This window comes from Pelobates fuscus, chromosome 7, assembly GCF_036172605.1.
Source record: "Pelobates fuscus isolate aPelFus1 chromosome 7, aPelFus1.pri, whole genome shotgun sequence".
Classification (NCBI taxonomy): Eukaryota; Metazoa; Chordata; class Amphibia; order Anura; family Pelobatidae; genus Pelobates; species Pelobates fuscus.
The window spans coordinates 139,666,343-140,243,058 of NC_086323.1; the positions used below are offsets into that span (position 1 = coordinate 139,666,343).

Below are 576,716 nucleotides of genomic sequence, written 5' to 3' on the forward strand. Positions count from 1 at the left end.
TATAAACTGTTGCACACATTGTTATCACTAGCTACAGATAATTAGATACACATTTATCACTTCTCTTTTCTGGAATGGTGAATATTTAAGGCTGCCCTAGATAGCTTATCTGAAATGCTTATGGCTTTATAACAACAATAAATCTTAGGCATGTGAAGTGATCAGTTGGAAAAACAAATATCTTTCACCTAATTTTTTCCTTTCAGTTTCCTTGTAGGCTGATATTTTCGAACATCGAATTTGATGTTTGATTTTGCTGCTCGGTAGCAGGTGCATTCAGACAGCATTTAAACTAATTTGGTAGAATCAAAAAAGCGCAAACAAAATAAGTACAGTAATCTATAAGTGCAAAATTAGAATATATACGCTGCCAGACACATGACACATGAAATTAAATGATTGCTAAAACTTTTAAAATCAAATATGCTGGAAAAAAAGTTTATCACTACGTCGGAGCTGCTGAATCGGTACAAGTTCTTTTCATCAAGCCGCAGTCTTTGTAAGTCGGAACGGAGGGACGCTGTAACTCCACTCTGCTGTAGAAATCCGCTGATACTGGTAAGTAGTGATGTAACGAACTGTTCGCTGGCGAATAGTTCCCGGCGAACATAGCGTGTTCGCGTTCGCCACGGGGGGCGAACACATCCGCGGTTCGATCCGCCCCCTATTCGTCATTATTGAGTAATCTTTGACCCTGTGCCTCACGGTCAGCAGACACATTCCAGCAAATTAGCAGCAGACCCTCCCTTCCAGACCCTCCCACCTCCTGTACAGCATCCATTTTAGATTCATTCTGAAGCTGCATTCTTAGATAGAGGCGGGAAAGTGTAGCTGCTGCTCATTTGATACGGAAATTGATAGCTAGGCTAGGGTATTCAGTGTCCACTACAGTCCTGAAGGACTCATCTGATCTCTGCTGTAAGGACAGCACCCCAAAAAGCCCTTATTAGGGCTAGAACATCAGTCTGCTTTTTTTTTTTTCTGTGTAATGTAATTGCAGTTGCCTGCCTGCCAGCTTCTGTGTCAGGCTCACAGTGGATACTGTGCCCACTTGCCCAGTGCCACCACTCATGCCTGGTGTCACAATAGCTTAAGCTTGCATTTAAAAACAAAAAAATTTTTTTCACTGTAATAGATTGAATAGCAGTTAGTTGTCTACAAGTGTCTGGGTGTCAGGCCTTCAGCGTGTACTCTGCCAACCTCTGCCAGTGTACTTTGCCACTCATATCTGGTGTCTCTATAGCGTGCCTTTAAAAAGAGAAAACGTTTTTCACCTTATTGACACTTTATCACTCCGGTCTCCATACTCTCTGCCTATACCCATCTATTTAGAGGGAATTTTCTTGCCCCTGCCAATATTATATAATAGGTAATAGTATTACCATTATTACACAATTAGGTCTCTGAGGACAAGTGTCAATCCATATCTGCCAAGTGACCCTATGTAGGGGGAACAGTCCCTATTCTGCTCTGTGTCAGTGTGTATCAGGGATCCTTAGGATAGGTGTCAATCCATACCTGCCAAGTGACCCTATGTAGGGGGAACAGTCCCTATTCTGCTCTGTGTCAGTGTGTATCAGGGGCTCTGAGGACAGGTGTCAATCTATATCTGCCAAGTGACCCTATGTAGGGGGAACAGTCTCTATTCTGCTCTGTGTCAGTGTGTATCATGATCTCTGAGGACAGGTGTCAATCCATATCTGCCAAGTGACCCTATGTAGGGGGAACAGTCCCTATTCTGCTCTGTGTCAGTGTGTATCAGGGGCTCTGAGGACAGGTGCCAATCCATATCTGCCAAGTGACCCTATGTAGGGGGAACATTCTCTATTCTGCTCTGTGTCAGTGTGTATCATGGTCTCTGAGGACAGGTGTCAATCCATATCTGCCAAGTGACCCTATGTAGGGGGAACAGTCCCTATTCTGCTCTGTGTCAGTGTGTATCAGGGATCCTTAGGATAGGTGTCAATCCATATCTGCCAAGTGACCCTATGTAGGGGGAACAGTCCCTATTCTGCTCTGTGTCAGTGTGTATCAGGGTCTCTGAGGACAGGTGTCAATCCATATGTCAAGGTGTCAATATGTCATATGTCAGGTGTCAATCCATATCCATTGTGATTTAGGAATGTTAGGTGATTTATGACCTTTATGGATTAAAACCAGACTCTGCATCAACTGTGTAATTTTCCATGGGAGTTTTGCCATGGATCCCCCTCCGGCATGCCACAGTCCAGGTGTTAGTCCCCTTGAAACAACTTTTCCATCACTTTTGTGGCCAGAAAGAGTCCCTGTGGGTTTTAAAATTTGCCTGCCCATTGAAGTCAAAACCGAAAATGTTGTGTTCGCGACATCACTACTGGTAAGTAAGGCCCTTCCTCAAATCAACGCGTTTCGCCCGGGCTAAAGCGGGCGTTCTCAAGATCTTGAAGGAACTTGTACCGATTCAGCTGCTCCGACGGAGTGGTAAACCTTTTGCCCACCTGCTGCTTATCTGCTATTACTGGACCCTATAGTGGTCAAGACAATGTTTTAACCACTTTCCTTATTTATGCAGGAGTTTTTAAAGAATTTTTGTATAGGGTTTTAATAAGTGTGAATAAATTGTTGTTTCATTGTATCCCGCTTTCAGCATCCTTTCAAGGGACACAATATCATACTGAATTGTGGATATAAAACATAACCTAATATTAGTTACAAAAAAAAGGGACTTACAGACTATACCCTTTTTATATCTACCACTGTGGAGGTGGAAAGTAAACTCTGCATTAAAGAAAAGGAATATTAATCATCATTCCCCGTATTTAAAACATTTAGGGGTATTTTTTCCAGCGCTGACATGTTTAAACTAATTTACCAATCACCTGAAATAAGTAATTCTATTTCCATGGTAAAATATACTAACAATAGTGACAGTGATATACTTGGTGCAGTGTTAATTTGTGTTAGCCATTCTTAATAGCTGTAGTTTATTCATTAAACAGAGAATGTAGATAATTGTAGTTTATTCATTACACAGGGAATTGTAGATAATTGGCAAAATGGCCAGTATTAAAAACCGCTGACTTCGGGTATTCTCTTTTCCAATACAATTTAATTATTTGTCACCTAAATTTCATTGTCAGTTCTCTAGAACGAGCATCAAGATTGTCAGTGTTTTTTTTCGACATCAATAAAATATGATCCCTACACAGTCGTGTGTTTACAGGAGACACAAAGCAAAACATGCACACTGATACACGTAGACACAGAACTAAGCAGATATAGGCTTGCTTTGGTGTAATATAAAGGGATGAGATGATAGCATGATTGATAGTTATGGAGTCAGGGCAGGTAGCAGGACAGCAAGGTTAATTAACAAAGCCAAAGGTTAGAAAGCTTAGAATTAGTATGGCGAACAAGAATACAGCGATAACAATAAGGAACCAATACTATACAATGTTACCTTTGTTTTGCAAGCCTTTATAGAGTGAGGGGAGGAAATAGTGCCACACGTGGCATCTTGTGTAGTGATGTATGAGCTTGTATTTCTAGATGAACACATATGTTTTGGTTCCTGTATTGGTGCCAGTCACGCTAAAAGTTGCTTGTACAGCATAGTACTTTGTAGGAGTTTAAAACTCTGGCCAACAGATGTTGATGCCCTACAACTTCCAGAAATCTTTGAATGCAATAGATGACAATAGCGGTGAGATCGTGGGAGTTGTAGTTCAGCAGCATCTAGGGAAGCCGGTTTGAGTTTGAGACATCTGGTTTAGAGGTAGACTATTTGATTATTTGCCCATTTATGTACTCCATCCATTGGTAGAAGCTTATATAGCTCAGTAACTTCAAAAGGAGGGCAAGAAGATCTCATGAGAATACACTCCACTATTGTATGTTCTAGGCATAAATACCATCAGCCATCAGCAAGCACAACCCTGTCAATAATGGAATACTGAAGCAGTGGCTATAGCAAATGGAATTCACATAATCATAATTGACTTTAATGATAGCTCATCTCAAATCTTTAATTTGATGATATCTACCTAACAAGAGAGGCAAAAGAATAAAACAAAATATATACAATCTACATATAACATCCAAAATGCATTACTGACCATTATTAGACTTATTGGTGGTGAATTTCACAGAAGTCACACATGTTTGAGAAGTACTATTTTTAGGTTTTCACACTTCTAACCAAGAACCCTAAATGTTTCACACCCATTTTTACATATGCTACATACGGGAACAGACTGGCAACTTGCCCAGTAATGCCCTGTGCACACAACCTTTTCAACAATGCACCTCTAATGAGTCCTGTCTGTCTTGCACCGGTACTCAGTAATGTGGACTGTAGTCTATGTAGCTATGGGCTTTATTTACTAAACCAGAGGCTGTGAAGAAGAAACAATGTATTTACACATTTTAGTACTCAGGTTGGAAAAACAACTAATTTGGCTATTTTGATTGAAAAGTAGCAATTTATTTTGACAATTCTTCCACAATTAGTGGTTTAGCAAACAACTCCAATATGTTATTAAAGATGCAGCAATATCAGAACCTTTTTTTTTTAAATGAATGTGTTTGCCTAGATTTTTTAATAAGAGCAGCTGTGGGTGCCATTGTTTTCCTCCTCCCCCTTGGCTGCCTTCCCTGGGCGGTATAACTGTTCTAACCTCCCATTTCTGACAGGTTTAACACAAGTAGTGGTGCATTCTTTTAACGTTTGTGAAGGAACCTCTAGCATTTGTTCCATTTTGTACAGACACACATATTTCTAATATACCAGCCTACCGAGAAAAAAAAAAAACATGGATGTGGAAAGACCTAGAATAAAAACAGCCAATAAAATCATCATCGATAAGCAATGTGCATCTTGACACTTAAGTGAATAGTTCACAGTCTGGAGCAACCTGGCTATAACTTGGTATTGCCAATTCTTTGTGATCTTAGGCATGCCATTTTTTCTTACAGCAATGAGATTATGATGCTATGCAACTTCCATTTTTCAGCATTCTAAAGTATCTATAAAGCCTTTGGGTGGCTTTGGACCATAGGAGGTGGCTTTGGAGCATAGGAGATGACTTTGTGCTTTGGGTGGCTTTGGACTATGGGAGATGACTTTGTGCTTTGGGTGACTTGCAATCATGGGTAATCTCTTTGTGTGGTATAACATCCAAATTATACAAAAGGAAGTTTGGCAGTAGCTGCTACCCAGGAAAGAACCATATAACATGAGCAAAAAATGAGCAAAGACAGTGTCTGCCATGCCTGTCTTAAATTTTGTTTAATGTAATATAAATACATCTGCTTTAGAGGAACATTGAAAGCATCATAACAACAACAGCTTGCTGTAGGGACTATGGTGACAGGAGTTCTCCGGTGCTCTCAAAGTGCTAGTAAAACCATTTGGAAATGGTTTGGCAACTTACCTGGGATCAACCCAGCTACCTCCTCTTGTGTGGCTTGAATCCCTCTGCGCCGGGAGGAATGCTGGCAACGCACACGGTGCGGGAAATAAGGTGAGCTTTTCATGCTTTTAAGGGGGGTAAGGTGGGGTGGGGGCAAGACACTTTAATGGTGGGTTTTGCACTATAGGGTCAGGAATACATGTTTGTGTTCCTGACCCTATAGTGTTCCTTTAAGGACTAATCCCCAAAGGCTAGTCCTTGTCCAATATAAAGGATGTTATCTTAGTTCATTTTTGAACTGTGTGAATTTGTTTACGGATCCCAGTAACAGACCTGTTGGCTGGGCGTTTGATACCTGTAGCCCAGGACAAGTAAAAAAAAAGTACTAGGCCTGTGAGCAGTAAGTCCCTTAGTAAAGGTAAGAGCTAATCACATTATAGGCAGAGTTGTAAATACCAGCATAGAAGGAGAGCTGTATAGGAATAGGCAGAGGGGAAGACACTGGGCATATTAATTCATTAGTGAGCTGCAACAAGTTTACAGAAAATTGCAAGAATTCCAGCCAAGATAATGTAGAAGAAAAAAATATCACCCTTGGATTCTTATCTATTTTGTCCTAAATTCTGCAAATCACGTGTCAACTCACCACAAATCCCTATTTAGCAAATAAGCTCCTCAAAGGTTGTGATTTCTCGGAAGCCACTGTGCAATGCTTGTAAATAGTTTAAATAACTGTTAGGATAAGCTTCACTTCCACATACTTTATTCCTGTTCCCTTTGTTAGTTTCATTAAAAAAACAAAAAAAGTAATTCAATACTTTCAACTTCATTCTCAACTGGAAAAAGAGGTAAATAAAGACATTTCTCATGTGGTCCCTGGGTGTGAACAAAAAGGTTCATTTCAAAACATGAAATGTATTCTATTATTTTACTGTCCTGTAATACATTTAAAGGAGAAGCTACCCTGTTATATGCTTTTAAGAACACTTTACTCTTAACAACACGTTGGTTGCACTTGTTATACGCGTTGGTTGCACCGTTGTAGTTTGGGACGTTTTATATGTGCTTCATAATTTACATAGGAATTCTAAAACAAACCTTTCTTGTATCTAACATGTTTTTGTTTTTATCAGACTGTGCAGAGCTGTCCCAAGTGGGTTTTGTCGACAGCCCGACAGTTAACTAAAAGTTAGTTAAAAGTTAGTTATTGGGCCATGCAATGTTTTAAATAAATATCAGGAGAAAAAGTTTGCACTTAGCACTCTATTCTAGACTTGTAAAAAACTAAAATGAATAAAAAATAAATTTAAAATAAATTAAAATAAATAAATAAAACTGTGTTGGGTCGCATGAACAGTTCCAAGCCTATTTTTGCAACAAGAACTCAAGTCATGGTTTCCAAGTCAATGCTTCTGATCTTGCGAGAGGAAATGTTCCCCCACCATGAGCAAAGCTAAGAAGGGAGGGAGGATATAAAGTGTAATCATTTTTTATAAAAAAAATAAAATAAATTAATTTGCTCCCACCCAGTGGCGTACGGAAGGGGGCAGTCCGCCCCGGGTGCCACTCACTAGGGTGGGGCCTGGGGCAGACTGTGACGGGTCCTGGGTCACTGACCGAGGACCCGACACTAGGAGGGGCCCCGGCGGCTTCCTTAGTATTCCGCCGGGTGAGATGCCTCTCCTGCGCCCATCGCATCAATCAGAGCGTTGCCGCGGGTTACCACGGCAACGCTCTGACTGTGTTTAGAGAGATTAATTGTCTGCAGCTCTGCGGAGCTGCAGACCGGATATTACGGCCACCGGACCACCAGGGAGCCCACCGGACCACCAGGGAGCCCACCGAACCACCAGGGAATTAAGGTATTTAGTCTGTCCCCCCCTCTCCCCATCCCTGACACCATCACCCCCCTCTCCCTCTCACATTACCCCCTCTTCCTCTTACATCACCCCCCCTCTCATCATCACCCCCTCCCTCTCATCATCAACCCACCTCCCTCACACCACCAGCCCCCTCTCCGTATCACATCACTCCCTCTCCATCTCACATCACCCCCTCCTTCTCATCAGCACCCCCTCCCTCACATCACCCCCCTCTCATTATCACCCCTCCTCCCTCACACCATCACCCTCTCCTTCTCACCATCACCCCCTCCTTCTCACCATCACACCCTCCTTCTCACCATCACCCTCTCCTTCTCACCATAACCCCCTCCTTCTCACCATCACACCCTCCTTCTCACTGTCACACTCTCCCTCTTACCATCACCCCCTTCCCTCTCATCATCACCCCCTCCCTCACACCATCACCCCCTCCCTCTCACCATCACCCCCCTCCCTCACAACATCACACCCTCCTTCTCACCATCACCCTCTCCTTCTCACCATCAACCCCTCCTTCTCACCATCACCCCCTCCTTCTCACTGTCACACTCTCCCTCTTACCATCAACCCCCTCCCTCTCATCATCACCTTCCTCCCTCACACTATCATCCCCTCCCTCTCACCATCACCCCCTCCCTCACAACATCACCCCCTCCCTCACACCATCACTCCCCTCCCTCTCACAATCACCCCCTCCCTCACAGTATTACTCCCCCTCCCTCTCACCTTCCCCCTCCCTCAAACCATCACCCCCCTGCTTAACACTATCACCCTTCTCCCTCTCACCATCACCCCCTCCCTCACACCATTATCCACAATACAAACACACACAGCATTCACTATACAAACACACTGCATACACTATACAAACACACACAGACACACACTTATACATGTATGTCTGTGTATCTGTATGTGTGTTGGTATATGTGTATCTTATTGTGTCAGTGTGTGTATGTGTATCTGTTTGTGTGTCTGTGTATCTGTGTGTCTGTGTTTGTATCAGCGTGACTTTATGTGTGTGTCTGTATGTGTGTGTGTCAGTGTTTGTCTGTATCTGTGTATGACTGTGTTTCTATGTAACTGCATGTGTGTACCTATGTGTCTGTGTGCCAGTGTGTGTATATGTGAGTATATGTGTATATGTGCATACATCTCAGCATTTTGCCATACATAAAATACATAAACATACATAAAAACACACCACCATATTCAAAATCCACACTACAGGAAAATGCATGCCTGCATTCAAATGCCAATATGTGCAAACACACCCGTACATTCACTCACACATACTCCATACACACTGCTCGGTGCTAAATACATTTAAAAAAATTATGGGTGCTGGGTGGGGGGTGTCAAATATAGGATCCGTCCCGGGTGCCAAATGCTCCAGGTACGCCCTTGCTCCCACCTGCCCCCCAAACCACAATACACACTCACACAGCACTCCTCACTGCACCACAGATACACACACTGACCCCCCAAACATACACACACACTGCATCACACACACACACACACTACCCCCCATACAATCACACACACTGCCCCCATACACTCACTGCGCCCCACACACACACACACATAAACTGCACCTCCCACACACACTGCACCCCCCACACACACACACTGCCTCACACATACACACACTTCCCCTCTCACACACTACACCACTCATAGACACAAATACACTGTATCCCTCATACACACACATACACTGTACCCCGCATGCACACACTTCACCACTCAAGCACACACTTCTCCCCTCACTCATTGCACCACACACACTACTGCCCCTGTCCCCTACTACAGTCAAAGTTGTCAAACTGTTCTGCCACCATAACCACTACATTGAGTTGTAGTGGTTATTGTGCCTGGATTGTTTCTATAAATAAATTATGTGCCCCTCCTGAGATTGGGTTCTGGATCCGACCCTGACTGGTGCTCAATATTGTGTCACTGTGCTGCCGCATGTTACAGTGGCAACACTGATATAGTCCCCCATAGGAACATTTAGAAATCTGAACAGCTGATACATAGAAGGAAAAGGGGAATGACAGGAAGTTTGGGCGGAGGGAGGACTTGGCCTCGGCGAGGGAAAAAAGGCAAGTTTAGGCCTTTTACAATTTTCGGGGGCATTTGGTGGGGTAGGTGGAGGTGACGGACTACCACAGAAAGGGTAACTACAACACAACCCAGTATTTAATGAAAATACTAGTTTATGCTTGGAATAACCTTAGAAGCGGCCTGACACAACTATCAGTTAAAAAGGCTGGGGCTCTAGATTTTTGTTATACTTTTGATGAACTATATTATATTTTTAAATTACGTTATACTACAGGAGCAAAATGGGGGGGGGGGGGGAGGGGGGGGAGGGGCAAGGGAGGGAGATATAGGCTAGCCTTCTATCATGCTGTTGGAGTCCAGGCACTTTTATAGGCTCCATGCTGTGAATTCTTTGATCTTGGGTATGCAGAAGATTCACCAAAATCTGCTATTTTAACAGCTCAGTCTCACTCTAAAATGTTACGGTCTTTTCAGATTGGAAGTCAGCATGTAGAAGTATTAAATGCTTCAGAGATGTGGGTCCAATTTTCCGAACAAAACAAGATAAATGTGTTTTACAGTATTTTTTGCAATGAATAATAAATTAAAACCTGACTGCTAATAAAAAAAACAAAACAAAAAACAAAAAAATACGAACTAGCTTCTCAGTCATAATTTTGTATATTATGGCAGCATCTAGTGGTCACTACTGGTAGTTATTTTCAACAGAAATCCAACTGAAAATGATTAGTTATATTTCATTGACTTAACCACATGTCATAGTTTTTATTCCAAGACTTTGGGTGAGCAAGCTAAAGACCATTAGTAATAAAAATAACTAAAAATTCTACAGGATTTTCAACTTTGGCCAATGTAAAAAGTCTATTAAGAAACTCTTTTCTTGGCATGGTAAAAAAGAGATCTAGTCACAAGCAATTTCTATCAAATACAATAAATTACAGTTTCAAACACCCATCTTTACTGAGCTGTAACTATTTCTCAGCAATAGATTCCGTAATATACACAATAGAGATCTCATGCCCACATTCATTGTGATCTCTATTTAACTACATTCAGGGCAGCTTCATTTATTTCTTAAAACAACTCTATAGCATTAGGAATACAAAACTGTAATTCTTACGCTCTAATATCCCTCTGTCAATATCGAACAGTCCGCCCCCTCCCTGCGATTAAACGGTTAAAAGGCCTTTTAATTCTTACCTCTTTCCAGTGCCGAGGTACATTGACACTGAAGCAGTCTCCACCTCCAATGTCACGCCCATGGAGGAACCTAATGCACATGCATGGTACATTATGCTTTACCAATAAGAGAGCTTTAAATCAATGCTTTCCTATGGGGGATTTGATGATGCTGGACATCCTCATGCAAGGATGTCCGGCGTCGTTTCATGGAGTTAAACTCGTGAAAACCCAGGAAGAGCCTCTAGTGGCTGTCTGGTAGACAGACACTAGAAGTGGTTTTAAGCCTGCAATGCAAACATTACAGGACTAAGGGGCACTGCACCCAGACCACTCCAATGAGATGACGTGGTGTAGCTGCCTATAGTGTCCCTTTAATTTTAGGATATGTGTGGCCTGACAGATATTGCAGAACTAGAACTCCTTTGATGCTTTCTTTCCCTATTATGACACTGTTACCTGCCAATGCCGATGACTTCTAGGTCTTTACTCTTGGCTCTGGCACTCAATGAGCTAAATACGATGTGTTATCTTTTTTTATGTATTTGCAATGTTAATATTCTCACGCCAACACAATACCTCAAATCAAGTTTATTTTGCAACATGTGAAGGTTCAGATAATAACCTGTTTGAATCCAGGTATCCTAGCGTTTTCCTCCCTTGTCTGTTCCACAATGTTTTTGTCCATAACTTTCACTCCATACTACGCTTGGCAATGTTCATCTAAGTGACTGGCCTGGTGTACAGTTCCCTCAACGGAGGTAGTGTGGTGGTCTCATACTCCCCTATACGCAACCTCTGTTTCCCTAGATAACTAGTATTTACATTGAATAAGGAAAACATCTATTATGTGCAATATTACCAAATTACACAACATTACTATACAGAGAAAAAAAAAAAAAACGGTTAAATAATCTGCATTATTATTATGGGAAATGGAGAGTAGAAACAGATTGTCTGGAAATGTTTCAAATCAGCTGATTGCCTTGATCTTGTACAGAAGGATATTTGGCTGATCCCACTTTACTGCTCACATCTGCATCTAATTTCTATCCGCAACCATTATAAATCACTTCCAGTATGTGATGTGACGCAGATAGTGCTGTTAAGCAGGGGGAGGTACGCCAAATATTGGCCAGATATCGAGCATTTGTAAAACATGTAAAGAGAATGACTTTTAAGGGAAGTGTCTGTGCCACATAAACAATGTTAACATAGTGGATATCATACAATAAGTGATAATTTATTGACCAAAGAAGGCCTGGCAGTAGGGATGTATCTTGGTGCTCTTCTCCTCTTGCCCTGCCCAAATGGATAAGCCATCAGTCCCCAATTCAGTATGTAACCATTCTATTCAGCCTGTTCAGATTCTGACATTCTTTATGCAGCTACCATGCCCTCCTCCACCACATATCAACCACAACTTGTATCCTAAATCTACAACTTATATTCTTTTCACTTACCTCAATCAACTCTAATTACCTTCTTCTCTTCCCCATTGAGCCAGAAAACCATGCTCCCTTTTTTTCAAACAGCCACAGCTCATGTCCCTTCCTTCATATCAATAAGTTGTAAACTGTGTTCCCTTCTTTTGGCCCAATCAGTCATAACACATACCCCTAACTCCAACAGCCATAACTCATGTCTCTCACCCTCACCCCCCAAATCTAGCCATAAGCATTTCCCTTTCCCAGAAGCCATATCACCTTTCTACCCCAAATCAGGGATTATTAATGTCCTATTTCTTCCCTCTCCATAAAGCGATACACAACAATCCCACTTCTTCCTCTCTTAAGCAGAAGGAACTCATATTCACTTCCTTAAATCAATCATAAGTCTTGGCTCCCGCCGATCACCCATACATCATCTTCTTTCCCCTCCCTCTTGTAATCAGACATGCCATAATAATGTGATTCAAGACATGGCTTTACTTTATTTTAAATAAACAACAATGCATCAATTTAAGTTCAGTTGATACAACAACGAACACGAGAGACGTCAAACATATAACGCAAAGTCATGGAACTTACATATTTTATTGTGTATGTTCCTATGGAATCTACATTTTACAGTAGATGTGGGCTATCGCTAGTTTTTCTTCATCTGTGGATTTGTTATCCACTGACAGTGATTTGGATTCCAGATTTATTTTGAGTGGCCGAAATAATAAAGTAGCCAATTAGACTGTAGCTATACCAAAAATAGGTATTTCTCTCACATGTCTCACAGTAGCCTTTCACCAAAAAAGCAGATCTTTTAGCAATAGTGTCAAACAAATGGATGACATACACATCTGAACTTGTTTCATTTCCGTATTAATTTTAAATGAAATGTATCTATAAAATAAATAAACTGTACTAATACTGTAGGTATATCATGGTTGAATAATAAAATAATTTAGGCAACTCGTAGGTATGAAATTATTTATTTATAAAATATATTTCCAGGAAGGACATATTGAGATTTTTCTCGTTTTCAAGTATGACCTGGGTCCACAAACCACAGGGTACAATAAAATAGTGAAAATACAAAAACAATATTAATACACAACACATACAAAACTTAACATAGAAAAGGTAAGAAATATATAATCAACCGTGACAGGATTTTAGGCTGGGGGAGATTTGAAAGTGTGAGGGAGGTTGTTCTATATTTGAGGTGCTCTGTAGGAAAATCTTTAAAATGAAAGCACAGGCAGACAGATGCTAGCTACTTTCAAGTAGAATTTTGTGTCTTCAAAAAAGTCCAATGATACCCAATATGAAGCCAAGGCTATTTAAAAAAAGAGAAAGTATTAACAAAGTAACTGGCAGGATGTCAGGAATCGCGTTTCGAAACTCCTTATAATAATATTATCATGCTTTGCTCGTGATGGACTACAAGTGCCAGTAGTAAATGTGTAAATTGGGATTTTTTTTTTTGTTTTTAATTTTATCACCATATTCCTGTCTCCTGAGAGATTAGAACGCATGTAATTCTGGCGCCTACAAACTTGGCTTGTTTAACAACCCACTTCCCAAAAACAACTCTCCTTTTTTCCTTTGTTGTACAGGATAGAGAGCCCATGAGCAGCTGCCACACATCCTGCTCTGTATTGTGTCATGAGCATTGCATTGTGAAGGGTGATAAGAGATACCAGACTCAGCAACTGTCTGGAGTGTTGAGAGTCAGTGCATTGTGTTAAAATGTAGCACATCCTTACAGAGAAAGTAAGTATTATTAGAGTGATAAGCTGCCAAAGCACGTGAGATGCTAAGGTATTTTACTGGCAGTCCATAAATCTTGCAGTGCCAAACAATGCGTGTGCCATTTCAGTTTAAGTGGCAAATGTGTGTCATAACCAAGATTGATGAAGCTCTAACACAGCCCTGCTTAATACGTTGTGCTAATTGCAAGTGAAGAAGAAAAATGTAAACTTAATGGTTAATTTACTAAAGTGAGAAATCAGAGCGAATTTAAAGTCAATTTCAAACTTAAGGTCGATATAGCTGAAGTGGAAAAATGATCTAAGTCAGCCATGCTTCTATTTCAGCTATTTTGGCTTTAAATTTGTAAGTCATTTTAAATTCTCACTGGATGCTTGGCATTAGGGCCCAGCTAAAAACAGTCAACAAGTGAAGTCTATTGTTCTATATCTTTCTATTACATGGCTTCATGATAATATGACTGCTGTTTATAACAATTCAGAACTATTCATCTGTTACGCCTATAATATGATTGTTTATATATGCATGACAATTGAAAGGAAATGGAACACTGCTGGCATACTGAACGAGGGAATTGCTGGGTTCCACCTGGAGCTTTTGGGTTTAGCAACAGCTGTATAGGTGACACAACTCATCTCTGTATGGTAAGTTCCATATAACCTAAAACTTAAAATGGGAACTCTTTCCTGTTTTAGAAGCAAGGCTGTCCCTTCACAATTATTCTCTCTTTTTTTTAGGGACACCCACCTACTTTTGTGGATATAGGACCACTTCTACTGTCTACTGAAGAAGATCTATAGGCAAAGACAACTGAGAAATTCAAAGGCTTAGTAATTGGTCAACCGAGCTTTCATCATCATTAGTAAAAACTGATTGATATTTCAAGACTTTGGTAAAAAAAAAACACAGGAGAAGCCAGGTAAGTCCAGGGAAAGAAATCAATTAGGGTATCTGTAATCATAGTAAATCAGTTTGCCCAGAGATTCCGCCATCTGTTTTTATAATGTAGAAGAGAGGTTTTGGGCAAAAGTAAGAGTTTAATGACAGTCTGGAGATTAATGACTTGTCTAGAGAACTGATGTACCCCTCCTGGGCTAAGAATTTCCATTTGCCACTAGTAATTGATTAGTCGAGTGGGAATTCAGCCCTGGCAAGTGTGTCACAGATAACTAACAACACCCAGTGCTGCTAAAAAGCAACAGTTCACTGTACCAGTGGCCACTTGTTTGATATCTGTGGCCACCAGGAGCAGGTTTACATCAGTAAGTCTACCAGGTGCAATATTTCAGAATAGGTAAGTAGCTCAGGTCCCTTCAGCCCCTCTCCTCCTGCTTCCTCTTCTCCCACCTTCAAGCAATCAGTATAAAGGTGCCTGTTGTGTAGCACTAATTCTGGTCCTATATCTATGTCATTGGCATGATATTAAAGGGACACTATAGTCACCTGAACAACTTTAGCTTAATGAAGCAGTTTTGGTGTATAGAACATGCCCCTGCAGCCTCACTGCTCAATCCTCTGCCATTTAGGAGTTAAATCCCTTTGTTTATGAACCCTAGTCACACCTCCCTGCATGTGACTTGCACAGCCTTCCATAAACACTTCCTGTAAAGAGAGCCCTATTTAGGCTTTCTTTATTGCAAGTTCTGTTTATTTAAGATTTTCTTATCCCCTGCTATGTTAATAGCTTGCTAGACCCTGCAAGAGCCTCCTGTATGTGATTAAAGTTCAATTTAGAGATTGAGATACAATTATTTAAGGTAAATTACATCTGTTTGAAAGTGAAACCAGTTTTTTTTTTCATGCAGGCTCTGTTAATCATAGCCAGGGGAGGTTTGACTAGGGCTGCATAAACAGAAAAAAAGTGATTTAACTCCTAAATGACAGTGAATTGAGCAGTGAAATTGCAGGGGAATGATCTATGCACTAAAACTGCTTTATTTAGCTAAAGTTAATTAGGTGACTATAGTGTTCCTTTAAACACTATAAATATGGAGTCACATCTGCAGTGGTGAATAACATTTTCACTTGGTTAGTAGCAGTGGACTTGAAATTTTGAGCCCTGCACAATTACGCTATTAAACAGGGATCAACCCAGAGAACTAAACTTATAATGATTCTGTAGGATTAATCTCACATATCACTGAACTCAGTGCCACTCATATAGCATAGATGCTAATCCTTTAAAACAACTACATTGATTTCAAAGTATACAACGCATAAACTGAAATTAAAGTCGGTCATACTGAATGTTTATTGGTGGCCTCATGAAAAAAAAAAAATTATGAAATTGAGTAGATCAGCGGTGTCTTTTTAAAATATTTAACACCTTCTACTGTTAGAGTCCAGAAATAGTCTCACATTTTAACGAGTAATGTGATGCTCAAGATGAAATTGTGGAGCTCCCGGGACAAGCAGTGAAGTAGTTAAGTCCCTTTCTTGCCAAAGAAGGCTGCAGTCTCCTACTATAAAGGTTAAATGACACAATAATTAACCAGTGGCGCCTCTGCTAAGTGTTACAATATCTGATTGCTGACCTCCAGTCAGTCAGGGCCTCTCCCTTGAACTGTGTGCCCTGCTCTCTGTATCTCATATCTTCCTCCAAAGGAGCCGGGAGGTGCTATTTATGTACGGTGAAGTTACAAAGGAAACCAGATAATTGCTTGGCTCTGGTAATCCTTAAACTGGGTCTATTTATAACTAAGCATCACATTTTCACATTTGGAAGAAACATTCGCTAAAAATAGCCTAGATCCAGTGATGTATACTTCAGCCTTAAATCAATGATATATTTGTCTTTTTCAAGCTAACATTGCAGCAGAATGTAAGCTCTTGGAACCAGTCACCTGACCATCTTGATATTTTTTTTCTGTAAATCAGGAATTGGGGAGAATTGACAAGGTGAAGTGTAAACAGTCAAATGGGCAAACATTCCATCTCAGTTATCTTGCCCAGAATTTACAATTCCATTATCAGCAAGAATTATCTTTCTGTTGTATCTAAGCTTCTAATGTCACGCTATCAGTTTTATGTTTTGTCGCTCAGTATACAGAGCTATGGAATGTTTGCTTCAGATAGCTTCAGATCAAAACAAACATAGTGTAGTTTATTTTTTAAAGAAAAAATGAATGCAAATGAGATGGCGTCTTAGCTTGTTGGCTGGCTTCTATGGTATAGAATTATTATGCAAGATTTCTAAAATTCTTTATTTGTATTACAGTTTACATATAAACATTTTCATGAACATGAATTATTTTCTGTAACAGAAAAAAAAAATAGGAGAGGAACAGCGCTACAGTACTGATCACAGGGGAGAATAGAGCTGCACACCTGAGGGGAAGGGTAACCCTCAAACCCTTCAAAGAATGGAGAGAACAAGATACAACAAATACAGGGTGCGCTAAGTAGGACAATGAGAGACAATAAACAAAAATCAGCAATAATATAAAGAGTCTCTTAAAGTACAGCGAAGACCTGGAGTGTTTATTCTTCAGTTCTTGCTTTGAATCCTCAGTGGTAAATATGAAATACAAAAGCAGAAATAGAGACCAATAGTGCAAAACCGTTTTAGGAAAGCTGGATCACGAACAACATAGAAGTACGTTTCATTTTACCTTTTACTGCTGTTTTTTATACGGTAAACACTATGGGCCCTCTCTTGTGATTCTAATTTCATAAGCACTGCAAGCATCGCTGGAAGGATATCCTACATGTGGTGAGTTTAAATACCACTGAATGCTGCTTTACTCAGAGCTGGTTATAGCTCTCCCAATTGTAAGTTGGCACTCTTAGGACCTCAGTGTTGTCTGTTGTTGCAGTTAACCTACGTTATTGCACCATTGGGTTTTTCTCCTTTTTATGTATTTTATATGCTGATGCTTATCTGGAATGCTGTAGTCTTGAGGATACACCTCCAAGTGTCCAGTTATATCCTACATGTGGGGAGTATTAAATACCACTGTATGCTGTTTTACCTAGAGCTGGGCATAGCTCTTTAAATTGTGAGTTGGCACTTCTCTACTTCTATGTTGTTCGTGATCCAGCTTTCCTAAAACGGTTTTGCACTATTGGTCTCTATTTCTGCTTTTGTATTTCATATTTACCACTGAGCATTCAAAGCAAGAACTGAAGAATATACACTCCAGGTCGTCGCTGTACTTTAAGAGACTCTTTATATTATTGCTGATTTTTGTTTATTATCTCTCATTGTCCTACTTAGCGCACCCTGTATTTGTTGTATCATGAATTATTTTCTAATGAAAATGTATGGGAAAGCAGTTGGTAATACAGTGGCAAAGCATCGGCCAGGTTGCTAAAGACTTGATAATTGACAACTCCAATGGGAAAAAATGGGGGTTCCAAAACAGATTGCGCAAAAAGAAACAATTCAATCCAGGGCCAGGTACAGATCATATAGAGCAATACCTACACCAGATGTTGTGATAGAGTCTTTTGCTGAAATTACGTGAGTTTAACACCTTCTTGCCAAGGGATTGTGCAGACCTCTTTACGTCTTGAATATATAGCATGAACAGAGTGAGCAATGCTTGAAGATGCATGCTTATAAACATCACAGACATGTGGAGGTGGAGTGTCACTCCAGTTATAAACACGTCGGTGCTGCTGGACCTCCCAATGCAATGTACCAAAGCACAGCTCTCTTCATGGATCCCTGAAAAATAGAAAGGGTTTACTGGCCATTTTAAACTTGACAGGAAAATAGAAATGGGGGAATGACTGCCATGCTAGATATATGTAATTTGTGAGAGCTCTTTATAGATTTACATTTTTCTAGCAAGTAAATCAACAATTTTGGCTACAAAACAACTCTGTCTGAAACCATAGCTGGCCTCACTGCCTGTATTTTCTGAAGTATCGGATCTTCAAGGTTGCGGTCTGGTGTACCGTGGTAGGAAAAGGCGGGCTATCCGTAGTGGCCATTAGCTGGTGCCATGTTCTCCACTCCCAGGGCTGAGGGGCTTATTCTGGTCCCCATAGAGCAGGTTCCATATCCCTTGCAATAATCCTCTATTACTCTCTGGGGATTTAAGATTACTCTCTAAGATGTCTGCCGTCTCCTTGCTGGATGGATCACCGACACTGAGTTTACAATACCCACAACTAGATGCCATCACTGCGCAATTGATTACATTTGTGCAACGTTTTGGGTTAACAACTTCAGACCACCTAGCCCCCTGAGCAGGATTGTTGGTTATAGACTTTTCAGATTACCACCACTCTATTCTGTTCACCTGGGTCATGGGCCTCCCGCAGTTTACAAGCTACATCTCGTCTCCTATTTCCGGACGCTATTTTAGACACAAGTAGGCTTGAATTCGGGTATTCGTGCTAGTGGATGTATGCAGATTCCATAACAAAATGTGCAGTTACCCACTTTTGTGTATATTGAACTGACAGATACCACTCTATATGCATGCAATGCCTATATATGCATATCTTACCCTATTGTTTGCCACCTGATGTTATGCCTTTATCCAAGATTATCTCAATGCACAACAAACTTTAAAATTATTTTTAAAAAAAAATGAAAGCAAAATGTGTGCTTAAGTAACAGAGGGAGGCATTCCACCAAATTAATGTTATAACTAACTTATACTTCCTAGTTAAGGTGTAAATATTTAAGGAAAGGATACCATTATGCAATCCATGGTCTGTTTATCCCATTTAGAGATGTTGTTCAACAAATGATATGATTAGATCTGTTTGATTTCAAATGTGTTCAATAAAATAACCTCCGCAGAATCTTACGTCAGGGATCACTTCTTCTTACTCCACCATTAAGCTCATTGGCTAATGCAGAACACATCTCAAATTGAAATCTGAGAAAAATGGGGAGTGTGACTTGAAAAGGTAATGTATCAACATAGAATACTGCTGACGTTGATGCAATTAAAGGAACACTATGGTGTTAGGAATGCAAATGTGTATGCTAATGGTAGAGTGTCCTATTGGCTGTTTATGTCTCTGGCCCCAGGCTTTTACTTAGCATATCTCCCTCACAGCATCAGGTCTCTGCACTGCTGTCCTGCTTCTTGGCTGAGATCCTTGAGATCTGCGCCAGTCACATGGTCTCAACATGTAATGCTTTCACTTGCAGGGATAACATGGGAGGCACCTTGACCACTTCATTGAGATGATGTGGTTTGGGTGCCTGAAGGAACACTCTAAACACCTAAAGCACTTTTGCTGAAGTGCTTTATGCGTGAAGAATATGCCTTTTTTTCCATTTTACAAAAAGTGCAAATTGCATTGAAATTGGCACTTATAAATTAACATTGTAATTTAACATTTGTATTTTGTTTGAAGGCCTTATGACATGCACCCATGAATCCAGAAAGTATCCTCAAATCATCAGAAGCTTTGGTCATATTGTATTAGATATGCACGGGGTATGGGACTTTTGTACTCGGTGCGGGACAATGCTGGTGATGATCTAGGACAGGGATAGGCAACCTTCGGCACTCCAGATGTTGTGGACTACATCCCCCATAGTGCTCTTACACTCATAATGCTGGCAAAGCATCATGTGAGGTGTAGTCCAAAACATCTTGAGTGCCGAAGGTTGCCTATGCCTGATCTAGGATGCTGGAAAGGTGTCTCTTTTAGTTACTGTGCCAACTTTGCTATCTTTTCACACTTCAAGGTTGCTGGTTCTATTCCCAGCAGCAACTATAATCAGTCTGTGTAATGAGTGGGATTAGCTTTCTTGTTCATTGCATCGATAGCAGTAATAAAAGGTATTTTTTTTCAAGCTTTTCACAATAGTAAGGTAAAGCAGTAACTCACTGCAACAATGTCTTCAAAGGATCTTGTGACGTTTAGAGAACGTTGCCCAAATGTTGTCCTTATGGCTTATTGATGTTAAAAAAAAACTACTAGACAAAATAATGTTTTAAGGGGTTTTTGCCTTTCATCATTTCAAGGCTGCTATGCAATGAACTGAATAAGTACAGAAGTGCTGCCGTGCTAGGGGAATCATGTTGTAGGTGGGTATTAAACATCGTTACACAATTGAAGATTATGCTAGCTTTAGTGTACTAATAATCTTAATTTTAATAAAGACAGGAGGCGAGTATTTTGCATATTTCTCTTTACTAAAACTCCAAAGCAGTAAAGAAAGTGATAATAAGAACCAATCAAAAAACAGTAGGAGGTATAGTATTCCCAGTGAACAGGCTCCTCTTCCTCTTTCAACTAGCGACATCGCAGACGGGCAAAGTTCAAACAATGTTGAGTCGAAACCAGTCTTGGGTCTGTAACAGGAGAATAAATCCAAGTGTTTTAGGACAATCCATGTGGAGTGTAGGAGAAAACTTGGGAGAATCAATCCAAACCAATTAGGATAAACTTGGGATAATCCACATAGCGATAATTGGAGGTCCACGTTGATTTACGCTGAAACGAGAGTGTGGAATAGGTTAGGTACTAGTCGAAAGACTTTGAAAGCATGGGAGTCATTCGTACAGTATATTTATGTAAGACTATAGTATTAAATAGCAATATACTGGTAATACATACTCTTCTCCCTAAAGAACAACAGGGTATAATAGTCATGATATAAGATATCTACAGAATACGTAGAACAGTCGGATGATGAAGGGAGAGTAGAGACTAGTTCCCTATAGAAAGATAGGAGAATTAGAAGAAGGAACAGCATAGAAATACTTGATGACCGAAAGGGTGGGTATGGGTGGGAAAATACTCGCCTCCTGTCTTTATTAAAATTAAGATTATTAGTACACTAAAGCTAGCATAATCTTAAATTTTATTACATGACAGGAGACTTCGTATTTTGCATTTTTAACGCTGATGTAACAAGGAAAACGGGGCGCAGGAGTTCGGTCTAAAGTAGAAGGTCCGAAAAGTGGATTCGCGGGACCAGTCAGCCGTGCGTAGGACATCTGATAGTGAAGCTCCGGCTGTGAAGGCCGAAGAAGCAGCTGCGCCTCTCACCGAATGAGCCCCGAAAGTGGCGTCCACGCCTGCCAATGACAAGATCCAGAGTACCCATCTAGCGAGAGTGGTAGAGGAAACTGGATTGTGAGGTTTGACATAGGAAATCAGAAGTTGACCGGAGGGAGTCGGGCGGAGAGAGGCGGTAGCCGTCATGTAGCTGCGTAAGGCTGCGACCACGCATAATTGAGGCTCCGTGATGAAAAAGGGGTAAAAAATAGTGGTAGAGTTAGATTTGGTGCGTCGGGAGACATGGAATGTTACCCCTTCAGGATCTATTGAAAAGGCATTGGCTTCGAAGGCTCTAACGTCGGATACCCGTGAGTGTATTTGGGGGCCGGAGGACGTTTGAGTCGCATGGCCCTCAGTAGTCTACATACCATAGGATCCTTACCCACCGGAATCCCCTGGATAGGTATATGGGCCGCTGAGATCGCTGATCGAACTACGTTAATAGTTCTAGAAGATTTCCCTGTTGCAAAAAGCGACGCCAGGAAGTTCAGGATGGTGGGAATAGGTGCCGTAAGTGGATCAAGGTCCCGTTCCAAGCACCAAGAGGACCAGGAGGTCCAAGCAGAGAGGTAGCATAGTCTCGTCCCCGGTGCCCATGAATCCCATAAGAGGTCCCTAGCAGTCTGCGATAGTTCGCTGACTCGCCAGGTGCCCCGGAAAGAGTCCAAGCTACCAGGGAGAGTCTCTCTTCCATTATTAGCGGGTGGGGGTTCCCCTTCAGATCCGTGAGGAGAGTCGGATGGGACGGCAGTAAGAGCAGGTCTGCGTAGGATAGTGCTAGAAGGTCCGGGAACCACGCTTGACTCTGCCATATGGGGAGTAATCAGGAGCAGGGAGATCTGGTGTGTCTTCAGATAGTGGAGAGTCCTCGCTATCATGGCGAATGGGGGAAATGCGTAGGCGCCGAAGGGCGGCCAGACCTGGAGGAAAGCGTCCACTGCTCTGCATTCTGGATCTGGGAGCCAGCTGAAGAAGTCTGGCGTTTGTCTGTTGTTGCGGGATGCGAAGAGGTCTAGATGGAAGGGTCCTCTCCTTCTCGAGAGGGCATTGAATATCTCTGGATCCAGCATCCAATTGCTGCCGTCTCTCCAATGGCGAGAGAACCAGTCGGCTGTGAAATTCGTCTCCCCTGGGAGGTATTCCGCCTTGAGGGAAATGTTGCGTGGGAGACAGAAGTCGAACACCTCTTTCGTGAGTTCGGATAGGAGTCGTGAGTGGGCTCCGCCTAAGCGGTTGATATAGCGGACGGCCGAGATGTTGTCCATCCTGAGGAGAATGCAACAATTTGATTTGTCCTTTGCCAGACTGCGTATGGCGAAGGAGCCCGCCAGTAGTTCAAGGCAGTTGATGTGTAGGTTGAGTTCCTGTGGAGTCCAGGTTCCCCCTGTCGATACACCCTCGCTCGTGGCGCCCCAACCCCAAAGGCTGGCGTCCGATTCCAGCACGAAGTCTGGGGTTTCGCCAAAGATAGCTCGGCCGTTCCAGGCCTGCATGCTGTCCAGCCACCATTGAAGTTCCTCCCTGACCTCTGCCGTAATCGGTACAGGTTGATCGTAAGTGGGGTTTTGGCGGAGGAAGGATGCCTTGAGGCGTTGCATCGCCCTGTAGTGGAGTGGACCCGGGAAGATGGCCTGGATGGATGCCGAGAGGAGGCCCACAATCCGAGCTAGATTGCATAGGGGAACTGATTGGCATCGGATCGTCTTGCGGATTTACTTCCGAATCGCTGCGATCTTGGTTGTCGGCAGACGGAGCGTGCTGGACACTGAGTCGATTTCGAAGCCCAGGAACTGTATGGTTTGGGACAGAGATGTAGCCGATTTCTGATGGTTTATCGTAAACCCTAGGGATTCTAGGAGTTCCACGGCAAAACGTGTGTGTAGTCTGAGTCTTGATTTGACGGAGCAGAAGATTAGGAGGTCGTCCAGGTATATAATGCAGCGAATTCCTCTTGCGCGCAGATGAGTAACTACCGGCTTCAACAGTTTGGTGAAACACCATGGGGCCGAACTGAGGCCGAAAGGGAGGCAAGTGAATTGCCATGGTTGGTCGTTCCAAATGAAGCGGAGGAAACGTCTGCTGTCGATATGAACCGGTACTGAAAGGTAGGCGTCTTTGAGGTCCAATCTTGTGAACCAATTGCCGTCTTGTAGGAGGTCCCGTAATAGGTGAATTCCCTCCATTTTGAAGTGGCGGTAAACCACGTGGGCATTGAGTGTACGTAGGTTTATGACCGGTCGGAGGTCTCCTGTTTTCTTTTTCACTAAGAAAATGTTGCTGAAGAATCCTCCGGAGTCTGTGGTGGGCTCTATCGCCCCCTTGTTGTAGAGTTCCCGAAGTTCGGCTTGGATGAGTTTGGAGTCCTCTGTCGAACGGTTGATCGGCCGTGGTGGGAACTCTTGGTAGGGTGTGCTGACGAAATCTATGATGTATCCCTGTACCGTCTGGAGTACCCAAGCGTCTGACGAAATGGTCGTCCAGTTCTGAAAGAAAAGAGAGAGACGGCCTGCATGCAAGATGGTCATAGGTAGATGATAGCTTACCTGGTGTGAAGCGGGATCTGCCACGTCCTCGGGTACTGCGTCCCCTGTCCGAACCTCTTGAGAAGGTGAAAGGTTGGCGGTATCCAGTTTCTGGGTAGAAGGGCTGCGGTCTTGAGGATCGGGGGCCTGATGGCCAGAAACGGCTGGTAGCAGGACCCCTGTGGCGGCCAGCCCGTCCAAAAACACCCCTAGTGGGGTATTGTCTGAAGACCCTCCTCATTGAGGTTTGAGCTTTACTTAATGAGGTAAAGACATTGACGTGGCGATTCAATTCCTTTAGGAAAGGGTCTCCAAATAACTTGCCCTGTGCCAGAGGTCCGAGTTCTTTGGTGCTCAAATCCACCAACTTCCCGTCTATGCGGAGAAGTGCTGCCTTACGCCTCTCAGATGAGAGGGCCACATTTGCGTTCCCGAGGAAACAAAAACCGCGTTGAGCCCATTCGCGGATATCGTGAGCCCATTCCCTGACCATATCGGCATCGAATTGGTCTGCCCGTTGGAAGGCATCGTCTGCCAGGTACATGATGCGTGAGAGGGGTCCGGAGGTATCTAGAAGCTTGTCTTGGACTCCTTTGAATCCCCTCTCCACCCCGCTGCGGGGGTTGTGACCACCTCTACTCATGAAAGTAGTGATTACTTGGTCAAATTCAGGTGTCATGGCTACTTGATCTGGTAGGGAAGGGCGGGGGCATTCCACTTAGCATAAATTGCATAAACTTAGCCAGGTGTTCCGGAGGTGTCCAGTCTGTCGAGCGGGGGTGCCTGATGTTACTTGGGTCAAAGAGTGTCTGGCCCATGGGGTCCAGAATAGCCTCGTCCTGTGGCAGGGTGTTGTCCCCTGTCCATTGCCATTCGGCAGCGAGTGAGTCTGAATCCCCTGTATGAAAGGGTTTAGATCTTGAGTCCCAGGCGTCTGCGTCAGATTGGGACGCGTTAGCTTGCCATTCGTCCAAGATGGCCATAGTGTCATCGATGTCTTCTTCCTCCTCTGAGGATAGTACTTGGGGAGGAGCAGGGGCGACGGTTGTCGTTGTTTTGCTCTTCTTAGTGGAAGGGGGAATAAAAAACTGCGAAAACGCCCGGTGAAAACGGAAACCGGGAGGAATAAGTGTAAAAGGGGCAAAGGTAGCTAAAGGAGCCCCAAGAAAAATTAGAAAGGAATCAGGAAATGAGGTAGGACCAGTTAGACAATAAGGTTTAAGCAGTAAATAACAAGGAATACAGGTTATAATAAAGCCAAATAAACCAAATAATGAATAAATATGAGGAGCTCAATATTCTGACCTGTCTGCTGATGGAGCAGTAAAGAAAGAGGAGGAGGAGCCTGTTCACTGGGAATACTATACCTCCTACTGTTTTTTGATTGGTTCTTATTATCACTTTCTTTACTGCTATGGAGTTTTAGTAAAGAGAGATATGCAAAATACGAAGCCTCCTGTCATGTAATAAAATTTGGGCTGTAGTTCCCTTATTTATATATATATCATTGTGTCTTTTTTCACCAGTTTGTTTTTCTAGAGCCAAGTTGTGACTTTAGCTTTATTGGAGAATGCTTCCAGTTTGGCTTTTGGGCGCTTAATGTTAAAATTCACTTTGGTTTCCTGAAATTTCACATTACAGTGAATAGACCTCTTAGTTTCTGGAAATAAAATAGCCACCAATATTTCAGTAAAATTGCAACTTTTTTTTTATTTTCTATTCAGAAATTGTTGTTTTTATGTACTTGCAATATTTTACATCAATGTCATGCTAATATATATATATATATATATATATATATATATATATATATATATATATATATTTGAAAGTAATCTATATCATTGAAGGAAATATACAAATATGTATTCCTAACACTATAGTGCTGGAGTAAATATTTAGGTCCCTGGACCCCTCAGAATGGAGTAAAAAGATTTTACATATACCTTTTATCCATAGCTGCGCCGGTCTAGCCCTGGCTGGCCACACCTCCATTGTTGATATCATTAATCTTCAATGATCTCAGCCAATCCAATGCTTTCACATGCATGCACACAAAACACAGCCCTGGCCAATCAGCATCTCATCATAGAAAACCTTTATGGGATGAAGGTTGGGTTGTTCATTAAGTGAGAATTCAAAGTGAGTTTAAAATGTAAAGCTAGAGATGCAGAACTGAAAGCACATTGCAGTTCCTGTAAGATTTGTTCACTAAATCATGCTTCCCAACATTAGGAGGTATGCAATTGGGACAGGGCTGGCAGCCTTAGGCCTGGGGGGGGGGGGGGGGGGGGGGTTCCAGTCAAGTGGACCATTGCACCAAGAGGAGAGTAAAAACACCTTTCTAATGTGATTGAAAGAGGGGCAGTCATCTAAACAGACACACCACTGACAGGTACACACACACTTGCTGATTTGACATACACTAACAAACACACAATCACTGACAGGCACATGCACATACATAGACACACACACTGTTACAATCATACTGACTCACACAGACAGACATACTGGCACACACGCACACTGTCATACTGGCACACGCACAGACATACATACTTGCACACAGACAGACATACTGACACACACAGACAGACATACTGACACACAGACAGACAGACATATTTACACACAGACAGACATACTGGCACACACACACACACATACATACTGACACACAGACAGACATACTGACACACACACACACAGACATACTGAGACACACACACATAGACAGACACACTGTTGCAATCATACTGACTCATTCAGACAGACATACTGACACACACACACACACACACACACACACACACTGCCATACTGGCACACACACAAAGACATAAGTGCACACATACAGACATACATACATACTTGCACACACACAGACATACTGACACACACACACACACACACACACACACACACACACACAGACATACTGACACACAGACAGACATACTGACACACAGACAGACATACTGGCACACACACAGACATACTGACACACACAGACATACTGACACACACACGCAAATACATACTGACACACACACACACACACACAGACATACTGAGACACACACACACAAACTTTACACTAAAGTCAGTAGACAGGGGCTGAGTAAGGGGACATGGCTGTAGTAGGGGACTAGGGGCTGTAGTCGTGGGTATGAGCTGTATTTGGGGGGTTAGGAAATGTAGTGGTGGGATAGGGGCTGAAGTAGGTTGATGGCTACAATTTGGGAAAGGGGCTGTGGTGTGGGTGATATGGGTTGCAATTGGGAGAGAGGAACTATAGTGGTGATGTTGTGGGGCTGTGGTGGTGGGGGACATGGGGCTGAGGAAGGGGGACAGGAGCTGAGAGGGGAGGGGACACGAGCTGAGGCGGGGGCAGGAGCTGAGGGGGGGGACAGGAGCTGAGATGAGGCACAGGGACTGAGGAAGGGGATAGGGGCTGAGAAAGGGGGACAGGGACTGAGGAAGGGGACAGGGCTGGGGAAAGGGACAGGGGAAGGGGACAGGGCTGAGCAAGGGGACAGGGGTTGAGCAAAGGGACAGGTGCTGAGGAAGGGGGACAGGGACTGAGGAAGGGAGAGAGAGGTCCGTTGAAAAATCCAAGTCCCCAGCCAGAGGCAGAGGATTCAGATTTTTCCTTTTTTTGCTGGATGCGTACGCCCCTGGATTTAGGGCGGCAATTGCCTCCCTGCCACCTGTCCCAGCCCGCCCCTGGAGGGCAGGCCCTGAGGCGGTTGTCGCCAGTAACGAGTCTCGGGCATAATGGACAAGTCCTCAGATGTGGGACACCAGGGAACTAAAGAAGGATGGCAGGACAGGACCCCTAATTTGGGACTATCCAGACAAAAAACTGAATTGTTGAGAAGCATGCGAAACAGTAACTTAAGTGCATTGAAAAGTAAATGCACAAGACAGGCTATATTAGCCAAGTTGTGAATAAAGGTGTGTTGGAGATTTTTTCCCATATCAGTTTTTTTATTTGGCTAAATTTTGCTAAATACGTGTTTCAATTTACTACAATCCACTGTGTTACGAAGCGACCCTGTATCAATTCTCCACAATTCCTGGCTTAGAGAATAAAACTCAGTCTAAAGCCATCTTTTACTCTGTAAATATGTTTCCATCATTATAGATTTATTTCACTCTACAAATATCTGAGCAGGATGTGACTAACAGAGTCTGTCTCAGAGTGAGAAATAAAATGATATCAGGATCAGTCCTGCTGGTTTTTTTTTTTTTTATAATCCCAGTTCCCTTGTCTAAACTCAGCCAAAGAGCCATGTTTTACTCAACAATGTCCCAGTCTGTGATTTTCTACTGCGCTGTATGGCCGAGCATGACCCCATCCCTTTGTTCCAGAAAATACCTTCACATAAAAACATGTTATTTGAATTCTTGGCAGCCGATCACACATTCCTATGCAGTGGACTAATTGTTGTATTTACTGTATTTTTCCTATTATTCTTCAGTCTGTGTTTTTCAAATCTGGCTTCCTGTGGAATATATAAATATATATTTTAATACAGCGTAACTTAACCCTTCTTTAAACAGATCACTTGACAATCACAACAGAGTTTGCAACATAGATTGTAAGCTTGTTTGAGCTGGACCTTGTTTCCCTCTTGTCACTGTTAATATTTTGTATACCATTACCTGTTATCAATTATTTCCATTCTATAATTATAAAGCACTGCGAAATATGTTGGTGCTATGTAAATGATAACTAAAAGATTTGAAAAACCTCAAAAAGTGGATCTGTCTATTCTGCTTTGTTTAGAGAAGATTTAATCTAACAGGAAAGTAAAAACATGGTTTTATTCACTAAATAGTGAATTATATTTAATAAATATGTGTCTGTAAGTTGTTCAAATAAAATTAAATGTAGAAATTAAAATCTCTTTATCCTGCAGCTGGGTGCCTCCATCTTGGCTGCCTGTCCGTCATTGTTATAAGCACTGTCCTTTGTTCCTTGCAGTCAGCATAGATAAAGTATACAGAGGAGAAAAAAAACAATGAAACAAGGTTTATGAACTGGATTCATAGGCGTGCGCACGGGGTGTGCCGGGTGTGCCTGGGCCCGCGCATGGATCGAGGCCGGCAGGGGAGATCACAGGATCTCACCTGTCGGTCCATGCAGAGCCGGCACTATCCGAGCACCGGCCCTGCTGTGTGCCTCCATTAATCGATCATCATCTGCGTCTCCTCCAGTTCTGGCTCTCTTGTGACAACTAGTGCTGTTAAGCTTACGGTTTAACGTGTGGATGCAAGCTCGGCATGTCTCTGGGGAATTGAATATAGTGGCTCACTCTCTTTCTCGGTTTCAGTGGGACCATTTTTGGGAGTCGGCTCCAGGAGCGGATCGAGAGGGTCTTCTCTGCCATTCGTACTTATGGGACCTAGTTTTGGAGGCTTGATGTCCTTGGTGTCGGACTCGTTGTCTACCCCTACGTATGGGTAGGTTGGTTGTCATTCGTGGATGGGTCAGTTCAGCTTTCGTCTGAGGTGGCTTGGTCTGAGCTAACATTAAAATATCTGAATAGGCTACTGGAGCAGGGTCACTCTCGTGCAGCGGAGGAAAGAGCGTTGTCGGCTCTTTCATTTCTGTTTTGCTTTTGAGATGGCGAGACATTACAAAGGAATTTTGCTTGCAACGGGTCCTGCGTGGTTGGAGGAGTCGGAGGCGTCCGGACTGACGTCGCCCGATTTCCGTGGATTTGCTGTGGCGGTTGATGGTGGTGTTGCCTATCGTATGTGGTTCGGATACCGAGAGTCTGTTATTCCAGGTGGCATTCGTCCTTTGTTTTTTTTGGAGCTTTACGGGTGGGGGAGCTCGTAGCCCCCAATCGCCGGTTGGTTACCCCTCTATTGTTGTCGGATGTGCGTTGGTCGAATAGTTTTGTGAACTTACATATTCGCAGGTCAAAGACGGATCAGGCGGTTAGAGGCATGTGGCTCCAGGTCGGGAATACTGGGGCTGAGTTTTGTCCTGTTCGGGTATTTGATCGTTATCTGGCGATTAGGCCATCGTCAGTGTCGTTATTGGTACACGCAGATGGATCCCCGCTTGCTAGTTTCCCGTTCGCGTCGGTGCTGGAGAAAGCATTGGTGTATTGTGTGCAAGATCCGACTGGTTTCTCTCCTCGTTCCTTTAGAATTGGGGCTGCAACGCAGGCTAGCGTCTTGGGTTTTGCGGGTTTGGCTGTGCAGCGTTTAGGTAGATGGTCATCCAGGAGATATCAGCTGTACGTCATTTGTTGTAATTTGTTTCAGAGTGTGCTCCTCGTTATGTGTGGATATTAGGACACTCGTTTATCTATTGAGCAGCTCGACGGGCAGAGTCATGCTCCTATGGATGGAACCTGGGGATTCCACCGGATTTAGCAAGGGTTCGCTGGAGGGGTATTCGGGGTTTGTCCTGGAAGCAAGTTTACCTGGTGTGCGTTGCCCTTAGCAGGTTCGTTTCAGGAGCTGTCACCATCTTTATCCATGTGGGGGGTAATGATTTAGGTAGGGTTAGGACTGTGGATTTAGTGCACTCTGTCAAGCACAATCTGGCACGGTGTTTGTCACTATTCTCGGAGTGTACTTTGATGTGGTCCGAGATTGTTCCCTGTCCATGCTGGCAGGCCTTGCCACATGCCAAGGGCCTGGAACGGAGCAGGCTCAAGTTCAATGTCACCATTTCAAGGTTTGTGCGTCGACTTGGTGGTGTGTCGGTACGGGACATGGAACTGGAGGGGGGCAATCGCAACTTGATGAGGGCGGACGGAGTGCACCTTAATCAAATTGGTTTAGATATTTTTAATGTGGGTCTACAAGCAGGAATATAACAGGCGCTGTCTGCGGGGGGCCCGATGCCGGAAAATGTGAATGAGGGCCAGCATCGTGGATTTACTGTCCAGCGCAAGTAATGCATGAGACAAGGCTTTGGGGAGTCGCAACCTGCTAGGGCTGATGGCAGAAGGCAGGCTGTACGAACTCTGGAAATACATGGTTTATCTATCTGTTGGGTAGTCACCCCAACAGCTGACAGGTGGTGGAAATGCTGACTGTGTTTAAAAGTTGACAGTAAAGCTGTAGCCGTTGCCCTTATCCAATACTCAGGTGTCACGTCATTATTGGCGGTAACGGGTAGATTATTGGGTCAGCCGTCAAGCCCTACCAGTGAGTGGACATAAGAGAGTTGGCCGGACCCTGATATGTAAAACCCAGAATGCTGAAATATTTTAAAGTTTCTGGTTGCTTGTGCATTTTGTATGCCCGCTGACCATGTGAGTATAAAGTAAACCTTGTCTGGTTAGTATCAGTGTCAGTGAGGAATTCAAGGTTCTTGCCATGACAATTAGAAGGACTTATATAAACCGGGTAGCCGAGTAAAGAATATATATGTACTCAGGACAGCAGAGGAGGGAATATCAACTAGTCCACACAGAGATAATTATCAAGTAGGAAGAGAGACAAACAAACTAGGGATAACCAGTTTGACCATCGAGCAAAGGTCATCAGATTTTTTGTGAAAGTTCCAAACCACTTTCTCCAAAATGACCTGGCATTCATATTTGCCTACTGATACAGCCACAGTGATGTAGCCCCAGGAAGCCAAAGCGCAGCTAAGCGGACAAGGGCCTTGACAGGAGTTAGGAGGCGGGCATAGGAGGATGAAAGGAAGTATGGAGTAATGGGTAAGTGGGATGGGATATTTAAATAGGCAGCCATTTTGAGAGAAGTCACTTTTAATTTCCTGGGTATAGACAAAAATGGGATACAGCTGAATAACTAGAAAAAAAGAATACATAGCACATAGTGAAGTACATTAACAATAATTGGATTTAACCCACAAAGATTGCACTCAAGAGATGGTGTAAGGTAATGCGCCTTTAAGCCCACAATGGGCTGAAATGGTATTTGCCTTCCACGGATAGGTTGCTCTGTCTTTCACAGGAAATGGAAGAATGCCAATTGAAATGTAAAAATTTTTTTTCTTTATTCAAAAGGCAGTGAATAGCCTTGAAGAATTCAATCGGTAAAATTTAAAAATAACTGCAATCTAACGCGTTTCGCCCATACAACTTGGACTTCATCAGAGAAAATTCTGCAGTTTAAACAATCGCACAAAATACAAAGCATGCATCATGCGATTGGTTAAATCCAATTATTGTTAATGTACTTCACTATGTGCTATGTATTCTTTTTTTTCTAGTTATTCAGCTGTATCCCATTTTTGTCTATACCCATATCTGTATTTGAGGTTCGTTTGGGGGAAACCTCTTGGGAAGCTGTATCCATCTTATACGCAGTTAAGTACCTCTGCATATTCCTACCATTGAGTTGGTTAGGTGTACTTGTGTATATATTTTTTTTGTGTATTTTTACTTTTAATTTCCTACCTGACCGAGTTTGTCCCACCCACCCTCCCTGTATTTTGTTTCTTGTGGGCGGTTATCCCGTTTTTTCACAGCGGCGGGATAGGGAGCTGAAGGAGAAGGAATAGGCTCCCTAGGATGAACGTAACAGAAGCGGAAAACTGTGGTCCTTGGTGGTTGGTAGGTTTCGAGTCCTGTCGGTGGCTCAGAACCTGGTGGGGTAGGGGTATCCGGGTATACCCCTTAAGTTATGTTTGGCACTTTAAGTTGGTATGTTGGAATAATGTTGGTATATGTTATATATATGTGTTATTTATATGGGGGTCATTGCCTTTTTATATTAACAGAAGGATTCGGATGCGAGGGTGGAGTATGGGGGCAATGACCCATGTTTATTTGTTAAGTTATTATTGTGATTATTATTATTATTATTAATTTATAAGTAGTATTGTTATTATGATTATTCAAGATTGTTTAATAAAGCTGTGGACAATTTTTCCCATATACCCTAGTGTCAGTGCGTTATTGGGTAAAGTATGTGGGAGGGTTGTCCTGGAATCCGACTGCCCATATGGCGACTATACACCGGTCAAGGGCTCTGTAGAAATCAAATATACTGGAAAATCAATTGGATTGCAATATAACAGTTTCAGTGTCTATGCTTATATTATTAGGCAGGGAATACCCAAGTAAAACTTATAGAAAACGGTACATGCAGTGATAACACCACAAATAAATCAGTAAATGAATAAAAAAGAAGAGTAGCAGCTACACACCCACTCTAGCGACTTGATGAGTTATATACTCAGAAATGGAAAATAGGGTGTGTGCGCTTAAGATTATAAAACTAGGGGGGCGTGGCCTGCCTGTGAAGCTGTGCAGACACACAAACCATGAGCTCCTGGTTCTAAGGCCGATTTCTGACTAAAATTGAGGGCAAACTACATAATTTTGATCCCCAACTCACCGCATCTTGTTCTGCAGACTCTGACGAACAGGGAGATACTACACAAGCCCAGAAATAACGCCGAAATGACCAAGCTGAGGCCTGAGGCCTATACCAAGCAGGGCAAGGGAGAGGCGCCCGCTCTCCCGGCCCATAACCGTATGCAGTACCCGCAGCACATGGCTACCCCCCCCCCCCAGGACCGGTGGGGGTTATCCCGGTCCCAATCGCCTCGACTGGCAAGCCTCCGTGGACTCTAAATGCGGTCACCGACCCCATCCACACTCCGATCACGCAAGCAACACATAGCAACAAAATGGCGGACGTGCAGTCCCGAGCACAATCTGGGCCTTCACTACAAAGCCCCATCACAAGCGACTCCCTCACTACCCGCCTGGATGTGCTGTTTGAGGCCTTCTGGGCAAAGATCGCGGCCCGACATAAGGAAGAGCGATCCAAGCTGCCAGAGATCGGAGGTACGGGGGGCCAACAAGGCGATACCGTCCAGAAGGGGACCAGGCTGCCCTCGGGCAAAGCCATGAAAATACAGCCCAAGTATCTCCACACCAGCCCATCTGGGCCAAGGGCCACCAGGGGATCAACCCCGGAGCATCGACCACACCGGTGGAGACCCATCCGCCGACGGCGGCACACCACCAATTCCAAGATCTCCAGACCGACCCCGAAAGGGAAGGACTCGGCCTTTAGTAGTTCCCGAGCCCGTGGCCACAAGATGCCGGACCTGCTACAGGCCCGGAGCGTGAGGGCACAAATGGTTAACTCCTGGCCGACCGCCAACCTCGACACTATCCCACACAAGCTCCAGAGGGCACAGCAGTATGCACCCAAGGCGAACTGGCTCCAGTACACACCTACGGCTTGGATACAGCAGGAGATGGAGGCTTTAAGAGACCGCACCAGGCGTCCGGAGGGGATCGGGTAGGAGAGCCCAAGAGACTGGAACCTGTCGGATGCACCACGCGGTGACTGGACTCCCTCTTTATGCCCCGAAACCCACGAACTTAGTACATCTTGGATAGCACTTCATGGACACTGTATGTTTTACATTGGAACAGAGTGCAGTCTAGGGTTGGCAAGCTTGTTTACTTATTGTTTGTTTTTCTCTTCATACGCTAAGCGGAGTTTATATAATCTTTAGTTACCCTCAGGTCACAATTATCTGTTAAGCTCTACCATTAAACATAACACTTTGGAGGCGCTTGGCCCACATCTTGCTTAATATGTCTACCTTCTCACATACTACACGAGAAAAGCTCAGATTATGTAAGCGTTACTTACTCTCACTTAAAAGTTAGCCCTAGCCTGTAGTAAACAGCTTGCATGTTAACATATCATGATTGTATAAGCCTAGCTAACCTGAGAACGCAATATTACTTAAAACATAAAATGAAGCAGACACTCATGTGAGAATATATCGTTGTTGTTGTTTACTGTATTCATGTGCATTTTTACAGATATATGTCTCCCTTTCTTTCTGTAACGTTCCCATAATGCTTCAATAAAACAAAGATTGACAAAGATTATAAAACTAGATAGATAGTATAAAAATTATCAAAAATAATTTATTAATTAAGTAAAAAATAAATCAGCAAAGGACTAATTCCGATCACCACTGTTATACCTTAACCGGACAATTAAATACAAAAATCTCATAAAACAGAATAACAAAAAAAAATTAAAAAAAAAAAAAAAAATTAAATGACACCAAATGTATCCACAAACTAACTGCACTGAATGGCCAAAAAGATGGAATAACCTCAATATAAAGAATATATATATAGAGGTCCGATCACTAAGTGAAGGTAGGGTGGATACAAAAAAAAAAAAGCAAAAAAATTATATACCAATAAACACAATAGTAATAATAAATGGGAAAAAATATATATCTGTCCTCGGTGTGGGCCCCCACCTGAGGTAGATATAACCAGAAGATGAATAAATGAGATATATAAAAATAAAAGACAAGAGACAAGAAACAATAATACTAAGTGAAATAAAATAAAATGAAAAAAAACAGTAATTGTCCGGAAGTCCTCCCTGGGTAGGCAGAATAAAGGTGATGTTGGGCGGATCAAAGAGCAACCAGATAAACCCTCGTTATGGGAACTCCAACTCTCTCACACTGCGGTCGGGATCTTCAAAAAAGACCACAGTGGAGGTGAAGCCGTGAAGATGGACAAAGTAGGTGCAGAGTGGTACAGCAACCGCCCAGACAGCAACCAGCAGATAGAAACCGCGGTCGGTATTTTCAAAAAAGACCGCGGTATTCAGCCAAAGATGAAGACAGGACGTCAAACCCAGGGGAAATGGAAAGAAAGGAACAGCCAGCAGCCCACAGATCAACGCGTTTCGTCCCAAACTGTGGGACTTTATCAAGATCAGTACTTGTGCCTAGATCACCACCCAGGGTTTAAATACCTGCTCAAGATAAAACCAGCAGGTGAACCCCGGAGTGGATAATTATCAGTAATCAAGCTACATCAGTGAAACCTGTTAAACATAGAACAGGTGCTAATGATACATACACTAAACTGACAGTTTAACACACAGGTAAACAGTTTAACAAATTGGTTCCACACAATCTGATTTAACATTAGCATATAAACAAAAAATTTTTAGCGAATTATTTCCACACAATCTGATTTAATATTAACATATAAAGCTCCATTAAAACTATACACATAATATAAAAGAAATTTATAATAAATTCTATTAGACAGCAAAAATCTAGGTCAGGGGAAAAAAACATCTCCATACAAAGAGAATGCAGTGCAGATGCCCCCTATATTATTGTTACATCTCAATAATATAGCTATATAATTTTCCTCAATGAACCAACTAGATATAGAAAAGGGACCTCAAACTAAAAAAGTTCTATCTCCTCGTTTAGGCCATTGGGTGTGAGGGAGTCTAACCTAAAAATCCATAAGGACTCAGCCCTGATCAGGTGTCTTTTCCTAATAGCAAAATCCCTAGTGGGAGGTATAAACTCTATTCCCATCACTTTAATAGATGCCGGGTCACTATTATGAAACAACTCAAAATGTCGAGCAACCGAAGATCTCCTATCTTTGTTCAATATAGCCAGTCTATGCTCTCTAAATCTAGATTTCAGGGGTCTGGTGGTCTGTCCCACATAATGCTGATTACACGGACAAATCAAAAGGTATACAACAAAGGGGGTACTACATGTAATCCTATGGTTAACCACAAAAGTTTCTTCTCCCCTATATGATTTAAAGGTGGACGTATTATGACAAATAAACCCACAGGTCAGGCATCTGCTCCGCCCGCAACGTAAATTGTTGACACCATTCTTACTAGTAGCTGGCCCCTCCACATTGTCCCTTAGTTTAGAGGGGGCTAATATATTTTTCAGGTTTGGGGCTCTCCTAAAGGTAATCTTCGGGAGTTCTGGAATACTAAAACAAAGTAAAGGGTCCTTTCTAAGGATAGGCCAGTATTTATAAACGACACTAATAATATCATCATAACATTTGTTGAAAACCGTAGTAAAGACAGGAGAAATCCCCACCCCCACATCCTTAGTACTGATATTGTATTTAGCTCTCCTCTTTTGTGGACAGTTATATTCATCCAAAAGGTTAAGGATAAGTTCGTGATTGTTACTGTGTGACACCCTAATCAAGTGTGACTCTTGATCAAGTGGCCCTACCCTATTCTTTAAACGGCCTAACGGAGGGACAAGGTCCTCTCTATTTAGTGCCCCTGCCCTCAAATAAGCCCGTCTGATCTGCTCAGCTGGATACGCTTTTTCTATGAAGCGACGACATAAAACGAGTGACTCTCTCTCATAGTCCATAAGGGAGGAACAATTGCGCCTTAACCTATAGAATTGGCCAGAAGGGATATTTTGGATCCAAGTGGGATGGTGGCCACTATCAGCATGGAGATATCCATTAACGTCAACACTCTTTTGGAAGGTCCTAGTTAGAACTCTCCCCTGAAAACCAGTCAGGGTGAGATCAAGAAAATCAATGGTGGACAAATGTCTATGGTAAGTAAAGGTAAGTCCCCATAAATTATCATTTAGGTAGGAGATAAAATCTTCTAATTCTTCCCAACCCCCCCTCCAAATGATAAGGATGTCGTCAATGAACCTGCGATAGAAGGCGAGTCGCCCCCAAGTTCTATAGGTATTAGTAACACAGATTTGTATACCACTAGGAAATGAGAGTAACTATTTAAAGAAACAGTATAAACGGAAACTATAAGCACGGTTGAGCTCTAGACTTTGATACTGGTATATCCTATTCACTCTAGCTGGACTGAACACTAGAGAAGAATTGATGTATGCCAGATGGGCATTCTGCCTTATCATCCACATATACAAGTTACCTCATTTGGCTTTGAAGCCATGGTATGAAAAAGTCAGAGTTTATCAGCAAAGGACAGTTACACAGTAGCAGTAATTTATGGAATAGCTAAGGAAGTCTGACATTCTAAGAAGGTGGTAAGGTTCAAAGAACAGTTACCCTAGAACACAGGGTCCGAAGAACATTAATCACTGACAAATGCAAGAAACAGACACTTATCTAGAAATAACACATGTATTAATCAGATAGAGCAGTAAACCGCAAGGTACAATACCAAACCAAAGGGCCTGGTTTTGGAGGAAAGTGATCAAAACATTCAATCTATTCTTCAGTAAAGTAACTGATCTTTGTATAGTCAGTCTGTGAAACCACTTTAAAGAACCACTTAATACACCTAGAACACTTCATCTCAATGCCGTGGTGTAGGTGTAGTGGCCCTTTAGTTTTGACTCTGCAAATGACTCTGCAAATATTGCCCCTTAGATACAGCAATATTATGTTTGCAGGGTTAACAAATCTCTAGCGGCAACCAGTAGAGGCGCTTCCCCTGTGAGAACCGAGTCAGACTTGGTTTGCAATCGAATGCTGCTCCTAGTGAGAATTTGATTGGTCCGGAGTTTTGTAGCTCATACACAGTAGCCTCTCAATGCTTCCTTATGGAAGCATTTTGTATTGGTTGAGATCATTCAGATTGATGATCTCAGCCAAGGAGGTGGAGTGGCAGGATAGCAATTAAGTTATAGGATGGCGATGAAGTAAATAAGTAAATTGGCTTACTTCAATTGGGAGGGTGCAAATAATCTAACAAGGCGCTAGGATACTATAACGTTAGGACTACATGTTTGTATATTTTAACCCTATTGGGTTCCTGTAATGGTTTAACTCCAACGGTTTAACTCCAACAAGGACCAAATACGTAACAATTCCATCATAACAAACTAGCTTTGAAAGATTTTATAAGAAAATGCGCAGCATGTTTAACAAGGGCAGGGCTATATTGAGCTGCAGTTAGTAAAAAACTAATTCCATATAAGTATATAAGTATAAATATTTAGGGCATACCTCCAGAGTGTCCCTATTTAGGGCCCAGATGTTTCTGTGCCTCTTTTCTATCCTAATGTCCCTCTTTTCTCGAAGCTCCATATTATTTGTGTGTCTGAGGGTATACCTCAAAAATAATACATTATTAAATTAAAATAAATGTATTTAGAAATCAGTCTGTGTAAATAAATTGCAATTACTAAGTCATTAAACATTTTTAAAACATCCCCACCCTTGATCACACCCCACTAACACCTAAAAATAATGTGTACCTCTTTGTCAAATCCAACTCACTTATTATATTTTAATTTTAGTCTTTTTTTTACCCAATGTTATGTAACTCCTAATTACCTTTCCTTTTAAACATGTTACACACTTTAAAATTATTGGGTTCATTCTCTATGCCGGTGCTTTCTGATTATTTTGGCATCATTTTGCTATTGATATTGTAATCTAAAATAGATTTCACTTTATTCCTAAGAGACTTAATCTTTCTCATATATATATATATATTTTTTTTTTTTTTCAATTTGACAATTTTTATTGGTTCTCAGGGGGAACAAGGCATACAAATATATTATACATCACATTCAAAAGGAACATGAACATATGGAGAATATGGATACAGACATGAACAAAGTACCCTTCTTTTTCTATTAGTACCATATTCATGATCTGTCGATTCTATAGGGTTCGTACTGTTTCAGCTCCCATTCGAACCTGATTTTGTGTTTAATAACAGGGGTGGGTGGAACAGGGAGGGAGAGTGTAGGCAAATATATATGTTAAAAGATAAGAATATTGTTTTTTCCCTTTCCTCCTCTTCTTAATGCGTCCTTGTATGGGTAAGGTCTTGAAAAATGTGATTTCCATATCGCTGTTGCGTTCACTTTGCGAAAGCAAATAAACAATCAGTAACACAAGTGTTTGAATAAGACAACATATTTGGATTGGACCTTTTAGGATCTAATGTTGTTCAGGGTGCACTGGGCAAATGTTAACTTTATCTAGGTTCCTATCGAGGAGCATTGAATGTTCATACTATTCGAAGTGTGGGACGGGTATAACAGGAGAGGGACAGGTAAGGAGGGAAATAGGTGATTTACAGTGGGTTCGATGGTACTAATTGTGATAAAGTGGCCAAAGTATTTCTGACCAGTTTGCATTCCGCTTTTAAGGGATGGAGGGTTAAGGGTAGTAACTGATGCATCCGGAGCGGGTGCGACCCATATCGGCTCTTGGTGAGTTGGAGCAAGATGTTCAGTGGTAGTAGAGGGGGTAGTATTTGGTGGGAATTCTTTTTTTTTTCTTCCCTGAAACTTGGGCTACGCTATTACAGGATAGCTTGTGTGCTTTCCAAAGTTCCCTGCCACGGCGGCTCAGTTTCCCTGTTTTGTTTGGTTCCACATCATCAACTCGTATTCTAATGTAGAAGAACTCAGTGAGGCAACTTCAGTAAAAGAGGGCACAACTGGAGTTTTCCAATTTTTACCTATAAATGTAGATGCCCAGGTGAGTAAGATAGAAATACGTTTCAGAATGTATTTGGGTAGGTAAGTGGGGAATAATTTGAGCAAGACTATTTCCACTTTGCATTCCAAAGTGTGTCCTATGGTTGTGAGGATCGTTGCTGCTATTTCTTTCCATAGGGGTACTACTTGCAGACATGTCCATCACATATGTAGCATTGAACCCTCAGTTGTTTGGGTACAGCTTAGTCAATTTGGTAGGGACCATGTATCATATATGTAATATTTTTTGTGAGTTCTCTATGTGTGTAGCACATGTCGTCAGTCCATTTTTATATTTGAAAAGTGAATATCTATTCAATTTATTTACATTACTTGTGCCTATCAGCAGCTTTTCTTTCTTTCTTTTTTTCTAATAGTTCTTTAGCTTAACTGCTTATTCTTTAAAAGCATTTGCTTTCATACCATTTTTTTTACCACATTAATTTACTTTTAGAAACACCACACAACCACAAAGGGAAGTAAAACTTCTTGATATCAATAAAGCTATTTGCACTGAATTAATTTCAACATCTCAATTTTTAATTAGAAATCTTCAACTTACATAGATAAATCCCAAAACTTTATTTTACTTTAATTACGATTGTGAGTTAAATGTATTCTCCAATTGTTGTAGCTTAAATTGACATTATTTTCATAGTGACCCTGTCCCCTTAACCCTGCAATATTTACATAGGGTAAGAAAACATGTTATCCCCGTCACAATTAAGATTGCCTCTTCAGTCCTACACTAATCAATGACTCTGGAGACTGAATGAATCTTAAAACAATCCACTTGGACATGCATGATCAACTGAAAGAATTCTTTCAGACCAACACTACCTACCATTGACTCTACCCTAAACATCTAAGAAGCACACAAGTGTCTAATTATAGGAATCGTAAACATGACACATAACGCAAAACAACAGGCACAGGACATAAAAGTCCTTCTCATATAGATAGCACAGCTGGACAAAAATATTGTCTAGCAAACAACTCCTCTCTCTCTGCTCCAAACTCACTTCGCTGATTACTTCTAAAATCCAATTTAGTTTAAACTCAGAAATCACTTTACCAATACAGTAAAAAAAAAGCGGGAAACCGTTGGCAAGAGAGTTAATAAAGCACAGAAAAGAAAACGATCATCAGTAAGATACAACATGCTGGCAAAACACAGGCCATAGCGGAGGGAATCCTCAAATATTAGATCTCACTATCCTCACAAGACAAGACTTGGACACAAGACCCTTATCCTCCTGAACCCATTTACACTCATATGTTGCCCAAAACATCAGCCAAACATTTAACCAAGAGACAGTTTCTGACTTATAGTAACCAATCATGCAAACCAAATTAGTGTACGCCCTTAAATTATCAAAAGCTGGAAAAAGCCCTGGACCTGATGACTACACAATAAAGTATTACAAAACCTTTTTTTGACATTCTAACACTGCATCTATTACCCATGTTCAATGCAATACAAGAGAGTAGCTCGAATAACAATGACACTTTTAGAACACATGTAGTATTTCTTAAGGAGGGGAAGGACCCCTCCCCTATAGACCAATCCCCCTGTTGAGAGCTGACCTCAAACTGTTTACAGAAATCTTAGCACTTCATTTGCAATCACACTTGCCTGACCTGTTTTCCCCAGAACAGGTGTGATTTGTCCAGAGTAGAGAGGTGCACATCAATATGACCATGGTGCTCAATTTGTTTTATGATGCGTCCAGACAGGAAACTGCTTATCTCTTGGTCTCAACAGAAGTGGTAAAGGTAGATTGGTCTTCTCTGTTGATGGTCCTACAGCAAATAGGACTAGGCCTTAATATGATATGATGGATTGCAGATCTCTACTCAAAGCTCCTTTGATATCAAGAATGGAACAATGCAGGAATGCCCTTTGTTACCCTTATCGTTCTTCCTAAGCCTTAAGCCATTCTTCCAGAATATCATGTAAATAGAGAAAGGAATGGGAGGCAGTGGAGTGCTTTCGTATGGCAGGCAATTTACTTTCAACTTTCATAAACCCTGTAGAATCCTTGCCTTCTATCCTGCACGAGTTTTGCACCTTCGGATCAATATTGATCCTGAAAATTATTTTTAACAAATCAGAGGTAGTGAATATCACTTGTAATGTCCAGCTAGTCACTGACCTGCAAAATGAGTATAATCTCCAATGGCGCATAGAAGCAATTAAATATTTAGGAAAACCTGATCCCCACGGAAGACGTTCAAATGAACCCCCCCTACTGGAGAGAGTAAAAAGAGAGTTAAGTTCCTGGACATAACACTTGTTTTGGTATTACTGCTGTCCTGGAGATGAACATACCCCACATTTTTGCATCTTCTACAAACCTTACCAATACGCATTCTGCAACCTTTTTTCAGACAAATTTCATGGAGTATGTCCGGCAAAGTCGTTAATCTCACCAAGAATATGACATTCTCATGAGATTAAAGCAACACGGGGGCTTGGGACAAACTGAATGTGATGAATGTAACAAAGCTCCACTAGGTAAACTCTTGATACTGATAAAATCCGAATTCACTGACATCCCACTGAATGTGCTCCTATCAGGGCCGTCTTTAACGTGGGGCAAACAGGGCAGCTGCCCTGGGCCCATTTAATCCTGATCCATTTTGGGGCTTGCACACTAAGAAGACCCATGCCCTTTGGGCCACCTCGTGGGCTTGTATCAGCAGGGGCGCTGTCGGGTGCTGTGGCCCTTTAACAGCATGACCGGGCACCATGCTTTTCAGCAGCCGGCTGGGATGAAGTGACTGCCGTAAGTCTCTTTCTCCCACAGAGAGAAGCGCGTGGGAGGGAGGAGCAGGCAGTGAGGAGAGGGTGCTTCTCACTCCCATCAGCCTCAGGCACCACACTGAACCCCAGGGAAGGCACCCTCCATCAAAAGGTAGGAAACTAGAGGGTGGGTTTTAAACAATGTAAATTGTACATGTGTGTGAGTATTATGTGTGTGTGTGTGTGTCTATGTGCCAGTATGTCTCTGTGTGTTTGTCAGTCTGTATGTGTGTGTGTGTGTGTGTATGTGAGTATGTCTGTGTGTGTGTATCAGTATGTCTATCAGTGTATGTGTCTGTTTGTGTCAGTATGCCTGTCAGTGTATGTGTCTGTGTGTGTCAGTATATGTGCCTGTGTGTGTCACTTTGTCTGTCAGTTTGTGTGTGTGTCAGTCAGTATGTCTGTGTGTGTGTCAGTACGTCTGCAAGTGTCTGTCTCAGTATGTCTGTGGTGTGTGTGTCAGTATGTCTGTCAGTGTGTGTCAGTATGTCTGTCAGTGTGTGTCAGTATGCCTATCAGTGTGTTTGTCAGTATGTCTGTCTTTGTGTGTGTCAGTATGTCTGTCAGTGTATGTATCAGTGTATGTCAGTATGCTGGGTAGATGCTTACCTACTGGTACAACTCACCAAGACAAGTAGTGTTGGAGATGCAAAAGAGAACTAAGAACACTGTTCCACATTTGGTAGAAATGCCCCCAAATGCAGCCCTTCTGGTAGCACATCCACAATATTCTCTCAGACCTCAATGACAAAGCAATTTTGTTTACATCAGAGCCACATCCAGGGCCGACGCGTCCATAAGACGGCACAGACGGCCATCTTAGAGCGTTAGAGCAGGGGGGCACAAAAATCAGAATCCCCCGCCTCTGGCTGGGGACTCTGGTTTTTCAACTCACCTGTCTCCCTGCAGCCAGCAGCCAGCAGCCAGCGCAGTGCAGTCAGTGAAGTTGGCCGCCCCTCCTGATGTCAGGAAGAGGCGGTGTGACTTCCACTGCTCTTCTCCCAGACTCCCCAGGGTAGTGTTGTAGAGTCCTAGAGTACAGAAGTGGAAATCACGCCCCCTCCTCCTGACTTCATCAGGAGGGGCCGGCCGACTGACTTCCCTGGCTGTTTCTGTGTGCTGGCTGCTGGCTATCCTGTCCCACCTGACCACCAGGGACAAGGCTTCCTCCTCTCTGGTCCAAGGTAAGACTCAGGGAGGAGGGAATAGAGTTGTGCCTGCCTATTTAGCCCCTTTCTACAGCCCCGGTCCCCCCTTTCTACAGTTCCTGCCCCCCCTTTCAATAGCCCCTGCCCCTCTTCTATAGCCCCTCTGCAATCTATTAGCTCCTGTGCCCCCATCACAGCCCTTGCCTCCTTTCTATACCCCCTGTGCCCCCCTTCTACAGCCCCTGTGCCCCTCTCTATAGTCCATGATGACCAAGGATAAGGTGATCTCAGCCAGCTCCTGGCCCCTGGTACAGCCACTGTGCCCCCGTCTACAGCCCCTCTGTCCCACCTCTACAGCCCCTATTTCCCCACCCTCTACAGACCCTGTGTCCCCCCTCTACAGCCCCTGTGCCCCCCCTCTACAGCCCCTGTGTACTACCTCTACAGCCCCTGTGTCTTCCCTCTACAGCCCCTATGGCCCCACCACAGCCGCTGTGCCCTCTTCTACAGCCCCTGTATCCACCTCTCAGCCCCACCACAGCCCCTGCCCCCCTTTACAGCTCCTGGCCCCCGGTACAGCCACGGTGCCCCCTTCTACAGCCCATCTGTCCCCCTGTGTGCCCCACTCTACAGCCCCTGTGTCCCCCCTACAGCCCCTGTGTTCCCCCTCTACAGCCCCTGTGCCACCCTCTACAGCCCCTGTGCCCCCCCATCTCCACACCCTCTACAGCCCCTGTGCCCCCCCCTCTACAGCCCCTATATGGCCCCATCACAGCCGCTGTGCCCTCTTCTACAGCCTTTATGTCCCCCTGTGCCCCCCTCTACAGCCCCTGTATTCCCTTCTCAGCCCCTATGGCCCCACCACAGCCCCTACCCCCATTTACAGCTCCTGGCCCTCTGTTCATGGGGCAGGTATGAATGTTGGAGAGATCTGGGGCATGCTGCTGATGCAATTCAATCTAATGGATGATGGAATATGCACTGAGTTGAAATTTGTCATTTCTTGACCTAATGTAGCTGAAGAGGTGTTGCATATTTATGCATATTTAGTTTTTTTTTTTTATAAATCTATTATTACACTGAAGAAATAATCAGTTTTCTTTAAAAAGAAATATAAATTGAAACCCCACTACTTTAAAGAAAGCCACTTTCATTTTACCATTTTGCCTGGGTTTATTTGCATTTTTTAAGTACTTATTCCTTTTTATACTTTTTGAGCTCCTCTAATACTAAATGTGCCTTCAATTACTGCATGTGTAACATATATAGGGGATAACAGAATAAAAAAACAATATCTATCTAGAATTGGCATACTAACTGTTAATGAGCACAGAGCAGAGAACTGTTAACACATTACTAAGTGTACTTGTCATTGTTTATTAATAAGTGTGAACTGTATAGGAGGGAAACATTACACACATATCACTACTTATCATCATCACCATTTTTATATTGTATAAATAGAGATGTCCCGAACTGTTCGCCAGCGAATAGTTCCTGGCGAACATCGCTTGTTCACATTTGCCACGGACGGCGAACACATGCGCTGTTCGGTCCGCCCCCTATTCGTCATCATTGAGTAAACTTTGACCCTGGCCTGTACCTCACAGTCAGCAGACACATTCCAGCCATTCACCAGCAGACCCTCCCTCCCAGACCCTCCCACCTTCTGGACAGCATCCATTTTACATTCATTGTGAAGCTGCATTCTTAGTGAGAGTAGGGACAGTGTAGCTGCTGCTGATTTGATAGGGAAATTGATAGCTAGGCTAGTGTATTCAGTGTCCACTACAGTCCTGAAGGACTCATCTGATCTCTGCTGTAAGGACAGCACCCCCAAAAAGCCCTTTTTAGGGCTAGAACATCAGTCTGCCTTTTTTTTCCTGTGTAATGTAATTGCAGTTGCCTGCCTGCCAGCCAGCCTGTATGTCAGGCTCACAGCATATACTGTGCCCACTTGCCCAGTGCCACCACTCACTCACTGGTGTCACAATAGCTTGCATTTAAACAAAAAAAAAACTTTTTTTAATGTAGTATAATAGCAGTCAATTTCCTTCACTAGTGTGCGTTTCAGGGCCTGCCCAGTTCCACCACTCACTCACTGGTGTCACAATAGCTTGCATTTAAAAAAACAAAACTTTTTGGACTGTAATATAATAGCAGTCAGTTTCCTTCACTAGTGTGCGTTTCAGGGTCTGCCAGGGCACGGTGTCACACCAGTGCAACTCATATCTGGTGTAACTGGTGTCCCAATAGCTTGCATTTAACAAAAACAAAACTTTTTTTACTGTAATATAATAGCAGTCAGTTTCCTTCACTAGTGTGTGTTTCAGGGCCTGCCCAGTGCCACCACTCACTCATATCTGGTGTCCCAATAGCTTGCATTTTAAAAAAAACTAAACTTTTTGGACTGTAATATAATAGCAGTCAGTTTCCTTCACTAGTGTGCGTTTCAGGGCCTGCCCAGTGCCACCACTCACTCACTGGTGTCCCAATAGCTTGCATTTAAAAAACAAAACAAAACTTTTTGGACTGTCATATAATAGCAGTCAGTTTCCTTCACGAGTGTGCATTTCAGGGCCTGCCAGGGCACAGTGTCACACCAGTGCAACTCATATCTGGTGTAACAGTAGTGTACATTTAAAAAAATGTGCCCACAGTCAGGTGTCTGTCAAGGACATGTTTGAGCGTAAGAAGCCAATGTCACAAAGTCACCCCCTTGCCCGGCGTCTGACAGCTGGCTTGACTGAACTCTTAGCCCGCCAGCTTTTACCATACAAGCTGGTGAAGTCTGAGGCAATCAAAAAATTTCTAGCTATTGGGACACCGCAGTGGAAAGTATCCGGACGAAATTTCTTTGCACAAAAGGCGATCCCCAACCTGTACTCGATTGTGCAAAAGGAAGTAATGGCATGTCTGGCACACAGTGTTGGGGCAAGGGTACATCTGACCACTGATACCTGGTCTGCAAAGCATGGTCAGGGCAGGTATATCACCTACACTGCGCATTGGGTAAACCTGCTGACGGCTGCCAAGCATGGAATGCGTGGCTCTGCAGAGGAGTTGGTGACACCGCCACGACTTGCAGGCAGGCCTGCTGCCACCTCCTCTACTCCTCCTGCTCCATCCTCTTCCATAACCTCCTCAGCTGAGTCCTCTTCTGCTGCTGCATCTTGCTCCACATCAACTGCACCCCCCCAGCTCCCCAGGTACTGTTCCACATCCCGGATACGGCAGTGTCACGCCGTCTTGGGGTTGACTTGCCTGAAAGCAGAGAGTCACACAGGACAAGCACTCCTGGCCGCCCTGAACGCACAGGTGGATCAGTGGCTGACTCCGCACCAACTGGAGATCGGCAAAGTGGTTTGTGACAACGGAAGAAATTTGTTGGCGGCATTGCATTTGGGCAAGTTGACACATGTGCCGTGCATCAGTAAATGTCAATAATAGCAATTGGTTGGAAGAAGAAAATAAGCATACAGAAGTTTAAACGAATATGAATAGATAACTATAGTTAAAACAGAGGATCTTCTTCAGTACCCCTCCCCTGAGTTGAGGGATTGGAGAAGAGTAGACATAAAATAATAATTTATAACATGAGTAAGACAAAACAGTTAAGGACAGAGATAGAGATTATATATTCATGGGTGTGACCTATTACATACATACATAGATATAAGGGGGGAGTTAATAAGTATGACTGTCTACCGTCATTATGAAATAATAGAAGAAGATAGAGGGAAAAGGGAGGATGTGAATGAGAGAGGAAAAGGAGAGAGAAAAGAGATGATTAAAAGCTATTTCCTTATATCCACTAAAACTATATAGAATAGATATAGAAAATCTACAGATATCTTTACGAGAAAGATGACTAAATATCAAGAACCAAATTTACGTAAACTAACGATCGGCAAAGGGGGATAGCATAATCTTTACAATCTAAGATGAGACTGTAGCGGAGAGCTGATTTCTCGCAGCTATTCTCCACTTTAGATCCAAGGAAGGCTCAGGAACAAGTCATTAGTAAATCCACAGCAGAGTTTCCAGCAGGTAAAAGGGTACAGCGAAATCCCCACAGCACTCCCAATAACTGGACGACACACAGTTTCAGGAGTAGAACTGCCAATCGTTTATTCCAAGGTTTCTTATAAAGCCTGCTCCCATGCAAGGGAGGGAACTACAGTAATTATGACAGTAACCAATGCAGTGCTTGTTACCTCCCACACATCTCCTCCCCTCAGAGTGAGTCATAATCCCCTTAACTTGTACAGTACTTTACCCCAAACTTGGATGTACCCCTAAACCATCACATATCTTTAATATTAGGGTACCGCTAGGTAGCCCTGATCTGGGTGAATATAATATCCAAAATTCACCCAGATCGGACCAGTGGTTCGGCAGTTACAGGAAGGTGAAGTTTGACCGACCGCACACGTGTTGGTATCCGAAAAGGGTTCCATGAGAATGGGCCCTGCGGTCGGTCTCCTTTCGGCAGTTAAAACAGACATTTATAACTGCCATCCATACTTTAATTCACCTAGATAGTGATTCCCTCATTCGGTACTTTGTAACTACCGAATGGGGATTCGTTAAGTCTCTCCGTTCGGCAGTTACGGAGCTCTGGAGGTCTCAGCGGTGTTTGGTTGTTTGAGTGTCCGATTTGGGTTCCAGACACTCGACGACAAAACACCGCTGAGATTTTCATGCGTAAGATGGCCGCCGCCATGTGTACGCATGCCGAATGGCGGCCACCCAGACACACTGTTAATGAGCCGGTTAACTTGCGGTTTGGAGAGAATGTGAACCTTAATTGCTGGCACACTTCTCTCCGGGGTGGTCTCTCCGTTCGGTAGTTTCCATAAGTATATAGTACGGATGGAAACTACCGAATAACATATAATTCACATATTAAATAGGCGAATAGCAATTTCAACATAGGTTAAAAATATAACAATTACAGTCACACAGGCATTTTGCAGGACAGGCTTACTGCGTTCCGCTACACTGCTCCCCCTTGCCCACAAGCCGGCATACACAGTCTGATCCCACACGGATCGGCTTGGGGATGACCGGGGTGCTCACGGATTATTTCTCCAGATCAGTTTGTCGTGACAACCCGTCGGCGTTCCCATTTTGCTTACCCGGGCGGTATTGAATGTTAAAGTCAAAGGGCTGCAGCGCCAAACTCCAGCGCAGCAGCCTGGCATTGTCCCCAGCCACCCAGTTCAGCCAGACCAACGGGTTGTGATCCGTGAGCAACGAAAAAGCCTGTCCATACAAATAGGGTTGTAATTTCTTCAAGGCCCACACCACAGCCAGGCATTCCTTCTCGATGGCGGCGTAGCTTACTTCCCGGGGTAAAAGTTTGCGACTGATGTAAGCCACGGGGTGTTCTCCGCCATCGGCCCCGACTTGGCTCAGTACTGCCCCCAATCCAAACATAGAAGCGTCTGTGTGGACAAGAAAACGTTTAGTTGGATTGGGAGCGGCCAAGACAGGGGCATTAACAAGTGCATCTTTCAAGTGTTGGAATGCCTGCTCACACTCCAGGGTCCAGGTTACTTGGCGGGGAAGGTTTTTACGTGTCAGGTCAGTGAGGGGTTTGGCCAGGGTACTATAGTTGGGCACAAACTTCCGGTAATATCCCGCTGTCCCTAGGAAGGCTAACACCTGGGTTTTAGTTTTCGGGGTAGGCCACTGTGATACTGCCTCTACTTTGGCTGGTTCCGGCTTTTGTTTACCACAGCCTACTCTGTGGCCCAGGTACTGTACCTCGGCCATCCCAATGCTACATTTCGCTGGTTTTAGGGTCAAGCCAGCCTCCCTGATCCTGTCTAGAACCGCTCCTATATGGGCCAAGTGTTCCTGCCAGGTATCGCTAAATATGGCAATATCATCGAGATATGTGCAGGTATAGTCTTGGAACCCATCTAGGAGGCGGTCCACCATCCGCTGGAAGGTAGCCGGCGCGTTTTTCATCCCAAACGGCATGACCTTAAATTGGTACAAGCCGAATGGGGTGACAAAGGCGGACTTAGGGATGGCGTCCGGGGCCAGGGGAATCTGCCAATACCCTTTACATAAATCAATAGTGGTAAGGTATTGACCCCTGGCCATCCGGTCCAGCAACTCATCTATCCTAGGCATCGGGTATGCGTCGGATACGGTCTTCTCATTCAATCTCCTGTAGTCCACGCAAAAACGGGTCGTCCCGTCCCGCTTTGGTACGAGGACTACTGGAGAGGCCCAGGGGCTATCTGAGGGCTCAATGACTCCTAACTGTATCATCTCTTCAATCTCTTTGCGCATATTCTCCCGTACCGCTTCAGGGATGCGGTACGGAGTCTGGCGCATGGGAAGTTGACCAGGGGTTTCTACTCGGTGGGTAGCCAGAGGGGTGTATCCAGGTACATTAGAAAAGGTCTCCTGCTTTTCTTGCAGTAGTTGTTGTACCTCGATACGCTCCTGTGGGCTCAACCGATCCCCCAGTACAACCGCTCCTAAATCCCCAGCCAGCTGTCCGTCTTCTAACAGATCGGGGAGGGGTAGGCTGTCGCCTTCTTCAGAGGTGGGGGCGCAGATAGCTGTCACCTCCTCTGATCGTTCTTGGTAAGGCTTCAGCATGTTCACATGGATCATGCGTCGCCCCCCATTCCCTGCGCAGTGGCCAATTATATAAGTGGTGTCACATCTTTGTTCTACCACTTTATAAGGGCCTTGCCAGGCGGCCTGTAGCTTATCGTGCCTGACAGGTTTTAAAATTAAAACTTTCTGTCCGACCTGAAAACTGCGGTCCCTGGCGCCTCTATCGTACCAGGTGCGCTGACGCGTCTGAGCTGCCTGTAGGTTTTCCTTTACCGTCTTTGTGAGTGCTTCCAGGCGATCTCGGAGGGCCAACACATATGGTACAATAGGGGTGCCGTCAGCGCTACGGTCTCCCTCCCAGTGTTCTCTAATTAAGTCCAGGGGCCCCCTTACTCTCCTCCCGAATAGTAGTTCAAAGGGGGAAAATCCCGTAGATTCCTGCGGCACCTCCCTGTAAGCAAACAGTAGGTGCGGCAGGTATTTTTCCCAGTCTCGGTGAGTCTCTGCGAAGGTTCGGAGCATCTGTTTTAAGGTGCCATTGAACCGTTCGCAGAGCCCATTAGTCTGGGGGTGGTACGGAGCACTAATTATGGGCTTAATTTTACAGAACTTCCAGAGCTGTTGGGTGACCTCTGCCGTGAACTGAGTGCCCTGATCCGAGATGATCTCCCTGGGTAACCCCATCCGGGAGAAAATCTGCATCAGCGCCTCAGCCACCGTCTCTGCATGTATATTAGTTAAGGCTACCGCCTCGGGGTAGCGAGTGGCGTAGTCCACTACGGTCAAAATGTACCGTTTGCCTGATGGGCTAGGCTTCCGGAAGGGGCCTACAATGTCTACTGCAACCCTATGAAAGGGTTCCTCAATTATGGGTAGGGGGTGCAGCTTCGCCTTACGCTTATCCCCTCTCTTTCCTACCCTCTGGCACGTATCGCAGGTATTACAATACCTGCGCACCTCCTGGCTAATCCCTGGCCAGAAGAAACTTTGGGTCAGCCGATATCTGGTACGGCTGACCCCCAAATGTCCGGATAGCGGAATATCGTGCGCTATCCGGAGTAATTCGGTTCGGTACCTCTGAGGTACCACCAGCTGTCGTGCAGTAATGGGGTCTGACCCAGCTATCTCTTTACTTGTTTCCCGGTATAATAACTGCCTGTCCCATACAAATCTTTCCCCCTCCGCCCCCGGTTGGATAGAGGTGACCTTGTCTCGGTATACTTGTAAGGTAGGGTCAGTGATCACCTCGGCTACAAACTCGTCAGGAGGGGCCCAAGGGATACAGTCTAGGGAAGGGGAGGAATCTCTTACCTGGACCTCCGGCAGTGCGTTGTTGTGCTGGGTGCGGGCCTGTTGCCTGGTGACTACTGGGTGCGCTTCCTCAGTAGTTTGTGGTTCAAATGCGGAGGTGAGTTTGCCCAGATCATTCCCTAGGACCACCTCAGCAGGTAATTGCGGCATCAGCCCCACTTCCACATTTCCAAACCCCGCACCCCAATGCAAGTGTACCCTGGCTGTGTCCAGCCGATACACGGCTCCCCCTGCAACCCTGACAGTCACAGTCTTATTCAGTTTAGCTTTATCCGAAACCAAATGGCTTTGCACCAAGGTGATGGTGGCCCCCGAGTCTCTGAGCCCCTGCATAGGCTTCCCTTCCAGATACACGGTCTGCCTATGGTGTTGCCGATTATCTGCCTGCGCTTGTAAGGGGTTGGCCTCATGCAGCACTTCCCACTGTTCTACAGTCGTGACTGGGACGGCAGAGCTGTAGGGAAGTGGTACCTCGTCCTGGTAGTGATGCGCTGCTGCTCTCGGTGGTGGTGGTGGAGGCCCTGGTCGGATCCAGGTGGTGCGGTCTCTAGACTGCGGACAATCTCGTTGGAAATGTCCCCACTTCTGGCATCGATGGCATTGCACAGAAGCAGGTGTGCGATATCTCTGCTGTGCTGCTGCTGGTGCTGGTGGAGGGAGTTGTCTTGGTGGGGGTTGAGGGTTAGGAGAGAAGGAGTTCCCCCCTAGTGGTCGCATGACAGGTTTGGTACTCACTGCCTTGGTTTGTCTGCGAGCGTCCATAAAATCATCTGCCTTTTTGGCAGCCTTGGTGAGGGTGGTGGGGTTACGATCCCTCACCCATTCCTGTAGTTCTGAGGATATCCCCTCATAAAACTGCTCCAACAGCAGCATTTGTAACAAGTCTTCCATGGACCGCGCTTTACTCGACTGCATCCACCCAAGAGCTGCCCTTTCTAGTCGGCAAGCCCACTCTGCGTGCGAATCCTTGTCCGCCTTTTTCAATTCCCTGAAGCGCCTCCGGTATGCCTCTGCTGTTATTGCATACCGGGCCAGGATAATTTCTTTTACCCGGCTATAGTTCCTAATTTCAATATCAGGCACAGTGCGGTAAGCTTCCGCTGCCCTTCCTAACAGCCGTCCTGCTAATATGGGTACCCACTCTTCCCTTGGTATGTTATGCAGCGTACACAGTCTCTCAAAATCTTGGAGGAAGGCATCTATATCCTCCTCTGCTTCCACATACGTTTTAAACGCTTGATAGGGAATTTTAGGCTTACCCGCTTGTGCCACAGCTCCTGCTGCACTTCTTTCCGGTGTTTGTGGTCTCCTGTTTCTCATCACAAACTCCTGCACCTCTGTCATTGTTTTAGAGATGATCTCTGTTGGTGGGTTTTCCCCATAAAAGGCCAGTCTGAATTGTAAATGCCTTTGGAACTCCTCCTGTTCTGTTTCAGGTCTTTGTTCTGTGGCTTGGACCTCTTCTGCTCTGTACTCTGCCATTACTTCGGTGATAAGCGTTGCTTTGGATTTGCTGCTGGCAGAAACACCTTTCGCTTCCAGAAGGTCTTTCAATGTGGTTCTCTTTAGCGTAGAAAGGTCAATCTCCATTAATCCTTGTTCCTCTGTGAGTCTGGATCCCAGCGCTGCCAACCAATGTAGCGGAGAGCTGATTTCTCGCAGCTATTCTCCACTTTAGATCCAAGGAAGGCTCAGGAACAAGTCATTAGTAAATCCACAGCAGAGTTTCCAGCAGGTAAAAGGGTACAGCGAAATCCCCACAGCACTCCCAATAACTGGACGACACACAGTTTCAGGAGTAGAACTGCCAATCGTTTATTCCAAGGTTTCTTATAAAGCCTGCTCCCATGCAAGGGAGGGAACTACAGTAATTATGACAGTAACCAATGCAGTGCTTGTTACCTCCCACACATCTCCTCCCCTCAGAGTGAGTCATAATCCCCTTAACTTGTACAGTACTTTACCCCAAACTTGGATGTACCCCTAAACCATCACATATCTTTAATATTAGGGTACCGCTAGGTAGCCCTGATCTGGGTGAATATAATATCCAAAATTCACCCAGATCGGACCAGTGGTTCGGCAGTTACAGGAAGGTGAAGTTTGACCGACCGCACACGTGTTGGTATCCGAAAAGGGTTCCATGAGAATGGGCCCTGCGGTCGGTCTCCTTTCGGCAGTTAAAACAGACATTTATAACTGCCATCCATACTTTAATTCACCTAGATAGTGATTCCCTCATTCGGTACTTTGTAACTACCGAATGGGGATTCGTTAAGTCTCTCCGTTCGGCAGTTACGGAGCTCTGGAGGTCTCAGCGGTGTTTGGTTGTTTGAGTGTCCGATTTGGGTTCCAGACACTCAACGACAAAACACCGCTGAGATTTTCATGCGTAAGATGGCCGCCGCCACGTGTACGCATGCCGAATGGCGGCCACCCAGACACACTGTTAATGAGCCGGTTAACTTGCGGTTTGGAGAGAATGTGAACCTTAATTGCTGGCACACTTCTCTCCGGGGTGGTCTCTCCGTTCGGTAGTTTCCATAAGTATATAGTACGGGTGGAAACTACCGAATAACATATAATTCACATATTAAATAGGCGAATAGCAATTTCAACATAGGTTAAAAATATAACAATTACAGTCACACAGGCATTTTGCAGGACAGGCTTACTGCGTTCCGCTACAGAGACCAATGGGACTAAAATGAAAAACAAAAGTAAGAAACAAACAGAGATTCCATACCATATTAGTAATATTTTATAGCTCTAAAATCATTAATCATCTTTATTATGTTCTTTTTTTCTCTTTTGTGAAAATCTCTCGGCACAGTTTGTGTGTTTTTTAAATTTATTTATTCTTTTTTACTTTTTGTTACTGGACAATGGATATTGATATAAGGGTCCATATTCTTCTCCCTCTAGTCTCTTATTGGAGCTGCTGTAGTCATATGGGTAGCAAATAATATACTGTAGAGACAATTATCCTTTCCCTCCCCAACACCTCATATATCATATAATAATAAATTATGGTAATATACATTTCCACAAATTAATAGTAAAATTTAGACAACAAGAATGAATAGAAAAGAGGGCAGGGAGAGAAGAGATGGAGGGGGGAATAGGGAAAGGTGAGGGAAGAGAAAAGGGGTGGAAACATATTTAAAACAAAAGGGAAAGTAGATGGAACCTGGAGAAGTTTAAGAGAAAAAAATAATAATAATAATAATGTAACGGATCAACGGGCACCCCGACTGGGTACCTGCATTGAAGGATGCTCCTAGTGCCTCCTGAGGACTCCAAGCACTGCAGCAGACACCACAACCACCGAACCGGAGAATGCTCTCAAGCATATTAATGCTGTAAACAGCTGAACAGGAAAAGCATACAATCAGCTTACACTCCTGGCAATCAGCATACAATCCAATTCCCCCAATAAGGAGACAACACTTCATTTTGAGGTCAAGCAGAACTGACTGTACCGGCACATACAGCCTCTTTTATTCACAATCCACAAACAAAGCACTGCCCACAGGGTTTTGAAATACAACCAATCAATCCGTACAATACACACAGACACTCCCACACAAAATCCTCCCCTCTGCCTGTGATATGAATACTGAACACAATGGGTAATATAATTATCACAGGCAGAGAAATACAGTTTTATAAAACATATCACAGGGACCCCAAAACATGCAATAACCCCATAAAAATCCCGTATATCCTCGTAACCTGGGGGATCTGGGTGAACTACATATCCAAAATTCACCCAGATCCGTTCAGTAGTTTGGAAGATACAGTTTAATGCAGATTCCGCAGAACATATACAGGCTATATGAAAACTAATTAATGTATAATGTGTCCCCTGTTGTATAGTTTAAAACTACTGCACGATGTCTTTGTGCACCAAATACCGGCGAGATGGCACCGTGTAGAAAAGTCCAAACAGTGTCTGTGAGTTAAAATGGCCGCCATCCATTGTTCTCAACATGTGCCTTATCCATTGTTCTCACCATGTGCCTCTGATACATGAAATGGTGGCCACCCAGTAACTCCACAGTATGTCCCCAGATGGTTCTTAAAGGGCCAGCGGCAGCATAATAAAATACAATATGCCCAAATCAGTTCCTAGAAGGGCAATACTTCCCAGGGCCATAGTCGCAGGGCAGGAGGCTGGCAAACAGGCCCCTCCAAAAACCAGTGGCGAGGTCACTTTCGCCACAAATAATAATAACTTAATTCCCTGGAGAGTAATTAATATGTTTGTGTATGTGCATTTTTTCCTCACATTTCTGTCTAGCTTTATGTTGTCATTTTGTACTGTATGGAAATTTATGTAATAAAGTAATAAAAAAGAAAAATAAATCTTTTTCTTTTCATCCAATTACCATAAAGAGAGTGCTATTGGTAGCCTTGGCTTCAGGAAGACAGATTTTCAAACTTCAGGCTCTCTCTAGAACCCTTTACTATTTTTCATCATAATATAGTCATCCTAAGGACAGTTCTAGAATTCAGACCTATGGTTACATCTCCTTTTCACCTAAATGAGGACATAATTCTTCATGCCCAAGGCTGAACCTCAGGATATATATCAAAAGATACTCCAAATTTAGCTCTTCTTAAATACTTATTGTTATTCCAAATAAAGCCAGAATGGGACAGAAAGCATGTTTTAAGCAGATAGATGGTTTCAGACATTATTTAGGCCTTTCAAGCTGCTCAAGTTCCTGTTCCAGAGGGATTTAATGTCCACTTCACTATATCCCTTTACTCCTCTTGGGCAGCAGCTTCTAAAATATCCCCTGATATGATTTGTAAGGTGGCTTCATGGTCTTCTATTAATACATTAATCAGGCACTACCAACTGGATGTTAGAGCTGCTAAAATTGTTGAATTTGGTAAAAGTTTCCAATTAATATTTCATGATTTGTTTTTCTTTGTCGTGTTCATGCTTGAATTTTCAATACATCCTTTTTTGCATTAATTCCGGCGCCTATGTTTTGTTTTTGTTTCTTTTTTTATTCCTTTTGCGTTCTTTAAAGTGCACAGATTATGTGGTTCATGATGGTTTAATAAGTCAGGAACTGAAGACTGGAAGAGACAGCATGGCAAGTGGTGAGTAGTTAAACCTCTCCCTTCCTCATATCCAACAAGGCACGATCAAGCAAGTAAACATGTCATCCAGTGGAGCTTATGCAGTGGAAAAGTATAATAAATTTACAAAACACAGAATTTTACAAGATGAATTTAAATTGGTCTAGGAAGACCTGGTCATAGAGCCATCAATCCTTGGTTGACCTCTCACAAGCTCTTAAAAGAAAACTAGAAATACCTGTCGATTGTGAAAGAGTTGACTGATGGCTCCATAACTTCTTTTATTTAGCATTGCTTGAAGTCAGCAATCAATTATGAGGTGGATAATGAAAAATAAAAAAATTCCCATAGCACAAAATAAATAGCATTCTGACTTGTGCTTTCTGAGCTCTTTTAACAGTGATACCTAAGATAATATATATATATATATATATATATATATATATATTTTTTTTTTTAACGTATAACATTAATATGACGTTAACATAAAAAAGATATAAAAGAAGCAAATGACTAGTCATTTTCAAAACAATTTTAGTGTTACAAACATACCATGGTCAACTGGTCAATTTTAAATTAGGCTAGAGTGAGACGATTTAGGACAAACAATACTGTCCGTTGTAAATATAACACTAATTCTTTAAATAGATTCTACACTGTGCCAGTGACCTGGTTTAATCGTTTTTATTGTTGCAATTCAGTTTAGGCTTACAATAGACACTGATTTAAATCTACTTTGGGGGCTCATTATTGGTCACTAGTTAGAAAAATGTCCGTTGCCATAGCTATTTGACATTTAACTGCCCTTGGCATTTGCTTGCTCCCCTCGGGCAATATGTTCAATCAGTTGAGGTATGTATTACCTCTCCTAATCCACATGATGGCAGCAAAGATTTATTTTATATACATATATCAGACACGATCAGCATTCACTCTTATAGGAGATAGTTCTACAGTGACACGATCAGATAACATTTATGTTTATAGAGTTATTATTATTATTATTATTATTATTATTGCCATTTATATAGCGCCAACAGATTCCGTAGCGCTTTACAATATTTTGAGAGGGGGGGATGTAACAATAAATAGGATAATTACAAGAAAACTTACAGGAACAATAGGTTGAAGAGGACCCTGCTCAAATGAGCTTACAGTCTATAGGAGGTGGGGTATTAGAAACATTAGGATAGGAAATATCAGGTAGGAGTGAAGCAGAGCTGGAGGAGAGAGCAAAGCACTGTCCCATAGGAGAGAGCAAGAGACAGTTATGTAAGGGAGAGATTACTCTGGGAGGCCATACGCTTTCCTGAAGAGATGGGTTTTACGGGAGTTGGCCGTACGGGTGCGAGCAGCGGTCAGGAGGTGGTCACGGGCAGAGCGGAGGATACGAGGAGGGGCATACCTCTGGATCAGTGAAGAGATATAAGAGGGGCTGGAATTGTTCAGTGCTTTAAATGTATGGGTTAGCACTTTGAATTAACTCCTATAGGATACAGGGAGCCAATGTAAGGACTGGCAGAGGGGCGAGGTGTGAGAGGACCGACTAGAGAGGAAAATCAGTCTAGCTGCAGCATTCATTACAGACTGTAGCGGGGCAGTACGGCTTTTGGGGAGTCCAATCAGGAGAGGGTAACAGTAATCCATGCTGGAAATTACTAGAGCATGGACAAGCTCCTTGGTAGCATCTTGCGTAAGAAAGGGGCGGATGCGGGCTATGTTTTTGAGTTGGAACCTACAGGACTTGGCAACAAACTGGATGTGAGACTCAAAGGTGAGACCAGAGTCAAGTATGACGCCAAGACAGCGCGCTTGCAGGCATGGACTTATGTGGATATCACTGACTTGAAGGGTGAGCGAGAGAGGAGGATCAGTATTAGGAGGAGGAAAGACAAGGAGTTCAGTTTTAGAGAGGTTAAGTTTCAGAAAGCGTGAGGACATCCAGTCAGAGATGGAAGAAAGGCAAGCAGTGACACGTTGCAGGACGGCAGGGGAGAGGTCCAGGGAGGAGAGGTATATCTGAGTGTCATCAGTGTACAGGTGGTAATGGAATCCAAAAGAGGCAATACGTTTACCAAGAGAGGCAGTATAAAGAGAAAATAGAAGGGGACCAAGGACGGAGCCTTGGGGAACTCCAACCGAGACAGGACGAGGGGAGGAGGTATCCTTGGAAAAGGAGACACTGAATGAGCGTTGGGAGAGATAGAAGGAAAACCAAGAGAGGACAGAGTCACAGAGACCGAGCGATTGAAGAGTTTGAAGGAGGAGAGCATGATCAACGGTGTCAAAGGCAGCAGAGAGGTCAAGGAGAATTAATATGGAGTAGTGACCTTTGGATTTAGCGGAGATTAGGTCATTAGTCGTCACTTTGATAAGAGCAGTCTCAGTAGAGTGGAGAGGGCGGAAGCCAGACTGAAGAGGGTTGAGAGTTGGAATTAAGGAAGTGAGACACACAAGTGAAGACAAGTATTTCCCAAAGCTTTGATGAGAAAGGGAGCAGGGATATGGGACGATAGTTAGAAGGGGAGGATGGGTCAAGAGATGTTTTTTTCAGGATAGGTTACAGTGGCATGTTTAAGGTCAGCAGGAACAGTGCCAGAAGAGAGAGAGCAGTTAAAGATGTGTGTTAGGGAAGGCACAAGACAAGGGGAGAGAGATCTGATGAGGTGAGATGGGACAGGATCGAGCGGGCAAGTGGTGGGGCGAAAAGAATGGAGAAGCGCAGCCACCTCTTGTTCAGTAGCTGGGGAGAAAGTCTGGAGGGTAGGGAAAGCATGATTTATGTGTGGTTGAGAAAGAGAATAGCAAGGAGGGGAGAATTGTTTCCTTAGCTGTTCAATCTTGTTGGTAAAGTAGCATGCAAAGCTATCAGCTGTAAGGTTAGTTTGGGGGGTGGCCACAGCAGGGTGGAGAAGGGAATTAAAGTTGTCAAAGAGACGTCTGGGATTGCGGGGGCATGAACTAATGAGAGAGGAAAAGTATGATTGTTTGGAGAGGGCAAGGGCTGCCCTGTATGAAAGCAACATGAATCTATAATGGAGAAAGTCTGCCTGGGTGCGGGACTTCCTCCAGGAGCGTTCAGCACAACGGGAGCAACTCTGCAGCTAGCGTGTTGATTTATTATGCCAAGGTTGGGGTTGTGTCCTCCTCGAGGTGCATGTTTGGAGTGGGGCTGCAGTGTTCAAGGCAGATGTGAGGGTAGTGTTATATGTGGAGATGGCCAGTGAGGGACAGGAGAGGAAAGGGGTGGATAGCAGTTGTGAATCAATGTCAGCTGCTGGAGGTCAATAGAGTTAAGGTTCCTCCTGAGCTGAGTTTGTAGGTATAGGGTATTTTGTAAATAAAATTATTTAGAAAATACAGAAGTCCCTCATGTTAATCAAGCTTTTTTTTCTGATTTTGTGTGAGCACAGCATAAAATGAGTCGATGACTTAGGCCTTTTGAAGTTCTGCTGTCGCAAATTATAAACAATAAAAAAGAGGCATACCGAGGCAATTTATAGTCATAATTTTAGATATAATTCAGAATTATGCCTTAAATATTTGCAAAACTCTCTCTAAATTGCCTCAAAGGAGCTATGAATTTACAAAAAGTACTCAGTGTTTAGGTGGTATGCCCCACCATAAAATACAAAGTGCTAGTTTAGCACTAAAAATAAACACTTGCCCCTTAGTATATACACAGCTGCAGCATATGAACATACAAAGAAAACAAACATAAAAACAAACTGGAAACAAATATATAAAAGTGAGTGATGAAAACTAACATTTGGATAAGCCTTTTTAGACCCTAAGGGTATAGGTTCTGAGCCTTTAAGGCGGCAGCACCAGCTTCGTTTGCAGTAGCATGGTAGGTCACTTCCAGTAGTGGATGGATGAAAATGGAAAACAAAGGAGAGCAGTCTGGTACTGTATGTTTGTAAAGGTGAAGCTATCAGATAACCCAAAGATAAAGTGTTCACCTTAGTTTGGAGCCCATAAATTACAGGCTCCAAGTTTGGAGATGTGTTGTCAAATATAGCGTGACAATGCCCTCTTTGGAACCCAGGATGCGGTGTACCAGGAAGTAATCACTATTTGGTGTTGGTTTTAGCTAAATTATTTATTTAAGATACATTGGTATAAATTAGTTGTAGATACAGTTATAAACAAATAAAACCAATTGAGAAGTCCTGGGGACAAACGGAACACATCTTGGAGGAATGTTTTTTTTTTTTTTTAACTGTATCTACAAATGGCAAAGCTGTGTAGTAATAATACAAAATAGAGACATCTGACAAATATGGGTCGTTTACTGGCTCATAGTACTCTATTTTCAATAACACAGTAATCAATTTAAAATATATCACCCATGAGATTGGTTTTTTGTCAGATGTTGATAATCATCTAGCCATGACCCTATAAGAATGATGGTTAATCAATGGTCTACTACTATGTATATATTTATAGATACATATTTATATCTAGTCATATAACATATATTTTTTGTGAATAAAGTTACATCACCAGGCAATCTATCATCCGTTCTGCATACACGTATTTTCATATATGCAACATGTCCTCATAAAATTGGTGAATGACATTTCTACTCAATCTCAACATTTTAGGTTAAAAATAGATGTTCTAAAAATGCTAAATTATACAGTCTTTATTTCGAAGCAGTTTATCTTACAGAGAGCACACCTGCCTGTTTCATATTGTGCTCTTTTGTTGGATGGTACTCAGGGGATTTTAATGACACAAAGCTTTCCTATTTGCATACAATTTAATTTCTTATCTTTCCAATGGTGTCCATCATCATCTGCATTTTTTGGGGCTTTTTACGTTTTCAGCATATTGTATAATAAAGAACATAAAACATCCCATCAGAATGTCTTCTGTGTTCTCAAATCACTATTAGGTGTTCCCGTGTTTATGACAAAATTATCTTGGTTCATGTAAACGTCAGATTGATTGAACAGCACAGTTGTAAATCCTGGTTTACTGGCTAAGCTTTGGCTTAGAAACCTCTGCTCCGTCATTTATCCCTCTGCTTATACGCTTTCCCTAGACAATGCTCTTGATGTACTATGGCACCCTTCTATCCAAATTTTCCAGACAATATTTTTTCCAGCCTACATGCCTACGCAATTTTAGCAGCCAGATTCCACAACATCATTACTATACCTCATCTCCAAATTCAAGTATAAAGCCCACACAAAACCAATGTACCCCCGTGAGCAATGTCCTAACTCGCTCCCAACCATATTCTGTTCTCTCCGCAGCACTGCACCTTCACATATTCTTCCAGCAACACACAGACATATCCTTCTAGTTGCATTCTTATAGTTCTTAATTCTCCAGCCATGTCCCTGTATTTTACTCTCACATTTATCTATTACACGGTATAAACCCCAGCCATATCCTTTCTGCCTCTTCACTCTACAGATGATATGTCCCATATCTCATCATGCACACTGATGCTTCACTTACAAATCCCCTACCCCTGTGGTCCAGCGAGACTGTACTGGAGTTACAGAGGACTAACTGTGTTCTGGCTGTGCCATCTCTGTCACTGCTTCTTGTGTGAGTGGGCTTCCTGTGGAACTGTTCAGGACTATGACGTTGGACCCCCTTGGTATGCTCCATCACAGACACTGCTACATTGAAGAAGTGGGGGAGCCAACAGTGAGACTGATTGCCAATTTGGAAGAAATTGCCTGTACTGCTACCTTATTCTGTATGCAGTTCATGGCGTACTTATATGTTGTTCCTAGGGCTCCTTACATTTGTAAATTTACAGAAAATCTGAAACTTTTACAGGACTCTATATCACTGGATAGGCTTCTCTATACTATGAACTTGTCAGGATCGGGACAGGGATCCAACACGCAAAGTACAAACAGGTACAGGATACGTATACCGGTCCTTAGAATGGCCGGGCTAACGTACAGAGAGTATAGAGAATGGTCAGAGACAAGCCGAGGTCGAGGGAACGAGAAGACAGGTAAGCGAGGAACAAGCCGGGTCAAGGATAACGGAGGTAAACAGAGTAAGGAAACAAGCCGGGTCGAAACCAAAAGGAAAACTGAGAAACACCAGAGCACTGTGTGACTAGACAGGCTAGAACCACGACAGGGCAATGAGCAACAGGGCGAAGTATGTTTAAATACCCTGGCTAGAGAGGATAGACACGCCTCCGACGAAACCTGATTAGTCTGTCTCGGACTGAGTGACAGGTCGTTCCGGATTGGCGTGATGACGTCGGCCTCCGGGCACCATGCTACAAAAGGAAGAGACTCCCTCGCGGCCGGCGTTTGTGTGACCGGGTCGACCGCGAGGAACAGAGGAAACATGGCGTCCGGACGGATGAACGTCTAAGTCTCTACCTCTCTCGGAGGTAGAGACTTCAGGTACCCTGACAGTACCCCCCCCCTCAGATACGCCCACCGGGCGGAAAGAACCGGGACGAGATGGAAAGCGAGAGTGATACGCCCTGCGGAGACGAGGAGCATGAACATCCTCCTGAGGTACCCAACTCCTCTCCTCAGGACCGTATCCCTTCCAATCGACCAGATATTGTACTTTCCCCCGGGAGATACGAGAATCAATAATAGAGTTAACCTCATACTCTTCCTGACCCTCCACCTGAACAGGACAAGGAGGGGCTGTTGTGGAGGAGAACCTGTTACAAATAAGAGGTTTCAGCAACGACACATGAAACGAGTTAGGGATGCGTAAGGTATCAGGAAGAGCTAGACGATACGCAACTGGATTGATACGAGACAACACCCTGTAAGGTCCAATATAACGGGGAGCGAACTTCATGGAGGGCACCTTTAAACGGATGTTCCTCGTGCTCAACCATACCCTATCACCCGGAACAAAGAGCGGAGCCGCCCTTCTACGTTTATCAGCATGTTTCTTAACCAGCATAGAATTGTGCGTAAGGATTTGCCGAGTTTGATCCCACAACTTCCTCAAATTAGCAACATGAACATCAACCGACGGCACCCCCTGGGAAGGAGAAGCCGAAGGAAGAATAGACGGGTGAAAGCCATAATTCATGAAGAAGGGGCTTGAATGAGTAGAATCGCAAACGAGATTGTTGTGTGCAAACTCTGCCCAAGGAATCAAACCGACCCAATCATCCTGGTGTTCGGAAACAAAACATCGCAAAAATTGTTCAATTTTCTGGTTAGTACGTTCAGCAGCTCCATTAGACTGAGGGTGATAGGCAGAAGAAAAGTTCAATTTGATACCAAGTTGCGAACAGAAGGACCTCCAAAAACGGGAAATAAATTGGGAACCTCTGTCAGACACAATTTGAGAGGGTATCCCATGTAGGCGAAAAATCTCCCTAGCGAATATCTCGGCCAATTCGGGAGAAGATGGAAGTTTAGGCAGAGGAATGAAGTGTGCCATCTTAGTGAATCTGTCAACCACGGTGAGGATAACAGTCTGTTTTTTAGAGATAGGTAGATCGACAATAAAGTCCATGGCCAAGCAGGACCACGGCTTCTCTGGAACTTCTAAGGGGTGCAGGAATCCACAAGGAAGCGTATGAGGTTGTTTGGTCTTAGTACAAACCTCACATGCAGCGATGAAATCTTTAGTATCCCTACGTAAAGCAGGCCACCAGAAATCCTTAGAGATCAACGCAAAAGTCTTGCGAATACCAGGATGTCCCGCCATCTTGCTGTTATGGAAACACTGCAACAGTTCCAGTTGAAGAGCAGGAGGAACGAAATGTCGACCCACAGGAGTCTGTCTAGGTGCTAAATGTTGTAGCTTAACGATCTCGGCCAGTAACGGAGAATGAATCCTGAGATTCGTATTAGCAACAATATTGCATTTCGGAACTATAGAGGAAAGGACCGGCTCAGGTACAGTAGAAGGTTCATACTGGCGAGATAAGGCATCGGCTTTAGAATTTTTTGAACCAGGTCTATAAGTCAGCACATAGTTGAAGTGAGTCAGGAATAAGGACCAACGAGCCTGCCTAGAGGACAGGCGCTTAGCCTCCCCAATGTAGGACAAGTTCTTGTGGTCCGTCAGGATAGTAATAGGGTGTAAGGTTCCCTCTAATAAATGTCTCCATTCCTTTAAGGCTTTAATGACCGCTAAGAGTTCTCTGTCGCCGATGTCATATCTGCTCTCAGGGCCCGAAAGTTTCTTAGAAAAAAAACCACATGGGTGCAATGGTTTATCTACCCCCAATCTTTGTGACAGAACCGCCCCTACTCCTGTCTCAGAGGCATCGACCTCGAGCAGGAACGGTAAGGTCGTATCCGGATGGACTAGTATTGGAGCAGAAGCAAAAAGTTCTTTGAGACTCTTGAAAGCAGCTAGAGCATCAGTAGACCATGTCTTAGTATCCGCCCCTTGTTTGGTCATATTGGTGATGGGCGCAATAATAGACGAGTAGCCCTTAATGAAGCGTCTATAATAATTAGAGAAGCCAATAAATCTCTGAATAGCTTTGAGTCCCTGAGGCAATGGCCAATCTAAAATAGACTGGAGTTTGTCAGGATCCATCTTAAAGCCCTCCCCAGAAATCACGTATCCAAGAAAGTCTATCTGGGTCTGGTCAAAACTGCATTTCTCAAGTTTACAGTACAAACCATGTTGTAAAAGTTTGTGTAATACCTGTCTGACTTGTCGATGGTGGGTCTCAATCTCTTTAGAGTGTATGAGTATGTCATCCAGGTAGACAATAACACAATCATGTTGAAATTCCCTAAGAACTTCGTTAATCAAATCTTGGAAAACTGCAGGTGCGTTACAGAGACCAAAAGGCATGACCGTATACTCATAATGACCATAGCGGGTATTAAACGCTGTCTTCCACTCATGGCCTTGCTGAATTCTCACCAAGTTGTACGCCCCTCTGAGGTCCAACTTGGTGAAAATCTTAGAGCCCTTTAACCGATCAAAGAGTTCTGTAATCAAGGGGATAGGATAGGCATTCCTGATGGTTATTTTATTCAACCCTCGATAATCGATACAAGGTCTGAGTGACCCATCCTTCTTCTTAACAAAAAAGAACCCAGCCCCGGCAGGAGATGAGGATCTCCTGATAAATCCCTTGTCTAAATTCTCCTGAATATACTCCTCTAAAACAGCATTCTCTTTAGTGGATAGAGGGTATACATTGCCCCTAGGAGGCATGGTACCAGGTAATAGGTTAATTTTACAATCAAAGGACCTGTGTGGAGGTAGAGTATCAGCGTTCTTTTTATCGAATACTGCCTTTAAGTCCATGTACAAAGGAGGTATCTGTCTCTCTTTAGGCTGGGTAGTAGTGTCAGGTGTGTAAATTACAGCCAAAGGGGATACCTTCTGTAAACACCTCTCCTGACAACCCTGACCCCACGAGAGTATCTCCCCTAACTCCCAATCGATAGTAGGGTTATGTCTCTTTAACCATGGATACCCCAGGACTATGGGAACGGAAGGGGACGAAATAAGCATAAGAGATATACTCTCCTCGTGTAAGATACCAACAGACAGGCTCATGGATATAGTCTCACGAGTAATAACAGGCTCGAGTAGTGGTCTACCATCAATGGCCTCAACGGCCAAGGGGGTCTCTCTTAACTGGGAAGGAATAGTGTGCTTAGTGGCAAAGGCTTGATCGATAAAATTCTCAGCAGCGCCGGAATCTATCAATGCCACGGTCTTAAGTACCTCCTTCTTCCATGTTAAAGAAACTGGTAGTAAAAGCCTGTGATTTTTGTAATTATGCGTAGAGGACAAAATAGAAACACCCAAGGCCTGTCCTCTAGAGAAACTTAGGTGCGGGCGTTTCCCGAGCGAACAGGACAATTCAGGCGTAAATGACCTCTGACTCCACAATACATACACAATCCCTCCCTTCTCCTGTACAGTCTCTCCTCTTCTGAGAGATGAGTATTGCCCATCTGCATAGGTTCAGGAATTAGTGAGGTATTGGACTCAGGACTTAGAAATGCAGGTGCTAATTTAAAGGCAGGTCTTAGGTTCCTCTCTCGAGTGTTCTGTCTTTCTCTTATACGTTCATCAATACGAGAAATGAACGAAATTAAGTCCTCTAAATTCTCTGGTAGCTCCCTAGTAGCAATTTCGTCAAGGATAACATCTGATAACCCGTTCAAGAATACATCCATATAAGCCTGTTCATTCCACTTAACTTCTGACGCCAGAGACCTGAACTCTAGTGCATAATCCACCAATGTTCGGTTCTCCTGTCTCAGGCGCAACAGTAATCTGGCTGCATTGACCTTTCTACCAGGGGGGTCAAAAGTTCTTCTAAAAGCAGCTACAAAGGCAGTATAATTGTATACCAACGGGTTATCGTTCTCCCATAATGGGTTAGCCCATCTCAGAGCTTTCTCAATGAGTAAGGTGATAATAAACCCAACCTTTGCCCTATCGGTAGGATAGGAGCGAGGTTGCAATTCAAAGTGAATGCTGATCTGGTTTAAAAAACCACGACACTTCTCAGGTGACCCACCATAACGTACAGGTGGAGTAACACGGGAAGAGGCACCTACAGTAGCTACCTCTAGGCCTGAACCTACAGAGGAAATAGGAGTAGGACGCGTCTCCTCTGGAGGATTATTAGCACGAGACAACAATGCCTGTAGTGCTAAGGCCATTTGGTCCATTCTGTGTTCCATGGCGTCAAACCTGGAATCAGAGGAACCAACCTGACTGTTTGTACCTGCAGGATCCATTGGCCCTGTCGTAATGTCAGGATCGGGACAGGGATCCAACACGCAAAGTACAAACAGGTACAGGATACGTATACCGGTCCTTAGAATGGCCGGGCTAACGTACAGAGAGTATAGAGAATGGTCAGAGACAAGCCGAGGTCGAGGGAACGAGAAGACAGGTAAGCGAGGAACAAGCCGGGTCAAGGATAACGGAGGTAAACAGAGTAAGGAAACAAGCCGGGTCGAAACCAAAAGGAAAACTGAGAAACACCAGAGCACTGTGTGACTAGACAGGCTAGAACCACGACAGGGCAATGAGCAACAGGGCGAAGTATGTTTAAATACCCTGGCTAGAGAGGATAGACACGCCTCCGACGAAACCTGATTAGTCTGTCTCGGACTGAGTGACAGGTCGTTCCGGATTGGCGTGATGACGTCGGCCTCCGGGCACCATGCTACAAAAGGAAGAGACTCCCTCGCGGCCGGCGTTTGTGTGACCGGGTCGACCGCGAGGAACAGAGGAAACATGGCGTCCGGACGGATGAACGTCTAAGTCTCTACCTCTCTCGGAGGTAGAGACTTCAGGTACCCTGACAGAACTGTTGCTAAGTTTGTTCACAACATAGACTCTAGTTTTGAGCCTTGCCAATTAACTGTACTAAGACTGAATAAAGGTGATCATTTTGCTCCGTGTTAAGTGATTAATGATTAGTCTTGGATGTGTGCTCTTGTCCCTCCACACCTCTTTTCTTGGCAAATCTATATCATCTTTCAGTTCTATGTAACACGTGAATACTGATGCTGTCATACTAGCTACCAAACTTTTCATACTTTCCTATCGAACATTACCATTTGTATCTCTGGTATGTATTATTGAATGTTCCACCGCTTCCTGAATCTTAAACTCTGCATAGCTGAACTAATATGGAAGGATTATGCTGGGCAGAACTGATACAGAATGATCTAGGCAGGAAGGAGGTGAAACAGAATCCGACATTGAGAGATAGACACCAAGGAGCACAATTAAAATAAACTATAGTCATCCAGACTACTTCATCTTTATAAAGTGTCATGGATGCAGTGTTCCTGTCATTTTAACCCTTCCATGTAAAACATTGAGTTTTTTTAGAAACTGCAGAGCAGGGTTAAATCAACCACTAGTCATACTGACAGCCACTAGAGGCACTTTCTCCTCCTGAATCAAGTAAGACTTGGTCTGGGAATCAAATGCTTCAGACAGGGGGGTGAACAGAAGGTAAACTATAGTCCTGAAGAAAAGACTGTAATTTATTTTTATTTTTAAAGACAGCAGGCAAACCGAATGAGTGTAAAGTAAAACAAATAAACTATTAAGGGTTAAGCAGGAATCTACTCAAATTGTAAATCCGTTAACAGTCAAAGGATAATAATAAAACCGTACGATTACAATATAACAGAAACGTGATACTTAACTAAGCAAGGTAGGTCTGGGAAGGACTACAAGGAATTCTGGAACAGGGTAGGTAGGACTATGGGAACACAGGATCAGGTATCAAGGGTTACAAAACCCACATAGTCAGTTTTTCACCTTAAAGGGACACTATAGTCACCTGAACACCTTTAGCTTAATGAAGCAGTTTTGGTGTATAGAACATGCCCCTGCAGTCTCACTGCTCAATCCTCTGCCATTTAGGAGTTAAATCCCTTTGTTTATGAACCCTAGTCACACCTCCCTGCATGTGACTTGTACAGCCTTCCATAAACACTTCCTGTAAAGAGAGCCCTATTTAGGCTTTCTTTATAAAATCGAAGATTTTATTATCCCCTGCTATGTTAACAGCTTGCTAGACCCTGCAAGAGCCTCCTGTATGTGATTAAAGTTCAATTTAGAGATTGAGATACAAATTATTTAAGGTAAATTATATCTGTGAAAGTGAAACAAGTTTTTTTTTTCTTGCAGGCTCTGTCAATCATAGCCAGTGTAGGTGTGGCTAGGGTTGCATAAACAGAAACAAAGTGATTTAACTCCTAAATGACAGTGAATTGAGCAGTGAAATTGCAGGGGAATGATCTATACACTAAAACTGCTTTATTTAGCTAAAGTAATTTAGGTGACTATAGTGTTCCTTTAACAAGAACTTCTCATGGAAGATGAGCCCTTGGCTTGGGTCTCTAAAGGGATTTATTGATGCCAACCTCTGTGAATACATTGCTTTTGGATACACAGACAGGCAGTGGTGTATCCTGGTTTTGTGCTGCCCTAGGCAGGACAAAACTCAGGCGCCCCCCCATCCCCACCCAACCCTTCCACGCGCCACCCCCACCCAACCCTTCCACCCTGCCCCGCATTCTAAATACACACACACACACATTCACTGACAGAAACACATACTCACTAACAGACACTCATTCACTAACAGGCAAACACACTCACACTCACTAACAGACACACACTAACAGACAGGCACACACTGACAGACAGACACACGCTAAGAGACAGACACACGCTAAGAGACAGACACACGCTAAGAGACAGACACACGCTAAGAGACAGACACACACTAAGAGACAGACACTAAGAGACAGACACTAAGAGACAGACACACACACTAAGAGACAGACACTAAGAGACAGACACTAAGAGACAGACACACACACTAAGAGACAGACACACACACTAAGAGACACACACACTAAGAGACACACACTAAGAGACAGACACACTAAGAGACAGACACACTCACTCACATTAACACTCACTTTTTTTAATTTTATTTATTTAACAACCCCCCCCAGCCTCCTTACCTCTAGGAATGCTGGGAGGGGGAGGGATCTCTCTCTTCCTGGGGCTGCCGGTCGGGCTGCTGGGCTGGCTGTTAGGCGCGGGCGGCACTGGCGAGGGAGCACTTTCCCCTGAGCTCTCTGCTCAGTTCCCTCGCGCGCCGCCCGCAGAGTGAGGCTGGGAGGCGGAGCCAGAATATGACATCATATTCCGGCTCCCAGCCTCACTCTGCGGGCGGCGCGCGAGGGAGCTGAGCAGAGAGCTCAGGGGAAAGTGCTCCCTCGCCAGTGCCGCCCGCGCCTAACAGCCAGCCCAGCAGCCCATTCGGCATGTCTGTTAGCCGCAAGGCTAACAAGGCATTTGCCCTGGGCGTTTGGGGGCGGCTTTTTTTGGGACTATTGGGACTGAGATGCCATTTTATTTACAGGCCACAGCAGAAGATAAATGCAGATAAATGCTTATCGGAAATTAGACACCATGGTTGGCCACAAAGAAAGAAGCAACTTCATCCAAGTCTACAGCCATTTTGGCAATTTAAGCACTCGTTGCGCAAGGAGGATGGTCTCCTCTTGCTGGGTGAAAATATTGTGGTCCCTCAGAAAGCTTGCACAACAAATCTGGAGAGTCTGCATGAGTGCCATCAAGGTATACAGAAAACCAAAATGCGGGCTCGGATTATCCTGTTCTGGCCCAGCATGTCCAAGGACATACATCAGATGGTAGAGACCTGCAAGATTCATGCTAGTTTTCTACCTGTGAACCAAAAGGAACCATTACTCTCAACCAAAATTCCTCACCTTCCTTGGCAAAAACTGGTAATGGACATTTTTAATTGGAAAGGGTGCTCTTTCCTTGTGATAGTGGGCTATTTTTCCAAATACCATGAAGTGTTAAAGATCATCAACAACAGTTATTGGCAAACTGAAAGCAACCTTTGGTAGACATGGCATCCCAACAGAAGTAATCAGTGATCATGTACCCTTTGCCAGTGCAGAGATGAAGGCATTTGTTTACTCATTCTAGTCCTGGCTACCCCCAATCTAATGGACTGGCAGAAAGGAAAGTACAAACTATTAAACTCATGCTCCAAAAGACATGGGAATCAGGGGTGGATCCTCATATTGGGCTTTTAGAGCTACGCAACACTCCAATCACTGAAATGGCCTATTCCCATGCACAAATTTATAATGGGTCGAACTCTTCAAACCAAGTTACCTGTTGTGGCTGCTGCATTAAAGCCCCAGACTCCAAAGAATGCACACCGGGAATTGAGAGACATTCAGCGCAGGCAGAAAGTTTATTATGATCATAGCGCTAAGTTACTACCAGCCTTCCAAAAGAGGATGGATGCAGTGTGTTTGGAGACATTATCAGGTTCGCAGGCTGCAAAGATATTATCTTTGTAATTGAAACACCTGATTGCATAAAGTACTGGAAAAACCGATGTCATCTCAGGATGGATAACACAAATGATTAAGACCACTCTGAGCCACAGGTACTTGTAACTAGAAGTGGAGTAGAGTCGACAATTGTGGCAAAACCGACCTCACCACGTGTCCTTGGAGGGGGCTGCTTGCCCGCCTCTTGCCTTTAGACTATGGCCCCTGTTCTTTTTCCCTGCAGAAAGGCTGGTTTGTGCCTTTCTGTGGACTGTTAAAGCCATGCTACCCCAGATAGCTATGCCATGGATCCCAGCCGTATACTGAAAGACTGCATGAAAGACTTTGGCTCCATGGCGATTGAACTGTATGTATGTGATCTGAGCGCCATCCGGTAATAATGTGCGCTCAGATCTAAGCTATCTGGGGATAGGTAGAATGTCTGTATTTTATGTAATAAATGTAACCTTGTGTATTTTATTGTATTTTACTGCCTTTTTACTGCCATGTGCTTAATGGAGTTTTGCCTCTGTCCTTGGAGATAATTGGATTACTTCTTAATTATCTCCAGGATAGAAGACTCTGTGGAACTGGTTTTGGGCAGAAAAGTCATGCTTCATTTGGTCACAAATGACTTTGATCTATCTTTTGAACCAATGGACCAATTTGGATGATTTTGACGTATGTTTGTATTTGGAGTATGCTGATTCGGAAAATGTTTTATGTGAATGAGATGCATACTTTCAAAGTTATGAATATTGTGTAAAAAACTGTATTCCTCTGCCTGTGATAATGAGATTACCCATTGTGTTCAGTAATCATATCACAGGCAGAGGGGAGGATTTTGTGGGGAGTGTCTGTGTGTATTGTACGGATTGATTGGTTGTTCTGTAAAACCCTGTGGGCTGTACTATGTTTGTGCATTGGGAATAAAAGAGACTTATGTGCCAGTACAGCCAGATTCTGCTTAACCCTCAAAACGAAGTGTCGTCTCATTATTGGGGGAATTGGATTGTATGCTGACTGCCAGGAGTGTAACCCTTTTGTATGGTTTTCCTGTTCGGCTGTTTCCAGGATTCGTGGAGTTTGCAGTTCGGGAGATTGGTGCTTACAGTTGCTGCCCGTGTATCTGGAAAGGGGAATATCGCCTAAACGGTTTTTAACCTCTGGTGAGCAAAACGGTCCGTTACAACAATCACACATGATACAGACCTGGAGGCTGAAGTTCCAGTTTCAGATAAAGACCTAGGAATCCAAGTCCCTCTAGAGTCTACAGAAGCTGCTTGCAAAACATCCCGAACTGGAAGGGTAATATGCCCTCCTGAGAGACTGAAAGATAATGTATTAGTATCAGGGCCGGACTGGCGCACCGGGATACCGAGAAATTTCCCGGTGGGCCGGCACACTAGGGGGCCGGTGCGCGCCCGCCTAGTGTGCACCAGCCCGGGCTGCAATTACAGGGTGACCGGCAGGAGGGGATGCGCTCCCCTGCTGCCGGTCACAGAATGTAGCGTGGCCGAGCAGGCAGACCGGGTAGGGGAGCTTCTGTTCCCCTACCCGGTCTGACATGAACCCGGAAGCGAGAACGCTCCTCCCGCGAGCAGGCAGGTTATAGCGTTGCCGTGCGTTACCATGGCAATGCTCCGACCTCCCTGCTGTTCTCTCGGGAGGAGAGCGAAGTCAGCCTGCAGCCAGAGGAGCTGCAGGCTGAAAAGCATGCGCCACCACTGGACCACCAGGGAATGAACATTAAAGAATAGTCATTCCCCCTCTCCCCTGACCAAAGGTAAGGGGGTAGGGGGGTAATATAAAGCTTTTTTTTTAAAGTTTTTTTCTAAAATAAATATATCAATGCTATAACCCCCCACCCCCCATACACACACTACACCCCTCCCCCACCAACAGCACCCCTCCACACACAAACAGAACCCCTCCACACACACAGAACCCCCCATACACAGAACCCCCACACACAGAACCCCCCATACACACACTACACCCCTCCCCCACCAACAGCACCCCTCCACACATAAACAGAACCCCTCCACACACACACAGAACCCATCCACACACACACAGAACCCCCCCCCATACACAGAACCCCCCACACACAGAACCCCCCCATACACACACTACACCCCTCCCCCCCACCAACAGCACCCCTCCACACATAAACAGAACCCCTCCACACACACACAAAACCCCTCCACACACACAGAACCCCTCCACACACACAGAACCCCATACACAGAACCCCCCACACACAGAACCCCACCATACACACACTACACCCCTCCCCCCACCAACAGCACCCTCCACACATAAACAGAACCCCTCCACACACACACAGAACCCCCCATACACAGAACCCCCCCACACACAGAACCCCCCCATACACACACTACACCCCTCCCCCCAACCAACAGCACCCCTCCACACATAAACAGAACCCCTCCACACACACACAGAACCCCCCCCATACACAGAACCCCCCACACACAGAACCCCCCGTACACACACTACACCCCTCCCCCCCACCAACAGCACCCCTCCACACATAAACTGCACCCCTTCACACACACAGAATCCCTTCACACACACAGAACCCCACACACAGAACCCCTTCACACACCCAGAACCCCACACACAGAACCCCTTCACACACACAGAACCCCACCACACACACAGAACCCCTTCACATACACAGAACTCCCCCCACACTCAGAATGCCTCCACTCACACAGAACGCCTCCACGCACACAGAACGCCTCCACGCACACAGCACCCCTTCACGCACACAGCACCCCTCCACACACAAACGGCACTCTCTCCACACACAAACGGCACTCTCTCCACACACACACAGCACACACACACTGTACCCCCCCACACACACTAAACCGCTACACACACTGCACCCCTCCAAATACAAACCGCACCCCCCACACACAGAACCCCTACACACACTGTACTCCCCACACAATGAACCCCTACACACACTGAACACACACACTGCACTCCTCACTGCAGTCTGTGTGTGTGCGTGTATTCACCAGTCTGTGCGCGTTCACCAGTCTGTGCATCAGTCTGCGCGAGTTCACCAGTCTGCGCGCGTTCACCAGTCTGTGTGCGTGTAATCACCAGTCTGTGTGTATATTCCGCAGTCTCTATATGTGTGTATTCAGCAGCCTGTGTATATATTCAGCAGTCTCTATATGTGTGTATTCAGCAGTCTGTGTGTGTTTTTTGCGGTTTGTGTGTATTCAGCAGTGTATGTGTGTTTTCAGCAGTCTGTCTGTGTGTGTAAGTATTGTATTTGTTAGAGGTACCAATAAATATAAGCCTCATTTTATTGATAATTTATATTTGTATTCCTTTGAGTGGTTGCGTAGTCAGGGCCCCAGTGCATTGGTTTGCCCAGTGGGCTATTATGCTGTTACGATGGCCCTGGTCTAGGGTATGTGTGTGCTCTGATGATCATGCTCCTACAAAATGTAAATGAAAAGACACTAATTTAAGTACCAGGAAGGGGATGAGCTGTCTTCTGGCCAAGAAGAGGTTAAAGACTTATGTATTTCTCTGTTTTTTGTTTTGTTTTGTTTTTGTGATTTTTGTATCGCTAATGGGTGTCCCATTTTTATATAAAATCTGGTCACCCTAGACACATGGAAGGCTGGGAGGGGGCATAGGGACACATGGAGTGTTGGGAGAGCTATAGGGACACATGGAGGACTGGGAGAGAGGGCTAATAGGACACATGAAGGGCTGGGGGGCTAGTGGGACACATGTGGGGGCTACTGAGACACATGGAGGGCTGTGAGGTAATGAGACACATGGAGGGGCTGGGGAGTAAAAAAGACACACGGAGGTGTGTGGGAAAGAGACAGACGGATTGGGAAAGGGGAACAGGAGACACACAGAGGAGCTGAGGAAGACGAACAAGAGACACACAGAGGGAGTGGGGAAGGACAGAATGAGACACCCAGAGGAGCTGTGGGGAAAGATACAATAGAGGTGCTGGGTCTGAGAGACACGTGAAAGGGGATTGGGGGAGAAAGACAAACAAACTTCACTTGTGTCTCCTGCTCTCCCTGTAACTCAAAGTTGGCTGGTGAGAGAAAGACGTGATATTAAAGGGACACTATAGTCACCAGAACTACTACAGTTTAATGTATTGGTTATGGTGTCTATAGCCTGTCCCTGTAGGCTGAGCACTGTAAATGCTACCTTTTCATAGAAAAGGCAGTGTTTACATTGTTGCCTAGGCACATCTCTTACAGTCACTCAGACGACCACTAGAGATGCTTTCTAGTCCAGTGCTGCACAGTGTGCAGCACCTATGTTGAGCATCTACACTCTCTGCATGTAGGTCCTGAATGCTCCCCGTAGAGATGCAATGATGTAATGTATCTCTATGAGGAAATGCTGATTGCCACACATACGCAATAGCCTCCCAATGCTTTCCTATGGGAGATCATCCAGTTGTCGTCCAAAGTGAAGAGCACACTCGTTACTTCAAAATGAGCACGATAACATAATGTATTTACTGCTGTGCAATACATTCACAATTTCAATCCAAATGACCAAACATTTCTTAATATATCAAGGTAGTTGGACTGAAACATGGATTATATGCAAATGCACGTCTGCTTGCAATAAATCTGCTCTGCTTTATTTTGAAGCCCTATAAGTGCTTTCTTTCATGTTTGAGTGATAGTTTTCAGTTTTCATTTTTTTTCCCGCTTCCATATCTGCACACTTTGCTGGCGCGATGCATTACGGTGCTGGTATGGAATTTTTTTCCAGGGCTGCTTTTCATTCCCAGTCCGGCCCTGATTAGTATAAAGTATATTTAGCTTAATTCGTATAGTTTCTTCACTGTTCGGTAATGTATGTTTAAAAAGGGGGGATTTGAAAATAGTTTGGGTGATGTGGTTTACTGTTGCTTTAAGAAAGAACACTCTGGACTGTTTGTGGGAAACTCTATGGTCAGTGGCAATTTTAAGTTTAGTTTTCAATTTCCAGTTTCTGTCTAGTGTGTGCATCTGAGCTGAATAAAGAACTGCTCTGTGTGACCACTATCAAGTAGTGCTTGCTCCTTCTCTCTATGTAAAATACTACACACAGAAAGCACTACAGGTGTCCCCTGGAATTTCCACAAGATGCAGGGCCGGATTAAGAGGCCATTGGGCATGATTCTGAAAACTACAATGAGCTTAATTACATAATCTTATCGACAGAAAACAGTCAAACCTACCAAGCATCACGTATCAGGGGGAGATGGTGCTGGAGGGAAACTCACGGGATGCATCTAGAAGAATACACAAACCCCATGCTAATCTCTTTTGTCTCTCAAGGAAATTCATACCCCCTGCGTCCTGTGAGCGATGTGGAAGGGTCGGCCACTGACACAAATCACAAACCAAAATGCCCAGAAAGGTGGTGGGTCTGCCTGAAAAATTGTAAGTTCAACCTGGCATGAATTCATGTCAGGGTGCCAACCAATCATGCAGGCTGGCCAACTAAGGCCTACTATGCAGACAGCGCCCTGATCTTGGTGCAAATGCTCATGTTGCGCTTGCTCTACACTTTCCCCTAACACTCATTTGTCCACTCTTCTCCTTACCTACTTAATAACAGACACAAGCTCCTGGTTTGCAGTCTGGGAAAGAGAAAATATGGATGTAGTGAGTATAGAATTAAGGAGACCAGCCACAGTGTTAGAGAGAACGAAGCAGCAACAGCCTTCTCACAGTGCGCAAAGTCAGCTTTACCGTAACTAATTTCAGTGTCAGCCAGTCCACACAAATATTGTTCCCCTACATACCTCTTACGTTTCCGTCCTTACTTGCCCCTGCACAGAGCAAGGGCATGTCTTCTATATATGAGGCCCTGGGGAGATAGCGCAGCTAAGCAGACAAGGGCACATGTAGGAGTGTGGGGATAGATGCATGGGATTGGTTGGGAAAGAGTGTGTGGGTGGGATTATGTTCTGTGTAAGTTAGTGTGGGGGAGGTCTTACCTCAGTGCCACTTGGGATTCGGGCCAGCAAACAGCTTCCCTCCCACCCGCCCTATTGGTATATTTAGTCACAGCTAGCGGGGGTATGTCCTTGCCAATTGAGTTTGAGGGGTTACGTTTAAGTATATGGAATGAGATGAACAAGTTTTTAAGGTCTCAACCTCCCCTGCTTCAAACGGTTAACATTAGGTTGCCTGAGGTGTCGTGCCCATCGAGCGTGGATAAGGTCGGCTGATGGCGGGCATTGGAAAGATATGATTTTTATGACGAGGGGGGAGGTGAGAGGAAGTGGTGATTAGGAACCACTGTATGTTTATTGGCAATGACGGTTGGGTCACTGTATAACACTATGTGTGGAGTTATATACGTATATATGTTAATTAATGCTTATTTATGTCTAACGTTTTGGTTACAGAAAAAGAAGAGATTTAATAAATAAAGTTATGGATGTGTTATGCAATAATTTAGTTTGTGATAATAAATGCTGTGGTCTGTTTCATCCATACTAAGTGGTCTGTCGTTATTGGGGGGTTGAATGGGGTTAGTTTTTGTTTTAGGCTGCATCGCGATTCCCCACTACGTACATACATGAGGCACCCCCAAACTGTTTGATGGGTAAGTGTTCAATCTTTCAGTGGTGGACTCCCACTTTATGTGTTAGGTAGTGAGAATATTATCACCTAAACTTTGAGTTTTAGCATTGTAGCGGATTGGTACCGGGCTGTCCCACAACATGTATGAGAAATAGTGTATTTAGTCATATTGCTGGTTTAATGTGTGTGAACATGTATAGAAATCATGGTATCCAGTTATATTGACAGTTAAATGTATATAAAGAACTGTATTCCTCTAGTTGTTCGGTAGAATCATTCAAATAAAACAAGGGAATGAAACTACCGAACAACCAGACCCCCCCTGTGTAAAGTGTGCCTTCAATTACCGTTTGCAACAATGTTGCAAACGGGTAATTACCTATTCATGCGGTGTGGTCTTTGTTCTCTGGGTGGCCGCCATTCGGGATGCGAACACGTGGCGGCGGCCATCTTGGACTGCCGAACAGCGGTGTTTTGCCGTCGAGTGTCTGGAACCAAAATCGGACACTTGACTAGGCAAACACCGCTGAGACCTCCAGACTCCTAATACTTCGTGGGGAAACTACCGAACGGCCCGCCGTTCGGTAGAAAGAACCCCACAAACTAGGGGATTCATCCGAATCCCCGTCAGGCCACTTAACAGTAATATTTCACCCCTTTGCATTCGCCTGTTTGTGACCGACCGCAGGGCCAGAATACATGGAACTGTTTTCGGATACTTTACCTCTGCGGTCGGTCCAAACTTCAAAGTCCCATAACTCCCGAACGCTGTATCCGAATGGGCTAATTTTTAAGTATGTTGGTCCCCCAGAATAGAGCTATCTGGGGATGTTGGATTTGTGGATGTACCCCAAGTATTTAGGGTACATCCAAAACTCGGGGAAAACTGTGTACACGATAAGGGGATTATGATGCTAGAGGAGGGGAGGAGATCTGTGGGAGGTTACTACTTGGAGATTGGATAATGTCTTAAGTGATAGAACCTCCTCCCTTGCATGGGAGAGGGCTTTATAAGGAACTGTGAAATAAAGCTAGTTAGTTCTACTCCTGAAACTGTGTGTCGTCCAGTTATTGGGATTGCGATGGGGATATTGCTGTATTACTCTACCTGCTGGAAACCTTGCCTGTGGACTTAACATCACCTTGTTCCTGAGCCTCACTGGGATCTCTAGTGGAGAATAGCTGTGTAAGATCGGCTCTCCGCTACAAGCATTTTGCATTTTATGTGAAGAGTAGTAAATTTTTTTTTTATCAATGAACATATTTTAAGGGCATGGGTCTGCAGCTTCAGCTCCATCAGCCCCTAGGTTAATCTAGCCCTGACAGGATGATGATCATTCGGTTAAAGTAGGGAGAATCCTGAGTCTGCAGGCCTGTTGACTTTATTTTAACTGTTCTTAGTTTTACAATGATGTTTTCTTAACACTTGAACTTGTAAACTTCTGAAGGAACTGTGTTGTACAAAACAATGTTTGCTAAGATAGATGATCAAGATTTTCAGAAAAGAGAATTTGGTGAAGGAGGGCATGCAACCGTATAAGCTTGTGACAGTGAGGTTGTAAATGTCAGATGTATGTTGAGGTTTGGATGTATGTGGACCTGGAAGGGGAGTGTATAAGAAAAGTGCGTGTTAAGGGAATATTTTGAGTAAATGGTTTGGAGTTATTCCTAACCAGCTGTGTTTTCTTCTTCTTATCACTCTCAGGCATCAAGAGCAGTTTTAAGTTAGAATTTCTATACGTGTTAAAGTACTAGCTTAAGTTTGCCAATGGAACACATGCACAAGTATTTGCTATGTAAACATGTATTTTGCCAAGGGAAATATTCTCAGATAGAATTCTGTATTGAATTCTCTCCATTGATCGCACTGATTTTGTTTTCTGCATTAGGATCAATAAATACATCCCAGGACCAGTTACTCTGCTATGACTTTATTGTTTACCACAAGTGAAAGATAGATAACAGAGCAACTGGATACCAAGGAACTCAATAATGAATAGTAAGTCTATGGAGGAACCAGTCGAAGGCACTGCATGAGTTCTTAAATGCTCTTGGCAATCTACAAGTGTGAATGGTTGGTTTGCAGGATCAGATCTCTCAGGAATACGTAGCTCATTAGCACAAGCTGAAACAAGTGGTTCTGGAGGTAATGCACCAGCCGCCAGAAGAGAACAAGTAGACATTATTCCTCTTAACTATCTAAATCCACCATTGGTATTGATGACATTTATGTAACAGATAATGTAAACAAATTGATTGTTAATTAATATATTTATTAATATAATATTATTATTTCAATATTATGGTAAAGGTAGCTCGCCTTTCATTATATACATAGCATTCTTCGGTGTCACACCAGACTTACTTGACTTTTCTTATATAACAGATTTATTCCTCTTGCTTTAAAAAATACAAAGTCAGTTCCAATAGAGACATTGATGATACAATGGTGAAAAGCTGAAGTTGTTCGATGGACATTGAGAGTGTAAGATGAAGACACCTTACCAGTGATGTTCTGCCTGCATACACACACTAAAAATGTGATCTGCTGAATTTCTGACAAATATTTGGCTAAAATTCAAGCTATGCATCTTTCAGGCACAATCAGTCTAGCGTGCATGCCTTCTGGGCTGACTGATGGAACTGCCAGACTTCCTCCTTCCTAGGGCTGCCTATGTGTCGAAAACTGTTAAAGAAACACTCTGGGCACCATAACAACTTCTTTGGTATAACGTTGTTATGGTGCGAGGAGATCTTCAGGAATTGACTTACCTCAAGGAGTTAAACTGCTAGCGAACGTTTCTCAAGATGTTTTGTGAATAAGGAGCTACTGATCTATCAGAAGTGCCCCTGTTCAAGGTATCCTGATGTTATAGACAGATGCAAATATTACAAGTTTTAGAATGAAATGTTTCTTAAACTGTGTACTTTGTCTATAAAAGATATTGCAAGCTGACAAGGTGTTAGAATGGAACATATTGTTTTTCATACAATGTTTTTTTTCATACAATGATGTTGGCAAGCATCTAGTTTAATTTTTTTTTAATTATTGTGATTTTTTTTTTGTCTCTATTTATATATTTTTTTTCATTAAAAGTTTATTTGCGTAATTTTTTACATACATCAGTGAAGGCAAATATGTGCATCAAGGATAATATGTAGCTTTACAGTTTCATGGTATAGCGTATTATTTAACTACATAACAGAAAATAACATAAGCCTACAGCACACAGTTTAGTCTAATCATGCCACCATGTATGTCAGTCTCAAAATGTTATATTAATTTAAGTCTGAATATCACAACAGTGTCAAGACATTACACTGATTTGATAGCCATTTATGTGAGGTGGTTCTAGTTGTGATAAAGTTATAAGTTCCGTCGCACTCTGTCACTTTAGGTCAAAGTTTAATTATGGTGCGAGGCGATAATTGTTTCTAATGATAAGACAGTACATTTAGGCATAGAAAAAGAAAGCCTATTTCTGCATAATTATTTCTAGCGTATCTAGCCTACCTAGTCTAGGCCAACGTCCAAACATTTAACCTAAGTCAGTATAACCGTCAGTTTAATATTGAAGCATTATATAAACTATAGTAGCCATTAATGGCACAGGTTTCCTGTGTTTATTTAGGCAGTGCAGTCCATCACTACCTGTATACTGGTTCAAAGCATAGTTAAGCATATTTGGCTAAACAGTAATAACATAAAACAGTGCAAAGCATAGTATCGGTCACGTCATGTTATAAAACAAAATTATTCCCGCCTGAGAAGGAGAGACATAAAAAAGGGGAAGAAAGGGCCTACGTGAAGTCCCCAACTAAGCACCAGTGAGAATGTATCCCAGTGGTCAAAAAGGGGCCTTGTGCCGTGCACGCGTGGCCAGGCATAATAATACACCCTGAGGTAAAATAATAAAAGGAAGAAAGTAAAAGAATGGTAATACATCTATTGAACAGGGTTAGACGAGGACAAGAAAAGACAGAGTCCAGAACAAGCCGAGGTCAAGGGAACCGAGAGACAGCGTAAAGTAGAACAAGCCAGGGACTGGTACACAGGAGAGCAAACCGGCGGATAGACAAGCAAGGATAAAGGGAAAGTCAGGAACAAAGCCAAGGTCAAGCACCAAAAAACCAACTGAACGATACATGCACTAAAGGGAACTGAACAGAAACCACGATAGGGCAAGGTACTAAGGAAACAGGTGAGTATAAATACCCTAGAGTTCATTTTGATTGGCCCCTGTCATATCCACGCCCCCAAAACGTGAGTATATGGGGAATGTGGCATGACAGGGGCCAATGGGAGACTGTTTTAAATTTCGTCTCCCACTGTCCCTTTAATAGCGTGCCCGAGACACGCGGCACGCTCTTAGTGTCAGGCGGGACACGTGACCGCTTCTCGCGGTCACTGCCAGCCTTCCTGATCTCGCCGTTGGATGAGCCGCGCGCGGCTCGTGCAGAAGCAGGACCGCGCGCGGCGAGAAGAGAGGAACCCGGCCGGCCCCTGGAGAGGGTAAGTACTGCTACAGTACCCCCCCTGAAGACATGCCCACCGGGCGGGGAGGACCAGGCCTGGCAGGAAAGCGAGAATGGAAAGAACGCACAAGGCGAGGAGCGTGAACAGCGTCAGCGGAAATCCAACTGCGTTCCTCAGGCCCATAGCCCTTCCAATGCACCAGATATTGGAGGCGACCCCGAAGAAAACGAGAGTCGAGTATAGCGGCCACTTCAAATTCCTCATGGCCCTTCACAGAAACTGGAGGGGGAGGAGGAACATGCCGGGTATAACGGTTGCACAGGAGGGGTTTTAACAAGGAGGTATGAAATACGTTAGGAATGCGTAGATTCCTAGGAAGATCCAAGGCATACGAAACAGGATTAACCACATGTAAGATACGAAAAGGACCAATAAAACAAGGAGCCAACTTCATAGAAGGCACACGAAGGCGAATATTGCAAGTGGAAAGCCAAACCCGGTCCCCCACGGCATAGGATGGAGCCGCCCTGCGATGCTTGTCTGCCTGAACCTTCTGGCGAGCAGCGGAATCCACCAAAGAACACTGAACCTGCTCCCAAGTAGTACGTAAACCAGCCAAATGTTCATCCAGAGCTGGCATGCCCTGTAAGGAGAATGCAGCTGGAAGAACCACGGGATGCCGGACATAAATAACGTAAAAAGGGCTCTTACCGGAGGATTCATGAGCAGCGTTATTACGAGCAAACTCAGCCCAAGGAAGAAGGTCAGCCCAATTGTTCTGATGGTGGGATATGAAACAACAAAGATACTGCTCTAGTAATTGGTTTGCACGTTCAGCATCTCCATTAGACTGGGGGTGGTAAGCGGAAGAAAACGAGAGAGAAATACCCATCTCTGAACAAAATGCTTTCCAGAATCTGGAAATAAACTGGCTACCCCTATCGGACACAATCGAAGTGGGAATACCATGCAACCGAAACACCTCCCTGGCGAAGACAGAGGCAAGTTCTTTGGATGAGGGCAACTTGGCAAGAGACACAAAATGAGCCATCTTAGAAAAACGATCCACTATCATCAGGATGACAGTTTTACCATTCGAAGGGGGCAATTTAACAATAAAATCCATGGATAGATTGGACCAAGGCCTCTCGGGTATGGGCAATGGATGCAACAACCCGCAAGGAGCTCTGTGGGAGGACTTCATACTGGCACAAGTAGTACAAGCATGTACGTAATCGGTGACGTCCTTGCGTAAGGAAGCCCACCAGAAATATCTAGAAACTGCTATATCTAGAAGTGTTTTAGAAATACCAGGGTGTCCAGCAGTTTTTGTGTCATGATACAATGACATAATGTCCCGTCTCTCGGGGACATCAACGAACAGTTTATCAGCAAGCCTCTCTCCAGGTGCCATGTTTTGTTTAGCCTGTATAGCTTGTAAGAGGGAAGAAGAAATAGATAGAACAGTAGTAGCTATCATTCTGTCGGGGGGAATGACAGGGGTAACATAAATTTCTAGTTTGTCAGCAGTTTCGAATTGTCTGGACAGAGCGTCCGCTTTACTGTTACGATCACCTGGTCTGTATGTGATTATATAATTGAAACGAGATAAAAACAGAGACCACCTGGCCTGCCTAGAAGACAATCTTTTTGCTTCACTAAGGTAGGAAAGGTTTTTGTGATCCGTAAAATTGAGGCTGGGATCCTTAGTACCTTCTAGTAGATGTCTCCATTCCTTGAGTGCTAAAATGATAGCAAGGAGTTCGTGATTGCCTACATCATAATTATTTTCTGCTTTGGACATCTGTCTGGAAAAGAAGCCACAAGGGTGCAATGGCTTTTCAGGTGAATCTCTTTGAGACAAGACAGCACCTACCCCTATATCAGAAGCATCAACTTCAAGAATAAAGGGTAAGGAAGGGACAGGATGCTGTAAAATAGGGGCAGAAGCGAATGAAGCTTTCAGGAATTCAAAGGCCTCAAGTGCTTCCGGTTTCCAGACATGAGTATTACCATCCTTTTTGGTCATTCTGGTTATAGGTGCTACAATGGCAGAAAACCCTTTAATAAAGCGCCTATAATAATTTGAAAAACCCAGAAAACGCTGAATGGCTTTCAAACCCTGAGGTAGAGGCCATTCCATGATGGCAGAAAGTTTCTTGGGATCCATACGAAAACCCTTTGCAGAGATTATATAAACCAAGAATTGGACTTCTGATTGATCAAATGAACATTTTTCGAGTTTACAATATAGACCATTAACAAGAAGAGTCCTCAACACTAATTTAACATGCATGTGATGAGTCTGTAAATCAGTTGAATAAATTAATATGTCGTCCAAGTATACTATTACGAATGTGTGTATGTACTGACGTAGGACATCATTAATAAATTCTTGAAAAACTGCTGGGGCGTTACAAAGACCAAAGGGCATCACAGTATATTCGTAATGACCACTCCTGGTATTGAATGCGGTCTTCCATTCGTGATCCTTTTTGATACATATAAGATTGTAAGCACCCCTAAGGTCCGATTTAGTAAAAACCGTGGCATGCTTAAGCCTATTAAATAGTTCCGTGATCAAAGTTATGGGGTACGCATTTTTGACAGTGATTTTATTAAGGCCCCTATAGTGCCTATATTTATTAAGGCCCCTATAGGTGAGAGGAAGGAGAAGTAATGATCTGAAACCGAATGGTTTCAGAGTGTAACACCCCTGTAGACATATGTAATGGTACAGTTTCATGTGTGATAACTGGAGAGCATAATGGTCTACCATCTATGGCCTCAACGGCCAAGGGTGTCTTCTTCTCTCTAGTGGGTATGTTATTTTCCTTAACAAAACCGGAATCTATAAAGTTTTCGGCCGCTCCGGAATCAACCAGGGCTAGTATATTCCCTGCTATGCAGTTTCTACCAAGGTGCAGGGAAACAGGGAGAAGCAATTTATTAAGAGGCAAATGTGAGGACTCTGATGTCACACCCAAGGCCTGTCCTCTATACGGTCTTAGGTGCGATAGTTTTCCGGACGCACGGGACATTCTTGTCTCATATGGCCCCTCCTACCACAATAAAGGCAAAGTCCCTCTTTTCTCCTATAAAGTTTTTCGGCGTCAGTAAGTTTAGCAACCCCTAACTGCATGGGTTCCTCCTCTGACCCTTTAGATCCCTCGTGAGTCTCAGCTCTAGGTGAATTAAGGGGGACAAAGCGTCTATTTCTGGACTTGGTATATAGCCTGTCACAAATCCTATTATCTATATCGATGAGATAGTCAATAAGGTCCTCTAAGGGTACAAGAAGGTCCTTAGCTGCTACCTCATCCAACATAGATTCAGATAGGCCTTCCATGAACGCAGTAGTAAGCCCATTGGTAGTCCAATCTACCTGTGAAGCAAGGGTACAGAACTGAATAGCATAATCGGCTACAGATTTAGATCCTTGCTTAATTCTCATTAACGCCCTGGCGGCATTCTTTGACCTTTTAGTCATGTCAAATGTTCTACGAAAAGCCGTGAGGAAGCTATTGAAATCATGTACCATAGGTCCATTAGCCTCCCAAATAGGATTTGCCCACTCAAGTGCTTTATCAGTAAGCTGGTGCATAAGAAAACCCACCTTAGATCTATCAGTGGGAAATGAATGTGGATACATTTCAAAGTGGAATTCCACTTGATTAAGGAATCCCCTACATGTCTTAGCATCCCCTCCATACCTAGGTGACGGGGGTTAGATGTGCTTAAGCATTAGGCATATTAGCTGTGTCTGGTACAGGGGTTACAGGAGGCGCAGGTACAGGTACCGGAGCTGTTCTGGATAAAAGTGTCTGGATGGCTTGAGCCATTTGATCCATACGGTGATCCTGTTCTGCAAATCTAGCCTCATGAGTGGCCATCTGTTGTCCTAAACCTGCGGGGTCCATGGCCCTATCGTAATGTCATGGTAATATACCCCAACACGCAAGAATAGTCCAGATAGTCTAAAGGCAAGAAAACAAGATACGTCTTACCGGACCTTAGAATGGCCAGACTTAGACGAGGACAAGAAAAGACAGAGTCCAGAACAAGCCGAAGTCAAGGGAACCGAGAGACAGCGTAAAGTAGAACAAGCCAGGGACTGGTACACAGGAGAGCAAACCGGCGGATAGACAAGCAAGGATAAAGAGAAAGCGGAGTCAGGAACAAAGCCAAGGTCAAGCACCAAAAAACCAACTGAACGATACAAGCACTAAAGGGAACTGAACAGAAACCACAATAGGGCAAGGTACTAAGGAAACAGGTGAGTATACACACCACTCCTATCTGGTGGCACATTAAAATGCACGCGCAGTGCCCCAAATTTGAAGTAGGAGGACCGACCAAGCATCTTTTTCCATCTCCCGGTTCCTAAAATCGATGACATATACACGTCCCCTGATAGGGCGCCAGCTCGTTATTCTCTTTTTCACTTCACTAGGGACACTTGACTGCACTATGGGCACTTAGACCCACTCTTTGTCTTGCACAGTGTTATTCCTAGCCAGCATCTGTGATGGGAAATCAGGCAGTCATCTAAACGTTTAGATTGAGCTTTAGCTTAGAACACCCTTGAAGGTGTTTAAGGAGATTAGGGCTAGTTTAGAGGATTCTTCTTAGTCCTCTCTGAGTCTTTATAGCCTTTCTACCTATCCAGCATTTCTGGAAACTAGCTAAGAGAAAGGGTGGCTGTGTGTCTGTGATACATTTAACTTGATATCACCTTATTGACACTTTTTAGGACAGCATCACTCCGGTCTCCATACTCTCTGCCTATACCCATCTATTTAGAGGGAATTTCCTTGCCCCTGGCAATATTATATAATAGGTAATAGTATTACCATTATTACACAATTAGCCACTATAGAGGAATGAGTATAGTATCCCTTTGTTATTTATAAATGATACAATAAAGACTTTTGTCCATTACTCAATTTACTTTAACAAAGGGTACTAACCACGGTATTAGGAAGCATTACTCTGCTTTCCCTTTCTCCCTCTATTATACACCTATGCTCACTAGGATTTGTAGGTAGCACTTTATTATAGTTGTCTAACCTTTTCCTATGCCAGTTTTAGATCTCCTTCTTGGGAGATTTTTTCTTTTTTCAGTTTATTAGCATACCTGGGTACAAGCCCTCGGTGGGGCTGGCACCACCACCTGACCACATTTCCTTGTTTCTTCCACTCATACCGCTTTTTCCATCTTTGAAGGGGTTTGGCGAATCAAGGAATAGTCCTCTACTCGTAACAGGGATTAAACTGATAAGAATAGTACTACTTAACACACCTTATAATAACGCAGAGAGAGGAGTCTGAAGAAGAGGAGTCAGGCTTTGAGGAGGTGGAAGGCTTTCAGGAGGTGGCTTTGAGGAGGTGGAAGACCAAACACAGCAGGCGTCCCAGGGGGCTTGTTGTCACCTTTCGGGGACCCTTGGTGTTGTACGTGGCTGGGTGGAGGAAGAGACCTTCAATGACATCAGTGAGGACAAGGAACAAGACATGGCTAGCTTGGTATCCAACCTTGTGCAAATGGGGAGTTTGCGGTTGTGCAAATGGACTGTTTGCGGTTGTTTGCGGTGAGTTAAACGGGGAGTTTGGTCTGTCACTGTGAAGCGTGCGTAACCCTTACACTACCTGATTGATACAACATCATACAGTAGGTACCCCCCCCCTTATCCTTATTTATATTCCCCTGTATAACAATGTTTGGCATTTAGTGAATATTCCCTATTCTGCTCTGTGTCAGTGTGTATCAGGGTCTCTGAGGACAGGTGTCAATACATATCTGCCAAGTGACCCTATGTAGGTGGAACATTCCCTATTCTGCTCTGTGTCAGTGTGTATCAGGGTCCCTGAGGACAGGTGTCAATCCATATCTGCCAAGTGACCCTATGTAGGTGGAACATTCCCTATTCTGCTCTGTGTCAGTGTGTATCAGGGTCCCTGAGGACAGGTGTCAATCCATATCTGCCAAGTGACCCTATGTAGGGGGAACAGTCCCTATTCTGCTCTGTGTCAATGTGTATCAGGGTCTCTGAGGATAAGTGTCAATACATATCTGCCAAGTGACCCTATGTAGGGGGAACAGTCCCTATTCTGCTCTGTGTCAGTGTGTATCAGGGTCCCTGTGGACAGGTGTCAATCCATATCTGCCAAGTGACCCTATGTAGGGGGAACAGTCCCTATTCTGCTCTGTGTCAGTGTGTATCAGGGTCTCTGAGGACAGGTGTCAATCCATATCTGCCAAGTGACACTATGTAGGGGGAACAGTCCCTATTCTGCTCTGTGTCAGTGTGTATCAGGGTCCCTGAGGACAGGTGTCAATCCATATATGCCAAGTGACACTATGTAGGGGGAACAGTCCCTATTCTGCTCTGTGTCAGTGTGTATCAGGGTCCCTGAGGACAGGTGTCAATCCATATATGCCAAGTGACCCTATGTAGGGGGAACAGTCCCTATTCTGCTCTGTGTCAGTGTGTATCAGGGTCCCTGAGGACAGGTGTCAATACATATCTGCCAAGTGACCCTATGTAGGGGGAACAGTCCCTATTCTGCTCTGTGTCAGTGTGTATCAGGGTCCCTGAGGACAGGTGTCAATCCATATATGCAAAGTGACCCTATGTAGCGGGAACAGTCTCTATTCTGCTCTGTGTCAGTGTGTATCAGGGTCTCTGAGGACAGGTGTCAATCCATATGTCAAGGTGTCAATATGTCATATGTCAGGTGTCAATCCATATCCATTGTGATTTAGGAATGTTAGGTGATTTATGCCCTTTATGGATTAAAACCAGACTCTGCATCAACTGTGTAATTTTCCATGGGAGTTTTGCCATGGATCCCCCTCCAACATGCCACAGTCCAGGAGTTAGTCCCCTTGAAACAACTTTTCCATCACTATTGTGGCCAGAAAGAGTCCCTGTGGGTTTTAAAATTCGCCTGCCCATTGAAGTCTATGGCGGTTCGCCCGGTTCGCCCGTTCGCGAACATTTGCGTAAGTTCGCGTTCGCCATTCGCGAACCGAAAATTTTATGTTCGCGACATCACTAGTGAACAGGAGACCAACTAACAGCATTACAAAATGTTATATGAAAAGTTCTGAGACTCCCAAGATTGGTTAATGTTTCCATTGGTGTGTACACCCCTAGACAAACTGTGTCATATATACGATGTATATGTATGTATTAAACATTTGAATGCTTATTGATAATCCATCTGAATGGTGTTACTTCATTGAGTATTCCCAGCATATACATAAATTAAGATAGAGGGACAAGTAGTTCAGCAAGGGGAATCCGGTTTTTGAAAGTGTTAAATGACACCTTCATGTCACAACTGGTACAAGCACCAACTAGAAAGGATGCTTGTCTGGATCTCGTTATAACAATCAATGTTAATCTTTTGACCAACATTCAAGTAGGGGAGCATTTGGGGAAAAGTGATCACAATAGGATGTCTTGTTTCAAATGAACTCAAAAAAGTAAAAGCACATGGGGTAAACTAAAATGTATCATTTTAAAAAGGCCAATTTTAATAAGATAAGGGCAGGTTTGCAACATATTGACCCGGCATAAACTCTTTAGTGAGAAAAAAACCACAGAGGATAAATGGCATATCGTAAAACAAATATTAGAAATGTAAATGTCTAAGTATGTATCATTAGATAATAAATATCCAAGAAACAAATTAAAACCAATGTGGCTCAGTGGGAAAGTAAACCAAGAGATTAAAAATAAGAAAAGGGGACCGAAGCACTCGAGGATGAAGCCGACAACTGAATGAACTGCCAGGTTTTTCATCTCACCCACTGGGACGTTACCCCCCACATACCAAGCCCACTTCAGTCAAACACACTTTAGACCGGGACTCTCATCTACCACAGTTACACAGAGATGTTTTTTCCCAAGCATACTCCAATACCCTTCGGGCTTCGGCCCAAATGTGGTGACATTGTCTTTACTTTTTATACATATGTTTAGTTTTATATTTTTTCTCAACTACATATATATATATATATATATATATATATATATATATATATATATATATTGTATTCTTTTTTAGTTTTCATTGTTTTTTACATTTTTATGTTTTTATGTTTTTTAAATTTTTATAGCTTAACCAACAGATATTGCATCACCATGAAAGCATACATGTGCTCACCTGGCTGCTCTTGGTTAGTCAGATGACCCACTCGCAGCTAGAATGTGCAAAAGGAATAACTTCCAACAGCCTAAACATATTTACCATTGAGGGCAAGTAATAGCCTTGTAACCCACACAATCCTCATGTCAAGTTAGATAAAAAGTTAGCCCAGTCTTATCATGACATTGTTGGCATTGTTTTTACAAGTTATAGTTTATACTTAATACGTTTAACTACGCATATAATTTAACACCGGGTCAACGATCAGACAGAGCGGTAGCACCAAGGCGACCTAGCCGTGATTTCAAATCTTCACAAGCACACACTTACCAACCTGAGCAGAAACCGTTGAGTATTGTCGAAAGGCTCGTAGGCCCCAACTCGACATGCCGCACTACATATTTGTACCCACCTAACATTTAACCTGACATAGGTAAACATTACTACACTTGTATATGCATTATAATATAAACCATGCTTCTACTCATGCCACTGTTTGCCATGTAAATAACCTGTACGCTGTTGTGGCGTTTCAACCTGCTATGTACACACCTGCACGACAAAAATAAAGAATTAATTAAGAATTAAGTAATAGCAAGACATACACAAGGGAACACCATCACAGTACATATTGGAGACACAAAATATAAAACCAGGGGGCGGAGCCTGACAACACAACCGACTAGACGCCATTTTTTGAGCTCCGTGCGCTGCTTGAAAGAATCCAACAAATATCTCCAGCATCCTGGGAAAACTCGATGATATAAGGACAGATATTGCCGCAGCACACTGCCCTGATTCCGCCGATGCCTTTCTTACACACCCCGGGCAAAAAAATCCAGACCCGCGACACCAAGGCCTACCGCGCCATCCGGCACGCTCCAGCAGCCTACGGAGGCCCGCTGGACTGGGACGACCCCGATCCCGACTACCTGAACCTGCTAACGGGCAGCATGGGGAGAAAATCCCAAAGACAGACTGCGCCCATAGCCAAGCCGCAACACGACATCAGCTACATGCTGCAGCAACCGGTGACAGTAAAAACCCCGTTATTACGGGAGTCCTCACCCGCCCGGGGGCCTTCACCTTCACCCTCACCCGCAAGGGCAGACGGCGGGACCACGCAGAAAAGTCCGATACTGACGGACAAGGGGACTCCAAGCCCAGGGAACTCGGAAACGCCGGCGACCAAACGGGAGCTGCCAGAAATGCTCACCAGACTCCAAAACAACCTCAGAATGATGTGGGAGGCAGACCTGGCGGTCCTCAAAATGGAGGTGCAATCAGTCCAGGGTCGCACACAAGCCACTGAACACAACGTGACAGACCTGCAAAAAGGTCTCAAGGAGTTGAGCGACAGGGTGCTACACATCCAGACTCAACAAGTAGAAACGAACAGGCACTTGCTAATACTAGACGACAGGAGCAGGAGGCAGAACATAAAGTTGCGGGGGGTAGCAGAAACCATACCCCTGGAGGAGCTACCGCACTTCATAAGAAGGTTAGTGGCATCACTACTCTCAGCCAGAGAGGCTAAATATTTCTCCTTTGATGGGGCGTACCAAATAGCAAAGTCCCCAAAAGCCCCCGCAACCGCGCCAAGAGACATCATCCTTAGGTGCCAAACGATGTCCAACAAATTAGCCCTGCTAGCTGCGATGAAAGGAAAGACGCCATACGACTTTGAGAACTGTAAAATATCTGTTTTCCAAGATCTCAGCAGAGCCACACTACAGTGGCGCAAAGCCATGCAACCCCTCACACAGGCTTTGCAGAAGGCAGGCCTGACATACAGATGGGCGACACCGCAAACTTTATGGATCACCAAGGGAGGAAAATACTATAAAGCCACAGACCCAGCGGACACTCCTGCGCTCCTGACAGCCCTGGACATACAACCACAGCAGGACCCAGCTCCAGATCCACTGGACACGCAGCTCCTCACAGACACGGACTCGGACACGTCCTCATCGGAACATAGGAGAGCAGGGAGACCAAAGACCTGAACAAGCCAGCGTACCCACATGTCTCCAGCAGCAGTGACATTTCTGAGAACTCTATTAGTCTAAAGTTACACAATGTTTAATGTTCACCATTTTATGGTTCCCTTCCTATACCTATTCTCAGGCACTCAAATATGTAACCACACAATCAACCAATTTAACCGAATGACCCCAAGGGCACACACAGCGCACACACGAAGCCTAGGACACTTCCCCCCCCATTACTCGCCACGCCAGTGAGGGACTGACTGGGAGTTAGAGAGACACACATAGTTGTGGACCAAACAATAGCAACAAGCACACGAGACCGGCTCCACCAGAGACTCGACTACCAACTCTCTTGCATACTCACAAAGAACCTCAGTACCCACACACCTCGCTGGTCTATAAGCCGCGCAACATTACACATAGAGGGGGTTCCTTAAACTCACACCTACATAGGACTCATCTCGATATAACCCGACAGACCACCAAAACCCACAAAATGTGCAACATATCAACTAGAGGTCACGATTTGCGATGTTATACACAATGTTTAACTATGTACCGACCTATATGTAACATATGCATCAAACGACTTGAAAACTGTGTATACTTTTCCTGCAAATTTGCACCAAAAATAAAGAATAAAAAAAAAAAAAAAAAGAATTAAAAAAATAAAAATAAGAAAAGGGTAGTGATGTCCCGAACGGTTCGCTGGCGAATAGTTCCTGGCGAACATAGCATGTTCGCGTCCGCCACTGCGGGCGAACACATGCGGTGTTCGGTCCGCCCCCTATTCGTCATCATTGAGTAAACTTTGACCCTGTGATACCGGAGAAACTGACGGAAGCCAAGCACAGAGAGATGGACACAGGTTTCTTCAGGAAGGAAGAGATTCTTTATTCAATTCACTGAACGGGACTCAGAGGGACTAATGTCACCAAAATACAACAAGATCTGAGCCCCGGACAATAGTGTAGGCTCCTTATATAGGCATGTAACTCCTCCCATAATAAGCTCCAACCACACATACTCTTACCCAATCAATCGAACAAGAACTAACTTCCTGTTTGACCACGTGGCTTGCCCAGCACAATGGAGGAGGGGAATACTACATCCGGTATTCTCGCACATGCTCCGTACACTACTGATCGTATCTTTGCCACGTGCAACCAACCGACCGATACACCAGTATATGCACGTGCACATGCCATGTGGTAATCTCGGCCTACTAAATTTATTTTTACCGAGATTCCACCACATTCCCCCCTTTGATGCCTCTGATATTTTCACAATTCCAGAGGCATCACTTAACCATAGTTTGCATATACCTCAGGTTGCCATGAACCAGACCAGACTTTGCGACTCCCTAAAGACGGGAATCCCTCAACATTCCTCTTCCTGTACTGGTTCTCCCTGATTTAGAGCCTCATATCTATATATAGCCATTATCTGTGCAGCAGCCTTTCTTTCTGCTATATTTTCTATAATGCCCTGCACAGACCTAACTACCAAAGGAACAAGACATGGTAGGAGAAGACACAGCATTAAGATTAGCATGACTCCACCTACCAATGCCTTAAGTCCTCCAAACTGCTCATACCAATGACCAAACCAACTACTTGGATTATACCCTTTCCATACCTGAGTAGGCACATGCGCTAGTTTAACCATATGGCTAGTAAGCTAAGCTATTGCTTGCCCTTCATCATCTATTTGAAGACAGCAATTGCTTAGGTTAAACTTCCCACATACACCTCCCTCTACTGCCAATAGGTAATCCAAAGCTAATCTATTTTGGTAAACGGCTGTCCTCATCCTAGTATTATGCTTCGCTAGGAGATTGAGCGCTTGTGATGTCTCATTGGTAATTATCTCAACCACTGCCTGTAACCTTATAATACGGTTGAGCATATATATTGGGGTTCTATATCCAAAAGTACCATCCTCTGCCCATGTAGCTGGCCCATAATAATCTATAATACGCTGGGGAGGCCATTCATTATCTTCCCAGGTACCTATCTCTAGGGGTCCCCTTTTCTTCCTATGATTCACATCATATACTTTAACTCCCAAAGTCTCTCCTGTTTCAATAGGCAACAAGAAGAAGGATGGTTTGAGCATACCTAACACACATGCCCCTTCCCAGTCCTGTGGTAACTCTGAATAGGCTTTCTTACCACAGATCCAGTACAAATTTGCTGGGGCTTTCCAACTAGATGTGATAGATAGATCAAACCACACGTCCTTTAAATTGGTATAACTTGCAAACGGGTTAGATGGTTCTGAGACATTTGAAGCCGACCACCAGGTTGTATTCTTTGTATTATCATCATAAGCTTTTTGCCCTAGACAAGTCAATTCTCCTACAGATGTGTTAAACATTGTTCCTTTCCTTGCTATGCAAACATAACCTATAATGGAGGTCTTTAATCGCCACTCAGATTTACCTCTAACACTCATTTGATAATCGGCTTGAGAAGATATTATTTGTTCAATTGTCTCAGAACCAGAATACATTACCTCCTTTGCTTCCCAGGGCCATTGGTCTCCCATTTTAGTACCTCCACACACATAGCAGTTGGTCACATTAAGACTACCAGCAATACTCTCAGCTAGATCAATAAACAGGTTTTTAGCATTATGGGGGATCTTATTTTCTACACTCATCTCTTCATAAAAAGAATGGAAAACCTGATGAGTTTGGGATGCTACGGTATCGGTCTCTATCCCTATAAATAATATTGTCCCAGGATCCAAACCCGTCCCATATATCTGAAACCCAAATAAGTTTCCGAACCTATCTATAAATTGTTCAGGATTATTAATAAGTATATGGACTGGGTTACACTCCATAGACTTACAATATGGTTTGGTAGGCAACTTAGTAACAATCATATCCTTATCTACTGTCTGTCCCCAAGTTGCCCACCCCACACAAGACCAATATGGACAATAATTATAATCCCTATCTGGGCATTTTGGATTTACATACTTGTTTTTGCTACTGGGACAAATATACTTATCATTGGACCCATACGTTCTCTCCCACTTAAGCTCCCCGCATACATTCCACGGTTTTCTACCACTTGATATCGCCTTACATGCATCAAATAGCAGAACACCCGAAGAATGTACGGTTTCTAATACTGTTTTATTTATTAGGGTCCCCTGTGGGTCTCCATTCCGGAGGGTCAACCAAATTGTATGGGGTTGATACTCCGGACTGAAGCACTTAGGTTCTCCTACTCCTAAATGGCATACGCTATAATCTATACCTAGGTATCTACACCTAGATACATATCCTTTACACTCATATTGTGAATGCCAAATTAGGGTCTGGGAAATATGATTACCTGTTATAGTAGTCTTAATGCAAACCTCACAGCTAGGTGTGTCGGTACCTCTACCTTCCTGAATAATTAAAATCATAAATATATACATTATCAAAAGCATTTCTTTCGTCGTCTTCATCCTCAGTCTTCGTCCGTGCGATGGCACCTCAGCTTCCAGGATGTAAGGGCTACAAGGAATGGAGTTCTGCAGGTCCTCTCTTCCCTTCACAGAGGTCCCTTCAAGACACCCTGGCTATGACACGTGGGTAAGTGGTCAGGCTTTATTATGGCCATCAAAACACTCACTTGCTGATCTCTCTAAACACACTTGAAATCCCGATATCTCCTCGTCACTCCGACTGAGTCGTGCGCTTTAACCGGATCTTGCAGGGATTCTCTGGATCTGGTGTAGCTTGCCAAGAATCTACTGATGCTGGTTTAACCCTGGAGTGATGAATCCACGGAGTCACTTCAGCCACCTTTATAGCTGTAGGGTTAGACAAAAGAACAACATAAGGACCCCTCCACTTAGGCCCTAACGGTACACTGTTCCACTCTTTTATCCATACTTGATCTCCTGGATGATAACTATGAACAGGGGGATAAATATTCACAGGTAATCTATCTTGTACCCATTTCTGCACCTCCTCCATAGTTTTACCCAACTCTACAACCTGCTGCCGGGTAATTCCTTCTCCCAACTGACTCAAATCCCCCCTTAAGTTACCAAGTACGGGAGGTGGACGCCCATACATGATTTCAAAAGGTGAGAGACCCATCCTTCTGGTAGGTGTACTACGAATACGCAACAGAGCTATGGGCCAAAGAACAATCCACTTAAGCTGAGTCTCTTGACACATCTTTGCCAATTGGTTCTTAATAGTTCTGTTCATCCTTTCTACTTTACCAGAGCTCTGAGGTCTATATGCCGTATGAAGCTTCCACTTAATACCAAGCATATGAGTCAGTTGTTGTAGGCACTGGTGAACAAAGGCTGGACCATTATCCGATCCTATAGAGCATGGTAATCCATATCGGGGTATTATTTCTCGCAACAGGAATCGCACAACTTCTCCTGCTTTCTCTGTACGAGTAGGACATGCTTCTACCCAACCTGAGTAGGTACACACAACTACTAGTAGGTAGCGATGTCCACCGGATTTAGGCATTACCGTATAGTCTATTTGAAGATCAGACATAGGGAGTCCCCCCATATACTGTACTCCTGGTGGTTTCACTGGTCCTTGCCTTGCGTTATTCTTGGCACATATCACACATCTTCGTACAATGGCTTGAGTCAAGTTGGACAACCTTGGTATATATAAATGTTTCCTGAGAGATTCTTCCATGCTATCTCTTCCAGAATGTGTCCCGTTGTGATAGTTCTGGACAATTTCTACAGCTAGTGATGCTGGAATAACTATTCTTCCATCTTCTAACTGATACCAATTGTTCTCCAGGTACTTCCCAGCTTCAGTCTTTAACCACTCTTCTTCTTGAGCTGTATAGACTGGAGTCCATTGAGACAGTGGAGTCGGTATAAGAGCAGCTATATGTTCCACATACTCCTGTCTTCCTGATTCAGCGGCACGCTTAGCTGCATTATCTGCCATCCGATTTCCTTTGGTTACATCACCATCTCCTTTCAGATGCGCCCGACAATGTATGATACCAACTTCTTTCGGCTCCCACACGGCTTCCAGTAGTTGTAATATCTCAGCTGCGTACTTGATTTCTTTACCCTCTGAATTCAATAATCCTCTTTCTTTATACAAAGCTCCGTGGGCATGAGTGGTTAAAAACGCATACTTGGAGTCCGTGTAGATGTTCACTCTTAAACCTTCTGCCAATTGTAACGCTCGTGTTAGTGCAATTAGTTCTGCCTTCTGTGCCGATGTTCCTTTTGACAATGGCCGAGTGTTACGATTGCCCCCTGTCTAGCAGGAGGGTTGATCGCTTGGATGTCCTGGTTCCCGGCTTGAAGAGTAGAATGGAGCGATACTCGGTAGAGACCTGTAAGTGTAGAATCTCCCCCTAGCTATGGTGCAGCTAGGATATTCTTTCCCCCCCCACAAAACGAGTCGAGGCTGCGAATTGAGGGTCAAAATGAGAACTGAGAACTGGGATGCCCAGCCTGCTTTTTATTGGCAATACATACAAAGAGGACACTCCCAAGGGGAGGCATAAAATACCCAATCATATATTGGGTTCAACCCACATGTCCCCTCCCCTCAGATAACCAAGTAACACAATTATATTACACATACTTTTGTCCACATTCTGGATGTACCCCAAAACCAGGGGGTACACCCATACACCCTGCATCGCTAGATAGATCTTGTTCTGGAGGCCAACATATCCAAAAACTGGTCGGATCGAATGAGCGGTTCGGGAGTTAGGGGCTCCTAAAGTTTAGACCGACCGCACGGACTTTTCAGCCGAAAATAGTTCCATACGTTTAGGCCTTGCGGTCGGTCTTCGTTCGGACGGTAAAAACCCCACAACCCTTTGTCTTCCGTAGTCCTTCCTGGGGTCGCTGTAATCCCCAGGTGCAGGGCAAGTGCTTTACTGAACGGTGAATAGTTCGGTATGTCCAACACTGAGTTCTGTGATCCTGGAGGTCTCAGCGGTGTTCGCCTAGGTGGGTCTCCGTTTTTGGTTCCAGATGATTCTGGGCGACCACCGCTGATTGTAGGTAAGATGGCCGCGACCACGTGCAAAAGTCCCGAAATGGCGGCCACCTCTAGGTGTACATAGCGGGTTCGGGCTGGACCATACGAGGATTGTAAATTCGTCAGAACAGTGTCCAAAGCACCAAAAGTATGGGACCGAATAAATCTTTTATAACAGGGGACAACAGTAATGTAACAGTGCTCCCTCCTTGTGGAACACTCTGGCAGACACCGTCTGACCCCTTTTCGGGGTAGACTAAGGCTGTCCAGACTTCTGGTTAGGCTGGGCTGATATCGGTTTGCCTGGACAATCCATCGGCATTGCCATTCTGTTTCCCGGGTCGATAAGTGATGGTAAAATTGAAGGGTTGTAGAGCCAAGCTCCATCGTAACAACCGGCCATTATCTCCAGAGACCCGGTTTAACCATACCAAGGGATTGTGGTCTGTTACCAGAGTGAATTCTTGCCCGTACAGATAAGGAGTCAGTTTCTTTAGTGCCCACACCAGTGCCAAGCACTCCTTTTCCACGGCGGCATAGCTAACTTCGCGTGGCAGGAGCTTACGACTGATGTAGGCAATAGGGTGTTCCCCTCCGTCTTCGCCTACTTGGCTGAGGACGGCTCCCAGCCCGAACATGGAAGCGTCTGTGTGGACGATAAAACGTTTGTTAGGGGCTGGGGCGGCCAACACGGGAGCATTCACAAGAGCAGTTTTTAAGGTTTGAAACGCTATTTCACAGTGGGGAGACCACAGGACCTGTCGAGGAAGGTTTTTCTTTGTCAAGTCTGTCAGGGGTTTGGCAATGGCACTATAGTCAGGCACAAACTTCCGATAGTATCCTGCGGTACCTAAGAAGGCTAGTACTTGTGTCTTGGTGGTGGGGGTGGGCCAATTGGCAACTGCCTCTACCTTGGCAGGTTCTGGTCGTTGTTTCCCGCATCCCACCCTATGCCCCAGATACTGCACTTCAGCCATGCCAAAATGGCACTTCTCTGGTTTCAGAGTCAAGCCGGCGGCCCGAATCTGATCTAAGACCATCCCTACATGGGTTAGGTGTTCCTCCCAGGACGCGCTATGGATCGCTATGTCGTCCAGGTAAGCACAGGCGAAACCCTGGAAGCCATCAAGGAGTCTATCCACCAAGCGCTGGAACGTGGCCGGGGCATTCTTCATCCCGAATGGCATAACCTTGAAGTGATATAGGCCAAACGGGGTGACGAATGCCGACTTGGGGATAGCCTCCCTGGCCAGGGGAATCTGCCAGTAACCTTTACACAGGTCAATGGTGGTTAGGTAGTTCCCCTGGGCTATGCGATCCAGTAACTCGTCTACCCTGGGCATGGGGTAGGCGTCGGTCACGGTTTTATCATTAAGTTTCCGATAGTCCACACAGAATCTGGTAGTACCGTCCTTTTTGGGTACGAGTACTACCGGGGATGCCCAGGGACTATCGGAGGACTCAATGACTCCTAGGTTCAGCATTTCCGTGATTTCTTGTTTCATACCCGCTCTGACCGCCTCGGGGATGCGGTAGGGGGCCTGTCTCAAGGGTTGCTGTCCAGGGGTATCTACCTGGTGGGTGGTTAGGTTGGTGAACCCTGGCTTTTGGGAGAACATTGCTTGTTTTTCTCGGAGCAATTGCTGCAATTGCTCCCTCTCTACTGGGTTAAGCCGCTCGCCTATCTGTACCTGGCCCACTATATCGGCCGGTTGGTCCTGGGTAAGTAAGTCGGGAATGGGTAAATTATCGGGGTCTTCGGCTGCGGGACTACATATGGCCAGCACATCTTCGGGGCGTTGGAGATATGCTTTCAACATGTTAATATGGAACAGTTTCTTTAAGCTTGGGTCGTGGCAGCTGGCAATCACGTACGTGGTATCTCCTTTCTTTTCTATTATTTGGTAGGGGCCTTGCCAGGCTGCCTGTAATTTGTCTGTTTTAACGGGTTTCAGAACCATTACTTTTTGCCCTATCTCAAAGCTCCTTTTCCGTGCTCCCCTATCATACCAGACCTTTTGTCGCCTTTGGGCCGCCTGGAGGTTAGCCCGGACCGACCTGGCTAGCTGCTCCATGCGGTCCCTAAGTTCTAGGACATATGGTATGATGGGGACTCCGGTGTTCTCCGTCTCCCCCTCCCAATGCTCTCGGATCAGGTCTAGGGGGCCCCGGACCTTGCGCCCATACAGCAGTTCGAACGGGGAGAATCCGGTAGTTTCCTGCGGCACCTCCCGATAAGCGAATAGGAGGTGTGGCAAGAAACGTTCCCAGTCCCTATATTCCTGGGTAAACGTCTTTAACATTTGCTTAAGGGTCCCGTTAAACCTTTCGCATAGTCCGTTGGTTTGGGGGTGATATGGGGAACTGAGTAGGGATTTAATTTTACAGACCTGCCATAGTTGTTGCGTTAGTTCCGCCGTGAACTGGGTGCCCCGGTCGGACAGGATTTCTCGGGGAAATCCTACACGAGAGAAGACTTGGACCAGCGCATTGGCTACCGTGTCTGCTTGGATATTAGATAGTGCCACCGCCTCCGGGTAGCGGGTAGCGTAATCCACAATAGTGAGGATATACCGTTTCCCGGAGGGGCTGGGAGTGGTGAGGGGTCCTATCAGGTCAATGGCCACTCTACTGAACGGTTCTTCGATGAGGGGCATGTTTATGAGGTGTACCTTGGGGTGGTCTCCTCTTTTGCCGACCCTCTGGCACACTTCGCACGTATTACAGTACGTACGCACATCGGTATGTACCCCTGGCCAAAAGAAGGTATGGGTGATACGTTTAAGGGTCCGGGTTACGGCCAAATGTCCGGCTAGGGGGATGTCGTGGCCTATCCGGAGGATATCTCGTCGATATTTGTGAGGGATTACTAACTGCCTCCTACGGTTCCCTTTCTTTTCCGTCTGTCGGTATAGTCTCCCCTGTTCCCATACAAATATCTCTTGGTCGGATCCCCCCGTCCCAGTGTCGGCCCGCTCTCTGTATTTCTGGAGAGTGGGGTCAGTTTTAGTCTCAGTCTCGAAGGCGGTAGGGGTATCCCAGGGTAATGGGTCGGGGAAGGTAGGTACAGTCGGGATCGGTCTTACCTGAGTCTCCCGCACCGGTGAAGCCTCTCGAGCCCGTCCTGCCTGGGACCGGGTGGTAACCGGATATGCCTCTGAGTTATAGGAGGGGGCAAATGCCGAAGTCATAGGGCCCAGGTCGTTGCCCAGTAAGACCTCAGCGGGTAAACTGTCCATGATCCCCACCCTCACAAGTCCTTTTCCCGCACCCCAATCAAGATGTACTTTTGCTGTGGGTAATTTGTATATGTCCCCTCCAGCCACTCGGACTGCCACCGTGTCTGTGGAGCGTTTATGTGGTGGTACGAGCTTCCCCTGGACTAGGGTGATGGTGGCCCCTGTGTCTCTCAATCCTTGTGCCGGGCGGCCTTCCAACAGTACCTCCTGTCGATGGTGCTGTCGGTTGTCGGTTGCGGCATACACAGGGTTAGCTTCATGTAATGGTCCCAGATACTCTTCCATAGTATTTGCTTGGTCTACACAAAAAGCACGGGCGGGGCGGTTGTTACCCGGGAGGTTGTTGTTTAGGGGGCAGTTGGAAATGAAGTGCCCCGGCTGCTTGCATTTGTGGCAAGTGGGGCGTGTACGCTCTTGGGGGTACTGGCTGGGTGGCCCGGCATATCGAGTAGGTCCGGCCGGCACTGGGGTACGAAACTCGGGTCGGGGGTTTGGTCTAGGGTTTTCCCGGAGTTCGGGCCGGGTGGCTATTCGAGAGTGGGAGTATTCGTGAACTTGAGCGTCCCGATGTTCGTCAGCTAGTCGGGCTGCCGCATTGAGATCGCTCGGACGCCGATCCTTTACCCACTCTCTGTCCTTTGGGGCCAACCCGTCATAAAAATGCTCTAGTAAAAACAGTTCTAACACTTCGGTTGCGGTAACGGCACGGCACCCATTCATCCAGTGGGTAGCCGCCCTCCGCATGCGGTGAGCCCATTCAGCATGGGTGTCATTTACTTTCTTACTGGTGTTGCGGAATTGTCTGCGATAAGTGTCGGGGGTTACGGCATATCTCTTAAGTAGGGTGTCTTTTACCGTCTGATATTGTTCCGCTTCCTCGGGGCTGAGAGTCCGAAAAGCTTCCATAGCTCGACCCGCCAGTTTCCCGGCTAGTATCTTGGGCCAAGCTGTTGTGGGGATTTGGTGCAGTGCACATTGCCGTTCAAAATCGGCCAAGAACTCGTCAACCCCCATTTCACTCTCCACAAACGGCTTAAATGCTGCAAAAGGAATTTTTGGGATTTCCGTTGTCTCCGGGGGGGTTCGGCCGGCGAGTTTCATTTTGTGTTCGTGGGCTCTGGCCTTTTCGACATCTGCCTCAGCCTCGGCCATCAATTGCCGTATGAGTTCCAGGGAGGGGTTTGGCCCATACAGGGGCAGCCTCTCCCGGACCAACCGGGTTTTCTCATCGGTGCAAGTGGCAGTGGCTTCGGCCATGGTAAGGCTCTGGTCCATTTCTGTTAGTTCCGCGATTAGCTCTCTCTTTGGGCGGCTGTTCGCGTGTCCCCCTCGGCTCTCCAGTAAGTCCTTTAACGTGGTGCGTTTCAATTTGTCGTAGTTCCTCTCCATCCGTTCTGTACTTCTTCTAGGAATTCCAGGATGATCCCGCCGCTGCCACCAATTGTTACGATTGCCCCCTGTCTAGCAGGAGGGTTGATCGCTTGGATGTCCTGGTTCCCGGCTTGAAGAGTAGAATGGAGCGATACTCGGTAGAGACCTGTAAGTGTAGAATCTCCCCCTAGCTATGGTGCAGCTAGGATATTCTTTCCCCCCCCACAAAACGAGTCGAGGCTGCGAATTGAGGGTCAAAATGAGAACTGAGAACTGGGATGCCCAGCCTGCTTTTTATTGGCAATACATACAAAGAGGACACTCCCAAGGGGAGGCATAAAATACCCAATCATATATTGGGTTCAACCCACATGTCCCCTCCCCTCAGATAACCAAGTAACACAATTATATTACACATACTTTTGTCCACATTCTGGATGTACCCCAAAACCAGGGGGTACACCCATACACCCTGCATCGCTAGATAGATCTTGTTCTGGAGGCCAACATATCCAAAAACTGGTCGGATCGAATGAGCGGTTCGGGAGTTAGGGGCTCCTAAAGTTTAGACCGACCGCACGGACTTTTCAGCCGAAAATAGTTCCATACGTTTAGGCCTTGCGGTCGGTCTTCGTTCGGACGGTAAAAACCCCACAACCCTTTGTCTTCCGTAGTCCTTCCTGGGGTCGCTGTAATCCCCAGGTGCAGGGCAAGTGCTTTACTGAACGGTGAATAGTTCGGTATGTCCAACACTGAGTTCTGTGATCCTGGAGGTCTCAGCGGTGTTCGCCTAGGTGGGTCTCCGTTTTTGGTTCCAGATGATTCTGGGCGACCACCGCTGATTGTAGGTAAGATGGCCGCGACCACGTGCAAAAGTCCCGAAATGGCGGCCACCTCTAGGTGTACATAGCGGGTTCGGGCTGGACCATACGAGGATTGTAAATTCGTCAGAACAGTGTCCAAAGCACCAAAAGTATGGGACCGAATAAATCTTTTATAACAGGGGACAACAGTAATGTAACACCGAGCTTCTATCACCTTGTCTATGGTTGTTACTGCATATCCTGCATAGCGAATCCCTTCTTTCACATAACTACTGCCGTCCGTATAGTACTGGACATCAGGGTTCTGAATGGGAAAGTCACAAAGATCTGGTCTACTTGAGAATACTTCATCCATCACCTCCAGGCAATCATGTTGACTCTCAGTAGGTTGTGGCAAAAGGGTAGCTGGATTTAAGGTGTTAACAGTCTCTAGATGCACTCTCGGGTTCTCACACAACATAGCTTGATACTTAGTCATGCGGCTGTTACTAAACCAATGATTGCCTTTATAGTCTAGCAACGTTTGTACTGCGTGCGGGACTCGCACATAGAGTTCCTGACCCAGAGTGAGTTTATCAGTTTCGGCTACCAGCAGGGCGGCAGCAGCTACGGCTCTTAGACAAGGTGGAAGACCACTGGCCACTGCATCCAGTTGTTTGGACATATATGCAACAGGTCGTTGCCATGATCCCAAGTACTGTGTCAATACTCCCACAGCCATTCTTCTTTGCTCGTGTACATATAAGTAGAATGGGCGTGTATGATCAGGTACACCTAATGCTGGGGCACTCATCAAAGCCTTCTTCACATCTTCAAATGCCTTTTGCTGTTCAGGGGTCCACAGGAAGGGATGTTCTGTACCTTTTATAGCTGCATAAAGACGTTTCGCCAATATCGCATAACTGGGAATCCATATCCTACAGAAGCCTGCTGCCCCCAAGAATTCCCGCACTTGTCTTCTATTCTTGGGTATTGGTATTTGGCATACAGCTTCTTTTCTCTCTGGCCCCATTATTCTTTGACCTTCAGAGATATGGAATCCCAGATACTTGACAGTTGGCTGACACAACTGAGCTTTCTTCCTGGACACCTTGTATCCTGCCTTCCAGAGAATGTGTAGTAAATCATGTGTTGCTTGCTGATATATTTCTCTAGTAACTGCCGCTATCAACAAATCATCTACGTATTGCAATAGTACACACTCTCCTGGGATGGACTTGAAATCCAGTAAGTCTTGACTTAAAGCTGATCCAAATAGGGTAGGTGAATTTTTAAACCCTTGGGGCATTCTTGTCCAAGTCATCTGGCGTTTTGAGCCCGTTACAGCATTTTTCCATTGGAATGCGAAGATACACTGGCTTTCCGCAGCAATCCGAAGGCAAAAGAAGGCATCTTTGAGATCTAGGACAGTGAAATAGGTAGCCCCGCTCGGAATTAAAGCAAGCAGGTTATATGGATTGGGCACAACTGGGTGTATACTTACGACCGCATCATTGACTGCTCTCAAGTCCTGCACAGGGCGATACTCATCTGTACCGGGCTTTTGAACAGGCAACAATGGGGTGTTCCAGGGGGAAGTACAGAATTTTAGGATACCATACCGTATGAACTTATCCAAATTTGATTGTATGTTCTTCTTGGCCTTTTGTGGGATGTGGTATTGTCTTAAGCTCACTGGATAAACCCCAAGTTTCAGTTCGATTCGAATTGGTGGAATATTGCGAGCAAGTCCTGGTGGGTTGTTCTCTGCCCACACTCCTGGTATATTGAACAAGGATTCATCACTCTTAGGGTTTTTGCTAGTCAACACTGTATAAAGTCGCCACTCTTCTTCCTTTGGTACAGATATTGTCATTATACCTGAAGGTCCATTGAACTTTAAAGATGTTGTTCCATTAGGTAGAAACGTTATCTGTGCTTGTAATTTAGACAACAAATCATGTCCTAGCAGTTGGACTGGACATTCAGGCATATAAAGGAATTGATGTTTCACTACGTGGCCTCCCAATGTACAGAGTCGACTTTTAAGAACCGGTTTAGCAGCACTCCTTCCAGTTGCTCCTATTACGGTAATAGTTCTTCCAGATGGAGGAGCAACTAGGTCAGTCACCACCGAATGTTCAGCACCAGTATCAATCATGAAAGCACTCCTTTTTCCCCCTATTGCTACATCAACCATAGGCTCCGCTCGGCCAAGGGGGATGGAGCCCGGTCGGTATCAATAGTCCTCCATGACTGTGTCAGCCAACCCCACAAAGTCCCTATCTTCTCTATCGCGGGGTCTCTGCGCTGCTGGGTAATACCTATCTCCACTAACACTTCCTCTATTGTTACCACAATTCCCTCCAGGACCTCCTCTACCTCTCGCTCTGCCTCTATAATTACTATATCCTGCCCTAGGTCTGTCTCGCTCATACTGTTCCCTTTGTGGACACTTACTTCTCCAATGCCCTTCTTCCCTACAGTACGCGCATTGATTCCTACTCAAGGGTTCCCTATTCCATTTACTCTCGCCTTTATCCGTTCCCCTATACACTTCCTTTTCCCTTCTATCTACGCCTGCGATCGCTACCGCTAGCATATCTGCTTTTCTACGCATCTTACGCTCTTCCTCCTTCTTTGTCTCTGTTTCCCTATTCATATATACCTTATTTGCTACCTCCATTTGTTGGGTTATGGACGTCCCTACGAACCCTTCTAACTTCTGTAGTTTGCGCTTTATATCTCCGTAGGCCTGGCTGACAAAGGCAGAGTTAACCATCTGGGAATTCTCAGGAGCCTCTGGATTAAATGGGGTATACAAACGGTATGCCTCCAATAATCGGTCATAAAAGACACTGGGCGATTCATCACATTTCTGTAATACCTCAGCCGTCTTAGACATGTTAATCGCCTTCTTTCCTCCAGCTTTCATGCCAGCAATAATAGCGTCCCTATAAGCTTTTAAATGGACCATGTCTGCGCCATTGACATTCCAATTTGGATCGGTGTTTGGATAATGGGCTGCGGCCCATGCTGCCGGGTTGGCCTGATTTTGTGTACGGGCCACTTCTTCCAGCGCTTTAATTGCCGCTTGATTTATCCTAGTCCTTTCCTCATTATTAAACAATGTCATTAATAATTGCTGGCAATCAGCTCAAGTGGGATTGTGTGTCTGGACTATTGAGGTAAACAAATCCGTCATGGCTTGAGGCTTTTCGGTGTAAGAGGAGTTATGGGTCTTCCAATTAAAGAGATCGGTGGTTGTAAAAGGGACATAGACGAAGACTGGATCAGCATATTGTATCTGGCCATCACCGTTAATGTGTGTCGGGCCAGGAGTCAATCGGAGATGCATTTGATAATGTAGGGGTTGTAGGGTACCAGTCTTTTGTCGGGTTAGTATGGGGCTTCGTTGAGATACGTCAGTTAGGGGTTCCGGTCGAGGGGTAGTAAGACAAGGGGATGGGGAAGCTTTACTAAGGGGAAGGTTGGTGAGTAAAATATTCCGGGCCGGGCTAGGAGGAGCCTGACCGGAAACTAGATATGGTGCCAAATCCGGGTAAGTGGAGTTAACGGAAGTAGGTATCGGAAGGGGAGGGTTTGAAACAAGGGGGTTGGGCTCTGAGCTAGAGGAGGGAGTAGGTGGGGACAACGGGGCAAGAGGGGAAGCGTTTCCAACAGCACCTCCTCTTCCTCTTCCAGTGGAGGAGGAGTAAGGGGGCGGCATGGGGATCTCAGACTCAGGGGGCGTGTCCAAAATGGGCGTGATTACGGCCTTAGTGGACAAGCGAGTCCTGGCCACCATGAGGCGACATTGTTCCTCGTGGCATACTCGGATCCATTTTGGCGAGTCATTTACGGCCTGCCTCCAACAATCAATATATGGAAAGTGGCCGTAAAGTTCAGGCCTACCTGATACAGCCACGTGTACACGCTGTACCAGATTAGGATCCAAACTGCCACGTGGTGGCCATGCGGCAACCAAAGTAGGCCATTCCCTACTACACAAAGTAGTCAGGCGTTCTGGAGACATCTTTACCCCAAAAAACATACGGTATATCCCTTTTTAAAGTTTTTTATCATACATACTAAGGGATCCAAAATCGTTGAATCTGACGCGCCCATACTTAACAATGAAGCGTCGTCTCCAACAGAAACTACACAAACACTCTTCCAATGGTCACACCCGTTCCCTCGGCAACAGCACCACGTGGTACAGTTACTAAGCGAAACGCACAAAACAAAACACTCAGGGAATTCCCATACACACAGCTGTTACACCAGTCACTAAATAACTAATACTGTGCCCTTTGGCGAAACTATACGGTCACCCACGCTATAATTCCCTATATCTGAATTACCCGTCTATAACATACCCCAGTAACATCGTCTTTACAAACAGTAGTTATAGTACGGTTAGCATTGGTTAGAGTACAATTTAAAGTCACAGTTCAATTAGTAGTGGTTATTGTATTAAACATACAACATAGATGACAATTATTAGTACTTATTTACAGTGTCAGTAATTATACATGGTTATGGTACTGTGCGCTATAGTACAGTTACACACTATTCACACTCTCGCTAGACGGCAGAGCTCACGCTATCTAGCAAGATATACATGCTACTACAACAATCTTTAGCACATTTACAATTCCCAACTAATCTATTGGCCAGTACCTTGATGGACTACCTAAAACTATCTACATCCGTTTTGGTTAGCCACACTGCCCAAGCACCACATATAGCGAACTAGAGGGCGGAATTTACAACAGTACCCTCTTAGTCTATCTACTCTATCAATAGTCTAGTGGGTTCCAAATTTACACGCCTTCCCACTTAGCCAAGATAGGTTGAGATCTAGCGAACCGAATTTACACAGGCGCCGCTTAGTCTCCCGGTCCCTCCGACCTAGCGAACGTAATATACACCCTAGAACGCTAGTCTAGACAAGACACCGGTGTCCGACTAGGGCTATTTACACCAGAACCCCGCCTGACTCCAAACCAAAATTAAACAGGCTTACTAAAGGGCGTTTAATTGAGCGGTGCGCCTTCGCTCCTTCCCTCCACTGGAGGGGGCAGATTCCAAATAACCCCTTATGGGCCTACCGCACAATCGGTATCCAATACCCCTAGTGGGTCTTACCTCCTCGTTCCTGAACCTGAGTTCACACTCATCGACGGGGACACCCCAGCACTTACTACGTAGAGGCCGATGATCTCCTGGACAACAGACCAGTGGCGCCGTGACGAAGGGAGGTCCACGCAGAAGTTCAGGGTTGCAGCCGTAGAGAACGTGGGCAAAGATAGACCGTCTCACGCCTCTGCTTCTCAGCTACCGTTGAACGATGAGCTTCCCGGCCAATGCACCAAATGATACCGGAGAAACTGACGGAAGCCAAGCACAGAGAGATGGACACAGGTTTCTTCAGGAAGGAAGAGATTCTTTATTCGATTCACCGAACGGGACTCAGAGGGACTAATGTCACCAAAATACAACAAGATCTGAGCCCCGGACAATAGTGTAGGCTCCTTATATAGGCATGTATCTCCTCCCATAATAAGCTCCACCCACACATACTCTTACCCAATCAATCGAACAAGAACTAACTTCCTGTTTGACCACATGGCTTGCCCAGCACAATGGAGGAGGGGAATACTACATCCGGTATTCTCGCACATGCTCCGTACACTACTGATCGTATCTTTGCCACGTGCAACCAACCGACCGATACACCAGTATATGCACGTACACATGCCACGTGGTAATCTCGGCCTACTAAATTTATTTTTACCGAGATTCCACCACACCTGTACCTCACAGTCAGCAGACACATTACAGCCAATCAGCAGCACACCCTCCCTAGCAGCCCCTCTCACCTACTGAACAGCATCCATTTTAGATTATTTCGGAAGCTGCAACCATTTTTTTTCTTTTTTTTTTTTTGTGCAAATAAATGTTACAAGCAGATACTCCCCCAGACACTCTGTATTACTGCAGATACTCCTTCCAGACACTCTGTGTTACTGCAGATACTCCCTCCAGACACCCTGTGTTACTGCAGATACTCCCTCCAGACACCCTGTGTTACTGCAGATACTCCCTCCAGACACTAACACAGAGCAGAATAAGGACTGTTCCCCTTACATAGGGTCACTTGGCAGATATGGATTGACACCTATCCTAAGGATCCCTGATACACACTGACACGGAGCCCTCCATGGGTGAAGATGGATTAATTTTTTTTGCGCTCGGGTTTTTTATTTTATTTTTAAGTTCGACGGGTATGATGGCTTTTTATTTGGCCTTTTTGGGGCTGAAAAATGAAGATTTTAGAAAAATCGTTGAATAGTAAGTTGAATTTTACTTTTCAGGGTAGTAATTTTATTCCCCCCTCACTATTTTTTAGGGTGAGGGGGGTAGGTAGGGGCTTTTGTATTTGGTTGTGTGACTAGGGTATTGGGGACCCCTAGTCACCTTTGATGGGGGAGGGGGGAAATTTTCATTTAGGGCCCCCACCCGCCGCTCTAAACACACTATACACACTCTACACACACTATACACACTCTACACACACTGCACACACTCTACACACACTGTACACACTATACACACACTGTACACACTATGCACACACTATACACACACTGCACACACTCTACACACACTGCATACACTATACACACTCTGCACACACTGCAAACACTGCATACACTATACACACAATGCACTAACTATACACACACTGCACACACTATACACACACTGCATACACCCTATACACACACACTGCATACACACTATACACACACTGCATACACACTATATACACACTATACACACTGCACACACTATACACACACTGCATACTGTGATAAAGTGAAGGCAGAGAGGCCTTCTAACCCCAGGGGAAGTACGTGTAGTTTTTGTGTTGCACAACACAAAGCTTTGTTTAGTTATGGGCCCCTGGGGTGGAGTATTTGGAGAGAAGGGTGGGCCAATGCTCCACTCCACAGTTTAGTGGTTTTCTTGGGAGACAAAGATCCAGGCCAGGGTTTTTTGGACTGTCTCCAACCCACTACTCAGCTGCAGATGATCAGCTGTAGCAGTGGGAATAAACCACTCCCTGCTAGGCAGGTACAGGGGGATTGCTGGCTTCCTCTCAGGAAGCAGGTAGGAGAGAGGGTGTTCTCTCCAGTAAGAGAGTCAAGGAGACCAGGCACTGGGAGTGCTGGCTTGAGGCACTGGGAGTGCTGGCTTGGAGCACTAGGAGTGCGGAAGGAAGCAGTCAAGGCTGGCTTGGAGCAATGGAGTGCTGACAGCGGACAAATACACTAGGTTGGTGAAACCCACAAATTTTGTTATAGTTTAACCCCTGATAGATAGGGAATCTGATGTGAGTTAGTGCTCAGACGAGCTAGGCTTTTTGTTGTAGGGATTTGTGTTACATCATTGCATTTATGTTTCGTTTGCTGCTGCCTGACGTGTAAATTTACAAATAAAGTTGCCGGGATTATAAGAAAATAAAAGGACTGTGCATGTTTTTGCCCTAGAGGACTGTGCTATCTACTAACAAGGATCGCAATACACACTATACACACACTGCACACACTATACACACACTGCACACACTATGCACACACTGCATACACTATACACACACTGCACTAGCTATACACACACTGCATACACTATGCACACACTGCATACACTATGCACACACTGCACACTCTATACACACACTGCACAGATTATGCACACACACTGCATACACTATACACACTCTACACACACTGCATACACTATACACACTCTGCATACACACTATATACACACTATACACACTGCACACTCACTATACACACACTGCATACTCACTATACACATACTGCACACACTATACACAGACACTATACACACAATATACACACACACTGTACACACTATACACACACTGTACACACTATGCGCACACTGCATACACTATGCACACACTATATACACACACTGCATACACACTGCACACAATATACACACACTACACACACTGCACACACTATACACACTGCACACACTATACACACTGCACACACTATACACACTGCACACACTATACACACACTGCACACACTACATGCACTACACACACTGCCATGTTTACTCTGTATATAGAGGGAGCCATGTTTACTCTGTATATAGAGGGAGCCATGTTACTATCTGATGTGGTTAACTATGATTGGCCCTGGCATGTTTGTTAGTCTGGCCTGCATGGTTGTCTGGCATGAATAAAAGTAGCATGTTTCAACTATATTAGTAGTTAGACTAGTTTGCACTAAAACATGTGCAAATGGGGAGTTTGCGGTTGTGCAAATGGACTGTTTGCGGTTGTTTGCGGTGCGTTAAACGGGGAGTTTGGTCTGTCACTGTAAAGCGGGCGTAACCCTTACACTACCTGATCGATACAACATCATACCTGATGTTTTAAAGCACGTTATTCCAAACAATTTAGGAATGTTAGGTGATTTCTGTCCTTTATGGATTAAAACCAGACTCTGCATCAACTGTGTAATTTTCCATGGGAGTTTTGCCATGGATCCCCCTCCGGCATGCCACAGTCAAGGTGTTAGTCCCCTTGAAACTACTTTTCCATCACTTTTGTGGCCAGAAAGAGTCCCTGTGGGTTTTAAAATTCGCCTGCCCATTGAAGTCAATGGCGGTTCGCCCAGTTCGCCGGTTCGCGAACGTTTGCGGAAGTTCCCGTTCGCCGTTCGCAGACCGAAAATTTCGGGTTCGTGACATCACTAGAAAAGGGCATTTAAAGCATTAAAATCTGAGAAATCATAGTCTTCCTACATAAGATATAAGGAAGTATGGTATCCTACATAAGATATAAGGAAGTCAGTAACGCATGCATAGATGGGCTAAACTAAAAAATTAGAAAATGATAGCCAAAAAGAGCAAAACCATTCCCAAGACATTTTTATGTACATAAATTCTAAAAAAAACAACAACAAAAAAAAACACTGAAAACATCGATGGGCATGTTAGTTAATAAAGACCATGAATAGGCAGAAATTTGGAATAACTATTTTCCTCAGTATATATCAAGGAAGATCCTATGGCAAGAGTTATGCAAATGATTGCTGCAATAAATGTGCTGACAAATTGTGATTGGATTACTCAAGACAAGGTGCTGCAACAACAAAAGAAAGTTCATGTAAACAAAGTTCTGGGCCTGATGGTATTCACCCACGAGTAAATAAGATGTTAAGTGTAGAAATAAGCAAAGCTCTGTTTTTAAACTTTCAAGATTTTTTTCTTTCATGATTTGTAACAGAGGATTGGAGTAAGGACTTGGTTCCTATATTCATAAAGGGTTTAAAAAATTTGCCTGGAAATTATAGACCTTAACTTCCATGCCTGGGAAAGTATTTGACGGCTTATTAAGGAATAATATTCAGAAATTAATTGGGTAGAATTGTTTTATGAAACATAAGTCATGCTAAATTAACCTAATTGTAACCTGATTATGGTGTTGAAATGGGTATTATCTACTTGGATTTTGCCAAGGGAATGCTTCTATTTAGCATATATATATATATATATATATATATATATATATATATATATATGATCTTGAAATAGGCATTGAAAGCCATGTTCCAGTGTTTGCAGATGACACAAAACTCTGTAAAGTAATACAATGTGAGCAGGATATTGCTTTGCTGTAGAGGGATTTAGATAAATCGGGGGACTGGGCACTCAAACTGCAGATTAAATTAAATGCAGATAAATGAAAAGTTATGCACTTCGTGGTAAAGAATGCACAAGCAACTTACACACTAAATCTAAGTGAATTAGGGATAACAACACACGAGAAGTATTTGGGAATGTTTATAGATAACAAACTAGGCAACAATGTGCAATGTCAATCAGCAGTTGCTAAGGCCATTAACAGGCCCGGACTGGCCATCAGGCATACCGGGCAAATGCCCGGTGGGCCACGATGGCCATGGGCCGAGGTCGACAGGGAAGATCAGTGTATCTCCCCTGCCGGGTCATTCTATCTCCCCACTGGCCAACATGCACTGAGATGCAGCTGGGGTGGCAGAGAGAGAGGACCCGGGGGAGCTCTATCCTGCTGTTCTGCCGTGTTCCACTCACGAGGTTGGAGCGTTGCTATGGTTACTATGGCAACGCTCCAATCTCACTAGAGTGATCTCTACCCCAGACACCACACTGCATCACACACACTACACCCCAAACACACAAACACACTATACCCCAAACACCACACTGCACCCCAAACACCACAGAGCATCCCTCACACACACTGCACCCCAAAAACCACACAGCACACCTCACACACACACTGCACCCCAAACACCACACCGCACACCTCACACACACACACTGCATCCCAAACACAACACAGCACACCTCACACACACACTGCACCCCAAACACCACACAGCACACCGCACGCTACACCCCAAACACCACAGAGCACCCCAAACACACAATGCACCCATCAAACACCCACTGCACCCCAAACACCACACCGCACCCAAAACACACAGTGCACCCTTCAAACACAGTGCGCCCTTCACAAACACACACTGCACCCTTCACACACAAGCACTGCACCCCTCACACACAGTGCACCCTTCACACACACACTGCAACCTGCACACACACACAGTGCACCCCAAACACCACACTGCACCCCAAACACCACACGTCACCTCTCCACACACATGCACTCCTCACACAGACACACTGCATCCATCACACATAGTCCACCCTTCATACACACTGCACCCTTCACACACACACAGTGCACACCCTGCATCCCTCACACACAGGACACCCTTCACACACACAGTGCACCCTTCACATCCAGTGCATTCCTTACACACACTGCACCCCTACACACATTACATTCCAGACACACACTACATCCCTTATACACACACTACATCCTATACATAACTATGGATCCTCTACATACACACACTAGAATCCCTATGCACACTCTGAACCCTCTACACACACTAGATCCCCTATGCAAACAATAGATCCCCTATAGGAATACACTGCACCACCTACACACACTACACTGATGGCATCCACACTCTGGATGCACCACCTACACACACTACACTGATGGCATCCACACTCTGGATGCACCACCTACACACACTACATTGATGGCATACACACTCTGGATGCCCTATGAACATATTAGATCCCCTGTAAGCAAACACACACTACTTTCCCTAAACACACACACTTTACAAACCCTACATAATCTATACACACATACACGACAGCCCCTATGCACACACTCGCTACATCGCCTATACTCACACACTCACTCTCTCTCTACAGCCCCAAGCCATACATATTACACCACAAACACAACACAATGGAAACCGACATTTACACAAAACACCACACCACAATCAACTCACTCTACACACACACAATCCCACAAGCAGACTCTAAACACATGTACAATATGCTGTCCTTGCACTTTTGTCCTTTGGTATGCCATTTATGGAGACACCGGAGACATGTCACAAGCAAACACAGCGCAAGCATGTTACTACATTTGCTTGTGCCGCGTAGAATAATAACAGGCCTTTTTTTTAATGCAAGAGCTCTTCAGCATGGCTCTGCGCATTGAACTAACTTTGAGAGGGGGCGTGCTTGTCATTGGTGGGCCGCTGTGATTCATAAATGCCTGGGTCAAATTTTTTCCCCAGTCCGGCCCCGACCATTAAGGTGTCATGTATAAATAGGGGCATTTATTCTTTGGATGAAATGTAATGTTGAGTCTTTATAAATCTATGTGAAAACCACACCTTGAATATGCTTTGCAATTTTGAGCACCTGTTCCAAAAAAGGATATAATGGCACTAAAAAAAGTACAGAGATGAGCTACAAAATTAACTAAAGGAATGGAGCATTTTAGTTATGAAGAAAGGTTAACAAATATAAATCTCTTTGGTTTGAAAAAATGGGAATATGATAGCATCATACAAATATATTCAGGCCAATACAAACCATTTTCTGGAAATCTATTCATAAATGTGTGACCTTGTGTCCTATACATAGGACACAAGATCACACATTTAAACTGGAAGAAATGAGATTTAGTCTAAGGCAAAGGAAAGGGTTTGTTAGGTAAGAACAATAAGGGTGTGGAATTATCTGCCTGAAGAAGTGGCATTATCAGAGTCTATACAGATGTTTAAACAATAGTGATGTACCGAACTGTCCGCCGGCGAACAGTTCCCGGCGAACTTAGCGTGTTCGCGTTCGCCACGGCGGGCGGACACATGCGCAGTTCGATCCGCCCCCTATTCGTCATCATTGGGCAAACTTTGACCCTGTGCCTCTCGGTCAGCAGACACATTCCAGCCAATCAGCAGCACTCCCTCCCTTCCACACCCTCCAACCTCCCTCCCAGCATCCATTTTCGATTCATTCGGAAGATGCATGCTTAGTGAGAGGAGGGAAAGTTTAGCTGCTGCTGATTAGATAGGGAAATTGATAGCTAGGCTAGGGTATTCAGTGTCCACTACAATCCTGAAGGACTCATCTGATCTCTGCTGTAAGGACAGCACCCCAAAAAGCCCTTTTTAGGGCTATAACATCAGGCTGCTTTTTTTTTTTTTTTTCCTGTGTAATGTAATTGCAGGTGCCTGCCTGCCAGCTTCTGTGTGAGGTTCACATTGGATACTGTGCCCACTAGCCCAGTGCCACCACTCATATCTGTTTTAACAATTGGTTAAGCTTTAGATTTAAAATAAATATTTTTTTTTCACTGTAATATAAGAGCAGTTGCCTGCCTGCCAGCTTCTGTGTGAGGTTCACATTGGATACTGTGCACACTAGCCCAGTGCCACCACTCATATCTGTTTTAACAATTGGTTAAGCTTTAGATTTAAAATAAATAATTTTTTTCCACTGTAATAGAAGAGCAGTTGCCTGCCTGCCTGCCAGCTTCTGTGTGAGGTTCACATTGGATACTGTGCCCACTAGCCCAGTGCCACCACTCATATCTGTTTTAACAATTGGTTAAGCTTTAGATTTAAAATAAATATTTTTTTTTCACTGTAATAGAAGATCAGTTAGTTGTCTGCAAGCGTCTGGGTGTCAGGCCTACTTCAGCATGTGCTCTGTAGACCTGTTCCAGCGTGCTTTGACAGTTGCCAATCATATCTGGTGTCTCTTTAGCGTGCTTTTACAAAGAAAAAAGGTTTCCAGTGTAAGCTAATAGCAGACAGTCACTGTCCTTCAAGCGGCTCTGTCAGGCCTTCCTTCAGCGTGTGCCCTGCACAACCCTGCCAGCGTGCTTTGACAGTTGCCACTCATATCTTGTGTCTCTATAGCGTGCTTTTACAACCAAAATTTTGTTTCCACTGTAATAGAAGAGCAGTTGCCTGCCTGCCAGCTTCTGTGTGAGGTTCACATTGGATACTGTGCCCACTATCCCAGTGCCACCACTCATATCTGTTTTAACAATTGGTTAAGCTTTAGATTTAAAATAAATAATTTTTTTCCACTGTAATAGAAGAGCAGTTGCCTGCCTGCCAGCTTCTGTGTGAGGTTCACATTGGATACTGTGCCTACTTGCCCAGTGCCACCACTCATATCTGTTTTAACAATTGGTTAAGCTTTAGATTTTAAAGAAATCATTTTTTTTCACTGTAATAGAAGATCAGTTAGTTGTCTGCAAGCGTCTGGGTGTCAGGCCTACTTCAGCGTGTGCTCTGTAGACCTGTTCCAGCGTGCTTTGACAGTTGCCAATCATATTTGGTGTCTCTATAGCGTGCTTTTAAAACCAAAATTTGTTTTTCACTGTTATAGATTGAATAGCAGTTACTTGTCTTCAAGCGGGTGTCTCAGGCCTACAGTGTGTGCTCTGCAGAACTGTTCCAGTGCACATTGCCAATCATATCTGGTGTCTCTATAGCGTGCTTTTAAAACCAAAATTAGTTTTTCACTGTTATAGATTGAATAGCAGTTACTTGTCTTCAAGCGGGTGTCTCAGGCCTACAGTGTGTGCTCTGCAGAACTGTTCCAGTGCACATTGCCAATCATATCTGGTGTCTCTATAGCGTGCTTTTAAAACCAAAATTTGTTTTTCACTGTTATAGATTGAATAGCAGTTACTTGTCTTCAAGCGGGTGTCTCAGGCCTACAGTGTGTACTCTGCAGAACTGTTCCAGTGCACATTGCCAATCATATCTGGTGTCTCTATAGCGTGCTTTTAAAACCAAAATTTGTTTTTCACTGTTATAGATTGAATAGCAGTTACTTGTCTTCAAGCGGGTGTCTCAGGCCTACAGTGTGTGCTCTGCAGAACTGTTCCAGTGCACATTGCCAATCATATCTGGTGTCTCTATAGCGTGCTTTTAAAACCAAAATTTGTTTTTCACTGTTATAGATTGAATAGCAGTTACTTGTCTTCAAGCGGCTCTGTCAGTCCTTCCTTCAGCGTGTGCTCTGCAGAACTGTTCCAGTGCACATTGCCAATCATATCTGGTCTCACAGTAGCTTGCACGCATAGTACCACTAATCCCCCAAAAAATGACAGGCAGAGGCAGGCCACCCCGCAGGGGCCGTCGTGGTCGTGGTGCTGTGATTCCCTTTTGCCCTAGAATAATGCCCAGTTTTCAGAAGCCACGTACCCTGAACTTGAAAAGTTCTGAGGACTTAGTTGACTGGCTAACACAGGACACCCAATCTTGTACAGCCTCCGCTCGGAACCTTGACGCACCATCCTCCTCCAGCTTAGCTTCAGGCACCTCTCAAGATAGCACTCACCCGCCTGCCGCCACCACCAAAACTAGCACCACAGCCGCTTTACTTGGTATGTCAGAGGAGTTATTCACACACCCGTTTGAAGAAATGAGTGATGCGCAACCATTATTGCTAGAGGATGTAGATAATAGGGATATGTCTCAGGCAGGCAGCATTAAACACATGGAGGTACGGTGTGATGATGATGATGTTGTACCCGCTGCTGCTTCCTTTTCTGAGTTGTCAGATACAAGCGAAGCGGTTGATGATGACGATGCGTCCATGGATGTCACGTGGGTGCCCGCTCGGCAAGAAGAAGAACAGGGCAAAAGTTCAGATGGGGAGACAGAGAGGAGGAGGAGGAGACGAGTTGGAAGCAGGGGGGGGTCGTCGCAAGGAGCTAGTGGCACAGTCAGACAGCATGCATCGGCACCCGGGGTCAGCCCGACAGCACGCCAATCAACGCATGCTGTGTCCACCACCAGAATGCCGTCATTGCAGAGCTCAGCAGTGTGGCATTTTTTTTGTGTGTCTGCCTCTGACAACAGCGATGCCATTTACAACCTGTGCCAAAGGAAACTGAGTCGTGGGAGGTCCAACACCCACCTAGGTACAACTGCTTTGCGTAGGCACATGATCTCACATCACAAACGCCTATGGGATCAACACATGAGTACAAGCAGCACGCCTACTCTAAGCCGTCATCCTCCTCCTGGTCCAGCATCTTCAGCCACGTCAACCACTGCTGTCCTTCTTGCCCCCTCTCAACCATCCGCCACTCCGTCTCCCGCCTTGAGCAGTTCCCGCTCATCTGCCCACAGTCATGTGTTTCTGTCAAGGACATGTTTGAGCGTAAGAAGCCAATGTCACCAAGTCACCCCCTTGCCCAGCGTCTGACAGCTGGCTTGTCCGAACTATTAGCCCGCCAGCTTTTACCATACAATCTGGTTGAGTCTGAGGCGTTCAAAAAATTTGTAGCTATTGGGACACCGCAGTGGAAGGTACCCGGCCGGAATTTCTTTTCACAAAAGGCAATCCCCAACTTGTACTCGATTGTGCAAAAGGAAGTCATGGCATGTCTGGCACACAGTGTTGGGGCAAGGGTCCATCTGACCACTGATACCTGGTCTGCAAAGCATGGTCAGGGCAGGTATATCACCTACACTGCGCATTGGGTAAACCTGCTGACGGCTGACAAGCAAGGAATGCGTGGCATTGCAGAGGAGTTGGTGACACCGCCAAGAATTGCAGGCAGTCCTGCTGCCACCTCCTCTACTCCTCCTACTCCATCCTCTTCCATAACCTCCTCGGCTGAGTCCTCTTGTGCCGCTGCTTCTTGCTCCACATCAACTGCAACCCCCCAGCTCCCCAGGTACTATTCCACATCCCGGATACGGCAGTGTCACGCCGTCTTGGGTTTGACTTGCTTGAAAGCAGAGAGTCACACCGGACAAGCACTCCTGTCCGCCCTGAACGCACAGGTGGAAAAGTGGCTGACTCCGCAGCAACTGGATATCGGCAAAGTGGTGTGTGACAACGGAAAAAATTTGATAGCGGCATTGAAGTTGGGCAAGTTGACACATGTGCCGTGCATGGCACATGTGTGTAATCTGATCGTACAACGCTTTGTGCATAAGTACACAGGCTTACAGGACGTCCTGAAGCAGGCCAGGAAGGTGTGTGGCCATTTCAGGCGTTCCTACACGGCCATGGCTCACTTTGCCGATATCCAGCGGCGAAACAACATGGCAGTGAGGCGCTTGATTTGCGACAGCCCTACACGTTGGAATTCAACACTCCTAATGTTCGACCACCTGCTCCAACAAGAAAAAGCTGTTAATGAATATTTGTATGACCGGGGTGCTAGGACAGCCTCTGGGGAGCTGGGAATTTTTTTGCCACGTTACTGGACGCTCATGCGCAATGCCTGTAGGCTCATGCGTCCTTTTGAGGAGGTGACAAACCTAGTCAGTGGCAGTTGTGTGTGTGCGTGTGTATGGCTGTCTGCCTGTGTGTGTGTGTGTGACAGGGTGAAGATTTCTTGCACATGGGTGTGACAGGGTGAAGATTTCTTGCACAGGGCGCCCAAAGGCCTAAGGCTGGCCCTGCGCATGGGTCAGTGGCTCTGCACCAGACTTCCCTCCAATTGATCAAAGTTAAAGGATTTCAAGTGGACTGATTACAATTACAGGGCCTCTAAAGAGTCCTGTATTGTTATTTGTCGTCACTACCTTCCCGCGTCGGGAGTGGGTCATTTGCGCCCCTGCTGCCTTCCTTGCATGTGGTAGCTGTTTGTCAGGGATTTGTCAATCCATATCTGCCAAGTGACCCTATGACAGGGTGAAGATTTCTTGCACATGGGTGTGACAGGGTGTTTATTTCTTGCACAGGGCGCCCAAAGGCCTAAGGCTGGCCCTGCGCATGGGTCAGTGGCTCTGCACCAGACTTCCCTCCAATTGATCAACGTTAAAGGATTTCAAGTGGACTGATTACAATTACAGGGCCTCTAAAGAGTCCTGTATTGTTATTTGTCGTCACTACCTTCCCGCGTCGGGAGTGGGTCATTTGCGCCCCTGCTGCCTTCCTTGCATGTGGTAGCTGTTTGTCAGGGATTTGTCAATCCATATCTGCCAAGTGACCCTATGACAGGGTGAAGATTTCTTGCACATGGGTGTGACAGGGTGAAGATTTCTTGCACAAGGCGCCCAAAGGCCTATGGCTGGCCCTGCGCATGGGTCAGTGGCTCTGCACCAGACTTCCCTCCAATTGATCAAAGTTAAAGGATTTCAAGTGGACTGATTACAATTACAGGGCCTCTAAAGAGTCCTGTATTGTTATTTGTCGTCACTACCTTCCCGCGTCGGGAGTGGGTAATTTGCGCCCCTGCTGCCTTCCTTGCATGTGGTAGCTGTTTGTCAGGGATTTGTCAATCCATATCTGCCAAGTGACCCTATGTAGGGGTAACAGTCCCTATTCTGCTCTGTGTCAGTGTGTATCATGGTCTCTGTGGACAGGGAACAGTCTCTATTCTGCTCTGTGTCAGTGTGTATCAGGGGTTTTGAGGACAGGTGTCAATCCATATCTGCCAAGTGACCCTATGTATATCTGCTGTCAGTACACAGGAAAAGTTTAAATATTTCTTGTTCTACGTTCTCTGCAACTCCACGCACCGACTCATCCAATACGTGAAGATCTGGGGTTTCTCTGACTCTCCTCAGTAGTGTATCAAACAGAGTCTGCACTGTGGTAACACGGACATCTTCAGGACATAACTCAACTATTTGCAGATAGGCAGTCTGCAGCTTCTCTTTTTCACCTGTTCTCTTCTTTCTCTTATGCGTATTCTTGTCTATATGCAGGTGGTCTCTTGCCTTTCTTTTAACCAATTCGTTCCTTCCATATGGTTTCAAAAGATCTCTGGCATCATTACTTTTAACGCAAATAACGTCAGCATAGTTAGTCTCCTCATTATTCACCTGGAAGAGAGTGTTTGCACTGACTACCCACAGCATGCTCTTGCCATTGCCTACTTCACCTTCAACGACAGGGTGCAAGTCCCAAGGAGAAGGATCATTCACTTTATTATCTGTCTTTATTTCACAAGTAGTGCCTGGAACATCCTCATGGGTCACAAGATGTAAATCTGGACTAATGTCAACCCCAGGGTCTGGAAAATCATCAATTTGAAATTTTTCGAATAATCCCAGTGGGCTGCCACATTCTTCCTCCTCTGATGGTATTAAAGTTTGCAGAGATTCACTATGGGGTGGTGTCAAGCATTTTGGAGAACAATTAAGCATCTCCATCCCAATACGTTTCAGATGTCCTATCAGCTCTTCCACCCTATGCGATACTATGGGCAGGCTACCCGTGACTTCATTACTCACGGCCCTATTTCACGCGGACACTCTGTGTCAGTGTGTATCATGGTGTCTGTGGACAGGGAACAGTCTCTATTCTGCTCTGTGTCAGTATGTATCATGGTCTCTGTGGACAGGGAACAGTCTCTATTCTGCTCTGTGTCAGTGTGTATCATGGTCTCTGTGGACAGGGAACAGTCTCTATTCTGCTCTGTGTCAGTGTGTATCAGGGATCATTAGGATAGGTGTCAATCCATATCTGCCAAGTGACCCTATGTAGGGGGAACAGTCCCTATTCTGCTCTGTGTAAGTGTGTATCAGGGGTTTTGAGGACAGGTGTCAATCCATATCTGCCAAGTGACCCTATGTAGGGGGAACAGTCCCTATTCTGCTCTGTGTCAGTGTGTATCATGGTCTCTGTGGACGGTGAACAGTCTCTATTCTGCTCTGTGTCAGTGTGTATCAGGGGTTTTGAGGACAGGTGTCAATCCATATCTGCCAAGTGACCCTATATAGGGGGAACAGTCCCTATTCTGCTCTGTGTCAGTGTGTATCATGGTCTCTGTGGACGGTGAACAGTCTCTATTCTGCTCTGTGTCAGTGTGTATCATGGTCTCTGTGGACAGGGAACAGTCTCTATTCTGCTCTGTGTCAGTGTGTATCAGGGATCATTAGGATAGGTGTCAATCCATATCTGCCAAGTGACCCTATGTAGGGGGAACAGTCCCTATTCTGCTCTGTGTCAGTGTGTATCAGGGGTTTTGAGGACAGGTGTCAATCCATATCTGCCAAGTGACCCTATGTAGGGGGAACAGTCCCTATTCTGCTCTGTGTCAGTGTGTATCATGGTCTCTGTGGACAGGGAACAGTCTCTATTCTGCTCTGTGTCAGTGTGTATCAGGGGTTTTGAGGACAGGTGTCAATCCATATCTGCCAAGTGACCCTATGTAGGGGGAACAGTCCCTATTCTGCTCTGTGTCAGTGTGTATCAGGGGTTTTGAGGACAGGTGTCAATCCATATCTGCCAAGTGACCCTATGTAGGGGGAACAGTCTCTATTCTGCTCTGTGTCAGTGTGTATCAGGGCTGGGCTTTGAGGACAGGTGTCAATGTTAGGTGATTTCTGCCCTTTATGGATTAAAAGCAGACTCTGCATCAACTGTGCAATTTTCCATGGGTGTTTTGCCATGGATCCCCCTCTGGCATGCCACAGTCCAGGTGTTAGTCCCCTTGAAACAACTTTTCCATCACTATTGTGGCCAGAAAGAGTCCCTGTTGGTTTAAAAATTCGCCTGCCCATTGAAGTCAATGGCGGTTCGCGCGGTTCGCCGGTTCGCGAACATTTGCGGAAGTTCGCGTTCGCCGTTCGCGAACCGAAAATTTCGGGTTCGCGACAACACTATTAAACAACAATTGGATAAATACTTGCAAAGACATAATATTCAGGGATATATATTTTTTCATTAGTGGGGTAATAGCTTCTTGATCCAAGCTGATATCTGACTGCCATTCTGGCAAAAAAAAAATGTTATGCCTTATTTTGGATCAACAGCAAAGGAAGATGTGAGAAAGGCTTAACTTGATGGATACATGTCTCTTTCCAGCTATGTAACTATGTAACTATGATTCTTGTATACAGACTCTAACAATGTTGTTTACTGAAGTGAGAATGGTCAGTAGCACAAAGTGAATAAAAAGTGAATTTAAGGTCAAAATATTCAAACTAAAAATAGAATTGATTTGGAACATTTTTCTAATTTGGCTGTTTTGTCCTAAATGTAGAAATTTAATGTAATGTCAAATGCCTCCAGGTACTGGTCAGAAATGGCACCAATGCTTTTTCACCATAACTACAAATTCCTTGAATTTAATTTACTGCCTTATATAATATTACTAGATATTAGTACATTTGTGAGCAGATTCTAAAAACCATCTATAGCAGTCTGTTTATGATTGTTTGACTGCTTTTGTAATAACCTTTCTGTGAATAAACAAATAAAATAAGTTGAAACAGGATATAAAAATCACTCAGCTATCGCAGGTCTACCAACTGAACTTCCTTCCCCTCCTCAAGTGTATAAAGCAAGACCTCCAGCGTTGGACGACAAGCTACATCACTTGGTTTGGCCGTATCAACGCGGTCAAAATGAATGTGATGCCACGGCTGCTATACCTCTTCGCCACCCTGCCGATAACTATTCCACACTCGTTCTTCAAGGAGGCGGACTCGGCCATTCGCGGGTTTGTATGGAATCACAAAGCCTCACGCATTCGTAGGACAGTCATGGAACACCCTAAGTTGGCTGGCGGGCTGGGACTACCGTCGGTTCTGACTTATTACCAAGCCACACATCTACACAGAATAGTGGACTGGCATGTTGGTGACAGTCCAAAACAATGGGTGGACATGGAACTCCAGCAAACACAAGGCCAATTCCCTTCTAAACTGTGGTTGGGACGAGCCACCTTCCCGGAGCTACGCATGGACAACCCCATGATCGATGCGACCACTAAGACCTGGTGCAAAACCCGCCATGCCCAGCAACTACCTACCTCACCGAACCCCTTGACCCCTCTCACCCACAACCCGGAGCTGGCGGGAGGTTTACCCCCTGCAGCTTTCAGGGGCTTCCAGCAACCCGACTGGATTTACGTAGGCCGGTGGTGCGCAGGGAGAACACTCAGACCGTTGCCCGACTTACTGGGAGATACGCGGCCCACACAGCTGGACGAATTCCGCTACCACCAGGTGCGGACGTATGTTACTAGAATGGCGGGTCAGGACCACCTACACAGACAACTCACTGGCTTCGAGCGGCTATGCACGAACCGGGCTCACATAGATCACGGGGTATCGCTCCTGTATAAGACCCTTCGAGGGAACATAGACACCAGCCCAGTAGACTACAGAGGCAAATGGGAACGGGAGACAGGTACGCAACTCATGGAACAAGAATGGGACAAGGTTGTCCTACTCACCCATAAATGCTCCATTAGTTCGAAGGTCCAGGAGACCGGGTATAAATTGCTGTCCCATTGGTACCGCACACCCGACATCCTGAGACACTTCTCCGACAACAACACGGGCTCGTGCTGGAGATGCAACTCGGCTATAGGAACGACCTTGCACATATGGTGGTCATGCCCCCGACTAGAGCCATACTGGCGGCAGATTAACTCGAAAATTAAGGAAATCACTGGAAGCGATCTTCCCCTACTACCCATGACGATGCTCCTACACCACACTTCGGTCCCCACCAGGCTATATAAACAATCACTGACCATCCACATGCTGAACGCCGCGAAAGCACTGATCCCCCTACATTGGAACAGGGCTTCGGTACCCACCTTCAGCCAATGGGTTGACAAAGTAGAATCAATTTACGAGATGGAATCGTTGACCGCTTCCCTGCAGGGACGCTCGGACAAGTGCGCCCTACAATGGTACCCGTGGAGGCATTACATTTGTACGGGTAGAGCATGAAGGCACAGGGGCACGCCGGTAAAGGCACAGGGGCACGCCGGGCTTCGGGGGCTGGACCCAGTACGAATAGACTTGTGATCGCGACGGTGCGCTGCCCGAACATGAGACTAGAGCTCGCCAATGGGGACCTCACCCGGGCTGTTGGCCTAAGGCTACATTGACCCCTACCCGTCCCCCCCAACCTCCTGCCCCTTCACAACCACCTCCTACCGGACACCCCCCCTTCCCCAGACAGACCAGACGAGAGACGGAACAACCCGACAGGTTGGAACCCGACCAGGGAGTGGGAAAAAACCACAGCAAGGAACGCTCAGGCTACCACCCTCTACCGACAGGACTGACCCTTACATTTACTGTACCGTTAGGCTTGATAGACCACATAGGGGAAGAAGGTCGAGAATCGACTCAGGTGGATACTAGACTAACCCTCGCAGACACCGGACGCAGTTAAACCAAGAGACAAACTACCCAGATCACTAGGAGACCTAAGCTAACTGCTACAAGGGCGGAGACTGGGCAGAACATGGGACAATTAACACGGGCATCTGTCCATTCGTAAGGACAAACCATAGCCAGAGCTAAACAGAGTGCACCCTTAGGTGAACCCTATCAAACACACTCACCAATACATCAGCATAGGTCCTCCTATACCTCTTCAGTTTCTAATCTTTGTGCCCACACGCAAAACCTTACGAGTGGGGAGATGGGTTGAAACTAGGTCTGGAGGGTTACTCTTCATTGTAACGTACACCGGCCAGTAAGGGCTTGACCTGCCTTCCGTAACGAATTACTAAGTGAACTTGCATGTCATTGAACCTACCAAAGTAATGTGTACAAGCTGCCAATCCTCAGTTTAATTGTCTACCATTATCAACACTGTACAGAAAAAGCATTGTACCGACTGTACCTTTGATTGTTACTTTTGAAAACTTAATAAAAATTGATTGACAAAAAAAAAAAAATCACTCAGACTCATCCTTTGCAAAAGTATTTTTAATGTGTTGCTTAATTCATCCATATTTTAGATTATTCACATTCTCCAATCTGCAATATAACTCAGTTGGTATGCAATAGGCACAGGGTATCTTAATATCACTATTTTGAGTTAAGGATTTTAAACCCCAAGTGTCATTGGATTGCTTTTCACCTGAATGAATGCCCCCCATGGCAAGTACAACTTCAGTGCATTAAAAATAAATCACAACATATGAGGGAAATTCACCAAATGCTGATGTATGTCGGAATACAAATAGCCAGATTTATTTCCAATGTTTCCCGTAACAATAATTTAGCCTATAAAACACCGTATACACCCTGAAAATATACATTCTGTACTCCCATAAATAAATTAAAAAAAAACACTGTCCAAGGTTATAACCTAAAGTGTGAAGTGTTGGGAATTCAAAATAAATCCATATTGAATTTTACATTTTTGGCCAAAGTAGTAAAATTAAAAACATGGCTGACTTGGAGAATGTATTGTTGTTGACAATGAGATCTTAAACAACACAAGACAATGCATGTACAATCGCTAAACAGGTCTGATTTTACTCCTTTCCATGACAGTACTCATCAATGTTGTTTCTGGCTGCATAGCTATGTTTGTGGAAGATACATGATGTGATATCATATGAACGCTCATTTCAAGCTATGCAGCACCATGTGACCAGCACTTTAGTGATAAGGCTTGACACAGAAAGGAGCACAGCCAGGTGTCTACTAGTTCCATATTTCAGAAGAATGGGTAAAGACACACTAATTGGTGAGGACTGACATCAGAGAGGCAAGAAAAAAAGACATGGAATGTAGGAAGAAGGTTGGAGACACAGGAGTAAGAAGAAAATGGAAAGGCAGACAAAGATAGGGGAACTGGAGATGGGGCATGGCTGAAAACACAAGTGGATGAACAGATAACATCTGTACTTCTCAGCCGAGTAAAATAATCACACAATTGGTGCTACCAAGCAAATATTTCTTGGACAAAATGTCAGGACCTAACTAGGCCTCCACTTCCAATGTAACAACCACAGTCTACCTGACCCTGGAATCACCAGAAGCCCATTTCCTACAGAAACCTCCACTGCCAAATTAACAGAATTGTGGGATCTTCTTAAACAGCTCCTGTCCAAATCTGCCAGAGACTTCATATTAGCAAAACCCAGGAATTTGTTTCAGACAACGCTGATTAATATCAACAAGGACACCTGCAATTTGGATCACAAATTCAAAATCTGTATGGTAACGGCAATCAATTAAGCCAACTGCACACTAAATAACACGTTTAGATCACTATTTAGATAATGTGGACAACTCTGGCAGCATGCCCATGACAGAACACATAGGGTGCTTCAGCCTAAACCACAAGCCCAACCTCAAGACATTATTTGCAGGTTACATTACTACTTGCTAAAAGTGAATGTAATAAGTAAAGCAAGACTATCACCTGCATTGACTTACTCAATCTATTATAATGATGCAAATGTCAAAATCAATGTAACGATGCAGTAGCCCGTATCCACTCCTTTCTTACAAAAGATGCTACCAAGAAGCTTGTCCATGCTCTAGTAATTTCCTGCATGGATTATTGTAACCCTCTCCTGATTGGTCTTCCCAAAAGCCGTATCGCCCCGCTACAGGCTGTAATGAATGCCGCCGCCAGACTGATTTTCCTCTCTAGTCGGTACTCTCACACCTCACCTCTCTGTCAGTCCTTACTTTGGCTTCCTGTATCCTATAGGAGTCAATTCAAAGTGCTATCTCATACATGTAAAGCACTAAACAATTCCAGCCCCTCTTATATCTCTTCACAGATCTATAGGTATGCCCTTCCTCGTTCCCTCTGCTCGGCCCGTGACAACCTCCTGACCACTGCTCGCACCCGTACGTTTAACTCACGCTTGCAGGACTTCTCACGGGCGGCTCCCTTCTTATGGAATAGCCTGCCTACACCCATCAGACTCTTCCCTAGTCTTCAATCATTTAAGAAGTGCCTTAAAACACATCTCTTTAGGAAAGCTTATGGCCTCCCAGAGTAACCTCTACCTTACACACCTGTCTCTTGTTCTCTCCTATAGGGTAGCATTTTACTCTCTCCTCTAGCCCTGCTTCACTCCCACCTCATTTGATTGATATTTCCTGTCCTAATGTGTTTTATACCCCACCTCCTATAGATTGTAAGTTCGTTTGAGCAGGGTCCTCTTCAACCTATTGTTCCTGTAAGTTTTCTTGTAATTATCCTATTTATAGTTACATCCCCCCTCTCATAATATTGTAAAGCTCTACGGAATCTGTTGGCGCTATATAAATGGCAATAATACTAACAGACTCAGCTATTTGACAAGAAAATGAACACCATTTCTTGGACACTCAATACACTCCTGAGAAATTTTACATGATATCTCAACTGCAATATCTGCAGATAGGAGAACACTATACATTTTTCATGATGAACATATGCCTTCGCTGTATCTTTCTTCCCCATAGTTGCTTTACATTTTTACTACTCTTTCTGCCCACCATTTAATTTTTACTTCTTAATTGGCCCCAAGTTTGAGAATTAAATGGCTTATCCAGTACTACCCACATATTAATAATGTGGGACATTCTTTCTAGCTGCAATATAAAGTGAAAAAAATGTACCCCCTGGAGTTCATCAAAGTCCACAACCTAATATAATCATTGTGGACACTTTTCTCTAGGCACTACTGTCTATCTCAAATGTGTTCCACAATATTTTTGACCTCCCTTGCATTATCTGTATTATCTCTCAACTAATGTCTTCAACTGTCTCTGCTCTTCTGCTGTCTCCTTACTCTACTTCTCTCCTGGCTTTTCTCTTGACCACACTATCCTCTCCATCTCTGATTTTGGTTTATTCAACTGTATTGTCGTCTTTCTGTTGGTCCTTGGGCCTATAAGCATATCACTATACTATAAAGTATTAAACTCAGCAATTCTAGAACCAGTAATACACTATATTATTTATACTTTTTATTAGTCTAGGCATGCATGTGGAGGTTATAACCCAAACCCGATATCCAGATGTGTTTTTTTCTTTTTTTTATAAATGTTTACTGCATTGACAGACAGATGTTGCATTGCAATGGTAATTCTTTATTAGCATATTTGAGCAATTACTCTAAAATTAAATCTACAACGGTGGAAAATTGTATAGCTTTTTTTGTTTGTTTATGTCTCACACAAAGCCAACCGACATTGGTGCTTCATAATGATAAAAGACAAGATTTGTTAATCGATGGACTTTTTTTTGGAATATGCCAACTTACAGATGACTTCTCAACTTTTGGAAGGGTTGAAATATGGTCTTTGATTACTGTATAGACTCCACAGTCATAGACAGTCATTATTTTTCCTCCCAACATCAAGCCATTATTATATCAGCACAATAGGTCCACTGGTGGCGGAGTCAACACCCTACCCAGGGTTAATTTTTATGAGCTTTAATATACTTTTTTTCTTTGCAATTGGTATATCTACCTATACTTTATGTTATATTGCCTGGTAAGTGTTAACCCCAGCAATCGTCACTAAAAATCTGCAGATTACTACTTCCCCAAACCTTTAATGGAAGTTAAATAAATATTTGCTAACCAATAATCAAAACCAAGCAGAATTACTGAACAAAATGAACACTTATTTTTCTGACAATGGTACACCAGAAACATCCAAAACACTGCTGTGGAAAGCTCATAAAATAAAGAGACTTTATGAATAAGAAAATGATGCTACAATCAACAAATTGTTCACAGAAATACAGAGACTAGAAAATCTATCCAAAAACACTTAATCACTTTAAACTCTTCACAGACGCCAGATAAGAACTCCTACAGCTACTGGAATACAAGTCACAGAGACAGTTATTGCTAGTTAAGCGATCCTATTATGTACATGGCAACGAATGTGAAAACTTTTAGCTAGAGCCTTACCGAAATGCCATCAAGCAACGTATATTGAGAAAATGGGCAATTACAGTACACGGCAGGACAGATTGCTATTCCAATCTCATAAAAACCTCCATACCTTCCAAGTTCCACTGCCACAAAATTACAAATTTAGCAGTATTTAAAATCACACAGTCACTCAATAATTTGTGTTAAATTCTGGATGCTCCATTCACATACGGCCATCTGAGGTCTCTCATCTCCAATTACACTATGATATCCTAACAATCATAATCCATACTACACAGCACAAATACCTAGTTTTATAAAAAATAAAACACACTACAAATTTACACCTAACACAAATTGTAAAGAAGAATGGGGTTCTCTCGCCTCTAGAACATACGAAATTTCCCAGAAAACCTAATGTTTTGAAAAAGTTTCAAATCCATCAACTGATACATTCTTGAATTCATGGGGCAATGAGCAATGTTAGATATGTAATTCCTTTTAAAAACATATGCATATCGCCCTGTCTACCAGCTCAACTACTATCAAAAATACATACAATAATTCAAGACACTTCTACATCTGCTCTTCCTGGATTTCCTACTACATGGTCCAGAGATCTTCCAATACAAATGAGAGAGGCAGATTGGTCTAAAATATTTCTAACATCCCATAAATCTATACCAGATTTTAGAAAATTCATTAATTGCCAGATGGTATAAGACCCCATCAGTGCTACATAGACTTTAACCAAGTTATCCTAAGGAGTGCATGAGATAACTATCAAGTATGATGCCTTGTTACATATTTGGTGGATCCTTCCTTTAATTTAGAAATGTGGGCACAGATATTTATCAGTGACACATTCTAGTGCTGACTCTTGTTCTTATATAGAGAGAACCACAAGAGAAACTGGTAAGCAAAACAAAAAAATAAATGAAGAGAGATATGGAATTGGGAGTAATGTGGAGAGGTGGTCAACTTGGGCAAGGACAGAACACAAAGTTGAAGAAAATAAATGGTGGAATTAAGAAGAGACACTTATAAATATGAGTAAATGGAAACAAAGTAAAATAAATGAGAGTGAGAGTCATGAGTGGGAAGGTGGATAGCTGAAGAGAGATAAATGAGTTGATGGGAGATGAAACACAGATAATTGGGGGTGAATGTGGAGACTCACAGGAGTAAAGCAGTGTAGAGGTCATAAATTGTGACTGATGTCAAGAAAAGCAAGAGTAATGAAAATTAAGAGCAATATAGACTTGGTGAGAAAGATAAATAAGTGGAAGAAATGGTGATTAATAGGAGGAGAAAATGAAGAGAAGAGACGCAACATGAAGGAGACAATGAGGAACACATATGCTAAGGATGGAGAAAATACAACAAACACATAATATTTCAAACGTTGTTATTTTTGGCTAAGTTTTGTAATTTATGGTAAATATCAGTTCAATGAAAGGTGAATATAGCCATCGGGACTGGACAGTGCTCATCAATCTATAGAACAGGCATCAACATTTCACTTGGAAAGGGCAAGTGTACCCGCGGCAGTGGCCCATGGTCAATGTGACAGGATATAGTGTACCAAAGGTGTTTTAATCCTACATGTGGGACATACACAAAAAAACACCCTAATATTGTTAAAATGAGCGAGTTCGTACAAAAAACAGGTGAAGTTTACCAGAAAGTGGATATGTTTACATCCTAGATAGCCCTGTGAAGGACTGGAAAAAATGCCACTGCAGTCAAGTGTCACATTGGTAATCGAGACAGCTACCCATAACACTGTTCAACATCAGCATTTAGCTCCACCCCTACATACATAGATCATCATGTCCTTCTATTTCCTTGGCTCAGTGCTGTATTATACAAAAACACATTTAGCAACAAGCAATAAGAGCCAAACCTCTGTGATTTTTGCTGTGTGTGTTGACCGCAACCCCAATTATTCAATTCCAAAGCCTGCTTGCTCGCACTTGGAATTATGGGATTTGAGGTCTACAACAGCTAGAGCTAGAGAGGTTGCCAAATCTTGGAGACAAAGTTGATATGATCTTCTAATTACATGATGCTGTATTTTTACAGTTATAGTAAATTAAAAAAATTTAAAGAGCAACAGTTGTGTATTTTTACCTCTATATATGTGCGTGTGTATAAATATAGGTATGTATATGTCCTGATTAAAGTTCATTACATTAACTGAGACCTTGACTTCATGGGTTTATGTTACATTAAAGAAGAAAAGTATTTTTTGGAAAGACCCAGAGTGTTGGCTTAATTTAGATGATCTACTTGGAGTGTTGCAGAGCACCAGATAAAAATCTACAGGATTGTAAGGTTGGAGTGCAGAACTGATAGTAGTTCATTTTTTATATATATATATATATATATATATATATATATATATATACACATACACACACACGTACACACATTGAGCCAAATGCATAATATTAGATTATTAACATCAATATCATTATGTGATAAAGTGGTGAATGTACCTGTGATGTATGTTACCGTACCTTTACGCCGCCATGCGCCATCTTAAATGCATGGGGTCTTTCAGGTATTTTTTAGTTTCCTCACTTTCGATTCACAGTAGACATGTATAATCCTAATGCTATTACTATACAACCTTTAAGTGCAAGTTGTTAAAGAGCTCGATGGAGTTAAATGAAATACATTTATTTACCAGTATAAACCCTGTGATAAGCCTATCGCACTTGCTGGAGGCAGTCGTTTTAATTTATTGCACAGATCACCCATCTACAGACCAAGTTGCCTTATGTGAGAATATCTTGTAATTTTGTTAAAGTTTATTCCCACGCCATAGAAAGCAGAGGACCTCCATATAAAATCTCAGGTGTTTGGACACCCCCATAATCATCATAGTCACTTGTCTTGCAATCAGAGGTTTAATGATGTCCATTATTTATATAGTTACTAATTGCTAAAGGCAATGTTTAGTTCTTTAACTTGTATTCTGAGAGAGTAGACCTCTGTAAGTGCTTTATTTTATACATGTGCTTCTAGTCATTGTAGAAAAACCATATGATTGCCAGCATGATGTTTTTTTTGTGAGCTGATCCCTATATCATTAAAAACGTTAATGTACTATTATGCTTGGTACTTTAAATAACTGTGTGTTCCAAAGAGGAGTGAATGCCAAATACATAATCTTTTAACTGTTTTAACAAAGTCCATTTAGCCTGTATTTCATGTAGATACAAACTGTCTATCGCCCTGTTCTGTACATAAACCAAAGAGAATGGTTTTTAAAAAAACTTTTTTAATCAGATCAGCATTTCTACCAGTTTTACGATACGCATGGCCAATCCTTCAGCAATAATGGCCCTTCTTCCTCTATATTAAGCTATTACGTCTGTTGAATAAAGTGATATAATAGCACCATGACCATGTTTCATCTAATACAATTCGGGACAAAGAAGGTACTTCTGTCCTTTTAAAAAACAAACCAAAAAAACGACATTTATTTAGTCACATACGTTCTTGCTAAAATCTTAAATAAATATTTTAGTCTATTCAGTCTCCTTATTTGTTTAATCTTTCCATGGTGACAACACAGAATACATGAAATTGTAAGCTCTGTTGGCAACAGGTCTCTCTGTTTCCATAATGTCTTGCTCTCTTTTATTTTTATACTTTTTTTTTAAAAAAACGTTAACACAAAAATATGACTAATTGCTAACAGTTATGGCCATGTCCTATAATTTTTATGAGACCCACACAGTCTCATAAATTTGAGACTTTTATGAACATGATTACAACATGATAAAATTATTCAGTGAACACCGGCAAAATTATCTGTCCAATGCTTTTTTGGGCTCCAACAGGACACAGCGGTAGGCTGTGATCATTTTGCGTCTTCATAAGAGCAAGTCAATTTGCATTGTTTTTTTTTTTCGCTGATGATGTCCCTGTGATGCTGTATTGCCAAATAATGGTCATTCGCTTGTGCTTCAATGAAATGACCAATATCACAATTTTTCAATACATCCGTGAAACATATAATGACAGTAAATCATTCACACCCTTTCCCGCTGACATTGAAACTTTCTTTTTTTCTTCTTTCAAACAGACTTTCCCACGTTGTATCAAAGGGTGTGCAATGCAGCAGCAGTTAATCTATATTCAGGCTCAATATAATGGAAGCTTATGCATGTAGGTTTGTATTTAATTGTTAAAAAAGTGGAAGAATACAATAAAGGTTAGGATTTGAAATAAAATATGTGCAAACCTAACAAACGTTTACTAAAATATCTCTACGAAGTTTGAAGCCAAGCTGAATATTTAGCAAACACACTATATTTTATTGTAATTTATTTTTTCTAAAAAGAAAAATGATATTCATTTAATTTTCTTCACAATCCCAATTATACAACTCATGGCTGTAATCAGGAATTAAAATGATTTCGTAGAATTGTATAAAAATACAGGTTTCGCTAGATTGTCCTAGTTTTTTTTTTTCACTTCCGTCTTTCTCTCCCCAATTAATGGGTGATTATTTTTAAAGGTGATTATCAGAACCCATGGTCTGTGGAATGGCTTCATGGTATTTATAAACTGTTTGAATCTTCAGTGCATGGTTTATACTATGTGATTCCTCTGAAATGCTTGTAGTTCAGATGATCAGTCAAGTCAAATGACACATTTTTTACTGTATCGGGGCCTGTACAAAGGGCCCTGTATTCGTCAGACTGGCCATCCATGTTCCGGATGGGATGAGTCGATAGGTGCCATGTCAGGCTGTAGAGGTAAAATGGCAGAGGACTCTAAGTAGAATAAGGTTATATTTTATTAGTATAACCAATGTTGTATATTGTCCCTTTATGCTTGTAGCTTACAAATATTTAGACTCTCTTTTTAAAAATTGTGCACAAAAATCAAAAATTATTTCTCTGCCATATTAAGTGTCTATAAACTGTAATTCATGACATTATATGATCATTCTTTCACAGCATCTGTAAGGCATCTGTCTGTCCCATCACTGCATTCCAACTTTGTCTTCCTGGCCTTTTTTGGCTCAATCCAAGAGTTGTGTATGACAGTACCCCCAGGTGCAGGATCTACCTGCAAAACCGATACTACCCTTTTCTTCATCTTGTTCTTTAGAACATTGCGTAACTTCTGACGAGTGAATGCGTACAGGAGAGGGTGGAAGATTGTTGTGCCGTAGGCCATGGTGATGAAACAGATGCGCATTTTCACCAATAGGTCACTGGGCCCAACGCAAAGAATAAGAAGGTTCACAATGGATATAGGAGCCCAGCAAAGCAAAAAGGTGGTGATGATAATGAGAGACATCCTAAAGACACGTTTCTGGCGCTCTCTACGGTCCCTGTGTCGTTTCACAGCCCTTCTCAATGCAATAATAACAGAGACGGAGGCCTGTACCCTCATAGGGGGGTTCTGAACCACCGCCGGAGGTGCCAATCTTTTGGTCTCTGCCATATTGCTTTGATCGGATGCTTTCCTTTTCTTCCTTTTCTTGGTTTTCCGCCGTTGGCTTCTTTTAAAATGGTTTCCAATCTTTATGTTGAGAGCTTGGAGGATTTTCGAATAGGTGACTAGCATAACGGCCACAGCTGCAAAGAAGATGGGAATCTGGATAACAAGATGGTAGTACATCCCCAGTTCTGTATGATACTCATTCACGCTGACACAGAGCAACGTCCGGTTTTGCCACGTAGCCATGTTATCAGGGTCACCAAAAAACTCCACCTCAAAGAATGGTATGAAGAAAACCATGAGAGAGACAAACCAGACACAGGACAAAAGCAGCATCATTCTGCTAGGGGTAAGGACTCGGTTGGCGGGTCTAACTGAGATATCATACCTATCCAAACTGATGACCAGGACATTGATGGCTGTTGCGATGCTGCTGAATGTCACACACGCCTCATGGAAGCAGCACACCAGAGCTATGTTTTGCTCTAGTGGGATGAGTATGATGACTATGGTCAAAGGCACACAGATGACACAGATAATAATATCCAGAATATGGAGGTTCATTGTCACCATGTTGCTGACCGAGTCCACCAGATTTGACTGCATGCAGTAGAGAACAAGTACTGTCAGGTTGCTGCTAAAGCCCAGAACAATCTCCAACATGAGGAAGCTAGCAAGGGAAACCTGGAAGCCCAATGGGTAGGGGAAGTACCAACCAGCATCAGAGCTGGATCCATCATTAGTTTCCAAGATGGCGTCGTACATATCTGTCTCCTTGGCTGACACCATCCTGGGGTTGTCTGCATAGTCCTACAAATGAGGAATATCTTCTGTGGTTCTCCCTAAAAAAAAAAAACATACAAAGAAAACAGGTTAGCATGCAAATGATGACTTCTGGCAATATACACAAATTGCATCCTTGTAAATATACCTGATCTATGTTATAACAGTTTCTTAGATATTTCAGGTGGAAAGTGGAATTAAATTGCAATAAGTTCAAAGTGCAACAAAAATGCAGTTTTTTCTAAAAGGGATAGACGACATTGTCAGTTTCCAAGTATGCATTGTTATACACACAGCAATTGTGTATCAGTCTGTAATAAAGGACACTATTAAAAAATCCTCCATTGTAGTTGTTATGGTGTTAGGAGGTCCCAGGCATTATCTTACCAGAAGTGGTTAAGCCATTAACCAATGGTTTAACCCCAAACTTTGTATTCCTTACACTATAGTATTCCTTTAAACAGTGTATAAACACAAGAACCGAAAGCTTTGTTGGGATTGATCACTATGGCAAACGCATTCTTTTTCAGTACATTCTATAGACTAAGCACTTAATATGAATAGGGCTATATTATGTAAGTGGTAGTCCCATTCACTTTCTCCTTGTTTTCCTTTTTATTAAATTTTTGGCTTATAATTAAAGGGATACCATAGGCAATTGAGCAGTTTGACTGGATGGGGCAAGATCTTTACACAAAAACTACTTTATTAAACTAAAGTTGATTTAGTGCCTATATGTGTTTGTGGGTTATGGCCAGCATTGGGGAGCAATAAGATAGCTCCTTTAATTTATTTTATTTTATTTTTAAAGTCGTATTAATACATACTGCTACTACGAACACTTTTACACACACACACTGCTGCAAACACAATACACAAACTGACACACATACTTAGAAATACATACAGACGGACATGCACTCAGACATTTACACCCGCTAATACACATGCACATACTATGCACATACACTCACTCTTAATGTATGTGTATATAAAACAATTTCTATCTTATTTAAAAGTCCAAGTACTTTTTAAAATTAGTTTGGAAGAGGGGATTGGGGGTCGCTTGAGAATTTGATAACACAGGCACTCGTGATGTAAATCTGGCACTGTTCTGACATGAATAATTTATTTAATGAATATATTCTGCTATGAGCATAGTCTGGGTTTTGGCAAATTCATAATGAGTTTGTATTTAATGTAAGATTAGTGAGTAGGTGGGTAAAAATTAATTAGAGTATGATTAATGCAGCCGCTTTATTCTTAAACCCAGGTTTTTGTGCACAAACTAATCTTCAAGGACAAACACTTTAATCACTAGGATGGAGTACTTATAAGCAATCAAAAAGGCTTGCAACACCTATAAACTGTTCACAGTATTCAATTAAAGAGAACCTGACACTTTTCAATTTAGATTCAATTTCATTGAAATTCCAGCGTAATCAAAATAAATCCACAAGTACAAACTAGTAGTAAAGGACTTTGAGGATAATTCACTGAATTCGTTGTGATTATATCTAAGTTGGAGTATTTTTCAAAATCAGCTATTATTAAAGGGAAACTATAGTCACCAAAACAACATTAGTTTAATAAAGCAGTTTTGGTGTATAGATCGTGCCAGTGCAGTCTCACTGCTCAATTCTCTGCCATTTAGGAGTTAAATCACTTTGTTTGTACAACTCTAGTCACATCTCTCAGCATGTGATTTGCACAGCCTTCATAAACACTTCCTGTAAAGAGTCATCTAATGTTTACACTTCTGCAATTTCAGTTTAATTTCTTATCTCTTGCACTGCTTATAACTTGCTAGTACCTGCAGGAGCCTCCTGTATGTAATTAAAGTTCAATTTACAGAGCAAGAGATACAATCTTTTAAAGTAAGTTACATCTGATTGAAAATGAAACCATTATGTTTTCATGCAGGCTGTGTCAGTCAGAGTCAGGAGAGGTGTGGCTAGGGCTGCATAAACAGACACAAAGTGATTTAACTCCAAAATGCCAGATAATTGACCAATGAAACTTCAGAGGCATGATCTATACAGAAAAACGAATTCATAAAGCTAAAGTTGTCTTGGTGATTATAGTTTGCCTTTACCAACATTTTGCAATTGGGTTTTCAATGTATTACACTTCAAAGTTTAGTGAATGAAACCCCATTTTGTGTACAGCTGTGATCTTTGACTTACTGTTTAAAAATATTTAAAGGAGCACTATAGGGTCAGGAACAGAAACATGTATTCCTAACCCTGTAGGGTTAAAACCACCATCTAGCCCCCCTGGTCCCCACATGCATCCCTAAATATAGTAAAATCTTACTTGTATTCAAGCCTGAAGCTGCTGGCTTTGTCCCTGTTTCCTTTTGACCTGCCCACTGCCTGCTGACATCAGGATTGGCTGAGACTGACAAAGAGGCAGATCAGGGGCAGAGCCAGCACAATTCAAACACAGCCCTGGCCAATCAGCATCTCCTCATAGAGACAAATTGAATCAATGAATCTCTATGAGGAAAGTTCAGTGTCTGCATGCAGAGGGAGGAGACACTGAATGTTTGGATGCATTTTAGGCAGCCATGACCCAGGAAGGATCTCTAGCAGCCATCTGAGGAGTGGCCAGTGAAGTTATCACTAGGCTATAATGTAAACACTGCATTTTCTCTGAAAAGACAGTGCTTACAGCAAAAAGCCTGAAGGTAATGATTCTACTCACCAGAACAAATTTAATAAGCTTTAGTTGTTCTGGTGACTATAGTGTCCCTTTAATAATATAATAATATCTTTTTTTGATGACCGACGTTGATAAAAGCTACAAAATGTATTTATTTTGATGGTGATTCAAGCTGGTGCTAATTTGCTGAGCACATCCACTTTCAGCAGCTGTACAAAGTTATCAGCTACACACATAGCGAAAGGTTTGAGAGGGTAATTTATAAAGGGCTCAGCACTGAGGATCCTATGTGCTCTGTCACTCGATTTGCTAATTAGCTAGTGCCGGTCTGGAATTTAGAACATGTTCTGCATTGTGAATTCAGCAGAAACGGCAGATGAATGAAAACTAAATACTTCTCACGCGGGATTCCTCCGCACACCAGCTCGGAGTGAGTCATCTCTCTCTGGCTGTATGAGTGATTGCAATGCTGCGACTCACGATGCGTATTGATGATTAAGAATTGGGAACAAGATTAATTGCCAGATGTTTATTTAAAGCTGAAGCCTTTGCAGTGGGATAGTACATGTTAGCACATAATACATAGCTCATCAACGTCCCAGAGCTCCGGGGTGTAGTCCTAGTTAAGAATCTTTGTCAATTGATCTTTTGACAAAAAAAATTAGGGGGCAAAAATTAGATCGGTGCGTTTTGTTTTACTCTTAGATGCCAGAAAGGGGAACAATTCACTGATGAAACTGTTCAAAGGCTGTTTATAGTCTATGATTAAAAACATTTATCATGTATATTGTTTTAACACGAAGAGCACATTAAGGTTTTTTTCCCCTCTAGTTTGCAATCATGCCCTGGGGCATAAAGGCTATTTAAAAATAAATAGATCAATATATATATATATATATATATATATATATATATATATATATATATATATATATATATATATAAAGTTGTGGTCAAAAGTTGGCATACCCTTGGAGAATTGGTAATATGTGTACCATTTTTTAAAGAAAACATGAGTGAGCAGGCAAAACACATTTCTTCTATTTCTTATGGGATTCATATTAAACTGCAGGTTATAACAGAATGGCACAATCATAAAACAAAACATGGCAACAAAGAAAAAAATGAAATGGACCCTATTCAAAAATCTGCATACAGGTAGCTCTTAATACAGTTAATCTGCACACAGTTAGCTCTTAATGTATTGCCCCCTTTAGCATCAATAAATTCAGTCTTTTGTAATAGTTGTCTATGAGGCCCCTAATTCTTGCAGGTGGAGTAGCTTTCAATTCGTCTTGGAAAAATGCCTCCAGGGAATGCCTCTCTGTCTCATTAGAGATATCTTTGCCAGAAGCTCAAGGAAGCAAGGTGAAAGGTTAGTGTAGGACCCATCTGAGAGGTTTGCCTTGACGTGGCAGGTGGGTATTCCCTCTCATGGCCATTGGAGTAACTAAATAATCTCCATTTGTTTAAATATGCATAGGGATTTGGGAATAGGGCAGGTAACGTTTTTGTTTCTTTGGTTATTACTGCATGTATTGGGGCTGATGTGTACTGTGGTCTTTGCTGCTGCCCAAGAGTAGTGGGAGTTTGAGTGCAGGACCTGTTTTTTTTAATTATTATTTATTTATATATATAAAAAAGCTAAGATCAACCTGCAGAATTGAAGAATGTGATTATCAGGTTTTTGGAGCACTACCCAAACGAGCTATTCCCCTAATTACTGTATTAACCAAATACGCTTTTTCCAAGCTGTTTTTTTTTTTTACTTTGCTGATAAATCTTTTTCCTGAGCACTATGTGTGGCAGAAGTATTAAATCTGTGTGTATTCTTTACTCGTACAATGCCAGAAAGACAATCAGTTGTTCAAAATATGTGATTATAACTTTTAAAATATTAATAATATACAAAGTTATTCTCCAAATGGTGAATTTTTGGGAATGGAACTACGAAATTAAAAATTTAAAACCAAACAGCCCAGCTCAAATAAAGTAATTTGGAGAATGGTTCCAATTTATCTTCTTCCGAAACGTGGCATTCCTTAATGAAAAACCCACTTATTTACTATGATATTTAGTTATCAACAATCTACCCAATCGTTTTATACACGTTTAATAAATCTGGGATCTGTGAACCTGGCCGCCATTAGGGCATGACAACCATGACGGTTGTCATGTGCACGACTGTCCTGGGGAGCCCGGACTGATCAGGGTGTCCCGAGCCCCACATTGCCTATGTGCAGATATATAGCGCGATTAACGCCATATATATATATGCACTGCGGCCCCCCTATTCTGCAGGGGGCCCAGCACATTCGAAATATACTTCCCAGCTGCTCTGCTCTGTCTAAGTCTCGCTAGCAGCTGGGAAACATATTTTGAATGTGCTGGACTCCCTGGACACAGGTAAGACGCAGGGATTGGGGGATAACATTTATTACATATAATGGAAGAAAAAAACAAACAAATACTGTAGACTTTCCCCCCCCCCCCCCCACAATATGCAGCCCCATACATTTACACACTATACATTAACATTTACACACACTTTACACTATACTACAACATTTACACACACTACAGCCTTACACAAAGACACATTCTGCAGTCACTACACACACAACACCCTTACACAAACACACTCTGCTTTCATGACACACGCTACTTCTTTACACAAATACACACTCTGCAGTCACTACACACATTACATCTTACACAGACACACACTTTGCCGTCACTACACACAATACACAAACACACATTCTTACACAAACACACACTACGTTTTTACATAAACATAAACTCTGTAGTCATTATACACACTTAAACCACTACACAAACACACACTGTGCAGTCAATATAAAGACACTATAACCACTACACAAACATACACCACACAGTCACTACACACACTACATCCACTACACACTCTGCATCTAATATACACCTCATACATTACACAAATGTACACTGCATCCATTACACACACATCGCATCCACTTTACACACGCACTCTGCATCCTTGTGAGCGGACTCAGGGGCGGACCTGTGGGTGGGCCCGGGGGGGCCTAGACCTTGAGCCGTGTCAGGGGCCCCAACATTTCTGATGGCAGCCCTGTCTGTGAATACTTTTTAATACCTCCTACTTTTCAATTTTATGATTTTCAGTTAAGCACATGCTTCTCATTATTTTTACCTTATCTATTTTTCTCCCCTCCCCCATGATCCTCTTCCCTTTCCATTCCCCAACCTTTATAGGAAAAGGTTATCCTAACTTAGTACTAAACTTTCTTCTTCTGATTATAATTATTTTAGTTGATATTATAGTTCTGGCTGTTTTTGTCTCAATTATTTATCATGGAGAAGGATCCAGTTTCCTTATATTCTCTACTGATTTTACCTCTCCTGCCTTTTATATGATCTTATGTCAGTTCAGAACACTCTATTATCTACTGATCGCTTGTAGATATTTAAATTAACACTGTGTCTCCATTGAATAGACTTTGAATCAGTTCTGTTACGCTAATTGTCTTAATGTACCCCAAACAAAGCTCTTTCAACTGTCTACTGTTGGTTCATTAACGTTCTAAAATGTTGTTATGGCATTCATTCTGTTTTGTCTGTATCTTCTGTTTTTTTCCAAAATTTCTGCAAAATGTTAAATAACTCCACAAATTCTAAAAAAAAAAATCATACAAAACACAAACACAGTGTAAAAGGGATTTGCACACACAAATATTCGGACAATCTTTAGATTGGTGTATTGATGTCTGAATCCTCACTTTTTGGTTGATTACAGCTCCCATCATGAAATTACTGCCACAGGATGGTGAAGAATTGTGGGCCTCATTGTAAGTGGTCAGATTTTTTTTTTTTTTTTTAATGGTTTGACTTCGTATCTGGAATCTGCTGGAAATCGCTACGTGTCTCCTCTCTAAAGACAGAAAAGATGGATGCTCCTGCTTAGGGGATTCTGTTAGCGCTCCTGATTGCTCTCAGCCAATGAGCTATGCCCTGCACAGAGCTCCTGGCTCTCTGACGGCTGTAGTGAAGAGAGACACCAGGTAAGAAGTGAAACTGTACTAAAACGGCTTGACTACTTGCTTACCTAGGGTTCCCAAGGCACTTCTGACTCCATAACCAATAAAGTAGGCAATAGCGGTTATGCGCGTGGAGTGTTTTTTTTAAGGGATCAGTACACACATAGTACTGAGAAATCACAAACGCCAGTGTTAAAGAGTACTCCAAGCACCACTGTGGTGGTTATGGTGTCAGACTGCCCAGGTGTCACCCCAGTGCAAGTAGTCAAACATTTTACTACAGTTTTACAAATTACCTGCATCCTACAGTCATCTGATCTACTGCAGGAGAAGTTGAATGTCTCTGTAGAATAAAGCAAGGATGGAAATCTGTTTGTACCACCAGCACAGTGTGAGTGAGTCTAATCATGTGCCCGTACTGTATGGGATCAGTTCCCTGGTGTGGAACATAAATTACTAGAATTGTGAAGATGGGACTAGAAAGTGAAATCGGAATTGTCCCAATTAAATTTTGGGGGGGTCATGGAAAAGGCACACCATGGAAATTCTAACACATATCTGTCCCATTGATAAAAATCAATACTACCAAATGCCAAATCCAATAAGGCTTTATTGGATTTGGCATTTGGCAGCATTGATTGTGCTTGATCTTTCAAATCCTTATTTTGTTTTGGCATTTCTGACCATCTCAGAAGGGTTTTTATCTTGCGAGATCAGTCCATTTTTACAGTCACCGGGAGTTGTACAGAGAAAGCTGGCCTCTCAGTTTATCTCTATTTAAACAGTCAGAGGATTAATGAAAGCATAACAAGGCAGAAGGGAGTCAGATAAGCTTCTGTCTTTCCCTGCTTGGTACATTAAAGTCTAATAAAAAGCCTGTCTCTCTATTAGGATCTTATCCTTCCTTATGACTGCAATCTATCACTTGTGCTAATCGAGTGCTACTGGGTCTAGTCACTCCAAGAAGATTGCTGACTTCAATACGTCCATCATGTCACTGGCTTGGATTTATTAACTAAACAGTGATATGATGGCTGAGTTCTAAAGAACGTGCCATAAAAAGTCACGTTTGGTTTTACTCAAATGAGCTAAATATTTTTTCCACGGCAAGTATTGTAATCTGTTTTTTCTATTTTGTTAGCAATTCACTTACTGTTTAGCAACTTCCTCTATAAGGTAATATTGACGATTAAAATATTTTCATAGCATTCGACTAGAATACATTATCTGAAGATTTAGGAACAGGTCATCACTGTCTTGAATAATAGATAGACCTAGCTGTTGGCAATCCAGAAGCTAGTCAATGGGGGGGAGATTTGTTCATGTGTTGCAATAAGAAAAGTGGGTAAGAGGACTAAACCTGTAGCAGTAACTGTTACCGACAAAAAATTATACCACTATATAAGTATATAAATAAACGAGAGTCTCCTAAAAAGTGTCTCACCAACACCCAGAAACATATACACTGCTCAAAAAAATAAAGGGAACACTTAAACAACACAATGTAACTCCAAGTCAACCACATTTCTGTGAAATCAAACTGTCAACTTAGGAAGCAACACTGAGTGACAATCAATTTCACATGCTGTTGTGCAAATAGGATAGACAACAGGTGGAAATTATAGGCAATTAGCAAGACACCCCCAATAAAGGAGTGGTTCTGCAGGTGGTGACCACAGACCACTTCTCAGTTCCTATGCTTCCTGGCTGATGTTTTGGTCACTTTTGAATGCTGGCAGTGCTTTCACTCTAGTGGTAGCATGAGACGGAGTCTACAACCCACACAAGTGGCTCATCCAGGATGGCACATCAATGCGAGCTGTGGCAAGAAGGTTTGCTGTGTCTGTCAGCGTAGTGTCCAGAGCATGGAGGCGCTACCAGGAGACAGGCCAGTACATCAGGAGACGTGGAGGAGGCCGTAGGAGGGCAACAACCCCGCAGCAGGACCGCTACCTCCGCCTTTGTGCAGGGAGGAACAGGAGGAGCACTGCCAGAGTCCTGCAAAATGACCTCCAGCAGGCCACAAATGTGCATGTGTCTGCTCAAACGGTCAGAAACAGACTCCATGAGGGTGGTATGAGGGCCCGACGTCCACAGGTGGGGGTTGTGCTTACAGCCCAACACCGTGCAGGACGTTTGGCATTTGACAGAGAACACCAAGATTGGCAAATTCGCCACTTGCGCCCTGTGCTCTTCACAGATGAAAGCAGGTTCACACTGAGCACATGTGACAGACGTGACAGAGTCTGGAGACGCCGTGGAGAACTTTCTGCTGCCTGCAACACCCTCCAGCATGACCATTTGGCAGTGGGTCAGTAATGGTGTGGGGTGGCATTTCTTTAGGGGGCCGCACAGCCCTCCATGTGCTCGCCAGAGGTACGAGATTAGATCCTCAGACCCCTTGTGAGATCATATGCTGGTGCGGTTGGCCCTGGGTTCCTCCTAATGCAAGACAATGCTAGACCTCATGTGGCTGGAGTGTGTCAGCAGTTCCTGCAAGACAAAGGCATTGATGCTATGGACTGGCCCGCCAGTTCCCCAGACCTGAATCCAATTGAGCACATCTGGGACATCATGTCTTGCTCCATCCAGACAGACTGTGCAGGAGTTGGCAGATGCTTTAGTCCAGGTCTGGGAGGAGATTCCTCAGGAGACCATCCGCCACCTCATCAGGAGAATGCACAGGCGTTGTAGGGAGGTCATACAGGCACGTGGAGGCCACACACACTACTGAGCCTCATTTTGACTTGTTTTAAGGACATTACATCAAAGTTGGATCATCCTGTAGTGTGTTTTTCCACTTTAATTTTGAGTGTGACTCCAAATCCAGACCTCCATGGGTTGAAAAATTTGATTTCCATTTTTTTTATTTCTGTCTGATTTTGTTGTCAGCACATTCAACTATGTAAAGAACAAAATATTTCAGAAGAATATTTAATTCATTCAGATCTAGGTTGTGTTAATTTTGTGTTTCCTTTATTTTTTTTGAGCAGTGTATATAAATCCACAAAAGTATACAAAAATGCAGGGCCGCCATCAGGGGGTGACAACCATAACAGTTGTTACGGGCCCGGCGGCCCTGGGGGGCCCGGCCGCCCGGGCCCCACGTGTGGGGCCCATCGGGTGGCCCACACACTTAGGGTCACCCGATGGGCCCCCTCCTTCAGGGGCCCGGTCAGCGCTGTGGCCGTTGTATAGTGCGACCGGGCCCCTTAAAAAAAAAAAAAAAAAAAGCAGCCGCAAGTGCTGCTGGGAGGAAGTGGTCACTTCCTCCCAGCTCACTCCGCGTGGGAGGAGCGCGCGCGCCCAGCCGTGAAGAGGGAGAGCCAGGCAGTGAAGAGGGAGCAGCGCCGACTCCCATCATCCCCAGCCACCCTCCTGCAAAGAAAAGGTAAGAGACAGGAGGGTGGCTGGAAAATGAGCTGTGTGTGTGCATGCATGTATGTACGTATGTATGTCTGTCTGTGTGTGTCTGTATGCATGTATGTCTGTGTATGTCTGTCTGTATGCATGCATGTATGTCTATGTATGTATGTCTGTCTGTATATCTGTGTGTATGTCTATGTCTATATGTGTGTCTGTATGCATGTATGTGTATGTCTGTATGCATGTATGTCTATGCATGGCTGTCTGTATGCGTGTATGTCTGTCTGTATGCATGTATGTCTGTGTGTCTGGATGCATGTATGTGTATGTCTGTCTGCATGCATGTATGTCTGTCTGCATGCATGTATGTCTGTCCGTATGTCTATGTATGTCTGTATGCATGCATGTCTGTGTGTATGTATGTATGTCTGTGTGTATGTCTATGTATGTATGTCTGTCTGTATGTATGTCTGTATGCATGTATGTCTGTGTGTATGTCTGTGTGTATGTTATGTCTGTCTGACTGCATGCATGTTTGTCTACGTGTGTATGTCTGTATGCATACATGCATGTATGTCTATGTATGTATATATGTATGTCTGTATGTCATTATATATGTATATATGTATGTCTGTATGAATGTATGTCTGCATATCATTATGAACGTAGGTCTGTGTGTATGTGTGTATGGATGTCTGTGTGTATGTCTATGTCTGTCTGACTGCATGCATGTCTGTATGCATACATGTATGTCTGTATGCATGTATGTCTATGTATGTATATATGTATGTCATTATATATGTATGTCTGTATGAATGTATGTCTGCATATCATTATGAACATAGGTCTGTGTGTATGGATTTCTGTATGCATGTATGTCTGTCAGTATGTCTGTATATATGCATGTATGTCAGCCTGTATGTATGTCTGTATGCCATTATGAATGTATGTCTGTGTATGTCTGTATGCCATTATGAATGTATGTCTGTGTATGTCTGTATGCCATTATGAATGTATGTGTGTATGGATGTCAGTGTCTGTATGTATGAATGTGTGTGTGTGTGTATGTATGTATGTATGTATGTCGGTGTCTGTATGTATGGATGTGTCTTTATGTCCTCTTGCATGTGTGTCTGTATGTATGTTAGTATGTGTCTGTCTGTCACTATGTATGCCTGTGTGTATGTCTCAGTATGTGTGTGTCAGTATGTATGCCTGTATGCGTGTCTGTTTCAGTATGTGTGTCTGTTAGTATGTATCTGTGTCCTTTTGTATCAGTGTGTGCGTTTGTGTCTGTGTGTGGACCCAGTGGGCGGTATTTGGAGGCGGGCCCCAGGGGGCCCAGACCCTGAGCTGAGTTAGGGGCCCCAAAATTTCTGGTGGCGGCCCTGCAAAAATGTATAACAAAAAGGAAACACTAAAATATACCTCAAAGGGGGCGGGCCTAGCTAACATGGCCGACGGACGTGTTTGAGGGGAGCTCCTCATATACCCACTGCAAAAACTGCAAAAAAGAAGCTCAACGACTGCTAAACCGAGGCTCAAGAGCTACAATCGGAACCCCACACTGAAGGGGGCTCATTCACAAGCGGCAGGGGAGCACCGTCCACGACCCGCGACCAATACACACACTACGGCCTACCTGACAGGCGGACCACATGGAGGGGAGACACGGCCGGTCTCTCAGCCACCCGCTGTCTGAGTGCCATAACCGAACCGACCCGATCCCCCCCCCCTGGACCGGAGGGGGTTATCCCGGTACCACCTGGGGGCCCAGCGACTAACAAGCACAAAGGACTTACCAGCCCCCCAGGTTACTTCTCCACAACGACCTAAAATGGCGACTGAGGAGGAGAACACACAGATTCCAGCATGGGAAAAACGATTCAATGAAGCCTTCGACAGAATCTGTACGGCGTTCTGGCGCCGGATTGAATCCCGTGCAGCACAGCCACAGCCACCGTTGCAGCCGGAGACCGAGCATCAGCAGACAACCCGAACCGTCCAGCAACCCCTCAGCCTGGAAACAGACCGAGCGCAAGGCTCTAATGTACCCACAGGCCGCATCGGCCACGTGGAAGACGCTGCCACTGTGACCGCTTACCCTTCATCTGAGCTGGGAGCTCAACAGGAGGAAATCCTCCGTAGCCTGCCATACACCCAGGGAGAACAGGCTCCGGCAGATCCCTGGGCCCACGATCCTGGTGATGGGATCAATGGCAACCGGGCAAGAGCACCCACTAAGGCCTCAGGCCGAAGACAGGCGGCCCCTGGACGCAGCGACACCACAGCACTGGCGCGCGGCGCCCGACAAAGGGACAACCCGGCCACGCTGAGACATCAAGTTGGTGGATTGAAGATGCAGGCCTTTACAATGACCTGGGGCCGGCAGGCGGCTGCTACATACCCCTGCAGCGACAGAGGCCCCCGGCTGCAGCAGGTACACAAACTGCCCCCAAGAGGAATAGGCTGAGAGGGACTATCATGACCTGACGACACAGCATATTTCGGAAAACTGACCTGTTGCAATGGATTATATTGTTTAATGTCTTATTCTGCATATGTATTAATGGCAGTCAAATAGGCCTCGAAGATATGAAGGCGACCCTTAATGTGGCTACCTCCTTAGCCAGTTCATGTTTAAGACATGTTTATGCATCTTGTTTTTACTGTTATTAGGTATTATGTACTACGCGAGGTCTAACTTACCAATTGCGATCTGCCTGCTTTTATTTTTTCTCATATGACATTTAATTAGAATAACGCCACTAGCCTGTGAATTAATGCACTTGCCTAGGAAAGCCGAGCCAGGCTGCCTGGTACTCTTGTTATACCCCCCAATGTCTAAACCGCATTACTCACTCAGTAGACGCATGAACAAATTATTACTTCACTTTATTTGAGTACCTTGTGTGCTTTTATGTATCGCCTATATGAGGTAACGATGTTTAGCGTATACATACCCCATTAGCATGTACAGTATCACCGAAGTTCTATCGTTACTTGTTATCTTTTTCATGTATAATCCCTTTCTTTACTACTACACGAAACTTCAAAGAATAACTCTCTATACTATAAAATGAGGCTACGAGATATTCAGAGATGATGTAAATTGCACTGTATTATACCCGTAATGTACGTCACTTTAACGTCTCCCTTCTTCTATTATGTATCCCATATAATTTTATGCCTCAATAAAAAAGAGATTGACAAAAAAAATAAAATATACCTCAAAAAGACAAATAAAATAATATATTTTTCTTTTTCAGGTTTTTCATTATTTATAATCAGGTTGTATTTCACGCATATTATTATATATATATAATTTTATAGGTTATTTTTATTTTTATACACTTGGGGTGTGTGTGCTTCAATTTAGAGAGTTTCTCCTTTTTGTAATACATTTGTGTATACTTTTGTGGAGTAACTGTTACCAGTTGATTCCATACAATTCCACGAGGAGGGTTAAAATTCATTATGTGATTCCAAAAAATAGAGTGCCAGGCAAAATTAAAATAAATGGTGCTCTCTGGTTAGAACTGCTTACAGGAACAATATAGTGTTAGAAATACATAGCTGAAAATCTGTTATAACTTGTGTATAACCATATATCTATATCCATGTAATATTGAACATTTTTAGCAAATTACATCATAACATTGTACAGCGCTACGGAATTTCCTGGCACTATATAAATAATAATAATAAAACAATAATATAATTAAAAGCAGACATTGCAAATTAGGAGGGAAGTAGAACAATGGTTTAATTTACCCTCTTCACTGTGCGTGGTCTCTAAGCTGACTGACAGGTGCAAAGGACAGTGCTTATAAAAATGATTGACTGGGAGTTAGGATGGAGGCGCCCAGATACAGGATTAAAAGGTGTAGATTTGTACAGTTACTTTTATTTCTCATCCCTTTCATCCCTTACAAATACAGGGGTACGAGATATTAAAACTCCTGGAAAGTGACAGTTGCCCTTTAATTTTGTTCTTAACAGTTGTGTCAACACTGCTTACAGAGCTTAAATTGTGTTTTACTTTGGATTTTGATCTATTGCATATCAAGTTGTCATTTATTTCTAATACCTGCGTCCCGTTTTCCGTGATTATATTGGTAGTTCTATGCGCTCAAGGGCACTTTCTCCTTTGTCAGAAATCTCAATGTGTTTGCTTGCATGTTATACTGCTAATAAAATATAAATCACAAAATAATACAACTTTTGATATGTTGTAGTTTATATTAATATATTCTATTTTGAAAAGCTGTCATGGCCATAGCTATTGAGTTCAAAAGCCGCTGGGGTTTTTGTTACTCTTTAATTGTTCTTTGTCCAGTGTGAGCTGCTGTGTTTCAGGAGTATTCTACAGACAGCTGTCAGCCTGTCTAGCTGTTGGGAACACCGCTGGCAGGAGCCTGATATGCCCTGCTTAGAAGTAGGGACACTGACTTGCGTTCACTGAGAGTGATGATTTCAAGACAGGCCGGAGGAAGGAATTATACAAAATAATAATTTAAATCAAAGCATTGATGTACCGTATATACACTGATCATGCACAACAATAAAATCACCTGCCTAATATCATGTAGGTCCCCCTCGTGCTGCCAAGATAGCTTTGATGCGTCAAGGCATGGACTCCACCTCTGAACGTGTCCTGTGATATCTGACACCAACACATTAGCAGCAGGTCTTTTAAGTCCTGCAAATTGTGAGGTGTGGCCTCCGTGGATTGGATTTTCTATTCCAGAACATCCCACATATGATCAACCGGATTGAGATCAGGGGATTTAGAGGCCAAGTCAAAACCTTGAACTCTTTGTCATGTTCCTCCAACCATTCCTGAACAATTTTTGCAGTGTGGCAAGGTGCATTATCCTGCTGATAGAGGCCATTAGGGACCACCATTGCCATGAAGGGGTGTATGTTGTCTGCAACAATACCTGGGTAGGTAGTACATGCAAAAGTAACATGAATGACAGGATCCAAGGTTTCCCAGCAGAACAATGGCCAAAGCATTACACTGCCTCCACTGGCCTGCTTTTCTCCCATAGTGCATCCGTTTGCCATCTTTTCCCCAGGTAAACGACGCTCATGCACTTGGCCATCCACCTGATCTAAAAGAAAACATGATTCATCAGACCAAGCAACCTTCTCCATGGTCCCCATTGAAGAGAATGTTCATGTTCCCATTGATGGTGCTTTCCACGGTGAACAGGTTTCATCATGGGCACACTGACTGGTCTGAGGCTACGCTGCCCCATACACAGCAAACTGTGATGCACTCTGTGTTCTGACCCCTTTATATCATGGCCAGCATTAAGTTTTTCAGCAATTTGAGCTACAGTGGATCTTTTGTATGGTCAGACCATATGGGCTAGCCTTCACTCCCACTGTGCATCAATGAGTCATGAGAGCCAGTGATCGACGCTGGATCACTGGTTGTCCTTCCATGAACAATTGGTAGACACTAACCACTGCATACCAGGAACATCCTACAAGACTTGCCGTTTGGAGACGCTCTGACTCAGTCATCCAGCCATCACTATTTGGCCTTTGTCAAAGTCACTCAGATCTTTTCACTCGCCCATTTTCTAACACATGAAATTCAAGAACTGACTGCTCGCTTACTGCCTAATATATCCCACCCCTTGACATGTGCCATTGTAATGATATAATCAATGTAATTCAATTCACCTGCCAGTGGCTTTAATGTTGTGGCTGATCAGTGTATACGCATTATATTGATGTACATTACAACATAAATAAATAAAACGTTTAGTGCTAACAGATCACACTTGCTAGCAATTGGGTGTTGAATTCACATGTACAAAAACAGGGGTACTCAAACAAGTCCAAATAATAGGCAAACTAATGCTTATGTGGACTATAGCCATCTGTGCTCAAGCAGGTGACTGTGCTGAAGCAGGGGTATCCATCTATTGTGGCCGGTAAGTGTGCGTCATGCATCTGTCCTAAAACAAAAAAGCCAAAAAATGACAGGCTTATGGCAGGCCAATATTTGATTAAACCAGAACCAGAAGCAGTATTACAATCTAGTATAGTCTTATGTTGGGCTTCATTCATTTATTCTCAAACAGAAATACAAATAAGAAATTGCATGTTTGAGGGTGCACTGAGATACACAGGTAGCCTTTCTGATTTATGATTCAAGAACCATAAATAATTTACACAGTAACTAGTATGAGATCCATTATCTGGGAATGGAGCATGATTTGAGAAGTTTACAAGCATGTTTGAATCTGTGGTCGCTCTTGCTCAGCTAATATACCTATGTTCCATTTACATGAGCAGATTGTGAATGTGTACTGACCCATATTCTGAGTTCACAAAAGAGTATTTTATCTAAGCAATAAAAGGAAAAGGAAACTCTTGGGTCGGAGCACAAACTCATAAATTGGATATAGAGTGGACAAAAAAACTGAATTGCACAGTTGAGACAAAAATAGCTTACCCCAGGATATACGTGAAAAGTAATCTGAACGTACCTTTCCTGGTTAAATACTTTGTTATTATTATTATTTCTAAATATTTTCCAATTGAACTTTAGGCACAGCTTGTGGTTTTTTTGTTTATTTATGTAAAAAGATTTTTTTGCACCAAACATAAAAGTGAATACCTCTCAAGTGTTTCTATTTAGGAGGGACGGTCCCTTTTGGGGCCTAAATCCCTCTGTCATTCTTTTCTATCCTAATGTGCCTCTTTTCTAGGAGGTCCATATGTGTTCCACAGCAATAAAACTCCCAGTAACGTGTCTTTAAATACACAGATATAGTGTTTGTTAATAAGATACAGATATAGTCTTTGTTAATAAGATACATTATTCTTGTTCTGATTTATATTTTTGATGGATAAATTGTTATCAGTAAATCATATAACATTTTTCAGAATTTTCCTTGCCACACTCACACTACTAAAAGGAAAATGTCCCTCTTTGTCATTTAGAAAATGTTGGGAGGTATGAAATTTTGAATAACTGTGAAGACAACTGTAAAAAACAAACAAACAAAAACAAACAAACAGACAAACAAAAAAATAGAGCCAAATTACTAACAATTGGGCTTTTCTTGATAATTCTCTGACATTCTTGGTTTCTTTATAGACCCATTGGATTGGAGGGTAGGTTTTAGCTTGGAGCATTTGGAGTTTTACAATTGTCTGTACCTTGTTGCAGAACTAGAAGGAATCTCTGCATTAAACATCTACATTTTCAGAAATCATTCAGCACTATTTTTCTGCAAATTGAAAGAGACAACTTAAGTGCCCTCTGGTTCAGTGAACAGACACATGGAGGTTGAATGGGCACGGATTAGTGGTACGTATGTGTATATCCCTGGGAATAATTCCAGGCAGTCAAAAAATATATACAAATTAAAAAACCATTACTTCTTTTCTTGTATTTTAACCTTGATTGGTTTAAAAGAAGTGGAGGTTAAATAGAGAATGCACTTGTTTGGGAACAAAAATCTAACAAGCATTTTGAGATCATTTTATCCTCCTGTCTAGGGGCTCTCATATTCTATATGATACACAGGCACTCTAAGCAATATAACCTGTCTCAAGGGCTTGCAGACTATCATTGCCTTTGAGAAATGACAGAATTGATATTGATAATGCAGGAGTATAAATTCCTATTATCAATGTGCTAAAAAGAGGGTTTTTATTTGTCAAACTGTTCCAAAACTGTTTGACAATAAAAATGTAGGACTGTGTCCATACACCGTTGGCAGCATAACCACTTAGAAACATAGAAACATAGAAACATAGAATGTGACGGCAGATAAGAACCATTCGGCCCATCTAGTCTGCCCAGTTTTCTAAATACTTTCATTAGTCCCTGGCCTTATCTTATAGTTAGGATAGCCTTATGCCCATCCCACGCATGCTTAAACTCCTTTACTGTGTTAACCTCTACCACTTCAGCTGGAAGGCTATTCCATGCATCCACTACCCTCTCAGTAAAGTAATACTTCCTGATATTATTTTTAAACCTTTGTCCCTCTAATTTAAGACTATGTCCTCTTGTTGTGGTAGTTTTTCTTCTTTTAAATATAGTCTCCTCCTTTACTGTGTTGATTCCCTTTATGTATTTAAATGTTTCTATCATATCCCCCCTGTCTCGTCTTTCCTCCAAGCTATACATGTTAAGATCCTTTAACCTTTCCTGGTAAGTTTTATCCTGCAATCCATGAACCAGTTTAGTAGCCCTTCTTTGAACTCTCTCTAAGGTATCAATATCCTTCTGAAGATAGGATCTCCAGTACTGTGTAGACCTTTATCCTCATCTACATACCTTCCTTCTTTTGTTTTTAATCTAACTAATCCTTGTTTTACTTTTCTTTTCTCATTTATGTATCTAAAAAAGTTTTGTCCCCCTTTTTTACTGACTGTGCTATTTTCTGTTCTGTGTTTGATTTGGAAGCTCTTATAACTTGCTTAGCCTCTTTCTGCCTAATCTTATAGGTCATTCTGTCTTCCTCACTCTGGGTTTTTTTATAATTACTAAATGCTAACTTTTTGTTTTTTACTATTTTGGCCACATCTGTGGAGTACCACAGTGGTTTCTTGAATTTTTTGCTTTTACTGACAAGCCTAATGCAATTTTCTGTTGCCTTCAGTAGTGCAACTTTTAAATAATCCCATTTCTTTTGGACTCCATTTAAATTGCTCCAGTCTGATAATGACTCCTTTACACTTATTCTAATTTTAGAAAAGTCTGTTTTTCTAAAGTCTAAAACTTTTGTTTTCGTGTGGTGTGACTCAGTCACTGTTCTTATACTAAACCACACTGATTGATGATCACTGGATCCTAAACTTTCACCTACAGTAATATCTGATACCAAATCTCCATTTGTTAACACTAAATCTAGTATGGCCTTTTTACGAGTTTGCTCCTCAACGACTTGTTTTAGAGACAATCCCAGTAGGGAGTTTAGAATATGTGTGCTCCTGGCACAAGTAGCTATTTTTGTTTTCCAATTCACATCAGGAAGATTAAAGTCACCCATGATGATAACTTCCCCCTTTATTGTCATTTTAGCTATTTCTTCAACTAGTAGATTATCTAACTCTTCAATTTGTCCTGGGGGCCTATAAATCACACCTACACGAGTTACTGTGTGATTACCAAATTCTAACGTAACCCAAACGGACTCTATGTTCGCCTCACTAACCTTTATTAGGCTAGATTTTATGCTATCCTTTCTTGCCTTCCCTGTCTTTTCTATATAAAGAGTACCCTGGGATTGCTATGTCCCAGTCATTTTTCTCATTATACCATGTCTCAGTAACAGCGACTAAATCTACACTATCAGTTGCCATTATTGCCACAAGTTCATGGATCTTATTCCCTAAACTGCGAGCATTTGTAGACATGACTCTAAGTTTATCATTTTTTAACACACTTGCTACAGGCACCTTCTGTCCTTGTTTTGGGGGACAATTGGATTGATGTTTTATCGCCCTTTTGCCCCCCCCCCTCCTAGTTTAAATACATCCTAGCAAAACCTCTGAACTGCTCACTGAGAACATTTGTTCCCTTTTGAGAAAGATGCAAACCATTTTTTTGGTACAGTTTATTTCCATTCCAAACAGAGCTACCATGAGCAATAAAGCCAAATCCTTGCTCCCGACACCATTCACCAAGCCACAAGTTAAAGTCCCTAATACGCATCCGCCTGTCATTCTGAGTGTTATGCACAGGCAGAACTTCAGAGAATGACAGTGTGGAAGCAACCTGCCGTATATCATTGGCAAAAACACTAAAAACTTCCTTAACCTCTGAAACCTCATTGCAAGCCAAGTCATTTGTCCCTAAATGGGCAAGTACATCCAATTCCCCTTCCTGCTTTGCTTGCTTAACAATATTACAGATACGTCTCCTGTTTCTGTGTTAAACACGCATCCGCCTGTCATTCTGAGTGTTATGCACAGGCAGAACTTCAGAGAATGACAGTGTGGAAGCAACCTGCCGTATATCATTGGCAAAAACACTAAAAACTTCCTTAACCTCTGAAACCTCATTGCAAGCCAAGTCATTTGTCCCTAAATGGGCAAGTACATCCAATTCCCCTTCCTGCTTTGCTTGCTTAACAATATTACAGATACGTCTCCTGTTTCTGTGAGCAGTAGCTCCGGGAAGACACCTCACAAGACCACCATTGTCCATCTCCACACCTCTGATGATGGAATCCCCCAATAACAACTGCTTTCAGGCCTCAAGCCTCTCTGCACAACACCACTAGCCTCAGTGCCTCTCTGTACAACACCACTAGCCTCAGTGCCTCTCTGCACAACACCACTAGCCTCAGTACCTCTCTGCACAACACCACTAGCCTCAGTGCCTCTCTGCACAACACCACTAGCCTCAGTACCTCTCTGCACAACACCACTAGCCTCAGTGCCTCTCTGCACAACATCACTAGCCTCAGTGCCTCTCTGCACAACACCACTACCCTTAGTGCCTCTCTGCACAACACCACTAGCCTCAGTGCCTCTCTGCACAACACCACTAGCCTCAGTGCCTCTCTGCACAACACACTAGCCTTAGTGCCTCTCTGCACAACACCACTAGCCTCAGTGCCTCTCTGCACAACACCACTAGCCTCAGTGCCTCTCTGCACAACACCACTAGCCTCAGTGCCTCTCTGCACAACACCACTAGCCTCAGTGCCTCTCTGCACAACACCACTACCCTTAGTGCCTCTCTGCACAACACCACTAGCCTCAGTGCCTCTCTGCACAACACCACTACCCTTAGTGCCTCTCTGCACAACACCACTAGCCTCAGTGCCTCTCTACACAACACCACTAGCCTCAGTGCTTCTCTGCACAACACCACTTCACTCTGAAAGTGCAGAAAATGAATTATGTAGAGCAACAGACTGTGCAATATGCTTTTTATCCACAACTCCAAGTCTACCAGATCCTACAGTAATCCATTTGCCATTCCTAGTATGTCTCTGCGGCAGTGGCTTTGCAGCAGTTCCAGCCTGAGTTTGTTTACCAGATAATTTACAAATCTCAGACTTCAAAAATACAATCTCCTCTAGAGAATTGTCTACAGATTACACAACAACCAAACCTCCAAAAAGTGGAACGTGAAACAAATGCAAAGCAACTATTACACTGAACTAAGTCTGCCATTCCAATGAGGTGAATAATTTAAATCAAACAAACCTTAACTTTTTATTTATCCTCCTGAATACCTCAGATGATCTCCAGAATATCTCCAACCACACTTAGAAGCAACACTTAGATGAAGCAACCAAGCTAGATTAGCCAAGCTAATGACAACTACCCTTATATACTCCTAAAATCACCTCCCACTAGGAATGTTTAACACCTGGGTAGGCCTCTGCTTATTAGCAAACAATAGCTAATTTAAACAGCAATCAATAGCAAGTAGCTACCTAATCAAATCAAATGCCTTATAATTACCAACAGGAAATCAAACCTTGTGCAATCAGTAACCTTTTCCTACAGATGAATCTTACCTGTAACAGTAAAAAAAAGAAAACTCTTAGCACAACTCTTAGACAGTTGAAGCTTAACATAGATGACCCTCTAACTAGGATTTTTTTTATTTATCTTAAAATACTAGAGTAGTAGCCAGTAGACAGCCATCTTTCCAAACATCACTACTGATTTATTTTTGTCTTAAAATACTACAGTAGTGTTGACATCCATCTTTGCAAATGTCAATGCTGATTGGCTGGAGTGCACTGATGCAGTACCCATTGGAACTCTCGCATCTCAGTTGTCTGGATTTTCCTTTATCCCAGAACGAACTGTTACAAGGTACATTCCTTCTTGCAGAGACAATATTAAGTCAACTGATCACCTACCAATACACCTAGGTATTTAAAATCCTTGAATAAGTGGGGGCTAAGTGAAATTTAATTACTAAGCTATTCAAGTCATTTCCACAAGATTTCCAGGACTCACTTTCGGTAAAAATAGAAAATACATTCACTGTGATCTATGCCAGTATTCACACATCAAACACACGCACCTGATTGCTAGCAGTGCTAGAAATGAATGCTAACTAGTAACTTTCTCATCCACCACTAATATTGTAGACTGAGAGCTAGTCCCGTTCTCAATAGCAGTGTTTAGAACAGACAGTATGTTTTTTAGAAGGGGTTACCCTACGGCAAATTAAACGAGAGACTCTACTTCCATTATAAATGGTTGTACGTCTTTGCAGATATTGATGTTTCGGAATTAAAAGCCTTGTCTTTTGGCTACAGACTTTTTTTACTATCACTTTTCTATTATTGAAACTCATCCTTGGGGCAGCTTATGACGGATACAGATGATAACACATCTCAGTAAAAAGCTCAGAGGATTGTCAGAATGTGCCTGAGCAAACCTAACACAGGAATAACAAAAGAAAACACCCAACTGGGACATTTCCTGGAAAGACAAAAATATTCCTGATTTAAATCAAATGAAATGGAATACAGAAGCTTTTAGGCTTTGCTCTTTTAGATAGATAGAATATAGAAATAAAATCTGACACACAAAAAAACATGCACACACAAAAAAACAAATCATTTGTATTTCAATTGGTGTCATAAAGTGCTGACAATACTAACTATTATAAATATATATATATATATATATATATATATATATATATATATTGCCTTATTGATTTCAGCTTACACAGCCTTAAACATGCACGACTAAGGCCATGTAGGCCGAAATGTGACTATAGAGCACCTGCACTGTGTAGCCGTGGATTTGGTTTCTACTGTAGGGGACCACAGATCCCTCTTTCTTGATGCTCCTCAATGGAGTGCTGTTGATCTGGAACTGGTCATCACCCTGAGTGCAACCCTACCCTATCTAATAGTTCTATCTTACATCCTATTTAACTAGGGTTTAAAGGAATCCTACAGCGCTAGGAATATAAAGCTGTAGTCCTTATACCATAATGCCCACGTCCCTATTTAGAGTGGAGTCCCCCCAACTGCAATAAAAATATTAAATAAAATAAAATAGAGTAGCATTGGGACGTGATAAACATGCGCAGTGAGTACCACACGCACAGCCAATCAAATGCTTCTCATAGGAAAGATCTGAATTCAATTAATCTGATCAGATGAACAAGTTTCACTTGGTTGAAACATAGGAAGCACCTCTTGTGTGACTGCCACTAGAGACGCGTTTAACCCTTTGAGGTAAACATGGCTTTTTCTACTAAACAGCAATGCTTTATATTCTAGGGTTATAGCTACAGGGCCACTGCACCCAGAGCACTTTGTGACATCAGTGCTCGTTTGAAATAGCAATGACATTTTATTTTCTTGCAGTTTTAAGAAATACACTCCTCTTATGTCAGTTGTCTTTAGTTATGTTTATTATATTGTAAACCTGTAGCAGCAGGCAAGTTAGGTTGAGCAGCAGCTGGTTGGATTACAGTAGTGCCTCACCCAACATGGCTGCTCAGGCTGGTAAAAAGTGAAATTTTCTAAAAAAAAATCAATATACATCAATTAAAAATATATATTATTACGTTTTATTAAATGTAGTAACATTCAATGACAGTTGTCCTTTAAACGAGCACTTCGGGCACACAGACCATGTCATCTGAATGAAGTCCCTGTAGTTTTACCAATGGTGAAACTAATATAGAGAGGGCCCTCGTGCAAGAATTTTTTTTTGTCCCCTCCAGTGCGAGGGGGGCCAAAATATAGGTTTCCGCATTTCTTGCAATGCGTTGCCACCTGGGAATCTGTCATATGACCATCCTTGTAGGGTTTTATTTGTGGGCAGTTTTTGTGTGTTTGAATGTAAGCATGTTTTTGTATGGAGTGTGTGTGAATATAGGGTCTATTTGTGTGTAGTGTTGGTATTTGAATGCAGTTGTGTGTTTGTATGTACCAATGCCACTTGGAAGCAGTGGTATACTTGTGTGTAGTATGTTTGATTGCAGGGATGTGTTTGTATGACGTGTTGGTGTTTGAATGAAGGGGTGTATTTGTGTGTTAGTTTTGGTGTTTGAATGTAAGTGAGTGTTTGCATACAATGTTGGTGTTTTACGACAGAGATATGTTTGCATGTAGTGTTGGTGTTCGACTGCATGTAGTGTTGGTGTTTGATTGGATGGGTATGTTTGTATGTAGTGTTGATGTATGAATTTGAATGCTGGGATGCATATTCACATATGCATATGCGGCTACACACTAACACACAGATACACATACACACTGAAATGCAGAGATGCACATACACACAACTACTACTAAAAAATGAACATCTACAAAAATTACCCCGCATGCTATCCACTTTACACACTAACTGACATATACCAATAAAAGTAAATTCTATTTATCAAACAAACTGGAAGATAGCCAAACTATTTTTAATAAAAATTTCAAAAAGGAAAAAAAAAAATGACAAAGTAATGGACATCTTTTTCAAAGACAAATTATACCATTAACCGAAAATGAAGAGTATACTTTTCATATTCAGAGAATGAGCTATTTCAAATTAATCATAAGGGCAAGTCTCAAATGGAGGACAGTGCAGAAAACTGAGCCCTGCTTTATGGTTTACCTGTCACATCCCGATCAGACAATTAAAGGTCAGTGGTTTATTGATGCTTTAAGAAGAGATTTTGTATGCACAAAACACATGTACACTTACGCACAATAATTAAAATGCACACACATACAGAAACAGACAAACAGGGACACAGACATACACACATACTCACTCATACTCAAAGCTTCTTCTTTCTCAGTGAAGCAATGGTACATACATCTCCCAGGTTGCCTGAGATTGATGAGATACACTCCAGGGCAGTAGCCATGATCCTTGACTGCTGTCATTAATCGTATGCCTCTCACCTCATTGATTTTCACAGAGCGCACTTGAGGGAAAGAGAGCAAGAGATTCAGAGTGTAACTATCTCTCTCCTAAGCCCAACGTATGACTATTGGGAGGGAGACAGAAATATTACAGCAGTCAGACACTAATAAAAAGCGCTATTCCCGTGAATCTCATAAACATAAGAAAGAAGATTAAGCAATGCTCTCGCCTATGGGATGATTTGACGAAGACCAGGGAAATAGGTAAACAATGTTACTGTTAATGATGTGTACTCATGAATAAAGGATAGCTTACATGGTAAGGAGGATTGTACCCTAACGTTGGTATTTGAATATTCACCACTATTTATTAGACTTGCGCAAGGATAAAACCTTTTGGTTCTGTTGGAACTTTGTTCATGTTGCTGTTCAACTCAGTATTGAAATAAATTCAAGAAGGTCATTTGGGAAGGTAAAACAGCAGCAAAGATGGTGGCCTTGACTTTGCTTGCATGCAAAAACAGACACAATATTGCCTGGCTTAATAGCTACGCAACATCAGCTATTTTTGCAATACCGATTCTGAGTTGCCCAAATTAGATTATTAGTGATCTAAATTAAAAAAAAAAAAGGAAAATGAGTCATACTATGTTCAAAATCAAAGATTTACCCAAAAATGAAAGGGGAAAGTTAGTGGACAGTTGAACACCCACTCACCTCTTTCACCCTGACAAGAATAAAGCTTTCTCACACATCCAGTTTATAGCGTCAGTGACCGTCCTTCAAAACAGTTCCCTTATCAGCTTCTTCAAACTATCAAATGTAGCAAACAGAGCAGAGCAAAACCCACTACAATGAAAGGCATTTGAGAAAAAGGGACCAGTAACAGTAGGAGCAATTTAATTAGATATTTTCTTGAGCGAGCATTGCCAGAATACAAATTCTACAGATTTAGATACAGATTTGAAGGAAGACCCTCAAGTATCAAAGTGCAAAGCAGGGTAACCCAAGAAGGGTACATTGAACTTGAGGAAGGCTATTTGCTCCATGAGTTGCAGGGACATTTGTGAGCGTTGGTGATCCAAAATATTTCCTGGAACAGAAAACACTTGCTCACTTTGGACAGTGAACATAGCAATAGCTACTGGGCAACCATACACTCACTCTTACTCTCATTCCAATAATTTAAAGAATCCTCAGTAGTACGCAAGGTAAGTTCACACAGGTAAGCTTTGACCATTTCTGAGGCACTGCTCTCTTTTCAACTTGTTGCTGATTCACTTTCTCCCCCCCCAAACTGCCCTCAGCGTTAAGCCACAACTTAGTTGCTCCACTCTTCTTTCTTGGGGTTATGCTGACGGTATTGTTGATGGCAATATGGTAAGCTCAATGCATACATCATCTTCAACAAGCATACCTCTCTTCCGATGAAGCTAGCATCAGCTCAGGGAAATAAGCAATGCATTGAGTAGATTTTTCAGCCTCCTGACCACTGCTTCTACAGTGTGGAGTGTTCTGGATCTTTTCCAGGAACTAATTCCCTGTTTTCCAGGAAGGTATCCTTCATAGTTAAGGTGCGTGGGTGGGTAAACAATGGTATGACTTGCCCCAAACTGGCAAAACTGTGGAATAAGAAGTGATAAGAAGTGACAGTAGCTGATTATGGATTTCAACATGTCAAGAGGAGTTCCACCGCATGCTGACGTTCTGTCGTAGACAGTGCGTAGGACGCTCTCTTTTCTTTCACTCGAGTTAGAGTTAACAAGCCATTAGATAATGGTGGAAATGCCCGACAAACCTCCTGTAAAGTATGGATACCACCTTTATGTTGTCTACCTGAATTGCACTGTTCACTATAAGATGTAGAATATTTGCAAAGCAGCACACACCTACGAAGCAACCATCTCAAAGAGCTTTGATCATGTTATCAGCTGGCTTTTGGTCCGTTATTTGACGCTGGATGTCCTCACGCTCTGCATGAGGACCTCCAGCGTCAGATTTTCCCCATAGGAAAGCATTGAATAATTGCTGCGTATGCGCATTAGGTCTCCCCCCGCCGGCTTATGTCGAAGGGGGAGGAGCGTGGACAGAGCCTGACCCAGCGCTGAGGGGCATAGGCGCTGGATTCAGGTAAGTAGCTGAAGGGGTTTTAACACCTTCAGCCCCACACTAGGGGGGGCACATGAGGGACCTATTAACCCTATAGTGCCAGGAAAACAGCTTTTTATAGGATTCCTTTAAGTGGTTACCCTTCTATCATGGAAAAGAAAGCTACCTGTACAGAGAGCATTTGGGCAATCAGGCAGGTGGTTTTGTAAGCATGTTATTCTGTCATGTCTCTGGCATAAAATTCAACAAAATGTCCAAGAGTGGGCTACCAGACAGATTTATGGTATAATGTGGACTGAATGTTAGTAGTGGAAGTGGTACTGATGGTGGTAGTTGGGTGTGCTGATAGATACAGCATTAGTTGATGTCCTGCCACAGAACTTTGTCTTTCTGCTTCTTCCCTCATGTGATGGACCCTCTGTCAATCGATTCTCCTAGTGCTTACCAAGGACCATCAGCACCGCACCAGACACCATACACCAAGCACTGCAGACCCCACGAACCGCCGCAGCTTGGTTGGGGTCTCGCCGTCTCCTACCCACCCTGGACCTACGACAAGACTCCAGGCTCCAGTGGGAGAACATCTCTTCCTTCAGAGAGCGAAGCAAGAACAGCTCTTAGAAGAGCTAGTGATTAGCATCCAGGGTAGTATACACAGTATAGCAATCCCCATTGTGATATAGCAGTACCCTACAACACGAGACGAGGCTGCGAGTTGAGAGTAAGAAGGTCTGACAGTTTAATGGCACACACTGGTCTTTTATACAAGTTTTACAGCAAAGGTGACACCCAGGTGGACCTAGTTGGGCACCGAATATAAAACATACAAACCAGTAAAAACAGAGGTTTACATTCAGACACTACCTTACAGTGTACACAATCCCTCCCCTCTGCCTGTGATACAATTAACGAAGACAATGGGCTAACTCAATTAACTCTAAGCAGAAAGAAATATACATTTTTACAAACCTCAAAAAGTACCCCAAAATACAACATATCCCCTGACAAAAGACACATCCCCTGATAGGCACGATCTGGGTGAACAACATGCCCAAAAATCATCCAGATCGGTTCAGGGGTTCAGAAATTTCCTGGAAGTCTTATTTTTACACCATAGTGCACATGGTCCCATGCCCAAAACAGTTCCATACACTCGACGACAAAACACTGCTTGACAATTTAAGATGGCCGCCGCCACATGTTTGAATCTGTTCCAGTTAAAAGTCCAAGGGGCAGAAACAGTACTTTTGAACATGGGTTATCACAGGGCCCATAGTCCCAGGGTAGGAGGCTGGCAAACAGTCCTCTCCAAAAAACAGTGGCAAAATTGCTTTCATCACACCTCAGTAAATACCAGTGGTGTCTATGCAGATGTTGGTTCACATTGGCAGTAGTGAGATGACCCTTCACTCTTCCCTGACTCACTTTCTTGCTGCACACTTTACACGTTGCAACATACACGTCTGGGTGGCTGTCACAATAATGCCCAACTTTGTTCCAGCATTATATTTTAGCTTCACCCCTTGACCTTGTAGCTGATGAAGATGATGGGAAATTTGCATCATTGGAAGATGCAACACTAGCCTCTGCATTAGCACTTGGCTGACTAATGCTAAAGGGAAGTGGTGGTGATGGTGTTAATAGTTCTCATTAGGAGAGATACTTCTGGTACTGCTAGGAAATGATATTCCAAGTGTTTTGGTTAAAAAAAGGTGATTCTACTAAATAGCTTGCAGCTATACAGCTTCAAGCTAAACCTAGTCTCACACTTGAATCTATACTTCCACCATGCTAACCCCCTGTATGTCCTGTATGCATCCCCTATGCCGTCGAGGTAACAGAAGAGTTGCGAGCAGCAATCGGGGCGCGTTTCCCCGATTACGCTTGCAAGAATACAAAAGGCCCTAAGCCAATTTCCAAAGGTCTTAGGTATCTTACGATACCTCCGCCTCTTCTCTTCTTCCTCTTTTTTAGCATCTTTTTTGTCTTCGTCCTTCAGGTCCAGAAATTCCTTGAGGGGAAGAAGGGAAAAAATTTATTTTCATCTCCACCTTCAAGTGACATCCCAAAGGCCCTGCAAAAGACACGTGAACATTTTGCCGCGCGGCCTCTGAGATGTCACCACATGTTGCCGCCTGTTCACCTTCCCCTTCCGGCAGCCCCACCGAAGAGGCCGTACCACCTGACTCCCCGACACTTGACTTCTTAGCCGGCATCCCTGCTTTCTTAATGTCCGCCTTCCTGCCACCCTCTGGGGACCATACCCTACTGAACATATGTGCCTCCCCTTCCCCTGACCAAGAGTCTAAAATCAATTTTAAGCAGTCTAAGAATGTCCCCGACTGTGGTGCAGTTATGGACTCACCGCTGGTGCCCCCGGCCGCTTCTGGCCGCGGGGAAGCCGTCCTTCCTTCCGCCTTGCCAGGCACCGGAGTGTCCAGTTGTCGCCGACTCCTGTCCGCCTGGTCCTTCCTCGGGACCGCAGGTGTGGTACTCCGTGACCCGTAGGGAGAAGACAACCTGGGTAGTCTGCTCGGTCGATTCCCTACCCGCCCTTCCTCCCTACGCTCCTGTTCTCCATCCCAGGCTCCGCTCCTCCTTGTCGCCCCTCTGTCCCTGACGTAAGCTTCGCATTGCCGGCCCTGGAAACTCCTGTCAGTTGAACCAGAAACGCTGCGCCGGCTTCTCCTCCTCAAATCCCTGGAACCGGACCTCCTCAACTCCTCCCTGCAACCGGACCTGGATTCGCTGCGCCTGTGTTGTGATGAGCTCCTGTCCCTGCTTCTTTGCCTCCCCGCCGTGCTCCTATCACTGCTGTGCCTGACGCTAACACTACGTCGCTCTTCCCTGCGCTCCCTCCACGTGCCGTCCCTGCTGCCGCGCTGTCCTTGGGAGCAGCCGGACGGGCCTTCCCGCCCGCTCCCATCGCTCCTGTCATCATCTACCCGAGTTGTCCTTTGCGCCTCTCCTCCTCTCGCTGTGCCTGGCTTCCCCACAGCCGCCCTGCTTGGCTCTGCGCTGACCTCCACCGCCTGGCCGCTAGCTTGTTCCCCAGCCCCTGCCGTCCTCTGTGTCTTGTGGATGCCCCTGCCGTGCTCCTCCACACTCTCCATACCGGACCCTGTCCTGGCCCCCACCTGGGCCGCCTCCTTGTTTGCTGTGCTGTCCAGGCCCCCCTTTGCCATCAAGGGGACCGCCTGCGCCGAAGAGACCACTTCCCTGCCATCCCCTTGCACTACAGCAGCTCCCATGTTACCAGACTCACTGGGCCTCCCGTCCTGCGGACACCCGACCGCGTGATCGCCCGCCGTCCCGGCCGCATGATAGGCCGCCTCTAGACGTGACCTCCTGCCTGCCGCCAAGTTGCAGGGCGCCCTCCTCGCCGCCGGCTTCGATTTTGCGGCCGTCCTTGCCTGGCCGCCAATCCCGCTTGACAGCACGGTCCGCACTCCCAGCTCCGCCGACCGTCCCTCAGCCGGACCCGCTGCCACTCCGCCACGTGCCGACGGACTCCTCCGCCGACGAGTTGCAGGCACCATGCCTGGGCTCAGCCGCTGGGGCGGTCTCGTCCTCCGCGCGGGTCTTCGTTCCTGTGCCGGGAGAGGAGGAGCAGCTGCCCCCAGCTGCTCGTGAAGCCAGGCCAGACCCTTGTCCTTCACTGCCGCCCTGACTCCATTCAGGATCTCCTCCAAAGACGCCATGAGGGTGAATTCCCTGGGGTCCAGTGGTGGCTCAGAGTGATGGGAGTCAGAGTTCCCACTCTGACTCTCTCCTCTCTTCCTCCTGCGTGGCTCCCGGTGGTTGCTGGGAGGAACCGATGGGCCCCTTAACGTGCGGCCCCGGCAAATCTACCAGCCGACCAGGGCCACAACACATGGCGGTGGGCACCCGATCGCAGGGGTGCACAGGGTGGCCGGGCCCCCTGGAGTGAAGGGCCCAGTCGCAGCTGCGACCTCTGCGACCGCGGTAGCTCCGCCACTAATATATACATATGGGAATATGAGTGTTGTGTGTTAGTTTAGTTAATTTATATGTTAGTTTACTGTAGGAGATAAGGAGAAGTCTTCACTGGGACATACATGTTTTTATTGTTGCCTGAAATTGGTGCGAGCTACAGTCCCAGGTAGCTGCTGTTCTAGATTCAGATTCTCACTCAATTCTGGCAGACCAGGACTTGTATGTCCTAGATCTACCCAAGAATAGGGCCCATACATAAAATAACAGACAGATCATATAACATATAAATATAAACATACATGTAAAATATATATTTGCACACACTGTACATATGTTGTGTTCTTTATTCGTCTATATTATTCTTTTTTCTGTACTCTTGATTATGGAAAACACATAAAGGTGGCCTATGTTTAACTGTTTTCTGATACATGTTAGGATTGCAAGGATTCTCCATTGTGAACTAAAGTTTGCTAGCTTTTTATTCTTGTGAGTTTTTTTATTATATATTTTGGAAACGTTTCCGTCATACCAATATCAAGAATAAAAACTGCTGATTCAGTTAAACTTGAGATTGTGCAGCTCTAAGCAGTTTCTGAGTTCCCTTAAGGAGATAATAAGTCCTGTGTATAAAACAATATCTTTATTATAAGCTATTTTGTTGACAACTGCCAATAGGTACTCTGTATTTCTAGATCTCTTAAAAATACATACAGGAGAGTCAGTCCTGCCCTTGGAGCTAGTACTGTTAGTTTGTCAGGCTGGTGGGTGGCATTTAGCAGACAATGGCTCTGGGGAGGTGAAAATAATGGTTAAGTGGAAGGAAATCGGGAATGCATGATGCATCATGTATATAATGGCATTATTATTATTTAGAAAGTGGGAACACATTTGGCAGTGCTCTACAAAAGGTGGACTAACAGACAAGCATTTGCAACAAGACAAGTTGAGAGCTCAGGATTCAGGAACAGAGGGTTCTGAGAGCCCTGCTCAAACAGGCTTGCATTTTAGTATTCAAATGTTTGGGATAACTTGGAGATTTCCTTGTTTTTGTTTTTAAATACAATCACATAGAATCAATCAGAAATACAGTGCAGACATGGTTAGTGTTGTAAATGACTGTTGTAAACAGCTGTTTTTGTAATGGAAAGGCGTACAGAGGCTCATTATCTGCAACCATCTGTCCTGTGTTCCAGTTGCACATTGGGTTAGCTAATCCACGTTAATCATTTAAAAAGGCTAATTGATTATTAGAAAACATTATTGCACTAATGTTAGCACACCTGAAAACTGTGGTGCTGAGTAAAGAAGCAATAAAACTGGGCTTAATTAGACTAGCTGAGCATCAGCAATTATGGGTTCAATTACAGGGTCAAGATGGCAAAAAACAAAGAACGCATCAGTCTATTCTTGGTCTGAGAAATGTAGACTATTCCAGGTGAGAAATTACCAAGAAACTGAAGATCTTGTACAACGCTGTGTACCCCTCCTTTCGCAGAACAGCGCAAACATGCTCTGAACAGAATTTGAAGAAGAGTGGTAGAACCATTACACAACTCAGCAAGAGGACACATACATTACAGCGTCTAGTTTGGGAAACAGACAACTTACAGGTCCTGAGCTGGCTACATCATTAAATAGCAACCACCAAACACCTGGCTCAACATCAAAAGTGAAGAGGCTGGCTTTCTAGGCAAAGTTGCAAAAAAAAAAAAAGTAATACCTCAAAAGAAAAGATTGAAGAGCAAACAAACACAAACACTGAACAGACGAAGATAGGTTTAAAGTGTTATGGACAGACAAATCTGAGGAGAGCTCAAAACCATCAATAAGGACATTTTGGACTGAAACCAAATTTTTGAACACCAGCGTATTTGTATAGTGTGCACACACACACACACACATACACAAACACAAACACGTTTTAATGGTTTATAATATACAAAATATTATATATATATATATATATATATATATATATATATATATATATATATTATGAACACTCTGGTGTTCATAAATTTGGGTTCAGTCAAAATGTTCCTTGATAATCTCAGCAAATCCAATGCTTCCATAGGCCGACTGAGGAAGACCCCATAGGGGCGAAACGTGTATCGGCACTGGTATAGAAGCTACCAAGGTACCATTTGGACTTTTATTGTATATTGGACTTATTTTTATCTGGACTTTATTTTTGGGTCTGGCCACTGGCAGTACCCATATACAGATATACAGTATATATATTTTTATCTGCCTAAGCATATAGATATACATGCTTATGTCACCAATAAAGAATTGTTTACCTCTGAAAAGACATCTTTTCATCTATTACTTCCACTAATTCCATCAGGAAGCAGGATTGGGGACATCCTTAACCCCTTAAGGACTAAACTTCTTGAATAAAAGGGAATCATGACATGTCACGCATGTCATGTGTCATTAAGGGGTTAAAGAGTCCTCTTGTGCAACTCATGAGAGCCTTATGATTGTATTTGGGGCCATGTTTGTGAGTATCAATATTTGATCCTATGTTATTCATTTTACTCCTACGGTATTATCCCATGTGATATTTTTTCCACAGATTCGCTTAAAGTGTTCCACCTACTGTATGTATTTATATTTTGATATTTAGAGTGGTATAAGGGGTTCCCACTCAGGTGGTTTACAGCACTTGTTGCTAACACTTTTTCCCACTTATTGTGTATTGTTTTTCTTTATTCAATCTGGAGGCTAGTGCACATTCAATGGAAAACACTGCACTGCACCAATCAAATGGTTTCTATGAGATAGTCAAGTTTTACTTAGTGTAACGGGCACTAGAGGTATTTTAACCCATTCTGCAGTATGTCAATGGTTAAAACGAGGAGGACGTGTCACGCAGATCACTTCATTGAGCTAAAGTGGTCTGGGTGCCGATAGTGTCCCTTTAACAATGGCCACTTACATGACCTCATTTTGTTTTATATTGTTTTATATTGCAGACCTGCCTGACACAGCAGAAAATGTACTCATTTGATATTTAAGGCACAGCCCAGGAATCTCCTTTGCTCAAGGTTACATGAGCTGACATTATGTCTCAGGCTGAATTCCCCAGTAATGCCATGAATTCATTGGGCAGAAGGAGCAGTGAGAGGGAATTGCTGAAAGTGAGCATACCCAGACTGCAGCTAATGTGAAATTAGTCACCCAAATTGTGGGGGCAGCAAGCCTAAAAACACACAGTCTGTTACAAAACAGCACATAGACACCATTTTACTGCCAGATGAGCCTTGCAATACATTAACTCTGGCAGTAAAAGGTTTACAATTTGCATTTTTGCATTTCAGTCTGTGTACTAATTGTACTACGTGTTAACCATTTCGCTGCCTGGGAGGAATTCAAATGAAATGCTAAACGCTTAGGTTGCATCGGAGCACAAGGGGTAAATGTGGCTTCACTGTGCAATCCACCATTCAAATGGAACACAGAGAAACATTAGAGAACAGGTCATTTGATACAGTAGCCTTCTAGCAGTTCAGTGTCATATGACAGATCCTTTCTGCTCGGCCGGCTCTGCAGTTCAGATCCTTGCACCGTTGGGCTTTTCTCTGCAACTCACATCTAAATCTACCCAATATACAGGCTGCAATTCATATTATTCATACATCTCCTACCAATGTGACACATTTGGGGGTTTTAACTAAAACCTCCCTTGGAACTGTAGACTAAACTGTAGGGCCAAAATAACTGATCTGGAAAAATTCTCTAAAAATGTTTACAAATCTAAGCAGCACACTGGGATGTGCATATGAACATTTTCTTACTAATGCAATGCGTTAAACCCCAGGAATTAGGGAACTACACTGATTAGCCACAACATTAAAACGACGGACAGGTGAAGTGAATAACATTGATTATATCATTACAATTGTACCTGTCGACGGGTGGGATATATTAAGCAACAGGTGAACAGACAGTTCTGTCATATGTTGGAGGCAAGAAAAATGGGCAAGCAAAAGGATCTGAGTGACTTTGACAAGGACCAAATAGTGATAGCTAGAGAACTTGGTCAGAACATCTCCAAAACGGCAAGTCTTGTGGAGTGTTCCCATTATGCAGTGGTTAGTACTAGTGATGTCGCCAACACAAAATTTTCGGTTCTCGAACGGCGGACGCGAACTTCCGCAAACGTTGGCGAACCGGGCGAACCGCCATAGACTTCAATGGGCAGGCAAATTTTAAAACCCACAGGGACACTTTCTGGCCGCAATAGTGATGGAAAGGTTGTTTAAAGGGGACTAACACCTGGACTGTGGCATGCCGGAGGGGGATCCATGGCAAAACTCCCATGGAAAATTACACAGTTGATGCAGAGTCTGGTTTTAATCCATAAAGGGCATAAATCACCTAACAATCCTAAATCACAATGGATATGGATTGACACCTGACATATGACATATTGACACCTTGACATATGGATTGACACCTGTCCTCAGAGACCCTGATACACACTGACACAGAGCAGGATAGGGACTGTTCCCCCTACATAGGGTCACTTGGCAGATATGGATTGACACCTATCCTAAGGATCCCTGATACACACTGACACAGACCAGAATAGGGACTGTTCCCCCTACATAGGGTCACTTGGCAGATATGGATTGACACCTGACATATGACATATTGACACCTTGACATATGGATTGACACCTTGACATATGGATTGACACCTGTCCTCAGAGACCCTGATACACACTGACACAGAGCAGAATAGGGACTGTTCCCCTTACATAGGGTCACTTGGCAGATATGGATTGACACATATCCTAATGATCCCTGATACACACTGACACAGAGCAGAACAGGGACTGTTCCCCCTACATAGGGTCACTTGGCAGATATGGATTGACACCTATCCTAATGATCTCTGATACACACTGACACAGAGCAGAATAGGGACTGTTCCCCCTACATAGGGTCACTTGGCAGATATGGATTGACACCTGTCCTCAGGGACCCTGATACACACTGACACAGAGCAGAATAGGGACTGTTCCCCCTACATAGGGTCACTTGGCAGATATGGATTGACACCTGTCCTCAGGGACTCTGATACACACTGACACAGAGCAGAATAGGGACTGTTCCTCCTACATAGGGTCACTTGGCAGATATGGATTGACACCTGTCCTCAGGGACCCTGATACACACTGACACAGAGCAGAATAGGGACTGTTCCTCCTACATAGGTTCACCATTTTTAGCCCAAGGCAGCTCATCTTATCAGGCCTTTTTTAGTCGAATGTATCGCCCACTGTCAGTCCCTTCAGGATCCATCCCTCATTCATCTTAATAAAGGTGAGGTAATCTAGACTTTTTTGACCTAGGCGACTTCTCTTCTCAGTGACAATACCTCCTGCTGCACTGCAGGTCCTTTCTGACAGGACACTTGAAGCGGGGCAGGCCAGAAGTTCTATCGCAAATTGGGATAGCTCAGGCCTGCACACCCAGTAGTCAAGGGGTTAATCGCTCCTCAGAGTATCGATATCTGCAGTTAAGGCGAGGTAGTCTGCTACCTGTCGGTCGAGTCGTTCTCTGAGGGTGGATCCCTAAAGGGGTGTGGCGATGCGTAGGACTTAAAAAGCTCCGCATGTCCTCCATGAACAACACGTCTTTAAAGCCTCCTGTCCTTGCAGGCGTGGTCGTGGGAGGAGGAGGATGGCTTTCACCTCTTCCCCTGTTAGATTCCCGTTGTGCTGTGACATCACCTTATACGCTGTTTAAAGCATACTTTTTCATTTATTTTGCAAATGCTGCATCCTTTCCAACTTGTAATTTGGTAACTTTTCCGCCACTTTCTGCTTATACTGGGGTCTAGTAGCGTGGACACCCAATACAGGTCGTTCTCGTTCAGCCTTCTTAGACGAGGAATGAAAGACAGCATGAAAGACCCCATTTGCACAAGGTTGGATGCCGAGCTACTCATTTCCCGTTCCTCCTCCTCAGTGATCTCAATGAAGGTATGTTCTTCCCCCCAGCCATGTACAACACCACGGGTACCAGGTGGGTGACAACGAGCACCCTGGGATGCCTGTTGTGGTTGGTCTTCCTCCTCCTCCTCAAAGCCACATTCCTCCTCTGACTCCTCTTCCTCACAATCCTCTTCCAGCGTTGCCGCAGGTCCAGCAAGCGATGCTGATAAGGCTGTTTCTGGTGGTGATGGTGACCACAACTCTTACTCTTCCTCTTCACGCTCATCTACGGCCTGATCCAGCACTCTTCGCAGGGCACGCTCCAGGAAGAAAACAAATGGTATGACAAAAGGTTTGTCACCTCCTCAAAAGGACGCATGGTGTCCTAGCACCCTGGTCATAGAAATATTCATTAACGGCTTTTTTTTGTTGGAGCAGGCGGTCGAACATTAGGAGTGTTGAATTCCAACGTGTCGGGCTGTCGCAAATCAAGCGCCTCACTGACATGTTGTTTCGCCGCTGGATATCTGCAAAGTGCGCCATGGCCGTGTAGGAACGCCTGAAATGGCCACACACCTTCCTGGCCTGCTTCAGGATGTCCTGTAAGCCTGTGTACTTATGCACAAAGCGTTGTACGATCAGATTACACACATGTGCCATGCACAACTTGCCCAACTTCAATGCCGCCAACAAATTTGTTCCGTTGTCACAAACCACTTTGCCGATATCCAGTTGCTGCGGAGTCAGCCACTCTTCCACCTGTGCGTTCAGGGCAGATATGAGGGCTTGTCCGGTGTGACTCTCTGCTTTCAAGCAAGTCAAACCCAAGACGGCGTGACACTGCCGTATCCGGGATGTGGAATAGTACCTGGGGAGCTTGGGGGGTGCCGTTGATGTGGAGCAAGACGCAGCAGCAGAAGAGGACTCAGCCGAGGAGGTTATGGAAGAGGATGGAGTAGGAGGAGTAGAGGAGGTGGCAGCAGGCCTGCCTGCAAGTTGTGGCGGTGTCACCAACTCCTCAGCAGAGCAACGCATTCCATGCTTGGCAGCCGTCAGCAGGTTTACCCAATGCGCAGTGTAGGTGATATACGTGCCCTGACCATGCTTTGCAGACCAGGTATCAGTGGTCAGTAGGCACACTATAGAGACACCAGATATGAGTGGCAAAGTACACTGGCCGCGGTTGGCAGTGTACACGCTGAAGGCCTGACACCCAGACGCTTGCAGACAACTAACTGCTATTAGCTTACAGTGAAAAAACTTTTTTCTTTTTAAAGGCACGCTATAGAGACACCAGATATGAGTGGCAAAGTACACTGGCAGAGGTTGGCAGAGTACACGCTGAAGGCCTGACACCCAGACGCTTGCAGACAACTAACTGCTATTAGCTTACAGTGAAAAACTTTTTTTCTTTTTAAAGGCACGCTATTGTGACACCAGATATGAGTGGCAAAGTACACTGGCAGAGGTTGTCAGAGTACACGCTGAAGGCCTGACACCCGCTTTAAGGACACTGACTGCTATTAGCTTACAGTGAAAAACTTTTTTTCTTTTTAAAGGCACGCTTTAGTGACACCAGATATGAGTGGCAAAGTGCACTTGCAGAGGTTGGCAGAGTACACGCTGAAGGCCTTACACCCGCTTTAAGGACACTGAATGCTATTAGCTTACAGTGAAAAACTTTTTTTCTTTTTAATGGCACGCTATAGAGACACCAGATATGAGTGACAAAGTACACTGGCAGAGGTTGGCAGAGTACACGCTGAAGGCCTGACACCCAGACGCTTGCAGACAACTAACTGCTATTAGCTTACAGTGAAAAACGTTTTTCTTTTTAAAGGCACGCTATTGTGACACCAGATATGAGTGGCAAAGTACACTGGCAGAGGTTGGCAGAGTACACGCTGAAGGCCTGACACCCAGACGCTTGCAGACAACTAACTGCTATTAGCTTACAGTGAAAAACTTTTTTTTCTTTTTAACCCCTTAAGGACCAAACGTCTGGAATAAAAGGGAATCATGACATGTCACACATGTCATGTGTCCTTAAGGGGTTAAAGGCACGCTATAGAGACACTTGATATGAGTGGCAAAGTACACTGGCAGAGGTTGGCAGAGTACACACTGAAGGCCTGACACCCATACGCTTGCAGAAAAATAACTGCTATTCAATCTATTAAAGTGAAAAAAAATAATTTGTTTTTAAATGCAAGCTTAAGCTATTGTGACACCAGATATGAGTGGTGGCACTGGGCAAGTGGGCACAGTATCCACTGTGAGCCTGACACAGAAGCTGGCAGGCAGGCAACTGCAATTACATTACACAGAAAAAAAAAAGCAGACTTATGTTCTAGCCCTAAAAAGGGCTTTTTGGGGTGCTGTCCTTACAGCAGAGATCAGATGAGTCCTTCAGGACTGTAGTGGATACTGAATACCCTATCCTAGCTATCAATTTCCCTATCAAATGAGCAGCAGCTACACGTTCCCTCCTCTATCTAAGAATGCAGCTTCAGAATGAATCTAAAATGGATGCTGTACAAGAGGTGGGAGGGTCTGGAAGGGAGGGTCTGCTGCTAATTTGCTGGAATGTGTCTGCTGACCGTGAGGCACAGGGTCAAAGTTTACTCAATGATGACGAATAGGGGGCGGATCGAATCGCGCATGTGTTCACCCGCCGTGGCGAACGCGAACACGCTATGTTCGCCAGGAACTATTCGCCAGCAAACAGTTCGGTACATCACTAGTTAGAGTACCCACCAAAAGTGGTGCAAGGAAGGACAACCAGTGAATCAGCATAAGGGTCATGGGTGCCCAAGGCTCATTGATGCACGAGGGGAGAGAAGGCTAACCTGTCTGGTCTACTGTAACTAAAATTGCTACAAAAAAAACCTACCCAGAGATTGTTGCAGACCACATATACCCATTCATGTCAAAAATGTTCCCTGATGCCAGTGGCCTTTTTCAGCAGAATAATGCACCCTGACACAATACAAATATTGTTTAGGAATGGTTTGAGGAACATGAAAAAGCATCCAAGGTGTTGTCTTGGCCTCCAAATTCCCTAGATCATAAGCCGATTGAAAATCGTTGGGATGTGGCAATGGAGGCCCCAGCTGACAACTTGCAGGACTAATGTCTAATGTCTTGGTGCCAGGTATCACAGGACACTTTGTGGAGTGCAGTGCACGCCTCAACACATCAGTACTGTTTTGGCAGCACGAGGGGGACCGATATGATATTGGGAAGATTTTTATGTTGTGGCTGATCAATGTAAGTTTCTGATTCAAAATAACTGCACTGAAAAATCTCTAAAGGTATCTGCTATTTTTCCAGCTCGGTTATTCTGGCTTAGAATTTGCAAATCTCTTGTCAATTCTACATAGTTCCCAAGCTTGGTGTATAACCAACCCAGAGGAGCTCTACAAATATAAGCAGAACGCCAGTATTTGCTATCAATATGCAGGAGCAAGCATATCAAAAACAACAGTGTATTATTGACAGTCTCATAGATAAACTGGGTACCGCATATGTTGCCAAACTACTATTTATGGCCAGCACTAGTTAACATAAACAGGTTCTCATTAAAAGAAAACCAGTGAATAATTCACAAAATGATTACCTTTCCCTTATAAAAAAAATATAAATTTATATATAATTTATCTGAAGTCAATTAACTCATATCTGGTAATGGAGCCAAAAGCCAAGTCTTCTGTCTGTTAATTTCACCCAAAATAACCCAATTGGATAAATTCCCACAGATTGTCTGTTTTGAGCTTGACTTGCAATCAGATTATCCACAATTTACAGTTCAAGAAACAACCCCCATTTATACATTAGCAATAGTGTATGTGCATTTGTGCAATGTGTTTACCCAGCAGGTGGCGCTCTAGTGCTTACTCAGTTGCAGCCTCCATGTATACACTATACCTAGCAAGGTCTGCGTTTGATTTGTAGAGTGATTTATCAACATGTTTTTCTAAAAAAGCATCCTTCTCTTTTTATAGGAAATCATACTGACTTTTTAGCCCATAACGCTTAGATTTTGGTATGTGTTTTGAAATATGTTATTTTGAGCGTCAACTGCTACCAGAAAGTATGATTTCCGACTGACTCCCAATGGTATTTTATGTGCATAATGCAGAATTCTGCACCTCTAATTAACACCTAAGGTTTTCGCAGTGATAACCAAAATGCAAAACTTGTAAAATATTTTTGTCAAACTATTTTGTAATGTGTATTCACTAATGAGAAAGTTTTATATTTAAAGGGACAGATATAACTTTGAGACAAAAGCTTTAACTTTGATAGGGGGGTTGCTTCACATTGCAGACTGAAAAAATCAGGTAAACATGATTTTATTTCAGGTTTACCTGCTTCCTTTTGTCAATCATTATTTTATGGAGGCATAAGGTATAAATAAACATGCATCACCACTTTCGAGTATATAGAAAACAGTCGATAACACAGTAATATCCTCATATAAGCAGTAGAGACAATATAAACAAGCATGAAACACAGTACGATGCTATGGGGTATCTAGTGGGGAGTCTCACGTATAGCTAGAGAGCCTCATTTTATATAAGTGTTAACAGGCTGTACGGCCGTGCTATTAATAGCTATTATCAGTGTAACATGGGATCTAAAGCACAGATAACTTGAATTAAGAGTGTTTGAGGGCACAAAGCTAGATATACAGGATGGTAATACCACGAATGCCCCCCTCTGACTCAGCACAGGATGGCACATAATAAAGTAATGGCATATCAAAAGAGAAATAAAATATAAACAGGAACAATGCGAACTGTTTTGATTGTGAGCCACTCAGTGTGGTAAGACGTGAAGTGTCACACTGGAGACACTCAAACTGGCTATTGGGTAGCCTCCAATAGTGGGCCCGAAATGTTAAGTCCCCGGAAGCTGAAAAAACAACCATAGTTGAGAGGGGTGCATAATAATGCAATCTGACCAATCTTATAGTAAGTTTATAAATGTTTATTAATACTTTTCAATGATTTTCTTGCTTTATTTTGGTTTATATATTTGTTTTAAAGTGTTTGCTTGCAGGTTTAAAATAATAACTGTTCTTTCTCTGATCTTGTCATAGTGGTACTTCCCCATGAAGAAGAGAGAGACCAAGCTGAATGTCTCTTAATTCCATCCGGGCTTTGCACATTTTTAAGTCTTATAAGCGTAAAAAAATTGCAGCCAGTACACACCTGCTCTAAGAAGGTTTGGATGTCGTCTGCCCTTTGCGGGCTTCACCAGGTTTAATAAAAAGACTAGTTGACTTTCTCCACTGTTTTAGTTTTTTATAAGTAAAAGACACCTCACCAGATCCAAAGTGTGCCAACGTGCTTGTTCTTCAATTTGTGGATTTGAATAACAGGAGGGTAAAACAATTTCCTGATCCATATGAAAATACAAAACAACCCTAGGCCTGAATTCAGAAGTACAGTGAAGGATGGCTTTATCATGATGAAAAATAGTGTACTGTCCCAGGCTCGAAAGGGAATGAAGTTCTGAATTCTCTTCTGGCTGAGGTTAGAGTGACTAGTAAAATGGTTTTAAAACTGAGGAGATAATCCAGAATGTCTTGGAGGGCTAGGAGAAAATCCCATGGTGGCGACCATGACCTTAATGGAAATCAGATTTTCATGACCGCAGTCATAAATCTGACAACTATAGGTTCAAAGGCCCATCGGATACCCGTAAGAGCTGATAACGCTGAAATGTGTAAAGTGAGTGCTCTGAGATTTAAATAAGATTTTAAGGAATACTAGAGTCAGGAATACAACAGCAGAAACATATGTGAGGAAGGCTGAACTTGATGGACGCAAGTCTCTTTTCAGCTATGTAACTATGTAATAGTGCTACAATGCAGCATTAGATTCCTGGCTTCCCTCTCTCCAGAGATTAAAGGTGATTTTACTCCCCTATTCTCCCATGCCGCACCATTCTTGCCGCGGCTGGCCCCGCCTCCTTGGCTGAGATAATCAATTTTGATGATCTCAACAAATCCAATGCTTTCCAATAGGAAAGAATGGGGAGGCAACTGAGCATGTGCGGCAAAATGCCACACTGCACCAATCAGCATCTCCTCCTAGAGATGCATTTAATTAATGCATCTCTATTGGGAACGTTCAGCACCTCCATGCAGAGCATGGAGACACTGAACGTAGGTGCTGCACACAGTAAGCAGCTCTTGTGGCCGTCTGAGGGACTGCCACTAGAGGTGTAACTAGCCGGAAATGTTAACACTGCCTTTTCTCTGAAAAGGCAGTGTTTTACAGTGCTCAGCCTGTAGGGACATGCAATAGATACCAGAACCACTACATTAAGCTGTAGTGATTCTGGTGACCAATGTGTCCCTTTTAACCCTTATCAATGCCACACTGGAGGAATTCCAAAACATCAGAATGAGAAGGGTATGAAGCGGACAATTTCTGGATTGAGCCATTCAGCAAAAACATTCCACGTACTGAGCAAAAGAAGTATATTTTTTCCTAGCTTGAAGTAAGGTAGACCACTGCCTCTGATAGTCCTACGTCTCTTTAAAATTCAACCACCATGCCATAAAACGAAGTCTGCTTGGGGATTGATGGAATATTGGACTCTGTGATAGAAGAGACTTGCTTATAGGAAGCTTCCAAGGAGACTCCATCTTCATTTGTAGCAGCAATGGAAACCATGGCTTTCTTGCCCATAATGGTATTGTCGCAGTATCCTCTATTCAGTCTTTTCTGATTTTCTTGAGTATATGCCACCTGAGAGGAATGAGGTGAAAATGTAGCCGTGTTGAAATCTCCATTTCATTGCTAGTGTACCTGTCCCTTTCCTTAAAGGTTTCTTTGTAATGTCCACCACTTCTAATCTTGCTTTCGGTAATCTGGAATAATGAACTTTTGATTCCATTCTTCTGAGAACTGATGAAACTACCCAGAAGTACTGCTTGAGAGCGGAGGTATCATTACGTCTGTCTGACTAATCCAATGATTCCTATTAAATTCATCATATCTTTTGCAGATATAATTTGTTTTTTTCAGTAAAGAGAGAGAAAGGTTGCGCCAAAAATAAAATAAAATAAATGAATAAAAAATAAAAATTAGAACAATAATAAAAATATAAAAATATAAAAATATGTAAAATACAGAATAGTAGGTAAGTTCCAATGGGTGTCTGGAGATAAGATAGGTATAGTCACTAATTCCGCTGTGGGGGTAGGTTCTCTTGTTGTAGTAGTTCCCACCGTCTCGTGATATGGAAGACACAAGGTGAAAGGACTAATCGTGCGGAGTGTATACACTTAATGTGACAGTATTTAAAATATATATGTTACACTCACATTTAGGTGAGCTATAGCCAGCTCAGGGTTTGTAGGCATATAGCGGTATATTCCCCGCTTACGGGATATATTGGTGCTTGTCCTCCAAGGGGTACGTCCAATTCTCAGGAGAAGAAGGAGATAAAAACAGCAGATAGTGCTCTCTGATGATATTTAAAAGTGGTGAATAAAATAAGATAAAATATACTCACAAATAAAGTGCAGGTCACACTGCACTTTAGAAATAGCGTTAGTGGTATAATCCCCACTTCAGGATATGTAGTATAAAAATGCCAGGAAAATATAAAAATAAATAGTAATAATAGTGTGTAGAAAATGATAGTGGTACAATTATCTAACCAAAAATCATTTATTTTTAAAATAACACAATATAAATAACCATTTAACGCGTTTCACTGCTGGGGCTTTATCAAAAATGGAATAACATATAACCTGGCACATAAAGAATTTATATAGGTACACTAGTACTTTAAAAAATGGCGCAAAGATGACATCATTACTTGGCAGCCAATCAGAATCATACAGTTTTACATTTTACAAAAAACAGATAAAAACTTTAAATAAAAGTATGCTTCTTAATATACTGAATACCCTATCCTTGTGGGTTAAATTATATTTTAAAACGAGGTTTTAAAACATAGTTATGGTAAATTTAAAAATTGCGCGTCACGTGACTCGCACAGCATCTTGGGGATTGTAGTGTGCGAGTCACGTGATCGGCGTGAGATGGCTGGTGAGGTAGTGCAGCCGTCCTATTGGTTGGCGGCATGCACTCCTCTAGGAGTGGAACGGAGATCAGCACGTGACCCGCGGCCAATAGGAGAGTAGTGGGCGGGTCACGTGGTCGGCAGATCGGCGAAATTAGTTTTTTGCCTTCTGATAAAAATACTGTATTGTTTATTGTATCTAAGGAAACTATTTGTCTGACTATTGGTGAAATTAATAATCCCTTCAAAATCCCTGAGGATTTATAAAACTCTTTCTGTTTTAAGACCAGAACTTCTTCATCTGTATTAAAGAGTCCTTATGTAGGCAGCTAGAGTCAGAAGAATTTTAGAGTAAATGTGAGGTGCCGCAATTAGGTCAAAGGGTAGACCACACAATTGGAAATGCTCTTGCAGGATGGTGAATCTGAGAAACCTCTGATGCTTTTCCGCAATGGATACATGAAAGTTAGTGTCTCTCAGGTCTATCGAGACAAGCCCCTGGATGAATTGCCTGTGTGATAGACCTGAGAAATTCCTTTCTAAATCTTTTTACATCCAGACACTTATTAAGCGTCCTTATATCCAAAACTGGTCTCTATTTTCCTGATGCTTTTGGAACAAGGAACAGAAGTGCATATGTTCCTGTAAATCTTTCCATGATGAGGACTTCCAGACGAATATTTTTTTATCAGTGCTCTTCTTTGTACGTGATTGCCCACAATTATCCCTACATTGTGCGTGACAAGACAAACCTGTTGTATCTTAGGAACTTTCAAAATTCTAGACGGTACTATGTATTTAAATTTAATTGAATCCAATTGGTACATGCCCAGGTGTCCTGAAAATGGAGGAGAAGACCTCCTACTTGCAGATCCTGAACTGAGTAATCTACAGACCTTTTTTAGTAGATTGTCAAAAGGACTCACTTTTACCCCGGTAACCTTTGGATTATCTACTTTACGAAATCTGAGATCAATTGAATTTCTGTCCTGGGTAAAAGAACACCTTTTTCCTGTAAGCATTTTATTATTATTTTGCATGCACCTTGTAACGGACCGTTTTGCACACAAGAGGTTAAAAACCATTTAGGCGATATTCCCCTTCCAGATACACGAGCAGCTACTGCAAGCACCAATCCCCTGAACTGGAAACACACAAATTCTCCAACTAACGAACTGGGACCATACGAATGCTGTAAACAGCCGAACAGGAAAAACAATACGAACAGTTTACACTCCTGGCAGTCGAACTGTAACAGCATACAATCCAATTCCCCCCAAGAACGAGACGACACTTTGTTTAAGGGTCAAGCAGAACTGGTTTACTGGGGCTACCTGCCCGGCTTTTATGCAGGTCCTCCACCTGGTGGACGCTCCCCTAGGACGCCAGATGGAACAATGCGAACTGTTTGGACAGTGACCAATCACAGACACACAGGGTTAAAACACTCCCACAATGCATTATAATCCCTCCTCTCTGTCCTGGAGATAATTGGGAAGTAATCCAATTATCTCCAGGGACAGAGAGAAAACTCCATTGAGCACATGTTGGTTAAAATACATAAAAAGACATAAAAATACATACTGTTATGAATATTACATAGAACATATACATTCTACCTATCCCCAGATAGCTTAGATCTGAGCGCGCATTATTACCGAATGGCGCTCAGATCACATACATACAGTTCAATCGCCATGGAGCCAAAGTCTTTCCCATAGTCTTTCGTTACACGAATAGGCTCCATGGCATGGCTATCTGGGGTAATGCTGTTAATTCGGTTAAATGACCGAATGCAGAAGCAGGGAGGCTGGCGGCTCAGCGGTGTTCGTGCAAATAAGTGTCAGTTTTTAGTTCCATAGTTTGAGCGCTGAACACCGGTGGCCGTTCGGGACTTTACAATGGCCGCCACCACGTGTTAGCTACACGAACAGCGGCCACCCGGCGTTCACCTATTAAGCTGCGGGAGGTCAATGAATGGCACACTCCAGTTCCCAGGTGGTCGATCGTTCGCTACCGAACGCCCAGGCAGAAAGTCACAAGTAAGCCTTTCTGCAGGGAAAATAAAAGGTTTTCAACATGGGGCCATAGTCCAGCGGCAGAAGACAGGGCGACCAGGCTCCTCCAGTGGCCAGTGGCGAGGTTGGTTCCGCCACACACCTTTCCAAAAGGTTGGTGTTTATGTTTTAGTTTTTTTCCAGTACCTCTATAAACAAATGGTTGACTGTCTCATGAAGTAGAGAAGTTATCTTCTTCCTATTTAATTCTTCAAAGACAATCGGAATGTCTGCATTGTCAGAGGCAGTGGTGACTTCCAACTTAAAGGGACTCTATCGTCACCTAAACAACTTTAGCTTAATGAAGCAGTTTTAGTGTATAGATCATGCCTCTGAAGTTTTACTGTTCAAGTCACTGCCGTTTAGCAGTTAAATCACTGTTTCTGTTTATGCAGCTATTTCCACACCTCCCATGGCTCTGACTGACACAGCCTGCATGACATAAAATTGGTTTCACTTTCAATCAGATGTAACTTACCTTAAACACTTTTATGTCATGCTCTGTAAATTGAACTTTAATCACAAACAGGAGGTTCTTGCAAGATCTAGCAAGCTATTAAAATAGCAGGGGATAAGGAAATCTAAATTAAACAGTGCTTGCAATAGAGGAAGTATAAACATTAGATGACTCTGCAGGAAGTGTTTAGGAAGGCTGTGCAAGTCACATGCAGGGAGGTGTGACTCGGGTGCATATACAAAGTGATTTAACTCTTAAATGGTAGAGAATTGAGCAGTTAGACTGCAGTGGCATGTTCTATACACCAAAACTGTTTCATTAAGCTAAAGTTGTTTTGGGGACTATAGTGTCCCTTTAAGGGCATACCTTACTGCTTTTATTAGTTTCTCTTTCATATTCTCATCCATATTGATTGGGTCGGAATCTTTCCCTTGCTCTTCTTCTGACAGCATTATACCTTCCTCCTGTTCCTCCTCAGAGGTCACCTCATCTGACTCTTCACGTGGTAAATCTTTTACAGATTCTCTAGGGGAGAATATCTGGGTTTATTACTAGATTTCCTCTCGTCCAAGCTAACTCTACCACCTGGTGCATCCAATACAGTATTAATAGAGTGAAAAAACAGAAAGTCAGTGAAAAAACTCCCATTCATCTATATATATTATCAGGGCTATTCATTAAAGTGAATATTACAAGTGAATTCAAATTTAGGGCCAAAATAGCTGAACTGCACACATTCTCTCAGTTAGCTATGCTTTCAAATCAACTACTCTGGACTTACATTTGAATTTCACCAAATCAATTTCAATTCACACTTTGGTAATAAATAATCCTGTAAATATTTTTTCACTATATAATTTACTGGTTTTCCATTTTTTCCTCTGTTGATCACTTCTCACTTGATTTGTGCATAAAATCAACATTTAGTGACTGTCCCCTGGTTCCATGAAGTTTCTTTTTTTTCCCCTCAATCACCTTTATTTGGCGCAATGGGCGGAATTCAGAATCATAAACCAAAATGACCATGCTCAGACATTGCGTTTTTTAGCTGGTTCATAATTTAGGTTAATTTTATCTTGAAATTCATTCAAACACCCAATCGGCCCAGATTCGGACGAATGTAATCTCCAAGTTTAATTTCTCATTTAAATTTTATTTTTATACATCACAAATACATATTAGTTAAGTAGATAGGGAAACATAATATTAAAAAAAATTAAATAAATGACAGTTCCACAGTTCCATTTTAAGGTTATTGTCAGTGAGCAGTAAGCAAACATAGATTCTAACACAAGTGTTTACATACATATCTGTCACTGTCTCCCTGCCTCTCTTTCATTACTGGTAAGATCAGGTGCGGATCTCAATCTACGTGCCCCTCTCCCCATCATATATTTATTTGTTCACAGTTATTGTCACAGCTGCAGAGCTTTTTGGTAATCAACTTGAAGTTGACTAGGCATTACTGTACTGTTTCCAAAGCCAGGGGAGACAGGTTTTTAGAGCTCCAGCAGGTCATGAATGTATTTTTGTTGTTGCTAGCTGTTCTTTATTCAGCTTATAGGTATCGTGTTATTTGTTGGGTAGAGGCAGATGTGGAAGATTTTGAAAACAGTGGTCGAGCCTAAGCAGACATGGTCAAATATTAGCTATCCTGCTAAACCTCCCATGCTCCTTTGCCAGTCTTAAGACTGCCTAAAAATCATGGAACCTGTTTAAAAAAACACTCCAAGCACTATAACCAATAGAATGCGTTGTAGAGGTCAGGGTTCTTATCCTGCCCTGCTGCCCCCCAATGTAAGTAGTCATACCATTTTAGAACAGTTTGACTTCTTAACTGAGGCTCACCAGGTGCAGCTCCCCACTTCCACTGTGGCTACAGGAGAGCTGGAAACTCTCTGTATGACCTAAACCCAAAAGTGAAGAGCTTATCTCATTTACTAAGAAGGTGCTTAACTCATTGGCTAAGAGCAATCAGCTGACACTCTCAGCCAATGAGAGCTAATGGAAGGTTATACGCTAGGGGTAGGCAACCTTTGGCACTCCAGACGTTGTGGACTACATCTCCCTTGATGCTTTGCAAGCATTATGCCTGTAAGAGCATTCTAGGAGATGTATCCCACAACATCTGGAGTGTGAAGGTTGCCTACCCCTGTAAAGCTGTAGTGAAGGCAGGAAGCATTCTCTAGGTAAGAAGTCATACTATTGTAAAATGGCTTGACTACTAAGAATGTGGGCCTTCAGGGAACTCCTGGTACCATAACCACTGAGGAGAAACTGCTGTTTTTATGGTGGTTGGAGTGTTCCTTTAACAATGGCTGAGGACACCCCTCTCTATCTGAACAGTATTTTAAAAGCTATTTAAGTATCCTCACTGAGAAATATTAATCTGCAACATATCTGTGTGTACACCAATGCTTCTAATATACATAACCGGTGCAAATATCCGTAGAGGAATAATATGAGAACTATATATCCATGTCTTTGCAGTACTAACCAAGGATGAGCAACTGTTTGCTGCAGGCTTTCCAAAAGCTCCTTGGTGCATATTGGTTCTTTATTTTTAAGCAGGCATTTCTGCTTGTGATTTTAAGCATGGATTAGGGCTGACCTAAATTTCACAGACACTCAAAGGAGAGGAGATACATTTGAGTTTGGCACATCAGACAGCCTATCCCCCCCCCCCCCCGTCCACGCGCAACATGTGTGTTTGTTGCAGGTAAGAACTGTCACATTACTTCAGAAGTCAAGTTTGCTTCAGACTGTCAGAGTCTTCTCTGGGCAGTAAATTGTACACTGAGGGTTTTATCATCCACGGAATCTCAGATTTGTTCCGCAGAATGCTTTTCAAAGCAAGATAAAGACAATTTCTAGAGGTGTGCAAACTCCATCTGGCTGTTGAATGTTTCCTCGGTAAGAGGAAGAAATTGCAGAGGACGACACAACAGCAAATGAATCAGGAAAAGATTGAAAGATATCAAACTGTAATATTTCTGTGGTAAAAAAAAAGTGCAAACCAAACCTCCGCCTCAACCGATAATAGAGAAAATTTATGCCAAACTTACCGTAATTTTCTTTTCCTGGCTATTTCTCATGGCAGCATCACTTATGGGTAGCTCCTCCCTTAGCAGTCACAGGACAGGAATTAATTAGATTAATTAATTAGACTGATAGGTATAAAGAGTCCCTCCTCCCCTTACACCACAGTCCAATTATAAAGCTGAAAATAAAAATGGGCGGGAACCCTGATGCTGCCATGAGAAATAGCCAGGAAAAGAAAATTACGGTAAGTTTGGCATAAATTTTCTCTATTCCTGGCTAATCATGGCAGCATCACTTATGGGTAATACCCAAGCTCACAAAATTAGGGTGGGAATAAAATTATGATAAAACACACAGAACAAATTATTATGCTATGACTGAATTTAATATCAACGGGACAAAGAAACCGTAGACAAGACACTCTTCCCAAATGAGGTGGAAGGAGCATCCACATCAAGTTTGTAGTGTTTCATGAACGTCATCGGGGAAGACCAGGTGGCTGCCTTGCAAATGTCATCGTATGGAACCTCTGCCCAATTAGCCCATGAAGTTGACAATGCTCTGGTTGAATGAGCCTTTATCTTCAGTGGAGGAGAGCGATCTTTATTGAGATAAGCCTTTCTGATTACAAGAGCAATCCAACGCTTCAAAGTAGATAGAGAAGCTGCCTCACCTCTCCTGGCCCCTGAAGGCAAAACGAAAAGCTGGTGAGTTTTCCTGTAAGGAGCAGAACGTTCAAGGTACATAGACAGGCAGTTCATGACATCCAAACGTTGCCACTTGATCTCCTCTGGTGAAGAAGGATTGGGGTAGAAGGATGGCAGGACCACCTCTTGAGATAGATGGAAACGAGAGACCACTTTAGGCAGAAATGCTGGATTAGGTTTCAGGCACACCCTATTGTGGTAGAATTGGAGACAAGAAGGCAGGGTGGAGAAGGCCTTGATCTCTGAAATTCTCCTAGCGGAAGTAATTGCTACTAAGAACAATGTTTTGTAAGTTAGGAGGACAGCATCCAAATTCTCAAGAGGAACGAATAGATCCTCAGTCAGGTAGTCGAGAACAAGCAAAAGGGCCCAAGGAGGGGTAGTGGATCTCGAAGGTGGTCTCAACTTGAAAGCTGCCTTGAAGAACCTGGAGATCAATGGATCTGATGACCAAGAGGTGTTGCACAAAGCTGACAGGGCCGAAGACTGAACTTTAAGAGTGCTGATGCTAAGACCCTTATCCAGACCTTCTTGCAGGAACTCCAAGATTTCAGTGTTGCGAGGGCGTATGAAGTCAACTCGCTTGGCCGAAGCCCATTCCTGAAACACATCCCAGATTCTATGGTAGCATGAAGACGTAGAAGCCTTCCTTGAGTGTAAGAGAGTATTGACCACTGCTTCTGAAAGGCCTAATTGTTGAAGTCTTTCTTTTTCAAGACCCACACCCCCAATTTGAGGCGTTCCGGATGAGGATGGGATATTGGACCCTGCGTTAGCAGATCCTTCAATATAGGCAGGGGCCGAGGCTGTTCCTGGCTCAGCGTTGACAGTAGGGGAAACCACGGCCTTCGAGGCCAAATCGGGATTACGGCAATAACGGTTTTCCCTTCTGCCCAAACTTTTCTCAGGGACCTGGGTATCATGGGTAGGGGAGGGAACGCATACCCCAGATCGAACGACCAAGGAAGAGATAGAGCATCCTGGCCCAGTGCCTGACTCTCTGGGTGGAGGGAGTAGTAATTCTCCACCTGGCGATTCCTGAACGAGGCCATCAGGTCGATCTGGGGCATGCCCCACCGACGGGTGATCCAAGCAAAAACTGACTGGTGAAGTTTCCATTCTCCCGGGAGAATTTCTGATCTGCTGAGAAAATCCGCCGCTACGTTCTCCGAGCCTGGGAGATAGATAGCCTTCAGTCCCTGGAGATAGGTCATGGCCATCACCATTAGAGGAGCTAGCTCTTTTAAGAGCCGCTTGCTCCTTGTGCCTCCCTGGTTGTTTATATAAGAGGCCACCGCTCGGTTGTCCGTCTTGATCAACACCCAGGAATTCCTGATCTTTGGAAGGAACACCTGAATGGCCTTGGAAACAGCTCGCAGTTCTCTTAGGTTCGAGTGGAGCCGACTTTCTTCTCGAGTCCACCACCCCTGAGTCCATGAGGAATCGAGGTGGGCACCCCAACCAGAAGAACTGGCATCCGTCGTAATGACGGTCCACGGAGGTTCTTCCAAGGGAAAACCCTTTGCTAGGTTCTTCCCGTTCCTCCACCAGTCCAACTCTCTTCTTACTGGCAGGGGCAGAGAAATTTCCTGATCCCAATCCGTTTTTTCTCTGTCGAACTGGAGAAGAAAACAACTCTGTACAGGGCGAAACTTCCATTGGGCCCACTTCACCAAACCTATCGTAGACGTCAAAGAACCCAGGAGACTCATGACTTCCCTTGCCGAGGCCTTTTCGAGAACCTGGAGCTTCTTGACTTTGTCTTGTAACTTCATGACCCTCTCTGGAGACAAAAACACATGAGCAGAAATGGTATTTATCACCGCTCCGAGGAACACGATGGTCTGAGATGGAATCAGAGAGCTTTTTTCTATGTTGAGAAGCCACCCGTGATCTTGCAGGATGTTCATTGCCATTAATGTATGATGCTCCACTATTCCTTGCGAAGGCCCTACGATGAGTATGTCGTCCAGGTAATGGAATATCTCGATACCTCTCATCCTTATGACGGCAATCAGAGAGACAAGGACCTTCGAGAAAGTCCTTGGCGCTAAGCTGAGACCAAACGGAAGCCCTCGGAACTGGAAATGTCTTCCTAAAGCCCAGAACCGAAGGAACTGCATGTGATTGCTGTTTACAGGGATTTGGTAGTAGGCGTCTTTTAAGTCTATGGAGGTCATCCAATCTCCTGGTTTTACGCACTTTAGGATAGTCTGTAAGGATTCCATTTTGAATGTCCTTACGTCTAGAAAGGCGTTCACTCCTTTTAGGTTCAGGATGAGACGCCACTTTCCCTGGGGCTTTGGGGCCAAAAACACAGTGGAATACATCCCCTGGAATCTTTCGTGAGAAGGGACTTCCTCCAACACCTTCTGTCCCAACAGAGTGGAAATGCAAGTCCTCATGGCCCTTCGTTTGACACCTTCTGACACTTTTGATTTTCTGAAAGGGGCAGCACGTGGACGAGAGGAAAATTCTATCCTGTAGCCTTCTTTTATGATTGAGGTGACCCACTCGTCTGTGACATTTGCGGCCCACACCGGGTAAAAGAACTGCAGTCTTCCACCCACCATACCCGGATGGGCCCGAGGACCTTCAGAAGGTCTTCCCGGAGGTCCTGGCACCTCTACCTCTGGAAGCCTTATTGGAAGAGGAGTGAGAGAAGGACTTCCACGAAGAGTTCCTGGAATACTCCCTTCCGGGCTTGTAGCTTCTACTGTCCCGAAAGGACCGATCCTTAAATCGCCTGGTTTTCCAGGAGGAGGAAAAACCCTTTCTGCTGACTTGTGGAAGAAACGCTTTTTTCCCATCAGCCGCTTTCTGAATGGCATCCTCCAGGATCTTACCAAACAGGAGGTCCCCTTGGAACGGTAGACCACACAAGGACGCTTTGGAGGCATAGTCCGCCCCCCAGGAATGAAGCCATAAAGCCCTTCTGGAGGCCACCGATAGGGCCATACTTTTGGCAATCATGCGAGTGATGTCCAGGGAGGCTTCAGAGCAAAATTCAGTAGCAAGGCACAAATCCTTGAGACTTCCCAGGAGATGTTCTCTACGGACACCTTGATCAATATCTTCCTCCAAATTAGCGAGCCAAACTCGTAAGGCCCTGGAGAGAGTGGTCAGCGCCACTGCCGGATGAAGGGCGGAGCCTAGCGCCAGATAGGCTTTAATTAGGTCACCATCCATACGCTTTTCCATAGGTTCTCTTAAGTATGCCATGGAGTCTATAGGAAGCGTGGTCTTTTTAGCCATATGGATCACTGCGGCATCAACCTTGGGAACCGAATTCCAAAGGCAGCAGTCCATGGTAGAATAAGGATAAGTCCTTGCGAACTTGTTTTTCAAGGTGGACTTCCTCTCCGGCTTATTCCACTCCTGAAGGATCATGTCCTTTATAGAGGAATGCACTGGGAACGTTGGTCTATTAGGTTTCAAATCCTCGAAGAACCTGTCAGCCTCTCTCAATTCAGACTTCTCTTCCGTGAGGCTAAGAGTGTCTCTGAGGAGGGTAATAAGCCGATCCACAGATTTAGAGTCCAGAGACCTGGAGGCATAGTCAGCCTCCTCCTCCCCCTCATCAGAGACCTCCCACAGGTCCGGATCCTCCTCAGAGCTGGAAGACTGAGGTTCCGCTCTGCGTCTCTTAGGAGGGCCGCCACATCCCGTGGTAGACTTAAAGCCCTCAGCAATTGCACGGGAAATCCAAAGCTTAAGGTCGTCCTGCGGTGAAGTCTTACTGGGGACATTAGCCGCTTCCGACAAGCATTCCCTGCAGAGGTTCCTTCCAGGTGGAGCAGGTGATGAACAATTGATGCATCTGTTGGTCTTTTCTCTGGATTTTCTCGCTGGAGAATCCAACTGTTTGCTGGGGCTGAAATAAAGCCATATATAACATATATTACAGGCTCAGCATGGCACTCTTTTAACAACCCCCCCCCTGAACAAAATAAATGGCTCACCTATGTTTTCTAGAGAGGGATCTAGCAGAGGCAGAGGGAGAATCCATACTATAAAAGGAACAAAGGCCAAAATCAGAAACACATTCCTAATAAGTCCAAAAGAGCAACTGGAAAGCAAACCCAAAGCCCCCAGCAAAAACCATGGAAACAGGCAATCCTACCTCATAACGGCAGAAAACACACTCCAGGCAGCCAGGAGACAGCAAGAAGGAGAACTGGCGAAATTCAGACCGAAAATCAGAAGTTCCGAACAGCTGACAGGCAAGTGTCAGTATTCCCCTGTTTAAATACCTCTGCGCCCGGTCCGCGCATGCGCAGAGCGCTGGAACGCACGCCATGCGTTCCAAGCCTCGCGGCCGGCGCGAGGCACTTCCGGGTTCGGCAATTCCGCGGCTGGAACGCACACCTCGGCAAAACAGCAACGCTGCCCGAGGAAGAGCTGAACACAGCCCCTACAAGGACAGCAACTCCCAGAAAGCCCTCAGGGGCAACCCAGGGCGTGCAGGCAAGAAAACACAACTCCCAATAGAACACAACAGCACCCTTCATTAGGCAGACAGCAGTATGGATCCCCAAAGCACTGCCAGCAAGGTAAGGGGGGGTTTCAACCCCAATTACTAGGGGCACTTCCAGAACAAGGGGAAATTTTTAAGGATAACCAACCCCAGGAAGCTTAGAACAGTGTCTCCCTCAAACACTAGATATACATCCCACGCAGCAGTTCAGTACTTACTCTGAACCTGACCCAGTTAGTCCTGCTCATGCAAGCTGTTTACTGGGTCCTTCAAATGAAGAGAGGCTGAACTTCATTTGGAACGAACCCACGACAAACGCAGGAAGGTGGCCATAAAATAAAAAGTAAAAAGTCCTGTAGAACTTGCTAAGGACAGGAAAAAAGACTGTGGTGTAAGGGGAGGAGGGACTCTTTATACCTATCAGTCTAATTAATTAATTAATCTAATTAATTCCTGTCCTGTGACTGCTAAGGGAGGAGCTACCCATAAGTGATGCTGCCATGATTAGCCAGGAATATTTCTTTTGACACAGTGTCTAATGTGCAAACATAGAGTCAGTTATTATTATTGTATTTATTCACAAAGCACCAACATAGGCTGAAGCGTTGTACAATGGTATAAAGAAATGCAAGTTATTTGTGAAAAGCAAGTCTGACATAATGTAGAAATATGTTATGAGAGTAAAGCTAAGAAAAAAAACCTTATAGGCTAAAACAAACATATAGGCTAGACAGAAAAGGATATAATTACACAAAATGTAAAATAAAATGTTTTCAGAAGGGAATAGATTATTGTAATTTATATATATATTGCACTTATATGTTATATAGCGCTCTACAACAGTTATATGATACAAAACAAGTTGGGCAAAAAAAAAAGAAGTGAATGTACCTTCTTAAAGGGGCACTCCAGACCCCTAAAAACATTAGCTCAACACCATCATATGCTTTTCTAAGATTTAGTGTTGCATAAGTGTCTTATTTTCTCACATCTGATGTAATATGCTGTTTCACTTTACAAAACAAAAAAGAGGCATATTTAATCTTTCATTAACTGCGTACAATTGGTTGATGTAACTTTAAAGTTCTATTGAGCTACAAATGCTTCCTTGTCAACAAATGTTATTGCTCGTGTGATGCCACATTTATGCTTGTATTGACAATGTCACAATTGTACTGCTCCATACATCTAATACATGTTCCATTTATGCCTCAATAAAAACAAAGATTGACAAAAAACACAAAAAACTTTAGCTGAAAATCTTTATATGTAAACAGTGTGTCCTATTTTTTTCATTTTGCAAAAAGTGCAGATTTTAATAGAAACTGTTACTTCCTGGTTTGGTTAGCTCTGTGGAGCGAAACCCAAGAGGCAGCAATAGCCAAGAGTATCTGCCTTGCAAAGACTTCTCATTGAGCTGCATTGGGAAGTCTGTGATTGGACAGCCACAGAAAGTCTGGACGGGGTTAGCAAGTTCTTGTTAGATATACACACAATAAAAACGTTTTATTTGGGTATATCTACTAAATCGTGCTATAATGTTTACTTTCTAGTGGTATTTTAAAGGAATCTGTATTCTTATAAATGCCACCAGGTCCCTTAAAATACACAGAAATAACACATGTATAACTTGTGACAAATATGATATTTTTGCTTCTCAGTGAAAATGTCAGGCCCTGTCTAAAATATTGCATGATGTATTTTTTAAAGGATATCTTAAAACGGCTAAAATGTATGTCCCTCAATGTGTCTATACAGAGTAATTGAAAAAGAGTGTATAAAATGTTACTTTTCAGTATGTCCAAACTCAGATTGTCAGCCCTCCCTTGACTTCACATTTCAAATACATTTTATATGTATACAGACATTGGGAAATGTCATCGACAACAACTAGAAAACAAAACACTAACCTTAAAAAGCATTTCTGTGCAGAAATGGCCGATTAATATACAGAAATATAGGCAAAAAGCAGTGCACCTCTTTACTATACAAGCTCTCCTACAAGACATGAATCACAATGTCATCTTGATTTATAGAGCCATTAAAAAATTAATTAGCATAACTGTAGTGATTTAGCACATTTCCAGATACTTTATTTAATTGAAATTTATCACTTTTTGTCTGCAGATTTTGGATAGCTTAATAGAACCAAAAATTTAAGTGTGTGTGTGTATATATGCACATATATATATATATACACACGCTTGCATGCATGCAAGTGCACACACAAACACACACATTTATTTTGGTTTATATATACATATTTGTTTGTTTATATATATTGATAACACAATGAATTAATTACTATTGCTGTAATAATAATGCAATATATAAATATTCTTCTGTCTTGCTGTAACACAGGGGGTATAAACACTCTTGCTTTCCCGAAGTGGTTTCCCCTCCCCAGCTTTTTGTGCGCACAGTGGGGGGCTGCTGCATCTCCTGCCTGCGAGAGAAACACTTTCTTTTCATACCCCACCAGGGATTCCTCTGGCTTTCATGTACGGATAAAAGAAAGAAAACAGAGCTTTCTTGCAAATGGTTATTAAGCACTAAATCCCGAAAAAGGCCAGATAGGCTCCCTTCAGTTCCATCCGAAACAGCTTCTAATTCACAGCTGGGGATGTACTCACCTTCCCTGCTCTGGTGTCCTCTACCTTCACAGGTCTAATGTTACCCATACCTCTCAACATTCCAAATGGACAAAAAAGGAAACACTTTCATTTTAGGAGACAGGGCTGTTCTAAGAATTGTTTTATACAACTTGTTCTGAGAAACAATTTATACAAGTAAAATATCATTTAGAACAAGAACAATGTATCTTATTTACACAGACTGATTTCTAAACACGGTTATCATAATATAAAGACAAATTACTGGGAGTATTATTGCTGTGGAGCTCTACTATACACTCAGACACACCAACATTATGGAGCTCATAGAAAAGAGGGACATTAGGATAGAAATTAGGGACTGCCCCTCCTAAATAGGGACACTTGGGAGGTATGATGTTACCTTCGTTAACTAGTTGGGTTACCCACCTGTTTTATTTACAGTTATATGGTTACCAACCTTCACTGTGCTATGTTTTCCCATTTTACTTGCATGTGATTAACCTTACCAGCTTTATTCACAGCTATAAAGTTACCCACCTTCACTACTTTAGTGTTTCCCACTTCTACAACTCGGACGTTAGCCACCTTTACTGTTCGGAAGTTACCCCCTTTTTAACTGCTGATATAAAGTTTGTCTTTACCCATGGATTTCAAATGACCGACAGATAGACTTTTATTTAGAAATAGACAATTCTAGACATAGATTGTAAGCTTAGTAAACAAAGAAAAATTGGCCACAAGATCAATGTCATATAGTCTTGAAGGAACAGAAAAAGGGAGGGGGTAACCCTCAGGGAATTGGTAAGCTTGTTTAATAAATTTTAAGTTCATCTCATACTATTATTATTTATAAAGCACCAACTAATTCCCTAGCGCAGTACAATAGGTGGACTAAAAGACATGGATTTGCACAAGACGAGCTGGATGCACAGGAGGTTGGGGCCCTGCTCAAACAAGTTTACATTGTAGAGAGAGTGGGGTAAAGTGGAACAAGAAGTAAGGGTAGGATGTATTTCATGTACGGGAAAAAGTAGGTTGTGAACATAACATTTTCCACGAATTTCCGCAAATGTTCGCGAACGGGCGAACCGCCATAGACTTCAATAGGCAGGCGAATTTTAAAACCCACAGGGACTCTTTCTGGCCACAATAGTGATGGAAAGGTTGTTTCAAGGAGACTAACACCTGGACTGTGGCATGCCGGAGGGGGATCCATGGCAAAACTCCCATGGAAAATTACATAATTGATTCAGAGTCTGGTTTTAATCCATAAAGGGCATAAATCACCTAACATTCCTAAATTGTTTGGAATAACGTGCTTTAAAACATCAGGTATGATGTTGTATCGATCAGGTAGTGTAAGGGTTAAGCCCGCTTCACAGTGACAGATCAAACTCCCTGTTTAACGCACCGCAAACAACCGCAAACAGTCCATTTGCACAACCACAAACTCCCCATTTGCACAAGGTTGGATACCAAGCTAGTCATGTCCCGTTCCTTGTCCTCACTGATGTAATTGAAGGTCTCTTCCTCCATCCAGCCATGTACAACACCAAGGGTCCCCGAAAGGTGACAACAAGCCCCCTGGGACGCATGCTGTGTTTGGTCTTCCACCTCCTCAAAGCCACCTTCCTCCTCTGACTCCTCTTCTTCAGACTCCTCTCTCTGCGTTGCCTCTCTCTGCGTTATTATAAGGTGTGTTAAGTAGCACTATGCTTATCAGTTTAATCCCTGTTACGAGTAGAGGATTATTTCCTTGATTCGCCAAACCCCTTCAAAGATGGAAAAAGCGGTATGAGTGGAAGAAACGAGGAAATGTGGTCAGGAGGTGGTGCCAGCCCCACCATTAGGTATGCTAATAAACTGAAAAAAGAAAAAATCTCCCAAGAAGGAGATCTAAAGCTGGCATAGGAAAAGGTTAGACAACTATAATAAAGTGATACCTACAAATCCTAGTGAGTATAGGTGTATAATAGAGGGAGAAAGGGAAAGCAGAGTAATTCTTCCTAATACTGTGGTTAGTACCCTTTGTTAAATTGAGTAATGGACAAAAGTCTTTATTGTATCATTTATAAATAACAAAGGGATACTATACTCATTCCCCTATAGTGGCTAATTGTGTAATAATGGCAATACTATTACCTATTATATAATATTGCCAGGGGCAAGGAAATTCCCTCTAAATAGATGGGTATAGGCAGAGAGTATGGAGACCTGAGTGATGCTGTCATAAAAAGTGTCCATAAGGTGATATAAAGTTAAATGTATCACAGACACACAGCCACCCTTTCTCTTAGCTAGTTTCCAGAAATGCTGGATAGGTAGAAGGGCTATAAAGACTCAGAGAGGACTAAGAAGAATCCTCTATAAACTAGCCCTAATCTCCTTAAACACCTTCAAGGGTGTTCTAAGCTAAAGCTCAATCTAAACGTTTAGATGACTGCCTGATTTCCCATCACAGATGCTGGCTAGGAATAACACTGTGCAAGACAAAGAGTGGGTCTAAGTGCCCATAGTGCAGTAAAGTGTCCCTAGTGAAGTGAAAAAGAGAATAACGAGCTGGCGCCCAAGAGAATAACGAGCTGGCGCCCTATCAGGGGACGTGTATATGGCATCGATTTTAGGAACCGGGAGATGGAAAAAGATGCTTGGTCGGTCCTCCTACTTCAAATTTGGAGCACTGCGCGTGCAATCTAATGTGCCACCAGAAAGAGTGGTGTGTTAAGTAGTACTATTCCTATCAGTTTAATCCCTGTTATGTGCCTTTTTTTGGTTTGGTTTTTGAAGCCACAGTGCAGCACCAGAGGCCCGAAAAATTAGGCATGTACACATGCCTGAAAAATTAGGTATTGTTGCAGCCGCTGCTGTAGCAGCGGCCATAAAAATTTATGTTTGTTTCCCAGGCAGAAAGTGCCCTAAAACATTGCGGCTTGAACCCTAGTTGGTGGCGGATAAGTCCCGCAAGTCAACCGGCATTCAGAGCTAAAATATAGCAGCATGTGGACCATTTTTAGCCCAAGGCAGCTCATCTCATCAGGCCTTTTTTAGTCGAATGTATCGCCCACTGTCAGTCCCTTCGGGATCCATCCCTCATTCATCTTAATAAAGGTGAGGTAATCTAGACTTTTTGACCTAGGCGACTTCTCTTCTCAGTGACAATACCTCCTGCTGCACTGAAGGTCCTTTCTGACAGGACACTTGAAGCGGGGCAGGCCAGAAGTTCTATCGCAAATTGGGATAGCTCAGGACACAGGTCAAGCCTGCACACCTAGTAGTCAAGGGGTTCATCGCTCCTCAGATTGTCGATATCTGCAGTTAAGGCGAGGTAGTCTGCTACCTGTCGGTTGAGTCATTCTCTGAGGGTGGATCCCGAAGGGCTGTGGCGATGCGTAGGACTTAAAAAGCTCCGCATTTCCTTCATCAACAACACGTCTGTAAAGCGTCCTGTCCTTGCCGGCATGGTCGTGGGAGGAGGAGGATTACTTTCACCTCTTCCCCTGTTAGATTCCCGTTGTGCTGTGACATCACCCTTATACGCTGTGTAAAGCATACTTTTACATTTATTTTGGAACTGCTGCATCCTTTCCGACTTGCGGTAATTCGGTAACATTTCAGGCACTTTCTGCTTATACCGGGGGTCTAGTAGCGTGGACACCCAGTACAGGTCGTTCTCCTTCAGCCTTTTTATACGAGGGTCCCTCAACAGGCACGGCAGCATGAAAGACCCCATTTGCTCAAGGTTGGATGCCGAGCTACTCATGTCCCGTTCCTCATCCTCAGTGATCTCACTGAAGGTATGTTCTTCCCCCCAGCCACGTACAACACCACGGGTACCAGATAGGTGACAACGAGCACCCTGGGATGCCTGTTGTGGTTGGTCTTCCTCCTCCTCCTCAAAGCCACATTCCTCCTCTGACTCCTCTTCCTCACAATCCTCTTCCAGCGTTGCTGCAGGTCCAGCAAGCAATGCTGATAAGGCTGTTTCTGGTGGTGATGGTGACCACAACTCTTCCTCTTCCTCTTCACGTTCATCTACGGCCTGATCCAGCACTCTTCGCAGGGCACGCTCCAGGTAGAAAACAAATGGTACGATGTCGCTGATGGTGCCTTCGGTGCGATTGACTAGGTTTGTCACCTCCTCAAAAGGATTCATGAGCCTACAGGCATTGCACATGAGCGTCCAGTAACATGGCAAAAAAATTCCCAGCTCCGCAGAGGCTGTCCTAGCACCCCGGTCATACAAATAGTCGTTAACGGCTTTTTCTTGTTGGAGCAGGCGGTCGAACATTAGGAGTGTTGAATTCCAATGTGTCGGGCTGTCGCAAATTAAGCGCCTCACTGGCATGTTGTTTCGCCACTGGATATCTGAAAAGTGCACCATGGCCGTGTAGGAACGCCTGAAATGGCCACACACCTTCCTGGCCTGCTTCAAGACGTCCTGTAAGCCTGGGTACTTATGCACAAAGCCTTGTACGATCAGATTACACACATGTGCCATGCACGGCACATGTGTCAACTTGCCCAAATCCAATGCCGCCAACAAATTTCTTCCATTGTCACAAACCACTTTGCCGATCTCCAGTTGGTGCGGAGTCAGCCACTGATCCACCTGTGCGTTCAGGGCGGACAGGAGTGCTGGTCCAGTGTTACTCTCTGCTTTCAGGCAAGTCAAACCCAAGACGGCATGACACTGCCGTATCCGGGATGTGGAATAGTACCTGGGGAGCTGGGGGGTGTCGTTGATGTGGAGCAAGACGCAGCAGCAGAAGAGGACTCAGCCGAGGAGGTTATGGAAGAGGATGGAGTAGGAGGAGTAGAGGAGGTGGCAGCAGGCCTGCCTGCAAGTCATGGCAGTGTCACCAACTCTTCTCCAGAGCCACGCATTCCATGCTTGGCAGCCGTCAGCAGGTTTACCCAATGCGCAGTGTAGGTGATATACCTGCCCTGACCATGCTTTGCAGACCAGGTATCAGTGGTCAGATGGACCCTTGCCCCAACACTGTGTGCCAGACATGCCATTACTTTCTTTTGCACAATTGAGTACAGGTTGTGGATTGCCTTTTGTGCAAAGAAGTTTCGGCTGGGTACCTTCCACTGTGGTGTCCCAATAGCTACAAATTTTTGGAATGCCTCAGACTCCACCAGCTTGTATGGTAAAAGCTGGCTGGCTTAGAGTTCAGACAAGCCAGCTGTCAGATGCCGGGCAAGGGGGTGACTTTGTGACATTGGCTTCTTACGCTCAAACATGTCCTTGACAGACACCTGACTGTGGGCAGATGAGCAGGAACTGCTCAAGGCGAGAGACGGAGTGGCGGATGGTTGAGAGGGGGCAAGGAGGACAGCAGTGGTTGACGTGGCTGAAGATGCTGGACCAGGAGGAGGATGGCGGCTTTGAGTTTGTGTGCTGCTTGTACTCATGTGTTGATCCCATAGGCGTTTGTGATGTGCGATCATGTGCCTTTGCAAAGCAGTTGTAGCTAGGTGGGTGTTGGACTTCCCACGACTCAGTTTCTTTTGGCACAGGTTGCAAATGGCATCGCTGTTGTCAGAGGCAGACACACAAAAAAAATGCCATACTGCTGAGCTCTGCAATGACGGCATTCTAGTGGTGGCAACAGCATGCGTTGATTGGCGTGCTGTCTGGCTGACCCCGGGTGCCGATGCATGCTGTCTGACTGTGCCACTAGCTCCTTGCGACGACCTCCCCCTGCTTCCAACTCGTCTCCTCCTCCTCTCTGTCTCCCCATCTGAACTTTCCCCCTGTTCTTCTTCTCTTCTAGCGGGCACCCACGTGGCATCCACGGACGCATCGTCATCATCAAACACTTCACTTGTATCTGACAACTCAGCAAAGGAAGCAGCAGCGGGTACAACATCATCATCATCACACCGTACGCCCATGTGTGTAATGCTGCCTGACTGAGACATATCCCTGTTATCTATATCCTCTGGCAATAATGGTTGCGCATCACTCATTTCTTCCAACTGATGTGTAAATAACTCCTCTGACAGATCAAGTGAAGCGGCTGTGGTGCTAGTGTTGGTGGTGGCGGCAGGCAGGCGAGTGGTAACTTTAGAGCTAAGCTGGAGGAGGATGGTGCGTCAAGGTTCCGAGTGGATGCTGTAGAAGATTGGGTGTCCTGTGTTAGCCAGTCCTCAGAACTTTTCGAGTTCAGGGTACGTGGCCTCTGAACACTGGGCATTATTCTAGAGCCAAAGGGAATCACAGCACCATGACCACGACGGCCCCTGCGGGGTGGCCTGCCTCTGCCTGTCATTTTTTTTCCGATTAGTGGTACTATGCGTGCAAGCTACTGCGACAACAGATATGAGTGGCACTGTGCACTAGCAGAAGTTGGCAGAGTAGACGCTGTAGGCCTGACATACACGCTTGCAGACAACTAACTGCTATTCAATCTATTACAGTCAAAATTCTATTTTTTTTTTTTAAATGTACACTACTGTTACACCAGATATGAGTTGCACTGGTGTGACACTGTGCCCTGGCAGGTCCTGAAATGCACACGTGTGAAGGAAACTGACTGCTATTATTTCACAGTCAAATTTCTAGTTTTTTTTTAAATGTACACTTCTGTTACACCAGATATGAGTTGCATTGGTGTAACACTGTGCCTTGGCATGCCCTGAAACGCACACGCGTGAAGGAAACTGACTGCTATTATTTCACAGTCAAAAAAGTGTGTTTTTTTTTAAATGTACACTACTGTTACACCAGATATGAGTTGCACTGGTGTGACACTGTGCCCTGGCAGGCCCTGAAACGCACACGTGTGAAGGCAACTTACTGCTATTATTTCACAGTTAAATTTCTAGTTTTTTTTTTTAATGTACACTACTGTTACACCAGATATGAGTTGCACTGGTGTGACACTGTGCCCTGGCAGGCCCTGAAACGCACACGTGTGAAGGAAACTGACTGCTATTATTTCACAGTCAAATTTCTAGGTTTTTTTTTTAATGTACACTACTGTTACACCACATATGAGTTGCACTGGTGTGACACTGTGCCCTGGCAGGCCCTGAAACGCACATGTGTGAAGGAAACTTACTGCTATTATTTCACAGTTAAATTTCTAGTTTTTTTTTTTAATGTAAAATACTGTTACACCAGATATGAGTTGCACTGGTGTGACACTGTGCCCTGGCAGGCCCTGAAACGCACACGTGTGAAGGAAACTGACTGCTATTTTTCACAGTCAAATTTCTAGGTTTTTTTTTTTTTAAATGTACACTACTGTTACACCAGATATGAGTTGCACTGGTGTGACACTGTGCCTTGGCAGGCCCTGAAACGCACACGCGTGAAGGAAACTGACTGCTATTATTTCACAATCAAAAAAGTGTTGTTGTTTTTTAAATGTACACTACTGTTACACCAGATATGAGTTGCACTGATGTGACACTGTGCCCTGGCAGGCCCTGAAACGCACACGTGTGAAGGAAACTGACTGCTATTATTTCACAGTCAAATTTCTAGTTTTTTTTTTTATGTACACTACTGTTACACCAGATATGAGTTTCAGTGGTATGACACTGTGCCCTGGCAGGCCCTGAAATGCACACGTGTGAAGGAAACTGACTGCTATTATTTCACAGTCAAAAAAGTGTTGTTTTTTTAAATGTACACTACTGTTACACCAGATATGAGTTGCACTTGTGTCACACTGTGCCCTGGCAGGCCCTGAAACGCACACGCGTGAAGGAAACTGACTGCTATTATTTCACAGTCAGAAAAGTGTTGTTTTTTTAAATGTACACTACTGTTACACCAGATATGAGTTGCACTGGTGTGACACTGTGCCCTGGCAGGCCCTGAAACGCACACGTGTGAAGGAAACTGACTGCTATTATTTCACAGTCAAATTTCTAGTTTTTTTTTTTTAATGTACACTACTGTTACACCAGATATGAGTTGCACTGGTGTGACACTGTGCCCTGGCAGGCCCTGAAACGCACACGTGTGAAGGAAACTGACTGCTATTATTTCACAGTCAAATTTCTAGGTTTTTTTTTTAATGTACACTACTGTTACACCACATATGAGTTGCACTGGTGTGACACTGTGCCCTGGCAGGCCCTGAAACGCACATGTGTGAAGGAAACTTACTGCTATTATTTCACAGTTAAATTTCTAGTTTTTTTTTTAATGTAAAATACTGTTACACCAGATATGAGTTGCACTGGTGTGACACTGTGCCCTGGCAGGCCCTGAAACGCACACGTGTGAAGGAAACTGACTGCTATTTTTCACAGTCAAATTTCTAGTTTTTTTTTTTTTTTAAATGTACACTACTGTTACACCAGATATGAGTTGCACTGGTGTGACACTGTGCCTTGGCAGGCCCTGAAACGCACACGCGTGAAGGAAACTGACTGCTATTATTTCACAATCAAAAGAGTGTTGTTGTTTTTTAAATGTACACTACTGTTACACCAGATATGAGTTGCACTGATGTGACACTGTGCCCTGGCAGGCCCTGAAACGCACACGTGTGAAGGAAACTGACTGCTATTATTTCACAGTCAAATTTCTAGTTTTTTTTTTTATGTACACTACTGTTACACCAGATATGAGTTTCAGTGGTATGACACTGTGCCCTGGCAGGCCCTGAAATGCACACGTGTGAAGGAAACTGACTGCTATTATTTCACAGTCAAAAAAGTGTTGTTTTTTTAAATGTACACTACTGTTACACCAGATATGAGTTGCACTTGTGTCACACTGTGCCCTGGCAGGCCCTGAAACGCACACGCGTGAAGGAAACTGACTGCTATTATTTCACAGTCAAAAAAGTGTTGTTTTTTTAAATGTACACTACTGTTACACCAGATATGAGTTGCACTGGTGTGACACTGTGCCCTGGCAGGCCCTGAAACGCACACGTGTGAAGGAAACTGACTGCTATTATTTCACAGTCAAATTTCTAGTTTTTTTTTTAATGTACACTACTGTTACACCAGATATGAGTTGCACTGGTGTGACACTGTGCCCTGGCAGGCCCTGAAACGCACACGTGTGAAGGAAACTGACTGCTATTATATTACAGTCAAAAAAGTTTTTTTTTTAAATGCAAGCTATTGTGACACCAGATATGAGTGGTGGCACTGGGCAAGTAGGCACAGTATACGCTGTGAGCCTGACACACACGCTGGCAGGCAGGCAACTGCAATAAGATTACACAGAAAAAAAAAAAAGCAGACTGATGTTCTAGCCCTAAAAAGGGCTTTTTGGGGTGCTGTCCTTACAGCAGAGATCAGATGAGTCCTTCAGGACTGTAGTGGACACTGAATACACTAGCCTAGCTATCGATTTCCCTATTAAATCAGCAGCAGCTACACTGCCCCTCCTTTCACTAAGAATGCAGCTTCCAAATTAATCTAAAATGGATGCTGTCCAGGAGGTGGGAGGATCTGGGAGGGAGGGTCTGCTGCTGATTGGCTGGAATGTGTCTGCTGACTGTGAGGTACAGGGTCAAAGTTTACTCAATGATGACGAATAGGGGCGGACCAAACATCGCATATGTCCGCCCACCGTGGTGAATGCGAACAAGCTATGTTCGCCAGGAACTATTCGCCAGCAAACTATTCGGGACATCTCTAGTTGCTAGACTAGTTTACAATGAAGGGTTCGATTTTTAGATGATACAGTTGCAGGAGAGAAAGCAGAGTTGGCTACCAAGGTGCGGGGAGAGAAAGCTATTAACAGCTATTTAATTGATATGCTTTCCTAAAGAAGTGAGTTTTTAATGATTTTTTGAAGGAACTGAGACTGGGTGAGAGTCTATGGAGTAGGGAAGAGAGTTTCATAGGGACTGAACAGTCCTAGAGAAGTCTTGAAGGTGGGCTTCAGAGGTGTGAGCATGAACAGAGAATATTCCCAGATCTTCAGGAGATCGTAGGGGTCTGGACAGGACACACTTGTATATCAGTGAGGAAAGGTAGGTAGGAGCAGCGTTGGGTAAACATTTGTAAGCAAGCACCAGAATTGTAAATTGAGCCTCATATCTTATGGGAAGCCAGTGTAAGGACTGACAGAGGGTGGAGGCATGGGAGATGCGTGAAGACAAGATGAGACTCGCTGCCGCATTCATTATAGACTGTAACGAGGTTCACCGAGAAGCATTTTGCAGTAGTCAAGGTGAGAGAGGATAGCAGCATGGACCAGCACCTTGGCCACAGGACTTAGCTATGGGCAGATGCAAGTTATGTATTTGAAATAGAAGCTGCAGGATTTGCCAAGTGACTGGATTTGAGGGGTGAAGGAGAGGTTGGAGTCAAAGAGAACATCTAGGCAGGAAGCCTGCGAGGAAGAGCTGATTGTAGCGCTGTTGACTTGGAGGGAGACACACACAGGAGTAGCAACACTTGAGGGAGGAAAGATGAGAAGTTCTGTTTTGGAAAGATTAAATTTGAAGAAAATGAGCAGCCAACCAGTTCAATATAGCACAGAGACAGTCAGAGAAACTAGTCAAGAGGGACGTTGAGAGATCATGAGAGGACAGATAGATTTGCGTGTCATCCACAAAGAAATGACATTGAAAGCCAAAATAGCTTTTGAGCTTACCAAGGAAGGGAGTATTAATTGGGAACAGTAGGGGACCAAGGATAGAACCTTAGGGAACACTGACAGAGAGGGGTTGGGGAGGAGAGGAAGAGCCAGAAAAGGGAACACTGATAGAGCTCTGGCAGAGGTAGAAGTAGAACCAGGAAAGTGCAGAGTCTCGTAGATCGAGATTACTTGGGATTAGAAGAAGTTGTTGCAGATGATCAACAGTGTCAAAAGGTCAAGAAAAATTAGGAAAGATTGGTGACCACTGCATTTAGCAACAATTACATTTTTGGATACTTTGGTCAGGGCAGTTTCGACTAAGTGACGACGAGTGCAGAATTTGGATTGTAAGCTCATTTGAACAGGTAACTCTTGTCTGTTAATACTTTGTTTGTCAATTACTTGTTGGTAAATATCCTCATTCTATGACTGTAAAGTGCTGCGGAATATGTTGGCGCTATATAATGAATAAAAATAGACCACTAATTTCTAATTTGAGCAAAATATACATCACCACTCATTCCCATATACTAAGTTACCACCATGCCATTTATCCTTGACACATGCTCTGACATTTCTTTTTTCAGGCAACATTACCTGTAGTTATGTTAGGTGCCTAGAGGAGGCTGGGATATAAAAGTGACTCTGACAAGAAACTGTCAGAGTCTCCTTCAACATCAGTGGAATGCTTATTCACTAGCATTCAGCAATGAATGTGCAATGTGTGATGATGACTGTTAGATGATAAAATGGATTTATAAAGGCTTAGTGACACTCTCTGTAACTCCACTGAGGTACACTGATCTAACATGTTGCCAGGCAACAGCACACGTGGCATTGTAAAGATTAAACATTGATAAGAAGTAGATGAAAATAGCAACACCCAATCTCTTATATCAGATTCACTGACTTTAAATAAAAAAGCAATGTACTTTCACAAGCTATTTTGGAATTACTTTTGCATTAAATGTATATACATAATACCAGAACATATGGGTTTATTGACTTAACTGAAAATTGTGGAGATATAGCAATGGAATTGAAAAAATAGCTGGCTTGGAATTTTTTTTTACCAAATCAGTAAATTTTCATGTTGACTATTTGGACCCAAAAAAGAGCATCACGTGAAAAAAAGTAACATGAGTTATGGGAGACTTGCAATTATTCAATGGTGTAATATCCAGAGAAATGATTGTCCCTCTTTAAGAAAGTTAATACACCTAATGACATTTTTTGGTATATAACTGGTGCAGAAAACAGGTAACAGGTCGGGTACATACACGCTCTGTCATTCCATATTTTATGGACTACATCTCCCATTATTTGTTGCATTGAGCGAAACATAGTTGATAGCAGACATCCCAACATGCAAAAATGCATTTCAAGAAGGTGGCTTCACAAGATATGGTGCAACCCCCCAACATCCCTCCTCATGTGTACATTCTCTTACACACACACAGCCACCAAACATGTAAGAACACATTGACACACAGATAACCGCACTGGCGTATACGCACACTCAGCTACACACTGTCACCCAGAGACACACATTAAAACACACACTCAGATACACACACTGACACACAAATACACACACTGGTACAGACACATTAAAACACACACACAGCCACCAAACATGTAAGAACACCTTGACACACAGATACACGCACTGGCGTATACACACACTCTGTCACACACTGTCACATTGAAACACACACACTCAGATACACACACTCAAATACACACTCCGACTCTCAGATACACACACACTCAGATACACACACTGATATACTGACACACACACATTTGCAGCCACCCTCCTGTTAGCTTTTTCTTTTGTGTCCAGGAAGGTGGCATGCTTAGTGTTCTGGTCCTGACTGAGGCTGATAGGAGTGAGCATGCAGCAGCAGCTCACTCCAGCTTCTTTTCTGCCTCCATGCTGCTGTGTTCTCCAGCCTCCTCCTCCCTATAATACTCCCTGGTGGCTCTTTGTGAAGCACGGAGGAAGTGACAGACTTTTTATTATTCCTCCCGGACAGCTGATATTACATGGGCCTGGTCGGCTCTTAAAGGGCTGCGGCACCCGACCGGGCCCTTGTTTAGGGAGTATTAGGAGGTATGGGACGCAAATCATAAAGAATATACTGGAAATCACATACATTGTATGCCAGTTTGTGTGATTTCCGGGATATTATATATGGTTTGCAGGTGTCAGGGATCTTCAGTTATAATTGCGGGAGTCTCCCAGAACCTCCGGGAAACTTGACAACATCAGACAACACATTGTGAACTGCACCTCTTATGTTGACCACTGCCAACCTGAGAAATAAGTGATCGCAAATGGGGGGACTGCCTGACAAGCCAGGCAGTCCCCCTAGAACCAATCTGGCCCTTCCGGACCATGTGATTACGATGACGTCACGACCACATGACCAGATCGGCAGTGAGCTGCACTTCCTGCAGGGGGACCACCTGAGTTGTTAAGCAGCCCCCCAGCATGAAATTAAGGGAAAAAGCATTCATGTAGGCCAAAATTATATATATCATTTAATTATTGATATCTATATTTATTAATATCAAAATAAACTTAGAATGAAATTATATGTACACATGCATGTGTATTTTGATATTAATATATACATATATTTATGTTTTATATTTTCATACTTACTTAAATATATTAATTTTAATATGAAGGATCTGTCTGACAAGCCAGGCAGAAAGTCCAGAGAATTTAATGTGCAAGCACTATATTTGACGATGTAACTTTCTAACACTCCATAAAACCTGTACATGGGGGGTACTGTTGTACTTGTGAGACTTTGCTGAACTCAAAACATGAGAGTTTTAAAGCAGTAAAACATATAAGTATGATGAGATCATCAGTGAAAGTGCTGTTTTTGTGTGAAAAAAAAACACAAAAACAAATGAACTAACAAACAAAAACAAATGAAAACACTAACTTTGGCCAGAGTTTGTGACTAAGTGGCTACTAAAAAAGACTGGACATATCCTATTTTGAATACCCTGGGATGTCTACTTTTGCAAATGGTTATCATGATGGGGGTAATTCTCATTCCTGGGCTGCCATATGGTCTCAAAGACAACATAGGCTCAGTAAACCAATGTGGCAAATTTCAATGTGTAAAAACTGAAATGAGCAAGCTCTTTAATTGACCCTGTTACTTTCCAAAACACCATGAAACCTGTACATGGGGGCATTGTTGTACCTGTGGGACATCACAGAATACAAATATGAGTATTTTATTGCAGTAAAAGTGAAGAGTTAGCAAGCTTAAAATGACCAGTCCATGTTGTTATATTTAAAAGAGACCTTCAAACATGTATAAGGGAGAGCAGGGGTTAGAGTGGCAAAAAATATGTACATGCTGTTTGTGTGTGTGTTTTATAGATTAATGAATGTATTAAGTTGGCAGATCTGTTTGCAAGCAATGTAACTGTTTAATAGTCTAGTCATGGTGCTTTTTTTTTTTTTTTTTTATAACCATGATGAAGCTGTCTTGAAAAATACTCACTAAAGGAACAATTGAGTCAAAAACAATTGATTAGATTTAAAATTAGGTTTTTAATAATTGTCATAGAAACACAGATTGCAAACACAGATAAGAATGACTTGTCCTTTCTAGACTGTCCATTGTTTAACTTATTTCTCCTTCCTGATAACCTCATACTTGTTGCAACCAATCTTGCATTTATTAATTGTTTGAGTGTTTGCAACTTAGTGTCTACAACCGGTAGACAATTTTAGGTATCTACACGTCCCCCGTGAAGACATATTTTGTTTCAATATCCTTCAGGCGCCACCCTCTGCCTTCTAGTTTTAATTTAGAAAGTACACTCTTCTGTTTAAAGAGAAACTATAGTCACAAAACAACGTTAGCTTAATTAAGCAGTTTTGGTATAGATCATGCCCTTGCAGTATCACTGTTCAGTTCTCCACTATTTAGGAGTTAAAATGATACTATAGAGTCAGGAATACAAAGCTGTATTCCTTGCACTACAGCTCCCTCTGTCTGGTAGACAGCCACTGGAGGCAGACTTAGTGCTGCAATGTCAACATTGCACTTCCTATAAAGTGAGAGCTAATGTTTAAACTTTCTTTACTGCACATTCTGTTTAATTTAGAATTTCTTATAAACTGCTCTGTTAATAGCATTCTAGACCATGCAGGAGCCTCCTGTGTGTGAGTAAAGTTTAATTTACTGAGCAGGGCCACCTTCTGCCGGTGCTGATTCACCAGGATCAATCACGGTTTTTCTGTGGGCAAGAGACAATACCATCAGGACACTTGATAAAATACATTTAGCACACACCTCCAACAGACCCCTGCTGCTCTTATCAACCAACACAGGAAAAGCGTTTGACTGGGTGGATTGGGCATTTATGGTGGCAGTTCTGTGATGAATGGAATTTGGTCTAAGCTGCCTCAAAATTTTTAGGAGCAATTTATTCCTCCATTATGGTAAGGGTTCACATAAATGGGGCACTTATACCGGCAATGTCGATAACAAACGGCACAAGACAGGGATGCCAACTCTCCCCCCTCCTCTATGCTGACTCTTGAGCCACTGATAAATGTAGTCCACATGGACCCGGATATCCGGGGATACAACTTTGGGGGCGTGGAGCATAATGTATCAGCTTATGCCGATGACATGCTTTTTTTATGCCACACATCCCACCACCTCACTCACAGCTTTAATGGCCAATATGGTCACTTCTACAAACCTTAAGCTTAACATGCATAAGTCAGAGATTCTCAACATCACTGTACCCCAGATCTGCTCACATAATTTATTTACCAGTTTCCCAGTCCAATGGTGTTCTCAACAGATAAAGTACTTGGCTTGAAGTATTGCTGTCACAAAACCAGAGTATATGAAAATTCTGAGAACGGGCAAAAGCTTAGAGAAACTCAATAGCTTGCCCTTTAGTTAGCCTCCGTTCAGGTCTCAAAAAATTTTTTGCTCACTTGTGTCATTAAAGAAAACCTACACCATTTGCATATCAGACTAATCCAACCCATAAGGGCAGTCCAGATCTGAAATGCCTGACATGTACCAATACAACTTTCCCTCTATACTAACCCACTTACTAGTGAATTCTAGTATTGGAGTTATCCAATACTCTCTTGACTGGGTAGAACCAAAGTTTTAAAGATGAATTTGCTCCCAAGTGCTTTATATCAAGTCCTATCCAGATTCCTAAATAATTTTACAGTCTGTAATTCTGCGATTTGTCTGAAGGAGACGGTCTTCACGACTAACAACTATATCTTCTCAAATCAAGAGGAGGCCTCACTCTGCCCTCATTTAATAAGTATTATCAGTAATCCCATCTCCTGTGCTTTGTTGAGTGGCATGGCTTAGAACAAAAAAACACTGGTGCCCTTTGTAAAAAAAATGGGCCCTTTTAAAGGACTTGACTCATTAGTATGGTTGGAACGACAGGATATATAACACACTGCAACATTGTGTGTTTGGCACAGTGTACGCATTCACTGTGATCTCTTCTATCCTGAACCCGAAGACACCATTACTCCAAAAATCTGCAGAGACCACAAACCATTCAAGTTTTTCCACTACAGGTAGCTTACTCACTTTCTCCGCACCCAACCCAGGCCTCATCTGTTAAGCAAGGAACATCAAAGTTTGAATCTCTCTGTAAGGCAAGGAAGCATTAGGGTCCAAACTTATTGCATATCCTACTCTACCAAAAATTACTGATCAACGACCTGCCTCCACCGTGGTTCATGGGAGAGAGAGTTAGGGGTTTCCCTCACAGAGGAGCAATGGCAGAAAACTATGATTTATCCAGTCTTTCCCACAAACCCCTCCTAAATCGCCTAAAAGCAAACGCTCGTCCCCAACATTTAAATCCTACTCCCACCTTCTCTTCCTTGCCATCCTACAGCTCCTAGCAGCTGGTGATGTCTCTCCAAACCCTGGTCCCTCCGCTACTCAGCCACCTGGTACAAACACCAGAAACCACAACAACCTAATAACCATTCCATGTATTTCTCACTATAATTCCTCCTTTAACCCCTTAAGGACCAATCTTCTGGAATAAAAGGGAATCATGACATGTCACACATGTCACGTGTCCTTAAGGGGTGCTGCCCTCTGGAATGCACGCTCTGTGTGCAGCACTGTTAAATCAACTTCCATCCATGACCTATTTATCTCACACTCCCAAAACCTACTTGCACTAATGGAAACATGGCTCTCTCCCTCTGATACTGCTACCCCTGCCTCACTATCCTTTGGTGGTCTTCACTTTACCCACAATCCAAGACAAGCTGAGAGTAAAGGTATATATATATATATATATATATATATATATATATATAACACATATAACACTACCCTCACCTCTGCCTTGAATGCTGCAGCCCCACTCCAAACATGCTCCTTGAGGAGGACACGCCCCCAACCTTGGCATACTAAATGAACACGCTATCTGTAGAGTTGCTCCTGTTGTGCTGAACACTCCTGGAGGAAGTCCCGCACCCAGGCAGATTCATATTGCGTTCATACAGCGCAGCCCTTGCCCTCGCCAAACAGTCATACTTTTCCTCTCTCATTAGTTCATGCTCCCCCAATTCCAGACGTCTCTTTGACACCTTTAATTCTCTTCTCTGCCCTGCTGTGGCCCCCCCCCAAACTAAACTTACAACTGATAGCTTTGCATGCTATTTTACCGACAAGATTGAACAGCTAAGGAAATAATTCTCCCCTCCTTGCCATTCTCTTCCTCAACCACAAGTAGATCATGCCTTTCCTACCCTTCAGACTTTCTCTCCAGCTACTGAAAAAGAGGTGGCTGCACTTCTCCTTTCCTCTCGCCTCACCACTTTCCTGCTTGATCCTGTCCCATTTCACCTCATCAGATCTCTCTCCCCTTGTCTTGTGCCTTCCCTAACACATCTTCAACTGTTCTCTCTCTTCTGGCACTGTCCCTGCTGACCTTAAACATGCAACTGCAGTACCTATCCTGAAAAAAAATCTTTTGACCCATCCTCCCCCTCTAACTATCGTCCAATATCCCTGCTCCATTTTTCCTCAAAGCTTCTGGAAAGACTTGTCTTTACCCGTGTGTCATGCTTCCTCAATTCCAACTCTCTCCTTGACCCTCTTCAGTCTGGCTTTCGCCCTCTCCACTCTACTGAGACTTCTCTTATCCAAGTTACTAATTACATAATCTCAGCTAAATCCAAAGGCCACTACTCCATACTAATTCTTCTTGACCTCGTTGATCATGCTCTCCTCCTTCAAACTCTTCAGTCGCTTGATCTCTGTGACTCTGTCCTCTTATCTCTCCCAATGCTCATTCAGTGTCTCCTTTTCCAAGGATACCTCCTCCCCTCGTCCTGTCTTGGTTGGAGTTCCCCAAGGCTCTGTCCTTGGTCCCCTTCTATTTTCTCTATATACTGCCTCTCTTGGCAAACCTATTGCCTCTTTTGGATTCCACTACCACCTGTATGCTGATGACACCCAAAAATATATATTTCCTCCCTGGACCTCTCCCCTGCCATCCTGCAAAGTGTCACTGCTTGCCCTTCTTCCGTCTCTGACTGGATGTCCTCCCACTTTCTGAAACTCAATCTCTCTAAAACGGAACTTCTTGTCTTTCCTCCTCCTAATTCTCTTGCTCTCACTTCAAGTCAGTGATATCCACATAAGTCCATCCTTGCAAGCACGCTGTCTTGGCGTCATACTTGACTCTGGCCTCACCTTTGAGCCTCACATCCAGTTTGTTGCCAAATCCTGTAGATTCCAACTTAAAAACATAGCCCACAGACTGATTTTCCTCTCTAGTCAGTCCTCTCACACCTCACCCCTCTGCCAGTCCTTAGACTGGATTCCTGTATCCTATAGGAGTCAATTCAAAGTGCTAACCCATACATATAAAGCACTGAACAATTCTAGCCCCTCTTATATCTCTTCACAGATCCATAGGTATGCCCCTCCTCTCTGCCCATGACCACCTCCTGAACGCTGCTTGCACTCGTACGGCCAACTCACGCTTGCAGGACTTCTCGCGGGCAGCTCCCTTCCTATGGAATACCCTGCCTACCCCATCAGACTCTCCCCTAGTCTTCAATCCTTTAAGAAGTGCTTTAAAACCCATCTCTTTAGGAAAGCTTATGGCCTCCCAGAGTAACCTCTACCTTACATACCTGTCTCTTGCTCTCTCCTATAGGGCAGCACTCTACTCTCTCTTCCAGCTCTGCTTCACTCCCACCTTATTTGATAGATATTTCCTGTCCTAATGTGTCTTATACCACACCTCCTATAGACTGTAAGTTCGTTTGAGCAGGGTCCTCTTCAACCTATTGTTCCTGTAAGTTTTCTTGTAATTGTCCTATTTATAGTTACATCCCCCCTATCATAATATAGTAAAGCGCTACGGAATCTGTTGGCGCTATATAAATGGCAATAATAATAATAATAATGATAATAATGATAATTTTGGCACATTAGAACACCCTATGCTCCCGCTTAGGGTGTTCTAGTGATCCTAAGCAGATGGTACAGGTCCTCAGTCACAATACACACAATCTTCCTGGCTGTCTCCAGCACAAAATAGGACAAAATATGCTTCACCTACTATGGCCATGTTCAATCATTTTAGTATACTTTAAAGTGATCTGCAAATGCATTACAAAAATCACTGGGGATGAAGTCCCTTTCACACCAGACAAAGTACTACTGCAAAACACCACTATCTCTACCCACATATAAAAAGTCCCTTATGAACCTGCTCTTCTGACATCAAAATACCACTCCAGGAGTCCAACAGGGGATGCAGAGGGTAGAGAAAATACACACAATGCTTGCTCTGGCTTCCCTGCCCACTGACAAATACATGACCACATGGTCTTCCTGGATTCAATACGTCTCAATAAACTGAATGACATGATGAACTGACTTATGGATTCCATTAGAACCAAATATACCCCTAACCCTATAAATCTCCCCTCCCCCTCCTTTTATCTTTTATTTTTCTTCCTTCTATCTTCTTTCTTCTCTCTCACATTCTAGATCTCCTCTCTCTATTCTCTAATTTTTCTCTGAGGTGGTGTCAGGATCCTTTCCTGACAACCAAGAATTATGTTTCTTTTCTGTTTCTTTAAATCAAGTACCAGTTTGCTCCACTAATGGTCTCCCTAGCCACTAGTCTTACCAAAGTTTTTATCACCTGCCTAACATGATCATTTCAAACTACAAATTGCCTTTACATTGATTGATGTTTGTGTTCTGATCCTGGCTCCTACTGCAAAAACCTGGTATATCCTGGATTTCATTCAAACAACCTGCTTACTATACATACGCTTGGAGAGAACCTGCTTACTAGGCATACGCTTGGAGAGAACCTGCTTACTATCCAAATGCTTGGAGAAAACCTAATTTGCAATACCAACCTGCTTAATTCAGCACTGCACTGGACTTTAATTAATTATTTGTATTGTAGCTACCTACAGTTCTCCTACCTTGGATTTACAAACATTCCTGATAATTCTATCTATCCTGAGAGACCTGTTACTGCAGTACGACCTCTAAACCAAAGAGGCTTAACAACTAAACATCCAACCTGTATTACTTAAACTTTATAATTCTGTTTGATTGTATTTTGTTTTTCCTGTAAGCTATAATTTCATTTATAGGTTTTCCTTCCCTTGTTTTACCTATATTCTCTTATAGGTTTCCTTGTTTATTAAATGGGAAGGCTTGGCCTACAGGTGTGGGAGGGGCATGGTCCCCTATTTAAGACCACTACTCACCTCCACCTGTCCCATTCGTTCCTTACCGTTTCTTGACCCCACCCTCCTCTCCCTTTAATACCTTTCTTTTACTCCTTACTGGGTGGGCCCTCTTTATTTACAGGCCTACTGCCACATCGGTTCTGGCACACCTCAACCGACTTGCCCTCTTCTTACACTTTCATACTCTCCTTACTCTTTTACCTCGGCTCTTATGCCCCTATCACAATTACCGGTTTAGGGCTTGTTGCCTAACTCCTGATTTCTGCTTTCACTCAATATATTTACCTATAATTTCACTTATATGTTTTCCTTCCTTCTTCTGTCTATAACTTCATTTATAGGTTTTACTACTAGTTTATATCCTGTCTGGGGCTTATTGTATAAACCTATTTCATAGCCCTAGTTATACTCACCTGTAACTTCTTTTATAGGTTCTGAATGTTCCCTCTGTCCTATAACTTCATTTATAGGCTTTATTTCATATCTTACCTGTTTTAGGCATATTTCCTTTCCCTCTATTTTGTATTCTCCTTTTTGCTTTTCAATTCCCCAATCAGTCCGGCTACGCTTATTCTTTCAATTAAAACATGTCTAAGAAATCTAATAAAGAACCGAAAGTTGATCCCAGTTTCAGTCTCATATCTAACCTGCTCAGAAGCATGACAGGTGGGGGCATTCCTGCATTGCTTATGATATGGTATACAGCACACCTGAGATATGATATACCCTTGAGATTGATAGTTTGTATAGCATGCTGTCTGCATGCTCAGCCCAGATTATTATTTTCTTTTACTGAACACTTGTACATTACTTATGTAACTCTGTATACTACTGCATCAAACTCTTACAAATAAAGATTTGCAAAAGAAAAACATCTACAAAGCAGGAGAAAAAAACATCTAATGTAAGTTAACATCTGATTAAAAATTTAAAAAAAATTTTTCATGCAGGCTGTGTGAATCACCACGAGGGGAAGTTTGGCTGGGGCAACATGGACAGAAACAAAAGTGTTGTAAATTCATAAATAGCAGAGGAATAAGTAATGAGGCTGCAGAGGCATGATCTATACACCAAAACTGCTTCATTAAGCTAAATATGTATTGATGTCTAGAGTATTTCTTTAACCCCTTAAGGACCAAACTTCTGGAATAAAAGGGAATCATGACATGTCATACATGTCATGTCTCCTTAATGGGTTAAATGTGTTACATATGTTAATATTAATAACACCGTTCTCCCCTTAAGGTTAATTTCAATTTTTGAGAACCGTTTTACATTTCTTTTTAAATCTGTAGTTTTGCAGCTTCTCCAGCAATGTGTTATCACTATTCTCTCTCTTTGAAGATATTTAGAACACCTCATCTATTCATAAAAGATAAGTCAGTAAGGGCTTATACAGGTTGTGGTAACTGTCCTTATATGAAAAAAGTGCAGCTGGATGGATGTTCTGTGACCTAAAAGGTATAATCTGATATATGGAATGTTATACTGTCTGGATTAATTGTCAAAACAGTGCTACAAGCCTAACCCCTAATCAGCCTCTAAAAAAATAGAATTTCTTAGCTTTATTTATGATGGACTTCTCAGACTGCTATAAAACAGCTTTGATTCTCAAGCTTTTTTCCTGACCTGTTGACGTGGACTCAAAGACATTCCTTTTATCATGTTCATCTGAAGGATTTAATAAAACATGAAATATACTGCTGATAGATCTCTGACTACTTACAGAAATATAGCACCCTAAATATTTATACAGGTAGTAGAGGAGAAGGATTCACAGAGTAAAAGGTCAACACCCAAGTCTCTTTGACACACTTTTATGCCATTGGAATAAATAAGATGACTTTTGGGTTTAACAGTCAGTAAATCTGTTTCAGGTCTTGCAATGGGTGTTTCTGCTTCTTCTGCCTGACCAAGTTTATTTTCTAACCTTGTGTAGTCAGTCGTATATTATCTATCTGAATATGCAAAAATATCCGCTGGCGTCAGCCATTTTGCAGGGTCTTACATAGAACACTGTTCTGCAGCAGCATATAGCAGTGACATGTCTCGTGGCAGCCTAGCATGCTAGGAATTATAGTAAGAATATGTCAGCACCATTAAATCACATGTCCGCTTGAATTAATTGAGTAGGTAATAGCTGAAAATGAGTCATTAAAATGTTACTGCCAGTCTGAGCCTGAGGCCTACCTGAAGCCTTTGAGGGAGCCTGCACTTGAGTTACCCACTCCGTCCAACCCAGCCCCAGCAGAGGTCGCCAGCCAGCAGAGACAGCATGAAGCAGAAATCCTAGACGAAAGATGTCTTTTTGCCAAATTTCAGCATACGTGTTCGTCCATGAGGCCTGAAACATACAAGGAAATATGACATTTTAATGTTACAACATCTACCAGGCAACAGGAGTACTATTTATTAAAAAGAGCACATTTGGAGAAATTCACATTTACGGATCTTGCTTTTACTTTTTTTTTTTTTACTTTTAATTCTATTCGCTGAGCAAATCCGCATTTTACTTTCGAGTCAGTCACCTTGACTCCATTTGTAACTGTATTCTAGTTTGCTAAGAAACATGAAACAGCCAATCAGACTGCAACATCGATTTCAACAGTGTATTTTTTTAAATCTAAAATTGTTGCACCCATCTTTATTGATTTATTTATTTCTAGAAACGAATATCATGGATGTAAAAGTAAATTAAACATCATACAAGTTCTATGTGCGTTTCATAATGTTTTTCAGTAGTGTTATCTACAGAGAAGTCATGTTTCCCCTTCAAATAATTTACTTAATTTTTTTTAACATTGTACCTGCTGGCAGGATTTGTTTGTTAAAAGAAAACCAACCGGGGGGCGGAGCTTGCATGCAGACCTGATAAGACGCCATTTTCCTGACCTCCTCCCGAGTCACCCTCAATCCGTTAAATCCAGCCAAAAATACTAACAATCCACCTTGCAATCCTACTCACCCTGATCCAGCAAGTTGTGCTGAGCCGGCTGATGCCTTTTTTTCAGCCGCAGAGGCTACCTAAGCGGCGCCGCCGAGTTGAGGCCTACCGACCGCTGACGACCACAGACCTCGAGTCACTCCTGTGGAGAAACTTCTCAGACCAGCCAGGAGCAGAGCCGCTGTCACACGACCCGACCATGGGCCGCAGATCGCAGAAGTCGGCTACCGGGCCCGCCAACAGAGACATCGGGGCCATGCTCCAAAGACCGGCACGACCCGAACCTCCTCTGCCACCGGAAGAATCCCAAAGTGAGGCCGAATCTGAACCGGAGAGGCCGGAGAGGCCGGAGAGGCCGGAACGAAGGCAAACAGAGGTACTACCAAACATAGTGACAACAGCGCCCCTAAATATAGCCACCGAAGATGACTCTGCCCCGACCACAAAGGGGGACCTAAAATTACTCCTTGCCAGTATCCACAAACTACTGGACGCAGATTCCGCAAAGCTCAAATCTGAGATGCGAGAGATCAGGGAGACAGTGGGAGCAGTCACCGACAACGTACAAGACGCACACACTAAGATCGCTGCAGTACAGGACACAATACTCCAACTCCAACGGAACCAAACACTCCTAATGGGGAAACTTGCAGTCATGGAGGACCGACACCGCCGAACCCACATAAAAATCAGGGGGATCCCGGCCGCGATATCGGCAGAGGAACTACCCCACTATATAAGGCGCCTCCTCACGACTATACTGCCCCCAGCAGTGGCCCGCAAAATGAACGCTGAAAGTATATATCGTCTCCCCTCGACAAACAACACGAAATCCAACCTCGCCAGAGACGTTATTTTAAGATGCCACACCGTCCAGGACAAAATACATATTCTGCAAGCTGTTAAAGGCAAGACACCAATTACCTTTGAGGACTCCACCTTACTATTCTTTCAAGACTTGTCAAGGGCTACCTTATTGTGGAGGAAGTCATGCGGACCCGTTACTACCCAGCTACGCTCGGCAGGCCTGCCGTATAGATGGGGAGCGGACAATTCCATAGTAGTCACACAAGCCGGTGCCGTACATGCCTTGCACACCATGGAAGAAGCAGCACCATTTCTACGAAAACTGGGCATATCAGCCGTACCGGTGACACCAGAACAACCAGCAAGATCCTGGGACCTGAACACAGTTATACCCTTCATCCCGCGCTCCCAAGCTGTACCACCACCTGTTACATAGGACGCTATGATGAGTAACGGTACTGATCAGGAGCTGATGCGGACATTAGTGACGAAGAAGGGACTTTCGATTAAGATCACTTAACCTTATCACTTTTCGTTTAAAATGTTATTTACCTACATTTATGTTTATTTGTATATATGCTTATCCGGCACCCGCTACCCCACCATTCACCTGACGACCCCATGTAATACTTAACCGCACCACTAGTACGGGGTGAGGCTCCCTGACATACACCTCAATACAGGAGGTTCAACCAAGCAGACCTACTTGACCCATGGTAGGTTCCCACGAATCACATGACGTCTTACTACCCCCCCCCCCCCATGTCCTCCTCCAGGTCAGGGGCCCAACACCCGCCCGCACCGACACCAACAAGCTAACACACGACCGGACTAACACGAACCCAGCGACCTACACGAAACACTGACCGAGACTCAACGAGATACGGGCGACAGCTGTAACCGAGCCTGACACGCCACATATAGTTGGGTCACTGATAACCAGCCTGAATCCAACTATACGGATACACCCCCAACTGACCCAAGACCCCCAGCACACCACAGCGTAACCAATTTATGACCATCACCAGGTGGCACCACCGACAGGCTAAACCCTTGACACCAAAGGTAACTGTGGACCTAACCAAACTGTATGCCAACATGACATCTTAAACAAAAAATAGTGTTGACGACAACCACAGCAAAGCGGACTACAGCCTTGAACCGCATGTAACACAGAATACCTGTCTCACCTTGAATACGCATAATATGTAACGCTTCCCTTGCTTATGAGATAGTATGATCTGTATTGATGTTGATTTACACCTGCCGTTGTGACAGGGCAAACTTGTATGTTAAACTACAACACTGACAAAATAAAGAATTAAAAAAAAAAAAAAGAAAACCAACCGCGCACCTTTAATATAAAAATAAACTTTATTACACATCATGAATAGAACTAAAAAAATCATATCTCTCTCTCTCTCCCTCTCTCTCTCTCTCCACCATACATCTTGAATTCATAAGCCAATTGTATCTTCTAAGCACAAAGCTGTATCAATGCAAATTGCTCTGTATACATTGTATGGAAATTACTGTTACAATGTTGCTTGATAATATATATAAAGAGGAAAGACACAAGACAAAAAAGTCACTGTACTAAAGTGTTATTATTACCTTATAGAGACTCTTTGTCACATGAGAGGCATACACCAAAATCACCCAATGTACTGGCAACAAGGGCCTTTTTAAAGGGTCAGGTCACTGGATGAGTGGCTTTGCCAGCTTTTTAGCACCCTTTTCTATTTTATTCCATACTGTACTTGTTCTATGCCACTACTCATATTAATTAGTATTTGTTTGTTACCTGAAAATTTATTGCCCAAACAAGTCATTATTTCTTAAGCCTCGATGTTGTATATTAACTGGGGTTCATTTTGTTTGACTTACACTTGGTGGGATTTGGTTTACTCAGAGTGAATTTCATTCAAAATTAAACATCTATATCTTTTATGGAAGGGGATCTAGGAGTGCCAGAAGAGAGGGCGGGACTCTAGGCACCCAATGAACGCAGCTAGGTATCAAACTATTTAGAAACAATTTGACTGTTTACCACAGGATGGCGCTGGGGACTACAAGTATCATCAACAAAACAGTGGGCTGTAGAGGTTATGGTTCTTAGATTACCTCTTTAACCGAAATAAATTAAATGTCATTGCTCATTTGGAATCACACCGTCATTCAGCCCTAATATTACACAGTGGAATGCAGTGAGCTAATCAGCTCAACTCAGGAATCTTTAGGGACTGATTGGAACACAGGATATTAACAGATTTTATTTTTAATTGCAAATTGTCTCTAAGGCCATCCCAAGGAAACTACAGTGACAGTAAAATGCAGCTGGATTAACTAAAGAACAAATAGAAATCAGATTAATACATTGGAAAAACAGTTTTATGCAAAGGCATTTGCATTGGTCAAAACCCACTTTAACTAAGCGTTATAATCTACTTTGTGGAAATAACATTTCAAAGTTTCTGCTCTTATCAATGACAACCTCATCTGTCCTTGATGTATGTTTTACATTTTATATATATATATATATATATATATATATATATATATATATTATTTTTATTTATATTTTTATATATATATATTTATTAATTTAGGGGACATTTTTTTTAATGAAAGCAAAATGCATTGATTTATTGTAAAAGACTAACCGTCCACCACCAAGTTGGTTGGTGCATCTGAGCCAACCCAAAATATTGCAGCTGAAATAATTCCTAGAAAACTACAACTCGGCCAAAAGGAATTAAAGGTAGAGTCTAAGCACCAAAATCACTTAAAAGGACAGTATAGGCACCCAGACCACTTCAAGTTATTGAAGTGGTCTGGGTGCAGTGTCCCTGTAACCCTTGTCACCTAATGTCCCTGTCACCCTGTCAGAGAAACAGCAATGTTTATATCGCAGAATTAAGGCAGCCTCTAGTGGCTGTCTACACAAAAGCCACTAGAGACACTTCCTGCTGTTTCACAGAGTTTGATGTCCAGCGTCCTCAAAATCCCCATAGGAAACCATGAATTTAATGTTTTCCTATATGAAAGGCCTAATGCGCGCACTGCGCCCACTGTGCACATGCAATGTGTAGAAAGGCTGCATTTGATTCCTGCACATCCCAGGAGGGAATAGTAACACCATAAGCTTATACTACCAGAGCAAGTAATTGCTCTGAAAATTGTTAGTAGGGTACCTTCTTGTTTTCACATCTCACATTACTTACAATATACTGTGCCATTGGCTATTTTTCCTTTGTTTTCTCTTTACATGGTTGTTGAGAATTGGATGCCTAATACAAGGAATACCCATATATCCTATGGCAAGTGATTATACCGCTCCACGCGCTAAGCAGCAGAGCTCTTAGTAGCTCTAAAGTGTGTGAGTTAGTCTTTCATTGGGTTTAAAACATTTTTTAAAACTTATGTGATATATTGCACTATTATATTTTCCTGTTTTGTTTTGAGGTTATCATATATCAACACAATATTGGACCTCCCAAAGTGTATGTATATATACTGTTTTGCTATGTACGTCTTTAATCTTTGGCGTGGTATACCACACCTTTTTCTTTCACGCTTTGTGTTTTAGCAAGGGTTGGGAATACTTGCTGGTTCACTGCTGCCTTCTACCCTATTATTTTAGTGAGCGTCTGTTCATTGTTGTTTTGTGTATATTGTGAAACCCATAGAAAGTATGTGCTTGGACACCCATAGAAAGTCTGTGCTTGGAAACTCATAGAAAGTCTGTGCTTGGACACCCATAGAAAGTCTGTGCTTGGACACCGAAAGAAAGTCTGTGCTTGGACACCCATAGAAAGTCTGTGCTTGTAGAGAAAAGATTGTAGTAGCTGCATGTACTAGATCTGAGACTGTTCCAAGTCAAGTTTTTATATAGCCCTATATAAAACTGGCAAAACAAATTGCATGCATATTATTCTTTTGGGGCTATATCTGAATTATATTAATTTATTTACTGATTTATTTAATTGGAGACTAAAAGGGACCAGTCATTTTCCATAATGCATACAAAATGACACAACTCCAGCCAAAGTAGACAATCTTCACAAGCATTGTGCATCAATGAACTGGCTCAGTTTGTTTGATGCATATTTCTATTTAATTTGTATCTTCCCAGAAGCAGCTTCCAAGATAGAAAAACACGCAGTGAGTATCTGTGAGTACATTTACAAATGTACAATTTTCAATCTACACTGCTAGTGATGAATACATTTCAGATGTAAAACAAACTGGTAGGAACGCACACCTTTTAACATGCAATTTTATATTTAATTGCTGGATGTTCCCTTGGTAAAGATGTTGTTAAAACATTGGGGGATTTTGGTGTGGTCCTTGCTTTATTATACTGTATGTAAATTGATCAGTCACAACATCAAAACCACCTGCTTATACCGTGTAGGCCCCTCTCGTGTTCCAAAATAGCTCATATGTGCCGTGGCAAAGACTCCACCAGATCTGCGAGATGGGGCCTCCATGGATCGGATTTGCTGTGCCAGCACATCTCATAGATGCTCAATTGATTGGAGAACTGGGAAATTTAAAGGCCAAGGCAACACCTTGAACTCTTTGTCATGTTCCTCAAACCATTCCTGAACATTTTTTACAGTGTGGCAGGGTGGATAATCTTGCTGAAAGAAGCCACTGCCATCAAGGAACGTCACTGCCATGAAGGGATGTACATGGTCTGCAACAATCTCTATGTAGGTGTTTGTGTCAAAGTAACATCCACATGAATGTCAAGACCCAAGGTTTCCCAGTAAAAATGTGCCCAGAGCATTACATTGCCCTCTTCCCATACCGCATCATCCTGCTGCCATCATTATCTTCAACAGGTAAATGACATGCACACACCAGGCCATCCACCTGATCTAAAAAAAAAAACATGATTCATCAGACCAGGCAACCTTCTTCCATTGCTCCATGATCCAGTTCTGATGCTCAAATTCTCATTGAATACATTTTTGGCAGTGGACAGGAGTCACCATGGGCACTTTAAATGTTCTGAAGTTATGCCGCCCCATAAATAGCAAACTACAATGCTCTGCGTGTTCTGACACCTTTCTATCATGGCATGCATTACGTTTTTTTTCAGCAGTTTAAGCTACAGTAGGTCTTCTGTGTGATCGGACCTTCACTCCACATGTGCATCAATGACCAGCCTGTGATCCTGATGCCGGTTCACTGATTGTCCACCACTGCACCACTTTTGGTAGGTTCTAACCACTTCATATCGGGACCACCCCACAAGACTTGACATTTTGAAGATGCACTGACCCAGTTGTGTAGCCATCAATATCTTGCCCTTGTCAAAGTATTTCCGCTTGCCCATTTTTCTGCTTCCAGCACATGAAATTCAAGAACTGACTGTTCACTTGCTGCCTTATATATGCTACCCTTTGACAGATGCCATTGTAACAATAATAGAAATGTTATTCACTTCACCCATCAGAGGTTTTAATGTTGTGGCTGATCAGTGTATGTAATAAAGTGATTCAGATGTATTTACATTTACAAGATGTTAAAATCTTAGCATCTTGCTTCCTTATATTTCTCTTTTTTAAACATCCACGAGTTTATTTTTATAATTATTTTGTGCACAAATAAATGCAGTATTTTATATATCAATTGTTAAAATCATCTTTTATATCAATTGTAAAAATGTCCTCTGCATGAAAACAAATGACTGTATATAAACTTTGTGTCTTCTTTATTAATTTACACATTTTTAATATTGGTTGGAACATCCCTCCCCCGCCACCTCCCATTTGCCACTTAGAACACACTGAATTCAATTTACACTGAAAATCTGGTCAACCACATACCAAAGATGTCTTTACATTTGACATCAGGTGAATGTGATGACCACGATATCAAGGCAAGGTCCCCATGACGTATTATTGGGTCCAAATGTCACATGATCATGATCAGGTCACAGACAATTGATTACTGAAGCAAACATGCTCTTCTTGCCACAATGGAGTTTCCTTTGGCACATGGAAGAGTGCAATAATGGTAGTTTTCAGAATTGCTTTTTACTGCATATTATATTAAAATATCAGTGAGCTAATTGTACAAATGAAGAATGCATAATAAATTATTTGGGTCCCTCACATAAAAAGTTAAGAACCATTGTATTCAAGGATAAGTAGACTGTGGCTATAAAGGGGGACATGGGCAATACTGAGAAGGGCAATCCATAAATTATGGCAAGTAAATAATACGAGTCTGGCTTTAAGGAGCATCAAATATGGATTGTAAGCTTTTAAACTGAAGATTTAAAACTACAAACAGAACCAATTCCAATTTCCTTACACATACATATACACGCCACAAATTCCCTTTCTACCCATATGCACACATAACCACTTCCCTTTCTATTCACAGACACCTCAATTCTCTACATATGAACAAACACCATTCCCCATGCCCACACATAAACACAGTACCAGTTCTGTATACACCTACACACAAACACACACATTAACCATTGATACCACTGACGCCATGTTCATGAATTTTTCAAATGCGAAATAGAACCATCCCCATTCTGTCTAATACAGTTATAAAAATGATTGGTCTTACTAAAAAATTCAGTTATATTATGTTACACCGAAACACTTTGACTCACACTGTCACGCCATAAAATGCTCTGATAAAATCTTTAATGTATCCAATTTCATGTCTTTTCCAGTAGAACATATTACATGTGGCTAGGATCAATACTTCCTGCTCTGTTTATCTTGTTAAACCTATCAGCTTTCTGTGGCAACTTAAATTCCCATATTACATGGAATCTTCAGACTGCTCATCAATGATACCAAAATATACTCATTATGGTCAAAACCGGCTGCATTTACCAAAATACTCAGGCTGCACTAAACAGTCCCTCTAAGCACCATAGCCACTTTAATCAAGTGCAAAGACCTTGTCCCTGAAGCCTTTCTTTTTAAAAATGTTGAATACTGGAAATAAATCATTTTTGTTGTTCTGTGTGAAGATCCACCTTTGTAGACTGTCAGACAACAGGAATACTCTCTTTCTGAAGGTAGCATTAATTGTGTGCAACGTTTCACTACACATAGTACTCACAGCGTCAGCGTGCTATCCCCAGATGCATTGAACAAGCTGCCCGTAGCTCGGTAGGATATACACAGTGTCAAAGCTCTCACTTCTCGATTCTCAGACAGTTAAACACTCTGACTAGCTGATAAAGAAAAAAAACTAAACCGGTTATAGTTTTTGACCTCTGGCCTTAAAACATAGGTCCCATCAAACTGAGTACAATAAGTGATACAACTCCTACCATCAACCAAATACAGGAAGGTGTATTGAACACCAACCAAATCAGTGGAGCGCACGAGGTGTACTGAAATGAACACCTACCCTAAGTCAGGGACAAGGAAATCTAGCTGGGAAATAGGAGAACAAAAACAAAGGTCAATAGTGTAAAATCGTAGGGTATTTGAGTATACGAATAGTATACAATGGTCTGGCTGAGGATGGTGAGAGTTAAAATAGGCATCTGATATAATGAGTGTGAAGAAAATTGACTTTATTTCGTCATTTTCTCCTTATTCGTGTGTTTTCTCCATTTGCTGTATAAATCTGGGTTATTAGTTCGGCAGTTTGAAACTACCGAACACCGACCACCCTCCTGGCTTGTTAAGTTCAAAAGCACCGTTGATGAAGTGTTCCCTGGGTGGCTGCTGTTCATTTAGCCGAAGGCCACGTGGAAAAGAAAACGGCGGCCATCTTGTTCGCACGAGGGGAGTCAGCGGGACTTGGTCGTCGAGTGTCTGGAACTAAAATCGGACACTCGACCTCACGAACCACCGCTGAAACTACCGAACACAGGCTTCTCCCACATACCGAACAGCCAGAAGAGCAGCATTCGGTAGTTATGTTCGTGCAGACAAGGGGAACAATCGCTGCTATGAGCCAGGAGGATCTATTCGGTATGTTGCTCGCTTTTCACCTTTTCCCTCATTGACCGACCGCACACGCTGAATTCGTGGAACTGTTTTGGGCAGGAGCCTCGTGTGTGGTCGGTAAAACATGACTTCCACACTTTTCAAGAACACCTGAACAGATCTGGGTAAAATTTGGATATGTTTGTCCCCCAGATCGGGGCTATGAGGGGATATGTATTTTGTGGGGATACCTTGTGAGGAAAGGGGTGTTCTAACTTTTGGGGAAATTGTGTGCCCTTTGCCTGGAGATAATTGATTTATTCCTTAACTTATCTCAATATCTCCCAGGCAGAGGGAAGGCGTGTATTAGTGAAATACTGTATAATGATTGGTTAATGTATTTGTTTGCTATGGGAGGTCCTCTTGCCGGAGGACTTCTCATAAAAGCCAGCCTGTTTTCAATGAAGATCATTTCTGTTACACCCTTCATGAAGTCTAGGCTCATGTTTGGGGGATATTCTATTTGCTGGGAAGAATCGTCTTGGAAGCTGTTTTCATCTCTACTATTCCTCTACTCTCTGCTGCAGCTATAATCACTTATGCTCAGCTGTTGGGAAAGGAATAGGAGGCCGCAGGACCATAACCACTGTAGGTCTTAACAATACCAATTTCGGGTTATACCGTTTGGGATGAAGAATGCCCCCGCTACGTTTCAAAGGATGGCGGACCAGCTTCTGGAAGTAATGCAGGACTTTGCATGTGCCTATTTGGATGACATTGCTATCTACAGTGGCACATGGGAAGCTCACCTTATGCACTTGGCCTCGGTATTTAGCAAGTTACAAGAAGCCGGCCTTACCCTGAAACCCGAGAAATGCCATGTGGGAATGGCAGAGGTCCAGTACTTAGGGCATAGAGTAGGGTCTGGTAAGCAGCGTCCCGAGCCAGCCAAGGTAGAGGACATAGCCAATTGGCCCCAGCCCCGCACTAAGACGCAGGTATTGGCCTTCCTAGGCACAGCAGGGTATTACCGCAAGTTCGTCCCTGAGTATAGCACCCTAGCGAAACCCCTCACCGACCTAACCAAAAAGTCCCTACCCAAGCAGATAACGTGGTCCCCGGAGTGTGCAACAGCATTTCAGAGCCTTAAAACGGCTTTAAGTGAAGCTCCAGTATTGGCGGCCCCAGACCCTAATAAGACATTTCTCGTCCATACAGATGCCTCTATGTTTTGGCTGGGAGCCGTGCAGAGCCAAGTGGGGGTAGATGGCATGGAACACCCAGTGGCATACCTCAGCCGTAAGTTACTACCTCGGGAGGTCAGCTATGCCACCGTGGAAAAAGAATGCCTGGCGCTAGTATGGGCCTTAAAGAAACTCCAATCGTACCTTTATGCCCGTGCTTTTACCCTTCTTACTGACCACAACCCCCTCATTTGGCTCAACCGAGTATCTGGACACAACCCCCGGTTGCTGCGCTGGAGTTTAGCGCTGCAGCCCTATAATTTTACACTAACGCACCGCCCGGGCAAACAGAACGGTAATGCGGATGGGCTTTCTCGCCAGACTGACTTGGATGTTTAAGTATACTACCCGGACATCCCCTAGCCAACCCGGCAGGGTCTAGGCGGGTATGCCGACCCATGGAACTAAGGGGGAGTATTGTGAAACTACCGAACACCGACCACCCTCCTGGCTTGTTAAGTTGAAAAGCACAGTCGATTAAGTGTTCCCTGGGTGGCCGCTGTTCGTATAGCTGAACGCCACGTGGAAAAGAAAACGGCGGCCATCTTGTTCGCACGAGGGGAGTCAGCGGGACTTTGTCGTTGAGTGTCTGGAACTAAAATCGGACACTCGACCTCACGAACCACCGCTGAAACTACCGAACACCAGAAGAGCGGCATTCGGTAGTTATGTTCGTGCAGACAAGGGGAACAATCGCTGCTATGAGCCAGGAGGATCTATTCGGTATTTTTCTCGCTTTTCACCTTTTTCCTCATTGACCGACCGCACACGCTGAATTCGTGGAACTGTTTTGGGCAGGAGCCTCGTGTGTGGTCGGTAAAACATGACTTCCACATTTTTCAAGAACCCCTGAACAGATCTGGGTGAAATTTGGATATGTTTGTCCCCCAGATCGGGGCTATCAGGTGATATGTATGTATGTTTGTGGGGATACCTTGTGGGGAAAGGGGTGTTCTAACTTTTGGGGAAATTGTGTGCCCTTTGCCTGGAGTTAATTGATTTATTCCTTAACTTATCTCAATATCTCCCAGGCAGAGGGAAGGCGTGTATTAGTGAAACACTGTATAATGATTGGTTGATGTATTTGTTTGCTATGGGAGGTCCTCTTGCAGGAGGAGTTCTCACAAAAGCCAGCCTGTTTTCAATAAAGATCATTCCTGTTACACCCTTCATGAAGTCTAGGCTCATGTTTGGGGGATATTCTATTTGCTGGGAAGAATCGTCTTGGAAGCTGTATTCATCTCTACTATTCTTCTACTCCCTGCTGCAGCTATAATCACTTATGCTCAGCTGTTGGGAAAGGAATAGAAGCCCGTGGTACCATAACCACTGTCGGTCTTACCAATGAGACAGTGAAGTAATATGCTAAACAGCTTTTCTGGAATACTGGCTGAACCAGATATGAATTTTAATGACACATTTTTAATTTTAATTTTAATGACACATACATGTTAACTCTAATTTTAATTACACATACATGTTAAAAATGGAACCCGATCTAACATGTTCCTAAAGTATGAGAAGTATGAAAAGCTTTGGACTAGAGATGTGTTCTCAATGCTTCTTTGTGAATAGCATTTGATTAAGAAAGTACGTGTGCGCAAAAAGCGGGTGCATTTTCACTAATAAAAGGTAAGGTTTTTTTTACATAGGAAATATTTGTACAGGTGTTATTAAATGATGACATGATACATTCATAATATATGCATTTGTAGGCATAGGTAGAGTTTCCATCTAACATCTAGGGAAAATATAGTCCATACCTCTATACCTTCACTCATTTGGTGTTCAGATAGGAGGAAGTGTGTGATGTGTATCGTGGTTCGTATATGTGTGTATCTATGATATGTAAAAAGTGCCAGATCTTTTCATGATTTTACCTTTCTTGCATTTTGATCTTTGAGAAGATTTACATTAAAGCAGAAGGTGATCTTTCAGCTCTGAAGAGGTGTATGGCTCAAAGAAGTCCATGTATAGTTAAACATAACCAAGGTTGAAACTACCCTAAAATCACCAATCCTTTTTTTTGGTGACTTTGAAACTTGTTTTTTTTTTTGCCTGCACTTTGCAATTTTGCTATCAATTCACCATAAGACATACCGTATTTATCGGCGTATAACACGCACCTCATTTTAAGAAGGAAATTTCCCCCCCTCCCATAGTATTCACCCCCTCATCCCATAGTGTTCCCCCACTTTCCATAGTATTCTCCACCCCCTCCCATAGTGTTCCCCCCCTAAACCCATAGTGTTCCCCCCCTTTCCATAGTCTTCCCCCCTCCCATAGTATTCTCCACCCCCTCCCATAGTGTTCCCCCCTCATCCCATAGTGTTCACCCCCCCTTTCCATAGTATTCTCCCCCCCCCCATAGTATTCTCCACCCCCTCCCATAGTGCCCCCCCTCCCTCCCCTTGTCCCATAATATAAATTTACCATACTACCTGCCACTGCCAGACAGGGGAGACAGGGGAGAGACCACCCAGAAGACTACCCTGAAAAAGAGTGTGAAGGCCCTGGACGTGTTTCGGCACCTTCATTGGTGCTTTCTCAACATTGACTTACAAAGAAAATACTGGAAAATATCTACCCTAAATAGTGGATTGATTTTGTACTAAACTACTGATAAACACTTTACATTGCTTTGCTTCACCTGTTTTAAATGAAAGTAAGTCGAAGGAGACGGCACTCACCAGGCTACCACGGTGCACCGGATCAGGGGCAGGCCAGACCCCACATTGAATATGTCAAATAAAGTGATGGTCCAGGAACTCAAGTAGATAGCATAACAGCAGCTTTATTGGGAAAACACACAGCAACGTTTCGACCTAACCAAAAAGACCCTGTTGGGTCGAAACGTTGCTGTGTGTTGCCCCAATAAAGCTGCTGTTATGCTATCTATTGAGTGCCTGGACCATCACTTTATTTGACATATTTATCTGTTTCAAAGGCACAGTCACTTGAATACAGTTTCATTAGGCTGATATTGGGATATTGGCTGCTAAATGGAAATGTTCTCCACCAACAAAAATGCATTAGATATACGTATGTACTTTATTAATGATTATGCACTCAGATGTACAGGTAACTCTTTGGGACCCAACTTCTTCAACAACCCTTTTTTGATCACAAGTTTCATTTGTTTAAAAAAACCCAAAAAAAAACCTGTTTTTGTATGAGGTTATCATAGAGCTCTATACTAACAAATATGACAGTAATGTGCACTGCGGTGAATATGGTTGTATCACATAGCTTTCTCACATTAATGTGTTTTGTGTACAAGTGCATCAAAGAGCCTTATGGCAATATAACACACAGAAATATTGGAGACTCACACGGTGCAGTCAGTGTAACTCAGATATGGATGAGATTGAAGGTAGTCACGCTTATTATACAAGTGTTGCATAGCTGAAAATATCTGACTTGAAACTGATACTGAAAAAAAAAATTATTATTATAAGCTAGAGAATCTGGATAACTGAACACAAAATAGCATTATTATTTTATGCCAGAGGGACTGGGTATTCCTTTAATGGGCCACATTAAATGGCATTGGTAGTTACTGAGTCTCTCTCTTCTTTACTTTAATACGTGATACTACAGCTTGTGGCTTATATTTAATATATATATATATATATATATATATATTATCCCCATTCCAAGAATGAGGGAAAAAGTGGGGCTGCAGGAAGCCCCTGTTACATAGTTGAAAAGAGACTTGCGTCCATCAAGTTCAGCCTTCCTCACATATGTTTTTGCTGTTGATCCAAAAGAAGGCAAAAAAACCCAGTCTGAAGCGCATCCAATATTGCAACAAACTAGGAAAAAATTCCTTCTTAACCCCAAAATAGCAGTCAGATGTCTCCTTGGATCAAGCAGCTATTACCCCACTAATTAGAAATGATATCCCTGTATGTTATGTTTTTGGAAGTATGTATTCAATTGCTGCTTAAACATCTGTATGGACTCTGATAAAACCACCTCTTCAGGCAGAGAATTGTGCTGTGTGTATCTGCTAGATTAGAAGTGGTTTTGAGAAAACCTGTTTCATTTATTTATTTCACAATTGTTTGGGTCCTTTTGGGTACAGAATCTAGATCAGAAGCAGGCAACCTTCAGCACTACATCTCCCCAGGTGCTTATGGCTGCAAGAACATCATGGGAGATGAAGGCCACAACATCTGGAATGCCAAAGGTTGCCTTCTTCTGATCTAGAGGATTGGTAGGCATGGTCACTAAAAGATGGTTTTACCTGAAATAAGTACATATTTGGTTACGTTGTTATTTTCCACACTCATTGCTTTATGACTAACACGTTTTTCAACCAGCTTTCTTAGAGAAGTCATCTGAAAAAGTTTACCTCAATGAATAGACCCATTTAAATACAAAGTTATGCCAAATGGAAAATGTTGCTTCTTTCTAATGTTTATAGATTTATTTAAAGTCATTGCAGGGAATTGCAGTATAACATAATTCTAAATTTGTATTTTTTATTTTTTTATGATAAAAAAACTCTACTTTAATAAAGGTCTAAATTAAATTTGGACCTCTCATTAAATCCGGGCCTATTCTGTGTTCTAAAACCTGTCTAGATTCCTAAATTTGATAAATCTATGTTCACTTTTTGCTGTGAATAATCTAGGAAGTGTCAGTGCTGTTCCCTGCTGTGGATGTATTGCTTTACCCTTTTTGTATTAAGCTGTCATTTTGTTTTTACCACCAGAATTACCTCAGTCGGATTAATACAGAAAAACTGTTAGCAGCAGAAATGATTCACTGGAAACGTTTCATTACAGTCTTTATCTTTGTTATGTTTTTGTTTGTAATTTAATTACCTTGACGTCTCACTCTCTCACTGGTGCACTGATGCACGGAGTGCTCTCAGCGAGGTAAAAATAAATAGATTAAAGATGGAACCAACAGTGAAAAATAATTTAATACTGTATATTATTTTTTTAACATGTGCTTGTGATAAGAAGATCCCTATTTTTTTTTAGGTTCGACAGGAATGGTTAATGCACTGCTTTCTGGTACTTAAATGGTTAAACAGGAATATATGTGGGTAAATTAACGAAAAGTGATTATTTCTGCAGTTGGCATATTAAAATGACGATGTTTAATTTCATAAAGGTTCGTTATTTTACTTTTGAACAACACAGTTAAAACTGAGCTCATATTTCTGTGACTCTCCATAGAAGAATATGGTTACCTGGTTTATAAATATGTGTAAGAAATAATTTGCTATTCCAAATTATCCTCTTATAAAAGCAAGAAGGAGGCACTCTCAGCCATGAAACAAAAGGTGGACAGGTGCCTGAAATCTATATTATAGAGGGTGTATAGGATGTAAGCGAACAATGTTTTAAGAGAACAGAAGCTGATATAAAATAAATAGTTTCACCTATGCAATGCTTAGTGAATATTCCCCATGACATACAGAGCTATACATTTTAGGTTACAGGGTGTCAGTCTCATGTCCTGCTCTCTACTTCTGTATTTCTTATTAAATAGCTAAAGTAATACTGTATACATAGCTTGAAAGACCAAATGGTCAGTAGGCCTGATTATAACACAAGATACTCATTAGTGGTAGGGTTGTGGTTAGTGGTAGTGGTAGGGTTAGGGGTAGGATTAGGGGTAGGGGTAGTGCTAGGGTTAGGGGTTGGGTTAGGGATAGGGTTAGGGTTAGATTCCTGTCATCATTCCCTTAATTTTCCCTTCCTTTTCTGTTTTGCTACTTTTCAGAAATCCGAAGCACTTCGTCACTTCGGCACTTCCGAAATTCGTCACTTCGGCAATTCAGTTCCGTTCAGCACTTCTCGAAATTCGGCACTGCGGAAATTCAGCAATTCAGACATTCGGCAATTCGGACAATCGGAAGCATCCGAATGTCCGAATTTCAGCCAAATTTAAATTCGGACCGAAACTAATTGCACATGTGTAGTGAAAAACAGCACACAAGCTAAGACAAAAGTAGAGCTTTATGGATTAACATTATTTTTACATTGTTTTACAGTTAACATGCGTATACATGTTGCAGGAAGAGAAATTGCTAATGGTTCAATCTTATTCACTAATATCTGTATTAATTGGAATCATGGAAAAGGTGGTCAATTTAATTTAAAATTCACAACAAAGCATTTTAATAATACTACAATTTTGTTGTTTTTTTAAACATGTTTTAATAGAGACACAGAGGAAAAAAGATATGAGAAATAAATGGAAAGTTATTTATTAAAAAAAAAGCAAAGAACAAAAAATATGGCTTATCCACTTTAAGCCTCAACTAAAGTTCTAATAACTGATACGTATATGGCAAAATATATACAATAGAGGCTTACATTTCTCTGCAAATGAATTTATTAACTCTACAGGAACTCAACATATTTACAGGGTGATCAGTCAATTCACAAATTGGACAATTAGTTTAAATTCAAAATATTGACTTCATTACAAATCCAAACTAAATGAGGTTCAATTACATTTTTTATTTACTTCAGTTCTCTCCAAAGATCTCACAAAATAATTGGACCAATGTATCTTTAGAGCATTTAATATCATATTTAGGTTGCACCCAAGAGTACCTTCAATACTTCTTTCTTGAACAATGTGTTTTATGAGAATGTAACTTACAAAAATTAGAACTGGGGCCTTGAGGCTTGGGAAATAAAGAATATCTTTCTACATTGTTAAAAAAAGGTTCCGACACTGCTGCAAAAACAAAAGAAAAACAAAAACAACCAGTTGATTTAATAGCTGCATAAATTCTATACAAACACAAAACAATACATTGATGATTCTTTTGGGAGCGTGTAGACCAAACATCTCATTTATAATAGAGCTCATGGTAATGTTGTATTCATAAGATTCTATCTGGCCAACCCTCCTGAGTCTCAAGATTCATCGGAAAAGTCTGCAGTGGCCAGACGCTATATGTAGGTATTTTTCGAGCATGAATACCAGAAGGCCTCTAATGACCTCGCAGATAGTGTTCAGCTTATAGTCTCACTTAATTGACACCACCAGCTGCACGCCTGAGAGTTCATCTTCAAGGATGAAGTGAGTATGAATGATGAATAACAAAGTATATAAACTCAGCTCAGCAAGTATGATGTTAGAATAACATTGATGCAAGCATTAGCCAACAAAAGGAAGAAGAATTGCTGTAACTACAGCTAAAAAAAGTATTTTATGAGGAGGATGATTAAATGAACATTTCACGTACAATAACACTTGGCCCTTGTATAAGGTTGGAGGCCCCTAGTTTTTTTCTCTCTTATACTTATAGCCATTTGAAAAAAAATATCTACAGTTATAAGCCCACCTCACTGTTTGATGGCATCACAGAGGGATGTTATACATTCCCCTGCCCATACAAATACATGTATGCTTTGTACTTAAAATTAGGACTTGGTTCCATAATTACTTCCACATTTGAGGAAGGTCGAACCATGTAGAGATGCATTTCATTTTAGACTATACCTCACAATTCACTTAAACAAAGTAATACGAACTGTGCACTGGAAGTAGCACTGCCTACACTTTGATGATTTGTGATGTGTGCCATCACAAGCATCTCATCATCCTTGGGACCTTCCTTAGACTTCAGGTGGTTTGTACTTTTTTGCCTGAGCAAGACTGCAATATAGGAATCTTTTTAATTTTGTGCCATAACAAATTGTGTCAGAATTCGTCAATTTGGAGCATCTAAATTTCCAAATTGACAGATATCGAACAAAATTAAAACAAACTAATTGTTATTGAAACCAAAGAAATTATTTTGGATGCATTCATTTTGATAAGGACAGCAAATAGGGGAGTTATCTACTAAGCAATTTAAAGAGCATTATTAAGAAAAAAGCCTTTTTTTAAATTTAGCGCTTTCAGTATGTGGCATTGCCATGATTAAAGTTACCAAATCACAGAGTTATTGATTAAACAACTTAAAGAACACAATTAAGCAACGGGCTTTTCTTAATTCTGATCATTCAGCTGTTTAGTATTTTTTATTTTAGTCACTCAGCAGATTATATATAGCAATCGTTACAGTACATAATGTGGGCTAGTGCCCATAACGTTCTCAAGCATGTACAAAAGCAGTGATACTTGGTTTGGTACAGTGATCTGCCGAGTGGATTTTTTTTTTTTTTGATAAGAGGTAACATGGTAACATGACATAATAGGCAAGCAACAGTGCAAAGAAGACCCCTTGGCACATATATATAAGACAATCATTTGTTTAAGTACAAATATGAGATAGGTATGTCGCTAATGTCTATGCTATAAAAAACATTTAAGGAGTGCAGTTGCTTATAGTGCTGAACCTAAGAGTTTAAAAAGGTTATATTTGCTGATAACATGGAGTGAGGTATCATAAACGTCAGGAGTTGGCATATAGCATAGGCTGTGCTTATGGGCAGACTGCTTAACTATGAGCTCCTGGATAGGACATGAAAACATTGTTTAGCAATGGAAAATGAGCCCCTATACTAGGTATATACCTTAAGTTTAGTATCTGGACGGGTTGACATAACGTATGATTATATAGTGTGCGTGGATAGTAAGTGGGGTGGGCATTGCCAGAGTCTGGCACATGAGCCCTTCTCAGGAAAAGTGCCAAGCTCGGTGGGAAGGAAGAGCTAGTCTAATGAGCAAAGGTAAAATTACACGGGCTGTGGGCGTTGGGGTGTCTGAGTGTGCCCTATACCAGGTAGTTGTCTTGGAGGACGCCCGGGAGTAAGTGTCAAGTCGGCCTAAGCGTATGGCATAGGGGAGTCTTATATTGAGACCGCCGTTGGGCGATTATGTTGGTCGGTGTAACAACGGTGGTCGCTGTGAGTGGGTGATTTTGCGCCTGTCTATGGAATTATTCTCGGCGTGTCATGCTGAGCTGGGGTCAGGCGGGGGGAGGTGATGGGCCGTGGTCTATGTACCTTCTATTTGTGTAGCAGGTCAGTACCATTAACATGTGTTGGCATTCTGAGATAGCGCAAAGTAAATACATTCCCTACCATACAGGATAAGTAAAATTGAACGAAAAAGCAAGAAAAGTCAACAGGAAAAGTTTTGAGGCAGATTGTCTTTCAGACTTTGGGGTATTTCGCCTCGGTACCAGCTGGTAACGGTTGTCAGGCTGCTTCAAGTGATTCCCGCCGTGCTCGGGACTTCTGTGAGGGTGCGTGGGACGAAAGGAGTCACTCTTTCAGGGTTCCAATGATGCGATGGTCCACTTGTGCCCACCGTAGCAGCCGTTTTTAAGGAGTCGTGCGGTAGTCCTAAGATGGGCATCAGAGCTGTCGCTTCTTGTATGTCGTGGATCTCATGCTTGTCAGGCCCATGTAGTATCTGCAGTTTTCTGGCCTGTAGCCATCTATATCTCAGTCCTTTCTTCTGTAAGAGCGTCGTAAGTGGCCTAAGCGATCTCCTCCAGGCTAACGTGCCCCCTGTGAGGTCGGCATAGAAGGTTAATTCCATTGTTTCGAATTTGTAGGGTGTGCAGTCCCTGGTCGCCGCTGCAACAGCTAGTTTGTCTGCGTGGTTCTGGAATCTGATTATGAGGTCGCGTGGCGCTGTGCTTGGTGCTTGGGCCGGTTTTGGGGCCCGAAAGAAGCCGTCCAGTTGGACATTTCTGGCCTGTTTTGGATGTAGCAGGGCCGCTAGGAGGCGTCTCAAAACGTGTGGCAGTTCAGTAGTTGGGACATCTTCAGGGACACCTCGTATTTTCAGGTTATTAGCCCGGCGTGCATCTTCCAAGGCCGCAAAGCGGCGTTCATGTGCCGCGTTCTGGTTTTGTAGCTCTATGACCTGTTGTTGGAGCGTTGTGATGTGGTCTGAGCTGGCTCTGGTGTTAATTTCCAGTGCGCTCATACGGCCGGTCAGGCCTTGTATGTCGGCCCGGAGCGAGGCTACGTCCGTCTGGAGCGTCTTTTGCAGGTCTGCGAGGAGCGATTTTAAAACCGCAGTGGTGACTGGTGAGTCGTCCCGTTTCTGGGCTATTGGTGCCTGCTGCTGTGCTAGGTAGAGGTCGGCCACATCTCCCTCAGAGGAGAAATCATCCGATAGTTCGGAGTAAGTGTCCGGGTGAGAGGCCATTTTAGGCCCTGCGGCCTCGTGTGTCTGCCTTAGGAGCTCCGCGATGGTCGGCCCTTGTCTCGGCTTATCTGGTTTCAATTTTTTTGTTTTTCGCCCCATTTTGGTCACTGGGCTCTGCTCGTTGTGGGTAGATCCCCAATTCGTAATTTTTGTGCCCGAAATTGGTGTGCTTTTGGGCAAATTTGCAGGAGCTCTCTTGCCATGCGTCTACTCCGCTCGGTTGCTAAGCCACGCCCCCATTCAGCTGTTTAGTAGATAACTGCCTAATTTGGCATACTTATATGGGATTGGCATAATCAAGGATAGGATATCAAATTAGGGAGCTATCTACTAAAGAACTGAAGGACCAAAGTTAAGAAAAGGGTTTTTCTTAATTCTGATATTTGATCTGTTTAGTAGATAGCTCTCTAATTTGATATCCTTACGTGGGATGGCCATAATTAAAGATATGGTTTCCAAATTATAGAGAGATCTACTAATGATCTAAACGAGCAAAATTAAGAAAAGGGCTTTTTCAGCATGTTAGCAGATAACTCCCTAACCCTTAATTGGGATTGCCATATTTAAGGATACCAAAAGGGCTGTTTAGCAGATAGCTCCATTGTTTGGTTATTGCCATCCCACATAAGGATAGGAAATTAAAGCGTTATCTGCTAAACAGGTAAAAGGGGCTTTTCTAATTTTGATCTTTCAGTAGTTTAGTAAATAACTCAATAAATTGGTAGTATGTAACTTTGTGACTGTCAAACTAATGTTCCCTGTGCACAAGCCTATGACTAAAATGTCTAAGCTCCTGATAGTTTCACCAGCCAAAAGCAAATGATGGATCATAATGGCATTGAGGCGAAAAGGGGCCAGGTAAATATATCTAATTTCTCCTACCCCTCCAGGTGCTACTGTGCAACTGGGGACAGCTTTGGCAAAAAAAAACAAAAAAAAAAACGATAGTGCGTCTTTACGTTTTATGCTTGCCGAGGCACTTGGAATGTTCCTTTAACTAATTTAAATTTTCTTTTCAGATTTCAAAATGTGTTGTCCCATGACGCCTGCATGTATTTTACCTTTAAAAACCATGTGCTGGGCTTTTTTTTTTTTTCTAATGATAGTCAGATTCTGAATTTCTGTACCTGTGTCATTGCTTCCTGAAATGTTCACAGATGAATATTTCTAAGCGTCTGCTTTTGACAGGGCAACTGAGTGACAATTCCTGCGTATCCATGGCAACAGATTCCCTTATCTAATGCCCTAAAATGTGATTTATTCACTAAAGGGTGAGTGAATTAGCTGCCAATTTCAGAAGATAGTAATATATATTGATGTTCACAGAAACACATTCTTCCAATACCATCCACCTGTTTTATTTTTTTTTTGCAATTATTTAAAACTCCTTTCATTTTCAAATCCATAAATTTGAAACAAGTGATTTTGCTATGAGATGAGTTGGCAATTGTGATTTTACGACAACTGCAAGGTTCATAGAAAGCAATGCCTAAAAAGACTAGTATTTTATTTTATATTCCATTTAAAGCTATTTGTTTTAACTGAAGGAAGAAAATTGATTTTCAGTAAATAATGTTTTTTTTTTTGTTTTTTTACTCTTTTAGTTACAATATCCTAATACTTGGTAGAGCAAAATCAGGACAAAAAGGGGTACATTCATGGATCATGGCTAATAAATACTAACAAGAAGGGGGGGTGGGGAGGGGGGTAGTGACACTTTTACACATCCAAAAACTAAGTAAACGATAATGTGCAAATGTGTATCCTGCTATATGCATTTGGTCCTCAATTTGAGTAAAACCGGTGCTTTGTGAATCTTCTGAATCATATACTTTGCATAGGATTCGGATTCAATAGCACTGATTTTAACGTAATGCACCTGGGCAATTCACGAAAATGTGCTCAGCCCAACTGAGTTCTCTCATTTTATTCGTGTGATTTTGTGTTTTTAGAATAACTATGATACCTTTCTGGAAACCTTTCTCTGGTGTCCCAGATAAAGAGTTGACAGTAAAAAAAATATAGGTCAAGGGGTCACAAATCAAACTTGCCCCCCAGTGATCTAAAACTGTTTGGAGGTAGGTAATGCCAACCGCTTTATTTTCTGGTAACACTCTCCAGTTTTGTGCATGTCTGTTCCACTTCCTATAGTGTGTAGCCCAAAGTAAAAAGGCCACTGTTACTATATGCAGGGCCTTAGACAAGGGGCGGTCTCATTTGATTTGTCTATCCTATCTATTCAGTAGGGTACCTAGATAACAGGGGATTCAGAGGATGCAGCAGGAAGTGTGTGTTTTGCCTAACTCTGCATGGCCGTGTCTCGGCTATTCAGGTGCTTTTAAGCCACACCTTAACTGCAAGAGGGAAATATGTTTATGCCCCAGGGAGAGACAAAAAACTCGTACCAAATTATTACAATTATTACTATCTTTTATATATCGACAACATACGAAACATAACAGAGGCAAGAGGTGAAGAAGGTTCTGTTCAAACAAGCTTCTAATATATGGCGAAGAGGTAAAGACACAAAAGATAAATAACAGCATGTCAGAGGGGAGGAGGGATTGATGGATAAGATCCTTATTTAGAAAATAAGCCGGTAAAAGTGGTGTTTGGAAGATCTGAACAGTAGCAGGAAAAGAATGAGCTGGACTATGGAGGCGAGGACAATGTAGAGGTCAAGGAAATGAGAGTCACCCAGGAAGATGGTAAGCTTTCCAAAAGAGGTGTGTTTTCAGTGATTTTGTAAAGGGATGGAGGCAGGGCCGGACTGGGAGAAAAATTCGGCCCGGGCATTTTTTTATCCCAGCGGCCCACTAAGAAGGGGGCGGGTCAGAGGAGGTGTGTTTTATCATCACTAATGACAAGCACGCCCCCTCTCAAAATGAGCATGTTGGTTCAATGCTCTTCCAGGGCAGACCATGCACAGAGCTCTGCTGAAGAGCATGAGAAAAAAAAAACCTGTATTTGTTCTGCACAGTGCAAGCAAATTTAATAACATGCTTGCACTGTGTTTCCTTGCAACTTGTCTCTGGTGTCTCTATAACTGGATTCCAGGAGACAAAAATGCCAGGAAAGAGTATCGTGCATGTGTTTGGAGTCTGCTTGTGGTATTGCGTGTGTGTAGAGTGAGCTGATTGCGGTGTGGTATTGTGTAATAAGGTTAGTTTTAGACATGTTGTGCCTGTGGTGTAATGTGATGCATATGTGGCTAGGGGCTGTAGAGAATGTATGTAAAGGGGATGTAGCATGTGTGCAAACAGGCTATAGAGTGTGTGTATAGGTGATGTAGTGTTTAGGGGTGTAGTATGTGTTTACTTACAAGGAATCTAGTGTGTGTGTGTGTGTGTGTGTGTGTAGGGGATTCAGAGTGTATATGTTAAGAGTGTAGTGTGTGTGTGTGTGTATGTGTATGTGTATAGGAGTCTAGTGTGGGTTTGAAGGACCCAGAATGTGTAGGAGATCTAGTGAGTGTGTGTTTATAACGGATTCAGAGTGTATATAGGGATCTAGTGTTTATATGTGTGTAGATGATCCAGAGTTGGGCAAGGGATCTAGTGTGTGTCTGGAATGTAATGTGTTTAGGGGTGCAGTATGTGTGAGGGGTGCTGTGTGTGTGTGTGTGTGTATGTATATATATGTGTGTGTTTAGAACTATTGTGTATGTGTGTGGTGCAGTGTGTTGGGGGGGTTCTGTGTGTATGTGAGGGGTGCAGTATGTGTGCGTGATGGATGCTGTGTGTGAGGGGTGCTGTGTGTGAGGGTGCGGTATGTGAGGGTGCGGTAAGTGGTATGTGAGGGTGCGGTAAGTGGTGTGTGTGAGAATGCTGTGTGTGATGTGTGTAAGAATGTGGTGTGTGAGAGTGCTGTGTGTGACAGTGCTGTTTGTAATGTGTGTGAGAGTGCTGTGTGTGACAGTGCTGTTTGTAATGTGTGAGAGTGCTGTGTATGATAGTGCTGTGTATGATGGGTGTGAGAGTGCTGAGTGTGATAGTGCTGTGTGTGAGAGTGCTGAGTGTGATGTGTGTAAGAGTACTGTGTACGATGTGTGTGAGAGTGCTGTGTGTGATGGGTTAGAGAGTGCTGTGTGTGAGAGTGCTGTGTATGATGTGTGTGAGAGTGATGTGTGTGAGAATGCTTTGTGTGATGGGTGTGAGAGTGCTGTGTGTGATGGGTTAGAGAGTGCTGTGTGTGAGAGTGCTGTGTGTGAGAATGCTGTGTGTGATAGTTGTGAGAGTGCTGTGTGTTATGTGGGTGAGAGTGCTGAGTGAGTGCTGAGTGTGATGGGTGTGAGTGCTGAGTGTGATGGGTGTGAGTGCTGTGTGTGATGGTGTGAGAGTGTTGTGTGTGATGGGTGTGAGAGTGCTGTGTGTGATGGGTGTGAGAGTGCTGAGTGTGATAGTGCTGTGTGTGAGAGTGCTGAATGTGCGAGTGCTGAGTGTGATGTGTGTAAGAGTACTGTGTGTGATGTGGGTGAGAGTGCTGAGTGTGATGGGTGTGAGAGTGCTGAGTGTGATGGGTGTGAGAGTGCTGTGTATGCTGTGGGTGAGAGTGCTGTGGGTGAGAGTGCTGTGGGTGATGGGTGTGAGAGTGCTGGGGGTGATGGGTGTGAGAGTGCTGGGTGTGAGAGTGCTGAGTGTGATGGGTGTGAGAGTGCTGAGTGTGATGGGTGTGAGAGTGCTGAGTGTGATGGGTGTGAGTGATGTATAAATGTTAGAATGGATTTTGTGTGTAGGAGGGGGGGTAAACAAATAAAATAACAGGCATTATGTCCCCCCCCTCCCTTCTTACCTTTAGCCTGGGAGGGGGGGACTGGTTCCTGGGACTGGGAGGCAGAGTGGCAGTGTTCCCTGGTGGTCCTCGTGGTGAGTGAACTCTAGCCTGCGGGCTAGAGCTCACTCTCGCGAGATCCGGTCGTTGCCATGGCAACGCTCCGGATCTCGCGAGAGGAACCCGGCGGAGCTGCAAGTTAGAGCTCCGCCGGGTCCTCTCTCAGTGCAGGCTGTTTCCCTCCCTCTCTCCCCGCCGGCGGCCGCATTGGATAGCATGTGGGCCGGTGAGGGAGATCTTTGATCTCCCCACCGGCCCGACATGGAATACAGCGGGGCCGGCGCTCGGATAGTGCCGGCCCTGCATAAACCGGCAGGGGAAGTCCTGGGACCTTCCCCTGCCGGCCTCGGCCCCACGGCCATCGCGGCCCACCGGGCATTTGCCCGGTGTGCCCGATGGCCAGTCCGGGCCTGGATGGAGGCTAGGAGAGAGTCTGATGGCATGGGGTAGCAAATTCCTAAGGAACAGGACAGCCCTTGACAAATCTTGTAGATGAAATATGGCAATTTGGGAATGAGCAGATGTTTGGAAAAGATTTGCATGGGGAAGGAAACACAAAGGGTGTATTTGTTGAGTGAAGAAGAAATGTAGTGAAACGTGGAGATAGGGAGGGCTTGTATGTTAGCGTTAGCAGTTTGAATTGGATCTTGAAGGGTACAGGAAGTCAATGTACATGACTGGCAAAGGGGTTAGGTGTGGGAGTAGTACTCAGTCAGGAAGATAAGCCTTGTTACAGCATTCATGACAAATTGAAGAAGGACAATACAATAATTTGGAAGGCCGATGGGTAGCAAGCTGCAATAGTCAAGTGAGGAAATGATGAGCGCATAAATACTGTGCCTTAGTTGAATCTTGAGTTAGAAAAAGTGGAATGCAGGCAATATTTTTAAGATGGAAGTTACAGTATTTGGAGTCATACTGGGTGTCAGGAGAAAAGGTAAGGCTTGATTCAAATATAACACCAAGGCATCAAGCTTGATTGAAAGGTTGGAATAATAGGGGTCCCATCGACTTGCAGGGAGATTGATGGAGGAGGACTATTTGAGGGGGAGAAGATGAGGAGTTCAGTTTTAGAAAGATTACGTTTTAGAAAAGACAACAAGTTAGAGATGGAAGGAAGGTAGTTTGTGAATCGTTCCAGGAGAGCAGGAGAGAGGTCAGGGGAGGAGAGGTATACCTGAGTATCATAAGCATATAGATGATACTGTAATCTAAAAGAGGTTAATAAAGTTACAGAGAGATGCAGTGTAGATGGAGAATAAATGAGGACCAAGATCAGAGCATTGGGGACAGAGACGGGAAGAGGGGAGTAGATGACACCAGAGAATGAGACACTAAAAGAAAGATTTAAAGAGAGTGGTCGACAGAATCAAAGACAGCAGAGAGGTCAAGGAGAATTAAAAGAGAGTAACCACCTTTAGATTTAGCAGTAATTATGTTTTTGGTCACTTAGATAAGGGCAGTTTCAGTAGAATGGAAGCAGCAGAAGCCAGACTGAAGAGAGGCAAGGAGAAAGTTAGCATTAAGAAAGTGAGTTAGACAGGTAAACACAATATGCTCAAGAAGCTTAGAAGTAGCGATATAGGGAGGCAATTATAAGGAGAAGGTAGGGTCAAGAGAAGGCTTTTTAGGATAGGATTAACAATTGCATGTTTGAGGGAAGAAGGGGGATCTGGATAGAGGAAGAGCTGTGATGTAGATAGCCCAAGATCTACATCTTGGGCTCTGATAGCCCAAGATAATCTAGATTTAGTATGTTGAGACAGTGGCACATAGACAGTGCAGGTTAGAAGATGGTGGTCAGACAGAGGGAATTGTTTGTTAGAGAAGTAAGAGACAGTGCAAAGGTTTGATAAAGCAAGGTCAAGGGTATTGCTAACTATGTGTGTAGGGGAGTTGGCTCATTGAGTAAGGCCAAAGGAGGAGATGATGGATAGAAGTCTAGATACTGTTGAGTTGTTAGTTTGGTCAATGGGGATGTTGAGGTCACCAAGGATGAGGGAAGCAATGTCATAGGAGAGAACGTAAGGAAGCCAAGTAGAGGAAGTTAAAGGAGAGCCAAGAGGGAGGTAGACAGCAGAAACATGGGCTGAGAGAGAACTAAGGAGACAGATGAGTGGACTACAGAAGATGAAAAGAAAGAAGAAGAACAATGTGACAAAGGTTGGAAGGAACAGTGAAGTGAGAGCAAAAACCCCACACCACCACCCTTAGATGCTAGGGTTGCCTCTCACTAGGGGGAAAATAAAACCATGTTTTGTAGTGGGGTCCATTAACAGTTGGGAAATATTGGTATTGATATAAATTTATATCTCAGTTATCCTTACCTGGGTAATAAAATGTGTTGTCCACATGTATTTTTGTTACTAAAGATATGTAATGTATCACAGTATGCTGATTGTGACGGATACATTTTCCTGTGTTTTTCTTCAGATAAAACATACAGGGCCACTGACATCACAGAACCAGCATACTGTGATACAGACTTCTGTATGTGGTAAACATAATTAACTAATGGAAAATAAATAGCATATTTCTTCCCAATAGCAGTACACAATATTGTTACTTGGGGTTATTGAAGTAAGCGTTGGAAAACTGGTAATGGAATTTTAAATTTTCCAATGAAGAGGTTAACGGTGTTGAGATTGCAAATTAATAAATTATGTGTTTCTATTTCCTGCCCGGAGTATTCCTTGTTCTTCAAGCTCTGTACGTGCTAATTACTGAGAAACCCCTTTGTGAAAATGTGAGTCCTGCATGTTAACAATATATCACATTCCTTGTCGCTCTACCCGCTCGTAGTTAAAAAAATAATAATAAAGAAATATCCAGATGAATAGTATAAGTGCCCGATTTTTCAGTTTGAAAAAAACAAAACCGCTTTTCCCCTTTTTATTATTACAACAAGGGCATAACATTCATGAACATTAAATAACAGCCTGATGACAGGTGTGAAGTGTTTGAAGAATCCATGAATATCACTAGAAACATGATACCATCTCTGTTTAAACAGCATTCCAACATATGCTATAGGGGTCTATCACCTAAATAAGGATTGACAACATTTTCTAGTGTGGACCATTCTACGTTCTGTTAACGTATGTTTAGAGATGCCCTTCTAAATGGCATCCAAGACCTGAAAAACATTCTGAAGTAGGCTCACTTGCCCTTAGGTTCATTTAGTAGTTCCACATATAAAGACACAATAATTAGACCAAATACTTATGGGTCTTTACAAAAAAATAAACAAAATAAGTTTATTTGGGAAAGTATTGCAGGGTACAGTTAGGCTACTGCTAAAAACTGAGAAACAGTCAAAATGTTATAGGAACGAAATAGGAACACTCTAATTGAATATATATATTGTATATACACTTTAAAAGGTAATAATCCAGAAGCACTCATAGGATTTTTTAAAGTGGACTATAATTATTATATGTGAAAATAATAAGATTTATATTAGATAAATGGCATAACTACTGATTGACGTTTTGCCCGCCTCTGGGTCTTTTTCATGATTTACCCTTTGAAGTTTATATACATGTGAATTCGGACAGGTGACCTCTTTACCTCAATTTAATTTTCTTGTATAAAAGCTTCCATCAAGATAATTTATAAATAGAGCATCTAGGTTAACCCAACCAAATCAATTTAAAAACCCACAAAACATAATGTAGCAAATTATCTATGAAACAACAGTATTACAATATGTATTTTCTGTAAACTGATTCTATTACCAGACAAAGGGAGAACTTAAAGTATCACTATAGGGTCAGGAACACAAACATGTGTGTTAACACCACCATCTAGCCCCCCCTGGGCCCCTCATGCCTCCATAAATATAGTAAAAATTGTACTGTATTCAAACCTGAAGCTGTAGATCTGCATGCTGTTAGACTCAGAAAAACAAGCAGTCTGCTGACATGTGGTAGCCTGATCCAATCACAGTGCTTCCCCATAGGATTGGCTGAGACTGACAAAGAGGCAGATCAGGGGCAGAGCCAGCATGATTCAAACACAGACCTGGCCAATCAGCATCTCCTCATAGAGATGGATGGAATCAATGAATCTCTATGAAGAAAGTTTAGTGTCTGCATGCCGAGGGAGGAGATACTGAATCACAGGATGCGGTGCACAGTGCTGCCCTGTGCTCTGCAGCCAGCAGATCTGAGTGGATGGAGGCATATTATGCCTCCATCAACTCCGAAGTCCCTCTGGTTCACTCTGAGTGACTGCAACTGGAGGTGTTCCTAGCTTTCAATGTAAACACTGTATTTTCTCAAAAAATACAATGTTTACATGAGAAAGGCTGCAGGGAGCTATAGTTCTCACCTGAACAACCTCATTAAGCTGAAGTTGTTCAGGTGACTATAGTGTCCCTTTACTAAAGCAACATGTATAATGAACATAAAATAGTCATTATTCATACAAATACAAAACAACAGACAAAATAATAAGTAACATGAAACCCTAATACTGCACTAGAAAAATGCCAAACTTCCTGTCCCAAGGGAGCTTTTGGTAAGTAAAATGGAAATCCAAAACAAATTTGATCTGGCTTTCAAAATAAAAGTTCTTTAGGTTTCATGGGGTTATGAGGAGGTGCAAGGGGCAGGGCCGTCTTTAACTCAAGCAAACAGTGCAGCTGTCCCTGCCCAGTTACTCCCGTAATTTATTTTGTTTCCCCATGGGCCCGCCGGTGCTACAGCTGCAATAGAGTCTGCACACTAAGGGGGCCCATAGGAGGCCCATGCACTTCGTGCCATCCAGTGCGCATGTGTCAGCAGGGGCCCGAATGGGCACTATGGCCCTTTAAGAGCACGACTGGGCCCCTTTCTTATTGGCAGCATGGGATGAAGTGACAGCCGGTCACGACCTCTCTGAGAGACTAGAGCCACATGGGAGGGGGAAGGATGCAGTGAGGAGGGGACCAGGCTGGGAGTGCCAGAACCTAACTCCCAACAGCCTCAGGCAGTACACTGGGCCCCAAAGAAGCCACCATCCGGCAAAAGGTAGAAAAGTGGAGCGCGTGTTTAAAAGTGTAAATTTTGTGTGTCAGTATATCTGTGTATGTCAATACGTCTGTCAGGGTGTGTTTTCTGTGTGTGTCAATATGTCTGTCAGTGTGTGTGTCAACGTGTATGTCTCTGTGTGTCCGCATATCTGTCAGGGTATGTGACTGTGTATGTGTCTGTGTCTTAGTATGTCTCTGTGTGTGTCTGTCAGTACATCTGTGTGCATGTCTGTGTCTGTCAGTATGTCTGTCTGTGTGTGTTTATATGTCTGTCTGTCAGAATGTCTGGCAGTGTATTTGTCTCTGTGTGTCAGCATATCTGTCAGTGTATATGTCTGTCTGTATGTCAGTATATGTGTCTGTGTATCTGTGTGTGTGTCAGTCTTTGTATCTGTGTCTCTGTTTATCTGCATGTCTGTCAGGTTGTGTATATGTGTGTGTATGTGTGTCAGAGTGTGTATCTGTATGTTGTCAGTGTGTGTATCTGCATGTTGTCAATGTGTGCATTTGTATGTTGTCAATATGCGTATCTGTATGTTTTCGGTATGTGTATCTATGTGTACGAGCATCTGCATGACATTTTCTGTTTATATGCATGTTTGTCAGGTTGTGTATATGTGTGTGTTTATGTGTGTCAAAGTGTGTATATGTATGTTGTCATTGTGTGTATCTGTATGTTGTCAGTGTGTGTATCTGCATGTTGTCAGTGTGTGCATTTGTATGATGTCAGTATGTGTATCTGTATGTTGTCAGTATGTGTATATGTGCGAGTATCTGCATGTGTGTCAGTTTTTGCATCTGTGTGTCAATGTGTGTATCTGTGTGTCTGTATCTGTGTGACTGTATCTGCATGTGTGTCAGTGTGTGTATATGTGCCTAAATAAATCTGCATATGTGTCAGTGTATATCTGTATATCTGCAGGGGTTTAGTGTGTGTATCTGCACCACAGTGTGTGTGTGTGGCAGTGTATGTGTATATGTGCATACATCTCAGCATTCAAATACACAAATACACCCGTGCATTCAAATGTCAACACTACATACAAACACACCTCAATACAAAATTATATATAAACACACCCCTCCATTCAAAAACCAACACTACACATAAACACCACATACAAACACACTCCTACATTCAAACACACAAACACTGCTCAGTGCTGACTACAACCCTGTAAAAATGGTGGAATGGTAGTCAAAACTGTCAAAGCAGGGTCCAGGGGGACCAACCAAATGCTTGCCTAGGCTCCAATCAATAAAAACGGCTCTGGCAAGTGGGGCAGAAATTCCAATTTTATGAGGAACAATTAATCCCCACCCAGCTCAGATACTTACCATTCTTCGCGATTGCAATTATGCGTACTGGCTGACTACCAAGTTGTCCCCTCTGCAGCAAATCTCGCCCATCCGTGCCATGTGATCGCGATGACATTGCCATCACATGACCAGATCAGCAGTTTACATCACTGCCTGCAGGTGGACTTCCTGGGTTGTCAGGCAGACCCCCTGTATTTATATATTTTATTTTTAGAAATAAAATATATAAATACAGGCAGAAAATGAAATACATCTTGGTTACATAATATTTACATAAAGTAGTCATCATTCAAACAAATACAAAACAACAGACAAAATAAAAAGGGAAAAATTAACAGAATACCATATGAATCCCAAAGGTTGATGTGCATAAGTCATATTTAACTTGTATTCATTCATTCATAAATTCCTCATTAATTGCAGTAAAAACTAACAGTATTACGACATTCACAGTTAAAATGCCATGCAGAACTGTGAAATAACATTTCTTAATTTGTCCCACTTTTATTTTAGATTGTATTCATTTTGACTTGTATTTTATATAAGAAGTGTGCATGTACTTAATATGAAAGTTCAAAATTTAGGTTTTGTTTTGATCAGAACTTGTAAAGTTGTCTTAGTCCTTAAGGGGTTAATGTATTTTGAAAACTAGCTGGAAATGTACAATACTATATACTAATATACATATGCTTCTGATGTCTTTGTAACAAGGCCAGATCATCTTTGTGAATCCAGACAATTTCAGACCAAACATGAGTTATATTTCATACATAATGCCCCTAAAACAAACTACATTTGGTCCTCACTTTACAGCCTACCTGTTCTATGGCTGCTTGCACTTATGACCAGCTCTCCATCGTGGGGATACGAGGGATTCCCCACATTAGAGAGCTGATTTATGTTTGGGAAATAGATTTCAGCGATTCCTGGATTAGTTAGCTAATCGATATTCAGGGGAATTCCCCTGAAAGTAGACCTGATCTCTTGCACATGCTCGGTAACGCATCCTTACTTACAGACCAAATGTTTTATGACCGAGTCGTAAGAACGAAATCCGGTCGGTAAGTGAGGACTGCCTGTGGCATTTAAAATCTCTTCCAAACTTTAAGTGAACGACCCTTTAATGCACTAATAATATACATGGTAAGTTTGTTATTCCTCAAGCTCTCTCTCTGACAGCTTATTTAAGGCCCGATAATTATTATCACTGGATCTCAAAAATCTGGGATTAGAGACCAATCCTATATTCCTCTACAGTCTATACTATTTGGTTTACAAACAGGAAAATAAAAAATGCTATAATTACTGTACCATCAGACAGCCACGAGAGGCTCTTCTTGGTCATTACGTGACTTTTGGTTGCTCTGCATGAGGACATCCAGCCTTAGTCAATTCCCCATAGGAAAGCATTGCAGCAATGGGTAGGGCTTAATGCGCTTGCGGCTTTCGCTGCACATGCACATTAGCCCCCTATCGTACAACTTTGTATTCTTAGCACTAAAGTATCTCTTTAAATCAGATTGAACACTTAGAAATCAACAACTTGTACTGCTGCTTCCACTGGCACTGCAGCTCTTTTTACCACAGCTGGTTTAAGTGTTACACCTTCTTGGTGCCTCCCCACACCTGCCAAGAAGCAACTAAGGGGGAGTGCAGCAGAGTCCACTTTGTAGGGATCTTCACAGCCACTCTTTAGTGAAGACGTAGAGTAGAATGCCAAAGTAGTATTTTGTGTTTGTGGTGGTTGGCAGTCAGGGCCGGACTGGGAAGAAAATTCGGCCCGGGCATTTTTTAATTACAGCGGCCCACGAAAAAGGGGGCGGGGCCAGATAGGGTGTGTTTTGTCATCACCAATGACCAGCACGCCCCATCACAAAGTGAGCATGTTGGTTCAATGCTCTTCCCGGGTAGACCATGCGCAGAGCTCTGCTGAAGAGCTCTGGCATGAGAAAAAGACCCTGTATTTGTTCTGCACAGCACAAGCAAATTCAATAACATGCTTGCACTGTGTTAGCTTGAAATTTGTCTCTGGTGTCTCCATAGTTGGAGACAAAAATGCTAGCAAAACATTTTGTGCAGTGTGTGTGAGGGTGCTGTGTGTGTGTGTGTGTGTGTAAGGGGTGTAGTGTGTGTGTGTGTGTGAATGATGGGTGCTGTGTTTGCGTGAGGGTGCTATGTGGGTAAGGGTGCTGTGTGTGAGTGGGTGCTGTGTTTGCGTGAGGGTGCTATGTGCATGTGAGGAAGCTGTGTGTGTCAGGGGTGCAGTATGTGTGTGTGATGGTGCTGTGAGTGTCAGGGGTGCAGTGTGTGTGAGTGAGGGTGCTGTGAGTGTCAAGGGTACAGTGTGTGTGTGTGTATGTGTGTGCTAGTGAGGGTGCTGTGAGCGTCAGGGGTGCAGTGTGTGTGTGTGTGAGGGTGCTGTAAGTGTTAGGGGTGCAGTGTGTGTGCTGTAAGTGTCAGGGGTGCAGTGTGTGTGTGAGTGAGGGTGCTGTGAGTGTTAGGGGTGCAGTGTGTGTGTGTGTGCTGTGAGTGTCAGGAGTGCAGTGTGTGTCTTTGTGTGTGCTGTGAGTGTCAGGGGTGCAGTGTGTGTGTGTGTGTGAGTGAGGGTGCTGTGAGTGTTAGGGGTGCAGTGAGTGTGTGTGTGCTGTGAGTGTCAGGGGTGCAGTGTGTGTGAGTGAGGGTGCTGTGAGTGTCAGGGGTGCAGTGTGTGCTGTGAGTGTCAGGGGTGCAGTGTGTGAGTGAGGGTGCTGTGAGTGTTAGGGGTGCAGTGTGTGTGTGTGCTGAGTGTCAGGAGTGCAGTGTGTGTGTGTGTGCTGTGAGTGTCAGGGGTGCAGTGTGTGAGTGAGCTGTAAGTGTCAGGGGTGCAGTGTGTGTGTGTGTGTGTGTGTGTGTGTATGCTGTGAGTGTCAGGGGTGCAGTGTGTGTGTGTGTGTGTGTGTGAGTGCTGTGAGTGTCAGGGGTGCAGTGTGTGTGTGAGTAAGGGTACAGTATGTGTGTGAGTGAGGGTGCTGTGAGTGTCAGGCGTGCAGTGTGTGTGTGTGTGTGCTGTGAGTGTCAGGGATGCAGTGTGTGTGTGTGTGAGTGAGGGTGCTGTGAGTGTTAGGGGTGCAATGTGTGCGTGTGCTTTGAGTGTCAGAAGTGCAGTGTGTGTATGTGTGCTGTGAGTGTCAGGGGTGCAGTATGTGTGTGTGTGTGAGTGAGGGTGCTGTGAGTGTTAGGGGTTGAGTGTGTGTGTGTGTGTGTGCTGTGAGTGTCAGGAGTGCAGTGTGTTTGTGTGTGCTGTGAGTGTCAGGGGTGCAGTGTGTGTGTGAGTGAGGGTGCTTTGAGTGTTAGGGGTGCAGTGTGTGTGTGTGTGTGTGTGCTGTGAGTGTCAGGGGTGCAGTGTGTGTGAGTGAGGGTGCTGTGAGTGTCAGGGGTGCAGTGTGTGTGAGTGAGGGTGCTGTGAGTGTCAGGGGTGCAGTGTGTGTGAGTGAGGGTGCTGTGAGTGTCAGGGGTGCAGTGTGTGTGTGTGAGTGAGGATGCTGTGAGTGTTAGGGGTGCAGTGTGCGTGTGTGCTGTGAGTGTCAGGAGTGCAGTGTGTGTGTGTGTGTGTGTGTGAGTGTCATGGGTGCAGTGTGTGAGTGAGCTGTGAGTGTCAGGGGTGCAGTGTGTGTGTGTGTGTGTGTGTGTGTGTTGTGCGTGTCAGGGGTGCAGGGTGTGTGTGTGGGTGCTGTGAGTGTCAGGAGTGCAGTTAGAGCGCTGCAAGTTAGAGCTCTGTCGGGTTCTTCTCTTCTGTCTCCCTCACTCTCTCCCCGACGGCCGCAGTATACTGTATGTGGGCCGGTGAGGGAGATCTTTGATCTCCGCACCGGCCCGACGTGGACTACTGCAGGGCCAGTGCTCGGATAGTGCTGGCCCTGCAAAGACCGGCAGGGGAGTTCGTGTGATCTCCATGCCAGCCTCGGCCTATGGCCACCGCAGCCCACCGGGCATTTGCCCAGTGTGCCCGATGGCCAGTCCGGGCCTGTTGGCAGTGATTAAAACTCAGTATGGCCCAGGAGCTACTCCACTATGAGCAGGGGCGTATTTGCCGCGAGGCAAACAAGGCATTTGCCTTGGGCGGCATTTTCCAGGGGGCGGCAAAAAAAGCCGCCCCCAAACGCCCAGGGCAAATGCCTTGTTAGCCTTGCGGCTAACAGACATCCTGGGCTGGTGGCTGCTGGGCTGGTTGCTGGGCGGGCGGGCGGGCGGGCGGCTGGCGAGGGAGCACTTCCTCTGAGCTGTCTGCTCAGCTCCCTCGCGCGCCATACTCCGCCATGACGTCATATTCCGGTTCCGCCTCCCAGCCTCACTCTGCGGCGCGCGAGGGAGCTGAGCAGACAGCTCAGAGGAAGTGCTCCCTCGCCAGCCGCCCGCCCAGCAACCAGCCCAGCAGCCCGACCGGCAGCCCCACTAGACCCCAGGGAGAGGGAGAACTCCCCCAGCATTCCCAAAGGTAAGGAGGCTGGGGGGGTAAATAAAAAAAAAATGAGTTAATGTGAGTGAGTGTGTCTGTTAGTGTGTGTCTGTTAGTGAGTGTGTCTGTTAGTGTGTGTGTGTGTGTGTCTGTTAGTGTGTGTGAGTGTGTCTGACTGTGTGTGTCTGTTAGTGTGTGTGTGTGAGTGTGTCTGTTAGTGAGTGTGTCTGTTAGTGTGTGTGTGTGTGTCTGTTAGTGAGTGTGAGAGTGTGTGTGTGTGAGTGTGTCTGACTGTGTGTGTCTGTTAGTGTGTGTGAGTGTGTCTGTTAGTGTGTGTGAGTGTGTCTGTTAGTGTGTGTCTGTTAGTGAGTGTGAGTGTGTCTGTTTGTCTGTTAGAGTGTGTGTGTGAGAGTGTGTCTGTTAGAGTGTGTGTGTGTGTCTGACTGTGTGTGTCTGTTAGTGTGTGTATGTCAGTGTGTGTGAGTGTGTCTGTTAGTGAGTGTGTGAGTGTGTCTGTTAGCAGCTAACAGACACACTCACACACTCACTAACAGACACTCACACACACTGACATACACACACTAACAGACACACACACTAACAGACACACTCACTAACAGACACACTCACTAACAGACACACTCACACTCACTAACAGACACACTCACACACAGACACACTCACACACACACACTGACAGATACGCATCCATTAGTTAACAGTTAGCTAATGGATGCGTATCTGTCAGTGTGTGTGTATTTAGAAGGCGGGGGAAGGGTTGGGTGGGGGTGGCGGGGGAAGGGTTGGGTGGGGGTGGCGGGGGGGTGGGGGTAGAGGGGGGCGCCTGAGTTTTGTCCTGCCTAGGGCAGCACAAAACCAGGATACACCCCTGACTATGAGTATAATGATCCAGATGAATTAGAAGAGGAGAGGACAGGCAACAGCAGCACAAGTAGCTCAACCGCTGTCATTGCTACTACCACCACCGCCACCAATACCACCATCATCAACATCACCAGAACTACCATCATTAAAATTTCCATTAGCATTAATCAGCCAAGTGCTGGTATACAGGCTAATGTTGCGATAGCTTCCACTGCCTCAAATACAAATCCACCAGCACCTTCAGCAAATGCAAGGCAAAGGGTTGAGGGTACTGCATTGTGCTAAGGAAGCAAACTTCAGGCAGACTTGCAAAGTGCAATGTGTGTTGCAAGGAAGTGAGTATGGGGCAAGTGAAGGGTAACCTCACTTGTGCCGGCATGAAGCATGATATTCATAGACACCACAGTCTTTGTTGCTGAGGGAAGAAGCAGAACAATAAAAAGTGCTAGGGCAGGAAGCAGGTCCACGGGTTCTAAATCTGATTCAGCACAGTTGTCACTGACTACCACCAGCGCTACCTGCTAACTCTTCTGCTACGGTTCCTACCAACCTTAGGCACAGCAGGGAGGATGGTGAGTATTGGGCCTGTAGTCAACAAAGGAAGGTTGGGCAGGAACAAAAAAAATATGTTTCTCTTGCCTAGCGGCTACTGCCAGTGCCACTTTAATTCACAAATTTAGAATTGCTTTACTGATTTGTAAATTTAGTTTTTTAGTTTATTTCTAGTAATAAACAGAATATTTAATTTGCAGTGTGCTTCTGTGTCACCTCTAGTGCTTTAGAAATGGCAAGCATCTTCCCTCAGTAATATACACAAAACTATTTGCAGAAAAAAAGCCATACCACAATATTTTAAATGTCCCCAAGTCTACAAACAACCCATTTGGAGTATGTGTTTAAACAAACAAACAAACAAACAAAAAAAAAAAAATTTGCTTGGGTGGTTCTTTCATTTTTATAAATCTTAAAACATTCCTTTCTCTAATGTCAGATATTGAACATAGTTCTTACCCAGTTGGATCGCAAAGGGTTAACTGAAAGCACAGTTCACATCCAGTAACATATAACAAAGCCTTTCCCAACTTCCACCCATAATTCTTTGCACACTAATTGCATCCTCTCCTTGTTACATCAGCCTCTGTTCATTAATTTCTTTCTGAGCGCCGACACAGAGTTGCCAAGGTCAGATACTGGTGTGGGGAACTGATTTAGCTGTTTAGCGCACACGATTCTAAGTAGTGGCCTTTGGTTTGCTGTGATGTAGAACAGATAAATTATGTGAGAATTGCCATGATTAGGTTTTAGAAAATGCTCCGTTGATTAATGTGAATTCTGGCCTTTTATAGCCACAGATTAATCCTCTATCCCATCAAAAATTGCCAGCAGGGACCAAGTCACTGGCAAAGAAAAATACCTCTCTGCAGCACGACTCACGCTACCTCCTAGAAGAGTTGGTTACTAAAAATATTGCAAAGACATTACAAATTATTTGGGAACAATGACTATGAAGAAATTGCTGAATGTCAAGCAGCAGAATAAAAAGTCCAGCAGAATAAAAAGAACCAGGGTCCAATGCATAAACATATTATATTGGGTTCCAACTGCTGGCTTTACAGATTAACGCAATACAATGCTGTATAATAAGTAAAATATAAGCAAAATATATGCTTTTAAACTGGTTATGTTGACACTATAGTCACCAAAACAACTTTAGCTTAATGAAGCAGTTTTGGTATATAGTTCATGCCCCTGCAGTCTCACTGCTCAATCCTCTGCCATTTAGGAGTTAAATCACTTGGTTTATGCAGCCCTAGTCACACCTCCCTACATGTGACTTACACAACATTCCTAAACACTTCTTGAAAAAAGTCATCTAATGTTTACACTTCCCATATTATAAAAGCTGTTTAATTTATCATTTCCGATTCCCTGATCGGCTAATAGCTTGCTAGACCTTGCAGGAACCTCCTGCATGTAATTCAAGTTTAATTTACAAAGCAGGAGATAAAACATTTCAAAATAAGTTACATCTGATTGGAAGTGAAAACATTTTTTCCACGTATGTTGTGTCAGTCAGGGCCAAGGAAGGTGTGCTTAGGGCTACAGAAATAAAAACAAAAGTGATTTAACATGACAATTGAGCATTGAAACTTCAGAGGCATGATCTATACACCAAAACTGCTTCATTAAGCTAAAGTTGTTTTGGGTACTATAGTGTCCCTTTAAGTTTCCATTAAAAATACATGCTGGAGTAGTAATTTTAACGGCGCAGATCTTCTACTTCACTCAATCAAGGTACTGTTGTGGATCCAAATAATGATCTTTGTTATAGTCAGAGGAAGCCCAAATTGTTGTTACAAGTGCACTTGGAGAAGCGAGAATTAGACACCAGACACCTGTTGGTATTCAAAATAAGCCTCTGACGTTTTATTCATCAGCTGGGTTTTATACATTAAAAAGTAAGTGCTTACGTGCAAATACTCTTAGAACAGTAATAGCAAGGGAGTACAGATAAGACATAGGGATGAGCGTCATGTACACATAACAAATACGTTTCAAGGTAAGAGAGAACAAAAAGATTAGAGTAGAGACATCTTAGGTGGGGGCTCTTTGCTCCCATATTTGCATATATGGTCTTAAGTGTTGTTCAAGCATCAAGCATTTCCTAATTCCAAGTTAGCCAATTTTAATATAGGATATCATTATATGACACCTATAAGCTTGAGCCTTGGAATCAAGATAAATTCTATCACAGTACAAAGCCTTCAGGTGTCATGGGACCTATCACTAGTGATGTCACGAACATAAAATTTTCCGTTCGCAAACGGCGAACGCGAACTTCAGCAAATGTTTGCGAACGGCGAACCAGGCGAACCGCGTAAGTGTAAGGGTTACACCCGCTTCACAGTGACAGACCAAACTCCCCGTTTAACACACCGCAAACAACCGCAAACAGTCCATTTGCACAACCGCAAACTCCCCATTTGCACAAGGTTGGATACCAAGCTAGCCTTGTCCTCACTGATGTCATTGAAGGTCTCTTCCTCCACCCAGCCACGTACAACACCAAGGGTCCACGAAAGGTGACAACAAGCCCCCTGTATTTTTTTTTTAAATGTACACTACTGTTACACCAGATATGAGTTGCACTGGTGTGACACTGTGCCCTGGCAGGCCCTGAAACACACACGTGTGAAGGAAACTGACTGCTATTATATTACAGTCAAAAAAGTTTTTTGTTTTTTTAAATGCAAGCTATTGTGACACCAGATATGAGTGGTGGCACTGGGCAAGTGGGCACAGTATACGCTGTGAGCCTGACACACATGCTGGCAGGCAGGCAACTGCAATTAGATTACACAGAAAAAAAAAACCAGACTGATGTTTTAGCCCTTACAGCAGAGATCAGATGAGTCCTTCAGGACTGTAGTGGACACTGAATACACTAGCCTAGCTATCGATTTCCCTATTAAAACAGCAGCAGCTACATTGTCCCTCCTCTCACTAAGAATGCAGCTTCCGGGGGGCGGGGCCTAGCTGTCATGGAGGAAAGACGCACTTCGTGTGAGCTCCCTCAATATCTCACTTTAAGCAGCTATAAACAAGCTAATTTCACCCCAGAAGGGGATGACCCAGCAATGTTGCTCCTAACTGACCGACCCGACATGCTTAATAGCGGTCAGCAACTCGACAGAGTCTTACTTACCTCCGCGTGGCAAGTGTGACCTAGTGCTCACCGGGCGAGAGAGGCGGCCGATCTTCCAATCCTGGGATGCCAAGGAGCAGCTACTTCCCGGCAGGTGCTCCGTTACCCCCCCCCCCCCCTCGGACTGGTGGGGGTTATCCCGGTCCACCCCTGTGAGGCTGTCTGGAGCTAATGGACGCACAGAGCACAGCCGCCCAGGCTGACATACTCATCTGCGACTCTCCTCCTGGGACCAGCAAAGCATGGCAGGATATTGAGTCTAAGCTGGACAGACTCTTTAATCAATTTTGGAAGCAAATAACAAGCAGGAAGCCCCAACAAGCTCCACCACAGCCCCAACAAGCTCCACCACAGCTAAGCGAAGCAGTCCCCATTAAAATCCACCAACGCAAAAGACGTCGAAGACGGGACCGGAGGCACAAACAGAAATGCAGAGCCTGCCCCACGTCAAGCACTCGCCTCCACCTTAAGCCACCACAATCCCGCACCGGACGTGAAGCACCACCGGGACAGATCCGACCACCCGACAAAACAAGCTTCCACCACCTCAAGCCGTGAACCCGGCACTCAGCCAGAGACTTGCCTTTGTTGTTCCAGGTATCAGGGACTCCCAGGGTCTGCACCTGGCACCCAGAAGGGATCGGATGAGCACAAGCAGTAAACAGCAGCCTGCCAAGCATGTCCCACTATAGCCGATCCTCCACACCATGCCTTTGATCACATGAAGTGCTCCCTGCACATTAACTAATCATAAAGTAGCAAGCCTTTAACCCCTTAAGGACACATGACGTGTGTGACATGTCATGATTCCCTTTTATTCCAGAAGTTTGGTCCTTAAGGGGTTAAACATGTCATTATTTCACCTCCTAAAGAGTTTATTGTCGTAGTTCCTTACATGCCTTTACCTTAACCGTTCATGTATTATGTTATTCACTAGTCTCATCTCATGGGGCGACTTACACTTGATTTATAACTAGTGGTGGAGCTGCTGATATAAATACACAGTTGATAACGTGCAAGCTACACCCTAAACATGACAGCCATCTTTCACAACAATGTACTGCTATATACTCATACCCTCAGTGCAACTAGCCATGATATACGCACATTCAGCCTAGCATGCTCAAATATAACACACTTCTGTCTAAAAAAATAAATAATAATAATAAAAAAAAAAGAATGCAGCTTTCGAATGAATCTAAAATGGATGCTGTCCATCAGGTCTGGGAGGGAGGGTCTGGGAGGGAGGGTCTGCTGCTGATTGGCTGGAATGTGTCTGCTGACTGTGAGGTACATGGTCAAAGTTTACTCAATGATGATGAATAGGGGGGGACCGAACATCGCATATGGTCTCCGTCCGCGGTGAACGCGAACAAGCTATATTCGCCAGGAACTATTCGCCAGCGAACTATTCGGGACATCTCTCGTCAGGATAGATGCCTCTGGAATGGGAGGTACGGGTTGAGATGGTACGGTAACCAGTGTCTCAGGGGCTAAATAAGCATTTCTGGACAAAAGTGTCTGATGGGCCTGGGCAATCTGGTCCATACGGTGATCCTGTTCTTTAAAATCTTGCCTCATAGGAGGCCATTTGCTGTTCTAAACCTGCAGGGCCCATGGTCCTATCATAATGTCATGATGTAATACCCCAACACGCAGAGTTTAGGATAGCAAGGGACAAGACTAGGATATAACTTATTACCTGGACTTAGAATGGCCAGACTAAACGTCAGACAGAGATAAAGCGTAATCAGAAACGAGACGAGGTCATGGTAACAGAGAGACTACAAAAACGAGAACAAGCCAGAGTCAGGTAGATGGTAATCAGTCACACAGGCAAACAAGACAGGAAAGGGTTAAAGATAAATTCAGAGTCAAGAACAAAGCCATGGTCAATACCAAAATAAACAAAATAGATCAAGGGACGCACTAAAGGGTACTGACACAGAAACCACGATAGGACAAAGTGGATAGGGCTAGGGAAGTTTAAATATCCTTTAACATTTGATTGGCCCACGTCATGCATACGCCCACAAAACGTTCGTGTGTGGGGGTGCTGGAATGACGTGGGCCAATGGGAGCCTGAATCAACTTTTGGCTCCCACTGCCCCTTTAAGAGCGAGCTCGTGACTCGAGCAGTGCTCTTAGTGCCAGGCGGGCCACGTGACCGATCACTGCGAAGATCAAGCCGCATGCGGCTCGTGTGGAGGCAGGAGTGATCCAGCCACGCGCGGTTCAAGCTTAGGAGTCAGGTCAGTCCCAGGATAAGGTAAATACAGCCACAACCACTTATCCCAATCACACCTTTCCTAACGTCCTATCCCATTAAAAGCATATTACCACGTATTTAATAAAACAGATAGACCCCCTACTTCATCCAGGTTACCAATCAATGGTTCGATATTCTGAGCCCTCTCTGATTTACTGTACACGACTATTCAATATTCCCACAAATTTTATTTAGCATTTTATGTTTGTTTGAGACCACCTTAAAAATATTGGATATCGCTAAAAATCATGATCACTATATACTTTCTCTACAAACCTCTAAAACGAACCAAACTACTCATCCTTCCGCTATACCACTTCATCCCACCTAGAACTAGTGCCCAGGTAAAATACTTGACTCTTACTTACCCACACTCAGTCATGCCACACACATTTCACCACTACTCTCACTGAATCCCTCTGACTACGGCTAAATTCATCTTCTACATCAGAACACTACTCCTAAGATTGGGTTGTATCCATGTCTCGGGTCTTTCATTTAGAATAGGGGCAGCTTCGGTCTCCTTCAACACTGACACTCCAGTGCATATTATTAAAAGATTGGGCAGATGGAAATCCTCAGTCTACAACCGATATATTCCTCATCCCGAGAAAGAAATGAGGAAAGCTTTTAAAAGTTTGGCTTTGTAAATTTGATGCAATAAGTGTGTTTTTCTTTAATACCTTTTCACCCTCTTTGCATGAACCCAATTTACATATATTACTAATATGTTTCTGAACATATATATTATATTATTCACTCACTCAGGGGCGTATTAGCCGCGAGGCAAACAAGGCATTTGCCTTGGGCGGCATTTTCCAGGGGGCGGCAAAAAACGCCGCCCCCAAATGCCCAGGGCAAATGCCTTGTTAGCCTTGCGGCTAACTGGGCTGCCGGTCGGGCTGCTGGGCTGGTTGCTGGGCGGGCGGCTGGCGAGGGAGCTCTTCCTCTGAGCTCTCTGCTCAGCTCCCTCGCGCGCCGCAGAGTGAGGCTGGGAGCCGGAAGATGACGTCATATTCCGGCTCCGCCTCCCAGCCTCACTGTGCGGCGCGCGAGGGAGCTGAGCAGAGAGCTCAGAGGAAGAGCTCCCTCGCCAGCCGCCCGCCCAGCAACCAGCCCAGCAGCCCGACCGGCAGCCCCACTAGACCCCAGGGAGGTAAAGAAACCCCCCCAGCATTCCCAAAGGTAAGGAGGCTGGGGGGGTAGGTTAAATTAATTATATATTATATATATATTATTATATATATATTATATATATATATTATATATTATTATATATATATTATTATATATTATTATATATATATATATATTATATTATTATTATATATTATTATATATTATATTATATAATATTATTATATATTATTATATATTATATATTATTATATATATTATATTATATAATATTATATATATATTATATTATATATTATTATTTAGATATTATATTATATATTATTATTTAGATATTATATTATATATTATTTATATATTATATTATTATTATATATTATATATTATTATATATATACAAATGGAAAGAGTGCACTCGAAAGGTCTTCGTAAAAATATAAACAATTTATTGTGCCAAACTTCAAAGACATACAAGTCGACGTTTCAGTCCTCGTAGGACTTTTTTCAAGATATTATTATATATTATTATATATATATTATATTATATAATATTATTATATATATATTATATTATATATTATTATTTATATATTATATTATATATTATTATTTATATATTATATTATATATATATTATATTTATATATTATATATATTATATTTATATTATATATATTATATTATATATTATATTATATATATATATATTATATTATATATATATATATATTATATTATATATTATATATTATATATTATATATTATATTATATATTATATATTATATATCAGAGAGTGTGTGTGTGTCTGACAGTGAGTGTGTGTGTCTGCTAGTGAGTGTGTGTGTGTGTGTCTGTTAGCTAGTGTATGCGTATCTGTCAGTGAATTTGTGTGTGTATTTAGAAGGCGGGACGGGGGGGAAGGGTTGGGTGGGGGGGTGTCGCGCGGGGGGGGGGGGGGGGCGCCTGAGTTTTGTCCTGCCTAGGGCAGCACAAAACCAGGATACACCACTGCACTCACTCACTCACTCTCTGGGCTGGCCTAAGACATCATGCTGCCTAGGTCCAATGATAAATTACTATGGGGGATAATGTATAATAAACACAGGTTACTGGCTATGGGGGGGATAATGTATAATAAACACAGGTTACTGGCTATGGGAGGGATAATGTATAATAAACACAGGTTACTGGCTATGTTGGGGATAATGTATAATAAGCACAGGTTACTGGCTATGGGAGGATAATGTATAATAAACACAGGTTACTGGCTATGGGGGGGATAATGTATAATAAACACAGGTTACTGGCTATGGTAGGGATAATGTATAATAAACACAGGTTACTGGCTATGGGGGGATAATGTATAATAAACACAGGTTACTAGCTATGGGGAGGATAATGTATAATAAACACAGGTTACTGCTGGCTATGGGGTGATAATGTATAATAAACACAGGTTACTGGCTATGGGGGAGATAATGTATAATGAGCACAGGTTACTGGCTATGGGGGGGATAACGTATAATAAACACAGGTTACTGGCTATGTGAGGATAATGTATAATAAACACAGGTTACTGGCTATGGATGACAATGTATAATAAACACAAACAAAACAAAAATAAAAAAAATTATAAAAAAATAAATAAAAAAGAATGCAGCTTCAGAATTGATCTAAATTGTATGCTGTCTAGGAGGTGGGAGGGTCTGGGAGGGAGGGTCTGCTGCTGATTGGCTGGAATGTGTCTGCTGACTGTGAGGTACAGGGTCAAATTTTACTCAATGATGACGAATAGGGGGCGGACCGAACATCGCATATGTTTGCCATCCGTGGCAAACGCGAACAAGCTATGTTCGCCAGGAACTATTCGCCAGCAAATCGTTCGGGACATCACTACCTATCACACCTGCACCTTCTACTCTCCCCCAAAACCACAATAAATGAATGCATGTGAGAGGACTTGAAGGACCTGTATAGTTTGTGGAGTGCATAAAGTAGCTGTCATTTATGTTGCCTGAAATGCACATAATTTCTTTTAGCTGTAGAACTTATTAAAATGTATTATTATTGTTGTAGCAATTCAAGAGTGAGAAAATAAGGCAGGAATGGAGATTATTGAAGAAATTTCACATCTGTTCTTGAACAATTCAAGTCTCACTCAGTCAATATAAGAATGGCTGGGTTTGGAAAGAAATCTATTATCCAACAAGACCCAGTGACTATTACATGACTGCAACTCTCATCACCATCTTCCAACAATTGGGTTATCTAGAAGAATCGTAGTCTATAAACATCATCCATGTTCTCCCACTAGCACCCCTGTATGATGGTATTTGCAGGTCAACATGAATTGGAGACTGCAGTTTGTCCAATGGAATCAGCGATAGGATGGCTAGATATTCTACTGCATCAAACCAGAGAAAATGAATTAAACAATGTCTTGCTCCCTTTAGCACGTAACAATGTAACCTGTCTGTACTGATAGGATGCAGATCTAGGAGCCTGGTAGGAACAGGTATAAATCATGCGGAAGGCTTCATTGCACAGTCTCAGTTCATGGAGAGGAGACTCGGAATGGAACTACAGTTAATTTAATTAGCTCATGACTTGACGCTCTTGTCTAACATGTTAAATCCAGACATCTGCTTGTCGTAAATGAATAATTATTTCAGAACAATGCATCCGCTGCTCAAAGAATGAAAAGACATCTCCAGAACATCTCTACACTAATAAATCAGATGTGTAGATTTACACTAGCAGTACACCCTTTTGGTGCCAATTAGCTCTGAAATTATTTAATCCTTACTATAGGATTGCATTAAGGATATATCAGTGGTGGATGAGACACTAAGAAGTAGTTGTTAGTCCATACCTGTGTCAGAATACCATACCGTTGACTACATAATGACATAAATGAAGGCCTGCTTACCCAGATTGTGCATGAATACCAAGGATCTTCTATACCAACCCTTCTCCTCAGCACTCTATACCACAATATGTTCCTGGTAAATGTCAATGTTTTCAGGAGCAATGATTAACAAAGGACTCTGGGCACTAGCCAATGGCAAGTGAAAATCCCCCCCTGGTGTGTTAGTGGGATATCTGCTGTGTACATTAATGCTGAATACCTAGTAGATATTGTGACAAATGCCCTGTGGTCTGGTCGTTTGCCAAAAGCTACTGGAGGAGCCTGATAGCCAGCCTCCTGCCCCAGAATTATAGACCATACAAAATACCCTGCAAACTACTCTGTTCGTGTGATTTGGGATTATGTTGTTTGGGAACCGAATAACCGCATGAACCAGAGACCACCTGGGTGCTTGCTAAGCCCAACTGACACCTTGCTACTAGTTCCACCGCTGTGTTCTAATTCGCCGTCTAGTTGGCCGCATTTCATATGAACGAACACGAGGTGGCGGCCATCTTGTTCCCCCGAACGCAGGCAGCGTTGTTTGGGCATCAATCTCTTGGAAGTAAAATCGGACACGGAAACTCACGAACACCGCTGGACTACCATCGCCTGCGTTCGCTTCTATACGACTTAGAAGGGCTCTGTTCCGTGTCACATGACACCGGGGAGGGAAAATGACTAATTGGGCCCAATTTGGACATTTACACTAAGGGGTGTACTCACTTTTGTTGCCAACGGTTTAGACATTAATGTTTGTGTGTGGAGTTACTTTGAGGGGACAGCAAATTTACACTGTTATACAGGCTGTTATACAGTGTTATTTACACTGTTATACAGTGTTGTCACATGAAAAGATATAATAAAATATTTACAAAAATGGGTGTACTCACTTTTGTGAGATACTGTATATACCAATTAAAACAAATATGTTCCATGTAACTTCTATTAATAAAAACATAAGTTGTTAAAAGGGTATAAACATTTCTGCTAGTGTGGTATGTCTAAAGCATAACTTTTATTCCAATACACTATCCCTACAATTTTAACAGGGTATGGTTTTCAATGTACCGGAATTATCCTGACAAGCCTTTGCATATTGATGAGAGGACATTTTTATCACACTTGTTAATAATCAACGCTGTACAAAAATTAGATAACATACTCTTTCTCCACTAAACTTAAAAAAACCCAACTAATTGCAAGGAAGACTGATACATGCTTAATGATTATCTTATCGCTTAATTTCCCAAAAAGGTGTAAAAGGGGATGGATTCGTTACATCCCTCTGGAGATATGGTGCCCAGTTCATGGATCCAAAAGGCCTCTCTATTCAATAGCATTTTGCCTCGGTCGCCACCTCTCTTCAGTAGTGGTATATGATCAGTACATGCAAAATTTAAAGTTGATAATGAATGACCAAATTGTAGGAAATGTTTTGCAACGGGTTTATCTGATGTTCCGTCTCTGTAGGCCAATCTAATGCTTGACCTATGACGCCTGATCCGTTCGCACAAAGCTGTCTCGGTCTTCCCAATGCAAGAAAGGCCACAGGGGTAGGTCAATTTATAAACCACGTGTGTGGTCCTACAAGTGATGGTGTATTTAATCAGATATTTTTTGTTGGTATGAAGATGGTTAAACGTACGGGCTGGTAGCATGTGGCCGCATGTAACACAGCCTAAGCATTGTACTAAGCCACGATTTTGATTTATATATATACATATATATATACAGCCAAAAGTATATATATATATATATATATATATATATATATATATATATTCTACCAAATGCCCTTTTCCCTACAATGTACAACTTGCTGGTGTAAATGAGTGTATAAAAGAGCTTCACAGCAAGAACACACAGTTGTAAGCTTTTAAAACACAATAAATGTGTTTAGACCTTAGTCTGAGTACATCAATTCTTTGGTCTTGTACTACATTGCATTTTCAGTTTTAGAAGTAGTTATCAGTAGGCCATGAAGTCACTTAAAAATGATAAGCCCTGCCCAATAGACACAGCTCAAGTCACCCTATCAGAATGAGAGTGTCCTTCTTTGATCATTTAGAATGTTAGAAATAGAATACGTAGGGGTAACCAGTCACCCTTGATAAAGTCTTTGCAGCCAAAACGTTTGGTGTCCAGCTCTGTCCACTTGTTAGGTAAATATTTGGTACAGCAATTTATATATGTTTAGATTTTTTGTATCCATTTTGGTTTACTAAATACTCTATTATCTGTATTCTATATACATAAGTGATTATCCTGATTATAATATAGATTGAGTATACATTTTTCTGATAATTGTGTAGTGTATATATATATTTTTTTGTATTATGATTTATTATTCATTATTAAATAAACTTTATTTTTATTGCAAATTGGAGTGCAGGTATCTTCTTAAATAGAAGTAATTTAGAATGTTGCAAGGCTCAGAATTCTAAATTTAATACATTTTACATTCAGACTTACTTTGTTTAATCATGCTGCTGTTCTAAGCCAACTAGGGTCAGTGAGTTAATGAAGACGAGTCATGGATCCAAAAAATAAAAACACTGAGAGGCCTGACTATGTGTTCAATTTAATAAGCTTTCCAATTTATTGAATGCTGTTAGTAACATTTTAAAATGATTTAACTAGAGAAGTAATCATTAAAGTCAATACACATTTTTGTATTTAAATTATTTTAAAGGTTTTTTGAACAGTATTGAACCATTTAGAAAGCTTACTAAATTGACACCTGTGATCAAAAAAGCAAAGTGTAATGAATTACATGTTGCATGTGGAAATGGTTACAGAAAGCAATCAGAGTATAAAAAATCATTGCTAACAGTGCCTTTTGTAATACATTTTAATCCTCTAGTCTAGACTGTATGCTCGTTTGAGTAGTGTTTTTTTTTATAATGTTATGTTATTTTTGTTTCAAACACTCCCGATAGCTTTACCCCACTCCATATTCATAAACCTAAGGAGAATCATTGTTCCCTTTATTTGGAAAAATAGACAACCTTGACTAGCATATAATTTAACTGGCCATAGAGATGTAGGTGGGCTGGGTTTGCCCAATATGTTCCATTATTATGTTGCAGCAGTTCTTATAAGAACTAAAGAATGGACACATTTTAAACATCAACGGACATGGTATTCATAGGAGCAGAGTTTTGCAGATTTATCGCTTCAGTCATTACCATGGGTCACTTGCCATATGCAAAGATTAAATCCGCTATCACATCCCATAATAATTAATGTATTGACTATATGAAGGAGATATAAAGATTTATGGCAGTTATCACCAGGGTTATCTTCTCTATATCCAATTGCGGGCAACCCAGACTTTTTAAATGGTAAAGGAGCATCTATATTATCTAGACTTTATGGGTCATCTCAACAAACTTTATATAGTATATTAGAGGGGAATTCTATTCCAACTCTTCATGGGTTGCTGGGTCCTTTAGAACTCCAACTTTAATGGCACTTCTTATAAACTCACAGCTCTAGTTTCATAAGAAAGAAGGTTTTAATAAAATGGAAATCTAGAGAATTATCAGCATTTGAACAATTATACAGCTCTGGAAAACGGGGGATTAGGGCAATATCTTTAATATATTCTGTGGTACAGAATGGGGTAACTGAAGAGAAATTAAGGCACTTTAAGGAAAAGTGGGCAGCGGCCATTCACATACAAATTACAATTAAAGACTGGTCCTTTATTTTTCAAAAAATTATGTGTAATTCAGTGAGTCAAGATAAAAGGGAAATATTTTACAAAAGAGTAACACGTTGGTATAAAACACCAGCACATCTTAATTTTTACTTTCCAAATTTAAAAAAAAGATTGTTGGAGATGTGTACTGGAAATTGGGACTCATGGACAATTATGGTGGTCTGTACTAAAATTCAAGTATATTGGCAACAAGTTATAGACTATATAAAACGGGTGTTGCCCTTAACTTTTAATTCAACACCCTCTCAGATATTGTTGGGTTGACCTAATTCTTTTTTAGATATTACTAAGTAGAATCCCCTATGGTTCCTTTTAAATGAAGCAAACACTTTAATACCCTTTGGAAAAAGACAACGATACCGACTACGCTTCAATGGGTAGAAAGAGTCGAAAATACAAGAGTGATGGAAGAATTACATTGGGGAGCAGATAGTAAAAACAAAGACACTTAAACATATGGGAACCCTGGATTACTTATTGGAAGTCGGGAGAAGGGAAGTAAGGAAGTGCACCAATTAAGGGTTGTGTAAATTCATATGGGAGTAGAATTTAGTAAATTAGGACAAACGAAAAGAGAAAAGGTTAAATATCATTAATGAGGTTTTATGATGGAACTTATAAGCACCACAGCTAAACCAGGTCTGAGCATGAATTTTTGATGTATTATTACTTTTTCTTTTCGCCTTCTTGTGGTTTGAGATCCCCGAGTAGAAGGTGAGAATTAGATTGATTAAAGAGAGAAATAATTAGAATACTGATATCCAGTTTGGTACACAATGTTGAATCATTTATGTAATTTTGGTTTGTTCTTTTTGATATAGGTTTTGGTTATGTTTTTTTTTTTCTTTTTGATTTTTGATTCATGTCTGGGTTATATTATATTCTTCCTTCTCTTAGGATATTATGAATCTTACACATTAATGAGATTATTCTAAAGGGGGAGTAATAGGATGTAATGAAAGTGTAAAGTGTAAAATGCTATGAATGAACCAAATTGTATTGCACTCTAAGAGAATGTAAAACTGTATAAAATAACAAAAACATTTAAAATAAAAAATAAACCAAAAAACACCAATAATAAAAATTACTATTATTATTTTTCCAAGCACAACAGAATGGGAATGGGGTTAAGAAAATATATGAAGTAAGGAAAGTAAAATATTATGGGGATACTGAATTTTTTACACCCTAGGACAATATATTGTAACAAACAGAAGCCTGGCATTTATAAGGCATTTTTGGATTCCAATAACCATCTCTATGGCAATAAAATATATATACGGACCATGAAGGAACTCAAACTCTCCTAAAATATATTCAAGCACATGGATGTATTGGCCCACTTCATATCCTCTCATTTTGTTGATAACCCTTCTTACAATGCAGTGATTGATCAATTGTGGCGTAACATGTTTCCTGAATCACTTTACAAATTGGTGGCTAATAAAATTTTGTTGTATGTTTGCTACTCTTTCAGGCCTACTGGAGTAGAACTTAGCAAATTAGAGGGTAAATGGATTTTTACCTTGGACACTATGTGCCCTAAAGGTCTTAATATAGATTTTGAATTAGTCAATTTTTTATAAAAAAAAAATAATATTCCTATATTTATTATAATATGTATGCATTGCATATTATTGTTTTTTATATATTTATTTATTTTTTATTCTTGGACATTTCCTCCCCCTTCTATATTCTTTTTGTTTTATCCTTTTGGTTTTACCTATTATGTCCTGTGTTCTGTGTGTACTACTATTAACATGCATTTCTTATTGATTCATTGATTCACTGCTTGCTATTATATTATTTTTTTTATTTGTATACTGTATTATTGTATAACTTGTATGGGCAAATGCCCTCCCCCAATATGGACACTTCTGTGACTAGTTCCACCATGCTCGAATATGGAACGCATGGTGGAACGCAAAAGCATCACGTGACCGCATTCAACCGGAAGTCACGTGCGTCTTGCCGAAACCGGAAGTGATATGGTCGGCGGCAATCTAGAAGTACAGCTGGATCTAGTTGGACGTATTAAGGGGGCTACTTAAGCCCTGAAGTTTCTCCAGGAATTTAGCACTGAGAAAGGCCCTATCAAGGGCTGAAACGCGTTTGCACTTTACTGGACTTTTACTGGGACTTTCTTTTGGCGGTATTATTGTATTGTCTATATGCTGTGGTATTCTACTGCTTTTACTTTTTGGCCATAATTGCGGTACAATACTGTGCTGTATTCTATATTTATATCTGCCTACTTTGTCCCTCAATATTAATATTTTATTATTTAATAAATCTATATTTACACTTGAATTCGTGGATTTCGAGTTCTTCAACCGAAATTTACTGAGAGCCTGGATAGGCACCCAAGGGTGAAGTACATAGAGCCTATGAGGCTCCATCTTTGTGAGTTCAATCCTCATACATTATAATTGATTGTTGTTACCTATATGGAAAGCACTATGTATGTTCCATTTGTTTTACAGATGTAACCACCATACCTATATCTACAATAGGTGGTATATCTATTTTATACTTTGTATATCTTTCTGAGTGGGTGTGAACTACTCTGATTGTTTCACTTTGTTTTTAGGTGTTAAGGGATTACACCTTTTTTCACACTCACTTTAATTGTCTATATTTAAGGTTGGAAGCGCCTACACAACTGTATACTTTGTGTATTTTTGTTTGCTACTGGAGAAGATCATGTTACGGTGTCTTTAAGTAGTTTTGTAGTAATATATTTTACACATTTTCCTATTCCCCCCATTGCCCTCATTCTTCCCATCATACTTACCCTATTCTTTCTTTCTGCTCCAATCCATTCCCATACACATATGGATTTTGTTCTTGATAAACCAATTGGCAGGGACAAAAAAAAAATACTGTTATATTAAAAGAAAAAGGTATGTGTGAGTTTAATAAAAAATACAAAATAAAAACCCAAACCAAACTATAGTCTACAATCTATGACTTTGTGTAATTGTACCCTGATAATTATTATCATAAGTGTACCTATTTAAGAGGATCAGTCCCTATTTTAAACCCAAATAACTCTGACCCTCTTTTCTATCCCTCTGTCCCTGTTTCGTAGGAGCTCCATATTTTTGGTGTATCTGAGTGTATAACAGAGCTTCACAGATATAATACTGTGATGTTAAGACAGAGTCACTGTTGGGTGACTTCAGTTAACCAACAAGATGGCTGCTGCTTCCTGATGTCCAAACATGAGTCACTGTCTGTCTCAGAGTTTTCCCAGGTTTGGGAATGGCATTATGCCCCTCTCCTTTTTCCAGCTGCAGTGTGTGCTGGGAGAAGAAGAATGTATTGGTCATCTGGAAGCAGCAGCCATCTTGTTGGTTAACTCAATTCAGCCAACTTCGGAAGACACTGAGACAATGGTTGTAGGTTAGGAAGCTGTATAATGTGTATAGTAAGAAAGCCTTGTGTTTACATATACGGCCTCTGGCTGGAGATCTCATGCCTGTGTGTATAATTTATTGAGTAAACACTGGCAGCATTACAATAAGTAATTAAGCTCCAGCCCACACTCTGGGACATAACAAATACTTGCAGTAATGTGTTTTAGACAACAATAAATGTGTGTAAAAACCAGTCTGTGTAAATAAGACACATTATTCTTCTTCTAAATTACATTTTGATTGCAAAAAAAATATTAGTAATTCACCGAAAATTTCCGTGAGCAGCACCACCCTCGGCCACACCTCTAAAATTAAACTGTCCCTCATTGTCCATTTGGAATGTTGGGTTGCATGACACCGTACTGTATAAGGATGGCTATTTGTGTTTGATGCTGTTCTGTTTATGCCCAATTAACTTTATACTAAGGATAGTAGGTTTCCTGTAACATAATAGAATGCATATGTAAATGTTACTTGCATTTTGAGTGCAAGGTTTTTGTTTAAATCATTTCTCTGTGGACTGATGTCTTTGCTTGTTTTGTGTTTTAACACTTGTGTTAATGTCATGGGAGAATTAGTGATGGATGGCAAAGGTCCATAACTGATTCTAGCTCTCAGAGGCTATAGCGCTCTGTCTGAGATTGTATCCCAAAGCTCAGGGTATAGTGTATACAATCAGCTTAATTTCCTCCCTGCCTAAGTGTTTAGACCTTTCCCATCTTGTCAGATATGTTGCTTGTAGTATACAATCTATCTCTGCTCGTCCTCACTGTTAGCTGTTTGTATTCTAGTTCAGCTTCAGCATTCACATTTCACTAGGGATGCCTCATCATCATCTTACATCTCTGGAACCCCAAGCCATTGCAACACTTCCATGTTGACTTCATTTGATATTTGTAAAATGAGTGTGGGTGCAGCACCTAGGTGGAAAGGTTGCACCTTTTCTGTGCTAATTCTCCCTGGTGTAAAATGCTAGCCAATGAACTGAAGGAAATTCTAATTTAGTTCCACACAGAAATCCTATTCTTTAGTCTATAGCCTGTCCCCGCATTCAATGTAAATGCTGTTGTAACGAACCCTTTGTACTTCGTATAGTACGTTAGTTTGCACACTCCCGAAATCCAAGCAGGTTGTGACAACAATCAATCGCTTTGATGATCGCATGCCCAAACATCAGTCGGGACGTGATGAAGGGTACAGCTGGAATGCTTAATTATGGCCAGATGGCCCACTTTTATACACAGACTCCCAGCAGTGGGGCTCTAGCAAAAAGATAGTAAAACACGCCCAGGTGTCTCTGTGTCTGAGAGATAATGGAGTGTACTTTGCTTAAACTAATTATTTCCAGGCACTAGAGGTACAAAATCTAAAACATAAAACACCCTAAAATATACATAAAATAAATAGGGACCCCCATAAATCCTATATCCCCAAAAAGCCTGGATCTGATCGACCAGCGTGTCCAAAGAGCACTTAGATTCCACGAATACAGCCGAACCGCACACATGGCATCTGCCCAAAATAGTTCCATGAGAAAAGTAGTAGAGGTCGGTCACTTTCGGGAGTCCCAAACCGAACAAAATACCAAACGGTTCCCCTGGCTCATAGTTAGCCATTGTTCCTCAAGTTTGTGTGTACCTTTTTACCGAATAGCGCTCTCCTGGCTTGTTAAGAATAGATTGTATAAAATCACCGGTGTTCGCGAGGTTGAATGTATGGCTTATAATTCAAGACACTCGACGACCAAGTCCCGCTGCCTGCTTTCGGGAGACAAGATAGCTGCCGTTTTACAGAGTACGTGTTGTGCGGTTATACGAACGGCTGCCGCCCAGGGAGAGCACTTAATCTTGTGGTTACTTTTAAGTTTAATAAGTGGTTGGTGTTCGGTAGATCCAACTATTGAATGCAGTAAAAAATTAACTGGGCTAGGGAAATACACAGTTTGTCACAGCTGTCTTTTCATAGAATGGTCAGTGTTTACATTACAGCCTAGGAACACCTCTAGTGGCAGTCACTCAGAGAGCCACTAGAGGTGCTTCTGGGCCATTCAGTGTCTCCATGAATGTTCCTCATACAGATGCATTGATTCAATATATCTCTATGAGGAGATGTTGATTGGCGCAGCACGGAATTTTGCTGTCTATTTCCTATGGGAAAGCATTGGATTGGCTGAGATCATCAAGATTGATGGTCTCAGTCAAGAAGTCAGAGCGTGGTCGGTGCCAGCCACGAGGAGACCCGCGCAGCATTGGAAAACTGGTGAATAAATTACCTTTTTATCGGGACAGGTGGACCTGGGTACCTAAACGGGCTATTTAACACCTATAGTGCCAGGAAAACATGTTTGCATTCTTGACTCTATAGTATTTCTTTAAGCCTCAACTCCTCCTGATTGCTCAGGTCATCAGAAGAAACTCTACTCATTGTGAGCACCTACATTCAAAATGGTGGAGGTATAGCTGGATTCTGTTTGGAGCTTTACTATCAAATGTGGCATCCATTAAAAAAAATAGGATTGATTTTACCTTTAAAGAACAACATTGATAGCCTCATTGATAGTTTCTTTCCACTTTAAGGGACATGCTAAGCTGTTTTGTAATTTTAACGTCTCTAGTGGCTGTCATTTTTCAGAATAAAATAGAGTCAATAATTGAATATATTATATGTTTAGCATCAACAAACAAACCACACTAATGGCAGATGCTTACAGGGAAGCACTGGATTGCTGTGATTGCGCCAAATGTTTGTAAAGTTTGATAATACAGAACATTGATTGGGCTGCAATCAGGAGTCTCGGCACTAGATTACAGGGAAATGTTGTAGTGTTTTAAAGTTCTTTTGAAAGGTGGACTCTATAATCTAGTTAAGTAAAGGAACACAACTAATTAAAAAAAACAATTAATCAAAGTGTTCCTTTAATAGGAGAATTGCAAATCAAAAGAAATTAATTTAAACATAAATGTGACTACAAATGATATATCCCTTTTAATAAACCTGGCCTTAAATGCACACTGGGAGACATGCTTATCAGTTCATATTAAATCGAGCCTGCTGCTTGCTCTTGAGGCATGAGCTTGGAATATGATGTTCTTCATTCTTGACTTATACCACTGCATTCTTAATAGACACATGCCTACATACAAAAGTAAAATCTGCACAGAATTTAGCTGGATCAATAGGTGACCTTTTCTGACTCTACTAGACATTTATGTGATGTAATATTAATGTAATAAGCTTTTACTAAGGCAACCAAAATCTCAACTGTGCCTGCCAAAGGGGCTACAGAGTTCAGATCTCACACTTCCTATGTCAACCAAAACACTGGTAGCTCATATTAGAGGGGCTATAGAGTGAAAGAACTGAATGGGAATATGGCATATCACCCTGGATTCTGAGGAACAATATTGATTTCAGGCCCCTCGTCTTGCCATTCTGATGGAAAATTCTCCAAAATGTAAATAACTAGGGAATCATTAAACATTAAGTTTATGTTGTACAAAATCTGGTTCTGACAAAAACTCCAGAACCTACATTCTGATATATTCCATTTTCCAAGTAAGAATGTGGCCTACTCACACTGTACAAGTCAGATGCCTACATCTGCATGAGATGTTCTGTGAAGTATTCCGCCAAAAGATATCTCAACCAATGTTCCTTTGAATTTTTAGTAGTTGTGCAAATTATTTTCCTCTTGCCAAAGTATGTGCACACTGAATGCTGGTTTGTTGTTCCATTACATAAAACAATCAATGATGTTTACATGGTGCACTGTTAGAATTAAGTACAAACAATGACACTCATCAGATGGTACCAAATCACGTTATTTTTTTTTAAGTTTCTGGAAATTAATACCTTTTGATTCTCATTAGCATATCCAAGTGACATTCAGTTTCTCTTGGTGGTTTCAAAATGAGAAAATATTTCACATAAAAAAACCACAAAACAACAACAGCAGATTAACATAGCTATTTAAGTCACTCATTTATTCTCTCTCTCTCTCTCTCTCTCTCTCTCTCTCTCTCTCTCTCTCTCTATCCTGTCTTCGGCATTTATCCACATTGCCTCTATTTTATTGTGCCCACATGATCATCCATGCCACAATGCCAACACATGCCCCATTGATTTCACTTTGTCTGCATCACGTTGGCTACATAGGCTGCTCTGACTCGCCCATATGCGCACCTTAACGGGAACGGTGATACCTACACACCTCTTGCTATTTAAATCTGCAGAAAATGAGTTGGAGGCTGCATCACAGAATACCTGTATGCTAGCTGTCTGTAATTGTCCCCTACCCTTCCGTGTCAGCCCTCCCAATCTATTGAATGACCAAGAAGTAAATACTGGGACATGACATTCAGTAGTAGACTCCAAAGTGTATTTCGGCAAAGTCTAAGTACAATGAGTACACAGTATTCTTCCCTTTACCCATTAAACTTTTATTATGCAACTTCCAGTGAATTAGTTGTGTTTCAATATCTCATGCCCTTTTAACGTATAACTATTTGTTTTCAGTAAAATCTGAAAAATAAGTAGCTCCAGTTGCTATAAGTGATGAATGCACTGCAGTAGCCAAAATGGTTTGAATAAAGAAATGTAATACCTGACAATATTAAACCCATTACTCATTCCCTCTGATAGTTTGTTCAAAACAAAGAAATAAGGCGCCTCTTGTTTTATTTATTTATTTTGTTTTTTAAGGAGTAAAAAATCAGGAGCATAGGCTAACTGGTTTTGTTTAACCGTAAAGGGACACTATAGTCACCCAGGCCACATTATCTCAATTAAATGGCCTGGGTGCGGTAGTCCTGTTCTTATAGCCCTGGGATGTAAAACATTACAGTTTTTTGTTTTTTTTTAAACTCCAATGTTTATATTGCAGGGTTTCTGGGTAGCTATAATCACTTTGGCAAGCTGGGTTTTTGTCTTTATAAAAACTGGCCAGCATACATACAGAATAGGGAAAATAAGCTATCAGGTCACTAACCAAGTGATGTCAGCCATTATATATCTATTCTTTGAAATGCCTTTCTTTCACTCTGACAGATTCTTCCCCACATACCATAGGTTTTTTTTTTTTTTTTCACAGAAGCGAATCACCTCCCCCCTTAAAAAAAATTATTCAAATTAACAAACTGCTTATCTATCCCCATGTTTAACCATCACTTGCTTCCTTTTATTCTTTTCTTCCTTGCAACCACCTTCAGTCTCAATGGACCCCAAATCAAGCTAGATCAAGCCTTCAACCTGGGTGTAATGTTTGTAGAACGTCAATTTGCCTGTAACACAGTTAAACACCTCCAACAGTGGTGTCCCATATAGCGAGGTGTTGGTTGGTGGGGTAAATGGGGGAGGTCCAGTATCACTGGCGCTGCCTACTGGGGGACAGACTCACCTGTAAAATGGGGCAGGCCTGACCGAAGAAAAGACACGTCAGCCTGGAGTAAATGTACACCAAGTTGATTGCCAAACATGCAGCCCCATGAACAATGAACGGTGGACCATGCACAGAGCACAGTTCTCTCTGCATGATCCTAGTGCACTTTGGCCTCAATTTAATATATTTAATATAATTTCATATTATTAGATAAACTTTTAAATAATTAAATATTATGAACCATATTTGAATAGCCGTTTTTTTATATGTATTGTTTATATATATATATATATATATATATATATTTATATATATATATATATATATGATATCTTTTATATCATTTTAAAAGTTAAGCCCAAACGATTTAATTTTAAAAGCTCAAAATATTAAATCAAGGCTTTAGTGTTTAATTATGTGCATGCACTATGGTTAATGGGGAAAGTAACCTGATGTCTCCACAAGTGGAACAACTTGGATTGAAGGTCCGGACCCTGTAATAGGGATTATCTCACTGAAAGACCTGCTGTAATATTGTACAACACATGGCATTTTCTAAAAAAAATAATAACATATATTTTGTGCCAGTTTGGTTTAAAATTCGTCTAATAACCTTTTTTTTTTCCCATTCAACTATCGATATAAAATATATATAGTGAATTTCAGTGACATTAAGACACAGGCTGCCTGGCTGAGCATGATGGGATTTGTAGTGCAGTAGAGAAGGAGAGTTCCAAGCAACCAAGTCCTGCAGCCAATGCGTTAAAAAGATTTAAGGTTAGTGTAAGCCGGTGAAGCTTGCAGCAGGTTTTCTCTTGAGAAGTTTCAAAGTATTAACTCTCATTACCCCCTGCTTATTTGCGAAGACCAGCTGTGCATTGTGGGGAATATAACCGCATCGCCTCATTATGACAAGAAATGAGAGCGTGTAGCTGATATCTACTCACTGCAGGTATCATCAGATCAATAGAGCGTTCCTGAATATAACCAGGGTGATATTAGTCCAAGCGCACGTAGCAAACATGAGCATTATATTTCTGCTACAGAGCTATTAAGAACAGAGATACTTTGCTACACGGATCAAATAGATGAATTCAGATATTCATCAGCAGTCCTGTTTTCTCACGGTGTTCACAGCAGCTGGTAGGAAAAGTCGTTGATACAATTGACACCCCTCCAACACACCTTTAATGCAATATATTGATAATACACCAAACTAAGACAATTCATAAGCAGAGCTCTCTAAATACCATTACCAGTCTCACTTCATTTGCAGGGTTTGGTAGTATTCCATTTTTAGTAAAGAGTCATAGCAGACCATTAGGAAACATTGGCACCTACAAATCCGAGGTGCTAGTGTCCGATTCATTAGGTAGGGGCAGAAGACGAAAAAGAAAACCCTATTACACAATAAACCACTGGTCATATTTAGAAGATTACCAACACAATGTATAGACTATTTTTTAAAGTGTCATAAATGTCGATGCAAGGAAGAATTCATATTCAAGGCCAGTTAGGTCAGTGGCATCAAAACCAGCCAGCACGGATATAATAACTTCCATCAGGTATGCGTCCCAACATATATTTACTATGCGTGTCCATTGGTAGCTCTAAAGAAAAACATAATTGCTCCATGCAGATGCTTTAGCGTAATTAAGTGGCTTGTAATGTGAATACATCTGTGTTTGTCTGAGCGTACAGAACAGATATGGATCAGCATGGAGATTCTGGAGTACAGATGTGTGTTCTATTGTCTACTGCGGCACACACACGTAGGTATCCACAAAGAGGTCATGGTGCCGATATTACCTACAGATGTTTTGGGGTTTCTGTGCCAATGTGTGTGTGAAGGCCCTTACATTTGGAGATATATGATTCTGCCTTCTGGTTTGTATGCAACAGATGTGTGCTGTGCATTTAAATATGTATGGAAGTCTGTTCAGAGTGCTCTGAGTACATGGGTATCTCTAGAATGGATTCAGCATGTGTCCGCTATTCATTTGCATAATTCATTTTTTAATTTATTGAAAAACATATGGTGCTGGTCTTTTAAATATCCATCTTTGTGCTCTGTTTTCCCAATATATTAGTGTACCTGAAGCAATGGCAACATGCAAGATTCCGGCTTACTTTAAACTCCAACCTTTCTGCCTCTCTCTCTCTTAACCTGCTGTGTTTTACCTTCCACTCAAAAAATACAGTAGTACATGATGTCTAGAAGTTGTAGATAATAGTTTACAGGCTAGGAGAAAAAAAAAAGGCCAGTAGTCCAAAGATAACAGGGTTTTATTTAGGCCCAGGCCCTTACGTCACATTTGCGTCATTATTGCACATGCGTACTTTGTCAAACAAGACACGGACACCAAAAGATAAAAAAGTATGAAAGTCACAGCTTGCATAATTTTAGGTTAGTTCAGAACCAGAATGATGCAACTGTTTGACGTAGTAAAATAGCACAGCACTGAATTTTCATACAATTGCTAAAAAATAAGCAAATACAGGCACTCCTCACTTACCAACTGGGTTCTGTTCTTACAACTCGGTCGTAAAAGAAATTGGTCGGTAAGTGAGGATGCGCTACAGAGCATGCGCACCAGTGCAGGTCTATGTTTGGTGAAATTTCCCCGAACATAGACAAGCGCAGAAGAGCAGGAAACCCCTCAAATCTATGTTCGGGGATCGTTCCCCGAACATAGATTAGATGGACTCCCTGCTCTGGTGCGTTTTTCTATGTTTGGGGAAATTTCCCTGAACGTGGACATACACAACAGAGTAGGGAATCCCTCTGATCTATGTTTGGGTTCCACGAACATAGACCAGCTCTCTAACGTGGGGAATTACTTAAATTCCCACGCTAGAGAGCTAGAGAGCTGGTCGTAAGTGCGAGCGTAAAAAATCGTAAAAAAGGTAGGTCATAAAGTGAGGACCACCGGTAATCATTTTCAGGCTGTACTCAGGGCCGGCGCCACCTGTAAGGCGACCTAGGCAGCCGCCTAGGGAGCAACTTACGAGGGGGCGCCGGATCCCTGTGCCCGGTGTGGCTCCTCATGCTGCGCCGCCTGAGCGCTTTAACAAGCCCCAGTCTCTCCATGTAGTGTGGCCGGGCGGCGCGGAACGCGGGACAGGAACCTCTGTTTCCTGTACCTGGCCGCCGGCGGAATGACAGGAAGTGCTCACTGCTCACTGAGTGAGCACTTCCTGTCATTCCGCCGGCGGCCGGGTACAGGAAACAGAGGTTCCTGTCCCGCGTTCCTCGCCGCCCGGCCACACTACATGGGCAGAGGGGAGGGTAAGGACCACCATGGGAGGGGGAGGGGGAGGGGGGGGCGCGGGAGGGTAAGGACCACCATGGGAGGGGGAGGGGGGGTAAGGACCACTAGGGGAGGAGGGGGGGGGTAAGGACCACTAGGGGAGGAGGGGGGGGATAAGGACCACTATGGGATGGAGGCGGGGGGTAAGGACCACTATGGGAGGGAGGGGGTAAGGACCACCCTGGGAGGGAGGGAGGGGGTAAGGACCACTAGGGGAGGAGGGGGGGGGGGATAAGGACCACTAGGGGAGGAGGGGGGGGATAAGGACCACTAGGGGAGGTGGGGGGGATAAGAACCACTAGGGGAGGTAGGGAGGGGGGGATAAGGACCACTAGGGGAGGTAGGGAGGGGGGGATAAGGACCACTAGGGGAGGTAGGGAGGGGGGATAAGGACCATGAGGGGGGGGTAAGGACCATGAGGGGGGGGTAAGGACCACGAGGGGAGGGGAGGGTAAGGACCACGAGGGGAGGGGGGGTAAGGACCACGAGGGGAGGGGAGGGTAAGGACCACGAGGGGAGGGGAGGGTAAGGACCACGTGGGGAGGAGAGGGTAAGGACCACGAGGGGAGGGGAGGGTAAGGACCACTAGGGGAGGGAGGGGGGGATAAGGACCACTAGGGGAGGTAGGGGGGGATAAGGACCACTAGGGGAGGTAGGGAGGGGGGGATAAGGACCACTAGGGGAGGGAGGGGGATAAGGACCATGAGGGGGGGGATAAGGACCACGAGGGGGGGGGTAAGGACCACGAGGGGAGGGAAGGGTAAGGACCACGAGGGGAGGGGGGGTAAGGACCATGAGGGGAGGGGAGGGTAAGGACCACGAGGGGAGGGGAGGGTAAGGACCACGTGGGGAGGGGAGGGTAAGGACCACGAGGGGAGGGGAGGGTAAGGACCACTAGGGGAGGGAGGGGGGGATAAGGACCACTAGGGGAGGTAGGGGGGGATAAGGACCACTAGGGGAGGTAGGGGGGATAAGGACCACTAGGGGAGGTAGGGAGGGGGGATAAGGACCACTAGGGGAGGTAGGGAGGGGGGGATAAGGACCACTAGGGGAGGGAGGGGGATAAGGACCACGAGGGGGGGGTAAGGACCACGAGGGGGGGGTAAGGACCATGAGGGGAGGGGAGGGTAAGGACCACGAGGGGAGGGGAGGGTAAGGACCACGAGGGGAGGGGAGGGTAAGGACCACGTGGGGAGGGGAGGGGAGGGTAAGGACCACTAGGGGAGGGGAGGGGGGAGTAAGGACCACTAGGGGATGGGAAGGTAAGGACCAGTAGGGGAGGGGAGGGGGGAGCAAGGACCACTAGGGGAGGGGAGGGTAAGGACCACTAGGGGAGGGGAGGGGGAAGTAAGGACCACTAGGGCAGGGGAGGGTAAGGACCACTTGGGGAGGCGTGAGTCAGGACCACTGGGGGAGGGGGATGAAGGAACACAGGGGGAACGGGGGTGGGGAGGTAAGGACCACTGAGGGAGGAGGAGGGGAGGTCCACTAGGGGTTTGGGAGAGGGAGGACCACTAAGGGGGGGAAGGACCATCAAAGGGGGGTAAGGAGGGAGGACTACTAAGGAGAGGGGAGGAGGGTAAGGACCACTAAGGGGGGGATTACCACTAAGGGGGTGGGGGGAGTAGGGGAAGGTCTACTAAGGGGTTTGGGAGAGGGAGGACCACTAAGGGGGATGGGGGAGTGAGGAGACCACCAAGGGGGGACTGCAGGGGGACAGGGGGCCAAGGGAGAGCACTAAGTGACAGAAGGGGAGAACACAGAGGGACAGAAGGGAGGGGGAAATCAATAATTGACCGGAGGGGAGAGCACTATGATTTTTTTTTTAAAAAAAAATAAAGAGCTGTTCCCCTCTCAGTCCCTATCCTACCCCACAAACCCTCTCTTTTACACTACACACATACACAATGCATTCCCCCCCCCCACACACACACACACAGAAACATACAATGCATTCCTACTCACACACAGACACACCCGAAACACACAATGCATCCCTTACGTTCTCTTACATAATTAATGCCCCCCTTACAGACACACACTGCATTAAATTACATACACAGAAACAAACCTTGCACCCCTTACACACACACACAGAAACATACAATGCATTCCTTACACGCAAACACACACTACATCCCCTATAAACACACTACATCCCTTACACAAATTGCACACATAAAACATCCCCAACTCATGGATGGGCCATGTAGGTGGATTTATGGGTGGGCATTGTAGGCGTATGCCCCCTGGGGGCCCAGACCTTGAGCTGTGTAAGGGGCCCTAAAAAATGGAGCTGCTTCCAGAGAGCCTCTTCTACACCAGACCTGTGGAGCCAGACTGAGCCCATCATCAGCCTCTTGTCCTCATCTGGTGGTAAGTAGGCAATCCAATATATTATTAGTGGCACTAATTTCTAATTTACCTCACATTAAATGGATACTATAGTCACCAGAAGCACTACAGCATAATGTAGTGGTTCTGTTGTCTATAGCCTGTGCCTGTAGGCTTTTTAATGTAAACACACTTTTCAGATAAAAGACCCTATGTGAAGACTGGCGTTGGCCCATATGGCAGAGCATATGGGCGGGGCATTGTGATGTCACATGGTGGGCAGGACATATGGGGGGGCGGCAAAATGTTTTTTGCCTAGGGCGGCAAAAATCCTTGCACCGGCCCTGGCTGTACTGAGTGAATTCAATGAGAAATACATAATAAGCATACATTAGTTAAATAAAACAATTTAAGTAGTGTTCCAAACATCAGTGATTAACCTATTAAACTAAAATCAGTTCGGATATAGATGTTTTACTAATCTGACAGGTTATTATTCTAAATATGAAATCTTCATCTGGTTGCAAATATTCAAGATTATAACTACCAGCATGAATGAGTCTTTACATTTAAAAAGCATAACTTAAATGGACTCTTACTGACTAGTGATTTAAATTGTGATTTAAATCAACTTGATTTAAATCAAATCCACCCTGGAAGAAAGCAAAAGAGGGGTAAAAAAATTTATTTATAAGGTGTGAAAATTAACATGAAATGTAGAAACCCACATCTCTTTATCCCAGGGGTAGGCAACCTTCGGCTCTACAGATGTTTTGGACTACATCTCCCATAATGCTTTTACAGCCATATTGCTGGCAAAGCATCAAGGGAGATGTAGTCCACAACATCTGTAGAGCCGAAGGTTGCCTACCCCTGCTTTATCCTGTAACAGTGTACCTCCATCTTAACTCTATTTGTATCCATATGTTCTGTCCATTCTGTCTATGGCACAATGAAGTTAACATAAAGAGAAGGGTGGGAAATGAAACAGTGTTTCCTTCCCTTTTTCCTCTTTATTGGCAACGTGTGCCCTTGCTGTTCCTGGATTGAGGTGTCAATTGCAAATGTAATGTGAAATATTTAAGAAAAATTGAAGAAAAACAAAACACAACAGAGAATCACATGCAAATAGTGAAGACTATTTTGTATAGGTGACTTTCAATGCTTTATTCAATGGTATAATTTCCAGAGAAGTGATAGTTCCCTTTTGAACTATCTGTATTTATAAAAATAAAAAAAAAGTAGATTTTCACTTCCTTGACTGTTAAAATAAAGAAACTCTCCTAATGAAATTGACTTACCACAATACCATCCTTCACCTGGGAACCAACATAATGGCTGCCATGTATTCTAGGTAAACAGCATGTTGTTGAATGCTCAGTTATGCAGTGGACATGAAATCCCAGTAATGACCAAGACCAAAAAAGGCCAAGGAGCATTCTATGGAGGTTAAATATCAATTGACTGTAAAACAAATAATAAAAATAATAATAAAAGTGTTTTGGCATCCCATTGAGCACAGATGGATCAATAAAAAGCTTGAAAGTGCTTTCAGGCAGCACGCTATATATTCTTACAGAGAGCGATATCAATTAAATAATTGCAACAGGGGTTCTAAAGAAACCACTTTCAAGGTTAATTCATTATTTTATTTCATACGTACATTTGGCATACGACCATGCAGCACTTTGAAGTGTTTCCCAACAGCCTGCAGAATTCATAAATTTCACATAAATCTAGCACCCTTGAGGTCAATAAATACTTAAAAAGAGCTATAGAGTTCAGTGACTGCAAGTGTAATAACAGAGAAGTCATTACTCCGAAATGCCATTCCAATAAAAAAAAAAAAAAAACACCCTATTCTAAAAAAAAACCATTTTTTTTTTTACTTTTTTATGGTGGGGATAAAGCTGGGAGTCACATGGCTCTTGACATTACAGTTCATGGGGACCCATTACTTATTTACCCATCAGAACAATAATACAAGTGACTGAGGAATAAAGCAGGCGTTGCTTGGGTCCATTCTGGATTTATGGGGGTCTTGGTTCGTTCAACTCTTTATTCTGTCTTATGGTTATATTGTTTCCTTTGGATCAGGGGAAGTAACAGGCCTCAGACAAAGCAAGCTTTATCTCAATAGCGATATACTGTGCTATTGCTTGCTTCTCTTTGATGTTAAAAAAGGGGACAACATGATAAAATGATCTGCTCACTGCACTGGTGGGCTGTTTTTTTCTAGAAGTGGATGATCTATTGCTTGGGCTAGTAAAAAGTGTTAACTGAGGTTGTGGCATAGGCGTGCGCACGGGGTGTGCCGGGTGTGCCTGGGCACACCCTAATCCCCACGGCACGCATTTGGAGTGAGACCCGCAGGGGAGATCTCAGGATCCCCCCTGTTGGCTCATGCAGAGCCGGTGCTATCCGAGCGCCGGCTCTGCTCTCAGCCTCCCCTCACCAACCCACAGGCAGTGAGGGAGGCAGGAGAGGACCTGGGGAGCTCTTTCCAGCAGCTCGACGGGTTCCTCTCGCAAGATCTGAGCATTGCCGCGGCAACGCTCAGATCTCGCGCGAGTGAACTCTAGCCTCGCAGGCTAGAGTTCACTCACCACTGGACCACCAGGGAAGGCAAAAAGGATCACCCCTGCCTACATAAGGTAAGAAGGGAGGGGGGATATTATTTGATCTGATCCCACCTCCACTGGACCACCAGGGAAGGCAGCAGCAGCATGGTCCCCCTACATAAGGGGATATTAACTAATCTGACCCCACCTCCACCCCCACAAATCACCCAAACATACAGCACACACACACATACAGCAACCCCACACATACAGCACCCCCACACATACAGTACCCCCACACACAGCAGCCTTACACACACAGTACGCCACACACACAGCACCCACACACACAGCACCCACACACACACATGCAGCAAACAAGCAACACACACACACAGCACCCACACACATACAAAACCCTCACACACATAGCACACTCACACACAAACAGCACCCTCACACACAGCACACTAACAGTACCCTCACAAACACACAACACCCACACACAGCACACAAACAGTACCCTCACAAACACACAACACCCACACACAGCACACAAACAGCACCCTCACACAGCACACGACATCCACACACAGCACACTAACAGGACCCTAACAAACACACTACACAGCACACTACCAGTACTTTTACACACAGCACACAAACAGCACCCACACACACACATACAGCACACAAACAGCACACGCAGACACACAGCGCCCACACACACACACACACACACAGTACACTAACAGCGCCCACACACACACAGTACACTAACAGCACCCACACACACACACAGTACACTAACAGCACCCTCACACACAGCACACAAACAGCACCCTCACACACAGCACACTAACAGTACCCTCACAAACACACAACACCCACACACATCACACTAACAGTACCCTCACAAACACACAACACCCACACACAGCACACAAACAGAACCCTCACACAGCACACGACACCCACACACAGCACACTAACAGGACCCCAACAAACACACACACATCACACTACCAGTTCCCTCACACACAGCACACAAACAGCAGCGTCACACACAAACAGCACCCTCACCCACAGTACACTAACATCACCCTCACAAACACACACAAAATACCCTCACCCACATAGCACACTACCAGCACCCTCACACACAAATCATACTACCAGCACCCTCACACCACCCTCACACAGCACACACAACAGTGTATGTTTGTGTGTGTGTGTGTGTGTATATATATACATATATATGTGTGTGTATATATATATATATATATATATATATATATATATATATATACACACGCAGCGTGTGCTTGTGCTTTAGGGTGCACAACCTAATGCAATAGGCTGCGCACGCCTATGGGTTGTGGAATAAAACATGTTAAAAACACAAAGCTAAAAATATTATAACTAATCAAATTATAAACATAATACCTAGGAGAGAATTAATTAGTGGTCTGAATAGTTACCCAAAGAGCTGTACACTAGAGATGTCGCGAACATAACATTTTTCCGCCTGTCATTTTTTTTTCGATTAGTGGTACTATGCGTGCAAGCTACTGTGACAACAGATATGAGTGGCACTGTGCACTGGCAGAAGTTGGCAGAGTAGACGCTGTAGGCCTGACACACACAGTCAAAATTTTATTTTTTTTTTTAAATGTACACTACTGTTACACCAGATATGAGTTGCACTGGTGTGACACTGTGCCCTGGCAGGCCCTGAAACGCACACGTGCGAAGGACTGCTATTATTTCACTGTCAAATTTCTAGTTTTTTTTTTAATGTACACTAATGTTACACCAGATATGAGTTGCACTGGTGTGACACTGTGCCCTGGCAGGCCCTGAAACGCACACGTGTGAAGGAAACTGACTGCTATTATATTACAGTCAAAAAAGTGTTTTGTTTTTTTAAATGCAAGCTATTGTGACACCAGATATGAGTGGTGGCACTGGGCAAGTGGGCACAGTATACGCTGTGAGCCTGACACACACGCTGGCAGGCAGGCAACTGCAATTAGATTACACAGAAAAAAAAAGCAGTCTGATGTTCTAGCCCTAAAAAGGGTGCTGTCCTTACAGCAGAGATCAGATGAGTCCTTCAGGACTGTAGTGGACACTGAATACACTAGCCTAGCTGTTGATTTCCCTATTAAATCAACAGCAGCTACACTGTCCCTCCTCTCACTAAGAATGCAGCTTCCGGGGGGCGGGGCCTAGCTGTAATGGAGGAAAGACGCACTTTGTGTGAGCTCCCTCAATATCTCACTTTAAGCAGCTATCAACAAGCGAATTTCACCCCAGAAGGGGATGACCCAGCAATGTTGCTCCTACCTGACCGACCCGACATGCTTAATAGCGGTCATCAACTCGACAGAGTCTTACTTACCTCCGCGTGGCAAGTGTGGCCTGGTGCTCACTGGGCGGGAGAGCTGGCCGATCTCCCGATCCTGGGATGCCCAGGAGCAGCTACTTCCCGTCAGGAGCTCCGTTACCCCCCCCCCCCCCCCCCTCGGACCGGTGGGGGTTATCCCGGTCCACCCCTGAGAGGCTGTCTGGAGCTAATGGACGCACAGAGCACAGCCGCCCAGGCTGACATACTCATCTGCGACTCTCCCAATATGGCGGCAGCCGCGTGTCCTCCTGGTACCAGCAAAGCATGGCAGGATATTGAGTCTAAGCTGGACAGACTCTTTAATTAATTTTGGAAGCAAATAACAAGCAGGAAGCCCCAACAAGCTCCACCAAAGCCCCAACAAGCTCCACCACAGCTAAGCGAAGCAGTCCCCATTAAAATCCACCAACGCAAAAGGTGTCAAAGACGGGACCAGAGGCACAAACAGAAATGCAGAGCCTGCCCCACGTCAAGGACTCGCCTCCACCTTAAGCCACCACAATCCCGCACCGGACTTGAAGCACCACCGGGACAGATCCGACCACCCGACCAAACAAGCTTCCACCACCTCAAGCCGCGATCCCGGCACTCAGCCAGAGACTTGCCTTTGTTGTTCCAGGTATCAGGGACTCCCAGGGTCTGCACCTGGCGCCCAGAAGGGATCGGATGAGCACAAGCAGTAAACAGCAGCCTGCCAACCATGTCCCACTATAGCCGATCCTCCACACCATGCCTTTGATCACATGAACTGCTCTCTGCACATTAACTAATCGTAAAGTAGCAAGCGTTTAAACATGTCATTATTTCACCTCCTAAAGAGTTTATTGTCGTAGTTCCTTACATGCCTTTACCTTAACCGTTCATGTATTATGTTATTCACTAGTCTCATCTCATGGGGCGACTCACACTTGATTTATAACTAGTGGTGGAGCTGCTGATATAAATACACAGTTGATAACGTGCAAGCTACACCCTAAACATGACAGCCATCTTTCACAACAATGTACTGCTATATACTCATACCCTCAGTGCAACTAGCCATGATATACGCACGTTCAGCCTAGCATGCTCAAATATAACACACTTCTGTCTAAAAAAAAAAAAAAAAATACAAGAAAAAAAAAAAAAAAAAAGAATGCAGCTTCCGAATGAATCTAAAATGGATGCTGTCCAGGATGTGGGAGGGTCTAGAAGGGAGGGTCTGCTGCTGATTGGCTGGAATGTGTCTGCTGACTGTGAGGTACAGGGTCAAAGTTTACTCAATGATGACGAATAGGGAGCGGCCCGAACATTGCCTATGTTCGCCATCCGCGGTGAACGCGAACAAGCTATGTTCGCCAGGAACTATTCGCCAGCGAACTATTCGGGACATCTCTACTGTACACATGTATATTCAATTATTTATGTCTGAAGGCATTCTGAGAACAAGTGTTTCTCTACACACAGAAATGAATGTATCTGAGCTTGTACATAATGTTTACCTACTCATTCACATACATTGGGACTTGTGAATCTGTGAATACAGATGTGCAAGCCCCATATATATGTACAGATGTGCAATGGGCAGTATCACGTCAGCTGTAGAAGTTTTATAATGTGCATGTAGCACGTGCTATCACAGGCAAACACCAATATTTGATGCATTTCTTTCTCTCCTGCAACATATTTTTGAAGCGCCGTCGTCTTTTTAGAAACAAAATTGCACATCTAATGAGATTGGTCCTTCATTTGCATACTGGCTGTTTTAATCAGGATCATTACATCTTCACATGAGTCGCTGTCTTCTGGTGGTTAATCCATCCGGCCTTCACAATTAGCTATCTAACGAAATGAAAACGATTGACCCAAGGAAAACAGCATGCTGGTGACAGCAAACGAAATTGTTAGTTTGCCAACATGACATGAAGGAGCCAGGAAAGCATGTCAACAAAGGGTTACATACAAATGAGATCTTGTTGTTTCATTGATTCTTACAAAATCTAATTATTATTATACAAGTTTCTTTTGTTTATACTACGTAGTCAATAAGCTGTACCTGAGCTTTCTCATACTGGTTTGAAACAATTACTATATACATAATTAGAGTACTGCTCTGCTATATTTTTTAAGCTTAGCACATCAGAATTTCTGCTTTCTTGTCCTGGATACCACCCCAGAGTATGTAGGTTAGAGCACAGATTTCATACTGGTTTATAAATCACTCGACTAAGAGAAAATTCCTAAACAGTAAAAGCATGAACAAAATCATGGTTCATTGAATGAATTAAATTGACAACCCAAACACCACTAACATAATCACAATCAGTGTAAAACATTGATATAGTACCCAGCACCGTTCAACTGAGCTCTCAATATATTGGGTACATCAGAAAAAATTGAAATAGCTACACAACTCTCTATGGCTTGTAAAAAGGTCTAAGTGCTCTTATAAATTATTTCTATACACACACCAATTTATTTACATGCATTTCCATCCATAATAGGTAAGAATGAACCTACTTGGAATTCATCCATCCCACTGTCTATCTAAACTCTATAATAAAAAAGAAGGGAAAACAAGCAAAACACTATACAAAATTCACAAATGGCATATGCCCAGGGACTCACCCCTTGAAAATGAAAAACAGTCTTGTTAGTAGTCATACATATAAACAAAAAAAGTGATCCAATCCAAGAGGCAGAGTAACTGCAAACTCCTAAGCCAGAAAATTAGGACAAAGTTCCAGTCACCAAGAATCTATGTTTTTTACATTTGCCTAGGAGCATTAAATAAAAATAATTATTATGACAGAGAAGTCAGAAAAAAAAGATGTTTTGAAAAAACTCCATCAATTCCCAAGCCCCTGAAGATGATCAGCAAAACACCTTGTGGACCTAAAGCAGAGTCAATAAATGGGAAACAGGACATTCACCATTCACCATAGGGAAATGATTTTCTCATCCATCAATTAGCATTTGCTAAACAATTATTTCCATCAAATGGATGGAAAAGAACAGAAAATACAGAGCTACTAAAGACCATTCCACCAGGAAAAATAACTGTACTGGCAGTGGCTTTCATTGAAGGGCTCCCTTTGGTGCTACTATGAAATGAGTGCTATAAGTCGGTGGGTTGTTGTAGCACCATGAAAGTTTGTGATCATTAAGAGCATGCACAATTTTTTTTCTTTTCCTATCTACCAAAAAGAAAACCTTGAATTAACAGCAAACATATCGACTAAAAGTTCAGAAGATGAATCAAAAGCCACTTCTTGAGACCAAGTAGACTTATGAGACGATGTTGTAGATCTAGATCTTGGGTCTAGCTGGCCTCACCATCATCTTCCTTAACATAGCAACCCTCCCTTCCTCTCACAAGGAATTCTTTAAACATATAATATACATATTATGCTTTGCACTACCAATATCACTCCCCCCCGCCCCTTCCATCTTATCAATCTCACACATCCTACATCATTACCACCCCTCTCTACTTTTCATGTCAGTATTCCACTCCCTCCTTCTCAGACTAAAGAAATTCAAGGGTTATCAAAGAAACTGAAGAAGATATATACATATATCTGAAGTATTTTATTTATGTTAAAAACAAGTTTATTTTTATTTTACCAATAGATTTTTGTATTTGTTCTGAGGGTTTATATTAAATAGAGGTAATGCAGAGTGATAGAAAACGTGAAGATGCGTGTTTTTTTTTTTTTTAATAACATTTTTTAGTCGCATTCTGTTGATGACCTTGAAGTTGCCGTTTGACGTAAAGACTAATGTCAGTCTATTCAGATCACAAAGCACGTCCCGTACAAAGTGTCCCACAACCATTCTGGAAATGACCCAAGACCAGAGAAATTAAACTCCTGCGGTGTGGGACAGAGAGAAGACGTATTTATTCGCAGAAACAGGCAATACCTTACAGTGATGCCTTTTTTTCCCTCCAATTTTTATACTTGAACCTAAATATTGCAAAATGACTCCCAACTCAGCTCAAGTCTCTGTTTAGTAACTAGACCCTTTTTGTTAGTGTGTATCTCTGGAATCCACATAATGGAACACACACACCCATTGGAGTGACTCATCTTTCATCAGCACTTACGTAGTCTGAAAATACTTCAGGTTGGCTTCTGGAAAATGGTTTTTAAACCGTCCATTAAAACCAAAAATAGAATAAGGTTTATATCTGCAGAATGTATGTGCATGTAGTTATTACACTGGCAAAGCCACTGACATCCTGGAAACTAAATGTCTAATGTGCAATTCAGGTGAATGGGTGGATACAGCACCAATTATGTAGCAATTTCAAACGGTATTAATTAATAGGCTTAACATTGGCTAATTATTCAAAGCGAGAAAGAGTACAAAATAGAGAGATTCTGTTTAAGTCTTGCTGAAAATGAAGAAAGACATAAAAGGTCACATAGAGGGTGATCTATAGGAGAACATTGGAAATTTTATTTTATTTCTAATTAAAGATACTCACAAATATGTATTATCATGAAATGCATGGCATAGCATGAAAATACCCACATTTTGCCTGGAGATTCTGGATTACGTAACACCCAGCTGCCACAACATACATTTACATTTTTGTGGTGTATACAACCACACTGTAAAATAGGCATATACAATTAAGCCAGTTTGGTGCACACTACAAGTTGTGGTTGTATTAATTACTGTTCAACGCCGTTTACTTCTCTGCTGATATGCAAACTGCACGCTGGGGTAACAAAAAAAGATTTCTTACAGAGAACTAAGCTTGATCAAGCAGGGTCCTCTTCACCGTCTGTTCCTTTTAACTTTTGTCTTCATCTCTTGTTTGTGCATATTACCCATTGTAAAAATATAAAGTGCTGTGTAAAATGTTACATAGTAGTTGTATGGTAAATACACTGAAAACCAAAAAAAGACTCAAGTCCACCAAGTTCAGCCTTCTGCATATCTGTATTATTGATAAAGAAGGAAAAACCCAATTTGAATCAATTTCCAACATTTACACAAATTAGCAAACAAAAATCCGTCTTGACTCCAAAGGGGTGTTCATATTTTTCCTTGGATCTACAAGCTGTTGCCACACATAACTCACATATTAATGTATTGACTATTGCATTCTTCAAGGTTCTGTTTTTCTGATAAACATCCAGACAGATTCTGATAAACAAACTCTTCGGGCAGAAGATTCCACAGCTGCATTGTGCTTGCTCTGAAGAATCATTGACTCTGTTGTAGGTGAAATCTCCCCTCTTCAAGTCTGAATGGATGACCTATTGTCCTTTCAACATTCTTTTAATAAACAGATTGCCATAGAGCTGATTGTACTGACCCTGACCCTGTATATATTTGTATAATGTTTTCATATGTCCTCTGAGTCACATTTTTTTCTACAAGTTTACGTTTTTTAGCTGTTTTTCATAACTAGAATCTTCCATTGCCCTAATCAATTTTCTAGCTAACCTCTGCACTCTTTCTAGTTTTATAACATCCTTCTTTAAAACAGTTGTCCAAATTTGCACCACATATGTAAAATTAATGCAAAAAAACATAAGGGAATATTAAGAGCATCATAACGACTTGGTCTCAACGGAGTGATTATGGTGCCTGAAGCCCTCTGCTGTTGAATGATGTAACACTTTGTAGTATTAATAATTCACATGCAGGTTTCTCCCTTTCCTCTTCTTCTCAGGCTAATAATGAAGCAGTGATTGGCAGAAAGCACCAGCTGATGCTCTTAAAGGACCACTATAGAGTACATTGAGCTGAAGTGGTCTGGGTGCCAGGTCCCTCTAGGGTTAACCCTGCCTGCTGTAAACATAACAGTTTCATAGAAACTGCTATGTTTACATATGGGTTAATCCAGCCTCTAGTGGCTGTCTCATTAAGATGCTGCCATCCATAGGAAAGCATTGAGAAATGCTTTCCTATAGACTGACTGAATGCGCATGCGATGATGTCGGAACGAAGAGGAGAGTCCCCAGCGCAGAGGGAGCCCAGCGCTGGAGAAAGGTAAGATTTTAACCCCTTCCTCCATCTTGAGCCCGGTGGGAGGGTGACCTAGAGGGTGGGGGGGGGGGGACCTATTAACAATATAGTGCCAGGAAAACAAGTTTGTTTTCCTGGCACTATAGTGGTCCTTTAAGCCTCAACTAAAGTTCTAATAACTGATATGTATATAGCAATATATATACAATATAGGCTTTCATTTCTCTGCAAATTAATTTATTAACTCTACAGGAACTCAACATATTTTACAGTGTGATCAGTGAGTAATGCTTTCTTATGGGCTGTTTGAATGCGCGCCCAGCTCTTGCAGTGCATGCGCATTTGGCGCTGACGTCGGCATGAGGAGGATAGTTCCCCAGCACCGAGGGTGCCCGGCGCTGGAGAAAGGTAAGTGGCTGAAGTGGCCAGCGGGAGGTGGGCCATGGGGGGGGGGGGGGGGACCTAAGGACTACATAGTGTCAGAAAAACAAGTTTGTTTTTCTGGCACTATAGTGGTCCTTTAACCCATCACTGGCCACCACTCACAAGTATTTATACATGTATTTCTAATGTTTTACTCATGGGCCTCCAGTGATAGGCTGAGAGTGTCAGATGAAGCTGTCAAACAATCACTAAAACCCCCTCACTACTGGTTCAGTATTAGCCCAAAAATGAAGAGAAGAGGGAGATATCTGTGTCTGGGGACACATCTTAAATGTTAAACCATTCCATGATTAAACACTTAAAGGTAAGAAAGTGCGTGGGGATTTCAGGAACCATAACAACATCTCTGAGAGCAAGTTATGATGGTGTCCAGAGGATTCCTTTAAATTTATTGGAAAAATATAACTGTATACATTGCATTAGCCCCATGAATAGGTGGGCAAATTTGTATGGTACACCGAGATGTGAAAAAAAGAGACCTGCATTCATTATTTCTTTTGCTTGCTAGTTTACACGCATTACATTAATTTGGCCATCCCAGAAAAGTAATACCAAGGAGATACAATCTGCAGAAAGATGCTGTGTTTGTGAAATCTAAAATTACGTATAAATTTAAGAAACACGACTTAAAACAAATGTACAGCTGTAAGTATAAAAATAAAGTAAAATATATATATATTTCTTTTAGTTTCTATAATTAAAAATCTAAAACGTATAAAAAGGTTAAGAACTGCAGCTTAACAGGAATCCACACATTTCCCTTTGCATTTTACATTCCCATTGCTGCAAAGAATAAGGAAAAAGCTACAAACTAATATTTTTCTCATTAGCAAATGATGGCTCTATATGGAACCTCCCAGCCGAAACCAAGGCTGGCAGAGAAATTGACGGTCGGGAGCCTAGGATGAACTTGTAATGAGAAACAGTGGGGGACGAATGTAGCAATTAAACTCTGTGGTTCTGAATTTGGATTTTGCACATCCAGCATGCGCGGAGCTAGCGCTTGTTTACAAAGCAATGAACTGTAGCAAGAGCAGGTTATTATATGCGGGAGATGAAATAGCAGCGAGCGATTGCATGTTGGATGACAGCTTAGAACAGTGCCTGGCCTGCTAACTATGGCACTGCAATTATATGTTGACTATATTTCCCACAATGCACAGTGAGTCTTTAGACTGGCTGGCTATGATCTGACGATGTAGTCCACAAATTAATGCAGGACTAAAGTTTGCTATAACTAGCAAACTCAGCAGTGTCCTATTTAATTCAACTATTAATCTCTCTCTAAAAAAAAGTATGTATCATTTATATTCCACCATGGGAAAGTAAAATCTTTGATATATTATCATTGAAAGAAGCATATTAATCTAACTCTTTGTGGCTGTAGTATCACCTGTCACACTCAGCCTTGAGGATGATAGGAGTCATTGAATGACAACAAAGGGCATCAACTGGTCCAATACTATTAATCCTTCATGTGTGTATTTTATCTTAAAGAAACACTATAGGGTCAGGAACACAAACATATATTTCTGACCCTATAGTGTTAAAACCACCATCTGGGCCCCCATGACCTCTCTTGCCTCCCTAAATATAGTAAAATGTTACTTGTATTCAAGTCTGAAGCGGCTGGCTCTGCCGCTGTCAGCCTCAGAATAGCAAGCTGTCTCCTGACATCATCAGAAGTGTTGTTCTGAGTCAATTACAATGCTTCCCCATAGGATTGGCTGAGGCTGTGAAAGAGGCAGATCAGGGGCAGAGTCAGCACAAGTCAAACACAGCCCTGGCCAATCAGCATCTCCTCATAGAGATGAATTGAATCAATGTATATCTATGAGGAAAGTTCAGTGTCTGCATGCAGAGGGAGGAAATACTAATAGGTTGTGATGCATACTAGGCAAGACTGAGATAGGTAGCATCTCTAGCAGCCATCTGAGCAGTGGCCAGTGAAGTTATCACTAGTCTGTAATGTAAACACTGCATTTTCTCTGAAAAGACAGTGTTTACAGCAAAAAGCCTGAAGGTAATGATTCTACTCACCAGGACAAATGCAATGAGCTGTAGTTTCTCTGGTGACTATAGTGTCTCTTTAATAGTTATTTATCTAGGCGAATCTAGTACACTGTTAAGAGTTACATTAGTATATGCATTTGTGATAAATGCAAAACAAAATGATGTGTTAAACATGATGTTTGTAGCTTTTTTTTTTTTACGTTTTGGAATATGTTTTATGAAATCTTTTTTTTTTTTTCACAGTAGTTAGTGGGGGAGGGGGAAACTCCAATTATTTCCTTAATTATGAATGGATTTTGGGCACCTGTATCTATGAAGGTTATGAGAGTAAAAAATTAATACATAAAAAAAATACAATTTTATATATATATATATTTACACAAAATTACGGTTATGGTTCAACCGCATATCTCAGGTTGGACTTTGTAGGATGCTTCTTTGTAAAGAAAAGCAAGAAATCAGGTTTCCACAACTATCCCAGAGTTCCCAGCTTGACATGCAAATGAGCAATGACAAGTGTTTCAGATTTAATTTTCCATTTTTGCAGATACCCTTAGCAATGCACACTGTTTTAAACACAGCTTCTTTTATTTATTTGTTTAAACCCCCATAGCGTGATCGAAAAGGATCCGTGACCAGAAACCAGTCATGAACTGCATTTGCATGTGAAGCTGAGAACTCTGGGATAGTTCTGGAAACATTATTTCTTGAGTTTCTCTGTCTAAGAAGGACCCCTGAAAGTCCAGCTTTAGAGAGAGAGAGAGAGAGCAACAATATTGCTAACGGGTACTTTAACTATAATTGACAACAGAGAAAGAAGATAAAACGGAGCTTATTGCACTCCAATTTCTTGTCCAACATGCTGTGCATAGATGACTGTCCCTGTCATAACTGCAACCCACTGAAATCTCTTTTGTTCTACCACTGCTGTGCTTGTTGAAATTACATTTTATTGAACTTCAGCATCAGCAAAACCAGAAAGGGACTCTGGGAAAGGTTACAAATGTATAATCTTTATTAAAACCAGATTTGCTCGGTTGTGATGTTATATCGATATATGCCAGTATTCATCTATTCTGTCCTTAGAACACTTAGAACTTATCCACATCGGTTTTCAAAGCAAAGTGCAGATTCTTGTCCCCACATGCAGACTGCATGTACCATTCTGTCTTAAATGGAAATATGTCTGTACCCATTCATCTCTGCAGTGCACAGACAAAGTCAAGCTTAACTGATGACTGAATTTAGTTTTGAAGACATCAGAATACCATCTAGAGAATGTTTTTTAGTAAATAAAAATTTTTAAATATCAAAATACGTAGATAACTCCTTTCACCCATGATGAAGCATGTGAAAATAAACATCTATTTATTTATTTATTTGATTTGTACCTACTGAAGGTGCAGATCACAAGTTCGACCATAAATTGTGTCTTCTTACCTGGCAAAACAATCACCAGTTGTAGAAAAGAAAATATATTAAGACATGTATAAGAACAACTCCCATCACACACATGCAGTCCCACACACGCAGGTCCTACTGCACAAATGCAGCAAGATATACACAATTCCCATCACAGAGACCCAGATAAACCCCAGACACATGTAGCTCTCCCAAATTCCACCACACGTCTGCAGCCCCTACACACAACTCCCATCATGCACATGCAGTTCCATACACGCATAACACAGATCACATATATTAGCCGTAAAGTGATAAAGAGACTGGTGGAGAGACAGAAAATGCTACTGTAGGTGACAGTGTACGAAACAGAAATGGGTGAAAAAATGGTGGAATTAGGATGTAAGCACAGATGGACAAGGAAAGAAAAAAAAATTGGATGAAAACTATTGTGCAATAGACTAGGAGATTAATAAAATGGGGAACAGAGGCTGAAAATACATCAGATGTTACAACAACTCACACGGATCAGAGAACAGATGCAAGGGCAGTTTGAGACAGAAACAAAAAGACAATAAATAAAAAATGACTGGTGGAAAGAAAAAACGTGGCAGAGAAAGAAAGTGGGGTGGTAGTTGATAGATGAGGTATATAAATAAAGGGTGGATAACTGGGTTTTTGCAGCACTACTTCCACCTGATACACATCATTTGCTGATATTAGCAAGTGACTGCAGAGGCACAGAAGGTCTGGCAATGTTAGGCCTTGGGAAAATAATCATTTTATGCATACAAAGTTCGCAGATCTCTGCGTAGATTGTTCTACTTATGTGGAGCATGGAATCTATAGGTTTGGTAAATGAAGGGTGCTGGGTTTCACACAGTGTGGCATCATATATGTCTGCCAACTCTATCAATATAGCTGTATATAGTATAAGGGAACATCTATCGAACCTCGTACTGGGAGATGTATCAAAGTGTTTCGTTCTGAAAATTGTTTCAAAAACGTAAAAGGAAAGGGGTCACCAATAGAATGTGGCTGCTGGTTCCAATGGTTTCCATAGTGATTGCCCAAACAGAAAACTTTGATAAAAGCTCCCCGAGTGACTCGTGACTCGTGACTCTGTGTTGCCCAATTCACAACCAGCTTGTGTGTTGTGAATGTCAGAAGCTTAGTCTCATCTTATCCCACGGCCGCATGTAAACACCCCAGGGACATCATACATGCTTATCACAGAACGGCAGCCTGATCAGCTGCAGCTACTTCAGTCTGCCTGTGCTGAGCTTTTGGTGTTTAAATCTCAAGAGGTTATGCTGGTTAAAGCATAGATTTACATCTCATGTGTGACCGGACATTGATTCGACTCCTCTACGTATCATACCCCATACACCTGGTGAATCCTGGAGGCAATTATCACTATAAGAAGTCACTTTGACATTGCCAAATATAAAACTCCAGAGCTTCGTTCTAAAATCACTACAATACTTCCCCATCAATTAAAAGGCTAAAAGAAAGAATAGCTTGCTAAAATATATATACCATAGGCCTACATTTCAATATTGTCATTTCAATACGCATACTTACTTACAGATGGTTTGCAAGTACTGTCATGATGTAAAGGAACTTCATAAGTTACTAGACATGAGTTGGTTAATTAGCAAATCCGGCCACATCCTTCTGGTCTTCAGTTACCATAGAGGAAATGGATGCTCTGCAGCATTGAAGTTGAATACCCATGGCTAAGAGCAAATATGACACTAACAGTATAGTTAAACAATAGTATGTCTTGCTCACCCAGAATAGCCTAATATTATAAGACAAACCAAAACCTCTTTGAAACATAAACCAACCCAATGAGGAGGAGTTACTTATAAACTACAGATTTTCCAGGTGAAAGCGCTTGCTCTTTAGTTAAATTACATATTATATATTATAGAGTAATAATTAAGGTAATGTCAGTCTTTTCACATGCTTAAAGGAACATTCTAATTGCCATAACTGCAGCGCAGTTGTTATGGTACCAGGAGTGCTATGACGGCAAGGAGTCAACCTGTTTCTCCACGCCAGTTGGGTGATCATGGATATTTTTGTTGCTGGGGGCCCCTCACCAAGAGTAGCTCTGTTTTGTACAGGTTCACTTTAAGCCAACTAGCATTCATCCATTCTATGAGGTCTGCTAAGCAACTGTTGATGCGGCATGTTGGGTCTGTGGTATCTGAAGCAAAGGAGAAGTAGAGTTATGTGTCATCAGCGTAACAATGATACCTTAGGCGATGTCGCCTAATGGTGTCCCCCAGTGGTAGAAAGTAAATTGTGAATAGCATGGGAGACAAGATGGATCCTTGTGGAACTCCGCAGGTCAGTTCTGTTGGTGCCGATGAGCTTGATCCTGATGTTACTCTCTGTGGTCTACCAGCGAAGAAAGATTTAAACCAGTTAAGGACTGTGCCTCCTATGATCAATGGTGTCAAATGCAGCTGAGAGATCCAAGAGGATTAGGATGTCTCTCGCCATAAGGAGATCATTTAGCACTCTGCTAGCGCTGTTTCAGTGCTGTGGTGGCATCTGAAGCCTGACTGCAAAGGATCAAATATGTTCAAGCTTGATAGCTCCAGTTGAGTTGCCACTAATTTTTCAATGCCTATTTCAAGATCATTAATAAATATGTTAAATAGAAGCGGTCCCAAAACAGAACCCTGAGGGACACCACTTACCACTTTTGTCCAGTTTGATAATTTACCATTAATGACAATTCGTTGTACTCTATCCTTAAGCCAATGTTCCACCCAAGAAGAAGAATATTCATCTAGACCAATTTCTTTTAGTTTTAATACGAACCTATTGTGAGGAACCGTATTGCAGGTGAGTAATCCAGTAAGCAGTAAAATAAATAAAAGTCCATGAAATATAGAGTGCATAGTGAGAATTCTTCTTGGCTTCTGTATTTTCCTTTTCTTTTACCTTTTCATCAATAATTGTCTGTGTTTTTTTTTTTTGATATATAATGGAGTCTGTGCTGTTGCTAAGCAACTTGTAGAATGCTGAATTATTATAGGATTGTACATCACAAAATATGGACGTAACCTCTACTGCAGATGTGCTCGGACTGAAGGCATAGTGAGCTTGAAAATGTATTTCTAGGTCCTGGGAGATGCCCAGCATATAAGCAGTGTTTTATACTTACATAGAATACATAGAATGTTACATAAATCTGTAAAAGTACAAAATAAAAGAGAATTGTGCAGTATTGCCAGAACAGATAATATTTGTGTCTATAAGATTAAAAGTATCACTCACAAGTGAGAAGCCATTAGCTACATATGGCTCGGATGGTAAGCGTAGGTGGACACTTTAAAGGATGTCCAACTCCTTTTTCTCTCTGATCCTCTGTGCAGCTCTGTCAATTTGACACACAGGATACCAAAGGTTTCGTCCAGAGGGTCCTTTATTTGGTAGTTAAAAGTAAACAAACAAATACAAAGTGTATAAAAGACATAAATACCAAATGGTAAGTTCACTGCTTCACTGGTTAGTCCTAATAGTAAAAAGAAAACGCGTTATGCCCAAACAAAGGGGCGTTTTCAATTATGATGCCCCTTTCTTGGGGCGTAATGTGTTTTTTTTGTTTTGTTTTGTTTGTTTTTTAAACAGCGTTTTTGGAAACGTGTTTTCAAAAGAAAAACCCAGATTTTTGGAAATATGTTTTGCCCCAACAAAGGGGATTATTTACTGAACTATTAGGACTAACCAGTGAACCAGTGTTTTAGTCTGTATAAGTAAAGATGTAACTGAAATAAAGACCTGGAGATATTCCAGTTTTGGTAATAGGGAGTCCATCCTTGCGTCTGCTACTGATAACGTCCTAGCTATAATGATATAGGATCCTTCTCTTGCTCTGTCCACTGAAAATATAATCACAAGGTGGAGACCTTAGTTGCCAGCTACAGTGATATGAAAGTTAATCATGTTAATAGAAAAACTCTAAAGAAACCAGCTATGTTGTTATGGAATCCTCCCAAACCTCGTGCTACAGATTGCCCAATCCTTTAGGTGGCAATAGGTCAGGGAGGATTTTGAGTATAGGCACATCTACATTTGATTCCTCTTATCACGGACACATTTCGGGGTGACACTGAGAAGGTATGACTCTCACATATAAAAACATTATTCTTGTGAAAAATTAACACAAATAAGTGACAGACACACAAGTAAGTAAAAAGGTCCCTTTTTAACCTAACAGCATTTTGGGATACCCACATGCTGACAATAGCTGGCTACTGTGAAATGCAAAAGATTAAAAATGATTATGAACTGGACTTGCCCCAAGGTAACACCATTCTGGACCCAAATATCAAAACTTATAAAGGAATCCTCCAAAATAACAATACCTTTTCAGCCCGAATGCTACCTGCTACAATTATTCCGACACAATATAAAAAAAACGGCAAGATATTTGATTTATCATATAATTATTGCGGCACTGCAAACCATTAGCAGAAACTGGCTATCTCCGCATGCTCTAGACTTAAAGGAATGCATCCAAACGATAGAACTGTCTAAAAAATATGAATCCATGGCCAGGAAGATAAGACCTATACAAAAATTCTGGGTGGACGCTTGGGAAATGTGGGATACATATACAAGCAAACAAAATCCATTACACAAAGTTACACAAAGTTAGGATCAAAAAAGGGTAGCTCTACGCAACATACAACTTGCTCATGAAGTTCGAAATGGAAGACTCACCTACCTCGATCCCCTCCCCTCTCCCCCCCCCCCTTCACCCACCCACCCTCCCCATTGTTAAACAAAAATGAAAGAGTACAGGGAACAAGAGTATTGATGCAAGAAAAATCACTAAGGTACTGAACTAATGAGTGTCAAGAGTTGATAACTGTAGATAATGTATGTTACAAATGTATGACAGTCATTGTATCTATATGTACTTCACATGTTACCAACAGCAGCAATATGTTGAGACTGATAAATTTGTACATGCTGTAACTCTGTACTCTTTCGTAAAAAATATTAATAAAAAAAAAAAAAAAATGATTATGAACTACAGACAGCTTTTCTACTGATCCTAGTAATCTATTTATGACTGATAAAACCACACTACTAGGTGTAAATGAATATGGTTGTGTTTGAGATCGGCTACACATTTTTGGGTGTGGGTTTGGGATGTGTGTAACCTGCAAGAGATATCTGCACTCAATACAGTGCTACGGAATTTGCTGGTGTAATATATATAATAAAATATTAATAATAATTACTTTATAACCATATCTAAAGAGGCATGGCTTGATTGAGTTCTTAAAGTCAAACTCTGTGAAACTGTCAGGGTACCTGTGGTCTCTACCTCCGAAAGAGGTAGAGACTTAGCTGTTCCTCCATCCAGACGGCCTGATGGCTCCCTTCCCCACGGTCTATCCGGTCATGCAAGGCCGGCCGCGAGGGAGTGACTGCCTTTTACAGCATCTAGGCAGGAAGTTGTCATCAGGACACTCCTCCGGAACGACCTGTCACTCAATTGCTGCAGGACCAATCAGGACGCCTTGGAGGCGTGGTTACTGCTCTGAACAGGGTATTTAACAGAGCTTCTTTCATTAGCTCATTGCCCTGTCGTGGTTCTAGCTTGTTCTAGTCACTCAGTGCTTGTGTATTCTATTATCCCTTTTGGATTTGACCCGGCTTGTTTACCTTACTCTGCTTATCTCTGTTACCCTTGATTCGGCTTGTCTCTCGCTTACCTGTCTTCTGTTACCCTCGACCTCGGCTTGTCTTTGACCATTCTATACTGTACTACTTACGTTAGTCCGGCCATTCTAAGGTCCGGTATATGTATCTGGCTACTGTTTGTACTCTGCGTGTTGGATCCCTGTCCCGATCCTGACATTACGACAGGGCCAATGGATCCTGCAAGTACAAACAGTCAGCTGGCTTCTCCTGATCCTAGGTTTGAAGCCATGGATCACAGAATGGATCAGATGGCGCTTGCGCTACAGGCTCTATTATCTCGTGCCAATAACCCACCAGAGGAGATACGTAATACCCCTGTTTCTCCTGTCGGTTCAGGTCTAGAGGTAGCCACAGTGGGTGCTTCTTCTCGCATTACCCCCCCAGTACGCTATGGTGGGTCTCCTGAGAAGTGTCGTGGTTTCTTAAACCAAATTAGTATCCACTTTGAATTGCAACCTCGCTCTTATCCTACAGATAGGGCAAAGGTAGGATTTATTATCACCCTACTTATTGAGAAAGCTCTGAGATGGGCCAACCCATTATGGGAGAACGATAACCCATTAGTTTATAACTATAACGCCTTTGTAGCTGCTTTTAGAAGAACATTTGACCCTCCAGGTAGAAAGGTTAATGCAGCCAGATTACTGTTGCGTCTGAGACAGGAGAACCAAACACTGGTGGATTATGCACTAGAGTTCAGGTCTCTGGCGTCAGAGGTCAAGTGGAATGAGCAGGCGTATATGGATGTATTTTTGAATGGCTTATCTGAAGTAATCCTTGATGAAGTTGCTACCAGAGAACTCCCTGAGAATTTAGAGGATTTAATTTCATTCATCTCTCGTATAGATGAACGTTTAAGAGAGAGACAGAACACTCGAGAGAGGAACCGGAGACCTTCTTTTAGGTTAGCTCCCGCTTTTCCAAGTCCTGACTCCACGGTATCTTTGCTTCCTGAACCTATGAAGATAGGGTATACCCGCCTCTCTGAGGAGGAAAAACAGTACAGGAGAAGAGAGGGTTTGTGTATGTATTGTGCAGCTAAGGGTCATTTACTCTCGAACTGTTCTAACCGCCCGGGAAACGCTCGCACCTAAGTCTCTCTAGAGGACAGGCCTTGGGTGTTTCTATTTTGTCCTCTACTCCTAATTATAAAGATCACAGGCTTCTGCTACCAGTTTCCTTAACTTGCGGGGGGGGGGAAGTAGTAAGGGCTATGGCTTTGATAGATTCTGGTGCTGCTGAGAATTTTATCGACCAAGCCTTTGCTAGTAAAAACAATTTCCCATCCCAGCTAAGGGAGACACCCTTGGCCGTTGAGGCCATAGATGGTAGACCACTACTAGACCCTGTTATCTTTCGTGAGACCATACCCATTGAGTTAAATGTTGGTATCCTACACGTGGAGAATTTATCTCTTCTGCTCATTTTGTCTCCTTCCGTTCCCATATTTCTGGGGTACCCATGGTTGAAAGAACATAACCCTATTATTGATTGGGAATTAGGGGAGATACTCTCGTGGGGCCAGGGCTGCCAGGATCGGTGTTTGTGCAAGGTTTCTCCATTAGCTAATATTAACATAAAGGAGAACCCTACTCAGGCCACAGAAAGACAAATACCAGACCTTTACCTAGACTTAAGGGCAGTGTTTGACAAGAAGAATGCCGATTCTTTGCCGCCACACAGGTCATTTGACTGTAAAATTAAGCTTCTACCCGGGACTATGCCTCCGAGGGGCCATGTATATCCTTTGTCTGTTCAGGAAAACTCGGTTCTAGAGGAGTATATTCAGGAGAATTTAGAAAAGGGATTCATCAGGAGGTCTTCTTCTCCGGCCGGGGCGGGGTTCTTTTTCATTAAGAAGAAGGATGGTACGCTGAGACCGTGTATCGATTACTGGCTTGAATAAAATAACTGTCAGAAATGCCTATCCTATCCCACTGATTACCGAGTTATTTGATCGTCTTAAGGGCTCCAAAATCTTCACCAAGTTAGATCTCAGAGGGGCTTACAATTTGGTGAGAATCCAGCAAGGTCACGAGTGGATGACGGCATTCAATACCCGGTATGGCCATTACGAATACACTGTTATGCCATTTGGACTATGCAATGCTCCTGCAGTATTTCAAGAGTTGATTAATGAGGCACTTAGGGAGTTTCAGCATGATTGTGTTATTGTTTACCTGGACGACATACTAATACACTCTAAGGAGATTGAGACTCACCATAGACAGGTCAGAAAGGTGTTACACAAACTTCTGCAACATGGTCTATACTGCAAATTGGAGAAGTGCAGTTTTGATCAGTCTCAGGTAGACTTTCTTGGGTACGTGATTTCTGGGGAAGGTTTTAAAATGGATCCTGGTAAACTCCAATCTATTTTAGACTGGCCTTTGCCCAAAGGACTCAAGGCTATCCAAAGGTTTATTGGTTTTTCCAACTACTATAGGCGCTTCATTAAGGGTTACTCCTCTATCATTGCGCCTATTACCAATATGACCAAACAAGGGGCTGATACTAAGTTCTGGTCTGAGGAAGCTCTTGTTGCTTTTAAGACTCTCAAGGAACTTTTTGCCTCAGCTCCCATTCTAGTTCATCCTGATACGACTCTGCCTTTCTTGCTCGAGGTCGATGATTCTGAGACAGGAGTTGGGGCTGTTCTGTCTCAAAGGTTAGGGGTGGATAAACCGTTACACCCTTGTGGTTTCTTCTCTAAAAAAAATTCTGGGCCTGAGAGCAGATATGACATCGGGGAGCGGGAACTGTTAGTGGTCATTAAGGCTTTAAAGGAGTGGAGACATTTACTGGAAGGGACACTACACCCTGTTACTATTCTAACGGATCATAAGAACTTGTCTTATATTGGGGAGGCTAAGCGCTTGTCCGCCAGGCAGGCTCGCTGGGCTTTGTTCCTCACTCACTTTAATTATGTTCTTACGTATAGACCTGGTTCTAAGAACTCTAAAGCCGATGCTTTGTCTCGTCAATATGAACCATCCACTATAACTGGACCACTTCTGTCCTCCATAGTTCCTAAGGGGAATATCATCGCGAACACGAATCTCAGGATTCACTCTCCATTGCTTTCTGAGATCATGAAGTTTCAGCATTTGGCACCCAAACAGACTCCTGGGGATCGACACTTCGTTCCTGCCGCTCTCCAACTGGAGGTGCTACGCTGTATCCATAACAGCAAGGTGGCTGGGCATCCTGGCATCCGCAAGACTTATGCGCTGGTCTCTAAAGATTTTTGGTGGCCTGACTTACGCAAGGATATTAAAGAATTCATCGGGGCATGTGAAGTTTGTACCAAGACCAAGCTACCCCATTCACTTCCATGCGGATTTCTGCACCCTTTAGAGGTTCCTGAAAAGCCTTGCTCCTGCCTGGCAATGGACTTCATTGTTGATTTGCCTATTTCTAAAAAGCAGACTGTCATCCTCACTGTGGTAGACAGATTTACTAAAATGGCTCACTTCATTCCCTTACCTAAACTCCCATCTTCGCCCGAATTAGCGGAGATATTCGCCAGGGAGATTTTCCGTTTGCATGGGATACCTTCCCAAATTGTCTCTGACAGAGGCTCCCAATTTGTTTCCCGTTTTTGGAGATCATTCTGCTCCCAACTAGGCATCAAATTGAATTTCTCCTCTGCCTATCATCCTCAGTCCAATGGAGCTGCTGAACGCACTAACCAAAAAGTTGAACAATATTTACGTTGTTTCGTTTCAGAACACCAGGACGATTGGGTCGGTTTGATTCCTTGGGCGGAGTTTGCACATAACAATCTCATTTGTGATTCTACGCATTCTAGCCCTTTTTTCTTGAATTATGGCTTTCATCCTTCCATCCTTCCTTCGGAGTCTTCTTCTCAAGGGATACCGTCGGTGGATGTTCATGTTGCCAATTTAAGAAAGTTGTGGGATCAAACTCGACAAATCCTTCTGCACAATTCTACGCTGGTTAAAAGACACGCTGACAAACGTAGAAGGGCAGCACCGGTGTTTGTTCCAGGCGATAGAGTATGGTTAAGTACTAGAAACATTCGGTTAAAAGTGCCGTCTATGAAGTTTGCTCCTCGATATATTGGACCTTACAGGGTACTGTCTCAAATTAACCCAGTTGCGTATCGTTTAGCGTTTCCTAATGCCTTACGCATTCCTAATTCATTTCATGTTTCCTTGCTAAAACCATTAATATGTAACAGGTTCTCCTCCACGATCGCCCCTCCCCGCTCAGTTCAGGTGGAGGGTCAGGAGGAGTATGAGGTCAATTCCATCGTTGATTCTCGAATCTCCCGGGGGAGACTGCAATATCTGGTCGATTGGAAGGGTTATGGTCCTGAGGAGAGAAGTTGGGTACCTCAGGAGGAGGTGCATGCTCCCCGTCTCCGCAGGGCGTTTCACTCTAGATTCCCTTCTCGCCCTGGTGTATTCCGCCCGGTGGGCGTATCTGAGAGGGGGGGTACTGTCAGGGTACCTGTGGTCTCTACCTCCGAAAGAGGTAGAGACTTAGCTGTTCCTCCATCCAGACGGCCTGATGGCTCCCTTCCCCACGGTCTATCCGGTCATGAAAGGCCGGCCGCGAGGGAGTGACTGCCTTTTACAGCATCTAGGCAGGAAGTTGTCATCAGGACACTCCTCCGGAACGACCTGTCACTCAATTGCTGCAGGACCAATCAGGACGCCTTGGAGGCGTGGTTACTGCTCTGAACAGGGTATTTAACAGAGCTTCTTTCATTAGCTCATTGCCCTGTCGTGGTTCTAGCTTGTTCTAGTCACTCAGTGCTTGTGTATTCTATTATCCCTTTTGGTTTTGACCCGGCTTGTTTACCTTACTCTGCTTATCTCTGTTACCCTTGATTCGGCTTGTCTCTCGCTTACCTGTCTTCTGTTACCCTCGACCTCGGCTTGTCTTTGACCATTCTATACTGTACTACTTACGTTAGTCCGGCCATTCTAAGGTCCGGTATACGTATCTGGCTACTGTTTGTACTCTGCGTGTTGGATCCCTGTCCCGATCCTGACAGAAACTACAGGAAGCGCCTCTAGTAGCTCTCTGATAGATAGCCACTAGAGGCAGTCTGCAATGTTTTACATTGCAGTACTGGGGGGGCAGGGATATTGCACCTAGACCACTTAAATGAGATAAAGTGATCTGGGTGCCTATAGTGTCCCTTTAAGGAAGCCTGCAACAAATCCACAAGTCAACAAGAAATGTCATTTGGGTACCAAGCACCCCCTGAAAAACTAGTCCCAACTATTCCATTGCTTTAAGTTGCTTATTTAACAATTTTTATTTTATTTTATAGTTATAACAGACAACAGAACACATAAATGTAAGGGTATTTGCCAAGGGAACAGAAGAAATTACATAGTTGTACCATGGACATTTTGAAATGTAATGAACTTAACTTCAATAGGGACTTCAAAAAGGAAAAAGAAAGAAAAGAAATTGGTAATTTAATGCTTAATGATTCTTTTCAATTTTTATTCCACACAAAGTCAATTCTGTGCAACTTCCGACAAAACATCTTATCAGAGAATATACAATATATATCAACTTTTAGACCATGAAATTGTTGCTAAGAAACTCGTTTTAGGAGTAATTTTGGTACCTTTATCAATGCAGCCTCGTCCTATTGTTCTCCATCTCTTTTTTGTGTGTCAGAAAAATCGCAGGTCTGTTCTGGGACCTGGCTTCTCTGACTAAGATGCCTACCCATTGAAGCTGAAGGCAAGATATGATTAATGAGTTGCTTACAATTGATACACGTGTTAGGAAAGTGCTGAAACTCTAGGCTATTAGTGGTGCATTGTGCGGCTTGGATCTGTCAGTAGGTCTGTTAACTGTTTTGGTTCATAACATCACACATAGGGATTTATTCACTAAACTGGGATGTGGAAAATTGAAATCAGAATTTTAGTCCCAAAAAATAGAACTGAGGAAATAAAGCATTCCTGAAGAATGTACTGCTAATTTAGCCTTTTTCCACCAAAAAGCAATAGATAAAAGCTTGATCAAATAAGGAAACGTTGGGGGGAAAAGGATGTGGAATCTCTTGTGCTGATAAAAATATTTTCATGGGATTAGGAAAGCAATGGGTCTCAGAGGGGCAAACGTATTCTATAATTGGCAGACATTGGTATAGTAGATGTAGATGTAGAGTATGGAATGAGTGGCAACATTTAGTGGTTATCCCTTGCACACAAAGACCGGACAACTGCAGCACCAAGACCAAGAAAGGTTATGTTCATCCTAATCCAAATATGCATGTGGCACAGAATGACCTTTAAGATTGTAAACTCAAGGATTATCTAACTAAACACTTTGTATAAAATTACTTTAAAGGAGAACTATAGGGTCAGGAACACAAACATGTATTCCTTACCCTATAATGTTAAAGCCACCATCCAGCCCCCCCCCCCCCCCCCCCCGGCCCCTCATGCCTCCCTAAAATTAGTAAAAAAAAAAAATCTTACTTGTATTCAAGCCTGAAGCTGTAACTCTGCATGCTGTTTGTCTCAGACTTGCAAGCTGCCTGCTGACATCATCAGAAGTTGTTGCCTGAGCCAATCACAATGCTTCCCCATAGGATAGGCTGAGATTGTCAAGGAGGCAGATCAGGGGCAGAGCCAGCACAATTCAAACACAGCCCTGGCCAATCAGCATCTCCTCATAGAGATGAATTGAATCAATGAATCTCTATGAGGAAAGTTCAGTGTCTGCATGCAGAGAGAGGAGGCACTGAATGTTTGGATGCATTTTAGGCAGCCATGACCCAGGAAGGATCTCTAACAGCCATCTGAGGAGTGGCCAGTGAAGTTATCACCAGGCTGTATTGTAAACAATGCATTTTCTCTGAAAAGACAGTGTTTACAGCAAAAAGCCTGAAGGTAATGATTCTACTCACAAGAACAAATTCAATAAGCTGTAGTTGTTCTGGTGACTATAGTGTTCCTTTGATGGCTAGATCTGAGATCATGGGCAGGGCCCTTTTTACATTTTGTATTCTGCGATATTGTACTGTCTTTTCCCCCCAATTGTACAGCACCGCGGAATTCATTTATAAATGGCAGTAATAATAATAATTAAAATAATCGGCTGTATTAACCCCTTCAGGACGGAGTCAATAGTACACGTTCTGATCAAAACAAAACGTAAACAAAAACTGGAATTTGCGCTATATGTCTGTTCAACCGTAATTCACCTCTTTCATATTAAATGCACCCACACTTATTATATATCAGTTTGTTCAGGAGAAACAGGGATTTCATTTCATATAAAAAATGTATATATGAAACATAATTTATTATGAATAAAATTTAAAAAAACTGTGAGAAATTTGTAAAAAAAAATTAAAATTTGTAGTTCCGCCTCACATTTTAGCTGTAAATGTCATAATACTGTTAGGTTTTACTGCAAAAAAATGCACATATTTGTAATCAGCGATGTCTCACAAGTACAACAGTACCCCCCATTGACAGGTTTTATGGTGTTTTGGAAAGTTACAGGGTCAAATATAGAACGTTCCATTTTCAAATTGAAATTTGCCAGATTAGTAATGTTACCTTTGAGACGGTGTGGTAGCCCAGGAATGAGAATTACCCCCATAATGGCATACCATTTGAAAAAGTAGACAACCCAAGGTATTGAACGTGGGGTATGTTTAGTCTTTTTTAGTCGCCACTTAGTCACAAACACTGGCCAAAGTTAGCGTTCATATTTGTTTTTGTGTGAAAAAAGCAAAAAACTAATATTTGGCCAGTGTTTGTGACTAAGTGGTTACTAAAAATGACTGGACATACCCCATTTGCAATACCTTGGGTTGTCTACTTTTGCAAATGGTATGCCATCATGGGATGCCTTATTCCTGGGCTACCATACTGTCTCAAAGGCAACATAACTAATCTGGCAAATTTCAATGTAAAAAAAATGAAATGCAAGCCTTATATGTGACTCTCTAACTTTCCAAAACACCATAAAACCTGTACATGGGGGGTACTGTTATTCTCAGGAGACTTCACTAAACACAAATATTAGTGTTTTAAAACAGTAAAACATATTACAACAATAATATAGTCCATAAAAGTGCAGTTTGTTTGTAAAAAAATGCAAAAAACTTCACTTTTACTTAAAATATCATTGCTGTAATACAATTTACCAGTTTTAAACACTAATATTTGAGCTCAGCGAAGTCTCCCGAGTAAAACAGTAATTCCTATGTACAGGTTTTATGGTGTCTGGGAGAGTTACAGGGTCAAATATAGTGCTTGCAAATTAAATTCTCTGCACTTTCTCCCTGTGTTGTCAGGCATGTCAATCAAATTTTAATTAATCAAACGACACGTAGAATTTTTATATATATGCATTTATAGGTATTTAAATTCTACGTGTATACTAATGTAATCTTTTATGTAATTATATGTATTTATCTCTATATATATATTTGCGGTTATTTGTATTTTATATATAGATAGATATATATGGAATGTCATTCTAAGTGTATTTTGTTACCAATATATATATATATATATATATATATATATTAATAACAAAATACAGTTAGAATGAAATTACATATGAATATATAATTTATTTTAAATTTTGTTTCAATATTTTATTTATTTAATTATTTTATTTATTTATTATTGTAATTATACGTGTATATATATATATATATATATATAAATGCATTTAATTTATTTTATAACATGCTTAATATTTTTTTTTTAGACTATTTTTTTAGATATTTCAGACAGCCCCCTTGCTGGCAGATCCACAGCCAGCTATAGGGGGCCATGTGATCGCTCTTTGAGAGCGATCACATGGCCCCCGGGGGCCTCACTTGCCGGAGGAGGGCTGCCTGTGCTGTCAGGCAGCCCTCCAGAAGAGGATCGTGGCGGAGGTGAGTACGCCGGACCTCCTGGGGCTGCAAGCCGTTACGGCGTTCTATGCTGCCGCAACGGCTTTAAAGCCCTTTAAAGCCGCAACGGCATAGAATGCCGTAACGGCGTTAAGGGGTTAATAAATCCAGTTAAAATAACAACTGAGTGACACAGCAGAAGTAGGGGTCTATAGGCAACCTTCGGCTCTACAGATGTTGTGGACTACATCCCACATAATGCTCTTACACACATAATGCTGGCAAAGCATAATGGGAGGTGTAGTCCAAAACATCTGGAGAGCCGACGGTTCCCCACCCCTAGGCGGAAGACAATTAATGCTGCAAACACCACTTCATTGTTGTTTGCATAGTGAAACACATTTGGTCTAAACCACAGTTCCTGCTACATCACACTTTTGTGTTTTTTTTTACCTGGATTTACAAATAACGTTTTAACCATTCTTTGCTGGATATGGGGCCATTGACGCTAAGATTATCTAGTCTTTGTATGTTCGGTGTATTAACTAAATATTGTAGTTCCTTGGGATCTTGAAAATATGCACTGCCCCTGAGCTATGGCACTTCCAAGGTATTTTGATACATAAGTTTTCTCTTTGATAATTTATCCTACTGTAGACCCAAGGGCTATCTGCCATGCGGTTTGGAATGGAGTCGGCAGAATTGCCAGTAAACTCTGCTCTTAGAATAAATTAGCCTCAAGCATTTTTATGGGTCATGTTCACAGATATGGAGATTATACTTAACCCCTTAAGGACACATGACATGTGTGACATGTCATGATTCCCTTTTATTCCAGAAGTTTGGTCCTTAAGGGGTTAAACTTAAAAAACTAGTTAAGATGCTTATTCACTACAGTCCCAATGGTCAACAACCCACTCCACATGGACCACCAACAGTCTAGTCCTTTTTGTCAATATCACCATTTGAATAAAAAAGGGAAATACATAACTCCTGGACTATTGGTGGTCCATGAGGACTGGGTTTGGAACCACTGCACTAGACCATGAATTGTGGAGACTTGTTGACAAGTTAACTACAAAATTTAGGTAAACAAAAAAAAGCTGGATTGGAGAATTTGTACAATTCAGCTGTTTTGGGAGCTGCCCAAAACCCCCAGTTTAGTGAATACTTTTTTTTTTTTTATAATTCTTTATTTTTTTCTTGTGCATACGATAACAACAGGCGTGTAGAGCCACAACAGCGTCTACAAGCATTTTCAAGACAGTTCAAAGTGTGGCAGTTTGGTCGGCACATTTCTGTATAATCATGAAAATAACAGGCTGTTAAACATTGCTTTTAGAACATAACATGCTAGTGTAAGTAGGCATATTAAAAGTGAGACGTGAGTTTGATTTAACATGCTAGTCTAAAAACAGAGTTAAGACATACTGTGTTTGCTGTAGTATGGTTCAGTTAGGCCAGGCTAATACAACTCGCTTATATAACATAACATGCTAGGGTAGCTAAGCGTGTTAAGAGTTAAACGTAAGTTTGATAAGACATGCTATATTAACTACATGCTGAGTCAAGACATACTATATTTCACTGTGGTATGGTCCTGCCAGGACAGGCGTTTAGTTTATATACTTGGTTATATTGTCTGAGTGCTTATCATTGAGAGCAGGTTTATGTCAGCAGTGGTGCAGGATTCGGCAACAGTTAGAGAGCGCCTGCTTCGAGGGGCCAGTGATTCAGCCAATACCTCTGGTGGGCAACATTATGCAGTCTCTGCTCCGGTCGGTTGTGGAGCGTGCGTGGTAAGTCGGGCCTCTTGTGGCTCCCGGTCTTGCTGCTGCGTGGAGGTGGGGTGGGGATATTCCCCGGTCCCCAATGTCACGTTGGGGTTGTGCATCCCGGGTACTACTGGACTGGGAGTCCGCCCCGGCGTTCAGCTGCACGGGTCCCTGGGTTGTAGCTGTGACGTGTAGGGGTTGAGATGAACTGTACCGAGCGCCGGCTCCCGTTCCAAGTGAGTCACTTGTGTGGGTGGCTGATTTAGCAGTCCCACTCTTCTGAGTGTGGGGGCAAGCACTTGTGCCTGGGCAACATGACTTCCTTACCCGCTTGTGGGATCGCTGGTGTGTGTGTGGCCCGGTGGCCTTTCTTGACGCCTGTGGCGGTTGCCTGTAATGGCGGCGTCGGGCTGCTGGGCGAATCCACGTGGCCACTATTTTCACCGCAAGGTGGAAGGCTATCCCGCGGTTGAGCAGCATAGTCCATAGGCCCGCACAGAGCCTATCGAAGTCCCCCAAGGGGTTCGTGGGTGGTTGGGCGTGTGTGCTCCGTTTCTTGGGCCATTGCTGGCAGCCATCTTAGGCTGCTCTTCAGTGGCTTGGTGTCTCTGTAGTCAGCTCAGACTGTTTGTGCGCCGTCTGTTTCGGCCTGTCCGTCCTGGGTGGACCGGGATATCCCCCCCCCCGGTCCGAAGGGGGGTAGGTTGCTTGTATCGTCGCTAAAGGGCCTCGTTGTCAGGGAGAGCGGCCGCCTCTCCCTGGCTCTGTCCCAGTAGGCCGCACTTGTCTTTTGACGCCCCAACGGGTTTCGGGGTGGTATCAATCTGTTCAGCGGTGCACCCCCGACATGGGTAGTGCACCCTCAGAGGTATTTGAGTGGTCTATTTGCGACTTTTGCCCCAATTGCTGCCTGCCGGGCAGGAGCTCATGCTACACACGTCTGCACGGCTTGGTGGTTCAGCTCCGCCCCCCTAGTGAATACTTTTGGTAATAACTGTGGATGGGTCGGGGTTTTTGGCTGTGCCTGATGGACAACTGCCACAAGATTCCCTGACAATGACTCACTGACATATCTCTCTATCTGTAAATGGTACTATGTCTAAATATAACCAAGGATTTCCGCTTTTTATAGCAAAATATTTTAGTCGTATTAATTCAGGTACATAGGATGCGATCTGCGTTATCAGACTTTACGCATCATTAAATAAAAACTTTTGACAGCTCTTCTTCCATTTGATTTATTTAAGGGGCAAAATGGTAAAGGCTTTCAAGCACTGCATAGTTCTTTTCTACCAGGCAACCCATGGGACTCCCTGGAGGAATGAAATAAGATTTATAGACTTCATCTGAAGATTTCACTATTGTTTTTCGTCTGTGTCCTCCTCACTGGCACGACAGAGAAACCATATCCATCATCAACTGACAGGTTTCCTAATAAACACACTTTATTTCTACTGCCTTTTATTGATTACAGTTTGGAAGAGACACGCAAACCTATGCATAGTTCATAGAGCAATACGATACAATAATTTCTTTCCTTGATTTCCTTGAATTTTATATTGTGTTTCCTTGTTCATATGTTTGACAAATATGTGTTTGTATGGTTTAAAAAACTAAAGTGAACTATAGAAATCCACACCATTGTTTTTACCTCTATCCTGAAACCAATATATTATAAATGAATTAAGTAATGAAAGCCTTCAACGAGACCCTCTAGAATAAGGGTGTTTTTTCACCTCCCTATGCCCCACCTGCAATACAGTTGGTGGGGGCATGTCTGGACATAATCCCCACTCCTCAGTGAGGATCAGGTGGGAGACTTTAAATTAAGCAATGGGGATCACGTTCAGATCACTTTCAGGTGGGGGCTATTTAATAAAATAAATGGGCAGACTAGTGTCCCTACCTACCCCCCTCACCGACTGACCATGAGTAAGAGCTTGAGAGTGGAAAGTGATTTGTTCACCCCCTATTACTTAATTTAAAGTCTCCTGCCTGATGCCCACAGGGGTGTTGGTTATGCCCCTCTCCCGGTTATTTAACAAGCTCATCCCCATGGAATTTTGGCCTTACATTTAAACTTCACATTGAATTCTCCCTTTAGTGAATAACCATCACAGTCTTTGCACCTGCCAGCCAACATAGAGAGAGCATGGACAAAGAAGAAAAAACAGAAACAATGGGGAGATTTATCAAATCAAATATTGCACATAAAGACACGATGTTGCCGGCTCTCCCAGGGGTATCTTTAGACTGCAGTAATGTCTGTAGCATTTAGAAAGTGGTTGAAATGTCTCAGCAAATCAATACTACACATTTATAGTCAGTTGTGATAGGGTGCTATCTATAGCAAAGGTTCTTGATCTTTTATAACAAATATTATAGACTTGATATTAGCTTAGTGACCCATTCTTCAACTGTGAAAAGTTATTATCAATTATCCATTCTTCATTTGTAAAATAACACAGTAGACAATGGTTTTCAAGATTGCTTAGCCTTACAGAGAACACTTTTAATGTGGTCAGTTGCTGGGACAAATCAGATATGGTCATTCCAATCAATGAGGACTCATTAAAATGAGCATTGGGTCCCAACTCACTAGATGTGTAGTTTGTCAACATTCGTAAACAGGGTAGCAAATTACAGTAGCTTTTCTTTGCAGTATTTATTGTTTAACTTAGACATCTCTCATGTATAGAAAACAACTGAACATATGTGAAAGCAGCCTTTAGTATACATGAACATTGTCCAGGAACCTAAAGGGACCCTTGGAGAAAGTGTTTTTTTTATTTTTTTTTCCTTTAGAAAAAAAACACACCCTGCAGTTTGCCTATGGCAAAAAGGTATTCAGTGCAAATATAAGCATGTTTAAAGGAACACTGTGGTGTTAGGAAGACAAAACTGTATTCCTAACACTACAGTGTCCCTCTGCACCCCTCCTTTCCCCTCACCAGTAAGTGAAGGGCTAAAATCACTTTTTACACTTACCTGATTCCAGCACCAATGTCCGTCGGTGCTGGCTATGGCTCCTCTTCTGCCTATATCAACCCATGGGAGAAATCGACTGCACATGTAGGTGTTAGCACTAGCGTTACACCCATCCTAATTCCCTCCTATTATCGCTCTCTCCTCAACCCAAATATCTCTCTGTTTAAAGCACAATAACACCTCTCACGAACACTCCTCCCCCATGATTCTTGAACACTTGTTCATTGCAAGCACTTCAGCAGTTGAACAGACATGCATATGCTAGTCTCTTCCTATATTCCTCAGATAAATTGCGAACAAACTTTATGTTTATAATTGCAGTCAAGAAGAGAACAATAACTGCCTATATCGGAAATGGTGTATTTTGGATTCATGCCGCTCTACCCATCATGAAACTCAGGCACCCCTCCTAATCTAAATTTGCCCTGCCCCTTCCTGTCAAGGCTGCACCAACACGCCCTTTGACTGACAGACACACACTGACATAACCACTCAGTGACAGGCACACACTCTCAAATACAAAATACACCAGCATACACACACACACACACATCCTCACTGATTTTAAACACTGACAGACATACACACATTCATTGACAGACACACACTGACAGATACACACACATTCACTGACAGACACACACACTTACTCACAGACATACACTAACAGACACATACTCACTCACAGACATTCATTAACAGACACACATACTCACTCACAGACATACACTGCCAAACACACACACACACACACACACACTCGCTAACAGACATACACTCATCATTAAAAGACACACACTCACTCACAGATATACACTGATACACAGCACAGTCACTCACAGACACATATAATCACTCACAGACATAGACCGACAGACACATACACTCACTAGGAGACACATTGTCTCAAACATACACTCACAAATTGTTATTTTTAATTTAATTTTTTTATTTTAATTTAAATCCACCCAGTCTCCCTACCTTTGCAGGCGAGGGAGCTGTAATCTTCTTGCTCAGCTCCCTTGCATGCTGCTTAGTGATGCCGGGAGCCGGAGTGACATCATATTCTGGCTCCGGCATCACTGCTGGGAGCAGGAAGAGCTCAGAGGACAGCTCTCCCTCACTGCATGCCTGTCTGCAGTATTAGCATCTGCCCGCATCGCCTGGGGGGGGGGGGGGGGGACCTTAGTGTGGCCAGACGGCCTTTTCTAGTGCCCCCATGATGCAAGGCTAGCAAGGCATCTGCCAGGGCGCTTGGGGGGCAGTGGCACTTTTTGTCTCCCCCCTGAAAGTGACGCACAAGGCAATGGCCTTGCTAGCCTCATGGAGCATACAAATCTGTATAGTGGGGATCTCTTGCTATTCTCCTGTCTATCAGCATTATAAACCTATGCTACTGGCAAAGTAAGTGCAGGGAAAAGTTTGGAAACAAAAGGTACCTTTTTTATTTCAATTAAGAAAAAAAAAAAGAAAAATGAAAAATATCAAATTAAGTTTAGGTATGTGAATTATAGCTACACTTTCTTTTATGACAAACTGTTTCAATTAATTCCAATATAATAATAAACCAGCACTGGGAGCCATATCACCACAATCTGCTTAATATGATTCATACATCTAATTATGCATTTAACTAAGGCAAGCAACTATGTTAGATAAAGATGAAACATCTGAGTTCTGAAAACCACCTTTGTTCTTAGTGCATTTAAGGCAAACGTGAAGCTGTCTGTCAAATATCATCTAATGCAAATTGGAAGGAAATAAAGCAAGTTACATGATAAAACATTGTTCTCCATTACTTGTGCAGTGTCTGAAATGAGAGGTTGGTAAACAGATCTCTGGGGAGATAATGAGCTGAATTAATTTCTGACTTATAACTTTGTTCTGGGATATATAATCACAAGCAGATATTATTTTAGCCAATCGCTCTGTTCCACTTAATTTACATTATTATATTCCGGTTTCACTGCACGCTGTCATTGTATCGAGCTGTCAGACGAGAGACTTCTTCATGAAGTCATGTCAGCCCAAGCGTAGTAACAACAATTATTCAGTTACACATGCAGATCAACAACATAATCAGCATTCCGAGGGAATCGTTCTTTGAAAAACAACTTAATCTCATGCACAGTATAATGTATTTGTAGCTGGGTTTTAACAAGAGGATATTTCCACAATAAAAAAAAAAATATATATATGGAAGGTCCAACCATCTGTGCCAATTACTCTGAAGGTGTAAGGAATGTAGACTAGATTTGTACATTTTTGGAAGACAGATACAAATATATATTTGTTTGAAAAGCTGTGAACAAAGATGTCATGTGATCTGTTATTAAGTATATATTTGATATATTTTTCTGCATCTAGTGAGAGATATTTTGATAGCTACCACCCCAACAATGTTGTTTGAATGATGGTCTGTAGAAAGAAAAAAACCTAGTCACGTTTGGAACAAGAGGTGTCGTTTAAGTTTAAAGCCCATGAATCTTACTTACCGCTTGTACAAACGATCAATGATATATATCATTTTGGTGGAAAACAACTCCCACAATTGTATGTGACTACTTTATCGGATTACCGTTAATAATTAAGAGATAGTCATCAAGATGAACAATTACAAATTTACAGGTTGGTCACCAAATCATAAACTGAAGAAAACTGACTGGATTATCACAAATTCTAGTGCGGAAAAAGTCTTCCGATCAGCTGTTTGTCCAGTTTGGCAATTGTGGAATATGTTTCCACAATTCCCAGTTTAGCGAATAAATCAAACCAGGGAATTTTCTATGAGTCCAGAAAAAGAAACAGCAGCAATGAGTAATATGTCTCCTTTGAGTCTTATAACGTTATTTTCATAACCATTTAACCCAGTCTCCCAGATGATTTCATATTGTGTAGTCCCACACTCTAGAATTAAAATACATTTTAATTGGATTTTTATGATAAGAGCATACTCACTGGATTTCTTAAATGTATATAACAATCCTTTATTGATCCGCCAATGTTTCAGTCCTCCCTTTGACTTTTTTCAAGACAAAATTCAAAAAACACAATACGGTTTAAATAGTCCGGGAAATTAAATAAAAGAGACCATGAGAAAGAGGCAAAAGTGGCTGCGTAGTCTCAACTTAAACACCCACCTTTACTCAGGAGAGAATTAAAGCAATAACTTAAAGCTCAATTAAAAAAACTAAGAAAAAAACTATTCCCAAATCACTATATAAACAATCGCCTTGTGAACTGCACCTAATCCTCAACTAGAGCCCCTAACTTCCCACTACAGCTTCTAATGGAGAGGTGGAATTGTTGCTATAGAAACATGCATGTCTGGACTGGACATTTGTACCGGGGAGCAGTTAGTAAGATAACCATGTCTACCTTGGGCACCACAATAAAGAAAAAAAATGTCACTCAGGCGTCTGTGACCCTAGGATCACAGACACATTGCATAACATTACAGCGGAACTTAGGCAATCAGGACATCTAAACATAAAGCTTCAAAAGTATGTTATGTTATAATAACACCATTTGTAACATGTAACACAAACATCTTATGGCAGCCATCCAAGTCTTGTATGTACGTAGTGGGGAATTACGATGAAGCATAAACATAATTAAACCCCATTCAACCTCCCCCCAATAACGACAGACAACGTGGTATGGATGAACAGGCCACAGCATTTATTATAACATAAATAAATTACTGTATAACACACCCATAACTCCATATATTAAACTCTTCTTTCTGTAACGAAATTGTTAGCAACAAAACATAAATAACATATATATATAAATAACAACTCAACATACAGTGCTATACAGAGAACCCCCCGTCCTTGCCAATAAAAACCTGCAGTGGCTCCTAAACACCACTGCCTCTCACCTCCCCCCCCGTCATAAAAAACATATTCCAATGCCTGCCATCAGCCGACCTTATCCACGCTCGATGGGCACGAGACCTCAGGCAACCTAAAGTTAAACCTTTTGAAGCAGGGGAGGCTGAGACCTGTAAACATGAGGAACTTATTCCATCCTTAACATAACCACACTTAATTGGCAAGGACATACCCCCGACTCGCTGTGACTAACTAAACCTACTCGGGGTGGGCGGGCGGGAAGCTGTTCACTGGCCCGAATCCCAAGTGGCACTGAGGTAAGACCTCCCCCCTGCTAGCTCACATAGCCCTAACCCCCACCCACACAATACACCCACTATCAAAGACCCTCCCCTGCATCTATCCCCACACTCCTACATGTGCCCTTGTCCGCTTAGCTGCGCTATCTCCCCAGGGCCTAAGTATCTACCATTTCTCCATAAGAAAGGGGAAGAGCATTACACTGCAAAAAGATCAACTAAACAGTGAAAAAAGTTAACTAAAATATGCAAAAAACAAACAACAGGCGGTAAAACAAGTTACTTCTAGATAAACCCCATTGAAGATGGAGATGATGTCAGACACATAACTATAGATTTGTTAGTGCTGAAATAAAATGAAATACAGGCAGGGCCGGACTTGGGATACAAAGCAGCCCTGGAAAAAAAATGTATGCCAGCCCCATAAGTCACTGCGCCATATATTGTCGCGTGTAATATGTAATGTCTTGCCATGACAGATGACAGATGATTGAGTAATACATACATATATATATATATATTTGTGGTCGTGGCCATATAGCCGTATATGAGATCATAACATATAATAACATATAATAACATAAATACCAATTAGTTGGAATTAGTCGGTTGTGGTGTGCCGAAACCGACAGAGCAGTAGGCCTGTAAAAAGTGGGCCCACCTTAGAGGGTGTTTGTAATAGAGGGAGTGGCGGGTGGGGTGACTCGCCAGACCATTGACGGTAATGTGAGAGTGGATTGGTAGCCCTTTTATAGGGAAACCAAGCCCCTCCCACAACTACAGGCCAAGCCTTTATATTTGTGGTCGTGGCCATATAGCCGTATATGAGATCATAACATATAATAACATATAATAACATAAATACCAATTAGTTGGAATTAGTCGGTTGTGGTGTGCCGAAACCGACAGAGCAGTAGGCCTGTAAAAAGTGGGCAAAAATAAATACCATAAGACATAATACGTTGACCAAACTTTATTTAGATAAGTCACAAAAAGCTAGTCTTAATTCTTTAACAGGATTGGGTATATAAAGAGTATAAGCGGAAGATTTCCAGCGTCCCATTGTTTTGATGATGTGTGGAGGTATGTGGTTAGCAGAGGCTGTGGATGCTGCCCCGATTCGGAAAGAATGACCTGAAAATTGACTAGGGTTCAAGCCGAGTCTAGTCAACAGCAATCTTACATAGAGCATAAACCTTGCTGTAGTTAGAACGTTACCGTGCAGTTCTAGCAAAGGTTGTAATGGTTGTTTGTGGAGTGATTGCAGATAATTGTCAACATTTTGTACCGGGCACCATTTGTTATGAGTAGGGTACAAAGGGATCGTAACGGTATGACCCATGGTGCTGGTTTTTGAGTGTTTGAGTATGAGTAGGTAATGGTCGTTATGTTTCTCTAAGTCCATGGTTCTTAAGTAATCAGTGGTCGTAATAGTCCTGGTTGTGAATTCGTTGGGACGGAGGAATCCATAAAAAGCTAGATATATGGCTGTCTTTATGACCGTGTTTGTCCTGGGCTCAAATGGGGAGGAATCTAACAAGTTGATTAGGGCATGAAATATATGGTTATCTATAGGTAGTCGTTTTGCTGGGACATGTGTGTCTAATTTTTTAATGCCTCTAAGAACTGTCTTGATTTGATATGATGACAAGAAACTAGTGGCTTTGGGTTGTTGAATAAGCATGTGGTGTTGAATTCCCGTGAGGTATAATTTAATAGTGTTGAATGATAGTTTTAGGTTGATGTGGCAAAAAGAAGTGAAACCCAAAATTGCTTCTATCGTAAACATGTCGTGAATGTGAAAATCAGTGATAAATTTCCTGAATATGTGAAATGCTCTGTCGTAAGTGTTTCTTGTATTTACAGAAAGTGCAAGGTGAGAAATGTGACGTGCGTGATTTAACAAGGCTTTTAATCCATTATCATGTCTGTGAAAAGTGGGGCTGGTGTTGCCAGTCTGGAAGCGGTGGGCAGTGTCGAGAAGAATTCCTGAAAACGAAATCGAGACAAGTGATCAGCACTGATGTTTGTGCACCCTGGAACGTGAATACATGTTAGAAAGAATTGACAAGTGGCTGCTACCCATGTGAGTCGTCTCAAGAGCCTCATAATTACCAGTGATGATGACCGGCCTTTATTGACAATATGGCAAGTAGCCATGTTGTCAGAATAGCACCAAACCGTGTGACCGGACCACTGGTGGCCCCAGGTAACGGCTGCTGCCACGATGGGGTACAACTCAAATAAAGCAGAGGTCTCTGTGAATTTTGTGAGAGCTGTCACCTCAGTTGGCCACGGACCCCCAAGCCATTGGTCTCCCCATATGGCTGCGAAACCTGTGTTTGCTGCAGCGTCTGTCCATAGTGTAGGTGAAGTGTCTGAGTGAGGTGGTATAAACATGGCACGCCCGTTCCAAGAAGTGAGGAAAATTCTCCACATGTGTAAATCTGATGTTGCGTGGTTGTCCAATGAAATGTAAGATGTGTCTGAGGTAAATTGTGGAAATAGTGACAGCAAATGTGAAATAAATGATCTCCCTTGGGGAATGATTCTCATTGCAAAATTAAGCGATCCCAGCAATGATTGTAAATCTTTTTTTGTGCAACGACCTTGCTGTAGGTAATGGTCAATGCTTGCCAGGATACGCTCAATTTTCTCATGAGGGAGGCTAGCCTGCATGTGTACTGTATCTAGTTGTATCCCCAGAAATTGCATCTGAGTGTCAGGCCCCAGGGTCTTATGTGGGGAGACTGGGATAGAAAGTGACTCAAATAATGCCAACATGTGTCTTAAACTTGTGGGTGGAAGTGTGTTGTTCTCAATTGTGAGGAAATCGTCTAAATAGTGAATCACTGAGGGACATTTGCATATATTGAGTAACAACCAACATAAGGCCTCTGCAAATGTGTCGAAAATACGCGGGCTGCTTTTAGAGCCAAAAGTGAGGCGAGTGAAAAAATAGTATAACCCTTCCCATTTAATGCCGTGAAGGTGCCAAAGTGTAGGGTGCATAGGAAGTAATTTGAAGGCGTTCACTACATCCGTTTTACTCAACCATGCCCCTGTGCCTGCTTTAATGATAGCCCCAATGGCATGGTCGATAGTGGCGTAATGCAGTGAAAACTCTTCCGATGGTATGAGGGAATTTAAGCTGGGGACTGTAGAGGAATGTGGTGCGGATAAATCAATGATTAGCCTGGGTTTAAGTGAGTTTTTCCCCGTGACAATCCCAATGGGATTGGTTCTCCAAGAAGTAAAAGGTGGTGAGTGGAAAGGACCCAGCAAAAACCCTTGGTCCACCTCAGTTGTGATAAGTTTATGTACCAGCTGTGGGTCATCTCGTGTGGAAAGTAAGTTGTCACATTCCAGTGTGCCTGTAGGTAAGTGTATCAACCCTGTGTGAAAACCCTCCGATAGACCTGTTATGAGGTAGTCACTAAAATGTCGTGATGGGTGTAGATGTAGTAAATCAGTGAATAAGCTGAGGTTCACGCATGTGAGATAGGGTTTAGGAAAAGCTTTATTTGGGCACATTGTCTTGGAATGAGCCCTAAAACAATGTGAACAGACATGCATTAGTCTACATGAACTAAACCCACAATTGCCAGCATTAAAATTGTTGCATACTTGGGATTTCCCTAAGAAGACAATATCTCTTCCTAGTTTGTCTTTTAAACCTTTATTTGACCTTGAGGGGATAGTAGTTGCTTGGTTTTGTTCTGCCTCAGCTGTATTAGGGCAGAAATTAGTGCTGTGGGTTGCTGATGAGCATACTGCACAAGTTGGGGGCTTGAGGCCTGCAAAGTGCCTACAGAATAGCTCCGTGTCCAATTTATTCCACTTAATGCTTAAATTGAACTGAGCCAGAGCTGCGGCCACCTTTGCAGAGAAGGAACGGTGGTAATCGTAGAACGCTGTACCACCGTATTTGTGCCCCAAATCCACCAACTTGTGCATGTACGCATCCAGCTCGGCTCTTTTCCCTGGGTATACAGTGCAATATACGTCCCTATAGATGCCAAAACCTAACACAAATTCTGGTATATTCAATTTTTTATTCAGGCGAGGGTCCCTAGCTTTAAGGACTACAGAAATGTCCCCACAAGCAAAGGTCCTGTTCTCAAGGACATCCTGGGAGGCAATAAGCAATGAAGCTAGGTTAACGTCCTTGCCTTCCAGAATGTCCTTTTTAAGGTGAGCTGGGACCATGTGTGAGGGATCTATAGATTCTATGTCCCCCGTGGCTGGTGGGGTATTACCGGGTAAGGTATCAGCAAGAGGCTGAGTGGCGACCGTTGTATTTGTAGTGGAGTGAGTAGCACTACCGGCCTCCAATATGTCCAGCCTGTCAGTGATTTTCCCCATGGATGTCATAAGGGACGTCATCATTGTATGAAATGCTGGTACTTGAGACCCGCTTGGGCCTTCCCCTGCCTCGGAGTTGTCAGTGGTAGTGTTCAGAAGCCTATACAACTCCGCCTTTCTAGCTGTAGCTGGGAAAGGGATGCAGCGTCTTCTTAGTTCAGCTGTAAGACGTGGTATGGTCCACGATCTAAGGGATGCCGGGCTATTCACGTCTGTACTTGGACCAGGGGTGGTAGGCCTAGCGGGTGTGCTAGGTGGTGACAGTTCTTCAGGAATAACTGGCGTTAGTGACATAACTGAAATTATAAATATATATAGTCAGTCGTATGAATTGTTTTGTGGTTGGGTACTGGTGGGCTAACAAAATACCAAGCGGTGAAACAATTAAGCTTTTTTGAAACGTGACAGATGAGGCCCTGCTAGTTGCCAAGCGGCTTGAGAGGCACTATCTATGCGTGGGCCCGAGGGGACGTTTGAGGCCACCGAACGTTGTGGCGGGGTGTTGGCCTCTCGGTGTCATTTAAAGCATAAGAAAGATTGGGAGTGACAGGTGAGGCCCTCTCTTTGCATTGATGCGAGGCGGCTAGCTATGATTTGGCCCGAGGGACGTATTACCTCCGAGTGTGAGGTTAGGGATGTTGGCCTCGCGGGACCACTAGCCTAAGGATTAAGACCAGAAAATATTTATCTAATTGGGCCACCTAATCTAGGACCAGTACCCCTCAAATAATATTTTAGGAAATAGTGGGATCTGGCGTAGTACCTGAAGAGTGAGTCAGGCTTGACCTCTCAATTGCAGAGAAACTGTGATATTGTCGGTTGGTTAACCTGTGGGTATTAGATGATATATAAATATCTGAAACTGGGGTAGTGGTTAGGCCAGATCGTGGACCTTAGAACCAGAACCTACCCGATAACTTGCGGAGGAGATATAACCGAGAGAAACCGGCTTCTTGCTTGTAAAAGCTACCGTTCCGCTGACTAAGCCTAGGAGAGTAAATAATATTTTTACCCTAATATTATATGTTATATGGCCATTACATAAAACATAACCAGTGACAATATTACCAACCTATAAATAAGGTATAAATGGTACCGACTCCGGTGCCCAATTCTTAATATAACTTCTGATAAAGAACCTGTGGGAAGACGTCAGAAATCATAATTCAGGTGTAGCATAATTTTATGTATACATAATAAGAGAAAGAGAGGGAGAAGAGAAAAAAAAAAAAAACATTTGTGTGTAGTATCGTTATTGACCGGTAGGGGGCGAAATTCCACCTAAGAAGTGGGTGCCGGATCGTGTTAAAATTCCTAATTAAAGTGTGAATTTTAAAATCGTGATACAGTACATATTTAAACCGTTTAGTTGAAAGCAGAAAATTTTAAGTGTGTAGCCGAATGCAGCGATATCGTTTGCAGTTTAAAAGGACATGGATTATTTTACTGAGCGGCGGAGTGATTTTACAAAGAAGTGCCGAAATGCGAAAGGGCTCCGCCGTGTAAGCTGTGAGTAAGAAGCAGTTTGCTTTACGGCGGGCCCCACTTACGGTTTTTCGGCGGCAGCGAGTACCGGAAAACTGTGCGGACAGCGGTGGCGGGAAAAGAGACCCTGGGGAGCCCGGACAACGCAGGAGAGCACCGGACCAGGAGACCAGGAGACCAGGAGACCAGGAGACCAGGAGACCGCGAGGAACAGGTAAGACGAAAATCCAAGATGGCGGTCAGAACCGGAAGTAACGTTTCTGACTCGCCAGACCATTGACAGTAATGTGAGAGTGGATTGGTAGCCCTTTTATAGGGAAACCAAGCCCCTCCCACAACTACAGGCCAAGCCTTTATATATATATTGCTTTTTCTAATATAAAATATTGGTCCTTTCAGAGTAAAACGTTTAAATAGACAGTAAGCATACTCACATGCAGACACAGACAATCTCACTGACATCTCAATGACACACACAAGCTCATTGATACACAGCCTCATAGACAAACAATCTCACTGATATACATCAGCTCATTGACATAAAAACACAAGCTCACTCACTAGCAGGCACACACATGCAAGCAAGCCCACTCACTAGCAGACGCACACACAGCTTAATGTAGTAGTACTGGTGTCTATAGCATGTCATTACAGGCTTTTCAAAGTGCTTGAAAGTGACACCGCTAGTGACAGTCACTCAGACGGTCACTAGAGGTGCTTCCTGTGTCAGTGCACCTACATTCAGGGCCTCCACACTCTGTAGGTGCTGAACGTTCCCCATAGAGATACATTGATTCAATGCATCTCTATGAGGAGATGCTGATTGGTGTAACGTTTTGCAAAGCATGACATACACACACACACACCATGACAGACCATGACACAGACAGACCATGACACAGACAAACACACACGATGGACAGACAGACACACACCATGACGGACAGACAGACACACCATGACGGACAGACAGACACACACACCATGACAGACAGACACACACCATGACAGACAGACACACACACACACACACACCATACAGACAGACAGACACACACACCATACAGACAGACACCATGGCACAGACGGACACACACCATACAGACAGACACCATGGCATAGACAGACCATGACACAGACAGACCCACACACACTCCATGAGACAGACCCACACACACCATGAGACAGACACACACCCCATGACGGACAGACACACACACCATGACGGACAGACACACACACACCATGACAGACAGACACACCATGACACAGACAGACACACACACACACACACCATACAGACAGACAACATGGCACAGACAGACAGAGAGAAACACACACCATACAGACTGACACCATGGCACAGACAGACAGACACACACACCATACAGACAGACACCGTGGCACAGACAGACAGACACACACACCATGACACAGACAGACAGACATACAATAAATACAGTATGGAGAGACTTAAATTGTTATTACAGGCTATAGGCACCTGGGTTCTCTTGCTAGTATTCCCTCAAATACCAATATAAATAGTAACCAAAAAAGAGAAAGAGAATGCACACCAGAAATCACAATAAATAATCAACCAGGTTTAATAAAACCAATATCAGGTTGAAATACAAGGCAATTTTTTTTTACAATTAAACAATATATAAAGTGATACATAAATAGGCATAAAACATAAGCAATAAACAATAATAGTATACCAAAATTCTCATAAGCCTATGGGCAGAAACCGGAATCAAAAATAACCCCTAACGTTTCGGCACGTCCTGGTTGCCTTTATCAAGGGCGTAGACAGACAGACACACACACCATACAGACAGAAACCATGACACAGACAGACACACACACCATAACAGACAGACAAACTCCCACTGACACACATTACTCCTACCTGCCAGGGGGTCGTGCAGTGCAGACGGCTGTCTGTGCTGGCGGCCGCTGGGGAGGTCTGCTGGCGGCCGCTGGGGGAGGTCTGCTGGCGGCCGCTGGGGGAGGTCTGCTGGCGGCCGCTGGGGGATACACAAGTCCACATGGGCATATTATCCTAAAGGCCACATAGTATAGATTGATACAATGGCAAATCCTGTATTCTTTGCCAGAGTGTGGGTGATGAAATGTTCTGCCTGGAGTCATATGATTGCATGTGGTACCATCCAGACATCTGTAGCGACCCGTGTTGACTATGCAGTAGATATTTTGCATTGGAAAAATTGATCTTTATTGAGATGGATATCTCGTAGATTAGATCCCATTTTGTAACAAAGGAAGGGTGGTCTGGAAAATATTTCTAGTAATTTCTTATACCTATACAATTACCCCAATTAATCAAAATAGCTTTAGACATAGCATCAGATTTATCTTTAAAAGTTGGAAAAAATAAAACAATCCTAGATGGTTTCTGCTCATCTGTGCAATTTTTCCGTGGTTGGATGGAGTGTCCTACCTTCTGTCCTTGAATCTATCGTACATCATCTGGATCTGTGATTAACATATACCTGCATCAGCGTTATTTCACAAAACCTTGAGAAACTGGGAGATAGGAAGTGATTCCTTTAATCTCCGGGGGTGGCAACTAGTACTATGCAGCAAAGTGCTGCAGTCTGTGGGTTTAATGTAGAGACTGTATGATATTGAACCATTAACCAATTTAATCTGTATATCTAAGAATTCAATACAGTTAGGCCCTGAGCTTATGTGTGAATAACTTTGGAAAAGTTTGTATATTAAGCTCATCACACATCAAGGTCAATTGTGTGTGATTCAGTATCTGTCCAAATAAGAAACAGGTCATCAATAAAGCACATATAGCAAATCCACTGTTGTTATTTTGAAATGCTGTATCTAATTTCATACACATACATGAACGCATGTGCGTACATGCAAGCCATGGCAGAACTCATCGAGGTGCCAGTGTGTTCTATGTAAAAGCAATCTTCAAATATAAAGTAATTAGATATCAAAGTTAAATGTAAAAGTTGTAATATGAAATCAGTAGGGTAGCTTACTAATTGATTGGTATCTGAAAGTACTTTACTCGTGGTTTGATTCCTTCTTCATGGGGAATAGACTGTAGAGACTGCTAATGTCCAGGGTGACAAATAAACCACCTATAGGGGGGAATCTGTCTCTTTCAATCTAGAAATTGCATAAGTATTGTCCAAAAGGCAGGTTTTTAGTGCTATTACAGAGCCTTTAAAAATAGAATCAAAACTACAATCAACCCACAATTTGATTTCATCAAGCCACCTTTCGCAGAAACAATCTTACTAATTGACTAATTGAATCCTTATGGGTCTTTGGTAGCATAAATAAGATCGGGCACTTAGAATGTTGTTCATGTCGATAATTGTAGATATCTTGTGAAATAAAACCTTTATCAAGGCCAATCTGTAAGACTGTAAGTATATTTTTTTAAGTCGCACTCAAGAATATTTCAACTGTTGGTGTCTACATCTGCTAATTGGAGTAATAGTTCCAAATGGTAGTCTGAGTAATTACAGATAACAGTGCCCCCTCCTTTATCTGCTGAGTGGATAGTGATAGTGGTGTCCTTGGCTAGCCTCTGAGGAGCTTGTAGAGGCCTCATTCTTAATATGATTCTGTGGAACAAAATTCTGCTAACCGGAGAGAACAGCCAAATTTAAATAGTTCTATTTTACAAAGAAATGGGTTTTGCCCAGTTGACGGTACAAATGGAAGTATCTTCTAGTTTAGAATGATCGTATAATTGGTGGTCATTTTAGTGAAGGGATTCTTTATGAGGGGTTCTACCTTTATTACTTTATTTTAACTTACAAATGAAAGTCCCTTTTAAAGTCGCGATAATATGTCCATTTTATCCAGAATTCAAGAGGATAGACTAAAAATAGGAATTGTCACCATCTTTTTGGTGGTCAGTCCTTTTGGGCTATATTTACTTCCATTCTGTCCCCTCCTAAAAAGGGTTCTATGCATTTTGTCCACCAGTGTGGAATTTGATTAGTGTCCACAAACTAACATACAAGTTAAACCAAGTAAAAAGGAGCATCGGCAAGGAATCCCCTTAACCCCTTACGGACCAAACTTCTGGAATAAAAGGGAATCATGACATGTCAAACGTTATGTGTCCTTAAGGGGTTTAGGACCACCAATGTGAACCTACCAGTAAAACCAAATAAAAACAGCATGGACAAAACACATAGCGACCTTTTTTAACCCATTAAGGACACATGACATGTGTGACATGTCATGATTCCCTTTTATTCCAGAAGTTTGGTCCTTAAGGGGTTAAAGAAGGTGTACTTTGTTTTTTCACAGTTGCACTTTATATAGCCAAAATTAAATTTTATGGCACACATTTTTTTTGTCTCTAGTCCAGTATCCTGTTGGAGTGATCATCTTAGCCCCCCAACATGATCGGAGGAGGCAACCTGAGGTCTGTACATCTGTCTGCATTTGGTCAGTGCAATCCTATTGTGGGGCGTTTATTAACTAAACAGTGTTATGCTACTGTAATTGTTTTTTCTTTTTCTTGTTTTTTAAGATTTAAGCCATTTCCTGTGTAAGACACTATACAGGAAAGGTCTCTGGGAAGGCTGCCAAGCTTTTTCATCATATTACTCAGTATTGTTGAAATTGGTGATGGAATATATTTGTTTGTAAAGTTATTGTGAGGAATTAATTAGGGTTGGGTTGTGAAATAACCCCAACCTTTGAACATGTCTGGAGAACCATAAATTCATTATTAAAAAAACAAAAGTGATATATTTAGCATAACTGTGACTTTGAGTTTTGGTGCATGGTGTTTTCTAGGCAGGAAAAGGAGGACATTATTAAGGAACGCACCCAAGAGACAACTAGTAACTTTAATTGAGCTAGAGAGATCTTTAGCTAAGATAGGAGAAACCGTCCATGAGTAATTGCAATCATCCACACTCCATAAAGTTGGTCTTCAGTTTAGTATCGTGAACCAATATCAATCACTAACAAAAAAACACAAAAGAAAACAAAAAAATATATCTATAATTTTGATGTTTGCCAAAGACATAAAGAAGGTACAACAAACATGCACAAACTGGTTCTCTGGTCTGAGACCAAACATTTTACTTTTTTGCCTTAAGGCAAAACATTATGTGTAGTATCACGCTAACACGGCTCATCACTCTGAGAACACTCAAGAAACTGTCCAGGATTGAGGGTGAGATGAAAAGAGCCAAATATAGTTCTAGATGAAAATGCATTTCAGTCTGCAAGTTACACTTAATTGGTTCTAAAACCAAGAACCGTAAAGAGTTGAAAAGTACTTTTCACCAGTGGCTCTTCATCCATCTTAACAAAACTTGATCAATTCATTTTTCCAAGAATGGTAAAAATCTACAATATCTAGATGGGCAAAGATGTTAGAGAATTACTCCAGAATACTCACAGTTGCAATTGTGACCAAAGGTGATTCTACCAAGTATTGCATTCATTCAATCAATACACCACAATGATGCAATACTTTTTTTTGTGTATTCCAGGTTGAAACACAACAAAGTATAGACATGCCTAGATGGTATGTTTGCAAAACTTTCAACGATGCAGCTTGATATAGTCTCTATAGTGGGCAAAGATTAAGGGGTTTCCTCAGAGACCCAATAATAAGCACTCTAATCTGGAGCCTTTGGCTTGCCAATAGAGCGTGACAATTACTAAACATGATGATTGAAATAAAATACTGATCTTCATGTAAGACTGTTAGAATGCTGCTTTAATAATCATGATCATAAAGCAGAGTTTATACTTCAAGGCTGTATCAGGTACACATGTTTACCCATTAAAAGCTTTGACTGTAATATTTTATTCTGTTTCCTCTATAGCTAACTACCGTAATTAGAATCCAGAACAAAACATGATAGTTCCTTTGTCATCTTGTGTAAAAAGAGAACATTTGAGCTATGATCTGGCTATTCATTGACCCAGTAATCCCTTTTAAAAATAGTATTAGTATGAACCCATGCTGTGCTTTTGAAGAATCAGTAATGGAGAACCATAATGCCAGGCAAACTCCTTGGATAGCCATTACATGTATGTGGGAGCGAAAGGCATCATTATATGCTGGTATCTGCAATCTCATAGCAATCAAGGTGAAGGGAAAGTCACGTTTTTATGGGCAGAAAAATAAACGGATGTGTTAAATTCTCGAACTACGGGAACAAACAAATTTAATTCCATGTATTTTTAAATGTCAATGATAAAAAAAAGTACACAATTCTTTCTCAGTGGTTTGTTTCTATTTCATACTATGCCTTTTTGGAAGAACATATTTATTCTTTATAGCCTCTGCCTGCCGGCTCTATTCCCTGTGTAGGGCTATTGTAAATGTAACCAATTAAATAGAACATTCAATGGTCCGGGCTGTATCTTTTCTTATATAGAGTGATTTAAAACCCCTGACATCCTTTATTATATGCCGGACATTGTATTTATGACAGTTGCCTTCATATTCTTTTCAGAGAGTTTGTTTTGTGGACAATCCAACGTTCCAGACTCACTAAGTGGTGTTTACGCATAAGATCGTTATACAAGAATGGAGTTTACAGAATGGTGGCTAGATTGCAATTTTCTAACAAATTCTGCCATTTTTTCTGCAAGCTTTAAGGAAAAATTAAAACATTCTGGTATTATTATTGAAAATGAAAAAAAATACTTATAATATAGCCTTTTATGAATATCTTTGTAATATATACAATCATTATTAATATATTTAGTGTATTTCCTTGCACACCCATGCTTCGTGTGAGCGTCCATCTTTGAGTCCTCACAGTGGATGACCCGCAAATCCTATTAACAGGCCATGCATAACTTTAAACAGCTATAACCGCCAGTAGAATGCTTGGTTGTATCGGCAGAGGAAATAGTAAAACAGATAATGCAAATATCCCACCACTTTACAGATACTTAGGAAGAGTTCCTTTGGAAAATTACCATATTTTTAAAATGATAAAAATACGCTAGAAGCTTTTCCAAGGAGGGTTACTAAAATGGTACATTAAATATAACACTTTGTAAGAAAGATTTCATGACCCAAATACATTTAGCGTAACGGAGAAAATGGATTGAGGTGATATGATAGAAATATTTAGGTATACCAAGCAAAATAAAGGGACACTCAGCATTATAACCACGTCATCTTACTAAATTGGTTAAGATGCAAGCAGCCCCTGCAGCCTTTATTTAAAAAAATAATAATAATAATTCTGGAGTTAAATACTTTTTTCTCTTCATGTAGGGTTTCCTCCCAGCTGCCAATCAACCAGCTGGTATTCTCTCTTCCTGGCTAGCAATATCTTTTTTGTTCAAATATTGCATCTAGTGTCAGCATACAATACACACACATCAAGCTAACTTCAGACGTCTTAAACAGGCTACTCATGGCTGGGAGAAACATAGAAACATAGAATGTGACGGCAGATAAGAACCATTCGGCCCATGTAGTCTGCCCAGTTTTCTAAATACTTTCATTAGTCCCTGGCCTTATCTTATAGTTAGGATATCCCACGCATGCTTAAACTCCTTTACTGTGTTAACCTCTACCACTTCAGCTGGAAGGCTATTCCATGCATCCACTACCCTCTCAGTAAAGTAATACTTCCTGATATTATTTTTAAACCTTTGTCCCTCTAATTTAAGACTATGTCCTCTTGTTGTGGTAGTTTTTCTTCTTTTAAATATAGTCTCCTCCTTTACTGTGTTGATTCCCTTTATGTATTTAAATGTTTCTATCATATCCCCCCTGTTTTGTCTTTCCTCCAAGCTATACATGTTAAGATCCTTTAACCTTCCCTGGTAAGTTTTATCCTGCAATCCATGAACCAGTTTAGTAGCCCTTCTTTGAACTCTCTCTAAGGTATCAATATCCTTCTGAAGATAGGGTCTCCAGTACTGTGTACAGTACTCCAAGTGAGGTCTCACCAGTGTTCTGTACAACGGCATGAGCCAGGGGCGGACTGAGCACTCGGGAAAATCGGTCATGGACCGAGGGCCCGAGGCTCTGGGGGGCCCGCCCCTGCTGCAGTGCAGTAACGGCTGAGCTGGGGAGTTAATCTCCACAGCCAGCCTGCACTCAGCAAGGGACCCGCACAGCCGTCCCCGGGCCCCTGCTGCTACTAATTATCTCCTCCGTGCAGGGCACACTGAGGGACAGCTATAGGGCCCTCCCAAAGGCTGCCCCTCAGTGTGCCTGTCTCCAAACACAGCCTCACTGAGCTGGCTGTAACTGCTCAGGGCAGCTCCGTGCGGCTTCTTCTGCAGGAAGTGACATCACCAGTCACAGTGCAGAGTGAGCTGTGCGGAGCTGCTCTGATTAGAGTTACAGACAGTGTGTCAAGAAGATCCTGTGCCTGGAGTGGTGAGGGACTTTCCAGGAGAGGATGTCTGGACCACCAGAGAGGTAAGACTTGTAAGGGGGGCTTTAATTTTTTTTAAATCATTTTTTTTTATTACAAATATGTTAATATGTTAATAATATTTCCCCCACTACTGCCCCTACCCCCTGCCACCACAACCCCCCCTGCTCCCTCTGAAGCCCAACCCCCCCTGCTCCCTCTGAAGCCCTACCCCCCCTGCTCCCTCTGAAGCCCCTACCCCCCTCCCTCTGAAGCCCTACCCCCCCCCGCTCCCTCTGCAGCCCCTATCCCCCCTGCTCCCTCTGCAGCCCCTATCCCCCCTGCTCCCTCTGCAGCCCCTATCCCCCCTGCTCCCTCTGCAGCCCCTATCCCCCCTGCTCCCTCTGCAGCCCCTATCCCCCCTGCAGCCCCTATCCCCCCTGCTCCCTCTGCAGCCCCTACTCCCACTGTAACTCCTTCCTTTACACTTACAACTCCTATCATGCCAAGGCACTTTAAACTTACAACTCCTATCATCCATACCCCCAGCTCCCTCTGCACACCCTACCCCACTGCACCTTCTGCTGCCCCTGCCCCATGCTCTCTTTGCAGCCCCTACCCCATGCTCCCTCTGCAGCCCCTGCTTCCTCTGTAACTCCTTCCTTTACACTTACAACTCCCATCATGCTAAGGCACTTTACACTTACAACTCCTATCATCCCTACTCCCTCTGCAGCCCCAACCCCACTACACCTTCTGCAGCCCCTAACCCATGCTCCCTCTGCAGCCCCTACACCCCACTCCCTCTGCAGTCCTTACCCACTGCAGAGATCCTACCCCACTGCTACCCCTGCACCCTCGGCTGCCTCTCACCCTCTGCTGCCCCTCACCCCCAGGCACCCACTACAACTCCTATACCCTATGCACCCACTACAGCCTCTATACCCTATGCACCAACTGCAGCCCCTACACTCCCTGCACTTACTACAGCTTATTTTTCCCGTTGCAATCTCAACAGCACCCTTTACCATCTGCACCCACTACAGCCTCTCTTCCCCCCGTGCCCTCTGCAGTCCCTTCCCCCTGTACCCTCTGCAGCCTCTTCCTCCCAGCACCCTCTGCAGTCCCTACCCCTTTGCACGCATAACCATAAAGGAACGCTATAATTACCAGAACTACAGCTTAATGTAGTTATTCTGGTGAGTATAGTCTGCCCCTGCAGGGTTTTTGCTGTAAAGGCTGCCTTTTCAGTGAAAAAGCAATGTTACCTTGTTGCCTAGGAACATCTAGGTCAGGGCTGTCCAACCTGCGGCCCCCCAGATGTTGCTGAACTACAACTCCCACGATTCCCTGTCTGTCTTTTTAATTGAAAGAATCATGGGAGTTGTAGTTCAGCAACATCTGGGGGGCCGCAGGTTGGACAGCCCTGATCTAGGTGCTTCCTGTGTCAGTGTTGCAAAATGTGCAGCACTGACATTCCGCATCTCCATGCTCCGTATGGAGACGCTGAACACTTGTCATAGAGAAGCACTGATTCAATGCATCTCTATGAGGAGATGGTGATTGGCACAGTGTAGTGTTTTGCCGCACATGCACAATAGCTTTCCAGTGCTTTCCTATGGTAGAGCATTGGGCTGGCTGAGATCATCTAAAATTGTTGAACTGTGCCAAGGAGTTTGGTCGGTGATGGGAAAAAAGGTGAGTAAATCCCGTTTTTAAGGGGGGCCAGAAACCGATAGCGTCAGGAATACACTTTTGTATTCCTGACACTATAGTGTTCCGTTAAAGGGACACTATAGTCACCCAGACCACTTCAGCTCAATGAAGTGGTCTGGGTGCCAGGTCCCCCAGGTTTTAACCCTTCAGATGTAAACATAGCAGTTTCAGAGAAACTGCTATGTTTACATTGCAGGGTTAATCCAGCCTCTAGTGGCTGTCTTCCTGACAGCCACTAGAGGCGTTTCTGCGGCGCTGCATGCGGAAATCGCATTCATCATGCAGAACGTCCATACGAAAGCTTTGAGAAATTATTTTCTATGGACTGTTTGAATGCACGCACGTTTCTTGCCGCGCATGCGCATTCCGCTGCACTTGGAAGCTGACGTTGGCGGGGGAGGGTAGGTCACCAGCACCGAGGGAGCCCAGCGCTGGATAGAGGTAAGTGACTGAAGGAGTTTTAACCCCTTCAGCCCAGCGGGAAGGGGACCCTGAGGGTGGGGTGGACCTAAGGGTTATATAGTGTTAGGAAAACAAGTTTGTTTTCCTGACATTATAGTGATCCTTTAAGGTAGGTTGTAACATTTAACACTTGATGATCTGTAATTTAAGACGCAAAATTTGGACCTCATACAAACACATTGCCAAAATTCAGAAATACCCCTTTATACAAACTGCCATGCTACACAAACACATAAAAAAAATACTACCCTATTTATAAAACTCAAAACATGTATTCAAATATACTATGAATTCACATATCCTGACAGTACACACAAAGACATACATATATTCACTCACACTAGCGCTTACAGTTAATATACACAACATACATTCACTTTACACGTATATATAATCAAATACACGGTACACCTACACCAGCATATATATCGGTCTGCTTGGGGCCCAGTTGCTAATTTTGCCCGAGGGCCCAGGCCACTGTCAGTCCGTCCCTGGCATGAGCACTTCCCTCTTTCTACTGCTAATACCTCTCCCTATACAACCAAGCATTATGCTAGCATTTCCTGCTGCTCTATTACATTGTCTGCCTACCTTTAAGTCATCAGAAATAATCACCCCTAAATCCCTTTCCTCAGATGTTGAGGTTAGGACTCTATCAAATATTCTGTACTCTGCCCTTGGGTTTTTACGTCCAAGATGCATTATCTTGCACTTATCCACATTAAATGTCAGTTGCCACAACTCTGACCATTTTTCTAGTTTACCTAAATCATTTTCCATTTGGCTTATCCCTCCTGGAACATCAACCCTGTTACATATCTTAGTATCATCCGCAAAAAGACACACCTTACCATCAAGACCTTCTGCAATATCACTAATAAAAATATTAAAGAGAATGGGTCCAAGTACAGATCCCTGAGGTACCCCACTGGTGACAAGCCCAAGCTTCGAATATACTCCATTGACTACAACCCTCTGTTGCCTGTCACTCAGCCACTGCCTTACCCATTCAACAATATTGGAATCCAAACTCAAAGATTGTAGTTTATTGATAAGCCTTCTATGTGCAACAGTGTCAAAAGCCTTACTGAAATCTAGGTAAGCAATGTCTACTGCACCACCCTGATCTATAATTTTAGTTACCCAATCAAAAAAATCAATAAGATTAGTTTTTTTTTTTTTATATTCTTTATTTTTGTGGGTACAGCACAATAAAACAATACCACGTGTTATACTCGTAATTTCATAACATAAACCATATCGCTCTGTAACAATTGTGACACATGGGTGGGGACTACCCGGTTTTACATTTTTTGGGCCTAGGTAACCCTTTATCGCCCTATCTATAGCGCTTTGACACTAGTATGGCAAGGGAGGTTGCATCCGTCTAGCTTTAAGCGCCTGTATGCTTGGTGTCGGGGTTTATCTGTCTGCGGGAGCTAAGGCACCTCTAGGTTTGGGTGTGTTGCGCGTGGGACCTAAGTCAGGTATGCGTGTCATAGCCAGGCATGGCTATCCAGGTTACAAGCTGTGAGTGCTGCAGTGAGTTGACGGTTGGTTTATAAGCTAATTTGTGCACTCTATGGGCATGTGGGGGGGGAGGGGTGGCTTAGCATATAGGAGTATCCGGTTGCTTATGGAGCCATTGTTGTGGGGACATGGGAAGAGCGCACTTTATAAACTAACATATGCATAAAGTAGAAAAGGAAACAATATGAACTGCATAGGAGAAAATAGACTTATAACGGGTCAAGTGTCTCTCCTGTTGGCTGCAACAGATGAAAGGTTTGTAAGTCCTGTTCAGCTGCTGTCTTGTCAGGTCGGTGGGGCAGTGGACCTCTGAACCTCTCCTCTTGGGACGAAGGGAGTGATCTCCGCCACAGTCCACGATGGACGAGTTGTCGCTTGTGTTGTTAGTGCTGGGAGGCCAAGTGCCTGCAGGAAGGCCGGTATGTCGGATGCGTGTGAGAGCTTATGTGTCTTGCCCGCCTTTTCTGCCTGGAGACGATGTGGGCCCCACTTGTAGGGGATGGCGTGTTCCTGGAGTACCTGAGTGGCTGGACGGAGGGATTTCCGCCACAACATGGTGTGTTTTGAAAAGTCCCTGTAAAATGCCAGTTGTGCCCCCTCAAATGCTACTGTGGGGGAGCCCCTCGCAGCCCCCATGATCAGTCCCCTGTCAGAGTCTCGCACAAACTTGATCAATACATCGCTGGCTCCTTCGCGTGGCGTGGAGGCTGCTCTGGTGAGTCTGTAGCAAGAGTCTATCGTGACCAATTTTGCCTGTCGCGGTGTCAATAGCGTGGCCGTAAGTCGCCGGCAATAGTGCGGCAATTCAGAGCCGGTGATTGTCTCCGGTACTCCTCGGACCCTTAGGTTCCTTGCCCTATTCCGGTCTTCCATGTTAGCCAGTTGGATTTGTTGGTCCGCACATTGCTTGCGGAGGGAGCACAGCGCCGCGTCCGTGGCACTTTGCGCTAGCTTGGTGTCCCCCAGGCCTACCTCCACTTGTGCCACTTTGTTGGTGAGTGTAGTCACCTCTGCTCGCACCAGTGCCATGTCCGCTTGGAACATGGCCTGAATGTCCTTCACCAAGGCTTTAATATCCGCCTCAGTGGCTGGTGCAGCGTCCCCCATGTCCATGGATTCCTGAGGTACCTGTAGTGCTCTGTTAGGTATTGCAGGCTCTGCATAGTAGCTGTCCTCGTCCGAGGATTGTGTGGTATAAGTTTCAGGCGCCATTTTGGAACTTGCAGGCCGCGAGGCCGCGCGGAGAAAAGCTCCGATATCTCCGGATCCCATGCCAAGATCAGCTTTCTGCTTTTTGCTCTTTTTCCCCATAGTGTGGGGTTGTCGTGTGTCGGCTTAAGAGCCCGGTGTGATCGCGGATTGCGGCGCCGGGTGGGTTCATTCCGATGTCCCGCACGGAGCTATTGAACAGTGCGGCCGGTGAGCTCGGGTGCTGGCTCCGCCCCAATAAGATTAGTTTGGCATGATCTCCCTGAAGTAAACCCATGTTGTCTATGATCTTGAAATCCATGTGTTTTTAGATGTTCAACAATCCTATCCTTTAACATGGTTTCCATCACTTTCCCCACTACTGAAGTAAGGCTTACTGGCCTATAGTTGCCCGACTCCTCCCTATTACCTTTCTTGTGAATGGGCACAACATTCGCTAACTTCCAATCTTCTGGGACTACTCCTGTTATCAATGATTGGTTAAATAAATCTGTTAATGGTTTTGCTAGTACACCACTAAGCTATTTTAATAGCTTTGGGTGTATTCCATCAGGTCCCATTGACTTATTTGTCTTTACTTTTGACAGTTGAAATAGAACCTCTTCCTCTGTAAACTCACGTGTAATAAATGACTCATTTATCCTTTTTCTTAACTGAGGTCCCTTTCCTTCATTTTCATCTGTAAATACCGAACAAAAATATTCATTGAGGCAGTCAGCTAGACCTTTATCCTCATCTACATACCTTCCTTCTTTTGTTTTTAATCTAACTAATACTTGTTTTACTTTTCTTTTCTCATTTATGTATCTAAAAAAAGTTTTGTCCCCCTTTTTTACTGACTGTGCTATTTTCTCTTCTGTGTGTGATTTGGAAGCTCTTATAACTTGCTTAGCCTCTTTCTGCCTAATCTTATAGGTCATTCTGTCTTCCTCACTCTGGTTTTTTTTTATAATTACTAAATGCTAACTTTTTGTTTTTTACTATTTTGGCCACATCTGCGGAGTACCACAGTGGTTTCTGGAATTTTTTGCTTTTACTGACAAGCCTAAAGCAATTTTCTGTTGCCTTCAGTAGTGCAACTTTTAAATAATCCCATTTCTTTTGGACTCCATTTAAATTGCTCTAGTCTGATAATGACTTCTTTACACATATTCTAATTTTAGAAAAGTCTGTTTTTCTAAAGTCTAAAACTTTTGTTTTTGTGTGGTGTGACTCAGTCACTGTTCTTATATTAAACCACACTGACTGATGATCACTGGATCCTAAACTTTCACCTACAGTAATATCTGATACCAAATCTCCATTTGTTAACACTAAATCTAGTATGGCCTCTTTACGAGTTGGCTCCTCAACGACTTGTTTTAGAGACAATCCCAGTAGGGAGTTTAGAATATGTGTGCTCCTGGCACAAGTAGCTATTTTTGTTTTCTAATTCACATCAGGAAGATTAAAGTCACCCATGATGATAACTTCCCCCTTCATTGTCATTTTAGCTATTTCTTCAACTAGTAGATTATCTAACTCTTCAATTTGTCCTGGGGGCCTATAAATCACACCTACACGAGTTACTGTGTGATTACCAAATTCTAACGTAACACAAACGGACTCTATGTTCGCCTCACTAACCTTTATTAGGCTAGATTTTATGCTATCCTTTACATACAGGGCCACCCCTCCCCCTTTCTTGCCTTCACTGTCTTTTCTATATAAAGAGTACCCTGGTATTGCTATGTCCCAGTCATTTTTCTCATTATACCATGTCTCAGTAACAGCGACTAAAACAGTAACAGACACACACACACACACACACACACATCCTGCTTCTTAGTTCTCATGCAATTTACCTTTCTAACTCCCTGATAAATAATTTTTTTTTAAAAAAAGGGTTCCCTGTTTTTGACATCTACTCTAGCTAGGTGCAAAGGTCAGAGAGAAAAAAAAAAGCACAAGCCACAAGGACTAAAAATGGTGGATGTCCATTAGCTACTGATTAATGGACAATTGTATAGCTAATGGGGACACTCTACTTCCCAAATACAAAAACAATACAAAATGCTGTTTAGTATAATTTATTTATGTATTTTTTCCCATTGGAGGTATTTTAAAAACAGCTTAAAAAAGCTGCAGATCTCTTCTCTGAAGCCTTTGCAAGTTCCTCTCCTTCTTCACCAGCCCAGAATTTGGTAAAATACACAATGCAGCTCAATGAGAAGTCTTCGCAAGGCATGTGTTCTGAGCAATTGCTGCCTCTTTTTTGTGCTCCAACCAGGAAGTAACAGGACTGATTGAAACTGGTTTACTGATTGACAGTCTGGGGGGTGTAACATAGTTAATTTATGAAAGTTCCAATTTCTATTGAAATCTGCACTTATTTTAACACTTGTAAAAAGAAAAAAGAAGACACACCACACTTAAAGCACCTCAGCAAGCTAAAATACTTTAGGTGAAAGGTAAGGCTTTGGAAAAATGTAAAGATGTTATTTTAGTTTCTAAATATAATTATTAACCAGATTATATATAAAGAATATTGTATTAGTTATTAAAACTGAATTTTTCACGTACACCTTTTGTTCTTTAAACTACAATTGAAGATCATACTAGCTTTAGTGTAATAATCATAATTTTAGTAATGACAGCTGGCAAGTATATTGCATAATCTCTCTTTACTAGCTCCACAGCAGCAAAGAAAATCATAGAAAAAATAACCAATCAAGTGAGTAGGATGTACATGAGGTAAATTGACCTAAGCACTTCATCTTTCAGACAGCAACATCAAGCAGAAGCAAACATATAAAAAGCAATAACAATAACTTCTAAATCTAACATCCGAAGGTACAAACTTCCTGAGAATTCCACACGAACAACCAAAACGTCTTCAGGGACAAATCAAACTGAAAAGAGAATGTGTGACAGGTCTAGAGACACATAGTCATAAATGTGAAAATCCAGGTAACACACAGTATACATAATTTCATAGTAGTAACGTGTAAACTACAATCTGATAACTGAACAACAATCATATAAAACTCTGATGACAATTCCAAACCACTGGAAATTAAACCATCAATGTTTACACAAAACATTAAGAGCCCAACCTACCTTAGATCAGTGAGACATATAAAGAAAGCAAGCAGAAAGGGTGGGATAGAAAAGCAGGGTGGGAAAATACTTGACTCCTGTCATTACTAAAATTAAGATTATTAGTACACTAAAGTGTACTAATCTTACAATATTACAACATGACAGGAGGCTTCATATTTTGCAATTTTAACACCGAGAAAAGGCGTTAGAAAAAAGGTGAAAATAGAAAGTCTGGAAAGTCTCTTCTCGAGACCAGTCCACCAATTGCAAGATATCTGAAAGCAAGGCACCTGCCAAAAAGGATTAAGAAGTCCGCCCCGCGGACAGAATGCACACTTAATGAGGGATCCACCTCAGGAAAGCAAAGGATGCAAAGAACCCATCTCGCCAACGTCATAGCTGACACGGCTTTATGAGGGCTCATGTAGGGGACAAGCAACTCTCCGGTAGGTGACTGTTGCAATGAGCAGGTAAGCTCAATATACCGACGCAATGCTGAAACCGCGCACAACTGTTAATCGGAAATGAAAAGGAATAGAAAAACCGGTAAGGAATCTGATTTAGTGCAACAAGAGGCATGGAACGTGACCACATCGTGGAAAAAGGAAAACACGTCCATGTCAAACACCTGAACATCCGAAACACGACGAAAAGACACCAGACAAAGCAGAAATGTAAACTTGGGCAATAACAGAAAAAGAGAAAGTCTATCATTAGGTGGCCTGTCCGTAGAAAATGGAGAACGATCTCCACGTCCTATAAGTAGGTGTACTTGGGACCTGGAGTCGGATGCCACTAAGTAATTTGCACACAAGGGGATTCCTGGACTGGGACATGGGCCGCTGAAATGGCCGAATGTACCATGATAATAGAGAGGAAGTTAAGGACTGAGGAAATAGAGGCAGTAAATGGATCAAGGTCCCATTCGATAAACACGAATCAGAACAGGAATCGCAGGCGGAAAGGTAGCATTGCTGGGTCTGTGGACCCAAGTGTCCTATAAGAGCTTACTAAACAGCCTGTGATAGTTGGCCCATCTGTAAGGAACTCGGAAAGACTCCAGGCCACCAGGGTCAGGCGATCCTCCAGGAGCAGGGGGTGTGGGTTCCAATTCGGGTCTGTGAGAAGTGTTGGGTATAAAGGTAGGAGGAGGGTATCCTCGCAAGACAGTCCCCAAAGGTCCGTGAAACAAGGTTGACTCCGCCACCAAAGTCATCAAGGTTGACTCCGCTACCCAAGTCATTACTCGCTGAACATGGAGGTAATGGAGAATTCAACAGAAGGATATCGTCCAACAAATCTCCCTTGCCCATATGTGAGCGATCAATGGTTTCAGTAGTTTCATGAAGCACCAAGGAACCAAGCTGAGGATGCTTACTGTGCAGCCCTGAGCCAGGAAGCTCCTCCAGTGGCCATCTAAGGAGTGGCCACTTGGAGGTGTCCTTAGGGGCAATGTAAACACTACCTTTTCTCTGATAAGGTAGTGTTTACATGAAAATGCCTGAAGGAAGCTATTATACTCACAAGAACAACTACATTAAGCTGTAGATGTTCTGGTGACTATACTGTCCCTCTAATCTATACTAATTTGTCTTACACTACATTTTAGGCACCTACAGTAAATGTAAAGTCAGTATTATATATAAATAAAATATTGCAAGCAATCCAGGATTGCTAGTATGCATTTATACATGCACGACAAAGCTGCTTAATGAAGAAGTACATATATTTCAAGCTTGCAATGTAAAGTGCAGGGCTGACCGGAAAATGCATCAGCAAGCTATTATCTGATTGCATAGAGGTCACAGTAACAGATCGCTGAATGCATAACATACAGCAAAGTAGCAGCAATCATACGATTTGCTGACTGAGCTGAATTGCAGAGCGAAAGTGCAGAGCATGTTGGTAAACATCTGAATGCAGAACATGGTAGTAGGTGGGGAGGGGGGACAGGATATAAAATTTCCAATACTACAACCATTGGAACATTGGACCATGATTGCATTATTATTAAAGACTTTTTTTCATTGATGAAATCTCTTTTTGTAAATTAGTGAATTTCAAATTTACTAAAATAATCAAACTAGACTAAAGGGGTGTTTCAAGTACGGCCAATCTGGCCTAACATTTTACATTCTCTTTGATTTCACTTGGAATTTTAACTTTAGTGAATAACCCTGCAAGTTGTAGATCTGAAATTTATAATCACAATGTTTAAGGTGATTATCTTCAGAAGTTAGTTATTCTTAAATGACACATTATCACAGTGTTAAAGGAACGTTATAGCGTTATAACATTAAAGGAACATTAATACTACAGTGTTTCACTGCTCCTCCCCCCAGCAGAAAATAAAAGGTATTTACGGCGAGCACATTAGGCCTTCCCCATACGAAAGCATTGAATCAATACTTTTCTATGCTGATTTTGAAGATGCTGGATATCAGATAATGTTGTGCTTCTTTCTTACAAACTCTTTGAGACAGCAGGAGGCAAGAGACAGACACTACAGGCAGTCTTAATACTGCAATGTTTGCAGCTGCAGGGTGAAAATGACAGGAATACTACACCCAGTCTACTTCAATGAGATGAAGTGGTTTGGGTGCCTATAGTGTCCCTTTAATTAAACCGACTTGTATAGAGCACACAAAATTGATGAGGACAAAGTTATGCGATGCATAATACCCTCTAGATACACATCTGGGATCTCTATGCACATGACTTCAATTTTTCTGTGAGAGAAAACAGAGGCAGATTATGCTTATAATGAAAATAGGTCCTTGGCAAGTAGGCTTCCCAACTCTGAAAGATGAACCCATCTTTACATAAACAAACAAAGACAACTAAGATTAGATGTTATAAAATTTTGGTGGATAAAAGCAAATAAACATAAATGTAATCAATAAAATTAAGGGGGCATTGGTGATTTCAAGTGGGCATGGTGTTTGGAGTCTGTATGTGCAATGTTTCACTGAGAAACACAGCTCATAAAGAATAAAAGAACTCCACCTCCGTCAGCATAATTAGCCAGACCAGATAGTCCCGTGCTTACTTGGCTCTGTGGTCATTACGCATAGAATGATGGTGACAGACAACCAATGGTGGCATGACCACCCCTTCCTGTGCTGCCCTAGTCCTCCCCTTTAGGACATTCCTTCCTCTGCATTGAGGGAAGTGACTGGAGGATTGGACTGGGGAGGAGGAAGAACTTTGGCGTAGGATAGAAAGGTAAGTTTATGTTTATTTTTTTTTTAATTAAGGTTGAGGGACTTACTTCATTAATTATACAGTTACTTTTTAATTATAGGGGATATAGCAAAGTGCCATCATATGTATTGTTTTGGGCAATGCTGAAACCACAAATAATACTTAGGGGGCTAAATATGTTTGTTTCTTAATTGGGAAAAGAAAAGTGCCAACAATTGACAATTTGTGCCAACATAACAATTGATTTCACTATGGGTGCATCTGCTAGCTGGATAATATGATCTTGTGACCTACCTAATGTACTTCATTAGGTAAATATATTTGTATTGAGTTAAAATATGTATTTCCTATTGTAAAGCCCGAACACTCTGTTATTTGTTCCTACTGGGTTGTAGTCTCTAAAGTCCAAGATCACTAAACAAAGCAAAAGCATAGTCTATTGCTTTTTTTAAGGTTATTGAAAACTCCAACTTCATAATAATTATTAGAGGTGAAGGGGGGTGTGTGTTGATGTGAACAGCTGTGGTGGGTTACCTATGCATATCTCCCCAAAATCGGGGCCATGAGGGACTTTGTGTGTGATGTGACCCATAACAGGTGCGCCCCACCGGAAAAAGGGCAGACCCTACCCAATGACAGGCTCCTTGGCTAGCCCCCAGCCTTTAGCACGATGCGGAGAGCTCTGCCGAAGTACACCTTGCATTGTCCTGTGTGCCACCATGTGCTGTGCTGCCCGGTGACAGTTGGGACACCAGGGTAGTAAAGCAGGACAGAGGGACAGGACCCCGTAAATGTCCTTCTAAAAGCAGGACTGTTAGGAGGCTTGGTGTTGGCTTTGGCTGAAGCTCCAGGCCTGTATTACGAAAATGAATGGTTTTTATGTTGCTTTTCTTTGTGTCAAATGAGCAATGAAACAGCACGCTGTAGTGGCTATCGTGTTTGGAGTGTTCCATTGATTAGAAATGTTTCTTTTAGAAAATATACAGACAGAGGTGTTAAGGGTACCTATTGGATGCTCTTTTATTGATTTCAAGACAACTATATATAAATATTGAGACACTTGAACAAACAAACGCATCCAATGAACCAGCATGGACAACATGGGAGACAATTCTCATGTTTCATCAAAGCTGGTAAACGTTCATGAGATGTCAGATATGCTCCCTCTACCTTCCTATCAGGGATGTGGGAGTCCTAGATTGCTGGAACCAGAGCACTGATTCTCCATTTTTTCTCCAATGATTCTCTTTTTAATAGACCAGCTAAATAGTTAATATTTTATTGCTTGTTATGTTTTCTTGGATATAATTCTATAATGTGTACTGAAACTATTAAAAATGCATGTTATCTTGATTAGTTTACACCTCAGTGTTAACTCCCATAACACAGAACTCTTACACGCATGTATAAGCTGTTGCACCAGCTAGAAAATGATTCCTACCATAATGGAGACTTCATGTGCCCCAAGTGAAAAATCTCTCCTGATTGTATTGCATCATTGCTAAGTAATGGCCATGTCCGTGTGTGTTTTCCTGACATAGACACTAGCAATGCAATATATTTTCCTAATCTGTCAGATTATAATTGGGCATTCTTGCATGGTCTTGTAATAGACTAGGTGGGGGGCCATGGTTACTACCCATGGCTGAAATTGCAACAAACTCTTTGCCAGGAGAGGCATCTGATTTGCCATATACCTAATGCTTATAAAATCTCACCATTTGTTATTTTTTATTTATGGCAAAGTCCCGCACAAACAACAGCCATGCCTCAAATAATTACGGTTCACAACCTCTTTATATTTACTTTTAATAGGAAGCCCGACTTTTCACGAGGGCTGGCCTTCGTATGCTTTTCCTATTCTCAAAGCGAAACTCCAATGTTAGAAATACAAACCCATATTTGCAATATTAGATTTTCTTGTAGACTATTAAGATTTAGTGCCGCCATACGAACAAAATAAAGTAGTTTAAAGAAGCACTCCAGGCATCGTAGCGCATTGCTCCATAATTGCACTTAAAGAAAGGATTAGCTTTCTTAATAGTTCATGACTCAATTGTTACAACGAGAAGGCAGATCTTGTGCATTGTTTTCGGCAATGTTCCATGGTAGCTTCCTGATAAAATGTTTCCATGGAGGTATACAGAATTTTTTTATTTTCCAGGTTCCTGGCTGAGGGGGGATTTACTTTTGTAGTCTCATGTCTTTTCTAATCAGACATTTAAGGGTTTTATATTTTCATGGATGTTGACATCCATTGCTAGAAGATGAGTATATGTGATCACCAAATCGAACAGTCCCATATTTATACCCACACACCATCCAAGGTAATGTGGTGCCACAGGACATGTCCCACTGTACTGCAACAAGCTAGTTGAAGTTGAATACCAGTCACTCGTCATACAGCAGGAATTATACGTTCCTCTCTTTGCCATCATTGCATTCCCTGCCCTAATCTAGCTTTCTGCATCTTGTGCCAAATGTCCTCCCACACCTTCCTTAAGCCGTTGACTGCCTTCTGTTTTCATGGCTGACTGATGATGAGAACCGTCAGCTGGGCTCTGCAATCACATTAAATACTGGCACCGGAGACGGAGCAGGGATTACGGGCGCTGTACACTTTGAAAATGTACTTTTGGCAGCCAGAGGTGATTTAAGGCATCGGCAAACAGTAATTGCTAAGGGCTATAGCTGCCCAATTAATATTTTACAATTAATGCAGGTGTGCCAATTTGATATTCCATTTAAAAAGAAACACTAAACAAGGTTGTGCCAGCTAACTTCATGCAGTAGACTAGAAAAGCAGTAAACAGAGCCACGTTCTAGATGACTGCATTTTATACCATTATCTGAAAAAAACACAATTTCCATTGTTTGCGTAAAATGGGACATTATATTCTGACTTGGCTAAAAGGGACAGTTAGGGTTATTGCATGAGATTATTTGCACTAGTGTGCTTGTATGTATTGTGATATGTTCATTTAACATTTTATCTAAATTGCTGATGACTACGTAGCAGGCATTTGAAATCTGTGTTATCCCAACTCAAGGGTGCTAACAGGGAATGCCTTGCTGTACACAAGTGTTAGATTGGACTTCCCAAAATATTGGAGATTCCCATAATTATTTAGCAATTGTAAATTTCAAGAGCATTATGTAATCCAAATGGGCCACGGTTTAATGCTCCTGCTGTACATCCTGACCCATATCTCACATAATGATGCCATGTGTCTTGTATAATAGTAAATTATAGCAAATATCAAAAATATAACTTTTGGTTCTTCTGAACTTGTAATTATAAACTTCACTTTAATTCCTCTAGACATTATGAACTTTCTCCAGCTGCACATTTACTTTAAAAACCTTGAGCCTTTCAAACAAGGTGAGGCTGCTCACAGAATGTATTTTTGATTGCTTTTTCACACATGATTTTTAACATGACTTCACTTTCTAGGGCTCCTCGGCTTAGACATATACCTCTGTAACTCTGCACTGTCATGTTTTTTTCCTACACCTTTCCTTTTCTTATGCCACTTGTAATACATCACATGATACATTATACCCCATCCCTTGCCACTTGCCTTTACTTATTTTATATTTTGTTCCATGCGCTGGATCTCCATACCTGGATGCCTCTATTTTGTTCTCCTCTGTGCATGTCTGCAGTTTGTCTTCTATTTTGGTTCCTTTGACTGATAGATTTTGAGTAAATTAGTTTAGCAACTGAAATCAAGCTCTGACCCTTGCCAAAAATAGCAAAATCATGCTCCCCATAGTTCACCTGTCCCTCCCGTGGTCATTGAGTGGGCGCTAATAATTTTATACTGGGAGGACCTAATGTCTTCACCCCAGCCTACGGCTATTGGCAGCAGATGGGGACTTTTACTTGATAACAAGGGAGGCGGGGGGCTAATGGCCCCACTCCAGCCCACACCCATTGGAAGCAGGTTTGGCTCTAATAATTATGTTCAGGTGGGAAAATTGTGTATCCCCTTCCCAAGCCCTTACCTATGAGCTATCATAATAATATTCAGCACGGAGGCTTAGTGTCATCTCTCCAAGCTCCCACCCATGGGTAGTGGATGGGGTGTTTTAAATAGTAATAGTAATCCCATTGTCCACCCCTCCAATTATTGGCTTGGTCACCTTCACCCATGTCACTAGGCGTTTTCAAGCCCCTAACCACTTTCCCCCAAAAAGGCCAAATTAACATATGTGATGCAACTCTGACGCAAATATGATGGGAAAAAAATAAAACCAGCATGGAAAAAAATATATATTTATCTTGTCCCATGAGGGATCCGTGCAAATAAGGTTTTAGGGCAAGAAAAGGCTTTTCCATGTTTTGAATTCTCATTAGAGTACTCTGACTGGTTGACATGTAAGCTAACCAAACCAATCAGACTGCTTTGGTAGGCAAACACAGGCAGCATTCATGATCAGTGGCGTACATACCAGGGTCGCAGGGGTCGCGGCTGCGACCAGGCCCGGCCCACTAGGGGGCCCGGCCACCCCTGCGACCCGGTATGTACGCACTGGGCCCCCTGAGGCTGGCCCTCCGGGCCCCCTGAAGCTGGCCCTGCTTACACCCGGCGGGCAGTCAGGCTGGCCGGTGCGCGAGGGAGCACTCTCCCCTGAGTGCTTCCTCTTCAGCTCCCTCGCGCACCGCACTGATACCGGAGCCAGTCATCTTCCGGCGCCAGTATCAGTACGCGGCGCGAGGGAGCTGTAGAGGAAGCACTCAGGGGAAAGTGCTCCCTCGCGCGCCCGCCAGCCTGACTGCCCGCCGGGTGACCGGCCCCCCAGGAGCCCAGCAGTACCACTGGACCCCAGAGAATCCCCTCAGCACTCCAAAAGGTAAGGAGGCTGGGGGGATTAAATAAAAAAAAAATGTGTTAGTGTGTGTATGTTACTGTTACTGTGAGTGTTAGAGTGTGTGTGTTAGTGTTACTGTGAGTGTTAGTGTGTGTGTGTGTTAGTGTTACTGTGAGTGTTTGTGTGTGTGTGTGTTAGTGTTACTGTGAGTGTTAGTGTGTGTGTTAGTGTTACTGTGAGTGTTAGTGTGTGTTAGTGTTAGTGTGTGTATTAGTGTTAGTGTATGTGTTAGTGTGTGTGTTAGTGTTACTGTGAGTGTTAGTGTGTGTTAGTGTTACTGTGACTGTTAGTGAGTGTGTGTTAGTGTTACTGTGAGTGTTAGTGTTACTGCATGTGTTACTGTGTGTGTTAGTGTTACTGTGTGTGTTAGTGTGTGTCTTAGTGTTACTGTGAGTGTTAGTGTGTGTATTAGTGTTAGTGTGTGTGTTAGTGTTACTGTGAGTGTTAGTGTGTGTGTTACTGTGAGTGCTAGTGTGTGTGTTAGTGTGAGTGTCAGTGAGTGTGTCTGTTGAATGTGTGTCTGCTAGTGAGTGTCAGTGAGTGTGTTACTGTGTGTGTCTGTTACTGAGTGTGTTTGTGTTAGTGAGTCTGTTTGATGTCTGTTAGTGAGTGTGCGTTTGTCAGTGAGAGTGTATATTTTGTAAGTGAGTGTGTATGTATGTCTGTCGCTGAGTGTGTCTGAGTGTGTGTGTCTTCAGCACTTACCTTTCTCCAGCGCCGGACTCCCTTGGCGCTGGGGATCCCTCCACCTCTCAGCTCCGAATACGCATGCATGGCAAGAGCCGTGCGAGCAATCAAACTCAATGCTTTCCTATGGATGTTCAGTGTCTTAGAATCGCGAAAGCTCCTCTAGCGGCTGTCAGTGAGACAGCCACTAGAGGCTGGATTAACCCTCAGTGAAACATAGCAGTGTCTCTGAAACTGCTATGCTTTCAGCTGCAGGGTTAAAACTAGAGGGACCTGACACCCAGACCACTTCATTGAGCTGATGTGATCTGGGTGTCTGTAGTGGTCCTTTAAGTGTGTGTGCATCTGCATGCACTGGTGTACATACCGCGGTCGCAGCCCTGCAACCCCTGCGACCAGGTGCCCGCCGACATGTGTTGCGGCCCCGGCCTGCGCAGAGTAAGCGGGGGGGGGGCCCACGGATCAATTTTCGCACCGGGGCCCCATAGGTCATGTGTACGCCACTGTGCATGATTAAGGCTCTTAGGAGCCGAAACGTCGCACTTATTTTGGTGAGGTGGTGAACCCACTAATAAATTCCCTTTCTATATCCTGGAGTGCTGCCTGTGTTTTTCTTTTTTGATACTACATTGGTGGATTCACTGGTGTCCATCCTACACACAGAGCGCCCCCTTGGTGGAAGGCCGGAGCATATGTGCAGGACCCGAGTGCAGGGTATTCTGTTTTTGTTGCTTTGATAGGCAAGTCTAACTTCTCTTGAGACTTGCCATGAGTAGTTTGTATAGGATTCGGATGCAAAATCACCAATTTTAACTCGGACAACGAATGTATTAGGGTGATTGCTGCAAATCCGATCGGGCCAACGGAATTCTGACTGGATATGGTTTTAGTAAATATAATAAGTGCCATTGCAATTCAGTGATTTTAGTAAATAATCCTGTTAGACTGTTTTCAGCTTTGTCACTCTCCAGGACTGAACGTTTTGGATGTCTCCAAAAAAAACTGTTTTCAATGTGTTTTACTTTTAGATATCCCACAAATTATATACAATCTTTATTCTTATATAATATTTTTCCCAGTAGATTTGCGTTACCAAAATATACAGATTGTTTCTGGTAAGCCACTTATTCAAAACATATAGTATATAAAGTGCACAAGCGTGGACATTTTAATAAATATGCACAGCAATGTATTAGTGTACTTGTAGCTAAGCCCACAAAAAAAATTTTTTTTTAGCATTTTACATTTAGTATTTGTTCACCTGTATAAACTGAAACAATAGGATTATGTAATTGGGTTCTCTATTAGAGTTAAGTATCTGAAGAATTGGCAGCAAAATGGTTTTGTGTTCTTTCTGTTGCTTTGCTTGATCCTTCATTTAATCCACTATCTGAAAGGGGAAAATAGTAATCCCTTACTGGTATATATTTAAAAAAGAACAACAAAAAAGAATAACTTTGCTTGCGTTAATATTTACACCCTCTGAAACTGTGGATAAATGTAGCAGAAAAGACAGAAATAAATGTAGAAAATAATTTTAACTTTATAAGGTTTACCACGAAAGTAAACTGTCTTTACATTTTCCTTTTATTCCTGGATATTTAAATATCCTGTTTGTACATTGAGATCTGACAACTTTGGCAAATCTGATATTGGGTTGGATTGGGTGGTGGGCCCACAAAGGTGGACAGCCAATCAGGGCTGCATATACACCCAGGCCCTGCTTTAGCACTCGTGTATGGGATTAAAATGACTTGAATTTAACACTAAAGACACCATGAGCCTGGTTAAACACTTGTGGTGTAGTATCCCTCAGTCCTCTCTGCACTGGGTAGCAGAGATGTGCTCTTTGGTGATTGAGAAGAATGGTAGAAAATTGGATGTCACACAGCTACACTATGTTACCTGACCACTCTGCATAGTTAGATAAATTGTTATTCAATTCAAAAATATTTAGTCCCTCAAATCTAGCCACATCACCTGTTATTTATGCAAACCCCCCACTACACTCCATTTGGCCAGAGAACACATAATCACTTAAAAGAAAAACCCAATCCCCTAAGGCACTTTGGCTGAGTGTCCCTTCTTTGCAACTTTAGAAAAGTGCTGATTTCAAGAAAAAGCAGGTATGAAATATCTCAGTTATACCCTCCCAGACCCTCCCAGTCCTACCACACAAATACGTTCAATGCTTCTCTATGAGAAGCATTGCAGGTGCAGAAGAGCAATTGCAGAGCATGTGCCATGGGTCCCAGTGCTTTTATATCAGAACAATGTTATTGATTTTCCAATAAGAAAATACCGAGCACAGAAACATTACATCATTCATCAGTGCACACTCACTAATTTTATCATAGACATTTATGAGAGGCCCCCAAATGGCTGCAAAACCTTCTCTAGTTCCTGATTTTGGTAAGAGAGAAGGTGATCAGAAGGAATAACATGCATGCTAAGCACGTTTTCAGATAAATACTATATTTCATTCTTGTTTTTCTTCCAATGTCTCCTTTTATTGAAATTTTGCAGTATTAAAAGACAAGAAAAGAAAAAAAACACATATCAAATGGAAATTGGCCAAATATATAAGCCATTAAGAGAGGTGGATATTATATATAAACATATATATATATATATAGAAGGCGTATGCCTGAAATTGTGGGAGGGATTTCATGCCTATTTAAACCCAGCATTCCCCCCACTCACCTGTCTGCGACGATTTCGGAAATTCGCTTTCATTTCCGTTTTCTCAGACCTCTGACGTCAATCTGCCGCGACGCTCGTACACAGCCCGCCGGTTTTCGTGAGTCTCTTTCATCCGCATGGAGGCCGTTCGGCCGTTCGCTCAAACCGTGAGTCCGTTCGAATTTTTCTTCCTTTTACACATACGCTCCGTTCGCATTTTTCATTCCACGACGTAAAATGCTCCGTATAGCTTCCCGCACACATTTCATTCTCTCTAGCTAGCCTAATGTATGTATATAGTATATATATATATATATATTAAACCTTTCCACTCTCTCTCCCTAAATAAGTAACAGGCAATTTGTTTTTAAGCTAATAATGGGTGAGATGAACTGTGAGGGGTGCCGCTAGCAAGCTGGAAATTAGTCTAGACTGGTGCAGAGAGGCCGTGCTCTGCCGACGGGAAGCTGTCATGTTATGCCATTTGGGGCTTGTTGCGGGGTTGCTGGGATTGTCGGCGTCTGTCAGAGCTGGATAGAAGCCTGAATGTTCGGCAGTTCAGTGACTACTGAGTGCACGCTGTCTGGCATCGTCAGTGCGATGGGAATCCAGACGGACAGAACGACTGGCATTGCATGGCTAAGGTAGGGAAACATAAGAGCACGTACCCCGGCAAACGTTTACATCCCTCCATTTTGCAAACTCTTTAAAATATTTACTTCTGATGAAATCGTAGACTTCACTGCGAGCACACACACACAGATATACAAGCTTTTTAAAAGACCTGGGGTGCTCGTGAAAATATATACAGCCCGCTAGCTGTGTCTTCCATTATATATGGGCACGTTTTAAGACTGTGTACTGCGTGATGTTTGGGCAATGCATAGATATTCACCTTTTATTATAACTAATTCCTTATACCAGAGTTGTTACACCAGATGCTGTTCTCCTTCAACTCCTATGAACCTCAGCACACCCACCGCTGGCAGGGAATTATGGTTAAATTCAATAGCATCTGGTGCGTGCAGCTCGACACCCCCATGTCTTATTAATCTCTCCATTACTGATTTGATTCCAGGTAGACGCTAAAGCCATTAACATTACACTACGGCTCACTTCTGCCTCTACCCTAGTTTACCGTTTCGTCCACAGTTTTGCTTTTATTTCCCACTGTTCAGGGCTGCATTACACAAATTGCATAATTGAACGCTCTCTATACTGCTCAAATTAAAATGATAGCCAACATTTGCAGATCTCATCCACGGTACATGCATGAATCACGGACATCGCGTTTGTTTCTCCTGGGCGCATTATGATTATGGCTCGGGAGTCATTCATTGACAGGTATGTATACTGCTTGTTAGTCAAAAAGACAGCACTACACATTTCTTCAATCTTTGATTTTTCTTATTGCAGTTACTAAAGTTGACCTTTACAGCCTCATGGCCCCTATTACAGTATCATACATCCCAAGTCTTCCTATTTAGGTGGGACAGTCCCTATCTTGGGCCCAAGTCCCTCTTTTTCATCCTAATGTCCCTCCATATAGTTATGGGAGAACGCCGCACAAATAAATATATATATATATATATATATATATATATATATATACGTATACTTACAATATGTCTCACAGTGAATAGCACCTATATAAAATAAAAAAACAATAAAAAAAAATAAAAAAAAATTATAATGATATAATGATTCTGTGATTATATTATACATTATCCCTGATGTTCACGTACGCAGATATACACACTGACATGCTGATATACAGAGACACGCATTGGCGGTTACGGAAATTTGCCTGCTCGTTTGGTTATGGCTGAATTTTTGGATAACTGGCTATTCTGACTTTCTTTAACCTGCTCATCATTGTGAGGGTCTTTTAAGCGATGTAGGTACACGGCGCGCGTAGCGTTGTCTGTACCAGCCCTAATTCATCCTCAGTCAGTGCGGCAATTTGCGTTACGTGTAAAACCCGGCGTACTCCTACGCAGGCAAGCACGCACGTTGCTGGACAAATGCATCTACTTTCACATTGCAGTTCTGGTGAGCGAGCCTCGGCTACGGCAGTACGCGTTTAACAATACTACGAACAAGATCTGCATATATATACATATAAATAAACGATAGATATACACGTCTATTCGTATTGCATTTCGAATCGAGGCCACGGTCTGGCACCACGGGCCCCGAGGGCCATTCATACGTTCATACACGCATCCTAGTTCACACGTCCCGACCATCCGGACCCCACATGCTCACCGGGCACTCCGGTTTCGGTCAAACCATACGATCCTAACTCTTTGCTACCCACGTTTCGTTCTGTAGTATGTCCTCTCTCACTAACTACCCTTCCATCTTAGTTAGCAACTGCTGGCTGTTAGGTTCCTAGGTGTCCACTAGTTGTTATTCTCCCCGGCTTCTTCGCCATAGGTTAGTGGTCCCGCGAGGCCAACTCCCATCCTCATACTCGGAGGTACTACGCCCCTCGGGCCAAATCATAGCTAGTCGCCTCGCATTGTGGCATAGAGAGGGCCTCATCTGTCACTCCCAGTCTATCTTATGTTAACTGTCACCGAGAGGCCGACACCCCGCCACCTCATTCAGTGGCCACGCTACCCCCTCACGCCAACGCATAGATAGAGCCTCTCAAGCCGCTTGGCAACTAGCAGGGCCTCACCCGTCACCAACCTAGTGTAATCGTTTCGCCGCATTGCGGCACTAGCTAGTCAGCCAGCACGCACGCACTCACGCTCGCGCTCCTAGTAAGCTGGGGGGGGGGCGGCACACCCCAGACCCGTCAAGCATAGTCACTATGTTTTAGATCCCTTAACCGCTTCAGGTATCCTAGCGCTTTATTTCCCGCCTTAGTTTCGATCGTGCGTTACATACTCCTACATTGATGCAAAACGGTATTTCAGAACTATCGTACTCGGCTACTCCGGTGCTTTCAATACGTTATCTCTTACGGGCAATGGGTCTGCTAGACGCTTAGTGCTAGCTGTTCGAGGATACCTATATATATACATGTGTATATATATATATACATATATATGTTACCCCAACCTGTCGCTCACTGGCGATCCTTGGGTACCACGTACACTACGTGCCCAGACCAAGCTTGGAGACTCCGAGACCAGCGGTTCCTCCAACAACTTGTTTCAGGCATTTCTTGCTTATATTCAGTCGAATTGGTATGTTGGGTCTCACGTTGCCCTCCGCGTTGCACGTCGTACAGATTTGGCCTCGTATCGGACCATCGTCGGGTCCTCCAGGCGCTGACGTGACGTACAGTGACTGCTTCCGGTCTCATGTATCACGGATATACCGTTTATTTCTTTGCGTTTTTTGGGGACACTTTGGTACATTGAGTTCTCAATAACCGTTTATCGACTCATACTATCACTCAATTTTCACGTCGGCGTCGCTTCTACGAGCTATGCAGGACAAGCTTTGGCGATCTGATCGGACCGGGTGAACGGAATTCCCACCTGTTTCATATCTAACACCGAGGCATCTCTCCGCCTCCATTTTTTGGCCAAACTAATATTATTCGAATCCTTAATCTGCTAATTAGGGACTTGTCTGCACGCCTGACGTTCACGGGGTCCTCCATGCGCAGTCATTTCATTCGTCATGCATTTGTCGTCGTTCACGCTTCTCTTTAGGTAAGCTTAAGTAGCCCATCGGGAGTGACTTTCGGTCATGCTGGATGTTCAGATTCAAGGCGTATCACCTTATGCATCCTGTAGTACAATTCTGTACGATCTCACGCCTACCAAGTAACTGCTATAGGGTACTTGCTATATGAGCACATATCGTCTTCAAATTTAGTCAAAGCTTCTTTTCAGGTTCCTCTCTCGTACAAACGTTTCCCTACGGTGGGTCACGGCTTTGCATTCTGTTCTTCAATTTACGTCACGGCAGTTTCGTCAGGCGCCTGTTACAGTCCTTCTTCGCTATGGTTTAATGCAGGTAATCGCACGTGTACGGTCAGGTTAACGCTTTTCCACAAGAGGTTAATACCCTGCCGCGCATAGATGGTACAAGTCCACATGGCCCGAATCATAGGTAGGGCTTCTCTCAAACACAGGGCTACTAGCACGGCCTCAACTCTTTCGGGATAGTCCTTATCTTCACCTACTGGTACCCATTAGCTAGCAGCTCTACTACACGAGAAAGCTCAATGGGCTTCCGAGTTTTGCATAATTTAAACTTATTACGTTTCCTTCCCCCTCACAGCATACTACAAGAACTAGCTCCAGGTATCGTATTATCTTTAATAAACGCTAACCCTGACGTCTCAAGTCCCCTGCAGTATCCTCCGCTTTAGCCACTTCCGAAGTCCTGAAGTCGGACCTTGCTTAAGCATAACGGTTGAGATAAAAGAACACGCAGTCCAGATTTCCTCTGCAGGTCAAAAAGGTATCAATCATGCCTGAAGTTAGAGGCTATGCAGGTAAGGTTTGTCCACTAATACTAAGCCAACATACTCTGCGGCTTACGATATGTGTAAGTATTATATGTGGTTCAAGTTACTAAATGCGTTCCGATTATAATGGTTGCTCGTACAATTTTTGCCACATCTCTCAAACAGTTCATGCTATACATTCGCTCCTTGTTTGTTAGTCTTGGCCTCAATCCGAATTCCTTCTCGGGACATACTTTCCGCGTCAGGGCCGCCACAGCAGCCCCAAGTCGTCCAGTTCCAACTCATCTTGTAGAGAAGATGGGTCGCTGGAAGTCCTCGGCATACTACCGGTACATTCCAAATCCAGAAGAATCAGGCTCGCTTTCTATAATACGTCTAAGTGATTTGTTATGTTTAATAAATGTCACACACTTTTTGGCCCTCTTTTGCAGGCCTAACCTCACGTCGGTTTCGGCACACCTCAACCGACTCTCATATATTAAAATTACACACAGTTTTAATGTGCGCCCCTTCCATAATCCCGTACACAAATAGAAGGCGTATGCCTGAAATTGTGGGAGGGATTTCATGCCTATTTAAACCCAGCGTTCCCCCCACTCACCTGTCTGCGACGATTTCGGAAATTCCCTCCCACCACACCCTTTTCATATATCATTATACCTGGGTGGGCCCTCTTTTGCAGGCCTAACCTCACGTCGGTTTCGGCACACCTCAACCGACTCTCATATATTAAAATTACACACAGTTTTAATGTGCGCCCCTTCCATAATCCCGTACACAAATATATATATATAATTGTAATATTTTATACAACAAATAAAGCATATGTGGACAATGAATTTAGTATTATTGTATATCTTACAACAATTTTTTTTAAGTGAAATACATGTTTCTAAATGTATTAGCTTTAGGAATGATGGGTAGTGAATCGACCATGATGAATCCCTTTAATTCTTATATATTTGATTTTTGTTGTATCTTTTTCCCCTTTTGAATTTTCGTCAATAAAATATAATTTAATATTTATTTCTAATCCTCTGTTCACTAAGTATCCCTTAGTGTATTCATTTATATTTCCTGAACACTGTAATCAAATAAGCCAAAATGATAATTTAGAATCCCACCGGGACCTACTCATCAGGGCTGAATAGAAGACATGGGCATCCCTTTGAGAGTTTTTAAGATGAAATTTAACCCGAGAAAAGGATATTTTATGCTGACAGTAAGAATATGGCCAGAGAGGTCATGCTATTGACTTCAGTAGGTATTCCCAAGAAAGGGCTGGCCATCATTTATAATGCCGATCATTAGAAGGAACGAGTATATATACTGTTGGAAGAATTCATTCACATTCTTGTAGAATAGTGCTCATGGGAGATTTTAAATGCTTTCAAAATAAATTTGAAAGTGCTTTAACATGTTTGCTATAAGTCCCCTTTAGCATTAACATTGATTGATGGAAAATATCTAACTTAATTTTAACATGGTTGAATACAACTGTAATTCACACAACAACCTTGATTAAATTATATTAACCTAAAACAGTTGATAATTATCGTCTTTTTTTCTGACTATTAAAAAAAAAAAAAATTCATCTGGACTTAATGCCAGCTATAATTTTGATGGCCAAACACACATTTTCCACCATCAAGCATGGATGACATCTTATTTTGTCATAGTTTTTATTGCATTACTTTTCTTTACAATTTATCATACACTTACTTCATAGCCCTAAAGGTTTATTCGGGTTAATACACGGGTTGCTGTGTAGTGGGATGGAGAAGTCTACCGCTAGCCTTACGCCCAATACATGATGGTTTAAATGTAGTCTTCACCGGCTCATGTTAAGAGTCTGCTCCCTACCACTAGGGTACCTTGTTAATACCTATTATATTATGTGATATTGCTCACATGTTTACTTATCTCTGCACTCAATAATTAAAGAATAAAAAAAAAATCACACCACCATCTACTTTACTTCGCAAAGCCCATGAAATTTAATCCCAGCATGAACACACCCACTCACACCCTCCCAAATGGAGACACAATCCTTAACATACCATGCCTCAATTTAATACTGACAGTGTAAAGGCATCTGACCAAGAGAGGAACCAAATGGTGCACCCCTACATAAATCACCAAGAGGGGCTTTCTATTCCCTATCTTTCTATCTTTCTACCACATTCACCTTTCTTTTCCTATTCTCTGTACGTAAAAACTCTGGTTCAACGCCTCTGCCACACATTTGAAATGTACTATTTTTCCATGTCTATATGTTAGGAGATATCTTAAAAAAAAAAAAAAAAGTGCGTTTGGCTGTATATTAATGGACAACAACTTTATCATTGCTTAATTTATTTTATGTATGTTAGGAACCAATAAATATTGTCAAATTGAAAAAATAATAATTGATCTAAACTATCAGATGGCTTATTGGAAGCCAATATTGGCAATAAACGTGATTGGCTAGAAATAAATCAAGGCCAATGTTAGTTTGGTGTCTAAAAATAAACGTAATTTTTAAAAAAAATTGCGTCACTGCATGTTTCCAGGCAGATGCATGATTAGAAAACGATGAGCGAGGTTTATAAATGTGGTGTAATCTGATAGTTAGTTAACGTTTTAGAAGTGGAGCAGTGCCCATGAAAACCAATAAAATGACCAGGTTCATTCCAATGGGGATTGTTCCACTTTTACATTGTTTGTGCCATTTTTCTGATCATGTGACAAATTTCCCCCATGGCAGGTAAGACACTCCTCAAAGCAAGAAAAACTTACACATGACTTGGGGATCTATCACTGGATCTCACTGTTAGTGCTTAAGTTCTGTTGTCAAAATGAAATGTAGTGCCACCTACTGATGGGTGTTTGGATACCAATGGATAAGAACCCCTGGGACCTGGTTCCCCTAGAGCAGTGGTTCCCAACTCAGTCCTCAGGTACCCCCTAACAGTCCAGGATTTAGGGATTATCCTGTTGTGTCAAAAGCAGTGGTTCCCAAACCAGTCCTCATGACCCACCAACAGTCCAGGATTTATGTATTTCCCTGTTTTATTCCAATGGAGATACTAACAAAACCTGGACTGTTGGTGGGTCTTGAGGACTGGTTTGGGAAACGCTGGTCTAAAGTGTTTTGTTTTCTTCTAAAAACACCTGAGACACAACATGGTAATCCCTAAATCCTGGACTGTTAGGGGGTACCTGAGGACTGGGTTGGGAACCACTGCTCTAGGCATTTAGGCATGTAGCATTAGTATTGTCATGTTATCACCAATAAAACACCATTATAAATTATTCACACATTTTTACATTGGCCTTTATACATACTTAGAATCAGTTTCCTCACTAGGTAAGCGTCCTAGCATAACAAAAACAAAACAAAACAAACATAGTGTTATATACTAGACACCTCAGCACAGTTCATTTTAAAATGAGTCTTCTATTTTCATGCCGGACTGCTTACAGTACAAATTTGTGTTCTCGGTGTCATAAAAACACATGGGATAAAGTGAAGAACTCAGCAGAAGAAAAAAATAAAACAATTGTATTAAAATAAACTATTCTCTTTACACGAGATAAGGGTTTGCAAGTGTTCAATGAGAGATAAGTGTGTGTGTAAGATACTCAAACGTCTAGGTGTGGTCCCCTTAGCCTTCACCAATAATACATCATATAAACAAAAAGTTAGACGGAATATCTTACATATAAATAACAGTAGAAATTATGGTGGTGTGAGTATCGTTCCTATAATAGGATAAAAAGCAAAGAAAACAAATAATGGTGCAGTATCGTTTGTACTGATGGGAGGAATTATATTATTCCCAATATGATCCCAATAAATTTGCACTCACAAACAAGGAGCCAATCAATATCCGGCTCAGATCATCAGCTTTGTGGGGTATCAGAGGTCCCACTCCCTCCTTTGTGTGTGCAGAGTCTTCCTTTAGTTGCAATAACAGGCATGCAGTAGTAGTTAAAGTGCTTTATTCCATAAAGTGCACAAAAGTGATAAAAGTAAATAAAAACCTTACAGTCTGTACTGGTTAGTCCTGGATAAAATAGCAATACGCGTTTCGCCTCTCTGGGAGGCTTCCTCAGTTGCTGGTTTAGTGTCCTAGGGGTTGTCGTCCTTTTAAATCCGTTTCTTAATTCGTGAGGTGTATTACTTCCGGGTCGCGTCTATTCCTTACGCATTTCCGGTTTGCGTTCCACCATTGGAACGCATAGGGGAGTTACTCGCAGACTTCCTGTGTGTCTGTCTGCTGGAACGCATCTCCATTCTGGATAAAACTTTCAATGTCCGTTAAAGTTCTTTATATAGTCCCAATACTATTAAACTCCACACATTTCTCAAATGAAGAATAGAAGGAGAGGGGAGACAAAAAATAGATGGAGGTAGTCAAGGATCGAAATGTATTGTTTTTTGCAGTTAAATTCACCATTACCTAATATCATAATTTTGTATTTATGTATCCAGTGAATATATAAAGTGTCTTAAAGTACTACCCAATGTATACCATTTCATACCTATATTTTTATCCTTTATGTATAAGTGGGAGAAAGGCTTACCGGATGTTTCTCAAATATTGCTAAGATTGCCCCAATTTGTAAAAATAGATAGGAGTATAAACATGATTATGAATACGAAGTGGGTGAGCAAGTAGTCGGATATTTGTATATCTCAGTCTTGATAGACCGTAAGTTTATATTCTCTTTACACGTATTGTACCAGTATGTCTAATCATATAACCCTCTGTCTGTAATAATACCTATAATCTATTCAAATTATGTAAAGCACTCTTGGGTATAATCGTTGTTGAAGAACTGTTAAATAAATAATATAATATATACTCTGGGGTTTACAATACATACTATCATGACTTTCAACATTTGTTCAAACTGGACCAGCAGGCTTATTTTAGTGGATGTAGTCCCTATATAGGTCTATAAATTAAAAATGTTGCTGTAGAAAATAGACATTTTAAAATGTTTTTGTTAAATTGGACGCTGACTGTGGTTCCGCATTAATAAATGCTCAGGCCCAGAGGAGGCGGGCTGAAAGCTAGCCGGATAGGAGGCATGTGTGGGTGTGGTGGGTGTGGGTGTAAAATGGGTGTGGCATTTAGGTTAAGGGTTTGGGTGGGGTTGTATAAATAACGGACATTTTGTCCCCTTCACCTCAGCCATCTTAAAATAACGGCAAGGTGACAATCTCTTTCCTATCATTGTGTTGCTTTTGCTTACCCCACGGCCAGAAGCATGGATATTGACGGAATCCTTGCTGCTCTTCGGGCTGAGGCCCTCCAGGACGGTGGCCGGCACCTGCAGGCCCAGCTGGTAAGGCTGCAGGGTGCCTCCCTGGTAGCTGCTCCCTCTGTCGGCAGCCAGGGTACTCCGCGCCGCCGGGCGCGTCCTCCTACCCGTTATAGCCCCTCGCGGGAGGGTCGGGTGAGGGGTAGGAGCAGGAGCCCTGTTGCCGGCCCGCGCGCCAGGTCCCCCGCGGCCGCGGGCGGCAACGTGTCAGTGCAGCCTGTCGCCTCCTCCCCGAGGCGGTCTAGAGCTACCCGTGCGGCTGCCGCTTCTCGGGGAGGTGATGGCCATCCCGCGCCGGTTCCTGCTCCTGTGATCTCGCGGGCCTCCAGGAGGTCGTCCGCGAGATCACTCTCCAGCACAACGATGGCGACAACCCGAGCACCTGACAGGCGCTCGGCTCATGGTGGATCCCAGGCGGAGCGCGAGCAAGTGAGGTCGGCGGCCGGCTCTTCTTCAGGAGTGGTGAGTAGGCCGCGAGGCGGCAGGGCAACCAGTAGGGGGTTGGGGGGTTCGGGGGTTCGGGGGGTCGGGGTATGGAGCCAGGTCCGGCTACTCGTGGGCTCAGCCCCCCCCCTTATCATCCTCCCCGCTCTGTCTCCCCTGGCCCGGCCACTACCACACTCCCATCAGCCTCATCCGTTCAACAGGCACTTCCATCAGCTTCATCCGGCCAGCATGCACTCCCATCATCCTCAGCCGGACAGCATGCACTCCCATCAACCTCATCCGTTCATCCTGCATTCTCATCATCCTCAGCCGCCCATCAAGCTCTTCCAACACTATCTCCTGCCCATCCTACCCCCCTTGGCCCCCTCCCTATGGGTCTGATGCCCTCTGCATCTGCCCCGCCATTACCCATGGTCCATGCTGCCCCCTCTGGGGCTCCTTCTGCCATGCCAGTTTCACACACAGTCTTTACCACTTCTGCGGGTCCCCAGTTACCTGGGTTGGGTGGGCAGGGTTCTTTTTCACCTGTCCTGTCTTCACAGGTCACCCCTGGTCGGCTGACAAGTCGGTTCCCTGATGCTGTGACTGGTGCAGTGCTTCCTGCGGTCGCAGTTCCCTTGGGGCCGTTGCAGCCTGGTGGGCATGTTGAAGTCCCGCTACTACCTGCCAATTCAGCTCCTGCAGGTGAGTACTCTGGTATAACGGGGTCGGGTTTGGGGGGCGCTGGCGCAGGGGAAGTGCAAGAATTGGGTTCTGTACTCCAGGCTATGAAGCAGGTTTTGCTAACCCTTGAGCGGGGTTATCGCCCCGGGGCTTCCCCCCCGGTGGCGTTAGATAACCAACTTCGGGCGGGTTGGGCAGGTTCCGCAGGGTCTGATCCTTCCGCAGTCGCGGCGCCAATGCCCGCTAATATAACACAGGCCCCCATCCCCTCAACCTCGGCGTTACTGCCGGTGACTCCGGAAAATGCAGTGGGCACGGCCGGGGACGCCGCTGCTCTCTCGGGTTTGGGGGTTGCTCCGGCTGCGCACGGTGCGGCGTACATGTGCTGGTCAGGCCCTCTGGGCCTCCATCTCACGCCGGAATTGCGCGCCAAAATAGACAAGGGGGAATTTGTTGAAATTTTTTCTCTCCTCCCTATGGAAGATCTTCCCCGGGTTGACGCTGACGCTAAAGAGTCCGAAAAGGACAAAGAAAAGTTTCGGTACCGGAAGATTCCGAAAACTTTCGGAAACTGGATCCGAGCCTTTTCGATCTTAGCCAGCGTGATAGGTGAGAAGACTCCCGCCAAATGTTCTTCCCTATTCTGCTACCAGGACGTCATATGGACCGCTTGTCGGGTGTACGGCGGTTTAGGTTGGTGGCGGTATGATGAGCAGTTCCGCCAACGTTTAGCGGTTCGGCCTTCCATGGGCTGGGATCAAATGGACATTGGCTTGTGGTTAGCTATCATGACCCGCCCAGCCTCACATCAGGGGGGCCTGTCGTCCTTTCTTGGGGGGGCCGGCGCGGGTTCTTCAACCGCAGCGTCGGCCGGGCAACGTAAAACAGGCTGCTGTTGGCAATATAACGATGGCCAATGCAAATTCGGGTCTAGTTGCCGCTTCAAGCATGAGTGTTCGGGGTGCGGTGGGTCCCACCCCGCTTCAAAATGCTTCAAACGAGCCAAAACTGGCGACAAAGGGGACTCCGTGGGCGCTAAGAGCGAAGACGCCGGTGGACGTCGACGCGATGCGCCCATGGCTAAATCGTTATAGGAATAAGAAGGCGGCTGCCTTATTGCTGGAGGGATTTGGGCAGGGGTTTTGGATCCCTCACCGGCCTCGGCAGGTCTCCGTTTTTTGCAGAAACCTGAGATCTGTTTCTGAATATCCAGGGGTGGTCAGGGAAAAACTGGCGAAGGAAGTGGCACTGGGCCGAATGGCGGGCCCATTTCGGGATTCGCCACTCCCCGATCTAAGGGTTTCACCGTTGGGCGTGGTGCCCAAACGGGAAACGGGAAAGTTCCGGCTGATTCATCACCTGTCGCACCCTCATGGGTGCTCGGTAAACGATGACATTGCAGCTGAATTATGCGTCCTTTGACGCTGCTGTGGGCATAGTCAGGGCCGCTGGCCCCGGGGCACTCATGGCAAAAACTGATATCGAGTCCGCCTTTCGCCTCCTACCAGTTCACCCAGAGTGTCATCATCTCTTGGGATGTGCATTTGAAGGTCATTATTACGTGGATATGTGTCTCCCCATGGGTTGTGCAATATCCTGTTTTTATTTTGAATGCTTCAGCTCTTTTCTAGAATGGGTAGTGAGAATGGAGTCCGGTTACGATTCCCTGCTTCACTACTTAGATGACTTTCTGTGTGTGGGCCCCGCGCATTCCCCGATATGCTCCCAGATCTTACAAGCAGTGTCGGATGTGGCCTGTATGTTCGGCGTGCCGCTGGCACCTGACAAAACAATTGGCCCTTCCACGTGCTTGTGCTTCCTCGGGATCGAGATTGATTCGGTCATCGGGGAATGTCGGCTTCCGTTGGACAAGTTGGCTGATCTACGTGGGGTGGTCCAGGAGGCGAGCTCCTTGCGGAAGATCACGCTGCAACGACTTCAGTCCTTGTTGGGCAAATTAAACTTTGCCTGCCGGATTATGCCCATGGGTAGAGTATTTAACCGACGCCTGGCGGCTGCCACGTCAGGGATACTGAAGCCGTTCCACTTCGTCCGCCTGACCAAACCGCTCAGGGAGGATTTAGCGGTTTGGGCGGTTTTTCTGGAAGAGTACAATGGTAGGTCTTACTGGCAGCAGCCCGAGGTAGCAAACTCAGTGCTGCACCTGTTTACGGATGCCGCGGGTTCGTCGGGTTTTGGGGCTATCATGGGAAAACAATGGTGCGCAGAACCTTGGCCAAGATCGTGGTTCGACTCGGGCCTGACCAAGAACATGGCGTTCTTGGAGCTTTTTCCCATTGTGGTGGCTCTCCATCTTTGGGGACCGGAGATCAAGAACAGGCGTGTCGTGTTCCACTGTGACAATTTGGGCGTTGTCCAGGCCATTAATCGGTTGACAGCCTCCTCTCCTCCGGTGGTCAGGCTCCTGCGGAGCTTGGTTCTGCGTTGCCTGTCTTTGAACGTTACATGTCGCGCTGTGCATATTCCCGGTGTAGAGAATACCACGGCTGACGCCCTTTCTCGTTTCCAATGGCAGGTGTTTCGTCAGATCGCGCCCGAAGCAGATACGATGGGCCTTCCCTGTCCCAGAGAGCTATGGTCCCTTGGCCTGAGCGAATAAGGGAATGGATTCGGTCTTCAGTGTCGGATGCTACTTGGGCCCGGTACGGTAAGGCATGGGGTGACTGGGTCGCTCTGGAGCAGGACCAAGGTGGGTTTTCTTCATCTGCGGAGAGGGTTCAGGGGGTTTTACGGTTGCTCTGGTTTTGGGAGGCTAGTGGTTGTTCCCCAGCCACGGTAGCAGGGAAGCTGTCAGGTCTGAGCTTCTGGTTCAACCTGACTCGCGTGCCGGATGTGACCAAAGATTTCATGGTCCGGCTCGCTATGCGTGGCTGGCGTAGAGGTCCGCAGCCTCGGGATTCCAGGAGACCGGTTTCTGGCGCACTGCTACTTGGTATCGCGTTGGTCTTATCCAGGGTCTGTTTGTCCGATTTCGAAGCGCGTTTGTTTCGGGTGGCTTTCTCTTTCGCCTTCTTTGGTGCTCTGCGGATTGGGGAACTTGTGAGCCCTAGCAAGCGGATTCCAGGCGGCTTGTTGTTCCATGATGTGTCGATCGTGGATGATACGGTGCGTTTTTTGGTGCGAAAGTCGAAAACTGACATTTTTGGTAGGGGGGCATGGGTGTCCCTTCGCGCCATTCCCGGCTCGGCTGTCTGTCCCGTCGCAGCTTTTCAATCTTACCTTCTGTGTCGCCCGGATGTTGTAGGCCCATTGTTAATCCATGGGGATGGGTCTTTTCTTTCTCGCTTCCAATTTCTCCGGGTTTTCCGTCTGGCACTCGAACATCTGGGTATTTCGAGCACAGACTTTGGGGGTCACTCTTTTCGGATTGGGGCCGCTACAGAAGCCTCTCGTTTAGGTTTCTCGGACCAGGCCATTCAAAGGATTGGTAGATGGGAATCGGGGAGGTTTCGGTCCTATGTTCGGCCCACTCGGCTGATCGGTATTCCCCTTGTGTTTTCTCCACAGGGCCCGGCCGACGGATCTGGATAATCGGTCATTCCTACATCTACTGGGCCCACCTGCGGGCTGGGGTTCGCCCGGGTGGGACAAGGCTTGGAATACCTCGGGAGCTGGCGGAGGTCCGGTGGTTCGGGTTCCGGGGCATGAAATGGGGTCAGCTGTTGCCTGAGGTCGTGCAGTTATCCACGTTATTAGGAATCCCGGATATCTTGGTGGTGCATCTGGGAGGGAACGATTTAGGTTCGCTGCCCGCGTGGGGCTTAGGGGAGCTGATCAGGCGAGACTTGGCGCGCTTGCGAGTACTTTTTCCAAAAATTTGCTTAATATGGTCAGGAATAGTTTCCAGGAACTATTGGAAGTGCGCACGCGATCAGGGTGCTATGGAGCGCTGTCGCATAAAGATTAATAAGCGGGTTTCCAAGTTTGTGCTAGGTATCGGGGGCTTGGCAGTTCGACACCGTACTTTTGAGCGGGAGGCGGCTATCTTTTTCCGCCCGGATGGGGTCCATCTCACTGATGTCGGTTTGGACTTGTTTAACCTAGAGCTGCAGGATGCGTTGGAACAGGCCATGGCGTTGCTTGGGGGTCGCGCCCGCTGATTTAGGCGTAAATGCAGCGGGGCTAGTGGCGGGTATGGTCCTTGCCGAACCAATTGGGAAGAGGAGTACAAGAAAAAGAAGGATGCTGGGTCGGGTCCCCTCCCCTAACCTCGGGAAAGGTTTGGGTATTTGCGCGTGCCCTCTGTGCCAGGAATGGTGGCCAGGGGTTGGCATGTGGTATTGGAAGGCCAAGGTGAAGGCCAGGTATCATGGACGAGGGGGGAGGGCTGATGCCTCGGTAGGGCGTGTACCCTAGAGGGTTGGTGGTACGGTTGGCAAGGACTAGTTCAAGTTAAATAATGTTTATACCTTGTTTTATTTATGGTTGGTTTTATAAATATGTTTGATAAATTATAAACAAAATATAAATAAAAGCTGTGGCCTTTTTATACCACACATATATGTTTCCTGGTTTTGATTGGGTTAAGGGTTTGAATGGGGGTGATGTATTGTGTCGCACCACACGTAACCGCTACCTACACACAAGGCCCAGAGGAGGCGGGCTGAAAGCTAGCCGGATAGGAGGCATGTGTGGGTGTGGTGGGTGTGGGTGTAAAATGGGTGTGGCATTTAGGTTAAGGGTTTGGGTGGGGTTGTATAAATAACGGACATTTTGTCCCCTTCACCTCAGCCATCTTAAAATAACGGCAAGGTGACAATCTCCCTCCCTCCCTCCCCTTTTTTGCTGTTTTTGTTTCCTTCCTCTGTAGGTGTTCAATATCTTGTCACAGCTGGCGGGTATGGTCCTTGCCGAACCAATTGGGAAGAGGAGTACAAGAAAAAGAAGGATGCTGGGTCGGGTCCCCTCCCCTAACCTCGGGAAAGGTTTGGGTATTTGCGCGTGCCCTCTGTGCCAGGAATGGTGGCCAGGGGTTGGCATGTGGTATTGGAAGGCCAAGGTGAAGGCCAGGTATCATGGACGAGGGGGGAGGGCTGATGCCTCGGTAGGGCGTGTACCCTAGAGGGTTGGTGGTACGGTTGGCAAGGACTAGTTCAAGTTAAATAATGTTTATACCTTGTTTTATTTATGGTTGGTTTTATAAATATGTTTGATAAATTATAAACAAAATATAAATAAAAGCTGTGGCCTTTTTATACCACACATATATGTTTCCTGGTTTTGATTGGGTTAAGGGTTTGAATGGGGGTGATGTATTGTGTCGCACCACACGTAACCGCTACCTACACACAAGTGCTATTAAACCTCTGCTAATAACTATACGTAAAGGGGAACGGTCATGTCTGTGGAATATCCCCCATTGAACAAAACACGGCAAACCATCTTTAACTTGGGTTACCCTTTTTTTATCCTCTGGGTTTTTTTACATTTATATTAAACATTACATCAGGCAAGGCAAGTCCACAGCTAAAACTGCAAATGAGGCGAAGATATAAAAGCAGTACTTCATTTCTCCTCTTTTCTGTCTGCTTTCTCTATGCGGACTACTGCCAGATCCAAATGACAAAGATTATAACAATGACTGACAGTGAACTAAGATGGAGGCATTAAAGTTGCAGGATAAAGCGGTGTGGACTTTTTAACTTAATTTAATTTTCCACTCTCACAAGTACATGCAGCATTTGTTAAATATAGGAATACTTAAACATAATATAAATTTAAGTGGTGTTGTGGTGCTAAGGTTTGGGGTAGAGGTAGTATTGGGGTAGGTATTTATGGCGGGGAGTAGGGCTGGTGTAGCACAGAACTGGGATCTTTTTTACAAATATTAATACAGGACAACTGGGTGAAATGCACTATTTGGCTTATCACCACGATTAGCAATTAAAGCAACACTATAGTGTTAGGTATACAAACATTTATTTCTAACGCTATAATCCTGGAGAAGCAGTTTAAGTGTCCGTCCCCCTCTCTTCACAGATTGCAGTGAAAAGGTTTAGTTTTTCTTACCCTTCCTAACTCGATCTCACCGCGGCTGGCACCACCTCTATGGTTGAGATATCTATACAATGCTGGAGGCTATTGCACATACACAGCAAAATGCTACACTGCAGCCCATATTCATACACAATACCGCAAGCTACTCATGAACATACACAATATAATAACCCACATATGCACAAATACAATGCTAGAAAACAACAGCAACACTCATAAATAACAAGCAGAATACAGCAAAATACACACTCAATTTAAAAAAAAAATATATATATATATATTAAAAAAATAGCACACCAAGGGACTTCAAGATCTTGTTTTGGCACAGTACTCCTAAAATGTTGCCTCCCCCTGCCCTGGTCTATAACCAAACTGACTATTATCTTACGATTTATGTTTTTCTAACCCCAAATGGGGCTTTCACAAATCAGCCTTTATCAAGTCAAAGGTTAATAAAATGAAAGTGTTTTTTTTTTTTTTTTTTTTAAGTGTTGAAGTAATACACAGTAGACCCGGGGTAAGCAACCCTTTGCACTGCAGATATTTTAGACTACATCTCCCATAATACAGCCATCATGCTGGTAAAGCATTATGGGAGATGCAGTCCACAACCTCTGGGGTACCGAAGGTTGCTTACGCAAGCAGTAGAGCAACAAGGATATGGGGTCAGACCTGCGCTCAAGACCTAAGTGGGGTCTTGATTTTGGCATTCTTACAATGGCCTTAAGAGCCCTGCAATACTGGGAGAGAAATAACACATACATTTACATAATATATGCCAGTGCCACTTGTATGCACCATATTTAGAGGTAATTATGCACACTGTGGGAGTATTCCTGAGGGTGTAGGATTTTAAATGAAGTGGTGCAGGTTTAATGCTACATTTTAGTTTAATGCTACAAGTTTTAGGTAAATACTGCACATTGTGAGGTTAATAAAGCAGGTGTGGAGTTAATAAATATAGGTATATATAATAGTACTCGGTCTCCATATTGACTCAAAGATTTGGTATCATATTGAAACACAAGTGGCAGTACAGGTTGGAAGTTTGACAGGGGCTTAAGACAACATATGTAGGAGGAATACAATTAACCATTGGGCTTAAGTCCCTCATCTTTCTGCTACCTATCAACACCCCTGCAGTTGAATAAATTATAGTGCAATATCCTGTGGTAAAATCCACACAAATTTTATATTATATAAAGCAATATATATATTCTTTGCTTTATATAATATTAAATATGTGTTGATTTTACCACAGGATATTGCACTATAACTTGTATAACTGTATTTAGAGAGTGTAACATGTATAATAATCACAATATATCATAATGTAACACTTAGAATGTATATGTCATAATTTAACATGTATATTTAACCTAATTTGGGTACTTTTTACCCATAATACACTTGGGCATTGCAAGGGTTACATTTGCAGTGTCCCTGCATTAGCCCTTTTCTGTTGTTTGAAGCTGAATAGCGGATATAATAATCCTATCGGGCATTGCTTAAATGAATCATGAAGCATCTGCTGAAACCGTCTTAAATAAGCATTAAAATACTAATTCCCCCCACCCCCAGCACATTTTAAATAACTTTTGCATATCTGGCAGAATTAAGCGTGGTGTTCTTCTTTCCACACTTGAATCTGCTATCATAAAACAATTATTCTATATCATCTTAGACGTCATAGCTAATCACCAAACATTATTTAGGGTAATTAAGCTCTGCTCCAGTTAACGTGTTATTATGCAGCCTGAGGTGTTCTCAACACGCGTTTTACGCGGGCTGATATGCATTTTGCCGCAGCAAACAGAGGGTTAATTAATCCTATAAAATAGTATTAGAGCCTTTTTTTCCCTGGTTTTGTCTCATTGTCAAGATAAGCTAAAGCTGATCTCTGTGGATGGTTAACATTTTAGAGATTGTTTTTGTTCCTTTATTTTTCCCGCTATTGGTACAATTTAAAGGGACACTCCAAACCTCTAAAGCGTTATAGCGTACTGACCTGCTTTTTGTGTAAAGATTGTATCATCTTTTTTTTATTTTACAAAAAGTGTAGATTTCATTAGTAATTGACACTTTAAAAAAATAACTTAACTGGCTGTCAATCAGATAACTGCTTATATTACTTCTTGGGTGGCAGGCAATTGCTAAGAGCAAAGACTGCAAAGACTTCTCATTAAGCTGCATTGGGAAGTCTGTGATTGGACAGCCACAGAAAGTAAGGGATGGATTTAAAGGGGAGGGATTTCAAATGCTACAGATAAGAGACATGCAGCTATTGCAAGCTGTGAAGAAAAGAGCCTTTAAATTCGAGACTTGTATGGCCATTCGTGACTTTTTATGTTTAACTAGTTTGGTAGCTGAAACTACCGAACACCGACCACCCCTCTGATTCATTATCTACAAAGGAAACTGTTGATTGAGCGCTCTCTCTGGGTGGCTGCTGTTCGTATAGTCGAACGCCACGTGTGAGAGAAAATGGCAGCCATCTTGTTTGCACAAAAGGAGGCAGCGGGACTTGGTCTTCGAGTGTTTGGAACTAAAATTGGACACTGGACTTCCCGAACACCGGTAAAAACATACGAACACCTGTTTCCTTTTCCCGAACAGCTAGGAGAGCGTTGTTCGGTAGTTTTGTTCCCACGAATCGCTCCTGTGAGCCAGGGGGCTCCATTCGTGCTTTTATTCATTTATTTAACATTTTCTAAATAGACCAACCGCAAAGTCTAAACTCATGGAACTGTTTTGGGCAGGAGCCTCGTGTGCAGTTGGTAAAATGGGACTTCCATAGAATTCGAAAAACCCTGAACTGATCTGGGTGATTTTTGGATATGTTGGTCGCCCAGATCAGGGCTACCAGGGGATATGTCATTTATGGATACTATGTGTTTTAGGGTACTTTCCAAGTTTTGGGGAAAATATGTTTTTTCTGCCTGGAGATAATTGGGTTATCATTTGGCTGACTCAATTATCTCACAGGCAGAGAAGAGGGGATTTTCTGTTTGCAGTGGGAGTGTTCATCTTTGTCACTGAACTATTATTGGTTGTAACCTTTGTGTTCCTGTGCCCCATAAGGTCCATGTGGGAGGTCCCCTTGCATGGGGAATTGCATAAAAGCCAGTGTGGCATCAATAAAGATTCATTCCTGTTGTACCCTTCATGAAGTCTAGGCTCATGTTTGGGTAGCTATCTACTTGCTGGGGAGAAACTACTTAGATGCTGCATTTGTCTGGAACTATTCGTATCTACACCTGAACTGCAACTATAATCACCACGGCCCAGCAATTCGGGAGGAATAGGCGTACAAGGTACTTATCATACCAGCATTCGTAACACAAGCTATTTTAGATATACCCCAATGTTACAATTATGGCTATATTATTAAGACTATTATGCCACTGTATCAATTTCCAGAGTTATACCCTGGAAAGTATGGACTATTCAGACAGGTGCGTGGTGTAACAAAAGTATTTGAAATTATACAAAGTCCCCAGATGGTGACAGTGCCACATTAAAGGAACACTACAAGTACCAAGACCAATGTAGAGGTTAAAGTGCCAAGAGTGCCCTATAAAAAGAAGTAAAATCATTTAAAATGGTGATAATTTACCTGGATCCCCCGGTTACCCGTGACCACAGCCAAGCTTCCATCCAGATACTTCTGAATGTAGAATCTGGTTAGTTCCACTAAGCTATAGCTCCAACATATTCCACAAAGCTTTACAATTATAAAATGGGGATATTTGACAACATATCATTTACATACAGAATATAAACGAGACAAGATGTAAAGAAAGACCTGCTTAAACAAGCTTACAATCTATACAGGGCTTCGCTCATTGGATAAATGTGTGGCAGTTGAGCTAAATCGGTCTTGTATTAAATTGTGCTTAGTTCTTGGGAGATATTCCCAGGTGAGTTGTGAAGCTGTTCTTAAACAGTATGATTACTACCTCTAGGATCGCTTCAGTGCATTCCTGGTACCATAACCACTACAGTGGGCAGCAGAGGAAATGGTGCTTGGTGTGTTCGTTTAATAATCTATTTGAAAGATTTTGATATTTGTTTTATTACATCAATAGTTAATTCAATGTTACTGTATGATGTTTAACCTATTAGTAACTAAGAAAACAAACAAAGAAAAAACATCTACTTAGGTTATAAACACTTCTTGACCAACGATCATGTTATACAGCAGGTATAACATACTTGCCACTGAGCATGTTTTGTTAATCACACCTTGACAGGCTTGCTCTGACCTGTACTGTGGTGCCATCAAGCCACAAAATTGCCTATAATGCTTACTTCCCTCATACATCCATGACAACTGGTCATTATAAACACAGGCAGTTACTATGAAGTTTTGTAATGTTTCCTAATCAAACTATCATATCTCAAATTCTAATAAGGTTCTAATAAACTGTAAAAAATAAAAATAAAATAGATATGAGCAAATATTTGCTGGCTTTTGTTTCATTTAGCACTATCAGTTTATTGATGTAATAGTAAGTTGTTAATACATTTTATAACTGCGCAAATAAATTCACACATTGGACTATTTTATTTGATGGTCTAATGTTTAAAATACATAGCAATATGTAAACACGCTATTATGGGCTATTATGTAATAGTTATCATTTCCATTTTTTTCATGTCTATTTTTGTGGGCTTTTAGGACAATTAGACCTAATAACTAAATTGTAACTTTTTATGCACAGTTCATAGTGTGAACTATTTTTGATTTTTTTTTTATAACAGCGGGTTGGTACTTGCAACCTGAAAAATGATGTAAACAATTTATTGTAGACTAGTGCACGGGGGAAAACCTTGGTTTGACCAAATCAGTTTGGATGTGAAAATAAATATTCGGGCAGTCTTGAAGTCATCCATGGGGAGTTTGGCTTGCACAATCTTTAGCCATGCACATATTTTAGAAAAACGATTTGGACTAGCAAAGTGGGTATAGAAATGGACTAAATTGTATTTTGCTAAGTATATACATAATATAAATATTATGTACAGTGTATATATTTTAGTATACTAATAGGCACACTTTTGCACAATTTGGTTCAAATTAACCAACAGAGGGAAAAAAGAAGAAGCAGTACAAAGATATATATGTTTAATATATACATATAGATTTTGTTTATTTGCACTGCTATACCCTTTCCTCCCTTGGTCACTTCTCAATTGATCAGTGAATAAAATCAATATTAAGTGTCAGTCTTCTCACCATCAATCATCTTTTATTCCTATCAATCACCTCTTGTTTTTTTGTCAAACTCTGAATAATGAACCAAACAAATATGCTCATGCATTATCCTTTGTGTTTGTTAGTCATACATCCATATGTTGCTTCAGAGTTACAGAATTCAGATGTACATCTGATTTCCCCAAAACTTGGACAAATCCAAGTTTCTTTGAAATCCAATGCAAAGTATTATTGTTCGATGTATGAACCTTAGCAACATGTCCAAGAAAGCAACATACATTTGCATGTGATGGCAGCACGTTTGTGGCACAAAAACCACTGAACCGCAATATGGAATAGCATTTAAGTATGTAAAGTCAAGAGTCAAATGGCACAGCAAATGTAAAGATCATACATGCAGGAAAACAGTTAATTCTTGTCAATGTTATTGAGTGTAAATTATCAGGTTAAAATATAGATCCTCGACTGCTGTACAACTTCCACCATGCTTTGCCAGCTTCCATTCCCTATTCTTGTAGGGTTGTGTTTGGGAGCAGTGCCTGTGTGCGAATCTAGGCATGCTTTTCTATGGAGTATGAGTGAATGTTTGCATAATTTTGTATAATATTTATGTTTGCTTGCAGTATATGTGTGTGTGTAGTATTGGTGTTAGAATGCAGGAGTATGTTTGTAGGTAGTGTTACTGTTTGAGTGCAGGGGTGTGCTTGTGTACAGTGTTGGTGTTTGAATGTAGGTGAGTGTTTGCGTATAGTTCAGGTGTTTTCATGCATGGCTGTTTTTGTGTACAATGTTGGGGTTTGAATGCAGTGTTGTGTTTGCAAATATGTATGAATGCAGGGGTAGATTTGTGTTAAGAGTTGGCATTGGAATGCAGTGGTGTGTTTGTGTGTAGTGTTCATGTGTGAATGCAGCAATGTGTTTGTGTGTATTGGTGGCATTTGAATGCAGTGGTGAATTTGTGTGTAGTGTTGGTGTTTGCATGCAGGAACATATAGACATGCAAACACACCTGCAGATTGCCATACACAAAAAAAGGCACAAACACTGACACATAGAGATGCACAAGGACAAATACACACATGTACATTCAAAAATAGAATCACAGTCACAAACACAGATGATGGACATGTATAGATCCACACATAAACAAACATGCAAAGATCCACACTCAGACAAACGTGCTCAGATCCATACACATACCCACATACACACATCCTCACACACAGATTGACACATATACACAGATGCACATGCACACTAACACACACTCATCCTCTCTCTGAGTCCAGCTTGCCCTCCTGTCATGTGCACTTATCTCCCCCAGGCCATGACAGAGCTGGATTAAGGTAGCCCAGGGGGACATAGGCAGGGTGCAAGATTGTGGCCCCTCCTAGAGCAATGGGCTTTATGTCAGTGAGTGAGTGGTTTGTGTGTTAAAAAACAAGAAAAAACAGATTTGCACCAAGTATAAACTGAAATAAGTATGGCTGTATTTGTATATATATTTTGAGGAGCTGATGCTTAGTGTAGTCCAGTCAAAAGTCCTTCTCGGCATTCAAACAAATTAGGTGGAAAAGTATGAAAATTACTCACAATTTTAAGAGCACATTATGCTCAATGATATCATCTTAGGTGGAATGATCCCCACCAAGGATATATATGACTAGAGGTAGATGTTGTGATGGTCCTTTATGATGATAAAAAATGATAATGATGATTTTGGAGGCTGTAAGCAGGATCCCTCATGGTCCAGTAGAGGTCTAGGATTCCTGGTGATGGGAATCTGCACTAGTATCAGGTAAAGACCATTTTAAGAGCACCCTCATGGTTCTCGGTGCTCAGTCAATGACCCAGAGAGCTCTAAAATATGTAAGAAGCTCCTGGGGGCAAGGAGGGTGAACTTAAAGTTGCCTGTACTTGATATTGATGCAGTTTTCAACTGCACAAGGCCGTGCAAAGAGATCAAAAGTTCTTCCTGAAAGCTTGAAGAGGGCCTGCTTAGAGCTGGAGCCTCAGCCCCAGACAGGGGCCCACCGCTCCCCTGTATGAGCGCTGGACATAACCAGCTGCCTTGCTCACCTGATGCGTAATCCGGCTCTGGGCTCTAGTGAGACTCCCATTGAGTGTCCCTGTAGGCTGAAGCCCTGTTTCATTATATTTTGCAGTAGGAACTACCGACATATGCACCATAGTGCCGTACCATAGTTATGCACATTTTTGAGGTGAACACTTAGAATAAAAATGCCACTGGTAATCTGCAAATGACCTAACAATAGCTGCACATAAACATTTTAAAAAATAGATTTATAATAAAATGTAAATGAATGTTAGAAGCCGATCAATTATTCCTTTCATCATGTTTCCCGTTACTTGCCTTAAATTACAATAAAACTGATGCAATCTATCAAGTTTCCACGACATCACGTCCATGCTCTTAATATCTCACGCGAACATTGGCCTGGCTATATGCTCACTCATCACTTTCATACCAATAATCCATTTGCTTCTGACGTGTATGTGCGGGGGCTGTGATAATGCCTGAGATACTGTAGCAAATATTCACTCATGCATTAGAAAGTCTCAGATTCACCCTTCGAATTGGGAAAGGCTCAGTTTCATCTATCTTTTCATAGCCTTTTAGAATTTCCAGGAAATATTAAGCATTCCAGGATTGCTGCATACATCCCCCCTCCATCCCCATTATTCCAGCCTATGATTTCAGCTAAGGGCATTTCAAGGACAATATCTTGAGCTGTCCCTCTAGTCTTTATCCATACAGCTTGGAATCATTAGGATTCATAGCAGCAGCCCCTTAACGTGGGCTTGCTACTCTTCTGATATTTTTTCTAACAAAATATAAAGATGCAAGCTGACTACAAATGAAACTGAAGTGAAGAGAAAAAAGAAAAAAAAAAGAAATGGCTTCATACTGAATTTAACCCAGCAGTTCACAGTTTGTAGATTACCGAACATGTCTTTTAGAAGAGAGATCTGAAGAAGGAAGGTTGTATCAGTGCAATCTAAAACAAAGTGCACACACAAGGTTATTCCCTTAAATGTGAATTTCAGGAATTGAAAAAGAGAATTCAAAGTGAGTTTCCTTCAGATGGAAGTTCTAAAGGAAGGTTGTAGTAGTGCAGTCTCAAACAACGTGAACACACAAGGTTATTTGCTAAAATGTATAATTGGTGGAATTCAGAGTGAATTTCTCATAGAAAGGTATATATGAAAGAAGTTTGAAATCTTAAACAAGATGCATACACAAGGTTATTTATAAAAATGTGAGCACAGGCACAGCACTCCTCACTTACCTTCTGAGTTCCGTTCCTACGACTATGTGGTAAAACAAATTGGTCAGTAAGCTAGGATGTCTCACACTAGCGAAACAACTAAGTCTTGCATGGGCTAGAGAGCAGGTCTATGTTTTGAATGAATTCCCCCAAACATAGACCAGCTCACTAGTGCATGGAATCCCTCGAATCTATGTTTGCTGGAAATCCCCATGAACATACACCAGCTCACGAGAGAATTTCCCCCAAACATAGATTCGAGGGATTTCCTGCACTAGTGAGCTGGTCTATGTACGAGAGAAATTCCCTCAAACATAGATAAGTTCACTAGTGCAGGAAATCCCTCGAATCTATGTTTGGGGGAAATTCTCTCGTACATAGACCAGCTCACTAGTGCAGGAAATCCCTCGAATCTATGTTTGGGGGAAATTCTCTCGTACATAGACCAGCTCACTAGTGCAGGAAATCCCTCGAATCTATGTTTCGGTGAAATAACTTTGAAACATAGACCAGCTCACTAGTTATGTTTGGGTGAAATTATCTTGTACATAGACCAGCTCACTAATGCAGGGAATCCCTCGAATCTATGTTTGGGGGAAATTCTCTCGTACATAGACCAGCTCACTAGTGCAGGAAATCCCTCGAATCTATGTTTGGGTGAAATAACTTTGAAACATAGACCAGCTCACTAGTTATGTTTGGGTGAAATTATCTTGTACATAGACCAGCTCACTAATGCAGGGAATCCCTCGAATCTATGTTTGGGGGAAATTCTCTCGTACATAGACCAGCTCACTAGTGTGGGGAATCCCTCAAATCTATGTTTGGGTGAAATAACTTTGAAACATAGACCAGCTCACTAGTTATGTTTGGGTGAAATTATCTTGTACATAGACCAGCTCACTAATGCAGGGAATCCCTCGAATCTATGTTTGGGGGAAATTCTCTCGTACATAGACCAGCTCACTAGTGCAGGAAATCCCTCGAATCTATGTTTGGGTGAAATAACTTTGAAACATAGACCAGCTCACTAGTTATGTTTGGGTGAAATTATCTTGTACATAGACCAGCTCACTAATGCAGGGAATCCCTCGAATCTATGTTTGGGAGAAATTCTCTCGTACATAGACCAGCTCACTAGTGTGGGGAATCCCTCAAATCTATGTTTGGGGGAAATTTTCTCGTACATAGACCAGCTCACAAGGGCAGGGAATCCCTCAAATTTATGTTTGCAGGAAATTCTCTGAACATAGACCAGCTCACTAGTGTGGCAAATCCCTGAAATCTATGTTCGGGGGAATTTCCGAGACTCAGATTCTAGGAATTCCCAAAGCTAGAGAGCTGGTTGTTATGTCCGAGCAGCCGGTAAACAAGTAAGTTGGTAAGTGAGGACTACCTGTAATACATTTCAGGCCAAAATGCAAGAATGGAAACATTCTCCAAGTCAGCTAGGTTTTCTGTTTGGCTATTATGGACTAAAATTGGAAATTTGCTTTGAATTTCCAGCAATTCACACTTTAGTGAATAATCCAAATGCATTCTGATAATATAGTCCGTGTAAAATATGTGTACTCACCTGAGAATTCTGATTAGAAAAAAACTACAAAACAGTTACTACATCTTGTATTGACTTTCGTGAATAAATCCCACATTATTTAGCACAAATGGTACTATATTATCAAAGAAAACAAAAATAAATAAATAAACAAAAGCCTATTCAGTGTTGTAACAAAAATATATTTGTTCTGATTGTAAGAGTTTTGATGTAATGAAGCAAAGTGAAAAGTATAAAATAGAGGGGAGGTTATTATAGTAATAAGTGGTTAATCATATTCAATCAAAAAACGCATGCACTTATAGAAGGAAAAACCAAAGAAAAGAAAAACGTTGCCTGCGCTTTCTCCTTAATCCCTATGTATATTTAGACAAATGGAGGTCATTTAGTTGCTCCAATGGCCATTGGAGGGAATGCCCGCCTGCCAACGTCAAGGCAGACCCCCCTAAGCGGGTCCTAACACTGACCCTTCAGCCTGCTTCCTTGAGCTTCTGGCAAAGATATCTCTAATGAGACAGAAAGGGGTGTTTTTTATTTATTTATTTTTTATTGTATTTGTATTTACTTTGCATCACACAGCCTGGTTACAATGCTGCTACCCATCCCATGTGTTCCCTATTAAGGGTTAATAAGTATAGGGGTGTATATAAAAAAATACCCCTTTCTGTCTCATTAGAGATATCTTTGCCAGAAGCTCAAGGAAGCAGGCTGAAGGGTCAGTGTTAGGACCCGCTTAGGGGGGTCTGCCTTGACGTTGGCAGGCGGGCATTCCCTCCAATGGCCATTGTAGCAACTAAATGACCTCCATTTGTCTAAATATACATAGGGATTAAGGAGAAAGCGCAGGTAACGTTTTTCTTTTCTTTGGTTTTTACTATATATTGGGGCTAATGTGTGTGTTGTAGTCCTTGCTGCTTAAGCGCAGGACTTCTCTTTTTGTACTTATAGAAGGAACAATTCAAGCATCATAACCACTACAGTTCACTGCATGTAGCTCCCATTAACCCCTTAAGGACACATGACGTGTGACATGTCATGATTCCCTTTTATTCCAGAAGTTTGGTCCTTAAGGGGTTAATGACACCCTAAAGCCAGAAGAATTTGTTTCTGTTAGCTCTCCTGAGCTAAGCCCTTTAGTGCGATCAACACAGTCAGCTGATGCTCTCAGCCATGAGTTAGCTATGTGTGCTGAAGTAGTTAATGTGCTTGGAGTGTTTCTTTGCTTTATATTTGTATAATAAATGTCCATTATATGTGCAACAATGCATTTATAGTTGTATTAAATAATGTTGTATTTGAAAATGAGAGAAATCTCTATGTATCTATCATGGTTAAGCTTTTTAAAAGAACAATATAGGGTCATGAACCAAAACATGTATTCCTGACCCTATAGAGTTCAAATAAATATGGTAAAATCTTACTTTTATTCCATTCTGCTGCTGCTGGCTCTGTCCCTGATCTGCCTTCATCATTAGAAGTGGTGATCTCAGCCAGTCATAATGTTTTCCCATAGGAAAGCACTGAATTGGCTGAGATTGTCAAGGAGGCAGATCAGGGACAGAACCAGCACACACCAAGCACAGCCCTGGCCAATCAGCATCTCCTCGTAGAGATGCATTGAATCACTTAGCCATGTAATATGGAGTGAAAGGGGTAAGACAGTTTAAATGTACTAAAAAAAAAAAACAACCACTCAGTATACATGTTCACTGTGTAGACTGTGCAACTAAAATCTGTGGTAAAATCTGTGGTTCAAAGCAAATGCACAGAATATAAGTAATGCACTGATGAGAAGTTTAAATTAATATTTAAAATAACGTAACTTGAATAAACTAGATATCATGCCATTTTCATTCTAAGAAGTAGAAGCTTCCTAGGATGGTATAGGATACAAAGTGTTTGCCATTGTTTTAAGAATAACTTATCTGGATAGCCAAAAACTTTTATTTTTTTGTATGATGTATCCTTGAACATTTTCTATTTTAAGTGTTCCTTTAATGTCCTTCATGGCAGACAGGACCCAAAAGTATCAATTTATAGCTGCAAGGCTGTGACCTCCGACTTGCTTATTCTCCAAGACACACAAAAGGGGATATTTATCAAAGTACAGCAGACACATTTTTGGCACAGTTTACGAAATCAGTTGTGTACCCATGTATTTTTTCATCTGTTGCTTCTGTTACACGTCTCCTTTTTATGCCACTTTAAATTTGGGCAACTTGTATAATAAAAATAAATATAAGGTATAGCCACAGGTAAAAACTGGCACATTCAGGTCATCCACCCACTACCATGGAGCTCTGTTATACGTGCTTCTTTTTTGTTGCAAGGATCCTTGCTTACATTTACTACTCCTCTGGATTATAACCTATTTGTTCATATAATGCTGCTCCTAATATAGGAGCATTACCTGTACATTTATGTCCGCTGCTTTGATACAGAATCAATATCTGAGTTACCAGTTTGCTGGAGGTATGGGGCGGTAAGAGACGGATGATTTGCCCCTAAGTCTTTTCTAATATTGACCATTACATTAATCCTACGAGTCAACGTTTTTATTTCAGAGTGTAGCCTACTATATTTGCTGCCTATCCTGTTGCTTTTATGGTTTTAGTATTTACATTTGTATTTTCAATGTTGTTTAATAAATGCACATTTACATGCTAAGATTATCTTTATAATGTATTAGTGCTACTCCGTTTTTCTGTTATCTGCTAAGTTTTTTTACTCTAAACCTGATTCTATATAGCATGCCAGATGTGCCCACCTGGGCCAGCAGAGAAGCAAGATGTGTTATGCAGCAGCTTTGTCCATGGTAAGGATTCACACCCAGAGCAGCAGGGCAAGGTAATTTGACTTGCTTAGGTATAATCCTGACAACATGCAGGCAGGCGGCGAATCCTGCAGACCCTTTATAGCCCCCCATTATCAGTTACGCAGATTGTTTACAACAGGGGTGCACAAAAGATAGATCCCCAGATGTTTTAAAACTACAGCTTCCATGATGCTTTGTCATTCCAAAGACATTCTAAAGGCATGCTTTGCATCATGGGAGTTGTAGTTCAGCAACAAATGGGTTAATTTTGGTGATTCCGGTTTATCTAATGGTTTTATTTAGTGTGCGACACATGTTACTGTTCATGGTGTGAACAGATCCATGTGCAAACCTGGTAATTAGGTATCTGGAAACGAAAGAGCACCCTGACCTTTAAAATGTTGTAGAAAGCCTCTTTAGAAGTCGTGTTTCTGTCATCCACGTTAAATTTGGGGAAACACGAACATCATTAAATGAGAGTGTTTTGTTCCGGTTTAAATGCCAAGATTTGTTCAGCTGATTGCCTATGAATGGAAGAAAAAAAATACCTATCTTTGGCTAACGTGCTAAGAACACAAGCAAAATCACACAGATTTGTTGGAAGAATCTACACTGTCACAAGAGATATCTTAAAAAAGTTATTTATTTAGACATTAAGTATACTTATTTACTCAGCTCAGATTGTAAGGAATTTGTTGTAGAAAATCTAAAAAGAAAAGTGTGTTGCTCACAGTGATCTCAGAGGTTATAAAAGGTCAGGATAGTATTGAATGATGCTAATGGGATATATAGCTACTGCGGTATAGTCAACGTATACTGCACTTGTTCAAAAATGACAAGACATTTAGCTAAGAGAAGGTGCTGATCTAAAATGACTATAAAAGTAATTTAAATAAACACTGTCACTTCCCTGGAAATTACACTATTGAATAAAACATTGAAAATCAAACTATATAACCTTTTTTATGTGATGCTTCATCTTGTTCCATTTTCTTTTAAATTTATATTAAAGATTTAGCAAAATGCCTCATAATTCAGTTTAGTAGAGCAGTGCTCCCCAACCTTTTTATCGCCGCGGACCGGTAAACGTTTGATAATTTTTCCGTGGCCCGCTTGTTTTAATTTAATAAGACAAAAAAAACCAGTCACATATATTAAAAAAAACACGCAGACACATACATAGTCAGAAAATCACAAACACAGTCACATAAAGACAGACTCAAAATGGTGTGTGTGTGTGTGAGCGGTGCAGTGTGTGTGTGAGGGTGGCAGTGTGTATGGGGGGCAGTGTTTGTGGGGCAGTGTGTGTAGTGTGTGTATGGGGCAGTGTTTGTGAGGCAGTGTGTGCAGTGTGTCTATGGGGGCAGTGTTTGCGGGGCAGTGTGTGTAGTGTGTGTATGGGGGCAGTGTTTGTGGGGCAGTGTGTGCAGTGTGTCTATGGGGGCAGTGTGTGTAGTGTGTGTATGGGGGCAGTGTGTGTAGTGTGTGTATGGGGGCAGTGTTTGTGGGGCAGTGTGTGCAGTGTGTCTATGGGGGCAGTGTGTGTAGTGTGTGTATGGGGGCAGTGTTTGTGGGGCAGTGTGTGCAGTGTGTCTATGGGGGCAGTGTGTGTAGTGTGTGTATGGGGGCAGTGTTTGTGGGGCAGTGTGTGCAGTGTGTCTATGGGGGCAGTGTGTGTAGTGTGTGTATGGGGCAGTGTTTGTGGGGCAGTGTGTGTAGTGTGTGCATGGGGGCAGTGTGTGTATGGGGGGTAAGGAGGGTAGGGAGGCTTTTTTTTTTATCTATTTAATTAAAATTAATATATTCATGTCCCCCCTCCCTTCTTACCTTTACTGGGAGGAGGGGGGACATTTCTTAGTCCCTGGTGGTCCGGTGGGGAGTCCCTGGTGGTCCGGTGGGGATTCCCTGGTGGTCCGGTGGTGGTGAGGTGAACTCTAGCCCAGTTACAGGGCTAGAGTTCACTCTCGCGAGATTTGGAGCGTTGCCGTGGTTACCGCGGCAACGCTCCAAATCTCGCGAGAGGAGGACCCGGAGGAGCTGCAGGTAAGAGCTCCCGGGTCCTCTCTCACTCCCTCCCCTGCCGGCTGTCAGCACAGTGCCTGCAGACCGGGGAGGGAGATCTCTGATCTCCCCTCCGGTCCGCAGGCACATTGCAGGGCTGGCACTTGGGCAATGCCAGCCCTGCATGAGCCGGCAGGCTCGCACACCCCTGGGCGGCCCGGTACCGTTTGATCCACGGACCGGTACCGGTCCGCGGCCCGGGGGTTGGGGAACACTGTAGTAGAGGACAGCCAAGGGATGCATTGTAAATTAGTTGAAGAAAAATAAACATTGTTTAATTTCTACTTTTCTCTGTATCAGGGCTAGATTTACATGTCAGGTGCCCCCTGAATCCCCCAAATAAGCCAGGTAATATATGTATAATACATTTATTAGCTGGACATTGCAGGATTAAAAACATATATATTTTTTAAAAAATTACTTTTGACAATTGCATATGTATAATGTATGTATGTGCATATTTCTGCTCTGTTTGTAGTGTACTGTGTTTATATCTGTTTGTATAGTGAGTGTATGTAGCTGTGTTGATGCATGCAGAATTAGAGATGTTAGAAGTGGTTAGAGCAAAGGGGAAGGTTAAGGTTAGAGAGGGGTTAACATCAGCGTGAAATTACATAAACACGATTAACAGAAACATAGAATGTGACGGTTTGGCTGCCCAATTTTCTAAAGCCTTTAATTAGTCCCTGGCCTTATCTTATAGCTGGGATAGCCTTATGTCTATCCCACAAATTCTTAAACTCCCTCACTGTGTTAACCTCTACCACTTCAGCTGGAAGCCTATTCCATGCATCCACTACCCTCTCAGTAAAGTAATACTTCCTGATATTATTTTTAAACCTTTCCATTTCTAATTGAAGACTGAGTCTTCTTTTAAATATAGTCTCCTTCTTTAGCTTGATAGTGGTTATAGTTGTAGCATAAGGGTTGTTTAGGATTATTGAGTTTAGAGTTAGAGTTGGGTTAAATTTACTACTGGGGTGTCTTTGTTTTTAAAAGGAGTTAAACAAGTACCCAACCTGCTATTTCTTCTGTAGACCAGTCAGATTGATGATATGATAGCTGCAGGAGCTGTTACACAGTGTGCATCACTCAGAGCTTCCCCTGCTCATCCAGCAAGGCATTTCCTGTATTAGAGGCTGTTACCAGGCAGATAGGAAGTTATCCCTTCTACTTCCTGTCGAGCCTATTACTGTTCCTGCAGATCCTATTAAGCCTGACTTCACTAGAGAGGACATTCTCTCTTAAGGCTCCTGGTACTTATGTCTCCCCATTAGCCTGTTTAAGCATAAAAGGCACATTATAAGTGCTGAAAACAGGCGCCCCCTTGTGGTCAAGGGCCTGTAGGCAGGTGCCTACTCTGCCTTATGGGAAGTCTAGCCTTGCTTTGTATGCGTTCTCTACTGTCTACTATAACCACCAGATATAAAGGACCGAGCTTATAACAATGACTGACTGACAAAGAGCTAGATAGAAGTGTTATGCATTTTATTTTATTTTATTATTCTTATAAACCACCCTCATTTAGAGGTCTTTGCATAAATTGCAGGATAAGGAGGTATTGCTTTTTACATTTCATTTTATTTTCCAAACCTCACAATTGCATGTATGTTGAATAGGGGGGATCAATGAACATAACATTAAAAATACTGTGAAGGGACAGTTCTTTGCAGATTATTTAAATTGAACACTGAATGATAGAGATTGCCAAGCTTACAACTGACAAAGTAGAGAGGGGTCGAAGACATGCACATAAGGAAGTTAAGATTATCAACAGCATTCAATATACAAAGGGGTAATAAGGACCTACTAAGAGTAGGCTGCAGTAATTACGATTGGAGATAAAGATATAGTAAACAATAGCTTTCATCACATGTTGTGTTGCAAATGTGAGAATACAAGCTATATTTCTAAGATGTATGGGGAAATACTGTAAATATTGATAGTCATTTCGTATTTATGTATGTCCCGGTCACTGACATTGAGAAACAAAGAGAAAATGGAATGAATAATTATAAAAAGAAGAAGGGCTTTTGAGGTGGAGTCATTAATTAGTTGCACCACTACATACCTCCTAACCTTTCAAATGGCATTTAGGGATGTGAATGGGGGTTTGGCCACGTTGTTCTGAGACAGTTTAGGTGAAATACTAATAACAATTTATGCAACTAAAATGTAATTTAGGACAAGAAAAATGTATCTTATTGACACTGACTGATTTCTAAACACATTTATTATACATTACTGGGCATAGAATTCCTGTGGAGCTCTGTTATACACTCAGACACACCAACAATATGGAGCTCCTGGAAAAGAGGGACATTAGGATAGAAAAGAGGCACCGGGGGATTTGGGCCCAAAATATTGACTGTCCTTCTTAAATAGGGACACTTGGAAGAATTGTCATTGACTACCGTATATACTCGAGTATAAGTCGAGTTTTTCAGCACATTTTTTGTGCTGAAAAACCCCCACTCAACTTATACTCGAGTCACTGTCTGTATTATGGCAACTTACATTGCTATAATACAGACCAGGACCGCCGGGCTCATTACAAGCCCGGCGGTCCTGTTGGGGGCAGGCATCGAGCTGTAACTTACCTTTCCTGCAGCTCCTGTCAGCTCCCTTCACCTCTGTTCCGGTCAGCTCCACTGCAAGTCTCACGAGAGCCGCGGGGTCAGAGCGTTGCCACGGGTTACCGTGGCAAACGCTCCACGCGGCAGTCACACCGCGAGACTTACAGTGGAGGAGAAGGGAGCTGACCGGAACGGAGGTGAGAGAAGGGAGCTGACAGGAGCTGCAGGTAAGTTACAGCTCGCTGCCAGCCCCCCTCCTACACAGCCCATGCCACTAGACCACCAGGGAATAATATAGCCCCCCTCCCTGGCCAGCTAACAAGCAGGGAGGGGGGGCGAAAATAAAATTAAATAATACAAAAAATAATAATATTACAATAAAAAAAAATGTATAAAAAAATACTAAAATAAAAAAGTAAAATATTAAAATATTAAAAAAAAAATAATAAAAATGCCCTCTCCCCCCACCCAGTTCACACACACTACACACACAAACACACACACACACTCTGCATTATTTACACACACACACTCTGCATTATACACACACACACTCATACAAACACACACTGCATTATATACACACACTCATACAAACACACACACTGCATTATATACACACACACTCATACAAACACACACACTCATACAAACACACACACGCTGCATTATATACACACACACACTCATACAAACACACACTCTGCATTATATACACACACACTCATACAAACACACACTCTGCATTATACACACACTCATACAAACAATCTGCATTATACACACACACTCATACAAACACACACTCTGCATTATACACACACACTCATACAAACACACACTCTGCATTATATACACACACTCTGCATTCACACAAACACACACACACTCTGCATTACATACACACAGAGTGTGCGTATATAATGCAGAGTGTGTGTTTGTATGAGTGTGTGTGTACAATGCAGATTGTTTGTATGAGTGTGTGTATAATGCAGAATGTGTGTTTGTATGAGTGTGTGTGTGTGTGTATAATGCAGAGTGTATGTTTGTGTGAGTGTGTGTGTATAATGCAGATTGTTTGTATGAGTGTGTGTATAATGCAGTGTGTGTTTGTATGAGTGTGTGTGTATATAATGCAGTGTGTGTGTTTGTATGAGTGTGTGTGTATATAATTATAAAAATCACAGAATTGTATAGCCCCAAGTTTTACCCTCGACTTATCAACGAGGCATAGCATATTTCACAATTGTTGGTCACAAAACTGCACTCGACTTATACATGAGATCGACTTATACACGAGTATATACGGTAGATGGAAGACTGGTCAAAGGAAAGAAGTTGAGAATTGTAATGCTGATGTCACTATTTCACATGTTATATTAGAGATGTTTATATTATATGTGGTGAACAATAATTCCATTTATTTTATTTATTTTTATATCTGTCTGTTCTGGTCATTTTTACACCCTATTAGAGAAACACGCAGAGGAAACAGTATAGTTTAATATGTTAATAGCCAACTTGATTACACCGACTTAGACATTTTGTTGTAAAGACACCATTAAACGCCAAGAGTACCTTCAGCAAATAAAGAAATTAATTAGCTCTTGTTCTTTTTAAGTAGAACTGCTTTTAATGAAATTTTAGCACAATCTGATAACTAAAAGTTAGCTATTGAATGTGCTTTTTATAATTGTATTTTTTTTAAAATGATAGTGTACATCTGGCACAGCTGGAGCATACCACACATTTTAATGTAAAATTCATGGGAGCATGTATATGGCACTACGCATCTAAGCACACATGTACCCAGCCATACAGTATTTCTCTGCAGATATCTGGTGTATTATGGGGAGATAATCTCGTCCTGGACATGGAAGTGCTGAAAAGGTAAGTTTTATTTTCAGACACCTTTATTGGAACATGTGGAACACTGCAACGTTTCCACTCCCAATGGAGGTGTAGACACAGAGGCAGCTAGTTGTGTTACTGTAAATAAAGGTGAAAGATGGGTACCCTCACTTTGCCCATTTTTTTTTATCAAAGCCTTACTGTTTATGTATGCTTTATCTTGTATGCATATTGATATAAATGTATATTTGGGGTTACATTACCCATTCCTAATGTCTTGTATGTACACAAATTAGTGAATATAAAATGCAAGTTTAAAACCTATACTGTATCTAGCATATAGTGCATGCAATGCCCAAGTGTATGCTCTCTGGTGTTTAATAAATAACCTTCTGTCTGTTAAATTTAGAAGTTCCAAGGCACTGTGCTGTTGAGGGTTTGTTTGTTTTGTTGCTAGCAGGCAAATAGTATGGACAAATAAAACACAGGTTTGGATTTTAAGAACCTGGGCATTGTCAGCCAGAAATCCATATTTAATTCAGGCTCATTCAGATGCTATTTTGAAAAGTTAAATTATTGCTACATGGAACAATTTCTGGATTTTGTAGTCCTGAATGAATTTTAATGAATAACCATGAAGGGCTGTTGGATGGAATTCAATATGATTACTTCTGTTCAGGAAGTGTGAATGGAGGCTGTTTGAGTCAAAGCCAGGGAGGTGTGGCTATGGCTGCAAAAACAGAAACAAAAGTGATTTAACTCCTAAATGGCAGAGAATTAAGCAGTGAGACTACAGTGGCATGATCTATACACCATAAGTGCTTCATTAAGCTAAAGTAGTTTTGGATCTTATTCTGTTCCTTTATGGGTTTTTTTTTTACCATTAACAGTGAATCATGTAATTTTTTTTCCATTACTTGGATGATTCCCTAGTACTCTCTGCAATATTCATGTGCAGTTTAATATTTAATTGCCCCTCTATTGTTTAATGATTAAACACACGTTTACTTATCTGATCACCACTATCCACAGGCGGCAACATTCCATCCAGCATGGAAATGTTTAGACACAGAGGAAAAAGTGTTCCATAACGCAAATCAAAATTCTGCACATTGAGATTTTTTTTCCCTGTTTCTAGCAAGTCACCTCTCGGGTAATTTTATGGAAATGCAGGCCTGGCATTATACAGATGATAGACTCTCGGCAGGATATGCTATTTAAAATTGTGAATACAAGTATCACTGAATGAAAGCTTTTGTTGCTGCCAGTTTAAGCTTGCAATAGCTCCCAGCAGTGTGTCTCTGGCAGTTGCACTGTGATCTCATTGGCAAAGACAAATACGTCGACCTACCGTGAAAAGTTCAGATGGCTTTGTGCAACATTTCATTCACTTGGCCACCTGAATGGTATACTATTCCCTGTTAGCGTCAGCTGTAGCTGGAATGCAGACGTGCAGTGCCAATGCTCCAGATTTCTATTCAATCTGTGATCGGTCAGGGCTTCAAGCTGAACTGCCATCAGCTCTGACTCTAAGCTGACACCAGAAGGACGCCCACTCATAATTAACACGGCTTGTTTCAGTATATCTGTCCTTGCCCTTCAGTTTGATGACAAGAAAACCATAAAAAAATCAATGGCCAGCCTAACTTTAGATCATAGAAACTCACGTATTACACAGTTATACCGTGAAACCATATTAGCTGCACTTTCACTCACACACTGTTTAGGTGAACTTAATATACTATCAATTCATAGCCCCTAAATCAGGGGTGCCCAAAAGGCAGAGCCCCAGATGTTGCAGGGTTACAACTCCCATGATGCTTTGCATGCCTTTGGAATGCCTCTAGAATGGCAAACATCATTTTAAAATATCTGGGGATCTACCTTTTGGGTACCCCAGCCATAAATGGTCCTACATTCTTCTAAGAACCTCTGGTGACTTTCTGAGCCATTTAAACCTCTGAATCGTCCATTTGCAGGTGGTTAATAAAAGCCTACAATTTGGTGTGTCAGGTCAACTAAGCATGTACTATTGGTATCCTCACAGTTTATGTTTTGCATGGAGAGTTCTAATGTCTGCCAAATGGTTCACCGTTAATGGAGCAGCAATTTCACTGAATGTAGTAAATGAGGAATGAAGTAGACCCTCCCCCCCCCCCCCCAGATAATTCTGTGGGAGTATGAGAGGAGGCCATGATGATGGCCAAGATATTAACACCATATACTGTACAGTTAAGAAGTCAAACCATTAGCAAACAGTTTTGCTTCTTACATTCGGGGTCCTATGGTACTTCTGGTACCATAACCCTTATAGAACACTGTAGTGGTTTTAGTTTCTTGAATTGTTCCTTTAATTAAGAGAAACCTAAAGTTACAAATCTCACCTCGTACTTGGTGCATACGAACACAAAATATCCCACTTCTCCGGGGATATTAAGAATGTCCCATATTTGCTTGTATAAAGTGATTTGCTCTGAAGCATACTCTCTAAGGGGTGTTTGATAGTCTTCTCTAAGGGGTGTTTGATAGTCTTAGCGAATAGCTCACATCTAGATTTTGGTAGGGTGCAATGTCATTGGGTAGATTCATGCCTTACAAAGTCACATTTAAAATTATTTCTTGAACACAAGTGACTATTTTGCATGATGTTTACACTACTAAAAATGTAGATTCATTAACTATACCTATTTAAGTAAATTGCTACAAAGAGTCTTTGAGAGAGGCTGATATTTTTCACAGTTACGAGGATAAAATAACATGTTTCTTTTTTTAACTTTTCACATTTTTTATTTTCATTTTGATGCGGATATTATGTTTCTCTTAATAAATTATCAGCTATGGGAATGAATTATGGAGCTCATCACTCCTTGTGTTACTAGCTCAAATTTAATGTTCTCAGTCTATTTAATAAACAGAAGACAATGGAAGGAGAGCTGATAACACATCCATTAATATTAAAGCAGTGCCGGTTTTAGAACATTGGCACTAGGGAGGGAGACCTTGTAATGAGCTTAAAACATAGCTTAACCTTTGCATGGCAGATGTTTGCACTGCACACCTTGGTCCAGGAAAGTCTACTTTACAGTACAATGATTTGCCACCACTGGGAAACACCCAAATGCCATTACATTCTATTGTAACCTCAATTGAGTCAACAGTTACAATGACTCATAAAAAGTATTAAAGGTGGTGGCACTTATAAAGATTGGCCCAAGTTTGTTGCCCTGTGGGTAGGCCAGTGCTTGTTATATAATGATGGCCACCTTGCATGGCACACAAGTCTTGTACTCAAGAGTATAATCAGGCCAAAGTGAAGCAAGGCAGTATTATAATAGATGTGACTGATGCCAAGCTTTACCATGTTCACCCTGTCCATAGACACATTCTCATCATAGACACCACACACGCGTAAAGAGGAATATATAAATCAGCTTAGCCTCATTTATTCTATGTGGTTCTATGCCTGTTGCTCAGTTCTATATTTATTGGTGTGCCTCAGCTGGAGATACTGACTATTCTGATTCGGCTTTGTATATGATTATTCCCTTGATTTCAGGTTGGCCCTTGATTTAAAAATTACATGGGTCATGGAGCTTGAAATCCATTGTTATTTCTTATTCATCTCATTGCAATAGAGCAGGCTTCCCCAAACTCCGGCCCTCCAGATGTTGCTGAACTACAACTCCCATGATTCTATCAATGAAATAGACTGAGAATCATGGGAGTTGTAGTTCAGAAACGTCTGGAGGGCCGGAGTTTGGGGAATCCTGCACTAGAGGATGGAAGCCCGGAAGACGAACTATGTGTTAAACTATCACATAATGCACACAAACATTGAGGAAAATAATGGGCTTCTTCTCAATATTTGTTGTTGTATAGCCGGGAAGAGGGTCGTGTTGGCTCTACCTCATTCTTCACCGTGCTGCCCTTATCATGTCTTCTTGGTCACTATGGGTTTTATCAACTCTTTTAGTAAATAGCAAAATGTGAATTTCTTGCCTGGTAATATAGAGGTGCAGGTGACCACAAAACATTTTTTTACCGTTGATTTAGAGTGCTGAAGAGATAATTGTGGTTTGATGCACTTGTTACAGAACTGAAAGGGCTCATGTGGAGAAAGGTCACGCAGCCTTATTGAGAGTTTAGGAAATGGATACTAGACCTGTTATTGTATTTTAGAAGTGCACTGCTAGTTCATATGTATGGGGAATATTAGAATAATCTTATTAGACCTTACAGCAGCATATTAAATAGATTTTTTTGTTGTCCTGCGTTACTGTGAGAGATTTATTTATTTAGCCAGTGGGGTATTTTTAGCTGGTGGTAACATGTCTTTGCAGGCAGCATCACCAAACAAACAGTTTTTCCCCCCTACAGAAACACCAAATCTCCCTGCAGGTTGGGTATGAAAAATAAAGTTTTCTAGATTCCCACACATCTAATGCTGCATCTCTGTCAAACCGCCTTGTATAATAATTGGGGGAAAAATATAACCATAAATAGCAAAACATATATATATATATATATATATATATATATATATATATATGCAATATATGATCATATAATGTAACTAAACCACCATTATTTTTTGCCTAGGTGAGGTGTTTTTAAATAAAACTATAACAATGGGAATTGGGAATTGTTATAGACAACAAACTATGCAACAATGTGCAATGTCAATCAGCAGTGGCCAAGGCCAGTAAGGTATTGTCATGCATGAAAAAGGGCATTCATTCTCGGGACGAGGTAAGACCACATATTGAATATGCTGTGCAATTTTGGGCACCTGTTCTAAAGAAGGTTATTATGGCACTAGAAAAAGTGCAGAGGCAGGCTACAAAATTAATAAAAGGAATGGAACATATCAGCTATGAAGAAAGGTTAACAAATGTAAACCTATTTCGTTTAAATAAACGTCGCCTGAGAGGGGTATGATAACATTATACAAATATATTCGGGGAGGGGTGGGGCCTGACCTCGGAGCAGAGCAGCCGCATGGTTCCACAGCTCCTGTTCCCGAGGGTGATTTTTACCCATCAACCGACTGAAATACGCTCCCACGAGCACAAAACCGGCTACCGGGAGCCAGGTGACGGCATAAGCCACCGACTCATACCAAACTAGGCTGATTCCTTGCTGACCCATGCCACACGGCCCCTGCGGCCTACAAGCCTGATCAGCGCGGGAGAGGCGGCCGCTCCCCCGCCTCTGCAATTGACGTAGACTCCCGAGAAGGGCACCCGTTCCCCCCCCTCAGACCGGTGGGGGTTATCCCGGTCCAAGCAGAGACAAACCTCAACTCCCTGCACAGAGTAGCCTGGCTGAAGCAGCACCCACGCAGCTCAAGATGGCAGCCAACTACCCAATCACGAAGCATGATACAGGGGTACTTGCCCCAGACTGGGAAACCAGATTCCTGGAAAAGTTCAACGACATCTGCCAGCGGTTTTGGAGGAGAGTGGAGGCACGGAAGCAGCAGCCGACCATAGTCGCCCCTGAGTCACACCCGACAGGCGGAGCTCTGGCGCGGCGACCTACTCCCAAACGGAGGATCAAGCGGCCCCAAACACAAGCCTACAGACCGCGTAAGCGGAGGAACTACAGCCACCCGAGATCACGGTACTTCCACCTTACAGCGCCAAGCCGGCGGACCCCTCCTCATCAAGCACGGGACCCCTACACGACCCAGGCTGGTAAGGGTGAGAGGGCATGGAATAACCTAAGACCCACTGGGACTGTCAAAAACACCCCTTCCCACTGCCTACTACTGCCACACCTAAGGGTAACCATGCCTCCTCCTGTAGAAATCAGCTAAAGCAGTCAGACGGCAGTCAGACGGCAGGAACTCCACAGACTTACCGGTCTCCCGAGACAATACCCTGCCAGCTCTACATGCTGGGTCGAACTATGACTCCAACTCTCATGACTCTTAACAAGTGGCCAACACACAGAGTATTGGTTGCCCCCTAGCCACCACAGGGTTGCCCCCTACATAGTTGTCTATAATACCCTATGTTTTCCCCTACCTAGAGTAACTAATGGCAATCCATGTACCACCTTATCTAACCTACCTGCTTAGCCTAGTCTGCTACCTATGTTATATTGCTATTTGTCTCATCAAACTCCTGACAGCCAGGTCTACCATGCCGTCCATGGCAAGCACACAGGTTGTAGCTCTCTTTACAGCTTCATAGTTCCCGTATAACAAGCGCTGCCTCTTATTCGCCTTACCAATGTATGACTAGCCGCATGCACCTGATATGCTTGCAGGACCGATATTCTATGTTATTTACTTATAAGCTACTTAACTCATGTTTAAATGCCTCATGTTATTATAAAATGTGCGATGCTACCCGATATGCCACAATACCACTAATAATTGTTGTAACTAAGCTTGTGGACGCTGTTGTGGCTAGACAAGCCTGTATTGTTGATTCGAGCACAATAAAAATAAATAATTAAATTGAAATATATTCGGGGCCAATACAAACCATTGTGTGGAAATCTATTCACAAACCGGACTTTATATAGGACACGAGGCCACGCGTTTAGACTGGAAGAAAGAAGATTTCGTCTAAGGCAAAGGAAAGGTTTGTTTACTGTAAGAACAATGAGGATGTGGAATTCTCTGACTGAAGAGGTGAAGAGTCCATACAGATGTTCAAACAGCTACTGGATGCATACTTGCAAAAACAGAATATTCAAGGATATAATATTTCAATGTAGGGTAATAACTGCTTGATTCAAGGATAAATCTGACTGCCATTCTGGGGCCAAGAAGGATTTTTTTTCCTAGCTTGTTGCAAAATTGTGCTTCCAACTGTTTTTTTTTTGCCTTCTTTTGGATCAACAGCAAAAAACAAATGTGAGGAAGGCTGAACTTGATGGACGCAAGTCTCTTTTCAGCTAGGTAACTATGCAACTATCAGGGCCGGACTGGGCATTAAAAGCAGCCCTGGAAATTTTTTTTTACCAGCCCCATAATGCGTCGCGCCAGCATAGTGTGCAGATACAGAGTTAGAAAAGAGAACTTAAAATTAAAAATGATTACTCCAACGTAACAAAAAGCACTCATATGCTTCAAAATAAACAAAAGTGCTGATTTATTTTAAGAAGACATGCCTTTGCATGTAATCAATGGTTCAGTCCAACTACCATGACATATTAAGGAAAGCTTGGTAATGGAACTGAAATGGTGAATGTATGTTGGGCACAACTGTAAAAAATTGACGTTATCTTTTTTACTTTGAAGTCCTGTGGGTGCGCACTTCACTTTAGATATGTTATTGTGCTGGAGTATGCACCTACCTAGCAACAAGACTGGGCCAATATCTGCTCATTACATATGGTACATATTAATGACATTTCTCTGTGTATTATGCATATATAAATGTACATTAATATATGTGTAAATTTAATAGACGGGTGGCAGCCTCGCCGGTCCGGCGGCACTCCTTTCACTAATGCAGACTCGCTGAAGGCTGATGGAGGAGGGAGGAGCATGTCTCTGTATCATGCTCCCTCGCGGTTCCTGTGCTGGGAATTGTGGGAACCGCGAGGGAGCATGGTACAGAGACATGCTCCTCCTTCCTCCATCAGCCTTCAACGAGTCTGCATTAGTGAAAGGAGTGCCGCCGGACCGGCGAGGCTGCCACCCGGTCCGGTGGCTCCAGCGCGGAATGCGGCCGGCCCCCTCAGATTGTGTGCCACCGGACCGGCCACCCGGTGGCACATACTTGCTCAGAGCAGCCCCCAGGTGCCGCGGCCCACCTTGAAAATTCCCGGTAACTTCAATGTTGACAGATTTTATTAGACTAGGCAATAATAATAAATAAACATTTCATCTGGGGCTCTCTGCAGTACAAGGCTAAATAGGGCCCTGGGATGAGGCACCTGTGGGGTGTAAAACCAAGGAGTTGGCTAGAGTCCCAAATATATATATATATAAAACCAAGGGGCTGTACTCACCTGAACATGCATAAATGGGATGCTGCTGGGGGACAATTTATACAATACATGAGTTTTTACTCTTGTGTTTTTACACACACACACACACACACACATATATATATATATATATATATATATATATATATATATATATATATATATATAAAACCAGGGGGTTGCACTATCCTGAACATGCATACATTTTGGCTCCTCCTCTATCCTCTCATACTGCTTCCACATCCCTATGAGCAAGCTATCTGGCATCACTTCCTCCCAGTGCTGCGTCACAGGCGAGCAGTGGAGGCAGTCACTCAGTCACTGAGTGCTGTCCATTAAGGTGCCCTATGTGCTGAAGTACCGCAATGTGGTCAGCTTCACGCAGACCCCATTACTCAACCGTATCGCTGAATGTAGGGAATAAGGAATGGGGCAGATCCTCCAGATAATTCTGTGGGAGGATGAGATGAGATAGTGATGATGGCCAAGATATTAACACCATATACTGTACAGTTAAGAAGTCAAACCATTAGCAAACAGTTTAGCTACTTACATTGGGGGTACTAGGGTACTTCTGGTACCATAACCCCTATAGAGGGCTGTAGTGGTTTTCAGTTCTTGGATTGTTCCTTTAATTAGGAGAATGAGAGGAGTCTGTGATGATGGCCAAACTAAAAGCACCATATGCTGTACTGTTTGTAGCAAGAACAACAAGTATTATAAAGTCTTCTCCACATTCGGACCCAATTCGGACCCAATTCGGAAATCACATATATGCATTCAAGGAGTGATTGCAAGTTACTTAAAAGAACATTCCAAGCTCCATAACCACTAGAATGCGCTGTACTGGTCATGATGCCAGGAGTTCCCTGTTCCCCCCAAGTAGTCAAACCATTTACTAACCGCTTGACTTCTTACTTTGGGTCACCAGGTACCAGTTCCTGCCTGTAGCGGTACTTACCTTATCCGGGGGCCGGCCGCGGTCCTCTCTTCAAGCCGCGCGCGGTCCTGCGGCTGCACGAGCCGCGCGCGGCTCATCCGACTCTCCTAACAGGAAGACGGGCAGTGACCGCGAGATGCGGTCACGTGTCCCGCCTGCAGCTAAGAGCGCGCCGCGAGTCTCGGGCGCGCTCTTAAAGAGACAGTGGGAGCCGAAATTGCAAAAAGGCTCCCATTGGCTCCTGTCATGCCAATCACCCCATACACTTACCTGTTGGGGGTGTGGAAGTGACAGGAGCCAATCACATTAGTTTGAAGGCTACTTATACTCACCCTTTTCCCTTAGTTCCTTGCCCTATCGTGGTTTCTGCTACAGTTCCCTTTAGTGCTTGTTGTGTTCAGTTGAGTTTCTCCGTATTTGACCTTGGCTTTGTATTCTGACTTCGTTTTCGCTTTATCCTTGTCTGTACTGTTTGCCGGCTTGCTGATTCCTGTGTACCAGACCCCGGCTAGTTCTCGTTTACGCTGTCTCTTTGTGCCCTTGACCTCGGATCGTTCCTGACTCTGTACTTCTCCTATTACGTCGAGTCCGGCCACTCTAAGGTCCGGTAGACGTATCTCTCCTCTGTGCTGTCTTCTGTTTGGCTGGATCCTGCGTGAAGGGGTATATACTCGTTACATTACGATAGGGCCATGGACCCCGCAGATTTAGCTCAACAGATGGCGTCCCATGAGGCTAGATTTGTAGAGCAGGATCACCGTCTGGATCAGATAGCTCAGGCTCTCCAGACGCTCTTAGCTAGAACCATTCCAGCAACCGCACCTAACCCTCCTACACCCCTGCTTCCTGAAGTATCGACTGTGCCTAATGCTACGGCCCTTTTAACGCCCCCTCCTAGGTATGGAGGGGATTCTAAGACATGCAGAGGGTTCATTAACCAAATAGAGTTTCATTTTGAGATGTATCCACGTTCATTTCCCACAGAGAGGTCTAAAGTTGGGTTCTTTATGCACCAACTTTCCGACAAAGCACTTGAATGGGCAAACCCTATTTGGGAGGCTAATGGACCTATGGTGCATGACTTTCACAGTTTCCTTACAGCTTTTCGCAGAACTTTTGACACTATGAAAAGGTCTAAGAATGCCGCAAGAGCATTAATGAGGGTTAAACAGGGTTCTAGGTCTGTGGCTGATTACGCTATTCAGTTTCGTACCCTTGCCTCACAGGTAGATTGGACCAACAATGGGTTAACTACTGCCTTCATGGAAGGCTTATCAGACTCTATATTGGATGAGGTAGCAGCTAAGGAGCTTCCTGTTGCCTTAGAGGACCTTATTGACTACCTCATTGATATAGATAATAGGATTCGTTACAGGCTCTATACCAAGAACAGGAATAGACGTTTTGTTACACCTATTCACCCAAGAGTTAATACACCGGAGAGTGTAAAAGTATCTGAAGAGGAACCCATGCAATTAGGGGTTGCCAAACTCTCTGATAATGAAAAATTACATAGGAGAAGGGAGGGACTCTGCCTATATTGTGGTAAGAGAGACCATATGGTAAAGGAGTGTCCTTTGCTCCCGGAAAACTCTCGCACCTAAGACCTTATAGGGGACTGGCCTTGGGTGTGATTTCTAAGTCTCCTACATTGCCTCCTAACCGACTGCTTCTCCCTGTTTCTTTACATATGGGAGAGAGTTGTATAGTTGAAAATATATACGCCCTGGTTGACTCTGGAGCAGCTGAGAATTTTCTAGACTCTGGTTTTGTAAAGAAAAACAATATTCCCATCAGGGAGAAGGAGATACCCTTGGCCGTTGAGGCCATAGATTGTAGACCATTGATATCTCCAGTTGTTACTCACGAGACTGCATCGCTACACATGTACACAGGGGTTCTACACTATGAAACCATTCGGTTCCAGGTCATCACCTCTCCCTCTTCACAGTTGGTGTTAGGGTATCCATGGTTACGTGCCCACAATCCCATTTTTGACTGGGAGACAGGGCAGATAAAATCATGGAGTGAAGCCTGCCATGAGTCATGTACTATTGAAGTCACGCCTGTGAATTCTATTAATGTTCCTACCATTCCTCCTTTGTCTACGGCTATACCCTCTCAGTATTTATCTTTAAAGACTGTCTTTGATAAAAGAGAGGCTGACAAATTACCGCCTCACAGACCCTACGATTGTGCTATTGACTTGTTGCCTGGCACTATACCTCCAAAGGGCAGGGTGTGCCCTCTATCGGTTCAAGAAAACCGTGTCATGGAGGAGTACATTAAAGAATCATTAGACAAGGGATTTATTAGGAGATCCTCTTCTCCGGCTGGAGCGGGGTTCTTCTTTGTATCAAAAAAAGAAGGTGATTTAAGACCTTGCATTGATTATAGAGGTCTTAATAAAATCACCATCAAAAATGCTTACCCTATACCATTAATAACAGAATTGTTTGACAGGCTCAAACATGCTACGGTATTCTCCAAATTAGATCTTAGAGGAGCATACAATTTGATACGTATAAAAAAGGACCACGAATGTAAGACAGCCTTTAACACTAGGTCAGGTCATTATGAGTATACCGTCATGCCATTTGGGCTTTGCAATGCCCCAGCAGTATTCCAAGAATTTATTAATGATGTCTTAAGGGACTTTATTCACTCATTTGTTATTGTGTACTTGGATGACATTTTAATATATTCTACAGACTTACACACTCATCACAGACATGTTACGACAGTTCTGAAGACCCTTCTTGCTAATGGTCTTTATTGCAAACTAGAAAAATGGCTATTCGACCAATCCGAGGTCCAGTTTTTGGGGTATTTGATTTCCGCTAAGGGTTTTCGGATGGATCCCCAGAAGCTCGCTGCGGTCATAGAATGGCCTCTGCCGCAAGGTCTGAAAGCGTTTTCTGGGTTTCTCTAATTATTATAGACGTTTTATCAAAGGTTTTTCGTCTATCGTAGCACCTATTACTCGTATGACTAAAAAGGATGGCAATACACGTGCCTGGTCTACCGAGGCACTTCAGGCTTTTGACTTTCTTAAGACTACGTTCGCCTCTGTACCTATTTTACAGCATCCTGTCCCCTCATTGCCATATATACTTGAGGTTGATGCTTCCGATATAGGGGTAGGTACTGTCTTATCCCAAAGAGAGTCTCCTGACAAGCCATTGCATCCTTGTGGCTTCTTTTCTAAACAAATGTCCAAAGCAGAAAGGAATTATGATGTGGGTAATCGCGAACTCCTTGCTATCATTTTAGCACTCAAAGAATGGAGACATTTGTTAGAGGGCACTAAGGATCCTATCCTCATATTTACGGATCATAAGAACCTATCCTACCTTAGCGAAGCTAAAAGATTGTCTTCCAGGCAGGCTAGGTGGTCACTGTTCTTGTCTCATTTTAATTATATAATCACCTATAGGCCAGGTGATCGGAACACTAAAGCAGACGCTCTGTCCAGACAGTTCGAGACTATTGACAAACAGGAGATTGATGTTACTCCTGTCATTCCCCCAGACAGGATAATAGCAACTACTATATTGTCTATTTCCTCGTCCCTCTTGCAGGCCATACAAGCGAAACAAAGCTTGGCACCTAGCGAGAGGCCTAATGATAAATTGTTCGTTGACGTTCCCGAGAGACGGGATATTCTGTCACTGTATCATGATACTAAGACTGCTGGACATCCTGGTATTTCCAAAACGGTGTCAGTCGTTTCTCGGTATTTTTGGTGGGATACCTTACGTAAGGATGGTACTGACTATATAAGTGCTTGTACTACTTGTGCATGTATGAAATCCTCTCGTAGAGTTCCTTGTGGGCTGTTGCATCCGTTACCCGTTCCCGAGAGACCTTGGTCTAATCTATCAATGGATTTTATTGTTGAATTACCCCCTTCGAATGGTAACACAGTCATCCTAATGATAGTAGATCGGTTTTCCAAAATGGCTCACTTTGTGTCTCTTCGCAAGTTGCCCACTTCCAAGGAACTGGCTCTTATCTTCGCTAGAGAAGTGTTTCGATTACATGGTATTCCCTTATCTATTGTATCCGATTGGGGTAGCCAATTTATTTCCAGGTTCTGGAAAGCCTTTTGTTCGGAGATGGGTATTTCTCTCTCATTTTCTTCCGCTTACCATCCCCAGTCTAATGGAGCTGCTGAACGTGCCAACCAGTCTCTGGAGCAGTACCTCCGTTGTTTTGTGTCTCACCATCAGGACAATTGGTCTGACCTGCTTCCTTGGGCTGAATTTGCTCGGAATAACGCCACTCATGATTCTTCCGGCAAAAGCCCTTTTTACGTTGTCTATGGCCAGCATCCCGTGGTTCTTCCGGCTGCATTCTCCTCACAGGGCATGCCAGTTCTGGATGAGCATTTGGCTGGTTTGCGTAATACTTGGGAGCAGGTTCAGCGTTCTTTGGTGGACTCTGCTGCCCGCCAGAAGGCTCAGGCTGACAAGCATCGCAGAGCGGCTCCTTCCTATGTTGTGGGGGACAGGGTTTTGCTTTCCACACGGAATATTCGCCTCCGGGTGCCTTCTATGAAATTGGCTCCCCGCTTCATTGGTCCTTATCGCATTATACATAAGGTTAATCCCGTTTCTTATGCCTTGGGTCTGCCTAAGAATCTGCGTATACCTAATGTCTTTCACACCTCGTTATTGAAGCCGTACGTACGCAACCGCTATACCCGGCATACTCCCCCTCCCCCTCCTGTCTCTGTGGAGGGTCATGAGGAGTTCGAAGTGTCTGCTGTTATTGACTCTCGTTTCCTTAGGGGTCGGCTTCAGTACTTGGTACATTGGAAGGGTTATGGGCCTGAGGAGCGCAGTTGGATTTCTGTGGATGCTGTTCATGCTCCCCGCCTTGTACGTTCTTTCCATGCGCGTTTACCTGCCAGGCCTGGTCCTGCCTGCCCGGAGGGCGTGTCCTCAGGGGGGGCACTGTAGCGGTCCTGCGGCTGCACGAGCCGCGCGCGGCTCATCCGACTCTCCTAACAGGAAGACGGGCAGTGACCGCGAGATGTGGTCACGTGTCCCGCCTGCAGCTAAGAGCGCGCCGCGAGACTCGCGGCGCGCTCTTAAAGAGACAGTGGGAGCCGAAATTGCAAAAAGGCTCCCATTGGCTCCTGTCATGCCAATCACCCCATACACTTACCTGTTGGGGGTGTGGAAGTGACAGGAGCCAATCACATTAGTTTGAAGGCTACTTATACTCACCCTTTTCCCTTAGTTCCTTGCCCTATCGTGGTTTCTGCTACAGTTCCCTTTAGTGCTTGTTGTGTTCAGTTGAGTATCTCCGTATTTGACCTTGGCTTTGTATTCTGACTTCGTTTCCTTGTCTGTACTGTTTGCCGGCTTGCTGATTCCTGTGTACCAGACCCCGGCTAGTTCTCGTTTACACTGTCTCTTTGTGCCCTTGACCTCGGATCGTTCCTGACTCTGTACTTCTCCTATTACGTCGAGTCCGGCCACTCTAAGGTCCGGTAGACGTATCTCTCCTCTGTGCTGTCTTCTGTTTGGCTGGATCCTGCGTGAAGGGGTATATACTCGTTACACTGCCTCTCTAGCCAGAAGTTCTCTGCCTGAATCAAGTGGTGCAGTGCTAAAGAAAAGCTCCTAGTAGGATCCTCCGGTTCTCTGTAGCAGGCATTGAGTAGGTCTCAGCAGCCCGCAGTTAAGAAGCCAAACCATTAGGTGGCTCTCACTACCTGATCTAAAAGTGTGCTTCGTGGAGAAATAATGGTATCTTGGGGTTCTGAGACATCTAGAAAGTACTTGACCTTTAGTGTCATACTTTATGATGCCTTTGGAATACCTCTTCCCCCTTTATGGCTTAATTATCTCATAATATACACTTCACCATTATGATTGTATGTGTGTATGCCTGTGTCTTCACCATGATGAGAGAGAGGGTGTGTGTGTATATAAATATACAGGTACAACACAGTCTCACATTACCCAGCGGATCAAGAAATGCAACGTGGCTTGTCAGTAAGCGAAAGGCGGACGTTAAGAGTACACACCAAGCACCAAATCATGATATTTTGTAGTTTACAGTTTGTGGTTTATGCTGTCTGGAATGTAAGTATTCGAACCGTTTATATTGGTTTGACATTTTACCCGGTGATTGCTGCCCACTACTTCATGCCTCCACCATGTCTGATAGAGAGTCATACACCCTCTGTTTGAGTAAAAAACGTGGCTATCTGTTCAAGCAGTAGAGGAAAGGAGTGGAGTCTGGCAGACCCCAGATAGGTAGCTAAAACACTGCTTACGATGGTAGGGCATGCTGTAGTGGTTATGGTGTTCGGAATGTTCCTAAAAAATGACTGTGGCAGCAGTGGCCTAGCACAAGCTGCAAGGGAAGTGCAGTCTGCTAAGTGCCACTGCCTATGCTGTAACCAGAAAGATGAATTAAGCAGGAGTCTGACTCTCATCATTCTTAGGAAAGCCTGCTTTTGAATATCACAGTATATCATTGTCTGTCTGTCACACTAAATGTGAGTCTCGTAATATTTTCTGCAGGTTCAATGAAATTACAAAGGAATGAAAAAGCAGATATCACAATATTTGAATCAAACTAGTGATGTCCACTACACAGAGACCATCAATATATCTCTAAAATCCCCCATTCAACAATTCTGTGGATGAGGGGAAGGATTATTAATGACTCCCATTTATAGGGTTATTCACTAAAATGAGAACTGAGAAGAATTCATAGTGACTTTCAAATGTAAGATCTACTTTGAATACCAATTTGAAATTCCCTTTGAATTTACTTTGAATTCCCAACAATGCTTCCTTTAGTAAATTACCCTGTTTATTTTAAATTCACTGATGTTGAAAAACGGTTGATTCACCTCATAGACTAGCTTTTAATGCATCTGAAAAGAAGAGAACTCTCAATATATATATATATATATATATATATATATATATATATATATTTTATATTCCCCCCCCCCACAAAAAAAAACACTTTCCAAATAAAGAAATACAATGAATCTGTGAATTAACAACATGCTCCACACTAGCCAACAATTCCACATTACACTTCGCCGAGTTAAATGGAGAACCCATTGATTGTAATTATTCGTCTTAAACCAACAACTCACTGTAGGGCTTTTCATAGTGTTTCCACATGAGGGGTCTGCTCTAAGAAAATGTGCTTTGGCAGATATATTCAAGTTAAGCTTAATAGAGAATGATTGAGAGCTCACGGGTTGACACACTGCTGTAACTGTTGGAGATAAATACATATTGCCTCCTACGCGTTCTCTCTCTCTCCCCCGGCATATTCTATCATTGTTGCTCTTTTGTTGTCACTCATTTTCGTGCATCGTCTATGTCTTGCAAGTGTCAGTCTCTCGGTCTACATATCTTTAAATGTTTGACATTTCTGGGGTTATTAAAATGCATATGTTACCCTGCAAAGATCCCTGGGCATAAACCTCCGTCTTTGGAGGGTTTCAAATTGACAATCTCCAAATAAATTCTTTGAAACAAAAGCTTAACCAAAGGGTTAACTGTCAGCATCTCAGCCTCCCATACAAGCAATCATCTCCCATTTTATTTTCTCATTAGAACTCTTTTCCTACCAGGGTGCTATGGGAATATTTATGGGGCATGCAAAGTTCATGGCTTTATTCAAATTTTTTTGCTTCCATTCACAATGTAGTATTACTAATTCTAAGCATTTTAGTTCGTGCAAAGTGCACCTTGCTGGTGAAAGTGTTCCTGGTTGGCTAATATTAATTCTATGCATATTGGGTGACTGCCGTAAGCACGCACAGCATGCTGGTAACCAGAGAAGGATTAAGATCACAATGGGCCCTAGACAGGATACCAGTTTGGACCCCCCCCCTTTGTTCTTCACATAGAAATGGTTAATGTGGCCAAGAAAATTCATGGTTCCGGGGTTCCTGTCTGATTCTTAGGCCCTAGGCAACAGATGACCAATAGTGGCACTGCTCTCCCCCTGCCTGTGCTGCCCTCAAGTCCTGACTCAACTTGTCTATAGGACATCCCAGCATCTCCGGTGATATGAATGGAGCAGAGCTTGGACTTATTGTAGGATTGGAGAAAAGTTCCTTCTTTCTTTCCTACAGTTCAAAACGGTGTTTTAATAAAACACAGTTTTTGGTTGGAGTAACCCTTAAATTGGTAGAAAACTAAGCTATTTTCACTGTTACCATATTATTTCTCAGTGAATACATTTCCAGTAAATAATGTCACATATGTTTGTATCTTTATGATGCATTGCCTTGAGAATCCCCCGGGGCCCACATTGTAAATTCAAGTCCTATGTAACAGTCTTAGTGCACTAGCATAAAAAATTTTAAAGTGGCATTCTAAATACCACAGCTACTGTTGTGATTATGGTACAAGGCAGGGCCGTTTTTAATACTGTTTGGACCATGGGCAAGCATTTGCTTGGGTGCCCCTGCAGCAATCAAGCCCTCCACCCAAACGCAGTGACAGACTAAAGTAGAAATAGCCCTGGTGCAAGAATTGTTTGGGGCCCTCCAATCGCAAGGGTGGCCAGAAGGTAGATCCCTATCTGTCGTGCAACTTCAACAATGCATTGACAGCTGAGGCTATACCAATTTCCCATGCTTGCAAGGTTGTATTTAGCACTGAGCCGTATTGGTGTGTTTGAATGTAAGCATCTTTTTGGATGGAGTAGGTTTGTGTGAATGCAGGGGTGTGTTTGTATGTGCGTTTGAATGCAAGCATGCATTTAGGTGTAGTGTTTTTTTTAATATAGGGGTGTGTTTATATATTATTATTATTAACATGTTTGTGTTTGTATGTATGCAGTGTTGATGTTTCAATGCAGGAGTGTGTTTGTATGTAGTGTTTATGTATTAATGCTGCACATATGCACATACCCTGCAGATGTATGCACATGTGCACATACCCTGCCACACACACGCTGTGATACACAATAATACAGATACATACTGACACAAAACACATGCAGATACACAGATATACACACTGACACACTTGCAGATACAGACACATAAACTGACGCAGATACAGGCAATCAGATACACAACCTGACACACATGCAGATGCTCAGACACACAGGTATACACACTGACTACATACAGATACTACAGATACTACAGATACACACTGCTAACATACAGATACACACACACATAAAGATGCACACACGCATACAGATACACACACACACATACACTGGTAGACATACTGATACATACACTGACAGACATACTGACACACACACATACACTGACAGACATATAGTCTGTCAGTGTATGTATATGTGCATGTGTATCTGACACACATGCAGATATACAGATACACAAACTGACTGCATACAGATACATACACTGACAGACATACTGACACATACAGACACATACACTGATAGACATACTGACACACAGACAGACATACTGACCCTCACACACATGCACATATATTGTCAAATACTAACACACATAGATACACACACACAGACAGACATACTGACACACACACATACATACTGACACAGAGAGAGATACTGACAGACAGACATACTGACACACACACACAGTCAGACACACTGACAGACACACAGACAGACTGACACACATACAGACAGACAGACTGACACACACACAGACATGATGACACAGACAGACATACTGACACACAGAGACAGGCATACATTTAACATTTACATTTTTAAACCCACCCTCCAGTTTCCTACCTTTTTCTGGAGGGTGGCTTCCCTTTGGACCAGTGTGGTGCCTGAGGCTGATGGGAGTGAGGAGCCTCCCTCCTCACTGCCTCATTCTCGTCCTTCCACCAGCGAGGCTCCCCCTGCACGACTCCTCTCTTTATGGGAGGAAGTGACTCGCGGCTGTCACTTACTCCTAGAAGGCTGCCAAAAAGCAAGTGGCTCGGTCGCGCTGTTAAAGGGCCACAGCGTGCGACCTGGCCCCTGATAAAAACAAGCCTACCAGGTGGCCCTAAGTACTTAGTATGTGGGCCCCCGGCTGGCGGCAATGGCGGGGAAACATTTTTTGAGGGCAGCTGCTTTGGGCCCCCTGAAGTCACTAGGCCCGGGGCAGCTGCCAGGTTTGCCCCACGTTAAAGACGGCCCTGGTACCAGGAATCCCACTGAGCCAAATCATTTTCAAACAGATTAACACATATTTAGGCATCTGCAGTTAGACACCTCTCTACTAATATTGCTGGACTTCAAGATCCTACTTCCACATTAGCGATATCAATTCAACTGACTCTAAAAATATATATTATATAGAATTCATAATTTAACTACGATCTCTGTCCAAAAATTGATATATCTAACGCGGAAGCAGTAACTTTTGTTTTAGCAATATTTGTGAATAATATTAGCATGTTTAATTAATCTATCAACTATCGGCTCCAGCTAGGAAGTTTTCATAGCAATCGCAGCGCATGCATTGCAGTTGCTATGATTGGGAGAGCAGAAGAACTTCCAATAGGTAGCCTTTCTGCTGCCCATTGTCAGTCAAATCATCAGCATAGAGTCTTTACCGAAGACTGAATTGAGAAGTGGGAGAAAGACCTATCATTAAATGGATCAGGAAAGGCACACAATTCCTAAATAAGTTGTGTTTTTTTTATTTCAACCCAGGAGTAGCCTTTAACAGCACTACATTAACTTAAAGTTACACATTCAAAATAATAACGAAAATATAATTGTATGGAGAAACATATACACTACAGTGCTATACCATAAAATATAAGTATGTCCCTCCCAGATAATTCATGTGCTTACACTTTTATCATTCATCTTAAAGGTTCCATGAGCTCTAGATACCAGGTGGTTATTTAATCTACAAATATTTTCCATCTGTTTCCCATTACTCCTGGAGGTGTGAAGAGTAGGTGGGCTCCATACGGCATATATGGTGGGACTTCCCTTTTATTAAACTGTTTTGGAAGAGGGTCAGGTATACCCTCCAACTAATATTTTAGTTTCAAATAGTCTGATTCCATGTCACTTATTTTCCTATATCTAAATACAAGAAACCTTGAGACACTTTTGTATTGCAGGTAAGTCCTTGGTGCCTGCTCTCTGGAAATGCCAAGAAACATCTACAAAGCAACACTGGCTATCTTGGGTGGAAGAAATTAAGGCCTCTGAAGCCTTGATTGATTACCTATCTAATCGAAGCATTCTGAACAGTGGCACCCATGGAATGCATGTCTATCCAGGGGAAATGTGTGGACACTGGCCATGTGAGGACAAACTCCCTGCCATTCACTAATTACGTCCTGACATCACTATTACCTGGGAGTGTCTTGGAGGGGAGGAATATTGCACTAATTTCTTTACTTTTGTGATGCTTTCCGCACAGGTGATCATGCGTTATATATTAATGGGTTGTAATCTTTCGGTGGAGTGGCAATGTGGCAGCATGAGACCTACTGGACTCCCTTCTATATCTTTTCTCTCTCCCCCATTCTCTATCTTTGTTGCACAAATGCATAAACTCATGAAGAATGCTACAAAGGTTTTATGGCAATAACAGGTTATTAGTCACTTACATGCTGTTACGACTACTTATGCTTATTTCTTATTTTTGTATCACACAGTCATAACAACGCCACATGTGTACATTTACTATGTTCTGTACTTTTCTGCTTTATATCAAGAATTATTCAAATAAAGAACAAAATTGTAAACATAAATACATAAATAAATGATATATAACTCTGCCGAAAGGTGATGGGGAAGATCAGGTAAACGTAGGCAAATAAATTCACAACGTTGTGAGAGAAGGAACCTTCAACCACCAAATGTTGTTGTCGAACATAATGCTCAGGTCCAAGTCTGGTGCAATAGAATGGTTGACAGTTTCTTTATATGTAGAAATGGCCCATAATCTCTGTGGTTCTCAAACCCATCCAAGGGTTTAGTCTATTCACCACAAGTAAAAGGTAATGAGGGAGTGGGTTGGATGTTCCTGATAACATGACAGAAGAGATGAGAGGGGCAATAAAAAAAGAGGCAGAAGGGTTCTGTCACAGAATCTTGTCGAGTCAACCAGTTTTTCTTCCTCTGGTGTTCCAAACACATGCGGCTTGAGCCATGGAGATAGGCAATTCTGCTTCTGCACTACTTGGCACATGATTTTCCCACTATATAGATTCCCAGTTAACAGAAAAAAAGACGCTCATCCATGCCAAGGCATCTCTTAAAGGTTTATCTTTTGCTATAGCTCATTAATCTTTCCTGCAAATGAACAGAATGACAGACAACATATCGAATTTTTACAGAACTCTACAAACGCCAAACTACTCAATGAATAATTTTACATTACGATCTCTGCAGGGAAGAAAGTAATGGCAGACGCAAAGTAGGTCATATTTAATTCCTTAAAGATCAAAGATAGTTTTCAAGACTTAATACACAAAGCAAGGAACAAAAACTCTCTGTTTGTGGCCTATTAACAGAGAATATTTTCAATTCATTTTTTAATTTTCATTGCTTTAATTTGATTCAGTTTTTAGGACATATATTGTAACTTAGTGAATACATTATAATAGTATTTTCTTCATCCCTTTTTTTTGTAACAGTTTTCTCATTCGCCTTACTATGAAAAGCTAGAAAAATAGCTCTTTAACAAAAATCAAACAGCTATCCTCACAAAGTACAAAACATAATGTATTCACTTCACACTAAATTCAAGTGAATTGATATTGAATTGCAAAATGTTGGTTAAAACAACTGAACTGTGATTTGTAATGCTAGATGAGCATCTTTCTCACTAAACTATGGCACACCAGGTGCTTTTGCATGGAACACAAGACTGTTGACCCAAATGGGAGAGATGAGTAAACCAGAGGACCTGCTAAGCTGGCCCAATGCAAGCGTGCCTATGGTCTGCACCTTCAGTGGGTGCAGGCATCACATGGAGCTTCCCTGTGTGATCCTGTGCTTGCCAGTGATTTGGAGCATTGTAGTGGGTTACCATGGAAATGCTCAACTCCCTGGTATAGTCAGAATGGAGTGACAGGCAAAGGAGCTCTCCACCTACTACAGGCCCATCAAGGAATAATGATGACCCCTGACCCCCTCCTTAGCCAAAGGTAGACAAGAGGAAGGGGGTTAAAAATAAGTTTAAAAGTTTAAGGAGAGGCCTTATTTCTGATTTATATAATCATTTATGTGAGGAACCCACAGTATGGGGTCCATTAAATTATATATCACATTAGGAAAATCCTTGGAGCTTAATGAGTGGACAGATATCTGGGAAACTGCATTACAAATATCTATATGCATGCTCTCTCAAGAGCAGATGTTTAAAATCATGTTTAGATGGCACACCACCCCTGTATAAAATTGGTAAATATCTGACAGATCATTGTTGGAGGGGTTGTGGACAACAAGGGACATATCTCCATATGTGGTGGGAGTGCTAAAAAATTAAAAGTTTTTGGAAAGAAATACTACGAGAAAACATTGAGCTAAACCCTTGGATATTTTTATTATCCAAATCTATAACGGGTCTACCTAGAGAAATATGCAGAAACTGTTACACTTTTTTACATTGGCAGCACGTAGATGTATAGCCGCCGGTTGGCTAAAGACACATCCACCATTTATGAGAGATGTCCACTTAAAAATTGAGAAAAAACTTCATTATGGATGATTTAACATCAAGAGTTAGACATTCTTCTTCTACTTTCATTAAAGTCTGGGATCCGTGGAAGGCTAGGTAGAGAGTGTTATTCCCTTTATTATTATTAAATTTTTTTCATTGTTTGTAGGAGGGGAGTGTTTTATTTTAAATATAAAATATGTAGGATTGTTGAATAATCGATTATATAACTGAATGTAATGATTTATGCGTTAACGACTGTATACCGTGTTCATTCTTCAATGCTAAATAAAGAATTAAAAAATAAAAATAAGTTTAAAACAAGTGTACTTCTGTAAAGAGCCCCACCACAACATCCCTGAAAACACCCCTACACTTAACGTCCCCATAGCACTACAGACAGTCCACAAACACACATAACACAACAGGCAGCCCACATACACACACAACACCACAAACAGCACATATACACTCACAATACCACAGACAGTCCCCACTACAAACAAATACTACAAGCAAATCACATACACACACTTATCAGAGACATAACCACACTTAATGTACACATATATATTACATATCACGTATCAAATATCAGGCAGCCCACAAACACTACAAACAGTATACAAGCCAACAGTTATCACCACAGGCATCCACAGACACATAAATACCATGAACAGTGTACACACATACATAACACAACAGGCAGCCTACACATGCAATACCACAAACAATCCTCACCTCCACAAACTGCTTCAGCCACACCACACACAGCCCACTTTTACACCAAACCTTGCAAACCAACCCATCGAAACACACAATATCATATACAATAATATATACAGAACACTTCACACAGCCATACATATAACTCCACAGAAATCCCAAAAACATACATACCACACACAGGTAGAGAAAAAAAAACAGTAATAGAACAGCTCAAGTAACTTGCCTTTTGGTGGGTCCCCGCTTAGATGTCAAGCTAATTTTAGCTCATCTTGTGCCATTACAAAGAGAACCTAGGTCATCTGTATATCATACTGATCCCATCCAAAAAGGGCAGTCCAGATCTGAAATGTAGGATGTCTCTCTCTGCCCAATCGTTTTGGCCTTGTTGGGCGTCATCAGTAAGGTGTAGCCAATACCCCTCAAGGCACCTAAGGGCAAGCTATTAGAGCTGTTGTCTATTCTCGGTTTTCTCGTGCACCCTGTTTTTTTGCTCTACATAACACACACAAAATATTTGGCCTAGACATATACACACACATATAAAGCTCACAAAGCATCCACAACACATAACAAACTGAATACCTACATATACATTAATCTTACTTTTAAAAAATAGGGCCACCACCTAAATCAACTTCAAAGTTTGATACAATGCTACCACTAACGGTTGCCTACCCCTGCTTTAATAAATAACTCAGACAACACTAAATCTAACCAAACTTATAAATACACAAAGAAAAAAATCACATGGGATTTCTCAGTTCAGCATTTGATGATCCTTCAAAGTTGTATTTTCATAAAAGTACATTTTCCACTTTTCTCAAGAATATAAACATTAAACATACAGTATGATATGTAGTGAGCATACTTTTTTTCTCATCCTTTATTTCCAACTTGTATTCCTTTTCCCAAGACAAGGTATGGAAATGTGTCATGTCGTTATTAACAACAGTCACAAAGGGATTCTGTAACCATGGGAGCAAAGTTCTTCCATCGAAACCGTTACAATTCCCTACATCCCAGGAAAGACTTTATATTATTTTAAATATGTCAGACAAAGGGAGGAAAGGATTATTATATTGTGCTTTCCTCAAAACGATAAGCATAGCAAATAATCAAGAATTTCAAAATCCCCTTTATTATTAATATTACTGTTAATATTATTTATAGCGCTCCAACGTATTCTGTAGTGCTGGATAAAGGATATACAAAACAGATGAAACAAATAATGATAAAGACATAATAGAGAACAGAAATAATCAAAGCATCTGCACTTTACTCCACAGACCATATTTTTTCAGTTTAAACTAAACTGGTCATTCTGAAAAAGGGAATTGCAAATTTTAAGCCAAAATAAATTATTTGGAAAAATATTTCAAGTCCACAGTTTTTTTAATGTAGGCTGCTTTAGCTTATAATTTTTTATTTGTCTTGCCACTTTCCTGCAAGCCAGAATTAAATAATAAACTCTACGAAAACGTTACCTCTGTAATTAGTTTTATATATATACACAATTAGATATATCTATAGCTATCTAGATATATCTATGGCCCTATCCTGCCGTGACCTGGTTTCTTATTTGCAAAAGTTGGCAAACACTCAGTTTGTATAATTTAGACTGCTTAATTATATAAAAGCAATTTGTTGGAAAATGCGGTGCAAGAGACAGCATTAGCATACACGATTATTTCACCATCAAACATTGTTAACGTTCATCACTGATGTAAATTACAATCAAATCTAACAAAGAGCTACAATGTTGGACTTAAAACAGATCATGTCACCATAGTCAGCATAAGGAATGCTCTGACCACCATTTTGTAAAAACACAGAGAGAGATGAAATAAAGGACAGAGATAGGGGATTTACCTCAGTATCAAGAATTTGCTGAGTATTTTTTTATTTCAATTGTCATCTAAATAAGGTCTCCAAACTTCATTATCATTACGAAATAATAAAAAATGTTCTGAATCATACTCTTTCCCTTAGTGTAAATTTTGCCTGTGATAATAGTACAAGTTAATAACACCTAAATTACATTGAAAAAGTCAGGAAGTTATAGGGAATTAAGTATATGTACAGGTAAAAAATTTGCAATGTCACTGTTAATCCTTAGTGAATAAATCCCAATGTCATATTTTGGTTAAAACAAAAGATTGCAATGATAACGTTTATTTGACCGTTGCATTTCCAAAAATGAGAAGAGAACTGATGATGAAAGTAACAAAAAATAAATAGAAAATACAATTTTAATCTTTGTATCCTGCTGGAAGTTTCAGTGTAATTACAGACAAATCATTTTGCTAAAAGTAGATGCCTTAGAAGGTCTTTGAAAATTGCCAAATAAACTCTTGATATCAGACTGAAAGACGCCGGTGCTGATTCATTCATAATAATTTAAAAAAAGAAAAGTTTCTATGAGAAATAAGCTTCTGTCACACAATTTGCTCATTGCTTAATGTGCAAATTGTTTTGCTGACTTTTCTATTTAAGTTTTCTTTTTTACATTTTTTACAATTACATCAATCACAAAATAACTTTTTTTGGTATTTTTTTCCATTTCCTTCTTCGAAATTAAAGGAACACTCAGGGCAAAATAACAACAATCACATTAAAGTTGTTATAGTGCGAGTAGGTCCCGAGCGCTGGCTTATCTGAACAGGTTAAACCAATTAAAAAAACTCAAAGTTCAACTCAACTCTGCAAGTCGGTGCCCGATCCCTCTGCCCCTCCACTTCTGTTCTTCGTCCAAAGCTTAATTTAGGCTACGAGTGTCAGCTGATGCGCTCAGCCTATCACTAACATAGAAACATAGAATGTGATGGCAGATAAGAACCATTCTCCCCTGTGATCCAAGTTTGAGATATATCAAATCATTATATAATAATATAAATAGGATGTATATATTTCGTAGCATACTGATAGAAGATTTTTCCTGCCATCTGTTTCACAGATCAAGTGAGTAAAAGTAATATCAAGAGAGGGGAAAAATGATGGAGCAGTAAAAAAAAGAAATAAATCTATATGAAATATAAATATCCATCTTTTTTCTCTCTATCGATTACTTCTTCATTGATCTGTAAATAAAATCAACATTAAGTGGCTGCCCACTAGACATCAATCATTTTCTTCCCATCAATCATTACTTTTTTTAGTGCCACAGGTGGAATTCCCAAATCCTGAAGCAAACATGCTCATTCATTGCGTTAGTCGTTTGTTCGGTTATTCCTTCATATGGGTCTTTTTGATATAGGGAATTTGGCCGACCTGCCAACCCACCAGAATTCAGACTTATTGCAATTCAGCCGAAACCGAAGGCACAAGTCCGATCCATATCTAGGAAACTCTAGATGTGCCCTTGTATAGACAAAAATGTCCACTGTTTTGACACGGAACTGTATTTCATCTGCAAGAGATGGAAAGCTTAAGACATCCAAAGAATCATATAGAATCAATCAATATATATGTGTGGAGGTTTTTTTTGTGTTTTTTTTTTTTTTTTTAAATCTCCTAATTTACTGGCTGTCTAGACTGTTCATCCATTTTGTCCTTCATTCACTTTGGGATAGCCTCTCTGCCATGGTTGAAGGGTTGATAAATGTCAGTGGTAAAAAAAAAAAAAAAAACATGACCATTTAACAGCTTATACGCCCATATTTATTACAGGAAACATTGCTATCTGTTTCAATAGGTCATCAAAAGTTTTTAATCATATATAGGAGCAAGTAAATCCTCAATTTATGTTTGTGAACCTCTTATCCCAGCAAAAGGGTTAAACACAAACAAAACTTCCATCTAACCTTTTTATTTTTCTCCGAAAGCTCTGTAGTCCTTCTGAGCCTAATTAATGACTTGTGCTGTAGCTTAGTGGGGTCCGGAGGGATTGAGGTAGGAAGAACAAGAGTTATCTCATCTTCAAAAAGAAAAGATCTATATTTCCTCTGTTTCTTAAGATGAAATGCAAAATGGGAAATTATCGTGGAAAAACAGCTTTTGTGATCTGCGTGTTTGCATGAATTGCACGGTTGTGGGGTTATCAGATTACATTTTTTTCTCTCGTTTAAATGATCTGCAAGTCAGCCATGTATTAAATAACTGTGTCTGAGAATTCTACTTCAATACTCTCATAAGAAATATCTCTATAGTTACAAGTTGCGAGTGTAACATTTTACCCGATATTTGACAGGGCCTACAGGTTGTTTTCATGGCTGTTTGCAGTGTGGGGAAAAGGAGGCATTTGCCCCCCCCCCCCCCCCCCCCTTTTAAATTTTGCAATTGTTCTAGCTGCTTAGCAATCGGGCATAAAATTAATAAGGCCACCCCCAAAAGGGGCTGGAATTTTGACACTGCACACAGGGAGCTGACCTGCCTCTTGACTTTAGCTCCACTAAGCTAAACAACCAGGAAGTAACAGGACTGTTTTCTGATTGACAGCCATGGGAGAGTATGACAAGGATAATTTTTTAAAGTGCCAATTTCAATTAAAATCTGCACTGAAGTGCTTTGGGGTCTCGAGTATCCTTTTAAACACCAGCCTCCACCCAGAAAGGAGAGTTTTGACACACAGACCCAGCTATTAAATGCCAAACTTGGAACCTATCTACTAATCCTAAAGGGACACTGTAGGCACAGTAACAGGTTCACCTCATTGAAGTCATTTAGAGTCCTCCCTCTTCTATTCAGTATTTAACCTTTTTTAAAGGTTTTAATGTTAATGCCTGTTCTCTCTGCACTGCCTGGGCTAATGAGGAAGCATTAGCCTGAGCAGCAATGGCAAGCTGTGATTGGCTGAGAGTGTCAGCTTACAATTTTCAGCCTATCACTGTGCCTACTGCTTGTATGAATTAGTATGGCTAGAAGAAAGTGTTTAATCTCTGCGTAGGAGCCTTGCTGTGGGTGGTCAGAGTGCCCCATTGAGTAATAAACTGCTTGAAAATGGTTTAATACTGGAAAAAGAGACAGATCCGGGGGACTCCAGGTACCGAATATTGTTAGATTAGATAAAATGGTTACAGTGTTTACAATGTCACTTTAAGAAGTTATCAAGTATACATATTTTAAAAAGCAATCTCAACAGTGCAAGCTTATAAATTAAACATGGACTGTTTTAAAACTAATTCTAGTAGGTGTTAGTATCAACCTAGTACACTGTATGCTATGTTTAGCATTTAGAAACAGGTACATTGAATATTTTCTCAACAGGTTTTTTGATACAACATATGTTCAAATAATAGCATATGTTATAAGACATGTGTGAGAGGTCCTTTAAATGCTCTTGTTAATCCCTATAGTGTTTGTTGACACAACAACCTTGCAATCAGCTGTCAATGTGTCCGTTGTGCACTCTACAGTATATGTCAGCCCAGGACTATTTAGCGCTGTGACTATTTTAAAATCTGTAATTAAGTTGTACACAGCTGTGTCCCGGGCAGCTGGGATTCTCCAACACAATTTTCTTGATGAGATGTAAAGTGTTCAAAGATGAAATGGGATCCAGCTTTGCATGGTGGCACTAAAAGGGTTAATTACGAAATTCGCAAATATTCATTTTTTTTGCAATGACAAGGTGTCTAAATGTCCCCCACCTCCCTTAGCTATTTTCTACAATTTTGACATTTTTGCTTTTTTTTTTTCAGAGATTTTTCTGTAATTTTGATTGCATAGAATGCAAAAATGCCACTTTAAAAAAAATAAAAAATAAAAAATAAAGAAGAAGTAATTTTCTGCGTCCTTGCCATGTAATTTTTCTGCCAACCATTGATGAGCTGGATAAAAGCTAATCAACCTGACGTGACTGATGCTTTCTGTATATTCGTGTGCTGTAACCACTGAAACAGCAAATTGTAGCTTATATTATATCAGTAATCCTTAGATAATATTCTAGCTGTGACTATATTCTACCATTAACGCCAAACTGCCACAATCTTTTCAATTTTTAGGCACATCACACACATTTGATATGAAAGAAAAACAATTTAATACTGAAAAAAAAAAAGATTTTAAATTGCTTAATGGTAACTTTTAAGTTGTTGGAATACACACTTCTCTCAATATCGCCATTTTCTCCCCACAAGCCCTAGCAAACATACTTGCATCACAATTTGTTCAATTTTATAGCTGAAGTCTGTACAATTTTTTAGTTTATGGTTCCATTTCCATGTGCAGAACATAGGAATTTCATGTTTTTTGAGTGATAATGCTGCATATTGTTGGTATAATTATTTCTTTTTGGCTTTTATTTAAGTTAACATTATATCTTTACTTCAAAGGGGTTAGAGTGACATGTATGAGGGCAGTGGTGCCCGATAGATAGATCCCCAGATGTTTTAACGTACAGCTTCCACGATGCACGATCATTCTAAAGACAGACAAAACATCATGGGAGTTGTAGTTCTACAGCATCTGGGATTTACCTTTCATTTTTGCAGAGCCAAGGAATTTGGGGACCCCTTAAATTCAATGGAGATATGGGCATTGGGCATACCTGGTCCTTTAATATCCGGGTTAGGCAATGGCATAAGAAGTGGATTAAGATGTAAGGAAAATCACATCACAGTTAAAAATGATTTACATCTCCTCCCACATATGTAAGAATAGCCAGTCAGTTCTCAATCCGCTGTCTTTCTCAGCAGCCCCTATTTAGTTACATTCACCTGTCATGTACCCTGCCACATACACCTATCACCAAGTCATTGTCACCAAGTCACAAATTGACCGGGTTATTCAATAAAATGTGAATTATCAGAATGAATTTGAAAGTGAATTTCAAATTTAAAGTTAAAGCAGAAAAAAAAACGAATCATCTCTGACTTGGAGAATTTTTCCAAGTTCAGTTATATAATTTTACATTTCAATTTGAATTCCCATCAATTATCGCTTTCGTAAATAACCCCCTCAACGAAACAATCAAGTTTGGCTACTTTGGATTTAAAGGGACACTGTAGGCATTGAAGTGATCTGGGTGCAGTGTCTCCATTGCCCTTAGTGCTGCAGAGCTTTGTATTCCTGGCACTTATAATATTAAATGTCTCACTCTAGTGATCAACCCTACCTGTTTTACATCACCCCATGCAATCAAATGCAGACACCCACCTAGTCACATTCACCTCACTCACTGAATTTACCAACACAGTCAAAAGGTCACCCAAAACCACCTTGTCACATCTTACCCACATCCACGTCCCCGTCCACATAGCTATATCTACCTTGTCACCTACCAACCTACCCAACCACACAGCTTTCTGCATCCAGAGAACAAGATGATGAAAGGGAAGAGCAAGTTAACTGCATTCGTACAGGGCACTGAAAGAGTCCTGCACCCAATGCTTGAATGCCTCCCAAAAATCCAGATTTCCCGCCAACAAACATAACACAAGCACATCATTAGCTGTTCAGATCACTAGGACCCTCCAGAGAGCACTAAAACAGCGAACCCTGTAATGTCTGCCCTAAGTGGGTTGGCTTGGATGATGCCGGCGAAGTTTGGAGGTAAACGCTTGGCCACCCTCTGGTAATGTTGCGAGAGATTACGCATGGAAAGTGAAGAATTAGGGCTTAGAAAAAACTAAGCAAAAACTCCCATATTAATCTTTGCCCATTAGAAACGTAATCTTTTCCTATAACTCTAAATTAGAAATTACATTATTTTTTTCCACTGAATATTTGGAACTGAAAAATGTATTTGCACATTTGCAACTAAATATATTTATAAACTGAATATATGTATGTGCAGACAAAAATCAACATTTGAGTTGTTTTATGCTGTTAATGAGAAGGCTGCGGGTATTTAACTATAGAAGGATGTTGCCTTTGTTATAAAGATCTCTGAGTAGCTTCCTCTCTTGAATTTATACAAACCGTAACTATTTCTTTTTTTTACCACAGCAACTGCAAGTAAAGTCATTACAGACACAGCAGGTTCACATGAGGACAAATATTATCACTGCTTTCACAAGGCACTACATCTTAAAGGTAAAAATCGGGTCTGGAGCAAAAGGAAAAACAGGAGAGTCATGAGACTAAAATTTGACAATAAAGCCTCCATTTACAAAGCATGCTGGGAGATAGGCACGTATCACTATCTAGCATTAAGTAATTTTAGCAGAAGGCCAGGGATATGTAAGGAGTTTTATGGCTATTTATTGTTGGTATTGTTTTTAAAGCTGCTCTGTCACTTTTGCCTAATTTGCAAAGACCCCCAATGGCAACATTGCCGCTTAGCGTGTGGTGACCAAAGGGTGCCGTACAGGTGAGTTATACTTGCTAATGCTGTCCCGCAGAGACACCGCCATCTTCAAATCTTCAGTCTTCAGCACCTAGAGTTTCATCCACCAGGAGACCATGTCAGTGCTGTTTGCTCACTCATGCACTTGAGTACAACACTAATGTCAATGTAGGATAATGCATTGCTTGCTGCTCTATCAAAACAGCACATTAAACATGTAAAACACAATATGAAGAACTGTGTTATGGTCTTACAAGACCACAACATCTATTCTACCAGGGGAAAGGTGTACTTAGGGTCAAGTGACTCAAGATGCTACGGACTGTAACTTCCTGTTTTGAGCGACAGTGAGTGTTGGGAATCACAGGTATCCACGAGGGTTTGGGGGTAGCCTCCTGTTGGATATTTGCACATGTTGCATTGTTTAAGTCTGCGATGTAATGACGCTGTGCTTCTCTGAACGCAGCACCAGTTTAGTGTCAATAAAATGATGCCTGACATTTTGAAATTGACATTTTAAAGTTGACATTTCTAAAGTGAAAATGTGCTATTTTTTATCTTTGTATTCAATAGTGGAATTCATTCTGATGCAATGATTTCCCTAGGAACTTAATGTTTCTTTCAAACTGTGTGCATTTTAGGGGAAATCTTTTTTCTATATTTTTTTTGCTTCATTGTTCTTTATTCTTTAACAATGTACCTGAATACACAATGACCAGACAAAATATATAACACAGATATATTAAGGAAGAAAACCAGCAGCCATAGAAAAAATAATCAGAAAAGTATACTACATGTGAAAAATTATTGTTCTCTTGTCTTATTTGCTCTAAGCTCTCCAAAAAATAAATTAACAAACATAATTGCATTGCTACCAAAATAACAAAAAACAATAAAAATGTGAATTGAAAATATAAATCACCAGAAATTGCAAGTCAAATGAGCACATAACCATATGTTTTTACCGTGGGATCATCCAACAAGCTAATACCGTACTTCAATTTCAAGTGAACCTTATAATTTAGATATATAAATTGTCATATTTTTTTTAGTGTGTAGCAATATATTTACTAATGGTATACCATAAAAATTTGGTGTGTGGAGGGAGGGCACAGGAGGGAGTGAGGGGGGGGGGGGGGGAGGAGGGGGAGGAGGGCATTTGTACATGACATCCATAGTACATAAATCTTTTAACTTTTAAGGAATTGGTAGAAACTGTTAATCAGGTTCCTGTGTCAGGTCCCATCTGAACTACTTTGTAATGAGTTCATTAAAAAAATTCCCAAGGCACAATTCATTTAAGATCAGCCACAGCAAACTTCCTCCCTTTCTCACGACATACAAGACTAAGGTGACGTTAGGATAGGCTATAGATGAACTATAGTTGAAACAAAGGGTCAAATTTATGTTTCTTGATTTTAAGCATCTAATGTAACGGCATCAGTCCTTTAATTTGGACATATTAATGTGGATTTACCGTCCCTTTGACTGAGAGATACACTTGTTTGAATAAAGATTATTATTTTTTTAAATAGGTTGAAAAAAAGCTTTCATTGCACCTAGCTTTATAATATTCAAATGTTCTGCTTAAAAGCAATTTAAATGTAAATCATAATAAAACATTTTAAGATTATTATTTTTGTACTCATGCAATCTTTCACATGGTGTTCAGCAGCCAAACCAACCTGTTCTTATGTGACCTTGTTCCTTATCAAGTAACTAATGAATTGGTAATTTGCTTTGATTGAAAACCTAAAAAAAATGAAAGCAAAATGAGCAAATATTTATATAAAAAGACATATCTGTGTTGGAACATTCCTGCAGTTACACAGACTTAAAAACATCATAATATACAGTACAAGAATGTATTTTTATAAAGTAGATCTGCTAAGTCTTTCTAGCTTACTAAAAAATATTTTGCCAAATCTGCTGTATTCAGAATATTTCATAATGTGTCTCATTTCAAAGTTATTTTTGTGCATATGGTGTAGATATTTTATCTGTGTTGTTATAGATATTTGTCCTTCTGGCTGTTCATTTGGTTTGCCCCACCATGTAGGCAAACAGTCAAATAGCATTATAGTGAAGTTAGTGATGGCAAAAAGGTCACACGGTTTAGTACTGGAAGCTAATTAAAACTCAGACTCTTCGATCCCATTAACAAAGAATCATAAGGTACAATGGTACTTTCTATATCTAAGTAATAGTTATAAGAAAAGTAGATCTCCAAAGTTGTATAATATGTTATGATAAAAATAAAAATATTGAAGAGCCACTCTATATAATACTTTTATTTAACAACTAGTAAGTAATGTACTGCAGAATTATTTTATGTCTTTTTATAAGAGGCATAAATGCAAGCCTTTATTGTTAGGACAATAATCCCATTTCTGGTTTTGGCAATTTACATTATTAGTCTTTCATTGTGAAATAGTCAAGAATAAGACAAGAATATTAATTTGTCATGCATCACTTCTTGGACCGATTTTAATTACGCTGACATGAAATGATCTGATTCACCTCACTGCAGACGTTACCCAGAAAAAGGAAGGAAGGCAGGTGTGCACGTTACATTTGTTTCTTGGCCCCCATAGTTGGTCAATTTCCCATTTTCATAGCCTGAGCAGGACATGTATGTTTTGCAAGGAAATAGGTTACGTTGCTGATTTCTCACTGAGAAAACCAAATACTGCGTTGAAACAAGAACATGTATACAGATATCCCATCTAGGGATACGGAAGGTAAAGTTACCACCAGCTTTCTCAAAACTCTGGACCTCATGTGCATGTGATTTTGTCATCTAGTAGGATAAAAGAAAAGCTGAGTGCCCACCAGGGGAGGGCCAGCAAGAAAGGCATTTGACCACCAGGCCACCAGTATAGAGAGGTTTGTGGGCTGCAGCCTCAATACTCGGTACTTAATTCACTATGCAAATATTATTTTATTATTACTGAATTGCAGTTACAGCAGTATTAGTATAAAATATTTCATAGAAAATTAATAAAATGGGTGGAGTGAGATGAGACAACATGATGGTTTGGTCTCAAATTGGACAATTTCTCTGTAGTTGTCATCCTAGCCAAATGTAGACAGCCCTCCGCTGGCAGATTCCCACTATGTTATATGCAGTAATAATATAGCTACCGTATTTATTCGAGTATAACGCGCACACGTGTATAACGCGCACCCCTAATTTTCAATTAAAAATCGGTATAAAATTTTATACCGATTTTTAATCTAAAATTAGGGTGCTTGTTATACTCTAATAAATATTTGAGTGGGTGCTCCGATAATACCGACCGCCGGGCTGGCCGCGGGTCTCGCGAGATTTACACTGGGAAGCTGGAGGAGCTGCACGGAGGTGAGTAAACGCTTACTGCCCGCCCCCCCAGGACCGCCGGGCTTGTAATGAGCCCGGCGGTCCTGGGAGGTATATTTATTCGAGTATAACGCGCACCCCTAATTTTAAATTAAAAATCGGTACAAAATTTTGTGCGTTATACTCGAATAAATACGGTATGTTTTAAAATATCTGCTAATCTACACATTCAGCTTGCGAAATATGTACCTATGAATTATTTTATTTATTAAAATGTATATAGAGTCAACATATTCCAAAGTGATTTACAATTATAGACGTAAAGAATGTTCTGTTCAACCAAGCTTACAATCTGTGAGGATTTGAAGTACGTGGATATATATATATATATACCGTATATATATATATCGTTAGCTGTCTTGCCCAAGGACACTTGCTGTTGAGGTGGTCCGAACTACTATTCAAACCAAACTAGTAAATGCATTAAACAATTGTTAAACGGCAGGAGGCATTACAGCTGTGGTTTAATTGTAGATACAAATAGGTTTATCTTTTGAGAAAGTTAAAAATGTTGCCAGATCATTACTGGAAGATTGTTAAAGAGAAACACAAACCTGTCAAGAAGGCTGCTAGATCACCTTCTGCTTAGGCAATATTGAGTGAAGTTCATACCTTCCAACATTGGAAGATAAGAATGCGAAATCAGGGCTCATGCATGCTTCGGGCGATGCCATAAGAGGAGACTATCTGGAAAAAGAGACATGTGAGCTGGTCATGCCTGTCACTCCGCAGGGCACTGCTGAAGCACTGTTGAAGTGCTGTGCAGTTGCACTAATAATGCACTCCAATAATAATCTGACGCAAGAGCCAATAAGAGACAGAGACTTTATAGGGTGAATTCCAGGCATCGGTGAGTGACCCTCAGTTTGGTTCTATATAATTGTGCTGGTCCTGTCAGCTTGTTATCACTGGCTCCATGTGTCAAACAACAATGCATCTGGCCACACATGCCAATCAAATAAATGGCAGAGGAAGATGCCAGGGCTCAGCGAGGATGGGTGACAGTAAAAGACAGTTTGGCAGTTTTTAAAATAGTGATCTGTTATAATTCTTGGTGTAGATTATGCAGATTTATAAAGTTATACGCTCATATGAGCACAGCTGAGCTATTGCAAACTGTGGGTTTATAAATAGATAAAAATGTGACTGCATCACATTATGCATAATAAAGTTCCTTTAAATTTGTTACTATGCCTCTGTTGCAGCAAGAGCTTTAAACTGCAGGACACATTAATTTATTGAGCTGCTAATTGCATTCATCCTCATTATGGCTTAATATTGTAGAAGGTGTAAAATAATTACCCATTTCATAAGCTATTGAGTGCTGATAAGATGTATTCATCCCATCGGCACTCTAAGCGTTTGCTCTTGATGTTGACTGCACAGCAGTGCGTCACTGACTCTCTTACTAGCCGAGAGGTTGCTTAAGACACAAAACTTTTTTTTCCTGCAGGTTTTTTCGTGACGCCTTTTGGGCAGTTAAACCTAAATTGTCCTGCTGTGTGCGCAAATAGATATTTTAAAGATGAGACGTGGTAATTTTATCTAATCTTCACTTCATACACTCACCTTAATCATCTCTGTATGACAAGATATCATGGCAGAATCAGCTAATATGGCTGCACGGTTGTATATACCCATGCAAATATACACACCAAGATAGCACCAGCAATACTGGAATAGAGATGGATCATACAATTATTTAACACTTATTGCAAAGTCAGGCATTGAACTCTAGAAGCTTGTTACATGTTTATAACAACAATAGTTCTCCAATCGCTAGCTTCACACTTGAATAATAATGTTCCTTTATTTATATTCAATTTAAAGCATTGTCCAAAAGCCATAAAAATCAAGCACAATAGGCAAAACTCACAAGTAGAGCAGGAGCGGTGTTGATACTATAGAGTTAGACCATTCTGTGTAGGAACGGAATAAGACTTTATATCTTACAGAATATCTAACAGAAGTGCCAGTCATAATTTGTAACAATCAAAGAAGCACTTAAATGGGCATTGTATAACAGTCTACACTTTTGAACACTGCATAATTCTGTTCCTGTACATGTTGCAACTTCTTGTTTGCTAGTCTACCTATTGTACAGCGCTTCAGAACTTGTTGGCACTTTATAAATAATAATAATAATAATAATAATAATAATCTAGTGGCTGTTGGTATTTCAAATTGTTGACAGCGGCTTTGTAATGACAAGCTTGGAAACAATCACCAAGAGGTTTATTCGCGAATTTAAAAACTGTGAAGAATTGCAAATTGTACTCAAAAATAGCTAGGATTGAAAAAATAGCTTGAATTGGAATTTTTTCCAATTTGGTTATTTGAGCCTACAAATTGAGCAGTGAGACTGCAGGGGCATGAACTATACACCGGAACCACTTTGTTAAGCTAAATTTGTTTTGGTGCTAAGAGTTTCCCCTTTAAAGATTGGTTTATGAGATGACTAGGTAACTTTGCTATCCGCACCTCTCTCTGTTTGTGTTAAGTTAACTTTGTCATATAGGGCAGTAATGGCTAACCTTGTTATTGCATATGCTTGTAGACTACCATTTCCCATTATCCTAGGGGGATATCAAAAGTCCCTAAAGTATTGGGAAATATACAGGGGATGAAAAATATTTCAGGGACACCATATGAAGGAGTTTAAATAGGAACTAATTAAATCACAATTACATATGCAGCTGTAAAGATGAGTCATTTTTGAATGATTGCCTATAAGCAGTATTCATCAGTCATGAATGAGGTCTGACAATTAGTACTTTGTGAGCTTTCAAAGCAACATTAGGCAACTAACAGAGCTTGATCTTGCCAAGTTTGACAGGCCTTGTATCAGGAGCTGGGAGAGCGCGGTACAGAAGTTGTGCCTACTAGTGACACAATTAACATCACTGGCAAAGTGCCTCCTCACAAAAGTGCCAGGAAGACAGGCTGCCTGCCAATCCTGCCAATCAGGGATGCCCATACCATAAGCACTGCTGAAATGCTCACTTATACAAAGCTAGCGCTTGACAGAGCCATTCCGCCAGTGCTCAGTGGACTATAGTACTGTAGAGAGAAGTAGAAGAGAGGGAGAAATTCCCTGGTATCGACTTCTTAAAAAGTTACCCCACCATAAAAATTCTAATCCCGGATATGCGTTGGACAATTAGTAGAGGCCTCAGGTTCTATCCACCAGGTTTCCCCATTTATTTAGTAAATGGAAGGAAGCTGTGTCCAGCACAGGAAGGCTAGTCTTTCAAACTTAGAATAGTGAGACTCTCCCATTACATTCATGGCTTATCAAGGCATAGAAAACGAACCAAAATAATTTTCTTTTTCCTTCCATATACAATCAAATAATCAAATAAGTTCTTTAAGTGAAGCATGAAACGAGTTAGTGTAAGGATTGATAAGAAGCAGGAAAATTGCCAATGTGAAGATACCACAGTGTAAAATATGTTTCCCCGGCAAGAAACGCCAGCCACCTATGCAAAGTCATTTAGATTTTAACTCCCTGGCAATCTATTCAATTTCAGGCCTGCACGATCCACCTGTAGGATTGTATCATCTGCTTCACTGTGAAAATACCACAAAAAATGAACCGTGGAAAGAATTGTTTTGCTCAAAAATGAAAAACATAATACATTTTTATTAGACTTAGTCCATTCTAAATTAAATTTGTTCCTGGAATTTTTGTTATTTTTAGCATTTTTTTTTCTCAGTTGCTTTGTGAAATGTGTGCACCTCTCATTGGTTTTGAAGGACTCAGTGGCATATCCCTCCATCAAAAAATAAAAATCACTGCTCATTAGAAATACTCCAAATGAAAGCTTACAGGCTTTTAAATGCAATTTTTTTTGCATTAGGGTATATCTAAAAACAGCTTGCAAACGCTGTAGATCTCTTGTCTCCAGCCTGTGCAAGCCCTCCCATTGTAACCCCACCCATAATTTCAGTGGCTGTCTAATCGCAGACTTCCCAATTCAGCTCATTGAGAACACTTTACAAGGTAGGTGCTCTGGGCAATTGCTGCCTCTTGAGTTAACTTCACCAAGCTAACCAAACCAGGAAGTAACAGGACCTGTTTATAGCTAGTTGGGTGTAATAAGGTTAATTAAGATATATATAAAAGTGATAATTTCTATAGAATTCTTAATTTTTTTGCAAGTGTAGCGTCCTGTGCGTGTTTTTTTTTATTTAATTTTTTTAAATTCTTTATTTTGTACGTGCACAGAATAACATAGTCTTGTGACGCCACAACACATATAGTTAAACATAAGTATGGCATAGAAGTAAAGGCACTTTTTAAAAAAAAAATAAAGAGGTGATAACATGTATATGCGAGTTCCCACACATGGGTAGAGCTGGTGTCCAGTAAGTATACCCAGGCAGATTTGGCCTGCGTTTGCTGCAGGGTGAAATATTACTGTGGCTGTATGCGGCTGGGTGCAAGCAGGTCTAAAGCCTGTATCGTGCTTGCCCGTTAGGTAGGCCGCCATACGTAATGCTGCTTTAGTACAGGTCTCAGGGCCTATTGGTGCACTAAGACAACCGAAGGTAGTGGTTGCTGGGTTCATAAGCTCCAATGTGTAGGTTGCTATATTTGTGTGATGTGTGAGGTTGGTCTGAAGATTAAGAAGCTCCATAACCATGAGCTTAGGGGGGAGGGGGGAGAAGGTGATCGCAAAAAAAATCCAGGGTTAATTAGGTGCTACCCATGTTGGGTAGGGAAATGATCAGCGGGGCCAGTAGGGCATAGTTGTAAAATCACATACTAAAGGGTGTGAGTCATAAGATTCAAAACGGTAAGCATCTTAAATGATAAACAACAGTAGAATAACCCCTTAAGGACCAAACTTCTGGAATAAAAGGGAATCATGTGTCCTTAAGGGGTTAAATACAGTGGTGTTGGTGAAATAAGCGCCCCTGTATTTAGCTTCAACCTGGGGCCGATGATCCTGCTGGTTGGAAGACCGCCATATTTGCCACGTCCCACTGGTGTGCCGTTCTGGTGGAGTTGGCTGCTGTGGCAGGGGCTGAAAGTCCCAGTGAGTGTAGGAACATGTCGGCTTCCGATGCCGAAGTCAGTCGGAAGCGTCGGCTATCTTTTTCAGCTATAAGGGCTCTCATGTATCCCCAGTTGTAGGTGATAGCGGCTGACCGTAGCTGTGATGTCACCCCTTGCAGTGATGCGCACCTCTGCAGCGTTGGGCGACTCAGGTCCTGGAAAAAACTTAAAGAGTGTTCCTTAAAGGCTTTATGCCACTGATTGCCTTCAGCAGTGTGTCTTTATCAGACTTGGATTTAAAGTATAAGATGACATCTTTGGGTGTCAGGGTGTTGGTATTGAGCATTCCCGGGATTCTGTAGAGTCCATCTAAAGTCCCTTCACCTGTTTAGGTGTCAAGGTAGCTGAGAACAGCCTCCAGATGAATTGCGGGAGTTCCGCCAAGTCAATGGTGTCGGGTATCCACGTTGTCCTCAAGCTGCCCGATTTTGGCACTGAGTTGTGCACATGTGTTGGTAACCTCCAGGAATTTCTCTGCTGTGGAGTCTTGTTTGATCCCCATGTCATGGATATCGTCCTCTGTGGCTCTGATGCATCCCGTCAGTGTGCCCTTCCCTCCGAGGCAAAGAAGGCTTTGAGGTCTGTCACCATAGTGGTAAGATCCGTTTTGGAAGCCAAGTGAGTTCGGGTCTTGGTTGTACCCTGCTCCTGCGGTGAGGAGATGATGCGTTCAACAGTTCGAGGTCTTTGTCCTCCAATGCCGAGAGGAAGTCTTGTGACGTGTCTGGCCTCAACTCCGCCATCTTGGGCCTACATAGCTGCGATAGAAGCACGCCAATATCTCGAGTCTGGCTCTCGGTATACCTTCAGGATTTTCGTGAGTGCTTTCCCATGGTGTATTGGTGCCCTGTGAGGTGTTTGCAAGAGCCCAGGTGCGTGGAAACTCGGTGTAAAATCGAAGTTTAGCAGGAGCACATGCATATAGTCTGATCGCTCCGCCCCTCGCATCCTGTGCTCTTTTAAATGGCAGGAGCATCCTAAATCATATGTTGCTACTAATACCCTTGCAGTATTGGCAGCAGGGGTACATCCTGTCATATTGATAGTATACATAATAAATCTTTCTGCAATTTCCGGTCACTTTGCCATAAGCACCAACATTAATTCCCTGCACAGCAGAGAGCTACATGTTAGAGTGGATATCTAGATCAAGAAGCTTGTGACTTGAGGTGATAGAGTCGCTGCAGTACTTAAAAAATTTAATTCGTAGCAGTCCTCTGATTTGCCTTTAGGATGTCCTACCTGCTGTAAAAGTAACATTCAGTGTGGGGCTATACGTGCAGATGGCTGAAGACCATCTCAGAGTTTGCATTAGAAAACTGGAGAAAAAAGAGCAAAGACTTGGGTTATCGTGGGCATACGCTTTTAGATCTTCTTATTGTAGCCCTGGAAATGTTGTTTGGAATAGCTACTGTCCTTCTTGTGTGTAATTCTTGGTGCAATAGAAATGGAGTTTGACGAGTAAAATATTTCCCTTCTGGAGCTCACTTGAGGCACCCTTAATAGTTTTATAGGCTGGAAACTGTTGCTAGCCCCAATAGAAAGCAACCTCAAGTAATTTTGTTCATTAAACTACGTGAAAAGCTAGTAGAACAAGCTAAACAAATTAGAACATGGCTTAACAATAAACTACTATTAATATTTACAACTAGAAAATTCACAATTAACAAGAACCTGAGGCTGGCTGGTGATTAAATAACTAAATGATTATTAATTACATTGCAGGCAAACTAATGGAAAACAAGTATATACCTAAACAAAATGTTATGCTTGGTCAGATGGAGCAGTGGATCTGCGAAGTAAGAGATCTGCAACATAGAGACTGTTTGGGTCAATCCCATCCAATTAATTCAAAATTTTAAAATATAACAGTTTCCTAAACGAGTTGTTCCTTTCAACTTCTGGTTGGTGTTGTAGGCCATGTGCCTATCACTGCTCCATGATGTTGGTGAAACAGATGCCTACTGAAGAGACTGTCTGATTTAAAGTCAATGTTCCATCAATGTCCATCAACAGATTGCAAATCTCTAACCTCACTACACCACCAGATTTGAGGACAATTTCTCACCAGAGTAGGAGAGTCCCTCATATTAAAGCTGGAAGTATGAAAATTATAACGAAAGGGGAAAAAGTAATAGGAGATAAGAATAAGGATAAGGAAAAAGCATGAGCGGTGAAAAAGTAGAGAAACGAATGATAAAAAGAGGTGTAAACAATCTAGATGTTGATTATACACTGTGGTATTGTACATTTTAATTGGTTCCAGGAGGCATTTATGTGCAACGAAGAATTGGGGTAATGATAGTTATTGCTTGGGCTTTTTATAAACTATTAATGAGAACCGGGGTGCTCGGGTCCGGCATGTTGCTGACAGAGTGGATGGATTATTGGGAGGGGCTGGGGATGACCCAGCGGTCATGGTCCATGTTGGTACCAATGACAAAGTAAGAGGAAGATGGAAGGTCCTAAAGAATGATTTCAGGGAATTAGGTAGCAAACTCAAGAAAAGGACCTCCAAGGTGGTATTCTCTGAGATATTACCTGTGCCACGTGCTACAGTGGAAAGGCAGCGGGAGATTAGAGAGGTTAATGCGTGGCTGAAGTCTTGGTGCAGGAAGGAGGGTTTTGGGTTTTTAGAGCACTGGGCCGACTTTGCGATTGGGTACAACCTATATAGTAGTGATGGATTGCACCTAAACGGAAGGGGGTCTGCAGTGCTGGGGGATAGGATGGCTAGAAGGTTGGAGGAGATTTTAAACTAGTAGTAGGGGGGGAGGGTCATAGCAATCTACAAAATGGAGATAGGACAGAAAGGAGATGGGCTTTAGAACAGTATAAGGAGGGTGGAGACGGGGGGAGGGGCAAGCTCAGAACAGAGAAGCTATGTAATGTTGGTAATTCACAAAATAAACAAGAGACGCATGATATTAAATGTATGCTTACTAATGCAAGGAGCCTAAATAACAAAATGGGGGAACTAGAGGCATTAGCATACACTAAACAATATGATATAATAGGCATAACTGAAACATGGTGGGATGAGACACATGACTGGGCAGTTAACTTAAATGGGTACACATTATTTAGGAAGGATAGGAAAAACAAGAAGGGTGGTGGGGTATGTTTGTATGTCAACCATGATTTAAAGCCAAATCTTAAGCAAATTGAATGCGATGAGGAAAATGTGGAAGCTTTATGGGTAAATATCTGCTTGGGGGAAAAGAAGGGAAACCAACTATTGGTTGGGATATGTTATAAACCACCTAATGTTAATATTGACGAGGAACAACAGCTGTTTGAGCAAATTGAGAAAGCTGCAAATCTTGGTAACACTTTAATTATTGGAGATTTTAATTACCCAGACATAAATTGGGACATAGGGACTAGTAACTCAGCAAAGGGAATTAGGTTTTTAAACTTGTTAAATGACAACTTCATGTCACAACTTGTACAAGCACCAACTAGAATGGACGCTTGTCTGGACCTGGTTTTAACAAACAACGTTGATCTTTTGACCAACATTCAAGTAGGTGAGCACTTGGGAAATAGTGATCACAATATAGTGTCCTTTGAAATAAACTCAAAAAAACAAAAGCACATGGGGTATACTAAAACATATAATTTTAAAAAGGCCAATTTCAATAAGATAAGGGAAGCTTTACAATATATTGACTGGCATAAACTCTTTAGTGAAAAGAACACTGAGGATAAATGGATCATCTTCCAACAAATATTAGAAAGGTACATTTCTCAGTATGTACCATTGGGAAATAAGTATAAAAGAAACAAATTAAAACCAATGTGGCTTAGTAGAGAAGTAAAACAAGAGATTAAAAATAAGAAAAGGGCATTTAAAGCATTTAAATCAGACAAATCAGATGCATCTTATAAAAGATATAAGAAAGCAAATAATGAGTGCAAAAAGGCAATTAAACTTGCTAAACTTCAAAATGAAAAAATGATAGCTAAAGAGAGCAAAACCAACCCCAAAGCATTTTTTAAGTACATAAATTCCAAAAAACCCAAAAATGAAAGTATAGGTACACTTAAAACTGAAACGGGGGTGTTGGTTCATGAAGACCAAGAAAAGGCAGGAATTCTAAATAACTATTTCTCCTCCGTATATATTAAAGAAGAACCCATGGCAATAGATGTGCAAATGATTGCTACTAAAAACTTGCAGAATAATTGTAATTGGTTAACTCAAGACAATGTGCTGCAGCAACTAAAGAAAGTTAATATAAACAAAGCTCCAGGGCCTGACGGTATCCATCCACGTGTACTTAAGGAACTAAGTGTAGAAATAAGTGAACCTCTGTTTTTAATCTTTCAAGATTCTTTTCTTTCAGGAAGTGTTCCGGAGGATTGGAGGAAGGCAGATGTGGTTCCTATATTCAAAAAGGGTTCAAAATCCTTGCCTGGAAATTATAGACCTGTGAGCTTAACTTCTGTGGCTGGTAAAATATTTGAAAGGTTATTAAGGGATAATATTCAAGAATTCCTTGAGAAGAATATGGTTATCAGCAAAAATCAGCACGGTTTTATGAAGCACAGGTCATGTCAAACTAACTTGATTGCGTTCTACGAAGAAGTAAGTAGAAGTATAGATCAGGGTGTTGCAGTGGATGTGATCTATTTGGATTTTGCCAAGGCATTTGATACAGTTCCACACAAAAGATTAGTGTTCAAACTCAAGGAAATCGGTCTTGATGAAAATGCTTGTTCTTGGGTAGAACATTGGCTTAAAAACAGAATACAAAGAGTTGTCGTTAATGGTAAATTTTCAAGCTGGACAGAGGTGGCAAGTGGTGTCCCTCAGGGGTCTGTTCTGGGACCCCTTCTATTTAACATTTTTATAAATGATCTTGAAGACAGCATTGAAAGTCATGTTTCAGTGTTTGCAGATGACACAAAACTTTGTAAAATAATACAATGTGAACAAGATATTACTTTGCTGCAGAAGGATTTAGATAGACTGGAGGACTGGGCACTCAAATGGCAGATGAAATTTAATGTTGAAAAATGCAAAGTTATGCACTTCGGCGTAAAGAATACACAAGCAACGTATACCCTTAATGGAAGCGAATTAGGGATAACAACACACGAAAAGGACTTGGGAATTGTTATAGACAACAAACTATGCAACAATGTGCAATGTCAATCAGCAGTGGCCAAGGCCAGTAAGGTATTGTCATGCATGAAAAAGGGCATTCATTCTCGGGACGAGAATATCATTTTGCCTCTCTATAAATCACTGGTAAGACCACATATTGAATATGCTGTGCAATTTTGGGCACCTGTTCTAAAGAAGGATATCATGGCACTAGAAAAAGTGCAGAGGCGGGCTACAAAATTAATAAAAGGAATGGAACATATCAGCTATGAAGAAAGGTTAACAAATTTAAACCTATTTAGTTTAGAAAAACGTCGCCTGAGAGGGGATATGATAACATTATACAAATATATTCGGGGCCAATACAAACCATTGTGTGGAAATCTATTCACAAACCGGACTTTACATAGGACACGAGGCCATGCGTTTAGACTGGAAGAAAGAAGATTTCGTCTAAGGCAAAGGAAAGGTTTTTTTACTGTAAGAACAATCAGGATGTGGAATTCTCTGCCTGAAGAAGTGGTTTTATCAGAGTCCATACAGATGTTCAAACAGCTACTAGATGCATACTTGCAAAGACAGAATATTCAAGGATATAATCTTTCAATGTAGGGTAATAACTGCTTGATTCAAGGATAAATCTGACTGCCATTCTGGGGTCAAGAAGGAATTTTTTGTCCTAGCTTGTTGCAAAATTGTGCTTCAAACTGGGGTTTTTTTTTGTTTTGTTTTTTTTTCTTTTGGATCAACAGCAAAAAACAGGTGTGAGGAAGGCTGAACTTGATGGACGCAAGTCTCTTTTCAGCTATCTAACTATGTAACTATGTAACCGGGGTTACCAATGTCTCTTTTTTTAAAGTTCCTAGAAGGAAATCATATATACATTTCTGTCTAATCTAGACATAAAGAAACTTTCAGATCGTTGCTTTGCTTAGTGTCAAGTTTACAAGGAACCAGGTGCCAATTTCAAATTGCCATGGTGACCTGGCTGGCACCAAAGGTATGTCAAGCCCTGATAAATGCATAAGTACTAAAAATGCTTAATGTTGTGTTGACATTTTTTGAAATGTTTCACCAGTTCTCTAAAAGGACTAGTGATGGATTAGGTTGCCATAGCAAACTTGTATTTAAAGACTCTACTCTGATATTGAAATTCCTGTTCATTTAGCATTAGATTGGCTCTACTAAACTCAACCTCCTAACTAGTAATTTCTACTGGTGAAGAAGGAGGGAGAATTAGACATGTGCCTAGCTTGTATATTGAGTTCCATGGCAAGTAAGATGATACTGTTTACTAAAAATATCTTAAAGACTGCTTAAGACTCTGAAATAATTTGCAACACATCTGTTTTCTACGCTCTGTTGATTAAAAGGACACTCAGCCTATAATTTTACAAGCCCACAAAATACAGACGATTTTGGGAAAAATATCCCATATTGTTTTAATAAAAGTAGAAAAAATATTTATATTTTTTCTATATTTACTATGTACGTTTTATATATATATGTACGTTTCTGCAGATTAGCAAGCAGAACTCTAACAACACCATCAGAAGTACCTGCTACCTCCAGCAGGTAGCCCAAATATCTCTGTGTTTCGCACTGCAATGCTGTACACAGAGGTTCCTTGCACCACCATCAATTCTAAACACTGAAGGGATCATTGTACTTGAAGGAAGCTTTTTCAGGGCTATTCCCGAAAAATGTTGTCCGACTGGAGAGAATCCTGTGAAAATGGCCAAATTCAAACCGGAATGACAATTCTCATATTTGCTAAATCCAATTTCAGTTGGAAGCCCTCCCCTTTTTCACAGGAAGTGACTTTCACTTCATGGTGAATTGACCAATCAGAGGCTTCTCATAAGCACACAGCTTTCGACAAATGAAACAGAGAGCCGTGTGTAACCCAGTGTACCGTTTGACAACTTTGCCGGCTGACAGTTTTTTTTATTTGTTATTTGTAAATGTACCTCTATATCACACATCTACAGGGAAATAAAGTAGATACATATTTATTGTATAATATTAGATTATATATATATATATATATATATATATATATATACATATATATATATATATATATATGTATATCTATGTATGTATATATATATATGTAATTATATTCTCCTTTTTCAAGAATTCTGTGTGTGTAAAACTAATAACTATATCATGATAACGATATAATCTAGATCTACCTACCTATCTATTTATCTACCTATCTATATCCACCTGTATCTTTGTCTATCTACATCTATACTTATATTTCTATCTCAATCTATATCTATCTCAATATATCTTTATTCATCTATATCTTTCTGTCTCTTTACATATATCTATCTATACTTATCTATATAACTATATTTATCAATCTATCTTAGTATCTTTCTATAATTTTCTTTATCTACATCCATATAACTGTATCTATCTATCTATCTATCTAAACCTATATACATCTAGTTTTTCTCAATAGCTTTCTATCTCACAGACTGCAGGAGGGTGAGCAGAGAGTCTGTGAAGCGGCAGTCAGTAGGAAGGAGGGTAGGCTTGGAGAAGGCAGGCAGAAGGAAGGAGGGTAGGCAGGAGGAATGAGGGCACGCAGGAGGAAGGAGGGAGGCCTGGCAGTTTAGAAGGTTGCAAGCAATAAGAATGGAGGGCTGGAGGCCCAGCGTGCGTACAATTGAGCACGCATGCGCTAACATAAATTAAAAAAAAAAAACAATGCAGAAAAAGTAGAAAAAGTTGAAAAAGTAGAATTGCAGGCACGATCTAGTAGAACGCGACTTCTACTTCTGTTAGCACCATAGAGCTAACAGAAGTAGGTAGTGAATATCCCCAGCTGTTTGTTTGTTAGTTAAAGATAAAAGTGCCAATTTCTCAATGAAATTGACACTTTTTTAAATTGAACTTTTAAAGGGATACTCTATAGACAAAAAGCATTTCAGCAAGCTGAAGTGCTGTATGGGTCTGGAGGGATCCTTTAATAGCCATCTGAGAAGTGCATTTTCTCTGAAAAGACAGTGTTTACAGCAAAAAGCCTGAAGGTAATGATTCTACTCACCAGAACAAATACAATAAGCTGTAGTTGTTCTGGTGACTATAGTGTCCCTTTAAGTCATTTGCACAAAGCCTACACCTGGGTGTTAAGAAGAAAAGTTAACAAGCATTTCTCAGCAGTAGTGCTGCTATTCAGACCACATTTTATACAATATACAGATTAAGAAACACCACACATAAAAATACAGTTTTACATTTTATAAGGCTACTTAAAATTACGTATCTCAGTAAAACACATTTTGGGATTCAGTTCCACCATATGGCTATAATGTGTTAAGCCACCATTATGTCACAGTCAGTGGTGTATCTACACAGTGGTGTATCTAGGCAGGACAAAACTCAGGCGCCCCCTCCCCCCCCCCCCCCCCACGCCACCCCTTCCCCCGCCTTCTAAATACACACACACACATTCACTGACAGATACGCATACACTAACAGAAACACACACTAACAGAGCACACACACTAACAGAAACACACACTAACATACACACACACACATACATACATACACACACACACACTAACAGACACACACACACTAACACACACACACACACTAACAGACACACACACTCACACTCACTAACAGACACACACTCACTAACAGACACACACACAAACACTCACACTCACTAACAGACACACACACTCACTCACATTAACACTTTTTTTTTACTTTAACCCCCCAGCCTCCTTACCTTTGGGAATGCTGGGGGGGGGGTCATCTTTCTCCCTGGTGGTCCAGTGGCTGCTGGGCGGTGGGGGGGGCGCTGGTGGGCGGCTGGCGAGGGAGCACTTCCTCTGAGCTGTCTGCTCAGCTCCCTCGCGTGCCACAGAGTGAGGCTGGGAGTTAGAGCCGGAATATGACATCATATTCTGGCTCCCAGCCTCACTCTGCGACGCGCGAGGAAGCTGAGCAGACAGCTCAGAGGAAGTGCTCCCTCGCCAGCCGCCCGCCAGCGCCCCCCCCCCACCGCCCAGCAGCCCGCCGGCATTTCTGTTAGCCAGAAGGCTAACAAGACATTTGCCTTGGGCATTTGGGGGCGGCTTTTTTTGCCGCCCCCTGGAAAATGCCGCCCAAGGCAAATGCCTTATTTGCCTCGCGGCTAAAACGTCCCTGTATCTAGCCCAAGGCAAACTAGGAATTTGCCTTGGGCGGCACTAACCAGGGGGCGGCAAAAAATGCCACCCCCAAACGCGGGCGTCCCCTTTGCTCCCTCTTGTCATGGGGGGTCCAAGACCTGGCCTGTAGATTCCAATTCAGCCGCAAGCCTCCCAGCTGCCCCACTGGACCCCAGAGACAAATCCATGTAGGGAGGCTGGGTGGGAATTTTTGAAGTATTTTAATAATATTAATAATTAGTGAGTGTATGTGTGTGTGTGTGCGTGTGAGTGTATGTGTGTGTCTGAGTGTATGTGTGTGTCTGAGTGTATGTGTGTGTCTGTGTGTGCATGTGAGTGTATAAATGTGTCTGTGTGTGTTTTTGAGTGCCTGTCAAATCAGTAAGAGTCTGTTTGTCATTGAGTTTGTGTGTGACTATCAGTGTGTGTCTGTCAATGAGTGTCTGTCAGTGTTTATCTGTCAGTGTGTGCATCTGTTAGTGTGCGTGTGTGTGTGTGTCTGCCAATGGTCACAGTACCGCAATATCGGTGGGTACTACACTAATTTTAACATGGGAGACAAATTAAATAGTGCTAGTGCTAAATGAGCTAAAATGTATTTTAATAATCTGTTGTAAGAGCATTGTGAATATTTATATATAATGCAAAATGAATGTGATAAAAAACACAACACCAAAAAATTGCAATGTCAAAACTAAACAATTAAAGTGATAATGCTTTGATGTAAATACTCACAATGCATATCATAGCTCTATACCAAATAAAAATAATGATTACAGTGTCATTACTATCCAAAACCTCCTCAAACGTATAATTTCCTGTGGTCACCTCCAAAGAGGAGTGTCTTATTGACACTAGATGGCACGGCAATCCCTACAGCAAAAAAAAGTGCAATGTGAGTTGTAGTGGGTGTTAACGACAGCATTTTCTTGGGAAACAGAGAGGGCATCACACCTATCAATCTGTAGGTATGTACCAATTAATCTTTTAGTTTAGTTAGCCAAAAAAACAACCTAGATGATTTTTACATAATGCGTTCTTGCATCTTCCACGACTAGTGTCATGTTGACTGCTCTTTCACTCACGCTGACACAATTTCCAAGTGCCTGCAGAGACCAGGTACAGAGATCACCATAAGATAGAATAATTTATTTTAATTCCTGTATGTAAGGATAGAGGAAAATTAATTGTCATTTAGATCTGCAAATTGTACTGCAATCCCAATTAGCCCTCTGCAATAATGTTCGATTGTGCAGTGGAACATTTACTATCTTCCCCACCAACTGGTAATCTGTTTACTCTCAAACAAAAGATTTGCATGTTAATCACAGAGCCCATTTGTAGGTGAAGGGGGAAAAAAAATCTAAATATATTTCTGTGTTCTCCAAGGATGTGATGGATGTCAAATGAATTGTTAAATATCTAAACCACTGGAGAAAAAAAGAAGATGGATAAATGGTAGCCCTGCAGTTTAGTGATTATTCTTACTAATGTAAGTGACTGTAACCCTGTTGGCGGGCCAGACTACACACTACAGTTGGCGGGCCAGCAACAGGGGTATTTTGTTGCAGATGTATTGGCACTACCATCTTGCCATGGCTGAGCAGGTTATTTAGTTTGGGATGTTACTAACATATAGCCATAACAGCTATTCCTAATCTTAACACCATTATCTAATCCCGAACCCCGAAGCCTCGCTCTAACTAGTAACTTTTTTTCTAGGGATAGAAAAAAAGCAGATCACCAGCTGTTGTAAGGCTGAAAAAATTCATTTGAGTTCTAGCTTTTTTTTAGAGGCAGAGGTTCTATTTGTTGGTCACTTCTGCTTTAACCCTGGTCCCTTCCTTATTATAATTTATATAGCGCCAACAAATTCCTAATACTAACTGCTAAAGGTCAGGGCCGGCCTTACGGGTGTGTGAGTGTGCGGCCGTACAGGGCACCATGGAGCAGGGGGCACCATGCGGCCGACACAACTCGCACATGCTGGATTAGAGGAGTGCAGGAGGGGAGCTAGAGCAGGTAACTGGGTGGAGGATTTCATAGGACGGCATTGGGGGGGCGAAGCTTCATGAGTGGTGGGGCGGGACTTATTGCAATGCAGAGGCGTGGCTAACATGGCATGGGGCCGTGGTTAAAAGCTCCCAGAAGCCCCTGGTAAGTGCACAGGAGGGGGGAAGCAGGAAGGAGTCCTTGCTTTCCCCCAACAACTAGACTAAAGCTGCACTGCCTCCACTCCTCCCTTTCAGCCAATAATGAAAAGAGGTAAGTATGTGTGTGTGTAAGTGTGTGTGTGTGTGACTGTCTGCCTGCGTGTGTGTGTGACTGTCTGCCAGTGTGTGTCACTGCCTGACTGTGTGTGTGCCTGTTTGTCTGCCTGTGTGTGACTGTCTGCCTGTGTGTGTGTGTGTGTGTATGTGTGTGTAACTGTCTGCCTGTGTGTGTGTGTAACTGTCTGCCTGTGTGTGACTGTGTGTGTGTGTGTGTGTGTGTGACTGTTTGCCTGTGTGTGACTGCAACTGTATGTGTGTGTCTGACTGTCTGCCTGTAACTGTGTGTGACTGTCTGCCTGTAACTGTGTGTGACGTTTTGCCTGTTACTGAGTGTGTGTGACTGTCTGCCTGTAACTGTGTATGTGTGTGTGACTGTCTACCTGTAACTCTGCGTGAGTGTCTGCCTGTACCTTTGTGCGATTGTCTGTCTGTAACTTTTTGTGATTGACTGTATGCCTGTGTGTGACTGTAACTTTGCCTGTGTGTGTGTGTGTATGACTGTCTCCCTATGTGTGTGACTGTGTGTGTGTGTTTGTGTGTGTGTGACTTTCTGCCTGTTACTGAGTGTGTGTGACTGTCTGCCTGTACCTGTGTGTGTGTGACTGTATGCGTGCATGCGTGTGTGTGTGTGTGTGACTGTCTGTCTGCCTATGACTGTCTGCCTGTAAGTGAACAGTCTGGCACCTTTGGCCTGCACTTCTGCTTGCTGCAGACCATAAGTAGCTGTCTTCCAAGCTCCGTCCAATCAATGTGTTGTTGCAGATTACCACAGAAAAGCTCTGACACTGTAAATGTCTGAGCTAATGAGGCAGTTACTCATAGTCTGCACCCGGTAAAGGGGCAGACCAGATTCCCATCACACTGGAACACTAGAGATCAGCATTCCCCCTCTCATTGCAAGGTAACAGGGAAGGGAGAATGAATATTTGTTTTTAAATTATTTTTAATGTAATAAATCCCCTATACAAACACATGGATGAAGGTGTATGAAGGCAAGGTGTATGAAGGCATATGACTATAGGAGGGGGGAGTGCTGTGAAGATTTTTCGCATAGAGCGCCTAATGGCCTAAGGCCGGCCCTGCTAATGGCTAACCCTATCTGCTAGCCTTTAATACTAAAGCCTATTCAAATCAGGGCCGGTTTTGCCAGTAGGCAGAGTAGCATTCAGGAGCATATCCTTAAGAAGTGCCTTTATTGACAGCTTTAACCCTTCTCTAACCTTAAGCCGTCCATAAACCCTTAATCTTTAACTTTTACTTTAAAACTAACTTTAACCCTTCTCTCACTCTAAACCCAGTCAATCGAACCCTAAACCTCACTGATCCCAAACTGCAACACTAAACCATCTTAAACATGACCCTAAACACCACCAAAACCTAACAATTGCCACTTTGACCTTAATACTCATTCCAGCACTACATGCATGTAAAACAATACATACAAATGTCTGCACACTATGCTCAAAGTCAAACATGCTATCTATCACACATTACAAGTGAAATGTGTGTATATACACAAATGCAGTAATCAAAGATGAATATATGGTTTTAAGATGGTTTAATGCTATATTATGAAATTCATCAATTCATATTTTGGTGGGATATAAAGGGAATGTCTGAGAATTTGGTGCTTACAATTTGTGATCCAAACATCAATGTTTAACCCTAACAGTTAAGTAATTTTGTTTTAAATTTTTGAACAGCAATTTTCTTTTTTATTATTAGATTTTTTTTTTTGTCTTTTTAAGACAGGAATTAAACATAATACATTTCAGATAAATTAGTTTGTTTGTAAAGAAAGACACATCGCTACATTTAACAGGTCAAGTGACAATACGAAATACGATAATGTATTAAGATTGACATCAGCATATAATTATTGTGTTTAATTACAACCGTAGGACCATGTTTAATGCTTTCATCATGAGAGAGGGGATTCATTATTTCTCTTGTAGTAGCAGTTATATCAAGAAAGGTTAATGATCCTGGATGTGGACATTTTTTTTTTTTATTATTAAAAAGAAAAAGAAAGAAAATCACTCGGCAGTGAAAGGGTTAATTGAGCCATCTGGTCACCCTACGCCACAGATGAAAAGATTTCAAACCTTTTTCAGCAATAGATCGTGCTGACAGACTACACAGGAAATCAGCAGTCAACCCGGTTAAGATCATCGGATTCAGCTTTCGCGTCTGCAAAAGAAAATGCTAAGGAAGAACCTGGCTGGGGCATTGATTGCCACTGTATCAGTCAAGTTTAGCTGCACTCTCTTCTGAAACATACGATACAAGCTAAGGGCAGGCAATTATTTTACCATTACAAGAATCAAGAGAAACCAAGCCCATTACGCAATGTTTGAGAGTTCCAATGATATAAATGAAAACAGATGTATAATATTCTGAAGCTCTTTCACTCGTACCTGCAGACATACAGAGAAAGGCTGCTATTTGAGTGGGTTGATAGTGTTGAAGAGTAGTATGGGTAAGTTGAATGCGGGTGATTGCCGAATCAATAAAGCAAAATGCAATCTTCTCTCAAGTGGACTCGGAGCAGAAATCCATTTTGCAAGCAAAATCCGCAATGTGTACCATCTGTTGGGAAAATCTTCAGCTTAAGACGCAGGTCATACTGAGAAATATTCAGCTCAAAGAAACAACTGTATCCGTCTTTTACAAAGTGCTAGTAGTAACTAGTAACAAGACCCCTGGAAAGTCGTAACCCCTAGAGTAAATCAAAGGACGGCCAACACACAGATAAGGAAATACTATAAAAGTCTTTCCATGAGAAAAGCAATTAGTGTCTACACGTTTATATAGAATGATTACTGCTCGAATACAGTAACAGCGCAACAGCTGTGCCAAATGAATAATTAATCAAATGATGATTATTATTTAGAGATCATCATTCTATTCTGAATGATTGTTTATCACGTTCCATACAGGATCAGAGTTAAGTAAGCTTTCATATAACTTTGTTCATTCCAACGCCTCCGTTTTCCAAACCACGTTACTCCAGTAACATGCAACTGCCATACTGCACAATGTGTTGCTAAGGTATATGAAATATAATTTTGTATCCCTCCAAGTACTGCAGTTAATGCATTACCAAACTAAGTAACTGAGCAGAAACTAATGATTCCCAAAAAGAGCACTACCGCACATCTCAAAATTTCCAAAGACCACATAAATTAATCAGGATGGAAGGAAATAGGAGTCAAAAAAGCGTGACTTTTTGGCATTAGTGAGACACAGAAATGTTTGACAAAATGAGCATCTTCATCCCATGTGGTTGATGGAGTCTTTGGACTCTGAAACTGCAAAGCAGCCTCAAAATATAAAAACATGCAGCAAATTATAGAGGAGAATATTGGGATGGCCATCCATGAGTTAGAGCTTCAAGGGTAACTCCAAGTCCCATGACCACTTAAGTGATTTGAAGTATGTGCACTGTTTCTCTACGAAACAGAGATTACCATCTCTGCTGCCAGAGGTATAACTCAACCTCCGGCAGCATTATTGAAATTATTATAGAAAAACTAAACAAGAATTGTAAAAAGAGTACTGGATACCAGAAGCCATTGCCAGAATGATCCGCAGCTAGGAACAGGATGTGACACATAAAAACTATGGCAGGTTTGAAGTTATACTTTAAGAAAACATCATATAGCTCAACAACCACAAATGCACAAGCAAATCTACAACCAAATTGCTAAAGCTGAAGAAATAGTCACATTTTAGAATTAATGTCACGAAAAAAATCAATACGGCCTCTAATCCTCTATGGTCAATAAAAGGAATACCATTGAGTTAAGTGACAAGTGTCAAATCTATACTTAAGGATATACATTAACAGAAGCAAAATATTTCCTTCCTGGTTAATTATTTCATATTATTAATAACATAAAATAATGTAAGATCAATATGTTTAATTACATAAAACAAACACAAGAAGTTGTATTTTTTTTGTGTGCGGTATTTGTTTAGTTAATCTTTACCTACTATTAGGATGTAGGTGAAGATCAAATTGCATTTTGAGCCATTTCAATTTGGTATATAAGTTTGACATTTACAGATGTGCCACTATAGAGTGCGTTTTCCAAAGCACCAATTTCTGATTTTGTGCGAAACGCAATGTGTTAGTAGTGTGATCTACTGAGTTTAGCTCATGAGAGAATTCCACACTGAAGTAAATGATGACTCCACTTGGGAAAACTGTCAGCTGCATAGCAAATAGCCAATTTACCCAAGATGCACACTTAGTAGTTAATAAATCAACTCAATACTGTCTAATCTTTTGATACATGGCCCTGTAGCGTGAACCAAACATATCTGTATAATAACTAAGATAGCAGCAGACAGAGATAAATGCCGTTTATCCTGCAGCTAAATAATCAATATTTGTTTTCCCTATGTTTGAATTTGGGCAAAAAAAAAATTTTTGGACAAAAGATTCCCCAATTTGTTAAGCACCTGCAACATTCTTAGCCAACAGGGCATAATAAAGCAGATCTTGTCCACCATAGAAGAAATACACTTGGATTGTGATAGAATTATATTCAGTAAGCATCTCAGTTTACAATTTTCACTGAAAATCATTTATAACTGTGGAGTTGCGTGAATTACCCATGCTTCAAGGCATTGTGAGATCTATGGATCTGATTTACATAATTACATAACATGTCAAGTGAATGTCATAAATTTCATCAAACGATTATAATCTTGCTTCCATCTCTTGCTTGCGTTAAGAGACATTACTTTTATGAATTCATGACATTGTTGTGTATTTTGTGACTCCAACGTTTTTTTACATCTATAGTGACCATTTTCTTAAAGCGGCCCTGTCACTCCCACATTAAAACTGTGTATTTTATAAAGATGGTATCTTGAAACACTCATTATGACTGTGTTGGTAGTTTACTTTAATTCTAACCCAGTCAAGAGAAATGCAGAGACAAAGTAGGGACTACTTTGCCTCTGTATTTCTCCTCTGCCTGATATTTCCTGACACAAGGTGGAGCCTATTTGTCAAGACCTGCAGCCGTCAACAGTGACGACTGCAGATTATTGGCTGGGTCTATGGGGGATCCACTGATGTAAAGAATAATATGAGATTTACCAACATTCCATCCCTTAAAGAATTAATGTCTTGCGGGATTTCCCATTGGCCCCAATTCTGTACTCTTGAGCATGCGTGGAGAAGCGCAACCAAGATGGTGGCACCGATGAAAGACAGGTTCAGGTTCGTAATCTCACCCTTACCTGCTCCTGGCATCCACAGGACCATTAGTGGCAATGTCACCGTTGGGGGACTTTGCGATTTTGTCAGTGCCGCTTTAATAGAGTTAAAATATCCCGTTACTAATAGTTAGCATTAGAATTTTCAAAGTGCCATAATTGTATCTTTTTTGCTGTTACTATAAAAGGCATGTTTTGTCCTGGCTATAAGAAAGAGTTATGATATAGATTTAAGTACTAGTTTCAGTACATGTGGTGACACAAGGTTATTCACTAACGTTTCAATTGTTGGAATTGGAAAGTGAAATTCAGTTTTGGCAAAGATAGCCAAACTGAAAACATAGCTGACTTGGAAAAAGTTTCTAATTTGGCTATTCTAGCCTAAAATGTGAGATTTGATTCAGAGACATAATAGCAAAAATAGACCATCTGGGAAATTTCTAAAGCACAACTATTTTAACCAAAATATCACGATTATTAAATAGCAAAATTTGCGAATTGCAAATTTTAGGGCCTACTAGTAAAAACATTTTTAAAAAAATGTGTACCTCAGATATTTTTTAACTTTGCTAATTTTGAAAAAAATTTGCAATTCTGTTGTCTATTTTTCCCCTGTTCTATTAGCGAATAAGCCCCAAGTTACAGATTCTTAGGGTGTGTTTAATGTACATTGCTCGCAAAAATGTGTGTTTTCGTCTGTCTGTTTAAGCTGTAAAGCATCAGTAATTTGAGAAATGTATAAAAAATAAAAACACAAAATATCTGTCACTACACTTACAGAGACTCCGTCATGAAAATACCTCCACATCTTGTCCCAGCACTGGGAAACAGGGAAGCAGCAGTGCCTTCCATACATACCTGTGACTCACAGAAAATCCTCTCTAATTGCCCTGAAGGCAGAGCATTTTGGGACTGAACACAGAGGATGGTGGGTAAAGAACTGGCATGCGTTTGCTTTTGCAGTACATTTATTTTTATTATATCTGTAAATCTGCAAAATGTTTTGAGAGAAATCTTAACCCTCTCAGGCACTCATCAGATCTCTCCAAATGTTTATCGAACACAGTGCAGACAATGGTGGACCACTATCAATAAACGACTTTCCAAACAGCACTCAGGGTTACTGATTCAAGTAAAAATAGTTTGGAATTCCACGTGAATTTAAAATTTAAACCAAAATAACAAATTTAATTTAACTAAATATCTTACACCCCTGCCACTCTAGTATGGAAAATTCAATAGCCCCTCTTCCAGTCAGATCCTAATGAGCCTGTCACATGACCTATATATCCAATAGTAGACCTCTAATTTGTGTATCGATAGACTTACACATCTGAATAGTTTACCCAACATTCTTTCTATTGAGGCTTATCCATTTCCTCTGAATTCATGCAAAGGCAATAAATCATGAACAGTACATTCACCCTACAGAGCAATATAACATTGAATGGACATTAAATCGTAATAGTTATTCTTTGTTTACAATGTTGTTCCAGTATAAACACTGAGACAGTGTTTGACTTTTTTAAAGTGTATATATTTCCACAATGGACATATCATCCAGCATTTTATTTTTCCCAAGTACAGTCAAACTCAGTAAGAGATGTATTACGTGACCAGTGGGAAAATAAAATTCTTCCCACGCCAAAGTCGAACTTTTGCAAATGCTTGAGATGGATTATCAGTATATCAAAGACAGAGCCCTTTGCAATGTTTCAATACCCCTATAGCTCTGAAGTCAGAAAAAGAGCAAGGAACATGGCTACTTTGCCATTTATGGCATGTTTCCACACTCTGCATGTGGAGAGGGACAACGAAGACCATCTGATAGGTCATCACTGGTTTGCAGGCGGTCCTATAGGCGTTTGTGCGACTCAGCAGGTAGTGGATAAACCCATAATCCTTTTACTGGCTACATAGTAATTAATCTACAAGTGTGTCCCATGATATGCAATATTAGCCTCTTAAGGATCCATTACATATGCTGATAATCATAACATGATATAATGTTGATCTCTGTGTACAACTATTGCACCCTGTAAAGAAGCAAACAATGAAGCGATTTTGTTAAACAGTTTGAAAATACATATACAGCCAAATAGGTGGCTGAGAACACAATATATTCTCGGTTTATGTTCTGTTCAGGAGCCTTTACTGCCATCTTAAAATAGGATCATACATTAGCCATCCATTTAAAAATCTGTCCAACCTTGCCTTTGTAAGGAGCCCTCAAGCTGTGTGGCTGCCACTTAGACTCAAATGTAGAGGGAGTTTCTTAATGTCATGTCAATGAGTCCAGTTTGTGAAAGCACTCGGCTCAATAGACGGTAAGACTCGGCTCGACAGGTGGTCAAAGCAGAGAGACAGGTGAAAAACAAAGTGAAAGAGAAGACTTAAAAGTATAAAAGGGTGATGTGTGCACGGGATGGACAAAGAGGAATAGAAATAAGGCTGAACGAAAGAGAAATATGGTGTCAGAGTAAAACAGAGAGATAGTTGATGGTATGAGCTCTAAAGAATTTTAATTAAATAAATATGTGTCACTGTGAGAAAGCAGAAAGAAAGACCAAACAGAAGAAAATAGTGTGGTAAATATATTGCCATGTAGTGTTCAGTTGCTTCCAAAAATCAACTAGAAAAGTTCAATTTAATTAATTACTTTAATATCAGATGAGCTGCCAATAGGCATAAATTAAGTAGTGCTCCACATGGACAACTGTAATAAGGGATCCTACTCCAGTTTTACCTGCTAGAGCTGAAATCCATTAATCGCTTACAGGCCTTTATGGGACAGTAAAACGTGCCCTACTATATGTAAGCCGCGCATGGTTCAAATTGCGCATTTCAGACTTAAAATTGCAACAAGTTGAACAGCGTTTAAATTATAAATGTGTAACCGTATAAATTATGTATACAAATTAGACAAAGATAAATGTGATGAGTGTACGTTTTATTTCTACACCAGTGTGGACATAGATAAATGACATGCTAGGCTGTCAGAGCTCATGCTATCATTTAAACCCTCAATTCCGTTGTAATAAGCATTTATTCCGTTGAACAGCTAATGGCCCAATCACCGGCTCAGGAAATATTGCAGGCACAGCCTGATTACATAAAATGTAGGAAGCACGGATGCATTAAAAACAATATCTTGGTAAAAGTATCACAGTTTTTAGATTTTAAAGGAGAATTTTGTAGTTTGGCATTATCACAGTATAAAATGGCATAAATAAAAATGTAAAAAAATAACAAAATGAATATACATTTAAAGTACATTTTTTTGTACGTCCATGCGGACTGTAATCTTTGACAGTTCTCCCAGTTTCATCGCTGAGTACGAATATCAAATAACATCAACAGATAAAATGTTTTGATGACAATATGAAATGTGGATGAAAGAATCCAAATTACTTTTCTAGTCACCTAGTAACGGACTGTGATGATAATTCAATGCAATGACCAAAAGACACCACAATATCCACCTGGTGTTTACTTTTACTTCCTAGTACATCCCCCGGTGTGTTTCTCATTTACTCTACGGCCAATAAACTTGACCCAATGTTGCATTTATGAATAAACACATTACCATATCATATAAAACACAGTAAGGGTTCGGTACAAATGTATCACAATGTGATATACTATAAAATGTAAATAGCAGATATGACCAAAAAGATATGTGGTATACATCAATCAAAGAGGCATTGTGGCAACAATACAAAGTATCAGTGATATGGAACCATAATCCAGATGGTTCTAGTCTCTTACGGGAAGTAGAACCTAGACTTGACTCTAAGATACACGTGCACAACCAAGGTCAGCCAGCTTCAAACCCTTTTCTCTTGGGATCCACCTCGATGTTTCAACAGATGCCTTTACCACTCACTGCATGCAGAGTAAAATAGCAGGCGATATTGGAAAAGTAGTGTTTGGTTTATTGAACAAATAAAAAGTAATGCAGAAATAGATCAAACCAAGACAGGCAAGAAGGGTATAGTGCTACCACACTGAATACCAAGCCCGTGAGAAGAGGCTGAATCCTTCTGGCTAATTTACTTAAACCACACTGCTTCCTCCAGTTGACATTAAAATGGCAACACAACAATTTTGTAATAACTATTGCAATGTGAGCCTGCAAGAAGAAATATGGTATCATTTAACTGCACAAGACAGAAAGCAGTGACACTGCTAACTTCTAAAACCATCTAAGCGATTAGCACACACAAATGTTAAAAAGCATTCCCTCAAGACTACACCCAAGACCAATACGTAAACTTTAACACCTGTAGGCCCTAATTCCTCACCCATAATCCAATCATGTTATTCTACTTAATGGCTTTGTATCTCTCTCATCATCTCCATAACTCCCATAACTCCCCCTTGTCTCTCTTGCTCTTCACCTCTTATAAAATCCCTTGTGTTTCTCTCCCCATCTCCCTAAACTTCCCTTTGTCTCTCTCCCTATCTCCCCTAGCTCCTACTACCCATTATTCTACTTGGGTGACTAACAGGAATATTCTAAAACTCTGCTGCTTTGATTAGCTGCCACCTAATACAAAATGATAAAAGCAGAAGTATCCTGTCATCTGAAGAGATCTAAGGCTGAAGAACCTCACATATGGGGCTTTAGCTTCTAGTCAGCATCTAATAACTCCTATGACTGAAAGAGTAACTGCTAGAAATAAAGACGGGAAGTACAATGGTACATACATGTTTAAAAAAAAGATGTATTCTTTGCTGGACATTTAGATATAACAAGTCCTTTGCAATCTTTGGTTTTATGAAATCCTCAACACCTTGTTTCTTCTTGTGGACCCATATAGATGTTTGTAGAACCCATGACCTGACAGATCATAACTATCCAGTCCACATTCTGAATCTCACTAACAATATTTCTATGTCATCTTTGCAATGTATATGCTACTCAGTTTCCTCCTGGTACCTTTACGGAAATGCACTACCTATACTCCAACCCCATTCAAACCTCTGTGTAGACCATCCTTGAAATCTGCTAGGTTTATTTCTATGTTGCAAAAATAATTGAGCCTCGGCACCAATAGCAATTTTAAGAAAATGATCTTTAATAAGAGTTTTTGCCAAGCTTGACAAAGACCATCAGTAGGGTCAAAATGTTGCCATTACCACTTAAAGACATAAAAAACACCTTTCTGAAGATTTTTATTGGTGTTGTGGCTCAATTGTCAGAGCTGGAAAACCTGGAGAATGTGAGACAAGCACATGAAGAACTTGAATATACATATAGTGTTTTTTGTGCTCAATACTTAGTCCAGATCTTGAGAATCACTGTTAATCAACATATTTTTCAGTGACGGAATGCTCGCCTTTCTACACTCCACCAATTACCACATATATCTCAGCATACGAAGGGTGAATACATGAAAAATGTATACTCCGAAATGCACAATAAACACAATTATGCATATTTCAATGCCCTGCATTAAGGAAGTGAGATCCATTATTTTACGTCTAAAATAATTGCCAACAACATATTCAGCTAGCGGTCCTTTGACAACACATTTCACTAACAAGGTTTTTAAAAAATATGTGGAAAAAAAAACCCAACAACAAGTGTTAGTTCAGAAATCGACCCTTTCACAATATGCTTCCTTTAGGTCTGCTTTAAAGCAACCCTGTAGTGTGGATTTTTCATTAGTGCTGTGCACAGTAAAGCAAGGTCCGATCAATTTAATAGTAGAGTAACCGTAAAACATCAATCCCACTGATTGCTCACCGTGACTCTTCGTCAAGGTCATGTGTGCTTCCGGCCACTTTTACAGTGAAAAATGACAAAATCAAGAAAATAAAACACACTATTTTTCGATTCACATTGCTTTTTTATGTATTTGTTTAGCTATTGATTAGGGTTTTATTATAACCAGCTAAGAAAAGGGACAGGGAAAGGGAGAAGATTTGCCATGAAAACACAATGTATCCACAATGCACCACTACCAGTATAGTTGATTAACTGCCAGAGTGCCAGACACATAAAGATTTAAGATTAGTGTTCATTTGGCGCAAGAAAGGGTTAAAAAAGGTAGTTGCTTTACAAAACCATTGACAGACAGAGCAAGCCACTTCATAGAACATTGAATAACATTTGGATACAGACTTTTACACCAAATAATACCTGATTAGTCTCCTGTTCTCTCCTACTGAGACACCTATGGGATTTAACACTTTCATTTATGAAGGGTAGAGCAAAACACCATGACAATTATTTTTTTAATTTTCTTAATTTTTTTGTGTGTTTATCCTATACTATTTTTAACCTTCAGGTTTCTTTATAGGAGATTCTCTAGACACGACAGCGTAAGATACAATGCCAGTGTCAAACATTTCTGTACTCAAAGATAAATGATGTATATTTTTATTGCTACTGTTAAAACAACATGCTGATAGTCAATGCATTCCCATGATCTCAATGCAACTGTCCTATCCAGGTCAGTTCAGCCAATATATACGGGGAAGAATCTGAAATCTAGGTATAATACGGTTAAGCCAGAATAGCTGCAAAGCAACCTAGAGCACAAGTGATAATCCATGTTAATGTAGGAGGTCCAGAATGTCTTTCGTCCTTTATTAAAAGGAATATTAAGAGTTTTGCTAATCCTTTTCAACCCAATCTCACCAACACTCACAGTAACACAACCACTACAACCTATTTTTTGCACCGGTTACGATGCAAAACCCTCCGTTGCTGTCAAATAGTTTTTCAAGCATTTAGACAAAGAAAATGTCATCTTCCCTAGCATTTAAAGCCCACCCCTTCTGCTTGTGACATCACGATGAAGAAATCCACTTCCTTAGTGTCTGTTCAAACTATTTGCATATGTCCCAATGAGCAATTACAGCCCTTCTGATAAAGCTGTCTGTTGAACGTTTCAGAGCTACAGAAATCCCACAGGCCCAGTTTGGTTAGGGTGCTAAAAGCCCCATTTAGTAATACTCATTTTATCATCCTTGAAAGTATTTCACTTTAAGTTGACAGTGCTGAGCCTAGAACCTGTAGAACACAAGGTTTGAGATTGACATTATCTATCTAATTCCAAGGCATTATGGAATGTCAGTCATAATGTAGTTCAGTGATTTCCAAATAATACTTTTGCACCTCCAACTATCCAGGATTATTTTGATTTCCTTTCCAGAACAGAATTAGGAAATTCCAAAAATCTGTCCTCTTGGAGGGGGCATGAAGATGATATTGGATGTTCTACACTTAGGATGTCAAATACCTCTGGGCCACCTACTTTTTTTTTATTGGCGTCTATAAAAACTCCAACCACTATGAGTATGGAAGCTACGTATTTCTTTGAAATTGGTTTGAAAGGTATGAATATTACAGAGAATCGTTAAAATGGTTATTGCAGCTGCACATAATCGAAGCTTCACACTTAGACACAGCAATTACATCTCAGAATATATCTGTACTTCAGATGCAATGAATTCATCATTAACATTTACTATTCCGCTTTCATAGCTCTTTAGTATTACACGACTTCAGTTATAGGAAAAAGGGAAGTCACACAGCCTTAGCCTAGCATTGACCCCTGTGTGCAAGGCTCCAAATTCTTCACATCGCCGTCTCTGTTATGGAACATAACATGATGTACTCGCTCAGCACTTTGCAAACTAAGAAAATATGTCAACTTCCACTATGCCTCCATTTAGATTTTTTTTTTGTCTGAAAAGCTTGCTATCTAATCGATTAAATCAACGTATTATTTAACAAAATATAAAAAATGGAAACCACAAAGGCAGAAGGCAATGTACTATAAACACCTGACACACAGACACACATACACACACATACACACACACATTATATATATATATATATATGTACACACACACACACACAGATACAAACATACACTAATGTATATATACATACAATGTGCTAGCTTCTAACTGCAGAGAATGCAATAAATCTGGTGTACAGTTTTTGTATTAGGATATATCATACCCCCTATGAACATCACACCTGAAGAGCTTACAACTACAAATAATAGAAAAAATATAAAGCCATATTGGAAAGTATAAATAAAAATACAGTTACTAGTATATGTGACAGACACAACATTTGAATAGCTTGCATGGTGAATATGTAAACATTTATGCATATTGTGGCTGTGTGTGTTGGTTAAAAGCACCCAAGCTGTGCATAGTGAGATAAACAGCAGTCATGTTTAGCATTATTTACTCGGAGATGTCAGGCTGTCTCTCTCTAAACACAACCACCTCTTCATATGCAGAGCTGCTAGCTCTCTATCTAATGCTGTCACCCCTTACTTCAGGTCATTTCACAGCATTTTGTAGGCTTAAAAAAATAAAAAAAAATAAAAAATAAAACCTAAACCGATTAGATGCATTATTCGTTACACCCTGCACCTTACACCCTCGTTAATCACACATACAGTACATTGTTTTAAAATGAAATATATTGCCCTATTGCAGTCTGCAGCCTTGCTCTGCATACACACCAACTGCATGCAGACATGGGGTGCATACAAGCCATTCAATGCAGTCTGCTATGCACTTACCCCCAGCACTGCAGAGGTTAATAGACACAGAAATACATGGTTCAAAACGCTGAAATAGATGTTGTATAACACACCCCTTAACCAAGGGGAACAGGACACAACAGCAGGAATGTATAATTATTTTTCCAAACATAAAGTTACTAAGAAAAAAAAAATGATATGCTATATCACATATAGAATTCTGCAAAGATTGATGGTGGGTTTAACCCTTAAAAGGTGAGCTGACCCCAGTCAGAGATAAGATGCAGTAAATCTCGGTTAGATCCTTCTGAAAGATCAGTGAGGTCTACTTGGTGATGGGATGTTTGCTGAGAACACCTCACTAATAAAACATAATGTATTAGAACAGGACAGTCCATAGTTCTCAGTGACTTACCCCTCAGATGCTGCGGTAGCCAGGTCCCTGTCCCATGGGGGGTGCTGTAAGTTTAATGCACCGGGGGGCTGTGTGCTCTATTGTGCTCCCTGGTGACAAGAGGTGGGTCCAGTGCTGGGGTCATTAATCGCATGCTGGTGGCTTGGTGTCCTTCAATGTTGGCTAACTGGAGATGAAAGCTCTTCCAATTTCCCTCTTCTGCTGGGAGCCTGCCCCCTGCTCCAGCCTGCTGCTCAGTCTGTTCCCCTCTGCTGCAGGTGTGTGTGTATATATATGTATACTGTACTGCAGCCTCTCTCTCTCTCTCTCTCTCAATCCCTCCTTCCCTCTCCTTTATTACTTTCCTCTTCTACTACAGCCCTCCCTCTCTGCCTACTGCTACCTCTTTCCATCTTCCGTTTATTTGATCTATTCCATCTCTCCGCATAGCTTCTCTTCCTCTGCTCCCTGTCTCATTCTCTCTCTTCCTTAACATTCTATAAACATTGTCCATCTAGGAGAACATACTATCTCTAAAAATGTTCCCTCAACGTTCCAGGTGACAACATTTCTCTCTACATGCTGCATTTCTGTTATTTTTCTATAAACAGTCTCTCTTTCATTCTATCAGCATTTGGAAGCACCTACCTATTCCTCTCTACAGTCTTTCTCACTCAGTCCATATCAGTGAGAGCTCAGCTTTGGCGATTTAGTAATTATAGACATTTCCCATGATGCTCATTCCAGAAAAAAAATGTAGTTCACAACAGGTTGATTGCCAAAGGCAAGTTATCCATGCTCTATATAAATCTTACTTTTTATTTTCTCAAATACCCTGAGTTTACTCATGTGTCTGTTCAAGGTAAACTCTGGGCACCATAACCACTTAATAGCATTTAATTGGGTATGGAGACTTGTGCCCCTTCTCTACAGCTTGGGCTGGTACTCCCTTACTAGCCAGACCAGCCAGGTGTGACATTGATAAACACTCTCAATGTATCTCAAATCACCCATCACTTGTTTGACTTGGTATTGTCAATGCAGAGTTACACATTAGCTATAGCTTCACAGGGGGACAGAGTCACCGGTACCCAAGGATCCTCATTCAGTGTAAAAACATATGAGAAAAAAAAAGATCCTGGACCATGGGAGGGCAGGGGAACCTCAGACACCATAACCACTTCAATGAGATGAAGTGTCGCTTTCACTAAACACTGAGTTGCTAAATTTGCTTTAGATTTGACTTATTGCAATGGAAAATAGTTATTCCCAAGCCACACTGCAAATGTTTTTCTTAACTAAAGTATTTTTGTTGTTAGATTTGGAAGTCTTAAAGGGAATCTCCAGTGCCAGAAAAACAATCCGTTTTCCTGGCACTGGAGGAACCCTCTCCCTCCCACCCCCCAATCCCCGGTTACTGAAGGGGTGAAAACCCCTTCAGTTACTTACCTGAGGCAGCGACGATGTCCCTCGTCGCTGTCTCCTCCTCCGCGTCGCTCCTCCTACTGTGTCCGTCGGCCGGTGGGCGAGACTGATCCCGCCCACCGGCCGAGGAGACCTAATGCGTATGCGCGGCAATGCCGCGCATGCACATTAACGCTCCCCATAGGAAAGCATTGAAAAAGATTTTCAATGCTTTCCTATGAGGAAATGAGCGACGCTGGAGGTCCTCACACAGCGTGAGGACGTCCAGCGACGCTCTAGCAAAGAAAATCTTTGCTGTGATTCAGGAAGTGACCTCTAGTGGCTGTCTAGTAGACAGCCACTAGAGGTGGAGTTAACCCTGCAAGGTAATTATTGCAGTTTATAAAAAAAACTGCAATAATTACACTTGCAGGGTTAAGAGTAGTGGGAGTTGGCACCCAGACCACTCCAATGAGCAGAAGTGGTCTGGGTGCCTGGAGTGTCCCTTTAATTCCCACCTCTTTTATATTTTCATCTATAGTATTAATTGCACTTTCCTCACCCTAGAATCTTTGCAAATTATTCTCTCGGTTTCTTGACTTTTTTTTAATCTTGCACTTTTCTTTCTTCACTACCATTAGTGATTAGTCTTCAAAAGGTACCACACTAGGATCCCTAAAAGCATCATAGGGGGTGTAGTCCAAAACATCTGGAGTGCCGAAGGATGCCTATGCCTGATCTAGTCAAACTTAGTCCGAACCGTCAGCTCTTATGCTTCTCATAAAAAAGCAATGGATTTAGAATATTATTTTGGGAACTATAGTTCCCCTTAAATTTACTGTGGCTAAGCAGCACATAGATTAGAGGCAGACTAAAAATAAAATGGGTGTACATATTGTTCAAAAATTAGGAAAACAAAAAGAGAAAAAAAAACCACAAATCATAGGAGGAGAATCCATTAGATTTTTAAACTGATGATTCTGCATAGTGTTTTTGTTTTGTTTTTTCAAATATTTTTATGGATACATTTTTTCAATGACAATAATAATAATAATAGTAACAATAACAAACTGAAATTTAGCGCTACAATCAAACAGGGGAATATAAATGTATGTTTACATCCATTGATATGTTATATAATATTGCAAGTCAAAATGAACATATCAATAATAATAAAAATATTATAGAAAGAGATGATTGTCTTTGAGGTTGTTTATATTAAGGTATTAAACATGAATATCAAAATTAAAAGAAATTAAAACAAAGGTCTGGTCAGGTGGAAGTCAAGGAGAAACATTATATTGATGTCTAATTTTCTCTTCCCACACCGTCCATTCATGTTTTAAAAGAGGTACATTATCAGATGGTATGCAGAGTGCTAGCTCATAACTTAGAAAGACTGATTTAAGAACTTCGCTAATAGTTGGTATTGCAGTGGACTTCCAGTGTCTGGGGATTACAGAGGTGGCGTGAGTAGGTGCCCTAACATGATGGTCTTTTTTTGACAGGGAAATTCTCAAATATACACAGTTCCGGTGATAGGGGTACATTATGGTCGATTCTAGAAATAACCAAAAAGAACAGGAGAGGCTGCAAGTGTTAACCTAGTCAGCACTGATGCCTCTTAACTGGTTACAGAGGAACTCGAGGGCATCAACCCTAAAACAATTGAGAAATAAATACTAGAATGGAGTAGGGATGACCCTTCACAAAATTGTGGGAGGTCCCACCTCCAAAAAGGAGAACCTCTAAATGGTTAAGATTCCATATACGTGGTAACAGCCTTTATTAATATACATGGCCGAGATTATCAAAATCATAAAAATAATATTAGAGTGTGCAAACCCAAGTGATATCTCTTTCTTTATTATACCTCAACAGCAAAGAGAAGGTATAAACATTCATAGAAAAAAAAATTGAACAGGTTCTCAAAGGGTTAACACAACATTATACCCTTAACCAATAGGAACAGTCCACCTATCTATAACCACCCACGTGACCTTTCCTCTCCCTCTTTCTTTGGTCATGCCGAAGCTGAATCATTATAACTTGAGAAGACACTGGAACACTCTATCCGTTGTGTCGAACTTTCCCATATCCCGAACTTGTAGAACTTATCCGCGTGAACTGCGGTGACAACTGGTCATCCAGGGCGTCGATTATTGTGCATTAAGCTGTAATGGGATAGAGAAAAAAAGTGGTAAAATGTGGTCTTAGGAACAGTGGTGGTGACTAAATCTTACTATTTGCATTATTTTCTACAGACTCACTTGTATGCTGTATCTGTTGCCGTTGTAATCAATCTTATCATATATAATCGAATTAAATCTAGACAAAAAAAAAACACCACGATGACCCTTTATTCTACGGTTTATTGGGTGGGGATTCCACTCTTTCTTTCGCCGATATAGGCATGAGATACTTACCGGGTGGGCCAATATTCGCCTCTGTGTCCTTTATAAAATCATGACTTTACGTCATGTAATTAGTAAAATCTGGTAATTTTATTAAAGGACACGGAGGCTCATATTATTGTTATTCAATAGTTCAAAGCTGTGCAATGACTGTCGATGATACGTGGTCTGTAGGGTGAAAATAATATTCCCTAAAGGTGGATTCACGAGACCAATCTGCCGTCCGTAAAAGGTCTTCCAATCTGCATCCCAAGTTGAATGCTTTAGATGCCATAGTTCCTCTAGTGGAGTGCGCTCTGTATACGGATGTATCTATATTTGCGGAGGTCATTATCCATTTCACCCATCGGGCTATCGTTACTGAAGATACTGGCTGGTGTGGTGAATTGATGGCCAGAAACAATTCATGATGTCTAGGGTTTCGAAATGCCTGTGTCCGTGTCTCATATTCCTTGAGGCAGGCTATTGGACATAGGTTTGCGTTGTGAGGGAATGCTGGGTACGATACTGATGATGTCGCTGATTTAGTACGTCTGGAAATGTTGAAAGTCACTCCCGTTGGAGTGAACGTGCGTGCATCGACGTCCAGTGCCCGGACGTCTGAGACTCTTTTGCAGGATATCAGGCATAAGAGCATGGACAGTTTTGCTGATAATTGTTTCAGTGTGAGAGCAGAGTTCTGTGGCCATTGTTCCAAAAGGTTTAAGACCAGATTCACGTCCCATACTGTAGTATATCGGGGTTGTGGTGGTCTTGCCAATCGAACACCGCGTAAGAGTCTGCACACCAGCAGGTGTTTACCCGCTGGGAATCCTTCTATACCCTTGTGTCCGGCGGAGATCACTGACCTGTATACATTGATAGTTCGTTATGCTAGTCCTTGGTCGTACAGGTGTGTAAGGAAACGTAACAGGTGGTTCACAGGGGCACATATGGGATCCACGTGTTGTTCCATGCACCAACCACTCGAGGTGTTCCAAGCTTTAGTGTAGGATCTCCGTGTTCCAGGAGCCCAGGCTCCCGCCAGAAGCTCGAGAGTTGTTTGCAGAACATCTGGCACGACCCAGGGTCCCCGGAAAGGAGCCACGCAAACAACCTGAGTTGTCCCTGCATCATCAGAGGGTGTGGGTTCCCATCGGGGTCCGAAAGGAGACGCGGGTTCTCGGGGAGCAGTCTGGGAAGGTCTATGGACATCTCCATGAGTGAAGGGAACCAAGGCTGTGCTAACCAGAATGGCGTTATGAGGACTAGGGATGTCCGTGCGCGGTCGAGATGTACCAGTGCTCGTGCCAGCAGAGCGAACGGAGGGAGCGCGTATAGTCGTTTGTTCGGCCATGGTTGGAGGAATGCGTCCGTAGCTAATGCGTCTGGATCCGGTCTCCAGCTGAAGAACTCTGGAAGTTGTGTATTCAACCGTGACGCAAACAGGTCTGTATACATCGGGCCCCATAGTGTTTGTAGTCGTAGGAACGTCTCTCGGTTCAGGCGCCAATCGCTGGTATCCCGTAGGTGTCTGGAGTTCCAATCTGCTACGGTGTTTGAAAGTCCCGGGATGTATTCGGCCCGTACTGTTATGTTGCGTTCCAAGCAAAATTGCCAGAATTCTGTGGCTAGATCTGCTAAGATTTTGGACCTGGTGCCGCCGAGGCGGTTGATGTATTGCACTGCTGATATGTTGTCCATCCTCAAGAAGATGGAGCAGTGCGTCGCGGGGCCCAAGAGACTCTTTAGCGCGAATGATCCTGCCATAAGTTCAAGGCTGTTGATGTGTAGTGTCCTTTCTGATTGGGACCATCTTCCGCCTGTGGTGCCTGCTAACAGGCAGTTTGGTGTAGCTTTCGTAGTAATTGGTAACTTTTAGAGCATTTTGTATATATCTTACAGATAATACTGTTGCTAGTCACCCGCTTCCATAAAATTATGCCATGTCAGTGACTGAGGTTTTTTTTACAGAGACTTCTATATGATATTCAAAGGTTTAGATGTCCTACTCCCATTATTCCCCATGTCAGATTAGCTACACGTTTTGTGGAGTGCAGAGGTCTGAGCAGTGGCGTACACACGGCCCATTGGGCCCGGGTGCAAAAATTGATCCGTGGGCCCCCCACGCGCTTACTCTGCGTGGGCCGGGCCCGCAACACATGGCGGCGGGCACTGGGTCGCAGGGCTGTGACCCCTGCGACCACGTTATGTATGCCAGTGCATGCAGATACTAGTGATGTCCCGAATGGTTTGCTGGCGAATAGTTCCTGGCGAACACATGCGATGTCCGGTCCGCCCCCTATTCTTTATCATTGAGTAAACTTTGACCTTGTACCTCACAGTCAGCAGACACATTCCAGCCAATCAGCAGCACACCCTCCCTAGCAGACCCTCCCACCTACTGGACAGCATCCATTTTAGATTCATTCGGAAACTGCAACCATTTTATTTATTTTTTTCAATTTATTATTTGTGCATATAATGTTACAAGCAGATACTCCCCCCAGACACTCTGTATTACTGCAGATACTCCCCCCAGACACTCTGTGTTACTGCAGATACTCCCTCCAGACACTTTGTGTTACTGCAGATACTCCCTCCAGACACTCTGGGTTACTGCAGATACTCCCTCCAGACACTCTGTGTTACTGCAGATACTCCCTCCAGACACCCTGTGTTACTGCAGATACTCCCTCCAGACACCCTGTGTTACTACAGATACTCCCTCCAGACACCCTGTGTTACTGCAGATACTCCCTCCAGACACCCTGTGTTACTGCAGATACTCCCTTCAGACACTCTGTGTTACTGCAGATACTCCTTCCAGACACCCTGTGTTACTGCAGATACTCCCTCCAGACACACTGTGTTACTGCAGATACTCCCTCCAGACACTCTGTGTTACTGCAGATACTCCCTCCAGACACCCTGTGTTACTGCAGATACTCCCTCCAGACACTCTGTGTTATTGCAGATACTCCCTCCAGACACCCTGTGTTACTGCAGATACTCCCTTCAGACACCCTATGTTACTGCAGATACTCCCTCCAGACACCCTGTGTTACTGCAGATACTCCCTCCAGACACTCTGTGTTACTGCAGATACTCCCCCCAGACACCCTGTTACTGCAGATACTCCCTCCAGACAATCTGTGTTACTACAGATACTCCCTCCAGACACCATGTTACTGCAGACACTCCATCCAGACACTCTGTGTTACTGCAGATACTCCCTCCAGACACCCTGTGTTACTGCAGACACTCCCTCCAGACACCCTGTGTTACTGCAGATACTCCCTCCAGACAATCTGTGTTACTGCCGACACTCCCTCCAGACACCCTGTGTTACTGCAGATACTCCCTCCAGACACCCTGTGTTACTGCAGATACTCCCTCCAGACACTCTGTGTTACTCAGATACTCCCTCCAGACACCCTGTGTTACTGCAGATACTCCCTCCAGACACTCTGTGTTACTGCAGATACTCCCTCCAGACACCCTGTGTTAGTGCAGATACTCCCCCCAGACACCCTGTGTTACTGCAGATACTCCCTCCAGACACTCTGTGTTACTGCAGATACTCCCTCCAGACACCCTGTGTTACTGCAGATACTCCCTCCAGACACCCTGTGTTACTGCAGATACTCCCTCCAGACACTCTGTGTTACTGCAGATACCCCGCGCAGGGGTGGGGACCGGGGGAGGACAGTAGGTCCCCCCCTCATTATTTTTATGACCCCCACCCACCGTGCAGGGGTGGGGGCCGGGGGGAGGACCGTAGGTCCTCTCCCCATTGTGATTTATGGCCCCCACCCACCGCGCAGGGGTGGGGGCCGGGGGGAGGACAGTAGGTTCCCCCCCTCATTATTTTTATGGCCCCCACCCACCACGCAGGGGTGGGGGCGGGGGGAGGACAGTAGGTCCCCCCCCAGTGTGTATCAGGGTCCCTGAGGACAGGTGTCAATCCATATCTGCCAAGTGACCCTATGTAGGGGGAACAGTCCCTATTCTGCTCTGTGTCAGTGTGTATCAGGGATCCTTAGGATAGGTGTCAATCCATATCTGCCAAGTGATCCTATGTAGGGGGAATAGTCCCTATTCTGCTCTGTGTAAGTCTGTATCAGGGATCCTTAGGACATGTGTCAATCCATATCTGCCAAGTGACCCTATGTAGGGGGAACAGTCCCTATTCTGCTCTGTGTCAGTGTGTATCAGGGTCTCTGAGGACAGGTGTCAATCCATATGTCAAGGTGTCAATATGTCATATGTCAGGTGTCAATCCATATCCATTGTGCCACGACCCCTGCGACCCCAGTATGTACGCCAGTGGGTCTTAGCTAATAAAACATTATTTTTGTTATGCACCCACCATTTTACCTCTTAGGAAACAATATGATGTATGAATATGAATATGATGCATGTATGTCCGTGTGTGCTTGGATATCTGCATGTGTGTCACTGTATGCACCTGTGTGTCTATGTAACTGTCACCCCACCACACACACTGTCACCCCCTTTCACCCTGCCATGCTCACAATAAGTACCACGATCCTGTCACTCAACCATGCCATACTCACCACCATAGGCTTGCGCACGGGGTGTGCCTGGGCATACCCTAATCCCCACGGCACGCCTATAAATTGAGACCGGCAGTGGCCGGTTGAATGCAGAGCCGGCGCTATCTGAGCGCCCGCTCTGCTCTAAGCCTCCATGGGCCAGTGGGGAGATCAAAGATCTACCTCACCGGCCCACAGCAGCATGGAGGGAGGCAGGAGAGGACCCGGGGAGCTCTAGCCAGCAGCACCGCCGGGTTCCTCTTGCGAGATCTGAGCATTGCCGTGGCAACGCTTAGATCTTGTGAGAACGAACTCTAGCCCCGCAGGCTAGAGTTCACTCTCCACTGGACCACCAGGGATGGCACATGGCAGCAAGGATCCACCCTCCCTACATAAGGTTTGCATTGAATATAAACACCATCATACAAATTTTGGTTAATATTAGGAAAGTACTGGTAAGCATTGGCACTGCAGGTTTGTGAACTGCATTTCCCATAAAGCCCAGCCAACCTAAATGCTGACTGAGCATCATGGGAAATGTAGGTTACACACATCTGCAGTGACACATTTAGCTATCACAGTCCTAAAGTGTGATGTGAATCTTATTTTCTTTTTCAGAGGAGAATTCACTCTCGTCAAGCCAGTTTCAACTTAGTTATCGATGAGGGATTCAGATGGGACTAGACAAGGCAGACAATACAAAGCAATCAATATGATGGAACTGTTATTTGCCTATTACTTGAGATTTCGATTAGCCAACACACTATGTCAAATCTTCCTCATTAGCTGTCAATCTACATCACTTACAGAATTGCGGCTGACTACGGATGGTCTGCAGTGCATCGCAACTCTTGGCAGGATTAGAGGGGAACATGACATATTTATTGGGAACAGTCACTGTTATATCTGAAATGGGTATAGTTACATTTTCGAGCAATATTCAGACCTTCTACTATTTCCATACAGAAACTCAAATGAAGATTATTAACCCAATATATCAGTTTTTACGGGCAGGACACATAATGGTGTCCTGCCCTTAACCACTGATATATTGGGTTAAAGAATAAATCAAATTGAAAATGTAATCCCTAACCTGCTGGAGCTTCACTGAAAAGCAAACAAACAAACAAACTATTTAGAAGATGTACCCCCAGAGAAAATATATAGGTAATATTTTTGCATGTTTTCTTTGGGAGTGATACATCTAGCATGTAAGCTCATCGAGCAGAGCCCTCAACCCCCTCTGTTCCTGTACGTCCAGTGGTCTGATCTCAATTATGTGTCTGTTAGTCCACCCATTGTACAGCGCTACGGAATTTGTTGGCTCTATATAAATAATAAAATAATAATAATAATAATAATAATAATATGTGCAGCCACTGCACCTTCACCCTCCCCTCACTCCTCCCCCCTTCCCTCTTTCACCAGCACAAACATACTAAGGCTGTCCAACCATAGACTTTTCAATGCCCTCCGTTACCATTTTGGCAAATAACCATATTCAACAGAGCACTTGGGTCCTGTGAATCCAATGTCCTCCACAGGATCCCCATAGAAACCTGTTTGTGGGGGTCATTGATAAATTCCACTTTAAATCGATACTATTGTCAGTAAGACAACTTTAGCTTAATGAAGCAGTTTTAGTGTGTTGATCATGCCCCTATAGTTTCACTGCTCAATTCTCTGCAATTTTAGTGTTAAATCACTTTGTTTATACAGCCCTAGTCACATTTCCCTGCATGTGATTTACGCAGCATTCCTAATGTTTACACTTCCTTTATTGCAAAGAATATCGTATCTCCTGCTCTGTTAATACCTTGCTAGACCCTGCCTCCTGTGTGTGATTCAATTTATAAAGCAGGAAATTTTTTTTAAAACCTCTAAAGCAAGTTAACATCTGATTGATGATGAAACTATTTTCTTTCATTAAGGCTGTGTGAGTCACAACCAGGAGATGTGTGGCTAGGGCTGCATAAACAGAAACAAAAGTGATTTAACTCCAAAATGGCTGAGAAATTAGCAGTGACTCTTCAGAGGCATGATCTATACACAAAAACTGATTCAGTAAGCTAAAGTTGTTTTGGTGACTATAGTGTCCCTTTTAAGAGGAGAGGGAGAGGGAGAGGGAGGAAGAGGAGAGGAAGTGCCCAAACCACAAATACACTCTAATAAAACCATTAATTAAAACATTAAAAAAATAGTCATGAGTCCATGTCTGTTTGTAATTCTTAATTAGATGGTAAAAATGTCAGTTCTGTGTAGTGTGTGAATGCAGCATGCATTATATAAATTCAAAGTTTAAATGTATTTCAAGTTTTTTTTTAATGCAGAGTGAAGAGAATAAATGATGCTAATGCAGGAGGCGGAATGTACAAGGTCTAAATGTTCTTTACACAGAGTGGAGGCATAGTGTACATACTGTGTGAAGGGTGTCACGGAACCCCATTCCAACATGGACTAAAAAGGGCTATTATCACTATGAAAAGGGGGAATGGAGACCTCATAGATTCTTATTCTGCATGGAATTATGGACCTCGGAGGATTGCCTGGATCGATCCCAAGTAGGGTATCTCTCAGTCTCCTGACCACCAATCAGGGCACTATTTGGCCAGTATGGGTGCTCGAACAAGAACTATCCAGGGGCATATAACATGTGGGGGTACTGGCCCGAAGTCACAGGAACCACATCTTGTAAGTCTGGGACAAAGCAGCCGCAGGTGTAGAACTCTGAACAGGATCGGAGATAGCCGTGACCCGGGTTTAAACTTTAACACACTCGGGTAGGGGTTCTTTGATCAAGGCGCTATTTGGCCAGAATGAGCGCTCGGTGGAGAGCAATCCAGGAATATATATTGTGTGGGGGTGCTATCCAGGAAAAGGGGGTTTTGGAGGACATTTTGTCTGTAGGTTTAGGAGTCAATCTGATTAGCTGGAGATGTTACAATCAAGATCCTAGACAGAGTGGCGCCGGGATGGGACTATTATAAAGGCCATTGCATTGAATAGAGGGCCCCCTTGTGTGGGATTCCACATTTCCATGTATAAGTAGTTGTGTGTGTTCAATAAAGCTGTACTCTACTTCCCTATATTCAGTCTCGACTGTTGGGAAAAACTATCTATAGCTGCTTAACAGGAGAAAGAATCTCCACAGCTATAATCACCTCAGAAAGTTATAACCATTGCAAGGAGCTATAACTATTGCAGGGAGCCATAACCACGACTGCCCTATTAAGGGCAGCAATATCCAAACACCCTCAGTCAAGCTTTGGCTACTGGATCTGAAGTGCTCCAGCATCCCTTGCTCGCAGTTACACAATAAACCCATTACACAGGGCTTTTATATTTATGTTTCCTCTGCTCTACAATACAATTTGTATTGTAGAAATCATAACCATATATAAACATATTTTCACTACATAATTTAGGATGTAAACCTTCATTCAGTGCTTTTGATATAATTGTATTAAACTGAGCCATCCACTGTTGGGTCATGTACCACATGACATTCTTCTACACAGCAGCATCTGAGTAGACATTCTCTTAATGTGTAACTCCAACTCACGCACGCTTTTCATGCATTAGGGTTTGCATGTGTAATGAAGATTGCAGCTGCATATGGTTAAGTAGCTTACTTCTGAAAAAACCCTTGTCGAGGTGGGTGTGAGGAAAAATTATGAAGTCAAGGATACTGCTGGGGCACTTGACCTGGGCTAGAACCCCGAGTCCTAAAAAGCCCCCAAATACTTAGACCACCATGTTTTTTTCCTGAAAATGTTTTTAAAAAGTGAAAAACTACCCAAAAAGTCGAGAGCAGGGCCACGTTCTTCCCTATCACTTCACACCTTCCCTGTCATCACTAAACATCATCCAGTTAGGGTCCATGGTTTCTATAATAGGTGGCGAGGATGTTCTGCATGGAGATAGGGCAGCTCTTAGACTAAGTGAAGAGCAGGGGAGAGGCTACACCAAACAGAGTAAGTGAAGGATAGGAGGGAGATATGGTTGTGCCATCACAATTGGACTACATTTCTTTAGCACTAAGAAAACACAAAACCAGATCACTGTAATAAATACATTTTTACAAGTTTTTACAAGTTTTTCAATGTCGATGTCACAAAGTGAGGCTTTCTGAGCAAAACAAAACAAAACTGAAACATCTGTAGTTTACCTGACCAAATGAGAACTTAATATAAATCTTGGACCCTAAAATCATGAAAATTGAAAATATGAGTCTAAATGGATGTATAAAAATCTGGTTCCATATTCTGGTACTGCTAAGGAAATGTCCTGGCATTTTTTTTATCTCAATTTAGGAAAGTAGCAAATTTTCCATATTGACAACACACAGTTATCACGCACAGTCATGAATATAACTAATGCCAATTAACTATCCCTTTAATACACTCCTTTATATTCTTCCCAGTCTTCTTGTATCCATGCAGCTTTGTGCTCCCTGCTAGCCAGATTCCCAAGGGATTCTGGGAACAACATTAATTAGCTGAATAGCAATGATCGAATCTGCAGAAAATAGTCTGGTGTAATACTCAGTGATAGTGATATAATTGTGCTGGTGACACGATTTTTCTATTATGAACACCTTTATCACCCTATCACTCTTATAGAACCTGAGAAAATTAACTTACCAATTTTCCATGTTTTGTTGATGTTTGCAGGAAATGTCATGCGTGTTTGATCTACTGGAATTAGGAGGTTCAGTAATATCCATCTTTCGGGGCATAACATTTTGCAAGAGGAAAGACTTGCCCAAATATGGAATTGTCAGGAATTAAAAATTCATTTTAAAGTGAGTCTTAGTATTTTTGCCCAAAGTGACTGATCTGAACACATAGCAAGGGTGATTTTTTCCATTTCAGCTATTATGGCCTACATTTGAAATTCATTTTAAATTCTCAACAATTTACACAAATGTGAATAACTCTGTCTGCGTGTTCATGTTTTATGGACAAATAGGGAAACCATTTTTACATTTTATAAGGGTGATGTTCTGGACCAGATTAACAAGGTGATGCATCTCCTGTACCAGGCCCCAATGAAGGTCCATGCACGGCCCAAAGTTATAGACTGCTGCCATTAAGAGAGGTAGCTGTGACACTCCCCCTCACCAACCTGCCCACACGCAAGTGTATCAGAGAGTTGCTGTTGGTTAACCGCAGCAACTTTTTGTAGCGTCAGACCGGAGGTAACATTTTAGTAATACACTCAGATATACCACTGCATTGACATACTTTTTAATTGTTTCTATGGTTTGTTATCTTTACAACAAATGTTGTTGTAAAAGTTCTGCTTATTGATGTTGTTTTATTTAATAATTTAGTTTCCTATTCTGAATGAAAAAGGGACATTTTCAATGAGATTTTTATGACAGCACGTTAAAGATAATTAAAAAAAAAAATATTTTGTGTTTTTCATTTAATGCAACAATTCCACCAAAATCCTCAGCACCAGTTCCACGAAGTCCCTAATTCGGCTCTAATGATGGTAAAATGCACACAAATTGTATGCTTTGTGCTGCACTGAATACAATGATGTGTGTAGACAAATTCCATATTTTATGCTACATTAATTGCTTCATTGTAAAAGTCACATGAAGATAAATTTAAAGGAACAATATATGAAGAAAAAAGTATCTTAAACTATTTATATTAATAACCACGGTGGTAACAGTCAATAAATGATATCAATTATCGAAACAAGGAAACAGTGCACTTTTATAAACTACTGCACGGCTACTTACAAATTAATTCAACCTTTAAGAATTTATAATTAGGAACTTGTCTAAATGAGCTTTCTAGACAAGTAAATGGATTTTTACTTGTGGGTGTGCACACAATAATTATAGCTAGGTAAAAAAATAAATCTTTATAGCCAAAAAACTTCCAATTAAGTCTTATTAAGAGCTGTGAGAGCTGATGGATTCAGCATTAAAATATCTGATACCTTTCTCGTGTAATCTGGAGGTGAGAGGCTGAAAATCAATCTATATCAAAAGGCCAGCTTTCCAGTGACAGAGGATTTCCCCATCCCAATAATAGTTTTAAAAACCACAAAATAAGTCACGTAATGGTTTTATTTAAAACAAATTCTATTTTGCAGAGTATTAACTCTTACTTTTACATAGATTAAAAAGTGTTTCCGGAAGCGGGAAAACACTGCAGAGAAACAAGGTTTCTCCCACTTGTAGTAGTTCCAGTGGATTCTTCACCCATGACTGACTTAGACTTGGGCCAAGCACCGCAGGAGAATTGCTATTTAGGTTAACAAAGACAAAATTCAAAGTGACGAAACGGGCGTGGCCTAGCGGTCCGAGAAGATGGCAGCTTGATCCCTAAGCTCCCTGCTGGCTCGGCTCGTAACCTCGTTTAAACTGCACTCTGACCGCAGTGATGGGGAAGACTCATTGAGCCTCACATACCCAACGACCAGGGGATCCCCCAAAAGGAACCCCGACCCCGACCATGAAGCGATACCTGCTCGCACAGGCGGACCTGGATCCGCAGGCCTCAAATGACTCCACGGAGTCGGACATTTTCTCCCCGCGTTCCCCAACGGGAGAGCAGGCCCCCGAGACGCGGGTGACAAGAGACCCCGCAATACCGGACCTGATGGCCCTGCTAAAAGACTTACCCACGAAAACAGATCTCAAGACGGCCAACGCTGAGCTGCGCTCCTCGATCACAGTGGAACTCCACGCACTGAGAGAGGATATACAAGGCCTCAACCAACGTGTAACACAGATTGAAGCGGACTGTGACCACATGGCAGTGGCACAGTCTGCTAATACAGACACGCTGCAGCACCACACCACAGTGATGAGACAGATGGCCCTGCATATAGAGGACCTCGATAACAGGGGCAGATGCCAGAACATTCGGGTAAGGGGGGTCCCAGAGGAGTTGGATACCAAGGCCCCAGTGCAGAGTACACTGCTGGAGCTGTTCAATAGGCTCCTAGCTAGGCCGCCACTGATGCACATGGGCTTTATTAGAGCACACCGAGCCCTGAGACCCCAGGGGCCCCCGGGGGGGCCTCCCAGAGACATTATCTGCTGCATGGAGAGTTTCCAGCTTAAGGAAGAGATCCTGCGCAAGGCGCGGGCTGCGGAAAAGGTGATGCTAGAAGGGTCAGAAATCCAGCTATACCCGGACCTGTCCCCTGCCACTCTGGCGTACCGGCGAGCCCTGAAGCCTTTTACCAGGCAGTTGCAGAACGCCAACATAAGGTACCGATGGTGCTTCCCCACAGGCCTTCAAGTAGCGACATCCTCAGGCCCCTTCATGGCCACGGGTGCAGAAGACTTAGAGACGCTCCAACGGGAGTTGCATCTGCCGCCGGAGAAGCTTATCTGGCCGAACCCGCTCAGATTCTACACAGAAGGTCCTAGGCCCCAAGGCATGGGCCCCAAACCCCAACGACTGCGGAATCCCCGCACGCAGACGATAAGACCAGCGGGAACACAGAACTAAATGAATCGCCGGCCCTGCCGCTCCCTGGGACTCTGACGAAATATACCAAGCTTTGAAAGGGAGGACTTGTTTGCTTTTTTCACCCCTTTTTTATCTTTTCTTTGCTGCATCCACAACGCTTTGATCATCACCCCCACCCGGAGCCTCTCTACTCCAACCCTGGGACTTACAATCGACCTTCCACCTCCAAACCCTGGGTCCGTATGGAACCGCAGGGGCAGTAGACAATCAACCCGGAGTCTGGCGGCAACCTTCCTCTCTCCGCTTCATTACGGCAAGTATCAACACGAGGACAATGGGCCGAATAGGTGGGGTGGGGGAGAAGGGGTGGCCCCGGGCCTAAATGAATGGTACTCCCTGCCTGAGCAGGGCACGGAGGAAGGGGGATGGACACTTCCAGGCCCTGGACTTAACCCTTCGTTATGCGAGGAGCCAGGGGGGGTTGCATGACCCACCCCTATAGTCACCCCGAAAGGCTACAGCCCCCAGGCACAATATATAAGGCCACACTGGGACAGTATCCGGCAATTGCCACCATACCATCCACACGAGACAGGGGAGCCCGCCACATCAGTACCCGTATAGGGGTGATGCGGCCCACGCAGCTATACAGTGGGTTCCCCCAGATTACATAGACTGGCGCAGCTCTCCCGGCTATCCCGATTCCACCCTTACCTAGGTGCAGAGGGCTACTTGAGAGCACTGGACTAGGCCTTCCCGGGACCAACCAGACATACGTTGTAATATATAGAGCAGGGGCCGGATGGCCGATGGGGGACAGGGCCGGGCTTGGGTGGAAGCATATCACGGAGCCTGGGGGGGGGGGGGGCGTCTACGGCCTCCGGGGGGACCAAGGCGAGGCTCTCACTACTCAAAGCTAGTTGTTTTTCCCGACCCTAGGTAGTTGGGGATCACCCAGACACCAGGGGGTGGCGGGCGAAGCACACTTAGACGAAGGATACCATATCACACCGGTGGGCCGGTCGACCCACGGGCTGCGGTCATGACAAAGACCTTGCAAACATTTGCTCATAGAGGTTCATCATAGGCTACATTCCCTACTTAGTGAGCCATGAGACGGGGAGACGGGATGTCCTGACTGGGCGGCACTCCGGGGGCTCGCAGAGGAACATGACGATCTTTCTGGGAGCGTCCTGGGCCCACTGGGTTCTGCCTACTTGGGGCTTCTTGGACTCCTTTGCTACCCTACTGGTTAGAGCGTTCTAGCCCTAGGTGCGCGGTACACCCCCCCACTTCCGGGAGTGGGGGTGATTACCGCCCTCCAACGCTCAACTCCATTTTCCGCTGTAAAAAGCGTTACTCATCCGTACCCAGTCTCTAGACCCAGAGGGTACGTTCCTTCCCTTCTTCCCCTCTGACCTTCCCGGTTTTCCCCAAGTTATCCTATCCCATATTTGCTGTACCTGACGACCGGACAGAAGTGACCGTATCACCTCTAAGCGATAGACACATATCCAGTATGTCTCTAATACCGGCCCCACTCACCATTTTCACACTGAACGCTAGGGGACTCAACACGCCAGAAAAAAGGGCTGGAGCTCATAAGGATTTTAGGACAGCCCAGGCATCCATAGTGTTTCTGCAAGAGACCCATTTCCGGGCAGGCTCGCGACCCACACTGACAAATCAGCACTACCCCAGGGGATACTACAGTGACTTTCAGGGGGGTAAATCCCGGGGCACGGCAATACTTCTGCATAGACACCTCCCATTCACAGAAACTGGGGTCTTGACGGACCCGGAAGGCTGCTTCCTGTTCCTCAAGGGGACGATCGCAGGTACTACATATACCCTAGCCAATCTCTATGCCCCAAACAGAGGGCAATATAAGTTCTTGGCTAAGACGCTCCGCACGCTAGCGGGTTTCCAGGAAGGCATATTGATAATGGGAGGGGATCTAAATGTAGCGTTAGACCCCAAGTGGGACTCCTCCTCGGGACACTCACACATCCCCTCACAATATCTTACGGCCATTAAAGCTCTCCTGACCAAGACAAAACTGGTAGACTGTTGGAGAGCTTTCCACCCTGACGAAAAGGATTTCACCTTTTATCCCCACCCCCATAACTCCTACACCCGCATAGATTACCTACTAGTCCCCAGCCACCACATACAGCTAGTTTTACAGGCTGACCAAGGCACCGTGACGTGGTCGGACCATGCCCCAGTGACCATCAAACTGCACTCCCCCCTTCATAGGCCCAAGATCTCTAAGTGGAGGTTAAATGAATCACTGCTTACAAATCTTACGATCACCTCAGACATAGGGAAGACACTGCAAGAGTATTTCGCTTATAACACCTGCGAACAGACTTCCCCCACCATACGCTGGGAGGCACACAAGAGTGTCATAAGAGGCCACTTCATTCAAAAAAGTGCGCTCCTGAAAAAACAGAGGGAAGCCCGTATGGCCAAACTACTATCGGACATAGCACAAGCAGACACACTTAACAAACAACACCAACTCCCCACACACCAGGCCACTCTCCTCAGCTTGCGTAGGGAACTAACTACACTCCTTCACTCCACACATCAGAGGGACGCTCTGCGTAATAGGGCTTTCTTTGCGATCCATGGGAACAAAAGTGGGAAACTTCTAGCGTGCATGCTAGCCAAAAGGCGCCACGACACATACATAGACAGGATCCGAGACAAGGCGGGGGTCCTACACAGACACCCGACCAAGATCCAGGAAATCATCCGCACATATTACGCGGGGCTGTACTCCCTCCCACGCCCACACACCGACGCCCAGTCACGATCACTCCAGACCTCAATAGATAACTACCTAAAGACCCATAGGCTCCCCTCCCTGACGGCCGCCACGGCCGACCAGCTGGACGGACCCATATCCATGGGGGAACTAACGCTAGCTATTAAATCCATGAAACCAGGCAAAACCCCAGGCCCAGACGGCCTGCCCATCAAATACTATAAAAGCTATGCCGAGATCCTGTACCCCCCACTCCTAGACATGTTCAATGCCATCAGGGAGGGACACGAACTGCCTACACAAGCGCTCATGACCCACATCACCATAATTCCGAAAGAGGGCAAGGACCGGGAGCACTGCGGGAGTTATCGGCCCATATCCCTCATAAATAACGACATCAAACTGCTGGCGAAGGTCCTGGCGACCCGGCTCCAGGTGCACGTGCCCTCTCTGGTCCACCCGGACCAGGTGGGGTTTGTGAAGGGCAGGGAAGCCAGGGATGACACCATAAGGGCCCTTACTATAATGCACAAAAAATCAGGGGACGACACGGGCCTTCTCCTGCTGTCCACGGACGCGGAGAAGGCCTTTGACAGGGTCTGCTGGACGTATATGTTCCGGATGCTGTCACACATGGGTGTGGGAACGTACCTACAGGGATGGATCAAGGCCCTGTACACTCACCCGACAGCACACGTCCTGGTTAATGGGGCGCCCACGGAGGCGTTCCCAATTCACAATGGAACGAGACAGGGGTGTCCCCTGTCTCCATTGCTGTTCGTCCTGGCCCTGGAACCCCTACTCACTACTATCCGGCACCACCCGGACATCAAGGGAGTACACATAGGAGACACACACCATAAACTTGCCGCGTATGCGGATGATCTCTTCTTTATAACCCATCCAGAGATCTCCCTCCCCAATTTAGTACAGGAGTTCCAGACCTTCGGCAGGTTATCGGGGTACAAGATCAACTTCTCAAAATCATATGTATTAAACGTCAGCGTACCCACGAGGAGAACGACGCAGCTCCAGCGGAGCTTTGCGTTCCAGTGGGCCACTGACAAAATCCGATACCTCGGCACTTGGCTGACAGTTAAGGAATCGGAGCTTTTTACAGCAAATTTTGCCCCGATACTGGCTAGGTTCCGAGCAGACATGAGGGAATGGGCCCTCCCGCACATCTCCTGGCTGGGTAGAATCCAAGTAATAAAAATGAACCTGCTACCGAGATTACTTTACCTTTTCCAGGCCCTGCCCATCGCGATCCCCACCTCATTCTTTACCACACTTCGACAAGCAATGGGGGCCTTTATATGGGACGGGAGGAGACCCAGACTAAAATATGCACTACTCACCCAACCCAGGAACAAAGGGGGCCTAGCCCTACCCGATTTCCGACAATACTACAAGGCATGCCACCTACAACGGGTAGTGGAGTGGTCTAAAACTGGGGTCAGTAAATTGTGGAAACAGGCGGAGGAGGGGTTGGCTGGGATCCCAGCAGCCCTCATCCCGTGGCTCCCCGGGGGGACAGACGGCAGGGAAACGCATTACTCCACATACACGAAAGCGACGCTGAAGATATGGCGAGGTAGTGCCGGCAGACACACACTCTCCACATACCCGTCCCCACTGCTCCCCCTCACACACAATCCAGGCTTCCCACCAGGCAAGGACCCTAGGGCACTGAGGGCCCTGGTGCAATGCTCACTGCCAAGGCTGAGACATGTGTGCTCCAGTCAGGGGCTGAGGTCCTTGACTGACTTATGTGGGGACCCTAAACAACCGTTCACAACCCACTTTCGATACGCACAACTAGCGAGCTACACCAAAACCCTTCCACGGGCAGGAGATCTCACTAGGGGACTCACCACTTTTGAGCAACTTTGTGCAGACCCTGACCTGCTATCACATGGCATCTCGCAGCTTTACACCCTCCTACAAACACACACACCCACGGCTACACCACGTTTTATGGGAAAATGGGAGGAGGCCCTGGACCATACATTTAGCACGATGGAATGGGAAAAGATATGTGAGATTACACACCACTGCTCCATATTTAGTAAGAGCCAGGAGATAGCCTATAAGATACTCACACAATGGTACTGCACCCCAGACACAACTCAATACATACATGCTCACGGGTCCAACATATGCTGGAGATGCGCAAAGGCAACGGGCACACATTTACATATTTGGTGGGCTTGCGAACTCGTCCAACCATTCTGGAGGACGATACATACAATAGCCTCCCGCTTCTCTGACAACCCACCACCATTAGAACCTGCAGCAATGCTGCTCCACCACACGACTACACCGACTTCTAGATACAAAAAATCGCTTACAATTCGTATCCTAAACACGGCTAAGCAAACTATACCACAATACTGGAAAAAGAGTGAGACCCCTTCCCTTCTCAAGTGGTTCACCCACATGGAGGAGCTAAGAGCAGTGGAGGAGCTCTCCATGTTAGTAACTGAAAAACAGCGTCAGACATACTTGGACATCTGGACTCACTGGATACTGACCACGACGAAACAGGACTTCCTGACGTTGCTACAAAACTAAAAAACAGGGCTATACTCAGCTTGGATGACTAAGGGGACGACGGACAGATCCTCCTCCTCCTTCCCTTCACTTTCCTAAACCCCCCCCCCCCCCCACTACCTTGTAGTCTCAAATGTGAAACACTACCCAAATGTCACGCAGGTATACAGGCGCAGGAAACAGGCCCATCCATGCTCATCTCCCTACAAGGCAGGAATCTGTCGCCATAGCGGGCTGACATTAGGGAACCTCAGCAGACGTGATCCCACACAGGTGTATATCAACAGATCAAGGGCTCATCCCTCCCGCACATACAGATAACAAAAAAAGACTCAGCAAGGGGCACGCGGGAGGCAATAGGGAGATACCCATTAGACACCTTAGAGGTAGCCAAACAGAGGGATCTTGTCCTACCTGAGGGGACAACAGCCTAGCCAAGGGAGGTTACTCCCCTTCAGATGACCATAATACCAGAGACTGATGGGATTGATTTGGGGGAGGGAGTGGGGGATTCACCTTCATAAGCTCTCACTGCTGTTGATATCTGGCACCTGCGTGTCCGACATCCCTGCTGGGCCTGCGTGCCCGCTTTATGTTTGACCCTAACATGTTGATGAAAATTTCACAGACCTGCGAGTCTACGCAATACTGACCTTCTTCTTCCTTTAAATACAGGAAATAAAAATTATATTTACAAAAAAAAGTGTTTCCGGCTGTCTACCTGTGGCATATAAGAATTCAAATTGCTGTTAATTTGAAATTTCCTGAGCTTTCTAGTTAGGTTGAAAGGGGTACAGCTACTAGAATTAAAGGGGCACTTCAGGCATCAAAACAACTTAATCTAAATAAAGTTGTTATGGTGCCCGGATGCCCCTGGGCACACTTTCGCCTTCAGGTGTTGAACCACTCTTGAGAGATTTAACACCAAAGTTGCCTCCAGCAATGATCTCCACTCCCCCCCAATGCGGTTTAACACCTGAAGGAGATGCGCACGGGGGCCTCCTGGCACCATAACAACTTCATTAGATTAAGTGGTTATGGTGCCTTAAGAAGCTTAAACTGTCGCTTTAGATTTAGAAACAAATTTGGAAAGCCTAAATTCCAATTACAGACTTTGCAACCATATAGCATATTACCGTCCCATCATGCATTTATAAACTGGAAATTTCAAGCACATAAAATCATAATACACAAGCAGACTGAGGCACAGAGAATGTAGATGTACAATGGGTCCTAATCCATCCTGGGAGTAATGGGGCACATGGAATCCATCTAGATTGTAGGGCCTAGAATGCGCAATGAGCTTGGAGAACAGATAGGCCACTCGTAGGTACAATGCAGCCAAGTTACATTGTTTCCCACCAATTTAAGAAGAGATATACAGGTAGTGCCAAAGCTACCTTAGAAACTTTATTTTTTATGGATGATATTTTATAGGATATGCAGTCAGGCCATATTACTATGTTCCGAAACACTCTAAGCTATGAGTATGACGCTAGACATTTCAGGATACCAGCATATCAAAGGGGAAAAAACAGACATAACAGACCTATTACAATTCATGGGTCTGGAACTTCAGCAAGTTATAGTATTATATGGAGGTGGAGTGGAGACATTAAAAAGTGAGAAGATAATATGCCAAATGGATCTAAAGTTAAATAGGCGTACATTCTAGCCTTCAGCCCATAAACCCCTTTACCAGTGCCTATGGACCCCTTTGCCCTCATGTAACCATGGGATGAGTTGTAAATGTTTTTGTTTTTTAGCAAGTGGGCTAAAGGCCTTCCCTGGGATGTAGCATAATGGCTAATAAAGTAGGCTTTATAAGAAGTACATATATTGGTGTGAAATGAGGATAGGAAAGAGCCTGTAGAGGTTCTTATTAGACCATTATCTGCCACACATCAGGTAACGGTGGGACTAGGCATTCAGGAGGGCACAGGAAAATGTGGATTTGAGAGTGGAGCTATATGCCCCTTCACAAATGAGGAAAAGTGGTTCCAACCAGGATAACAGTAATTACTGTACTTCTAAAACCCAGAGCTTCCAGGTAAAAAAAAACTGCACATATCTAAGAATAAAATAGCTAAGTACATAATTATGTGGATATTGTGACATTAAACTACATCATATGAAGTGACTAAAAACAAAAATACATTTAATTAATCCTTTTTAATGATATGTTTTAAAAGTGACCAAATAATCAAGTCATGTCACATTTGTTGCCTTACCCATATTTTAAGATCTTGTTTAAGGCTTTCTAAGTTCAAGGTGAATCTTGCCTGACTGCTTACAAATCCTTCAGTTACCTAAGCATGCAGTAAGTTGTGCATTCACTTTCAGCTGAATTGCAATTTGTCCAAATTGGACGTATAGCGAAACAAACGACTCTCCAATGGACGAGCATGTTAATTTGATTTGGAGTTCCGCCAAAAAAATGTATTAATGGCTAGAGGAAACACACTAAATGTTGATTTTATTCACAAATTTGTAAGCAAAGTAAATATCTGTTTATATATATTTTATATTAAATCTAACATATAATGTATTTTTTTTTACTGCCGCTCCCCTTTTTCTCTCTTTTGCTTACCGTTTATCACTTGATCAGCAATCCAGATGGTGGGAAAATGTGTCTGCGTACTGCAAAATATATAGTTAATATTTACATTATGTATATATTTTTTACTATAATGATTGGTCCATTTATACACCCTTTTTGGTTTGTCCAAGTCTTATTCCTGAATATTTTTCATGGATGATATTCGGGTGATACAAACTGTCAAATTAACTAGTATCAATAGTCCCAAACTAGATTAATATTTTGGAAAAATTAGTTAAACTAAACTGAATTTTCCACTGTGCACAAGTCTAGTAATGTATGATCTTAATATGTAAAGGGTCTGCATCAGTGGTGTATTTTGGATCTGTGCTGCCCTAGCCATGACGGAACTAATACCCCCCAATTTAAATTTGCCCCACCCTTTCCAGTCAAGGCCACACCTCTTCATGTTAAAGACTAACACACTTTGACTGACAGACACACATCAACACACCCACACAAAGACAGGCACACACTCTCAGATACACTGACCCACACACTAACTGATTTGACACAATCTGACAGACACACACAATCACTCACAGATACTGACTGACAGACACACTCACTGACAGACAAGCACACACTCACTGAGACACACACACTGGCTGACAGACACACTCACTGACATACACACACACACACACACACACACTCATACACCCACAGTCACTGACAATCACATGCTCACAGACATACTCACACACATTTCTTCAGACACACACTGACAGACACACACACACACACACACTCATTCATAGACACATGCTCACTCACATACACACACTCACTGAGAGACACATACACTGACAGACACACACATACACACATTCACAGACAGATACACACAGACACATTTCCCCCCACACATTTACAGATTAATGTTATTTTTTAAAATTTTAATTTAAATCCACCCAGCCTCCCTACCTTTGGGAGAGCTGGGTGGATTTTTTACCTGGGGTCAAGTAGGGCTGCTTGGCTGACTGCTGGCCTGGCTGTTGGGGTTGCTGGGCAGGCAGAAAGGCGAGTGGGTTCTTACTTGCTCAGCTCCCTCACGCGCTGCAGAGTAATGCTGGGAGCCAGAGTGACGTCATATTCCTGCTCCCCGTATTACTGCAGAGCGCCCAAGGGAGCTGAGCAGGAAGAGCTCACAGATCAGCACTCCCTCACCACCCGCATGAGACAGAACTGTGCGCCCACCCCAGGGTGGGGGTGGGGGGGGGGGGGGCACAAAGAGCCAGCTCTTGGCAACCCTGAAAACAAGACTAACAAGGAATTTGCCTGGGCATTTGGGGGCGGCTTTTTTTCCACCCCCTGGAAAGTGCTGCCAAAGACAAATGCCTTGTGAGCCTCATGGTCTATACAGCCCTGCATGACCTTGCTGAGTGGCTGGCAGGTCGCCACACCTCTCAACAGCTATAGATCTAGTTGACAGCTCCTTCCGGCTGACGCAGGGGCATGTATCAGAGCATTGCTGTAAATCTAATACAGTAGATAGAAGGAGACCAAGTTCTCCATCCATCTCGGCAGCCTGGCCAGTGATAGAGATCTTTGACCTCCCCACTGGCCCTAAAGATCAGAAATGAGGGCAATTCCCCCCCCTGCCCCCCCCCCCCAGCAACATCTATAACTTTAGGGGTATGAAGTGTCCTGTTAAAGGGTTACTCCAACCACCATGATTACTTTTGCTTTTTGAAGTGGTTATGGTGGTAGGGATCTGGATGTGCAGTGTTTCAGATATTTTGAATTCTGTGCTGGGGCTAGTTGCACACCCAGCACATGTGACTTAGGTATTCCAGAATTCTGTTGCGTGCTGCCTAACGTCCATCCTGTGCATATTTTATGTCTGTCGAAAGCGTGCACTGTAAACTGCAGACAGATGTTACTGCTTTTCCCCTGCAGAGCCAGCAAGGGAGAAGCTCTTGTCTCCCCTCACTCCCAACCACATCCTATCCTTGCCCTCCCTCCTTCTCCATGCATGCACTACCTCCATCCCTCCACCTTTGCAGGCCCGGGGCGTGTGCTTGCGCTCTGAGACAGTTAAATTCTCCAATCCAAGGATTCTCTATGAGAAGCCTTTGATTGGATCTTGGCGCGGCTCCTGTGATGTCAGACAGGGAGGCTTCACTGGAGAGCTTTGCCCCGTGCTGGATAAAGGTAAGTAAAACTACATTTAAAAACATTAATTGAGCGTTTATTTAGGGGGAAACAGATGACAATAATGACAATAGGGTATTTTTCTATTTGACTGTGTTGGAAAAACATTTTAAGCAATTCAGTCTTGTGAATAGAAAAAATAATTCATTAGAATGAATGGTTACCACTTACCACGGCAATGCTCGGAAAGCCGGGACTCAGTGCGGAGGTGAAGGCAGAGAGCCTCCTGTCCTTCTTGCTGCGTAAACTCTGCAAAGACCCAGGAGGGAGATCAAAAGATCTCCCTGACGGGTCTTTGTGCTTGTAAGGGGCCCGGGCTTGCGGGGCCCTCAGGTGGCCTGGGCCCCTTACTAGTGAAGTGGCTGTACCCCCTCCTGACTGGCCCATGGTCTCAGGGATCGCAACTGCGGCCAAGCCCCCTGGAGTGACGGGCCTGACCGCAGCTGCGACCCCTGTGACCATGGTAGGTACGCTACTGTTTGCAATACATATTCTGTGCAGAGCTTGGGACACAGGTATAATGTGGAGTTATTAAGTTTTATACATTGATGGTAGGCATTTTATAGTACCATGAATGGGTTAGGAGAAAGGTGCACAATAATTACTTATATGTTAATAAATCTAAAACCAAAATTTAGATATTTATGGGCAAGTCCACCACATGTGGAAGAATCTTCCTCTTGCACCATAGCTTGCGAAAGATAATGGTGAGCGTTTTAAGGATCCCAAATATATTTAATTACACCAATCCCACTGCATGGGTTACAGGGAGGTAATTTGATAGATAAATATGTGGCTAGCTTTTCAAAGGAATCATGAGGCAACCATTTGTGTTTCAAAGAGGATAAAGATGGTAGCGTCATCTTATTAAATGTGTCAGAGAAAATATTACCAAAGGTTATGTCTGCAAACACTGCTCACGTAAAGCTACATTGGCATAGAAACACAGTGGTCGCAAATCTATGCTTGTTGGCAGAGACAGATGGTTACAGAAGTTTGATTTCGAATTTGAATCATCACCTCTGTGACATACAGAGTAATTAATTCCCGTGATAATTATTGGGAATTCAGATGTAAGACCAAAATAGCTAAACTGGAATAATTCTTCAAGTCAGACACATTTCCAATTCAGATACTTTGTCCTTAAATTTGAAATTCACTTTGAATTCCTGGCCATTCTTATTTTGGCAAATAACCCTGTCAACCTCAAAATTTCAGGGAAATCACTGGTATCCAGGGAAAAAATGTTAACATGCAAAACCTAGTGTGATGTACGCAAAACCAGTGTCATTGTCTCCTCTGGGGAGGTGGCATTATGGGGCCCATAATATTTCAAGAAAATCTTTGACAGAATAGCCACCAGGGAGTTGTTTACATGAAATAGTGAGCCACAGGTTACGTGTGTGTGAGATTCATACTGACATCCAGCTGAAAAGTTGCCAAGGTTATGCTCAAACAGCTAAACTGTTGCCAAGAGCTACCATGTGAATACCACAGTCTCTGCTGTAATGTCTGCTGCAATCAGCTGTATATTTCTCACCAATTCATACCTTTAAAGAAATAATATAGTGTTGGGAATACAAACCTGTATTACTAGCCCTATAGTGTCCCTCTGTCAGGAGCATACATAGAGCATTTGCCACCCGGGGCGGGTCCTGTCTTTGGCACTCCCCCCCCTCTTTAAAATGTAAAAAAAAAAAACACACTTTAAAAAAAAAAAAGGTTTTCAAGGATATTTATTGAACAAATTTGTAAATTGTATATCAACTTGAAAACACTAGAACTATGAAAAATAATTAACTTGTCCTCCCCCCATTATACAAAACCCCTGTCCTCTCCCCATTATACAAAACTCCTGTCCTCCCCCCATTATACAAAACTCCTGTCCTCCCCCCATTATACAAAACTCCTGTCCTCCCCCATTATACAAAACTCCTGTCCTCCCCCATTATACAAAACCCCTGTCCTCCCCCCATTATACAAAACTCCTGTCCTCCCCCCATTATACAAAACTCCTGTCCTCCCCCCATTATACAGAACCCCTGTCCTCCCCCCATTATACAAAACTCCTGTCCTCCCCCCATTATACAGAACCCCTGTCCTCCCCCATTATATAAAATCCCTGTTCTGCCCCCATATAAAACTCATGTCCTCCCGCCATTATACAAAACCCCTGCACCCCATCCACAAATTCTCTGCCCACCTTCCACAAAAAACCCTGCCCCTTCATACAAAACTCTTTGCTTTCCCCATTCTACAACAATCCTGTCCTGCCCCCTTATACAAAACCCCTGCATCTCCCCTTCACAAAAAACCCTGTATCCCTTCCATAACATTAATGCACCCCCTTTACATAAAAACCCTGCACCCCTGCTTCACATAAAAACCCTGCGTCCCAGCCACTTTAGATAAAGTTAATACACCCCTTTCACATAAAATTCATAACCCCTTCACATAAAGTTAATACACCCCTTCACATAAAGTTAATACACCCCTTCACATAAAGTTAATACACCCCTTCACATAAAATTCATAACCCCCTTCACATAAAATTCATAACCCCCTTCACATAAAGTTAATACACCCCTTACATAAAATTCATAACCCCCTTCACATAGAGTTCATAACCCCCTTCACATAAAGTTAATACACCCCTTACATAAAATTAGGGATTATTCTAGCCTCGGTGAGGGAATAATCTAAATTTTATTAAAGACAGGAGGCGAATATTTGCTTTACCTTCTTTACTGAAACCTCCAGCAGCAAAGAAACAGTTAACAGAACTTTTCAAAACAACCAATCAGAACAAAGCAACAGTAGTATAAAACCCCTAAGCAGGCTCTTCCACTTCCTCTTTCTTTGATGAGGTCGAGCAGGAGAGCAAGGAAACCAACGAGTCCACCTTGTAGCAGACACATCCAGAGAAATAATCGTCAAGCCCAGAGAGAAAATAGATTACACTGCAAGAAAAAGGAAAACATTGTGAAAGTAAACTGTCAAGGCAAGATGTCATATCCATACAATATCACTTGCACATTATAATACCCGATGAATAAACAAAGTCTACAGATCTTATAAAAACCTAGTATCTAGTATGTACCTAAACTAAAAGGCATGGACGAAACATAATTACAACACAAACATGATGAATAAAAATGCACACAGACAATCACTAAATAATAGAAATAACCTTTATTATGTAAAACAATGCATTCACAAAACATAACAATATCCCCAATTAATTATAAGACCCAAATCCAGGGAGGGAACGTAAGAAAAGGGGGGGAAATATTCGCCTCCTGTCTTTAATAAAATTTAGATTATTCCCTCACCGAGGCTAGAATAATCCCTAATTTTATGGCAGGACAGGAGGCTTCATATTTGCAATTTTAACGCCCAAATAGTAGAACCAGAAGCAATATGACATAGAGGACTGAAATGAAAGGAGAATGGAAAACCCATTCCCTAAACCAAGCAGCGGTGTATAGAAAACGCAGAAACAGTTCAAAACGTCCGTACGCAGAAATCAACAGCTGTCCATGAGTAGACGGAGGAAAGAACCAGATCCTGGATCTACATGGTCGTGTACAACCTGTCAACAGAGCCGTGGCCTATCCGGAGAATAGGGGTACAACACAGAGGACGAATAGAAATGAAATATGTGTGGAGCAGAAACCGATGTACTGAACGGCAAGAAGGAAGAAGACACTACGTCGATACCATGACGTCAGAACGCCATGAAATACAAGATGTACTGGGGAAAACCGTAAGCGGAAAAACTGGCGCAAGGCAAGTCCTTGTCATCAGGTCATTCCTCAAGGAAATGCAGAACACACGATACCACTAGACTTGAGGAATAACAAGAGATAGGGCTCCTGTATGGTATACTCCTCTTGGATCCGGAGGGGGATCCATGGCAAAACACCCATGGAAAATTACATAGTTGATGCAGAGTCTGGTTTTAATCCATAAAGGGCATAAATCACCTAACATTCCTAAATTGTTTGGAATAACCTGCTTTAAAACATCAGGTATGATGTTGTATCGATCAGGTAGTGTAAGGGTTACGCCCGCTTCACAGTGACAGACCAAACTCCCCGTTTAACGCACCGCAAACAACCGCAAACAGTCCATTTGCACAACCGCAAACTCCCCATTTGCACAAGGTTGGATACCAAGCTAGCCATGTCCCGTTCCTTGTCCTCACTGATGTCATTGAAGGTCTCTTCCTCCACCCAGCCACGTACAACACCAAGGGTCCCCGAAAGGTGACAACAAGCCCCCTGGGACGCCTGCTGTGTTTGGTCTTCCACCTCCTCAAAGCCACCTTCCACCTCTGACTCCTCTTCTTCAGACTCCTCTCTCTGCATTGCCTCTCTCTGCGTTATTATAAGGTGTGTTAAGTAGTACTATTCCTATCAGTTTAATCCCTGTTACGTCCCCTATCAGGGGACGTGTATATAAGGCATCGATTTTAGGAAGCAGGAGATGGAAAAACATGCTTGGTCGGTCCTCCTACTTCAAATTTGGGGCACTGCGCGTGCAATCTAATGTGCCACCAGATAGGAGTGGTGTGTTAAGTAGTCCCCCTCATCCGGCCTTTTTTAGTCGAATGTATCGCCCACTGTCAGTCCCTTCGGGATCCATCCCTCATTCATCTTAATAAAGGTGAGGTAATCTAGACTTTTTTGACCTAGGCGACTTCTCTTCTCAGTGACAATACCTCCTGCTGCACTGAAGGTCCTTTCTGACAGGACACTTGAAGCGGGGCAGGCCAGAAGTTCTATCGCAAATTGGGATAGCTCAGGCCACAAGTCAAGCCTGGACACCCAGTAGTCAAGGGGTTCTTCGCTCCTCAGAGTGTCGATATCTGCAGTTAAGGCGAGGTAGTCTGCTACCTGTCAGTCGAGTCGTTCTCTGAGGGTGGACCCCGAAGGGCTGTGGCGATGCGTAGGACTTAAAAAGGTCCGCATGTCCTCCATCAACAACACGTCTGTAAAGCGCCCTGTCCTTGCCGGTGTGGTCGTGGGAGGAGGAGGATTACTTTCACCTCTTCCCCTGTTAGATTCCCATTGTGCTGTGACATCACCCTTATACACTGTGTAAAGCATACTTTTTAATTGATTTTGGAACTGCTGCATCCATTCCGACTTGCCGTAATTCTGTAACATTTCAGGCACTTTCTGCTTATACCGGGGGTCTAGTAGCGTGGACACCCAGTACAGGTCGTTCTCCTTCAGCCTTTTTATACGAGGGTCCCTCAACAGGCACGACAGCATGAAAGACCCCATTTGCACAAGGTTGGATGCCGAGCTACTTATGTCCTGTTCCTCGTCCTCAGTGATCTCTCTGAAGGTATGTTCTTCCCCCCCAGCCACGTACAACACCACGGGTACCAGATGGGTGACAACAAGCACCCTGGGATACCTGTTGTGGTTGGTCTTCCTCCTCCTCCTCAAAGCCCCATTCCTCCTCTGACTCCTCTTCCTCACAATCCTCTTCCAGCGTTGCCACAGGTCCAGCAAGCGATGCTGATAAGGCTGTTTCTGGTGGTGATGGTGACCACAACTCTTCCTCTTCACGCTCATCTACGGCCTGATCCAGCACTCTTCGCAGGGCACGCTCCAGGAAGAAAACAAATGGTATGATGGTGCCTTCGGTGCGACTGACTAGGTTTGTCACCTCCTCAAAAGGACGCATGAGCCTACAGGCATTGCGCATGAGCGTCCAGTAACGTGGCAAAAAAATTCCCAGCTCCCCAGAGGCTGTCCTAGCACCCCGGTCATACAAATACTCGTTAACGGCTTTTTCTTGTTGGAGCAGGCGGTCGAACATTAGGAGTGTTGAATTCCTACGTGTCGGGCTGTCGCAAATCAAGCGCCTCACTGGCATGTTGTTTCGCCGCTGGATATCGGAAAAGTGCGCCATGGCCGTGTAGGAACGCCTGAAATGGCCACACACCTTCCTGGCCTGCTTAAGGACGTCCTGTAAGCCTGGGTACTTATGCACAAAGCGTTGTACGATCAGATTACACACATGTACCATGCACGGCACTTGTGTCAACTTGCCCAAATGCAATGCCGCCAACAAATTTCTTCCGTTGTCACAAACCACTTTGCCGATCTCCAGTTGGTGCGGAGTCAGCCACTGATCCACCTGTGCATTCAGGGCGGACAGGAGTGCTGGTCAGGTGTGACTCTCTGCTTTCAGGCAAGTCAACCCCAAGACGGCGTGACACTGCCGTATCCGGGATGTGGAACAGTACCTGGGGAGCTGGGGGGGTGCCGTTGATGTGGAGCAAGACGCAGCAGCAGAAGAGGACTCAGCCGAGGAGGTTATGGAAGAGGATGGAGTAGGAGGAGTAGAGGAGGTGGCAGCAGGCCTGCCTGCAAGTCGTGGCGGTGTCACCAACTCCTCTGCAGAGCCACGCCTTCCATGCTTGGTAGCCGTCAGCAGGTTTACCCAATGAGCAGTGTAGGTGATAAACCTGCCCTGACCATGCTTTGCAGACCAGGTATCCGTGGTCAGATGGACCCTTGCCCCAACACTGTGTGCCAGACATGCCATTACTTCCTTTTGCACAATCGAGTACAGGTTGGGGATTGCCTTTTGTGCAAAGAAATTTCGGCCGGGTACCTTCCACTGCGGTGTCCCAATAGCTACAGATTTTTTGAACGCCTCAGACTCCACCAGCTTGTATGGTAAAAGCTGGCGGGCTAAGAGTTCAGTCAAGCCAGCTGTCAGACGCCGGGCAAGGGGGTGACTTTGTGACATTGGCTTCTTACGCTCAAACATGTCCTTGACAGACACCTGACTGTGGGCAGATGAGCAGGAACTGCTCAAGGCGAGAGACTGAGGGGCGGATGGTTGAGAGGGGGCAAGGATGACAGCAGTGGTTAACGTGGCTGAAGATGCTGGACCAGGAGGAGGATGGCGGCTTTGAGTTTGTGTGCCGCTTGTACTCATGTGTTGATCCCATAGGCGTTTGTGATGTGCGATCATGTGCCTTCGCAAAGCAGTTGTACCTAGGTGGGTGTTGGACTTTCCACGACTCAGTTTCTTTTGGCACAGGTTGCATATGGCATCGCTGTTGTCAGAGGCAGACACACACAAAAAAAATGCCACACTGCTGAGCTCTGCAATGACGGCATTCTGGTGGTGGCAACAGCATGCATTGCTTGGCGTGCTGTCTGGCTGACCCCGGGTGCCGATACATGCTGTCTGACTGTGCCACTAGCTCCTTGCGACGACCTCCCCCTGCTTCCAACTCGTCTCCTCCTCCTCCTCTCTGTCTCCCAATCTGAACTTTCCCCCTGTTCTTCTTCTCTTCTAGTGGGCATCCACGGACGCATCGTCCACGGACGCATCGTCATCATCAACCGCTTGTATCTGACTTGTATCTGACAACTCAGCAAAGGAAGCAGCAGTGGGTACAACATCATCATCATCACACCGTACGTGTGTAATGCTGCCTGACTGAGACATATCCCTGTTATCTTCATCCTCTGGCTATAATGGTTGCGCATCACTAATTTCTTCCAACTGGTGTGTAAATAACTCCTCTGACATACCAAGTGAAGCGGCTGTGGTGCTAGTGTTGGTGGTGGCGGAAGGCAGGCGAGTGGTAACTTGAGAGGTGCCAGAAGCTAAGCTGGAGGAGGATGGTGCGTCGAGGTTCCGAGCGGAAGCTGTAGAAGATTGGGTGTCCTGTGTTAGCCAGTCAACTATGTCCTCAGAACTTTTCAAGTTCAGGGCACGTGGCCTCTGAACACTGGGCATTATTCTAGGGCCAAAGGGAATCACAGAACCACGAACACGACAGCCCCTGCGGGGTGGCCTGCCTCTGCCTGTCATTTTTTTTTTCGATTAGTGGTACTATGCGTGCAAGCTACTGTGACAACAGATATGAGTGGCACTGGTGTGACACTGTGCCCTGGCAGGCCCTGAAACGCACACTCGTGAAGGAAACTGACTGCTATTATATTACAGTCCAAAAAGTTTATTTTTTATTAAATGCAAGCTATTGGGACACCAGATATGAGTGAGTGGTGGCACTGGGCAGGCCCTGAAACGCACACTAGTGAAGGAAACTGACTGATATTATATTACAGTCAAAAAAGTTTATATTTTTTTAAATGCAAGCTATTGTGACACCAGATATGAGTGGTGGCTCTGGGCAAGTGGGCACAGTATACGCTGTGAGCCTGACACACACGCTGGCAGACAACTAACTGCTCTTCAATCTATTACAGTAAAAAAAAAAATTAAAATTTAAATGTACACTACTGTTACACCAGATATGAGTTGCAGTGGTGTGACACTGTGCCCTGGCAGGCCCTGAAACACACACTCGTGAAGGAAACTGACTGCTATTATATTACAGTCCAAAAAGTTTAGTTTTTTTTTTAAATGCAAGCTATTGTGACACCAGTGAGTGAGTGGTGGCACTGGGCAGGCCCGCACACTAGTGAAGGAAACTGACTGCTATTATATTACAGTCCAAAAGGTTTTTTTTTTTTTTTAAATGCAAGCTATTGGGACACCAGTGAGTGAGTGGTGGCACTGGGCAGACCCTGAAACGCACACTAGTGAAGGAAACTGACTGCTATTATATTACAGTCAAAAAAGTTTTGTGGGGCGGCGCTTGGCTACGGAGGAGAACGGTCGCATGTCGGCTGAGCTCCGAGCAAACCATCGAGAAAACCCACTAAGTACCCCCTTTCCAGGGTTGAAATCACCCGTGGGGGACTACAACAGCACCATCAGCCCGATGGGGAGGAAAAGTAAAAAACTCCGACCCAAAAAGCCAACGATGGGCATGAACATCGATGAAATGTGGCGGCAGGCCCGAGGAGCCTCGAGCGCCAACATGGCGTCCTTACACGGAGGCTGCTCGGACTTCTATGCCGAGACGTCGGACGAAGATGAGGAGAGCTCTTACCCGCAAGACATAACTCACCGCCAGCGCAATCCCAACAGCCGCCGCCACCTGCGGCCCCCACGCCGGTGAGCATGGAGGCCATCAGGGAACTCATGGCGGAACACCACAATAAGATCTCGGCGGAGGTTGCCTCAATTAAAGACACGCTGCAGGGCCTAACAGGGCGTCTAGGAGCAGTGGAAAAAACCTCCAACACAAATACCAGCCAAATCCAACGGCTGCAAAAAGAGATGCAAGAGATAAAACAGCGATTCCTTCAAAACGACCTAAAAATGGCTGAGTTTGAAGACAAACGCCGCCTCACACACCTCAAGGTAAGAGGCATTACAGACAACCTACCTGACACTGAGCTCCCTCATGTCGCACGGCGGCTCCTCGCGGCCCTATTGACTCCCAAGATAGCCAAAGCCATAACTCTAGACGGCATTTTCCGGGTACCTAAGCCCCTCAAAGCCCCTACCGCAGCCACGAGGGACGTGATTATACAATTCCAGACCCTAAGGGACAGATCAGCGGTCCTAGCGGCTGCTAGAAACCATCCGAATTATCACACCAGTGAGTGAGTGGTGGCACTGGGCAGGCCCTGAAATGCACTAGTGAAGGAAACTGACTACTATTATACTACATTAAAAAAAGTGTTTGTTTGTTTAAATGCAAGCTATTTTGACACCAGTGAGTGAGTAGTGGCACTGGGCAGGTGGGCACAGTATATGCTGTGAGCTTGACACACAGGCTGGCTGGCAGGCAGGCAACTGCAATTACATTACACAGAAAAAAAAAAAAAGCAGACTGATGTTCTAGCCCTAAAAAGGGCTTTTTGGGGGTGCTGTCCTTACAGCAGAGATCAGATGAGTCCTTCAGGACTGTAGTGGACACTGAATACACTAGCCTAGCTATCAATTTCCCTATCAAATCAGCAGCAGCTACACTGTCCCTACTCTCACTAAGAATGCAGCTTCACAATGAATGTAAAATGGATGCTGTCCAGGAGGTGGGAGGGTCTGGGAGGGAGGGTCTGCTGCTGAATGGCTGGAATGTGTCTGCTGACTGGGAGGTACAGGCCAGGGTCAAAGTTTACTCAATGATGACGAATAGGGGGCGGACCGAACCGCGCATGTGTTCGCCGTCCGTGGCGAACGCGAACAAGCGATGTTCGCCAGGAACTATTGCCAGCGAACAGTTCGGGACATCACTATTGATTCTTTATGTCAACGCTGAAACTGAAAGTGTTGTTTTCAATTGACCACTGAATGCCAAGCACTTGTCCTTCTGGTGTTGAGTCTGGATTAAGTTTGAGAGGTTCACTAGTTGTTGCTCTTTCTGATGGAGTATCACAGGACAGAACATCCTTTTTGTTAGAGTTGAACTTCTGCAGACGTAGACCGGCCTGCTTGCATAGTGCTTGCGCTTCAATGACCAGATTTGTAGCTTCACTGACTGTTGAAACGCTAGTTAGGCCGTCATCAACATAAAAGTTTTTCTTGATGAAGGCTGATGCTGAGGCATAATCTGCTTTGTGTTGTTGTGCAAGATACTTAAGGCCAAAGTTGGCACATCCTGGAGAGGAGCTTGCACTGAAAAGGTGAACTGCCATTCTGTACTCTTCCCCCCCCCTTATTTTACTTTAGGACCCCTACCCGCCACTCAGGGGTGGGGGTGAGGACAATAGGTGTCCCCCTCCCTTATTGGTATTTAGGGTCCCCACCCACCGCTCAGGGGTGGGGGCCAGGGGGGAGGACAATAGGTCCCCCCCTTATTCTAATATAGGGCCCCCACCCGCCGCTGAGGGGTGAGGGCCGGGGGGAGGACAATAGGTCCACCCTTATTTCACTTTTGGGCCCCCACACGCCGCTCAGGGGTGGGTCCCGGGGGGAAGGACAATAGGCCCCCCCTTTATTTTACTTTAGGGCCCCCACGAGCCACTCAGGGGTGGGAGCCAAGGGGGAGGACAAGAGGTCCCCCCTATATTGGTTTTAGGGCCCCCACCCACCGCTCAGGGTCGGGGGCCAGGGGGGGAGGACAATAGGTCCCCCCTTATTTTACTTTAGGGCCCCCACCTGCCGCTCAGGGGTGGGGCCGGTGGAGAGGGCAATAGGTCCCCCCTCCTTATTTTACTTTAGGGCCCCCACCCGCCGCTCGTGGGGGGGAGAGGGCAATAGGTCCCCCCTTCAGTTTAAAATTCCCCACTCACGCTGCATGGGTGGGGGCTCGGGAGGGGAGACACATTTTTTTTTGTTTGTTTGTTTTTAACAGTGAGCAGCCACAGGTCTTTCAGCCTTTTGGTAGATAGCTCCCTAATACCGTGGGAATTAGGTAGTTATCTACTTGTTCATTCCCATCCATTGACTGACTAAGTAACTAACATTTTATATGAATGTGTTACTTGATTGTTGTAAGTGTAGGGCCCCCACCCACCGCTCGAGGGGGGGGAGAACAATAGGTGTCCCCCCTATTTTACTTTAGGACCCCCACCCGTGGCTCAGGGGTGGGGACCGGGGGGCAAAAGGTCCCCCCTTCAGTTTAAAAGCCCCCACTCGCGCGGCATGGGTGGGGGGCTCGGGAGGGGGGACACATTTATTTTTGTTTGTTTGTTTGTCTGTGGCTGCTCACTGTTTACTAGACATGCCCCTACTCGCAGTATAGCGAGTAGGGGCAGAATATACTAATACTAAGTAATCTTTATTTAGTATTAGTAAATTTGGCAAAAAGACCAATGTAGGTCTTTCAAGCTTTTGGTAGATAGCTCCCTAATACCGTGGGAATTAGGGAGTTATCTACTTTTGCATTCCCATCCATTGACTGGCTAAGTAACTAGCATTTTATATGAATGTGTTACTTGATTGTTGAAAGTGTTGCAAATGATTACAGCTGAATCCTGGCTATGTGTGTATCATTTTTATTTAAACTGGTATATAGTGTAACATTCTTCATTCTTCATTCTTCCACTGGGTATATTAGTACTTCGGAAATTCTGTGCTTCGGCAAGTTGGCACTTCGACACTTCGGAACTTCGGCAACTTTTGCCCTTCGGAAGTTTGGAAATTCGCAACTTCGGCAATTCAGCTATTGCCCGAAATTCATCCGAATTGACATTTGGAACGAAACAAATTGCACATGTCTGATACTAACGCTTCTTTGACTTTGATCTCCTTCAGGCTTGTATCAAGGTCTTCAGTTGAGCTGAAAGTCTTTAACTTCGTCCGAATTTATTTTGCTAGCTCCTTCCAAGAGTCATACGCCTTGTTAAATGCCTTTTTGTTTTTCTTAGCTGTTTCTTCGTGCATTTCTAGGCCTTTTTCTATTAAGCTTCGTTCTCTGGAGCTGGACCGCACCTGTTGTATCTCTGTGGGTTTGTCTGTTTCTTCAACAGGTGACAACATTTTGTGCTAGTGTGGCTTTGCCTTTCAAGTGTATGTGTCTGCTCTCAATTTTGGATGAGTGTTGGTTCAAACTTGCTATTTAACCCCTTCCCGACCTCGAACGTGCAGGGTACGTTCAACAAAACAAAACAAAAAACGTCAGTTAATGACCGCAGACGTACCCTGCATGTCCGCGGCTAAAATGACCCGGGTACTCACCTGGACCGGCGATCCACAGCTATCCCAGTCCAGGGGGACTGCCCAAGATCTCAGCAACCCCCTACTACAGCTCCGTCCTCTCGGGCCCTCCAGGGCCATGTGATCACCATGATCACATGGCCGCAATGGAAGTCTATGGAGCTTGCAGCAGGGGGACTTCCTTGAGCAATCAGGCAGTCACCCTGACACCTAAAATGTAAATATGTATATATATATATATATATATATATATATATATATTATACATATATTATATATGTATAATATATTTTAAAGTAATTAAATGAAACAACTCTGTACAGTAATACTCTGTAATTTGCAGATGACACAAAACTCTGTAATACAATGTGAGAAAGATATTACTTTGCTGCAGAGGGATTTAGATAGACTGGGGGACTAGGCACTCATATGGCAGATGAAATTTAATGTTAAAAAATGCAAAGTTATGCACTTCGGCATAAAGAATGCATAAGCAAAGTATACCCTTAATGGAAGCAAATTAGGGATAACAACACACGAAAAGGACTTGGGAATTGTTATAGACAACAAACTATGCAACAATGTGCAATGTCAATCAGCAGTGGCTAAGGCCAGTAAGGTATTGTCATGCATGAAAAAGGACATTCATTTTCGGGAATGAATTCTCTGAGAATATCATTTTGCCTCCTTATAAATCGCTGGTAAGACCACATATTGAATATGCTGTGCAATTTTGGGCACCTGTTCTAAAGAAGGATTTTATGGCACTAGAAAAAGTGCAGAGGTGGGCTACAAAATTAATAAAAGGAATGGAACATATCAGCTATGAAGCAAGATTAACAAATTTAAACCTCTTTAGTTTAGAAAAACGTCGCCTGAGAGGGGATATGATAACATTATACAAATATATTCGGTGCAAATACAAACCATTGTGTAGAAATCTATTCACAAACCGGACTTACATAGGACACGAGGTCATGCTTTTAGACTGGAAGAAAGAAGATTTCACCTAAGGCAAAGAAAAGTTTTTTTTTACTGTAAGAACAATAAGGATGTGGAATTCTGTGCCTGAAGAAGTGGTTTTATCAGAGTCCGTACAGTTGTTCAAACTGCAACTAGATGCATACTTGCACAAACAAAATATTCAAGGATATAATTTTTCAATGTAGGGTAATAGCTTCTTCATCCAAGCATAAATCTGACTGTCATTGTGGGGTCAAGAAGGAATTTTTGTCCTAGTTTGTTGCAACATTGGAAGTGCTTCAAACTGTTTTTTTTTTACCTTCTTTTGGATCAACAGCAAAAAACAAATGTGAGGAAGGCTGAACTTGATGGACGCAAGTCTCTTTTCAGCTTTGTAACTATGTGAATAATTTTAGAATATATTATACATATATAATGCATATATAGGATTACATTCTAAGTGTACATTGATATATATACACATTATACATTACATTATATTTATTTTATTATATTATATTATATTATATTTTATTTTTATATATATGCGTGTGTGTATATATATACACACACATTCTGCATTCTATATGTAGAGTAATGATTCACGAGTACAACAGTACCCCTCAAGTATAGGTTTTATGGTGATTTGGAAAGTTACAGGGTCAAACATAAGATTTGCCAATTAAAATTTTTGTAAATTGCTATTTGCCAGATTCGATGTTGCCTGTAAAACGGTATGGCAGCCCAGATGTGAAAATTAACCTTACCATGACATACCATATAAAAAAAAGTAGACAACTCAGGGTATTCAAAATGGGGTATGTCCAGTCTTTTGTAGTAGCCACTTAGTCACAAACACTGGCCAAAGTTAGCATTTATATTTGTTTGTGTGTGAGAAATGCAAAAAAATAATATGAACGCTAACTTTGGCCAGTGTTTGTGACTAAGTGGCAATTTGCAATACCCTATTTGCAATACCTTGGGTTGTCTACTTTTGCAAAAGGTATGCCATCATGAGTGTAATTCTTATTCATGGACTACAATACGGTCTCAAAGGCAAACATTTCTATTAAAAAAATGAAATGGGCAAGCCTTATATTTGACCCTGTAACTTTCAAAAACACTATAAAACCAGTACATGGGGTTACTGTTATACTCGGGAGATTTCGCTGAACACAAATATGAGTGTTTCAAAACAGTAAAACTTATCACAACGATGATATCACCAGTTAAAGTGAAGTTTTCAGTGTTTAAGAGTGGAGGGGGGGCAGTGTATTAGATAGGAGCAGTGTATTAGAATGGGGGAGGGGGCAAGTCTGCATGGAGGCGCTGATTGGCTGCAGAGCATTTCACCACACCTGCACAATAGCCTCTCAATGGTTTCCTATGGGAAGGCATTGGATTGGCTGAGATCATCAAGTTTGATCTCAGCCAAAGTGAAGAACACACTCATAGGACTTCAAAATAAACAACATTACATCATTTGTTTTTTACAGCTGTGCAAAAGCATACATTCATCTTTTCAGTCCCATTACCAAACTTTTCTTAATTTGTCAGGGTAGTAGGACTGAAACATTTGTTATATGCAAATGCACATCTCCTTAAAATAAATTTGCTCTTTTACTTAATTTGAAGCCCTACGAGCGTGAGGACATCCAGTGTCAGGCGACTTTTTTTTATATAGTCATTTATTAAATAAACCTATGTTTCTATGAAAACAGAAGTTTTTGTTTTTTTTGCGGCCCATAAAAACTCAAACCTTGTTTATTTGGCACGTGTTAGCCTTTAAGTTTGACATGCTCGGTATATATGTTAAACTCAGAAGGTTGGTACCATATCCCATCCAATTATATGATGCAGGGCATTTCTTACACTTACTACTGTTGCTGCAGAGGCACAGCTGGTTACTCACTGACAGAAGTAGAGCAAACAGTTTGACACAATCATGATGATACATTACATTCCTTATATTCCCTCTTGGATCTTGACAAATGACTCCTATACCGTTACGCTAAAAGTATGAACAGGGGCGGACTGAGAACCCTCAGGGCCCCCGGGCAAAATAAATCAACGGCCCCCTTACAGGCCCCACCCATACTCCGCAACAAGCGCCACCCTTGTCCCACCTCCATGCACCGCCTCCAGCCACACCCTACACAATCTTTAGACACAAGGAACAAAAGTGCAATAATCCCTTGGAGGCCCCAGTAGAGACTACAATTGAGGGCTAATGGGCCATGGAGGGGGGATCATTCTAGCAGAGGCTATCTCAGTGTCCTTTAGAGAGTGTGTTAGAAAGAATTTCCTCCAGGTCCCATTAGAAACTACAATGGAGTCTAATGGGGCCTGGAGGGGGGGTCTCTCCAACACTCTGGTTCCTATTCACAATATAGCAACACAACATAGCTCGCTGATACCTAGGCCAAGTTGGCTCCTCTTACCTTAATTACTGTTGCTGGCTGGCAGTCTGTGGGCTTGCTGGAAGGCTGTGGGCTTACTGGCTGCGGCTGGCAGGCTGTGGGCTTGCTGGCAGGCTGTGGGCTTGCTGGCTACTGCCGGCAGGCTGTGGGATTGCTGGCTGCGGCAGGCAGGCTGTGGGCTTGCTGGCTGCGGCTGGCAGGCTGTGGGCTTGCTGGCTGCGGCTGGCAGGCTGTGGTCTTGCTGGCTGGCAGGCTGTGGCTTGCTGGCTGTGGCTGGAATGCTGTGGGCTTGCTGGCTGTAAGCCTGTGGCTTGCTGTAGGCCTGTGGGCTGGCTACTGGCCTGTGGGCTAACTGGTGGCCTGTGGGCTGGCTGGCTACTGGCCAGCCTGTGGGCTGGCTGGCCACTGGCCAGCCTGTGGGCTGGCTGGCCACTGGCCAGCCTGTGGGCTGGCTGGCCACTGGCCAGCCTGTGGGCTGGCTGGCCACTGGCCAGCCTGTGGGCTGGCTGGCTGGCCTGTGGGCTGGCTGGCTTGCTGGCTACTGGGGCACTTGTAGATTATTTAAATAAATAATCCATGCACAATAACCACTACTGCTCTGTGTAGTGGTTATGGTGCCAGGAGGGCCGGGCCCCCCTCCCAGAGTAAGTAGTCAAACCGTTTAAGAACAGTTTGACAACTTACCTGGGGTCTGCTGGGATATGAGGCTGTAGTAGGGTATAGGAGCAGTGGTGCAATATGTGAGGGGTGCAGTGTGTGTGTGAAAGGTTCAGTGCGTGTGAGGGGGTGTAGTGTGTGAATGTGTAGGGTGTGTGGGGCAATGTGTGTATGAAGGGGATGTGTATGTGTTTGGCAATGTTAGTATGGGGGGCTGTATGTGTATGGGTGGGCCGTGTATGGGTGGGCAGTGAATGTGTGTGTGTGTGAGGCAATGTGTGTAAATGTGTATGGTGTGTGTGGGGGCAGTGTGTGTGTGTATGAGGGGCAGTGTGTGAATGTGTATGGTGTGGGGGGAGTGTGTGAATGTGTATGGTGTGTGTGGGGGCAGTGTGTTTATGGGGCTAGAGTTCACTCTCACCACTGCGACCACCAGGAGCCCGTAGCTCCAGGGCTAGAGTTTACTCTTGCAAGAGCCGTAATGTTGCCGTGGTAACCGCGGCAACGCTCTGTGCTCACGCAAGAAGGACTCAGAGGAGCTGCAGGCTGAGCTCCCGAGTCCTCTCCCCCCCCCGTACTCCCCTTCCCCCTCTTCTTACTCCGCCCCTCCCCCTCTTCTTACCCCCCTCTTCTTACCCCCCTCTTCTTACCCCCTTCTTACTCCCCCCCTCTTCTTACCCCCCCTCTTCTTACTCCCCCCTCCCTCTCTTCTTCTTCACTGAGTGTGCACCTTCCTATCACTCCGGCCAGGCACCGCGGACCGGAGAGCAGCTCAGCCACGCCACAGGGGAGGGGGTAAGAAGAAGAAGCTGCAGCCGCCTGAGGCTCTTAACAGAGCGCTCAGGCGGCTGCAGCATTTAAAGGGCCGGCCTTCAACACGGCCGGCCCCCTTTAGAGTGTGCCACCCGGCCCCCTGATGGCGGGCCCCCCTCCCGGCCGGGCCCTCGGACCATGTCCGAAGTGCCCGACCGGTCAGTCCGCCCCTGAGTATGAATATTTAACAAACTACATCTGGGACAGGGGCGGACTGACCGGTCGGGCACTTTGGACATGGTCCGAGGGCCCGGCCGGGAGGGGGGCCCGCCATTAGGGGGCCGGGTGGCACACTCTGAGGGGGCCAGCCACGTTCAGGGCCGGCCCTTTAAATGCTGCAGCGGCCTGAGCGCTCTGTTAAGAGCCTCAGGCGGCTGCAGCTTCTTCTTACCCCCTCCCCTGTAGCGTGGCCGAGCTGCTCTCCGGTCCGCGGTGCCCAGCTGGAGTGATAGGAAGGTGCACACTCAGTGTGCACTTCCTGTCAGTCTGGCCGGGTACAGGAAACAGAAACTCCTGTTCCGCACGGAGTTTCTGTTTCCTGTACCCGGTCGGACTGACAGGAAGTGCACACTGAGTGTGCACCTTCCTATCACTCCGGCCGGGCACCGCGGACCGGAGAGCAGCTCGGCCAGGCTACAGGGGAGGGGGTAAGAAGAAGGGGAGGGGGTAAGAAGAAGGGGGGGTAAGAAGAGAGGGGGGAGGGGGTTAAGAAGATGGGGTTAAGAAAAGGGGGAGGGGGGAGTAAGAAGAGAGGGAGGGGGAGTAAGAAGAGGGGGAGGGGGGAGTAAGAAGAGGGGGGTAAGAAGAGGGGGAGGGGGAGTAAGAAGAGAGGGAGGGGGGAGTAAGAAGGGGGTAAGAAGAGGGGGGAGTAAGAAGGGGAGGGGGGAGTAAAAAGAGGAAGAGGGAGTAAGAAGAGGGGGGAGGGGGAGTAAAAAGAGGAAGGGGGAGTAAGAAGAGGGGGAGTAAGAAGAGAGGGAGGGGGGAATAAGAAGAAGGGGTAAGAAGAGGGGGGGAGTAAGAAGGGGAGTAAGAAGAGAGGGAGGGGGGAGTAAGAAGAAGGGGGAGTAAGAAGAGGGTGGGAGTAAGAAGGGGGTAAGAAGAGGGGGAGGGGGGAGTAAGAAGAGGGGGGTAAGAAGAGGGGGAGGGGGGAGTAAGAAGAGGGAGACGGGAGAGTAAGGGGGGGGAGAAAGGACCCGGGAGCTCAGCCTGCAGCTCCTTTGGGTCCTTCTTGCGCAAGCCCTGGAGCCCTGGAGCTACGGGCTAGAGTTCACTCTCAACACTGTGACCACCAGGGATTCCTGGTGGTCGCAGTAGTGAGAGTGAACTCTAGCCCTATAAACACACTGCACACACACACACACACACCATACACATTCACACACTGCCCCCACACACCATACACATTCACACACTGCCCCCATACACACACACATACACACCCATACACACAGAGCCCCCCATACTAACATTGCCACACACATACACAGCCCCCTCATACACACATTGCCCCACACACCCTACACATTCACACACTACACCCCCTCACACACACTGAACCTTTCACACACACTGCACCCCTCACACATTGCACCACTGCTCCTATTCCCTACTACAGCCTCATATCCCAGCAGACCCCAGGTAAGTTGTCAAACTGTTCTTAAAGGACTACTCTAGGCACCCAGACTACTTCAGCTTAATGAAGTGGTCTGGGTGCCAGGTCCCTCTAGGATTAACCCTTTTTTTTATAAACATAGCAGTTTCAGAGAAACTGCTATGTTTATAATAGGGTTAATCCAGCCTCCAAATCCTCTAGTGGCTGTCTCACTGACAGCCACTAGAGGCGCTTGCGTGATTCTCACTGTGAAAATCACAGTGAGAGCATGCAAGCGTCCATAAGAAAGCATTGTAAATGCTTTCCTATGAGACCTGCTGAATGCGCGCGCAGCTCTTGACGCGCATGCGCATTCAGCCGAAAGGGAGGATCGGAGGTGGAGAGTAGGAGGAGAGCTCCCCGCCCGGCGCTGGAATAAAGATAAGTTTTAACCCTTTACTCTCCATCCAGCCCGGCGGGAGGGGGTCCCTGAGGGTGGGGGCACCCTCAGGGCACTATAGTGCCAGGAAAATGAGTATGTTTTCCTGGCACTATAGTGGTCCTTTAAATGGTTTGACTACTTACTCTGGGAGGGGGGCCCAGCCCTCCTGGCACCATAACCACTACACAGAGCAGTAGTGGTTATTGTGCATGGATTATTTATTTAAATAATCTACAAGTGCCCCAGTAGCCAGCAAGCCAGCCAGCCCACAGGCCGGCCAGCCAGCCAGCCCAAAGGCCGGCCAGCCAGCCAGCCCACAGGCTGGCCAGCCAGCCAGCCCACAGGCCACAAGTTAGCCCACAGGCCAGTAGCCAGCCCACAGGCCTACAGCAAGCCACAGGCCAGCAAGCCCACAGCCTGCCAGCCGCAGCCAGCAAGCCACAGCCTGCCAGCCAGCAAGTCACAGCCTGCCAGCCAGCAAGCCACAGCCTGCCAGCCAGCAAGCCCACAGCCTGCCAGCCGCAGCCAGCAAGCCCACAGCCTGCCGGCAGTAGCCAGCAAGCCCACAGCCTGCCAGCAAGCCCAAAGCCTGCCAGCCGCTGCCAGTAAGCCCACAGCCTTCCAGCAAGCCCACAGACTGCCAGCCAGCAACAGTAATTAAGGTAAGAGGAGCCAACTTGGCCTAGGTATCAGCGAGCTATTGCTATATTGTGAATAGGAACCAGAGTGTTGGAGAGACCCCCCTCCAGTCCCCATTAGACTCCATTGTAGTCTCTAATGGGACCTGGAGGGGATTCTTTCTAACACACTCTCTAAAGGACACTGAGACAGCCTCTGCTAGAAAGACCCCCCTCCATGGCCCATTAGCCCTCAATTGTAGTCTCTACTGGGGCCTCGAAGGTATTATTGCACTTTTGTTCCTTGTGTCTAAAGATTGTGTAGGGTGTGGCTGGGGGCGGTGCATGGAGGCGGGACAAGGGTGGTGCTTGCTGCAGAGTATGGGTGGGGCCTGTAAGGGGGCCCTTGATTTATTTTGCCCGGGGGCCCTGAGGGTTCTCAGTCCACCCCTGATCTTGGAGGCCCACATTCTGTCACTTTTACAGAACAAATAGATATATATTAAAAGAACCTGTTTAGTTTATACTAATAATAGAGAGACCAGGCAGCAACATTCACTAATAAAGACATTGCTGGCCATTTTGAACACATTAGTCTTGTGGTGGAATCTCGGTAAAAATAAATTTAGTAGGCCGAGATTACCACGTGGCATGTGTACGTGCATATGCTGACGTATCGATCAGTTGGTTGCACGAGGCAAGATACGATCAGTAGTGTACGGAGCATGTGCAAGAATACAGGATGTAGTATTCCCCTCCTCCATTGTGCTGGACAAGCCATGCGGTCAAGCAGGAAGTTCATTCTTTTTTGTATTGATTGGTCAAGAGAATGTGCGGGTGGAGCTTAATATGGGAGGAGTTATATGACTATATAAGGAGCCTGCACTATTGTCCGGGGCTCAGAACTTGTTGTATTTGGTGACATTAGTCCCTCTGAGTCCCGATCGGTGATCCAATAAAGAATCTCTTCCTTCCTGAAGAAACCTGTGTCCATCTCTCAGTGCTTCGCTTCCGTCAGTTTCTCCGGTATCATTTGGTGCATTGGCCGGGAAGCTCATTGTTCAACGGTAGCTGAGAGGCAGAGGCGTGAGACGGTCTATCTTTGCCCACGTTCTCTACGGCTGCACCCCTGAACTTCTGCGTGGACCTCCCTTCGTCTCGGCGCCACTGGTCTGTTGTCCAGGAGATCATCGGCCTCTACGTAAGAAGTGCTGGGGTGTCCCCGTCGATGAGTGTGAACTCAGGTTCAGGAACGAGGAGGTAAGACAACTGCTGTTTTAGACGGCAGACCCACTAGGGGTATACCGATTGTGCGGTAGGCCCATAAGGGGTTTGAATTGTGTATGGAATCTGCCCCCTCTGTCGGAGGGAAGGAGCGAAGGCGCACCGCTCGATCGAACGCTCTTTAGTCAGACCGTTTGATTTTGTTAGTCAGGCGGGGCTCTGGTGTAAATAGCCCTAGCCGGACACCGGTGTCTTGTCTAGACTAGCGTTCTAGGGTGTATATTTTGTTCGCTAGGTCGGAGGGACCGGGAGACTAAGCGGCGTCTGTGTAAATTCGGTTCGCTAGCTCTCAACCTATCTTGGCTAAGTGGGAAGGCGTGTAAATTTGGAACCCACTAGATTTTTGATAGTAATCGACTAAGAGGCGTCTGTGTAAATTCGGTCCTCTAGCTCGCTATATGTGGTGCTTGGGCAGTGTGGCTAACCAAAACGGATGTAGATAGTTTTAGGTAGTCCATTCAAGGTACTGGCCAATAGTTTAGTTGGGAATTGTAAATGTGTTAAAGATTGTTTAGTAAAGTGTATATCTTGTTAGATAGCGCGAGCTCAGCCGTCTAGCGAGAGTGTTAATAGTGTGTTGCTGTATTATAGTGCACGGTACCATAACCCTGTATATTTACTGACACTGTATATAAGTACTAATCATTGTCGTATATTGCATGTTTAACACCATAACCACTAATAATTGTATTGTGACCTTAAATTGTGCTTTGACCTATGCTAACCGTACTGTAACCGCTATTTGTAAAAGACGATGTTACTGGGGTGTGTTATAGACGGGTAATTCGTATATAGAGAATTATAGCGTGGGTGACTGTATAGTTTCGCCAAAGGGCATAATATTGATTATCTAGTGACTGGTGTAACAGCTGTGTGTGTACGGGAATTCCCTGAGTGTTTATTGTGTTATTGTGTACGTTTCACTTGGTAACCGTACCACGTGGTGCTGTTGCCAGAGGAAACGGGTGTGATTGTTGAATAGTACGCGTGCATAGTATTCGTTGTCAACGACGTTCCATTGATAAGTATGGGCGCGTCGCAGTCAACGATTCCGGATCCCTTAGGTTGTATGGTGAAGAATTTTAAAAAGGGGTTAAAATGTCTCCTGTACGTTTGGTCACTTTGTGTACTAGGGAGTGGCCTACTTTGGTTGCGGCATGGCCGCCACGTGGCAGTTTGGATCCAACTCTGGTACAGCGCTTACACGTGGCTGTATCGGGTAGGCCTGAACTTTACGGGCAGTTTCCTTATATTGATTGTTGGAGACAGGCCGTAAATGACTTGCCAAGATGGATTCAGACATGCCACGAGGAGCAATGTCGCCTCATGGTGGCTAGGACTTGTTTGTCCACTAGGACTGGTGTTAGGCCCATTTTGGACACGCCCCCTGAGTCCGAGATCCCTTTGCCGCCCCCTTACTTTCCGTTAAGAGGAAGTGACGCAAATGCAGGAAGTCCTGCACCCCTTCCCTCATTGCCCTCATCCACTTCCGCTTCCTCCTCCAGTACAGAATCCACCCCCTCTCGTACTAAATCTCCCCTTCCGGAACCAGAGCCAACCCCCATTAGATCTGAATATCCTGATTTGGCGCCACTTCAGACTTCCGGTCAAGCTTCTTCTAGCTCGGCTCGAAGTGTTTTATTTACTACTTTTTCCCAAAACCAAGCTCCCACATCCTCATGTTTTATTACCCCCCGACCGGAACCTCTAACTGACGCCCCTCCACGTAGCCCCATACTAACCCGACAACTGACTGGTACCCAACAATTAAAACATTATCAGATGCCTCTTCGTCTGAATCCCGGGTCAGCCTATATCGATGCCGCAGGTCAAATGGCACATGCTGACCCAGTCTTCGTATATGTCCCGTTCACGACTACCGATCTCTTGAATTGGAAGACCCACAATTCCTCGTATACTGAGAAACCACAAGCTATGACCGATCTGTTCACCTCAATAGTTCAGACACATAACCCGACATGGGCTGATTGCCAGCAGTTATTAATGACTTTGTTCAATAATGAGGAAAGGACAAGAATTAATCAAGCGCCCATTAAAGCGCTAGAGGATAAAGCCCGTGCTTTGAATCAAGCCAATCCATCAGCATGGGCCGCAACACATTATCCTAACACCGATCCCGACTGGAATGTAAATGGCGCTGATATGGTTCAACTCAGAGCCTATAGAGACGCTATAATTGCTAGCATGAAAGCTGGAGGAAAGAAAGCCATTAATATGTCGAAGACAGTTGAGGTGATTCAGAAAAGTGATGAAGGGGCGTGTCCTGACTGGTGAACAGAGCGGTCGCATGTATTAACGGCTCCGTTCCAACCCGACCTCAAATGAGCAATTAATCCAGAAAAAAAACACAAATAAAAACGCAATTATCAACCGCAGTACAGAGATGTCACAGCTAAAGGGGAGGAGGACCACTGACAGGTCCGAAAAAGCAAATTTCTTTACCTCCAGAGCCGGGCAACACAGAGCTCAGCAGCCGCATGAGCAGGCCCAAGATGGCGACGATGATCCTGCAGACCATGCGGAGCAGATGGCGGATCACACTCCTGCCCTGACACAAGGAGTACTGAAAGCCCTCCTGGAAGAAATGTCAGGTAAAATCCTGAGCAAGCTGGATGATGCAATGAAAGACATCCGCAAAGACCTACACGAGCTGGGTGCAAGAACGTCACAAATAGAAGACAAAATGGCGGATTATGAAACGGCCCATAACTCCATGGCGGACACCATAGACGGCCTCCTAGCCCGACTCGAAGAGCAAGACGTTAAAATGGCGGATATGGAGGACAGAGCCCGCAGAAACAACCTGCGCATAAGAGGTGTATCTGAATCCGTAAGTACACCGGACCTTATGGCTCACATCACAGGGCTCCTAAAATGCCTACTGCCTGACTGGCCACAGGAGATGCTCCTGATAGATAGAATTCACCGAACAGCAAAACCAAGTTTCCTACCACCTGAAACCCCAAGGGATATCCTGCTCCGCATGCATTATTTTCACGCTAAAGAAGCAGCCTTAAATGCTAACAGAACGAAGAAAATAATGCCGGAGACATACAAAGATATTTCAATATACGCAGACATCTCCACTTATACACTAAAACGCCGGAGAGAGTTTAAAGACATCACGCAAGCGTTGCGAGACAACCATCTCCCATACCGCTGGGGGTACCCAACCAAACTCCTCATCACTAAAAAGGGGAAAACAACAACCGTGAGAACACCAGAGGAAGGCCGCGACCTCCTAAAGACATGGAATATAACTCTACCAGACGCCTCGCCTGGAAAGAACACTACCAGATTATCCACGGACTGGAAGAAAGCAAGAAAGCGTCAGAACTGATTACTGGCTCAGCATACTCAAGTTGCAAACACGATCAAAAGGAAAAGGTGCACAATAGGAGAAGGCCAAGACTGGGTAACGTAACAAGAAAAAAATAAAAATAAATTAATAAATAAAAAAAAAAAAAAAGGGACATATACCCGTGAAACGGGGGACATTACTATATCAAAACACATATCTTAACATTATGGACCAGCTGGGCGCAATTACTGTATGACCGTTAGACTAAATGTTAGGAAGCTGTCAGATTCATGTAACCCACCTGGAACACACAAGGCACCCCAGGCCCTCCTATACATCCAAACACATAGAGCCACTCGGCACCACAATATAAAAATATGCAACTCTGTATGATACACCACTGTTGGGTCCACACAGACCGCAATACCCTATATGAGGTTTAAGGTTAGAGACGGTACAGGACGGGAAGCTCCGCTTCAACCCCTAGGCACGAAGATGCAGTGCCCTGCCACACTTTTGGCAATGTTGTTCAATGTATATACTTTTGTTATAGTTGTTAAGTTTTTCCTTTATATGTCTTCCTGGGTTCAACAATACAATGTTCCCTACCTTCACAACACAATCACACGAGAGAGATTAGGGGTTAAGATTTTGGAGGCACCAACACTCGGCTTGACAGGCTAGGAAGGAGTGATGGTTGCCATTGTCATAGAACGGACAGATTATCACACAAAAAGGCGTTATAAAGAGCCACCGTGAAGATCTGTACTTACAATGTACGGGGGCTTAACAACCCCGCAAAAAGACATCTACTCAACAGAGACCTCAAATCCCTAGACGTAGACATATTATGTCTACAAGAGACGCATTATAGACGAAACGACCACCCACAGTTCCAGATAGCAAACTTTCCACACCAATTCCACTCAACTTCCCCACACAAGTCCAAAGGGACGTCTATTTTCATAGGCAAGCATGTTAATTTTAACCTACATAAACAGGAAGCTGACGAAAATGGCAGATATGTCATAGTTACGGGAACGATAAACTATATACTGTATACACTGGTAAGCATATATGCCCCTAACACCAATCAAAGAAATTTTCTACATAGTGTACTAACCAAATTAACCAAATTGCAACAGGGCATAACGGTGATATGCGGAGATTTTAACCACGTATTGGATGCAACACTTGACACCACACTGCAGCAGCACCGTCATAGACACCGCCCACTACTAAGGCAATGCAAAAACATACAAAAGCTCCTCCACGACCACCACCTGTACGACACATGGAGAATTACACACCCAGAGACTAGAGCCTACACACATTTTTCCTCTGTCCATAACTCTTACTCAAGAATCGACAGGTTCCTCCTGTCAGGCCCTCACCTTGACCAGATACACACATGCGATATCCATCAGATTACATGGTCAGACCACGCTCCAGTGGTATTAGACCTGAAAAACACTTACGATTTTAAACATCGCAGCCCATGGAAACTGAATAACACCCTAATACAAGATAAGACCTTTAGCAAAGATCTCGAAAAAGACTTGGACACATATTTTAGTACAAACGACAATGGGGAAGTAACACCAACGACCCTATGGCAAGCACACAAATCTGTGATTAGGGGGCTGCTGATCAGGAGGGCAGCCTACATTAAAAAAACCACACATACCAAACTCCAACAATGGAAAAAGGAACTATATGACCTCAACTCTCTGAATCAATTACAACCCACAGCAGAAACCAAACAGAAAATAGTAAACATATCCAGACTGATACACCAACAAGCCCTTGAACAGACACGAGCACACATGACAAAATTAAAAATAGCTCACTACATGCAGGGAAATAAAGCAAGTAAACTACTAGCGTCGCACCTTAAACAGAAACAAACGAACCAAAAAATAGCTTATCTTATAGATAACAAAGGCAGGAAAATCACTAAACCCAAAGACAAAAGTGATGAGTTTGCCACGTATTATCATAGCTTATACAACCTAAAAGAGGATAGCAACACGGCTACCCCTACGATTTCGAGCATTCAAAACTATCTACAGCAGATTACACTGCCAACTCTCACAGCACAACAAAAGGCAGACTTAATAAAACCTATAGACGGACACGAAGTTGCGACTGTCATTAAAACATTACCCACTGGCAAATCACCCGGACCGGACGGACTAACAAACCAATATTACAAAACATTCAGCTCGACTCTAGCGCCATACTTAGCCTCCACTTTAAATTTCGCGACAACCGCGCGGTCACTCCCAACAGACATGTTGCTAGCCCATATAGTCACGCTACCAAAACCCAACAAACCTTCTACCACCCCACAAAATTTCAGGCCCATATCGTTGCTCAACACAGACGCGAAAATCCTAGCGAAAGTATACGCACTGAGACTGGGGCAAATCATCCCGCACATCATACACGACGATCAAGTGGGATTTGTGAAAGGGAGACAGGGGTCCGATAGTACCAGAAAGGTGGTGAACCTACTGCACAAACTCCAGACCCAAAAACGAGGGGGCCTCTTCGTATCTTTAGATGCGGAGAAAGCCTTTGACAGGCTGCACTGGGGATTTCTTAAAGAAACCTTGCTCAAATTTGGGATCCCACAAGAATTCATAGCAGTAGTGGACACGCTCTATAGTGCACCATCGGCACGGGTCCTAAATTCGGGCTTCTTATCGAAACCCTTCTGTCTAACGAACGGCACCCGCCAGGGATGCCCCCTATCACCATTGCTCTACATCCTGGCCCTAGAACCTCTAGCCAGTAAAATCAGGGCAAACACGAGCATACATGGCATCAAGATAGGGCACAAGGAATACAAAGCGGGGCTGTTCGCGGATGATGTGATCCTGACACTCACACAACCACTCATCTCGTTACCTAACCTCCTCACCGAAATTGTCACGTATGGGCAACAATCATACTACAAATTAAACATCAGTAAAACGCAGGCTATGGGCCTGGGAATACCCGCCACAACACTAACACAATTAAAGGAATGCTTCCAGTTTGACTGGAGAGATGATTATCTGACCTTCCTGGGTCTGAAAATCCCTAAACAGCCTACGCACTTATTAGAGCTAAACTACGGTAGACTACTGCGAGAACTAGGAGACACGCTGAAGAGATGGGAGGGTAAATTCTTATCCTGGATAGGAAGAATGGTGGCCATTAAAATGATGCTATTGCCCAAATATCAATATTTATTACGCACATTGCAGATATTTCTCCCAAAATCTTACCTCAATAATCTACAACGGCTAATCACTAGATTTGTATGGGCGAACAAAAAGGCCAGAGTAGCTACAACCTTGCTATGCAAACCAGTGACCAATGGGGGGCTGGGCCTCCCCAATGTACACATGTACTACAAAGCAGCTATTATGTCGACAGTAATACAGACGTTCAAAACACAAATAACAGGGGGCCGACCACAATGGGAGGAGATAGAATCTGCTGAGGGGTGCCACACTGGTTTACGCCACATATTTTGGGTACCACATAAACTAAGACCAAAAACTCCAACGCTACTCCCGACAACAGCATTGACACTGGATATCTGGGACTCTACGAAACGACAAATGGGACATCTTAACAAATGGGCAAAACAGACGCCGATGCAGAGTCTGACCATTGTGAACCCCACACTGAATGTTCGCCCGTGGATACAAAATGGTTGTTCAAATCTGGGCCAACTATTCTGCGACGACAAAATAATACCATATACAGACCTAAGACAGACATATAACTTACCTAGTAACACTCTGTTCTCCTATTTTCAAATGAAATCGCTATTAGAGAATAATATAGACACGACTCCCTCTCACTCTCTTGAGATGCTATATACACTATGTGGACCGGGTACCATACCGCCAAAACTGCTATCTAAACTCTACACAACCCTAAACACCAGCCCGCACAATGACACACTGGACAAATTTAAAGAACACTGGCACAACGACATAAGCAAACAGTTCACAGATGCTCAATGGCGGCAGGCTTTTATAGCACATAAAGGGAGATCGTGGTGTTCTTCCCACATAGAGCTGATGAGGAAAATCCAATATAGATGGTACTTGGTACCGACTAGACTGGCGAACATATATCCAACCACATCCACACTATGTTGGAGATGTGGGGTAGACGAAGGTAGCATGTACCACATATGGTGGAAATGTCCGCGGATAGAGAAATATTGGGAGCAAGTGGGAGAGATTATTAACGGTTCCTTACACACGAGACTTACTCTGCAGCCAGAGACTGGGCTGCTTTTTATGCTTCCTGAAACGCTAAATAGAGCACAAAAGACACTTCTGTTCCACGTACTCATTGCCGCAAACACACTGATTGCAAGAGCATGGAAACAGCCCACTTGCCCTAACATCACGGAACTCCTATCCCAGATTTCCATAAATCTAATGTATGAAACGTTGCTTAGAATACAATATACTGCCCCAAACCATCTCTTAGAGGCCAGACAACAATGGGAAGAGTTCATGATCGAGAAAGACGAAACCACACCCGCACTCAAACACAGAACACATAGGAAAGTAACACAGGTGAGCAAAGCCACACAACAGATCATACCACAGAACTAGATCGGTACCTTAATGTCATGAAGGCTCTGCGCAGCCTAAGCTATTTTAATGTATATCTACTGTATGTACAATGTGGCAAAGCAGCCATCTGTTGAAACGCTGACATTTGACCTTGCTTATGGTAAACTGTTGTAAATAACAAGCGCTGTACACTGTTGCGGAAATCGCATTATATTAACCATGACACTTATCAAGTTTTTTCATGAACCTGGAAGATTTGTTCCCCCTCCCCCTCTTTTTCTTTCTGTACCCCTTTATGTTTATGTTTAAGAGGACTGAAAAAAAAAAAACAAAATCTCAATAAAGAATAATTGAAAAAAAAAAGAAAAGTGATGAAGCGCCCAGTGTCTTTTATGACCGATTATTAGAGGCATACCGCTTGTATACCCCCTTTAATCCGGAAGACGCAGATAATTCCCGAATGGTGAACTCCGCCTTTGTCAGCCAAGCCTACGGAGATATTAAGCGCAAGCTACAGAAGTTAGAAGGGTTTGCAGGTATGTCTATCACCCAACTAATGGAGGTAGCGAATAAGGTGTATATGAACAGGGAAACAGAAAGTAAGAAAGAGGAAGAGCGCAAGATGCGTAGAAAGGCAGATATGCTAGCGGTAGCGATCGCAGGCGTAGATAGACGGGGCCCAGATAGAGGCGATAGTAAGTGGAATGAGGAACCTCTAAGTAGAAATCAGTGCGCATACTGTAGGGAAGAAGGGCATTGGAGAAATGAGTGTCCTCGAAGAGAACAGTGTGAGAGAGACAGACCTAGGACAGGTTACGGAAACTTTAGAGGCAGAGCGAGAGGTAGAGGAGGCCCCGGAGGGAGTAATGGTAATAGAGGGAGCAATGGGAACAGAGGAAGTGTTAGGGAAGATAGGTATTTTCCAGCAGCGCAAAGGTCCCGCGATAGAGAAGGTAGGGACTTTGTAGGATTGGCTGACACGGTCATGGAGGACTATTGATACCGACCGGGCTCCATCCCCCTTGGTCGAGCGGAGCCTATGGTCGATGTATCAATAGGGGGAAAAAGGAGTGCGTTCATGATCGACACTGGTGCTGAACATTCAGTGGTGAATAATCTAGTTGCTCCTCCATCTGGAAGGACTATTACTGTAATAGGAGCAACTGGAAGAAGTGCTGAAAAACCGGTTCTTAAAAGTCGACTCTGTACATTGGGAGGCCACGTAGTAAAACATCAATTCCTTTATATGCCTGAATGTCCAGTCCAATTGCTGGGACGTGATATGCTATCTAAATTACAAGCGCAGATTACGTTCCTACCAAATGGAACAACATCCTTAAAGTTTAATGGACCTTCAGGTATTATGACATTATCTGTACCAAAGGAAGAAGAGTGGTGACTTTATACAGCGTTGACTAGCCAAAACCCTAGGAGTGATGAGTCCTTATTCAACATACCAGGAGTTTGGGCAGAGAACAACCCACCAGGACTGGCCCGCAATATTCCACCTATTAAAATTGAACTAAAACTTGGGGTTTATCCAGTGAGCCTAAGACAATATCACATCCCGCAGAAGGCTAAGAAGAACATCCAATCTTATCTGGATAAGTTCATACGGTATGGTATCCTAAAATTCTGTACTTCCCCCTGGAACACCCCATTGCTGCCTGTTCAAAAGCCCGGTACAGATGAGTATCGACCTGTGCAGGACTTGAGAGCAGTCAATGATGCGGTTGTTAGTATACATCCAGTTGTACCCAATCCATATAACCTGCTTGCTTTAATTCCGGGCGGGGCTACTTACTTTACAGTCTTAGACCTCAAAGATGCCTTCTTTTGCCTCCGAATTGCCGCAGAAAGTCAATGTATTTTCGCTTTCCAATGGGAGAACGCTGTAACGGGCTCAAAACGCCAAATGACCTGGACAAGACTGCCCCAAGGGTTTAAAAATTCACCTACCCTATTTGGTTCAGCTCTAAGTCAAGATCTACTGGATTTCGAGTCCATCCCGGGAGAGTGTGTATTGTTACAGTATGTAGATGACTTGTTGATAGCAGCAGTTACAAAGGAAATATGTCAGCAAGCAACGCACGATCTACTACACATTCTCTGGAAGGCAGGATACAAGGTGTCTAGAAAGAAGGCTCAGTTGTGTTTGCCAACTGTCAAATATCTGGGATTCCATATCTCTGAAGGTCAAAGAATTATGGGGCCAGAGAGAAAAGAAGCTGTGTGCCAAATACCGATACCCAAGAATAGAAGACAAGTGCGAGAATTCTTGGGGGAAGCAGGCTTCTGTAGGATATGGATTCCCAGCTACGCGATACTGGCAAAACCTCTGTATGCAGCTATCAAAGGTACAGAGCACGACCCCTTCTTATGGACTCAAGAACAGCAAACGGCATTTGAAGATGTGAAGAAGGCTTTGATGAGTGCCCCAGCATTAGGTCTACCTGATCACACACGACCATTCTACCTGTATGTACATGAGCAAAGAAGAATGGCTGTGGGAGTATTGACACAGTACTTGGGATCATGGCAAAGACCTGTTGCCTACATGTCTAAGCAACTGGATGCAGTGGCCAGCGGACTTCCACCTTGTCTAAGAGCAGTAGCTGCAGCCGCCCTGCTAGTAGCTGAAGCCGATAAACTCACTCTGGGTACAAAGGAAATCATTGGTTTAGTAACAGCCGTATGACCAAGTATCAAGCAATGTTGTGTGAAAACCCGAGAGTGCATTTAGAGACTGTAAACACCTTAAATCCAGCTACCCTTTTGCCACAACCTACTGAAAGTCAACATGATTGTTTGGAAGTAATGGATGAAGTATTTTCAAGTAGACCAGATCTTCGTGATTTTCCCATCCAGAACCCCGATGTTCAATATTACACAGACGGCAGTAGTTATGTGAAAGAAGGGATCCGCTATGCAGGATATGCAGTAACAACAATAGACAAGGTGATAGAAGCTCGGCCACTGGCGAAAGGAACATCAGCACAAAAGGCAGAATTGATGGCACTGACACGAGCGTTACAATTGGCTGAAGGTTTAAGAGTGAACATCTACACGGACTCCAAATATGCGTTTTTAACCACTCATGCCCACGGAGCTTTGTATAAAGAAAGAGGACTATTGAATTCAGAAGGCAAAGAAATCAAGTATGCAGCTGAAATCCTACAACTATTGGAAGCAGTGTGGGAGCCGAAAGAAGTCGGTATCATACATTGTCGAGCGCATCTGAGAGGAGATGGTGATGTAACCAAGGGAAATCGGATGGCAGATAGTGCAGCTAAGCGTGCCGCTGAATCGGGAAGACAGGAATATGTGGGGCATATAGCTGCTCTTATATCAACTCTACTGTCTCAATGGACTCCAGTTTATACAGCTCAAGAAGAGGAGTGGTTAAAGACTGAACCTGGAAAGTATTTGGAGAACAAATGGTATCAGCTAGAAGATGGAAGAATAGTCATTCCAGCATCACTAGCGGTAGAAATTGTCCAAAATTATCACAACGGGACACATTCTGGGAGAGACAGCACAGAAGAATCTCTCAGAAAACATTTCTACATACCAAGATTGTTCAACTTGACTCAGGCCATTGTACGAAGATGTGTAACGTGTGCTAAAAATAATGCAAGACAAGGACCAGTAAAGCCACCAGGAGTCCAGTTTATGGGGGGACTCCCCATGTCCGATTTACAAATTGACTTTACAGTGATGCCTAAATCGGGTGGACATCGTTACCTGTTGGTAATTGTGTGTACCTATTCAGGCTGGGTAGAAGCATGTCCTACTCGTACAGAGAAAGCAGGAGAAGTTGTGAGATTCCTGTTACGAGAAATAATACCCCGATATGGACTACCCTGCTCTATAGGATCGGACAATGGTCCAGCTTTTGTTCATCAGTGTCTACAACAACTGACTCATATGCTTGGTATAAAGTGGAGGCTTCATACGGCATATAGACCCCAGAGTTCTGGTAAGGTAGAGAGAATGAATAGAACTATTAAGAATCAGTTGGCTAAAATGTGTCAGGAAACCCAACTTAAGTGGAACGTTCTCTTACCCATAGCTTTATTGCGAATCCGCAGTACCCCTACCAGAAGGATGGGCCTCTCTCCTTTTGAAATCATGTATGGGCGACCACCTCCCGTACTTGGTAACTTAAGGGGGGACTTGAGTCAGTTGGGAGAAGGAATTACCCGGCAGCAGGTTGTAGAGTTGGGTAAGACTATGGAGGAGGTACAGAAATGGGTACAAGATAGATTACCTGTGAATATTTATCCCCCTGTTCATAGTTATCATCCAGGAGACCAAGTGTGGATTAAAGAGTGGAATAATGTACCGTTAGGGCCCAAGTGGAGAGGTCCTTATGTTGTTCTTTTGTCTACCCCTACAGCGATAAAAGTAGCCGAAGTGACTCCGTGGATACATCACTCCAGGGTTAAACCAGCAGCAGTCGATTCTTGGCAAGTTACAGCAGATCCAGAGAATCCCTGCAAGATCCGGTTAAAACGCACGACTCAGTCGGAGTAACGAGGAACTTTGTGGATTACAAAATTTTATTGTTTCAGAGATTTGGTGCGTGAGTGAGAAGGCCATAATAAAGCCTGTCCGCCCACCGACGTATAGTGTATAAGCCAGGGAAAGTCTCGAAGGGACTCCTGTGAAAACGAGCAGAACTCCATTCCCTGCAGCCCTTACATCCTGGAAGCTGAGGTGCCTTCGCACGGACGAAGACTGAGGATGACGACGAAAGATGTGTTCTTGATAATGTTTATTTATGTGTATTTTTATATTCAGGAAGGTAGAGGTACCGACACTCCTAGCTGTGAGGTATGCATTAAGACTACAAGAACAGGTAACCATATTTCCCAAACCCTAATTTGGCATTCACAATACGAGTGTAAAGGAGATGTATCAAGATGTAGATACCTTAATATAGAATATAGTGTGTGCCATTTAGGAGTAGGAGAACCTAAGTGCTTCAGTCCAGAGTATCAACCCCGTACAATTTGGTTGACTCTCAGGAATGGAGATCCTCAGGGGACCCTAATTAATAAGACGGTGTTAGAATCCGTACATTTTTCGGGTGTTCTGCTGTTTGATGCGTGTAAGGCGATATCAAGTGGTAGAAAGCCGTGGAATGTATGTGGGGATCTTAGATGGGAGAGGACGTATGGGTCTAATGATAAATATATTTGTCCCAGTAGTAAAAATAAATATGTGAGTCCTAGATGCCCAAATAGAGATTATAACTTTTGCCCATATTGGTCTTGTGTGGGGTGGGCAACTTGGGGACAGACAGTAGACAAGGACATGATAGTGACTAAGTTGCCTACCAGTCCATATTGTAAGTCTATGGAATGCAATCCAGTCCATATACTTATAAATAACCCCGACAAGTTCTTAGACAAGTATGGCAATTTATTTGGGTTTCAAATATATGGGACGGGTTTAGATCCTGGGACAGTATTGTTTATAGGGATAGAGACTGATACGGTATCCTCCCAAACTCATCAAGTATACCATTCCTTTTATGAAGAGATGAGTATAGATAATAAGATCCCCCATAATGCTAAAAACCTGTTCATTGATTTAGCTGAAAGTATTGCCGGTAGTCTTAATGTTACCAACTGCTATGTGTGTGGAGGTACTAACATGGGAGACCAATGGCCTTGGGAAGCAAAGGAGGTAATGTCCGGTTCTGAGGCAGTTGACCAATTAATATCTTCACAAGCCGATTATCAGATGAGTGTTAGAGGTAAATCTGAGTGGAGATTAAAGACCTCCATCATAGGTTATGTTTGCATAGCAAGGAAAGGAATAATGTATAATACTTCTGTAGGAGAATTAACTTGTCTAGGGCAAAAAGCTTATGATGATGATACAAAGAATACAACTTGGTGGTCGGCTTCAAATGTCTCAGAACCATCTAACCCGTTTGCTAGATACGCCAATTTAAAGGATGTGTGGTTTGACCTATCTATCACATCTACCTGGAGAGCCCCAGCAAATTTGTACTGGATCTGTGGTAAGAAAGCCTATTCGGAGTTGCCACAGGACTGGGAAGGGGCATGTGTGTTGGGTATGCTCAAACCATCCTTCTTCTTGTTACCTATTGAAACAGGTGAGACTTTAGGTGTTAAAGTATATGATGTGAATCATAGGAAGAAAAGGGGATGTGGCGAAACCAACTTCGCCACTGTGAACTGGAGAAGCCTGGTTGCTAGCCTCCTGCCCTGCGACTATGGCCCCTGGACATATTGTACTATAAAAACTATATTTGGGCATGTAATAATCTATATTACTGCTACTGGGCCTTTAAGGGCCATCCGTGGACCTATTGGGACATTTGGGATACTGTACCTTTAAGACTGTGGAGCGTAGTACAGTAATCCTGCCTTTAATCCTTTAATGTCATGTATGTATTTATGTATGCAGTTAACCTGGGTTATATATATGCAGCATTCATCTGATTGTTCGGTAGAATCACTCCATTCATTGTATTGAGGAAACTACCGAACAACCAGACCACCCAGGACTAAGTGTGCCTCCAATTACCGTTTGCAACAATGTTGCAAATGGGTAATTGGCAATCAGTGCAGTGTGGTCTTTGTCCTCTGGGTGGCCGCCATTCAGGAAACTAACACGTGGCGGCGGCCATCTTTAACTACCGAACAGCGGTGTTTTGCCGTCGAGCGTCTGGAACTAAAATCGGACACTCGACTAGGCAAACACCGCTGAGACCTCCAGACTTCCAGGATTTCGTGGGGAAACTACCGAATGACCCGCCGTTCGGTAGAAAGAAACGTACGAACTAGGGGATTCATGCGAATCCCCCTTAGTCTCTATAACACCAGTAATTCGTCTGTTTCATTCACTTGTTTGTGACCGACCGCAGGGCCAAAATGCATGGAACTGTTTTCGGATACTTTACCCATGCGGTCGGTCAATACTTTAAAGTCCCATAACTCCCGAACCGTTTATCCGAATGGGCTGATTTTAACATATGTTGTCCCTCCAGACTATGGCTATCTGGAGATATTGGATTTGTGGATGTACCCCAAGTATTTAGGGTACATCCAAAACTTGGGTAAAAATATGTCCCTGTTAATTGTGTTAACAGATATGTTGGAGGGAGGAGATGTGTGGGTTGTACCTTAAACTGGATTGGTGTACTGTAAACCCCTCCCTTGCATGGGAGAATCTCATATAACCCTGTGTGTGAATAAATCAGTGTTGTTGCTGTTTAACCCTGAAGCTGGAGTGTGTCTCTTTCTTGCCAGGAGTGTAAGCTGTTCATATTGCTTTTCCTGTTCGGCTGCTTCCAGGGTTAGTGTGTCTGCTGTTCGAGAGTTGGTGAATTCGTGCAGTTTGGGAGTTCGGGAAGTTGGTGCTTATGGTAGCTGCTGGTGTATCTAAAAGGGATTATCGCCTAAACGGATTTTTCCCCTTTTATGCTGAAACGGTCCGTTACAGGGGACCCATAGAGATTAGCGCCTGGGAAGATAATGAATGGCCTCCCCAGCGTATTATAGATTATTATGGGCCAGCCACGTGGGCAGAAGATGGTACCTTTGGTTATAGAACCCCTATTTATATGCTCAACCGTATTATACGATTACAGGCGGTGGTTGAGATTATTACTAACGAGACATCACAAGCGCTCAATCTTCTAGCGAAGCATAATACCAGGATGAGGACAGCAGTATACCAAAATAGATTAACCTTGGATTACCTTTTGGCAGTAGAGGGAGGTGTATGTGGGAAGTTTAACCTGAGCAATTGCTGTCTTCAAATAGATGACGAAGGGCAAGCAATAGCTGAGCTTACTAGCCATATGGTTAAACTAGCGCATTTTCTCTCATTTCTTCGCAGACACACGATTCAGAGGAATTGAGAAATAGAGAGAGCTGAAGAGAGCTCCCACTGAAGGTCCGTCTGCTCTCCACCCAGAGCAACCACAGCACATGCTGCTAGTAGTGGCTAGGGAGTATAGGAACGGACTGACGTCACTCCTTTAAGACATCGGCATGCTATCCCCAAGCAGGGCAAATCAGCACAAGAAAAAGGAGGAGCGCAGGCGGACTGAAGGATGGGTGTTACTGAAGTGTAACCTCTTTAATGGCGGGGGAGCAGAGTGCTAGGTGAGTCATGACAGTTTCCCTTGAAAATGAACTGACCGTGGGTATATGTGCTGAATTCTAAAGTGATCTGTGAATGGCTAGGTTTGACTCCGGAGTGCAATACTGGAAATTAATTGTGCATATCAACAATCAGGTAATGCACTATATTTTACAGTGCTTCGCACAAGTATTTATCCTGTTACAACTTGGAGCTAAATTAAATTGGTATTAAAATACAGCTAGGATAAAGGTTAATGCAAACATCACTCATTCCCTTGAGACAATCTGATTGAGAATTTGTGGACTTACTGTTCACCAATGGGTTCATCCAACCACATAGAGTGTGGCCAATTTTGGAAAGAAATTGCTGGCTCGAGAAAAATATTTTTGGTTGTTGCTTTTTTAACTAATATTTTGAAGAATATCAAAAGTTTTTCTATTGTAAAAATCTGATTAATAATTTTCATTTTATTTTGTAAAACTACTAAATGTTGAAAGATGCAAGGACGGTGAATTCTTCTGTAAGGACCTGTAAGTGAGGTGCCTCTGATGTTCTACTGTACACACGTTTATATCAACACATTTACCACGGAAAGGCTCCCACACTCAAGCACTAGAATGAATTATCAATAAACCTTATTAAACTATCCATACTGGTTAAATGTGCTATTGATTATTGGAAAGTTGGATAAATTGTTACTTTCAAGAGCTTCAGGCGGAGGAGGAAGCAAAATGTAACAAGGGCATTGAATGAAATTATTCTGCATGCACACACGTTACTGAGAGACATTAGGACATACACTAAACTTGGTTAAGTTAACTATTGGAAAGATGGCTTGGTTCCTTCACCCTGCAAACGATTTGAGCAAGTATAGATCTGATTGTAAACTTGCAACTCTTTTGATGAGTTGAGGCATATTTTTCGCTGATACCAAAGTGTCCAGACTCAAAAATAGCACATTGGGTGTTCATATCTGAATCCACCTTAAAGGGACACCAAAACCACTACAGCTTAATGTTGTGGTTCTAGTGTCTATAGCCTGTCCCTGCAGCCTTTTTTTTTTTTAGAGAAAATGCAGTGTTTACTTTGGTGCCTAGGAGCACCTCCAATGGCAGTCACTAAGGCGGCCACTAGTTATGCTTCTTAGTCCACAGCAGTTCAGTATCTCCATGCACTGCATGGAGACACTGAACGTTCCCAGGGCCGGTGCAAGGATTTTTGCCACCCTAGGCAAAAAAGACAACACAATACCCAACCCATAAGATATGTCTGTGTCATGACATCACAAAGAATTGCCAGGAATTCAAAGTACATTTTGTATTTAGGTAGTTTTTTTGTGTGGTTATTTTGCCTTAAATTAGAAATTCACTCCAAATCCATTTTGAATTCTCAGCAATTCTCACTTTTGTAAATAACCCTGTTAAAGCATAGTTCAAATTGTACGTTTCATCATAGGAACACTCCAAACACCATAACAACACTAGTATAAAGATGGTTTAGCTAGACTGTCAGTGATAATCTGGGAGCATAAACTGAAACTTTTTGCCAATCCCTGGTCACCAGTTGAGAGAAACAGTAAGTCTGTTTTATCCTTGGATATTAATGCATGGTGGTTATAGCAATTTTTGTGTAGTGATATTATTTTGCTTTTATTTATATATATATAGTTAATATGTTGATATACACAAATACACACACCAGTCAAGTATGCTACCCAGAATCCCTTGCAGTAGTGAGATTGCTGTTAGAGGGAGATTTCTGTGGGAAAAGCTACAGAAGCCTATGGCTTGACTGGTATGTGTATTTGTGTTTAGCAATGTATTAACTATCCACTTACTTCAGGTGGAAGGTGTTTTCATCCAAACTTTTTTCCCCCACTCTCTCTCTCTCTCTCTCTCTCTATATATATATATATATACATATATATATATATATATATATATATATATACAGTACATGTAAATATTAATATAATACACATATATTAATATACATATATAATATTCTCCCACAATTTAAAGGACCACTAGAGTCACCCAGTCCACTTTAGGTTTAACCACACAAGCTAAAACATTGCTATTTTTCAGAAACTGCATTGTTTACCTTAAAGACTTGAAAACGCCTCTACTGGCTGTCACACAGCACAACAGACACAACTTCCAACGGGGACACCAAGGTCTCCCAAAATCCGTGAATTAGACACTCTGAGTCTGCTTTCTAGCCCTGCAGTCTACCGAGACTGCGGACTCGATGGCTGGGAGAGGCGGGCGATCTCCCACCTAGGAACAAGCATCCCGACGTGCAGCCACAGAAGCCCTGTTACTCCTCCTTTGGACTGGTGGGGGTTATTCCGGTCCCCACTGGACACACTAACCCAAAAAGCCGGAAATCAGCAGTTCCCAAAGACCGAGTGGCTGATTTAAGATGGCCACCGCATCAAGGCCCTCACAGCAGCCTGCCGGCCCAGAGAGCCGTGAAGAGATGCAGCGCTTCGAGACCAACTTTGATAAGGTGTGCAGGGACTTCTGGGCCCAGATAGCCGCATGCTCCCATACTCTCACCTCACCTGTCCCCAACTACCATGGGACACGGAGACCCCCACCGCGGGCACGCTCCTAGCCTGCCCAACACAAAGCAGTTCTCAGCTGAGACACGAGGACCGATATCCAAAAGCGGTGCCGGCAGGAAGAGCACGTAAAGGGCATCACCGCCGAAGATCTGCACACCCGGTGAAATACCACCTGCATGGGCCACAAATCGGCAAGAGAGGTCCGCACACAACTTGCTCATTGTCAGGGTATTTATATCGGCAGACATTTTGTGCTATGATAGAAATTAAAATGTATATTGTCAGAGTCACTCTGAACAGAGCAGACTCCATTTTGTTATATTCAAGCTAACAAAAGACACAAGATTTCTATCCCTTCTGTAAAACTAACCACTTTGCCAGGAGCTAAAGGAATGCTTAGTGTATACAAACCTATTGATAAGAAATGAGAACGGGGGATGGACAGACTGTCTAAATGCTAATGGAATATAATTAATTCTAAAACCAGACATTTATGACAGAGAAGATTAAATAATTTAATTTTACTTTCGATATTGTATAACGTCCCATTGTAATTTAAGGGTCATACTTAGTTTACGAACTGTCATATTAGAAATTATAGCAGATTTGCCAGACACATAGTCTGAAGAAAGCCCAAATAAACTCTTTGAACTGACAGTAAACTTAAGTTATAGACAACAATAAAGATAAGCTAAATGACGTCAAAATAGCCACCAGGAAAAGTTAACTCTTTCCTGGATAGGAATGTTTAGTGGGACGAGACTGCCCTCTATAGACCAAATAGTTAAATTGCTATCTGGAAGGTAACCACACCTCCAGTTTTTCTATTGGTCTATCAGCTAATGAATTTTCCCTTTACAAAGTTAAGACAAAGGGAAGAGAGAAGGTATGCAAAGGAAGCAAAGAAGCAAAGAGGTGAGCAGTCGGGGGCAATGCAGAGAAATCCATGACAGATATCCACTCCAGGGCACTCAGAGTTCTTACACACCATCACACATCCATTCAGTTCCTGAGACTACCTACTCATATGATGAGAATATCTACTCAACTGGTAATTATACTGGTTTCATTTAATTAATCTAAATTAATTAAAATTTTCTAATAGCATGATATATGACTGGATAAATCACGATCAGATTTCGATATTTAGAAATCTTAGTTAACTAAGAAGTATATAGTTATACCCATCCCATTCTGCAGATGGAAAATAATAATTTTATGGCAGGACAGGAGGTGAATATTTGCATTACCTTCTTTACTGAAACCTCCAGCAGCAAAGAAACAGTTAACAGAACGTTTCAAAACAACCAATCAGAACAAAGCAACAGTAGTATAAAACCCCTAAGCAGGCTCTTCCACTTCCTCTTTCTTTGCTGCTGCCTCCAGGTGAGCACTCACCAACTCAGAGTTGTCTCTGCTCTGGGTTGTTTTTTATCCTACATGCTGCTTGCTTATTTGAACAGTCTGTTTAATCAGTCTATTTCATAGGTTTGTTTAAGCAGTTTTATTGCTGGGTTTATTTAGGCAGGTTTCTTGCTGAATTTATTTTAACAGTTTGTCTGCTGTGTTTATCTAGGCAGTATATTGCTGTGTTTATCTAGGCAGTCTATTGCTGGCTTTCTTTAGGCAGTCTATTGCTGTGTTTAGCTAGGCAGTCTATTGCTGGCTTTCTCTAGGCAGTCTATTGCTGTGTTTAGCTAGGCAGTCTATTGCTGTGTTTAGCTAGGCAGTCTATTGCTGGCTTTCTCTAGGCAGTCTATTGCTGTGTTTAGCTAGGCAGTCTATTGCTGTGTTTAGCTAGGCAGTCTATTGCTGTGTTTAGCTAGGCAGTTTATTCTGTGTTATTTCCTATACCACTCCATGCTTTGTAGCATGCAGTTTTCTCTCTCTGCTGTATGGGGACTGGATGTCCCTGCTTTAATGCTTTTACTCTGCCTGTACTCTGTTTCCCCTCCCTGGGTCCCCCTGCTGGGCTCTGTCGCCCATACCCTTTCTCCCTTATTCCCCACCTGCTCCCCGCGGCCCCTGGCCGCTTGCTGAGCGACTTTTTCAACCGTGGCAGTGCCACGCTAGGCCTTTTGTGGCCGCGGCGGCCATTTTGTTGGAGCCGCGGCGGCCATTTTGTTGGAGCCGCATGGGCTCCATGCGTCGCATACAGCCCGGTCTCACCCACCGAGCTGCCCTGCTGCCTGCTGGCCATGTGGCCAGCCTTCCCTCTCCCTATACAAGGGGAGATGGCCCAATTTTTCAGCTATCCCCCTACTTACTGTGCCTGTCTCACATGCTGCATATGTAACAGATCCTGGATAGCAGGATCTGTCCCAGGCACTCTCTCAGCTCACACTGCAGCTTACTATGTTGTCTGATGCAATGTGACTAGGTTATCTATCCTAGCAGTAAACTTGCCACACCTTTTGCTACTAAGGAGAATTTTAGATTTACAGGGGTATTACTGCTCAAATATATATCTTTGTTTAAAAATCATTGTGTAACAAGACTATGCCACATGTGATATATGCTACTCAAGCCTTTCTCTCAACAAACATTATATGGTCTGTTTTCAGCACCTAGCTCCCCTGCCAAGGTTTTGCTGCCCTTCCTGCAAGGGACTTAAATTTTCCACTATACATACACTTCAAATGTATCCTAATATTATTATGCCTGTGTGGTCTGTAGCTGTGCATCAGCTCCTAGCTGTATGGACCCTTCTACCCCTCAGGGGGGCTAACCGACCCCACATACAGTCCTGTCATAACCGTAATGAGAGTGACCCCCTCTCGCTGACCGCACTACTAGGTGTACAGACCTCTATGATACCACCCTGAGGGTGACCCCCTCTTACCTACAGCTCTGCTGGATCTGCAATGCCCGGTTATGGTTATATGAGGGTGACCCCCTCCTGTCGGCTGCACTGCTGGACTGGCAATGTCTGGCTACTTTTATTTTACAGCTAACCACTACGGCACTACTGTACCTACAGTGTCCAATTATGCTCAGACTGAGGGTGACCCCCTCCCCTGCTGGCCTATACTGCATAGTATGCTTGTGCTTGTTGGGTGACCCCCTCCTGCACGCTGGGTGACCCCCAGCTGGCCGCACCAGGTATCACTCAGACAGTGTTACCTCTATAGCAGTTATGCAATCACGTCTGAAGGCTAACCACTACGGCACTACTGTACCTACAGTGTCCGATTATGTTCAGACTGAGGGTGACCCCCTCCTCTGTTGGCCTATACTGCAAAGTATGCTTGTGCTTGTTGGGTGACCCCCTCCTGCACGCTGGGTGACCCCCAGCTGGCCGCACCAGGTATCACTCAGACAGTGTTACCTCTATGGCAGTTATGCAATCACGTCTGAAGGCCAACCACTACGGCACTACTGTACCTACAGTGTCCGATTATATTCAGACTGAGGGTGACCCCCTCCTCTGTTGGCCTATACTGCATAGTATGCTTGTGCTTGTTGGGTGACCCCCTCTTGCACGCTGGGTGACCCCCAGCTGGCCGCACCAGGTATCACTCAGACAGTGTTACCTCTATGGCAGTTATGCAATCACGTCTGAAGGCCAACCACTACGGCACTACTGTACCTACAGTGTCCGATTATATTCAGACTGAGGGTGACCCCCTCCTCTGTTGGCCTATACTGCATAGTATGCTTGTGCTTGTTGGGTGACCCCCTCTTGCACGCTGGGTGACCCCCAGCTGGCCGCACCAGGTATCACTCAGACAGTGTTACCTCTATGGCAGTTATGCAATCACGTCTGAAGGCCAACCACTACGGCACTACTGTACCTACAGTGTCCGATTATGTTCAGACTGAGGGTGACCCCCTCCCCTGCTGGCCTATACTGCATAATATGCTTGTGCTTGTTGGGTGACCCCCTCTTGCACGCTGGGTGACCCCCAGCTGGCCTCACCAGGTATCACTCCAACAGTGTTACCTCTATGACAGTTATGCAATCACGACTAAAGGACAAATCTCCCGTGCCCAAAAGGTCACTTGTCCTGTCCTCATGCTACCCCGCTGACCTCACTGCCAGAAACCATCGGTACCCTACAGGGGACACTCCACCGGCCATCCTAGACGCTACACCGAGCACCCCTGGTACGCGTTGGCTAACAAATGGATTTATCGGCACAAATGGCGCGTTACAGCTTGGAAAGTGAATAATACTAAATTCCCTTTTGGAATGTACCTATATGACTTATAGGTATCGCCTAGTTGGTTTCTACCCCTGAGAGCCGCAAAACGGGGATCCTTGGACCGTTCCATGAGCAATACGCATGACCAAAAGAGGCGTCCATTCCGAAGTTGCCATGCTGGGCGAAGTGTGCGGCGGAGTGGACTCCCGCCCCATCCCCATCCTACATGCTCCCAATGCATATGTCGCCTGTGGACACTTTGAGACGGAGGGCACTCATTCCCTCAGAGCTGCTCGGCGTGGATGATTGGTTCTCTCCCTCGACTGGACATGCAAGAAACCCACATGGATTTTGCCATAAACATAGACATATTGAATCTGACTCACTCACAGTCAACCCAGTTTCTTGTCTTTCATAGGATATTCGGTCCAGGCATGCTCCGCCACCCGAGGACCAAGATGTCTGTCTTCAAGGAAAATGCCAGGCATATGCTCCGCAGCCTGCGGGTCACACTTAGGGGCCCAACCCGGTCGATTGACCAGTTGTTATTCGCCATCGAGGCCATACCTCCAGGATCCGGTACTATCAGCCGCTCCAACATGACACTTTCTCGGGTCCTCGGCCTGGTATGGCCGAATCATGTGACCTTCGGACGAAGATTATCTAAAACTTAATTGATGACTCCGACATAGGGGGACCTGGCCTACCTAGGAGTTTTGGACCCCAACCAACTTCGGCCTGGACTCTGGAGTTCAAAGGAGGAACCTCTTCACGCCAACTGCATGGAACTACCTGCAGGTTTGTTCAACGTTTACAGCTTTCCCAGGGGAAGTGGTACTGCTCGCTACCTTCCGGCCTGGACTTATCACTGGTTGCCCACTTTGAACTGCAGTCGGATCTCACGTAGGATCGCTATCTATAGCGTCTGGACAAGTATTCGTCATTTGTGACAATGTCTGCGGGACGAGACACTCATGTGGCGGACGGCTTCATCCGACCATGGAGAGACCCCAATGATTGGTTGCCTCACCCTCCGGGGTCTCGACTACTGGCATGATTAGATTCGGTGCGAACTGCCATACGGAGCGGTTCTCCAGCTGGCTGCCGGACCCTCAGCAAGGCGAGGGACGCGTTTTCCAAGCTTGGTCTCCTTCGGGGCGTACGCATCCTGTTTACTTCCAGGATACTTCTGGCTTTGCTTCAGACTGAATTCCTGGGAGTGTAGTTTCGCCTGGCCACACCACTTCGGAGGAGTCCTCCGTGCTTTCCCCTTTTGCTGGAGTTTGCCATGGGAAGGCAATCTACGACTCCCTGTCTCCAGGTCCTGTGTGGGATCCACAGGGGTAGCCTGCCATGACTGGTGTCTGGAGAGATGTTTGGGTCCCTATGGCTGTCCCCATTGTCTGGCTGAGTTGCCCTCTCAGGGTAGGATCGTATGGGGCCATTCACGTCCTATGTCAGCTAGAGGACGACTCATGTGCGTTTTCGCAAGATTCTGGCATTGGTAAGGATCTCGTGGTCTGCAGTCTACCAAGAGGAGTATACCGTACAGGAGCCCTATCTCTTGCTATTCCTCAAGTCTAGTGGTATCGTGTGTTCTGCATTTCCTTGAGGAATGACCTGATGACAAGGACTTGCCTTGCGCCAGTTTTTCAGCTTACGGTTTTCCCCAGTACATCTTGTATTTCATGGCGTTCTGACGTCATGGTATCGACGTAGTGTCTTCTTCCTTCTTGCCGTTCAGTACATCGGTTTCTGCTCCACACATATTTCATTTCTATTCGTCCTCTGTGTTGTACCCCTATTCTCCGGATAGGCCACGGCTCTGTTGTACACGACCATGTAGATCCAGGATCTGGTTCTTTTCTCTGTCTACTCATGGACAGCTGTTGATTTCTGCGTACGGACGTTTTGAACTGTTTCTGCATTTTCTATACACCGCTGCTTGGTTTAGGGAATGGGTTTTCCATTCTCCTTTCATTTCAGTCCTCTATGTCATATTGCTTCTGGTTCTACTATTTGGGCGTTAAAATTGCAAATATGAAGCCTCCTGTCCTGCCATAAAATTAGGGATTATTCTAGCCTCGGTGAGGGAATAATTTAAATTTTATTAAAGACAGGAGGCGAATATTTCCCCCCCTTTTCTTACGTTCCCTCCCTGGATTTGGGTCTTATAATTAATTGGGGATATTGTTATGTTTTGTGAATGCATTGTTTTACATAATAAAGCTTATTTCTATTATTTAGCGATCGTCTGTGTGCATTTTTATTCATCATGTTTGTGTTGTAATTATGTTTCGTCCATGCCTTTTAGTTTAGGTACATACTAGATACTAGGTCTTCATAAGATCGGTAGACTTTGTTTATTCATCAGGTATTATAATGTGCAAGTGATATTGTATGGATATGACATCTTGCCTTGACAGTTTACTTTCACGATGTTTTCCTTTTTTCTTGCAGTGTAATCTATTTTCTCTCTGTGCTTGACGATTATTTCTCTGGATGTGTCTGCTACAAGGTGGATTCGTTGGTTTCCTTGCTCTCCTGCTCGACCTCATCAAAGAAAGAGGAAGTGGAAGAGCCTGCTTAGGGGTTTTATACTACTGTTGCTTTGTTCTGATTGGTTGTTTTGAAACGTTCTGTTAACTGTTTCTTTGCTGCTGGAGGTTTCAGTAAAGAAGGTAATGCAAATATTCGCCTCCTGTCTTTAATAAAATTTAGATTATTCCCTCACCGAGGCTAGAATAATCCCTAATTATATATTAATGTGACATATCACATGTTAGCATATCGTGATATTTATCCAGGTGTATTGATTTGCTCTAAAATAAGATAAAATATCTGTTTAGGCAAGTTAAAATTCTGCTTATAGAACATGGTAGATTACTCTTATTGGATGGTTCCAGGAAATGACTAATGAGCTGGTTTAAATGTTATTTTATTTAAAATTACATGAGAATAGATCTTAATTACCTAGGAGGTCTAGCCAGCATTGAAAGGGTTATTCTAACTGTTAGCTAAAAATGTTATGGCCTTATGCTGCAAGCTGTGGATAAGAAAGTGTCTCTGTGAAGCCCATCATAAATCATTGTCTTGACAATTGGCTATGTTAATCATTGGAATGTATTGCCATTTGTATTGCATACTCATGTTATACTGAATATTCATTGATTATTATCACGCATGTTACATATTATTATTATTTAATTTGTCACAATAAATTGTATCTATTTTTATAACAAATTGTGATTTTATTTATATGGAATACATTTCACTTACACGATAACGATCTTTGGGATCTGAGAATTGAAATAGTGGGCAATTCTCAACTGTTTACTATTATCATCCCATAAATATCCCCACATCATACCGGCTGGGGGCACTCACAAATTGTGACAAGAACACGCCTGGATGCAGATACCGGACTCTGGTCCTGTATACGGCTCGCCGAGATAGTGGGGTCGGTGGGGAGAAATTAAGTGGGCCACCCGTGAACAATCTGCATGGAAAATAGGACATTATCTGTCGGGTATAGGCGGAACCAGAAGCTCAAATACCGTAATTTAGCAATAACTGTGACACAAGCTGATGTCACTCTCCTACTCATTGCCTAACACAGTGGTATTTGTTTCTCCTGTTTTTTTTATATGTTTACGTTTCTAACCAGTGGCAAAACAACATGTTATTTTCTGCCTCGTGCTCATGATATTTTATGCTATACTATTAAGCCTAACAGAAGGTCAGTTAGATAGCTTGCTTACATTGATGCTCATACTACCATACCTACTGACATTGTATACATGACCATGTTTTATTATAAAAAAAATTACAGTTTATCCAATGTCATGATGTTATGTGCTTCTCATTGCCTGTATTAGCTGTCTTGGCATTACTGGCCTGTTGTAAACCCTTTGCACAACAAAAATAAAGAATAAAAAAAAAAAAAAAAGGAATAGTAGGAAGGAAAATACAAACAATCAGATCCTTCCTCACTCCGTTACCCGTGACTCCAACTCCCACGATGAAACCGCAGAGGAGAGATCTATTTGCAGAAGGCGGTACAGCGGCAAGTAACTTGATCGATGAGGAGTGTGAGATATCAGAGAAAGGAAAAGGAGGAGTGGTTATTCCACAGGAAGGTAGAATAATACCTGTGATTCATATGGGAGATGAAACAGAGGGATGCCCTTCAATGAGAGCCACACAGACCCCACCTGAAGATGAAGGTAATATGGGGAAAGAGGGTTATTTTTCTGTTAAAGAGACAATATGAATAAAGGATCTAAATTCCATTATTGAACAAGTAAAAAATAATTTTGAACTAGCAGTGAATTAAATCAAACTACTATAAAGAGGAATCTAACTCCCTCAAAGAAGATCTGATGCAATTAGGCACCATAATACAAACAGTTGAAACTGATAAAATAACTTTACATCCTGCACTAATTGATTTGCAACTACAACTTAAAGTACAAAGAAAACCTGATGATAGATAATAATAAAATACAGATCCTCCCTGACTTATCATGGTCCAGGGGCGAACTGACCGGTCGGGCACTTCGGACATGGTCCGAGGGCCCGGCCGGGAGGTGGGCCCGCCGCCAGTGCTGCCATCAGGGGGCCCAGCGGCAGGGCCGGATTGCCCCACCGCAGCCGCGGCATCTGGGGACTGTGGTAGGTGCCACCGGGTGGCCGGTCTGGTGGCACACTGAGGGGGCCGGCTGGGGTACATGCTGGAGCCGCTGGGCCGGGTGGCAGCTTCGCCAGTCCGGTGGCACTCCTGTCCTGTCAGTAATGCTGAGGACGGAAGGAGGGAGGAGCATGTCTCCCTCTCATGCTCCCTTGCGGTTCCCACATCCTGTGCTGGGAATTGACAGGACAGGAGTGCCGCCGGACTGGCGAGGCTGCCACCCGGCCCGGCGGCTCCAGCATGTACCCCGGCCGCCCCCCCCTTGTCTTCTGTCGGTAAATGGGAGGGGGGAAATAAAATAGAGAGGGAAGAGGGAAGAAAGAGACAGTGGGAAAATAGAGCGACACAGGGGGAGGGGAAGGTAAGTTTTCAAACTGTTCTTAAACGGTTTGACTACTTACTCTGGGAGGGGGTCCCGGCCCTCCTGGCACCATAACTACTACACAGAGCAGCAGTGGTTATTGTGCATGGATTATTTCTTTCAATAAGAAAGACCTCCCCTCTATGGCCCATTAGCCCTTAATTGTAGTCTCTACTGGGGCCTGGAGGCGACTGTTTCCAGCAGAGGCTATCTAATGGACGCTGAGATGGCCTCTGCTAGAAAGACCCCCTTCCAAGCCTATTAGACTCCATTGTAGTCTCTAATGGGGCCTGGAGGGGATTCTTTCTAACACACTCTCTAAAGGACACTGAGATAGCCTTTGCTAGAAAGACCCCCCTCCATGGCCCATTAGCCCTCAATTGTAGTCTCTACTGGGGCCTCGAGGGGATTATTGCACCTTTATTCCTTGTGTCTAAAGATTGTGTAGGGTGTGGCTGGAGGCGGAACAAGGGTGGGGCTTGCTGCGGAGCATGGGTGGGGCCTGTAAGGGGGCCCTTGATTTATTTTGCCCGTGGGCCCTGAGGGTTCTCAGTCCGCCCCTGTCATGGTCAACACTACAAGCTAGGAAAACACTGAAGACAAAAACAGACTCTCTAAAAGAAAGAAATATACCATTTAGATGGGGTTTCCCATTACGTATAATGGTGAAGAAAGGCCCTGCAACATATATAAACAAAAAAACGGACAACGTCCCACAGATTTGTGAAAGGGAGTGCAAGGGTAGGGGAAGAGAAAGAAATGAGGTTTAAAGAAGTATTGTAGATTATAGTAATGATGAAGGGGAATAAAATAATTAAAGGGATAATAATGATCTAAAATACCTTATTAGTAATCCAGAATATTGAGTGGAATATAGAAGCAATGAAAAAGGGGAATGTTTTTTTTTTGTTTGTTTTTTTATAGAAATAGCTGGACTAAATCCATAACAAACCCTCTCAATGTATAGGATACTCCCCACATGGAAATAAGGCACTGAAGTTAGGTGGAGACTTTTGGTTTTTAGCTAACCCCGAATCCTCTACCCATGGATGTCAATATCGAAAAAAGAAATAAGCTAGGGATGGAAAGAAAACTTATTAAAAGAGGGAAATCATAGGCAGGGGGTGATAGTTTGTGGAGTCGGGGAGATTATCTGACTTGTATCTCTCTCTGTTAGGCCCATAGACTCATGTAGATATGAAGAGGATCCTGCAGAAATAGGCACATACAGTGCCGATCTCTTATGAGTTAAGAGACCCAAGGGTAAGGGTTTGGGATTTTATATGTATATATGGAATGTAAGTGTTTTATGTTTGTTTTAGGGTTCTTCCCACCAATTATAGTTAAAAACAAATAAAGGATACAAAGGCGCTATTTAATTCCTTACACCCGGTGCAGCTAAAAATACCCAAGTGTAGTGTCACCTCTTACACTTAGAAATAACTTGAAAAAAGGAAAAAAGGTACTTAGCGCTCACGGAAAAGGAGAAGGAATGTTACCTTGCACATATAATGTTTCAGGTGGTTACATAAACAAGTGTTCTTTTTACCTACATATGAATAAAATAAAACACACATAGTGTAACCTGTATATACAATGTAAAAGTGAGAGAAAGCTATTTTCTTCAAACTCACAATTTTCAGAGCCTTTTATAAGTCGGCTCTAAACTCTTAGCGCTTGTCGCCTCCTACTTGAGACATATAAGGTTAAATCTTCCAGGAAGGTCCGCAGGGACTGATGAAAGTGCAAAGTTGTCACCATCGACCTTGGTTAGCTAATATCCCGAGGGGCCAATTCCTAAGGTTACGGAGAAATTGTACGAATTTACAAGATTTCTCCCACCAGGCAGAAGTCCTGAAAAAACAATTCACACAGAAGGGGTATGACGAAAAAGATCTAGAAACTCAAATTCAGAAAATAACATCGCTAGAGAGATCTCCCCTCCTAAAATATAAAAAGAGAGAAAATCTAGACAGTGAGAAGCAACAAATTCCCCTCATTTTTAACTACTCGAGTAATGTAGGTGACATTAAAAGAATTGTAAACAAGAATTGGAGTATTTTAAATCAAGATGAGGAAATACAGGAATTTTTAGGTTCTAAACCCAAATTTGTGTTTAGAGTGCAAAAAATTTTAAACAAATTTTAACTAGTAGTTTTCTAGAGAAAGTGTCTCCAGATAATGGTAATTATCAAAATGGTCCAAAAACCAAAAAGGCTTTTATCACTGTGGCATGTGCAATGCATGTAAAAAGACTAATATTAATGAAAAAAACGTAATTATGTTTAAATCTTTTAATACTAGAGAGGAATTTAAAAATAAATCAATGATTACATGCCATTCCAACAACGTTATATACCTCCTAACATGCCCATGTGGCTTACAGTACGTGGGCAAAACATCGAGGCCACTGAAAGTTCGAATAGGGGAAAATGTGAGGAACATTCAAAAAGGGTTCATAAACCACAGTGTATCCAAGCATTTTTTAGAAAAACATGATTCAGATCCCAAACTCCTAAAATTTTATGCAATAAGAAAGTCGAAGCCCATTGGAGAGGTGGAGATCTCCCAAGTAAATTGAGTACCCAAGAGGTTAAATGGATATTCGAATTACGCACTTTATTACCTTTGGGTCTCAACATTGATTAAAATTAAAAAATTGAAATTAACAGCATTTTATAACACTAATAATTTTAAGGATGTTTCTAAGAATGTTTTTTAGAAAAGGAATTTTTAGTACTGTCACGAACGCACCCTACTCCAAGAGTGTGCGTGACGTAGTTGTGGTGGTGAAAGGGTTAAAGTACACTATTTGTCTGCACTAGACCGGAAATAATGACAAAATCCCCCTTTTAACACCACCCACACTTAAACATAATAATTAGTGTTGTCGCGAACCCGAAATTTTCCATTGACTTTCCATTGACTTCAATGGGCAGGCGAATTTTAAAACCAACAGGGACTCTTTCTGGCCACAAAAGTGATGGAAAAGTTGTTTCAAGGGGACTAACACCTGGACTGTGGCATGCCGGAGGGGGATCCATGGCAAAACTCCCATGGAAAATTGCACAGTTGATGCAGAGTCTGCTTTTAATCCATAAAGGGCAGAAATCACCTAACATTGACACCTGTCCTCAAAGCCCTGCCCTGATACACACTGACACAGAGCAGAATAGAGACTGTTCCCCGTCCTCAGAGACCATGATACACACTGACACAGAGCAGAATAGGGACTGTTACCCCTACATAGGGTCACTTGGCAGATATGGCGGGTCGTGGGAGGGGGAGGATGACTTTCACCTCTTCCCCTGTTAGATTCCCGTTGTGCTGTGACATCACCCTTATACACTGTGTAAAGCATACTATTTAATTTGATCAGCATGGCCACTTGAGTTTTTATAGTTTTCACGCTGCTTGTAGTTTATATATGGTTCACAAAAATCAAACAAACGATAAAGTAAACGTGTAAGGATTCAGAATATTCTTTCAAACCCTTACACATTGTGTGTACGTATTTTTTGTCTTAAGTTTGTGGCTTTAAAGAGGTTTACGTTGTTTCTATGATGTGCATAACATGTTCTTGTAAATGTTTGTTACATTTTTCCTGGAATTGTAATTTTTCAATCTGAATAAAGATAGTCAAATTCCTGATACACACTAACACAGAGCAGAATAGAGACTGTTCCCCCTACATAGGGTCACTTGGCAGATATGGATTGACACCTGTCCTCAAAACCCCTGATACACACTGACACAGAGCAGAATAGGGACTGTTCCCCCTACATAGGGTCACTTGGCAGATATGGATTGACACCTATCCTAATGATCCCTGATACACACTGACACAGAGCAGAATAGAGACTGTTCCCCCTACATAGGGTCACTTGGCAGATATGGATTGACACCTGTCCTCAAAACCCCTGATACACACTGACACAGAGCAGAATAGAGACTGTTCCCTGTCCACAGAGACCATGATACACACTGACACAGAGCAGAATAGAGACTGTTCACCGTCCACAGAGACCATGATACACACTGACACAGAGCAGAATAGGGACTGTTCCCCCTACATAGGGTCACTTGGCAGATATGGATTGACACCTGTCCTCAGAACCCCTGATACACACTGACACAGAGCAGAATAGGGACTGTTCCCTGTCCACAGAGTCCATGATACACACTGACACAGAGCAGAATAGAGACTGTTCCCCGTCCACAGAGACCATGATACACACTGACACAGAGCAGAATAGGGACTGTTACCCCTACATAGGGTCACTTGGCAGGTATGGATTGACACCTGTCCTCAAAGCCCATGATACACACTGGGGGGAGCTACTGTCCTCCCCAACCCCTGCGCGGTGGGTGGGGGCCATAAATCACAATGGGGGGACCTACTGTCCTCCCCCCCTCGGCCCCCACCCCTGCGCGGTGGGTGGGGGCCATAAATCACATTGGGGGGGCCTACTTTCCTCCCCCCCGGCCCCCATCCCTGCGCGGTGGGTGGGGGGCATAAATCACAATGGGACGGACCTACTGATAGGAGTGGAGTATTGTTCATATCAGTTTAATACCTTCCGCGTCTCCTATCAGTGGACGTGTAAATGGCAGAGATTTTTAATTATTGAATCACCTCCCCTTTTTAGGCCAAGGTGGGAAGATACTTAGACCACTTGTATATTGGTGCCATCTTGGAGGATTTTTTTTTGGTTTGGTTTTTGAAGCCACAGTGCTGCACCAGTGGGCCTAAAAATTAGGCATGTACACATGCCTGAAAAATTTGGTATTGTTGCAGCCGCTGCTGTAGCAGCGGCCAGAAAAATTGATGTTTGTTTCACAGGCAGAAAGTGCCCTAAAACATGGCGGCTTGAACCCTAGTTGGTGGCGGATAAGTCACGCAAGTCAAACGTCATTCAGAGCTAAAATACAGCAGCGTGTGGACCATTTTTAGCCCAAGGCAGCTCATCTCATCAGGCCTTTTTTAAGCGAATGTATCGCCCAGTGTCAGTCCCTTCGGGATCCATCCCTCATTCATCTTAATAAAGGTGAGGTAATCTAGACTTTTTTGACCTAGGCGACTTCTCTTCTCAGTGACAATACCTCCTGCTGCACTGAAGGTCCTTTCTGACAGGACACTTGAAGCGGGGCAGGCCAGAAGTTCTATCGTAAATTGGGATAGCTCAGGCCACAGGTCAAGCCTGCACACCCAGTAGTCAAGGGGTTCATCACTCCTCAGAGTGTCGATATCTGCAGTTAAGGCGAGGTAGTCTGCTACCTGTCGGTCGAGTCGCTCTCTGAGGGTGGATCCCGAAGGGCTGTGGCGATGCATAGGACTTAAAAAGGTCCGCATGTCCTCCATCAACAACACGTCTTTAAAGCGTCCTGTCCTTGCCGGCGTGGTCGTGGGAGGAGGAGGAGGAGGATGACTTCCACCTCTCCCCCGTTAGATTCCCGTTGTGCTGTGACATCACCCTTATACGCTGTGTAAAGCATACTTTTTAATTTATTTTGCAAATGCTTCATCCTTTCCGACTTGTTGTAATTCGGTAACATTTCCGCCACTTTCTGCTTATACCGGGGGTCTAGTAGCGTGGACACCCAGTACAGGTCGTTCTCCTTCAGCCTTTTTATACGAGGGTCCCTCAACAGGCAGGACAGCATGAAGACCCCATTTGCACAAGGTTGGATGCCGAGCTACTCATTTCCCGTTCCTCCTCCTCACTGATGTCATTGAAGGTATGTTCTTCCCCCCAGCCACGTACAACACCACGGGTACCAGATAGGTGACAACGAGCACCCTGGGATGCCTGTTGTGTTTGGTATTGCTCCTCCTCCTCCTCCTCAAAGCTACAATCCTCCTCTGACTCCTCTTCCTCACAATCCTCTTCCAGCGTTGCCGCAGGTCCAGCAAGCGATGCTGATAAGGCTGTTTCTGGTGGTGATGGTGACCACAACTCTTCCTCTTCACGCTCATCTACAGCCTGATCCAGCACTCTTCGCAGGGCATGCTCCAGGAAGAAAACAAATGGTATGATGTCGCTGATGGTGCCTTCGTTGCGACTGACTAGGTTTGTCACCTCCTCAAAAGGACGCATGAGCCTACAGGCATTGCGCATGAGCGTCCAGTAACGTGGCAAAAAAATTCCCAGCTCCCCAGAGGCTGTCCTAGCACCCCGGTCATACAAATATTCATTAACAGCTTTTTCTTGTTGGAGCAGGCGGTCGAACATTAGGAGTGTTGAATTCCAACGTGTAGGGCTGTCGCAAATCAAGCGCCTCACTGGCATGTTGTTTCGCCGCTGGATATCGGCAAAGTGAGCCATGGCCATGTAGGAACGCCTGAAATGGCCACACACCTTCCTGGCCTGCTTCAGGACGTCCTGTAAGCCTGTGTACTTATGCACAAAGCGTTGTACGATCAGATTACACACATGTGCCCTGCACGGCACATGTGTCAACTTGCCCAACTTCAATGCCGCTATCAAATTTTTTCCGTTGTCACACACCACTTTGCCGATATCCAGTTGCTGCGGAGTCAGCCACTTTTCCACCTGTGCGTTCAGGGCGGACAGGAGTGCTTGTCCGGTGTGACTCTCTGCTTTCAAGCAAGTCAAACCCAAGACGGCGTGACACTGCCGTATCCGGGATGTGGAATAGTACCTGGGGAGCTGGGGGGGTGCCGTTGATGTGGAGCAAGAAGCAGCGGCACAAGAGGACTCAGCCGAGGAGGTTATGGAAGAGGATGGAGTAGGAGGAGTAGAGGAGGTGGCAGCAGGACTGCCTGCAATTCGTGGCGGTGTCACCAACTCCTCTGCAATGCCACGCATTCCTTGCTTGTCAGCCATCAGCAGGTTTACCCAATGCGTAGTGAAGGTGATATACCTGCCCTGACCATGCTTTGCAGACCAGGTATCAGTGGTCAGGTGGACCCTTGCCCCAACACTGTGTGCCAGACATGCCATGACTTCCTTTTGCACAATCGAGTACAAGTTGGGGATTGCCTTTTGTGAAAAGAAATTCCGTCCGGGTACCTTCCACTGCGGTGTCCCAATAGCTACAAATTTTTTGAACGCCTCAGACTCAACCAGATTGTATGGTAAAAGCTGGCGGGCTAATAGTTTGGACAAGCCAGCTGTCAGACGCTGGGCAAGGGGGTGACTTGGTGACATTGGCTTCTTACGCTCAAACATGTCCTTGACAGACACATGACTGTGGGCAGATGAGCGGGAACTGCTCAAGGCGGGAGACGGAGTGGCGGATGGTTGAGAGGGGGCAAGAAGGACAGCAGTGGTTGACGTGGCTGAAGATGCTGGACCAGGAGGAGGATGGCGGCTTAGAGTAGGCGTGCTGCTTGTACTCATGTGTTGATCCCATAGGCGTTTGTGATGTGAGATCATGTGCCTACGCAAAGCAGTTGTACCTAGGTGGGTGTTGGACCTCCCACGACTCAGTTTCCTTTGGCACAGGTTGCAAATGGCATCGCTGTTGTCAGAGGCAGACACACAAAAAAAATGCCACACTGCTGAGCTCTGCAATGACGGCATTCTGGTGGTGGACACAGCATGCGTTGATTGGCGTGCTGTCGGGCTGACCCCGGGTGCCGATGCATGCTGTCTGACTGTGCCACTAGCTCCTTGCGACGACCCCCCCCTGCTTCCAACTCGTCTCCTCCTCCTCTCTGTCTCCCCATCTGAACTTTCGCCCTGTTCTTCTTCTTGCCGAGCGGGCACCCACGTGACATCCATGGACGCATCGTCATCATCAACCGCTTCGCTTGTATCTGACAACTCAGAAAAGGAAGCAGCAGCGGGTACAACATCATCATCATCACACCGTACCTCCATGTGTTTAATGCTGCCTGCCTGAGACATATCCCTGTTATATACATTCTCTAGCAATAATGGTTGCGCATCACTCATTTCTTCAAACGGGTGTGTGAATAACTCCTCTGACATACCAAGTAAAGCGGCTGTGGTGCTAGTTTTGGTGGTGGCGGCAGGCGGGTGAGTGGTATCTTGAGAGGTGCCTGAAGCTAAGCTGGAGGAGGATGGTGCGTCAAGGTTCCGAGCGGAGGCTGTACAAGATTGGGTGTCCTGTGTTAGCCAGTCAACTATGTCCTCAGAACTTTTCAAGTTCAGGGTATGTGGCTTCTGAAAACTGGGCATTATTCTAGGGCAAAAGGGAATCACAGCACCACGACCACGACGGCCCCTGCGGGGTGGCCTGCCTCTGCCTGTCATTTTTTGGGGGGATTAGTGGTACTATGCGTGCAAGCTACTGTGAGACCAGATATGATTGGCAATGTGAACTGTAACAGTTCTGCAGAGCACACACTGTAGGCCTGACACACCCGCTTGAAGACAAGTAACTGCTATTCAATCTATAACAGTGAAAAATAAATTTTGGTTTTAAAAGCACGCTATAGAGACACCAGATATGATTGGCAATGTGCACTGGAACAGTTCTGCAGAGCACACACTGTAGGCCTGAGACACCCGCTTGAAGACAAGTAACTGCTATTCAATCTATAACAGTGAAAAACTAATTTTGGTTTTAAAAGCACGCTATAGAGACACCAGATATGATTGGCAATGTGCACTGGAACAGTTCTGCAGAGCACACACTGTAGGCCTGAGACACCCGCTTGAAGACAAGTAACTGCTATTCAATCTATAACAGTGAAAAATAAATTTTGGTTTTAAAAGCACGCTATAGAGACACCAGATATGATTGGCAATGTGCACTGGAACAGTTCTGCAGAGCACACGCTGAAGGAAGGACTGACAGAGACGCTTGAAGGACACTGACTGGCTGCTATTAGCTTACACTAGAAACCTTTTTTCTTTGTAAAAGCACGCTAAAGAGACACCAAATATGATTGGCAACTGTCAAAGCACGCTGGAACAGGTCTACAGAGCACACGCTGAAGTAGGCCTGACACCCAGACGCTTGCAGACAACTAACTGCTCTTCTATTACAGTGAAAAAAAAATATTTCTTTTAAATCTAAAGCTTAAGCTATTGTAAAAACAGATAGGAGTGGTGGCACTGACTGTGCAAATGGGCAAGGCATCCAACCTGACACAGAAGCTGACAGGCAGGCAACTGCTCTTCTATTACAGTGAAAAAAAATGATTTCTTTAAAATCTAAAGCTTAAGCTATTGTTAAAACAGATATGAGTGGTGGCACTGGGCAAGTAGGCACAGTATCCAATGTGAACCTCACACAGAAGCTGGCAGCCAGGCAACTGCTCTTCTATTACAATGAAAACTAATTATTTATTTAAAATCTAAAGCTTAACCAATTGTTAAAACAGATATGAGTGGTGGCACTGACTGTGCAAATGGGCAAGGCATCCAACCTGACACAGAAGCTGGCAGGCAGGCAACTGCTCTTCTATTACAGTGAAAACAAATTATTTATTTTAAATCTAAAGCTTAACCAATTGTTAAAACAGATATGAGTGGTGGCACTGGGCAAGTAGGCACAGTATCCAATGTGAACCTGACACAGAAGCTGGCAGGCAGGCAACTGCTCTTGTATTACAGTGAAAAAAAATGATTTCCTTAAAATCTAATGCTTAAGCTATTGTTAAAACAGATATGAGTGGTGGCACTGACTGTGCAAATGGGCAAGGCATCCAACCTGACACAGAAGCTGGCAGGCAGGCAACTGCTCTTCTATTACAGTGAAAAAAAATGATTTCTTTAAAATCTAAAGCTTAAGCTATTGTTAAAACAGATATGAGTGGTGGCACTGGGCAAGTAGGCACAGTATCCAATGTGAACCTCACACAGAAGCTGGCAGGCAGGCAACTGCTCTTCTATTACAATGAAAACAAATTATTTATTTAAAATCTAAAGCTTAACCAATTGTTAAAACAGATATGAGTGGTGGCACTGACTGTGCAAATGGGCAAAGCATCCAACCTGACACAGAAGCTGGCAGGCAGGCAACTGCTCTTCTATTACAGTGAAAACAAATTATTTATTTTAAATCTAAAGCTTAACCAATTGTTAAAACAGATATGAGTGGTGGCACTGGGCAAGTAGGCACAGTATCCAATGTGAACCTCACACAGAAGCTGGCAGGCAGGCAACTGCTCTTCTATTACAGTGGAAACAAAATTTTGGTTGTAAAAGCACGCTATAGAGACACCAGATATGAGTGGCAACTATCAAAGTACGCTGGCAGGGTTGTGCAGGGCACACGCTGAAGGAAGGCCTGACAGAGCCGCTTGAAGTACACTGACTGGCTGCTATTAGCTTACACTGGAAACCTTTTTTCTTTGTAAAAGCACGCTAAAGAGACACCAGATATGATTGGCAACTGTCAAAGCACGCTGGCACAGGTCTGCAGAGCACACGCTGAAGTAGGCCTGACACCCAGATGCTTGTAGACAACTAACTGATCTTCTATTACAGTGAAAAAAAATGATTTCTTTAAAATCTAAAGCTTAAGCTATTGTTAAAACAGATATGAGTGGTGGCACTGACTGTGCAAATGGGCAAGGCATCCAACCTGACACAGAAGCTGGCAGGTAGGCAACTGCTCTTCTATTACAGTGAAAAAAAAATGATTTCTTTAAAATCTAATGCTTAAGCTATTGTTAAAACAGATATGAGTGGTGGCACTGACTGTGCAAATGGGCAAGGCATCCAACCTGACACAGAAGCTGGCAGGCAGGCAACTGCTCTTCTATTACAGTGAAAAAAAATTATTTCTTTAAAATATAATGCTTAAGCTATTGTTAAAACAGATATGAGTGGCGGCACTGACTGTGCAAATGGGCAAGGCATCCAACCTGACACAGAAGCTGGCAGGCAGGCAACTGCTCCTCTATTACAGTGAAAACAAATTATTTATTTAAAATCTAAAGCTTAACCAATTGTTAAAACAGATATGAGTGGTGGCACTGACTGTGCAAATGGGCAAGGCATCCAACCTGACACAGAAGCTGGCAGGCAGGCAACTGCTCTTCTATTACAGTGAAAACAAATTATTTATTTTAAATCTAAAGCTTAACCAATTGTTAAAACAGATATGAGTGGTGGCACTGGGCAAGTGGGCACAGTATCCAATGTGAACCTCACACAGAAGCTGGCAGGCAGGCAACTGCTCTTCTATTACAGTGAAAAAAAAATATTTATTTTAAATGTAAAGCTTAACCTATTGTTAAAACAGATATGAGTGGTGGCACTGGGCAAGTAGGCACAGTATCCAATGTGAACCTCACACAGAAGCTGGCAGGCAGGCACCTGCAATTACATTACACAGGGAAAAAAAGAGCCTGATGTTCTAGCCCTAAAAAGGGCTTTTTGGGGTGCTGTGCTTACAGCAGAGATCAGATGAGTCCTTCAGGATTGTAGTTGACACTGAATACCCTAGCCTAGCTATCAATTTCCCTATCTAATCAGCAGCAGCTAAACTTTCCCTCCTCTCACTAAGCATGCAGCTTCAGAATGAATCGAAAATGGATGCTGGGAGGGAGGTTGGAGGGTGTGGAAGGGAGGGAGTGCTGCTGATTGGCTGGAATGTGTCTGCTGACCGAGAGGCACAGGGTCAAAGTTTGCCCAATGATGACGAATAGGGGGCGGATCGAACTGCGCATGTGTCCGCCCGCCGCGGCGAACGCGAACACGCTAAGTTCGCCGGGAACTGTTCGCCGGCGGACAGTTCGGTACATCACTAATAATAATATAACTATTACTATCTTAACGCTGCCACCACCAAGACAATTTATAAATGGGGTGCCTTGGTCCCCCAGGTAAATCAACAATAAAACCCACCAAATATTACTTAGCACAATATCTATGTAATTACAAAAATACTAACTAGTCTCTTCAGGTAACGTGATTCTTAACCAGACAAAGGTAGAACTTAATAAATGAATGTTTATTATGAGCAAAAATAGTCACAGTGCATATAACAATATATAATAAACAAATTATTTACACCAACAGAATTTAAAAACAAAAAGGATAACATAACAGAAGTCCTAATTACTCACTTAGGTTTTCAAAGTACAACTTCTGTCCAGGGGGTCTCTGGCAAGGAAGGATGATGGTCACTCACTCAAAATTAGATCTTGGCCCCAAGCAAGTACACCACCACCCTTCAGAATCACAGGAGATATACCCTGTGGCTTATCACACCTCACCCAGGGGTGGAGCCAAGTGATTCTAAGTGACCACCTCCTTTGTTCCAGAAACAACAAGCCAAATATAAACTTTTGGTTTTATCTCCTCTACTGTACTTGCCACAGAAATAATAATTCCCTCTATGAATTTGTTATTGTTTTCCCATTCCATAGACATGTTGCATGCCCCACCCACGATCCAATAGGACAGACATCACAACTCCTGTGACACGGTTTAAGTTGTGCAACTCATGTTTAGGCTTAATTAAAAGATTGGGCTTGTCCCATTCCAAATATAATATAAATGAGTCTTTATTATTATCATGTGGGGTAAATATGAATGTTTTTGTCCTTCCTTTGGGTATGATACTGGAACAAAGCTAATGGCATTTACATATCAAAGAGATTTACTCATCACTTACAAGGTACAGGCCAAATGGATGAAGAGACTGTGATGAACCCATCTGTATAGACTTATATTGCTGGTTCGTCTGTTTGCCTTGATTTCATGGATCTCCTGTCCGTATGCCCTTGTTCGTCTGTTTTCCCTAGTACCGATTGAAACTACCGAACAAACGGCCACCCAGGAGAGGAGTGTGCTGCTTGTTAACACCTTGACCACAATTAGAATGTTGCGGTTAACCGCAGACACCTCTCCATTCCATTCGTACGGGTGGTCGTCGTTCGTATGCCGACCACGAGGCAGCGGCCATTTTGGACACGAGGAGAATCAGCGGTGTTCGGTGCAAAACCTATGGAACTAAAAACGGATACTTTATCTGCCGAACACCGCTGGAGGCTGCCGCCTACCTTCTATTTCGTTGAGGCGTTCGAACACCGGTCAGTTCGGGAGTTTCTATAGTTCGTATGGACTTTACCCAGGTAGCCGTCCCATGGAGTCATTCGTATACCGAAGGACTTGTGAGAGACTTTGACTCCATGGCGATTGAACTATGTACATCGGACCTGAGCGCTATTCGGTAGGAATATGCCCTCAGATCCAGGCTATCTGGGGATACATTACACAAACCATATGCATTCGGTATTTCTGATTTTATGTATTTTATTGTATTTTTCTTAATATATTTTAAAATGGCGATGGTCTCTATCCTTGGAGATAATTAGGTTTCTCCCTAATTATCTCCGGGATAGAAAAGAATGATTTATGGGTAAAATGGGAAGGGCTTGTATTGAAGCCACTGCGATTGGCTACTGTCTAATATATTTTACAGTCTTCCACAAGGTCCCCTAGGGGAGTGTCCACCTTGTGGAGACCCGCATAAATACCGGGCAGGTAGCCCCCATTAAACACATTCCTGTTTGACCTTCAAGACGGAGCTTTGTCTCGTTTGTGGAGGGATTTACTATTGGGACAGCGTTTTCGTTTATTTCTAGCTGTGGAAGGATTTCGGATGGATTGCTGATCGGGAGTTGCCGCATTCGTATGCTCTGTTCGGGCGTTTTTACGATCGGTTGGACTAAAACTGCATTTCTGGAGTAAGGGGATTATCTACTAAACGGCGGCTCCGTTCCCCTGGCGGTGAGTGTCGTAACAATTGGTGGCAAGCGACGGGATGAATCCCACCGCCCTGAAGGCCAGCTACACACCCCAGATTGGAAATGCAGTATGAAGAATTAAGGCGTGCTACCCTTAAAGATATTTTGGAGCGCAGAGGACGATCAGCAAGTAATCTCAAGAAAAGGGAGATTATTTCTATATTGTTGGAGATGGATGCAGCACAGGGAATGGAAAGAGCTAATGTGCCTGGCCTGCTGGATTTAACACCCGAGGAGATATCGTTTAACCGGGCAGTCCAGATAAGGCTGGCACACTTTGGCCCCAACCCTGCAGCGGATATTGTGGTGCAAGTACAAGCCGCAGTGGCAGCACAACAGGCGCTCCAGAGGAGAGGAGCTGCAGCAGCAGAGGTACCCTATAATAATAATGGAAGGAAAAAGGTACCATTTGCTGCTTTTAGAAATTTTGTTGAGACTGAAGGAGAGATAGACGGGTTCCTGGCTGACTTTGAAAGACAGTGTGCCTTACACCAGGTGCCCGCAGAAGAATGGGTTACTATCCTCTCTGGGAAATTATCCGGCCGGGCCAGTGAGGCTTTTCGGGCCATCCCAGAGGAGGAAATCACTAGTTACCGGGCAGTAAAAGATGCCCTTTTGGCCTGATACGCTGTTACCCCTGAGGCGTACCGGAGGCGATTCCGGGACACTAACAAGCAGGCTGGTGATTCCTATGTGGAGTGGGCATGCAGGGTACACCGCACGGCAGCCCACTGGATGGCAGGGTGCCAAGCGGTAACTGGGGAAGAGGTGCTGCAAGTATTTCTACTAGAACACTGCTTTGACCGGTTACCTGCAGGAGTCAGAGAGTGGGTCAGTGTCAGGATCGGGTCAGGGATCCAACACGCAGAGTACAAAGAGTAGCTGATACGTATACCGGTCCTTAGAATGGCCGGACTAACGTAGAACTACAATAGAATGGTCAGAGACAAGCCGAGGTCGAGGATAACAGAGGACAGGTAAGCGAGAGACAAGCCGGGTCAAGGATAACAGAAAGGCAGGAGAGTAAACAACAAAGCCGGGTCAGAACCAAAAGACAAGTGAATCACAAAGCACTGTGTGACTAGGCGGACTAGAACCACGACAGGGCAATGAGTGAATGAGAGAACCACCGTTAAGTATCCTGGCTAGGGAGAGGGGACACGCCTCCGGCGAGTCCTGATTCGTCTCCCGAGATTTGAGTGGCAGGATGTTTCGGGTTAGCGTCATGACGTCTACCTCCGGTCCTTCTGTTATAAAAGGAAGTGACTCCCTCGCGGCCGGCGTTAGCAAGACCGAGTGAACCGCGGGAGACCGAGGAGACATGGCGTCCGGACGGATAACCTTCTAAGTCTCTACCTCTCTCAGAGGTAGAGACTCCAGGTACCCTGACAGTACCCCCCCCCTCAGATACGCCCACCGGGCGGAAGGAGCCGGGGCGAGATGGAAAGCGGGAGTGAAATGCCCTGCGAAGACGAGGAGCATGAACATCCTCTTGTGGTACCCAACTCCTCTCCTCAGGACCATATCCCTTCCAGTCAACTAAATATTGTACTCGTCCCCGGGAGACACGAGAATCAATAATGGAGTTAACCTCATATTCCTCCTGACCCTCCACCTGAACAGGGCGCGGAGGGGCGATTGTGGAGGAGAATCTGTTACAGATTAGAGGTTTCAACAATGACACGTGAAAGGAGTTCGGGATGCGTAAAGTAGCTGGAAGAGCTAGACGATATGCCACTGGGTTAATTCGAGTCAAGATCCTGTAGGGACCAATATAACGAGGAGCGAATTTCATGGAAGGAACTTTGAGACGAATATTCCTAGTGCTCAACCACACTCTATCGCCCGGAACAAAATTCGGAGCCGCCCTTCTACGTTTGTCAGCATGTTTCTTTACCAGTACAGAATTGTGTAGAAGAATCTGTCGAGTCTGATCCCACAACTTCCTCAAATTGGCCACATGGACATCAACCGACGGCACTCCTTGGGAAGGAGAAACCGGGGGAAGAATGGATGGATGAAAGCCATAGTTCATGAAGAAGGGACTTGAATGCGTGGAGTCACAAACGAGATTGTTGTGCGCAAACTCTGCCCAAGGAATCAAACCGACCCAATCGTCCTGGTGTTCGGAAACAAAACAACGTAAGTATTGCTCAATCTTCTGGTTAGTTCGTTCAGCAGCTCCGTTAGACTGAGGATGATAGGCGGACGAAAAATTCAATTTGATGCCTAATTGAGAACAGAACGACCTCCAAAAACGTGAAACAAATTGGGAGCCTCTATCAGAAGTGATCTCCGAAGGAATCCCATGCAAACGGAAAATCTCTTTAGCAAAGACCTCCGCCAATTCAGGAGAAGTCGGGAGTTTAGGCAAAGGTACGAAATGTGCCATCTTGGTAAACCTATCGACTACGGTGAGGATAACAGTGTGCTTTTTAGAAACCGGCAGATCCACAATAAAGTCCATTGCCACACAGGACCAAGGTTTGTCAGGAATCTCCAGCGGTTGTAGAAGGCCACAAGGAAGCGTATGCGGTAGTTTGGTTTTAGTACAGACCACACAAACCCCGATAAAATCCTTAATATCCTTCCGTAACGACGGCCACCAGAAATCCTTGGAGATCAAAGAATACGTCTTGCGAACACCCGGATGACCAGCCACCTTACTCTCGTGAAGACACTGTAAGAGCTCCAATTGAAGTTCAGGGGGAACGAAAAGTCTGGAAGCCGGAGTCAGTCTAGGTGCCAGATGCTGCAAGTTCCTTATCTGATCAAGTAGCGGGGAATGAACTTTGAGAGTAGTGTTAGCGATAATGTTACACTTGGGTACTATAGAGGACAAAACCGGCTCAGATACGGCAGCAGGTTCATATTGGCGAGATAAGGCGTCGGCTTTAGAATTCTTAGAACCTGGCCTATATGTGAGTACGTAGTTGAAGTGAGTGAGAAATATGGACCAACGAACCTGTCTAGATGATAGTCGTTTAGCCTCCCCAATATAGGATAAGTTTTTATGATCTGTCAAAATAGTAACAGGATGCAAAGTACCCTCCAATAAATGTCTCCACTCCTTCAAGGCCATTATAACCGCTAGTAGTTCCCTGTCACCAATGTCATATCTGCTTTCAGTACCGGACAATTTTTTGGAAAAGTATCCACAAGGATGTAATGGTTTATCTACCCCCAACCTTTGGGACAGAACAGCACCTATACCTGTCTCAGAAGCGTCAACTTCGAGTAGGAAAGGTAGAGTAGTATCAGGGTGAACTAAAATTGGTGCGGAAGCAAACAGCTCTTTGAGTGTCTCAAAAGCCCGAAGAGCTTCAGTAGACCAATTCTTAGTCTCAGCCCCTTGTTTGGTCATGTTGGTGATGGGAGCAATGATAGAGGAGTATCCCTTAATGAAACGTCTGTAGTAATTAGAGAAACCAATGAATCTCTGGATAGCCTTGAGACCCTGAGGTAAAGGCCAGTCTAATATGGATTGGAGCTTCTCCGGATCCATTTCAAACCCTTCCTCAGAAATCACATAACCAAGAAACGTAGTTTGGGATTGGTCAAAGCTGCATTTCTCTAGTTTGCAGTACAAGCCATGCTGAAGAAGTTTGTGTAAAACCCTCCTGACTTGTCTGTGGTGAGTCTCAATATCCCTGGAATGTATAAGAATATCATCAAGGTATACAATTACACAGTCATCTTGAAACTCCCTAAGAACCTCATTAATAAGGTCCTGAAATACTGCCGGAGCATTGCAGAGACCAAAAGGCATTACAGTATACTCATAGTGCCCATATCGAGTATTGAATGCAGTTTTCCACTCGTCACCGTCGTGGATTCTCACCAAATTATAAGCACCTCTAAGGTCTAACTTAGTGAAAATTTTAGAACTTTTTAATCGGTCAAAAAGCTCGGTGATCAAGGGAATCGGATAAACATTTCTGATGGTTATCTTGTTAAGACCCCGGTAGTCAATGCAAGGTCTTAAAGAACCATCCTTCTTTTTAACAAAAAAGAATCCAGCCCCAGCAGGGGAGGAGGATCTTCTAATGAACCCCTTGTCTAGGTTTTCACGAATATACTCTTCTAGAACTAAGTTTTCATTCGTGGACAAAGGGTATACATGACCCCTGGGGGGCATGGTACCAGAAAGTAAATTAATTTTGCAATCAAAAGGCCTATGTGGTGGTAAGGTATCAGCCTTTCTTTTGTCAAAAACTGCCTTTAAATCTTGATACAAGGACGGTATCTGTACTTTGGTAGAGTCAGTAGCGTTATTAAGTGAGTTGACACTACAAAGAGGTGACACTTTCTTTAAACAACTCTCTTGACAATTCTGGCCCCATGAAACTATTTCCCCTGATCTCCAATCTATAACGGGGTTATGTTTCTTAAGCCAGGAGTATCCCAGGACTATGGGAACAGAAGGGGATGAAATGAGTAGTAGGGATATTTCCTCCTTGTGTAGAATACCAGTAGTTAAGTAAAGAGGTGTGGTCTCCCGGGAAATCACAGGCTCAACTAAAGGTCTACCATCAATGGCTTCAACAGCCAAGGGTGTCTTCCTTAACTGGGATGGGATAGTGTGTTTGGTGAGAAACTTTTGGTCGATAAAACTCTCAGCAGCGCCGGAGTCTATCAATGCCATAGTTTCTAAAGTTCCCTTCTCCCAAGTTAAAGAGACCGGTAATAGGAGTCTATGTTCTTTGTAGTTATGAGTAGAGGACAAAATCGAAACACCCAAGGTCTGTCCTCTAGAGAAACTTAGGTGCGAGCGTTTCCCGGACGGCTGGGACAGCTCAAACGTACATGACCTCTGAACCCACAATACATACAAAGTCCCTCTCTTCTCCTGTACTGTCTCTCCTCCTCTGAGAGACGAGTAAGGCCCAACTGCATAGGTTCTGAAACCTGTGGATCTTTGGTTTCAGAAACTTGAAATGATGGTACTAGTCTAGAGAAAGATTTAGCGGTTCTATCTCGAGTATTCTGTCTCTCCCTTAGACGTTCGTCAATACGAGAGATAAAGGAAATTAAGTCCTCCAGATTCTCGGGAAGTTCTCTTGTCGCTACCTCATCAAGTATTACATCAGATAATCCATTTAAGAATACGTCTATATAGGCCTGTTCATTCCATTTTACCTCTGCCGCCAAAGACCTGAACTCTAGTGCATAATCCACAAGTGTTTGGTTGTCTTGTCTAAGGCGCAACAGTAATCTGGCTGCATTGGCCTTCCTGCCAGGAGGGTCAAAAGTTCTTTTAAAAGCAGCTACAAAGGAATTATAGTTATAGACTAATGGATTATCATTCTCCCACAACGGATTCGCCCATCTCAGAGCTTTCTCAATGAGTAAGGTAATAATAAATCCCACCTTTGCCCTATCAGTAGGGTATGAACGGGGCTGTAGCTCGAAATGAATACTGATCTGGTTCAAAAAGCCACGACACCTCTCAGGAGAACCAGCATAACGTACAGGTGGGGTAACTTGGGAAGAAGCACCTACAGTAGCTACCTCTAACCCCGAACCCACAGAAGAAGCAGAAGTGTTACGGCTCTCCTCAGGTGGATTAATAGGGCGAGACAGCAGCGCCTGTAGTGCTAGAGCCATCTGATCCATCCTATGATCCATGGCGTCAAACCTAGGATCAGGAGAACCAAGCTGACAATTTGTACCTGCAGAATCCATGGCCCTGTCGTAATGTCAGGATCGGGTCAGGGATCCAACACGCAGAGTACAAAGAGTAGCTGATACGTATACCGGTCCTTAGAATGGCCGGACTAACGTAGAACTACAATAGAATGGTCAGAGACAAGCCGAGGTCGAGGATAACAGAGGACAGGTAAGCGAGAGACAAGCCGGGTCAAGGATAACAGAAAGGCAGGAGAGTAAACAACAAAGCCGGGTCAGAACCAAAAGACAAGTGAATCACAAAGCACTGTGTGACTAGGCGGACTAGAACCACGACAGGGCAATGAGTGAATGAGAGAACCACCGTTAAGTATCCTGGCTAGGGAGAGGGGACACGCCTCCGGCGAGTCCTGATTCGTCTCCCGAGATTTGAGTGGCAGGATGTTTCGGGTTAGCGTCATGACGTCTACCTCCGGTCCTTCTGTTATAAAAGGAAGTGACTCCCTCGCGGCCGGCGTTAGCAAGACCGAGTGAACCGCGGGAGACCGAGGAGACATGGCGTCCGGACGGATAACCTTCTAAGTCTCTACCTCTCTCAGAGGTAGAGACTCCAGGTACCCTGACAGTCAGGGACCGCAAACCCGCTACCTTGCCTGAAGCTGCTCGTCTGGCCGATGAATACACGGATGCACGCAAGCTAGACCAGATAGCAGCCAAGGTCCCTACTCGAGTAGAATACAAACCGGCAGCACCTCCAACCACCAACATATATCACCCCCCAGCACAACGCACCCCCACTATGCCGCCAGCAGCCAACTATGGGCAGCCAGCCCGATTCAACGCTCAGGATTACTCGCAGCAGATCCGGTGCTATGGATGCAAGCAACTGGGGCACAAAAGACCAGAGTGCCCATTGAACAATGCCAGCCAAGCACAGTCCTGGAGAAGACCAGCCGGCGGAGCCCAGCAGCCACCTCAGCCTTCTGCTCACTGCTTTGAGCAGGAGGAGTTTTGGGGTATCCTACATGAGGCAGACCCAGTGCAAGCAGCTCAGCCGGACAACCGCCAACAGCACAGACAGACTGTTAAGCTAAATGGTAAAGTGGTCACTGGTCTGAGAGACACCGGAGCTACTATGACCCTGCTCCAAAAGAACCTTGTTTCCGAACACCAACATACTGGAAATACTGTGGCAGTGAGGGTAGCAGGAGGCGCCGTGTTCCATCTGCCTGTTGCCCGGGTTCATTTGGACTGGGGAGTGGGCTCTGGACATGTGAATGTGGGGGTTATGAAGGATTTGCCTGCTGATGTTTTGCTGGGAAATGATTTGGCCCCTTTGGTCTCTGCATATGCTCCCATTGGACCTGCCGAGGCCAACCCAGTGACTACCCGTGCTCAGACCCGTGCTGCTGGAACCAGCCCACCTGCTGCTGAGACCCAGGTAAGAACCGATTCCCCGACTGATACCCCAGGGCAGACTTTGGTTAGCTGGGATTCCCCAGAGGAGTTTGGGAGGGAAACCCAGACAGATCCATCCCTCCAGAAGTATAGGGACAGAGCAGATACTGGAGAGGAAGGAGCAGATGGGGAGCGGTATGAGTGGGTGGGGGACAGGTTATATAGGATCCCTAAGCCATCCCAGAAAAGTGTTGCCCCTCCGCCGAATCGACAGCTGGTGGTGCCCGCAAAGTACCGGCAGGAGATTCTGCGGATAGGGCATGATGTTCCGCTAGCCGGACATCTAGGGTCCCGCCGCACAGCCTATAGGATTATGCAGAACTGTTTTGGCCAGGGTTTAATCAGGCTGTGCGGATATATTGCAGCACGTGTGACACTTGTCAACGGGTAGGAAAGCGGGGGGACCACCCAAGAGCTAGGCTTATGTCAATGCCTATTATTGGGGAGCCCTTTGCCCGCATAGCTGTTGATATTGTGGGTCCACTGGCCAGGGCTAGTCCATCCGGTAAGAAATACATTCTCACCGTGGTGGACTATGCCACTCGCTATCCAGAGGCAGTAGCGCTGTCTAACATAGAGGCAGAGACAGTTGCTGAGGCCCTGGTTAGGATTTTTACCAGATTCTCTCTGACCAGGGAACCCAATTTACCGCTGTGCTCACCCAGCAGCTGTGGAGGGTATGCGGCATTAAACCGATACTTAGTTCCCCATACCATCCACAGACTAACGGTCTCTGCGAGCGATTTAATGGCACCCTCAAACAGATGCTGAGGACCTTTTCTGACACTTACTAATAAAACACAGTAAAAAGGGAAAAAATTGATACACAGTGCTCAAATCACCAAATGTGAATCACTCCAAGTCACACAGAAAGTGTATAAGACAACATAAAAAGTAGTATGGTGAGTGCAAGTATTTATTTCATTAGAGCACTAGCTTGAGTGGGGTTGAAAGCAACATATTTAGGAGGGGCCCGTTCTCCCCGACCCTTGTGGCCAAAGGGGTCATCGATAGAACGATGAACGGTGGCTCCCGCAGCAACCTCCGACGAGACATGGGACACCCTGTCCTCCTCTTCGTCATCGAATTCTATGATATTGGCTCTCTTGCGCGGTGCAGGGCCCGCGTGAGGTGACAGGATCGGGGGTTGGGAAAGAGCCCCAGATGCAGGGGTGGCTAGCGAGTCATAACCTGGGGACAGGTAGTCACCGGGGATTACCGGCATCAGGGCTGAACTGGGGGCCGCCATATTGGAGGCGGGGAAAGGAGTTGCATTAGGATTAAGGGAAGAAGTGGCGGCCATGTTTGATATGGGCACTTCCGGGGCAGACTGAGCCGGACTGGGCATGACCGGAACCTGGGGAGTGGCTTGGGGAGAGGGAGGGTAACCGGGGTAGGGCAGGGCCATGGGATATGGGAAGGGGTAGGGCCAGGCAGGGGAGGGCATAAGAGTAGGGTGGGTAGGTACATTTAAGGAGGTAGGATATTGGACTGGGGTGGAGCTGGTTATGGGAGGAGACAGGACGGGATTGGTAGGGATGGGTGCAGAAGGAGGAGTCGGAGTGAGGGAGGGAGGGGCAGTTAGTTGGGCGGATGCTGACGGGAGGGGATTAGTCATGGAGAGGGATTGCAGGGAGGAAATGGCAGATGAGATGTTAGGATTAGGCATGGAAGGGAGCGTGGGGATGGATGAGGATGATGGGACTGTTAGAGAAGGGGAAGGGGTAAAGAAAGATCCGTCAGAATTCAGGACCGGGCAGACAGGGGAGGTGATGGGATGGGATTCGGGAGGATTGGGAGTGGGGAACATAGTCAGCTGGCTATCACCTATTGCTGACTGAACCTTGGGGATAGACATCCCCTGGGCGCCATTTTGGGGCGCCGGCTGAGGGTAAAGCCCAGCAACACAATTCTTATGATACACAAACAATTTCACACCTTTGTGATTTATCTCTTCCTCGACCCAACCTTCTAACTGAATAGCCTTCGCTACTCTGTACCATGCTTCAGCAGTCTTTAATAAACCATTATCTGTAAGCTTGCCTTTCATTTCTGCCAGTAACTTGCGCCTGCTTTCTGGTTGCAATCTTCCACATGTCGGTACAGCAATTTTACATACTTTTGCAATCTTCTCAACACCTTTAACCATCTCTTCACCCTCTCTGTTCTCTACTAAATCACATGCTAACCAGCCCTTGCTGGGCTTATCTAAATCCTGTCCCATAGTCCCTTTACCCCTATACCAGCGTCCTAGATATATAGAGAGAGAAGGAAAATTGAACAGGAACGTCTACAGTGCTCAACTGCCACCCGAGAACCGTGGGACTTTCTCAGGTGCGTCTTCCCAAAACGTAGACCAGTCACTGAATCCGCCTACCCGGGGTGGTAGACACGGATTGGAGCGAGGTGAGAAGTGTGTGACCAATCACTTCTCTTTTAAGAGGAATGGGAGTGGATAGTATAATAATATAGAAAGTGTAGAAAAGATGAAAGGCAAGGAAAAATCCTTAGAGACAGACACAGGAGTTCATGAGACTCCTCATTAAACAAACAAGACAACAATACAGTTGAAATACAGTGCATGCATCACAGTTCAAATAAAATCAACAGTAATTCCTTTCCTTTACTCGTGTGCTTACTCCAAAGTCACCTCCCTCAACCCCGTAGTGTCCCCACTACCTGCAGCCGCGGAAAACAACTGACACCGGTCCGAGTTCCGCCAGCCTCCCTCAACACAGCAGCCCACTAATAGTGTCTGCGCTACCCTCACCCTTGTAGTGCCCCTATAAAAACCCACTTTATAAGTCTCACTACTCCGTGGCGATGAAAACAGCAATGCCTGCCCGAATTCATCCACCACAAATAAAAGAAAATTGGAATGGCTCCAGCTCAGCGCTCAAAGCTGGAGGGTACCACCACTCTGCAAGCAGAGTAACGTGCACAGAGAAGCTAGCTAGGCTATCAAAGTGACACAAGAAGGATCCCCAGGAAACTATGAGTCTACACAATCTCCACAGATCCAACACACCTCTTTTTCCCTACAGCCCCAGCCACGAGGCTCCTAAAAGAGTTAAACAGGAAAAGATGACCCCCAGGAACACATCCACAGGTCAACCCCCCTTTTTCCCTACAACCACAGCACCGTGGTTCCTAAAAGGGGTAAAACAGGCAACAGGAGACCCAGGCAAATCCCCTCAGGTCCACCCCCCTTTATCCCAAAAGGGGTAAAATACAAACAGATAGACAGATATACTGAAGACCCAGGCAAGTCCCCTCAGGTCCACCCCCCTTTATCCCAAAAAGGGGAAAACAAGCAAGACAGAACCCCAGGCAAATCCCCTGCAGGTCCACCCCCCCTTTATCTCAAAATGGGGAAACAGGCAAACAATTCAAACACACCCAGGCAACAGATAGACTAAAATGCAGGTAAACAAGTGAGTAACGAGGCACCGGGCAAGATATTACCTGTCTTTGATGTCCTCCCGGGAAGCAGTCACAGACACGTGGACGGGTCAATCAAAGGGGCCGGAACATACCGGTGGCTCTGCAGAAGTCTCTACCGTGTACCTGGAGGTGATCAATCTCCTTTCCTTCCCCCTGGATTCCTCCGTCCACCCTTGTCTTCCTTAGGACGGCTCACCGGCCGGACATAGCCCGATGCCCCACGTTGGGCGCCAAGTTGTTATGGTACTTTTTAGCAGTAAACCAAAATGTTTAAATGTCTATCTGTTCCTGTCCAAATCAATAAAATTAAATTGCGTATATACGCTGAAGTAATTAAGTCTGACACACAAGGTTCAGGTTAAAATAACTTCGAGAAAATTTATTGGCAAGTGATTAAAAAGCGGACGCGCAGGCCCTTTTAAGAGACATTTTACGTCATCATTGATTATTAGAATATCAGTAAATAAACATCATTAATTGGATTAATTGTTAAGTGTCGGGATTAGTGTCCACCTATCAGTATTATTAATTGGCTCAAAAACTAAGTGGTTAGTCCCGTGTCCACCCACCAAGAGGTGGGATTGTTCTGGACACGGGTGGGGGACAAGGGGGTCTTGAGCGTCATTTTACACGGTCGGTGATCTCAGGCCTCGTGGCCAGGTGCAAGGTCTCTTATGAATAGAACATTTCATTACTACTGTGTTCTCATGGCCTTCAAATTATACTATGTTGCAAGTTTAAGGAAAAGTCAGCAATTCTTGTGTTAATCATGTCTTTATAGAAAATACAGTCTTTGTCTATTGTATTAGATGTGCTGGGAAATTCTGTCATGTAAGGTACTTTTAAAGTGAACAAGTTAGGTTATGAGGACAAAATGGAGGATTGAAGAAGTCAGGTTAGGAGGACAAAATGGAGGATTGTCACAGTATAAAGTTAAAATGGAGTTAGTGCAATAATTCAATACAAGTACAATAAAGATTTTTAATAATCCCACATCAGTAGCACCTCAATACATCAGTCAGTTAATCTGAAACAGAACTTTGTCTGCCTTACCTTACAATAGACACGTTGGTTTAATCGTTGTTGAAACTACTCTATAACATAAAATGTGCAATGATCAGATATGCCAAACACTTGTTTTTTACATTTTGTCCTAAAAAGCTGGCAATAGCTGTTGTGGCATTGCTTGCCTCTTTGTATCTTTCGTGCACAACAAAATAAAGAATTTAAAAAAAAAAAAACTTGTGGAGAATTGACAAAGGCCTTTTAGGCCTGAAAATGTTCTCCAATTCATCTACTTTTTGGCCTAATATTCTAAATGAACTGTTCTCTACATTTCTAATTTAGTGTTTAACCTTCGCAGTAAATTCTGAGTACACATGCAAACTGTACGCATATGAATGCAAAATTACCACATAAAACAAAGTTAGCCAGGGAGAGCTGGCAAATTATGACCTAAGGGGAAAGAACAAACACATGGCATTGAACCCACAGATCTCTGTCTGTAGGGTCCTACTCACATGAAGAATTTAATATATGGGTTTGACAGATGGAGGCTGCAGAAGTCTCCGGATGTGACATTATTTACATGATTTGTGAAGCATGAGAGATCACTCACAGATACAGTCTATTTTTAGTGTCTCCTCTGCACTAGTGATAACCTAACTGTGGGCATTCCTTCATTTAACTTGGTGACACCATACATGTGCATTGCAGGGGTTAGAATCTATCGTGATATACAATAAAACCATATATATAACTGTAATAGAAACACACCGACATAGATATGTGCATGAAAAGACTGTTGTTTTTTATTTAGTTTACAAACACTGTAACCATAACTTTAATCACTTTCAAAACAACATAACGTGTAACCAAAATCTCTGGTCTTTAAACCCCTCTGCAAGGGATTTAACGCATGGGTTACTAGAGTTTTTCCCTATAGAGCCAGAACTTAAACATATCAATAACCAATCCCATATAGTCCCCCCCTCCTCTACCCCTTTGAATAGGTAGGTGACCTTAACCCCAATAAAAACGACAAAATAATAAATAGGGAGAGAGTGCAGGGCAGCAGCTAAATTATTTAATCCTGTTGGCGCCCACTTAACTATTTGATCCTATTGGCCCGAGCTGCTACCACAGAACGGCTTATATACTTAAATTTCCCGCCAAAATTGACCTTACGGACAAGCATTCCAATCGGAGCACTGACCTCGTCAACGCTAAAAATAACTACTGACAGGGAGGGCATCATGATGTCAGAAGCTGATGCCCCTGTGACGCAAAATTAACCCTGTGGCAGGCCTTATTATATTCCCTTTCAAAACAATATATCTTGTAACCAAAAATCTCTGGTCTTTAAACTCCTCCGCAAGAGATTTAACTCATGGGTTACTAGAGTTTTTCCCAATAGAGCCATAACTTAAACATATCAATAACCAATCCCGTATAGTTCACCCCCTCTACCCCTTTGTATAGGCAGGTGACCTTAACCCCAATAAAATACAACGACAACGTAATAAATAGGGAGATAGTGCGGGGCAGCAGCTAAATTATTTAATCCTGTTGGCGCCCACTTAACTTATAATATTGTAAAGCGCTACGGAATCTGTTGGCGCTATATAAATGGCAATAATAATAATAATAATAATGTATGTAGTTCACCAGCTCAAATGCAAATGAACTCAGTGCTGGGTTAGCAAGGAACCTGGGAGCTTTCTGCAGTACTGTGCCAACGGACATCTGATATACGTCCCACTGCCTTTAATTACCAAAACATTATGCTGTGAAACTGCTGCCCACTACTCCTGTATGCTTGTGGCTTTGGGAGCTATTGTCTGCCTGCAACCTGTGACTGCCTTCACCCGAAATCCCCATCCCAATTTCCAGAATCACCTGTGGCTATAATAAGAGTTAACGCATCGATTCTCCAAACTGTCTATTTTTACACTTTTGGCCTATAATTAAAAATTCCCTCCCCCCCACAAATCCATTTCAGCATAGTATAAAGAGGCATGACAAAATGTATGTAAATAAATGCAAAATTACCACATAAAACAAAATTAGCTGTCCTAATTAGAAGAAACTATAAAAGAGTTAAATCATGGTAAGGCTGGCATCGATTGATTGCAAATCTAGTGCACGTCTCTTTACGTCAAGCTTTTAAATTCTCATTCCAAGCTCGAAATACCCTGTTTCTGTATCCACCAAATCTCCTCTGCTTGACATGATAAAATAAATAAAGAAAATCTGCAATTATCCCGCTGTACCCAGACACGAACAGAGAGAGAGAAAAAAAACACACAACAAAGGAGGCTTTTTCTATTATGACAGTCTTTAAAGTCTTTGTGATGCTTGTTTCTGATTGCAAAACACATCCGTGAAAGCTAACAAGGAGGAGAGGCGAAGAATGCGCACACTATGTTCACGAATCATCTTTGCTGCTTAGGCTGGTTTTCAAAGCACTTGCGACTCCGACTGCCTGGAGAGAAGGGAATGTTTAATTCAAAGGCACCTGGGGATTTTATTTTATTACTTTTTATATAATTAGGGATGTGGTTGACAATTATTTTGCACGCATAACATTCTTAATGAATCAGTACCAGAACATGTGGGTCTTGAGTAAGAAAAGAATGTCGCTTGGTTTTGGGGTTGTGCAACTCTTGCTGTACCAGGGATAAAATGACCAAAGCGGTACTGGGGGAAGTCTTTTTAAATGGGGCTCTTTTTTGCAATAGCATAAATCTGGCACTCAGTTCTTTAAAAACTGGATTTACCATGATTCTCAGACAGGGATGACATTTCCAGACACCTGTCACATCAGGACTATGTGTGGTAAATGGGGTAATAGGGGGGTAATTATAGCGCATTTCAGATCCTATGAGGAACTGCAGCATATACACTTAATATTTGTCTTGTACCTTTCTGTCCCACACATGTTTAATGGAAGTGGCTATATGGGACTTGAACCCTCCCTGACTCCACCCACCTGCCAGCTACTGTAACATTAGGATACTATAAGTGCCAGGAATACAAAGCTGCATTCCTGACATTATAGCTCACTCTGCCTCCCCCCTCTGTCGCACATCCTCCCCCTCCCTCAACCCTGGCCACGGTAAATAAAGGGTTAAGAACCCTTTATTTACTTACCTGATCACGGCTACGCCTCCTCCGACGATCCTCGACGAGCTGGCGCTAATGCACATGCGTGGCAATTCCGCGTGCCCAGGGCCGGCCTTAGGTATTCAGGCGCCCTGTGCGAAACAATCTTGTGGCGCCCCCCCCACCCTCACCGGTCTCTGTTTGGACCCCTTCAAACTATTTTAGGAGCATTCACAATCTGTCGCCTCCACCCCCTTCTACAATACCCCTGCACCTCTTAACCAAAACCCCTGGCCAGATCTTCACCAAGCCCCTGGCCACCACTTCATCAAACTCCTGGCCACCCCTTCCCCTTCATCAATGCCCTGGCCATCCCTTCATCACACTCCTAGCCACCCCTTGCCCTTCATCAATCCCCTCCCACCCTATCAATTCCTGCCACCCCTTCATCAGTCCCCTGCCCCTCTCATCAATTCCCTCCCACCCTTTTCTCAGCCCTCTGCCCCTATTCATCAGCTCCCTGACCCCCTCATAAATCCCCTCCCACCCCTTTAACAGCCCTCTGCCCCATTCATCAGTCCCCCCTTTTATCAGCCCTCTGCCCCCATTCATCAGCCCCCTGACCCCCTCATCAATCCCCTCCCACTCATTTATCACCCACCTGCCCCCCTTTAATCAGTCCCATGCCCCCCTTTTCAATCCCCTGCTCCCCTTCATAAGCCCCCTTAATACATCCCCTGCCAATTAATCCAACCCCTGGCCACCCCTTCATCAGTCCCGTGACCTCCTCATCAATCTCCTCCCACCTTTAATAAGCCCCATGCCCCCCTTTTCAATTTCTTGCCGTCCTTTATAAATCCCCTACCAATTAATCCAATCCATGCCTGTCAGGATCGGGACAGGGATCCAACACGCAAAGTACAAACAGGAGGTAGGTACGTATACCGGACCTTAGAATGGCCGGACTAACGTAAGGAGTAAGCAAAGAATGGTCTAGAGACAAGCCGAGGTCGAGGGAACGAGAGAGCAGATAAGCGAGAGACAAGCCGAGTCAAAGGGTAATAGAGGTAAGCAGGGTAGAACAAACAAGCCGGGTCAAAACCAAAGAGACAAATAGATAACAAGAGCACTGAGTGACTAGACAAGCTAGAACCACGACAGGGCAATGAGCAAATGCATAAAGCCCTACTTTATACCCTGGTTCTAGATAGGTAATCACGCCCCCGACGAGTCCTGATTCGTGGTCGGGACTTGATTGACAGGTCGGAACGGATTGTCGTCATGACGTCGGCTACTGAGCGCCGCGTCATAAAAGGAAGCGGGTCCCTCGCGGCCGGCGTGTAAACGGCCGAGAGAACTGCGAGGAACGAGTGAGTCAACCCCTCTGAGAGGATGAACGTCTAAGTATCTCACCTCCTCCGAGGTAGAGACAACAGGTACCCTGACAGTACCCCCCCTCTCAGAAACACCCACCGGGCGGAAGGAACCGGGGCGAGATGGAAAACGAGAGTGAAAAGCCCTGCGGAGGCGAGGAGCATGCACATCCTCCTGAGGTACCCAAGTCCTCTCCTCAGGACCATATCCCTTCCAGCCAACAAGATATTGTAACCGCCCCCGAGAGATTCGAGAATCGAGGATGGAGTTGATCTCATACTCCTCCTGACCCTCAACCTGAACAGCGCGAGGAGAGGATACAGCGGAGGAAAACTTGTTACATACTAGAGGCTTCAACAAGGAAACATGGAAGGAGTTAGGAATGCGTAAGGCAGATGGAAGGGCCAGACGATACGCAACTGGGTTAATTCGAGTCAGAACCCTGTAAGGGCCAATGTAACGAGGGGCGAATTTCATAGAAGGAACCTTCAAGCGAATGTTTCTGGTACTCAACCATACCCTATCACCTGGAACAAAAGCCGAAGCCGCCCTTCTACGCTTATCAGCGTGTTTCTTGAACAACGCGGAATTATGCAGGAGAATTTGTCGAGTTTGATCCCACAACTTCCTCAAATTGGCAACATGAACATCAACCGACGGTACCCCTTGGGAAGGAGAAACCGAGGGAAGAATGGAAGGATGAAAGCCATAATTCATGAAAAAGGGGCTAGAACGAGTAGAATCACAAACGAGATTGTTGTGTGCAAACTCCGCCCAAGGAATCAGACCGACCCAATCGTCCTGGTGTTCGGAAACAAAACAACGTAAATATTGTTCAATCTTTTGGTTGGTGCGTTCAGCAGCTCCGTTAGACTGGGGATGATAGGCAGAAGAGAAATTCAATTTGATGCCCAGTTGAGAACAGAAGGATTTCCAAAAACGGGAAACAAATTGGGAACCTCTATCAGAAACAATTTCGGAGGGTATCCCATGTAAACGAAAAATCTCTCTCGCGAATATCTCAGCCAATTCGGGAGAAGATGGCAGTTTAGGTAAGGGCACGAAATGAGCCATCTTAGTAAACCTGTCAACCACCGTGAGGATAACAGTCTGTTTTTTAGAAACAGGCAAATCGACAATGAAGTCCATAGCCAGACAGGACCACGGTCTCTCGGGAATTTCCAAGGGATGCAAAAGCCCACATGGAAGCGTATGAGGTTGTTTAGTCTTCATACAGACCTCACATGCTCCGACGAAATCCCTAATATCCTTACGTAGTGAAGGCCACCAGAAATCTTTGGAAATCAAGGCACACGTCTTGCGAATGCCAGGATGCCCAGCCACCTTACTGTTGTGAAAGCACTGTAACAGTTCCAGTTGGAGTTCAGGAGGAACGAAATACCTTGCCCCAGGACCCTGTCTAGGAGCCAGATGCTGTAACTTCATGATCTCGGCCAGCAACGGAGAATGAATCCTGAGACTCGTGTTGGCGATAATATTGCACTTGGGAACTATAGAAGACAAAACCGCCTCAGATATAGTAGAAGGTTCATGTTGGCGAGACAAAGCATCGGCTTTAGAGTTCTTAGAACCAGGTCTATAAGTGAGCACGTAATTGAAATGAGTGAGGAACAAGAACCAACGAGCTTGCCTGGCGGACAAGCGCTTGGCCTCCCCAATATAGGACAAGTTCTTGTGATCCGTCAAAATAGTAACAGGATGCAAGGTCCCTTCCAATAAATGTCTCCACTCCTTTAAAGCCATGATGACCGCTAGTAGTTCCCTGTCACCAATGTCATATCTGCTTTCAGGCCCAGATAATTTCTTGGAAAAAAAACCACATGGATGTAACGGTTTATCCACACCTAACCTTTGAGACAAGATAGCGCCTACCCCTGTCTCTGAGGCGTCTACCTCGAGTAGAAAAGGCAAAGTCGTATCAGGGTGAACTAAAATTGGTGCAGAAGCAAAAAGTTCCTTGAGTGTCTTGAAAGCAACGAGAGCTTCAGTAGACCAAGTCTTAGTGTCAGCCCCCTGTCTGGTCATATTGGTAATAGGAGCAATAATAGAAGAGTATCCTTTAATGAAACGCCTGTAATAATTGGAGAATCCAATAAACCTCTGAATGGCTTTGAGACCCCTGGGTAATGGCCAATCTAAAATAGACTGGAGTTTATCCGGATCCATTTTAAACCCGTCCCCAGAAATCACGTAACCAAGAAAGTTTATCTGAGATTGGTCAAAACTACATTTCTCCAATTTGCAGTACAACCCATGTTGTAGAAGTTTGCGCAACACCCTTCTGACTTGTCTGTGGTGGGTCTCAATTTCTCTAGAGTGTATTAGTATATCATCCAAATATACAATAACGCAATCCTGTTGAAATTCCCTAAGAACTTCATTGATCAGGTCCTGAAATACTGCCGGTGCATTACAGAGCCCAAAAGGCATTACCGTGTACTCACAGTGCCTATATCGGGTATTGAACGCTGTTTTCCACTCGTCACCCTGCTGAATTCTCACCAAGTTATACGCCCCTCTGAGATCTAACTTGGTGAAAATCTTGGAGCCTTTTAGACGATCAAAGAGCTCAGTAATCAAAGGAATCGGGTAGGCATTTCTAATCGTTATTTTATTCAAGCCTCGATAATCAATGCAAGGCCTTAACGTACCATCCTTCTTATTCACAAAAAAAAAAACAGCCCCGGCAGGGGAGGAGGATCTCCTAATGAATCCTTTGTCTAGGTTCTCACGAATATACTCCTCTAAGACTAAGTTCTCCTTAGTGGATAAAGGGTATACCGTACCCCTCGGAGGCATGGTCCCAGGCAGGAGTCTGATCTTGCAGTCAAAGGGCCTGTGTGGAGGTAAAGTGTCAGCATTCTTTTTGTCAAAGACTGCCTTTAAATCCAGGTACAGAGGCGGTATTTGTACGTCTGTAGACTGGGTAGAATTAGCCGGTGCGTTAACTACGCAAACCGGTGAGACTTTCTGTAAGCACCTGCTCTGGCAACCCTGACCCCATGAGACTATCTCCCCTAGTTCCCAATCAATAATAGGGTTATGTTTCTTTAACCACGGATACCCCAGGACTATAGGAACAGAAGGAGACAAAATAAGCATAAGAGATATACCTTCCTCGTGTAGGATACCAACAGTTAAGTTAACAGGTATGGTCTCACGAAAAATAACAGGTTCAGATAATGGTCTACCATCTATGGCCTCAACGGCCAAGGGTGTATCCCTTAGCTGGGATGGAATACAGTGGTGTATCTTGGTTTTGTGCTGCCCTAGGCAGGACAAAACTCAGACACCCCCCCCCCGCGCGCGCACGCGCGCCACCCCCACCCAACCCTTCCCCCCTGCCCCGCCTTCTAAATACACACACATTCACTGACAGATACGCATACACTAGCTAACAGACACACACAGTCAGACACACACAGTCGGACACACACAGTCGGACACACACACACACACACTAACAAACACACACAGTCGGGGACACACACCAACAGACACACACAGTGAGACACACACACCAACAAACACACACAGTCGGACACACACACTAACAAACACACACAGTCGGACACACACACACACACACTAACAAACACACACAGTCAGACACACACACTAACAAACACACACAGTCGGACACACACACACTAACAGACACACACAGTGAGACACACACACTAACAAACACACACACTAACAAACACACACTAACAGACACACACAGTGAGACACACACACTAACAAACACACACAGTCGGACACACACACACTAACAGACACACACACTAACAGACACACACTGTCGGACACACAGTCAGACACACACAGTCAGACACACACACTAACAGACACACACACACTAACACACACACTAACAGACACACACACACACACACACACTAACAGACACACACACACACACACACTAACAGACACACACACTATCAGACACACACAGTCAGAGACACACACACTCACATTAACACATTTTTTTTTTTATTTACTCCCCCCCCCTCCTACCTTTGGGAATGCTGGGGGTGGGGGGGTTCTCCAATTCCCTGGTGGTCAAGTGGCTGCAGGACGGCACTGGCGGGCAGGCTGGGCGGCCGGCGAGGGAGCTCTTCCCCTGAGCTCTCTGCTCAGCTCCCTCGCGCGCCGCCCGCAGAGTGAGGCTGGGAGGCGGAGCCGGAATATGACGTCATATTCCGGCTCCCAGTCTCACTCTGCGGGCGGCGCGCGAGGGAGCTGAGCAGAGAGCTCAGGGGAAGAGCTCCCTCGCCAGCCGCCCAGCAACCAGCAACGCATGTCTGTTAGCCGCAAGGCTAACAAGACATTTGCCTTGGGCATTTGGGAGCGGCGTTTTTTGCCGCCCCCTGGAAAATGCCGCCCAAGGCAAATGCCTTGTTTGCCTCGCGGCTAATACGCCCCTGATGGAATAGAGTGTTTAGTAACAAAAACTTGGTCAATAAAGCTCTCAGCATCTCCGGAATCTACCAACGCCATAGTTTTTAGTACTCCCTTCTCCCAAGCTAAAGAAACAGGTAGCAGAAGCCTGTGATCTTTATAATTATGTATAGAGGACAAAATAGAAACACCCAAGGCCTGTCCTCTAGAGAAACTTAGGTGCGAGCGTTTCCCGGGCGATTAGGACAATTTAGGCGTAGGTGCCCTCTTACTCCACAATACATACACAACCCCTCCCTTCTCCTGTACTGTCTCTCTTCTTCTGAGAGGCGAGTATTGCCTATCTGCATAGGTTCTGGAAAAGCTGAGGTTGTGGATTCAGGACTTTGAAATGAGGGAGCTAGTTTAAAGGAAGGTCTACGGGTTCTATCTCGAGTGTTCTGCCTCTCTCTTAAACGTTCATTAATACGAGAAATAAAATAAATTAAATCCTCCAAATTTTCAGGAAGCTCTCTTGTAGCAACCTCGTCTAGAATTTCATCTGATAGTCCGTTTAAAAATACGTCTATATAAGCCTGTTCATTCCACTTAACTTCTGCCGCCAAGGACCTGAACTCTAGTGCATAATCCACAAGGGTTCGGTTATCTTGTCTAAGGCGCAACAATAATCTAGCTGCATTGACCTTTCTACCTGGAGGGTCAAAAGTTCTTCTAAAAGCAGCGACAAAGGCATTATAATTATAGACTAACGGGTTATCATTCTCTCCACAATGGCCCATCTCAGAGCCTTATCAATGAGTAGTGTGATAATGAATCCAACCTTCGCCCTATCTGTAGGGTAGGAGCGGGGTTGTAATTCGAAATGAATACCTATCTGGTTTAAAAAACCACGACACTTATCCGGAGAGCCACCATAACGTACAGGAGGAGTAATACGGGAAGAAGCACCTACTGTGGCTACCTCTAGACCTGAACTTACAGGGGAGATGGATGTAGTACGCATCTCTTCTGGTTGATTATTAGAACGAGATAATAAAGCCTGCAGCGCTAGAGCCATCTGATCCATTCTATGATCCATGGTCTCAAATCTAGAGTCGGAAGAACCAACCTGAGTGTTTGTACCTGCAGGATCCATTGGCCCTGTCGCAATGTCAGGATCGGGACAGGGATCCAACACGCAAAGTACAAACAGGAGGTAGGTACGTATACCGGACCTTAGAATGGCCGGACTAACGTAAGGAGTAAGCAAAGAATGGTCTAGAGACAAGCCGAGGTCGAGGGAACGAGAGAGCAGATAAGCGAGAGACAAGCCGAGTCAAAGGGTAATAGAGGTAAGCAGGGTAGAACAAACAAGCCGGGTCAAAACCAAAGAGACAAATAGATAACAAGAGCACTGAGTGACTAGACAAGCTAGAACCACGACAGGGCAATGAGCAAATGCATAAAGCCCTACTTTATACCCTGGTTCTAGATAGGTAATCACGCCCCCGACGAGTCCTGATTCGTGGTCGGGACTTGATTGACAGGTCGGAACGGATTGTCGTCATGACGTCGGCTACTGAGCGCCGCGTCATAAAAGGAAGCGGGTCCCTCGCGGCCGGCGTGTAAACGGCCGAGAGAACTGCGAGGAACGAGTGAGTCAACCCCTCTGAGAGGATGAACGTCTAAGTATCTCACCTCCTCTGAGGTAGAGACAACAGGTACCCTGACAATGCCACCCCTTCATCAATCCCCTGCCCCCCTTAATTAAATTCCTGCACCCCTTCAACAAAACCTATTTAATACAAAAGAAAAAAAAAGAACAGTCACTCACAGTAAAGGCTGCTGCTCCCTGGACTGAGCTGTCTCCGCCGATTGAAGAGCACCGGGCGCCGCCTTCACTCACTGAATTGGATCCTTCCGCGGCTCCCTCTGATGACAGAGCACGTCGACGTCACGCAAGTATGCGGCATCACGCCCCCACGCTCCTCCTCCACACTCCACACAGAAGTGGATTCCCGGCCGCTGCTCTCTGCTCATAATTTGCAAGTCAAGTGCAAAGCAGCATTTTGCACTTGACTTGCTCTTCACTTGAAATACATAACTCGGCCGGCCTGCGAGCTGTGTTGGCCGCCCGGCGCCCCTGTTGCCATGGCGCCCTGTGCGACCGCACAGCTCGCACACCCCTAAGGCCGGCCCTGCGCGTGCCCATTAGGCCTCCCAATAGGAAAGCCTTGAATCAATGTGCTGAAGTGGTCTGGTTGCCTATAGTGTTCCTTTAAATATCAGCACTTCCTAGATTCTGGGCGTTTTTATTGGAGTCATTTCCAATTGGAGTCATTTTGGGTGTACTTCTCCTTGGATTGCTACTGGATTTCTGATTCTTTTTCTGCCTGGTTCCTGATTACTTTATTTCTTGCCGATTCTGTACTTTGCTGTGAGATTGTGTATGACCTCTGCCTGCCTTTGACTATTCTCCTGGATCCTGATTTTGTACCTGTATTTCAAACTGTTGCGGACTCTGCTTGCCTGACCCTTAGCCAAAGCTCCACTTCGGACTCGGCCTTACTGCAGGTCAGGGCTGGACTGATCCACCGGGATTCAGAGAAATTTGCTGGTGTGCTGTGGCACCTGAGGCCGGGCTGTGCAGCCATAATGCCTAAAATATTGCTTTAATTTATTTTCCCACAGTCAAAGGGAAGTAAGGAGGGAGATGGAGGGGCTGGGACAGATGACCTTATTGACAGTACACTGGCAAAGTTAGCTGCTGGCTTCAGCAAGTAGTGAGGAAGCAGTGCCACCTGGGCTTACAAGAGCCTTAATGTCCCTACCAAATCACACATGTTACTGAACAATAAAAGCAGGTACCGGGAGGTGCACACGTGAGGGCACTGGATAAGGCTCATCGGACTTAGAGGGCATCAGGGACTCACAACCCCTTCATCTTGCACCAGACCAGGCCCCTATCACTTTGTTAGTTATCCTGCAGCCTGCTGGGAGGAAGTGAGTTCACTTCCTTCCAGCTAACAGGGTGCTGTTTGGGGAGGGGAAGAAGACACACAGGAAGAAATACAGGGACTGAGTAAGCCCCAGACAACCATTAGCCTATCATTAGCCTAGGTCAGCCAGCTCTCACTGGACCCCAGGGAAGTTACCCTTCTGCATGAATGGAGTTATATAGATGCTGCATATCTGAAGTCTCTGTATCTGCTCATTTTTCAAAGCTAATTTTATCGGGGGGAACTCTGAAGAAGCCACGCACAGAGAGTCCGGACGCAGGTCAGCTCAGGAAGCAAAGGTCTTTATTTTCACCGATCGAGTCTCAGCTGAACTCATGTCTAAACTTTCTGAGCACTAGAGGTTTGAATTACAGGCTTTTTATAGACGATATATCCCCCATCTGTACCCTTACACCAATCAGAAAACAGGATACACATGATTACCTTATATGGACAGGCAGTAAGGAACTTAGAAGAGAATGGAATGTGGTTTCAATTCTTGCACATGCTCACTACATTGATAACAGTTTCCTGAGTAACTAACAGATACATGTGCTTGTATATGCCATGTGGAGATTTTAGGCCTACTAAATTTTGTGCCTAGCTGAAATCCCCTCACACTATGGAACAGTTGCATATAAAGGTGGCAGCTTTTATAAGGCACCCCTGCAAGGAAATGCCATACAAATAGTTGTGCAGTCAGTGGACATCATTGCTTCATCATGTGATATACACTGACCAATCACAACAACATTAAAGCTATCTGCCTAATTTTGTGTATGTCCCCCCCCCCCCCCCCCCCCCTCGTTCCTGCAAAAACAGCTCTGATGCATCGATGCATGGACCCACGAGACCTCCGAACATGTCATGTGGTATCTGGCACCAAGACATTAGCAGGTTCTTTAAGTCCTGCAAGTTGCAAGGTGGGGCCTCCATGGATTGGATTTGTTGTTCCAGGACATCCCACAGATGATCAATCAGATTGAAATCTGGAGAATTTGGAAGCCAAGGCAAAACCTTGAACTCTCTGTCGTGTTCCTCAAAATGTTTCTGAACAATTTTTGCAGTGTGATAGGGTGCCATTGTCCAGAGCATAACACTGCCTCTTTCCCAGGTAAATGACTAACACGCACCCAGCCACCCACCTGATCCAAAAGAAAACTTGATTCATCAGACTTGGCAACCTTATTCCATTGCTCTATTGCTCCATTGTTCTGACATTCACATCCCCATTAAAGGCACTTTTGGCAGTGGACAGGGGTTCGCCATGGACACTCTGACTGGTGGCCCGCTACGCAGCACCTCATGCAGCAAACTGTAATGCACTGTGTATTCTGACACCTTTCTATCATGGCCAGCATTAAGTTTTTCAGCAATTTGACTTACTGTAACTCTTCTGTGTGATCGGACCAGGCAGGCTAGCCTTCACTCCCTATGTGCATTAATGAGCCTTGGGTGCCCATGACCCTGGCACTGGTTCCCCAGTTGTCCATCCTTGTACCACTTTTGTTAGGTACTAACCACTGCATACTATGAACACTCCACAAGACTTGCCGTTTTGGAGATGCTCTGAACCAGTCGTCTAGCCATCACTATTTTGTCCTTGTCAAGCTCACTCAGATCGTTTAGCTTGCCTATTTTTCCTGCTTCCAACATATAAAATTCAAGAACTGACTGTTCACTTGCTGCCTAATATATCCCACCCATTGACAGGTGTCATTGAAATGATATAATCACTGTTATTCACTTAAATGTTTTAATGTTGAGACTCATCAGTGTGATCGAGGGCTGGGCTTATAGCTATATCTTTGTTCCAGTGAATCCAAGTTAAATCCTTGACAAGTAACAAGATTGTTCTATCTTTACAACCCAATCTCCCCTGTATAGTTCAGGATCAAAGAACAACTTAAACAGGCAAGAAAATCCTTCTTCAACAAACTTATCAACATTAAACGAATAATAATATGGGGGCGGAGCTCCTGCAGCCTAAAATTAGAAACAGCTATATATCCACGAATTTTGGCACAAAACTTGCCAGCAAAACTGGCCCTCGCCGGGCAGAGAGCCCTGGGATCCAGGGTGAAGCTGGCCCAACAGGCTACAGTCCCCTGGAGGAGGAATCCTACCCGACTTTTTCAAGGCCTACTCCGGAGGCGAGCGGGGCAGACGGCCGCTGCCCTGCCGCTTACTGTTCGGGGCTTAGAGTCGGACCTGCGGGGATACAGGCCCTGTTCCCCCTCCTCTGGACCGGGGGGGTTATCCCGGTCTACACCCTCGAGACCCTATCGCCTACAAGTGAACAGACGAAGCAGCAGGACCGCTAAGACCCACGCTCCAGGCAGTGTCACCAAAATGGCGGAGGCCATGCGGGATGGCGTTGAGACCAGAACCCTCACAAGCTGCTTCTCCACAGAAGCAGTACACAGAGTGGACTGCACACATCGCAGCTTGTGGAAATGCCAGCACTGGCTAGAGTTTCTGGAGACCCGTCGCAAGCCTAATCACCTCAACTCTCGATGGGTGAGTCGCCCAAAGCCTAAACAGGGGCTCACCCCGGGGCTCCCCCCGCATCGCTCCCCCCTTACGCACAAGCAGCAACATGGGGCACTACAAATATCGGATGACCACTCATCTAGACAGCCTCCGCTCTCCTCTCAACAACCTACAGCTCCGGCAACGAACAGAGATAGAAGATGGAGGCAGAGAGCTCAGTACTTACCTCACCCATGCAAAGCAGCAAAGCCGAGGGGACTGGAGAAGCCAGGGCCTCCTCGGGTGCACACCACATCAAGAGGGAACCTGCTCCAGCTGCACGGCCCAGCAATTAGACACCAGAAGATCTTACTCAGCGGGACCCATGGACACAGGGAAGGGACTCCCGTCCCAAACTGGGCACGGGGATCGGAGCGGCCCCAGCGCTGCCTGAGAGAACTCACGCGACACCCGACCAATTCTTGCTCCAAGCGGTACCCCGAGATGACAAGAGGCTCATGGGCGTCTGCAGGGGGGGGCAAGGGGGGCAATTGCCCCCCCCCCCTGGATTTGGCATGTGAAATTTCCCCATGCTTTAATTTGAGCCTGCCCCAGCCCCTGAGTACAATTGCGAGCAGTCCTTATCAGCTCGGCCTCTGCACTGCAGTCTGTAACATCCTCAGGGGGAGGCAAGTGCCCCCCCCCCTGAATTTGTTAGAGTTTCAGTGACTAAGAGCCTGAGCTGAAATGATCGCGGCATGAGCCATCCTCGGGCTCTGACTGCCGCCTGTCTGTGTAGATGCTCTGAATCTGATGCTCCCTGTTTCAGCCATTCAGGGGCATCGAACTAGGAATGAAGGAGGAGCCTGGATCTGCGCGGGCTTTCCTCCAAAGCGCGGGCCGCGGAAGGATCTGTCTCTGCATCGTGTGCCTTGATGTTAAAGAAGACAGCCTGCCTGGTGGTAGACAGCAGTGACAGCACAGGAGTCCTTCTTGAGTCCTCACTTCTAGTTACAGCCAGCCTTCCCTTGCTGCATTCTTAAGGTCAGTAGTACTAACCAATGCCATCTATCCTATCCTAGTAGGCCCTGCCCCTAGTCTCCCACTGTGCCAGTGCCACATTATAGATTTCAGGCTTCTGGCCTGTCAAGCCACCTAGCCAAGCCAGCCTGCCAACTAGCCACCCTGCCAAAGTGCCAAGCCAGCCTGCCAACTAGCCACCTAGCCAGCCTGCCAAGTAGCCACCTCTAGCCAGCCTGCCAAGCCATCTAGGCAGCCTGCCAACTATTATTATTATTATTATTATTGCAATTTATATAGCGCCAACAGATTCCGTAGCGCTTTACAATATTATGAGAGGGGATTTAACTATAAATAGTACAATTACAAATAAACTTACAGGAACAATAGGTTAAAGAGGACCCTGCTCAATCGAGCTTACATTCTATAACTAGCCACCTAGCCAGCCTGCCAAGCCATGGCCACCTAGCCAGGCTGCAAAGCCATCTAGCCAGCCTGCCAAGCTACGGCCACCGTGACGTACCCAGCCTGCCAAGCCATCTAGCCAGCCTGCCAACTAGCCACCTAGCCAGCCTGCCAACTAGCCACCTAGCCAGCCTGCCACGCCATGGCCACCGTGACGTAGCCAGCCTGCCAAGTCATCTAGCCAGCCTGCCAACTAGCCACCTAGCCAGCCTGCCAACTAGCCACCTCTAGCCAGCCTGCCAAGCCATCTAGCCAGCCTGCCAACTAGCCACCTAGCCAGCCTGCCAAGCCATGGCCACCTAGCCAGTCTGCAAAGCCATCTAGCCAGCATGCCACCTAGCCAGCCTGCCAAGCCACGGCCACCGTGACGTACCTAGCCTGCCAAGCCATCTAGCCAGCCTGCCAAGCCATGGCCACCTAGCCAGTCTGCAAAGCCATCTAGCCAGCATGCCACCTAGCCAGCCTGCCAAGCCACGGCCACCATGACGTACCCAGCCTGCCAAGCCATCTAGCCAGCCTGCCAACTAGCCTCCTAGCCAGCCTGCCAACGGACTGGGTATCATCAGATATATGTATGTATGTATAGTCTCTGATGGGGCTGGAGGGGACTCTAACATATTCCCTCCAGGACCCATTTGTCTCCATTGTATGTAGTCTCTAATTTGTATGTATATGTGTTTAGCCAGCCACATTGACCTGCCAGCCTGAGCCAGCCACAGCTGAAAGCCAGCCACAGCTGAAAGCCAGCCACAGCTGAAAGCCAGCCACAGCAGCCAGTCACAGCAGAACGCCAGCCACATTGGCCATCCAGCCAGCCACAGCTGAAAACCAGCCAGCCAATCGTAGCAGACAGCTAGCCATCCGCAGCAGCCTGCAACTTTTATTAAGGTGAGAGGAACCATCTTGTGCTGGGTGTCATTTATAATATGTGCATTGTGTATGTGTGCATATATATATATATATATATATATAGTATATATTCTCTAATGGGGCTGGAGGGGACTCTTTATAACATATTCCCTCCAGGACCCATTTGTCTCCATTGTATGTAGTCTCTAATTTGTATGTATATGTATTTAGCCAGCCTAAGCCAGCCACAGCAGCCAGCCACAGCTGAAAACCAGCCCCAGCAGCCAGCTACAGCTGAAAGCCAGCCAGCCACATTGGCCATCCAGCCAGCCACAGCTGAAAGCCAGCCACAGCAGCCAGCCACAGCTGAAAGCCAGCAAGCCACATTGGTCATCCAGCCAGCCACAGCTGAAAGCCAGCCACAGCAGCCAGCCACAGCTGAAAGCCAGCCAGCCAATCGTAGCAGACAGCTAGCCAGCCGCAGCAGCCTGCAACCGTTATTAAGGTGAGAGGAACCATCTTGGGCTGGGTGTCATTTATAATATGTGTATTGTGTATGTGTGTATATATATATATATATATATATATATATAGTATATATTTTCTAATGGGGCTGGAGGGGACTCTTTATAACATATTCCCTCCAGGACCCATTTGTCTCCATTGTATGTAGTCTCTAATTTGTATGTATATGTATTTAGCCAGCCTGAGCCAGCCACATTGACCTGCCAGCCTGAGCCAGCCACAGCTGAAAGCCAGCCACAGCAGCCAGCCACAGCAGCCAGCCACAGCTGAAAGCCAGCCACAGCTGAAAGCCAGCCAGCCACATTTGCCATCCAGCCAGCCACAGCTGAAAACCAGCCAGCCAATCGTAGCAGATAGCTAGCCAACCGCAGCAGCCTGCAACAGCTATTAAGGTGAGAGGAACCATCTTGGCTGGGTGTCATTTATAATATGTGTATTGTGTATCAAGATCTTGATAAAGACCCTGAAGGGTCGAAACGTTGATGTAGGTTGATTAACACTTTATACACACATTTCGAAAATCCAAGTGAGTGCTCCTGATTGACTACGTTTATCTATAGGCCTAGATGCACCCGGGTAATATTACTTTCTTCATTTTTGGGGGGGTTGAGTGCCAGAGTTCGATCGATATATATATATATATATATATATATATATATATATATACATACACACACACACACCACATACACATGGGGCTGTAGTCAATAAATAGTGCATTGTAGGTGAATTATTTAAAGTTTACAATCTCATCTTTCCATTAAAGGAACACTATAGTCACCTAAATTACTTTAGCTAAATAAAGCAGTTTTAGTGTACGTATAGATCATTCCCCTGCAATTTCACTGCTCAATTCTCTGCCATTTAGGAGTTAAATC

At 43.2% G+C, this 576,716-nt stretch overlaps 1 protein-coding gene across 1 annotated transcript; it reads right to left on the reverse strand.

Moving 5' to 3' along the window:
* Positions 1 to 136,362: 136,362 nt before the first annotated feature.
* On the reverse strand, positions 136,363 to 458,710 carry LOC134568265 (G-protein coupled receptor 22-like). The gene is made up of 3 exons (XM_063426711.1): positions 458,439 to 458,710; positions 219,087 to 219,240; positions 136,363 to 138,270 (listed from the first exon to the last, which is right to left on the reverse strand). The coding sequence occupies exon 3, from the start codon at positions 138,215 to 138,217 to the stop codon at positions 136,925 to 136,927; it is 1,293 nt and encodes a 430-aa protein (XP_063282781.1). The 5' UTR covers positions 138,218 to 138,270; positions 219,087 to 219,240; positions 458,439 to 458,710; the 3' UTR covers positions 136,363 to 136,924.
* Positions 458,711 to 576,716: the final 118,006 nt, after the last annotated feature.

Excerpts from the sequence above, each read along its gene's own strand:
- LOC134568265 (XM_063426711.1), bottom strand. The coding sequence starts at position 138,217 with ATGGTGTCAGCCAAGGAGACAGATATGTACGACGCCATCTTGGAAACT.